At 38.3% G+C, this 549,613-nt stretch overlaps 3 protein-coding genes and 1 pseudogene across 10 annotated transcripts; 2 read left to right on the top strand and 2 right to left on the bottom strand.

Annotated features, from left to right (window-relative positions):
• Positions 77,798 to 116,320, top strand: SNAPC3 (small nuclear RNA activating complex polypeptide 3). 3 transcript variants are annotated; one of them, XM_018051943.1, is made up of 10 exons: positions 77,798 to 78,166; positions 78,801 to 78,878; positions 89,225 to 89,309; positions 95,596 to 95,700; positions 98,932 to 99,081; positions 108,501 to 108,583; positions 110,166 to 110,330; positions 113,275 to 113,382; positions 114,434 to 115,004; positions 115,721 to 116,318. In XM_018051943.1, exons 1-9 carry the CDS (start codon positions 77,865 to 77,867, stop codon positions 114,579 to 114,581), a joined length of 1,224 nt encoding a protein of 407 aa, XP_017907432.1. In that variant the 5' UTR covers positions 77,798 to 77,864; the 3' UTR covers positions 114,582 to 115,004; positions 115,721 to 116,318. The 3 variants fall into 3 exon arrangements, with proteins under 3 accessions (XP_017907432.1, XP_017907434.1, XP_017907433.1); XM_018051945.1 differs by lacking the exon at positions 98,932 to 99,081 and having other exon boundaries at positions 77,821 to 78,166; positions 115,721 to 116,320; XM_018051944.1 differs by lacking the exon at positions 108,501 to 108,583 and having other exon boundaries at positions 77,821 to 78,166; positions 98,932 to 99,086; positions 115,721 to 116,320.
• Positions 117,824 to 157,129, bottom strand: PSIP1 (PC4 and SFRS1 interacting protein 1). Of its 5 annotated transcripts, XM_018051938.1 has the most exons (16): positions 156,934 to 157,125; positions 156,167 to 156,380; positions 153,195 to 153,271; positions 140,527 to 140,665; positions 138,200 to 138,304; positions 137,261 to 137,323; positions 131,816 to 131,912; positions 130,715 to 130,790; positions 126,789 to 127,017; positions 125,754 to 125,872; positions 123,019 to 123,074; positions 122,349 to 122,419; positions 122,041 to 122,142; positions 121,714 to 121,927; positions 120,178 to 120,289; positions 117,824 to 119,422 (listed from the first exon to the last, which is right to left on the bottom strand). In XM_018051938.1, exons 2-16 carry the CDS (start codon positions 156,236 to 156,238, stop codon positions 119,362 to 119,364), a joined length of 1,593 nt encoding a protein of 530 aa, XP_017907427.1. In that variant the 5' UTR covers positions 156,239 to 156,380; positions 156,934 to 157,125; the 3' UTR covers positions 117,824 to 119,361. The 5 variants fall into 5 exon arrangements, with proteins under 5 accessions (XP_017907427.1, XP_017907431.1, XP_017907430.1 ...); XM_018051942.1 differs by lacking the exons at positions 117,824 to 119,422; positions 120,178 to 120,289; positions 121,714 to 121,927; ... (1 more) ...; positions 122,349 to 122,419; positions 123,019 to 123,074 and adding an exon at positions 123,775 to 124,454 and having other exon boundaries at positions 156,934 to 157,129; XM_018051941.1 differs by lacking the exons at positions 117,824 to 119,422; positions 120,178 to 120,289; positions 121,714 to 121,927; ... (1 more) ...; positions 122,349 to 122,419; positions 123,019 to 123,074 and adding an exon at positions 123,775 to 124,373 and having other exon boundaries at positions 156,934 to 157,079.
• On the top strand, positions 180,384 to 531,505 carry CCDC171 (coiled-coil domain containing 171). The gene is made up of 26 exons (XM_005683650.3): positions 180,384 to 180,618; positions 188,282 to 188,439; positions 198,006 to 198,141; positions 203,006 to 203,180; positions 208,436 to 208,626; positions 210,872 to 211,003; positions 234,040 to 234,186; positions 247,429 to 247,521; positions 254,639 to 254,799; positions 263,015 to 263,153; positions 276,722 to 276,824; positions 294,108 to 294,214; positions 296,054 to 296,143; positions 296,980 to 297,180; positions 299,733 to 299,900; positions 301,672 to 301,860; positions 321,982 to 322,486; positions 324,361 to 324,477; positions 338,847 to 339,073; positions 339,979 to 340,161; positions 345,151 to 345,336; positions 397,540 to 397,685; positions 399,742 to 399,796; positions 433,833 to 433,964; positions 470,938 to 471,090; positions 529,094 to 531,505. Exons 2-26 carry the CDS (start codon positions 188,396 to 188,398, stop codon positions 529,313 to 529,315), a joined length of 4,002 nt encoding a protein of 1,333 aa, XP_005683707.1. The 5' UTR covers positions 180,384 to 180,618; positions 188,282 to 188,395; the 3' UTR covers positions 529,316 to 531,505.
• On the bottom strand, positions 475,018 to 475,731 carry LOC108636547 (annotated as a pseudogene). Its single transcript, XR_001918426.1, has one exon. The product of XR_001918426.1 is annotated as a profilin-1 pseudogene (transcript).

Below are 549,613 nucleotides of genomic sequence, written 5' to 3'. Positions count from 1 at the left end.
TTTTTAAAGTTCATTGGCTCCCAAATTAAAATCACATTTTTTAACATTAAGCCATCTTCTGGTGGCTTCTTCCTCTCCTGTATGCTTTGTTATTTTCTTTCAATTTCAACTTCTCAGATTTTAAAGAGATACAAAAGAACTTGGCTATAATGAGTGGCATGATGATGTCAAAGTGAGAATCAAGTTTAATTTTTCAGAAATCATTCTTATAAATAAAATTTGGTAGTTTTCTTTTTTTAATCAGAAACCAATCTGAAACCCTGTGTTTTTTGGGGTTTTTTTTACTCTGTGTATTTTAAATTCATGTCACTAGATGAGTAGCATTCCTGTTTCTGAAGAAGCCGATTATGAACACAGAATGAATAAGTGTGACCTAGCCGCTGGAACATCTAATCAAATTTGCTGTGCTCATGGCAGGTGCCAACTTCCCCTTCTTGCACATGTGCGATCCTACAAGATTATGAATCACAATTATAAAAGAGCTTTTTGCAAAGAATAATTCAAATGAATTCATTTCTATAACAGAATTCCCCTTTCCAGTTTGCTGATCATGATGTACTCTATCAGTCAAGTGAGATTAGTCAAATATTCCATCTCCCAAAAGAAGCTAGAATAGAGGTTCCGCAGAAACAATGTCTGAAATTTTTTTTTTAAGATACATCTACTGGGAGCTGTTTGAGTTTCAAATTAAACCTAATTGTGCAGACAATCTAATCTTTATTATTCCTAAACCTGTTACCTTTAGCACTTGTAAGGTTTTTTTTAGTTGATGCATACGTGCTAAGTCACTTCACTCATGTCTGACTCTTTGCAACCCTATAGACTGTAGCCTTCCTGGCTCCTCTGTCCACGGGATTCTCCAGGCAAGAATACTGGAGTGGGTTGCCATGCCCTCTTCCAGGGAATCTTCCTGACCCAGGGATCAAACCTGAATCTCTTATGTGTCCTGCATTGGCAGGCGAGTTCTTTACCACTAGCACCACCTGGAAAGTCCTTTTTAGTACCTTCATCATTTGTGTAGGAGAGAGAATGATTTTGCATTTCAGTTCAGTTCAGTTCAGTTGCTCAGTCGTGTCCGACTCTTTGCGACCCCATAAATCACAGCACGCCAGGCCTCCCTGTCCATCACCATCTCCCAGAGTTCACTCAGACTCACGTCTATTGAGTCAGTGATGCCATCCAGCCATTCATCCTCGGTCGTCCCCTTCTCCTCCTGCCCCCAATCCCTCCCAGCATCAGAGTCTTTTCCAATGAGACAACTCTTTGCATGAGGTGGCCAAAGTACTGGAGCTTCAGCTTTAGTATCATTCCTTCCAAAGAAATCCCAGGGTTGATCTCCTTCAGAATGGACTGGTTGGATCTTCTTGCAGTCCAAGGAACTCTCAAGAGTCTTCTCCAACACCACGCTTCAAAAGCATCAATTCTTCAGTGCTCAGCCTTCTTCACAGTCCAACTCTCACATCCATACATGACCACAGGAAAAACCATAGCCTTGACTAGACGGACCTTAGTCAGCAAAGTAATGTCTCTGCTTTTGAATATGCTATCTAGGTTGGTCATAACTTTTCTTCCAAGGAGTAAGCGTCTTTTAATTTCATGGCTGCAGTCACCATCTGCAGTGATTTTGGAGTCCAGAAAAATAAAGTCTGACACTGTTTCTACTGTTTCCCCATCTATTTCCCATGAAGTGATGGGACCGGATGCCATGATCTTCATTTTCTGAATGTTGAGCTTTAAGCCAACTTTTTCGCTCTCCTCTTTCACTTTCATCAAGAGGCTTTTTAGCTCCTCTTCACTTTCTGCCATAAGGGTGGTGTCATCTGCATATCTGAGGTTATTGATATTTCTCCCAGCAATCTTGATTCCAGCTTGTGTTTCTTCCAGTCCAGCGTTTCTCATGATATACTCTGCATAGAAGTTAAATAAGCAGGGTGACAATATACAGCCTTGACGTATGCCTTTTCCTATTTGGAACCAGTCTGTTGTTCCATGTCCAGTTCTAACTGTTGCTTCCTGACCTACATACAGATTTCTCAAGAGGCAGGTCAGGTGGTCTGGTATTCCCATCTCTTTCAGAATTTTCCACAGTTTATTGTGATCCACACAGTCAAAGGCTTTGGCATAGTCAGTAAAGCAGAAATAGATGTTTTTCTGGAACTCTCTTGCTTTTTCCATGATCCAGCCGATGTTGGCAATTTGATCTCTGGTTCCTCTGTCTTTTCTAAAACCAACTTGAACATCAGGGAGTTCACGGTTCACGTACTGCTGAAGCCTGGCTTGGAGAATTTTGAGCATGACTTTACTAGCATTTAGAAATGAAAAGTTTTAGACGCTTGTATCGTATCATTATAAGTCATGCATTTGTCAGTGGCTCTGTCTCACATTCACATCTTAGCTCAACAAGGAGAACTACCCCTTCTAAATCATCCCTCATTCTCTGTCACTCACAAGGTATCTTCCTGCTGCCTTACCACTTACCACTATCTGGAAATATCTTGTTCATTTTTCTGTTTACTTGCTTATGGTCTGTCTCCGTCAACAACAACATCCACACGTTAGCTGTGATGTAAGCTCCATGGGGGAAGGAACCTTGTGTTTTGTGTCTACAACAAAACGCTAGTGCCTAACACTTGATGAATATTTCATAAATGGTTATTGAGTGAATGAATGAAAGTATATAAAGTTCATAATACACAGAGCATTTTGTTTAGAACTTGTATGTCAATGTTTCAGCCCAGTGATTTTTTAAAAACAGAGAAAACCAGTAAAGATGAAGGAGAGTAAAGAATGCAAATTACATGAAGTCTAAAAAGTAAATACTGTTTTTCTTAGGGTGATGTGGCAGGCATGATGACTATCTTTAATGCCTACTCTTTTTCTTTTTTTTTCAAAATTATACAAGAGCTAAGCACTTAGAGGTTGCTTAGTGACCTAAAAGAGTTTAATTCTTGTCACTGGGAGAGGCTTAAGTGCTAGGAGGGAAAAAACCTCATTATTTAGTGGAGACTGAAATCCTCCCTGAAGAATATCCCTGTTCTCAGCATTTGGAGCTGGGTAAACATTCATTTTGCCCTGTTTATCAATGGTTCAGTGGTTCACTTTTTCACGCACATACAGATGATCTTTCCCATCACTTTCCTATTTAATTTTCACTATTTCTCTTTAGATTAATTTCACTTTTTGCAGATGAGGAGACACCCACAGAAGAGAAAAGCAGAACAGAGACTAATTGTGGCAATATGAAACCTCTGAGTGCAGCATTGAGAATTTAAAAACAAGAATAAATCAGGAATCTGTGGCAGAGGCTGCTCATCGCTACCCAATGTTCGTTCTCCCTTCCTTCTATTAGTAAGAGAACCTGAGTTTATATAAGGCAGCGTGGTGTCCAGCTAAAGGTTGCATTTTCAAGAACTCCTTCACAGCTAGGAATGGCCAATGTAACTAAATTTCAGACAATGAATTATATTTTACTTCCAGGAAGGCTATTTAAAGGGAAATGACTGAACAGAGGCATATGGTACCTTTGCCCTTCTGCCCCTTCTCCTTCCAACAGCCTGGAACAGATGCAATGGTTGGAGCTCCTGCTGCCCTTTTGGACCATGAAGTAATACCTTGAGAATGGAAGCCATAAACTAGAAAAGTGGAACAAAAGACAGAAAGAGTCTGGATACCTGATAACTATGGAGCTGCCACACAAGCACTTGATTACCAACCTCCAGATTTCTGCTATTCTAAATTACTATTCATTATATTCAATTACTACCTTAAGTCACCACTATTCTGAGTTTTCTGTTAGATGCAAACAATCTTAAATCTATATGTAGAAGTATATAATTCAAAGTGTTATTAGGTGTTCTAGGCTCCCATACACCTTCCCACTAACTTCAGCTGAAGCATTTGGAACTTCTACCCAGTGCTGGATTGGAGTAGACTACTTGGAGCAGTTTTTAGAGTCATGTACACCTTCTTTCCTGAAGATATGTCCTTCAAGTCCTCTTTCTCCTGGTTCTATTGTGCCTTCTTTTCTGGCATATTTTCCCTCATACTGCTAGACTCTGTTATCGTCCTACAATCCAAATATTCCCCAGATTCTGAAAAATATTGATACTAGCATCTTTTTTCGGAGAAGGCAATGGCACCCCACCCCAGTACTCTTGCCTGGAAAATCCCATGGATGGAGGAGTCTGGTAGGCTGCAGACCATGCGGTCGCTGAGGGTTGGACACAACTCAGCGACTTCACTTTCACTTTTCACTTTCATGCATTGGAGAAGGAAATGGCAACCCACTCCAATGTTCTTGCCTGGAGAATCCCAGGGACGGGGGAGCCTGGTGGGCTGCCGTCTATGAGGTCGCACAGAGTCGGACACGACTGAAGTGACTTAGCAGCAGTAGCAGCATTTTTTTATGATATTCTTATTTTGTTTCATGACAGTTTTAGTAAACCAATAATTATTTTTGGCCATCTTCAGCAATTCTATTCTCATAGCCTCTTCTAGACCTAGTATTTACAACGTTTCTTCCTTTCTTGTTTTGTTTTGTGTTTTGGCCATGTCTCATGGCATGAGAAATCCTAGTTCTCAAACGGAACTTGAACCTGTGCCTCCTGCTGTGGAAGTGTGCAGTCTTAACCACTGGACCTCAGGGAAGTCCGTATAACACTTCTGATTGAGCACTCTGGTTTTATATTAGGCCATTCCTATAATCACTGAGAGGACTCACATACAAACCTTCTCCATAAGACATACACATAGCAACATCTATATTCTAAAATCAGTTTTGACTTAGCACTACAGTGTAGCTCTGAGTGTCTCTAAAGCAATGGCTCTCAAACTTGAGCACATCAGAATCACTCAGTTCAGTTCAGTTCAGTTGCTCAGTCGTGTCCGACTCTTTGCGACTCCATGAATCGCAGCACGCCAGGCCTCCCTGTCCATCACCAACTCTCAGAGTTCACTCAGGCTCGTGTCCATCAAGTCAGTAATGCCATCCAGCCATCTCATCCTTGGTCGTCCCCTTCTCCTCCTGCCCCCAATCCCTCCCAGCAGCAGAGTCTTTTCCAATGAGTCAACTCTTCGCATGAGGTGGCCAAAGTACTGGAGTGTCAGCTTCAGCATCATTCCCTCCAAAGAAATCCCAGGGCTGATCTCCTTCAGAATGGGCTGGTTGGATCTCCTTGCAGTCCAAGGGACTCTCAAGAGCCTCCTCCAGCACCACAGCTCAAAAGCATCAATTCTTTGGTGCTCAGCCTTCTCACAGTCCAACTCTCACATCCATACATGACCACAGGAAAAACCATAGTGTTGACTAGACGGACCTTTGTTGGCAAAGTAACGTCTCTACTTTTCAATATGCTATCTAGGTTGGTCATAACTTTTCTTCCAAGGAGTAAGCGTCTTTTAATTTCATGGCTGCAGTCACTATCTGCAGTGATTTTGGAGCCCAGAAAAATAAAGTCTGACACTGTTTCCACTGTTTCCCCATCTATTTCCCATGAAATGATGGGACCAGATGCCATGATCTTCGTTATCTGAATGTTGAGCTTTAAGCCAACTTTTTCACTCTCCTCTTTCACTTTCATCAAGAGGCTTTTTAGTTCCTCTTTACTTTCTGCTCAGAGGGCTTGTTAAAACACACGTTGCGGCTTGCAGTACCCAGAGTTTCTGATTAGACAAGTGTGGGGTGGGTCTGTTTGTTGCTGTGGCTGCTGCTATGAATTCAAGAACCAGGTCTAGAGAACCACCGCTCTAGATCGTGGCCAGCAACTTGAGTCCCTCAGGCTGCAAGCAGCCTACCTGCCAGATATAGCACACTCACTAAAGGGTCAAGATGAAACACTAGGAAAGTGCTTTGTGCTGCTAGTTAGCATTCAAGGACTAACATTCTCTGTAAAAGAAAAAGCTGTGATCGTTTTCTCCTTGATATTCTCTCAACAATAAGGAAAACAATTAAAGTGGTGAGAATATAGCTTTATTTTCATGTGATTCAATAAAAACCACTTTCAATTTATTTTCATCAATTTTTACTTTTGTCAAGTGACCGATGTAAAAAAGAGGAAGATCCTCACTGCTCCAAGAGAGCCTGACTCCCACACAGATACGGGACCATCAGCAATTAAGCTTCATCTCCTAGTTCCTTGAGATATTGATTTGTGATCTTAGTTGTTGTTTTTTTTTTTTTCCTTTTTTAATTAATATATTTTTAACTGGAGGATAATTGCTTTACAATGATTTGTGATCTTAACAACCCACTTCAATCCTTTCAGGGTTTTTTTGTGGCAACAAATATGGAATGAATATTTCTCTGGTGGCGCAGTGGATAAGTATCCACCAGCCAATGCAGGAAACGCAGGGTCAATCCCTGGTCCAGGAAGATTCCACATACTGCAGAGCAACTAAGCCCATGCACCGCCACTACTACTCAGCCACCGCCCGCCCCCCGTCCCATCAACCCACTATAGAACCTATGCTCCACAACAAGAGAAGCCATAGCAATGAGAAGTCCACACACCTCAACTAGAGAGTAGCCGCTGCTGGCTGCAGCTAGAGAAAGCCTGTGCAAAGCAACGAAAACCCAACGCAGCCAAAAATAAATAAATTTTTCCTTAAGAAGTTATAAACAAATATAAAATAAGGACATGACTTTCCATATCCATAAGACTACAGTCCTGGGATTTACTTGGAGTGAAGGAAGCTCTCTTTGACTCGCAGTTATGAGAGAGTGGAATGTGGTAAAGGGAAGCAGCCAAGAAAGCAATTTTACATGTTCCCAAATTACCAGGTAACTTAAGGAGTTCCACGCATTCTCCCCATACTAGCTAATATGCTTGGAGTGGGGGAGACTTTAAGGAGAAATAATTTACACTATTCTCTATACTCTATCTATATACCATCACTGCTTTTTGATATTTCTAGCTGACTTGGAATTCCCTATTGACTTCTGAAAACATGTCTACATATTGAAAAGTAAGCTCTAGGGTGATGGGCCTTAGGTGCATTCTGGGAACCTCTGGTTCAGCTCAGCAGTTATGTCTGGGCTTAGAGGCAGCATGGCATAATTTCCATGTGTCTGAACTATTTCATTGCCTTCTAAGCACTTTACAAAAACCCTGTGAGGCGAGCAGATCTTACATCTTACAGATGAGAAAACCAAGGCTCTGAGATGTTAGATGACCTGCCCACAGTCATTATGGAGTGGGAGTAAATCGCATGTTAAGGCCTTTACTGAAAGGTATATTATAAAGGATATAACTATGGCTGGACTTCCCAGTGGCTCAGTGATAAAGAATCTGCCTGCCAATGCAGGAGCTGTAGGAGACTTGGGTTCAATCCCTGGGTGGGGAAGCGCCCCTGGAGGAGGAAATGACAATCCACTTCAGTATTCTTGCCTGGGAAATCCCATGGACAGAGGAGTCTGGTGGGCTACAGTCCATGGGGTCACAAAGAGTCGAACATGACTGAGCACACATGCATAACTGTGGCCGGTTTTTGGAAAGATTAAGAAAGGCTTAAGTAAGTGTTTAAGTGTAGACACTCAGTCGTGTCCAACTCTTTGCCACCCCATGGACTGTAGCCCACCAGTCTCCTCTCTCCATGGGATTCTCCAGGCAAGAATACTGGAGTGGGTTGCCATTTCCTTCTCCAGGGGATCTTCCCGACTCCCAAATCTGCCTCACTACAAGAAACATACCCCAGAAACTTGTAAGCCCCCCTACAACTCACCCATCCCACCCCGATGTTTGTTTTGTCATTATCAGATAGTTCCAAAGTCTTTGACCATAGACCCTTGGTGGACTCAGATGTATTTTTGTGATATTGTTCATGCACAAGGATTCTATAAAAATCCTAAATGTCAAACTGTGAAGAACGCTGACATAATTCCAGAGACGGATCTCCTGCAGGCAACAACCTTCAACCACAAAAAACTTACGTGAAGGCAGTGAAGAGAGACCCAAAGAAGGTAGACTGAGGGCTGTTCAGGTCTCATACTTGAGAGAAACTTACTCTGTGGCTTTCTTGTTTTTTTATGGCATTAGCCTAAGGAAAGCCTGTGTGATTTATTGGTTCAAAGAACCTGAGGACAGATTTCAAGGCAACCACAGCAGCTGGAAAATGAGAGGAGATATCCAAGAAAGGGAAGGGAGGTGGGGTTGGGCTCTAACTCCTGACCTATGCATACATGAGGCCAAATGCAAGGAGCCTAGATGAGGTTAAAAGAACTGAACCTAATTCTCAGCAGCCACTCACGACAGGGGAACATGTGCTTATTGCTTGTGTTTATCCAAATTAACTGATTAAAAAAATAATCATTCAGTACTCTTCAGAGTCTCTAAAAGAATCCAACTCAAACTCTGGCACTTTTGATTCCAAAACTACCTTCCCAGCCACTTCCTAGATATTCAAGTAACCTCCTTTCAGGCATTGTAGGTAAGAATGGGAGAATCAGCACATCGTCCTTGACAAGTTTGGCAACAAAGATCCAGAGTTTAAAACCCCACAGCTGGGAATTTATCCTAGAGATATATTTACATGTATGTAAAATTACTAGCCCACATGTTTACCCACTGTGGCAATATTTGAACAAAGCTTGTCTATATACCTGGGCACTTCAGCACTGTGCTTGAGGGCCAGTTTAAGCAGTAGATTCACCAACAAAAAGCACAAAAATTTAAATTTAAAAAAAAAAAAGGCAGTAAGTAGACTATCAAAGTGAAAGTGAAAGTGAAGCTGCTTAGTTATGTCCGACTCTTTGTGACCCCATGGACTGCAGCCTACAGGCTCCTCACTGGTTTTCAGCAGGACAGTGAAATGAGAAAGCAGAGAACTGCCTCATTCAGTCTCAGCTGGGATCTTGAGCATTGGATAACTCAGATTTTCTAGTGCTAGTCTGTCATCTCACCTTTGTAACACCTCTTCTCTCCATCCACCCAAGATCTGAGTGGCAGCATCTCTCTTTCTCACTTGAATTTTCAGCTGATCTCGCTGAGTTCTCTTCCTTGGCTCGACATCACATCAGGGAGGCAGTATGGCACATAGTAAGCAGCCACGTTTCAACGTGGGTTCCAACAGAACTTCAGCTCCCTTGATCTGTGGCTCCTAGTAAGTCACTTAGTTCAACTAAGCCTTGATTTCCTCATATAGAAAATGGAGGCAATCATAAGTTGCACAGATGCTGTAAAGAGTACACACAATAATCTATATAAAATGTCTAGCACATAGAAATGCTTAATACATTTTACCTGTTTTTATAACTCATATCCCTGGTGGCTCAGATGGTAAAGAATCTGCCTGCCAAACAGGAGACCTGGGTTCAATCCCTGGGTCAGGAAGATCCCCTGCAGGAGGGCATGGCAACTCATTCCAGTATGCTTGCCTGGAGAATCCCCATAGACAGAGGAGCCTGGAGGGCTACAATCCATGGGGTCACAAAGAGTCAGACATGACTGAGAGTAAGCACACATAATTCATTTCAGAGTTATGATCTAAAAATATAAGTTTGGTCATGTTAGACATTATTAGAACACACTATATCCTGGCTTTTTCTCCTTTGAGGTACAAGAATACTGCTTCCTAGCTGCTTTCTAATTAATGGAGCCATGTGACCAATTCTAACAAATGGACTCAAATATAAAAGAATAGGTATGAGAATTTGATGTGCTTTCTTCCCCCATTGGATGACAAAGGCAGTTATCTGTTCCATATGGTGCTTCTACAAGGTGGAGGTTCCATCAGACCAGGTGCATCTACGTGACCACAGAGCAGAGTCCCACAGCAATTTTTCAATAAACACATAGTGTGAGCAAATCATATCCAGGAGATTTTGAGGTTATTATCACAGCAGAGCCTAGCTGCTCTATCCTGACCAAGACAGGACACTTCATTTCTCACTGCTCAAACATATGTAAGCTCTCCTAATGGCCCAGCAAACATCAGAAGTTCTAGTTATGTAGAAACAAAAAACGTCTATAGTTTTCTTTTCTTTTTCAAAGTTATTATTTCTGTATACAGTTACTTGAAAGCGACTTTTAAAAAACACACACAAATGAGGCTGGCTTAAGAAAATAGGAAATTTATTAAGCAAAAATAGGAAATTTACTAACCTACATAAATTAAAATCCAAGAGTAGAGCATGGGGCATGCTGAATACAGAGGCTTAAGCTAGACATCAAGGACTCAGTTTAGCTGTTACTGTAATTCAGCTCTGTATGTGTGTATGTGTGTGTGTGTGTGTGTGTGGAGTGTGATAATGTTTTCTGGCAAAGTCTCTTCTCTTACTGGAAAAAAAAAAAATGGCTGCCAGTACTTCCAGTTGCTTACACTATTTTCTCCTATGGCAACTTGAGCTCAGAGTAATTCTCTCTCTCAGTGGTTCTGAGGAAGTCCTGGCATTCCCTCTCACTGGACCAAATTGAGTCACTTACCCACCCACAGAACCAGTCACAGTGACCAGAATACAATATTCTGATTGGCTGCTGATTCTGGAGAGACCCATGGACTACGACAAGGGAGTAGAGGTTCCCTGGGGAAAAAAAATCAAGGTCCTGCTACCAAAAGCAGAGTGAATGAACACAGGATAGGCAAAAATGGCACAAAAATATGTGACGAGATAAGGGACTTTATGAAGAAGTCATTTTGTTTTACAGCAGAGATTAACACAACATTGTAAAGCAGTTATATTTCAATACTAAAACATTTAAAAAAAATTTTAAAAGCTGTACAGGGAAATTGAAAAAAAATCAAAATAAAAAAATAAAATTAGTCAAAGTTTTGTGACATTAGATTACTTTTACATTATTAACGTTAGCAAATGTGAAATTCCAGTGGTTAAGACTGCGCTTCCCCCAAGATCCCAAATGCCCTACAGGGGAAAAAGTGTAGTGTAACAATATAAATGGTTTCCTTTCCTATGGTTGCGTTGTGGAGGTGGATGAGTGTGTGTGTGTGTGTGTGTGTGTACACCCACATGAATGTGCATGTTCACACCCACATGAATGTGCATGTTTATGCTTTTCTTTTTTTGCCTCATCTGTCAAAGCCGGGGAGACTTGCTGTCTCCCAAGATAGAGTGAGACTCCCCCATCAGCCGCTTTACCCTCCACCTCTCTTTTCCCAAGTGGGGTGTTCCTGTTTCCCAGGAGTGTGTCTTCAGCAGCTTGAGTGAAACAGAAAGAGCACAGAATCAAACACTGCCGATTTAATCTGCTTCTTACTGTGACAGTGGGCCTCAGAAAACACTGAAATGGGGCTCTGATCTGTGGCTCCTCCACAGCTTGTGAAAGACAGGGGTTTATTGATAAAATCATCTCCCCCACTGGGTTGTGAGAGCCTCAAGGACTTAGAACCCATTTTACTGATGTCTGTCTCCACAGCACCCAGTGTGAGGGACTGCAGACCTGAGAGACTCTGCCCCCAAGCCATCGGTCATAGTCTAGTGGAAATATGAAACTGGTAACATGAATGGCCAAAATACAGCACAGAGGGTCAAACTACTGGCGAAAGGGCTTTGGGATTTCAAAGAAAGAAGCACTTTTTCTCTGGCTGAATGGACAAGAAGTTTTTTTTACTAAGGAAGTAGCATTAGGAGTGGGAGCAGGAGAAAGGCAGAGCTGAGGGCAGAAAATGCCAGGCAGAGGATCCCCTAGAAAAGAAGACATAAAGGGGATATTTTTGTCTTAATCACTCACACCAGAATAGGAGAGAACACTCTTTGTTTGGAAAATACTTTGATAAGCTACTAGAATTAAGGGTGAGAACTTCAAGTTTGTGGGTGACTACACGCTTCAGTATCACATCACAATCCCTACCCTGTACTAGGCGAGGCAAAGGAGGGACTTAGACACACAGCCGGGTCGGGGAACGATGCCCTGAGCCACACACCCTCCCATAGGCAATGTGCTAAGCTTTGGGGAAATGGCCAAGAGCTCAGAAGGGCTGCAATGCTGGGGTTCCTTAAGCATGTCATGGAAGATTGCCTAAAAATATAAGCTGGGGCCATATCATAAAGTGCAAAATGCTGTATTACGAAATTTGGAGTTTACCCTGATATCAGTCAGTTCAGGCTAGGACTCTTTTCAGTAATATCCCCATTTCTCCCCCATTTTATTTTTTCCTTTAGAGAGATCCTTCATACACTTTCCCCAGTTTCCTTTAATGGTGTGCATGCATGCTAAGCTGCTTCAGTCACATCAGCCTCTTTGCGACCCCATGGACTGTAGCCGACCAGGCTCCTTTGTCCATGGGATTCACCAGGCAAGAATACTGGAGTGGGTTGCCATGCCCTCCTCCAAGGGATCTTCCTGACCCAGGGATAGAACCCTTGTCTCTGGCAGCTCCTGCACTGTGGGCAAATTCTTTACCGCAGAGCCACCGTGGAAGGCCCCTTTAATGGTAATATTTTGTGTAAAACTCTAATATAAAGTCACATCCAGGATCTTAGCACTGATAACAATTTACCAGTCCTAGTCAGATTTTCCTAGTTTTAGTCATACTCTTTTGTATGTGTTTGTGTATTTTTCTCTATACAATTGTATCACGTGTGTAGGTTTGTAGATCCACAGTCAAGAGATTGAAGAGTATCAGCATTTCAACGATACCTCATGTTATCCTTTTATAGCTACATCCACCTCCCTGCCATGTCACATCACCTCCAACCCTCATCCCTAACCCCTGACAACCAATAATCTGTCCTCCATTTTTAAGATTTTTGTCATTTCAAAGTGTTCCACAGGTGCGATATACAGTATGTCATTTTGGAGGTTTAACTTTTCCCACTCAACATGATTTCTTCTTGACTCATCCAAGTTCTTACATGTGTCAATCGACTGTTCTTTTGTTGCTAAATAGTACTCCACAGTGAGTTTAGCCAGTTATCTGAGTTGTCACAGATAAAGCTGTCATGATCATTTGTGTACATGGTTTTGTGTGAACATAAGTTATCGTTTCTCTAAGTTAAATGCCCAGGTTCAATCTCTGGGCTGTATGGTAACTGAATGTTACCTGTCTGGGGTCTACACACCTGTAACTGACCATGGGGAGAATATATTCTGTCTCTCTGAATGACTTCAAGTCCTAGGATGTGTTTCCTTTGGGGTTGCGATTTTCTGAAAGTTTCTCCATGCAACTTCATCCAGAAATCTACAGAAACAAAATGTCACAAATCATGGAATATATTTGGTTATTTTCCTTTACATATAGCAACACTGATGTTCAGTTATGTGAAGGAGCTCCTCTGGAAGCAGCTGTTATGGTCCGAATATGTCTTGTCAAAATCCACATGTTGAAATCTTAAAGCCTAATGTGATGGTATGAGGAGGTGGGGTCTTTGGGAGATGCTTGTTCATGAGGGTGGAGCCCTCACGAATGGGACTAGAGCTCTGAGAGATCCAAAAGAGCTCCCATGCTTTTCTTACAGTGCGAAAAATCTGCACCCCAGCAAAGGCCTCCTAATTGAATCCCCATCTCAGACTTCCAGCTTCCAGATATGTGAGAAACAAATTTCCGTTGTTTATAAATCACTGTTTTGTTATAGCAGCCTGAAGGGACTAAGGCAGCAGCCTTCGAGTGTCTTTGACTTAGTACATTCGCACTGCTAAATCATCTGCCTGGAATAGTCTTCCTACATAAACCGGCCAGTGATAATTGGCCACCATCTATGAGCTGCTTTCACTGTGGAGTATCAGTCTTAGGCAAGATGTCAGGGAAAGTTGCCTTCGGTTATGATCTTTCGGATTATAGCATAGACATTCCTTCCTCCGGTCTTATCATGATCACATTCCTGTCCCTCCCTTACCTGAAGGGAACCACAGATTCCATAGTGCCTGACATCTGCAACCCTGGAGCTTACTCTCCCAGCCCCCACCCCACTGTGCTCCGAGGAGTCCACCTAGAATCACAGAGTCCAGCATCTCCCTTTCACCTTCTGCCCTCGCCCCCCTCACCCTAGAACCAGGTGCCCTGAAGCCTCTGACTGACTCATGCTCAGCTGCCTGTTTCCAAGGCAAGGAGCCCCTGCATAAACTTGACCTGTTTCTAGTTTCTGGGAATGGAACGCTCTTTATCACAAGTGATCTGTTACTTTACTTTCAGGTACTCAGCTTAGAAGCTCATGTCCAAGGACATGTGATGCATGAAAGTAGAGACAGCCGGTTCTAGAAATGAAACTGACCGAGAGTAACATAATGGACACAGTGTGTTTGTTTGTAGGAGGAACCATCCCTGAAAGTATCAGAAGCAAATATAAGAAAGAAAATCCTTGAATATCATTTATAATGTTTAGTGCCACTCTGATTTATACCTCTAAGGTATGGAATGAAAAGATATGACTAGAAGAGTCATCTCAACTAAGCTTTTGATCATCCCTCTGAACAACACACCCGCAAAATGCCAATATAATCATAAACTCTTAGCCAGGAAAAATAGAATGGCATACACATGCACCCACAAGCATTTACACACCCACCATTCTTGTAAAATGACCACACAGCTCTACGAGTGGAGTTTGGAATGGTCGTGGAAAAAAAGCGTTGATCTGAAAAGAAGAAAAAATAATAACCATCACTATGCAGGACTAGAAATTGGCTGCTAATTGAAATTTAGTCATGCTTTCTAAAAGGGCTCTGTGTTCATTACAAATGACAAGGCAATTTACATTTTGTGAGCTGACAAAGCTGGAGACCTCTGTGAAAATCGCACTGGAAGTAATAGGTCTTATGCACATGGTTGGGGCCAATGCGGTGGCTAGCATGGTGGCAGGTGTAGTGGTAGGTGAGAGGAGAGTGAAGCCCAGTCCTTGACCTTGTTACTAAACCCAGCTTGGGCCCTCTCACCCGATGTGTAGTATAGCCAAGCTTCTGACACCAGATTGTGGTAAAGGAGGGTACAGCGTTTATTGTAAAATGTTCAACAAGAACCAAGCAAGGAGAATGCGCCATTCATGCTCAAAAGATACAAACTCCCCAATGGCTTTCATGGAGAGATTTCTAAAGGCAACATTAGGGGTAAGGGTTATAAGGTGGCCAATCAGCCTGTGGACAGTCTCCTGATTGGCTGATAATGAGGTAACAGGGTGATATTTCCAGAGTTAATGCTATCAGCTGGACTAGGGTCAACATGATTGTGGTCAGCATGCAGTTAATTTCTTCCAGCCAGTGAGGGTTTTAGTATCTGCAAAGCAGCTCGAGGATATGGCTCAGGATATTATCTATAGCCCTTGAGTAGGAACTAAAAGGTCCTTGACTTTATTTTATGGCTAACCTAGTATTATGTTGTCTTGCTTGACTGTTTTCTTTTCTGTTTGCATTTCTCATTTCTCTGATTAAAATTGCTCTTTGGAACTCAAGGATGGCCTTGGAGGTTAAAGCTTTTCTACAAACAAGAGACAGGAACTAGAGGTGGGAGCAGATAAGGGGTGGGGGGAGTCGGGTTTGGAGAGTGTTGGGAATGGAGGGGGTCTATCCCTGGGAAAACCCTGCAACATCTTGCTCAGTTTCAACCTCAAGACTCTTGAACATGAATGAGAATCCAAGAGAATTCCAAAGAGGGAAGTAGGAAAGCCCAGAGGACCCTTCCCTAAAACTATGCTTGAGATATGGACACAGACAATAAATCACTTGAAAATATTTGGAGTTCGAGCAGTAAAAATTATAACACAAAAGATTTTATTTTAAAGATAAGGACAATCAGGCCATTGTGGAAGTATGTCACAAGTCATAATGGATGGCTAGGTGGAACAGTGAAACTCTTTCCAGTTGCTAGCTTTGAATGAACTACAATTTCTCAGATGTTTCTTGCCAGTCTGCCTGCAATGCAGGATATGTGGGTTTAATCCCTGGATCAGGAAGATCCCCTGGAGAAGGAAATGGCAGTCCACTCCAGTATTTTTGCCTGGGAAATTCCATGGACAGAGGAGCCTGGCTGGCTATAGTCCATGGGGTCACAAAGAATCAGACACAACTGAAGCAACTTACCATGCACACAATATTATACATGGACTCAAATAATCTGCAGAAAAAGGAGAATGAATAAACAGTTTAAAATCAAACACAAGTCATATTTTCTTTATGAGGTCAAAATAACCAATCATCAGACCATGAACGAGTTTCATAGATCATCTAGTCCATGGCTCTCAACACAATGTTCTGATTGATCAGTTTCTTCCTTCTTTTTTTTTTTTTTTTTTGTTAAAGCGCCAAAGATTATTCTGTTAACTAGCCAGGTTGTGGAAAATTCTGAAAGAGATGGGAACACCAGACCACCTGACCTGCCTCTTAAGAAACCTATATACAGGTCAGGAAGCAAAAGTTAGAACTGGACATGGAACAGACTGGTTCCAAATAGGCGAAGGAGTACGTCAAAGCTGTATATCGTCACCCTGCTTATTTAACTTATATGCAGACTACATCATGAGAAACGCTGGGCTGGAAGAAGCACATGCTGGAATCAAGATTGCCGGGAGAAATATCAATAACCTCAGATATGAAGATGACACCACCCTTATGGCAGAAGTGAAGAGGAACTGAAGAGCCTATTGATGAAAGTGAAAGAAGAGAGTGAGAGTGTTGGCTTAAAGCTCAACATTCAGGGAACGAAGATCATGGCATCTGGTCTCATCACTTCATGGCAAATAGATGGGGAAACAATGGAAACAGTGTCAGACTTTATTTTGGGGGGCTCCAAAATCACTGCAGATGGTGATTGCAGTCATGAAATTAAAAGACACTTACTCCTTGGAAGGAAAGTTATGACCAACCTAGATAGCATATTGAAAAGCAGAGACATTACTTTGCCAACAAAGGTCCATCTAGTCAAGGCTATGGTTTTTCCAGTGGTCATCTATGGATGTGAGAGTTGGACTATGAAGAAAGCTGAGCGCTGAAGAATTGATGCTTTTGAACTGTGGTGTTGGAGAAGACTCTTGAGAGTCCCTTGGACTGCAAGGAGATCCAACCAGTCCATTCTAAATGAGATCAGTCCTGGGTATTCTTTGGAAGGAATGATGCTAAAGCTGAAACTCCAGTACTTTGGCCACCTCATGCGAAGAGTTGACTCATTGGAAAAGACTCTGCTGCTGGGAGGGATTGGGGGCAGGAGGAGAAGGGAACGACCGAGGATGAGATGGCTGGATTGCATCATGGACTCGATGGACGTGAGTTTGAGTGAACTCCAGGAGCTGGTGATGGACAGGGAGGCCTGGTGTGCTGCGATTCATGGGGTCGCAAAGAGTCGGACACGACTGAGTGACTGAACTGACTGAGTCAGGTTGTGAACGTTGTGAACCAGTAACCCTTTCCAATTATCTCACTTTATATGAGACTGGAAGGAGAAGGAATGTGCTAACTATTACTGAATGCCTACCAAATTGCTACCTGAGTTAACAAGGAGTGACCTGAGGGAAGGTTGTTTGGGAATTTGCCCAAAGCAATTTGCACAGTGAACTAGGTCCTGGTACACCCATGTTTCTTCTGTCCTAGTTTCAAATTCTTTCCTCTACCTAAGTAAAAATCAAAGCACTTAGTTAGCATAAGCCTACATGATTGCATTTAATTTTTGTTTAAAAAGATACTACAAAATAGGTACTATTACTATTCCTATCTTATGTAAGTGAATAAACTGAGACCTCTTCAGATGTAATTAGCCTAAAGTCAGTTTGCTAGTACATGGTGAAGGTAGAGCTTGAATCCAGAATACTTTTTCATTTTAAAGAGCTAAATTTTAGTAGAACATGGAAGTTTGAACTCTTACACCTTAAACAAACAAAACTGTACAATTTCTGCTTGTTTCAGAATAGTTTTATGGGGAAGGTAGTCTGTAAGAGAAAGTTGCCATTCAGTGCAGAGGTGCCAAGGTTTTTCAACAAAGTGTACAAAAGTTCTTGTGGCGATTGGGCAAGGAGTGAGGGGCTCAGACATTTACAACAGCAAGTGTTCTCTCATCCTCTTGATGGGAGGTGGGAGAGAACTCTTGTAAGAGCTTCATCAAACACCATGTAGCTGCCTCGTTGAATCAGAGCCTAGCACTCCTGGTATTTCACAGCACAGATATCCTCAACCATGGCTACGCCATGAGGATACGTGACAGCAGCCATCCTCTCCTTCAGTTTCACAGTCATGTCTTTATCATGCCTAAGGTCAAGTTTAGTTCCCAGCAGTGCAATGGGGGTGTTGAGACAATGATGTCACATTTCAGGATATAACTTGCATGGACATTTTCACAAGATGCAAAACTCACAAGGGAAAAGCAAACTGAGAATATGCCTGTTTGCAAATCAAAACTATGTTGAGTTATCGCCTCACACCAGTCTGAATGGCCATCATCAAAAATCCACAAACAATAAATGATGGTGTGTGAAGAAAAGGTGGTGGTGGGAATGTAAATTGGTATAGACACAATGGAAAACAGTATGGAGGCTCTTCAAAAAACTAAGAATAGAGCTACTGTATGATGCTGCAGTCCCACTCCTGGGTGTATGTCCAGAGAAGAACATGGTCTGAAAGGATTTGTGCATCCCAGTGTTCATGGCAGCACAGGTTACCAAGCCAGGACCTACATGCAAGCGACCTGCATGTCCACTGGCAGATGAATGGATAAAGATGTGGTACACATAGGCAGTGGAGTAGTGCTCAGCCATTAAAAACATCCTGAACGCTCCTTCACCAAAGATACCAAAGAAACCCATGCTGATTTCTATAAATTTCTCTGACTTTCACTAGCCATGTAATAAACACAGCTGGTGAAGCAGCTATCAGTCCAGTTCAGTCTCTCAGTCATGCCCAACTCTTTGCTACCCCATGGACTGCAGCATGCCAGGCTTCCCTGTCCCTCACCAACTCCTGGAGCTTGCTCAAACTCATGTCCATCGAGTTAGTGATGCCATCCAACCATCACATCCTCTGTCATCCCCTCCTCTTCCTGCCTTCAATCTTTCCCAGCATCAGGGTCTTTTCTAATGAGTCAGTTCTTTGCATCAGGTGACCAAAGTGTTGTAACTTCAGCTTCAACATCAGTCCTTCCAATGAGTATTCAGGACTGATTTCCTTTAAGACTGACTGGTTTGATCTCCTTGCAGTCCAAGGGACTCTCAAAAGTCTCCTCCAGAACCACAGTTCAAAAGCATCAGTTCTTTAGCGCTCAGCTTTCTTTATAGTCCAACTCTCACATCCATACATGACTACTGGAAAAACCATAGCTTTGACTATACAGACCTTGGTTGGCAAAGTAATGTCGCTGAAACAGCTATAGTTCACTAGTAACGCTGAAACAGCTATAGTTCACTAGTAATAACAGCAACTTGACATGTTCCATCAGCATGTTCTGGGTGCAACTGACTAAGAAAAACTCACATCAGAGCTGGATTATGACAAGATGCAAATGATGTAACTCAGTGCTTTGCCACTCTGCCCATGAAAATCACTCGGAAGCTTTTAAAAACGTTGATGCCTGACTCTGCTCCAGAGATGCTGATTTATTTGATCCGAAGTGGGACCCAGGCATTAAAATCGCATAAGTTCTACAGATGACTCTAATGTGTAGCCAGAGTGTCAAATAATTTACTCATACACATGAATGGGAAATCCATTTTAGCCAGTTAAATTATTTTGTAGGGTGGGAAACCTGCTTCACTGAATGTGATAACATTTAGACTAGAGCTAAATACTAGAGCATCATTCAGTAGCCATGAGAGAAACTGAAAATAATCCATCAAAATCAACAAATACACAGCTGCCCCCTTGTGCCCACAGTCACGGTTCTCTTCCCCACGCAGCCACGGTCTTGCATCCCTACCCAAGAGATGTAGTTGTCACATGAGATGGAGCTTTAAAGTGAAAGGGTTAGTCACTGAGTCCTGTCCCACTCTCTGCGGCCGCATGGACTGTAGCCCACCAGGTTCCTCTGTCCATGGAATTCTCTAGGCAAATATACTGGAGTGGGTAGCCATTCCCTTCTCCAGGGAATCTTTCCAACTCAGGGACTGAATGTGGGTCTCCTGAGTGGCAGGCAGATTCTTTAGTTTTACCTGAGACAGACATACATTTAAAAAGCTGTCATCAAGCAGTATTTATCAATAAACCTTGATCAGGAACTTACTATGTGCCAGGACTTGGGTTCACTGCTAGCAATATAAAGATGTGGTTCCTGCCCTCATGAATTTGGTCTACCAGAGAAGAGAGGGTGTGGAATGTGATTTTGTGGTATTTGTGTATACAGAGATGTCGGAAGAAGGAGAACCAAGCAACTGTTTGTGCCTGGGAGAATCAGGAAAGACAAGGAGAGTTGCCAAGTGTATTAGATCACAAAAGATTGAGTAGGAGGACTTCACTAGGCCCTCTTCAATGGAAAGGGCATTCCACTGGGGGAAGAGAATGTATCAATGCAGTGACACATGAGCCGCTGTTGAGTCTGGGTATATAAGTGGTACTATTAGTGTGACTTCAGCCTAGAGAGAGCATTAAGGACCAACAGAGGGTCAGGCTGGAAAGAAAAGCATTACGGCCTTTGTATGGCATTTTGTTGTTTGGATAACAGCCAGCCAGCACTGTCCAATAGAACTTGATATTGGTGGAAATTAAAGAGGTGGTTCAAGTAAGAAAGTGGATGGGAATTTTAAGATCAGGCCCAAACTCAAAGAGAAAGTCTTCAATCTATATTAAAAGTTTGAGAAATCAATGTATTCTCAAATGTTTAAAGTAGAACATTTTAATTATGCTTATGTCTTTTTTAAATGATTCTCCACTCTAACAAAATTTTGTGTTCATAGTCCAATCACCAACCCAGAAAGCTTCTTTTATATTTTTCAGAATAATCCTTTTTGTTTTAAATATGTTATTTATTTGGCTGCTCTGGGTCTTAGTTGCAGCATATGGAATCTAGCTCCCTGACCAGGGATCAAACCCAGGCCCCCTGCATTGGGAGCTCTGAGTCTTAGCCACTGTACCACAAGGGAAGTCCCAGGAAGTTTCTTTTAAATATCACAACTAAGGATGTGGAGGTACTATTTATGCCACTGTACCTACCCAATAATACAGTTTACCATTACTTAAAAGAACAGCCAAGATCTTCCATCCACCATTAAAAATCTCACTTCTGATCCACTCTTCTCAGCCTGATGTTCACTCTTTAGAGTATCCTGATTTCAAACCTCCCAGCTATCAACCTTGATCCTAGTTTCCAGTTTTTTCCATTGCCATGAGCTTCAGCCTCAGTGCTCAATCCTGTTTTCCTACCTGTAAACCAATTTCACTTGACAGACTATTTCTCCACTCAGCTATGTTGTCATGGGAAAATACCCCTCTTGCTTTCGCTGGGCTGGAGATCCATCTCTCCCAGTGCCACCCGCATGTGTGGTGATCCTAACAGGCTGGCTCCATCTTCCAAAGAGAGTCAGGGAGAAGCGAGAAAGGGAATCTGGGCTGGTACTCAGGTTTCTGTCTCAGGTAATCAGGTGAATGGAGCTGACAACAGATGATGGCTTTCCAGAAAGGAAACATAGGAGGACAGATTAAGAGAAGGAGATGATGATTTCAGTTTTAAGTGTGCTTGTTTTGGAATGTTTCATAGCTTCCTACAAAAATCTGGTACAAAACCTAATGAATTGCAGCTCAGTCTTTCTCAAGGAAGTCCTCCCTTTCATCCCTTCTTCCACCTGAACTAACCCTCTTGTTTACTTCCAACTTCCCTGTTTCCTAGCACTTCTCAAAGTTTAGTGTGAGCTGCTTGAAGGCCTGTGCTTTGTCTTTTATCTTTGAACCCCACTGAAGCCATAATATGTAATAGATAGCACATGTTAAATAAAGTGTGATGGACATAAATGAAAATTTATTGAACTGGTTATTGTTCAGAGACAGAAGTCGTGGGATTAAGTTTGCACAAGGAGGGATAAAAGCATGTCTTTTCTAAAGAAGGAAGGAAGGAAAGATAAATTATAGAAAAGTTGTCTCCAAGGAGTGGACATCATTTCACATCCTTCACCAAATCAAGTTGAGAGTTCATGATTCCCTTTTGTTGGGGGAAAAAAGCCCTAAATTGGATAAGCAGAACTTTGTGAAGCTGAGTCAGAGTCAATTCCTTTGGACCTGTTTGAATGTATAAATTCCATAAGTGCATTGCTTACTCCACTGTTAGCACTCATTGAGACATTCGATCTTCCATTTAGGAGGATTCAGTTCAGTTGCTCAGTCGTGTCCGACTCTTTGCGACCCCATGAGTCACAGCACGCCAGGCCTCCCTGTCCATCACCATCTCCCGGAGTTCACCCAAACTCACGTCCATAGAATCCGTGATGTCATCCAGCCATCTCATCCTCTGTCGTCCCCTTCTCCTCCTGCCCCCAATCCCTCCCAGCATCAGAGTCTTTTCCAATGAGTCAACTCTTTGCATGAGGTGGCCAAAGTATTGGAGTTTCAGCTTTAACATCAGTCCTTCCAATGAACACCCAGGACTGATCTCCTTTAGAATGGACTGGTTGGATCTACTTGCAGTCCAAGGGACTCTCAAGAGTCTTCTCCAACACCACACTTCAAAAGCATCAATTCTTTGGCACTCAGCTTTCTTTACAGTCCAACTTTCACATCCATACATGACCACTGTAAAAACCGTAGCCTTCACTAGACAGACCTTTGTTGACAAAGTAATGTCTCTGCTTTTGAATACGCTATCTAGATTGGTCATAACTTTCCTTCCAAGGAGTAAGCGTCTTTTAATTTCATGGCTGCAATCACCATCTGCAGTGATTTTGGAGTCCAGAAAAGTAAAATCAGCCACTGTTTCCCCATCTATTTGCATGAAGTGATGGGACCAGATGCCATGATCTTAGTTTTCTGAATGTTGAGCTTTAAGCCAACTCTCTCACTCTCCTCTTTCACTTTCATCAAGAGGCTTTTTAGTTCCTCTTCACTTTCTGCCATAAGGGTGGTGTCATCTGCATATCTGAGGTTATTTATATTTCTCCCAGCAATCTTGATTCCAGCTTGTGCTTCTTCCAGCCCAGCGTTTCTCATGATGTACTCTGCATAGAAGTTAAATAAGCAGGGTGACAATATACAGCCTTGACATACTCCTTTTCCTATTTGGAACCAGTCTGTTGTTCCATGTCCAGTTCTAACTGTTGCTTCCTGACCTGCGCATAGGTTTCTCGAGAGGCAGGTCAGGTGGTCTGGTATTCCCATCTCTTTCAGAATTTTCCACAGTCTATTGTGATCCACACAGTCAAAGGCTTTGGCATAGTCAATAAAGCAGAAATAGATGTTTTTTTGGAGGCTAGCCATAAACAGTTGCTCTATAAATGCAGGAAAGAAAAAAACTTGTAGTTTGCCCTGGGAATATGGCTATCAATGGCAGAAAGTCAAAAGATAAACATTTTTTAAGTTAAATAGATTTATTTTAACCAATTCCAAGTGTTTACTTCTCTCACAGTCACTCCTAACATCTGGGTGCAAACGAGTATTTTATGAACTTACTGAAGCATTGAGGAGCCATTTAAATTTTAAAAGGATAAGATTCAGATGTTAGTAGATCATTTTTTATTTACATAAGGGATAAAGAACATGACACAATGGGACCATCTATGCTGAGCGCTTCAAAAATACCCATGATAACACTTGCCTACTCTTTGCGTGCATGAGTTGTTTCTAACTCTTTGCAACCCCACAGACTGTAGCCTGCCAGACTCCTTTGTCCATGGAATTCTCCAGGGAAGAATATTGGAGTGGGAAGCCATTCCCTTCTCCAGGGAATCTTCCCAATACAGGGACTGGAACCTGGGTCTCCCGTATTGCAGGTGGATACTTTAACATCTGAGCTACCAGGGAAGACCCTTTACATTTGGCTACTCTTTATATTTGGACAAATTGTGGAGTACACTTAATAATTATTTGCAGAGGGATTGTTAAGCAATAACGATTGTTTGGCTATTTATAGTTTGGCTTTGATTATGTTATGCTTTGGGTCCTCTCTAGCTTGGTTCAAATTCTCCCTGTCATTGGTTCCATAAAGCCAGTTAGGACAAGAACTTAATTTTCAGATAATAAGACTGCATATTCAACAGAGAAGTCAACCCACCTGTTCTCAGTTGCCCTCAGTTGTGACTATGGAAACAGGTAAACCCACAGATACAAACAAACCATGTGCTTGCTCAGTTCAGTAATAAGAACTTCCTTCACGATTCCTTTCACTGAGTGTTTTGCTGATTTAATATTTTTAAACATCACTGTTGAATGGATCAAACATTGCTTTTCTCTCATTAGCCTTTTTAAAATTAAAATAACCTTTTTTCTTATTATAAAAGCAATACATTGCATTACAAAAAAATCTGAAAATACAGATAAAGAAAGAGAAGAAAAGAATGTGATCCCTGAGGTAATTGGACTTTCAGCTAATAGGTCAATTGGGACTTGAGTGTTTAAATCAAAAACAGAGGAAAACATCTAGTGATGTTCTATAACTTCTACTTAATCTCACAGTATATATTAGTGCTTAGCATATTTTTCAAATTTGCAAAAACCTTTTCATCAATGAATCTTATGTAGGAGATCAATACATAAGACAGATTAAAAAATAGAGGATGATGGTCTGAAAGCCCAAGGGGTTGGCCCTCAAACAACCCCCAAGTTGAGCCGTGAAACACTTGTTGGCACCTTAGAGTTCTTCAAAGCAAAGTTTAAAATCCATTTGCATTTATCATTCCAGACCTTTTTCCAATGAATAATATTCATATGTATCAATTCATAAAATAAGGACCATAAGAAGTATGCATTTTAATCATCTTGTTTCATTTCACATTATAAATCACAAACAGCTTTCTCACGTTAAGATATTCTCGTCTATAACATCATTTTCAACAGCTGCATTGTATTCCTTTGTTTTGATTTACCATATTTATCTAACAATCTCCAGATATTAGACAGGTCATTTGTTCCCAGTTTTTCCCTATTTTTAAGCAACACTGCTGTCATGGTCCGTGCTTGGGTTGGAAATGAATTTCCAGACCTGAGGCAGAATGTGGGGAGAATAAAGTTTATTAGAGGGGGAGATGCTGTTAAAACAGTAGGCTGGCTCAAGGGAGAGCCAAACCCTTTCACAAGCTAGTAGCTAGATTTTTATAACCCCAAGACAGAGAAAATTCCTACTGTAATGGTGGCATTAGGTGATTGGTTAGGATGCTGTAGGGTGGAAATTTTACCTAATATGGGGTCAGGAAACTGGCTGGTTTAGATCTGGAAGCTCGTGGCAACAGTTGCTATAGGGCTTGGTCAGTTTCAGAGATTTTTATCCTGTGACCTTGGTACTGGGCTCCACACCTGTAACCTCGGTATAGGACTCCACAACTGTGACTGGCATCATTGTAAGGAGTTAAATATGAGTGTGGATTTTTCATTATTTCCTAAAGATTCGCATTTTAACGTGTTTTTCATAATGTCTTTTAAGATGCATACATTGATTGACATGCATTGCACTGGTGAACCTGTGTATATGACTTGAAATAGTGGTTCCTGGAGAGACAAACTGATGAGATGGGCACAGAGAAATACTGCTGACTGGTGGAGAGACCTGAAACATGTGTTAGGAATCGTCCTGGCTCACATGTCAGGGCGGCTATGAGTCCCAAGACCAGTGTTGCCACATATCATACTGTTAGTTAAGAGATATCCAAATGAAGGTTCATCTCATCTCTTCTAGAACTTTGCAACTTGTTCCATACAGTGGATACACAAAAAATTGTTCATTGAATATGATCCCAGGTGTTTGTTTTAGGGGAGAATATACCATTTCTCATAACCTTATCATTATTCTACATTTAATTTTAATAATACCACTTCAAGATAAAGCCCTTCAGATTTTGTCTTTTATTTGCTAAGGATTATTCATTTTGGAAAAAGCCAAAAGTCACTCACAACTGATTTTAGAAAAGTTTGGCATGGTCAAAAGCAATTTCAGAAAAGCCAGGCTGTGAGCACTAGATGCCATCTTTGGTTTTCGGTTTGTTTTTTTCTCAATACTGGCTTCTACTCACAAAACCATTGGGTTGATCCGTCCAGATGGTCTGATCGATTACTTTTGCTTACAGGATGATTTCTTGATTGTCATCAGTTCAGTTCAGTTCAATCACTCAGTCGTGTCCGACTCTTTGCAACCCCATGAATCGCAGCACACCAGGGCTCCCTGTCCATCACCAACTCCTGGAGTTCACTCAGACTCACATCCATCGAGTCAGTGATGCCATCCAGCCATCTCATCCTCTGTCTTTCCCTTCTCCTCCTGCCCCCAATCCCTCCCAGCATCAGAGTCTTTTCCAATGAGTCAACTCTTCACATGAGGTGGCCAAAGGATTGGAGTTTCAGCTTTAGCATCAGTCCTTCCAAAGAACACCCAGGACTGATCTCCTTTAGAATGGACTGGTTGGATCTCCTTGCAGTCCAAGGGACTCTCAAGAGTCTTCTCCAACACCACAGTTCAAAAGCATCAATTCTTCAGTGCTCAGCTTTCTTCACAGTCCAACTTTCACATCCATACATGACCACTGGAAACACCATAGCCTTGACTAGACGGACCTTAGTCGGCAAAGTAATGTCTCTGCTTTTGAATATGCTATCTAGGTTGGTCATAACTTTTCTTCCAAGGAGCTCTTCAACTTGCATTCTGCTACGATTTTTTGTTCTCTGTTTTTTTTTTCATTGACGTATAGTTGATTCACAATGTTGTGCTAATTTCTGCTCTACGGCAAAGTGGCTCAGTTGTACACATATACACACTCTTTTTTTCATATTCTTTTCAATTATGGTTTATCCCAGGACATTAAATACAGATACCTGCGTTATACGGAAGGACCTTGGTGTTTATCCATTCTCAATGCGATAGTTTTCATCTAATACAAACTCTCACTCATCCCTCTCCTTCCTCCCTCCCCCCTGGCAACCACAAGTCTGTTCCCTATGTCTGTGGGTCTGTTTCTGTTTTGTAGATTGGCTTCATTTGTGTCATATTTTAGATTATGCATCTAAGTGATATCGTACGGTATTTGTCTTCACTCTTCCTGACTTACCTCACTTAGTATGGTAATCTCTAGGTCTATCCATGCTGCTGCAAACGAGCCTGCCTGTGATTCTGACAACTTGGGGGTCTGGGCCAGTGTTCTGCCGTAGACTTCAATATGTGTTTTCCAGTTCAGGGCAGCAAACCAAGACTACTGCCTACTGCTAAAAAATAATAAAAACAAACAACTTTTTCCCAGTTTTCTTAATAGAAGAGAAAGATATTCTAAGCTGCTCTGTTCATCACTTAGCTGAATACTTTCTGACTCAAGTTTCTTTTGTTTTTCAGGACAAAAATTTCTTTAGCGAAATTTGGGTCTCGTGTTCATTTTGAAAGGTATCTCTTTAGGGTAAAGTAGTGTAGGAAGAAACTTTTCCCTCTGCCCTCTTATGTTCTGTGAATTGCTGTTGTTCAGTCGCTAAGTCATATCTGACTCTTCATGACCTCATGGACTGCAACACACCAGGCTTCCCTGTCCTTTGCTATCTCCCTGAGTTGGTTCAAACTCATGTCCATTGAGTCAGTGATGCCACCCAACCATCTCTTCCTCTATTGCCCCCTTCTACTCCTGCCCTCAATCTTTCCCAGCAGCAGGGCCTTTTCCAATGAGTCAGCTTTTTACATCAGATGGCCAAAGTATTGGAGGTTCAGCATCAGTCCTTCCAATGAATATTCAGAGTTGATTTCCTTTAGGATTGTCTAGTTTGATCTCTTTGCTGTCCAAGGGACTCTCAAGAGTCTTCTCCAGTACCATGCTTTGAAAGCACGAATTCTTCAGCACTCAGCTTTCTGAGGGCTTCTCTTGTGGCTCAGCTGGTTAAGAATCTGCCTGCAATGTGGGAGACCTGGGTTTGAACCCTGGGTTGGAAAGATCCCCTGAAGAAGGGAAAAGGCTACCCACTCCAGTATACTGGCCTGGAGAATTCCATGGACTACAATCCATGGTGTTGAAAAGAGTCGGACATGACTGAGAGACTTTCACTTTCAGCTTTCTTTTATGGTCCAACTCTCACAGTGAATGGGACCCTACAAATTAGGCTGACAAAAACCAGATTAACAGGAGGGGGAAAAGAAAAAGGTTATCATGTGTGCATATGAGAGGTTTACAGAAATAAAATGAAAGCCCCAAAGAGGTGATCAGACTCAGAGGCTTATACATCATTTTAACAAAGAGCAATACACTTGTGGAAGGTTTCCTGGGTGGCTCATTGGTAAAGAATCCACCTGCCAATGCAGAAGATGCTGGTTTGATCCCTGGGTTGGGAAGCTCCCTCAGAGAAGGAAATGGCAACCCACTCCAGTATTCTTGCCTGGGAAATCCCATGGACAGAGGAACCTGGCGGGCCACAGTCCATGGGGTCACAAAAGAGTCAGACATGATTAAGTGACTAAAGAACAACAACAATAAATTTGCAGAGAAGTGATAAGACAAAGAGAAAGGGTTTTTAGCTTCTAGGGGTAGTAAATTGTGAGAAGAAAATATATGGGATATATGTGAGACAGCAAAAGAGACTTTTGGACTCTGTGGGAGAAGACAAGGGTGGGATGATTTGAGAGAACAGCATTGAAACATGTATATTACCATATGTGAAATAGATCGCCAGTCCAGGTTCGATGCATGAGACAGGGTGCTCAGGGCTGGTGCACTGGGATGACCCCGAGGGATGGGATGGAGAGGGAAGTGGGAGAGGGGTTCAGGATGGGGAGCACATGTATACCCATGACTGATTCCTGTCAATGCATGGCAAAAATCACTACAATATTGTAAAGTAATTAGCCTCCAATTAAAATAAATTAATTAATTTTAAAAAAAGAAAATATACGGGGAAATTAATGGAAAATAAGTATTATTTACTTACTGTTTGGCCATGGCACGTGGTTTGCATGATCTTAGTTCCCCAACCAGGAACTGAACCTGGGGCCTCAGCAATGGAAGCACCAAGTCCTAACAACTGGCCTGCCAGGGGAATCCCAATCTACATGAAGGAGTTTTTTTAGTATTATTTTGATTACGTTTGTTTGTGCAGGTCCATCTTGGTGCCCACTTTCCATCTTCTTCATGGCCAGAAAATTCCCCAGGAGAGGGGATTTCTGGCAGTACTCATTTATCAGAAGTTTCTGCTTTTAGTCAGATTGGGACGTTCTAAGAGGACTTCTTTCTGCATCTGTTGATTCTCAGTTGTCTTCAGTTCAAAATAAATATGCCAAAGTGCCATTTTAGCAGTGGCATACTCTGACCCCTTCACTATCATAATTAATCATCTATTTGAATACACTTGCAGATGGTGATTGCAGCCATGAAATTAAAAGACGCTTACTCCTTGGAAGAAAAGTTATGACCAATCTAGATAGCATATTGAAAAGCAACCTTACTTTGCCAACAAAGGTCTGTCTAGTCAAGGCTATGGTTTTTCCAGTGGTCATGTATAGATGTGAGAGTTGGACTGTGAAGAAAGCTGAGCACAGAAGAATTGATGCTTTTGAACTGTGGTGTTGGAGAAGACTCTTGAGAAGAGTAGACTCATTGGAAAAGACTCTGATGCTGGGAGGGATTGGGGGCAGGAGGAAAAGGGGACGACAGAGCATGAGATGGCCGGATGGCATCACTGACTCGATGGACATGAGTCTGAGTGAACTCCAGGAGTTGGTGATGGACAGCGAGGCCTGGCGTGCTGCGATTCATGGGGTCACAAAGAGTCAGACACGACTGAGTGACTGAACTGAACTGAACTGAACTGAATTGAACTGAAACCTCTAGAGAAGAGCTTGCTGCAGCATTGGAGACATCTTTCCCCATTCTTTTGAAAAGAGGCTCCCTGTTTTCTTTCCAGCACTTATGTTGGATATAGACATTTACTTTTCATCTTAATTATCTTCTTTTAAAGTCCATATTCCTTAACTCAAATATCAATAACTTTAGAACTCAATTTTTCATATCAATTATGCATGCCTATTCACCATAGGAGATAGAACAAGCCTAAGCACCCAGGATATGTCACTTTCCCACCATGACTACACCTCTCCTCGGTTTAAACCACCTAGGAAGCTGATTTCTTTAGACTTATACCCTGAGTTGAGAAATTCCCAACTATGTCAATAATTCTCAAGAACCTTTATTTACTTTCAAAATATCTTCATTCAATTTTATTCCTACTAATTATGTGACAAAAATAGCTATGAAGGATAAAATAACAAGTCTAGCCTGGGATAAATTTGTATACAGCAAATCAATTTAGAAGCAAATTTTAGTAGAAGCAACAGCTCCTGATTGAAATGATCGTTTGCTGGTGCACATTGTTCAGAGTAAGAAATATGGTAATAATACAGCTGCTCTTTATATGGGAGCTTTAATAACTGTGCTTGGAAGGTGACAATGAAGAGAAAGATGCTCTAAGTCAGCTTGTAAGTCAAAAGGCCTATGAAAATCTCCTACATGAAAAGAGACAATGAGGACAGTGTATACCTCTGTATGGGTGAAGGGTTATATGACGAGCTTCAGATGCATCATTAACTTTTATTTCTTAAATTTCAGGAGAAGAAAGAGGAGGAAGTAGAAGGGGAGGAGTTTGATATGGCAATTTAAAAAAAAAAAAGCCCCAGTTGACTCCATCTCAGAGATTCTGATTCAGTTTTTCTGGATTGGAGCTGGACTCAGCTTTGTTGGCTTCTTCTTCTTTTTTTTAAATTATCTTGGCACAGCCAGAGTTGAAACAACTCACTCACAAAACAGAAGAGCTGTTAACATAGGAGGGGAAGAAACTGGTCAATGGTACCACCATTTCAAAGTCACTTTAACCATCTGCATTTTTTTCAAAATCGAAGCAGTCAATGTAATGTATGTTTTCCTAGTATGGTTTTTTTAAAAAAATAGCCCTTGAGGAGTGCATCACATGGAAAAAGAAGTATTAATTGGTTGCTTTATAGACTTGAGAATGTGGTTTAATACAATGAAAGGTAACAGCATACCCATTTGACAAAACAACTTAAACTGATGACAGATTAAACAATGCAAGTAGCTGTCGTTCAAGCAGTATGTTATGCTTTATTTGTTTGCTGTTTAGGGGCTAGGTCATGTCCAACTTTTTTGCAACCCCATGGACTGTAGCCCGTCAGGCTGCTCTGTCCATGGGATTTCCCAGGCAAGAATACTGGAGTGGGTTGTCATTTTCATGCTTGGGAGGCTCCGAACTGGGAGCAGCTTCTATCATTGCTTTTATTTTCAGGTTTTCTTAGCTAACGTTTTATATGTGATTTAAGATCAAGTTTTCAAAACTGAAACATTTTCAACAAAATAAATCTTTGTGAAAAGTGAATTAAATTTATGTTACCTTAAGGAGAATTAAGATATTCATAATGGTGACTTTTACCTTCCAAGAACATTATATGTTCTGCTATTTGGTCAAGATTTCTTTCACATCTTTAAGAGAAATTGGGTCTTGCAACATTTTTTGTTTAGTCTATTCCTAGGTATTTTACTTTTCTTGTCATTGTTGCTATTTTAAATGAGGTTTTCTTCCTTTTATCTGATTGTGATTTGTACATATATGTTATTATGCTTGTACCTAACATTGATTTTATCAGGTAAAGTCATTTCTTGTTCAATTATTTTGTGTTTCCCAATGTTTGCAATCATAACTTCTGCCAATAGTGGTAGTTTCACTTTCTAATTTTTATACCTCTAATTTCTTCCTCTTATCTAATTGCATCAGCTAACATCTCCAGCACTCTGCTAAATAACAGTAGTGACAATGAACATTTTTATCTTGTTCATGATTATATCAGAAATATTTTAAGTTCTGCCATAAAGCATGACATTGGGTTTCAAGCTGAAATCAATTTATTTTACCATGTTATCTGTATTTTTTTCAGTATTTTCATCAACCATAGTTGTTGAATTTGGTCAGATGTATTTTCAGCATCTATAGAGACACTTATATGAGTTTCTTCATCTAATCTACTAATATGATAAAACTTATTAATGTATTTCCAGTATTCAGACTTCTAGAATAAACTCCAGCCCATATTTCATTTCCTCCTGCTTCTGGCCATGTCCTCCTTTTTCTTTTCATCTTGGTCATAAGTTCTTGCATTTCTACATTTGCATTTTCTTTAGAGAAGCAATGCTTTATATTTAAAAAAAAAATTCTTAGCATGTTTAGTGATTTTCTTCATCACTATTTTCAGCTTATTTTCAAGGTTGGTTTTGCTGCTCTTTCTTATTTTTTTTTTAACCTTTTATTTTGTATTGGGGTATAGCTGATTAACAAATAATGTTGTGATAGTTTCAGACAAACAGCAAAGGGACTCAGCCGTACATATACATGTATCCACTCTCCCCTAAAGTCCCCTCCCATCCAGCTGCCACGTAACACTGAGCAGAGTCCCCTGTGCTGCACTGCAGGTCCTTGTTGGTTACATGTTTCAGTGTGCCAGTGTGTGCATGTCTTTCCCACGTTTCGTCTTTCAGGATTGTAGTTTGGCTGTCATGCCGGTTCTCTTGTTATTTCTCATTGTGGAATGAGTTGAGATTTCCTGGCCTTGCTATTTGCAGTATTTACTTCCAGAGAGTATATTTTTGCTAGCATTTTTTTGAGGTCAATGGGCCACTGTGCTATTTTTACATATCCTTGTTGCATGTGCTGAACTCCTACACCCCTCTCTAATTTTTTCCTTCAGTCTTATACATTTTGTATTTACAAAGGCTAAGCTGCCTGGATTAGCCATGTTTATGTACACAAAATTTTTTTTTCACTCACATGATATCCATTACTTTCAAGTATTTAATGATTTGGTGATGGGTGCGGCGACAGAAAACAAGTCTTGTTCCTTTTAAAAAGTGGAAATAGATTTGCTTTTCAAATTAAAAAGCGTCTTAATGTAAAGTGTTGGCTCTGTAGTCCTACCATGAGTAAATACTTTACCACTTTCATAGTTTGTTCTAAGCTTCCAAGATTTTTTCTAAATATACTCACAAAATATACACACTCACATGCATTTTTAAAAAATGAAATCACAACACAATATTCTGCTTTGTGGCCCATTCTTTCACTTATTATATCATGCCCGCTTTCTGTGTTAATAAATATAGACCTATAGTTTTTAATGGATTGCTCAGCTGGTAAAAAATCCTTAGCATGTAGGAGATCCCGGTTTGATTCCTGCGTTGGGAAGATCCCCTGTAGAAGGGAAAGGCTACCCACTCCAGTATTCTGGCCTAGAGAATTCCATGGACTATACAGTCCATGGAGTTGCAAAGAGTTGGACGTGACTTAAACACACACACACACACATTGCTTATGTCACCAATATTTTATAGATGATCATTTAGGTTACTCCTCATTTTTCACTGCTATAAACAAAATTTGCATGAATGTCCCGTATGCTCTAATTGGTTTCTTTGAATACACTACTAAGTGGAAAATCACTAGATCACTGGATATAGCTATTTAAAAAGCAAATTTCTGTTTACCAAACATAACTTCGATTAAGTTTAAATATAACCTACCATTCATGTTGATTTTTTCCACTACATTAATTACAAAATGTTCCTATTCTAAAATAATCTATAAATAAAACTGAAATAAATGAGAATTTCTGGTTCACAGAAAATTTTGGTGATCCCAGATAAAAATTTTTGTTATAGTCCATAAAGTACTTCTGAAAAATGTAATGATTTACTAAAATTCATTTTTTTTCTACCACATCTTCCCACAAAATAAAAGATTACAAGAATGACCATAAAAGGACTAAGGGTTTTTTAATATCATATTCCCAAAGGTATAATTTGTATACACTAAAATCATCCTTCCTAGTATATAGATTTATAAGTTTTGACAAGAACTTATGGTCTCATAACCATAATCAAGATGTAGAAAAGTTCCTTCACCCCAACAATTTCCTTCATGCTTCTCTGTTGTCATTCCTACCCCCAACTCAGGCACTGGCAACCGCTGATCTGTTTTCTATTTCTACAGTTTTGCCTTCCCTAGAATCTCATTTAAAAAGATTCATGAAGACTTTCGAAATTGGCTTCTTTTTTCAGCATGATGCCTTTGAGATGTATCCAGGTTATCGTGTGTACCAATAGTCTTTTCCTTTTTGTTGTTGAGTAATATTGCATTGCATGAATGAAACACAATATGTTTCTTCATTCACCATTTGGAGCATATTTGGGTTGTTTCCATTCTTGGTGATTATGAATGAAATAGATAGCAACACTCACATACAGGTTTTACTTCACCATAACTTTTCATTTCTCGTAGGTAAATACAGAGGGCTAGAACTGATGAATTTTATTTGTGCTCTGCTAAGTCGCCTCAGTCCTGTCTGACTCTTTGCAACCCTATGGACTGTAGCCCTCCAGGCTCCTCTGTCCATGGGATTCTCCAGGCAAGAATACTGGTGTGGGTTGCCATGCCTTCCTCCAGGGAATCTTCCCAACCCAGGAAGCAAATCCCCATCTCTTGATTCTCCTGCAGTTGAAGCACAGAGTCCTGACCATTCAACTGCCAGGGAATTCCCACCAATATCTTAGTTAGAATCTTACAACAGAAAATCAAGATGATGTTGGTCGAAGAACAATCCTTTGCCACTTTGACCATTGCTCTGACTTTCTTTCCCAGTAGACATCAGGTTTAACGGAAAGTGAAGGAGTCATTTAAATCGGCTATGACTCATCAGGGGAGAGAGTAATGAACCACTTCTTCCTGCCCTTCTACAGGAGGGTGCTTAGCTTTGTGTTCAGCCAGTCATCTTATCACTATGGTAACACCCTCTTTCCCTCCCACTCTGGGGACCTCAGCAGATAGAAAGGGCACTGCTGAATTTGCATCGGAAGTCCAATAACATTTTGCAATGAAAACCTCAATGACTAATACATGCACAAGGACCAAGGCATAGGGATCGAGGACAGTGGCCTGATAGAAACGAGCAAAATTAGACCAATATTTACAGTCGTCATCGTAGCAGCATGGGAGATCAATGACCCAGAGCTCAGGAAGCTGGTAGATGAGCAGAGGTTAACACCAAATAGGAGAATTCCCTCTTCTCCAAAGAAGTAACAAAGAACTGGAGCTTTCCACTGCAAGCCTGCCAGATTTTCATTAGGACTACTCCCAGCTGACCTGCCCAACACCCGCCCCACCCCTGACCCTGACGCTGCCTCCATGCTTGTTCATGATCTCTCTTTCCCTCCTTTTCTGCCTCCCCCCACCTGTCCTCTCTTATCTCTCCTTCATTCTCTTCTCTTTGCTTCCATTTCCTTTCAGGTTTTTTTTTTTTTGGCTGCACTGGGTCTTAGTTGCAGCACGCGGGACCTTCGATCTCTGTTACAGCATGTGAACTCTTAGTTGCAGCATGTGGGATCTAGTTCTCTGACCAGGGATTGAGCCGGGGCCTCCAACATTGGGAATGTGGAGTCTTTGCCACTCACTGGCCCACCAGGGAAGTCCCTCCTTTCAGGTTTGATTTTGAGTCACTGCTTGCCTGGATGATCCATCCATCCTGCAGGGGAATTTGGGCCCAGGACATCCTCCCAACCACAGTTCACATCTCCTCCCCTCCTACCATATCACTGGGATGGACGCTTGGACACTGCAGTGTCTGGAAAGGGGATCTGCTTATTTCTCATCCCAGCATTTGTTTTCACAGTCTATCCAGCCATGTGTTATAGAGTCACTGAGTCAGAATAACTTCATTACCCTGATCTGGCTAGATCATTTGCATATCCATTTCCTCTTTTTCTTTACCAGCCCAAACCCAAACCCAAACCCAAGTTTAATAAGTGAAACAGCCATGTATTGAGTCATAAAATACTACATTTACCACCTTTCCAGGAAGGACAGCCTGACCAGTAAGAGTGAATGGTTGTGGGCCGAGGCTTCATGAAGAGTGTATTAAAAGAGGGCTGCCAGCTGAGACCCACCCTTCGACCTTTCCTCCTTTGTTACCAGCTGAATTGTGTTCCCTTCCAACATTCATATGGAAAAGGCCTAATCCCTAGAATGTGATTGCATTTGGATACAGGGCTCCTAAAGAGGGAATTAAGTTAAAACGGGAATTAAGTTATAAGGGGAGCTCCTAATCCAATATGACTGGTGTCTTTATAAGAAGAGGAGATTGGGACACAGACATAGACAGACATAGAGAGAGTACAGTGAAAAGACACAAGGAGAAGGTGGCCATCTACAAGGAGAGCGGCCTCAGAAGGAACTAACCTTGTCAACACCTTGACCTCTGGCTTCTAGCCTTCAGAACTATGATACATTTCTGTTGTTTAAGCCACCCAGTCCATGGTACTTTGTTATAATAGCACTAGCAAACTAATATCCGTTTTTTCATCTTCTGCCAAAGTGATTGTGGTAGGAGGAGTAGCAGTACCTGTCTTGAAACCACGAAAGACCCTGTGTCCCTTGTTAAGGGTGTGGAGCAGAAAGTGAGAATAAACCCAGGACACAGGTGACACTCTAGCCCATCTTGTTTAGGCTTCTGTGGTTTCAGGTCTCTGTATTAGCAGCCAACTGCAGTTCCTAAGAAAGTACCTGGTGTCCAATTTTGCACTTTTTACTCAGACAGAATCTCTAACCATCCTTGCAAAATCCTCCCTCCACCTCCTCTCTAATTTCCTGGGAGATGTGCTGGCTTCCTCTCATTGTCTTCCTCCTAGGACAGCCCCTGCCTGTTAGGCCATTTGGAGTTTCTCGGTATCCTTGGGAGATCTCCAATATCAGCCCCTAATATGCTCTTTCCCACATCTAACCCTGGTGCTCGAGAAGGCTGGCCTCTGCTCCAGCTCTGTGTCATCGTGTGGCACGAACTCTGAAGGAGCAGGGTCTCAACGCCCTAAAGTTTCTCAATAAATCAGCTCCTCCAGCTTCCAGCTTAACCCCTGCAGAGAGCTGGGCAGAACACCAATCCTCCAATCTTTGTCCCTCTCTTCAGTTACTTCAAAGTTAGATCATCATTTATTCACTTGTCCCTTTCCCAAAATGTCTGCACCAGTAGAAGCATTCATGGAAATCAGTTGCACTTAAATCAAAATTACCCCCCACCAAAAAAAGCCCTTAAATTACAAATTGCACAGCTCTACTATAATATTCAGGAGTATGCCCAATTTCAAAAAGATCCAATGACCTTGACATTTGGCTGGTATTGCTCATTACTGTAGCGACTCTAGCAAAAATGTTTTATTTATGAGAGCCTGAGGGCTTCCCTGGTGGCTCAGACAGTAAAGAATCTGTCTGCAATGCAGGAGACGAGGGTTTGATCCTGGGATAGGGAAGGTCCCCCAGAGATCTACCCACTCCAGAATTCTAGCCTGGAGAATTCTGGACAGAAAAGCCTGGAGGGCTATAGTTCATGGGGTCCAAAGAGTGGGACATGACTGAGCAACTAACACTAACACTACATGAGAGCCTGAAAGCATTTTGAAGCAATCTCAAAGTTTACACTGTCCTCTGGACTAAGAAATGACTATATCTGAGGAAGAGTTTGGCCACCTGAGGCTAAGAACAGACTCATTGGAAAAGACCCTGATGCTGGGAAAGATTGGAAGTAGGAGGAGAAGGGGACAACAGAGGAGGAGATGGTTAGATGGCATCACCAACTCAATGGATATGAGTTTGAGCAAGCTCTGGGAGTTGGTGATGGACACGGAAGCCTGGCGTACTACAGGGGTCGCAAAGAGTCGGACACAACTGAGCGACTGAACTGAACTGAGGAAGTGTAGAAAGCATTAAGTGATTAACAACCAGTTCACCTTTCTCCCTTGAATTTTGGAAAATCATTTCACTGATTATTTTGCAGCAGGATTCTTTTAATCTGAAAGAACCTCTTTTCCAAGCTGAAGTGAAGCAGCCGCAGCAAGGTTCACAGTGGCTCTTTCATGGAAGAAGAATTTTGAATTATTATTTCTTCTTTATATTGTTCTATAATTTTCAAAGTTTCTATAATGAGAGCATGGATGCTATATGTAGAAAAAGATGCTGTTTACCCTTCAGATTGATCTTTTAAAAAAATCCAATTCAAACCATTAGATATTTCTATTGTTTTCTTCTTTGATGGAAAAGCTGATAGGCCAGCAGCTTGCATTCATGAACATAACTAACATGACTATTAGACTCTACCTTCTGAAGCACAGAAGAATTTTCCCCCATTTTGCATCCTTGTTCAATTGGAGTTTTAGACAATGTGAACATAACCTAAATAATAAAAATCATACAATGAAAAATAGATATTCTAGAACAGGAAGAAATAATTGGCAATTGCATAAGAAAGTCAATTTGAAAAGTCACACTTACATAGTGCCCGGGGAAGCTGAGCATGTGACAATATGAAACAGAATGTGCTTTACTGAGACTACTCAAGCAGTCATTTTCTATGAAAAGAGAATTTATGAAATCGAGAGATGAAATGTACTGAAAGCCAGTTGTCTACGTGCTACACAGCATTCTTAACAACCAGTGGGAAATAGCACTTGACTTAACTGGAATAATTTTTTTTAATTATCTAATCTCTTCCCCTTTGGTTTTCTTCTCTGTAAAGCAGGGATGGTAACACTAACAGAGGCATTATGAAAATTGTGAAACATTCACACATTTATTTAATTAACAATAATTTGATTTCGATGTGATGGGTTGAGGAGCTGATGATAGCGTCAGTATTATCCCACCCTTCTTGTTTCTCATTTTTTCTTCCTCTGTGTGACTTTTGAGAACTGCAGCCCCTTTCATTTCTCCATCTCTTTGTGCATTTAAGGGTGTAACTGTAGGAAAAAACAGTCACTGTTGCTTCTGCAATTTATCATACTGAACAAATAAGGACTTTGGCCCACCAGCTTCCCATTCATTTTTCCATGTGGTCCTAGTCTTTTCGACCTCGAGATTCTTTTTCCTCAGTGTATTGAACCAGGGTATTTTGGAGGAAGAACCCCCCTGTCCACCTCGGGGGCTGAGTTACCTTTGGTTCCTCTAGACCAGGGTCCGCCTCAGCCTCCAGCCCAAGCCTCATGACAAAGATGAGAGGCAGCAGTCACCAATCACCTACCGTGTACCTCTACTCTTTGCTTAATAGCTCACCTATTTTGCTTACTCACATGAAACTGTCATTGCTGGAATCCAGAAATGGTTGAACATCAGTGATTTCATATGGCTCAGCTTAATATTTCTCATTGTTATTATTATGCCCAACTTATACATGAGGGAACTCTTTTTTTCTGTAAAAGCCCCTAATCTTTCTCCTCTTGCCTCCTGAGAGACTTGAGGGAAAGAGTCCAGCCTGGGAAACACCATTTTATGAAAGAAGGCTCTGTCCAGGCAGGGCCCCTAACCAGTGGCCCTCAGTCTCAGTCGTTCCTGCACCATGCTGGCTTCACACCCCAGTCAAACCCTGGAGATGACACTCTGGAATTAGTCATTTTTAGTCTCTACAAAGAATCACTTTAAAGCATTCTTGTTTGTCTCTGACAGTGTTTTTGTTGGTGCCACAGCAGTTAATGGTAAAATAAATAATTTTTATTCAAGAGTATTATAGAGCCATATTGCTACCCTCTGGAATAAAATTAATTGGATACTGGAGTGGGTTGCCATTGCCTTCTCTGAGGAATAAAATTAATTGGATAGATACATTGCATGCGTCCATGTATAGAGATGTGTCTGACTCACAGTCATGTACATCCTCTCTAGTTCTTTCTCTCTGGCTCTATTTTTGTTTTTTTGGTGGGAGAGGGGGGTGGTTCTGATGGTTACCTCCTTAATGAATGAACATGCTTATTCTATCACTTGAGAACATTTTAAGTTTGAAAATCTGTGCCAAAGTCCATTTCTCTCTTCTCTGGACTTCTGGAAGGCTTATTAGACATCTATTTATTTTTTCAAATAAATGTTTATTGAGCACTGAGATGGTTAAATTTATGTGTCAACTTGGTGGGGTTATGATGCCAATTGTTTGGTTAAATGTTGGCCAAGATGTTACTGAGAATAAGCTATTATGCCTGAAGACTGCTACAGAGAGACTCAGCTTGGGTTTCCAGCCTGCAAGCCTACCTGGTGGATTCCAGACTCAAGACTATGATACCAAATGTTACCTGAATATCTAGTCTACTAATTTCAGTCTTGCCAGCTCCCACAATCACGTAAGCCAATTCTTGAAAATCTATCTACCTACCTATCTATTTATGTAATTGGTTTTGTTCCTCTGGACAACTGATGAAAACAAGCATCACCGGTGTGCTAGGCACTGTGTTAGCCAGTGAGGACCCGGATAAGCTCCTTGATGAGATGGCTTTTCTTCACTGCAAAAGAAACATGTTAAGAGAAAAATTAGATCTCAGTGTAAGGTCTGTTAGAGTGAAAATAAATTGCTGGGAAGCTAAAAAAGGGATGACTAATTCTGCCTGAGGGATGAAGAAGTTGACCTTGTTGAGGTGACCTTGTCTCAAAAGGTAAGCAGGGCTTCTTAGGGCTGATTAGGGCTAGAGGAGGTATCAATCAGAGGGAGAGGTGCTACAGGAACCGCTCACCAAGCCCAGGGGCTTCTGACTCAAGGTCATGTCCTAAACCCCAAATATGTGCATTACAAAGTGCTATGAGATCAGAATATAGAAGATTGAGACCAAATTGTGGGGACTGTATTGAAACTGAGATGTCCAATGTTGAACATTTCTAAGCCAAAGTTGGCAGTGAAGTGAAGTTTAGAGTTAAGCAGTAGCTGGGGCTTTGAGGTAAAAGGCAAAAATAAATGTCATTTCAATACAGGAGAAAATTGTCCATTTTGCAAATAGAAAAGAATGTCAGGAGAATGTAGCTCTCTATCCAACAAATATTTAATGAGTACTTACTTTAGGCCAAGAAATATTCTAAGACCTAGCCACATGTAACATATAGTCCTTAAGCTACACAGTCAAGGAGGGGAAGGAACAGAAAGTAATTACCTATTTCCCAGCTCGTCCAATCCAAAATTAATCACATGGTGGTCATGTCCTCAAAGTCAACCATCTCCTTGCAAAGTCTCCTAGTCATATTCAGGAACCCTGCTGACATCTAGCATCACCTTCATGTTCTGCTCTTTTCATTCAGACGCGGCCGACTCTTTGGGACTTCATGCACTGTAGCCCACCAGGATCCTCTGTCCATGTAATTCTCCAGGCAAGAATACTAGAGTGGGTTTCAATTTTCTTTTCCAGGGGATCTTCCCAACCCAGGGGTTGAACCCAGGTCTCCTGCATTGCAAGCAGAGTCTTCACTGTCTGAGCCACCAGGGAAGACCGTGTTCTGCTCTGGCTCCTTTCAAAGAAGTCTGTTGTTGAAGCCTCTGCCTTCAGACCATCAGCCTCAAGCCATTTCCATGCTCCCACTCTCCTCTTCATGGCACTTGCCTCCAACCTCTGTGTTGGAGATGATGGTGTCACACATGTATACTTACGTAAAAAAAAAAAAAAAATTTTTTTTTTGTATTAGTTTTCTATTGCTGCTGCTAAGTCGCTTCAGTCGTGTCCGACTCTGTGCGACCCCATAGACGGCAGCCCAGAAGGCTCCCCCATCCCTGGGATTCTCCAGGCAAAAACACTGGAGTGGGTTGCCATTTCCTTCTCCAATGAAGGAAAGTGAAAAGTGAAAGTGAAGTCGCTCAGTCGTGTCCGACTCTTTATGACCCCATGGACTGAAGCCTACTAGGCTCCTCCGTCCGTGGGATTTTCCAGGCAAGAGTACTGGAGTGGGTGCCACTGCTGTTTAAAAAATCACCACATACAACTTGTCATTAAGAATTAGAATTTTAAAAAAAAAGAATTAGAATGATAGGAATTCCCTGGTGGTCGAGTGGTCAGAGCTCAGAGCTTCCACTTCAGGGGCACAGGTTTGATCTCTGGTCTGGGTACATGCCTCACAGTGTGCCCCCCAACCTGAAAAAGAGTTAGAATGATAGATAATAAGTATTGGTAAGGATGCGTGGATGGGAACATCAGCAGTAGTGATGGGGTTCAGGACCAACTACCCCAAAACACTGAATGGCATATTGAATCTCTTAAGCTGAAGGAATCTGAGAAAACAGCAGAAGCAAAAAGATCACTCTGACCCCATACTCCTTACTCTGCTTCCCTGAAACAGGTCATAAAACTCCCATGTGGAAGGTATCCTCCCTGCACCAGGAGGAAAACATTCTTATCACCTGAGACAGGATATTTGGGGTCAAAAAATCTATAAAAACAACGCTGGTTAACATAACCCTTGGGGCAGTCCTAAGATGGCAGAGGAATAGGACAGGGAGACCACCTTCTCCCCCACAAATTCATCGAAAGATCACTTGAACGCTGAGCAAATTCCACAAAACAAATTTTGAATGCTGGCAGAAGACACCAGGCACCCAGAAAGGCTGCCCATTGTCTTCAAAAGGAAGGCAAGGGGAAATCTTGGCCCCAGAGACAGCATTCTCTACCAAACTGCAAGCAGGCTCTGAGTTGCTAACCAAGTCTTCCTGGGATCCTGGACAGTTGACATCCACCAGGAGGGCCGCAGCCTGAGATCAGCTCCCCAGAGGAGACACATGGCAGACCTGAGATGGTGCTCCTGCTGCACACCCAGGAAATTGAGTGGCTGGAACCAGGGAGGTGATAAGATGGCACCACCCACCTGGGGAGAGTGTGCTCGCCAAGCACCTGGTAGCCTGAACTGCTCGGACCTGGGAAGGGCACAAACTCAGGCCCAGATGAGTCTGTGCTTTTGTGGAGTACCAGAGAACCTGAACCTGAGTGGCTTAGACCTGGGATGTGTATGCAACCCAGGGCCTGCTTTAGACAGTTCTCCTGCAGGGCAACATAGAGCCTGAGGAGTGTAGACCGGGAAAGCACACATGCCATGAGCAGGGGCAAACGCAGTGTGGCCCAGACACTGTGAGCACTCCCCACGCCAGTGATATTTGTTTGCAGTGTTCCTCCCTCCCCACAGTGCAGATGAACAAGTGAGCCTAAATAAGTGCTTCGCCCCCTTGTGTCAGGTCAGGGTGGAAATTAGACACTGAAGAGACTTGCAAACAGAGGAAGCCAAAATAAAGAAGAGGGAACTGCTTTGGAAGTGACAGGTACAACAGATTAAAACCCTATAGTTAGCAACTGACTACATTGGAAGGGGCCTATAAACCATGAGAAGAAGTATAAGCCAGAACAAGGAACTATCTGAAACTGAACTGACCCCACACTGCCCTCAAAAGCTCCAGAGAAGCTCCTAGATATATTTTACTATATATTTTACTATATATTTTATGATATATTTTACTATTATCATTTTTTATTATAAAGTTCTTTATTACTCCTTTAATTTTCACTTTTATAACCTACTATTACCTTCAAGCTTTAGAAAAGGCAGAGGAACCAGAGATCAAATTGCCAACATTGCTGGATCATGAAAAAAGCAAGAGAGTTCCAGAAAAACATCCATTTCTGCTTTATTGACTATGCCAAAGTCTTTGACCATGTGGATCACAATAAACTGTGGAAAATTCTGAAAGAGATGGGAATACCAGACCACCTGACCTGCCTCTTGAGAAACCTGTATGCAGGTCAGGAAGCAACAGTTAGAACTGGACATGGAAAAATAGACTGGTTCCAAATAGGAAAAGGAGTACATCAAGGCTGTATATTGTCACCCTGCTTATTTAACTTATATGCAGAGTACATCATGAGAAACACTGGTCTGGAAGAAGCGCAAGCTGGAATCAAGATTGCCAGGAGAAATATCAATAACCTCAGATATGCAGATGATACCACCCTTATGGCAGAAAGTGAAGAGGAACTAAAAAGCCTCTTATGAAAGTGAAAGAGGAGAGTGAGAGAGTTGGCTTAAAACTCAACATTCAGAAAACTAAGATCATGGCATCTGGTCCCATCACTTCATGGCAAATAGATGGGGAAACTGTGGAAACAGTGTCAGACTTTGTTGTTTCGGGGGCTCCAAAATCACTGCAGATGGTGATTGCAGCCATGAAATTAAAAGACGCTTATCCTTGGAAGAAAAGTTATGACCAACCTAGATAGCATATTCAAAAGCAGAGATAATATTTTGCCAACAAAGGTCCATTTAGTCAAGGCTATGGTTTTTCCAGCGGTCACGTATAGATATGAGAGTTGGACTGTGAAGAAAGTTGAGCACCGAAGAATTGATGTTTTTGAACTGTGGTGTTGGAGAAGACTCTTGAGAGTCCCTTGGACTGCAAGGAGATCCAACCCGTTCATCCTAAAGGAGATCAGTTCTGGGCGTTCATTGGAAAGACTGATGCTAAAGCTGAAACTCTAATACTTTGGCCACCTCATGCAAAGAGTTGACTCATTGTGAAAGACCCTGATGCTGGGAGGGATTGGGGGCAAGAGGAAAAGGGAATGACAGAGAATGAGATATCTGGATGGCATCACCGACTCGAAGGACATGAGTTTGAGTGATCTCCTGGAGTTGGTGATGGACAGGGAGGCCTGGTGTGCTGTGATTCATGGGGTCGCAAAGAGTCAGACATGACTGAGCAACTGAACTGAACTGATTACCTTGAAAAAAAAAAAAAAGATCCTATTTTTAAAGCAAATTTCCTTTATATTTTTAATACTTTTTGTGATTTTGTTTTTTTAATATTGTATTTTTGAGAGCCTAACCTCTACTCTAGATTTTTAATCTTTGTTTTTTGGTATTTGTTATCAATTTTGTACCTTTAAGAATCCTATCTTCACTAACCATTTTCACTTAGGAGTGTGATTACTGTCCTGATTGCCCTCTTCCCCTTTTGACTCTCCTTTTTCTACCCCAGGTCACCTCTATCCCCTCCCTCCCCCTTCTCTTCTCTACCCAACTCTGTGAATCTCTTTGGTTATTCTAGGCTGTGGAGAACACTTAGGAAACTGATTACTGGCTAGACCTGTCTCTCTCTTTTTTATTCCCCCTCTTCTCCTGGTCACCTCTATCTCCTTCTTCCCTGTTCTCTTCTCTTTGTAACTCTGTGAACCTCTCTGGGTGTTCCAGACTGTGGAGAGCACATAGGTAATTATTTACTGACTAGATTTTTCTCTCCCCTTTTGATTCCCCCTCTTCTCCTCCTGATCACATCTATCTCTCTCCTCCCTCTTCTCTCCTCCATGTAACTCTGCAAACCTCTCTGGGTGTCCCTCACTGTGGAGAATCTTTTCTCCATTAACCTAGATGTTTTATCACTGGTGCAGTATCAGTGGAGAAGTCTTGAGACTACTGTAAGAATAAGACCAAAAACCGGAGGCAGGAGGCTTAAAATCAGAACTTGAGAACATCAGAAAACTCCTGACTGCAGGGAATATTAATCGACAAGAGCTAATCCAAAAGCCTCCATACCTACACTGAAACCAAGCTCCACCCAAGTGCCAACAAATTTCAGAGCAAGACATACCAAGCTAATTCTCCAACAACATAGGAACATAACCCTAAGCATTAAAATACAGGTGGCCAAAAGTCACCAAACCCATAGACACCTCAAAACTCACTACCGGACACTTCACTTCGCTTCATTGCACTATCCAGAGAGAAGAGATCCAGCTTCACCCACCAGAACACCAACACAAGCTTCCCTAACCTGGGAAACTTGACAGGCCACTTGTCCAACCTCACCTGCAGGGAGGAACCTCCACAATAAAGAGGAACCACAAACTTTCAGCATCCAGAAAGGCCACCCCAAACACAGCAATCTAGAGAGGATGAAAAGGCAGAGAAATATTCAGCAGGTAAAGGAATATGATAAATGCCCACCAAACCAAATGAAAGAGGAGGAGATAGGGAGTCTACCTGAAAAAGAATTCAGAATAGTGATAGTAAAAATGATTCAAAATCTTGAAGACAAAATGGAGTTACAGATAAATAGTCTGGAGACAAGGATTGATAAGTGATGCAAGAAATATTTAACAAGGACCTAGAAGAAATAAAAAAGAGTTAATCAATAATGAATAATGCAATAACTGAGATCAAAAATACTCTGGAGGGAACCAACAGTAGAATAACTGAGGCAGAAGATAGGATAAGTGAAGTGGAAGATAGAGTGGTAGGAATAAACGAAGCAGAGAGGAAAAAAGAAAAATGAATTAAAAGAAATGAGGACAATCTCAGAGACCCCTGAGACAATGTCAAATGTCCCAACACTTGAATCGTAGGAGTCCCAGAAGAAGACAAAAAGAAAGGCCATGAGGAAATACTTGAGGAGATAATAGTTGAAAACTTCCCTAAAATGGGTAAGGAAATAGTCACCTAAGTCCAAGAAACCCAGAGGGTCTCAAACAGGAAAAACCCAAGGCAAAACATCCCAAGACACAAATTATTCAAATTAATGAAGATCAAACACAAAGAATAAATATTAAAAGCAGCAAGGGAAAAACAACAAATAACACACAAGAGGATTCCCATAAGGATAACAGCTGATCTTTCAATAGAAACTCTTCAGGCAAGAAGGGAATGACAGGACATACTTAAAGTGATGAAAGAGAAAAACCTACAGCCCAGATTACTGTACCCAGCAAGGATCTCATTCAAATATGAAGGAGAAATCAAAAGCTTCACAGACAAGCAAAAGCTGAGAGAATTCAGAACCACCAAACCAGCTCTTCAACAAATTCTAAAGGATCTTCTCTAAACAAGAAACACAGAAAAGGTGTATAAACTCGAACCGAAAACAACAAAGTAAATGGCAACAGGATCATACTTATCAATAATCACCTTATATGTAAATGGGTTGAATGCCCCAACCAAAAGACAAAGACTGGCTGAATGGATACAGAACAAGACCCCTATATATGCTGTCTACAAAAGACCCACCTCAAAACAAGGGACACATACAGACTGAAAGTGAAGGGCTGGAAAAAGATATTTCATGCAAATGGAGACAAAAAGAAAGCAGGAGTAGCAATAGTCATATCAGATAAAATAGACTTTGAAATGAAGGCTGTGAAAAGAGACAAAGAAAGACACTACATAATAAGCAAAGAATCCAAGAAGCAGATATAAGAATTATAAATATATATGCACCCAACATAGGAGCACCACAATACATAAGGCAAATGCTAACAAGTATGGAAGGGGAAATTAACAGTAACACAAGAATAGTGGGAGACCTTAATACCCCACTCACACCTATGTATAGATCAACTAAACAGAAAATTAGCAAGGAAACACAAACTTTAAATGATACAATGGACCAGTTAGACCTAATTGATATCTATAGGACATTTCACCACAAAACAATGAATTTCACCTTTTTCTCAAGTGCACATGGAGCCTTCTCCTGAATAGATTACATCCTGGGCCATAAATCTAGCCTTGGTAAATTCAAAAAAATTGAAATCATTCCAAGCATCTTTTCTGATCACAATGTGGTAAGATTAGATATCAACTACAGGAAAAAACTATTAAAAATATAAACATATGGAGGCTAAAAAACACGCTTCTGAATAACCAACAAATCATAGAAGAAATGAAAATATGCGTAGAAACGAATGAAAATGAAAACACAACCCAAAACCTATGGGATTCAGTAAAAGCAGTGCTAAGGGAAAGGTTCATAGGAATACAAGCTTACCTCAAGAAACAAGAGAAAAATCAAATAAATAATCTAACTCTACACTTAAAGCAACTAGGAAAAGAAGAAATGAAGAACCCCAGGGTTAGTAGAAGGAAAGATATCATAAAAGTTAGGGCAGAAATAAATGCAAAAAAGACAAAGGAGACCATAGCAAAAATTAACAAAGCTAAAAGCTGGTTCTTTGAGAAGATAAATAAAATTGACAAACCATTTGCCAGACTCATCAAGAAACAAAGGGAGAAGAACCAAATCAACAAAATTAGAAATGAAAATGGAGAAATCACAACAGACAACACAGAAATACAAAGGATCATAAGAGACTACTGTCAGCAACTATATGCCAATAAAATGGACAACTTGGAAGAAACAGACAAATTCTTAGAAAAGTATAACTCCAAAATTGAACCAGGAAGAAAGAGAAAATCTTAACAGACTGATCACAAGCACAGAAATTGAAACTCCCCCAAAGTCAGGAAGAAGACAAGGGTGCCCACTCTCACCACTACTATTCAACATATTTTTGGAAGTTTTAGCCACAGGAAGCAGAAAAAAAAAAAAAAAAGAAATAAAAGAAATACAGATTGGAAAAGAAGAAGTAAAACTCTCACTCTTTGCAGATGGCATGATCCTCTACATAGAAAACAATAAAGTCAACACCAGAAAAATACTAGAGCTAATCAATGAATATAGTAAAGTTGCAGGATATAAAATCAATACACAGAAATCCCTTACATTCCTATACACTAACAATGAGAAAGCAGAAAGAGAAATTAAACAATTCCATTCACCATTGCAATGAAAAGAATAAAATACTTAGGAATAAATCTACCTAAAGAAACAAAAGACCTATATATAGAAAACTATAAAACACTGATGAAAGAAATCAAAGAGGACACTAATAGATTGAGAAATATACCATGTTCATGGATTGGAAGAATCAATACAGTGAAAATGAGTACACTGCCCAAAGCAATCTATAGATTTAATGCAATCCCTATCAAGCTACCCATGGTATTTTTCACAGAACTAGAACAAGTAATTTCACAATTTGCATGGAAATACAAAAAACCTCGAATAGCCAAAGCAATCTTGAGAAAGAAGAATGGAACTGGAGGAATCAACCTGCCTGACTTCAGGCTCTATTACAAAGCTACAGTCATCAAGACAGTATGGTACTGGCACAAAGCCAGAAATATAGATCAATGGAACAAAATAGAAAGCTCAGAGACAAATCCACACACCTATGGACACCTTATCTTTGATAAAGGAGGCAAGAATATACAATGGAGAAAAGACAATCTCTTTAACAAGTGGTGCTGGGAAAACTGGTCAGCCACTTGTAAAAGAATGAAACTAGAACACTTTCTAACATCATACACAAAAATAAACTCAAAATGGATTAGAGATCTAAATGTAAGACTGAAACTATAAAACTCATAGAGGAAAACATAGGCAAAACACTCTGCCATAAATCACAGCAGGATCCTCTATCACCCACCTCCCAGAGTAATAGAAATTAAAGCAAAAATAAACAAATGGGACCTAATTAAAGTTAAAAGCTTTTGCACAACGAAGGAAACTTTAAGCAAGGTGAAAAGACAGCCTTCAGAATGGGAGAAAATAATAGCAAATGAAGCAACTGACAAATAATTAATCTCAAAAACATACAAGCAACTCCTGCAGCTCAATTCCAGAAAAATTAATGACCCAATCAAAAAATGGGCCAAAGAACTAAACAGACATTTCTCCAAAGAAGACATACAAATGGCTAACAAACACATGAAAAGATGCTCAACATTACTCATTATTAGAGAAATGCAAATCAAAAAACCACAGTGAGGTACCATCTCATACCAGTCAGAATGGCTGCTATCCAAAAGTCTACAAACAATCAATGCTGGAGAGCGTGTGGAGAAAAGGAAACCCTCTTACACTGTTGGTGGGAATGCAAACTAGTACAGCCACTATGGAGAACAGTGTGGAGATTCCTTAAAAAACTGGAAATAGAACTGCAGTGTATCCCACTGCTGGGCATACACACCAAGGAAACCAGAATTGAAAGAGACATGTGTACCCCAATGTTCATTGCAGCACCGTTTACAATAGCCAAGACATGGAAGCAACCTAGATGTCCATCGGCAGACTAATGGAAAAGAAATCTGTGGTACATATACGCAATGGAATATTACTCAGCCATTAAAACATTAAAAGGAATGCATTTGAATCTGTTCTAATGAGGTGGATGAAACTGGAGCCTATTATACAGAGTGGAGTCAGTCAGAAAGAAAACACAAATACAGTATATTAACGCATATATATGGAATTTAGAAACATGGTAACAATGACTCTATGTGTGAGACAGCAAAAGAGACACAGATGTAAAGAATAGTCTCTTGGACTCTGTTGCAAGGTGGGATGATTTGAGGAAATATAGCATTGAAACATGTATATTAACATATGCGAAACAGATCATCAGCCCAGGTTCGATGCATGAGACAGGGTGCTCAGGGCTGGTGCACTGGGATGATCCTGAGGGATGGGGTGAGAAGGGAGGTGGGAGGGGGGTTCAGGATGGGTAACACATGTACATTCATGGCTGATTCATGCCAATGTATGGCAAAAACCACTACAATACTGTAAAGTAATTAGCCTCCAATTAAAATAAATAAAATAATTTTTTAAAAATAAATAAAATAACCCTTATATTCCTAGTTCCTGCTTCAACATTTATTACTCCTAGCCCAAACTCCGTCCTCATCAATTCTTCACAAACTTATTGTTTCTTTGTCTAAAAGGTATAAAAGTTTCCTGCTCTAGTCACTTCTTTGGGTCTTTGTTTTCTTGTGAAGCTTCCCACATACATGTAAAAATTCAGTTAGTTGTGTATGCCTCTCTCCTGTTCATCTGTTTTTGCCCATTCACTTTTCAGACCCAGCCAGGGACCCTAAGAGGGCCAAGGAAAAGTTTTTTCTCCCCTGTAGTAGATGATTCCTGTGACCACTCTAGGGGGAAATTTGATTAAATTTAGTCAATCTATTCCCTATGTCCCAGCATTCCCACTCCTGGTAAACTGTACTCAAAACATTCTCACATAGGTGAGTATGAGGCCATGTATAAAAAGACACACACTGCAACGTTTAAGTGTCAAAGCATTAAGTCAGAGACCTGGTGTGGAAGCAAGTCCATGCAGCCATTAAATGCAGCACACTAGATATACAGCAAAACAGATTTTTTTTAAGTTTAGCACTGAGATTTTTTTTTTAAAGTACAGAAGAAAAAATTTCTAAGCAAAATACCATTTGTGTAAACTAAAAATCAGGCACACAAAACACTACATACTGTATAAGAACACATTCAAAGACATAGTTAATACTCTAGAATGGCCACCACTTGGAGGAAGAAGGAAGTGGGAGTGAAGAATTCATCAAAGGTAGTCCTCGGTTCAAAGATGAAATGGCAGCGGTCAGAGCTCTTAGCTGTAAAGAGCAGAAACTATGATTTAAACATAAGAGGGGAAAGATTTAAGGCTCTTTGGTAGTACATTAGACCAACTGGAAGGCCCAGAGGCTTTGCAATCAGAATCCCAACCACAAATCACACCACAGAATTGCTTAGGGGAGGCCACCTCTAGTCTCTGCAGACTGGATGGTTCGTGATGCCTGAATAAAAAAGTGCTGAGTGCTTCAACCATATTCTCCACGATCAGTGAGAAGTCTGCTGTCCCTGTTCTTTGCATAACTGCTGGATTCAACGTCTGAAGCAGATGCATCAAAATAACCAAGCTTACCTCACAGGCAGTGCCCTCTATCAAGGAGGTTAGTAATGACTATTTTTAGCATCCACCAGGAGAAGTAGTATCTGCCTCCCCAGTGATCGTGGACTGAAGAAATCATTCAGCAGAAGAGGGCTCTATGTTGGGCAGCCAAAATAATTACAAAAGCCCTCTAGTGAAAAGTGCCATCAGTCTTCAACAACAACAGTGTGTATTGGGATCAAATAAGAGCTCATTGACTTTTTCAAGAAGGCCACTGATAACATTTTCAAGAATAGTTTCAATGGACTACTGTGGACAGGAGACAGATGCTAGTAAGCTGGAGAACGAATGGAAGATGAAGACACACAGGCGATGAGTATAGACCTCCAAGGAACTTCACTGTGAGTGGAAGCATAGGAGTGTTCACAGACAGAGGAAAATGTAGAATTCATGAAGCACTTTGGTTTTTGTTTGTTTTTGTTTTTAAGGGAAAAGAGACTGAATCACATTGTTAGGCTGAGAAGGAGCTAGGAGAGAAAGATCACCATGGTTAGAAAGAAAATAGATGATTTTTTAAAAGCCACAGCTTAATCAGACCCTAAGTGGAAGGATTAACCTGAAAATGCTATAGGGAGAGACAGCTGCTGTGAGTGAGAGAAAAGAAGTACTCTTGCCTGGAAAATGTGTATGTGTATGTGACGATGTACAGATGGTAAGTTAGTATCTGTTGGACCTCCATTTTATCTATAAAATAAATGAACTGAAGGGAGCTTCCCAAGTGGCACTAGTGTTAAAGAACGCGCCTGCCAATGCAGGAGACAAAAGAGACTCGGGTTCAGTCTCTGGGTTAGGAAGATCCCCTGGAGGAGGGCATGGCAACCCACTCCAGTATTCTTGTCTGGAGAATCCCATGGACAGAGGATCCTGGAGGGCTACAGTCCAAGAGCTGCAAAGAGTCAGACACGACAGAAATGACTTAGCATGCATGCACATGCAACTGAGGGAGGCAGAATTGGAGATGAATTAGAGGCCTGGAAGAGAATGCTGAAATTTTCAAACTGCTAAACAGGAAAGAAACTGATCTCTATCAAAAAAAAAAAATTATTGAAAGGTGAGTACAGGGAGTTTCCTAGCTGTCCAGTATTTAGGACTTGTTGTTCTCAGTGCTTGGGCCCAGGTTTAAACCCTGGTTGGGAAGGTAAGACTCCACAAGCCTTGGGGCCAAGAAAGAAAAAAAAAAAGATGAAGATTTAAAATTTAAGATTTTAAACTTGAAGTGGTTCCAATCTGCTTAATGATTGTTTTTCCTTCAGCAAAACTACTGCCCCTGTGTGGAAGCAAAGTAGGTCAAGATCAGGCTCATGGAATATGAAAGTGAAGTGAAAGTCGCTCAGTCCAACTCTTTGCTATACAGTCCATGGGAATCTCCAAGCCAGAATATTGGAGTGGGTAGCCTTTCCCTTCTCCAGGGGATCTTCCCAACCGAGGGACTGAACCCAGGTCTCCCACACTGCAGGCAGATTCTTTACCAGCTAAACCACCAGGGAAGCCCTGAAGGTATAGAAACTAGGATGTAAGCCTTGAGTCTCCAAAGAGAGAGTGGTTCAGTTTAGTTCACTTCAGTTGCTCAGTCGTGTCTGACTCTCGGTGACGCCATGAATCGCAGCACGCCAGGCCTGCCTGTCCATCACCAACTCCCGGAGTTCACTCAGACTCACGTCCATCGCGTCCGTGATGCCATCCAGCCATCTCATCCTCTGTCGTCCCCTTCTCCTCCTGCCCCCAATCCCTCCCAGCATCAGAGTCTTTTCCAATGAGTCAACTCTTCGCATGAGGTGGCCAAAGTAGTGGAGTTTCAGCTTTAGCATCAGTCCCTCCAATGAACACCCAGGGCTGATCTCCTTCAGAATGGACTGGTTGGATCTCCTTGCAGTCCAAGGGACTCTCAAGAGTCTTCTCCAATACCACAGTTCAAAAGCATCAATTCTTCAGCGCTCTGCCTTCTTCACAGTCCAACTCTCACATCCATACACGACCACTGGAAAAACCATAGCCTTGACTAGATGGACCTTAGTCGGCAAAGTAATGTCTCTGCTTTTGAATATGCTATCTAGGTTGGTCATAACTTTTCTTCCAAGGAGTAAGTGTCTTTTAATTTCATGGCTGCAATCACCATCTGCAGTGATTTTGGAGCCCCCCAAAATAAAGTCTGACACTGTTTCCACTGTTTCCCATATATTTCTCATGAAGTGATGGGACCAGATGCCATGATCTTCGTTTTCTGAATGTTGAGCTTTAGGCCAACTTTTTCATTCTCCTCTTTCACTTTCGTCAAGAGGCTTTTTAGTTCCTCTTCACTTTCTGCCATAAGGGTGGTGTCATCTGCATATCTGAGGTTATTGATATTTCTCCCGGCAATCTTGATTCCAACTTGTGTTTCTTCTAGTCCAGCGTTTCTCATGATGTACTCTGCATCTAAGTTAAATAAGCAGGGTGACAATATACAGCTTTGACATACTCCTTTTCCTGTTTGGAACCAGTCTGTTGTTCCATGTCCAGTTCTAACTGTTGCTTCCTGACCTGCATACAGATTTCTCAAGAGGCAGGTCAGGTGGTCTAGTATTTCCATCTCTTTCAGAATTTTCCACAGTTTATTGTGATCCACACAGTCAAAGGCTTTGACATAGTCAATAAAGCAGAAATGGATGTTTTTCTGGAACTCTCTTGTTTTTTCCATGATCCAGCAGATGTTGGCAATTTGATCTCTGATTCCTCTGCCTTTTCTAAAACCAGCTTGAACATCAGGGAGTTTACGGTTCACGTATTGCTGAAGCCTGGCTTGGAGAATTTTGAGTGTTACTTTACCAGCATGTGAGATGAGTGCAATTGTGTGGTAGTTTGAGCATTCTTTGGCATTGCCCTTTTTGGAATTGGAATGAAAACTGACCTTTTCCAGTCCTGTGGCCACTGCTGAAAGTGGTTACATTATAGCAAATCAGGCTATGGATTAGGTAAAAAGGGAAATGTAGCCAGGAGTGAGGAGATGAGAAGATTAAGGTGTTTCAAAGTTGCTCTGAGATTGAGTCAGGGGTTAGAGCTACAGTGAGCTGGAAAGTGAGAGCTACAGGAGAGATAAAAAAGCCTTCCTCAGCATCAATGTAAAGAGACAGAGGAAAACAAGAGAATGGGAAAGACGAGAGACCTCTTCAAGAAAATTAGAAATAACAAGGGAACATTTCATGAAAAGATGAGCTTGATAAAGGACAGAAATGGTATGGACCTAACAGAAGCAGAAGATATTAAGAAGAGATGGCAAGAATACACAGAAGAAATGTACAAAAAAGATCTTCACGACCAAAATAATCACGATGGTGTGATCACTCACCTGGAGGCAGACATCCTGGAATGTGAAGTCAAGTGGGCCTTAGAAACATCACTAGGAACAAAGCTAGTGGAGGTGATGGAATTTCAGTGGAGCTATTGCAAATCCTGGAAGATGATGCTGTGAAAGTGCTGCACTCAATATGCCAGCAAATTTGGAAAACTCAGCAGTGGCCACAGGACTGGAAAAGGTCAGTTTTCATTCCAATCCCAAAGAAAGGCGATACCAAAGAATGCTCAAACTACCACACAATTGAGCTCCTCTCACATGCTAGTAAATAATGCTCAAAACTCTCCAAGCCAGGCTTCAGCAGTATATGAACTGTGAACTTCCAGATGTTCAAGCTGGTTTTAGAAAAGGCAGAAGAATCAGAGATAAAATTGCCTACATCTGCTGGATCATCGAAAAAGCAAGAGAGTTCCAGAAAAACATCCATTTCTGCTTTATTGACTATGCCAAAGCCTTTGACTGTGTGGATCATAATAGACTGTGGAAAATTCTGAAAGAGATGGGAATACCAGACCACCTGACCTGTCTCTTGAGATACCTATATGTAGGTCAGGAAGCAGCAGTTAGAACTGGACATGGAACAACAGACTGGTTCCAAATAGGAAAAGGAGTACGTCAAGGCTGTATATTGTCACCCTGCTTATTTAACTTAGATGCAGAGTATATCATGAGAAACGCTGGGCTGGAAGAAGCACAAGCTGGAATCAAGATTGCCAGGAGGAATATCAATAACCTCAGATATGCAGATGACACCACCCTTATGGCAGAAAGTGAAGAGGAACTAAAAAGCCTCTTGATGAAAGTGAAAGAGGAGAGTGAAAAAGTTGGCCTAAAGCTCAACATTCAGAAAACGAAGATCATGGCATCTGGTCCCATCACTTCATGGCAAATAGATGGGGAAACAGTGGCTGATTTATTTTAGGGAGCTCCAAAATCACTGCAGATGGTAATTGCAGTCATGAAATAAAAAGATACTTACTCCTTGGAAGGAAAGTTATGACCAACCTAGAAAGGATATTCAAAAACAGAGACATTACTTTGCTAACAAAGGTCTGTCTAGTTAGTCAGTTCAGTCTTTCAGTCGTGTCCGACTCTTTGCGACCCCATGAATTACAGGCCTCCCTGTCCATCACCAACTCCCGGAGTTCACTCAGACTCACATCCATCGAGTCAGTGATGCCATCCAGCCATCTCATCCTCTGTTGTCCCCTTCTCCTCCTGCCCCAAATCCCTCCCAGCATCAGAGTCTTTTCCAATGAGTCAAGTCTTCACATGAGGTGGCCAAAGTACTGGAGTTTCAGCTTTAGCATCATTCCTTCCAAAGAAATCCCAGGAGTGATCTCCTTCAGAATGGACTGGTTGGATCTCCTTGCAGTCCAAGGGACTCTCAAGAGTCTTCTCCAACACCACAGTTCAAAAGCATCAATTCTTCGGTGCTCAGCTTTCTTCACAGTCCAACTCTCACATCCATACAAGACCACAGGAAAAACCATAGCATTGACTAGACGGACCTTATTCGGCAAAGTAATGTCTCTGCTTTTTTTTTTTTTTTTCCAAATTTCACATGTTTACTTAGTAGTAAAACTAAGACCAAGACACAGGTCTTCTTATTCCCAGCCTATTGTCCATTACTTCTTTATGCTGCTGCTGCTAAGTCGCTTCAGTCGTGTCTGACTATTTGCGACCCCATAGACGGCAGCCCACCAGGCTCCCCTGTTCCTGGGATTCTCCAGACAAGAACACTGGAGTGGGTTGCCATTGCCTTCTCCATGTGTCTCTGCTTTTGAATGTGCTATCTGGGTTGGTCATAACTTTTCTTCCAAGGAGTAAGCATCTTCAATTGTGTCCAACTCTTTGCGATCCTCCAGACTATAATCCACCAGGCTCCTCTGTCCATAGAATTCTCCAGGCAAGAATACCAGAGTGGGTTACCATGCCCTCCTCCAGAGGAAGGGATTGAACCCACATCTCTTACATCATCTGAGTCGTCTGAACAGGTTCTTTACCACTAGCACCATCTGGGAAGCCCTTATATGGTGCCATGCTGCTAAGTCGTTTCAGTCATGTCTGACTCTGTGAGACCCCATAAGCAGCAGCGCACCAGGCTCCCTTGTCCTTGGGATTCTCCAGGCAAGAACACTGGAGTGGGTTGCCATTTCCTTCTCCAATGCATGAAAGTGAAAAGCGAAAGTGAAGTCGCTCAGTCGTGTCTGACTCTTAGTGACCCCATGGACTGCAGCCCACCAGGCTCCTCCACCCATGGGATTTTTCCAGGCAAGAGTACTGGAGTGGGGTGCCATTGCCTTCTCCAATATGGTGCCATATAAGGATATAAATATTGTACAGGATATATATATATTATAAACATACATAAATATCTGCAGGTCAGTGTGATATTTATAAAAGATTGTATCAAGGCAAAGGAATAAAAAGAAAATGTCCTCTGGTCATAAAACGATAAGGAAATGAACAGGTGTCATCTTAGTAATGATAAGGTTGATAACTTGGTATCATGTCTAGAGCTAAGTACACAGGCAAGTAAAATCCAGGTTTGGTCCTGCCTGCATGACCTGTGCTGTTCAAGTAAGTCTTTCTAGAGCTGTTATTTTGTAAGCATTATATTGAATAGTGTGCCCTTGGTGTTAAGCATTATACTGAATAGTGTGTCCTTAGTGTATGAGAAAAGTGAATTTATCTCCCACCTTCCTTTGAAATGTTCTCACGGTGCCTTGTTCTTCCTCTTCCTCTGCAATAGAAATGGAAGCAGATCTCATGACTTTTCTAATTACTGTCAGGTAATACAAGATTCCCTGGTCAATTTTTAGCATTTCAGTTCAGTTCAGTTCATTCGCTCAGTTGTGTCCGACTCTTTGCGATCCCATGAATGGCAGCACGCCAGGCCTCCCTGTCCATCACCAACTCCCGGAGTTCACTCAAACTCATGTCCGTCGAGTCAGTGATGCCATCCAGCCATCTCATCCTCGGTCTTCCCCTTCTCCTCCTGCCCCCAATCCCTCCCAGCATCAGAGTCTTTTCCAATGAGTCAACTCTTCACATGAGGTGGCCAAAGGATTGGAGTTTCAGCTTTAGCATCAGTCCTTCCAATGAATACCCAGGACCGATCTCCTTTAGAATGGACTGGTTGGATCTCCTTGCAGTCCGAGGGACTCTCAAGAGTCTTCTCCAACACCACAGTTCAAAAGCATCAGTTCTTTGGCGCTCAGCTTTCTTCACAGTCCAATTCTCACATCCATACAAGACCACTTGTACGAAAAACCATAACCTTGACTAGATGGACCTTTGTTGGCAAAGTAAGGTCTCTGCTTTTGAATATGCCATCTAGGTTGGTCATAACTTTCCTTCCAAGGAGTAAGCGTCTTTTAATTTCATGGCTGCAATCATGGCTGTAATCTGCAGTGATTACAGAAGTCTCAGGTAATAGTCAAACTTCGAACTTCATGTTAAGCTGGGGCCTCTCCTCCCAGTTCTAGTTTATTGCCAGATATTATCAGTTTCTTTCCTTCTATCTCTTTGGGTTTTTACTCCTCCACCTCTCTTTCATTACCTGTGTTCCTTATGTTTCCAGAAAAATTATTACCTGCACTGTTATAGTTAACTGTGTGTTTGTGTGAGTCGCTCAGTAGTGTCTGATTCCTTATGACCCCATGGACTGTAACCCATCAGGCTCCTCTGCCCATGGGGGTTCTCCAGGCAAGAATACTGGTGTGGGTTGTCACACCCTCCTCCAGGGGATCTTCCCCACCCAGGGATTGAACCCAGGTCTCCCGCATTGTGGGCAGACTCTTACGGTCTGAGCCACCAGGGAATCCCATGGTTAACTAGTTGGCACTCTTTCAAACTGCCAGATAATCAAAGATTTATCTTTCTCCAGAGTGCATTTGTGAATCTTGGGGAGATCCCTGATGAGTCATGGTCCTAGCAGAAAATAACATTTGCCCCAGATGGTAACAAAGAGACTCTAATGAGGGCCTTCTTATAGAGGTGGGCACAGGATTCATGGAACACAGAAGGGATGAGGTCATAGACAGGTTTGTAACAGCGAAAGCCATTACCACTCCAAGTAGTCGAGGGAATGGTAGCACCAGAGCCCAGTGAGGGCGAGACTGCAAGAGAGGCCTGGCGACAGTGTAGTCCTGGAAGGATGCCAAAGACACAATGCCAGTGCAAGGAGACAGTGGAAAGAAATGCCTGGAATGCCCTCCTCTTGTTAGTGATTTCTGCCAGTGCCTCACATTGGCCAAACTCAACTGGTAGCTAGCCAGCAAGGGAACTCAAATAATAGAGCTCTCAGAAGTTATCCTTCTGGGAAGAATAATGTATCTAGGAGGACACTCCTGCCACAGGGGAACTCTCCCCTCCTCATCTCCTGCCCAAGGCAAGTATGTCTCTATTATGATGAGTTGCTTACTCTTTCCTAACCCTCTGGGATTTATTCCTGCAATGTTATCACTCTGTGTATGGAGGGCCACAGAAAACACATATGTCCTTTACATATCATGCTTACTATTTAATATTCAACATGTGACATTTAACATCCTGTTACATGTAATATTTAGTAGTCATTGAACTACTTGGAGCCAGGTGTTGTGCTAGGGTGTCCTGCATGTGTCCTCTTTGAACCTCAAGATTGCTCGTCAAGACAGATATTAACTTTGAAGAGAATGACTGTGGGAGAAAAGACAGAAAGAGAGAGGCCAACCCACAGTGATCAAGTGACTTAAGCCACAAAACTATCTTTCTGTATCAGGTTGCCTCTGGGAATCTCAGAACACATATTATCATCCTTTGTTTGCTTTTTGTTACTACTCCACCTCATTTTTGAAGTCAGTATTGGTATACCTAGATTAGACATTGCAAACAACTGAGCTTGGCTCTGCACTCTGAGATTTCCACTGGGAATTGCTTTGCATCAGACTGGTGAAAGAAACCAAATCCCATGGGTGCCCTCCTACACCGTTGCTGGCTCCTGCTTTTAGCTCATTGGCTGTTTCATTCGGAGTCTTTTAAGAAACGACTGCCCTTCTTGTTCTCCCTTGAGTAAAGTTTATTTCACAAGTTGAGACATAACATAAAGGGCATCATTCAAGGGATATCAACAGTATATGGTACAGTTATTTCATTCTGGAAAATTCTGAAATGGAAATGTGCAGCTTTTGCCAGGAGGTTGGTTTTCATCACAAGCTGTCTCTTTTCCAGATCAGATATTTAGAGAAGCAGAATGTGTTCAGCCCTGTGGGAACTCTCCAGAGTGAGCTCAGGACAAAACGCAGAGTGCATTTCCACTTACAAGTGTGTTCCCTTTGGGCTATTCTGAGTGTGGAGTGAAGATACCTGGCAACCCTCTTCTGATACCTTAATTTAAGCAAAGTGTGAGTAGGAAGAAGTAGGAACCTTCTTTGAGTAGGAACAAGACAGCCTTACCTTGACTTTCAGGTGTTAAGAAGGAACCCTCTATTGAAGATTCAGGAAGTGCAGGTCTATTGTGTGGTGCTGTTAAACCTAGCTGATCAAAAAAAAAAAAAAGAAAGAAAGAAAGAAAAAAACCTAGCTGATCAATTCTCGGGTACCTCTCTCTAAGCAACCTCTTTGGATGTCTCTCTCTTTTTTTTTTTTTCTAGTAAGCCTTATAGAGTTTCACTCAATATTATTAAACACAAACTGAAGTTTCTGAACTTGATAGTCTATTTAATTGCTATATTTTCAGAAAAGCTATAAGCTTTATTTGATTTAATAAGTAAATAAAATGACTCTAAAGGCAATATTTTTTCCTAAAAAATAGTTTTATTGAGATGCAATTTACATACAATAAAATTCACTCATTTTAAATGCAGACTTGATAGGTTTTGACAAATATAGACAGTCCTATAATCATGACTCCAAAGAAGATGTAAAACATTCCATCACCCACAAAGTGACTCAGGCCCATTTGTAGTCTTTCCTCTTCCCCAAGCTCCAGGCGCAGGTGACCACTGATTTCCTGTCACAGTGATTTTAGAAACAGAACTTCTTTCACTCAGCAGAATGCATATGAGATTTATCACTGCGTTGGTACGTGTCAGCAGTCTGTTTCATCTTATTGATGAGTAACATTTCATTGTAGGGAATGGAATTGGTTTTTGTGATTTTTTTTTAACAATACAATTTGTTTATCCATTTGACAGTTGCTGGACATTCAGATTATTTCCAGTTTTTACTATTATGAACAAAGCTGCTATGAACATCTGAACAGAAGTCTTTGAGTGGACAAATGTTTTCATATCTCTTGCAAAAATACCTAGTGAGTTCCTGGGATGTACAGTAAATGTATTTAACTTTACTTTTTAAAAGTCCAACTGTTTTCCAGAGTAGCAGTTGCTTCAGATCCTTACCAAAAATTAGTATTGTCATTCACTGAATTTTATCATTCTAGTGGCTTGTAGTGTTTGTCTTAGAGTGGTTTTAATTTACATTTCTCTAAGGAAAAATGATGTTCAGCACCTTTTTATGTGCTTATTTGCCAGTTTTTAAAATATTATTCTATGGGATGTCAGTTCTACTCTTTTGCCCATTTTAAATTGCAGTTTATCTTATTATTGGATTGTAATGTATATATTTTAAATATAAGTTTTTAATAAGATATGAATTTCACAAATGTTTTCCTTATTTGGCTTGCCATTAATTTCCTTAACAGTGTTTTTGGAAGACCAAAAGTTTTTCATTTTGATGTAGTCAAGTCTATTCATTTTTATTTTATGGTTATAATTTTGTTTCTTACCTAAGAAACTGGTGCCTAGCCTAACACCACGAAGATTTTCCCATTTATTTTCATCTAGAAAGGTTATAGTTTGTGCTCTTATGTTTATATCTGTGGGATTCCCTGGTAGCTCAAAGAGTGCAAAGCAGAAGAGCCAGGTTCAATCCCTGGGTGGAGAAGATGCCCTGGAGGAGGACATGGCAGCCTACTCCAATATTCTTGCCTGGGAAATCCCATGGACAGAGGAGCCTGGCGGGCTGCAGTTCATGGGATCACGAAGAGTTGGACACAACTGAGCAACTAAGCATGTAGGCACAAAGATATAAAATAGATTACTAGTAAGAACCTGCTGTATAGCATAGGGAGCTCTACTCAACACTCTGTAATAGCCTATATGGGAAAAGAATCTAAAAAAAAAAAAAAAAAGAAGTGATTTTTATGTACGTATAACTGAATCACTTTGCTGTACACCTGAAATTAACACAACATTGTAAATCAACTATACTCTAATAAAAATTTAAAAAATAAAATAGAGATTAGTACCTATGTTTAGATTAAATGTACCAAATATGTTTCCTTGACACCTAAAATACTTGATACATGATAGTTTCTGCTTTCAGTGATTTAATTTCTGTGGCACTCTGCCCTGGTCCTCATTTTTTGCCCTACTCACCTGCCCTACATACACAGATAAAGAACCCCTCTCACATAAGGGTGTTTATGTGTGCTGCAACGTTGTAGAGATGGACACGATTTTCTTCTGTTGACCTCCTTCTATTGACAGGCATGATGCTGGCTAGGAATGCCTGAGGTCCTCACCTGGGCCTGTCCTCCTTGGGGCAGCCCCCTCAGACATCTTCCCACCAGAGCCAATGCCGTGGTAGGACCAGTCCTTGTGGTTTTTCTTGTGATTGCAAGACTCACCTAAGCAAAAGATCATCAGGGAACTTTCCAGAACAAGATTTGTTATCCACCATTCCTGGAGGGTTCATGGCACGCCTGAGGGCTACAGAGCAAGGTAGAGAGAGCGAGGTAGAGGGAGGGGTCTTGAACCTGGGGCTCTGCCTTTATTTGGATCAAAGGTGTGGTGCCTAGGGCTTTACGGGTTTACTCTTCATTGGCAAATTTAAAACATAACAGCAGAAATTAGGGTGCAGGAAGCGGAGAGCAGGATCTCTCAAGCTGTCAGTTATCTAGGTTTCCAGGGCTTTTCATATGGGGAAATCCATCAGTGTGGGCAGGCTGGTTCATTTATCTAGTTTTTTAACCAGTAGCTGTGATATAACACTGGCAATATGTATATTCAAGATAGGTATCTTTGAAATGGATGCCTCGACATCCCATGGACAGAGGAGCCTGGTGGGCTGCAGTCCACGGGGTCGCAAAGAGTCGGACACGACTGAGCGACTTCACTTTCACTTTCTGTTGTAGACCCCTTCCAGGGCCTGAAAGTGGGCTCTTGTCTAACACTCGGAAATGACTTGTCTGAGGAGACACATGCTGACAAGGTAAGAGATTTTAGTGGAAATTGGCGCCCAGGCAGAGAGCAGTAGGGTAGGGAACCCAGGAGAACTGCTCTGCCATGTGGCTCACAGTCTTGGATTTTACAGTGATGGGATTAGTTTCTGTGTTGTCTTTAGACAATCATTCTGACTCAAAGTCCTTCCTGGTGGTGCACCCCTTGTTCAGCCAAGATGGATGCCAGTAAGAAGGATTCTGGGAGGTGGTTGGACACGTGGAGTCACTTTTTGATCTTTCCTGAACTCTCCCTGTTGGTGGTGGCTTATTAGTTCTGTGTTCCTTACCAGGACCTCCTGTTAGAACTGGACATGGAACAACAGACTGGTTCCAAATAGGAAAAGGAGTGCGTCAGGGCTGTATATTGTCACTCTGCTTATTTAACTTATATGCAGAGTACATCATGCAAAATTCCAGGCTGGAAGAAGCACAAGCTGGAATCAAGATTGCCAGGAGAAACATCAGTAACCTCAGATATGCAGATGACACCACCCTTATGGCAGAACGTGAAGAGGAACTAAAAAGCCTCTTGATGAAAGTGAAAGAGGAGAGTGAAAAAGTTGGCTTAAAGCTCAACACTCCGAAAACAAAGATCATGGCATCTGGTCCCATCACTTCACGGGAAACAGATGGGAAAACAGTGGAAACAGTGTCAGACTTAATTTTTGGGGGCTCCAAAATCACTGCAGATGGTGACTGCAGCCATGAAATTAAAAGACTCCTTGGAAGAAAAGTTATGACCAACCTAGACAGCATATTAAAAAGCAGAGACATTACTTTGTCAACAAAGGTCTGTCTAGTCAAAGCTATGGTTTTTCCAGTGGTCATGTATGGATGTGAGAGTTGGACTGTGAAAAAAGCTGAGCGCCAAAGAATTGATGCTTTTAAACTGTGGTGTGGAAACGACTCTTGAGAGTTCCTTGGACTGCAAGGAGATCAAACCTCCATCTTAAAGGAGGTCAGTCCTGAGTGTTCATTGGAAGGACTGATGTTCAAGCTGAAACTCCAATCCTTTGGCCACCTGATGTGAAGAACTGACTCATTGGAAAGGACCCTGATGATGGGAAAGATTGAAGGTGGGAGGAGAAGGGGATAACAGAGGATGAGATGGTTGGATGGTATCACCGACTCAATGGACATGAGTTTGGGTGGACTCTGGGACTTGGTGATGGGCAGGGAAGCCTGGCATGCTGCAGTCCACGGGATCACAGAGGTGGACACAACTGAATGACTAAACTGAACTGATCCTCAGTTCTGTCCTCAAGCTAATGACACACCCAGAGGTGCCATGACAGTTCCAAGGCACTGTCAAAAGGCCAAGGAGTGGGCGATGGCCCAATTCCTGGAATCTCCACCCCTTCCCCCAAGTAGTTGGAATAATCCCTCCACTCATTATCATGTGAAATTACCCAGGCTATAAAGCCTCACCACACCACATTTTGCAGCCACACTTCCCGTCTGCAGTGGCCCGCAGTGTGTCTGTGGAGTGTGCTCCTCTCTGGTGGTGAGTTAGTTGCTAAGTCGTGTCCAGCTGGTGCAACCCCATGGACTGTAGCCTGCCAGGCTCTTCTGTCCGTGGAATTCTCCAGACAAGAATACTCCAAGCAAGTGCTCCTTTATGAATCTGAATAAATTAATCCACATCTTACCTATTATTTTATCTCTCACAGAATTCTGTCTGTGATGAGACATCAAGAACTCGAGCTTCATTAGGACTTGAAACCAGGTACAGTGGGTTTTGACTAGGTTTGAGTCCCAGCCATGTGGGTTCAAGTTCCAATCTGAGGTAAACAGTTTCAGCTCCCCAACCAAGGATGAAATTCGGGACCCTTGCTTTGGGAGCTTGGAATCTTACCTGCTGGACCACCAGGGAAGTCCTGAGACATGGAAAAAAAGAGCCTTGATATCCCCTTACTTCACAGATGTGAAAACAAAGCCACCACCTAACTGCTAACACAACTGAGCCCAGAGGTGGGGATTCCTTATTCCAAGCACAGTCCATTGCCTGTGACAGTATGGCTGTCACACAGTCACTATCAGGAAAACAGATCGAGTGTGTGTCTTGTGATGAGGTCCAAAAGAGTCTAGAGAGTGCTGTGAAGAAGGAAATATGAGCCCTGGGGTCTCAGAGAACTTTGTTCAAATTACTAGACCTTCTGCTCTGGTCTGAATGTTTGTGCCCCCCCAGTATTTGTATGTTTCTCCAGGTGATTGTATCAGGCAACAGGGCCTCTGAGAGGTGACTGGGTCCTGAAGACAGAGCCCTTATGAGTGGGATTAGCACCCTTAGAAGAGAAGCTGCAGAGAGAATGCTCCCTAGCACTTCCGCTATATGAAGTTACAGCAAAAAATAACCATCTAGGAAGTGGGCCCTTGCTGCTGCTGCTGCTAAGTCACTTCAGTCGTGTCCAGCTCTGTGCGACCCCATAGACAGCAGCCCACCAGGCTCCTCCGTCCCTGGGATTCTCCAGGCAAGAACACTGGAGTGGGTTGCCATTTCCTTCTCCAGTGCATGAAAGTGAAAAGTGAATGTGACGTCGCTCAGTCGTGTCCAACTCTTAGTGACCCCATGGACTGCAGCCCACCAGGTTCCTTTGTCCATGGGATTTTCCAGGCAAGGGTACTAGAGTGGAGGCCAAATATTCCAGGGCCATGTTCTTGGACTTCTGAACCTATAGAACTGTAAGAAATAAATATTTGTGTGGTTTATAAGCTATCCAGTCTGTGGAATTTCATTATAGCGGTCTGAACAAAGACACATTCCTTGCTTCCCTTAATTTATCTATAAAAAGGAGCCTAATCCTTCCCTCAAAGGGCTATTCTGAGGATATTTTTAAAATGTAGTAACATACATTAGATCTCTATCACTCCCTGGTGGCTCAGTCAGGAAGGAATCCACCTACAAGGCCGGAGACCCTGGTTCATTCCCTAGGTTGGAAAAATCCCCTGGAGAAGGAAAGGTAAGCCACTGCAGTACTCTTGCCTGGGAAATCCCATGGACAGAGGAGCCTGGTGGGCTGCAGTCCATGGGGTCCCAAGAGTCAGACATCACTTAGTGACGAAAGCACAACCACCACCCACATGTCTAGAACATAGTAGGCAAAACCTGAATGCTAGTACCCTCCCTTTTCTCAGTCACACCAGCACACAAGTTAGATTCAAGGCCAAATAACAGCAACCAGAAAAAGAATAACACATGTCAATAACAGAGAGACAATCAAATACATGGGCACTGCTGTTGGTACATTTCGCTGGGACTGAGGCAGGCTGGGCTGGTCCTTCACACTGCCAGCTGGCCCACCAGCGAGGGGAAACGCATCTGAAGGAAGAGCTCTGTTCCAAGTTCTGTCTTCAGGGATGGGCCATGCCAGGCCCCGCCTAAACATCCTTTCTGCTGGCTCCCCAACCCATTTCCCAAGGGCAGGCTCCATCCTCTTCTAGTTCCCAGATCCAATCCTGACCTGGGACTAGATGCCCTCAGATGACTCCAACTCCACGTGAGTCTCCCTGCCAGTCTACTTCTGACCTCTTGGCCAAGTCTTGATGTCTAGGCCTCTGCTTGCTCTCCTACCCTGTTCTTACCCCCACTGACCTGATTTTTTAGGTTTCTCTGGCTTCCTTATCATTCTGACATACACACCAGATAGGGAATTCATTATCTTATCACCTTGGTTCCTCCTGAGTCAAAAATGACAACGGTGGCCTGGCACCTAATGGTTTCCCGAAAGGCTGCGCAGAAGTTACTCATTCTGTGCTTTAGTTATTCCTGAATCATCCAAAGGAAGAGATTCCTAACCTATCAGGTTTTTTCCTGGGAACTTTGAGAACTTAATCAGGGTCAGAAATGTTAAGAGCTGAGTCATCTCTGCCAATGTTCAGGAGAGAAAGCCGCAGACTCTTATTGTTTCTGAAGGACTGACTCTGTTACCATCCCTCCCGAGGGTTGGCTGTTCAGTTCTGCCTTCTGCTACCAACTTTCACAATAAATCCAATTTTTACTTAAGTAATAGAAGATATGTTTCTGGCTCTTGTATCCATACGACCCTATCTGGTACAGATCACAATTGTTGACTAACTCAGTGGGTACTGCTTCTAGTTCAGAACCTCTCTTTCAGTCAACTCATCCAGCCAAGCCTAATGCACAATTATGCGCACTTGTATTTTACGTTTGTCTCAGGTTCTCTACAGGATAATTTTTTGAACTTTCCCCAGTAATAGCAATTTCTTTGGTCATATTTATTTATTTAGCCATATATGCGTCCATCCATCCATCTAAATTGAGTATCTGATGCACGCTAGGCACTGTCCATGGTTCTAGAATTACAGAAATGGACAGGCATCATCCCTTCTTTTGAACAGCGTGTCTATGACAATGACAGTCCCTGCCACACCAATAAATAATCTCAGTACAAAAATCCAAGAGCTAGAGTGATGGTACACATACGAGGCAGTGAGAGCACTGATGTGGGAGCAAATGACAATCTTTAGAGAGGGGATCAGGAAGTGTTTGCAGAGCAGCAAAAGCTTAAAATGAATTTTGGAGAATCAGGTTAAATTCATGAAGGGAAGAATGGTAGGATTGCTTTAGGAAAACACTGCAAGAATGACAATCTGTTAACTATTCAACCCTGCAATCTTATTTCTGGGGTTTATCCTATAGATGTGTTTGTACATGTAACAAATGACATGTATAAGACTAATCATTGTACAGTTATTTGTAAGAGACTGAAAAATATCCATATTTAAATTAATGAGCACTGATTAAACAAATATGGTGTATCAATTTGATGGGAGACTTGTTCAGTCACTAAGTCGTGTCCAACTCTTTGGGACCCCATGGACTACAGCCCACCAGGCTCCTCTGTCCATGGGATTTTCCTGTCAAAAATACCAGAATGGGTTGCCATTTCCTTCTCCAGGGGATCTTGCTGAGCCAAACCCATGTCCCCTGCATTAGTAGGCAGATTCTTTACCACTAAGCCAAAGGGTACCCTTAAAAACACAGACATGAGAAGAGATTATGGGCTGTATGAAACCAAAATGTTGTTGACAGGAAAACCTACAGGTTTGGAAGCAGAACTTTTATCCCTTCTGACGTGGGTGTATTCTTTCAATTTAAACAGCATTCCTTCTGCCTTATTCCTGAGAGGATGTGAAGGATTTTCATTTAAATACTTGGGAGGAGGGAAGGAAACAAATAAAACTTCTTACCCTGTAGTCATCTTCCAATTTTAAAAAATCCACTGATATTTTGAATTTTGGAAGCTTCCTTTGTATAGGCTGTAAGACACATGGCTGAAAACTTTGACTTAACCTCAAGCAATGTGCCAGTGTATGTCATTAGACAGATTTTTTCCCCCTGCTCTTGAAACGAAGGAGAATAATAATCCTTCCTAGACATTCCATGCCATCTATTATTATAAAATTCATTCAGGGAACTTCCCTGGTGATCCAGTGGTTAAGACTCCCTGTTTCCAGTACAGGATATATAGGTTCAATCCCTAGTCAGGAAACTAAAATTCCCACATGCTGTGAGACACAGCAAAAAAAAAATTTCATTCAGATACTCAAAGAAGGTATAATTAAGTAAAATCAGTTTCATTCAAATTAGAGTGTCCTCTGACCTTTACTATTCCCTGAGAGTTCAGTCCTCAGTGTAATAGTTGCAAAAATTTTGTTTTCAACTTCCCAAAGGATGACCAGATTCAAGGGGATTGGTTCATTCTACCAAAAGTCAGAAGAATCTTGGTTTTTGTAGACAGCTCTTATTTCTGTCTGCCCATGACTACCTTCCTTGCTTTGGGATACGATTCTTCTCCCATCTACTTGCCAATTTTCATCCTGACAGAGCTGTCAGTCATAGTATTTAATCTCTTGGCCACAGAGTGATCTCAGTTCATTTCAGTTCAGTTGCTCTGTCATGTCCAACTCTTTGCAACCCCATGGACTGCAGCACGCCAGGCCTCCCTGTCCATCACCAACTCCCAGAACTTACTCAAACTCATGTCCGTTGAGTCATTGATGCCATCCAACCATCTCATCCTCTGTCATCCCCTTCTCCTCCCGCCTTCAATCTTTCCTAGCATCAGGGTCTTTTCCAATGAGTCAGTTCTTTGAATTAGGTGGCCAAAGAATTGGAGTTTCAGCTTCAGCATCAGTCCTTTCAATGAACATTCAGGACTGATTTCCTTTAGGATGGACTGATTGGATCTCCTTGCAGTCCAAGGGACTCTCAAGAGTCTTCTCCAACACCACAGTTGAAAAGCATCAGTTCTTTGGCACTCAGCTTTCTTTATAGTCCAACTCTCACATCCATACATGACTACTGGAAAAACCATAGCTTTGACTAGATGGACCTTTGTTGGTAGAGTAATGTCTCTGCTTTCTAACAAGCTCTCTAGGTCGGTCATAGCTTTTCTTCCAAGGAGCAAGAGTCTTTTAGTTTCGTGGTTGCAGTCACCATCTGCCGTGATTTTGGATCCCCTCACCCCAAAATAAAGTCTGTCACTGTTTCCAATGTTTCCCCATCTATTTTCCACAAAGTGATGGGACCAGATGCCATGATCTTAGTTTTCTAAATGTTGAGCTTTAAGCCAATTTTTTCACTCTTCTCTTTCACTTTCAAGAGGCTCTTTAGTTCTTCTTCACTTTCTGCCATAAGGTGGTGTCATCTACATATCTGAGATTATTGATATTTCTCCTGGCAATCTTGATTCCAGCTTGTGCTTCATCCAGTCCAGCATTTCTCATGATGTACTCTGCATATAAGGTAAATAAGCAGGATATCAATATACAGCCTTGACGGACTCTTTTACCAATTTGGAATCAGTCTGTTGTTCCATGTCCAGTTCTAACTGTTGCTTCTTGACCTGCATACAGATTTCTCAGGAAGCAGGTAAGGTAGTCTGGTATTCCCATCTCTTGAAGATTTCTCCACTATTTGTTGTGATTCACACAGTCAAAGATTTTGGTGTAGTCAATAAAGCAGAAGTAGATTTTTTTTTTTTTGAAGCTCTCTTGCTTTTTCAGAGTGATCAGAGTGATCTAGAGCTGATCACAGACTGATCTAGAGCTAGCCAAATGTATCAGCTCAATTCTCCAGCCATAGTCACTGATTGAAAGGAATGAGATAGTATGTGGCTGGGCATGTGTTCCACGCTGGGTTAATCATCCTCATGGTTTGTTGCTCTTTGGAGCTAAGTGAGAGGGAGCCTTACTATTCAGGTCACAAAAGTTGGGAAGATTTTAAGTATGGGACAGCAGTTAGCCCATACATGTGATATATGCATGTTACAAAATTTGGAAGGCTACTCAAAAATTTTAAAGTCATTTTAGGTTGGGATCGTTGGCATTGCAGGTATATGCGTCTTCAGTCGTGTCCAACTCTCTGTGACCCCGTGGACTGTAGCCCGCCAGCCTCCTCTGTCCATAGAATTTTCCAGGCATGAACACTGGAGTGGGTTGCCATTTCCTATTCCAGGGGATCTTCCTGACCCAGGGATCAAATCTGTGTCTCTTGCATCTTCTGCACTGGCAGCAGATTCTTTATCACTGTACCACCTGGAAAACTTTTGTTGACCATGATGGCTACTCCATTTCATCTGAGGGATTCCTGCCTGCAGTAGTAGATATAATGGTCATCTGAGTCAAATTCACCCATTCCAGTCCATTTTAGTTCGCTTATTCCTAGAATGTCGACGTTCATTCTTGCCAAACTCAGCCGTGGCCACAGGACTGGAAAAGGTCAGTTTTCATTCCAATCCCAAAGAAAGGCAATGCCAAAGAATGCTCAAACTGCCGCACAATTGCACTCATCTCACATGCTAGTAAAGTAATGCTCAAAATTCTCCAAGCCAGGCTTCAGCAATACATGAACCGTGAACTTCCTTATGTTCAAGCTGGTTTTAGAAAAGGCAGAGGAATCAGAGATCAAATTGCCTACATCTGCTGGATCGTGCAAAAAGCAAGAGAGTTCCAGAAAAAACATCTATTTCTGCTTTATTGACTATGCCAAAGCCTTTGACTGTGTGGATCACAATAAACTGTGGAAGATTCTGAGAGAGATGGGAATACCAGACCACCTGACCTGCCTCTTGAGAAACCTGTATGCAGGTCAGGAAGCAACAATTAGAACTGGACATGGAACAATAGACTGGTTCCAAATAGGAAAAGGAGTATATTGTCACCCTGCTTATTTAACTTACATGCAGAGTACATCATGAGAAACACTAGACTGGAAGAAACACAAGCTGGAATCAAGATTGCCGGGAGTAATATCAATAACCTCAGATATGCAGATGACACCACCCTCATGGCAGAAAGTGAAGAGGAACTATAAAGCCTCTTGCTGAAAGTGAAAGAGGAGAGTTGAAAAAGTTGGCTTAAAGCTCAACATTCAGAAAACGAAGATCATGGCATCTGGTCCCATCACTTCATGGGAAATAGATGGGGAAACAGTGGAAACAGTGTCAGACTTTATTTTTGGGGGGCTCCCAAATCACTGCAGATGGTGACTGCAGCCATGAAATTAAAAGACGCTTTACTCCTTGGAAGAAAAGTTATGACCAACCTAGACAGCATATTCAAAAGCAGAGACATTACTTTGTCGACTAAGGTCCGTCTAGTCAAGGGTATGGTTTTTCCTGTGGTCATGTATGGATGCGAGAGTTGGACTGTGAAGAAGGCTGAGCGCTGAAGAATTGATGCTTTTGAACTGTGGTGTTGGAGAAGACTCTTGAGAGTTCCTTGGACTGCAAGGAGATCCAACCAGTCCATTCTGAAGGAGATCAGCCCTGGGATTTCTTTGGAAGGAATGATGCTAAAGCTGAAACTCCAGTACTTAGGCCACCTCATGCGAAGAGTTGACTCATTGGAAAAGACTCTGATGCTGGGAGGGATTGGGGGCAGGAGGAGAAGGGGAAGACCGAGGATGAGATGGCTGGATGGCATCACAGACTCGATGGATGTGAGTCTGAGTGAACTCCAGGAGTTGGTGATGGACAGGGAGGCCTGGCGTGCTGCGATTCATGGGGTCGCAAAGAGTCGGACACAACTGAGCGACTGAACTGAACTGACCTGGAAAACATTGCTGACGCTGCTGCTGCTGCTGCTAAGTCACTTCAGTCGTGTCCGACTCTGTGTGACCCCATAGACAGCAGCCCACCAGGCTCCCCCATCCCTGGGATTCTCCAGGCAAGAAAACTGGAGTGGGTTGCCATTGCCTTCTCCATTGCTGACATTATGAGTGATTTTAAAAGTTTTAGCCTATGAGTTTGATATTCAATTTTAAAAAAACAAAGCAGACTTAGGCCAATTAATCTTTTCAGGTAATAAGGAAAATGCACAAAGTTTGGACAAAACAGTACAGATTGGAGTGGAAAAGACTTGAGGGAATGGAATGATTTTTGTTGAGCCTTAAATGATTTAGCTGAACAGAGTTTCAAAAATAGTGCAGAAAAAGAAGCAGGCTAGAAGGTTACCGTGACAGGAGCAAGAATGAGTGTCAGTAGGCAGATAAGCAGGCCCAAAACATAAGTCACATGTGAGAGTCTTCAGAGGAAGGGAGGAGAGGGGTCAGCACTGAGCTGAGGTAAGGGGTATTAGAAAAGGAATCTCTTCTTGCCTGAGGTAGAGAAGTGGGGGAGGAGAAGGGCTGGAGTGAGGGAGCCTGCTGGCAGACAGAGGTGCCCTGGATATAATGACAGGCCTAGCTGCCTTCTATCTATGCAAACCACTCCGTATGTGCCTCCACCCCCCACCCCAATAGCCCCTGGCATGGCCACAGTTGGTTAGACTGGGCAGAGACACGACATTGGCCATCTGAGTGCTGACCAACGGTCTGGTGTGGCCTGCTACACAAGGCTTTTCCAAACAGGGAAAACTAGGCCACTCCTGTTCTCTTTCTGCCTCTGGCTTTTGGTCTCTTTCTCAAAAGATCCAGAGGGAAGTTTTCTTGTAGCTCCATGAGCTTATCTGAAAGGTTATGAAGCAGGCTATGCACCAGGCACAGTGTTCCCAGATAAAATAAATAGTTAAACTTGAATATCAGATCCACAAAAACAACAAAAAAATTTTTAGTATATCCCAGATAGTACATGGGATATACTTACATTAAAAAGCTATTTGCTCATTATTTATCTCTGAAATTCAAATGTAAGTGAACGTCCTGCACTTTTCACTTGCTAAGTCTGGCAACCTTATCACGTGTCCTTATGCATCATGTGAATATGAAGCACGTGGGGCAAAGCAGTGCACAGCTCCTCTTATCCGCCTTTAGGGAAAATGCAGTCCAACTGTCTCTGTGCTGGGAGGCACCGTCCCAATGCTGCAGGCGTGTCTCCTGCCCTCTCTTTGCTGGAGCTACCCTAAAGCCATCAGAGGGTACTAAATATTCCTTCCTGACAGTCTTCACTGCTCAGTTTCCCCTGACCAGACCACACAGTATTATGAGCAACGTACTGAAGTTCATCACCCAGGAGCAGGCTGTAACAGTATCGGACTTTATTCTGCTGCTGCTGCTGCTGCTAAGTCGCTTCAGTCGTGTCTGACTCTGTGAGACCCCATAGATGGCAGCCCACCAGGCTCCTCCATCCCTGGGATTCTCCAGGCAAGGGTACTGCTACACACCAGCAAACGCCTTCCAGACTAGATCTTCAGAAACAGGGAATCTCATATAAATGCTCCCTCTCTCCCTCCTTCGTCAACTCTTCTCCATCTATGTAGCCTCTCTTTGAAGCCCTCAGTGAAGTGCCCCCACACCCGCCCACTCCCTCAGTAAGCCCTTGCCCTCTCTGTAGGAAGAGGACAGTCCTCCTGTCTATCTTTGCCTGGGACTTGCAAACTTGAGCCCCTGAGAGGCTTTGCTTTGTCACTGCTGACTCTGGGAGGGTGAGGGCAATCTGTGGTGTTTGATATGCTTAACATCTTCAGAAACGTCCCTAAAAAGCAGGGCACACTCTCCAAGGTGAGTGGTTTCTTCTCAGCTTCTATGACCAGTTACATACAAAGAAAACACATGTGAAAATGGCATTAATTTGACAAGTTGCAAAAGAGGAATTGTGTTGAGAAGGAATTTTCTTTGTCTCCCTGGGACTAGCTTTCATGACCAGAGGTGTACAGTGGCTTTCCTTACCATCCTGGGGGGATGGAGGGTGGTGCCAACTTTAATTAAATCTTCTTTACTATCTCCTCCTTTCTAACCTAGCTAGAAGGGGAGATTCCCCCCACCATCTAGCAATGTACATAAGAAGCAGTGATAACTACCTGATAGAGGGGAAAGGAGTGGAGCGGATGCGCACAATGGAAGCCAAGAAGCCTTGGAAGAAAACGTAGTGTGGATTCCTGGTGTCAGACGCCATCAACACTTGAGTTCATGTTTTGGATTTCCATAAGACCTCTATTCTTAGAGAAATAAGCAACATGGAGAACAGACGTGTGGTTGCCAAGAAGTTGGGGGAGGAATGGATTGGGAGTTTGGGATTAGTACATGCAAACTATTATATGTAGACTGGATGAACAAGGGAACTATAGTCAATATCCTGTACTAAGCCATAACAGAAAAGAATATGAAGAACAATATATATATGTATAACTGAATCACTTTGCTGTACAACAGAAATAAATGCAATCTTGCAAAACAACTACACTTCAATAACATCAATTTTGAAAAGAAGCACTGCTGCTGCTAAGTCGCCTCAGTCGTGTCCAACTCTGTGCGACCCCACAGACGGCAGCCCACCAGGCTCCCCCGTCCCTGGGATTCTCCAGGCAAGAACACTGGAGTGGGCTGCCATTTCCTTCTCCAATGCGTGAAAGTGAAAAGGGAAAGTGAAGTCGCTCAGTCGTGTCCGACTCCTAGCGACCCCCTGGACTGCAGCCCACCAGGCTCCTCTGTCCATGGGATTTTCCAGGCAAGAGTAGTGGAGTGGGGTACCATTGCCTTCTCCAGAAAAGAAGCAAATCACCATCTAAAAAAGGAGTCAGCAAACATTTTTATTATAATTACATATTTTTTATTTTTATTGAGATATAATTGAGATATAATGTACTAGTTTCAGATGTACAACATAAAATAATCAATATTTGTATATATTGTGAAATGATCACACAGTAAGTCTAGTTAACACCTATAAAGGGCCAGATAGTAAATATTTCAGGCTTTTCAGACCAGTCTCCTGAAACTACTAAATTCTGCTGTCGTAATGCAAAAACAGTCATAAACTATATGAAATCAAATATACATGACTGTGTTGCAATAAAACTTCTATTTCAAAAATCAGTGGTGACACCATTCAAGTGAGGAAACTAATGCTCAAACTTTGAGAGCTCATGTCTCCCTATTCCTACTTTTCAACCAAGAGCCATGATTTTGGTTTATGCTACCACTATCCCATCTCTCAACTTTTTGTGACCCCATGAACTTGTAGCCCACCAGGCTCCTCTGTCTGTAGGATTTCCCAGACAAGAATACTGGAGTGGATCGCCATTTTCCTTCTCATCTAATGCCACCATCTCAACTCAGTTGTTGGTTCCAATATCCACAATTGGGAAACCTTAGTTTTTTTGTTTCTGTTTTTCTCTATCAGAAATCATACAAAGCTCACCCAGATTTATAAGGACTCTTTCCTGCCATGGTAGAATCTTTATACTTCCTTTCTGCTTTTGTCTGGTCCTAGTGTTAGGTCTGGAGAAGGCAGTGGCACCCCACTCCAGTACTCTTGCCTGGAAAATCCCATGGACCGAGGAGCCTGGAAGGCTGCAGTCCATGGGGTCGCTAAGAGTTGGACACGACTGAGCGATTCACTTTCACTTTTATGCATTGGAGAAGGCAATGGCAGCCCACTCATGTTCTTGCCTGGAGAATCCCAGGGACGGGGGAGCCTGGTGGGCTGCCGTCTGTGGGGTCGCACAGAGTTGGACAAGACTGAAGTGACTTAGCAGTAGCAGTGTTAGGTCTAACAATAGTCCCATTTTCTGCCAAATTTGCTACAGGGCCAGAAGCTGCCTTTGTCCCAGCTGTGTTATCAGAGAAAAAAACTTTTTCTAAACTCTTATATTGTCATTTGGGGCCTGTGAATTACAATTAACAAGAGTTCACAGAAAAATGTGACTCTAGGAGGCGGTTAGAATTTGGACTTTTGTACTATCTTAACAGGATAAGGGAAAGGGGAGCAGGCAGTTTTAGGAAGGCAAATGACTTTGAAGTTTTCCTTAGGAGAACTGCAGGAAGATACAGCTTTATGACCACATATGCCTGTGCCGCCCTCCTCTAGCCCATCTTCTTGAATTGTGAAAGTTGCTCAGTCGTGTCCGACGCTTTGCGACCCCATGGACTATACAGTCTATGGAATTCTCCAGGCCAGAATGCTGGAGTGGGTAGCCTTTCCCTTCTCCAGGGGATCTTCCCAAACCAGGGATCTCTAGTTGTGGGAGGGGTTTTATGAAAATCGAGTCCTTTGGGAAGACTCCACCACTTCAGAGAAAATGTTACTGAATCCCCGAATATATTTTAGAGTTCTTGTATCTGAAACTGTAACCTCATTCTCTGGAATAAAGGGATTTGGATCAAGGTTTACAGGCCCTGAAAAGACTAATTGTACTCAGATTGCAAGAATTCAACTCAAACTAGCTAAAAATTAAAGAAATCACGGGCTGACATCATGGCAAGTTTATTCCAAGTCATCCAATTTCTGTCTGTTTTCTGCCTTTGTTTACTTAAACCCTTGGTCCCCACCCCCGCCTCGGCCAGCCCCGCCCACCCCACCTATTTCAGCGGTTGTCACAAGCTTTGTCTAGGGTACCGGCTACCTCCTTAAGTCCTAAATATGGAGGGAGAGTTTTTTTAGTTTATAGATAAAAGCCCAACGATTCTGACCTTGCTTCTGTTAACTAGTAGTTAACTCCTTCCTGAAATAGCACAATGGGGATGATAAATACCTGCCTGGAAAGGGTGTTGTTGGAGTTCTCCCCTACACTGGCAAGTGGATTTTTTTTTTCCAACAGCCATCTGTTTTCTTTTTATTTTTAATTGGAGGATAATTGCTTTACAATGTTGTGTTGATTTCTACCATACATCGACATGACTCAGTCACAGGTATACAAATGTCCCCTGACTTGAACCTCCCTCCCACTTTCCACTTCATCCCACTGCTCCAGGCTGTCACAGGAACAGGGGGTTTGAGCTCCCTGTGTCATATAGCAAATTCCCACTGGCTAGCTATCTATTTTGCATATGGTAACATATGTTTCAATGGTACTCTCCCAATTTGTCCTCCCTCTCCTCCCTCCACCCCCTCCACAAGTCTGTTCTCTTTGTCAGGCAGTCGGATTCTTTACCACTGAGCCACCTGGGAAGCTCATGGGGCCGTTGGTGAGGTTCTAAAGGAACTGTGCTGGTTGTGTCCCGGGTCTCAGCCCTCGACCCCCAAGTCTCTCAGACTCGGGCACTGAGGCACCAGCGCAACTCATGAACCCTGGAGTCAAGGAAAAGTCCTGAGCCCTGGGGCCGAGAAAAAAAGCCAAGAGCGAGACCAAAAGGCATGTCAGGGCCGCCCTGCTCCGTAGGAGAGCGATGCTGCATAACGGTGGGGGATGAGAACCCAGCCAATCTGGCCGCAGCAAACAGACGCTTCCGCTCAGCTGTGCGAATGAAGCGGAGAACAATGCGCTCAAACCCTGCACGCGGAGGCTTGTGGTGCCCCGGCCCAGGGCGGGTCCGACTCGGAGCCTGCCGGGAAATGTAGTGTCTAAAGCTGCGCCAGTGCAGCGCGGCTCCCCGCCAGTCCGAGTCACGCGCAACTACAGGTCCCAGACGCCCCGCGAGGCCTTGATCAGCCGCTGTTCGCAGGGAAGGGAGTGGGGCGAACATGGCTGAAGACAGCCGAGGCGACCCAGCGTGCGGTGGAATGGACGGCAGGCAGGACCCGGTCCCCAGCAGTGGTGGCTTCAACTTTCCAGAGTACGAGCTTCCTGAGCTAAACACGCACGCTTTCCATGTGGCCGCCTTCGGGGAGCTGTGGCGTGGCCGGCTGCGCGGGGAAGGGGACCTGTCGCTGAAGGAGCCGCCGGGGGACCGAGAAGTCACCGACTCCGGCTGCGAGGATGCCGCCGTGGCCCGCGATCTGGGCTGCAGTCTGGAAACGGCAGCCGAGCTGAGGGCGGTGTGCGGGTGAGTGCGGGGCCGAGGAGACTGTTGCTGCTTGGAGTCATCCGGGGTGCAGCCTTGCTCCTGGGCTCCCCCAGGACTCATCCTTGGGCGGGCCTGTGATTTACTCCCGGGAGTAGAAGGGCCGCCCTATCAAAGCTTTCCCGGAACAACGGGAGAAGTCCCGCGAGGGGAATGCACGATTTCTTCTAGTTGGAGGGAAGGGACGAGGCAGCTGCATCAAAGATTAATTTTTCTCTTCACCAGATTTTAAAGTGCTTATTAATATAGGAAAGTAGAGTAGCAGCGACGTGTATCTGTCATTGACAAACACCTTGGTAATGATGAGACTGGAAGGAGATTTCACCAGAACAGTGTTAAAACCTTGATTGCCTGTGGTCTCTTTTGGGGATCTTTTGAGTATGCCATTACTAAGATTTTCTTCAAAGTGTCTTATTTTGGATGAAAATATAAAACTCAGTAACGATTTCTTTCTCCATTTAACAATATTGGCCGATTTCAGTCAGCCATGTATCCTTTTCATTAATAGAGTATCGGCGCAGAATTCGCTTTTAATTCTCTCTGATTATTTAGTGATGTATTTGGGACACAACCCAAATGGTTGCGTGATTGCTTTTTTTGTTTGTTTTTGTTTTAGCCTTGATAAACTGAGGTGCCTTGAAGAAGGGGAGGATCCAGAAGTCATCCCAGAAAATACTGACCTGGTGACTTTGGGGTATGGAGGACTTAACTTTTATTACAAGCCACTTATTTAAATATTTTTTTCAACATTATATTATTCAGAAGTTGACAGTATGGTATTGTTATCATATGTGTGCTTAGTTGCTCAGTCGTGGCTTACTCTTTGCGGCCCTCTTCCCTACCCCCAAGTTCAACCACTGTTGACATTTGGCCCTATTTGATTTAGCTGTATGTGTTTGAGGTAGCTGCTGTGTATCTTTTTTCTATTGCTTAACTGTTACAGTAAGTTGCAGATCTAATTCATGGCTAAATACATCAGTGTTAACTCCTAAAAGTATCATTCTCCTACTAAATCAGAGAAGTATTATTATACTTAAGAAAATTAACAGTTAATGCATTCCCTTTAATATCTACTCCATATTCAAATTTGTGTTTATTTTTAAATGTTTCTAAAAGTACAGTTAATCCACTTAGATTTTGGGGTGCAAGCTAAATACTCTGATGGTGTGGTAAAAGGATTAAATTTTTAAAACATTTTCTGTCAGATCTATACTTTTGTAAAATAGGATAAAAATGAATTACTAGAAAAATGAAGTTAAAAGAGCACAGTAGAACTCCAAAATTTTTATTACGAAATTCAGCAGTAAGATTACTGTCATATGTGTGATCATTTCTAAATGCTTCCTCTGATTGTACTAATTGGATAACAGATGGCTCAGAGATCAGTTCTGGTCTGCCAGCCGTATCTTGAGAAACGCTGCTCTGTGATGATACTGTTATAGAGAAGCCGCATGTCATAGTGAAATTTGTAATTTCCGGTTTGTAACCTGCTTACTTCACACCATCTCAGCTATGTTGTCATCCTTTATCCTATCCTTTCTGTTGTCACCCTCAGAAATTTACGCAGGTGATTTGACTCTATCTTGGTTTTTTTTTTTTTTTTTGGTAACTGCCAAATCAGTTTCTTTTATGCCTGTTGCTGATATTTACATTAGCAACACTTGGAGCATTGTAAAAGGTTCCTGTCTTTCCTGGGTCCTGTCTTTTCTTCTGACTTAACCATCATGTTATCACCTAAGTGTGCTCATTTGCTGAGAAATTGTCAATGGCTCAGCCTCCCCTCTATGAACAAATTTCAGATTCCTCACTCAGATTCCTCATTTGAAACCTTCCACATAGCCCAAATCTGCCTTTCTTGATACATTTTCAACTGTTTTCTCTTTCAGTGGCTCAGGATGCACATGGCCCCCCTCCCAGCGGAACCCTAGTCTTTCTTTGAGTCCCTAAGATTCCTTTCCACATCTCTGCAACCCATCTGTCTCCCTTAGGGAGTAGATGCTGTTGTAATGTCTAGAGTACTTATAACATTCCTAAAGTATTTGAAGACTCATTCAGAGTCCAGCTCCTTCATCTTTGAATTGCCCTGAAGCCTATTGTACTGCTTTGCTCCATTTGGTACCCTTGCACTGTTGTTGATTGATTAATTTTTTTCTTTTTTTTGTATAATGCATATCTGATTGTGTCACTCTCTTTTTAAAAACCTTTGTTCTTTTTTTTTAAGTAGTTGGATTTTTTTTTTAATATATATTTATTTATTTGGCTACATGGGGTCTTAGTTGTGGCATGTGGGATCTGGTTCCCTGACCAGGAATCGAACCCAGACCCCCTACATTAGGAGCTCAGAGTCTTAGCCTCTGGACCACCAGGGAAGTCCGAAAACCTTTGTTCTTAAATGGATCACAGAGGCCTCTAGCTGCCTTTTCAGCCCTATGTGCTCCAGCTACGTTACACCTTTTCTGTTCCTAGAATGTGCTCTCTCATCCTAGATCTTTGCCCAGAACACTCACGATTCCTTATCCCCTGGTCTTGCTGACTTCTGCTCATTTTTCAACTGTTAGCTGAAGGACTGTGGACTCTATCTAGCTTCCCTGTTATGTTCGTGTGGTTCCCAGTTCTTCTCTATTGAAATAGTCATCACACTCATTTAATTTTCTGTCTTCCAGCTAGCCTTAAAAGGCCCATAGATAGTGTTTGTCACACGCACTGCCATGTCCCCCATGCCTAGAATTTTGGCGTGTAATAGGGAGTCGGTAGATATTTGTAGAATGAGTGGGATAAATGAAACTTGTATAAACCTAAGGAAGTGATTTTTTTCCAAGACTGACTAAAAGAAAGTTGATGGTAATTATAAAGCAGGCTTTTTTTTTTTTTTTGCTATAATGACATGCTCATTGGCTTATAATGACTTTATTAAGCTATAGGAAATGGTAATTTTTAGACTACTTCACACGGTGCTTCCCCTGGCTATTTTCTGTTACTAGAGTCAATTGAATCTCCTTGGTTGTCTTCTGGTCCCTTCCATGGGAAATTTGAGTAGAATTATATGTATAATCTCAGAGAAGGCAATGGCACCCCACTCCAGTACTCTTGCCTGGAAAATCCCATGGATGGAGGAGCCTGGTAGGCTGCAGTCCATGGGGTTTCGAAGAGTCGGACACGACTGAGAGACTTCACTTTCACTTTTCACTTTCATGCATTGGAGAAGAAAATGGCAATCCACTCCAGCATTCTTGCCTGGAGAATCCCAGGGACGGAGGAGCCTGGTTGGCTGCCATCTATGGGGTCGCACAGAGTCGGACACGACTGAAGCGACTTAGCAGCAGCGTATGTATAATCTAATGCAAAAGGAGTTAGTGCAGCATTTCTTAGTTGGGATTATTTTGATGTACTTTAAAACATTTAAAATAGGACTAATATTAATTTAAACAGTACCACAAGTAAATGAGACTTACTTGAAAAGCCAAAAATCTGTATCTGTGCTTTCTCTTCCCCTCCTAAACCTTCCTTTCTTCTCCCTACCAATAACTTAAATACATAAAAGGAAAAACAGCACCTAAGTACATCACCCCTTGATTATGGCATAAAATACATTTCTAGCACTTCTTTTCCCTGAAGGAGCTACTGGACTCCTTTTTATGTATGTTAAGAGGAAAAAGGCAGTTGATAGACTGCTGCTCTCCCTGATCCATAGCAAGCTGAATAACTTACCTTCAGCATTTTTGAAATTTTTATTTCTACTTAAAGAGATTTTAATTCTTAGGAATAAGAGAGTTGTTACTACACAGGTGCTACTGAGACTTGTCACCCCAGAAGGTTAAGCAACATTGTTTTTAATTCAATAGCTTGTAAATAGAATATTTAAAAATATTATCTAAGAAAAATTTCCAGAATTGGGAAGAAAACTCAAATCTCCAAATTAAAAGTTCTCACTGGTTACCTAGGAAAATTAACCCAGAATTATCAACTCTGTAACAAAAATGCAAATACCAGGCCTTTCTTCCCAATTTCTAAAAATCAGACAAGCAAAAAGACACATCTCATGATGAAAAAAACAGCTAATATAACAAAATATGTATAATTAGGAAATGTAATAGAATTGAGGCCATAGGCATCAGTTTTTCTACAGCCTTATGAAAGTAGTTTAGGCTTACAAAACAAAAACCTTGAAGAGACAATAAACACATCTAAAATAAAGTAATCCAGAGAGGCTAAAAATAAATAGTGGGACAAATGTATATCAGATAAATGGAAAGAAATTGAGCAGATGTAATTAATGGTCCACCTGACCTGCCTCTTGAGAAACCTATATGCAGGTCAGAAAGCAACAGTTAGAACTGGACATGGAACAACAGACTGGTTCCAAATAGGAAAAGGAGTACGTCAAGGCTGTATATTGTCACCCTGCTTATTTAACTTACATGCAGAGTACATCATGAGAAACTGGGCTGGATGAAGCACAAGCTGGAATCAAGATTGCCGGGAGAAATATCAATAACCTCAGATATGCAGATGACACCACCCTTATGGCAGAAAGTGAAGAGGAACTAAAAAGCCTCTTGATGAAAGTGAAAGAGGAGAGTTGAAAAAGTTGGCTTAAAGCTCAACATTCAGAAAACGAACATCATGGCATCCGGTCCCATCACTTCATGGGAAATAGATGGGGAAAGAGTAGAAACAGTGTCAGACTTTATTTTGGGGGGCTCCAAAATCACTGTAGGTGGTGACTGCAGCCATGAAATTAAAAGACGCTTACTCCTTGGAACAAAAGTTATGACCAAACTAGATAGCATATTGAAAGCAGAGACATTACTTTGCCAACAAAGGTCCATCTAGTCAAGGCTATGGTTTTTCCAGTGGTCATCTATGGATGTGAGAGTTGGACTGTGAAGAAAGCTGAGTGCTGAAGAATTGATGCTTTTGAGCTGTGGTGTTGGAGAACACTCTTGAGAGTCCCTTGGACTGCAAGGAGATCCAACCAGTCCATTCTAAAGGAGATCAGCCCTGGGATTTCTTTGGAAGGAATGATGCTAAAGCTGAAACTCCAGTACTTAGGCCACCTCATGCGAAGAGTTGACTCATTGGAAAAGACTCTGATGCTGGGAGGGATTGGGGGCAGGAGGAGAAAGGGGACGACAGGATGAGATGGCTGGATGGCATCACTGACTTGATGGACGTGAGTCTGAGTGAGCTCCGGGAGTTGGTGATGGACAGGGAGGCCTGGCGTGCTGCAATTCATGGAGTTGCAAAGAATCAAGACGACTGAGCGACTGAACTGAGCTGAATTAATGGTCTTGATGGACTTCCCAGGTGGCACCAGCGGTAAAGAAACCGCCTGCCAACAGGAGACGTAGGCATGTGGGTTCAATTCCTGGGTCGCGAAGATCCCCCGGAGAAGGGCATGGCAACCCATTCCAGTATTCTTGCCTGGAAAATCCCATGGACAGAGGAGCCTGGTGGGCTGCAGTCCGTAGGGTCACACAGAGTCAGACATGACTAAAGCAACTTAGCACATGCACACAGTAGTCTTGATATCAGAATAATAAAGTTCAAGCCTCAAAACATTACATCTGACAAAGGACACATTTTAAAACCACAAACCACAGTTAAGAGAAAATACTTATATATACACCAAATAATATAAAACAACCATAAGGGATATAAGCTTTATAAAACAAACTATAGGGGATATAAGAAATTAGCTAGAAATGCATTAACAATAGGGCACCTTAATATACTAATCTCAACACAAGACAGATCAATGGAGAGCTCTAATCAGTAGGATATGTCTTAAGGATATGCATATATATATGTATATGTATAATATATACATAAAATTTGTAACCTGTATTAGAGACTACCTGGCACATTCAGAAAAATTGGCTCTATATTAGGTCACAGAGGAAACATCAGTGTCATTCCTAGAGTAGAAATAATATAAACAACACTCTGATTACAACAAAATAAAGCTAAAATTTACTCAAAAAAAACGGGCCATTCCAACATGGAACTGTTCTAACACGGCTACTGTTCCAACATGGTAAAGTATGTATGCCTTGGTTGTAAAGCTAGTATCTTATTTAATAGAGAAGCATTAAAGCAGTACAGGTATTTTTACTAAGATCTGGAGTAAGGCAAGCATGCCTAGTATCTCCACTTACTTTCCAGCATTGTACTATTGGATTAGCCATGCAGTTGACAAAAGAAATCAATTAGAAGCATAAGAGTAGATGAAGAAGAAAAATTAGCTCTATTTGTGAGTGGTAAAATGGTGTTACCTGGAAAAGAAATAAGTGCTAAAACAGACCAAAACCAAAAGAATTTAGTGTTAGAGCAGGATACAAAATTGATATATAAAAAATAATAGCCTTCATATAAATAATAAACAACTAGAGGACACAATGGTGGAGAAAATTCCTATTTACAACAGTCAGAAAGATTAAACATTTAAGAATAAATTTAACAAGAAATGTGTAAAGCTGAGGTAAACAAAAATTATAAACCTTCCTGAAAGACTCAGAAGAAATCTTGAAAAAAATTGAAAGATATCCTCTGTTCTTTGATAGAAATACTTAGCTTTATGATGTTGTCAGTTCTTTCTAAGTTAATTTACAGATTAAGTACAATCCCAATAAAATTACCAAAAGTATTGGTTCCTTCATGGAGTTAGTTGATGATAAACTTCATATGGGATATTTGCAAGAATAACTAGGAAAAATTGGGTGGGGGGAAGAAAATTGTGACTTCCTAGTAATTTTGCTATATATTAAAATATACTACAAAGTCTTTATAATTAAAATAGTTACTAGCTCCTGAGTAGACAAATAGACGTTTAGAATAAAAGAGAAAGTCCAGTTAGATTCAAATGCATATGGAAGTTTAGTATGACACTATACACAAGACAGAGGATGAGATGGCTGGATGGCATCACTGACTCGATGGATGTGAATGTGAGTGAACTCCGGGAGTTGGTGATGGACAGGGAGGCCTGACGTGCTGCGATTCATGGGGTTGCAAAGAGTTGGACACGACTGAGCAACTGAACTGAACTGATACACAAGAATAAATTCCAAAGGGATTGGGATCAAAATGTAGAGAATGAAACATACCTACCTTGGTATAGTGAAAGGCTTTCTAACTGTGATTTAAACCCAGAAATAATAAAAGGTAAAGATTGATAAAATTGACTACATAAACATGTAAATTTTTGCATGACAAAAAAAGCACCATAAAGTCAAGCGCTGCCAAACTTGGAGAAAATAACCCTAATACATAAGCCCTTAAAAGTTAAGGGACAAATACCAAAAGCGCAAAGGGAAAATGGGAAAAAGATACGAACCAATAATTCACACATACGAAAGGATCAAAATGATTCACAAACATGAAAAAATGTTCATGCATATTCATTATTAGAGAAATGAAAGTTAAAATGACATTTTTTCTCTTACTGTTGTTGTTTGCTAAGTTGTGTCTGACTCTTTGCGACCCCACAGACTACAGCCCACCAGGCTCCTCTGTCCATGAGATTTCTCCAGGTAAGAATACTGAAGTGGGTTGCCATTTCCTATTCTAGGGGATCATCCCAACCCAGGTCTGCATTGGCAGGTGCATTCTTTATAACTAAAGAGCCACGAAGGAAGCCCTTTCTCCTATTAGACTAGCACAAATTTTAAAATATACATTCTTTTGAGGAGGTGAGGGGAAGCAGGCATTTTTATACATTCCTGATGGAAACGTAAACTGATAACAACGCTCCTCTAGGGAAATCTGGTAATGCCCAACACAAAATTACCCAGGCACTTAACTTTTGACTCTGTAGTCCAACTTCTAGCATTCTCTGCTGAAGATACACCTCCAACAATATGAAAATATATTATGCACAAGGTTATTCGTTACAGCATTGTTTATAACTGCAAATATTTGAAATATCTTAAATACACATATGTAGGAGAATGTCAAATGAATTACATTGGACATCCACAAGTGGAGTATGGTACAGCTGTGCTAAAAGACAAGGAAGGATGAACCAATAGATTTCTAGGCAATACTGATTTGTAAAAAAAAAAGCAAAGCCCCAAAGCATATGCTCCCCTTTATGTAAGAAATATTACTGGGTATCAATTTATTGGCTCTCATTTTAAAATGTACCCTTTTTGCCTGCTCTGTAAAAATGAGTCTCAGCTCTTTAAATATTTTTCCTTTCCCAGCTGGCACAGTATTAAATAAGCTGTGTCAGTAAAGGGCACAGGCGAGACTTTCGTGAGGACAGAGTTTTGCTTCTTGGTCCAATGTTTAGCAGGGACCTGCTGCGCTTCCCAAGCACCCAGCTCCTGCGTTACCAGGCAGTCATTAACACAGCCGCTTTCTCCACCACTCCACTCCGCTTGAAACCTCCCTATAAAAGCTTTTCCTGGTACCCTTGTGGGCAGATTTCCAGCAGTTTTCACTGATGTACCCTAGCAACTTCTCTGATATTCAGCAAGTCACAGCCATTCCCTCTCCCACAAGGTCTGGATCTGAGTCCTAGGGAAGAAAAGGGAGCCGCCTTTGACTTTTACTTCTTAGCACAAGGGAGGATACGCCTTGCGTCTGCCATTCCTGTATTCTCTAGATTTCCCTACTTCTTACTTGGCATTCCCTCATCCTTCCAGTCCTGGGTTAATAATTCATTAGATTAAGCTTTGTCTGGTTACTGTTTGGGCCTCCCTGGTGGTTCAGATGGCAAAGAATCCACCCACAGTGCTGGAGACCTGGGTTTGATCCCTGTGTTGGGAAGATCCCCTGGAGAAGGGAACGGCTACCCACTCCAGTATTCTGACCTGGAGAATTCCATGGACTTTTTAGTCCATGGGATCGAAAAAAGTCGGACACAACTGAGAGACTTTCACTTTCACTTAGTTACTGTTTAATTTTTTTCTCCTAATTGAACTCAGACTGATAGAAAAAGTAATCTAAGAAAATTTGTAGGTATCTATGTATTTGAACAAAAACAATGTAGAGGATAAATCAGAACTACAGAGCTTTGTGGCCCACAGTGGGTAGACAGGAGAGGGTTGGAAAGAAAGGAGGGAACAGGTACAGGTTAGTGGTCCAGACAAGAAGGAATGATGCTTCTCTAAATATATATACTTTTTATAATTCTTTTATAACTCTCTTAGAACCATAGTAGTGGTTCACATATCTTTTACACACCTCAAAAGTAATCAGACAATTAAAACCAGCCAGGATGTTCAGGGAGACTGAAGTAGTTAGTCTACTTGTGTTATAAGTAAATAGCGTAGCAACACTGAAGAGAATTAGGAAGAAAGATCTAATCTGATTATACAGAAGCATACTTTGATTCAGTGTTGTAAGGCTGAAGACAAGAAAAACTGTTCATGATTAGTGGTTTTCACAGGGGTGTTAGCAGGTTAGCAGTTCTGAAGCCATGTATTTTAAAACCAAACACTTAAGTGAATAGATTTAGATACAGGGAGCTGAGTTTCTCACTTGTGGAGAAAAGTTGTAAACAAGGAAAGGTTGAAGGCTACAGTGAATCCTGTGATTCTTGGGATTAGAGGTATTAGTTTAAACCATGGATTTAAAAGTACATAACAGAAAAATACCAAAACACAGATGTGTGTACATGTGTGGTTTGGTGTATTTTTTCTTTGAGGCCCCTGGTGGGTCAGTCGTAAAGAATCCACCTGCCAGTGCAGGAGGCGTGAGTTTGATCCCTGGGTCAGGAAGATTCTGTGGAGGAGGAAATGGCAACCCACTCCAGTATTCTTGCTTGAAAAATCTCTTGGACAGAAGAGCCTGGCAGACTGCAGTCCACGGGGTCACAAAGAGTCAAACTCGACTGAACACACACACAGTATGTTTCCTGCCTCTGCTGAGTCCTGGAAGCAGAGACTGCAGGAACAGTGAGAATGCCTCATGCTCAGATACAGGTCTCTAAACCTCTTCCCAGTGAAGAAACTAGGTCTCCTAGGAGGAGTGGCTGATTTAGGGCTGAGACATGAAAATGCTCAAGGGTGAGCCTTGAGCATTTTATGGTTCCATAAAGTAAGGAAATGGTTAACTAGGAAAAACAAAAATGTTGAGAACTTGTTGATAGAACAGGAGCTCCTAATGGCCAAAGCTAGAATAATTTGAACAACCGAATACTAATACTAATACTAATACCAATACAGATTTTAACCTGTAGAATAAGGTAAATATTTATGAATTCGTACTAATACAAGTAACCAAATAAATAAATGGGAAGAAAGAGGTAATATTCATAATACCAATGAATGAATGTTAAAGGAGAAAAATAGAGGATCAGTGTTAGGCATAAACCACAGTAATACATGTTGCAGATGAAGTCTACTAGTGAATGATATATTACTGGATTCAAGTTTCAAGGGAAACAAGATTTGCATAGTCTCAAAGTATCTCCCCCCCAACGCCAAACACTTACCAGGTACAAAGGAAAAGAAAATATCTTTCTAGTGTGGGAACCTAGCAGATAGGAACTTAAACAAGGTAAGTATCTCCAGGAATAAGATATTAATTTTATGAATAACATTGTTAACCTCATGATGATACGGTGAGGACATGATCTTACGGTATTCTTGCCCAAAGAATATAAGCTTACTCCAATTACGAGGAAACAGCAATTAAGGACATTCTACAAAATCACTGATCAGGGTTTTTTCAAAGTGTCAAGATGATGAAAGACAGACTGAGGAACTTTAAAAGACTGGAGGGGAAAGGAGAAATAAAAAAGTGTTTGCATAGGAGCCTGAGACAGATAAAAGAAGCACTAAACTTAATACTTCGTGAAATTTGAAAAAGTTTTGTAGTTAATAATACTGTATTAATGTTAATTTCCTGGTCTTGATAATCTCTGAACAGTTAAGATGTTAACAGGGAAAACTGGCTAAGAGATATAAGGGAACTCTATAATATTTTTGCAGCCTTTCTTTAAGTCTAAAATTAGTTCATAATAAAAAGCTAAATAGTAAAGATATTTTTGAAGCCCGCCAAAATATTGAAGTCTGATTTTTCTTGTAACAGGATTAGAAAGAGGCTTCTGAAGCACCGGGAGGAAACCTTAAGGATAGATCGAGCCTGCAGACAAGAAACATTTGCTTACGAGATGGTAAATGTCCTCTTTTTCCACCTTTTCCTATGAAACAAAATCTCTTCATTGGCCGTTACTCATGACTATATGGTAGTTCATATTGGATATGCTTAGCTGGAAACAAATGAGAGAACCTTCACTGGGACTGGGATCCAGTAGGAGAAAAAGACGCATGAAATTCAGGTGATGGGGAATTCCCTGATAGTCCAGTAGTTAGGACTCCACGCATTCACTACCTGGGGTATGCGTTTGCTTCCCTGTTGGCAAACTGAGGTCCTGCAAGTCGTGCAGCACAGGCAAAAACGAAAGTTCACGATGGCGCATTTTCCTCTCAATGCTCGGCCTTTATTTTTGTTTTTGCTATGGTCTTGCTCCCTCTTAGGCTAATTTCATGCCTCTCACCACCCTATTTCTGACGTTTTTCTTCTGCTCCTGGTTTTGATCTGTAGTGTGTGCTCAGAGGTGTCCAACTCTTTGCAACCCCATGGACTGTGGTCCACCAGACTCCTCTGTCCATTGAATTTTCCAGGCAAGAATACTGGAGTGGGTTGCCATTTCCTCTTCCAGGGGATCTTCCCAACCCAGGGACTGAACCCAGGTCTCTTACATGTCCTGCACTGGCAGGCGGGTTCTTTACCACTGCGCCACCCATTCTTTTCTAATCCATTGTTTCTTAGGTAAAACCCTCAGAATGACTTCAGATGATGAATACCGGGGAATCTATATAACATGAAATTTAACATTTTAACCATTTTATTAGCTTAGCTGTGGGTTTTTCATATATGGCCTTTATCATGTTGAGTAAATTCCCTTCAGTTCCTATTTTATTTAATGTTTTTATCAAGAAAGGGTATTGACTTTTGTAGAAAATTTTTTTTTTTTTTGGCATCAGTTGGGATGATGTGTTTTTTTCCATCATTCTGTTAGTGTGGTGATTTGTTATGTTGAAATACCCTTGCATCCTCAGAATGAGTCCCCCTTGGCTTTGTGACATGCAGTCCCTTTTATATGCTGCTGACCTTGATTTGCTAGTATTTTGTTAAGTTTTATCTTTATATTCATGAAGGATATTGACCTGTAGTTTTCTCACAGTGTCTTTGTCTGACTTGGGTATCAGAGTGTGCTGATCTCATAGAATAAGTTAGAAAGTATTTTCTCCTTTTCAGATTTTTGGGAGAACTTTAGGAAGGAATGATAAATTCACGTGAAGCCATCTAGTCCTGGGCTTTTCTTTGTTCAGTTCAGTTCAGTTCATTTCAGTCACTTAGTCGTGTCCGACTCTTTGCGACCCCATGAATCGCAGCACGCCAGGGCTCCCTGTCCATCACCAACTCCTGGAGTTCACTCAGACTCACGTCCATTGAGTCAGTGATGCCATCCAGCCATCTCATCCTCTGTCGTCCCCTTCTCCTCCTGCCCCCAATCCCTCCCAGCATCAGAGTCTTTTCCAATGAGTCAATTCTTCGCATGAGGTGGCCAAAGTACTGGAGCTTCAGCTTTAGCATCATTCCTTCCAAAGAAATCCCAGGGCTGATCTCCTTCAGAATGGACTGGTTGGATCTCCTTGCAGTCCAAGGGACTCTCAAGAGTCTTCTCCAACACCACAGTTCAAAACCATCAGTTCTTCGACGCTCAGCTTTCTTCACAGTCCAACTCTCACATCCATACATGACTCCTGGAAAAATCATAGCCTTGACTAGACGGACCTTTGTTGGCAAAGTAATGTTTCTGCTTTTTAATATTCTATCTAGGTTGGTCATAACTTTCCTTTCAAGGAGTAAGTGTCTTTTAATTTCATGGCTGCAGTCACCATCTGCAGTGATTTTGGAGGTTTTTAATTTTTGATTCAGTTTTCTTACTTGTTACAGTTCTATTCATACTTTATATTTTTTCTAGAGTCAGTTTTGATTATTTCCTTCCTTCTGCTAGCGTTGGGTGGAGAAGGCAATGGCAACCCACTCCAGTACTCTTGCCTGGTGGGCTGCAGTCCCTGGGGTCGCACAGAGTTGGACACGACTAAAGCCTCACAGCAGCAGCAGCAGCTAGCGTTGGGTTAAGTTTTCTCTTTCTGGTTCCTTAGGGTATGCACTTGGGTTATTGGTTTGAGATTGTTCTTTTCCAGTGTACGTGTTTAGAGCTAAAAGTTTTCCTCTTTCTACGGCTTTTGCTGCATCTTGTTAGGTTTCTAAGGTTGTGTTTTTGTTTCCATTTGTCTCAAAGTATTTTGTTATTTCCCTGTGGTTTCTTCTTTGACCTATTGGTTGTTTAAGAGTGTATTGTTCAATTTCCACATGGAAATGTTCAGTGTTCTGTCTCAGTGTTTGGGGTTCCTCAGTGGTAGTTTCTGTCAAATTCTTTTTTTCTTGTGAATGGGGCATATTTTCCTGTTTCTTTGTGTGTTTTATAAGTTTTTGTTGAGAACTAGACATTCCGAGTGTGTTTTTTTCCTTGTTGAGGCCTAGAGCTGTTTTGAATTTTCCAAACTATTTTTCTAGTGTGTAGTCCTTGTTGTGTACAAGCATATCTCATTTTACTGCACTTTATTATGCTTCGCAGGTAGTGTGGTGGTGGTTTTTTTTTTTTTAAATTATGAAGGTTTGTGGCAACCCTGCATTGAGTAAGTCTATTTGGCACCATCTTTCCAACAGCATTTGCTCCCTTGATGTCTCTGTCACAGTTTGATTATTCCCACAATATTTCAAACTACTTCATCATTCTCATACTTACTATGGTGATCTCTGATCATCAACATTACTGCTACAGCTCATTGAAGGCCAAGAAGATAGCGGTTTTTATCAATAAAGTGTTTTTAATTAGAGTTCCAGTCTGTACATTGTTTTTTGGGACAGGATGCTATTATTACACACCAAATAGACTATAGCATAGTGTAAATATAACTTATGTGCATTGGGAAACCAAAAAATTCATATGACTCACTGTATTGAGATACTTGTTTTTGTGGCTGTCTGGAGCTGAACCCACAGTAGTTCAAGGTCTACCCATATGGTCGCTGATGTTTCTGATTCATTATCTCTAGTCAACCAGTGACCTGATCAAGATTTCCTTAAATGTATGACTCCACAAAGGGTCCTGTGCCTTTAAATTTTCCGGTTGATGCTGCTGGGGAAAGCCACTTGGTGGTTAAGAGCATTGCAGAGAAGCAGCCAATTCTGACTCCCTATTGAACCTGTTTCTTTGACTTGCTTTTCTTTGCTTTTGTTATTATAATCATATGTAATGGATGTTTAAAAGGACCCTGCCCCTCAGCCTGACTTAAGTGCCTTTTTTCGGAACCCTGTCCTCTAGATGGCAGGAAGGAAGAAATGAATACATCCCCCGCCTGAGGCTTGCCATTTTAGGAGATGTTTGCGAGATTAATGGCCCTTTTCTTTGCTTCCTCACCTCACCCCATCTCTGATGTATGAAAGAACCTAGCATTCGGACCCCTGTAAGATGGTTATTTTGAGGCACTAGCCTGCCATCTTCTCACACTGCTAGCTTTCTGAATAAAGTCATTTTCCTTGCCTCAACACCTCATCTCTCAGATTCATTGGCTTGTCATGGGGGTGAGCAGAGCAAGCCTGGACTCTATAACAAGAGGACCAGAACCAAGGCAAGCTTCTGCACCAGGGCCTCAGAGCACTGCCAGACCAACCACAGTATGCTTACCCCTACTTTTTGGAGAACAGGATCCCACATTGCTCATCTTGGCATCAGCTACCTTTTCCAGGACCACAGCCTGCTATCTCTACATCTGCAATGGGGCTAAGAGTGGGGCATGGTAGTTGGTTTATACCCTCTGCTTACCTAGGAAACACAGCAGCTTGTTTCTTCATTGGGGCACTCACCTGGTTGATACAAGAGTCTGATCAGAGTCCACGTGCAAAAATAGTTAATTCCGATCTCTTCCGTCTTCATGGTTGCTTTGCTGGAGGGACTTACCCTACTGTGCCTCTGTTTCCTACTGTGCCATTTTGCATGATGTCACTCCCACCTATTTTTAAAATACCTTTTGCACCTTCTTAACCAGTGCACTCTGGTGGCCTCTATTTTATAGTTATTGGGGCTTTCCTGGTGGCTCAAATGGTAAAGAATTTTCCTACAATGCAGTAGACTAGGATTTGATCCCCGGGTTGGAGAGATCCCCTGGAGAAGGGAATGGGCCACCCACTGCAGTAGGCTTGCCTTGAGAACTCCATGGACAGGGGAGCCTGGTGGGCCAAGCACATATAAAGGAAAGTGTGATGTTATAATGGATTAAATGTGATAGCAAATTTGGAAAACTCAGCAGTGCCCACGGGACTGGAAAAGGTCAGTTTTCATTCCAATGCCAAAGAATGTTCAAACTACTGCACAGTGGCACTCCTCTCACATGCTAGCAAAGTAATGCTCAAAATTCTCCAAGCCAGGCTTCAGCAGTAGGTGAACCGTGAACTTCCAGATGTTCAAGCTGGTTTTAGAAAAGGCAGAGGAAACAGAGATCAAATTGCCAACATCTGGATCATCAAAAAAACAAGAGAGTTCCAGAAAAACATCTGTTTCTGCTTTATTGATTGCCAAAGCCTTTGACTGTGTGGATCACAATAAACTGCAAAATTCTGAAAGAGACAGGAATATCAGACCACCTGACCGGCCTCTTGAGAAACCTGTATGCAGGTCAGGAAGCAACAGTTAGAACTGGACATAGAACAACAGACTGGTTCCAAATAGGAAAAGGAGTACGTCAAGGCTGCATATTGTCACCCTGCTTATTTAACTTATATGCAGAGTACATCATGCAAAATTCCAGGCTGGAAGAAACACAAGCTGGAATCAAGATTGCCAGGAGAAATATCAATAACCTCAGATATGCAGATGACACCACCCTTATGGCAGAAAGTGAAGAAGAACTAAAGAGCCTATTAATGAAAGTGAAAGAGGAGATTGGAAAATTGGCTTAAAACTCAACATTCAGAAAACTAAGATCATGGCATCCGGTCCCATCACTTCCTGGCAAGTAGATGGGGAAACAGTGAAAACAGTGAGAAACTTTATTTTTCTGAGCTCCAAAATCACTGCAGATGGTGACTGCAGCCATGAAATTAAAAGACGCTTACTCCTTGGAAGAAAAGTTATGACCAACCTAGATAGCATATTAAAAAGCAGAAACATTACTTTGCCAACAAAGGTCCGTCTAGTCAAGGCTACGGTTTTTCCAGTGGTCATCTATGGATGTGAGAGTTGGACTGTGAAGAAAGCTGAGCGCCGAAGAATTGATGCTTTTGAACTGTGGTGTGGGAGAAGACTCTTGAGAGTTCCTTGGACTGCAAGGACATCCAACCAGTCCATTCTGAAGGAGATCACTCCTGGGATTTCTTTGGAAGGAATGATGCTAAAGCTGAAACTCCAATCCTTTGGCCACCTCATGCGAAGACTTGACTTATTGGAAAAGACTCTGATGCTGGGAGGGATTGGGGGCAGGAGGAGAAGGGGACGACAGAGGATGAGATGGCTGGATGGCATCACCGACTCGATGGACGTGAGTCTGAGTGAACTCTGGGAGTTGGTGATGGACAGGGAGGCCTGGCGTGGGGTTGCAGAGAGCTGGACATGACTGAGCGACTGAACTGAACTGACTGAAAGATGTGATACTGTAGTAAAAACAGGGTTTTAGAGTGAAACATACCTGAATTTGCATTTCTAATCGTCTGGGTAAATTGGTGAAACTGAGCTTCATCTGTCAAATAACTTTCTTGATAATATGGAAGTGAAATTGCTCAGTTGTATCCAACTGTTTGCAGTCTCATGGATTGCAGCCTGCCAGGCTCCTCTGTCCATGTAATTCTCTAGGCAAGAATACTGGAGTGGGTTGCCATTCTCTTCTCCAGGGATCTTCCCGTCCTAGGGATAGAACCTGGGTCTCCTGCATTGCAGGCATATTCTTTATTGTCTGAGCCACAAGGGAAGCCGTGATAATATGGAAGGAGTTGTATAAAAGTGTTAATGACTGTAAATGTCAGTATTATACCAATGTTAGGTGATACTCCTATTTTATCATCAGTTGCTATGCACCTAGTGCCAAGCATCTTATTAGGTGCTTTATTTTACATTCCCAGCAACTATTCTGTAAAATAAATATTTTCTCTTTTTTTACAGATGATGAAACTAAAGCTTAGCGAGGTTTTTAAAACAATTTTCTTGAAGTAGAATTAGGAGCTAAATCCAGGGCTGATTGAAACCTTTGTTCGTAGCCCTTATTCTACACTGCCTCTGGTCTGGGTCACAGTGTCTGATTTTAATGTCTCTTATTGTTTTCTTTTTTTAGGAGTCACATGCTGTAGGGAAAAAGCCTGAAAATTCAGCAGACATGATTGAAGAAGGAGAGCTTATCCTATCTGTAAATATCTTTTACCCTGTGATTTTTCATAAGGTCAGTAGTAAAACCTTTTGGACTTTACAGATAATATGAATGACTTTTACCAGAGTTTATTTAAAGCTTATTTGAACCAAAATAAACACGAGCATATGCTGTTTTATATGACATTCTGTCTATATTCTTGAGTTCTTTGTTTTACAAGGAATATCATAAAGTCAATTTTCATATAATCTCTTGAGTAATAGGATTACAGTTACAGTGTTGAAATGTATATCTGATTTCTGTACTAGTAGCCACTGAAAGTGTGTAAATCCTCAGTGATTCTGATAGTATTATTTCTTGAGGGTTTTTTTTTTTGGTAGAAAAACTGGTTAAGGAGGGTTTTGTTTTGTTTTCACCAATTCAGAATTCTTGGGAAGTTATTGAACTAGCTAAGGACAGCTCTTCTTAGATGAAAATACAGAAAGTTAGCAGTTTAAGGGTATCCAGGAATTTCTTAGGAATCTCTAGTAAAAAGAGCTCTATCGCAGTTAATATATTCTTAATTTCCCAAATAGATGTATCATAAACTTTAATAAGATTTCACTGAAATATTACTGTACATAAATTGCACTTATGAATAAACTTATGAATCATCTGTGGTATAGTTAGCACTAACTATTAAATTGGTACAAAAATAATTGTGGTTTCAGACTGTGAATTTTAAATCGTTATAATTAGGTTCAAACATATCTTTAGTAATCAAAATAGGAACAATTACAATCAACAGATCTTGCCAATGAGAAATAAGTTTTTTTATTCCTGTAGCATAGAAGTCCACACTTCAGATATCAGGATTTGATGAACTCTTGGAAAGCATTTTCTCCCTCCTGCTGGTTGTGGAAGCATTTTCCCTTTAAGAAGTTGTCAAGATGCTTGAAGAAGTGCTAGTCAGTGGTAGTCAGGTGAATATGGCAGGTGAGAGAAAGCTTGTGGCCCAATTCTTTCAACTTTTGAAGCACTGGTTGTGCGACGTGTAGTCAGGCATTGTCGTGCATAAAAATTGGGCCCTTTCTGTTGACCAGTGCTGGCTGCCAGCGTTGCAGTTGCATCTTATCTATTTGCTGAGAGTACTCCGATGAAATGGTTTCACTGGGATTCAGAAAGCTGTACTGGTCAGACCAGCGGCAGGACACCAGTGACCGTGACGGTTTTTTGGTGCACATTTGCTTTGGGAAGTTCTTTGGAGTTTCATCTTGGTCCAACCACTTAGCTGGTTGTCGCCAGTTCTCATATAAAATCCACTTTTTGTCGCAAATCACAATTTGATCAAGGAGTGGTTTGTTGTTGTATGAATAAGGATGACAACACTTCAGAAAGAAGGGTTTTTTGATTTTCAGTCAGCCCATGAGGCACCCACTTACTTTTTTACCTTTTTCACCTTTCCAATTTGCTTCAAGTGAGGAATAGCTGTAGAATGGTTGACGTTGAGTTCTTAGGAAACTTGTGTAGTTGTAAGAGGATCAGCTTCGATGATAACCCTCAACTGGTTTTTGTTAACTTTGGTGGCTGTCCACCACGCTCCTCATCTTCATGGTTCTCGTCTCCTTTGCAAAACTTCTTGAAGTTGTGCACTGCACTGTTAGTTTGTTAGCAGTTCCTGGGCCAAATGCATTCTTGATGTTTCAAGTTGTCTCTGTTGCTTTACAACCCATTTTGAACTCAAATTAGAGAATCACTCAAATTTGCTTTTGTCTAACATCATTTCCATAGTCTAAAACAAATATAAAATAAACAGCAGGTAATAAGTCATTAGCAAAAAAAGAAATGTGCAATGAAGTGATGTATAACATAACCACATTTATTTAAGAGTATATTCCAATATCAGACAAATTTCAACAGTGTAAAAACTGCAATTACTTTTGCACCAATCTAATACCCTGTTTTATTAAGATCCTAAATTATCAATCAAAGAAAATGAAGCAAAACAAAACTAATAAAACCAAACGTGGGTAGTGTATAGATTCCTTGATTTCAGTGAGGTAGCTTTCAGGACAATTTAAAAGTCAGTGAAATTATATTCCTAAGACTCTTCATATTAATGTCACTTTAGTAGCAACTTGGTTATAAATTTTCACTTAAACTAAAAAAAGTTTTATTGCCAGGTGTATTAGTCCATTCTGGCTGCTATAACAAAATAGCACAAACTGGGTGGCTTATAGGCAACAGAAACTTGTTTTTCACAGTTCTGGAGGCTGGAAGGCTAAGATCAGGGTGCCAGCATCTGGTTAGCACCCTCTCCCAGGTCACATCCTTTTTATAAAGGCACTAATCCCATTCATGAGGGGGTCCACCCTCATGACCCAATCACCCTCAAAGGCCCACCTCCTAACATCAGGACACTGGGCCTTAGGATTCCAGCATGTGAATTTTGGGCAAATGTAAGCAACGCAGCACCAAGTGTTTGTTGTACTCATAGGATTTTAATTTGTGGGGGTGACTGAGTGACAGCACTAGAGACCAGTGTCACTGAAAGATTTTCATTATTTGCATTTCCTGGGGCGAAGAGTATGCCACATCATGCAGCACCAAAGGGGAAGTACCAGGATCAGTCAGGAGGCAAGGGGAGAGCACAGGCCACAGCCATTACTGGTTTCCACAGGAAAGGCAAGGCAGAGCGGAGTAAGCAGTTTGGGACTGACTAGCTTGTATAATTCCTGTGGGCTCTGGGCTGTGGGGCTGTCCTAGCTGTCTGGCACCTGGCTGTGGTTTGACGTAGGACAGAGGAGAAATACTGACTTGGTATAATAAGAATTGGCTAGAGATGGTGTCAGAGTATGGGCTCTGGATCCCAGGGGAGAGGTAAATAACTGACAGTTAGTTTGGACCTATAAGTAATAGATGCTGGGACTTCCCAGTGAGAAGAGTCTGCCTTCCAGTGCAGGGGACATGGGTTCAGACCCTGGTCAGGTAGCTAGGATCCCACATGCTGTGGGGCTGCTTAGCCCACATGCCACATCTAGAGAGAAGCCTTGCGTCACAATGAATGGTCCCACGTCAGTCACAGTGAAGAGCCGACATGCCGCAGCTAAGACCTGACACAGCCAAATAAACAAAATGAAGAAATATTTTTGAAAGATCAGTGCTGAGTAGACAAATGCAGAATCTAAGAAAACTCAGGACAGCATATTATGGTTATAACTTAAGATAACCAGTAATTTAATTTAGATCTGGTCATGAGATGATTTATAGTTGAATTGCTTTGTCTCTAAGTGAACACTGATTTATTTACTGTCTGACTCGTAGCACAAAGAACACAAGCCCTACCAAACAATGCTGGTATTGGGCAGTCAAAAGCTCACGGAACTGAGGGATTCCATTTGCTGTGTCAGTGACCTCCAGATTGGTGGGGAATTCAGCAACACTCCTGACCAGGCTCCTGAGAACATCAGCAAAGTAAGGTGATTTTTAAAATTTCTAACCATCATAGAACAGGAGGAAATAATAATCATAAGCTAAGGAAACAGGATTACAGGCTCATAGCATTCCAGTAAATGCTCTCTTCTGTGCCATTCCATCAAGCTTATCCCTTCTTTTTATCATAAAGACCTTTTCAAAGATGAGGCTATATTTGGTTTTGATTTCATCTCCCATTTATTTCTCAACCATTCTTTGTACACTCTTCTTTCTAAGGGCACAGTACCAACCAATAGGTCTCTTTTCCATGTGCATACAACTTGACCTCACTGTAGCACTGGAATTTGCTGTTCACTCTCTCTTCTTTCAAACTCTGTATGAGTTTGTCTGTCATAACTGACCCTAGCAGAGGGTTGGAGTCCACCCAAGAGCATCACTGCCCAGAGAAGAACCTTTCAACCCACGGATAGAAGCAAACAGGGGCAATACCCTGTGACATTGGGCCTTGCTGGTACTTCCCAGGGTGCTGCTCTCAAAAGGACATACTCACTGAAACAGGATAGAAACGCAGACGGGCCACCCACAGTTTTCAGAAGGGATTGCTTACTCAGTAATGTAGTAGGGCCTGGATCCTTCTGAATTTCATCACAGAGCAAGCTTGACCCAATTCTATTAACTGGTACAAGTCTGGCAGAGGACCTCAGATTTACTGGCATATTTAAGGGGGATAGCATCTCCTGTAGGTCACTAAAAAGCTGTTTGGAACAATTAGTATGTCCAATAGAGTTTGGACGTGAACCATCAGAATCTCTTTTCTTGGCTCGTTCCTTTATCATCAGCCACATAAATGCCGTTATAACTGAGGTCTTATTTCTTATTCTAAATTCATCTCCTGGGCTTTCCCCCCAGTTTTAATTTTCATGGTTTTAAGTATACTCCAGTCTTTATGAATCTCTTTCTCTCTTGGTTTCCAAACTCATTCTTTTTAAGTGTCTACTGGACACTCTCACTTAGCCTCAGTGCTGCGTGGCATTTTTACGACCTCTCTATACTTGATACACCCTTCCATTTTTCAGGGTAGCTGTTTTGTTCCTTCTGAAACTGCCAACATCTTTTCCTCATCACTCCCCTTCAGCTGCTGTTTATTTCACTGAGAAAATAAGTTATCAGAAGAGAATTTTCTGTCATCTCTCTCCCACATTTACCCATCTGCCTGTGCATTCTCCTTCCCACCTGTTACACTGGTCGGATTAAAACTGCTGCTATCAAAGCCACCCAGGTGTCTGCTAGATTCCAACCCCACTGTATAACCAAGGACTTTGTTCTTGTACTATCCCCTTTTTCCCTGCATCATCAGCTTTTCCCTTCTGTTGCCTGTCCCATCAGTAAGCAAATAGACTATACTATCTCCTATCCTAACAGACCTTCTCTTACCGTGTATCTTCCTCTGGCTACCATCTCATTTTTCTATTTTCTTCTCATTAAACTGACTCAGGAATTATGAATTAATAATAGTGCCTCAGCCCATTGTTTCTCTTTTTCTCTCCCCTTTGTCCTACATGCACTCTTGTTCATCACCACTCCACCAAAATCACTTCATTATTGTTGCCACAGATTCATTTCTCATCTTACTTGATCTCTCATCAGCACATGACACAAGTAAATATTCCTTCTTCCTTGAACCACTGTCTTAACCTGGCTTTTAAGACATTACACCCGCCTCATTTTCTTCTTGTCCGACTGACTTTTTTACTCCTCTGCTGGATGCTTTTGATCCTCCTAACTGGTGAATGTTACTAAGCCCTTTGAATCAAGGTGAACTTGTCCAGATTCCTAGTCCAGATTTGTTATCTCCAATCTCAGTATCTCCAAACTCCAGATTTATTTTTTCCAGTTGCCTCCTTGACCATTACTGAATGTCTAATAGCCACTTTAAACCTAGTATGTCCAGAAGCAGACTCTAGTTCTCTCTTCTCCTCAAATCTGTACCTTCCCCAGTGTTTCCATCTCAGTAAATATGCTCAGTCTACACCTGGTTACTTGAACCAACAACCTTGGAATCATCTTTGCCTCCTTTTCATCCCACATGAAAGGCATCAGCAAGCACTCTGGCTCTGCTTTCAAGTTATGTTTATTATCTGCCCGTGTATCTGCTTCACAGGCAGCAGACTGAAAAACCACCATCATCTCTTGCTTGAACTGTGGAGTAGCCTAGTGACCATTCTCGCTGCTCCCTTTCACACTTCTGTTTATCCTTTACACCAAGCCAGGATGATACTCTAAAGTATCAGGCAGACCCTGTTGCTTTTCAACTCCAAAGTCTATAGAGGCTTCCTCTTAAATCTAGAATAAAATACAAAGTCCTTTCTGTGGTTCTGGCTGCCTCTGGACTTTATATCCTAACACCCTCTTTGTCACTTGTTGCCTTCACACCATGAGCCATTCTTGCTCTTTCTCATATATGCTAAGCAGGGTCCTGGTCAGAGCCTTTGTTTCTCTTGTTTCCTCACCTTAGGTATTGTTATTGACCTGGGTATTCAGATGGCTCACTCCCTCATTTCTTCATGTTTCTGATGTTGCCTTGACAAAGAGATCTTTCCCTCTCTTCCCCAGACTTGCTAATAACACTACCTAATGTTAAGTTATATGTTTGTCTGTCTTCTCTTGAACCACGAGGGTAGGGTCTTTGTTTTAGGAATACAGAGGAATTTAGAAATTAGGAATACAGAGGTGTATTTCTGTCATGATGTGTGGCACAGAGGAAGTGGTCAAGTCCTTGTTGAATAAATAAACAAACCAGAATACCTCAAGCTCAACATTTAGTCTTGAACTCATTACTCTATATCCTATCCATGCCACTTAAGATGTCTTTTAAAAACAAATCAAACACCAAGAGGGAACTCTCTGGACACTGGGTGATTGTGATGTGTTGGTGTAGGTTTATCCTTGGTAACAAATGTACCATTCTGGTGAGTGGTGTTGTTAATGCAGGCAGGCCATGCATGTGTGGGGGCAAGGGCTACATGGGAAACCTCTACCTTCCTATTTTATTGTAAACCTAAAACCGCTCTAAGAGAATAAAATGTTTAAAAAATTGATCCTGTGATTCTCCAATCCACACACCTCAGTGGTTCTCCACTGTCTGTAGTTCAGGCTCCTTAGGCTGACGAGTAAGGCCTTTTGTGAAGATGTTTCTCAAGTTAACTTTCTATACTATTCAGCCCCCTCCTTTTATACCTTAGGCTTCAGCCACAGTGACTTTATCTTCCTCAAGCATACCATACCACACTCAGAGTGTTTGAACATGGGTGGGAAGCCCTTGCTCTGACTTACGAGATTCTTCTTGAAGGTCCTGTTTGCCACTCTGGCACATTTCATGTATCGATTCTAATGCTTTGTAATAATATGCGATACTATTTGATACGTTTGTCTGCCCCACAAGACTGGCTGTGTTCCAATCTTTTTGGTGACTGGCATGGAGAGCAGCTTACTTTCTGAGTTACATTGAAAATGGTTATAAGATACTGGGGTTCTTCAGGTTTGTCAGCTTGGTGCCTTTGAAGGTAAACACTAAAGAGAAACAAGTGGAATCTCAAGTCTGTATGCACACTAGGAAATAGAAGGTTTATCGTTTCTTTTAAAGGAGAAGCAATCTTATGCAAAGTTTCTCTACACTATGAGAAAAAAAAAAACAAGGTATAGCTATAAGTTTATAAGATCAGTTTAATAAGAAAAATATGAATTCACCCTCCTTATTTCATCCATGTGATAACTGCTCAAAGCAGTGAGTCAGATCTGGGAATCAGTCTTAGCTCCAGGAACCCTGGAGAGTGTTTTTAACCAGACTTGTTTAGTTTGTTGTGTTTGTACATCAGCACTCATGCCTTCAGCAGCTTTCTAACCAGGGAACTAAATGACCTGTAGTCCTATTTTTAACTATTTACACATCTACTTTTACATTGTTTCTCCCTCTTCCATGTATTAAAATAATATCCTCTTATCATTTAGCACTTATCATGTGCCAGCTGTATAATATACTAGTTGATAGTTCAGTATCTTTGGAAAGAATGTCACCATTTTACAGGTAGGAAAAAGGTGGTCAGAATATTGTCCTAAGTTAACCCTGTTGGGTAAGGAGTGGTGGAGGCTAGATTCAGACCATTGTCAACTTGCCTTCAAAGTGCCATGTTTGTTCTTTGCCGTGTTGGCACCATGCCTGGCTTTAGACATCTTTCCCCTATCCTTTTGTTTATTTGGTGAACAAGCACTGCATGAAAACTTGAGCTGTGCTGGTTAAGGGCAAGATTCTAGTACATGCACTTTGTGGAATCTTTGCCTGTTCAGGGACCTGTTTCATTTGTCTCCTTCTTCTCCAACTATGCTTTTAGAAAGGTGAACTCATATAATTAAGTGAAATTTTCCTTATGCTAATAGTTGTTTGATCTGTGGGAAAATTTTTATTTCATCAATTAACATTTGTATTTTATGATTTTTTTACTGTAAAGTTTTCCCTTGGAAAATTCTAAATACACACACAAAAAAGACAGGCATATATGTATGGCCAAGTCCATTCGCTGTTCACCTGAAACTCACAATATTGTTAATTGGCTATACTCTCATATAAAATAAAAAGTTAAAAAAAAAAAAGAGAGAATAGTATAATGAGCCCTTATGTACCCATTATCCACCTTCAACAGTTCTCAGCATTTTGTCAGAATTATTTCATCTGTTTACCCCATGCCATTGTCACACCTAACAAACTGAAAAAAGTCCTTATAATGATTTTTTTTAACAGGGAGATGTTTGGCATGTATTCTACTGCTAATCATGGAATAAATTATTTACTTGCAGGTCTTGTAGCTGAGAAAATAAGAATCTTTATTCCAGTCAATAAGCAGGACTTAAATAAAATACTTTCCTTGAGCAATTTTGTGTGTGAGAGGACTAGGAGAACTGGGCCAGGGTATTTAAATCTTTTTTAAAAGCCATGTCTAAAATGTAATGTGCTTTGCTAATGTTTGTTTTAGACTCTAGTACTTCAGGAATGAAGTAATTTGTAAAATATGTGTATACCCAAAGCGACTAGAAAAGGAAGAAATGAAGAACCCCAGGGTTCGAAGGAAAGAAATCATAAAAACTGGGGCAGAAATAAATGCGAAAGAAACAAAAGAGACCATAGCAAAAAATCAACAAAGCTAAAAGCTGGTTCTTTGAGAATATAAATAAAATAGATAAACCATTCGCCACACTCATGAAGAAACAAAGGGAGAAGAATCAGATCAACAAAATTAGAAATGAAAATGGAGAAATCCCAACAGACAACACAGAAATACAAAGGATCATAAGAGACTACTATCAGCAACTATATGCCAATAAAATGGACAACTTGGAAGAAACGGACAAATTCTTAGAAAAGTGTAACTTTCCAAAACTGACCAAGAAGAAATAGAAAATCTTAACAGACTCAAAACAAGCACAGAAATAAAAGGTGTCATCAGAAATCTTCCAGCAAACAAAAGCCCAGGACCAGAGAGCTTCACAGCTGAATTCTACCAAAAATGTAGAGAAGAGCTAACACCTATCCTACTCAAACTCTTCCAGAAAATTGCAGAGGAAGGTAAACTTCCAAACTCATTCTATGAGGCCACCATCACCCTAATACCAAAACCTGACAAAGATGCCACAAAAAAAGAAAACTACAGGCCAATATCACTGATGAACACAGACGCAAAAATCCTTAACAAAATTCTAGCAAACAGAATCCAACAACATATTAAAAAGATCATATATCATGACCAAGTGGGCTTTATCCCAGGGATGCAAGGATTCTTTAATATCCACAAATCAATCAGTGTGATACACCACATTAACAAATTGAAAGATAAAAACCATATGATTATCTCAATAGATGCAGAGAAAGCCTTTGACAAATTCAACATCCATTTATGATAAAAACCCTCCAGAAAGCAGGCAGAGAGGGAACATACTTCAACATAATAAAAGCCATATATGATAAACCCACAGCAAACATTATCCTCAATTGTGAAAAATTGAAAGCATTTCCCCTAAAATCAGGAACAAGACAAGGGTGAGCACTCTGACCACTACTATTCAACATAGTTTTGGAAGTTTTAGCCACAGCAATCAAAGAAAAAGAAATAAAAGGAATACAGATTGGAAAAGAAGAAGTAAAACACTTACTGTTTGCAGATGACATGATCCTCTACATAGAAAACCCTAAAGACTCCACCAGAAAATTACTAGAGCTAATCAATGAATATAGTAAAGTTGCAGGATATAAAGTCAACACACAGAAATCCCTTGCACTCCTATACACTAATAATGAAAAAATAGAAAGAGAAATTAAGGAAACAATTCCATTCACCATTGCAATGAAAAGAATAAAATACTTAGGAATAAGTCTACCTAAAGAAACAAGACCTATATATATATATATGTACATAAAAAGACCTATATATATATATATGTATATAAAACTATAAAACACTGAAGAAATCAAAGATGACACAGATAGATAGAGAAATATACCATGCTCATGGATCAGAAGAATTAATATAGTAAAAATGAGTGTACTACCCAAAGCAATCTATAGATTCAGTGTAATCCCTATCAAGCTACCAACGGTATTTTCCACAGAACTAGAAAAAAATAATTTCACAATTTGTGTGGAAATACAAAAAACCTCGAATAGCCAAAGCAATCTTGAGAAAGAAGAATGGAACTGGAGGAATCAACCTGCCTGACTTCAGTCTCTAATACAAAGCCACAGTCATCAAGACAGTATGGTACTAGCACAAAGACAGAAATATAGATCAATGGAACAAAATAGAAAGCCCAGAGGTAAATCCACACACATATGAACACCTTATCTTTGACAAAGGAGGCAAGAATATACAATGGAGAAAAGACAATCTCTTTAACAAGTGGTGCTGCAAAAACTGGTCAACCACTTGGAAAAGAATGAAACTAGAACACTTTCTAACACCATACACAAAAATAAACTCAAAATGGATTAAAGATCTAAATGTAAGACCAGAAACTATAAAACTCCTAGAGGAAAACATAGGCAAAACACTCTCTGCCATAAATCACAGCAGGATCCTCTATGACCCACCTCTCAGATTAATGGAAATAAAAGCACAAATAAACAAATGGAACCTAATTAAACTTAAAAGCTTTTGCACAACGAAGGAAACTTTAAGCAAGGTGAAAAGACAGCCTTCAGAATGGGAGAAAATTATAGCAAATAAAGCAGCTGACAAAGAATTAATCTCAAAAACATACAAGCAGCTCCTGCAGCTTAATTCCAGAAAAATTAATGACCCAATCGAAAACCTGGTCAGGGAGAGCCACTGGAGGAAATGGCAACCCACTCCAGTATTCTTGCCTGGGAAATCCCATGGAGAGAGGCACCTGGTGGGCTACAGTCTGTGGGGTTGCAAAGAGTCAGATATAACTTAGTGACTAAACAACAACAAAGAGGATACTTTTAGACAATACTTTTAACAATACTTTATGCATATATTATTGTTCTTTATTATAAGTAAAGCCTTGGTATAGGAAGAATGGTAACATAAATTTAAGTTGTAAAACCCTTCCTACCCAAGCTTATCTGACATTTCTTTCACCCATTACCATTTTCCTCCTAGCAGATCTTAGGAATGTTCTTGAGATTCTTATGTTCCAGACTTGAATGTCAGCAAGAGAATAAATGACTGTTAGATACCTAAAATGGCATATAAATAACGACTTTGTTAAATGATCATACTGGTTATCCATAGTTACTTTGATAGATCTTTAGGTTACCTTAGATTTAATAGTGAAAGTGACTTCTTGGCACTAATTTTTCCATATCAGTTGGTAATTTCCCTCCCTTGGAACTTGTTTGGCTTAAATTAGCTGACAAAATAGGGAAACTAGTTAGGATCTCTGGTTACCATTAGAAATGAAAGTTAACTGTTATTGAGATTACTCCCACCTATCCATTTATGTAATAATATAAGGAAAAGATTTTTGTTCTTTTAGACTTCCTTTTTTAATAAATAAATAGACCAAAGGTTTTAAGTTGCCTGAATCACTTAATGTGAAGTTCTATATGTTATGTGTACTAAATTTTGTTTCCGAAATAAGGCAGTAGTGATTCTTTCAGAATCTTTATTTTGGATCATAGCTTACTTACCTCTTTGAGGGTTTAGAAGTATGGTAAGTGGTGGATTTTGTGTTATAGTAGGCAGGCATGGCATTATATTATATCCTTTTATCTCTGCAACCACATGGGAAGAAGGTGTTGGCTTTACTCAGATTTTACATGAGGAAATGGAAAGTCAGGAGATTGAATAGTCTGAGAAGAAACAGTGCAGCCAGTCTTAGAAGGGTATCTGACACCAGTGCCAGGTGAGCTGTAAATAGGGGACTGAAGAAAAACAAGAGAGAAAAATCAAATCCTCAACAAAGTAGGAGAGAAATTAGGCCATCTTAGCGTAATATCTTTCAATGCCTGAAGCTTACATAACTTCTATAAAGTTCCTAAACTGCTTTTGATTCTCAACACAGTCCTATAAGATAGCGTGCATGACAGATATTCTCATTGTACAGGTGAGGAAACTGAGGTCTGAGCAGTAAGTGTAGGTTAGGGGAAAAGACCCTCTTCTGACCCTCACCCAGGCATGTATTTCCATGCAAATGGTGAAGGACAAGCCTAACAGTGATTCCGAGTTGCCTGCACATATAACTCTCCTGAGGGGGTTGGGAAAATACTAGTGCCTGAGCCAAATCCTCAGAAATTTTCACTGAATGGATCTGAGGTGAGACTTGGTCTTTGGTATTTTTGTGCTTCTGTTAGACCGTCACAATTGAGACCACTGCCCCAATACAAAGGGTGGTAGTGTGAAAGTTGAAACCTGAGGGTTCTATGGTACTTTGGGCAAGGTTGCTTCAGAAAGAATAGATATTCACATTCTGCTTGCCTACAAGTTATTTGAAAATACAAAAAAGGATAACATAATTCCATGATCATTGTCATTATCACTGGGGAGACATCAGCGAGGTGACTTTTGTTTTCAGTTCTGGTATCTAAAATAATTGTCACTGTTGTGTATGAATATCATAAAATAATATTGACACATTTTTAATTGGGTTCCTTTCATGAATCTCAGGACAACATACAAATTTAAATCAAACCTAGAGATTAAACCAGCAGTAGGAAAGAATTGAAAATAGTAGGAAGGATTGTATCTGTGTCTATCCCTGGTGACCAAGATAATACCTTATCACATAGGAGGTTCCTGTTAATGAGCTGAGCATATTCTGTGAAAGTGCATGAAATTACTGTAAAACGTACTAGTGTGATTTTATGACATACAAATTTGGAATTAATATTTAGAGCAGTTTTATGGTTAATACTGAATTTTTTCTCAATACCATCTGTTTTCTTTTAGGACCTATACAAATCAGCCTTCTTTTATTTTGAAGGAACATTTTATAATGATAAAAGATACCCTGAGTGCAGAGATTTGAGCAGGTATAGTTTGCAAAAATCTCAAAGTCTTTGCTATTTCTCATCAAAATAGGGTTATCTCCACAAGTCCTATTATTGGTGTGTTAAGGATCTTTGCCAAGGAATCATTTTGTTAGATTGTTTTACTAGTTTTCAGACTAAAAAGTCTCTCTCTCTCTTTCATATTTTTAAAATATTTTCAAAGTTTTTTCATCCAGTTGGCCTAGGTTATAGTAAGTTAATCAAATTTTTAGCACTGTAAAAAAAATTTTTTTACCGAAGACATACATATATTATTTCAAGATCTTTGCCAGCTATCTAAACTTTTTTTTAAAAAATTATCTACTGTTTCAGAAATTATAGTTTATCGTGTTGAGTCTTATAGATAACATCTGGAAAAAAAAAGTAAATTCTACTTCAACACTTTATTAATCTGTTCTTCATATTTAGGTGGTAGTAAATTCACTTTTTTTTGACTTGTCAGTTGTATACTCTTTTTCCTAGGTGACTGGATATATATAAGTTGTTTATATATATAACATGAAAAATCTATGTCTGACATCATGCTAGCTACATAAAAGTATTACCATACTTTTATTACTGATGTCCTGACAACTAGAGTATGTATATATGTATAGTTTTTCTGAGTGTTTATATAAACTCTTTCATTCTCTTTCATTAGAACCACTTGTATCTATATTCTAATATAGCAGTTCTCAAACTTGGTCTCCACACTCCTTCATACTGTAAATAATTGACTCCAAAGAGCTTTTATGTGGGTTACAGCTGTAAATATTCACCATACTAGAAATCAAAACTAAGAAATATTTTAAAGTATTAACTAATTTAAATAATCTGGGCTTCCCTGGTGTTCCAGTGGTTAAGAATCTGCCTTGCAATGCAGGGGACACCAGTTCAATCCCTGGTCTGGGAAGATCCCACATGCTACAGGGCAACTAAGCCCGTGTGCCACAGCTAGTGAGCCTGCGCTCTGGAGTCCAAATGCTGCAACTGCTGAGCCCACGTGCCCTAGAACCCATGCTCTGCAACATGAGAAGCCACCAAAATGAGAAGCCCACACCCTACTAGAGAGTAGCCCCTGCTCTCTCCAACCAGAGAAAGCCTGGGTAGCATTGAAGACCCAGTGCAGCGAGAACTTCAAAAAAAGTCATTATCATTAAATAGTCCAGTTACAGTTACCATTAATTACATTTTTATGGAAAAAAAAAAAAACCTTTCCAAACAGAAGAGTGATATTATACATTTTCCATTCAATCTTAAGTGAATACATATCATTTGGCCTCCTGAAAACTGGTATTTATGAGAGAAAAACAGTTGAAAGGGCAAATAACATTTTAGGATTACTACAAAGATATTTTTGACCACATCAACCTCTCTGGGGGTTTCAGGACCTTACTTTGTGAACTGCTGCTCTCATGGATACAGAAAAATTCAGAGTTCCTTCCTACTTGGCAACATGTATCAACCACTCTGATTTTCGCTTCAAGATGGTAATTGTCCAATTAATTGGGTGAGCGCTTTTGTGAAATACTGTTGTTGCAAACTGTTCGGAGCAATGATACATCCTTGCCTTTTTCTTCCTCAGAACCATCATTGAGTGGTCAGAGTCACATGACAGAGGCTATGGAAAGTTTCAGACTGCTAAGATGGAAGACTTCACCTTCAATGACTTGTATATTAAAGTGGGTTTTCCTTACTTATACTGTCATCAGGGAGACTGTGAACACGTTGTTGTCATTACTGACATAAGGTAAGTGGTAGCACTCAGAACATTTGTCCTGTTTTATTTCACAGTAGAAAACCATGGGTAGATTTGTTTGAAATAAGAGGAATGAAAGAAATGATCACTGCAGCTTGACTCAGGAGCAGCAAAAATGTTTGCTTTTTCTACAATGACCAACTCTGCATCTGCATCTTGTCTTTTAGAAAATCTGTAATACTATTTAACCAGTGTGAGCCATTTGAAATGGTCCAACTCTTTCTAATGCCACGGTCTGTCCATAGAATTCTCCAAGCAAGAATACTGGAGTAGGTTCTCTGGAGAACCCCCATATTGGATCTCTGAAGAAGATCCCTTCTTCAGGGAATCTTCTTGACCCAGGGATCAAACCCAGGTCTCCTGCATTGCAGTCAAATTCTTTACCATCTGAGCTACCAGGGAAACCCTATTTGAAATGGTAGAATATGCCAAAAATCCAGAAAGATAACTGAAGCTCCTCTTCTGCCCAAAGACAGTGTATGACTTCTGTGAATCTCCATGGGCCCCCTCCTCCATTAAGAAATACTAAAAATTATATTTTATCACAGTGCCATTATAAAGACAAATTATAAATACAGGCTAGATTTTTGCTATGAAAGTATTTAGGGGTTAGAAATCTATAAATACTCTATTATAATCTTTGTGTATTGGACAGCTGTTATTCAAGTAGTAACCATCCGTTTTGTATTTCATATAGACCCTTTGCTTTGCACGTGTATTTCTGGGTTTCTTTTCTTTTTGCCAGAATCTGAAGGAAATAAAAGGGAACTGGAGGAAGAGAAGAATAATTCTAATGTTTGACAAATATGAAGACTTAGTGCTTTGATAAAGATTTAGAGTGGGAAGGACTTAAGTAGTCTAAAATGAGAGTTAGGGATTATAAAGTCTGTGTAGCTGGTATCTCTAATGAATAAAGCTTTTCATTTCCTTATTAGGAAACCTGTTTATGAAGGATTGCCATAGTATAGGAATAAGCTCTGCTTGATCCTTGGTCTTGGTTTGATTTCTTCTGAGAGACAGTGAAGATGTTCTTATGGAGCAATGACTCATGCTGATGGCTTTCTCTGCCTCTACTTTTTCTTATTTTTTGGTTTAAGTGACCAGTCTCCAAAAATTTACTTCCCATGCCCTCATTCTCAGGAATATACTTTGTGTAAAATACTTCACACACAGAGTAAACCTTGAAAAAGGAAAACATGGAATGCAAAGCAGGATAAAGACATAAAAGGAACCCTCAGAATGATAGCTGTAGAGCAGACCTAGAGAACAGCTTAGTCCAGAGACTGGAGCTGGACCCAAAGACTCAGGAGGCATGTCCCAAGACTGCTAGACCTCCCACTGGTGTGTGGCCCATGTGAAGAGCACGATCCCATTCTGTCAGCAAATAAGGAACTGAATTATTGAGAGGTACACTGAAACCTAATAAGGAAATACAAACATGAGAGAATTAGTAGCTAGGAAACAAAAGTGTTACATTAGAAAATGAACCTATAATTCATTAGTCATAATTTAAACATTAAATATCTATTTAACCAAAGTTTAGTAGTTCCGTTGAAAAGCTGTATTAAAAAGAGGCAGTTAAATGAATGGCAAACAGTTGGCCTCTTAGGAAGAATTGCTGAAGGAAGAGCCCCAAGCGCTCATAAACCTCACAGATTTATAGGACTTAAAATTATATATTTCTTTGATAATGTATTTCTTTTCTAAGTTTTATATAAGCTGTTCTGCTTGCTCTTCACTCAGATGAGGGGTGATATACCTCAGAATAAGCATGAGATGGAGGACAATCCACTTTTCTCTGATGATCTAAGTGTCCTTACATTTCTCACAGTGTAGGCTGTACAGCATCATTCCTAAAATGCAAGGCAACTAAGAAGAGCAATTTTCACATACTAAACATTTGCTATGTAGGACTTTCCTAGGGAGTTTTTTAATTTAATTGACTACAAGTAATTCTTCCCTCAGTTGGTAAAGAATCCACCTGCAATACAGGATGCCCTGGTTCGATTTCTGGGCTGGGAAGATCCCCTGGAGAAGGGAAAGGCTCCAGTATTCTGGCCTGGAGGATTCCATGGACTGACTGTACAGTCCATGGGATCGCAAAGAGTTGGACACAACTGTGCGCCTTTCATAAGTAATTTTTATCTTAGAGGAGGATTTAATCATTCATTGCTATCCCATAGTTTAATAGTTGGTAAGCTGTCAAGTTTATTAATCATTTCCTGATGAAGGACATGGAAGCCTTCATCTTGGAAGGACATGCTGCAGTCCATGGGGTTACAGAGAGTCAGACATGACTTAGCGACTGAACAACAAATCATTTTCTGATGGCGAAGTTAATATAGTGCTACCCTTTGTTACCAGAGGAAAAAAAATGAAATTTTATAATTCTTAAGGGGTTTTTAGAATAGTGTTGTACATGCCCTTCATTTTTCAAATGAAGAATTGGGGGGTCCAGCATGGTTAAGGATTTATCCAAACCTACTAAGCTGATGAGTGGTGAAACTGACTTTCCATTTTTTTAAATTTCTTAATTCTGATACCTAAAACTAAAATCCTACCAATTCACATTATATACCAAAGCCAGATTTGGGTTTTCAGTAAAGGAGTTTTTTTTTTTTTCAAAAAAGCCATGTTTGTAATTCAGAACCAATTAATCTGTAGCACTAAAAGTAAGCAAAGCAGATTTGAAGAAATCACCCAGGTAGTGCTGCCTACATTTCCGTTGCAAGAGTCACAGTGTACATGGCCCTAAAGAGATATGGGAAATTTCACAGAAAACAGTGTTTAACCCCAAATGTCTTTTGGAGAAAGTGTTTTACGGAACACAACAAAATTGAAAATATACCTACTGTATTGTTCATTTTGAGGTAAGGATGTATTTCATTACAGATCACAAAAATTTGCACATCATTTATTTTTTCATGTACAAAAGGCTTGTGCATCATGACGACTGCCTGGATAAGACACTTTATCCCCTTATCATCAAGAAGCATTGGCTCTGGACCAGAAAATGTTTTGTTTGTAAAATGTTCACAGCTCGGTAAGTGATTCTGCTTTTTTCCTTGGGAAGTATTGGTTTTCAATAGTGAAACACTTTCAATTTTTGGTATTTGTTTTTCTGTTTTGAATTGAGGACTTATACTTTGGTATATAAATAATATAAAGAGTTTTATCTAGTTAGAAAGCACTACAAATAGTAGTACAAATCAGTTTAAGCTACAGCTGTGTTTTTAAACAATAACCAATTGAATTACGTATAATAGAAGTCTAGGGACTAGGTCAGACTTTATAGTTTGGTTGATAACTTATGCTGGATGCTGTCATCAGGGAGCCAGGTTCTCTTTCTGCCTCTTGTCAGCAGTTTCCAAATGGCTTCATCCACATCGTCTCCACGATAAAAATAACACTTCGTCTCATTTTTATTTTAATGAGGTCAAAATATGGTTTTATACAGATTTGTGGTTTTGCATCTTTAGATGTTTAACTGTGAATCACTCATAAAACCATCCAGAGGAAAAGGGAAGAGTTTAGCGTCATTAGTGTGTTTTGGGTTCCCCACCACAACATGCTTTTCTAAATGATCAATAGAAAAACACAATAAATCAGTTATCAGATCAAAATGGCAACCGGAATGTCAAAACATTCCATGAGATGCACAATTCAGACAGACTGAAAAATATCGTTTTCACTTAATGTGACATCGTTAAAAAACAAAATCTCAGTTGACTAACAGTTAGCCATATTACTATTTGTATACCCTCTGTATGTTAACATTTTATCCTAAACTCTAGATTATGTTTGAAGGCTAAGTATGTCGTTCAAGCATATGATACTTTCAAATAAGGATTTATATTCTTTTCTACTTACCTTTAAGGAGAAATCTTTCAGAGAAAAGTTGTCCTTTTTGCCTTGTAGAATACTGGTAGTGTTATGTCTGTACCTATATATGTGTATACAATATTTATATAAAGGATTAAACTGTATAAATAAGATAGAATAAGGCAATAGTGGGAATGTTACCTATACATACTACAGCACATTAAAGCATGAAAAAGTTGATTGTAATGACGTAACATCTTTTTTAACTACAGATGGGTGACGAACAATGACAGTTTTGCACCACAGGACCCGTGTTTCTTTTGTGATGTTTGCTTCCGAATGCTCCACTATGATGCAGAAGGCAACAAACTGGGGGAATTCCTCGCTTATCCCTATGTTGATCCTGGAACCTTTAATTAATATCCAGAAGTATACCCTTGTGAAATAACTTGGTTACTTTACTTCCAAGAAATGCCAACGAGGGACAGGATCCACCAGAAACAATTGGCTAAAGTTGTCATCCCCACAAAATTTCAAATCACAGATCTTCTTAAGCAGTCTGAATGTATTTAAATGTTTGAATTAAATTAATATTTATTCCAAAATATAGTTTCTTGCCCATTTTTAAGTGAGTTGGCTATTGAGTTGTAGGACAAATCCTTTGTCAGACATAAGTATTCTGGTTTTCTCCCAGTCTGTACTTTGCCTATTTGCTTTGTCCAGAAGGGTTTTTGCTCATCTACCATTAGCAAAATTTTCCTAAAGATACATCAAGTGATGGAAGTGTTTTGAAAATTCTTTGAAGAATATGAGAGCTACACCTTGTACCATGAGGCTTCCAAGGTAAATATCCTTCAAATATCTGTAATAAAAATGGAGAGATTAAGAATAAAAGTACTTAATAAATACAGTATTCAGAAGAGCTATTGCATAATTTTACACTGAACTCTTATAATGTTAACTAAACACTTCAAGACTCTCACTACATGAATAATGAATGTATAAAGAGCTTGGGTATATACTCATAACTTCACAGAAGTAACACTTAAATTGAAGCTTCATTTCTTGACGAGAACTTTTTAGAATCACAAATGCTATTAAGTTTAAAACATATGACAGTTTTAATATTTTTATAATTAAAAAAAAATAGATTGTATATAACATAACCATTGAGTGGACATGGGAGATCAAGATCCCATGGATTGCTGGCTCTGCATCGCTACTGTTTGGCAATGGTACCCAGTATTCTATATGCAAAAAGAAAACAACTGTTTTTCCTCATGAATGAAGAGCCCAGCTCTTTATTCTTCTGGTACCTTTGTTATGATCGTCTAGTTATCCAATTCTCATTTGGGGCCAGAGGACAACTTTGATAATTTTGAGAAAGGTCTAGATCCATCAGAGAAAATTATAGCTACTTATTTTATTGAAATACTCTGGAAATCTTTTTTGGTGGAAAATTTAATTAATACTCTGCTGGAAAAGTATTAAGCAGAGTTAAATTTTTAAACATTTCAAATGTTTTAAAATGTACTTAAATTTCACCTTCTCTCTCCTAGGTTATATTTATATTCAGCTGAATTCCACTTTCCCTGGATGGCTGAGAACATTTACCATATAAATAAAAAACTGATGAAGCCTGTAAGACATGTGTTTGAAAAGTTAACAATAAAATGTTTTATGGACTTAAATGCCACTTAAATCAGTGAAGTCAACTGTGGTATGTAGAAGACCTGTCACCTGTTTCCAGTGGTTGTATTCATTGGCTCAGTCAGTACACCAGAAAATCAGCATAAGCTACTTAAGAGGTCCCTTCATGGCTGCTACTATTGCCTAAATGTTTACTTCCATGTTTCCAATGAGGTTCAATTTGAACAAACTGAAAATCCTGCTGGAAAACCTGAGATTTATCTAATTTCTTAAAAGTTCCACAGGTAAAAATGAATTTTTGCTTCCTTTATTTTTAAACTGCATTCTAAAAGGGTCTCTCTGCTTTTATTTTCATGATTTCATATTCTCAAAACAGCAAATTCCAGAAAGTGTATTGTCTTAAAGCAGCATTAATGTATCCCTTGTACCAATCAACTCATTTTACTGGCAGAGAAATTAGAATGTCAGTTAAAATGTTATACTGCTATTAAAATTCTTGTTTTGCTATTTATTGAGATTATTACTCTGTGGTTCTTAAAGTTAACATCCCCACCAAAGTTACAAAGGCTGAGATACCTATCTTCATTTCCTAATGAGATCTAGAGGAAAAGTAGCCGTATTGTCTTTGAACTTGCCAATGTGCTGCGTATCAATTATACGTGTCTCCCACCTAAGTTCATGTTGAAACTACTAATTTTGAAGTAGGTATAAAAGATGCCTCGAATCAGGGATTTTGTAGCTGTAAAATTCAGTATTAAACACATAACTGTTCAACTACATATAACATTTTATCTAATGAAGAAGGCAGATATGAAATGTCATGAACCTATTAATTAATATCCTGTTAGAAATAAATCAATTTTTATATAGTAGTGGACGGACATGCACAAAATTATTATCCAGAATAATTCTAGATACTGAATTTTAGGCTCAGTATCCTTTAAAGATTATTTGACCTTTCTCCTGATCAAACTGCAGTGTTTTTATCATTTCTAAGGTTACAAAATTACACAGCAGATTATGAATAATTATAAACAAATTATAAACACCTTTCTGCCTAATATAACTATGACTTTATTTCCAGTAGATCCTTTCTCTGGCCAGTGGGACAAAATAAGTTGTGTTAGTGAAGGCCTTAGGATTAGATGGCACACCTCATCTTGACATCTGTAACCAGGTAAGTGTGTGTGGGTATGCTATAATCAGTGCATCAGCAAAGCGGGTAAACTCTCATCATACTACTATTTGGAAGTCACAGGATATACTAGCAGATGTGAGGCTTAAGGTATTCTAGTCAAGCTGTTTACACATATAGTGTGTTCAGCATCTCCAGTTTGGATACATCTGAAATTTTGCTAAAGCAGCTAAGAAAACATGCAACAATGGATTCTGCTAGGTCACTGCATAACTTACTCTTTGTAAACTTATTTTTAAATGTTACCTGGTGGTTTAAAAAAAAAAGGCACAAAATAGATACTGCTTATACATTTAAAAAAACATGCTTGGTTGGGGGCACCAGCTATCTCATTTAAAACATCTCTTCCAGACTTATTCAGCTGTGGAGTTTTGACCAAAAACAAATTTAAATTGAGCCAGTGCTCCTGAAAATTGGTAATTGTTCATATGACTTTTCCTTAAAGAGTTCTGAGAATGGTTTATCTGTCAATCAGATAAAAATGAAAAAATTTTCTTAAAGAGAGACTAAAGAGAAGGCAACTGTGTTTTTAACGCTACATAAATCAACTGACTAGAGCAATGTATCAGACATAAAGTTTCAGAATGACAATGTTATCTCCAGAATTTCAATCGTCTGTGGTTTCTTGGTAAAACTGTGTAGATCCCTTGGGTCACTAAAGGGCATTTCCTTAATTTTTGTCATTTTGAGCTTATGTTTTAGTAACCTCTGTCCCCAAACAATACAGTTTCTATGACCACGTTATACTCTCTGGGAAGCAAGTCCAGAATTCCATCTCACTTTTTTTATATGGCAAAGAAGTAATTTACTAGTGAAGTTTGATAGAAAAATTCTTTAATCAAAACAAGTTTACATGTTGACACTTATGGCTTAACTAGAATAAATTTGTCCAAGTTTAAATTGTGTAAGGACCAAACAGGTATAATAGCCAGAGTTCCCTCAGAACAGTGGGTCCTAGTTCCATTGTAAGGCCTCTCAAAAGCAAGACTCCAATTACTGAAATGATTCCAAGTTTTCATCTAAAGATGAAAAAAATTACTGAGAGGTCAAAGCATACAATGCATGTCACATGCAAACACTGGTATTTAAGCCTTTTCCCCGTATTCCTAGTTTCCAAACATGAGAAGCATCTTTTAAGCTACTGCAAACCACCAACTGACCTAGTATTCAAAATATCTTAGAAATCCTGTTTGTTAAAGTTGTTCTTAAAATTCTGTGTTAACCTTTGTTCACTGTGATTTAGTCCATATACATGAAAATACAGACTACTCCTTTACTTTTGTCTACTGCCTCAGAGTAACTTTTTGCAATCCTGTCACATGTATGCATTAGAAATAAAAATTCCCTTCTCATAGTCATGTTTTCAAATAGGTTTGTTTCCTTAGATAGTATTTATTTTTTTATTTACTGCAAAAAGCATTATGGATTGCATTTTTTCCAATTAAAAAAATATTTAACGACTTCTTTAATGAGTGGGACTTTTAAAAAAATTCAGAAACTCGAGACATTTCTCAAAAATAAACTTTTATCATTTAGTTCTCAGTTTCAGCTACTACTGCCTATAAAGGATCTTAAATGGTTGAACCCTAAAAGCCAGATTCATTCCTTCATACACTCCTGCTTACTGCAGGAAACTCACATGTGACTTTCACTGAATTCTCAGCCACAAAACTAAATTACCTTCAGAAGTTAACATGAGTTTTGCACCTTGCAGAATTGTCAGTTCAATGTCAGTTGGGTATCTAGTTGTCATACAAAAAGGCATACAGACTGCACATTATTACCAAGCAGTAGGGTAATGTAGCACAAGGTAGACTGAGATTAAAGTCAACTTTTGATAAGAGAAAGGAAGGAGTGAGTACTTGTATAGAAGTAACATTTTATCAACCATAAAAATGCTTAACTTCTACAAAACCCACAACAGTGAAAAGACAGTCTGGTAAATCCAATTTTTGTAAAAACTATGCACAAAACCCACAGTATCTGGGAAAAGAGGAAAAGGTTTATACAAGTAGCAGTTTTAAAAAATGTAACTTTTTTCTACTATCAATTACACATTAACATACACACACTAACTGAAAATATACTACAACCGATGTCTGGAAAAGCAGTTTAACACTTCCTAAATGAACTCCCCCTCACATTTACTGTATAATGAAGCTGTTAACACTGCACAAGTACAATTAGCAATGTTTAGTCACTTTTAAACAAAGATAAGGAGATTTCTCCCTCAAAACAAGTTTTAAACATCAAAACCTATGTTTATAAAAATTTAAAACTTTCAGCAGTCTAAATATTTCAAATGAAAACCATTACAAACTTCTCAAATGTTCTTTATATTCCAGGTATGTCAACCTAGTTATCTAGTGTAGAATCCTTCAGAGATATTTCAGTCTCTCTCTCTTCACTGGATGGCCTAAAGAAAAAGGGGAAAAAAAGGTGTGACAACTGGGATTAGGGGGCTTTTGTTCCTCAGGAGAAAAAAAAGATACTACATATGTGCATTATGTTTTTTAAAATGTTAACTATTTTCTGTTGTAAATTTTATTTTACTATGTTGTATTTTCTTCCCAAAGTAATATGCAGATCAAGCAAAATAACTAAAGGGAAGCATCATGGCCCAGGCCCTTTTCAGTCATTTCTAGCTTTAAAATGAGTTCTCTTTAAAGAACATGAAAATGTATCTATGGTACCAACATATTATAAATCTTCAGAAGAGAAAGATTTCCTTGATTTCAAAATTAGAAAGGATGCTTGGTTCTAAATCCTTGAAATGTACAGTGGACTAATCAAGATTTAGGTAACTGTGGTTCCATATCTAGTTATTTTAGCATGGGAACATAACCTATGATTCTAGATCTAATTTCTGCATTATTCTGTCAAAAGTCAAGTAAGTATGGACATGAGTCATTAGTACAGGTGTTATCAATGGAACGAGTTCAAGGAACAGTTATTTTTTTTTTAAACAGGATTCTTGCTTAGCTCTATTCTCTTGAATACAATGACATATTGGTTTTAAGTAAAGTTTCTTTATAATTTGGCCATTTTGATGTCTTGACTCCTGAATTCAGGAAGTGAGTCATGAAAATATAATCCCTTACACAAACGATCTTGGATCAGCAATGTGATCTAAAAATTAAAACATTACAATGCACTAAAATATGTCCTCACTTTTTCTTACTGCTGGCCTCGTGGTTGTCTTTGCTTTCTTCATTGCTGTCTCCATTGTGTTGTGGTTGATTACTGTCTTGAGCATCCGATCCTCCATTTAGAGTCTTTGAACCTTTAGAAAGATACCAGTGGGAAAACTGTTAGAACTGTGAGGACATCTTAAGTATTAGAAAGACCCAAATTCAAGAACTAAACATAGCCCCAAAGTTCCTAATAGTGTATTTTATGTGATATTGCATTGTAATCCTTTGGGTAGACAAGGCACAGTAAGAAACAGGGTTACTATCTATATCTATCCACAAAACAACAGACTACTAATCTGATTATTCCATTTGTTACTGCTGTCAGGAAGTTACTAAAGGGTGGTACAACTCTTTAGAGCATTGTGATTTATTCCAGTTGTTAGAAAAAGCTATGCAAATCACAGTAAAATTTTGTATTTAAGAACAGAAGGTGGCAAAATAGTTAACATGATTTTGTCTTCTAACTTAGAAAATGATGATGGCTTCCCTGTAAATACTACTTCATTATCAAACCTCTGGTTTGTTATCATTATCATTCCCTAGTAAATGAGTTAAGAAAATCCAACTCGTTTTGAACAGTTTTTCTATGTTAGGGAGCTGCTGCCAACATGTTTAGTACCATAGAATCAGGGACGTTCCCAATGGTGCAGGCACACTTCAGTTTATTGTGCTTCACTTTACAGTGCTTCGTAGATCCTGCATTTGCATTTTACAAATTCAGTGTTTATGGCAAGCCTGCATCAAGCATGTTTATCAGCACCGTTTTCCCAACAGCATTCGCTCACTCTTTCTGTGTCACATTTTGGTAATTGTCACAGTATTTCACACTGTAGACATTTATTATATTTTATTATATTCATATAGTGATGCCTTGGATGTTACTATAATTCATGAAAGGCTCACTTGCTGTAACATTTTTTAAACATTCTGAAAATAAGATATGTCATTTCTATAGACATAACCCTACTGCACATTTTAGACAGACTAAGACTTTAGTATAGGGTAAACAAATCTGTATGCCATGTGACTCACTTTATTACAGCAGTCTGAAACCGAACCCACAGTATTCCTGGAGTACAAGCAAACCTGTACTACAGGTTCTATTTCAAGCTTCGCTCATATATACACCTTAAAATGTTTATGACTGAAATGGCACAGGAATTTGCTTCAAAATAATCTTCAGGAGTGTCACTGAAAAACTTGGGAGATATAAAAGACCAGTGATCATACATTAATAGCTGCTGAAGCTGACTCAGGAAGTTCACTTCTCCTGACTTTTCTGTAGGTTAGAAATTTTCCCTAATTTAAATTAAAACAATAGCAACTACTACTACTAGTAACTACTACTAAATAACTACTAGTAATTTAAACTTGATAAAAGTTTAGCTAAGATTGAGCAGACTCTGCTAAGTTCTTTTGGGACTCCCATCATCTACTGTAGGTTAAGGCATTAATAAGATTAAATATCAAAGCCATTTTTAAAAAGTAATTCCAACAGACTACTACCACATACCTGTTTGTTCCTTTTCTAGCTTTTTGTTTGGCCCTTTCTTCCCTTGATCTTTGGTTTTATTTGCTTCCTCATGCTGTCTTTGTTCGGCAAGAGATTTGTTCAGCACTTGTGTGATCACAGAATCTCCTTCACCAACCAAAAACATGTTCTTAAACTTGTTATACAACATTGTAGACTTTTCCATGATAACCTGACTAACTTTGAATCGCCGTATCTGAGAAAACAAAAGATAAGCTCAGAATTTGCCTAATTGATTTCTGAATGTTATTTAACAAAGTGGTGATAATGAGCAAATTTTAAAAATCTGCATAACTAAAGATCACTTACTTTTTTCAGTGTTGTAATCATCTCTGTGTGTTTTTGAGCTTGTTGCATTGTGACCTGAAGTGAAGCCAGTTCATCCAAAGCCTCAATACATCTGTTGACATCCTTCATGACAAAACAGTAATTTCATAACTGTTAATTACCACAACCCATAGAATCCAGAGATTATTTTCAAAATCTCAAACAAGGCATACAAAATAGCCAGTAACATTCTGTTATCTCAAATTTACATACTTATCAAACCATGTTAGAAAAAAACATTAACCTACAAAAGCAGCACTGTATTTTTAAATGAGGTATTAAACACTTACAAGATTATCAATTTTGAGTGAATTTTTAATTTCAGCATGTATCCTTTGAAGTCGAGAATCCATTGATGTTTCTATAAATTAAAATGTGAAACACAGTAAATAAGTTTTCCAAAACCAGTATTTCTGTATAATCTAAAGCAAAGTACAATGGAAAGAAGTGGTAATTTTTAAAAAATGTTCTTAGTAATCTGCTTACATCATTAAGAAATTATCTGCCATTTTTAGTCTTTAGTTTAGGAAACCAATATTCATACAAGCAAAGAATCACTGAGTAGCTGCATGTCTCTAAAATAAGTGGTCTGCATCCACTAACTCCTTCTCAATCCTTTAGCACCTGCCTCTTCCTTACATATTTAACCAAAACTAAAATATCCATCTGAAACCAGATTTGTCAGAAATGGGGAAACATCTTCCTTTAGGCAGTGTTACAATAAAATAAATCTGACTTCATCATATAAGGAGCAGTAAAATAATAATCATGACCACCTTTCAAGTTCACCTGATGATACTTAAAAAGTGCAAAACATAACAGAATCCATTAGGGATTTAAAATGTGTACTTGTACAATAAGAATATCAAATGACTGATTTCAACATGTATACAATTAAGTTTCTGTAAAACTTCCTTTCTGTGTATAACATTATACATCTTAGAAAGTGAAATAACTAACCTCGCTTCTTCTCCACTTTCTTAACTTCTGGCTTCTTTCCTTCATCTTTATTCTGCCTATCAAATGTTAACACAAATATTTCAAAAACATTGGAACTCTGACTGATAACCAAATGCCCACAATCCCTTTTGTAAAAGTTTTTCTTTAAAATAGTTAAGTGACCTAGATCACAAGGAATTGACTATAATTTTTAGACCTTTCCAATGCCACATTAGTATTAGTATAAACAAAACAACATAAAAATTAACATGCCAAAATAATCTAACAATCAGTGGCATTTTTTCAGTGGCATTACAAATTTTAACAGCTGCTTTTGTGCAATTTTATTCCAACAATAGTGTGTTAAAAGACCAACTGCAGGGTCAATGGATAAATAGGCCATAGTGGGAAGAGAATGCCTGTTTCATGAATTCTAAAATAGCACTTCAAATTAGACTGATGTAATTGTTCCCACATCTCCAAAAGGTAGGTAATTTGAGGGGTTCAAAGTTAGTTACAAGATTAAATAGACTATAATGCTACTATATTACAATAAAGTGGGATTTATTTTTGCCATTGTATCAAACTTAAATGACATTTACTAGTGTTTACATACCATTTCACAAATGAAAAGGTACCATTTTACTGTAAATCACAAAAATAACCATTTAAAAATGAATTCTTAATAATTTCTAGTACCTTGACTTAGAGTTCGGGCCCTACTATAATAAACCAATTGAAATAGACAAGAACAAAAAATATCTAAAAATCAGGTTGTTTTTTTTTAAAAAAACTTTATTTTAAAATTTTGGTTACAGTTTCATTTTTGTTTTCTTAACAAGTCTACTATTTAATCTCTCAGGATTAAAAAAACAATTATTAATATTCTAAAGAATTAAACAACAAAGGAATGTCAAGGGAAGGGCACAACTGCCCCATTCTCTAGGGGTATAATATAGCTACTCCAGTTTAACACCTAGCTTCAAAACAAAATGAATTTTTATATTTTCTAAATGAAATAATGTACAACCACCATCTTCATCTGAGCTTGTAACTTTCAAACACAAAGCTTCATTTTAAGCTTGGTAAAAAACTTAACAGGAATGATGGCCGACCTTAGTATGTAGTGTGTACCTTACAGGAAATGTTTTTTAACAATCATAACACAGTAATAATGCCATTAATGAAGTCCTCAATTTAGAATCTGGAACATTCTTCCATCAAAAGGGGGGAGGGGGAAATTCAGTCCAATGAGTCTGTCTCAAGATCTTCATCTCTTGTTTGCTCCACTTGTATTCTCTTTTCAGTAACTGGATTAATGCTTTGAGCCCAAAATGAGATATATTTTTTATTACTGTAGATTACATGTTGTTTGGCTGGGAATACAATACAATAAACTTTATTTTTGCATAATGCATTTCATACAAGCTGCATCTGAAATGCTTTACAGAGCAAAACTGTCCAAGTACAAAGTTTTGTAATAACAGAAGAAGGAAAGAAAACACAAATATTAGAATTTGAGAAAGTTACATTCGGAGGACATTCAAAAAGAAATTGAAACACATAAAGATTAACTTTGAGATACTAAAGGATTGGGCTAGATTTACTAAGCAACAACTAATTTTATATCTTAAATTGGGGAGCACAATAAAGTTAAAAGCAACAAACAGTCCAACAACTTTTCAGTGAAAGGACAGGAAAGGATAGGTAACAAAAAAATAACTAATATTTACATAAATGGTCCAAGTCTAACAGATTAAAGGGAGTAACATTTCTGAGCTTTAAATCAATTTTTAAATTACTCCCTCTTATAGCTAAAACTGCTTATATATCCTCCAAAAAACTAAGAAAGGAGATGGTCAAATGCTATACTTTACAAGACTTTCAGCTTACAGATTTATTATATAAAGAAAAGGTACAAAATTATTTAAGAATAGTTTTTTTAAGAATTTCACTGCTTAAGTTTGTCTTAGTGACCTACAACATGTTTTTAAAATCACCTCCTCACTAAAACAACAAAAAAACAGTTTAGTCAGAATAATGCAAGACGTTTCACAAAGAAAGAAACGTTTTTCAGAGAAAGACCTCAGAAGAGACAGTCTAAAGATAACTAAGAAAACAAATGTAATAAACACATAAAGCCTAATCATCGTCATTGCTATTTTCCTTATAAAATTATTTTATAGAATAAACTTAAAGGGGGAAGAAATTCCCCATGGTAAGTATATATTATCTCCAAGTATCAAAACTTATTATCTTGATTTATATTGCACACATCTAATGCAAACCCTGTCAGCCTTTCAGATTTACTTGTACTGGCTTCATGGGTTTCCAACTGTGCTTTTGTTATTTTTGCTGGTCTTCTGGGGGAGGCCTGCTGGTGGTATGACAAAGATAAATATTTCTTTCATTCTCTGTCCACTAATTTATCATCTTTCTGTATTTAATATTATATGAGAAAACAGTAGAGGATGAGGACATTTTCTACAAAGCCTTGAAGCAGTTAAACCCTATCTGCACTTTCCGTTTAAATTAAAAATAACTCATAGGGTGATTATCTCAGTGAATTTCATCCTCTTTACTCAGAAAAGAATGAAGCTTGAAATATGATTATCATATACTGAAGACATTTTTCTAACACATAGGCAAAGTCACTTCTTTAGAAGGCTTCAGAAAGTCTGGAAAATGAGATTCTATTGTTTAAAATTTTCATGCTGGCTTAAAGAAATTGAAATTTATAGTAAGAAAATACTTACTGCTCAGTTTCCATTTGTTCTTCTTGCTTGCGTTTTCTATCTGCAACCTCTTTCTCATGTTGTCCTTTGAGCATATTCCTTCTATGAGCAGTTTGAAAGTTTCTTCCACCTTTTCTCTTCTGTTTTATTTGAGAATTAGGATGGTTTTAGTTAACTATCAAGTCAGTGACTAATGCTTCTATGATTACAGTTGTGGGAGAAAAGCAGCAACTAGTTTTCTTAAGGGACAATTACTAATTTTAAAAAATCTTAGAATTCCACATGTTGTTGCTATCTAAATTTAACTTTCGCCTTGATCAATTTGGGATTCATAATCTATTTACTGCATTACTATAGGAATGACATGCTTTGGTTAATATGGATTAAAATGAAGTACATTAGGCTGTTTGCCTCTACACTGTGACTTCAATACCTGTTTACTGACAAGTGCCTGCTCAACCTATGGAATTTTAGGTCCGGGGCTTCTCAGGGTATTAATAAGTTAGATAAACATAAATGAAAGACCTACACAACCTGGGTCAGTAGATTTCCAAGGCTATACACGAAACTTTTGTTTTTATACAGAAAAGAATTCATAACTTTAATCAAACTCCTAAATTGCTGCATCCAAATAAAGTACCACTAATAAACTGTACACTCAATAGGTCTGAAATGCTCGTTGAGTTCAATAATATAAATCCATGTATAAATTTACCTTTTTACATCTGTTGTCACTGGTCACAACTTACTTGGCTTAATTCTTTACTTTCCTACCTTTTCTAAGTAGATGGGGTTATTGGAAGTTTATCATACAACATTTTAACTCCCATTTAATTGTGAAAAGGTAAGGTAAACTTATGATGTACAATAAAGCTTCAAATTTGCTTTTTAACACTGCTAACTGAAGTTTATTCAGAAAGGTAAAGAAATTCATTTTAACTTTTAATCATATTTATAGACTTTCTTAAAGATACTGAAATCTTGATCTAAAGATTAAGAACTACACAAGAAACTAAAAATAAAACAAAGGTTTTATTTGATATGCAAACATTCTACCTTTTCACCTTCTTGATCATCTCCTTCTTCTTCAGAATCAGAGGTTGATGTAACCCCTGTTTTGGCTAAATTTTTCCTTTTTGATTCAACTTCCTTTTTCCCCTCTTTTTTATCTGGCTCTTTTCTTGGCTTTTCTTCTTCCTTCTGGCCCTCTTCATCCTTTTTAAGCTGTTTTTTAGGTTGTTTTTCCTCTTGCCCCTTTTTCTTGCTTTTGTCTTCTTCAGTTATCCTATAATTCACAGGTAAAACAATGAAAAATAAACTTTTATGTATCTTGTCATTCAACCACAATCTCTGAGTTAATAACTATTTTGGGTAACAATAAGCTATACATAGTTTTTTATTTAAAAACAAATTTTAAATATCTTCAAGTAAAATGTAAGGAAGGGTCACTATCAGCCTATCACACACAAAAAAGAACATCCTTTTAATATAAGTTAGAAGATAGAAAAATTACAGTGGCACTAGAAGAGTGATTCCCCACCCCACCCCACCCCCATTTTCTAAGTTCTTTGTAGCTCATTCACTTAAAAATAATACTGGGTACCATCTCAGATGCCATGGTACTATTTTTGACTCTGGGGAACAGCAGTGTGTAAGGTGTGTGAGATCCCTAGATTTTAGCCACATAGGCAAAAATACAATTGCAGAATCAAACTAGTATGGTGAAATACAGTCATTTTAAAATTTGAAGAAATATTCCTTGCAATTTAAAAGGCTCAATTCATGCATATAATGGTTATATATATGGCCAATTAATATTATGCAGTGTTCAAGGAATTTTATTGAGAATTTCATGTTATTTAAAAGCTGCAAGGAACCCCAGATCATTCAGTCCAACCCATTCCATTTAACAGGTGAGAAAATGATGGTGCAAAAAGGTCAGTTAGCCCAATATCTCAATTCCAAATCAACTGACTTTCCAGACAGCTGCTTCCTTGAACCCTTAAGAGATTAACATGCAAAAGAAAAAAAAACCCCACATTTTATTTCTTTAGACATTTTTTGTCACATAACTGTCATTGGCTATGTTTATCTTCTAATGTTATATGGGTTTCACCCTTTACTTTTAATCAATGGAAGATAAAGCAGGCAAGTAAAATCACTTTAGTATTTTCACAAGTTAAATATTTTGACAATGATCTTTTTGTGGAGATGCAGAAGACAGGATCAAATATAAAAGGCATTTCCATGGCTCTTAAAAGTTACTGACCAACTGCCTCCCCCAAAATGTTACCCCCTGTGCAAAGAGGCAGGTATTAAAAATAAAAATATCCTTTTAACCCCACATGTCTGCTTCTAGCAACGTATTCTAAACAAGAAAAATGTATACATACAAGGAATAAACATTTTAAGAATTATGACTCACATACTGGAGAAACATGCCTACTTTTCTCTCTTAAAGATAGAGTTAAAATGTGTATCATATGCTTTTAAGAAATGGATTATTTCTAAGTTTTAAAAACAGTATCAAAGCAGAGAATTCCCATAAACATAACTACAATTAAGTCTTTAGTTAATTCCCTCCTTACCATCTTCCGTGAAAAATAGACCTCTTGGGGATAAGTTCTCTATTAACAGGTCAAGGTATGGTAGGAAAATTATACTAAAGGAAATTATAAATATAGTTTAATTTAAAAAAAAGCCCCAAATATCTCAATGACTTGTAACAGATCTTTACATGAGGATTAGGAGATGGTTTCAGCTTTTCTGGACTCCATTCCACTGTCTTATCATTTCAGGACCCACTGCAAAGAAGCTGTCACTACCAGAGACACCCATTGTTCTTATGGTGGACAGCTTCCATTTTAAAAGGGTTTATATAGTTTTGCTCTGCACTCTACTAAGTTTTTGTCCAGATACAGAGCTAAGAGTAGCTGTAACAGCCAATGCCTAGCCTACATACAGCACAGATGAGAAATAAACATTGTAAGCTACTGGAGTGGTCTATCATGGAAACCTAGAACGTGTGACACCTGCTTTGCATTTGAAACCCTGCTATACAACACACGAAACTATCGTCTATGATAACTGGAAAGAAACTTTATTCAGTGAATTTGTGGCTTTAGGTGAAGAGGTTTCAAGACAAAAATATTGGCGTCTTCCAGTTGATTGTTATCAACATAAATTTTATCGGGTACTTTAAGAAAAAGTTCAAAAAATAACAGGACAGCTAAGGAAGGAGAAAAAAATCCCATGCATCTCAGTGGTGAAAGTTGTTTCCAGCCTATAAAAGATTTTTAAGTTCAGACAAAGACAGGAGTCAAAGATCCAGTCAAGGTAATGTATTAAGTTGCCAGCCTTTCCTTAAGAATTCAAACTGAGATACCTTGATCCTTCTGATAAGCAAATGATTGTAGGAAAAAGAAACCAGAAGTGGGTTTTCAAGAAAACATATAAACTCAAAGTACTTTTACTTAAGTGTAAAAAGATAAGCATGTCTGGGGAAGCCTTATGAGTCACATCACTGCACATGAAGCTAACTAGAATGAAATGGACACATACACTAACAATGAAGTATTGTTACACTACCAAAAGTGATCACAATCTGCATGAAGGGAAAGTAATGGAGATTTAAAAAGGAATCTTGAGTCAAACTCCTGAAAGTATGAAAGGAAACTAAGAAAGCTGCTTAGCTAGTAAGGAGGGTAGTACTTTCCAGTGCAACTATTCATACTGAAGAAGATCAACTAAAGATGATACTAAAAAAGTAGAGAACTCTCCAAAGAATGGGCCAAAGGTCAAGGAGAGAAATGGACTAGGAACAAACCTATTCAAGGAAATATCCTATATATAAAATGGGGATCTCACAATATTTTCCCAACAGAATTTCCTATTTCCTAGGGAGCAGTGACTGCTGTATGTCTCATAATCTTGTCCTTGGGAGTATTTATGGTTCCCTATCCCAGATCAAAGTGCATATATAAAGGGGAGAGGGGAGCAGATGACCTGTGTTTTAGTTCCTACGTCTCTACATCAAGGCCTTAAGTTGATCATGAAATCCAAGACTTGATGCCTTGATTAGAGAAGACATCTTACAGAGGGGATGAGAGAGATTCATTTGAAATGTTTAACAACAAACTCACCTGCATGTACTTAATATTTTAATTTCACTATAGTAATTAAAACCATGTTGTTTTTTGCCACTATTTTTGAGAATATTTAAACAGCTGGCTTGGCAATAAAATAAAACTCTTTCAACATACATTGGTTAAAAAGTACCAACACTCTTAAGTTGTTCTATAACTGAAATTTCCAATAAACTGTTTTCATTCAAAACATTGTAAATCCATTCTTAAATGACATACTTGAGTCTTTTCCTATAAAATCCTCGAACACAACAGATACAAAGTTTTTGCCTTGTCTAGATATATATTCCTATTGGTGAAGTTTCTACCCAGAAAGTTGACACAGACAAGATCCACATAGAAAAGAACGGTGGCAAGGAAGGAAAACGGAAATACTGATTGTTTTGTTGCTAACTAAAAGAAGTCATCATTCCAAAAGACTCATTTACAAAAATAATTTTAAGTGTTATTTTGAAATAAAGGCTATTCTGGAAGAGCAAGATTTGTGGAAATTGCTTCAAAAATACTTTGTCTGGGGGTGGGGTAATAAACACTTTGTCTAAAAATTTCTTTAAACGAAGAGATTATAAATTTTACCCTGCATTATCTGAGTATCTTACATCCTGATATATAAGAAAATGTCTTAGATTAATGAAACCATATCAGATTTTTCTTGATTCCCTGTCAACTTTAACTTTTTATATAATAAAACTATGTTTTAAAGAATCTCTCATAATTCTAAGAAATACAAAATAGCAATAATAATCATCTGCAAATAAAAACTTGTAGAAACTCAAATGTTTATACATATTTGAAGTGAAATGTCTTATTTATTGCATAACTAATTATAATACTCACATGTCACTCTCTGAAGGACAAGGTTGTTTTACCATTTTGGGTCTGCCTCTTGGTTTTGGAATCTTGACCTCTGTGGCTAACATTCACAGGAAGAAAATTTTTGTAACTACCAGTTTTCCCACCAAGATGTAGACATCATATATAAAAGTTATACATACTATTAATTAGTAGTTATTACAGATATAATTAGTTTTTTTTTACTTTAGGTTTTAAAAATCATATCCTCGTTCAAATGAGTAACAATTTAGAGAAGTAAATCAAGGTTATTTTCAATTTACCTTTAGTATGGCTGAGGACTTAAAAGAACATCCTTCACTGTTGTTTTAACAGGAATGTCACAAAATTCAACTTTATAGTAGATAATAGCCCTTATACTCAACATTCATATACATACTACAATATCATTTGTAAATCTATGTTCACGACTTTGAAAATTCTTAATCAGAATTCACTAAATTTTCTAACAATACCATTAATTTGATCCATAAACAAATTTGAGGCAGAGGTATTACTCAGTTTAAATCTGTTTCATTAAGAATCCTATATTATGAAGTAGGGAAAAAAAATTGTCTCTATCCTGGCTAACTTTCTTTGTTTTACTTTGTATTAGAGATAGAGCCTTCCAAACAATTTCCTATTTGCCAAATTAGGAAAATATTTTAAATAGGCTGAAGACATCTACATATTATATAGGTCCTAATAAAGAAAGAATACAAAAATTTAAAAATTCATAACTTAGATAACTCAAATGTTGTGTTCTCTTGCTTTCATTACGATTCCATCTGGAAAGCTCAAGTTTTCTGAAGTTAAGAGGTAAAGTAAACCCATTAGTCACAGAATTTATATCTCACCACAGCCTCATTAGCTGCTATTAACGGAAAATGTAATGAGGATAAACAGAAAATGAAAAAGTTTCAAACAATTATTTCAAATTTAAATACCTTATCAGAGAGCAGAAACCTTAATGTTTATCTTCTTTAAAATGTGTATGTTACACATAACCAAGTGTCTATTCACCTATTCCAAAGCAGCTGAGGTACAGCACTTAAATGGATTAGAATACTGATCACAAGCCAGATACTTAAACATTAACAATCCTACCTGCAGGTCGTCCTCTTTTAGGACTCACTTTTAGATTAGCAGATGCTGTTGCTGTAGTCACTACTCCAGCCTCCTCAGTTTCTACTTGTTTTTCTGCCTGAATAACAAAGATTTAAATTATTTAGCATGGTAGGCATTCCAAGTTTATTAGTTTAATGGCAAAAACATGCCAGTGTAAGGTAAGTTCAAATATAAGCATAACTTTAAAAATATACATATTCATTTATTTGGCTGTGCTAGGTTTTAGTTTTGGCATGTGGAATCTAATTGCCTGGCCAGGGGTTAAACCTGGGCCCCCTGCATTGTAGCACAGTCTTAAGCCACTGGACCACCACTAAACATTACTTTTGTTATGATTTTCACTTTTCAACAGTTGACTCAGTGATATCTTCAAACTTAGCTTATAATTCTAGGAAACAAACTATAAAACTTCACTTTTTAGATCTTCTCAACCTAAAGAGTCATTTGTAAAAATAAATGGAATATTCTTGATGCAAAGTGTTAAATAAAGTATAATTACACTGAATAGCCCACATATTGCTTATAAATGTACTTTCATTAAGTATTTCAAAATGCTAACACTTTACATTGTGTACTTATGATATACAACCTAAATTAATGTTAGAAAAGGCAATAAATTAAGTTGCTGATATTTCCATCCTTTGTAAATATACACATTTTATTTTTGAAATGAGACAGATCTGCTGTTCTTCCCTAGGAGTTATTCTTATTTTCCATAAAGAAGGACTTACTGTAAAGAAATCCCAACAAACCTTTGCAAACTATAATGCCCTAAAGGTAATGAGACAACAGCCTCAAATGAGAATCCATTTAATCAATTCAAGCATTAGAGTAGAACCAAGGTTGATAACCACCAATTAGAAAGGAAATACAAGCATAATATCATAATGGAAGAGAGAAAAGAAATAGTGAAGAGATCAAAAGGAGCAATGAGGATTACTATGAGCTGCTTCCTCACCCTCAGCTACTTAGAATTCAGCCCAAACTATCTCACAAAATAAAGCCAATAAAGCATCTCACAAAAACTTGCATAATCCAATCTTACTGATAAAAAGTCTTAATCTTTTAATCAACAATCTGACTTGCAAACACTTGAGATAATGACAAATACTGGTAAGGATATGGAGAATTATTCATATATTAACAGTGATCAAATCAATAAACTGGCAAAACATTACTGATTACTATGAATATCAACAATATAGAATATGCAAATCTGACTCAGGAATCCCACTGAATTTATCGTTTTTCATTAAAAATAGTTTAAGTTTAAAAACTTACAGACCATCCCTGCTCTACTCCTAATTTGATAGCTCTGGAGTAAAAAGCCGGGCATCTGTTTTTATAACAAAGGTTGAGAACCCAAGAATGTATGAAAGCTCCTATTAAGAAGTTAGGAGGGCCAAAGTTCTCTGAAATTCAGTTCAAACTGATAAGCTCTTTCAGTGCCAGAAGAAAAACCTCTCTTCAATTACACTTTCAACTTTTGGAAATAAATCATGACACTGCATTAAGAATTAGAGGTATGAATCTTTTTGAGGAGATACCAATTAGAGATAGCAAGTTCATCTATAACTAATATCATAAATAAACACTTTGATAAGCAAAAGTACAGCCCTTCCACAGACATATATTCTTGACTATTACAGCAAAATCATGCAAGTCAAAAGCACTCCTCATGAAAATATTAACTAAATAAGAAATATTTTATCTATAAAAATGACTATTATTTCAAATATATATCTAAATATCTTAAATGCAAATATTCTGACTAGATTAATTTTTTCCACATTTTATCTCACTGGGACCTCTACTGTTCAGTTGCTAAGTGGAGTCTCTTTGCGACCCCATGGACTGCAGCACACCAGGCTCCTCTGTCCTCCACTATCTCCTGTAGTTTACTCAAATTAAGGCCATGGAGTTGGTGATGCTATCTAACTATCCCATTCTCTGCCGCCCCCTTCTCCTTTCTGTCTTCCATCTTTCCCAGCATCCGGGTTTTTTCTAATGAGATCTCATTGAATTAAAAGATGCTTACTCTTTGGAAAGAAAGTTATGACCAACCTAGACAGCATATTAAAAAGCAGAGACATTACTTTGTCAACAAGGTCTGTCTAGTCAAGGCTATGGTTTTTCCAGTAGTCGTGTATGGATGTGAGAGTTGGACTGTGAAGAAAGCTGAGCACTGAAGAATTGATGCTTTTGAACTGTGGTGTTGGAGAGGACTCTTGAGAGTCCCTTGGGCTGCAAGGAGATCCAACCAGTCCATCCTAAAGGAGATCAGTCCTGGGTGTTCATTGGAAGGACTGATGTTGGAGCTGAAACTCCAATACTTTGGCCACCTGATGCGAAGAGCTGACTCATTGGAAAAGACCCTGATGCTGGGTAAGATTGAGGGCAGCAGCTGAAGGGGATGACAGTGAATGAGATGGTTGGATGGCATCACAGACTCAATGGACATGGGTTTAGGTAGACTCCGGCAGTTGGGGATAGATAGGGAGGGCTGGCGTGCTGCATTTCACGGGGTTGCAAAGAGTCAGACACGACTGAGTGACTGAACTAAACCCTTTGACAAATTTTCTCCCCATTTATGACCCCATTTGCTAGCTCTACTCCCTTCATGACTTTACATAAAGGCTTCTCAACCCTACAAAAACCTCAAGGGACTGTCATTCATCTGCAATCTTGTTTTGCTGCACCTGTCCCACAAATCTCCAACAGAGGATTACCATAAAACTCTACTTTCCTTGCTTTATTACTTGCTACTGATCTGAGCCCTGCTGGAAAAAAAAAATCTACAAACGTGCATGCATTTTATGCAGCTTCATTTGTGGTCACAGTTCTCCATTACTCCTTTACCCTCTCTTTTGTCATTCCCTTTCCTTCTCCTCCCTCTAGCATAAACTTTCAATCCTTTCTTCTTGCCTTATACCATATACGCAGTCTTGCTTTGAATTCAGTGAGGGAGAAGGGAGAGACTGAGGCCAGCAGGAAGGGAGTCCCTTAATTTCCAAGTCTCCCTAGAAATTTTTAATAGTCCATTCCCTTCAATGTTATAAAAGATGAAAAATGTCTCTTTTCCATTAAGTCAGTTTCTTTAAATGTGTTCTCCCTTTTCTCTCACTCAGCATTATTCTTAACTTTCAATAATTTAAACTCAGTATCTTTGCTATTTCCTGGTTTCACAAAGAAAAGGTGTTACAGCCTCTATTATATTTTTTTTACTTTAACACCCTCCCTTAACCATGGAAAATCCTTGTTGCATTCTCTCTCCTCACTTCAAAGATTTCAAAACCACAGTGTAATTTTAACATTAAACATTTTATTCTTTAGTCTACTTCACCTGTTCTTACCATTTGACCTTAAAGTATCCTGGCAGATCCTAACTGTCAAACCTTACTGGGGCCCCTCTGCATCAGGACCCTACTAACCACTCCCTCATTCTTAAAATTCCTTCCTTCCTTGTTTATCTTGATAGCTTCTCTTAGAGTTTCTCCTGACAGTTCATTCTCCACCACAATTTTACAAGGCAACCTTTCATGGCCACTATATTACCTCAGGATTCTGGTTTCTGTGTGGTTCTTGGTAAACTTTCCCCCTTGACTAGCCATCTAATATCCTGTATTTATGAGACCACATCTATAACTTCTACCTTTAACCCTTTTGGTGTCAGAGAAATATATATTTTCAGTCTAATTCTCAAAGGTGTTTCACATCCTCCTCCACCTCTGCTCCCGAAACATCTCCTGCATCTCAGTATATAATCCAGTCATCCAGGCCAACACCAAGTCATCCTAGCTTCCTCCTTCTCCCTTCACACCCACTTTCAATCAACTATTAACCCCCTAAGGGGCTCTTAGCATCCCATCTTTTACCTACACCACTAAAAATGTTAGGTTAACTCTTTAGAAAGGTTTTTATAATTTAGTTACCAAGTCACAATCGTAACTCTCCATTTTAATTATCATATGTATTTACTATCTGTCTCAACAAAAATGTCATTCAGTGAGAACGAAGACATTATCTTCCTTATTTACTGATGATTTTCTGCCTGGGCCAGTGAAGTGAGTACCAAAATTCTGAATCAATTTATCAGGAAACTAGTCTCACTCTGCTTCAATTCAATTCCCATCATTTATACTGCTTTAAAAGAAGTATCTGAAATTTAAAATGATTCAAAGGCTATCCACCAGTTCTTCAGGATAACACATTGGTGTTTTCATACTTGTTTCCTTCAAATGTTATGGTCTGATAATACTGAAATGCAACACTAGAAATGCTTGAAGCAAAGTTTTCTCTTATGCCTCTGTCCTCCCCTACTCCTCCATCTGCCCGTCAAAATTCTGCCTATCTTTTAAAATCTTGTTCAAGTTATCATAGCTCCCTCACACACACACACACAGGGGATAAAAAGCCACTGGAAGTAAAATATGAAAACAAATAATTACAGTGGCTTTAATTAAAGACACTGAACTCACACTACAGTACTACAAGAGAAAAAAAAAAACACCCTTTTTAAAAGGCTGAACCCTTGGAGTTCCCTGGTGGTGAAGCAGTTGAGAATTGTGAGAGTCTGTGCTTCCACTGCAGGGGACATGAGTTCAATCCCAGGTGAGGGAACTAAAATCCCACGTGCTGCGTACTAACATCCCATGTGCTGTGTGGCTTGGCCAAAACAATTAACTAATAGCATAATTTGCCATTAAAAGAAAAAACAAACTGAACGCAAGTTTTCTTTGTAGCTTTGTCATATAATAATAGTTTTTCTATTAGTTATGTAACTAGGTCAGAAAAAGGTGTGATGAACAAAACTTCACATAGGAAAGAAGAAAACATTAATTAAAATCCTAAGATGTACTTCATCCCAAACTGTCACATCCTCTCATTTCATGCAACAATGTTGCAAAGTAGTAACAACAGCATAACAGTGGACATTTATAAAACACTTACCATGTATAAGGATTTATTATAAATATTTTATACGTCTTAACTGATTTAATCCTCTCAATAATCTTATATATATTATCCATTTTATAGAGAAACCTTAAGGCAGCAACATAAAAAGGAATGAAAATTGGTGCATTTTGTTTACCATTCAACTTAAGGAGGGAGAAGGAAATGGCAACCCACTCTAGTATTCTTGCCTGGAGAATCCCAGGGACAGAGGAACCTGGTGGGCTGCTGTCTCTGAGGTCGCACAGAGTCGAACACGACTAAAGCGACTTAGCAACAGCAGCAACTTAAGGATGTTGTATCACTAAGAAAGCAACAATTTTGATATGTAAACATAACCTATCCTTTACAATAAGGACTTGTTGTGAAACACTAAGTTTAAACAGTACAGTTTTTTCACTATCTACACTTCCTCAATCCAGCTAAAATAAAAATTCTTTTAAGATCTCTGTGGTTAAGCTGTAGAATTACCTTTCTCTTCCTCCCTCTTCTGGCAGCTTTTGGAGTGGTTATGTCAATTGCTTTAGTCACATCCTATACAAAAAAAAAAGATGAAACTGATAAATTATGCCACACCTGAAAGAAAGTTTCTTAAATTAAAAATCACAAACATGTTTCACTGAAAGAACTAGGGAACTTGTTTGAAATTATAAATTTTGAAAAGTCTTAATATTATCATTATGAAATAAGAGGAACTACTGCTATCTCTGTCCAAAAAACAAAAAAAATTTGTCAGATCAAATATTAAAGTCACACTTGCTAGTACACTGCGGGGGTTGTCTATTTAAATTTACAAAACACAAATCTTTCCACAGCAGAATCTTCAGTTGTAGGACTGTTAATGTTAAGAGGTGGTCAGGACTTGATCATATAACAATTTTATGAAGCCTAGAAGGGCTAAATAAGTATTTCCATTCAGATAATAAATACAGAGTTGGAAATAAACGTAGGTTTCTAAAAATTTGGTTCAATGTCCTTTCCCATACATCCATCTACAACACCTCGCTTTAAAGATATTCCTAACAAACAGTAAGCCAGTCTTTTAGCTGTACCTCATAACTTAACAACATCCAAGGACCTCCCTGGTAGTCCAGTAGCTAAGACTCCGCACTCCCAATACAGGGGGCTTGGGATGGATACCTGATCAGGAAACTAGATTCCATGTGCTGCAACTAAAGATTCCTTTCCACAGGCTGCAACTAAGACCTGGAGCAGCCAGAAAGTATAAAGATGAAAAAAATATTTTATAATATTATATTTAATATTCACACAAGGAGATAAGCCTTTAATATTTTCCCATTCATTACTTGACTACTTTAAAGATTACTTTCTACTTTGCCACAATCAACTCATTTTACAATTCTTCCTTGCAACAAGATGGATTTAGAATGCAAGAGAAATTAAACACACCTCATTGCTGGCTTTTTCTTCATGGTCGGTATCTTCCTTTGAAACACTTGTTTCTTTTTCTTCAACTTCAACATCAGATGACGCATTTGACTGTTTAGCTGATGCCTATGAACAATCAAATCTATTAGTTTCACAAAATAATTTTATCCCAACTTTAAAATTTGTGCCCATAAAAAATCAAAGCCTGTAAGAAAGCTAGAAAAGTACCCTTATTTCTGTTGCACAGGATACTTCTAGTATGCATAATTTATAAACAGTTTTAAATGCTATTACTCCTGTAATTGATGCATACAAGCTCAGCAGATAAAATGATGAAGCAGAAATTAAAAGTACAATTACAAAGAATACCATCCTGATGTTCTAACCAACACCCAACAAGGTACAATGTAAGGTGATTTAGAACAGCACAGACCTACACTCTATTCAACTACTGTAATATTCTGGATAAAGAATCTAATCTAAAAAAGTATATATATATACATACACATATATATGCATATATATAAAAGTATATACACACACACATATATGTATATATATATATGACATATATATATATATCACAACTTTATTTAAGGACCTTGACCGATCTATATTTCAAATTTAGTTTATTTAAAATCCAGATTCCTGAAACCCAAACTTAAAGTGATTCTGATTTAACAGACACTGAATGGGAGTCAATAATCATTCATTTTTAAAAGTACCCCCAGATGAGAAAATACTTGTAAGCAGGTGACTTAGGGTCCCTAGAGTTTCAAAATACCAACCAAAATGATGACAACCAGAGGTGAGGGTACAGCACGTATTTACAAGATGATGGCAATGTAATCCAAACTGTGCACCTTTCTAGCTTTTTCCTTTGGCTAGTCTTCTACACTGTTAACCCTTTTCCTTTTTTGTAAAAAAGGCAATGCTGATAATCCACAAATTTTATAAAAGTATATTAAAAAAATGTACAAATGTGTCCAAAATTACTTATAGCACTATAGAGATATTTATAAATTAATGATGGCAAATTTATGGTGTTTCTTTTATGTAAGTTTGGGCCTGAATGCTTGCACCAAACCCCAGGAATGTGCCATGGAGGATGTCTGGGCTGGGAACACAGAGTACATCACACCAGCATCATCATTCACACTTACGTTAAGAACAGAAAATTGTTGGGTTTCACGCACACAACCAACCAAATATTTCACTGTGAAATAGAAAACTCCCAAGTATCAACATGTACAATGAAAACTACCTGCAAATTAAGTAGGTAGATGGGAACAGAGAATAGAGTGACTATGCAAGACAATCTGGAGAATGAACATGACTTTGAAGGCACAATCATAGGATGCATAACCCAAGTTAAAGTTATTTTCAGGAAATAATCAACTCAGTCTTTTGGGACTCCCATTACACAGTCAAGGCAGTAAGAATGGGAAATCATTCATCAGTTCTCACATTTGTGCAACAAACATCTAGTGGATAACTATTCTCTCCACAAATATATAACAATGCCAGGCACACAGGACACATACAACTTCTCTGTTTATAGAACAAGCCTGTGGCAGTTAAGACTAGTACAGAAGCAATTATAAGTACTGTAACAAATAACTTTGGGGTGGCTAATGAAGGCACTTAGGATCATCTAATGCAGCCCTGTAAAATCAAAAATTTAAATATTCCTGACACAACAGCGTCTGAAGGTTTCAAACAAGAGAAAAAAGCCTGGCACAGACAAAGAACTAAGAAACATATAGACTAAAAGATACAAACTTGCAAAATTTTCAGTGTGTTGCTATTTCCTTCAGGTTTACTCACACTCATCCAGTTTTTAAAAACTCAAGTCTGAATACATACATACATACATACAAACACACACACACACAAACCCAAAATAAAAAGGTTTAAAGGTTGCTCTTATAGAAACCAAAAGCAAATATAATTTGCACAGTGCTATAAGTATTTTTGTCACATATTTAACCCATATTAAGTTCATATTCTAATTTTATAGATTTAGAAATTAAAATAAGAAGAAACACATCCTTTTTTGTTATTAAACCTAAATTTAAGAAACAGTACATATGGCTTTAAATTCAATACATTAAATAAACTTCCAATCAGGATTTAAATAACTGAATATTTCCTAGCTTTCTGAGATCTGTTTGACCACGAAGGCAGTATTTTCAGTTATCTAGATATAAAAGTCCAAGGTTCAACCTCACAAGAACTTAATCGGAAATTTACAAGGCTCTTCAATTATTTTCCTATAGCTAGAATACTGATTATTCACAAAAACTGAGTAAGTAATACTAAACTAAGTTTTATGTAATATGACGCACCTGTTGACTTGAAAATTTCACTTTCGGATTGTTATCTATCTCCCATAAACCTTCATTAAAGCCTTTTCGTTTATTTGGTTTGCCGTACTTTTCCTTATTTTCTGAGTAAGGAAATATGTCCTTTGGGCCTAAAAAAGCACTAAAAAAGGAGGGGGGGAAATATGAGTGTAATGCAATCTCAAATATAAGTGATTAACACTACCCTATGAACACAATTATCAAAACTTCTTAATCTAAATGCATTAAACATCATACATAAGTTAAAGGGTAGCCACAAATAACTCTCTAATTCCAAACACGTTTATTAAATTCAGTCAGAAATTTAATCCCAGATCCATAATTCTATTTAAAAAAACACACAAGCGGCACAATAATGTACTGCCCAATGCCACTAAACAGTACATTTGAAAATGATGGGAATCAGACCTTATCACTAGTTCATTTACGTGTGTATACACATATATACACATGCACACACATATATATTTTAGTCAATTCTTTTATTCATGATAATTGTATTCTAAAATATCACCATGAACACTGAATTAAGGAAATACTATACCACTGCTGCAGGGGAAATACAGGGTAGGTTCCTCTGGTCATATTTTTGTCAACCAATCAAAATATAACATTGTTTTATGCATTTTTCTGTTTGAAGATACCTTGTTTAATATATACTGGCAATTCATTTACACTGAACTTACAGCCAACAGCTTATGTAACACTCATTTTCTCTGTAAGGCACAGCAGTCTTCTTGCACTGAGGAACACTGACCAGCACTTCAGCACCACTTTAGGGTGCTACTATAAACAACAACAGGTTCTTTGCCACCTGATGCGAAGAGCTGACTCATTTGAAAGGACCCTGATGCTGGGAAAGATTGAAAGCAGGAGAAGGGGATGACAGAGGAGATGGTTGGATGGCATCACCCACTGAATGGACATGAGTTTGAGTAAACTCCGGGACTTGGCGATGGACAGGGAGGCGTGGCATGCTGCAGTCCATGGGTCGCAAAGAGTCGGACACGACTAAGCGACTGAACTGAACTGACTGATAAACAAAATGACCAAGGAAAAGGCACAAAAATGCAAAATCCACGACACTACACAGACTGCAAAAAGGACACTCGTTTACAGTATGACAGCTGAAAACAAAGTAGTGCACAGCCTTCCTTCAACCTCAGCTAGGAATGCGTGCATCAAATTACTCCATTTTTTGCCACTGCACTCAGACAGTACCATGAAGACCTCACAGTTAATGACTTAGGATTACAAGTAAATTTCAGTAAGCAGGCAAAATTCATAAATATAGAACCTGTGAATGATGACAATCAACTATTTTTTTGTATATATATGTCTTTAGATATAATCCCCAGAAAAAAACCCCTTGTTTATCTCCCTAGGCCAGTCAGTTCTGCAGAAGTTTGTTAATCCTATAAAGGTAGACACAGAGAATGTGTAAGGTTTTTGCCATAATAGTTGATATATATGTATTCTCCAAAGCAAGAGGAAAATCAAATTACTACTCATTTCCTCTAAAATATGCTACAATTTAAGGTTATTAATTACTAATTATGTTATCACAAATTCTGTATCTGCTGAAATTTTTTAAGAATTAGGGACCTATGACTATAGTTAACATTCTAGTTTAGACTATTTTAAAAGGCTTTAGAATAAAATTTCAACAGGAGACTAAGTTCAGTTCAGTTCAGCCGCTCAGTCGTGTCCGACTCTTTGCGACCCCATGAATCGCAGCACACCAGGCCTCCCTGTCCATCACCAACTCCCAGAGTTCACTCAAACTCACGTCCATCGAGTCAGTGATGCCATCCAGCCATCTCATCCTCTGTCATCCCCTTCTCCTCTTGCCCCCAATCCCTCCCAGCATCAGAGTCTTTTCCAATGAGTCAACTCTTCGCATGCGACGGCCAAAGTACTGACAGCTCTACTTAAATATGATCAATTACATGAGTCAGCTTTAATTATTATTTAAATTTTTCAGTTTATAAATACTGAACGTATCCATGTATTTTAACTGCACATCAGTTAAGGCAAATTATCATGACTTCAAGTGATCTAGAAATTCAGATTTTTACTAAGCATTATTCACTCCTACCAGCAATCTAAGGTTAGAAAATTTAACATATTTAGTTAAAACAGTAAAGCAGTTCCTCTAGCATAATCATCTCCAAATTCCAAGTAAATGACTTGAATTAAAACTCCATCAAAAATACAAAATATACTTCTGGTAAGAACAAAGTAATTCTCCCTTCTAAAAAACCTCACAATTTCTATAAGGCTAAGAGATGTTATCAGATATGGAAGCTGTAAAGACTGAGAAAGTTGGGTACTAAACAGCAACGTAGAAAATCAGACTAATTTATAGTTTGAAATCCCCAAATGGTTCAAAACTGGTAGCACCAGGAACTTTGAGAAGTGGAAGGGACCTTAAATTATTAAATATTTAATAAAATCACAGAAAAATGTCTTAAAACCTCAAATACGGAGCATTTTTAAAGTATTCTAAACCAAAACGCTATTCAAAAGAGAAAACTGATTCTTTCTTGTTGTTTAGTTGTCCAATCGCGTCCGACTCTTGCAGCACACCAGGCCTGGCTCCCTGTCCCTCACCGTCTCCCAAAGTTAGCCTAAGTTCATGTCCATTGCATCAGTTACGTCATCCAGCCATCTCATCTTCTGACACCCTCTTCTCCTTCTGCTCTCATTAAAAGTGATTCCACTATGATATTATTTAGCGTATGTATAAAGGTTTCAGTTAAATTTATGTGGATTATTTTTCTTTTCCCAAAACAGGTAGTCCCCACTTTGCATGACAAGAGACCACAAAAATGACCATGCAAAGCAATCTTGTCGAAAAATAGGAAAACTTACAATTATTCCATAACCTTCAAAAGTTGTCAAAACACTAAATGCACTATTACTGATAGTGTGTGTAAGGAAACTGGGTTGCCGTGCCCTCCTCCAGGGGATCTTCCCAACTCAGGGATTGAACGCTCATCTCTTACCTCTCCTGCCTTTGCTGATACATCTACACAAAAACTTGTACACAAGTGTTCATAGCAGCACAGTAGCAAAAGTCATTAAAGACCACATATTGTATAGTTCAATTTATATGAAATGCCCAGAATAGGCAAAATGATTACTGATTCCCGGGACTTCCCTGGTGATCCAGCGGTTAAGACCCCACGGTCCCAGAGCCAGGAGCCCGGGTTCTACAGGGAACTACATCCCATATACTGCAACTAAGAGTCTGCACGCCACAAGTAAAGAACCCAAGTGCTGCAACTGAGACCCAGCACAGTCAAAGAAACAAATAAGTATTTTTCAAAAAATGATTAATGGTTCCCTATGGCAATAAAGGGGAGAGACAGGAGAAATAAGTAGTAGCTGCTAAGGGTTTCTTTTTGGTATGATGAAGATGTTCTAAAATTGTACTAAGGGCTACATAATTCTGGATATACTAAAATCTATTATATGTTTTACCTGAATTGTTTGAGATATGAATTAACATCTTAACAAAGTTGTTAAAATATTTTTCAGTGAATACCACATTCCAAAGAAAACAAAAATGATCCAGAACTTTACCAACTACAGATAGCCACTGTTTTCACCCACTTGTTTGTAGCATATGTATCTATATAAACATGTAATTTTCATGTATATACTACTGACCCATAAATACTTTTTCAAACTATAATGAACATGTTTTCACATCAACAGTTCCTTAACAGCTAAACACTATATCACTAAATAATTTTTCCAAAATTAATTTGTCTACTGTCAGACCATTTCCTGTATCAAATTTTCTATTATAAAACGTAACTATAATAAATAATGTATTGCTCCATCTTTTCACATATTTTCCTAATAAATTCTAAGTAGAACTGCTGCCTCAAATGGTATGTTCAAGACTACAGAGCTCCTTAATGAGATTCAAACAGTTATGGTGAATGAAAAAAGAATCCTTCCATGTTGTCACCACAAAAAAGAAAATGACTAATTACAGGACCTGATGGAGGTTGGAGGTGTTAGCTATCACTATGGTGGTAGGTAAGCATATTGCAATATATAAATGTATCAAATCGTGGTGGTAATAACACTGCAATAAATAAATGTATCAAAATCAACATACCTTAAACTTGTGCAGTATGCATCAACTATACTTCAATTTAAGAAAATAAGAAGAAAACACATGCACACACAAAGAATCCTCCCCAGGGATGCAATCCCATAGGCTTGGTGAACAGGGATCAGATTAATTTTTAAGCAGCCATCACTAGTCCCCAAGGGCACAACCTCCTGTAGCTGTAGCTTTGATTCATCCTTCAAAGCTTTCAATTTTTAAATGACATATAAGTCTCAAAGAAAATACACTAAAAACAGTAATAGGTTTAGAGTTTTTTCCCCTAAAAAACAGTAAAAATGATGTGCTTCCTTTTAATGTTTAAAAAAAATTTTTAATAAAAAGATATGCATTAATTGAAAGCACATTACCCACTAAATTCCAGAGCACTTAGGGATCACCAAGATCTTCCTGTTAAAAGATTAGAAAACTGAAAGCCAAAAAGATTTACTGATGCAAGCAAGGTTATTGAGCTATTAAAGAGCAGAGCCTTCACTCTGTACAATGTTCCCTTAAACAGATTCCCTTTAACCACTGAAATACAGTCTCTGAAACACTGATTTATATATTAATAAAATATTGATGTCATATCCCTATACATATGAACTCAGTTCAAACACCAATTGTCAAAGCACAAGGATTAAAGCTAACGGAAAATGTCTTAAGAAAAAGCAAATCATTAACTACAGTATTAATTTTATAATTCTGAAGCAATTTAAATAATTCCAAAGCCTGCAGGTGTGTTTCTTACATAGCATATGCCTAAAGTGTGTTCCTGTGTATCCGGATTTTTCAGAATCCAAGTACACATAAAAGCAGTCATCTCTCTAAAGTCACTTTTTTGGAAACCATGTATACACCTACAAGAACATACACATACATGCCTCACAAAAACTCAATGACCACACACCTAAAAGCGTCCTTTAAAGTAAACCAGAAGTTGCATATAAAAAAATGGGATAGGGAAGTTTATCACGGCTGAAGACCTGAAGCTCAAAACCCATTTAACTGTTGTCAAGTAATAATATAATACAGAAACTTATACCTTTTAAAACACTGACTCTAACTTGATATTTCATTTCCCTATTATTTTTAAATCATAAAATATGAAACATACTGTTTTCAACTACATTTTATACAGCACACACACTACTTTATAACAGAAAAGGACTCAATAGACAATTGATACATCTACTATGTGCCAGGAACCTGACAATACAGAGATGAAGAAACAGTTCCTCTCATTATAAGAAATCACACAAACTCCACACCAACACAAACAACTACGTCTGTAGTACTGAAATTGTATAGAACTCAGTACAGAAGAAAATAAAATCCTATCCTATGATTCATTTTTTCATTCCTTTCTTGTGGATAGGTGACACAAAAAACTGACCACTAGAACTTTCCCATTCACCTTCACTCCTAATAACTGTGTATTAGGCAGGTTTTGAAACAACCTGTTATGGATAGTTTCAAAGTTCCTAGAATTGAGCATCTAACATCTTTGAATTAAGAGCAGTAAAGAAATAAAGTGGCAAAAACACTATCTTCATTTAAAAATTTCTAGAGTTTAGAGAAATAAGTAGACCTGGATGAGAGTATTCCCTCAATTAACAGTGATAATCAGCCAGCAAAACAAACTGCACTGCAAACAATCTAATAAGCATACTTACAAGTTGTGGAAAAATAATATGCAACATTATTTTTAATTCCTAATAGCTGACATTTTGTGTTTAATACATGCCAAGCACTGTTTTAAGCATCTTTCATGTAGTATCTTATCTGCACCTCGAATTCTAAGGTAGAGTATTTTATTCTTCCCATTTTACAGGGAAGAGAAGGACAAGGCTAAGTAAACCTGCTCAAGGTCATAGAGCAGATAGATAAAAGGCAGGATTCAAAGACACTCTTCTAATCCAGCTGTCCTAAACACTATAGAAATGCTAGCTAATGGACAGCAATTTCATCATCAACAAATTGATTTTATCTAGGTCATAGAGCTTTCAGTCTATTACCAAACATTTATTTAACAGCTACTATGTGCCGGGCACTTAAGTCAATAATGATAAACAAGACAGACAAGGTTCCTGCTCTCCAAGCTTTTCATTTGTGGGTGAAGGAAAGGAAAAAAAAAATTAGTCATTACTGTAATGGAAAAATAAGCATAAAAAAAGAGGATATGAGCTAAATGACTGAAAATCTGTTTTCTCTTTGTTGGGAAAGATAGGTCTTCAACCAGGAAGGACCTGAGACAAGATACATCTGTGTAACAGTAAAAAAGAAGATGTGATGAGGTTGGAGAGGTTAAGATTAACTAGTTCACACAGGGTGTTATGAAACAGCACTTGTAGGGACTTGCCTGGTGGTTCAGTGGTTAAGACCGAGCTTCTACAGTCATCAAGACAATATGGTACTGCCACAAAGACAGAAATATGGATAATGGAACAGAATAGAAAGCCCAGAGATAAATCCACACACCTATGGACATCTTATCTTTGACAAAGGAGGCAAGAATTTACAATGGAGAATAGACAATCTCTTTAACAAGCAGTGCTGGGAAAACAGGTCAACCACCTGTAAAAGAATGGAACTAGAACACTTTCTAACACCATACACAAAAATAAACTCAAAATGGATTAATGATCTAACTAGTTTCTAAGACCAGAAACTATAAAACTCCTAGAGGAAAACATAGGCAAAACACTCTCTGGCATAAATTACAGCAAGATCCTCTATGACCCACCTCCCTGAGTAATGGAAATAAAAGCAAAAATAAACAAATGTGACCTAATTAAACTTAGAAGCTTTTGCAAAATGAAGGAAACTATAAGCAAGATGAAAAGACAGCCTTCAGAATGGGAGAAAACAATAGCAAACAAAGCAGCTGACGGAGAATTAATCTCAAAAATATACAAACAGCTCATGTAGCTCAACTCCAGAAAAATAAGCGACCTAATCAAAAAATGGGCTAAAGAATAGACATTTCTCCAAAGAAGGCATACAGAGGCTCAACATCACTATCAGAGAAATGCAAATCAAAACCACAATGAGGTACCATCTCACACCAGTCAGAATGGCTGCTATTAAAAAGTCAACAAACAATAAATTCTGGAGAGTGTGGAGAAAAGGGAACCCTCTTACACTGTTGGTGGGAATGCAAACTAGTACAGCCACTATGGAGAACAGTGCGGAGATTCCTTAAAAAACTGGAAACAGAACTGCCATACGACCCAGCAATCCCACTGCTGGGCATACACACCGAGGAAACTAGAATTGAAAGCTACACATGTACCCCAATGTTCATCACAGCACTGTTTATAATAGCCAGGACATGGAAGCAACCTAGATGTCCATCAGCAGATGAATGGATAAGAAAGTTGGGGTACATATACATAATGGGATATTGCTCAGCTATTAAAAAGAATGCATTTGAATCAGTTCTAATAAGATGGATGAAACTGGAGCCTATTATACAGAGTGAAGTAAGTCAGAAAGAAAAACACAAATACAGTATATTAACGCACATATATGGAATTTAGAAAGATGGTAATGACGACCCTATATGAGAAACAGCAAGATACACAGATAGAAAAAGACTTCTGGACTCTGTGGGAGAAGACGAGGGTGGGATGATTTGAGAGAAGAGCACTGAAACATATATATTACCACATGTAAAATAGATCACCAGTCCAAGCTTGATGCATGAAACAGGGCACTCAAAGCCAGTGCACTGGGACAACCTAGAGGGATGGGATAGGGTGTTCGGGATGGGGAACACATGCACACCGGTGGCTGACTCATGTCAGTGTAGGGCAAAAACCACAACAATACCTTAATTAGATCCCAATTGAAATTTAAAAAACCAAAAATAAAAGAAAGACTGAGCTTTCAATGCAGGGGGCACAGGTCTGATTTGTGGTCAGGGAACAAAGATTCCAACATCCCTTGCAGCACAGCCAAAAAGTAAGAATTTAACAACAGCATTTATACACAGAATTTGGGGGTTTTGTCTGTTGCTAAAGTTAACAAGGAGGTCACTGAAAGGCTCTGGACAGAGAAAATGACATGATCTGACTGAAATATCAAGATCACTCTGACTATATATGAAGAGTGAAAGCTGAGCCCAAGATAGAGACAGGACACTATTCCTAAGAGTAACTGCAGCTTGAACTTAAGTTGCCACAGAGGAGTGGAAGAAAGCAGATTAGAATTCATTTTAAAGGAAAAGAATTAAGACTTGCTGACTGACTAGATGTGGGGAGGAAAAGGATAAGACTATAAGAAATCAAGGATAACACTAAGATTTTTGGCTCCAGCAAAAAGCACTGTATCTTTGTCAGTCTCATTTACTAAGAATCTGTTTCCAATATATTAGTTTTATGACATCTAGTAGCCCATCATGTTTGGTATATGTTTAAGAGCTCACTGTTAAATAGTGTTCAAAACTTTGGTGGATAAATTAACTATGAAAGGTGTAAAAAATTATGAAAAATCAAATGCTTGCCGCTCAGGAAATGAATGCAGTTACAAAGGGATTCTGCTCTCACTTCACAATAAAAAAAATGTTTTTTATTTACAAATCAGTTACAAATAACTAGGCTTCCCTGGTGGCTCAGAGAATTCCATGGACAGGAGAGCCTGCCAGGTTTTGTGGGGTCACAATGAGCTGACCATGACTAAGCGACTAACACTACTTTTCACTTTTATGAATATCTAGTTTTCTAATTGTCATTTCTTCTTCCATGTTCTTCTTTTCCCATCTTCTTAACTACAGGCTCCTGGATTAAACTCCAACTTATGCAAGTTCCAAACAGAAAGGTTTAAATAACCGCCCTCCCAAATCCTGAGGGGGAAAAAGGCAAACACTCACCGCAATTCAGTTTCTAAAAATTAACCTTAAATACCAAAACGTTAAGCCACCAGACTAATAGATACAAGAGCACTGCCTTTCCAAAGGTAACAGTTTATTTATGAGATCACTGAGGCACAAAAACTACAAGTACATTTTGAAATGAAAATTTAATATCATTAGCTTAATCTCCTGAATATATTCTAATTTTTGAATACTAGTAATTCACCATCTTCATTTCCCACTAAATAATACCACTGTTATGTTATTAACCAAACAATGCTTATGAAAATTTAGTTCTTTGACATAGTCTGTTTTGATTTATAATCTACAGATATTTACAACATAAAAATCCTCATTTTTAAATGTTGAGGAAGGGATGATCATTCTTCTAAGTTTAACATAAGAATGACTATGTGTTCTATAATACTATGTGTTAGTCACTCGGTCATGTCCAACTCTTTGCAACCCCATGGACTGTAGACTGCCAGGCTTCTATGTCCACAGAGTTTTACTTGCCATCTCCTTCTCCAGGTCTATAATACTATAAGGATACATAGAAATTCTAGGGAATGTCTAACTCACATTACTCTGATATAGTTAGTATTCAATCTTCGCATGCATTCCAATTATCTGGAAGGCTACTTAAAATAGACTGCTGGGCTCCACACCTCCATTTCTGATTCACTGAATCTTAGGTGGGTGGGGTCCAGGAATTTGCATGCCTATCTAAAGTTCCCAGGTGCTGTTTCCATGTAAGGTGCAGCTTGACCTGGGATCACACTTTAAAAACCCTTATTCCAATAGATATTACACAATTTTCATTAAAAGATACCTTCCCTATTGAATTTATGGAAGTTTTAAATGGTAGATTATCCCAGATAATCAGAAACTCATTTTTTAATTAAATTTTGTATTCAAAGTATATTCAAATTTTTATACTCAAAGTAATTATGAAGGCCAACACAATTCTGAACTCAAAACTGGATTTTAAAGAAGACAATTATGTGGCACTGCATGATGTCACTAATATGAAACGTCAAGAACTGGCAAGTCTAGACAGATAGTAAACTAATGGGTATCTAGGCCCAGGGGGCAGGAAATGAAGAGTGACTGCTAACGGTTATGGAAGTAAATATACTAACACCCACTAAAGTTTACACTTTACACAACTTTATGATGTAAATTACATATAAAGCTATTTAAAAATTTTTTTTGGAAGTTCATACAGTAGCTAAGCAATGTTAAACAAATGTTGTCATTGTTGACACTCTTCAGTTCAGTTCAGTTGCTCAGTCGTGTCCGGCTCTTTGTGACCCCATGAATTGCAGCATGCCAGGCCTCCCTGTCCATCACCAACTCCCGGAGTTCACTCAAACCCGTGTCCAGTGAGTCGGTGATACCATCCAGCCATCTCATCCTCTGTCGTCCCCTTCTCCTCCTGCCCCCAATCCCTCCCAGCATCAGAGTCTTTTCCAATGAGTCAACTCTTCACATGAGGTGGCCAAAGTACTGGAGTTTCAGCTTTAGCATCATTCCTTCCAATGAACACCCAGGACTGATCTCCTTCAGAATGGACTGGTTGGATCTCCTTGCAGTCCAAGGGACTCTCAAGAGTCTTCTCCAACACCACAGTTCAAAAGCATCAATTCTTTGGCACTCAGCTTTCTTCACAGTCCAACACTCACATCCATACATGACCACAGGAAAAACCATAGCCTTGACTAGATGGACCTTTGTTGGCAAAGTAATGTCTCTGCTTTTGAATATGCTATCTAGATTGGTCATAACTTTCCTTCAAAGGAGCAAGTGTCTTTTAATTTCATGGTTGCAATCACCATCTGCTGTGATTTTGGAGCCCAAAAAATAAAGTCTGACACTGTTTCCACATCTATTTCCCATGAAATGATGGGACCAGATGCCATGATCTTAGTTTTCTGAATGTTGAGCTTTAAGCCAACTTTTTCACTCTCCTCTTTTACTTTCATCAAGAGGCTTTTTAGTTCCTCTTCACTTTCTGCCATAAGCGTGGTATGCGGTTATTATATTTCTCCCAGCAATCTTGATTCCAGCTTGTGCTTCTTCCAGCCCAGCATTTCTCATGATGTACTCTGCATAGAAGTTAAGTAAGCAGGGTGACAATATACTGCCTTGATGTACTCCTTTTCCTATTTGGAAACAGTCTGTTGTTCCATGTCCAGTTCTAACTGTTGCTTCTTGACCTGCATACAGATTTCTCAACAGGCAGGTCAGGTGGTCTCGTATTCCCATCTCTTTCAGAATTTTCCAGTTTATTCTGATCCACACAGTCAAAGGCTTTGGCATAGTCAATAAAGCAGAAATAAATGTTTTTCTGGACCTCTCTTGCTTTTTCCATGATCCAGCGGATGTTGGCAATTTGATCTCTGGTTCCTCTGCCTTTTCTAAAACCAGCTTGAACATCTGGAAGTTCACAGTTCACATATTACTGAAGCCTGGCTTGGAGAATTTTGAGCATTACTTTACTAGCGTGTGAGACGATTGCAATTTTGCGGTAGTTTGAGCATTCTTTGGCATTGCCTTTCTTTGGGATTGGAATGAAAACTGACTTTTTCCAGAACTGTGGCCACTGCTGAGTTTTCCAAATTTGCTGGCATATTGAGTGCAGCACTTTCACAGCATCATCTTCCAGGACTTGAAACAGCTCAACTGGAATTTCATCACCTCCACTAGCTTTGTTCATAGTGATGCTTTCTAAGGCCCACTTGACTTCACATTTCAGGATGTCTGGCTCTAGGTGAGTGATCACCTCATCATGATCATCTGGGTCGTGAAAATCTTTTTGGTACAGTTCTTCTGTGTATTCTTTCCACCTCTTCTTAATATTTTCTGCTTCTGTTAGGTCCATACCATTATATAATTTTAACTAGAGTAACCCCAGTTTTGTTTAACCTGAACCCAGGTAAACAAGTCTACCAAAATTACTGCAAATTCTAAACCTAAAGTTCAAAACTGGTGAGGTTATATGCTACTTGTAAGGCTATTAAAATATAGGCATGTAGTAATATTATTTTTCATAATTAATGAGATAGCCCCTGGATTAATCCTCCACACCTAGAAGTAACAGTTCAGTATTCAGCTACAATGTCTGAGAAATTAATTTGCTTCTCCAAATCAGTTTCTGCCCAGAAATCCACCAGGGACAGCAGAGCAGTAACAGTAGCTCCCAGAATCATACAAATACACAGAGAAGGAACTATTCAGATTTCTTTTCACCTTTCCCACAATATACCATTAGTGTGGCTAAAATCACAAAGCCTAAAATAGGGTGTCAGGTCATCATTACAAAAGCACTAATTACACTAAATATGAATACTGAACACCTTGTTAAAACTTTCCTTACACACTTTCTCATTCATCAGTTATTTTCTGACTCCTGAGAGGATCAATCTACATCTTTTATGATTAAGGACGTCCATGCCAGTAAAAGTTAAACCTGCAGTGTGTAATTTAACATAAAAATAAATTTAAAAGGGACACGTGAAGACTTTTTTTCCAAGTTCAAAGATGATTTTAATGTTTTCTGTTACTTTATTATTTTCTCTCTTAATTAACCCCTGCTTGCTTTTCGTTATATACCCAATGAACCTGCTATATTAACTCTGATTTGCCTTTAGAACTAAAAAGACTTACGTCTCATGAGTTCCAAAAAAGAAAATCGGTAGTTTGTTTGTGGGTGGTTTTACAGCTCCATCAGGAACTTCATCTACCTAAAAAAGAGAAAGATCAGAAAAATTAAAATCTTTTGAATCATACACACTTAAACACACCAGAGTAAACTGAAAACAAGACATCCAAAAGGGTATCTGCTATGAAATGGACCAGTTCTACAGGTCCACAATCCCTCATCTCTAGTTCTGAAACTCAAGAAGCTCAGAAAACCAGTATATTTCTCAAAACTCATGTGACAGCAAAACCTGCATAGAAACTGAAGCTATTCCATCATTTCTTTTATCCATCTAGCATTTCTACTGATGCTTCTCTGCAGAAATATCATGTTAGATTATCATTTGCCATTCTAGACCTTATCACAGAAAGATGTACCGTATGTGGACCATCACTACCATTCTAAAACCCCAAAATTCTGAATGTTCACATAAATCTGCCCCTAAGTACTCCAGATAAGGAACTATGAATCTGTTCAAAAATTTTAAATGCTATTTCCATAGAGAGGCTATCCAAATACTGGAGTAATGTAAAACCAGACATTAAAAAGGTGAAAGCAGTACTTTTCCAAATCTGAAACATATACTTATGAAAACATCTTAGACCTACATGGCTGAGTAACATGAGTTACCTATTCCTTTTTCATTTCTCTTTTAACATTTTAATACTTCTAATTAAGTAAGGAAGACGGTATCAGGTACTGCTATGTCAAACACATCTATAATAGTTGTTACTTTCTTATCAGAGTTAAGGCCATCAGACAGTAGTACTTAGCCAGAATTTAACATTTCTACTTCATTATTTACTTAAATTTCATAATACATTTCTAGAAATAGAAATAAAATTAGAATAGAAATAAATTTCTATTTCATTCCTTTCAAGATTTCAAAGACATTTCAATTTTTAAAAATCTGTTGACTTTTAAGAAGGGTATAACCAACAGAAGGGTATAACCAACAGAAGAAGGGTATAACCAACAGAAGACCTACTATGCTCCTTATGTATGATCATAAAGAAATGGTTTAATAAAAGACCATGAGGGTGACTTCACTGGTTGGTAGTCTGAAGGTTTCAGCCATCAATAAGAATCATTAGCACCCAACACCCTTAGGAACTTAATTTCCTCACATATATATATGTGTGTGTGACACAGACAATATCAAATCTAAATGCAACTGTTTCTAAGAAAAAAAGGGTAAAATAAAAGAGACTAAAATTTTCCATTTCAATACGAATTGGTAAATGCAGCATTTATTAAATAAAACACTCTGGCCCTCCTGAAGCTACCTTATTTTGCTTTTACTAGCACTGTTAGTCACCTAACAGACTGAACCATGCGGGGAAGATGATTTAGAACAGTGATTTTTAAAGAGTTTCCATTTGGTTTTAAACTACACTGCTACATAGAAATTTGAATGAAGATGTATCCCATAACCTCAGATTTTCTAACACCTCAAAATAATCATGCGTTAATCTAACCACAAAAAATGTTATCTTGGACGAGCCTTAAACCTTCTCAGTTTGCCTATCCTCCACTTAAACATGAAATAGTTTTTTAGTGCATGACTTATATACTAAGGATGGGGGGTGGGGATGATAAGGAAATTCAGTTTACATCTATTGCTCTGAGAACTTTACAATCTATTTGGAAGTCAAAGAATGCACACAGCATTAAAATAAAGTGATCACAAAGGAAACAAAGTGTCAAATATACAGACAAGAATTATGATTAAGGATTTTTCCACTAAGACTGAAAAGGCAGACTTAATAGACTAGTGGGAAAAAATTCTTTCCAGGCTGGAAGGAAATCTATGAATCTGACTTACAGCTGGATGGGAAAAATTAAGAAATGGTGAACATTTTACACTTGGATAGCACTCAGCAACTCCATGATTCTCTGTAACGAATGGCTTATCTTTCCTCCCAGCTGACATAATTAAAACTATAGGATTTAATTATCTTTAAGAAACACACTCCTCAAAAAAGAGTAAATTAGTGGAAATTACAGCTTTAGAATATCATGTGTATATTTAAAAAGGCTCTTGAGCTTACTGAGTTTAACCTTTTTCAGGTTCTATCACTATATTAGAACCCGAGTCCTACTATAAGCTAAAAGATCTTTTTTCTGAAAATGGTGCTTTTAAGTCTCAATTCCTAAATGTCACAAAAAATCCTGAGCTCTGAATCACCTCTCTGTACTACATGAGAACTAAGGAATGTGGGTTTACTCCTCCTTTCACCTATGGGAAACAATCAGAGGTGGAACAACTTCTTCAAGGTCATAAGGCAAACTTCACCAATAAAAACTTGAAAACGAATTTTCTAGACTTTCTCTGATGCTCCCTTATTGTAAAATTTTCCAGAATACCCAGTCCTAGCTTTCATTGAACCAGTCAATCCAGAAGGTCTCATTAACTATAAAACAGGAAAGAATACCTACGAATTCAATTTAATTCCATACAACCTTTTAAGAATACCTACGAATTCAATTTAATTCCATACAACCTTTTGACACCCAATAGTTTGCATAGATTCCATTGCTATTTTGGATTTTATTCAAAATTAAGAAAATGTCGCAGATTCTTTACCGTCTGAGCCACCAGGGAAGCCCCCAATTTTTTTTTAAACACAAAATCCGTATTTGTTTTCACCTACAATGGAACAAGAATGGCATCATCTTTAAATATTTCCTATTAAGAAAACCTGCCAAAGTCTGTCAACAACCATAGGAAAACACCTAAGTATGCCAAAACACCTGGATTTTTAAATTGCATAGAAGATTAGTGGGCAAAAAACTAAAAAGATCAGGTTACAAATGAGACTAAAGGAAACCGAGGGAGAGAAAGGATACGAGGAGGGGGAAAAAAAAGAGAAAAGGGTAGGAAGTAGGCCTCTGAAGAAGGTAGCACCGCTAAACGCGAAGGTTAAAAATCACTTACTCGAGCTGGCCAATGAGGATAACCTTTCATCTTGGCGAAGATGAGGTCCCCAGGTTTGAAGTCGCGAGTCATGTTTCAGGGGCGAGGCCGAGGGTCCGAAGCCCAAGGAGGAGGTGCGGCGGTGCGGACTGTGAGGGGATGCGGGAGGGCGGACGGGAGCCGCGGCTCCCGCGGTGGCGGGAGGGGGAGGATGCCTCGGGGTGCCCCGACGCGCCTGCGAGGGAGAGCACCGAGGGCGGTTAAAGCTCAGAAACCCGGAGGGAGGGGCCGTACGGGGAGCGACGGGGGAGGGGGAGGGGAGGCCCGCGGAGGGGCAAGGGTGGGGGGTGGGAGAGTGAGGGGGAGGGCCGCCTCCCGCTCCTCGCCCGGGAGTGCGCGGCCTCCGCAGCCCCAGAGCTACCCCTCCAGGCTTCGCAAGGTCCACCGCTCCACGACCGAAAAGACGCCACCACCTGAGGCAGAGATGCTTCTCAGTCCCCTATTCCCCTTGCTCCCGCCCCATCGTTCCTCAGCCTTTTTTTCCCCCGAAGCTGAAGCCCCAAGAGGGTGGGAGGTCGGCGAGAGGAGGAGGGGGGAGAAAAAAGATGGCAAAAAGCAGGGGAACGTTGCCCTTCCATCCACACACGGCCTCTCCCACAGCCTTCTTCCCGACGGTCGCAGCCCCGGGCCGAACCGCGACTCCCCGGCGGGCCGCGGCCACTTCCCAGCTAGAGCCAGGAGTGAGGCCACCGAGGGGGGGGCGGGGCGAGTCCCCGCCGCCCGCTCACCTGCCCGGGCCGCGGGCGCTGAGGCTGCGGTGGCGGGCCGGCCGCCTCTGTCCGCGTCCACGCAAGCCACCTGCGCCACCAGCTGCCGCAGAGCCGTCTCAACGGCTCCGAATAACAACCGCCGCCGCCGCCGCCGCCGTCGCTGCGCTGCTCCCGCGCGGCTCCCGCTCGGCGCCCGCTAGCACTGGGGCAGGACCAACTGCTCGCCGACGGAGGGGGAGATAACGCAGCACCCGCCAAAGGTGTGTAGCCTCAGCGCGGAGCTTCAGGACACCCTAGATCCCAAGTTCGCTTTTTCCCAACGTTTGCAGCCTGATGGAGAGAGAGACGGGTCCGAAGAACAAAGAAGTGGGTGCAAACAGTTCGACCCGCTGTGGCTCCCCCCTGCGGTTTGCGGAGTGGTCGGGCCCGGCCCGCCCCTGCTGGCTGCTCTGCGTGTGTGTATTTGTATGTGTACTGTATGTAAAAGGCGGGGAGGGAGGAAACGATTGTTGTGGACGGGATTTGGGGGCGGGTGTCCGGGCCTCCAGCCCTAGGCTGTGTGTTGAGAGAACCTGGCAGCCGAAAGCTGCGTGTTCTTGCGTCGTTTCCCAGGGTGGAGAGGTTTTTAATGCTGCACTTGCGCTGTTTGCACCATCCAAAAAAGAACTGTACAAAAACCCATAGACGAAATCGGAGCATGAGGCGGTTGCACGGTGTGCAGCTTGCAGGCCTCTTAAACCTCGCTGAAGGGGCCCTGCAGTCTCCTTTTCCTTGAAATTGTAATATGAGAAAGCCTCATTTCTTTTAAATTTAAAGCACCAAGAACTATTTAGAAATATGAAATCCTAACGAATGCAAAACCTGCAGGCTAGAAAACAATGACAGGAAAGCATTAAGCCATTTAGATAGGATGTGGGTTTGGGCATTACCAAAATTTGGCTGCATCTAAATTTTATTTTCCTAGTAAAATGGTAGCTGGTAGGTGGCACTAAACCTCAAATGTTTCTCTCTCAAAATATTCTTCAAAGGATTTCTAAAATTTTTTTATCCTTTAGCCAATACATTTTTAATAAGTTGGTTGTAATTAAGTCCAGCCTTCTGATGTAAGTTGATATTTTGATATTTTTACTGTATCAGAACACCAGAATTGTCTTATTTAACCATTAAAATTCACCCAGGTTCCCAATAAATGTAGCAATGAAAGCATTTTGAAAACTTACAAACTGATCTTAAATTTTGTTTCATCCTTCATTGAGGGGCCCCTTACCCAAAGTACCTACTAAGTCTCAAGCACTCTTAGATGCTAAGGGTAGGACAATGAACGAGAAGTACGGACAGTTCTCATTTACAACTAAATGAAAATATGAAAAAAGTATAAAAATATTAAAATATGTAAATAAAAGTATATAGCTCATACTTCTCTAAACAAAGAATTCACAATTGGGAATAAATCAAATAATGCTTCATATTAAGTTGGTAAAAATTGAGGATTTTTAAGAGATATGCATTGGCCTTTAAAAAGAATGAAAGAAGACATTCCCAATGCAAAATGTCTTGCAGGAGACTGACTCATACCTCTGGCAACATGCAAAGGGCTCCATGTGCTGCAAAAGAGAAACTTGAGTGGCAAAAGAGAAGGAAGGGTTGGAGGCATGTTTTGAAGCTTCTCATTCTAAATTTGAGTTTGATATGATACATACCAGGGAGCTACTATAGTTTACTCAGCAACAAAGGTAAAGATGATTCCTTAAAAAGTTAACCTTGCTTGCTACAAAGTAGATGACAGTAGAACAAGGCTGAAGATTTCTGTTGTACTCCCTAAGTGACTGGTTTCTGGAGGAGACTGTTGACTATGAAAGAGGGAAGGAAGGGCACAGCTAAGTACACAAAGAAATAATTGTCAGTTAGTCATAAATAGTGCACAGGAAAAAGTGGAGAAAGATGCATTGAAGAAAAATTCCAAGCACTGAGTAGGAGAAACCAAGGCATCCTCCAGCAACCATCTCATGTGCACCCGCTTTGTTCTAAATCCAGTGAGGCTTTGCAACTCCAAGTGTGGTCCAGGGGTTTCACCTGGAATTTGTTAGAAGAAACTCAGCCCCTCCCCAGTCCTGCTAAATCAGAATCTGTGTTTTAACAAGATCCCCATAACAAGATTCTTAGGCAAATTCAAGTTTGAGAAACTACTGCTGTAGAAGACACTACAGACCATAGGTACTTAATATCAAGTAGGGGAGACAGGTATATATTAATAGATAAATTACAATTAATATTAAAAGATAATTTATATTAACGCTTTATGATAGTATCAATAAGTAAAGAGAGAGTGATTACTGGGAGCCAGGAGATCCTCAGAAAAGAAATGGAAAATAGAGGGAAAATATGAAAGCATTGATGTTTTAGTGTTAATACTGAAAAGAGAAAAAGTACAAATTAGCTCTTGCTGTCTGTAAGTTCTGGCAATTTTGATTTTTGATAGTCTGTAGACAAGGAATGATTCCCTTTAAACAATAAGTCAGGGCAAAACAGGTGGTAGTTTAAGCCTCTAGAGAACAAAAGCCCAGGATCCCTGGGAGCCGCAGTTCCAGAGAGGAGGGGGAGGGGAAGAGAGGAGCGGGAGAGGGAGGCGGGGTGTTGGGCTCATGAGAGCCACTTGGAGAGATTTTCTAAACTACTGTAAGCTTATGCTCCTCTCCAGTCATGCTTGATGCACCCCTCCCCCATAGTCAGCCTTCTTAGTGTGGATGCCAGAAAAAGTAGAGCAAGAAATTAGAGGAGCAATGGGAAGTTGCAAGAAGAAAATACAATATTCAAACCAACTAAAGCCAAGTAGAGGGGGAAAGGAGATCTGAATGAACTGATGGAGAAGCTTGACTTACAGTCTCTCATTTAATCCAGGTGTTACTATCCCCATTTTACAGATGAGCAAACAGACACACAGAAGTTCTGCAACTTACCCAAAATAAACATCTACGCAGCCGGCCAAGGCAACAGTTCAGCCCTTCAGTTCTCAAGTCCACCCCCGCCTCCCCGCCCCCCTGCCTTTGTGTGATCCCACACCTCATCTAGGTGGAGCCGGGGGCAAGCAGCACTGTGTAATTAGAAAAAGATGCTGGAAGTAAAACCAGCACTCTTCCACCTTCTGTCTTCGGACTTGAAAGTATTTCCAGCTTCAAATTTCCTCACAGTCTCCGTGTGCCCCACCCCATTCGCAGCTTGTCCCTACCACCAGCCTATTCTGTTTAACTCCTAGCCGTAAAGAACTCAAACCCAAAATCTCCCCATGAAAGACTGTCTGACCTCATCTTACCGTGATATAGTTTCTTCATTAATAATTTTTCTGACTCGTCTATACTTGGAGGAAGGCACTATCTTGGTGATTAGTGCCTGGCATTCACAGGCACTGAATAAAATTTGTCTCAATAAATATTTGTTGACTAAATGAGAGGAAGGTGAAAAACTCTAGGTGAAAAACTCTGACAGTCCCTCATCCTTTAAGCTGAGAAAGCAGATAAGACACTCAAGGGTACTTATATTTGTTTTGACTTTGTGAATATTTCATGTACTTAAAGGTTAACCCTTTAAAAGCACTGACATTATTCATAGACTACAAGTACATTCACTGTAACCACTTTAATGGAAATCATTTCTAAGTAAGTGTTGATGTGTATCCCCAGAATTAAGCAATGATAATCCCTTCCTTCACTTCTTTTATGTATAATGTGCACAAGTCCCCACACTAACACACAGTATTAGTAATACAAACTTATTGGTATGAACAGCAATTGGTACTGAACTGTTTTCTTATATGTGATATTTTAAGCCTTGTGGTGAGGAAGTAAGCAAGAATATGGGGAAGATAAAGAACATCAATCAAATAGCTCGGGACTTCCCTGGTGGTCCAGTAGCTAAGACTCCATGCTTCCAATGCACGGGGCCTGGGTTCAATCTCTGGTCAGGGAACTAGATCCCACATGCTGCAGGTAAGACTCAGCACAGTCAAAGAAATAATTTTTTTTTTTTTTAAAGAGTTGTCAGAGATGTAATAAACCTGGTCTAGGCCTAGCTTCCTCTGGAAATCAAAAGTATTTGGAACTTTGGTCCTTAAGAGGGAAAAACCAGGATGTACTAGTTCAGTTATGTTCAGTTGCTCAGTCGTGTCCAACTGTTTGCAACCCCATGGACTGCAGTGCTGGACCATCAATTGCTGTTCATAGCAGTAAGTTTGTGTTACTAATACTGTGTGTTAGTATGGGGACTTGTGCACATTATATGTAAAAGATGTGAAGGAAGGAATTAACATTGCTTAATTCTGGGGATACATATCAACTCTTACATTGATTTCCATTAAAATGATTACAGTTGTACTAGTTGGTGAGGCAGTAACTAGATTTATCAATGAGCAGAGACATTCTCAGACACGGGATAAGAGAGGCATTAATGAATCTAGGTGGTCATGAGAACAACTGGGAAGAAAGAATTTTGTCCTTTCTTTCCATTGTATACGTGGAATCATACAGTATGTGACCTTTTCAAATGAGCTTTTTCCACTCATCTTACTGCTTTTGAAATCCATCTAAGTTTTTCCATATACCAATGGTCATTGCTTTGTAAAAAATTTTTATTTATTTATTTTTAGCTGTATTTGCGGAGAAGGCAATGGCACCCCACTCCAATACTCTTGCCTGGAAAATCCCATGGATGGAGGAGCCTGGTAGGCTGCAGTCCATGGGGTCGCTAAGAGTCAGATACGACTGAGCGACTTCACTTTCACTTTTCACTTTCACGCATTGGAGAAGGAAATGGCAACCCACTCCAGTGTTCTTGCCTGGAGAATCCCAGGGATGGGAGAGCCTGGTGGGCCACCGTCTATGGGTTCGCACAGAGTTGGACACGACCGAAGCGACTTCACGGCAGCAGCAGCTGTATTTGGTCTTGCTGCCTGTGGGCTTTCTCTAGTTGCGGCAAGTGAGGACGACTCTTTGTTTTGATGCTTGGGCTTCTCATTGTGGTGGCGACTCTTGTTACAGAGCACAGGCTGTAGGCACTCAGGCTTCATTCAGTGAGGTGCATGGGCTCAGTAGTTGGGGCTCATGGGCTCTAGAGCACAGACTCAGTAGTTGTGATGCACTGGCTTAGTTACCCTGTGGCATGCAGAATTTTCACATATGGATTGAACCTATGTCCCCAGCATCGGCAGGTGGATTCTCAAACGCTGGACCACCAGGGAAACCCAGCTGCTGCTTTTTATATCTGAGTAGATTCTGTGGTATAAATGTACAGGTGGTTTTTTTTTTTTTTTGTACAGTTTCTTTTTAGCCATTCACCTATTGAAAGATATTTTGGTTGTCTAGATAGTTGCCATTACAAATAAAACTGCTGTGAACATTTGTGTGTAGTTTTTGTGCAGGTATAACTTTTCATTCCTCTGAGATCTATGCCCAGGAGTGCAATTACTGGGTTGTATGTAGTTGCATATTCAGTTTATTATGAAACTGTTTTCCAGGATGGCTGTATTATTTTATATTCCCACCGACAATCTATCAGAGATGTAGCTTTTAGACACCTTTATACCATTTGGAATTGTGTTTTTTTCTTTTCACTGTTCTAACAGTGTGGCCTTAATTTCTACTTCTCTAGTAATTAGCAAGTGGAGAAGGCAGTGGCACCCCACTCCAGTACTCTTGCCTGGAAAATCCCATGGATGGAGGAGCCTGGAAGGCTGCAGTCCATGGGGTCGCTGAGGGTCGGACATGACTGAGCAACTTCACTTTCACTTTTCACTTTCATGCATTGGAGAAGGAGATGGCAACCCACTCCAGTGTTCTTGCCTGGAGAATCCCAGGGATGGAGAAGCCTGGTTGGCTGCCGTCCATGGGGTCGCATAGAGTCGGACACGACTGAAGTGACTTAGCAGCAGCAGCAGTAATTAGTGAGAGGAAGCATCTTTTCATGTGCCTGATTACCATCTGTATAATCTCTTTGGTGAAATGCCTCTTCATGTCCTTTGCCCATTTTCAAATTGGATTGTTTTTTCATTGTTGAATTTTGGCATTCTTTATATATTCCAGATAAGAATCCTTTGTTAGATGTGATCTGTAAATATTTTCTTCCAGTTGGTAGCTTGTCTTTTCATCTTTACCAGATCTTTCACCAACTAAAAGTTGTAAATTTTGATGAAGTCCAAAATGTTATCATGCCCCAGGTCCCAAAGATTGTTTTGTTTTCTTCTGAAAAATTTATAACTTAACATCCTGTATTTAATTTTATAATCCATTTGAGTTAATTTTTGGCTAAGGTTTGAAGTTTAGATGGAGGGGTTTTTTTCCCCCTATGGATATCCAAATATTCCAGCACCTTCGCTGAAAAAACAAAACTTTTGTCATTTAACTGCTTTTATACCCTGTTGATAATCACATTGTTCTACCACTGTGGGATTATTTCTCTGTTTCCTTTAACTGATTATTGTGTGTTTTTGTCTGAGCCACCATCTTGATGACTAAAGTACTAACACACTGTCTTAATTACTGAAGCTTTGTAATTAATCATAAAATAAGGTAGAATGATTCCTTCTACTTTATTCTTATTTCTTAAGTTCTTTTCTGGCAATTATAATTTCTTGCTTTTCCATAAAATTTTTAGAATAAGCTTGTCTGAAAGTAGAAGTCGCTCAGCCATGTCTGACTCTTTGCAACCCCATGGACTATACAGTCCAGTGAATTCTCCAGGCCAGAATAACTGGAGCAGGTAGCCTTTCCCTTCTCCAGGGGATCTTCCCAACCCAGGGATCGAACCCAGGTCTCCTGCATTGCAGGTTGATTCTTTATCAACTGAGCTATCAGGGAAGCCCTAAGCTTGTCTATATCAATTTTGAAATTTGTATTTTGGTAAGAATTAAACTTACACATAAAAAAATAAACTTATACATCAATTTGGGGTGATTTGATATCTTCACTAAGTTGAGTCTTCTAACTCATGAACACAGTATATCTCTCCACTAATTTAGATCATCTTTAATTTTTTTCATTATCATTTGTATCTTTCAGCCCACAAACCCCATATATGGTTTGTTAGATTTACAATTAAGTAGGTAATTTTTTGGAACTGTTGTAGTTTTAATTTCAGTGTTCACTGCCAGTATATATTGTATGCTTATCCTGTATTTTGAGACCTTCTTGAGCTCGTTTATTAGTTTAGAAAAAAATTTTGTGAGATTTCATGGGATTTTCTACATAGACAATTATGTTATCTGTAAATAGGAACAAAGAATATACTTTATATATGATTTCAGTCCTTTTACTATTTATTTATTTACTGGCAGCGCTCTGCATGCAGGATCTTATTTCTCTGACCAAGAATGGAACCTGTGCCCTCTACAGTAGAAGCGTGGAATCTTAACCACTGGACCACCAGGGAAGTCTCAATTCTTTTACATTGTTTGAGGATTGTATTATGGTCCAGGATACAGTCTAATATATATATTCTAAGGGTACTTGAAAAGACTGTATATTCTGCTTTTGCTGGGTGAATATTCAATAAGTGTCAATTATATGTGGAGCTTCCCAGGTGGCTCAGATGGTAAAGAATCCACCTGCCAGTGTAGGAGCTGCGGGACACACAGGGTCAGTTTCTTGGGTCAGGAAGATTCCCTCAAGGAGGGAATGGCAACCCACTCCAATAATCTTGCTTGGGAAATCCCGAGGACAGAGGAGCCTGGTGGGCTACACTTCATAGGGTCACAAAGAGTTGGACATGACTGAACATACATGCGTTTAGTTTTATTAGCCTTATACCCTATTGGGTGAAGGCATTATTCAGTTCTTGTATGTACTTCATTATTTTCTGTCTGTTTGTCTTAAAAATGTTGAGAGAGAGAGATGAAGTCTCCAAACATAGTTAGACTTACAAGGGGGCAACACCCTGACAGATCCATTGTAAGTTGAAAATACCTTGTCAAAAATGCATGTAATACATGTAACCTATTGAACATCATAGCTTAGCCTAGCCTGCCTTAACCAGGCTCAGAACACTTACATCACCTACAGTTGTGTAAAGCCATCTAACACATAGCCTATTTTATAATAAAGCTTTGAATATCTCATGTGATCCATTGACTACTCTAATGAAAGTGAACAACCGACTGGTTGTATGGCCACAGAATGCTTCTAAGAGTACTGTTTGTTTACCCTGGTGATCAGAAGTTCAATACTGCTGCTCAGGATCACGAGAACATCTAAACCACTTATTACTAACCCAGGAAAAAAAACATCAGAATTCAAAATTTGAAGTACCATTTCCATTGACTATGGATCACTTTTGCACCATCATAAAGTCAAAAATTGTAAGTGGAATCATCCACTTACATCATTGTAAGTTGGGGACCTTCTGTATACAGCTAGGAACAGTAAAAGTAGTTGTTTTAGTACACAGGATTTAATCAATATCAAATAGTGTTGGGGAAAGCTATATAAACATATTCGTAAAGGAAGATAAATTAATAATTTTAAACTACATAAAAATAGGAGATGGTTGTGAAAATATAAATTCAGAACTTAGAAAACCAGACTGTAATTTTATTTCTACTAACTCTATTCAGAAATTATTTTCCTTTTTGCATTGTTTCAATGACAAGGACTTCTGGGATTAAGAATTTCTTAGTTTTGCATGCATTTACTTGAGCCTACTTTTCTCATCATAACATCTATAATTTAAAATCATGAGCAAGCAAAACATTGATAGTGGTTTTAGAGCATTTTATCCTTATGCAACATGATCCCTGATGAATTCCATAACAACTTTTGAGGACTATGCAGGTATATAAAATTTAATCTTTTTTAAAAATATTTATTTATTTAGTCACATCTGCAAAGCATGTGGGATCCTAATTCCCAAACTAGGGCTCGAACCTATGGCCCCTGCGTTGGGAGCATAGAGTCCTAAGCACTTGACCACCAAGTAAGTCCCTATAAAATTGCAGTTATATATTTCCTCTTTGTGTAAATATTAAATACCATAAACTACTTAGACTACAGTTATAATTTTACCTTAGTATATATGAATTAAGAAAAGAAATATGACCATGCTCATCATAAAGGTCAAGTGTGGATAGGTATGTACCGCATACCTGTGGTACAGTTGTCCAAACAATGGCAAGGCTGAGGAAATGGTCAAAAAAGTTGTGCATGAGTGATTTTAAGAAGCTGTCATGTGTTTTCTTCACTGACATTTCAGGTAAAGAGAAAACTAAGATGTAGAATTGGTTGGGAAAGATGCAAAACTCAGCTTCTCATTCAGTGTGGTCACTTCACTTCTGCTTACACTGGTAAAGCTTCTCAGGTTCAAATCAATATATTTTCACTGGCTCTGTATCTTGCCTCCTGGGGCTTCACTGGTGGCTCAGTGGTAAAGAATTCGCCTGCCAGTGGAGGAGATGTGGGTTCCATCCCTGGGCCAGGAAGATCCCTGGGAGAAGGAAATGGCAACCCACTCCAGTATTCTTGCCTGGAGAATCCCATGGACAGAGGAGCCTGGCGGGCAACAGTCCATAGGGTCACAAAGAGTCGGACATGATGGAGCACATAGCACCATACATTTTTTAAGGAATTTTTTCCCCCTGTTTTCATATTACTTAACAAAAGCTAAAGGAGCTGTATTTAAGATAACACTTCTTCTTTTTTATTCTGGTAAAATATAACATAAAGCTGACCATTTTAACCATTTTAAAGTATACAGTTGAATAACATTATTTAAAGTTACTTTGTTGTGCAACTATCTCTACTCTGTATCCACAGATCTCTTTCTTCATCCTAAAATGAAGACCTCTTGTCCGAACTTACTAGTAGGAGAGTAGGGTTGTTGAAGTAGAATGGAAATTAGAGAGAAAGTGTATTCTATATTCTAGTATATTCTATGGCCCTAATAGAAAGAGAGTGTGAGCAGAAGGATGTTGACCATGGTTAACAATCTGCCACCAGAAGTTATGAAGAGATGTGTAGAGCTGCTGCTGCTGCTGCTGTTGACTTGTTAAGTCGTGTCCGACTCTTTGCAGCTCTCTGTAGCCTGCCAGGCTCCTCTATCCATGGGATTTTCCAGACAAGAACACTGGAGTGGGTTGCCATTTCCTTTTCCAAGTGATCTTCCTGACCCAGGGATTAAACTTGCGTCTCCCGCTTGGCAGGTAGATTCTTTACCACTGGAAATCAGTCCTGAATATTCATTGGAAGGACTGATACTGAAGCTGAAACTCCAATACTTAGGCCACCTGATGTGAAGAACTGACTCATTGGAAAAGACCCTGATGCTGGGAAAGACTGCAGGTAGGAGGAGAAGGGGATGATAGAGGAAGAGATGGTTGGATGGCATCACCGACTCAATGGACATGAGTTTGAGCAAGCTCTGGGAGTTGGTGATGGACAGGGACGCCTGGCATGGTGGAGTCCATGGGGTCGCAAAGAGTCAGACACGACTAAGCACCTGAACTGAATTGAACTGAGCCACCTTGGAAGCACAGAGAGTTCATGTGGTACCTGCAGGGGGCTGAGTCATTCAAGATAAAAGTGAAACTTACACATCTGATGCCTCAGTTAGGTTACTTCAGATTGCTAGAGGTTGGCTGGAAGGGCTCAACTTAGGTCATAAGAAAGGCTGGCTGGAAGGGCTCAACTTAGGTCATAGGAAACTGGGGACCTTAGTTCTTGCGTTTGGTTGGATTCCTCAGGTCTTCACTATCGAGTCTTGTGCCCCCACCTCTCCATGTAGTTTCTGCATCTGGTTTCTCCCTTAGAGTGGCTGCACCTCTTATACTCTCTTTACCCAGCGCATAAGATCTTCCAAAAATCTGCCACACCTTCCAAATACTTAGGCCCAGAACTGGCACAATGTCACCTAATGATGCATTTTTTGGTTTAAAAAAGTCACAATAAGATACAAGGCTATTCCAGATTCAAGGGACAGGACTTCACAACCAAGAGGCATGGTTCCTTACAGGCCACCAATGTTAACGATTTACTACATACAGCCTAAAAAGCTTTTTCCTCCAGCTCTTCCAATTATTCAGTAAACTCTTGCATTAAATATAACAAATACTTTTTCTGCTTGAAATACCTAGTGTAATATTCTGTTGACTGTAACAAAGATCTCTCCCTTATGCAATTCCAAATGCAAATATTTTCTCTATGATTAACAAAAAAGAACCCCATTAATAGTAGCGAGTTGATTTCTCTTCTTCTTACCCCTTCATGTAATTATTCAAATTCCAACATAATCCCTGTAGTTTTTCCACAGTTATTTTTAGGAGCCCTTGTGGTTTTTTCAAATCAGATACTTCCTTCCTAAAAGACCACCCAGCAGCAAGATTAAAGTTGAGTTTTATCAACCTTTCAAAGAAAGGTTATTCTTTTAGTATTTAAAGATGAGTATGAAAAGATCCCTAATTCATTATACAAATTCAGTATAATGCTGACACTAAAACATATAAAAGCATATTAAAAACTTACAGATTTTTGCCTTCTACAATGATGTCTGGATTTCCAGTCACCAAAGAGTAGTCAGAATAGTCAAACCTGAGTTTCATCCAGGGGGAAGCAATAAACCTTGCCCCTTGAATATAAGTTAAAGGGACCATGGGAAATAACACATAGGTACTTGTTAATTACATTCTGCTGGTTTTCTTGTTCAGCATACCACTTACAGTGCTCACTAAAGATGCAAAAATAGAATTTTGGTTAAAAAAATAGGAAATTAGAAAAAGATACTTTCTTAATATAAAAATAATTTCTAATAGGTCAAAATTAAAGAGATTAAATGTAAGAATTAGTTCACATTATTGCCATGAATAAAAGCTTTTTATCTTTAAAAAAATCTTTATTTATTTACTTTTGGCTGTGCTGAGTCTTCATTGCTGCGTGGGCTTTTCTCTAGGTGGTATTCCCCAGCTACTGTGTGCAGGCTTAGTTGCCCTGCAGCATATGGGATTTTCCCAGACCAGGGATTGAACCGGCAAGCCGCGCATTGCAAGGCAAACTCCCAACCACTGGACCATCAGGGAAGCCCTCAGTTCAGTTCACTTCAGTCGCTCAGTCGTGTCTGACTCTTTGCGACCCCATGAATTGCAGCACGCCAGGCCTCCCTGTCCATCACCAACACCCGGAGTTCACTCAAACTCATGTCCATCAAGTTGGTGATCCCATCCAGCCATCTCATCCTCTGTCGGCCCTTTCTCCTTTTGCCCCCAATCCCTCCCAGCATCAGAGTCTTTTCTAATGAGTCAACTCTTCGCATGAGGTGGCCAAAGTATTGGAGTTTCAGCTTTAGCATCAGTCCTTTCAATGAACACTCAGGACTGATTTCCTTTAGAATGGACTGGTTGGATCTCCTTGCAGTTGAAGGGACTCTCAAGAGTCTTCTCCAACACCACAGTTCAAAAGCATCAATTCTTCGGTGCTCAGCTTTCTTCACAGTCCAACTCTCACATCCATACATGACTACTACCACCTCTTTTATTTAAATTGTTCTGAGAATTCTATCCAATGCAGTAAGCTAGGGAACAGAAGTAATCTATAACTACCAAGACCAAGGGCTTCCCTGGTGGCTCAGATGGTAAAGAATCTGCCTGCAATATAGGAGACCTGGGTTCGATTGCTGGGTTGGGAAGATCCCCTGGAGAAGGGAAGAGCTACCCACTCCAGTATTCTAGCCTAAAGAAGTCCATGGACAGAGGAACCTGGCAGGCTACAGTCCTTGGAGTCGCAGAGTTGGATACAAACTGAGCAACTTTCACTCAACTCACTCACCAAGACCAAAGAGAACAAATCATTATTTAGAGAGAATTATTACCAAAATATCCTAAGAAAATGGCTATTAGCATTAATTCTGAACTGTTGTAACTGACTATAAGAGGAATACATTCAAAATTAATAATCTTTTTAAAAAATCCTAATAATTATATAAAGGTGAACATAGGCAAAACTAACTAACCTGTCATGATAGAGGTCAGAATAGTGGTTTAGAGTAACAGTTGTAACTGAGATGTGGTCCAGTTAGAGAATGTACTGGAAGGAAAATCCCCAAAACCAAAACTAATCCAAACAAAAACAAACTTTTTAAACCTAGTAATAAATTTAATAAGAATTTATAAAATTATGGGGCAAAAACTATATAAGTTTTACTGAAGGAAATAAAAGAAAATCTAGAATGGAGAAATATATTCCTGGCTGGGTGGATTTAATACCATAAAAATGTCAATTATCCTCCAAGTGATCTAAAAATTTACTCTAATTCCTTGATAAACTGATTGTAAAGTTCACTTGAATGGTTGCCCATGTCATTTAGAGAAAAGGCCCTATACAAACCATTTACCTCCCACTGTCCCACTGGCTTTTTTGTTTTATGAATGTGGGCCATTTTTAAAGTCTTTATTGAATTTATTACAATATTGTTTCTGTTTTATATTTCAATTTTTTGGCCCCAAGGCATGTGGGATCTTAGCTTTTCACCACTGGACTGCCAGGGAAGTTTCCCTCCCTTTAGCTTTTATTCCTTATAGCCAATCTCTGCCATTTGCTCTCTTCTCTAGTCAAACTGGCCTCCTTGTTACTTCTCCAACATGTCAGGCAAGTTCCTATCTCAAATCCTTTGCAGTTGCTAGTCTCTCTTTCAGAAATGCTCTTTCTCTAAATAGCTACATGCTTGCTCCTTCACCACCTACAGGTCTTTGCTCAAATGTTATCCACTTAGGGGGGCCTTCCCTGATTACCTGATCTAAAATTGGAACACCCGACCTACCGACCACCACCCACATGCATTTTCTTCCACCACCCACATGCATTTTCTTCCCTACTTCTTTGTCTATTTTTTTCGTAGCACTTATCCTCATCTGGCAGGCTATATATTTGTTTATTGCTTGTATCAACTGTTGACCCCTTCTAACAGAAAACACACGTGCAAAACCCACGTGCACACAGAAACCCCATTGATCAGAAAATGAAAGTCGCTCAGTTGTGTACAACTCTTTGCAACCCCATAGTCCATGGAATTTTCCAGGCCAGAATACTAGAGTGGGTAGCCTTCCCCTTCTCCAGGGATTGATTAGAAAAGCTACATTTATTTTACTTTACTTTTGTTTAAGGGAAAACATCACTGTGACAGGGTCTAAGGGGTGCCTCAAAATGAGGAAATTAGGGAGAGGCATTAATAGAAATTTAGGACCTGAGCTGAGTGGTTTTAAGGCAGGTCTTGCAAGGTGGGGAACTAGTTGAGATTGAGCAGGGTTTATGATTTAATAGCTTTGGATTAGTGGACTCAATGAAGGAAGAATTTTGAAGTGAATCTTGATGAGCTAGCAGTTTTGATAGATAAATTGTTTAGTTAGTTCACGTTATATTACCCAACGAGAAACTAATATTTTTATTTTGTTACTGTTTAACACAGGGACGCGAGAATTGTGTTGGTTCAAATTCCCAGTCTCCTCTTGTATCATTCTCCAGGCTAATCTGGAGGAGCATTATCATTGGGGGATGTAATCAACTCAGATCTGCACCATGTTGGATATGCTATGGTTGAGTATAATTTTTGATAGTAGTGGTTCCAACTACTGCAAGTGTCAGCTTTTCTTGTTTTGTTTTTGTTTGTTTTTTGGTAGAAGATCATCAGTGGGCATAGTGACTGTTCAACTGCCTAAAGATTCTGGAGTTCTAATTTGAGAAGGGTGACATGAACGAATGCTAACCTACTTTGAGTAAAGTGTCCAGATGAAACTAACAGAGTAGATTCCATTTCTACTACGAAGAGCTCACAGAACCAGAGATTTGGGTATTAGCCAGATTATTTAGTCTCATGATACTTATTTTTCCAGGTCTTTTTAGTGATAGTAAAGATCCCAGAGAAATCTGCAGAAATCTAAGTACATCATTATTTCCCTTAGGCAGCACACGCTGTCCTTCAGGAAGCCAGCACAACATCTGATGACTCTGTTTGGGACCATTATTTGTCTGTCTCATGAAATTTTTTAGGGGACGAGTTCCACAGTCTTAGGCATCTTATCTAGTTTAAATATTTTCTGAACCATAAGCATGTAGGATTACTCCTACTTTTCAAGCCTCTTAGAAAGCATAAAATGAAAAGCCTTGAGTATAGAAGTATACAGTTCCTCAAATCTTCAGCATTTAAATGCAAATCAAATCCAAGTTTTCCTTAGTTAAATTAATTTGTTTAAAGTTTTTTTTTCTGTGAAGATACTTTTGTGGGCTAAAATGAAACTTGGGTAATATTGAAATTTATCTTGAAAGCAAGTATCAATTAACCAAGATAACTTATCTCTGTTCAACCTGCTGGTAGCAGTCAGTTACTGTGCCACAAATTTAGTACCAGTTTAAAGGGAACAATCAATGTTATATTTTTTGTGATAATATCTCTATGGAGTTGTCAAATGGTATGGTAATGTTTTTCAACATTATATAAGTGTTGGTGTCAGGAAAATATATTTGTAATAAAGAGATCACTAGTTAGTTCTAAAGTGAAAGAGCTTGGGGTTAAGTGCACTAGTGTTCCTTTCTTACAAGATCAATAAAGATAATAGAGCCTTTGAACATATTCCATCTGTTTTAAAATCCTTTCCAAGCTCTATTTCTATTGGTTACAAAGGCTAGCTCCTACAAAAATTTCCTCCTTTAACAAGTTTGTCAAGCTGAAAATTCTGAGAACACAGTCCTTCATAATTGGCCTCACTTCAGATACCAGTCTCTAAGTGTGGTGGTCCCCAGGGTGACCCTCACTTCTGACCAGTTGCCTGCAAATTCAGGGGTTTCCATGACCACTGTCAAGTTTGATAACTCATTCAAAAGACTCAGAGAACTCAGTTGGAGCCAACTCCTGAAGATTGTGAAGGACAGGGAAGCCTGGAGTGCTGCAGGCCATGGGGTCACAAAGAAAACATAACTTAGCAACTGAGCAACAACCTCTAGGCTGAGGAGGAATGAATGAGCAATGCAAGAACTGGAGACTAGAAGAAGAGCCTTCTCCCACCAATTACTTCCCCAAGATTGAGATTCAGATCTCTTCAGATTCTTGCTCCTTGGAAGGAAAGCTATGACAAACCTAGACAGTGTATTAAAAAGCAGAGACTTTACTTTGCCGACAAAGGAAATCAATCCTGAATATTCATGGGAGAGACTGATGCTGAGGCTGATACTTTGGCCACCTGAGGCAAAGAACCAACTCATTGGAAAACACCGTGATGCTGGGAAAGACTGAAGGCAGGAGAAGGAGATGACAGGAAGAGATGTTTGGACAGCATCATTGACTTAATGGACATGAGTTTGAGTCAGCTCAGGAAGATGGTGAAGGACAGGGAAGCCTGTCGTTCTGCAGTCTATGGGGTTGAAAAGAGTAAGACACGACTGAGTGACTGAACAACAGCTACCACATACACAGCCAGTCAGGCTGCCAGTGGTGAAGAAACTCAGTAGAGGGGTCTGTCGAAGTGGTCCACCAGTGCTGGAGAGTACGGGCAGCCTGGGTCAATCTGTAAAAGTGGCCAGCTCTTGCTGAAGGATGTAAATTGGTTGGACCTGATCTAAAGTAGCCTCAAGAAGAGAAAGCATAGCCTGAGAATAAAGATGGAGCTCCTCTGTTGGGTCCCTGTGCTGGAAAATGATAATGGAGATCTACAGCCTAAAGGAAAAATGTCTTCCTGCAGTTGTGGCCATGCAGTGTCACTCCATTGAACCACCATGACACCTCATTTGCTTGTGACAGAGGAGTGATGGTGGGGGCCAGCACTAACATCATGAATCAGGGCAAGAAAGTATAGATTTGGAGCAGAATAGTAATATTAAATTGCTAACCAGTGCAATAAAAAGTTCTCAGATGCTGAACATTTTTTATACTTTATTTTTATCCTAAATTTAAGACTTCTCATGACAGTTTTAAGTTGATTAAAATTTAGAGATTGTCAAATAAGCCTAATTATTTTTACTATTTTTTTTATAGGCTGAGGGATGACAGGAGTGGTATATTAGTGAGTTAATGCGTCTAGTTACATAAGATAAAAGCAGAATTTCTGGATGCTCATAAACTTCATCAATAATCAGATGAAAGTGAATTCAAAGAACATTAGAACAATGGCATATCACTTTTTGCTTATCAGATTGGAAAAGTTTCAATACTGCAAAAAAATCTACTGCTGGCAAGGGCAAAAAGAAGTAGATACTCTCACATACTGTTGATATTTCTCTAAACTGATAGTCTTCCTGAAAAGTAATCTGTTACTGTGCATGAAAAATTAAAGTACAGCTATCGAATGTTGACTCTTTAAAAGCTCATCATAAAAAATGTGATGTTTATTAGATTTACTGTAGTAAATCTACCTGACTGAGGTAGAACACTACCTTGACTGAGCCTCAGTAGTGACTCGAAAAATTAGGGCCAGTTATTTTTAGGGTTTTAGGGCTTGGGTTGAATACTTTTTGGGAGAGAAGCAAGTCAGGGAAATGTTTGGGATTGGGCAGAGTTTATAATATAAAGTCTTAGATTGGTGGGCACAGCAAAGCAATGGTTTTGAAGCAATTGTTGGTAAATAAACTATTAGCCTTTGTAAGCAATCGGTTTAGGAAGCTTACAGTTTTATCTCCCAGGAAAAATTATTAGCTAGAGCAAGCAACCACGTTATTTTTGTTTGGTATCAGAATTGTCTAACAAAAGTACACGAAAACTATGTCTAGTTCAACTATTATTTAACATAGGGACAGATTGGTTTCAGTTTTCAATGCTTATCTTTTCATCCATCAATTGCTATTCTAGTTTATATTATGACTTTAAAAAGACAAATAGGCAAAGTGTACATATGGAGACAGTTTTATTTTTTAAATAAAGAAACAAAGCAGAAACAACCTAAATGATAGGACAAATAAATTATGGCCCTTCATAAAATGGATTATAATATAGCCATTAAAAAGGTATGTTTTTTATATTAACATAGAAATTTATCAAAGCTCACTGGGTCAGGAAGATCCCCTGGAGGAGAGCACAGCAACTTACTCTAGTATTCTTGCCTGGAGAAATCCCATGGATGGAGGAGCCTGGTCGGCTACAGTCCATGGGGTCACAAAGAGTCCTTAGCATGCATGCCTATGTCAAAGCTATATTGTGAAGTTAAAAAAAAAATCATCTATTGACCAATCAATAGTAGTGATGTGCTAGAGCTGCCTCCCACAGGACATTTGAGAGCTGAATGTCATATTTCTTCTGAACTCTGTAGTCAGATACTGCGTGTTGGTTGCTTGAAATTAGACACAGTGGCAGTATTTAGAGCACATCCATCAAGGAAATCAGCACACCACTGGCTTCAGAAAACATGACTAGCACAGACTTGAATTCTCAGACCATTAATCGTTTAGGTCAGAAAAAAGTCCAGGAAGAGGTCAGCACTGAAGCAGTGTCATCAAGGCCCTTTATATTCTCCCCTCAGTAGGTGTGCATTTACATTTCGTCATACAAAACTGGCCACACAGCCAACCCTAGCTACCAGTGAGCTTTGGAGAAACCGGTAGCTGGCAGGAGGAAATAGGATACTGTGATCAGAGCATTCATCTCTTGGAGTTGCAAACAGATTGAGGTTTTCAGCAAGAATGGGATAGGATATGGAAAAGCAGCTAATAGTGTCTGTTACTAGTGTGTGTGTGTGCACACTGTGTGAATATAAAAATAAATGAATAAACAAATAAATGTGCCTTCTTTTAAGATGTATTTGTTTATGCATCAAAAGGTTTTCCAGGTGGTACTAGTGATAAAGAATCCGCCTGTCAATGCAGGAGATGCAAGAAATTGGGTTTGATCCCTGGTTCGGGATGATCCCCTGGAGGAAGAAATGGCAACCCACTCCAGTGTTCTTGCCTGGAAAATTCCATGGACAGAGGAGCCTGGTAGGCTATAGCCCATGGGGTTGCAAAAAGTCAGAGACGACTGTGTGACTGAGCGCACACACACACACACACACACACACATTTATGTATCAAAATGTTATATTTCTTTATAGAAATATAATACATTGCTAACAGTTTTTAAATCTAGAGTGGGAAGGTAGGACTTTGGGGAGACTTTTTAAAAAATTTGTTTTTGGCCATGCCCACAGCATGTTGGATCTTAGTTCCCCAACCAGGCATGAGACCAGCGCCCCTTGTGTTGGAAGCTCGGAGGTTTAACGCTGGACTGCCAGGGAAGTCCCTGAAACTTTTACTTTCAAAATTGCCCTGATTTAAGTGACTATGTATTTATTATAAAGAACAAAGGATAAAGATGGATGCTTTTTGAAAAAAATGAGAATACATGTGAAACCCCTTAGCATAGTGCTTGGCACATGTTTAATAAATAATGTGATCAGGGTTTAAACCTTTTATATTAGCCTATACATTTACAAACTTTTAATATAAGTCCACGTCTACCTCTTACTCCATTTATTTGCGTTTTCTGTTGCTAATGTGAATGAGAGGGAAGATTTATTGTGAAGTAGAAAGCAAAGTTGGAAAGGCAGGTAGTGACAAGAATAAGAGCCCTTGATTGATGGAAGAAAAGTTTGGGTTTTATCCAGTAAGGATTGAGGAGCCATTAAAAGAATTAATGAAGAGGGTAAGTAACATAGTCAGTGTTATGCTTCAGAAGGATGTTTCCATTGTGGCACACAGTATGGGGATTGAAAGAGCGAAAAACTGGAGCTACCAAGGGCAACAGTTATGTTAGGCCTTGCAGTTCTAAGAACTGAGACCAAAGCAGAATAATAATCAAGCACCTGGTGTCTGAACCTTCTGGGAGAGGTTACTGAAGGGTCAAAAGGATGTGGCTTATCTGGTGCTTAAAAAACCCGAGGCTCAAATGTACACAATCAGCTCCTAATACTCCTTCGTGTCAGAAAGGTGCATATGAGCCCTCAGGCCTACTTTTGATTTTTTTCTATTTTTTGGTCCTTTCCTCTCAAGTTTCCAGGTTCCAAAATGCCCTAGATGCTTTGCACAGAAGGATATGGATGATTTGTGTTAGCCACAGAAAGGTCCTGACTTACAAGTGTCTGGATATGAAACCGTAAAAAAACAAATAAATGAAGATGATTAGTAGGAGGCATAGAAAGACCACAGGAGACAGAAAAAAAGTAAGTAGGATTTAGTAATTCTCAGATGAAGGGACTGAGAGCCTGAGAGAGAAGAAAGATTCTCTAAACTTTTTTCATTCGGGTGTCTAAGAGATTGTGTGCATAAGTGCTCAGTAGCTCAAGTGTCTGATTCTTGCAACCCCATGGACTGTAGCCCGCCAGGCTCCTTTGTCTATGGAATTCTCCAGGCAAGAATACTGGAATGGGTTGCCATTTTCTTCTCCAGGGGATCTTCCTGACCCATGAATGGAACCTGTGTTTCCTGCATTGTCAGATGAATTCTTTACCACTGAACCACCTGGGAAGCCCATCTAAGAGATGAAAAGTTTCATAAATAGGTAGAGGAGCAGTTTGTGAGGCTCCAATGAGAAAGAGAATTCACTTTTAGATATGCTAAATTTGATATTGACAGACATTAAAGTGGCACTGTTCAAATGAGAGTTAAAAATTCAAGACCAGAGCTCAGATTATGATATTATGATATGTGAGGGAGACATAAAAAAACTCAAAGTTGTGGAGCCAGAGTCCACACTTGTAGGAATGGATGATATCACCAAAGAAGCTAATATGGTAAACCATGAAGGTTGAGGGCAGAAACTGAGAAAATATCCTCTTAAGGGGCAAGAAGGGGATAACTGTTTCCTGTGCAGCAGCAAAAGGGCCAGAAGGCTGCCTGAACCCTGAGTCTCACCTATGCTAGAGAGAAATTTGAGCGATCAAAGTGCCAACGAAATCAAGGAGCCTGGCATTTAGTAATGACATCATTATTGACTACTGCTGCTACTGCTAAGTCACTTCAGTCGTGTCCGACTCTGTGCCCACCAGGCTCCACCATCCCTGGGATTCTCCAGGCAAGAACACTGGAGTGGGTTGCCATTTCCTTTTCCAATGCATGAAAGTGAAACATGAAAGTCAAGTCGCTCAGTTGTGTCCAACTCTTAGTGACCACAGAAGCTGTTTTAGTAGAGTAGGGGTGACAGATCAAGTGATATCTCAAAAGGAAGACTGAGATGACTATTGTGACTCGAGGCTAAAAGAAAAGTGGGCTAGATAGCATCTTTCACTGCACCTTTCCTAAGCAGCAGCATGTTACGTAAAGAAGAGACGCAGAATTGACCTTGTAATTACTAGAAACACGTAGAAAATCTCCAAGTATTTGGTAAGTCTGATTTGCGTGCATGTGTGCTTGGTTGTGTCCAACTCTTTTGTGACCCCATGGACTGTAGCCCACCGGGATTCTCTGTCCATGGGATTTTCCAGGCAAAAATACTGGAATGGGTTGCCATTTCCTCCTCCAGGGGATCTTCCTGACCTAGGGATTGAACCCAAGTCTCCTGCATCTCCTGCACTGGGAGGTGGATTCTTTACGACTGAAACACTTGGGAAGCCCCAACAGTCTGATTTACTGTGTAATTATTAGAACTTTCTGCTCAGTATTCTTCATTAGCTCTGTTGCTTGGTAAACTAAGTATGACCTAGAAGGCCCTCTGTGATCTCCAGCCTGATGTCTTACTCCCCACACACCTCCAACCCCAAGATCACACACACAAAGCTTTGTTCAGTTTTCCAAATACCTCATGCTGTTTCTTTGTCCTGATGTTTCTAACTTCCATGTCTTCCAATTCCTTCTAACTTGTTGAATCTATAACCATCTTCCCAGATTGAACTTAAAGCTCTCTATAAAGCTTTTCTGGTTGTTCAGGGTTGACATTAACAGTGGAAAAGACCCTGATGCTGGAAATAATTGAGGGCAGGAGGAGAAGAGGGCGGCAGAGGATGAGATGGTTGGATGGTATCATCAACTCAATGAACATGAGTCTGAGCAAACTCTAAGAGATGGTGAAGGGCAGGGAATCCTGGCATGCTGCATCCATGGGGTCACAGAGAGACATGAAGGACAACAGTGGTACCTTTGGCATTTCTTGCTGTACAATATTCACTTCTGTTATTTTGGTAAAACAAACAAAAAATATAAATATTTAAAAATTGTAAAAAAAAAATAAAGGCCCTAATGTCGTTAGCTTGCTGTAACTTCCAATTTCCTTTCTCCATGTTACAGTGGGCTATTTTTTCCTTTCCATAAACTCTTTGAAGCTATTATCCTCTTTCTGCCTAGACTATTAAGAAGCGAGATGTGCCTCCTTTCTTAATCTAAATGTCTAAACTCAGGCCAATTAAAGTTTCAGTGCTACACGAATCAGGGAGGGCTTAATCTCAATTTGTGTTTGCATTTATGACCGTTGGTTCTCCTGGGGACGAGGCAGACGGAAAGACGGCCCCTGTTACACCTAGTTTCAGGTTGATTACAATCGACACGGGACTATTTTAGCATAAAAGGCTCGATTTGTATTAAACACCTTTTTGGGAAGAGGAGGTAGTGGTGCTGAAGATATAATCCTTTATCAAAATCCCGCCAGTTTGCATTGTTCTTTGGGGAATAGGCTTTCAACAAACAAGGAACAAAAGAGGATTTGGTTTTCCAATTTCCCTGAGGCGTTAGCGGCTTCCAGGAGAAATTTAAGTATAAATTATCAACGAGGAAAGCGTGTGTTGTGTGTGTGTTGCGGGGTTGGTTGGGGGCGTAGGAAGAGGAGGAGGGCAGGAAAGGGAGCTGGAGCACACGCTAAGGTTCCGAGGACTTTTTCGCGAGTTACCTATTTATGTTATATTTATAGTTAGAGGCGCTGCAACTGCATCAGCGCACTGACCCGCACTTTCCGGCCCCGTTTACAACCACAAGCTGGGATACAATGGGGATGGGAGGAGGGGACTAGAAGCGTCCGGCAGTTGGGAGCTGTCTAAACAGCGGGAAACCAGCCACTGGTGCAGAAGCCAAGCCCAGAGAATTTCCCCCTGGCTCCGGCACCGGACTTCGGCACCCCGAAGGAGGGCAGTGATACTAAGGATCAGCAGGGGAGCTAGCTTACATATGGAGCACCCGGGATTCGACTTCGTAAGATTTTTATTCAGTAGGCGGGTTTCTGAGCTAGGGCTTAGAAACCGGCCTTTTCAGTCAGCTCTCTGGGGACTCTAGGACTGTGACCCGGGACCTCACGCCGAGACTCTCTAGGGCGCAGGACCCGGCGTCCTCACGCGCGGAAAGGACGCGCCAGGAGCGGGGCCGCGCGCGATGCCTAGCGCGCCGCTCCCCAGCAACAGCGCATGCGCCGGTTGCCTTCCAGCGAGGCCGCGCAGCTCCGCGGGCCGGGATCTTCCAATCCGAGCCCGGCGTTCTCCGAGTGCGTATCCTGGAGCTGCGGGCTGCGGGAGGAGGGAGGAAAGGGGCAGGCCGGGGCGGGGCTAGGGGCCCCCCGAAAGTCTGTGGAGGTCTGCTAGAGAAGTCTAGTCTCCGGAAGTGGCCGTTGTAAACACAGTCTCTCGGGGGCTGGTCTCCCTTCGTTCCCCGCTGTGCTATTCATTTCCCTTCCCTGGGTCCTAGAGTCCGTCGGGTTCCAACAGTTTTTGCTCTGACCCAGTGGTCGGCCCGGGCCTCTTTCTGCCTTTGAGATTTGAAGCTGCCCCAGGGCCCGTGGGTGTGCAGTTTGGATCGCGGGAGCCCCCCTGAGGTAACCATCAGATGTGGGAGTTTGGAGGAGAAAGACTGGGCTGGGAGGTGTTGAGAGGGACGGTTATGGATCGGGGTGGGGGGGCTGCAGTTAAGGTTATGAGGGGCCCTGATTTAGTTTGAGGCTGTTCTGTCAATGGGGACTCGCCTCCAGTTCCCTGGGCTGGGCCTTTCCACCCACCTGGAGGAAGATGCTTCTGGATCATCCTAGCCAAAGACCGCTGCCTCAGTACACAGAGGACTGGATAGGGTCCAGAGGGCAGGACTCGGAGGGCCTGGACTGGGAGCTTCTTAAGTTTACAACTCCGGATTGCTGGGCTCTTTACCTCTCAAGAATCAGTAAGTCCTTCGAGGACAAGAACCAGATCCCTTGCATCCCTTTTAATAAAAATGTCAGCCACACACTAGATACTCTATAAATGTTTGATAAATGAAAGAATGAGTTGTGCTAGGCTGTCTTCTGTAGCTTCTACTTCATGACTCTTAAGAGAAAAGAGAGCTCAGTTGCTCCGTGCTGCAGAAGTGGAGTCTCCTTTTGACTGTTCTTTATTCCATGTGATATTTATCCTAGGCAATTCCACCCCCCCACCCCCTCCCGTTTTAAGCAGATCGCCAGTGATAACCACTTATATTTACTTGAGAACCAATTTCAGTTGGTGTCCAAATCTTTTTGAACACATTACACATTGATGTTTTATTTAGTTGTTTTCATAATCTTGATGGAGAGAACCTACCGTTTTTTGTCACTTGTTTTATTGAACAGTTAGTGTCTAGTAACAAAACAAGCAGAGAGCAGGAAAGGAACTTGGTTTCCCATGAAATGAAGAGGAAACAAAGGCAGTGTACAACCTCCTACAAGGAAAGATGAAAGCAGTAATTTTAGTTTGGAGCTTTCTGTATCAGTTGTAGTGGAGAATTTTATTAGCTGTGTGACCTCAGGCAAATCACCTAAGCTCCCAGATAAGAAGGATAGATTGGATCTCTGAAGTCTCATTTAATCCAAAAATACTTTGATTGCCTCAGCCCATTTGTCTTGGTTTTGTTTTGATGAAAGAACCGAACATCTTTTTTAAAGGTGAAATATATGTTTGCTAATAGACACCCACACTACAGATGTGGTTAGTATTGAAGACGGCACTGTGTTGTGAAAGATAATGGATTTAGGAGTCAGCCACAATATGAACTTGAATTCTAACCCTCCCACTGGATATCTTTATACACAAGTTACTCAACCTTTTCAAGCCTCAGTGTTCTCATCTGTGAAACGTGCATAATAATCTGTAGGGTATTGGGAAGATTCACTGAGCTCCGATATGCTTCATGTAGTGTCTGGCATGCAGGAAGTGTTCAATAATAGTTTTCATCTTTTCATTCTCCCTGCCCTTCCCCTTTCCCCTGATATGTGCAGACACACTGAGAGAGATCAGTGCATTCTGGATGACCTACAGAAGGACTCAGATGTGAGATAGGAAAACTTACCAGCAGTAGCTCTGAAATCTAAAGCAGAATTGTCTTTTTGGCTGCTACTTACTCTCAGTACGTCCAGACCATTGATCCCTTGTCCTCAATTGTCCTATTAACTATTTCTAAAAAACTTCTTGATGAATGATGTACATAACATCCCCTAATCTGTTTTTGGGGCTTCTCTTATGGCTCAGCTGAAAGAATCTGCCTGCAATGCGGGAGACCTGGGTTCAATCCCTGGGTTGGGAAGATCCCCTGGAGAAGGGAAAGGCTACCCACTCCAGTATTCTGGCTTAGAGAATTCGGTGGACTGTATAGTCCTGTTTCGCAAAGAGTCGGACATAGCAACTTTCACTTTCTTTCTTCTGTTTTAGCGAGAATAGACCAACTTCACTACCGAGAGAACATAAAGATATTAACACATTAACATAAGAAACTGATTTAAACTTTGCCTTTATCCATCACTGCCCAATGGGTGCCCTGCTTTTGGCCCAACTCTGTGAACACCCCTTCTGGATTGAGAAATTCACTGGACGTCTGGGTCATCTTTTATTAAGACCCTGACTTGTAGTTTGGATGTGTGGAAGAATGATCTGTGTTTAAGAACTCAGCACTACGGAGCAGAAGTGTTCCCTGACATGCGAGGGACGCCACGGGGTGAGCCGTGTTTTGAAGGTTAATGGCAAAGGTACATAGCAAAGCTCTGGAGATAGCCAATTTGGATTTGAATCCTTACTCTGTCACTTACTAGAGATGTGACTTTGGACGAGTGACTGAGTATCTTTAAGCCCCACTTTCCCAGGGTATAAAATGGGGATATTAACAGTATCTTCCCCTTGGGATTGGTGTAGAGTGAAATGAGATAATCTAAGTGTGATACCTAGAGAAGGGATGTTTGTGTGTGCACAGTAGGAATGATGATGGAAGGGTGTGGTTTGGGGTATCTATTTGTTCATAGATAATGGAATTATACAATATGTGTCCTTTTGTGTCTGGCTTCTTTCACTTAGCATAATGTTTTCAACACTCATCCATGTTGTGGCATATATTGGTACTTCATTCCTTTTTATGGTTGAATAATATTTCATGTTTGTTTATATATTGGTGAATTGATGGATATTTGGGTTTTTACTTCTTGGCTGTTTATGAACAATGCTGCTATGAACATTTGTGTACAACTTTTTACTAAAGTCCAGTAGTTATCTTAGAATATGTCTTGGTGTTGATTGTGCTGGGTTCATGTCCTCAGATATGCAGCTTATTTTTTGGAACTCTGGATTAGAATCTTTTCATATTTAAGAAAAGTTTTCTTGAATTACAATTTTAGTGTTTGTTCTGTTTCCCTTGCTTTGTCGCTTATTCAGGGACTTCTGTTATTTCCATGTTGGTTATTCTTTGTCTGTTTTCGGTATATTTTCACATTCCCTTGAATCATTTTGGTCTTTCTCTTAAATTTTTGTTTAAAAATTTTACTTCTATTTCATTTTGTATGTCCTTTAAGAGTTTTTTTTTTTATCATGTCTATTTATTCTTGTTCCCTCTACTTTAGTCTTCACTGCAGAATTTTTTTTTTAAAGTTTCTAATCTTTGTCTGATCTTGTGTCTGAGTTTTCTATTGCTGATTCCTATTCTTTCATGCCTTATACCATTTTGTTAATGTCTTGTAGCTCATCTTTTTCAATACTTCTGTTTATTTTGTTTATTTTTGTTTATTTGACTGTGCCAAGTCTCAGTTTGGACGCATGAGATCTTTGGTCTTTGTTGCAGCAGCATGTGAGACCTTAGTTGTGCTTTGTGGGATCTAGTTCCTGATCAGGGATCCAACCCAAGCCCCCTGCATTGGGAACACGGGGTCTTAGCTACTGGATCACCAGGGAAGTCCCTCTTGTAGCTCGTTTTGAAATAGTAAGTTATGATTTTAATCTGATTTGTGGACTTGTCTTTCTGTCATTCTTTCATTTTCAGGAGTCCATTCCGTTCCCTACTCTCTCTGCTCATATTTGTATGAAATTTGAATACTCTGCCTTTCTGTTGCTGATTTTTATGAAAGGTTAGTCTTCCTGAATTTAGAACATGGTAAAGGAAAGCTTTTCAGAATTCACAAAACCCTGTCTTTTTTTTGTTGTGAGTGCTTGGTATTGAGATTTCCTGGCCCTGTTTCCTCCTACAGTTTGGTCTGAGCTATCTGTTTACTTTGCCTTTATTTCCCCTGATTCCATTGTCTACTGATTCTCATTAGTGTGGGCCCCTGTTCAGGAAGGGCACCTTGGCAGGTCAGTAATGAAAGTCTGTGAGGCTGAATGGTACCTTCAAGACTCTCTTACCACATGTCTGTTTCATGTGTCAGTTTCAGCCCTTGCTCTCAGATTTTCCTGCCATGCTTTCCATTAACTATCTGTTGATCCTTTGGGGGTTCTTTTTGGGGGGTCTTGTTATTTCCCTCTGCTTTCTTCTGTATGGACACTTCCACCTCCATGTGGGTTTTGTGGTTGTGGCTGGTTTACCCTTATTCATTTGTATTTTGTTCTTTTTGTTGTAAACATTGTCCATGATTTTCTAGTTTTTCTATCTTGTTACCTTAGATAGGATTTTTACAAACTCTGCTATGTAAATTCATTAGGAAATTAACCTATGGAAAAGCAAAGAGACATACACACCTAGGCGGGGTTGATGTCAGAATCCATCTTGTACTTTACATATTAACTCTTTCTCTTTTCTTTTTAACTCTGCAAATGTGTTTTCAAGCTTGTTATCTGTATTCATTTTCTATTGTGTAACAAGTTACCACAAACTTAGGGGCTTAAAACAGCCCTGATTTATTATTTCTCAGTTTCTCTAGGTTGGGAATCTGGGCACTGCGTAGGTGGACCCTCTGTTCAGAGTTTTACTAAGTTGCAATCAAGGTGCTGCTGGCAGTGTTCTTATGTGGAACCTTGACTTGAAAGAATTTGCTATCTTGTTCATTCAAGTTGATGGCAGAATGTCTTTTTTTTTGGCTATGACATGCGGCTTGCAGAATCGGCTTGCAGAATCTTGGTTCCCTGACCAGGTGTCAAACCTGTGCTCCCTACAGTGAGAGCACAGGGTCCTGACCACTGGATCTCCAGGGAATTGCCCAGAATGTGTTTCCTGTATAATCGAGGGATCTGGCTTTTTACTGCCTTTGGGGAGGGTGCCTGCAGTTCCCTGACAACTGGCCCTCTACATTGGCAGTTCACAGTGTGACAGTGTGCTGGGGGTTATCTGTCATTTCATCAGCTAGGACAGAGTTGTATAACATAAAGTAATCATGGGAGTGCAGCCTGTCACCTTCGCCATATTCTCTTGGTTAGAAGCAAGGCTCAGGTTCTGCCCAGTAAAGGCGAGGGTATTATACTAGAGAGAAACACCATGGGACAGAGATCAAGGGAAACCATCTGCCTGTTATGCTGTCTGTATCAGTGATCTGGAAATCAATGAAACTTGCGTCTGAGCTAGGGAAGACCCTTTCTCTCTAGATGACCATTCAGGTTTGAAGATGTCAGATACCAAAATAATGCATTGAAAAATGGTGTTTCTCATCAGTTTAGCTTTATTGAAACAATTATATTAAAGTTTGGTTAACTAACTCTTCCCACATTTCTCTGCCCAAGATCAAAACAAAGTAAAAAACACAGACATTATTAAGGCCCTAAGTACGTAAATTCTTTTCCTGTGAGGCAAATAGAGATTCTGTTTGTGTCACATAAGTTTGTACATGTGGTGTGTGTATGTATTTAATTTTTTTCACAAAAACAGAAAACATTATATATATGTACTTTTGAGCCTTGGACATTACTCTTTAGTATAAAAGAGTCCCTTCCTTCTAAGTTCTAACTCTTTTACTTCATTCTGAAGATTCTTTGGAGTCTGAACTTTGAGGGCACATTGGTAAGATGAAAAGATTTGAGGCTCAGTATCAGAAGAGCTTGATTCTTCGGTGTCCTCTACTGAGTAGCTGACTGGCCATAGGCAAGTCATTTAAGCCTCTCTGAATCAGATGCATTTCTGTAATTGAAATGAGGATAATAAACCTCAGGTAAGATAATCATAGTTTACCTGTATCAACAGTGACCTTGTAGAATGAGCTTGGGCTTAGAGTTATATAGTTAGATAGTAATGAGTTGGAATTTTGGTCCTGTAACTATGTGACTTTTGACAGATTACTTCTAATATCTGTCTTAGAATTGTCTTTTAAAAAATGGGATAATCTTTATATTGTGGTGTTGTAAGGATCAGAGTTCTACAGCTCTGTGTATAAAGTACCAGGGACAGTGCTTGCTGCACTAGGTGTTCAATAAATTAATGATCATGGTGTTTGTTTGTCTACCGCTGTTCCCAAATGTAGTATTTAGGAGGAATAAAATAAAATGGGATTTTCCCCCTCATCTTAGTAAACATTCCATCTTCTTTGTCTTGGGTCAAGCTATTCTGCATCAGCCGTGTGGATCAGTGTTTTGAAGATCCCCTAGTGTTTGGTTCTAGGAACCATTAGTCCTGTTCTTGGTACTGTGTTTGGATCCACATCTCAGTTGGCTTATTTGAGTCATTCTTTCAGTGATCTCTCTCAGGGTTGTTTATTATGAGCAGGGACAGATCAGGTTAGATTTTGGTCAGGGGAGGTCTTCTAGCTATCCTTGCTACTGCTGCTAAGTCGCTTCAGTCGTGTCTGACTCTGTGCGACCCCATAGATGGCAGCCGACCAGGCTCCGCCGTCCCTGGGATTCTCCAGGCAAGAATGCTGGAGTGGGTTGCCATTTCCTTCTCCAGTGCATGAAAGGGAAAAGTGAAATTGAAGTCACTCAGTCGTGTCCGACTCTTCGTGACCCCATGGACTGCAGCCCACCAGGTTCCTCCGTCCATGTGATTTTCCAGGCAAGAGTACAAGAGTGGGTTGCCATTGCCTTCTAAGGCTTACATAAAACATCACATATAACAAAGCATTTTAAGCTGATAACTTAATTGAACATCAATGAAACTTGACTTCTAAGTACATCTCTACTCTTTAACTTCTCATTCCCATTTTATGTTATTGATGTTATAGATTACAAGCTGCCTGGAGAATCCTAGGCACGGCGGAGCCTGGTGGGCTGCTGTCTATGGGGTCGCACAGAGTCGGGCACGACTGAAGCAACTTAGCAGCAGTAGCAAGGATAGCTAGAAGACCTCCCCCAACCAAAATCTAACCTGATCTGTCCCTGCTCATAATAAACAACCCTGAGAGAGATCACTGAAAGAATGAATCAAATAAGCCAACTGAGATGTGGATCCAAACACAGTACTAAGAACAGGACTAATGGTTCCTAGAACCAAACACTAGGGGATCTTCAAAACACTGATCCACACGGCTGATGCAGAATAGCTTGACCCAAGACAAAGAAGATGGAATGTTTACTAAGATGAGGGGGAAAATCCCATTTTATTTTATTCCTCCTAAATACTACATTTGAGAACAGTGGTAGACAAACAAACACCATGATCATTAATTTATTGAACACCTAGTGCAGCAAGCACTGTCCCTGGTACTTTATACACAGAGCTGTAGAACTCTGATCCTTACAACACCACAATATAAAGATTATCCCATTTTTTAAAAGACAATTCTAAGACAGATATTAGAAGTAATCTGTCAAAAGTCACATAGTTACAGGACCAAAATTCCAACTCATTACTATCTAACTATATAACTAAGCCCAAGCTCATTCTACAAGGTCACTGTCGATACAGGTAAACTATGATTATCTTACCTGAGGTTTATTATCCTCATTTCAGTTATAGAAATGCATTGGACACCTACAATTTTACTAAGTAATTCTTCTATTTTTCCTTCATGATGGTGTGTATGCCTTGGCGGATCATTTATCACTCAAGTAATTATCATTCTATGCCCTGGCCTCTTGTATTAATTTTTTAGCCATATAATTTTTAAGTATGTTTATTATAAAGCAAAGCAGAGAGAAATGAAACTGCGTGAAAACTAAGGCCAGATTTTTGGCTTATCAGGTACTCCGAATGCTAACACACTGGGCTATTGGTACAAAATATCTTTTAAGTGTCCATCAATAGATGAATGGATAAAGAAAACATTACATATATAAATATATACGCATACATAAAAGAAAAATCACTCACCATCTCAGGACTCACATAAGTAACTACTATTATATGGTTTACTTCAACAGACTTCAGTCCATGTAACCTGTAAACCACAGACATCTTGGACAGTTTAAATCATCAGTAACGAAGTATATCATTAAGCAACAGTGGGGTATTTTGAAAGAGTTGGAAGACTTGTCATGAATTCGAACACTTCGAGTAATACCCCTGGTGATATCCAGAGGTAAGCCTGCAGTATCTTCTACTAGTTGAGGGATGCTTTTGGTTTGCAGGGACCATGGAGATGTAAGTGGTTGGAGTGGCTGATTCTAAGAATTCTCATGAGATGGTAAGGGAAATGGAAATTTCATGGGACTGGAGGAACAGGGGTGATGCCTGGTAAAAATCAGACCTGGGTCTGAAGACTTTATGTGGCTCTTTGTGCTCCTTTGTTAACTCAGTGCACAAAAGTCAATGTCTGTACTTTCTCTGGTCCCTAGAGACTTGCTTATTCTTTTCCACTTCTCTAAATCTTTTGTTCTGCTTATTCATTATTACTTGGCTTGCCATAATATGTGTTGCTCTGTTTTTCTCTTACTTCCTTATCATCCTGACTGATTTATCCCTCTAGTTAAGCATTTTGTTAGTTTTAGTTCCTATTGCTAACTGCTCCTTTACTTGGAGTTTACATTCTAAGAATTGCTGTTGCTGACCTTTTTTTGTACCATTCATATCTGCCTTTGAGTGAGGTGTCTGCTTTTGGTTTATTCATTTCTCATGTGTATAATATAAAAACTCTTAAGTCTGTAATATAAAATGGAGCCATTCTGGAGAGTGCAACTCAAAACCTGGTTTACAAAGAAATAAGTACAGAAATTGAAAATAAGTGTTTAGAAACTTTTATAAGCACATTACAGAGTAATTTTCTGTTTGTTGAATCTGATAATAAATGCCTTAAGGTTGAATTTTATCTGTTTTTAAATTTTCTTTTTTAGTTTTCTCTTTTAAATATATTTTACAGAAGCAACGGGAGTAGGGTAGGGATAGTAATTGCTCACATTTAGAGAAGTCATTTTGGGCGCCTTTTCAGCAGGAATGTGTGGGTGGGGCAAGTATGGTGGCTAACATGTACTTTGCTTTATAAATAGGATTTGCTATATAAACTTTTTCCACCTGTCTCCAGGAGCTACCTTAAATTCTTTATGGAACAAGATAGAGAATAAATGAGTAAAATATTAACATTTTTCTTTGTTCAACTTTTATCTCAAGAATTCTTTCTTTTACCAGATATTTCAAGGGTTAAGAGTGAAGTGTCATCAGTTAGTTCTCCACCACTTTAGTGAAGATGGTTCAGATACTGCTAAACAGGGTATCTTCGAGGTTCCTTCTTGCTCTAATAGCTGATTTTATATATGCACATAGATATGTATATTTTAATACATATTTTAATGCTGATAATGCATGTGTTTTTAGAATTATTTTAAAAAATAAGTGAATGAAACAATGAAACTGCTTATAATCTTACCACTTAAGAGTTAACACTGATAGTATTTTGGTTTATATCTGCACAGAAGTTTTCTTTTGAACATACACATATATTTATAAATACATATTTTAAAAATTAGAATAATATTTACAATATTTAATATCTTGCTTTTTCGATATTTGGGGGGACCAGCTTGCCAAATTAATATACATGTGTCATAATTTTTAATAAGTATATCAATCTTCAGAATTCTAGAATTTGGACGAATGAAGTTATTTAAACTCTGCTGTTTACCGCTGATCTACTTTCTGTTTCTGTAGATATGCATTTTTTGAATAATTCATGTAAATGGGATCACACAATATGAGATCATTTGTGTCTGTCTTCTTTCATTAGGCATGTTCTCTGGGTTTATCATGCCATGACATGTGTCAGCACTTTGTTTCTTCTTATTGCTGAATATTCCATTTTACGGACGTGTACATTTTGTTTAACCATCCATCAGTTGATAGACATTTGGATTGTTTCCACATTTTGCCTATTATAAATAATGCTGTTGTGAGCACTTGTGTACAAGTCTTTGCATGGAAATACTATTTCATTTCTCTTGGGTAGATTCTTAGGAACACTATTACTTCCATCATATAGTAAATTTATGTTAACATTTTTAAGAAACTGCCAAATTGCATTCTGAAGTGACTGAACCATACTGCATTTCTACCAGCAATGTATAAGGGTTTTAGTTTCTCCACATCCTCACCAGCACTTGTTATTTTCTGACTTTTTGATTATAGCCAATCTAGTGAAAGTGGTATGTCATGGTGATTTTATTTTTATTTTCCTAAAGAGCAATGATGTTGAACATCTTTGCATGTGCATTTTTTGGCCATGTGTATCTTCATTGGTAAAAAGCCTATTGAGATTGTTTGCCCAATTTAAAATTTTTATTTGTCTTTTTGTTACCGAGCTTTAATAGTTCTTTACATATTCTGGATACAAGTCTTTTATCAGGTATATACTTTGCTAATATTTTTTTCCCCATTTGTTGGCTTGAATTCATTTTCCTAATAATGTCTTTTGAAGTGTAAGAGTTACTAATTTTTACAAAGTTCAATTCTTTTTCTTTATGGATTGTGCTTTCGCTTCATATCTAAGAAATCTTTGCCCAGCTTAAGGTCATGATGATTTTTCGCCTATGTTTTCTAGAATTTTTATAATTTTAGTTCTTACAGTTAAGTCTGGACTTCATTTTAAGTTACTTAAAAATATATATATATATTTATTTATTTATCTGGCTGTGTCAGGTCTTAGTTGCGGCATGTGGGATCTTCACTGAGTCGCGTGGAATTTTTTCCCTGCGATGCATGGACTCTCTGGTTGTGGTCTGCAGGCTCAGTAGTTGTGCTTAGTTGCTCAGTGGCAGATGGTATCTTTAGTTCCCTGACAAGGGATGGAACCTTTATCCCCTGCCTTGCCAGGTGGATTCTTAACCGCTGGACTACCAGGGAAGTCCTTGAAGTTACTTTTTAATGTATGGTGTGAGGTAAGGGTCTAAATTAATCATTTTGCCTGTGGATATCGGTTGTTTCAGTACCATTTGTCTCTTCCATGAGGAAGCTTCTATAAGCCTCTTATCCTTCTCCATCAGAGGGCAGATAGACTGAAAACCACAATCACAGAAAATGAACTAACCTAATCATGGACCACAGCCTTGTCTAACTCAATGAAACTATGAGCCATGCTGTGTAGGGTCACCCAAGATAGGTCATGGTGGAGAGTTCTGACAAAATGTGGCCCACTGGAAAGGGATGGCAAACCCTTCTTTTCTTTTCCCCAAAAAAAGAAATGCAAAAAAGCAAAATGGCTGTCTGAGGAGGCCTTACAAATAGCTGTGAAAAGAGAAGCAAAAGCAAAGGAGAAAAGGGAAGATATACCCATTTGAATACAGAGTTCCAAAGAATAGCAAGGAGAGATAAGAAAGCCTTCTTCAGTGATCAGTGCAAAGAAATAGAGGAAAACAATAGAGTGGGGAAGACTAGAGATTTCTTCAAGAAAATGAGAGATACCAAGGGAACATTTCATGCAAAGATGGGCTCAATAAAGGACAGAAATGATATGGACCTAACAGAAGCAGAAGATATTAAGAAGAGGTGGCAAGAATACACAGAAGAACTATACAGAAAAGATCTTCACGACCCAGATAATCATGATGGTGTGATCACTCACCTAGAGCCAGACATCTTGGAATGTGAAGTCAAGTGAGCCAAAGGAAGCATCACTACGAACAAAGCAGTAGAGTGGGTGGAATTCCAGTTGAGCTGTTTCAAATCCTACAAGCTGATGCTGTGAAAGTGCTGCACTCAATATGCTAGCAAATTTGGAAAACTCAGCAGTGGCCACAGTACTGGAAAAGGTCAGTTTTCATTCCAATCCCAAAGAAAGGCAATGCCAAAGAATGCTCAAACTACTGCACAGTTGTACTCATCACACGCTAGCGAAGTAATGCTCAAAATTCTCCAAGCCAGGCTTCAACAATACATGAACTGTGAACTTCCGATGTTCAAGTTGGTTTTAGAAAAGGAAGAGCAACCAGAGATCAAATTGCCAACATCTGCTGGATCATGGAAAAAGCAAGAGAATTCCAGAAAAGCATCTATTTCTGCTTTATTGACTATGCCAAAGCCTTTGACTATGTGGATCACAGTAAACTGTGGAAAATTCTGAAAGAGATGGGAATACCAGACCACCTGACCTGCCTCTTGAGAAATATGTATGCTGGTCAGGAAGTAACAGTTAGAACTGGACATGTAACAGTAGACTGGTTCCAAATAGGAAAAGGGTACATAAAGGCTGTATATTGTCACCCTGCTTATTTAACTTATATGCAGAGTACATCATAAGAAATGCTGGACTGGATGAAGCACAAGCTGGAATCAAGATTTCCAGGAGAAGTATCAATAACCTCAGATATGCACATGACACCACCCTGATGGCAGAAAGTGAAGAGGAACTAAAAAGCCTCTTGATGAAAGTGAAAGAGGCGAGTGAAAAAGTTGGCTTAAAGCTCAATATTCAGAAAACAAAGATCATGGCATCCGGTCCCATCACTTCATGAGAAATAGATGGGGAAACAGTGGAAACAGTGAGAGACTATTTTTTTGGGCTCCAAAATCACTGCAGATGGTGACTGCAGCCATGAAATTAAAAGACACTTACTCCTTGGAAGAAAAGTTATGATCAACCTAGACAGCATATTAAAAAGCAGAGATACTACTTTGCCAACAAAGGTCCGTCTAGTCAAGGCTATGTTTTTTCCCGTAGTCATGTATGGATGTGAGAATTGGACTATAAAGAAAGCTGAGTGCCAAAGAATTGATGCCTTTGAATTGTGGTGTTGGAGAAGAGTTTTGAGAGTCCCTTGGACAGCAAGTAGATCCAATCAGTTTATCCTAAAGAAAATTAGTCCTGAATATTCATTGGAAGAACTGATGCTGAAGCTGAAACTTCAATACTTTGGCCACCTGATGTGAAGAGCTAACTCATTTGAAAAGACCCTGATGCTGGGAAAGATTGAAGGCGGGAGGAGAAGGGGACGACAGAGAATAAGTTGGTTGGATGGCATCGCCTACCCATTGGACATGAGTTTGAGTAAATTCCGGGAGTTGGTGATGGACAGGGAGGCCTGGCATGGTGCAGTCCATGGGGTTGCAATGAGTCGGACACGACTGAGCGACTGAACTGAACTGAACTGAGGTACCATCTGTTGATAAGATTCTCTTTTCCCCATTGAATTGCCTTGGCTGCTTGGTTGATAATTTATTGACTACATGTAAATATATGTTTATTTTATAGTCTCAATTCTGGTACACTGATCTACCTGTCTGTTCTTCAGTCAATTCTACACTTTAGATTACTGTAGTTTTATGGTTTTTCGATTTAGAAGTTGCAAGTCCTCCCATTTGTTTTTCCTAAAGATTATTTTCATTTTCTGAGTTCTTTGCTTTTCCATATAAATTTTTGGGTCCGCTTGTCAATTTCTTTCTTTCTTTTTTTTTGAGTGTAAAGAAGATTCCATGTTCATTTGGTTTTGGTTTAGTAAGTCTGAAAACCTAATGCTTACAGAATAATCACAATAGTTAAAATAGTTGTCATATTTAAGAAAGCAGTTGTAAGTGGCTCCCACAGAGATCATCTCATCGGCTTGTGTACGCATCGTGCTTCACACCATCAGGTTTACTCTGTATGGGCCTTGTTCTGAAAGCTGTGGTGCTATATTTTTAAAGACAAATTATCCATGGATTAGAATGATAACACAGTTTTTAAAATGTACAGATGAAAGGTTTCATAAAAAATACGGAGTTTTTGCACCGGAAACCAGTTTTATATATTTTTATTTTTTGAATAAATTTTTACTAGAGTGTAGTTTTGGGGCTTCCCACGTGGCACTAGTGGTAAAGAGCATGCCTGCCAGTGCAGCAGGCATAAAAGAGACGCAGGTTCAGTCCCTGGGTCAGGAAGCTCCTCTGGAAAAGGAAGTGGCTGCCCACTCCAGTATTCTTGCCTGGAGAATCCCATGGACGGAGGAGCCTGGGGGGCTGCGGTCCATAGCGTTGAAAAGAGTTGGGCACGACTAAAGCGACCTGACATGCACTCAGAGTATAGCTGCTTGCAGCTTGTCAGTTTCTATAGAAAAATAGAAGCTGCTGGGATTTTGGTAGGGAATATGTTGAATCCATATTCAGTTTGGAGAAAGTGACTACCTTAAAGTACTCGTCTTCAAACGTATGAATGTAATGTGGAAAGACTTCATTTATTTAGGTCTTCAATTTATTTCAGCAATAATTTGTACTTTTCACTGTAGAAGTCTTACACATCTTTTGTTAAATTTAATCCTATTTTTTGACGCTAGTATAAGTGGAATTATGTTTTAAATTTCTTTTTTAGATTATTTATTGCTAGTATTTAGAAATGTGATTGGTTTTTGTCTGTTAATATTATATTCTGTGACCTTGCTGAAATTGTTTTTTGTTCTACTCTTTTTGCTTCTTAATGAATTTCTTAGGATAATCCTGAAGGATCATGTCCTTTTTAATTACATAGTTTTACCTCTTCCCTTCCAGTATTTGTGCCTTTTTTTTTTCTTTTTCTTTCCTGGTTGCACTGTCTATAAGCTCCAACACAGTCTTGAATAAAAATAGTAGACATCTCAGTTTTGTTCCCAGACTTAGGAGAAACTTTCAGTTTTTAAACTTTCACCATTAAGTTTGATGCTACTTTTTGGCAGTTTTTCATTCAGGCCCTTTCACAGATTGATAAAATTCCCTGGTATTCCCAATTTGTTGAGAGTTTTTTTTTTTTATCATAAATGGGTGCTGGATTTTGTTCATCTATTGAGATATGTACTTTTTGTCCTTTGTTTTAGTAAAATGGTATTTTACATCAGTTGAGTTTCAGACATTGTATGAATTTTCTACTTTTGGGATAAATGCCAGTTAGTCATGTTGTAATTTAATTCTTTTACCATGTTGCTGGATTTAGTTTGCTAATGTTTTGTTGAGGATTTTTTTATATTTCTCTTCATGAAAGATATTGGTCTATTACCCTTTCTCTCTAGTGATGTCTGTTTCAGACTCAGAATGATTTTGAGAAACGTTTTGCCCACTTCTAATGTGAGGATTGGTATTATTTCTTCTTTAAAGTTTGGTAGGATTTATTCATGAAGTAATCTAGACTTGGCTTATGGTTAGATTTGAAATATATTAATTTAATGCTATAAGTCTGTTCTGATTCGCATTCCCTTTTGAGTTAGTCTTAGTAGTTACTATCTTTTTAAGAATTCGTCCATTTGATTTAAATTGTCTAATTTGTTAGCATAAAGTTGTTCATGTTACTCATTATAATCCTTCTGGGTTGGTAGTGCCATTTGCTCTTTCATCCTTTGTTTTTATACTTTGAGTTTCTTTTTTTTTTTCTCTGTCTAGCTAACTAAAAGTTTATTAAGTTTATTGACCTTTTTAAAGAACCAAATTTTGGTTTCATTGATTCTTTCTTACTTTAGTCTTATATTAAACAACTAAATTCCATTTTCGTTTTTCTTGTTCAATTGCTAACTCGTGTCCAGCTGTTTGTAACCCCATGGACTGTAGCATGCCAGGCTCCTCTGTCCTCCATTCTCTCCCGGAGTTTGGTCAAATTCATGTCTATTGAGTCGGTGATGCCATCTGTTATTTTCTGTTTTCCTGTTCTTAAAGAAATCACTCCTGGGAGGTGTTGGCCAGTTCAGTTGGGACATTATCCCACAGTTCTCACTGGGTATCTCCTTCCATCCTTCTGTCTTCTTGCTCAGTTGCTAAGTCGTGTCCAACTCTTTGTTACCCCATTAACTGCAGCATGCCAGGCTTTCCTGTCCTTCACAATCTCCCAGAGTTTGCTCAAATTCATGTCCATTGAGTCAGTGGTGCTATCCAACCATCTTATCCTCTGCTGCTCCCTTTTTCTTTTGCCCTCAGTCTTTCCCAGCATTAGGGTCTTTTCCAGTGAGTTAGCTCTTTGCATTGGGTGGCTAAAGTATCGGAGCTTCAGCTTTAGCATCAATCCTTCCAGTGAGTATTCAGGGTTGATTTCCTTTAGGATTGGCTGGTTTGATGTCCTTGCTGTCCAAGGGACTCTCAAGAGTCCTGTCTTAGACATCCCTTTACTGTTTTCTTGTCTTGAATACCCTACTGCTGGAATCCCATGTCTTTTTTTCAGTGTGGGTTTTATTTTGGTGAGGCAAGTCTCCAGTATCCCCTTGAGAAAATTCATTGTAGGTAAATGGTTTGATGTATTACAGAACTGAAATAGTCTTTCTCATACTCTTGGCTTTGAATGGTACTTGTTGAGCATAAAATTCTTAAGTGGAAATTATTGTTGCTTGGAATTTTTTCAGGCATCTTGGATATTTTTCTTTTATTTAGTTAGTTTCTCATTTCTTACCTTGTATTTTTGATTTCCAAGAACTCTCTTCTTTTGTTCTATGAATATTTCATTTAAAATTACATCTAGTTTTTGCTTTATGGATTTTTTTATCTCTTCCTATTTTTCTGAGCATTTTAATGTTAGGGGTTTTCCCTTTCTCTCTGTTTAAAGTTATTTTTCCCTGGAATAATCTTTGACTTCTTCCCTGTCCCTTGCGGTCTCTGTCTTTCTTGTTAAATGCTGCTTAATTTTCTGGTGATCCTTGGCTGTCTGTTCATATTTAGAAGCAAAGGTCTAAAAGGATGATAGGAAACTCTGTGTGCGAGGTATTCTCTGTCAGCTGGTCTGGTTAAGCTGTTTGGCTGGAAAACCTCTAGCATTATCCTCTTTGGGTCTTTTTTGCCTGCTGGTTAGATTCTCCAGGGAAGATTCTTCCAGTCACTGTTTTGGTTGCCAGCATTCTGGTAGACAATAAATATTAGAAGATCAAGGATGTTAATTTATTATATATCTTTTTACTTGAATGTCTTGTTTTTGGTGTGGAACACTTACCACGTTTGTATCTGATATCCTGAGATGTTCTGTTTTATCCTCTCCAGGGACTAAACCCCTAGTGTTCTGCCAGAGTGGGGAAGAAATCAATACCCAGTGTGTGGTGTATAGGGTAGAGGATCTGAGGAGCTCATTATTTCTTTGGCAGACTTTCAACCAATTCTTCTGTTTTCTGCTCTACTATTACCCCCATTTTAAAAGATGTTGCCAATGAAGTGAGCTTTTTGGTGACTCTGGTGTAAATCCAGTTGCTTTCTTTGGCTTTCAATTCAGGTTGCTTATGTCAGTCAGTCACCACTTATCCACCTGCATTCCAACTTCCAATATTTTATAGCTACTGTCTCATCTCCAATCTTCATTCTCCTTTTGAGTTTATATCTCTAAATTCTCTTTGCTGTTATTTTGGTTAACATTTTAATTTTGGGAAAAGAGAGTGCTTTAGTCTTTCATTTTAAAGCATGAATCTGTATTCTTATACTTTTTGTAGTATGTGTTTTATTTGCATAATTTAAACCTGTTATTTAAAAGAGTAGTAAGGAAAGAACTCAGTCTTCTCCAAGACTTGTCAGCTTGTGGTAGGATGAGATAACCTTTAATTGCCTATCTTGAACAGTGTGGTGGTTTCCCAGTGGACAGTGATTTGTTTATATACTGCTTTGCATTTCTGTCTTAGCTTTTGCAATCAATATCTTTTGCTGGCACATTTCTTTCGGGTAAGGACCATAACATGTTCCCTATTTTTTGAGAGATAAGTTATCAGATATACTAGAAGTGCCTGAAATTTACTTTATAAGAATTATATTTTCTTTTGATAGGTTGAAGAATGCCTCATCTGATATAAAACAAATGGTTAAAAGTGAAACAGACTTGGATATTACTGCTGATCTCAGAAAGAAACTCCATCGGGCTAAGAAAGAAAAATTAGAAATAACAACTAAGCACAATGCAGAGGTAGAATTTTCTTTCTTATATAATGGTAAAAGTAGAGTTTGCTTATTTTAGATTCATTTCGCATATTAGAAACTCCTTGTTTCAATATTTATCTCTATAACTTTCTCGTGCTTAAAAAGGAAATTAATATAACATGATTTTTAAAATATAGTGGAGTTGTTTTGGAGTGTTAAATTAGAAATTTAATGAACTTTTATATTTATTTGTATGTTGTCTTAATTTTATTTTAATTAACAATCAACACAGTTGATCAAAAGTGTTAATTGATGTATGTGTTTGGTGACTAAGGGATATTTATAAATTAGACATTTTGGAAATCTTAGTGTAGGTTCCTTATGGTCTCAGTCGCAGAACAGTCTCTTAAATTTGAGTATGGACCTTTTGATCATAGTGTAATTCATGAATTATTGTAGTTTCTTTTAAAATTATATCATTATATCTTTTATTAGCCTGTGTGTATATAAATATATGTATTTCATATATATATGCATATATTCCAAAGACAGTAGTTACTTTTTACTCTAGGATAATTCATGAATTATATGTGTATGTCTTTTCTGTCTGTTGTCTTTTTTCTCTGTTTTCTTCTTTTTCTCTGTTTAAATCTTACTCATCCTTAAAGCTCAGCTTAGGTAGCCTGATGTAGTGAAAAAGATATGGAATTACACAGACCTGGACTCATTCCTGGTCCTTCCATTTACAAGGTATGTGGCCTTCAGCAAGTTATCTATCTGGTACATCATTGGTTTCTACTTGTGAAACACTGGTCCTAAGGGTTGTTGAGATCATTAGGTGAAATAGAACTTGTGAAGTGCCTGTGGACAGTAATACTAGTTGTAATTTATTGACAGTCAAACGTAAACTGTGTATTTCGCTTCTGTTTTTGTTAAATTCCAACGCTGTTCTGTTGGGACACCTTTTAAAGGTGAAGATAATTACTCTTTTCTCTGCTCTTCCATAATATGTTGTTACAGATATTTTAGAGCTAGAACATTTATTTCACACTTACCTAATCTTCTTTAGTCCGTAAGCTTCCTGAGAGCTGAATGCAGTGACCATGCTTTGGGTCTGTACCTCCTGAGTTGCTTATTGGCACATAGTAGGTCCTCAGTAGTTGTGTGTTGAATAAATTTTTGTTTCAGCTTATCTAAGGAATGATGGTTTATGATTACAATGACAAGTGATCAGTATGTAACTCTTTTATTTGCATTTTTGATGGCAATTGAGATAATTTTAAATACTTGAAGTAGTAATTGGTTTTATTTTTGTTGCATTATTGCATACTGAATATCAAATTGTATTTGTTAAATGAGTTGCGATTATTCATAATCGCTAAAACTTTTTTATTTTTTAAAACCAAACATACATTTTACTTGAGAATATTCAGTTCAGTTGCTCAGTTGTGTCCGACTCTTTGCGACCCCATGAATCGCAGCACGCCAGGCCTCCCTGTCCATCACCATCTCCCGGAGTCCACTCAGACTCACGTCCATCTAGTCCGTGATGCCATCCAGCCATCTCATCCTTGGTCGTCCCCTTCTCCTCCTGCCCCCAATCCCTCCCAGCATCAGAGTCTTTTCCAATGAGTCAGCTCTTCACATGAGGTGGCCAAAGTATTGGAGTTTCAGCTTTAGCATCATTCCTTCCAAAGAAATCCCAGGGTTGATCTCCTTCAGAATGGACTGGTTGGATCTCCTTGCAGTCCAAGGGACTCTCAAGAGTCTTCAACACCACAGTTCAAAAGCATCAATTCTTCAGCGCTCAGCCTTCTTCACAGTCCAACACTCACATCCATACATGACCACAGGAAAAACCATAGCCTTCACTAGATGGACCTTAGTTGGAAAAGTAATGTCCCTGCTTTTGAATATACTATCTAGCTTGGTCATAACTTTTCTTCCAAGGAGCAAGTGTCTTTTAATTTCATGGCTGCAGTCACCATCTGCAGTGATTTTGGAGCCCCCCAAAATAAAGTCTGACACTGTTTCCACTGTTTTCCCGTCTATTTCCCATGAAGTGATGGGACCAGATGCCATGATCTTCATTTTCTGAATGTTGAGCTTTAAGCCAACTTTTTCACTCTCCTCTTTCACTTTCATCAAGAGGCTTTGTAGCTCCTCTTCGCTTTCTGCCATAAGGGTGGTGTCATCTGCATATCTGAGGTTATTGATATTTCTCCCGGCAGTCTTGATTCCAGCTTGTATTTCTTTCAGTCCAGTGTTTCTTATGATGTACTCTGCATATAAGTTAAATAAGCAGGGTGACAATATATAGCCTTGACATACTCCTTTTCCTATTTGGAACCAGTCTGTTGTTCCATGTCCAGTTCTACCTGTTGCTTCCTGACCTGCTAATCATTCATCCATTAAATATGTTCTTTCACATACATTTATAGTTATCACATTTCTCTTAGCAGAACATACATTTACTGTGTTTCATATGATCAAAATATTTTGAATTATGTGTTCACATTAAAGAGATAGGAAATTATCTTATGGAAGAAAGGGAACTTTCTCAAAATAGGTAGTTATGATTGGTTCAGCTCCAATTACTATACATTCTTATTGTTTCAATTATTTGTTTAGATGATTTTACATATATATATATTTTTTTAGCCATATGATTTCTAAATGTGTCCATTATAAAGCAAGGCAGAGAGGAATGAAACCATGTAAAAACCAAGGCCAGGTATTTGCCTTATCAGGTACTCCTAATACTAATACACTGGGTGATTGGCATAAAATATCTTTAAAATCTAAGTGTCCATCAATAGCTGAATGGATAAAGAAAATATTTGTGTATACACACACACAATACATATATTTAATGGAATATTACTCAGCCATAAAAAGAGTGACATCTTGCTATTTGTGCCAGCATAGATGGACCTTGGGGGCATTATGGTAAGTGAAATAAGTCAGACAGAGAAAGGCAAATACTGAATGATATCATTTATGCATGCATGCTAGGTCGCTTCATTCGTGTCTGACTCTTTGTAACCCTATGGACTATATTCTGCCAAGCTCCTCTGTCCATGAGATTCTCTAGGCAAGAATACTGGAGTGGGTTGCCATTTCCTCCTCCAGGGGATTTTCTCAACCCAAGCATTGAACCTGCATCTTCTGAGTCTCCTGCATTGATAGGCATATTCTTTACCACTAGACCTACCTGGGAAGCTCAATATCATTTATAGGCAGAATTTAAAAATTAACAAAACAAAACCAAGCTCGCAGAACGGAGAACCCACCTCAAAACTATTTCTGGTATTCAGAGTCATACTACTTGATGTCCAAATGGAATTGATTACACAAGTACAAGAAGAGGGAAAAAGACAAATGGGGGATGTTAAGGTGACCCAGAGGGTAGTAACACTAGGAAGCCACTTCTGTTCCTAAGGTTGGAAAAATTAGGGCCTTGGATGGAGGGCCTATCCGGAAGTATTTGCAAGCACAAGGAAGAGATGCTGCTCAGGGTAGATTGAGAGAGGGACAAATATCCTGGCTTCCCCTTTCCTGTCCTCAGGTACAGCGCAGTGCCTCTTATTGACTCAGATGCTTGAGAAGCCATGGTCAAGTCATCATGGCACGTGTAGTTCCTGGAATACAGAGCAGTGTGGAGAAGGATAGGGGGTGGAGTGGGTCTGAGCACAAACAGGTAAATGACTGGCATAACTGGGAATGCCCAGATGTTAACAGCTTTATTCCTGAGGGATGGAGTGATTCTGAAATTAATGGAGTTATCTTGAGTGTGTAATTAAGGTTTTATTTTTTAGCTTACTATATTAAAAGATAATTGTAGATTCTTATTTTGTGAGTGTAAGTGTGCCAAAGTTGTTATTTTTATAACATTTTTAAAATGGAAATTATTTTTTATATGCCAGAAAGAGTGTAACTCCTTCCTTGTTCTACATATTAACCACTACACAGCTACTTAATGGTAGTTTCTGATGTTGCCCTTTAGAAATTCTTTTTGTCTTTTCTTCTTTCTTGGTGATTGAACCATTATTTCTAGCCTGATGTAGTAGCTCTGTGCTTTCCTTTATGATAGCATTCTCTCTCATCCGCCATGTCTTTTTCTCCCTCCAGCAATAAGTAATTTTGATTTTCTTTGAACTATCATAGTATTTTTATCTTTTGTAAAACTAATCCCTTATGCCTTTCTGTAGTATTTCATTACTTGTGATCAAGAGCTCTCTAATGTTTGTTTTTATATTTTCACTGTACTTGAAATATAGCAAGTATTTAATATCATTTAATGAATCTTTGTTTAGATCATAGAATTTGAGAGTGGGAAGGGACTTTATAAATCATCTGGTTCAAACTCTCGCAAATAGTAAATTAGATATTTGGTTATTAAAACCCGTGCAGAGTTGGTACTTCTATTACTTTATGCTCTATCAGTAATATCATAATCAAGAGAAATAATATAGATGATATTTATCAATATTTATCAGAATAAATATTTATAAAATATTTAGCTTCTTGATTTCAATTATGGATTAGAAGGGAAGGAGAGAATGAAGTTTTAAATGCTTACTATATGTCATGCCTTTTTTACATATGACTATTTCTGATTAAAACCTGTTGATTTCTCTTTATTTTGGATAAGAAGTTCGTATCAGAATTTTTTTTCCTTTTCATTTTTGTTCTCTAGTGGATTCTCTAGGATAAGAAAATTAATGTTATTTGGTAGTAAGGTTAGTGCTTCTTTTCCAGTCTTTTAGGAAGTATCAATGTGTAAATTCTTGTCTTATAAATATTACAGAAACAAATTTCTGCGTTAATTTAAATGTTTGAGTTCATGGTCTCATAATCTTCGAGACATGTTTTGATATTGGTTCATGATATCAGAAATCTGCTTTTAGCTGGCAAGCTATGAGAGCCAGATTGCCAAGCTACGATCTGAGGTTGAAAAAGGAGAGGCGTTGCGACAAAGTCTGGAGTACGACCTGGCTGTTGCTAGAAAGGAAGCTGGACTCGGAAGACGGGCTGCTGAAGAAAGGCTAGCTGAGGCACACAGGATACAAGAAAAACTCTGTGGTAAAACTGTTTCTGTTTCTTTCCACGTTTAGGGTCGTAATGTCATTGTATATCATTGGTCCCTGTTGTGTATGGATTCCATATAAGAGCAGAGGTATGACTGGCTTTGGATAGACAGACTTTGCTGTTGTGTGTATGCTTTCTGGCAGTTATGTGAACATTCATTTACTTGACATTAATGTTTTTGTATATGTATAGAAAGAGGTTCAAAATTCTGTTAATCACTTTGTAGAGCACTTGTTCCATGAATAATTGTAGAATCAAATAGAGATTTAAAAAAGAATTATGGGCTTCCTGTCCCATGTAATCTGAAACAGAATCTCTAGGCTCAGAGAATCTATATGTTTAAGAAGCATTGCAGCTGATTTGTTGATCAGTCAGGTTTAGGAATCACAGAGTATAATATATGTAAAGAAATGTGCCTAGCTATGTGTATGACTTATAACCAGCACCTGGGTCATGGAATGGAAAATTGTCAAAGTCTTCCACATAGATGACTGCTATCCTGATTTTTAATAGCAGGACATTAATTTATTTTGCCTCCTTTTTGCACTTTATATGAAAGGAATCATATAGTATGTACCCTTTTGTGCCTGGCTGCTTTCCCTCGACACTGTGTTCATGAGTCCATCCCTATTGTTGTATGAACTTAATATTGATGTTTAATGCTGTATAGTGTGAACATACTACACTTATATTCTTCCATTTTTGTTGACAGTGGTAGTGGGTAATGTTTAGTTTTTGGTTGTTAAGAATAGTGTTCCCCTGAACATTCTTGTACTCAGTTAATTTTAATGAAGAGAACACTGAACATGAATTCAGAAGATTTAGATTTAGGTCCTGATTCTGCCACATACTGATACTTGAAACTGTTTTAAAAATGAAATGACAAAACAAAAGTGCTTTGTTAATTGCATGGACTCAACAAATGTCAAAGTTATAGTATTATAAAGCTTATGATCCTTAGTCTTGGTCCGGCCATTGGTCAAAGATAGTTTTGATTACCTTTGACATTTAATTACTACACTACTGTCTGAAATTTAGGATTATAAGACTTGAAAGGCATCAGGTGTACAAGTTAATAATGACTTCTATTTAATTATGAAGAAATTGAAGTCCAGGAAAGATGGAAAGTTACTTGCCCAAAGTCAGGTGATTTCAACAGACATTTCGCAGAGGAAGATAGAAGAATTCCAGTAATCACATGAAAAATGCTTCCCCTCACTTGTCATTAGGGAAATGCATATTAAAATCACACTGACTATCACTGCATAGACATCAGATGGCTTCAATTGAAATGAGTGTCAATACCAAATATGTTCAGATATAGAGCAACTGGAACTCTTTCTTATATTTTGTTAGTGAGAAAGTGAAATGGTACAACTACTTTAGGAAAAAACTTGGCAATTTCTTTTAAAATAAACATATTATTTTCTCCAATGACCCAGAAATTTCACTCTTTGGTATTTTCTCTGAGAAACATTTGTCCACAAGAGACTTGTATAAGAATTTCATAGCAGCTCTATTGATGCAGCCCCAAACTGGAGAAAAACCTTAAATGTCCATTAACAAAAGACGAAAACATTTTTGTATATTCATTGGATAAGATACTACTCAGCAATAAAAATGAACTAACTCCTGATACATTCAATAACATGAATGAATCTCAGGAATATTATGCTGAGTGAAATTTTACACAGACGATGACTTCTTGTATGATTCCATTGTATGAAATTATAGGACAGAAAAAACTATTTGTTGCTGAAAAAAATCAGAAAAATGGTTACCTCTAGGATGGGTTGGTGAGGGGAACTGACTCTAAAAAGGTAGGGGGAAATTTTCAGATTGAAGGAAATGTTCTGTATTTTGATAAGAGTTTGGGCTACATTAGTGTATGCCCTTATCAAGTCTCTTTGAATGGTACAAGATTTTATGAATGTCAGATTTATGAATTTCACTGTATGTAAATTTTACCTGCAAAATAATTGAATTATGTATTTTAACTCTAAGTATTGCTATGAGTGCTCAGTTACTCAGGATTGAAATTCACTTTTATTTGCATTTTGTTTTGAAATGTGTGAGAACTGTGATGGCCTGATGGATGGAGAAGACGAGTGCATGCATGGGTGGACGCACGGATGGATGTGTACAGAATATACATGCATGCATGGGTGGACGCACGGATGGATGTGCACAGAATATACGTGCATGCGTGGACAGACGCACGGATGGATGTGTACAGAATATACGTGCATGCATGGACGGACGCACGGATGGATGTGCACAGAAATGCGTGCATGCATGGACGGACGCACGGATGGATGTGCACAGAATACACGTGCATGCATGGACGGACGCACGGATGGATGTGCACAGAATACACGTGCATGCATGGACGGACGCACGGATGGGTGTGCACAGAATACACGTGCATGCATGGACGGACGCACGGATGGATGTGCACAGAATACACGTGCATGCATGGACGGACGCACGGATGGATGTGCACAGAATACACGTGCATGCATGGACGGACGCACGGATGGATGTGCACAGAATACACGTGCATGCATGGACGGACGCACGGATGGATGTGCACAGAATACACGTGCATGCATGGACGGACGCACGGATGGATGTGCACAGAATACACGTGCATGCATGGACGGACGCACGGATGGATGTGCACAGAATACACGTGCATGCATGGACAGACGCACGGATGGATGTGCACAGAATACACATGCATGCATGGACAGACGCACGGATGGATGTGCACAGAATATACGTACGGCAGAATGTTACCCATGGAATCTAGTCTGGAGTTTATGGGTGTTCATTGTGCAATACTCTACTACTCTAAACTTTATTTTTGAAAATTTTTGTGATAAAATATTGAGGGTAGAATAGGAAAAAACCTAATGAATTTATGGGATATTAAAAGAGATAATCTCATAATGATTGAGAGAGGAGATAAGACAAGAGAGAAAATACCAGAAGTTGGAAAACAAGTGGATGAGGGATAACTGACTTAGCAGACTTAAGATGTCAGAATCCTAAGCCCCAGTAAAATAAAGGAGGTTAGTTAATAGCTGTTTGCTCTAGTAGCACATATGTTCTTAGATGCCCTTCCCAAGAGCCTGCTGTTCTGGGATTGCTCCCACTTCCTAGTGTAAATTGGGGGCTTAATATCTGGAGATGATAAAATACAGAGTTTCCAGACTGGCAAAACCAGGAAGATAACATGCTGCTACTGAATACTGAGGATCTATTGCTTCTAGATTCTTTTTTCTATTGACTTTCCCAAAAGTAAGCCTTGAGATTACTACACTCTGTGTGGGAATGCTTCCATGGGTCATCTGACCAAGCCAAGAGAAAAACCTAATGGTAGTGATGTAGGGAGTTTCCTTTCCACATTTATCAGACCACAGTTATCAACTTCTGTCGTCAAGCTCAGCATCCGGGTAGTAGCTATGTGAGTGTATAAAAGATGTGCCACCCTTATAGTTACGCTTAATTGGGAGCAGATAACCAAGAATTAGCAGATACTTGGGGAAATCCTCTAAAATGGAGTAAAAGAATTAATCTGGAAGAATCAAAAACTCTGCCAGGAGCAGATTTAACAAATAAGCATTATTAATATCCTCACGGCTGAAAAAGAATATGTTCCATCCATGGTGTAAGAACTGGGGATATAAAGAAAATAAAAGCCTCTTAGAAATTAAAAATATGAAGTCAGAAATGAAAAATGGCAACAAAAGCAGTAGAAGATGAAGGTGGGAAAATTTTCCCCAAATTAGAGTACAGACAAAGGTAGAAAGATAAAAGAGAAAAGGCAAGAAACTTTGCGGGCTAATCTGAATAGTGGAAGATCTTGAAAGAGATGAGAGAGAGCAGAAAGGGATAAATGATCAATGAAATTACTTAAAAAGAAAGCACCTCAGAACTGAAAAATGAGTTGCCAGATTGAAAGGGCCCACTGAATATTTACCACAGTGGAAGAAAATAGACCCACATGAAGTCATGCTGCTACTGCTACTGCTAAGTTGCGTCAGTCGTGTCCGACTCTGTGCGGCCCCATAGACGGCAGCCCACCAGGCTTCTCTGTCCCTGGGATTCTCCAGGCAAGACACGTGAAGGCATAGCATTATGAAAAGCCAGAAAATAGAGACAAAGTAAAGATCCTAAAGCTTTCAGAGAGAGAAGAAAAGAAAAGGAAAGAAAAGTAAGCCATTTGCAAAGGAACAGGAATCAAAATGGCCTTAAACTTACTTGCAATACAAGATGCTAAATGATACAATATTATCTTGTAACTGAATGGGAGGGAGACTTTTTGTACCTTTTAAATAACTTTTGTATTTTGAATCCTTTGAATACATGATCCATTTAAAACACAAATATAATTAGAAATAATACTACAAATAGTTTTTTTTGTTTGTTTGTTTAACAAGTATAGTTCAGTTCAGTCGCTCGGTTGTGTCCCACTCTTTGCAACTCCATGGACTGCAGCACGCCAGGCTTCCCTGCCCATCACCGGTACTTCCGTGTTATCTTTACAGCAACTTAACTAGGAGGCACTTTATTCCCACTGAGTGTTAGAGAGTCAGAGAGGTTTAATCAGGTGGTAGGTGGTGAAGACAGACCTGGAAGCCTTTCATTACTTCTTTTCTAGATGCTGAAACAGAACAGCAGCCAGACTGAGTTGGGAAGTGATAGTTATTGTTGAGTTAATACTAGGATAGGAGGTTGAGCCTAACTTTAGGGGAGCAAAGAGTTCTAGTTTTAAGGTTCACAACCTCAATTTTGTGATGGTCTTAAGTATGAGATGTGCCACAAGTATTGTTTGCTAAGTCAAAAATCAAAATTTGTAACCTATCAAGTCTTTTAAAAAAGAGTATCCAGTTTTTTTTTAACTGTCTTTTAAAAAAATTTTTTTTTAATTTTCTTGAATAGGAGAAAAGGCATTTGAGTTGCAGCTGGTGCAACTTGTGGTCTAGGAATGTGCTCTAGGAATATGTCATAACCAATTCATGGCAAAATCACCTCTGTCTGGAGGGGAAGAAGAGATTGAGAAATTATAAAATAGATAGGTTCTAGGACAGAAACTTTTCAATGTTGACTGGTATGAACTGGTTAAATGTTTTGTTTTAAGATGACTTTGTAAATGAAATCAGCTCTAGTGCCTAGGTTTTTGAGCTCCTATGTTTTAATTTGTGGTTGTAAATATACCCGTTATTCTTTTATATTTTCAATAGCTCAGAATGTAGAACTTCAGGGAAAGGCAAATGAGATCGAGAAAGCATTCCAGATTTCCCAGCAGAAATGGAAAGAAGAGTGCATAAGATTTGAACATGATTTGGAAGAAAGAGACAATATAATTCAAAATTGCCATCAGGAATATGATTTACTTACGAAAGAAAAAAGCAGACTAGAGAAAACTCTACAGGTAAATATTTCATGAAGAAATTTTTCTTTATTTAATATTCATTGATATGTATTATGGGCTTCCCTTGTAACTCAGTCAGTAAAGAATATGTCTGCAATGAAGGAGACCCGGGTTTGATTCCTGGGTCAGGAAGATCCCCTGGAGAAGGAAATGGCAACATACTCTAGTATTCTTGCTTGGAGAATCCCATTGACAGAGGAGCCTGACAGGCTGCAGTCCATGGGGCTGCAAGAGTTGGTCACAACTTATATGTATTATACATTATTTGAAGTTATCTTTGGAAAGGAAAATGCCAGAAAGCAAGCAAATCTGATTTCCTCCTCACTCCTCCCAACTCCTTTCCTCTCCCTCTTTCTTCTTTTTTTTCTTAGGGTCATATTTTCAGGTCTGTTTTGTAATACGCTTTAGCAATGTGTGAATATATATACTGTTTCTTTTGTGAAAACAGTTTGAGTTCTTTGATCAAAATAAAAAAACCCCCACTTATATGGGAATATTGTAAGAAGATAAGAACCCACAACCCTTTTGGTCTAGCAGCATGAAAAGTTGGAATTTTAGAAATGTTAGAAATGTGGGCCCTAGATTTTGACCTGAATATACAATAAATACAGAAAAATTTTTATATATCTGATATAAACTTCATTATATATGTAGAATACATTGTATATGGCATGGTAGGTAAAATATATGATGACCTCTTACTGAAATTATTGTGAGCTATTTATCCTCCCATTTTTTTGTTCTTTAGTTTCTAAAGTAAAAGTGTGGTTTAAAGTTGAAGTTGCAAAAAAAAAAAAAAAAGTTGAAGTTGCCACTCACATAAAAGATAGATTTTGAATTGTTTGTGTTTGCCATTTTTTTTTAAGTACCCATTTAAATTAAAAAAAAAATGTGGTAAAAATGCTTTCCATTTACCAAGGGTATAAATGACTTTACAGAATACTAGAAATAAATCTTCGCTAAAAATAATTTTACAAATGCATTTGCCAAATGTAAAAGTTTTAGTACAGTGGTTCCCTTCCATTGCCAGCGTGTCTACCTTTGATTTCCTGCTTGCTAACAGTCACAGTTGTCTCTTCTATTTACTGTGCTAGTCTTAGACCCTGGAACAGTGCCGGACGTATATACGGGTTCCATTAGTAATTGAATGAGGGGAGTTCAGTGACAACTGAAACTGCAAGTCCCTGGGCTGCTCTGTATAAACTGCCCCACATAAAATGTCCTAGAATTATGGGGAAAGAGGAGTAACGGTGGCAGCATTCCTTATGCAGTCAGCCTGCATCTCAAATCTCTTATGGATCTTGATGTGATCTTGATCATCTGTTTGGTAGGAGAACTTTGATTTTACACGATTGGCTTTGAACTGATCTGCATGGAGACCTTTGGGAATAAAGAGGAGTCACTGTTTTCTCCTAAGGGGAAGAAGCCTCAAGGCTGTCCCTGTTGGCTTTCCTGTAGTGTTGGGAGGGCAGTCTTTACTTTGCAGATCCATGCTACAGTTTATAAGGACAGGGGAGGTTTTCCCTCTCTCTCATGTAAACCACAGAATCTTTCTCCTGTGTTAATGCAGATTGAGTGTTAAACGCTACAGTTTAGAAAATTGGGCTTGCATTTTATACTTCTAATGTTTTGAACCAAATTAGATCCTGTAAATGTAGTGCAACTAAGAAAATCCCTGAAGAAAAGCATCTTGCAAATACTGCTTGTCTGTAGAACAAGAAATTAGTTAATAGTCCAGACCTAAAAATGTTTTATTTCATTTTTCAAATTTTTATTATTCATAGGTAATTAGAGCTTTCCATATTATCTCCTTTACATACAGATTTACATATAGATTACATATATGCCCAACAGTTTACTTTGTTTTTGTCTTTTTATCAGGATGCATTTTGTTCAGGCCCCTGCAGCTAAGTTTTTTGGAAAGATTGGTTTAAATATCTATATTTAATATCTGTATTTATATCTACCTATATCTATCAATACATTATCTATATCTACCTGTATCTATCATTATATGGATTACATATATGAAATGTTGCTTGAATTAAATGGGTAATCATAGGTTCTTATTCAGATATTATTCTGATTGTCAAAATATCATTCTATTAATTCTTTTAACATAAATTATAGTGAGTTTTAACAGTCTATGGGTACAGAAAGCCCTTTGTATGTTTAAATTGCGGATGAAAGAAGAAAGATAACTTTTATTAATCAAATAGTAAAGCAAGATTTTATTCATGTAAAGGAAGCGTTGGAAAAACATCAGGAGGAGAAGAATGAGATGGAGTCTCATATCAGAGAGACAGCATTGGAAGAGCTTAGATTACAAGCAGAACAATGGGAAGCAGAGAGAAGAGAGTTACAATTTATAGTACAGGTATTTAAAAATAATAATTCAGATCCTTCAATATGTCTTTTTAATGCTTACGGTATTAAAATTTACATTAGTGAGATAATTGACTCGCCTACTCATGGAGAAAATAATTCGTAGAAGGCCATGTTTCATTTGTAGTTACATGACAATATGGGCAACTGGTTCCAAAGATACTATTAGAATTAGAGTCAGGTGACTTCCATTGCATAAATTGTTTGATTTTTAAAGGACATATATACACTTGGCATTTAGTTTTCCAGTTTAAAATGGGAGACTATTCGCAGTCTTTAATAATGTAAAGAAATAGAATAATTAGAATTTGGATATTAAAAGATGCTTACAAATTATATAGTATAGTAATACTCTCTTTTGAACTCTTTTTAAGAAGTGCAAATTCTTAATCATGTTCTTTTAACCCTTTCCCTGCCAACACACAGTGCAATTTGAAAATCACTGATTTCATCTAATAATTTCCATTATAGATGAGCAGACTGCAGTTTGTGATTTAGTCATATCATAGACTGAGCAATTAGTGTGGGAAAAGATTATGAGTCTCCAGATTCTTACTTCTGTGTATTTTGCATATCTTTAGGACATTCTATAAATTACTTTGAAGGAGAGTTAGGAGAAATTAAAACTGTTCATTCACTAATCAACTAATTTAAAATTTCAAATAAATTTCCATAATTTCTTCTATTAATTTGTGATAAGACAGTTTTTCTACACAAAATGCCATTGAAATGTAATCTTTATATAGATGTCAAAGGTATCTGTTCTTTACAGAATGAAAAATGTTCACCTAAAATAAATTTTACAGTTGCTTTTTGTGTTAGGAACGGTTTTATAAGACGAAGGTGGCCCCAAACCTGCAGAGAATAGGAGGCACCTATTTCTTTAAGAGTGAAATCTGGCAGTAAACAGTGAAAGTACTGAATTTGTTGTATATGTAAGTGTTGAGAATACCAACAGTATCGCATATTTCCCAAACCTTTGTTCCTTGGGCAATGCTTTTCTTCCCAGTCACTCCCTCTGTGAAATCTGTAAAGGTAGTTACTCTTTAGACCTCTTGGTAGTTTTAGAGTCTGCTTGTAATTTTATAGTTAGTTAGTCATCTCATTCATTCAGTCCCTTGTTCCTTTATTCAGTCCCTAAGTTCCTGCTGTGGGTCCTGAGGATATAAAATTGATTAAGATATGATTTCTTTCCTAAAAGATCTTTCAACATGGAGAGGCATGTAAAGAGAGGAGGAAATATTGTAATATAATACAGTTTTAAAGAAAATGCTATGGGGTCATAAAAGAGAAATGAATTGCCTGGGAGTTTGGGGAAATTTATCACAGAGCAGAGGGTATTTGAGCTGTTATTGATAATTGTCTTCAAGGTTACCTAAAACAAACAAGTACCCATAAGTAAATGAAAATAACCTCTTTATTTTTGAATACTCAGAAATTTTCACTACTACCAGTCAGAAGCCCTAAATTTATAAAATATATTGCAGAGACCTATATTCATATGTGTAGATGATATGATTTTCATACAGTTTCCTGATCAATCCTCTAAACCTCACATGAAACATATATGGTTAAATCAGACTTTATATTATGAAGTATTAAGGGAATTTGGAATTCTTTGTCAATCTTTAATTATTACGTGTGGGAAGAATAGGAATATATTCCTTAGGTTACTACCACCTATAAGACAGATTTTATTGTATTCTGTAAGTGAAATGTTCAGAAGTCTGTCTCTTAATTCCTTGTCCTTTTTACCAAAAGAAAACTGCCTTTCCTTTTATAAAGCAAGCTTGGAAACCTTTTAGACTTTAAAAAAGTCTTTTTTTTTTTTTCAACAACTTGAGGGATAGATGAAAATTCTCTTCTGTCTCCTCTCTCTATTGGCTGTTGATGGGTTTAGGTTTCTATACTATAATTAGATGTTAGTATAACAGTGTTCTTTTGTGTAACTCTCCAAGGGAATTCAGTTTTTAAAATAAGTTTGAAAAAAACCTCAGTGAAGCCCCATCTTAAACAGACAAAGCTGGTATAATATTTCTCTCATCTGGGCTTTAGAATTCAGGCTTGTATAAAAGGAAAATCTTAATTTTATGCCATGTCTCCTTTCTTTCCCAGTATTGAAGTGATAAATAGAGGTGCACTTCTCTGGAATATTAATGGGGATTCTTAGTGGAGTTATATCATTTAAAAAAAGCATTTTTCATTTTTTAAAAATGCGTGTCCTCTTTTGATAAACATAAAAATTCCATGCTTCTCTTGGCATTCTTTGAAATTTTGAAACAAAGCAAAGCCATAGTAATTTTAGAATGACGTATATATGTTGATCTTGGGAAAATATGTTATTTTATGTTTTGCTTCTATTTATTTAAATTATTTATGTGTTTGTTTCTGCAATAGCAGTGAAAACTTTGAGGATGCTTATTAGCCATGAGCTTTACTACTGTAGGCAGTGTGGGACAGGCAGTGGTAAATTGCCATGTTCTTTCCTTTGTCTTTTTTATAGTTTATTTCAATGTATAACTCATCAGTAGAATTAAAAGCATTTAGAAGATGAATGTATGTTTTCATATTTATTTTATTTCCAAAATTCTGTAACTAAGCCAGGGGATAAAGTGACCCTTTCCTCATTCTGGCTAAATTTGATTTATATATCTAGTGATCAAGTGAGGTGAGAGCTTGTGATGGCAGAGGAGCGTGAGAAATGTTCATTGAAAATAATACCACAGACTGAAGGAGGGAAAGGAAGAGTTGGGGGTGGTGGTAAAGGAAGATGTCAGACTAGGTGTGGGATCAGATTCGGCATCCATCAGTGGGATGTGTGCTAAGACAGCAGTGAGGGATGGGGTATACAACATGTCAGTGATCGACTGGGTAAGCGCAGCTGTGATCCAGGGACAACTTGGAGTTTGTTGCATGGAAAGGAAGTATTTCAGAATTTTGTCTTAAATGATCTAGGGTAGCAAGGAGCTTTTCTTTGTAGTTTCCTGGGAAACTGTCCACTGGTGCCCTGTGTAAGCAAATGATGTAGAAAGTGAGTCTGGTGCTGGTACTGCCTATTATTTCCAAACATTCCTTAGTAGTCAATTATATCTTATCAATAGTCAAACATATATCAATATAAGTCAAACATATCTTGTATCAATATATCAATATCTTATATCAATGGTCAAACATATCTTAATAGTCAATTTATAGAATTAAAATATATTGTTCTCATTGTAAAAATGTCCCTAATATAGGGAACTTTAAAAACAGAAAGTAGAGGTCTGCCCTGTTACTCTGCCCACTCCAGTCCTACCCCTCATCTAAGGATATATAAACATAATTACATAAATATGCCTCAGTAATATTCGGTGTCCATCTTTTAATTCTTGCATTATTCTTGTAGTGCTTGCGAGCTTTTCTGTTATATGGGAGTTCCTAATACGTTTAACAAATTCCTTATTGATTTACATTTTATTTCCTTCAAAATTTTTTGCTTCACTTTAAAATGATTCACCAACATCCTTGCCTGTGTCTTTGGGCTGTCATACAAGTGATTCAGCTGTGTGAACGCCTAGAAGTATAATTGCTGAATCTTCAAGTTTGATAACTGTGATAGGTATTCCATAGAGTTGCCAGTGAACACTGTTTTGGATTGTCGAACTGTGCTAACTTTGGGGATTTAGAGAGAGAACCATGTACTGGACTAAGGTTGTAACTATTGTCTGTGTTGTTTTATTTCATAGGTTAGGAAGGAGGAGTACTTTAACTCTGATATGTTCTAATTATTTTAATCCTTCAGACTTGAAACCTTATTTTGGAGTTCAAGAGATACTGTTTATATAAGTGCATATAAAGAATTATACTTTCGGGGCTATGTTTCTGGAAGATGTGGAAAGAAAGGAAGTTTATTTCCTAACAGCACATCGTGGTTTACTTTGATGTTAAATGTCAGTTCAAAAACAAACTCCATTTTAAAATATTTTAAGTTCAACACCTCCCTCTAGTGGAAAAAAAAACTCACTCACTTTCCCCTACCTTTCAGTCAGTCAGTTCAATTGCTGTCCTGTCCGACTCTTTGCAACCCCATGGACTGCAGCACACCAGGCTTCTCTGTCCATCATCAACTCCTGGAGCCTACTCAAAATCATGTCCATTGCGTCGGTGATGCCATCCAACCATCTCATCCTCTGTTGTCCCCTTCTCCCACCTTCATTCTTTCCCAGAATCAGGGTCTTTTCCAATGAGTCAGTTCTTCACATCAGGTGGTCAGAGTATTGGAGTTTCAGGTTCAGCATCAGTCCTTCCAATGAATATTCAGGACTGATTTCCTTTAGGATTGACTAGTTTGATTTCCTTGCAGTCCAAGGGGCTCTCAAGAGTCTTCTCCAACACCACAGTTCTACCCTCAATGTGATTTAATTAAGTTGGGGTCACTGACTCAATGGACATGAGTTTGAGCAAGCTGTGGGAGTTGGTAATGGACAGGGAAGCCTGGGGTATGGCAGTCCATGGGGTGGCAAAAAGTCAGACACAACTGAGTGACTGAACTGAACTAATGTGATTTAATTTGTTACACACACAGACACACACTCACTCACTATAGGGATCCAGGTATCTTTGGTTTGATTAGAAAGCAAATTCTGTGACAAAAAAAATTAAAAAATTTATTTGGGAGGAGGCAAGTTAATTTGGATGTATAACTGCATGAGGTATTTTATAGTTCTTTTGTAATTTTCTTGTATATTATAACGTACCCCAGACATGGATTATATTGATTAAACCATACACCTATAACAAGTATCTGAACATATAAAAATTAATAGGGATTAATATATAATTAATTAATACCCTATGTAGCCAATCAATGCCATTAATATTGCCAACATTTACCATCTGGATCATTTAGTGTTTGTCATATTTGCCTAAGAATTCATAACAGACACATTTTATATCACTGAAGACTGAATCATTCACTAACACCCCACCCCCACAAGATAACCATCCTTCTGAAGTTGGTGTTTAACTTTCTGTCTGTAAACATTGATGATATATGTTTTGTTTTTTTAATAGTATTTTGTTTGTTTAAAAAGGATGCATGCAGTATCACACAGTATGAGTCTTTGTCCAACTGTTCTTCCCTCTTCTGTTTTTGAGGTTTAGCCCAGTTAATAAACTGTCTCTGGTTCATTCAATTTAACTGATCTATAGTGATTTATCATATGCATAATCATCCATTACAGGGTTGGCTGAGATTTAATTTCTAAGTTTCAGTTATTTCATGCAGTGCTTCCATAAACATCAAGTATTTTTATGTGGGATGTATTTGGTGTATTTGCAATTATTAGATAAAATATATGCTAAGTTATTCTCCCAAGTGGTTGTATCAATTTGAGAGAAGACTTTCTCTTCCCTTGAAGTCTCTTGAACCCTTGGTATTTTTCAGATTTAGTTTCTTTTGCATTAGAAGGTATGTTAAATTTCTCTTGCTTAAATTTCTGTTTACCTGACATTGCTCATGTTATGTTTATTGGTCATTCATGTTTCTTCTTTTGTGAACTGCAATTTTATTTTTTCCCCTTTATCCTTTTTGTTTGTATATTCTTATTGATTTATAGGAGTTTCAAATATATTTGATAACTTGGTTACTTAAATCCCATGGCAAACATCTTTTTCCTCTTCGTGGAGACGTGAAAACAATTTACATTGTGTGCAGTTTTAAATTTTAATGTAGTTGAATGTATCACTATTTTCTTTTATTGATAGTACTTTTTTATGTCTTATATAACCTAAAGTCATGAAGAAAAAATATTTTTTTTTATAGAGAATGAAGGAGGGTTTAATTTTATTTTTTTCCAAATGGATAACCAACTGTCTGTACTAGTTATTCACCTATCTATGCTGTTACCACTTATTGATTTAAAATGTCATCTGTGTCATATATCAAATTCCTTTATAAAATCTACAGTTTGGTTCCTGGTGCTTTGTTCTGTTTCACTTACATGTTGGTCTGTTTCTAAATCAATACTAAATTGTTTTATTTGCCATGGCTTTAGAGTAAATCTTGATAGCAGATAAAGCAAACTCCCTTCTCCATATTCTTAATATATTTTCTGAGGGAGTAGGGAGGAGAGTTATTCTTAGCTTTTTAATCTTCCATATGAGTTTGAGAATTGACATGTTATTTATATTCCACCAAGAAACCTTGTAATTTTATTGGAATTGAATTGGATTTATAGGTCAGTTTGCCATAAATTGACATCCTTAATTTCTTCTGCTTTCCACTCTTTTTTTTTTTTTTTCTGTTTTTGAAGAGATTTCTTCAATTTTATATTACAACCTTTCTATTAAATTTTCTTTCTGGTTTTAAATTTTTTAATTTCCCAGAGTTGTTTCTTGTTCTTTGACTATACTTTTATATAGTAGACTCTTCTTGTTTTATGTTTGTAATACCTTATTTTTACTTTGTGGATGAAAGTCATACTTGTTCTGAAGGTGGTTCCCCTCCCCCTTCCTCCCTAGATTGTCTTTGTTTTCTCTGAATGTTTGATCCCGTTTGTCTGAATTTCACATGAAAAGCTTTCCTCAAGTGTCTGGTGATCCTTGTCTGTGTGTTCATGTTTAAGAAAGAAGCACTAAAAAGCTAGGAGAAAGCTCTTGTTGTGTGTGGAGCCCTTCCATTTAATTGGAGAACCTTTAAAAGGCCAGAATCTGTAGCTTTTTTCTCCTTGGCCTGGTTATTTCCCCACAAAGGAGCCTTCTAGTGTTTGTTGTTCTTATAGTACCTCAAGTGTAGGAGTCAGTGTTTTGGGAGCTGAGGAGAGAAACAGAGCTGTGAGGTTTCATCCCCCACAGTTTCCTAATCTCCTCTAATTTCTAATAAAGTGTCTTATCCTGTCCTTCAGTTGGGTCTGGTTTTCACGACCTCAGAACCTTTTTGGATCAGCCTTATTGGTTTGCAGATAAACTCTCTCTTTTTCCAGAATGGAGAGGGCCCTTTGTCTGGGAGGGAGTTGGCAGAGGACATCTGAGAACAGAGCTAACTGCTGCTTACAGAGGCTTCCCGCAGCGCTCCGTGTTCCCTGCCACTCCATGGCTTGGCTTCAGGGGTAATTGCTGCTTCCAATTTCTGATTTTTTTTTTATGGATATGAATTCAACTTGCTATTAGGCCCTGCCTTTTTTGAGTATTTAGCAAAGTTGAGAAAGCCGAAACCTAACAAACACACACTCACTTGTCCATTTGTTTTCCATCTTCCAAATTCGCTTTTGACATCTCTTGTTGGCTGTCATCTCTTCTGTCACTCACTTTTATTCTGTCTTCATTTAAGTGGGGTTTCAGGAGCAAGCAGAGATGATTGGATAGGTTTGATCCAGTCAACTTAACTCGTGATATCCTCTTTCTACTTATGACTTTTTGAGACCTTACAGTTTTACTTTTCATTTCATATTTGAGTTCTGGTTTTATGGAATGTTTTTAGTATGAAGAGCAGCCAGGGTGTTGGGTTTCATAGCTATAGTTCTTTTTTTCTTTCCAGTTTTATTGAGACATAATTGATTCTCCTCCTCCTCCTGCGTGCATCCTCAGTCCTGTCCTACTCTTTATGACACCATGGACTGTAGCCTGCTAGGCTCCTCTGTCCATGAAATTTCCCAGGCAAGAATATTGGAGTGGGTTGCCATTTGCTACTCCGGGGGATCTTCCAGACCCAGGGATTGAACCCATGTTTCTTGTATCTCCTGAATTGGCAGGCAGATTCTTGACCACAGCACCACCTGGAAAGTCCAGTACAATATGGTATTGTTAACTGTAGTCGTCATATCTTAATATTCAATTTATAGCATGTTAATAAATATGTTATGGCATACAGTATTTCCATGGCATACAGTCTTTCCATAATACTGTATTGGAAACATTGTTGAATTTAAAAAAAGCACCTAACTTGTGATGAGGGACTGATACTCATTTTCTCCATTTACGAAAGAGAGACACATGGTATGGTAATGTAATTCTTTGAAAGCAAAGTCACAAAACAGTCAGAAACCTAGCTCATTATTAATTTTATATTAAATATCACTCACCTTGGGCTTCCCTGGGGGCTCAGCTGGTAAAGAATCCACCTGCAAATGTGGGAGACCTGGGTTCGATCCCTGGGTTGGAAAGATTCCCTTGGAGAAGGGATCAGCTGCCCACTCCAGTATTCTGGCCTGGAGAATGCCATGGAGTGTTTAGTCCATGTAGTTGCAAAGAGTCGGATATGACTGAGTGACTTTCACTCACCTCATGTCTATTTAAGGATAGCCTGTCTACTTCAGTACAGATCTTGCACGTGATGTTCAACATGAATACTCAGTTGACGATGAGGACCCCAAAGCATCTCCTACAGTTCTAGCTCTGCAGCTATGAGACTGTCACATGAAGACGCATATACACAATAGATGAGTCACTGACTGTATGCGTGTTGATTATTCACTGCATGCATGGTGATGACGACTGTTGAGTAGAAGTGAATCGTCCTAATGGTCTTCATCCTTGTCATCTTCATGCTGAGTAGGCTGAGGAGGAGAGGCTGGTGTTGCTGTCTCAGGGGTGGCAGAGGTGGGAGAGATGGAGAACATGAAAGGGGAGGCAAGAGAGGCAGGCGTACTTGGCGTATCTTTACAGAGAGACATTGTCATTTCTGACTGCCGTTTTTGCTTTTTCATTTTTCTAAAAGTGTTTCTATATGATACCAACCTATCTTCCATTGTTTGGCTTAGTTTCAGTGCCCATGTCGTGGAGGGTTCCATGTTGTAAAAGAAGTCCTTTGCTGTTCAGTCCCTAATTCGTGTTCAGCTCTTTGCTACCCCACGAATCGCAGCGTGCCAAGCCTCCCTGCCCCTCAGAGAAGTCAAAAGCAGTCTTAAAACCAGCGTCAGTTTGTTTTCTGGCACTGCGTCTTCTATGTCATCTTCCTCATCATCTGACACTGGTTTGGAAATACTCATCTCCATTGAGTCATCTTCTGTTAATTCCTCTAGTGTGCTGTTTATCAGTCTTGAATTTCTCCAAGATTTATATCTTGAAACCCTTCATCCCCCCATCTTTTTTTTTTTTCATATCTATAATCTCTTTCATGATTTCCTTGATTGAGTCGGTCATAAATTCTGTGAAGTCATGGATAACATCTGGACATAGTTTTCTCTAGCAGAGATTTATTATTTCAGAGTTGATGGCTTGCACATCTTTTTCTATAATGATGCCATTTTTCAATGCTGTAATTCTTCCAGACTTATATGATGTTGTTTCTATCAGGGCTCTCTTCCATAGCATTAACCACCCTTTCTATAGAGTACCGTGTGTGTTGTTGTTCCGTCACCCAGTCGTGTCTGACTCTTTGCCACCCCATGGATTGCAGCCTGCCAGCCCTTTCTGTCCATCGCCTGCCAGCCCTTTCTGTCCATCTCCATCTCCCACAGTTTGCCCAAGTTCATGTCCATTGCATTGGTCATGACATCCAACCATCTAATCCTCTGATTCCCTCTTTTCTTTCTCCCCTCAATCTGTCCAGCATCAGGGACTTTTCTAATGAGTCAGCTGTTTGCATCAGGTGATCAAAATATTGGAGCTTCAGCTTCAGCATTAGTCCTTCCAGTGAATATTCAGGGTTGATTTCTTTTAAGATTGACTGGTTTGATCTCTTTGCTGTCCAAGGGACTCTCTGGAGTCTCCTCCACCATCACAGTTCGAAGGCATCAATTCTTGGCGTCCTGCCTTCTTTATGGTCCAGCTCTCACAACCGTATGTGACCACTGGAAAGACCATAGCCTTGACTATATGGACCTTTGTTGGCAGAATGATGTCTCTGCTTTCAAACACACTGTCTAGGTTTGTCATAGCTTTCCTGCTAAGAAGCAGTTGTCTTCTGATTTCATGGCTGCAGTCACCAGCCGCACTGATTTTTCCCAAGAAGAGGAAATCTCTCACTACTTCCATCTTTTCCCCTTCTATTTGCCATGATGTAATGGGGCCTGATGCCATGATTGTAGCTTATTTATTTATTTATTTATTACCACTTAAAATAATTTATTAAAGTAAATGGATCATTGCACAAAAATCCACTGCATTTTTATATACCACCAGCAGTCAATTAGAAAGCGTCAATTTTTAGAAGTATCATGCAATGACTAAAGTATCAACAATGAAAAATAATGGACAAAAGTGTCAACAACAAAAAATAAAGTAACTAGGAATAACTGTAAAGTGAAAGAAAGAAAGTGAAGGTGCTCAGTCGTGTCCAACTCTTTGGGACCCCGTGGACTGTAGCCTGCCAGGCTCCTCTGTCCATGGGATTCTCCAGGCAAGAATACTGGAGTGGGTTACCATTTCCTTCTCCATGTAGCTTTTTTAATATTTAGTTTTAAGCAGACTTTTCCGCTCTCCTCCTTCACCCTCAGCAGGAGGTTCTTTAGTTCCTCTTTGCTCTCTGCCGTTAGAGTGGTATTATTTGCATATCTGAAGTTGATGTTTCTTGTGCCAGTCTTGGTTCCAGCTTGTAATTCATCCAGCCTGGCATTTCTCATGATGTGCTCAGCATATAGATTAAATAAACAGGGTGACAACAGACAGTCCTGTCATACTGCTATCTCAGTTGTGAGCCACTCAGTTCATACAGGGTTCTAACTGTTGCTTCTTGACCCACATACAGATTTCCCAGGAAACAGGTAAGATGGTCTGGTATTCCCATCTCTTTAAGAGCTTTCACATTTTGCTATGATCCACATGGTCAAAAACTTTAGTGTAGTTGATGAAACTAGATGTTTTTCTGGAATTACTGTGCTTTCTCTATGATCCAGCAAATGTTGGCAATTTGATCTCTGGTTCCTCTGCCTTTTCTAAACCCAGCTTGAGTATCTGGAAGTTCTTGGTTCACGTTAACGCTGAAGCCTAGAATGCAAGATTTTCAGCATGACCTTACTAGCATGGGAGATGAGTGCAAGTGTCTGATGGTCAGAACATTGTTTAGTACTACTCTTCTTGGGAATTGAGATGAGGATTGACCTTTTCCTGTGGCCACTGCTGGGTCTTCCAGATTTGCTGACATATTGAGTGCAATGCTTTGATAGCATCATCTTTCAGGGTTTTGAATAGCTCTCCTGGAATTCCATTGCATCCACTAGCTTTATTGACAGCAGTGCTTCCTAAGGTCCACGTGACTTCACACTGCAGAACGTCTGGCTCTGGCTGACTGACCACACCATTGTGGTTATCTGGATCATTAACATCTTTTTTGTACAGTTCTTCTGTGTATTTTTTCTGTCTCTTCTTGATCTCTTCTACTTCTATACCTCTACTGTTTCTGTCTTTTATTGTACCCATCTTTGGATGGAATGTTCCCTTGCTATTTCCAGTTTTCCTGAAGAGATCGCTAGTCTTTCCCCTTCTGTGGTTTCCCTCTATTTTTATGCACTGTTCATTGAAGAAGGCCTTCTTTTCTCCCTTTGTAATTCTCTGGAACTCTGTGTTTAGCTGGGTGAACATTTCCCTTTCTCCCTTGCTTTCCTCTTTTCTTCATTCTTCAACTATTTGTAAAGCCTCTTTGGATAACCACTTTTCCTTCTTCTCTTCTTTGGATGGTTTGTTCGCTGCCTCCTGTACAATATTACCAACCTCTGTCCATAGTTCCTCAGGCACACTGTTTACTAGCTCTCATCCCTTGAATCTGTTCATCACCTCCACTGCATGTTATAGGGGATTTGATTTAAGTCGTACCTGGCTAGCTTAGTGGTTTTCCCGCTTTCTTTAGTTTAAGCCTGAATTTTGCTATGAGAAACTGATTATCTGAGCCACAGTTAGCTCCAGGTCTTGTTTTTGTTGACTGTGTTCAGCTGTTCCATCTTTGGCTACAAAGAATTTAATCAGTTTGATTTCAGTATTGACCATTTGGTGATGTCCATGTATATAGTCATCTCTTGTGTTGCTGAAAAAGGGTGTTTTCTATAAATAGTACATTCTCTTGGCAGAATTCAGTTAACCATTGCCCTGCTTCATTTTTTACTCCAAGGCCAAACTGGCCTGTTACTCCAGGTATCTCTTGACTTCCTACTTTTGCATTCCAACCCCAGTGATGATTATAACATCTTTTTAAAGTGTTAGTTATAGGAGATCTTCTAGGTCTTCATAGAACTGATCAGCTTCAGCTTCTTGGGCATTGGTAGTAGAGGCATAGGCCTGAATTGCTGTGATGTTGAATGGTTTGCCTTGGAAACAAACCAAGATCATTCTGTCATTTTTGAGGTTGCACCTAAGTACTGCATTTTGGACTCTTGTTGACCTTGAAGGCTACTCCATTTCTTCTGTGAAATCTTGCCTGCAGTAGTAGATATAATGGTCATCTGAATTAAATTTGCCTGTTCCTGTCCATTTTAATTCACTGATTTCTAAGATGTTGATGTTTATTCTTACCATTTCCTGCTTGACCACTTCCAGTTTACCTTGATTTATGGACCTAACATTCTAGGTTCCTATGTAATACTGTTCTTTGCAGCATCAGATTTTACTTCCATCACCAGACATATCCATAGCCAAGCATCATTTCCACTTTGGCCCAGCTGCTTCATTCTTTCTGGGGCTTTAGTAGCATATTGGACACCTTCTGACCTGGAGGACTCATCTTTCCATGTCGTATCTTTTTGTCTTTTTATACAGTTCATGAGGTTCTCACAGCAAGTATACTGGGGTGGTTTGCCATTCCCTCCTCCGGTGGATCACATATGTCAGAACTTTCCACTATGACCCATCCATCTTTGGTGGCTTTACATGGCATGGCTCATAGCTTCATTGAGTTATGCAAGTTCCTTCACCACAACAAGGCAGTGATTTGTGAAGGGGACTTTATGACCCCCTGATCTAGAGCCTGAATTAGAGATGTTGTGTTTTGGGCAGGTAGACCATTTCAGTGTCTTTAGTGTTAAACAGTTCTTTTTCTTTGGGATGGTCTTGCTCCCTGTCTCCTGTAAAATGTCATGAAACCTCCATCCACGGCTGTCTGAGGAGGCCTTACAAATAGCTGTAAAAAGAAGAGAGGTGAAAAGCAAAGATAAAAAGGAGAGATATACCCATTTGAATGCAGAGTTCCAAATAATAGCAAGGAGAGATAAAAAAGCCTTCCTCAGTGATCAGTGTAAAGAAATAGAGGAAAACAATAAATGGGAAAGACTAGAGATCTCTTCAAGAAAATGAGAGATAGCAAGGGAACATTTCATGCAAAGATGGGCTCAATAATGGACAGAAATGGACCTAACAGAAGCTGAAGATATTAAGAAGAGGTGTCAAGAATACACAGAAGAACTATACAAAAAAAAGCTTCACGACCCAGATAATCACAATGGTGTGATCACTCACCTAGAGCCAGACATCCTGGAATGTGAGGTCAAGTGGACCTTAGGAAGCATCACCAAGAACAAAGCTAGTGGAGATGATGTAATTATAGTTGCGCTATTTCAAGTCCTGAAAGATGACGCTGTGAAACTGCTGCACTCAGTACGCCAGCAAATTTGGAAAACTCAGCCGTGGCCACAGGACTGGAAAAGGTCAGTTTCATTCCAGTCCCTAAGAAAGGCAATGCGAAAGAATGCTCAAACTACTGCACAATTGCACTCATCTCACACGCTAGTAAAGTAATATTCAAAATTCTCCAAGCCAGGCTTCAACAATATGTGATCTGTGAACTTCCAAATGTTCAAGCTGGTTTTAGAAAAGATAGAGGAACCAGAGATCAAATTGCCAACATCCGCTGGATCATGGACAAGCAAGAGAGTTCCAGAAAAACATCTATTTCTGTTTTATAGACTATGCCAAAGCCTTTGACCGTGTGGATCACAAATAACAGTGGAAACTTCTGAAAGAGATGGGATACCAGATCACCCGACCTGCCTCTTGAGAAATCTGTATGCATGTCAGGAAGCAACAGTTAGAACTGGACATGGAACAACAGACTGGTTCCAAATAGGAAAAGGAGTACGTCAAGGCTGTATATTGTCACTGTGCTTATTTAATTTATATGCAGAGTACATCATGAGAAACGCTGGGCTGGATGAAGCACAAGCTGGAATCAAGATTGCCGGGAGAAATATCAATAACCTCAGATATGCAGATGACACCACTTTTATGGCAGAAAGTGAAGAACTAAAGAGCCTTTTGATGAAAGTGAAAGAGGAGAGTGAAAACGTTGGCGTAAAGCTCAGTTCAATTCAGTTCAGCCGCTCAGTTGTGTTTGACTCTTTGCGCTGCACCGTGCCAGGCCTCCCTGTCCATCACCAACTGCCTGAGTCTACCCAAACCCATGTCCATTGAGTCGGTGATACCATCCAACCATCTCATCCTCTGTCGTCCCCTGCTCCTCCTGCCTCCAACCCCTCCCAGCATCAGGGTCTTTTCAGATGAGTCAGCTCTTTGCATCAGGTGGCCAAAGTATTGGAGTTTCAGTTTCAACATCAGTCCTTCCAATGAACACCAAGGGTTGATCTCCTTTAGGATAGACTGGTTGGATCTCCTTGCAGTCCAAGGGACTCTCAAGAGTCTTCTCCAACATCACAGTTCAAAAGCATCAATTCTTTTGGCATTCAGCTTTCTTATTGTCCAACTCTCACATCCATACATGACTCATGGAAAAACCATAGCCTTGACTAGGTGGACCATTGTTGACAAAGTAATGTCTCTGCTTTTGAATATGCTGTCTAGGTTGGTCATAACTTTCCTTCCAAGGAGTAAGCGTCTTTTAATTTCATGGCTGCAGTCACCATCTGCAGTGATTTTGGAGCCCCCCAAAATAAAGTCTGACACTGTTTCCCCATCTATTTCCCATGAAGTGATGGGACCTGATGCCATGATCTTAGTTTTCTGAATGTTGAGCTTTAAGTCAGCTTTTTCACTCTCCTCTTTCACTTTCATCAAGAGGCTTAGTTCTTCACTTTCTGCCATAAGGGTGGTGTCATCTGCATATCTGAGGTTATTGATATTTCTTCTGGAAATCTTGATTTCAGCTTGTGCTTCATCCAGCCCAGCGTTTCTCATGATGTACTCTGCATCTAAGTTAAATAAGCAGGGTGACCATATACAGCCTTGACGTACTCCTTTTCCTATTTGGAACCAGTCTGTTGTTCCATGTCCAGTTCTAACTGTTGCTTCCTGACCTGCATACAGGTTTCTCAAGAGACAGGTCAGGTGGTCTGGTATTCCCATCTCTTTCAGAATTTTCCACTGTTTTTTGTGATCCACACGGTCAAAGGCTTTGGCATAGTCTATAAAGCAGAAATAGATGTTTTTCTGGAACTCTCTTGCTTGTTTGATGATCCAGTGGATGTTGGCAATTTGATCTCTGGTTGCACTTCCTTTTCTAAAACCAGCTTGAACATCTGGAAGTTCACGGATCACATATTGTTGAAGCCTGGCTTGGAGAATTTTGAACATTACTTTACTAGCATGTGAGATGAGTGCAATTGTGTGGTAGTTTGAGCATTCTTTGGCATTACCTTTCTTAGGGATTGGAATGAAAACTGACCTTTTCCAGTCCTGTGGCCACTGCTGAGTTTTCCAAATTTGCTGGCGTACTGAGTGCAGCACTTTCACAGCATCATCTTTCAGGATTTGAAATAGCGCAACTGTAATTCCATCATCTCCACTAGCTTTGTTCTTAATGATGCTTCCTAAGGCCCACTTGAGTTCATATTCCAGTATGTCTGGCTCTAGGTGAATGTGAGTGATCTCACCATCGTGATTATTTGGGTTGTGAAGATCTGTTTTGTACAGTTCTTTTGTGTATTCTTGACACCTCTTCTTAACATCTTCTGCTTCTGTTAGGTCCATACCATTTCTATCCTTTATTGAGCCCATCTTTGCATGAAATGTTCCCTTGGTATCTCTCATTTTCTTGAAGAGATCTCCAGTCTTTCCCATTCTATTTTTTCCCTCTATTTCTTTGCACTGATCGCTGATGAAGACTTTCTTATCTCTCCTTGCTTTTCTTTGGAACGCTGTATACAAATGGGTATATCTTTCCTTTCGCTTCTCTTCTTGTCACAGCTATTTGTAAGGCCTCCTCAGGCAGCCATTTTGCATTTCTTTTTCTTGAGGATGGTCTTAATCCCTGTCTCCTGTACAGTGCATCAGGCACCCTGTCTTATCAGATCTAGTCCCTTAAATCTATTTCTCACTTCCACTGTATAGTCATAACAGATTTTATTTATGTCATACCTGAGTGGTCTAGTGGTTTTCCCCATTTCTTTAATTTAAGTCTGAATTTGGCAATAAGGAGTTCATGATCTGAGCCACAGTCAGCTCCTGGTCTTGTTTTTGCTAACTGTATAGAGCTTCTCCATCTTTGGCTGCAAAGAATATAATGAGTCTGATTTTAGTGTTGACCATCTGGTGATGTCCATGGGTAGAGTCTTCTCTTGTGTTGTTGGAAGAGGGTATTTGCTTTGCTCTGACCAGTGCATTCTCTTGGCAGAACTCCACTAGCCCTAGCCCTGCCTCATTTTGTACTCCAATGCTAAATTTGCCTGTTACTACCTAGTAGTAGTAACTTGACTTCCTACTTTTGTGTTCCAGTCCCCCATAATGAAAAGGACATCTTTTTTGGGTGTTAATTCTAGAAGGTCTTGTAGATCTTCATAGAACCGTTCAGCTTCAGCTTCTTCAGCGTTCCAGGTTAGGGCATAGACTTGGATTACTGTGATATTGAATGGTTTGCCTTGGGAACAAACAGAGATCATTCTGTCGTTTTTGAGATTGCATCCAAGTACTGCATTTTGGACTCTCTTGTTGACTGTGATAGCTACTCCATTTCTTCTAAGGGATTCCTGCCTCCAGTAGTAGATATAATGGTCATCTGAGTTAAATTCACCCATTCCAGTCCATCTTAGTTCACTGATTCCTAGAATGTTGATGTTCACTCTTGCCATCTCCTGTTTGACCACTTCCAATTTGCCTTGATTCATGGACCTAACATTCCAGGTTCCTATGCAGTATTTCTCTGTACAACATCGAACCTTGCTTCTATCACCAGTCCCGTCCACAACTGGGTGTTGTTTTTGCTTTGGCTCCATCCCTTCATTCTTTCTGGAGTTATTTCTCCACTGATCTCCACTAGCATAATGGGCACCTTCTGGCCTGGGGAGTTCATCTTTCAGTGTCCTATCATTTTGCCTTTCATACTGTGCATGGGGTTCTCAAGGCAAGAATACTGAGGGTGGTTTGCCATTCCCTTCTCCAGTAGACCACATCTGTCAGAACTCTCCACATTCAGAAAACTAAGATCACGGCATCAGGTCCCATCACTTCATGGCAAATAGATGCAGAAACAGTGGAAACAGTGACAGACTTTATTATTTTGGGCTCCAAAATCACTGCAGATGGAGACTACAGCCATGAAATTAAAAGACGCTTACTCCTTGGAAGTAAACTTATGACCAACCTAGACAGCATATTAAAAAGCAGAGACATTTCTTTGCCAACAAAGGTCCATCTAGTCAAGGCTATGGTTTTTCCAGTAGTCATGTACGGATGTGAGAGTTGGAGTATATGAAGGGTGAGTGCTGAGGAATTCATGCTTTTGAACTGTGGTGTTGGAGAAGACTCATGAGAGTCCCTTGGACTGCAAGGAGATCCAACCAGTCCATCGTAAAGGAGCTCAGTCCTGGGTGTTCATTGGAAGGACTGATGTTGAAGCTGAAACTCCAATCCTTTGGCCACCTGATGTGAAGAACTGACTCCCTGGAAAAGACCCTGATGCTGGGAAAGATTGAAGGTGGGAGGAGAAGGGGACGACAGAGGATGAGATGGTTGGGTGGCATCACCTACTCAATGGACATGAGTTTGAGTAATTTCCAGGAGTTGGTGATGGACAGGGAGGCATGGCGTCCTGCAGTCTATGGAGTCACGAAGAGTTGGACACAACTGAGCGACTGAACTGAACTGAGTGTTAAACATATGGGATTGTGGGTGGCGAGGGGCGGCTTGTTCAATGACAAGAGAACTTTAAAAGGCAGTCACTTACTGGCAAGATATTTCCTGACTTAAAGGACAAAGCATCTATGGACCCAATCCAGAAAATGTATTCTTGTTGTTTAGGCCTTCTTGTTAGGCCTTCTTGTCCCTTGTACAGCCAAGGGACTTTCAGCTCAGGGGTTAACAGCTTTATAGAAAAGGGCAGAACTAATCATAAATCCAACTTCATTTTCACAGAACAATAGAGTTAGTCTATTTCTTCCTGCCTTAAACCCTATATGCTTGCTTCTCTTCCTTATGAATAAATGTCATTAAGGTATTTTTTTCTAGAATAAGGCATTTTGGTCTGCATTAAAAACCTGTTCAGGCAGATATCCTTTCTGCTCAGTGATTTTCTTTTTTTTTAATTGAATTATAGCTGATTTACAACATTGTGCTAATTTCTTCTGTACAACAAAGTAACTTAAAATGATTTAAAAGTGATTTTAAAAATGTATATACATTTAAAAAATATTCTTTTCCATTATGGTTTATCCTAGGAGATTGAATATATTAGTAGTTTCTTGTGCTATATAATAGAAGGTTGTTTATCCATTCTAAATGCAATAGTTTCTGTCTAGCAACCCCAGACTCCCAGTCCATCTTCACCTTCCCACCTCCTCCTTAGCAACAAGTCTGTTCTCTGTGTCTGTGAGTCTGTTTCTCTTTTGTAGATAGGTTCATTTGTGCCATGTCTTAGTCCTCCGTGATTTTCTTAAAGGAATCTGGGAACTTATCTGCTGCCTCTCAGTTGTCAGAAATTGCTTTTCCTGTTATCTTTGCATTTTTTAAAGCCAAACTTCTTTTTAAAATTATCAAACCATTGTTTGCTGGCATTAAACTCTCCAGCTTTAGGTCCTTCACCTTCCTTTTGCTTTAAGTAGTCATACAGTAACTTCGCTTTTTTTCTAATCATGTTAGAGTCTATAGGTGTGGCTTTCTTAGAGCAATGCTGCACCCACCTAAAAGCTGCCTTTTCAGTATAAGATAAAAAAGATATATCGCCAGAAGTGCAAAGTTTTCACACCTGCTCTTGTAGCTGCGGCCATGGCATCACTGATTTCTTTTTCTTTTATAATGGTCCCTACAGTAGATTCATTTATCTTGAAATGGAAGGCAGTCACAGCTATAGACCTGAAGCTATGGTACCTATCAAGCAGTTCAACTTTTTCTTGTTATGTCATGATTTTTCTTTGCTTCTAGGGAGCACTTCCAACATCAGTAGTCATACTTTATATGGGTCCCGTGGTGTTATTCAGGGTTTACAGTATTGCAGTAAATGGTGAAAAAAGTGAGAACTGAGAGAGAGAGAGAGAGATTGATCAATCACTTTTTGCTGCAGTATGAAAGTTACTGGAAAGATGAATTGCTCATGTGGAGATGACTAGCATCATGCCCATTTTAAGCAGATACTTGTAACATTTGAGCTCACTTGAGCAAAGCAACAGGAGGTGGATACAAAATTATTACAGTCATATACTATGATTACAGTTAATTTTATGGAGTTATAACATTTCATCTTTATGTTTACATTTCTTTGGAATATGAGGCCATGTACAGTCTGTATGTGCATAAGTTTTGATAAATTTTAATTTTTAATAATAGATTTATGTGTATTTTATAGTGGTAAATGATAAAATGGACTAGAACCTACATCTGTTTTATGCATTCTTGACATACCTAACTTAAAATTTTTTAAAAAATATTTCTAGGCTATGCACTTTGTGAGGTTTTTCAAATTGTCACAAGTCTCCAAAAAATTATCCAAAGTATTTATTGAAAAAAATTATGTAGAAGTGGACCGATGCGGTTGAAACACATACCCATGTTGTTCCAGAGCCAACTGTATATATAATATATACACACATGCATCTGTCTGCTGTATACCATATTTTTTAATCTGTTTATCCACTGATAGACATTAAGGTTATTTCCATGTCTTGGCTGTTATAGTAAGACTATTGATTTTCAGGGCCATCAAGAGTTGGAAGAAGGGAGTGTGGAATTGGGGCAAGTTTAAATGCCACAAAACTTGCTGTTCTTACTGAGATTCAGATGATTTTATATGGTTAAAATGCTTGTTAGGTAAATTGTAAGCATTTGGTTAATTTCTAGTTATGAAAAAATTTGATCTTGATAGATCAAGATAGAGTGTTGGCTCAGTAGTTGTGGCGTAGCGGCTTAGTTGCCCCGCAGCGTGTGGAATCCTCCCAGACTAGGGATTGAACCCATGTCTCCGGCACTGGCAGATAGATTCTTACCCACTGCACCACCACGGAAGTCCTTGCCAGTGTTCTTGTAGCTGTAATGGCGGAAAGAATTTTCGGTGGTCCTTACTCTGCCTTTCTGGAACTATTTATGTTCTCTGAAGATATTCTGAAGTTTTCGTCTCTTTGTATATATTCCTCTCAGGGAATGTTTTTCGTCCTCCCTGTTTGATTTAGAACTCATCTTTTATGTTGGGGAATTTTTAAAATATCACGTTTTCTTGTGTTTAAGAGTGAGGGACTAAAAAACTTACTGGAAGCTTTTCAGTATTAGCTCCTTCAACCATGATCTTTGCTGTAGGATTATCTGGTGGATATTTGAAACAGATAAAACCTTCCTACCTTCCCCAACTAACGAAGATGAAGGAAGCAGAAAACTAGATTGAGTCATTGTCAAAATCCCAGGCTTATATTGCTCCATCAACGAACAGAAAGAAACAGTTAGGGAGCAAATAATTTCAGTCTTCTTTAAATTCTACCAGAGAGTAAGAACGATAAGTAAAAAAGATAACATACCAAACTAATAATCCTGACACTAAACTGACAAGGATACAAGAAAAGATAATTATAGTCAACCTCACTCATGAATATAGGTGCAAAAATATATAAAATTAGCCAACTGAATATAGCAAAATAGAAAAAAAGATAAAATATAAAAAGCCTTTAAGAAATGCCAAGGGAGTCTAACATTAGGAAACTAATCAAGGTAATTTTAATTAATGTAACCTGTTAGCTTAATTCTGTAATATAAGTTTCTTACATAATTATGTGACTAGAATGTGAACAGAATTCCTAAAAACTACACTATACTGAGGAAGACTTTTTTTTTCAGAAAAAACTGTGTAGGTATACCTACATCCAATAATGTATAGTAATTATCACATCATATTAGTGATGACAACTTCTGCATTAAAACTGTGATTTTTAGGTCAGAATTTCATCTACATTTTGAAAGACTTTTATTTGAAAGCTGTCTGTTAAGTGATATTTAATATAAGTCAAGCATCATAAAATGAAAGTGCTAACTGATCAGCAGTTCATTTTCCAGTTCTTTTTTATAGGATTAAATTCAAACTCACATGGAGTGATGGGAATCCATTAGTGTAGTATTTGGAATGATTGTATTCTTTCTATACTATTTATCAATAGAATGGGAATCACAAGTCATCTGATAAATAAATCCTGTGAGACTTACTGAGTATTTTAACAGCTTTTACTTGATTTAATAGTGCTTGAAATAACTGCCATCCACTATGAGATAAGTTTTCCTGGTTATAGACTTTTTTAAAATTTCAAGTTACTTGTATTACTTTGTAATTAGCTTTGTGAATTGCTCTTTATTCTTTTTAATGTATACACATTAGTCTAAGTAGAGGGTTGAAAGTTGGAGATTATGTATCTGTAAATGAAGAAGGCATGTAATTTAACAGTGGATTTGAATTAATGCTATTGATTCCTTAAACGAGAAGGTCCTATCATATAGAATAATAATGGTGTCTGATACTTGTGTATGCTTAACGGTCTTAAACATGCTTTCATATATGAAAGTACTCTTATGATGTAATCAGATTACATAACGGTATTCATCATACCATTTGTTTCTGAATCCGGAGAGTCGTGATGAAAGCTGTGAGTGCTTCTGTTGGGTGTAGACAGTGTTGGCACACTCTTGGGGTGGTACCCAGCTTTGTTCTTATCTATGGTAGCTTAAAGATTGAAAACATATAAGTAGATGAACTTCTGTATATTAAGGAATTTCCATTACCTGAAGAAAATAATTCGTAAGAGTTCATATGAATATGAATGATAAATTATACATGAGGGAATGTGAAGAGAAGGAATTTAAATTTTGTTCTTCACTCTTTGATTGTGGACTATGCTGCCAGGTCCTTTCCAAACTTAGACTCTTTTATAGAGAATTATATTTGGTGCTTGCAACATTCTCACTCAGACTCTGATGACAACTTTTGAGTGGCTGGGAATACATGGAAAAATGTATATTTGCGTGTAATCTACATGTGTATGACCCTGAATAAGATGATGCTGGTGAGGCAAAAATGGTAAACAGGACTTTGTCAAAGACCTTAAGTGAGAATGATGAATCTAGATTACTTACTGTGGAAATATCTTTGATATATATGTTAACTTTATATTTGAACTTCTATAAAATTAAACTGATTTCTGAGTTTAGGTGGAAAAGAAGATTGAGAGATTTAAATAGAACTACTTGATGCTATTTATTTTCGGTAGTACAGCAAAGATTTAAAATCTTGAAAACTGAAGAGAAAATGAAATACAGCCATCTAGTGGTTGCAGCTTTAAAAGCTGTAAGCATAGAAAGTGTGAACTCACATAAAAATCTCTCAAGGGTCATTATTAGGTATTCAAGCTAATCATTCCTTATCACACAAGGGAGAAATGTACATTTGTTTTACTAAATATTTAAATAAAATTTTAATGAGAAGGGAAAACCTAGTATATGAGAGTTGAACTTTATGTAAATATTCTCAGAGGTCAGTTGAACTAGCAAACATTATAGTAAGCTATACACATTTTCAGTTGTAACATGTATTAATTATAAAGCTCCAGTAGTGCTTTTAAAATACATGTATACTCTGAAACATCACTGAATGATATCTAGACCTCTCTTGCTTATATAAATGAACCTATTATGATGGTTGAAGTACAGGTTTAGTTGCTCATTAAATTTTAGTCATTGTTGGCTTATAAACTTTAATGAACTATTTTCTAGGAGCAAGATAATGCTGTACAAAATATGCACAAGAAAGTAGAAAAATTAGAAGCTGAACACACGGAGTGTTCTGACCTTTTACGGCGACAAACAAGTGAACTTGAATTTAGTACTCAACGAGAGGAACGTCTTAGAAAAGAGTTTGAGGTATATTTTTTCATTTTTTTATAGCATATGTATGTTGTCCAGTAGGTAATTTAAGGTCAGAGAAAGTTTTTCTCTGCAATAAAACTATTTTGACATTTATTTATATTGAATATTGGGTTCCTTAAAAAACTTTTGTATCTGAGTACATTTTATTTTGCTCCTAATTAAAAAATACTCATTTAAAACAATTAATTGTCCTGAAAAATTTGGAAAGTTTGAAGGTAACTGTTAACATTACAGGGTTGGGGAAGCAACGCAGGAAAAGATTTGTATAAAAGATTTATATACCTAATATTAAATTCTAATTTGGAGTGTTTGAATCCTGTGTAGCTGCTTAGTTTTGTGAAATGTTTTTCAAGTTAGACTTTAGATTGGAGAGAAGCATTAATTTAAGAATTAAAAAAACGTGATTTTTATGGGTAAATGATACTGATAACCCCTTTAATCTTGAGAGATATCTAACTTATTTGTTAATTTTGAAAAAGGATTTTCTTTTTCTTTGTGGGAAATTATTTCAAAAATAAAGCACTCTTAAACATAATTTATAATTCTTATAAGGTAAATAAACATTTATAAAGAGTATTTAATGATAAAATGCTGAAGGTACTCTTGTTAAACTCACTTCTGTCATTTAACATTGTGCCAAGAATTTTAGCCAAAAATATATAAAAGTAAGAACAACAATAAGAATTACAATTTTTGGAAAGAAAGAGGTATGATTCTTATTTTTAGATAATATGGTAATAACCCTAAATAGTCAAGAAAATAAACTTTGAAATTATTGACGCCAGTAAGAACATTCAATAAGAAGGTCAAGAAGGAAATAATATATAATAATTATGTTTGCATCTTGCATACCAGCAATAATCAGAGTATGCTGCTGCTGCTGCGTCACTTCAGTCGTGTCCGACCCTGCGCGACCCCGTAGACGGCAGCCCACCAGGCTCCCCCGTCCCTGGGATTCTCCAGGCAAGAACACTGCAGTGGGTTGCCATTTCCTTCTCCAATCAGAGAATAAGAGACTAAAAATGTTTTTGTTACCACAGTGACAAAATAGATATACAGCTAACAACAAGTACATTAAAAATTATGAATTGTAACTGAGAGTCTTAAGAGAAAATGGTGAAACATTTTGGAAACACTTGGTGTACAGATATGAATCCTCCCTAAATTGTATTATGGGTTAAAGCAGTTCCAATAAAAAAATTCAGTGGAGGGCTTCCCTGTTGGCTTAGTGGTAAAGAATCTTCCTACCAATGCAGGAGACATGGGAATAGAAAGTATAAAGGTCACGAGATGTGACTGTGCTTGAAAAGTCGGAGAAACAGCAAGTAGGCCATTGTGGTTGAAATGTATTGAACAAGAGAGGAGATTAGTAGGGTGTATTGAATGGTACGTAGATGTTATAGAGTCTTGAAGGTCTTTTGGAATTTTGTAAGAACTTTGGCTTTCTTTCTGAGATATTAAGACATTGGGCAGTTTTGAGGAGAGGAGTGACGTGTCCCCTCTGATTTGTCTGTATGCTCTTTGGAAGACAGATTGTAAGAGGCCGCTTAGGAAACTATTAAAATAATCAGAGATTGTGGTGTTTGAGACCAAAGTAGAGGGAGAAGGCAATGACAACCCACTCCAGTACTCTTGCCTGGAGAATCCCGTGGACGGAGGAGCCTGGTGGGCTGCAGTCCATGGGGTCTCTAAGAGTCAGACATGACTGAGCGACTTCACTTTTACTTTTCACTTTCATGCATTGGAGAAGGAAATGGCAACCCACTCCAGTGTTCTTGCCTGGAGAATCCCAGGGATGGCGGAGCCTGGTGGGCACAGAGTCGGACACGACTGAAGTGACTTAGCAGCAGCAGCAGCAGTGGTAAAGGAGGTGGTCAGATTTTGTATGTGTTTTTAGAAGATAGAACCAGTAGGGTTTGCAGACTCACTGGGCCTGGCTTGTGAGAGATAAAGAAAGGGAATAAAGGATAATGCCAAAGATTTTGGCTCAGCCTTTGGGGAATGATGCTGCTGTTTACTCAGTGTGGGCAAGAATACAAGTGGAGTAAATTTGAGAAAGGCGAGGAGTTTGGTTTTAGATAACGTTAAAATTGGCATGCCCATTAGACATCCATTTGGAGATGCTGAGTAGCACTCAAATACAAGTATTGGTCTTGGGGAAACCTTACTGTAGAGCGAGGGGATGAGCTGAATCTTTCATTGGCAACTGGGGAAATATTACAGTCTATAGGTGTTTCCTCTTTGTTTCTTGAGTTCTGCAAGGAGTGATCTGCCAGTTTCCTCTTTGGTGGTTATTAAATGGAAGAAAGAAATGGAGGAAAAATCTGTGTATCATTCTCTTCAGTGTATAGAATTTCCCCTGGTTTCACTCTTGTGTACCAGCTCTCCTACTCCTGATCTGCCCACCTAGTGTCTCTCCATGCCCAACCTGGGTTCAGACTGACAGTTTCCAGGTAATAAACGTCCAGTTTGTGAGTTTGTGTAGTGGTTAGAGAGGTGTAGTTGTAGGGCTAGTTAAGGTGGGGAGGTGGATGCCTGGAGGTCAAATTTTTCATACTGATGATATTAAAAACTTTATTGAGATAATTTGCATGCTACAGATTCACCCATTTATAGTATACAATTCAGTGGGCTTTAGTATATTCACAGAGCTGTACAAATACCACAACAATTTATTTGAGTGTGTTTTCATCACGTCAGTAAGAAACTCCACACCCAAGAGCTAGCACTCTCCTTTTCCCTATCCTCTCATCCTAAAAAGACATTAATCTACTTCTGTTTCTGTGCATTTGTCTGTTCTCATTCTCCTCTTCTCCCAACTTCTCATCCTAAAAGGACATTAATCTACCTCTGGTTCTATAGCCTGTTCTGGACATTTTATATTAACAGAATCATGTGATTCTGTACATTTTTTCAGTTAGCATGATGTTGTTAGGATTCATCCATGTTTTATTGCGAATCAGCGCTTTATTCCTCTCTATTACGATATGGATATAAGATCACATTTTGTGTATCCTTTCATCAGGAGATAGACACGCACGTCGTTTTCACTTTTTGACTATTATGGATAATGCCTCTATGGACATTTGTGTACAATGTTTTGTGTGGATGTGTCTTTGGCTTCACCTTGGAGTGGAACTGCTGGGTGACAATGATAGCACTATTTTTAACTTTTTGGGAAGCTGTCAGACTGTTTTACACAGCGATAGTCCTGTTTTTCGTTTCCACCAGCGATGTGTGAGGGTTCCAGTGTCTTCAGATGCTCACCAACACTTGCTGTTATCATTATTTCCAGCTGTAGCCACTTTAGCGGATGTATAATGGTATCTTGTGGTTTTGCTTTGCATTTCTCTGATCACTAACGATGTTGAATATCATTTCATGTGCTTATTGGTTATTTGTATATCATTGGGGGAATATCTATTCAGGTCCATTATACATTAAAAATTTGGGACTGGCACCAACTTCCAGCCAGTTGTGGATGCCCCCCTCTCGCACTTGCAGGTAAGCCCCCCATTTTTCAGTCCAGACAGCAGAGCTCTTTCGTGCCCCGGGGCAGTGACAGGGAAACCGAAGAAAAAGAATGGCCAGCTGCGGCAGAGGTGCAGTGGGAGCATTGTCTGGGCGCCGAGGTGCTGTCTTCCCCGCAAAACAAACTTTTTCACCCCATCCTCACGGAGGAGCGCAGACTCCCGGTGTGCTGAAGTTGAGGGTCAGACCTGTTATACATTTTAATGAGTTATTTGTGCTCTGTGATTGTAAGATGTTAATAATAAGGAAAATGGGGTATGGGTTCCTTATTATTAATGCCAGATATGAACTTGGCAAAGATAAATTACTCATACTCTTATTACCACATGTGGTCTTATTTTATATAAGGCTAATGAAAAAAAATTGAAAGTGAGATTATATTTTCAGTAATATTTTTAGCTTGTTTTTTGTGCTGAAAATCTTTTTTGAGGCAGAAGACTCAGAAAGTATAATCATATTTTATATAATCATTTTTAATATGTGTTTGTAGATGGCCTATTAGAAAAGAATTAGAACAGGGTTAAAGTTCTAAATATACTTAGAATTAAAAAAATCATTTAGAAGTCACTTTAGGATGCTATAAAAGTCTGTGATCATCACTAAAAACATTTTAATTGCCTCTAGGTATGAAGAAGTGCTAGGTAACAGTGATTTTTGTGGGTAAGATTCTTGATAAGTCAATTTTGACTCATTTGAGGAAATGTCTAATGCCTAACCTTTAGGATTTGTTTTTGGATAACTCAGAATTGATTTTTTTCCTTCTAAAATGCTTACTTGCCCCAGTGTCTCATTTTTAAACTGATTAATGTTGTAAATATAAAACTGTTTTAGGCTTGTTTTACACTGCGATTTTTCTTAGCTACTCTATGGAGTCTTTTGATAATCTCAGGTCTCTGCTTTTGGAGAATTTGAAGCTTTGAGGGTGTCCAAAGAGTCTATTTTTATTCTGTTTGTAAGAATTTTCTAAATGGACTTTGCCAGAGGTCCATGTAGTCAAAGCTGTGGTTTTTCCAGTAGTCATTTATGGATGAGAGAGTCAGACCATAAAGAAGGCTGAGTGCTGAAGATTGACACTTTTGAACTGTAGGGCTGGAGAAGACTCTTGAGAGTCCCTTGGACAGCAAGGAGATCAAACCAGTCAGTCCTAAAGGAAATCAACCCTGAATGTTCTTTGGAAGGACTGATGCTCAAGCTGAAGCTCCAAAACTTTAGACAACTGATTCAAAGAGCCAGCTTATTGGAAAAGACCCTGATGCCGGGAAAAATTGAGGGCAGGAAGAGAAAGGGGTGACAGAGGGTGAGATGGTTGAATGGCATCATTGACTCAATGGACAAAAGTTTGAGCAAACTCTGGGAGATAGTGAAGGACAGGGAAGCCTGGCATGCTGCAGTCTGTGGGCTCACAGAGTCAGACATGACTGAGTGACTGAACAACAATAACAAAGCGAACAAGTGTAGTCCTTTCACTTATCTATAATTCTTCATGTTTAGAGACCTTACAGATTTTTGCTTTATATTTAAGTGAATGTATTTTATGTTGGCTGTTTGACAAGATGATGATATAATTATGGAGAAGTTAAATTTCTAGAGAGCAGTTTATGCTAGTTTTACATTCTATTACAACTGTGTGAGTGAGCACATATGCATGGAGTCATTAAGAACTAGTAATTCTAGGAACGACACAGAGATCAAATTGCCAGCATCCACTGGATCATCAAAAAAAGGAGAGAGTTCCACAAAAACATCTACTTTTGCTTTATTGACTACACCAAAGCCTTTGACTGTGTGGATCACAACAAACTGTGGAAAATTCTTAAAGAGACCGGAATCAGACCACCTGACCTACCTCCTGAGAAATCTGTGTGCCGGTCAAGAAGCAACAGTTAGAACTGGACGTGGAACAACAGACTGGTTCCACATTGAGAAAGGAGTACATCAAGGCTGTATATTGTCACCCTGCTTATTTAACTTGTATGCAGAGTACATCATGTGAAATGCCAGGCTGGATGAAGCACAAGCCTCAATCAAGATTGCTGGGAGAAACATCAATAACCTCAGATATGCAGATGACACCACCCTTATGGCAGAAAGTGAAGAGGAACTAAAGAGCCTCTTGATGAAGGTGAAAGAGGAGAGTGAAAAACCTGGCTTTAAACTCAACATTCAGAAAACGAAGATCATGGCATTTGGTCCCATCACTTCATGGCAAATTGATGGGGAAACAGTGGAAACAGTGAGAGGCTTTATTTTTTTGGGCTCCAGAATCACTGCAGATGGTAACTGTAGCCATGAAATTAAAAGACACTTGCTCCGTGGAAGAAAAGCTATGACCAACCTAGACAGCACATTAAAAAGCAGAGATGTTACTTTACCAACAAAAGTCCATCTAGTCAAAGCTGTGGTTTTTCCAGTAGTCATGTATGGATGTGAGAGTTGGATTCTAAAGAAAGCTGAGTGCCGAAGAATTGATGCTTTTGAAATGTGGTGTTGGAGAAGACTCTTGAGAGTCCCTTGGACTGCAAGGAGATCAAACCAGTGAATCCTAAAGGAAGTCAGTCCTGAATACTCATTGGAAGGACTGATGCTGAAGCTGAAACTGCAATACTTTGGCCACCTGATGCGAAGAACCGACTCATTGGAGAAGACCCTGATGCTGGGAAAGATTGAAGGTGGGAGGAGAAGGGGACGACAGAGGGTGAGGTGGTTGGATGGCATCACTGACTCCATGGACATGAGTTTGAGCAAGCTCTGCGAGTTGGCGATGGACAGGGAAGCCTGGCGTGCTGCAGTCCATGGAGTTGCAAAGAGTTGAACATGACTGAGCGACTGAACTGAACTGAACTGAATCAGTGTTATTTTTTAAAAAGGATTAATATAAAATCAAATAATAGTAAAGAGAAACTTGTTGGAATTTTAATTTAATAGAGCACATTATTTAATGTCAGTAATAGCAAACTAAATCAGCTAATAGACATTTACCCTAATAAATGATTTAAATTTTAATGAAACTTTAGCAGTTACATTTCATGAAAAGGTGATATTTTTATGTGCCTGGGCTAAAGAAGTTTATATATATGTGGTTTAATCTTCTTAACATGGATCAATGGTTTCTTAGATTAAAAAAAACAAAACAAAACAAACTCCCAGTCCAATTTTCTGAATGTGGTGCTGGGTACCAGAAAACCAAGGGAAAAGTGAACTGGAAAAAGAAATATCTGTAGCTTTTATAAATCTCTTTACAACTAGGGGAGGTTTTTTTTTTTTTTTTTTTTTTTTTTATCATGGGAAATAAGCTTAACTCAATAAGAAAAGAGAAAAGGGAAGATGCAAACCTAGTTTTGAGAGAACTGAAGAATCTCATGAAGATTATAGAGGAGAGAGAGCAGTGTTTGCAAATAAATTCTGAATTGCTCCTGTCAGTCATATTCTATATTATGGTAAAATAAAGAAAGGTGGAGTGTAGCTTTTTCCTTTATACATATACTATACTCAAGTGAAAAAGGAAAAGAAAGTGGATCGCACCTTTTGTATTGTCCATGAAAAAAACCTTATATGAATCATATTTTTAAAGGCATCATGTGTTTGTAGGCATGGTTTCTAAATACTTATTTGTGTTGATTACCAACTATAAATGATAAGTAATGAAATCACCTGGGTTATACTGTTGTGCTTATAAGTATTATACATTTTTGTATCTATGTTCATAACGGATTTTTAAAACTGGAAATTTTAAAGTAAAGATGATTTTAAAGATGCTAAGTTAATTTATTATGCTGCTGATCAGAATTTGTGGCTCGTAAATTCTGTTCCTTAGAGATTTTGACTTTTTAAGATATCTTTTTTGATAACATAAGATACTTTGAGATCTTTAGTTTAAGGACTCCAAGTAGAGTAACTAGTCTTGCTTTTCCCCACACAGGTAGTAGTATAGTTAATTGTTAACACACATATATTATTTATGACCACTAAAATATAATATATATACTTACCTTTAAAGTAACCATTATAGAATTAATCAACCCATTGGAATCATCTTCTTGAAGATGGATTATTACTATATTGGTTACTTCTAGAAGTATTCATTAATGGAAAATATCAGGTGATGAAATCTGAAACAAAAGTTAAAGAACCACTGTCTGTTTACACAGCTATTGACATTCTGGGGTAAAGTTTGTACAACTGTTTTTTTTTTTTGGAATCAGTACTGTATAGCACACTACTGAAAAATCTTTGATTAGTGGTACTTGTGTGATATTTCCTCCCTTATTTTTCTTGATGTCCATTTTAATAGACTGCATGTCATATATGAAGGTTTTTCTGCTTGACTGATCCCTTTAAGTTCATATATAATCCTCAAGACTGGGTATACTTGAGGAGGCAAGAATGTATAATAGTAGGAACTGTTTTTGCCCAGTCTCTCAGCAAATTCATTGTATGCATGTTTTCATAACTTTTGTGAAACTTTGGAGCAGGCCTGTGGAAGCCGTGGGAGCAGATGTGATGTGGGGAACAAATATGGACTGGATGTGTTTGGTTAGTTCTGCTGCTGAACTGGAATTGGCTCATGTCCTGTGTTATCATAGAATGCCGTTTTCTGTGTATGTTACCTTATTCAAAGAATGAACGCTCACTTTTCTTAAGTGGAGCAGATTATCTAATTGGGCTTAGTGTGATTTCAGTTCAGTTCAGTCGCTCAGTCATGTCTGACTCTTTGCGACCCCATTAATTGCAGCACGCCAGGCCTCCCTGTCCATCACCAACTCCCGCAGTTCAGTCAAACTCACGTCCATCGAGTCGGTGATGCCATCCAGCCATCTCATCCTCTGTCGTCCCCTTCTCCTCCTGGCCCCAATCCCTCCCAGCATCAGAGTCTTTTCCAATAAGTCAGCTCTTCTCATGAGGTGGCCAAAGTATTGGAGTTTCAGCTTCAGCATCATTCCTTCCAGAGAACACCCAGGACTGATCTCCTTTAGGATGAACTGGTTGGATCTCCTTGTATCCAAGGGTCTCTCAAGATCCTTCTCCAACACCACAGTTCAAAAGCAGCAGTTCTTCGGCACTCAGCTTTCTTCATAGTCCAACTCTCACATCTATACATGACCACTGGAAAAACCATAGCCTTGACTAGACGGACCTTTGTTGGCAAAGTAATGTCTCTGCTTTTTAATATGCTGCCTAGGTTGGTCGTAACTTTCCTTCCAAGGAGTAAGTGTCTTTTAACATCATGGCTGCAGTCACCATCTGCAGTGATTTTGGAGCCCCAAAAAATTAAGTCTGACACTGTTTCCAATGTTTCCCCGTGTATTTCCCATGAAGTGATGGGACCAGATGCCATGATCTTCGTTTTCTGAATGTTGAGCTTTAAGCCAACTTTTTTACTCTCCACTTTCACTTTCATCAAGAGGCTTTTTAGTTCCTTTTCACTTTCTGCCATAAGGGTGGTGTCATCTGCATATCTGAGGTTATCGATATTTCTCCCAGCAATCTTGATTTCAGCTTGTGCTTCTTCCAGCCCAGCGTTTCTCATGTTGTACTCTGCATATAAGTTAAATAAGCAGGGTGACAATATACAGCCTTGACATACTCCTTTTCCTCTTTGGAACCAGTCTGTTGTTCCATGTCCAGTTCTAACTGTTGCTTCCTGACCTGCATACAGGTTTCTCAAGAGGCAGGTCAGGTGGTCTGGTATTCCCATCTCTTTCAGAATTTTCCATAGTTTATTGTGATCCACACAGTCAAAGGCTTTGGCATAGTCAATAAAGCAGAAGTAGATGTTTTTCTGGAACTCTCTTCCTTTTCCCATGATCCAGTGGATGTTGGCAATTTGATCTCTGGTTCTTCTGCCTTTTCTAAAACCAGCTTGAACATCTGGAAGTTCCTGCTTCATGTACTGCTGAAGCCTGGTTTGGAGAATTTTGAGCATTACTTTACTAGCGTGTGAGATGAGTGCAATTGTCAGTAGTTTGAGCATTCTTTGGCATTGCCTTGCTTTTGGATTAGAATGAAAACTGAACTTTTCCATTATTTGATTAATGAGATATAAATCATAAAATTAAAAAAATATTGGGTACAGTGAATAATAGAATTTACTGGAGTAAAAATCTGTTGGTAGTATGTTAAAGTCAGAAAGGATGGGACAAGCAGCTAATAAATAATAAAATATGTGATCATTTTTTGTCACATAAAGAACTCCGATGTTCATAGTATTAGGGGACAAACAGTATATAGTATAACCTTTGTATTACAAGCAAACTTCTGTATAATTAAATTTGCTGATGGCGTATATGAATTTGTGTTGGATTTTGTACTTTGATCTGAATTCTATTATTCTTTCTGCTCTTGCTTTGCTGATTATATTAGGATGGGAGACGAATGGGAGTCAGATTATGATTGTTACGTTAGTTCTCTAGGTGATACTGGAGAAAAATATTTGTGAACAGCAAGTTGATGTTCCTCTAGCACCCTCTGCTGGATATAAGAATTAATTCACCAGACTAGAAGATTTAAAAAAAATTTGTTCGAAGGGAATGGCTACCCACCCCAGTATTCTTGCCTGGAGAATTCAGTAGATAGAGGAGGCTGGCAGGCTACAGTCCATGGACTCACAAAGAGTGAGACATGACTGAGTGACTAACATTTTAATTATGTCTATCAACAAAATGCACTCTTTGAAGAAATTTGTTTAAAGATATGAAGATTTTTTTTGCTGTCTTTACTGATTGTTTTAGTAATAATAAACAATTTATAAATTTTTCTTCTGCATGTTTCATTTAAAATAGGAAAGTATGAAATGTGATCTCTCGTTTATTATTTTAACCTGTTTGATTTTGGTTTAGGCAAAAAAAAAATCCTATTGACTTTTGGAGTGTGTGTGTATGTGTTAGTCACTCAGTTGTGTCCGACTCTTTGTGACCTATGGACTGTAGCTCGCCAGGCTCTGCTCTCCCTGGGAATCTCCAGGCAAGAATACTGGAGTGGGTTGCCATTGCCTTCTCCAATTGACTTTTGGAGTAAAATCAGGTAAATTAATATGACAATAGTACATGAAAAATGAAGACTTGTTGACTCTTACCATGGAAACACTGAATAGTCTGTATTTTAATAAAACATAACACTTGATAAAATTATGTGGATACCTTTTGAATATGAAATATAAAATATAAATATTTTAATATTATTAGACTGGTTTCTTCTCTTTGCCCTCTGTTAGCTTTTTGCCTGTTTTGATCTTTATTCTCAGTGTCTGTGGATTATTTCCTCGACACTTGTTAGACTTCTTCTGGCTTGCAGAACGTAACACAACTATTTTGAATATTGAGAAAGTTGGCTTTAGTTCTTCAAGGCCAGGAACTTCATCTTGTGGCATTACATTAAAAGAATTTTTTTTTTTGTTTTTACTAGTGTTGGCCCAACCTAGGATAATACTGATTTTAATCTGTCTAGCCATAAGAATCTTTCTGCTCTGGTATATACCATGTTTTATATGAACAAGCAGTGGAGATTCCTTATTCTAAGGATTCAAAGTCAGCATTGAGAGGAACTCTTTTACAGAAGTCAAGAAGCTGGACATAGATGGCTGTCACTTCTTTGAAATGTCACTAGTTCTTGCACTTAAGGATTCTTTTATTTTTTTTATTGAAATATAATTTATGTTTCATTGACTACACCTTTTCAAAGTATGCAACTCAGGGTTATGAAACCATTACTGCTGTCTGGCTCCAGAATATCCTAATCACTCCAGTATGAAACTTTATGCCCATTAGCAGTCAGTGCTCATTCCTCCCTTCCCATGTCTCCAGCTACTGGAAACAGCTTTCTGTCTCCATGGATTTCCTGGTTTGCCTATTCTGGCCATTTCATATAAATGATGTTATTTAATATGTATTTTTTTGTATCTGGCATCTTTCACTTAACATACGTTTTCAAGGTTAATCTCTGTTGTGGCATGTGTTGGTACGTAGTTCCTTTTTAATGGCCAAATGATATTCCATTGTGTGGATGTACCATGTTTTGTTTATCCACTCATCAGTTGATGGGCACTTGTTTTTTTTTTTTTTTTTTCATCTTTTTGTGTTTAGATTCTGAACTGTAGCAGACGTTATGGGAATATGCTTTGCTCAAAGAAAAGTATAGTCATTTATTCTCCACAGACTGCTTGATTAGTTTTTAAGATTATCCTATTTTTATGTATGTCCTTTCTGGTTGTGATATATTACCAGCTCTGTCTATGTGCAGAAAAAGAAAAGACAGGAGAAAAGAGGAAAAATCAAATTAATCAAGCTGAGCATTTAAAAAACCTTCAGCTAAGGCTAAATGATAGAGTAAGTACAATGAATACAGACCTTTCTAGCCCAAATTTTATCTAAGAAAGGAAATTAAATTAGTAGTGTCTTTCTCTGTCACTGATGAACTGTCTGTATTTGATAGAATCCTAGGTGTGGCTCTTCTTTACTAGTATTATCCTGAGACGTGCAGCATGGTGGTCCCATAGCCTAGTCGCACAGCCCTAACTAATAAATTAGACTTTGTCACAATGAAAGCTTCTATGTGAAAGACACTGACGTTAAGGAATAAAAAGAGAAGCTGTAGACAATATTTGGGAGTAAATATTTGCAAATCACATATCCAACAAATGACTTGTATTGGGATTATATAATAAATTCTCAAAATTCAATAATAAGAGAAAACACCCAATTAAAAAATGAGGAAAAGATTTAAGCAGAAACTTCAACAGAGAAGATGTACAGATGGTAAGTAAACATATAGAAAGATGCTCAGTGTCATTAGTTATTAGGAAAATGAAAATTGAAACTGAAATAAGATACCATTATGTTCCTATTTGAATGTCTAACCCTGGCCCCCGGATAACTCAAGAGATGACCATGCCACAATGGCCAAGTGTTGGTGAGATTGGAAACAATTTGCAGAACAGGTTGGCAGTTTCATAAAACATTAATGTACACCTACCATCTGACCCAGTCATTCTGTCCCTCGCTATGGACCCCAGAGAAACAAAAGGTAAAGATTTATACACAAATGTTCACAGCAGGTCAGTTTGTATAGCCCAAACTGGAAATAATTCAAATGTCCATCGGTTGTTGAACTGAGAAACCAGTTGTGATGTATCAACACAGTGGAGCACTTGGTGAACTGTTAATATGTGCAGCCACATGGATTAAGGGAATAATTCTGTGAGGAGAAAGAAGCCAGACAGTAAAGAGTGTACACTCTTATGATCCAATTTATATTGAATTTTGGAAAGCAGGAAATGATCGGTAGTGACTACAAGCAGATCACTGGGCACTTGAGGATGCGGGCGAGGTGGCCCGGGCGTGGATGAGGAGATGACCAAGGGACGCAAGGAGTCTTTTAGGGGCGATGGAAGTATTTTCCTGTCTTGATTATGACAATGATTTTGTGGGTATATAAATAAATAAATATATATATATATATATATACACACACAAAACTTACCAAGTTCTACACTTTCATTATTCCAATTTATTATATGTAAAGTATTACTTAGTGAAGAAAAAGAAGGCAAGCTCTGGAGCATTTTTCCTGAGCATGATTTTTACAGTATGACTTTTACACTCTTGCAAATAAAAAAATGAGGCTATAGTAATCTAGTGTTAATTACAATGTAGTGGCCTCTATTCAGTTTAAATACTAATGTTTATGAGTTTAAACTTTTAATGTTTTCAGGCAACTACTCTGAGAGTGAGGAAATTAGAAGAAAATATTGAAGCAGAAAGAGCAGCACATTTGGAATCGAAATTTAATTCTGAAATTATTCAGGTACGATGTAAACAACATTTTTGTGTGGATCTTATTAAGCTAGGAAAAACAGCGTTATGTTCAGAGAGCTAAGGTGTGCATTTTGAACGGTAGCATATTGATGAGACACATGTTTTTCTATTTACTATAAAGATATAGTTGATGATAGTCTTTATTAGAGAGGAGCTGGCACTCTACACCCCACAGACCGAATCTCACCCACGATGTGTGCTTGTGAAGTTTTATCTTGTGTATGGTGGCTTTTGTGCTGCATTGGCACAGTGGAGTAGTTGCAACAGACACTCACAGTCTGCAAAGTCTAATATATCTGCCATCTGGCCTGTTACAGGAAGATTTGCTCATAAGAATGTTCTTTTTATCAACAGCCATGGCATGATTTCTTCTTGAAACCATTTAAAAATATGCACTTTTATATTAAGAGCTGAAGGTATGAAGATGAATGGGCTCCTTTTGGGACTTAAACATTCCATTACCAGAGATCCTATGTACCTCTGTGCTGATATAAAGGAAGAAATATGAAATCCTGAAGTGCTGTGGGAGCATAATAAAGGGGAGTAAATCTGAGAGGAGAATGGAATGAAGGCATCTTAAGGAAAGTGTCCTTTTCCGTAGGGCTTACAGAACGAGAAGGAACTTGGAAGATTAGTGAAGGCATTTTAGCTGCAGGTTGTCAACCACTGCCGTGGATCACGTCTTACCTGCAGCCTTTGTTGTAAATAGTTTTATGTAAAGTTGCATTAAGTCGAAGTTCTGGGGACTTTTCCTGGATGTTTCTTTCCTTTTCAGTGCGGGGTGTGCAGGTTCAATCCTTGGTAGGGTACCTAAGATCCCAGATGCCTCATGGCCAAAAAACTAAAACATCAAATAGAAGCAATGTTGTAACAAATTCAGTAAAGACTTTAAAATTAGTTCCGCAGAAAAATAAATCTTAAAAAAGTCCCAAGTTCCATCATTTAATTTGGATTTTAAAAAAAGACTTGGACTCTTCTCCTGTATTAAAATTTAATTAATAGGATTTGCAGAGTTTTATCTTAGTATTTAAACAGGTCTTAATGTGAGATGCAACTAATTTCATAAGAATTTTATAATTTTTTTTTTTACTTTTATCTTTGATGAAATGCCTTTTACTCGCAAAATTCTCAGGCCCATATATTTGAGTGCACCTGTATGGAAAGCAAATTTATGTACATTAAGCTTTTTTTATAGAAAAAATGATTGAATTCCTGAAAATAGTATTAATAAGCAGTAAGGCTGAAGTTAATTCATGTAAGAAATTGAATTCAAATTTAAGTTTTTCATAATAGTTGTATCAGTTCAGTTCAGTCGCTCAGTCGTGTCCAACTCTTTGTGACCCCATGAATTGTGGCACACCAGGCCTCCCTGTCCATCGCCAACTCCCGGAGTTCACTCAGACTCAATAGTTGTATAACCAGTTATATATAGTTATTAGCTATAATAATGAAAATTGTTAAATGTATATTTTCATTCATATAGTTAAAAATTAGTATTTGATACTCAGTATAGCTTAGAAAAAACCAAAAATGTGTATTTGAATCATATATCTATAAATATTCACATTCTATTGTTTTCCTCTATTTCTTTGCATTGATCTCTGAGGAAGACTTTCTTCTCTCTCCTTGCTGTTCTTTGGAACTCTGCCTTCAAATGGGTATATCTTTCCTTTTCTCCTTTACTTTTTGCTTCTGTTCTTTTTACAGCTATTTGTAAGGCCTCCTCAGACAGCCATTTTTCTTTTTTGCATTTCTTTTTCTTGCGGATGGTCTTGCTCCCTGTCTCCTGTACAGTGTCACGAAGCTCTGTCCATAGTTCATCAGGCACTCTGTCTATCATATCTAGTCCCTTAAATCTATTTCTCACTTCCACTGTATAGTCATAAGGGATTTAATTTAGGTCATACCTGAATGGTCTAGTGGTATTCCCCACTTTCTTCAATTTAAGTCTGAATTTTTTTTTTTTTAAGTCTGAATTTGGCAATAAGGAGTTCATGATCTGAGCCACAGTCAGCTCCTGGTCTTGTTTTTGCTGACTGTATAGAGCTTCTCCATCTTTGGCTGCAAAGAATATAATGAGTCTGATTTTGGTATTGACCATCTGGTGATGTCCATGTGTAGAGTCTTCTCTTGTGTTGTTGGAAGAGGGTGTTTGCTATGACCAGTGCATTCTCTTGGCAAAACTCTGTTATCCTTTGCCCTGCTTAATTCTGTACTCCAAGGCCAAATTTGCATTACTCCAGGTGCTTTTTTACGTCCTACTTTTGCATTCCAGTCCCCTATAATGAAAAGGACATCTTTTTTGGGTGTTAATTCTAGAAGGTCTTGTAAGTCTTCATAGAACCATTCAACTTCAGCTTCTTCAGCGTTACTGGTTGGGGCATACACTTGGATTACCATTTGCGTTGGAAACAAACAGAGATCAAATTTTCGTTATTGAGATTGCATCCAAGTACTGCATTTCAGACTCTTTTGCTTACTATTATGGCTACTCCATTTCTTCTAAGGGATTCCTGTCCACAGTGGTAGATATAATGGTCATCTGAGTTAAATTCATTCAGAAAACTAAGATCATGGCATCCGGTCCCATCACTTAATGGCAAATAGATGGGGAAGCAGTGGCTGACTTTATTTTCTGGGCTCCAAAATCACTGCGGATGGTGACTGCAACCATGAAATTAAAAGACGCTTACTCCTTGGAAGGAAAGTTAACGACCAACCTAGACAGCATATGAAAAAGTAGAGACATTACTTTGCCAACAAAGGTCCATCTAATCAAGGCTATGGTTTTTCCAGTGGTCATGTATGGATGTGAAAGTTGGACTATGAAGAAAGCTGAGTGCCAAAGAATTGATTCTTTTGAATGTGGTGTTGGAGAAAACTCTTGAGAGTCCTATGGACTGCAAGGAGATCCAACCAGTCCATCCTAAAGGAGATCAGTCCTTGGTGTTCATTGGAGGGTCTGATGTTGAAGGTGAAACTCCAATCCTTTGGACACCTGATGTGAAGAGCTGACTTATTTGAAAAGACCCTGATTCTGGGAAAGATTGAGGGCAGGAGGAGAAGGGGACAACAGAGGATGAGATGATTGGATGGCATCACCGACACAATGGACATGGGTTTGGGTGAACTCCGGGAGTTGGTGATGGACAGGGAGGCCTGGCGTGCTGTAGTTCATGGGGTCGCAAAGAATTGGACACGCCTGAGCAGCTGAACTGAACTGAACTGAAATATTCACAAGTGTTTTCTGAGGTATACCCAGTAAAATTAAATTTCAGACTAGTTTAAAAGCAAATGAGACAACTAAGTTGTTATAATTAATCACCATCTTATCATAAACTGTAGTTAAAAATATGCTTGAAGTATTCTCTTATTAAATTTGTTTAGATATTATATCATAAAAATGAGAAAGCAGATTCGAAAGAGCTGACTCAGAATTGTCTGTCTACTTTTCTTTCAGTTGGATTGGTTTATCATTTGTGATTGAATGTACATATTTTCTGAAAGAACATACTGATGCAGGTAGAAGAAATATTTTCTAGACATGTCATTTTACTTATAAACACTGGATTTAGACATCAGTCAGTTCAGTCGCTTAGTAGTGTCCAACTCTTTGTGACCCCATGGACTGCAGCACGCGAGGCTTCTCTGTCCATCACCAACTCCTGGAGCTTGCTCAAACTCATGTCCATCGAGTTGGTGATGCCATCCAACCATCTCATCTTCTGTCTTCCCCTTCTCCTTCTGCTTTCAATCTTTCTCAGCATCAGGTCTTTTCCAATGAGTAAGTTTCTTCACATCAGGTGGCCAAAGTATTGGAGTTTCAGTTTCAGCATCAGTCCTTCCAATGAATATTCAGGATTGATTTCCTTTAGAATTGACTGGTTGGATGTCCTTGCAGTGCAAGGAACTGTCAAGAGTCTTCTCCAACACCACAGTTCAAAACGTCAGTTCTTCGGTGCTCAGATTTCTTTATGGTCCAACTCTCACATCCATACATGACTACTGGGAAAACCATAGCTTTAACTAGATAGACCTTTGTTGACAAAGTAATGTCTCTGCTTTTTAATATGTTGTCTGGGTTGGTCAGAGCTTTTGTTTCAAGGAGGAAGCATCTTTTAATTTCATGGCTACAGTCACCATCTGCAGTGATTTTTGGAGCCCAAGATAATAAAATCTGTCACTGTTTCCATTGTTTTCCCGTCTGTTTGCCATGAAGTGATGAGACTGGATGCCATGATCTTAGTTTTCTTAATGTTGAGTTTTAAGCCAACTATTTCACTGTCCTCTTTCACTTTCGTCAAGAGGCTCTTTAGTTCTTCGCTTTCTGCCATAATGGTGGTATCATCTGCATATCTTAGGTTATTGATGTTTCTCCCAGCAATCTTTTTTTTTAAAATAACATTTGTTTTTATTTATTTCTTTGACTGTGTTGAGTCTTAGTTGCAGCATGTAGGATCTACTTCCCTGACCAGGGATCGAACCCCTGCCCCCCTGCATTGGGAGCATGGAGCCTTAGCCACTGGACCACCAGGGAAATCCCCTCTCCCAGCAATCTTGATTGCAGCTTGTGCTTCATCCAAGCCCTGCATTTCGCATATGTACTCTGCAAAGAAGTTAAATAAGTAGGGTTACAATATACAGCTTTGATGTACCCCTTTCCCAATTTTGAACCAGTCTGTTGTTTCATGTCTAGTTCTAACTATTGTTTCTTGACCTGCATACAGATTTCTCAGGAGACAGGTCAGGTGGTCTGGTATTCCCATCTCTTTAAGAATTTTCCACAGTTTGTTGTGATCCACACAGTCAAAGGCTTTAGTGTATAATGAAGCAGAAGTAGATGTTTTTCTGGAATTCTTTTTCCTTTTCTGTGATCCAAAGGATGTTGGTTTTTTGATCTCTGGTTCCTCTGCCTTTTCTAAATCCAGCTTGAACATCTGAAAGTTCTTGGTTCATGTACTTTTGAAGCCTAGCTTGGAGAATTTTGAGCAATTCTTTGCTAGTTTGTGAGATGAGTGCAATTGTGAGGTAGTTTGAGCATTCTTTGGCATTGCCTTTCTTTGGGATTGGAATGAAAACTGACCTTTTCCAGTCCTGTGCCACTGCTGAGTTTTCCAAATTTGCTGGCATATGGAGTGCAGCACTGTCACAGCATCATCTTTTAGGATTTGAAATAGCTCAGCTAGAATTTTATCACCTCCACTAGCTTTGTTCATAGTGATGCTTCCTAATTAAGGCCCGCTTAGCACTCCAGCATATCTGATTCTAGGTGAGTGATCTCATCATCGTGGTTATCTGCATCACTAAGATCTTTCTGTGTCTATTCTTCTGTAGACTTAGACATAACAACAAAGAAAAATAAAATTTGAAAGATCAAATTTTAAAATATACAAAGCCATATCTAATCTGCTACCTTAGTTTAATGTAAGAGAACAAATATTTCAATTAAAGTATTTTTGGATAGTTAGAAACAGTAATTCTGGTGATTCTTATTTGTGTGGCTTTATTTATGCAGCGTTTCCCAGGCTTCCTTTCTTGGTGAGTTCATTTTTCCTAACTCAGGTTGTCTTTTGCCATCCCTGGGAGGCTTGTGTCCTGCAGAGTTCCCTTTGGGCCTGTTGCTGTGACAGGAAGCGCTTGCCATATTGTGCTACTCTGTCCTCTCCCATCAAGAGCTAAGACTGTGTACTTTCATGATAATTGTATCATGTATAATTATAGACATGATAATTGTATCATATATCATGAGCATCGGCTCATTGCCTGGCACATAGTAAGTACCTAATTAATATTTATCTAAACACTTAGTAAATAATTATTATGTATTTATATTTAATGTTAAATTCATATTAATATTAAATAGATATGGTCCCATTAGATCTTTGTAGCCACCCTGTAGAGTCTGTATATTCTTTTTGTTATTATTTACTGTTTACAGATGAGGATCCTCAGGCGTTTTGAGTTTAACACGCCAAAGGGCACTTAAGTTTATTTGTAGAGCTGTGACTCAAACCTGAGTCTTATAGTTCTAAAGCACATTTTCTGTCTAGTTAAAGCACTTTTTCCCTACCTCTCTCCTGTTTTGAGCTTTAGCAAACTATATTTTTTATTCTGAACTTAATTTTCTGAAAAGACAAAATATCCATGTAGTTCAAAAATCAAAACAAAATTAAGTGATCAAACATTTATTTAATTCTTGTCCCTCCTGTTGTTTACCTTGCTTGCCTGCTATCTTTCCTTGTTTTTTTTCCCTCCAAAATATAGCATACTGCGTATAATGGTCTGGACTTTGCTCTTCCCAGTATATGTTAACACTACATAGAGAACCACCTGGAGAACTTTTCAGAAGTTGTCTTGTTGCCTTTTTGCAGCTATAAGTTATTCTTCTGTGGGTGTGCACTTTATCTATTCTGCTCTTGCCAGGAAATCTAGATTATTGTGTAAAATTTCAAGTACATGCAAAAGTAGAGAGAAGAGTAAAATGAACTCCCTGTGTACTGATCACACAGCTTCAGGACTTGCCTCACAGGCCAGTTGTGTTTCGGCTATTAACCCTCTTCTACTCTTCCACTCCAAGATTATTTTGAAGCAAGTCCCAGATATCATATTATTACACGTATAAATATTTTAGTCAAATAGTGTTGTTTGATAATGAAATTTTACTTTTCTACAGTAAGAAATCCCCAAGAGTAAAAAGATCTATTAGCTTTGTTAGGCTTATAAAGATGTCCATATAATAATATTTCTCAAAAGAGGGAAAGGATACTTCCCTCCAGTTTTCTCTAATTCATTATGTTTATAAAGGAACGTCCAAATGAGCTACTAGATCAAAAGTAGTCGCTTTGATGGGGCGGGTTATATTGTATCTGCCTGTCCTTTTTCATAGCACAGTTAAGCCTATATTCTTCCACTCTTCTTTTCTACTACACATGTTGAGAAAGGGAATAAACTGCCTCTTGTTTACTTTCCTTGTTTTAAACGAAAACCAGAAAGAAAGCCTTGTTTGGATGAATGATACTCAGCTGTTTGATAAAGTATTCTATTCAATTTGAGATTGGTACAAGTGTTTCCTCGCTTGCTTCAATTACTTTTCTGTCATCTGATAGTTACGGATTCGAGACCTTGAAGGAGCTTTGCAGGTAGAGAAGGCCAGCCAAGCAGAAGCTGTTGCCGATTTGGAAATGATCAAGAATGAATTCAAAGAAGTTGAAAGTGCATATGAGCGAGAAAAGCATAATGCACAGGAGAGCTTTGCAAAACTAAACGTGTAAGTGTTATACTGGAAAACTCTCTAAATTAATATTAAGAGTTTATGAAATCTACGTGAGTATGAATGCATAGTAGTGGGTAAATATAGAAGTGCTCTGTTGGGTTTTGAAGCATTATGGCAATTCCAAGTAGTCTCAGAAATGCAGAAATACTTTCTTACACTAGAAAGTAAATATGTTAATGTATTTTTATATTGTGTTTGCTGATGTAATACAGTATCTTTAAGGCCTTGACTTCTAGGTCTTCTAAGTGAGCTATGTGGTAAATGGGTAATGTTTGAGATTTCCTCAAGCTGTAAAAATAATAGTAGGAGTAATACCCTATTGGGGCTAGCGTGTATGTGGCTCACTTCATACCTAGCATTGCATGGCTTTGTCTAATTTACCTCCTATGAGGTAGCTACAGTTTTTTATCCCTGTTTTACAGATGTGAAAATTGAGCCTAAAGAGGGTAAGGACACACAGCTATTAGTGGGAGGGTCAGGATCTTTCTCACTCCTATTGATTTTAATCTTTTTCAGTTCAGAACTCTTTCATCTGAAAAGTCCTGTGAAATGCTTTAAGGAGTTTATAGTGCCTCAACATGTTTCCAAAAATAATAGTACATGTTTTAAGCCATTTCCTCTCAGAGAGAGAAATGTGTACCACCATTGGTATATAACATGATAATAGGTCAATACATTAGTTATATATTTATTTTAATGTTCATTTCTACTTATGGCAGATAATGGTTTTCCATTTACAGATGTAATATAAAGTTTCCTTTTAAAATACTTCGTTTAACTTATAATGTGAGTTAATTTTTTAAAAAGTATTGTTTAGAGTTGTATGGCAGAAATGATAAAGATGGCACTTGAAAGGCTGAAGTTTGAAAAATCTGAAACTGTGTAATTACTTTCATTAGTAATGCTTATAATACATTGAATGAGTAATTCTTTACTGAGTTTTCTTGCTTCCTCTAGAATGATTTAAATGATATTCTGTGAATGTTATTCTAAGGACTTGTACCCTTTTATTTCCTTTGAACCATATAATCTGCACATTTAAATATGTTTGAAGGGCCTTTATGTAGTATATAGCACAGGCTTCTTTACTGTTGCTTTGAGGTAATGATTATGACCTACTAGTGAACTGTAAGAAGTTAGACTGTACTCCCAACAATCAAAGCTTTCCCACAATAAAATAATGGGCTTCTTTGGGGGAACTAGTAAGCTCTCTGCCTTGGAAAGTTCGAAACAGTGGGTAGATGATTCTTTATCACATATACTGAAGATTTGAGTCCTGCAAATTAGATGAGAAGAATTTTAAGATACCCACTTACTTTTAAGCTCTAAGATTTTAATCTGTGTACTTTTAAAATTGGACACCAGAGCAAATTTTTTCCTTGAGTTTGTTTGGCTATTGCTTGTGTTTTTTGGTGCTTGAAAAATTTTACTCAAGTTTTGTGTTCCCACAAGCAGAAACTAACAGTTCTAAATACTAGTTATGTATTCCAACTAAGATAACTAAACTAACAATCCTCAATGTTTTAATATAATGTCCCTTGTCTGTTCTTCATCCCTATATAACTGTGCTGTAATATAAGTTAATAATAATGAATAAAGAGAAAACAGTAAGTAGTAATTGAAGCCCACTGCTTATCAGTAGTTCCTTCAACTTCTGTTCCTCCATCCTGTCTTCTGTTTCATTGTATATGATATGACAGCCACCTCCTTTCCATTTATCTGTGGTTTGAGAAGGAATAAGATGACATGAGGGATGATTAGGTAAGTTATTTGATTTTCTACTTGTTCAGTTCAGTTCAGTTGCTCAGTTGTGTCTGACTCTTTGCGACCCCATGGCTTGCAACACAGCAGGCTTCCCTGTCCATCACCAGCTCCCGGAGTTTACCCAAACTCATGTCCATCGAGTGGTGATGCCATCCAACTATCTCATTCTCTGTCATCCCCTTCTCCTTCTGCCTTCAGTCTTTCTCAGCATCAGGGTCTTTTCCAATGAGTCAGCTCTTCGCATCAAGTGGCCAGAGTATTGGAGTTTCAGCTTCAGCATCAGTCCTTCCAATGAATATTCAGGATTGATTTCCTTTAGGATGGACTGGTTGGATGTCCTCACAGTGCAAGGGCCTCTCAAGAGTCTTCTCCAACACCACAGTTCAAAATGTCAATTCTTCGGCACTCAGCTTGCTTTATGGTCCAACTCTCACATCCATACATGACTGCTTGTATTCTTGATTCTTTTTCAGGAATCTTCTTTAAAATCTTTTAGAGTCATGAATTCTCAAGAATTAATTTTTCAAAGTAGTTCTAAGTTTTGAATAATGTATTTCAAAGTGAGAATTGATATTTTAGGTCTTTCGGGTAAATAATACCTTTACAATAATATCTTTACAGATAATACCTTTAATGTACAATTTTGAGAGCAGTGAGTGCTAGGGTAGGAGATTGTTTTACCTGTTGGGTAGAACTGATTTAGCAATTGGTGATAAGAGGTTTTAGAGGAAATGCTGTCTGACCCTTGCAGGTGGCTACGGTTTTTATACTTCTGTTTCCTCCCAGGTAGGTCTAGGTGGGAATCTTATTAAAAGGCAGGAGGAAAAGACTGTGTGTTATTCAGAGTTTTAATTTTGGTCAACAGTTTCGTAACAGTGAATATTCCTATGTGAAACTATTTTGGATGGAATATATATTTATATATATATAGGTAGAATATACAGATGTATCCCTGGAGGAGGGCATGGCAACCCACTCTAGTATCCTTGCCTGGAGAATCTCAGGGACAGAGAAGCCTGGCAGGCTATACATTCCATGGGATTGCAAAGAGTCAGACACAATTGAAGCGACTGAGCAAGCACACACACATACATGTGTATTAGATGGAATATGTGTATATATTTTAGCATACTATTATATATTGAATATTCCATGTAATAATATAACAAATAAAATTATTATGTATTAAAGATACCTTTCAAAGAACTCAGCTAGGAATTTTGACAATAACAGGCTATATTAGCAAACATATAATGTATAATTTTAGATAGAGTATATATACTCTATATTTCCCTAATAAATTTTCTTAGTTGTAAATTTTTTTCCATTGAAAACTTGCAGTGTAAAATGAAAATCTTTCAATAATCTTTTTATTTTAACTCTTTCAAATATCAGCTTTTCATTAACTGTGGTAACTGATTGTTGGGCAATGGTAGGGAAAAGATCCTCATAATTCTTAAATCTAGTTTAAGTTTAAATTCAGTTTAAAATAACACTAGTCAAAGATAAGATACTGATCAGACTTAATCTAAATTTATTTAATTTATTCCATTCCGTATTTAGGGACTTCATTTTTCTAAATATATCAACCAAAAGTATAAAAAGAACAAAAGTATTATAACCAGTGGTGCTAATATTATTGCTCATATTCTTGCTGAAAAATATCCTGAAGATGGCTATTTGTTAAAACAGCTGCACAGCTGTCACATTCTTTTTTTTTTTAATTATTATTATTATTTTTACTTTATTTTACTTTACAATACTATATTGGTTTTGCCATACATTGACATGAATCCACCACGGGTGTACATGCGTTCCCAAACATGAACCCCCCTCCCACCTCCCTCCCCATAACATCTCTCTGGGTCATCACCGTGCACCAGCCCCAAGCATGCTGTATCCTGCGTCGGACATGGACTGGCGATTCGATTCTTACATGATAGTATACATGTTAGAATGCCATTCTCCCAAATCATCCCACCCTCTCCCTCTCCCTCTGAGTCCAAAAGTCTGTTATACACATCTGTGTCTTTTTTGCTGTCTTGCATACAGGGTCATCATTGCCATCTTTCTAAATTCCATATATATGTGTTAGTATACTGTATTGGTGTTTTTCTTTCTGGCTTACTTCACTCTGTATAATCGGCTCCAGTTTCATCCATCTCATCAGAACTGATTCAAATGTATTCTTTTTAACGGCTGAGTAATACTCCATTGTGTATATGTACCACAGCTTTCTTATCCATTCATCTGCTGATGGACATCTAGGTTGTTTCCATGTCCTGGCTATTATAAACAGTGCTGCGATGAACATTGGGGTACATGTGTCTCTTTCAATTCTGGTTTCCTCAGTGTGTATGCCCAGCAGTGGGATTGCTGGGTCATAAGGTAGTTCTATTTGCAATTTTTTAAGGAATCTCCACACTATTCTCCAAAGTGGCTGTACTAGTTTGCATTCCCACCAACAGTGTAGGAGGGTTCCCTTTTCTCCACACCCTCTCCAGCATTTATTGCTTGCAGATTTTTGGATCACAGCCATTCTGACTGGTGTGAAGTGGTACCTCATTGTGGTTTTGATTTGCATTTCTCTAATAATGAGTGATGTTGAGCATCTTTTCATGTGTTTGTTAGCCATCCGTATGTCTTCTTTGGAGAAATGTCTATTTAGTTCTTTGGCCCATTTTTTGATTGGGTCGTTTATTTTTCTGGAATTGAGCTGCATAAGTTGCTTGTATATTTTTGAGATTAGTTGTTTGTCGGTTGCTTCATTTGCTATTATTTTCTCCCATTCAGAAGGCTGTCTTTTCACTTTGCTTATATTTTCCTTTGTTGTGCAGAAGCTTTTAATTTTAATTAGATCCCATTTGTTTATTTTTGCTTTTATTTCCAGAATTCTGGGAGGTGGATCATAGAGGATCCTGCTGTGATTTATGTCGTAGAGTGTTTTGCCTATATTCTCCTCTAGGAGTTTTATAGTTTCTGGTCTTACATTTAGATCTTTAATCCATTTTGAGTTTACTTTTGTGTGTGGTGTTAGGAAGTGATCTAGTTTCATTCTTTTACAAATGGTTGACCAGTTTTCCCAGCACCACTTGTTAAAGAGATTGTCTTTACTCCATTGTATAGGTCGGGAGTGGGTAATTTGCGCGCCTGCTGCCTTCCTTGGATGTGGTAGCCGTTTCTCAGGCTCCCTCTCCGGAATCGAACCCTGATTCCCCATCACCCGTGGTCACCATGGTAGGCACAACGACTACCATTGAAAGTTGATAGGGCAGACGTTCGAATGGGTCGTCGCCGCCACGGGGGGGTCGTGCGATCAGCCCGAGGTTATCTAGAGTCACCAAAGCCGCCGGCGCCCGCCCCCCAGCCGGGGCAGGAGGAGGCTGACTGGGTTGGTTTTGATCTGATAAATGCATGCATCCCCCCCCCCGCGAAGGGGGTCAGTACCCGTGGGCATGTATTAGCTCTAGAATTACCACAGTTATCCAAGTAGGAGAGGAGCGAGCGACCAAGCTGTCACATTCTTATCTGAGCGCTGAAGGAAAAGAATGGGAATCCAGTAGCAAAGAAGGTATTTTTTTTTTTTTTTAAAGAAGGCATCTTAACTACAAGTTTCCTTTTCCCTTTCCTTTCTTGACAAAATCCTCCATCTGTCAAGTCCTGACTCTTCTCTATTGGATTCAAAGAGACTGGGGCTTCCTTGAATTTTCATCATACTCCCCCTGCCAATGAACACTTGTACATAATCTAAAAAGTGAAATAGTACTGTTAAGCTCATGAAAAGCCATGTCTTGTTACCACGTTGCTCTCTGTGACCGATTTCTTCTCCTTTGAAGCAACTACTTTCAGTTCTTATAAGCTGTTTCTGGCGTTTAACTTTGTGTTGCTGAATAACATGCATATTGTGCCATTTTTTTCAGCTTCTACCTCTCGATGTTATCTGTTGGCCCCTACTTATTTATCTCTGTTGTCCACCTCTACCACCTAGCACGTGCTTATTTCTTCTGTCCTCCCGTCCTCCCTTAGGGTTGTATTTTGGGATTTTTTTTTCTACAATTTTCTGACCCCTCATATTTACTTTTCCTTTACACAACGTTTTCTTATATTTTTTTGCTGTTTATTGTCTGTCTTCTTATGTAGAGAGGAGCTTTGTTTTGCTCACTGCTTTCCCTGAACTCCAAACTAGTGCTTGGCACACAAGAGCTGCAAAGTAAAGAGTTGCTGAATGATCAAATGCATGAATAGTTAATATCTCGTTTTATGTTGGATTAGTTTGTATGCACCAATCAATAAATTATTCTTAAAGTCTCTAACAGAGCTGAAAATCTCTCATTATTTTTATGCACCTCAGAAATTCTATCATTGTAAGTTTCTTCTAAGATGTATCACTGTTGGAGTCTTCTCTCCACTGCCTTCTTTCTGGACAGATTGTTTTACAGGCTCTGTGTCACAGTCATCCTTAGGACTCCTCTTCACCATCATCTGTAGCATTCTGTTTACTTCTCTTTGATATTGGATCTCTTCTTTACTAATCTCATGCCCATCCTTCTTGTCTGATTTACTCCCTTGTAAAGTCGTTTCTTGAGGAATTACACATCAGGGGAAAACTTTTAAAACTTGCATTCTGAAAATGTGTGTATTTGATCTTTACCCTTTGTCATAGTTTAGTTGGCTGTTTATTCAGTTCTTCTATCAAGAAGTCTGAAGTTATTTGATTACCTGTTCTCTGTTTGTAGCCCTTGCTTTTCTCTGGAAACTTGCACAGAGTGGCCACCAAGTCTGGAAACATAGGTGCCTGTCTTGAAATGGTTTAGTGATGTTACAGTATAACACATGAAAAAATGATACTAATAATGTGTATTTCTGTACTCTATGGACACAGTGTGGAATCTTCTCTTTGTTCACAGTGTTCTGAAACTTAACGATGATGGGCCTGGCATGGACTGTTTTCCATTCATGCTGGGCACTCACTGAGCCCTTTCAGTTTTAGAGTTTTAAATAATTCATTTTGGGGAAATTCTCTTGCATTATTACTTTGCTGATTTTTTCCTTTCCATTTTCCTTACCTTTTGTTTCTGGAACTAATGTTATTTATATGTTGGGATTCCTGGATCGATATTCTTTTCTCTACTTTGATCCATCTTTGTTGTTTAGTTCTGCTTTCTGGGCAGTTGATATAAATGTCTCCTCTAATCCGTCTATAAGTGTTTAAATTCTACCCTCCCTACCATGGAATATTCTTTTTCTTTTTTATTTTTTTTAAGAAGAAAGCTTTATTTCTCGAGTTGCAGTGGGTGGGGGCCACTCTCTAGCTGTGGTGCCTGGGCTTCTCATTGCTGTGGCTTCTCTTGTGGCAGGGCGCAGGGCCTAGGGCATGGGGGCTCCAGCAGTTGCGGTTCCTGGGCTCTAGAGCACAGGCTCAGGAGTTGTGGCACATGGGCTTTGTTGCTCCTCGGCATGTGGAATCTCCCTGGACCAGGGATTGAGCCTGAGTCCCCTGCATTGGCAGGTGGATTAGATACTACTGAGTCACCAGGGAATCACCAGTCTTGGAATATTCTTGATTCAAGGAAGAAAATAGCAAAGGGTTGGCACTAGACTTGTCTCTGTTCCACCCTAGAGCAAGAAATGTTGACCGATCAGAGTAAGATCATGTGCCATTCAAAAATGAGCTCTTCATTTGATTATAGCCTGAGCACAGTGTGGATTTGGTTATGCTGAGTCACCTTGCCTCCCATATTACAGCTTAAAAGTTATAGGAAACTGATCTGCATTTATCAGGAAGATGCCAGAGTAAAAATAGTGGCAACTCTTTAATTTGAACCACAGCAAATTTTGAACTAAAATACTTCCGAACTGCTTGTCATTTTACATCCAAAAAGAATGTAAATGCAATTAATGCTAGCTTGAGCAAAATGTAAATAGGCAGGCAAATCCTTTGAAAAGAAATTTATGTTTTCACAGTGAACATGAATGATTTTTAAAAATTATCCTTGCTTTTGGATTTTTCATGTCACTATACCAGTTCTACATGCATGGACACTCAGAAATAAAACATTTGTGTCATTTCTCAAGTTACACTTTAATTTGAAAGTGGTTTGATAGGACTACTTTCTGTTTTGAGGCAGTCTCTGAGCTGATTCAACTGTTGTGGGTGGGGTTTGTTAATCATAAATAATGGTGAATCAACACTAACCAAATCCATTTTGCTTATAGCCTTGGGTATAGTACAAATGTCTGTTATCAAAATAGGGGTATTATTACGTTAGAGTCCTTCATTTAAGGATGTACAATTCTTTTTATTTGCAAAAATGAGAAGTGGTCTTTAAAACTTTTGGTCATGAAACCATGATATATAGTACATCTGCCCTTTGTGTTAAAGTTGTATAGTAAGACCTGATAAAAGCATATTTGAAAAACCTGCTCTGACACTTTAACCTTTCAGATTAGAAAGAGAGTATTTCTCCAAAAACAAGAAACTAAATGAAGAAATTGAGGAACAGAAGAAAGTAATTCTAGACCTTTCGAAGAGACTCCAGTATAATGAGAAAAGTTGCAGTGAGTTACAGGAAGAGCTTGTAATGGTAAGATAAAAAGGAAAACCCTATGGCAATTACTTTATTGGGTCAAATTTGATGTTCAATAGGGTTTTTTTTCCTCGCTACATGCCATGAGATAATTGTATGAAAGTAGTTTTAGTGACATTGATTAAAAAATTTTAAAACTGGAGATGCTGTTTACCACAAAGCTATTCATAATAAAACCTCTCTTCTTTGAAATAATTGGGAAAATGAAATGAATTAATAGAATGTCTGAATTATAGAATATTTTAAAATTTATTCAGGGGTTTTTCTTTATTTTTTAAAGTATGTAAAACAGTATTACCTACATGGAAGTGGAGTTAGGGTTTAAAATCAGTGGATCTAATGATTTCAAAGACTCCCTTTTGTAATCATTTTGAACCTGATCACTCTGTCTCCATTCCCCAATAATCGAGCCTTCACACTGTCACCAAATTTATCTTTTTCAAGTATTGATCTGTTCTTGTCACCTTCCATTTATTAAAAAGCCATCAATATCTCCCTGCTGCTTTCAGAGAAGCCCCAGCTTCTTGCTGTGTAACCTAAGGCACTTTTCTTTGTGGCTCTATGTTAACTTTTCCAGCTGCTTCTGTTGCTGTTGTCCTTTCTCTATCTTGCTTCAGCCACATTAAAGTACTCTTGGCTTCCTAAACACATGATGTATCTTCATGTCATTTTACTTTTGGTCAGGCTGTTCACATTTTTTGACCCACAGGTCTGAAATGCTGATTCTCTTTTCTTTTAATATTCATAAATGTCCTGTGATGGTGACGCAAGACACCTCTGATATCTTGCCATCTGTGAAGCTTTCTGTGGTTCCATCTCCTCTTCTTTTTTTCATCCACCTAAAGTCAGAGTTCTGCCCCTCCCAAGTTTATATTTCTTTAATTATTAGTTTAGTATCTCTGTCATAACACCAAAATCTGCTGTGTATTACCTCTGCCTAGAAATTGAGAGTGCATTGAGGTTAACTTTGTTTTACATGCCAAGTTTCCACAGTAGTACTTGCCTCAGTAAACATTTGTTGGATGGATTTGTTTATTTGGTTGAAGCAGCATACTCCTACTCTGCTGTTTGTTGGGAACCTCAGGAGGGAGGCCATAAGGTTTATAGTAGTTCCCTGTTTCCTCTTTGTCTTGTTCCCCACATATAGACCTTTCCCAGAGACTTGGTTACTTCACTTTCAATTATATTCCACAGCTCTTAATGATGTTAGTTTCTGAGGAAAATGAATTTTTTTTTCCTTGTTCAACAAGATAGAAACTCAGGGTTATACTAAGAAGTGGTGGCCAAATCAGTGCTGCCTAGTTAGAAAGGTAATGATGAGTGATGAGATAGAAAAGTAATGATGGGATAACATTTAAACTCTTTCTAATTTTCAAATGATCCAATATTATATACAGGCAGGTGATCCTCTATCTGTCTTGCTTCAGTCATACTAGAAGACTCTTGGCTTCCTATTTCTCATATCTTCTTGCTGTTTATTTTCCTATCTCCTTGCTTCCATTCTGCTTGTTCATATTTTTGACCCACATTGACTGAAACACTTCTTCTTCCTTAGCAAATGTCTGTATACCTTCTAATGTTGAACTCTGTTTCCATTTAACTCAGGATATCCAATTTGTTCTGATTAAGGGATTGATACCATTGCTTTTACTCTGGTTGAATTTGTAGTTTGAGTACTTTGGATGTGGGGTTTTAGGAAGTTTAGAGTTCTCTGCGTAGCAGTTGTTGTTGTTCATTTGCCAAGTTGTGTCCAACTCCTTGTGACCCCATGGACCACAGCACATCAGTCTCCCTGTCACTTACCATCTCCCAAAGTTTGCTGTATTACTGAGTAGAAAGAGAAATGTTGCAGAATCATATGTATAGGAGAACCCAGTTTGGTTTGTTTTTGAAGGATTGTTGTTGTTGTTCACTGTGTAGCATATTATAGTGCCTATTCACTGCGATGTGTTACCCTATATTCCATGGGCAACCCACCTCTTCACTCCTGGTTCTGGAAGCTGTGCTTACTTATTAGATACTGTAATCAAATAGTTTGGAAAGAGAGTTGTCACTGGGAATGCAGTGGTGAAGACCTAGTCACCAATATAAGTTGGTGTGCATCCTCCTGACTCTGGTCTTCTAGCACTCCAGTGACAAGGCAGAAAATAAAAGAAGACTGGCTGAATTCACCACTGAGCTCAGGATGCTTTGTGATTACAAATAATTTACTTGGTGCCAACAGGTATTTACTTTTTAACTTTCGCAGTTTGGTGGATGGTCTCAAAAAAAGGTGAGTTGCAGCTCGTTCACAACCTCCGTTTGCTTGTTTTAACCCTTGACACTCAACCTGTAAAACACTGTTGTTCTGGCTAGTAGAAGAGCCAATGGGATGTTCAGAAACAGATTCAAGTGCAGCTTAAGTGATTGACAGTTCATATGGTTCAGCCTAACTATTCGTATGTTCCTCTCTGTTTCTTCATCTTTCTTAAAGCCTTAGCTTTGTGTCTTATTTTCTTCCATTGCGTTTTTTTGGTTTTTTTTTTTTTTTGGTTTCCCAGGTGGTGCTAGTGGTAAAGAACCAACGTGCCAATGCAGGAGACATAAGAGACGTGGGTTCAGTCCCTGGGTAGGGAAGATGGCCTGGAAGAGGGAATGGCAGTCCACTCCAGTATTCTTGCCTAGTGAATCCCATGGACAGAGGTGCCTGGTGGGCTATGGTCCCTGGGGTCACAAAAACTCAGACACGACTAAAGTGACTTAGCATGCATTATTAGCTTTATCTTTTAGCTTGTTCTGTTTATTCTTATTAGAACAGTTGCTTTCTGTCTCTTTACTTGACCATAATATGAAATTAAAAAAATATTTAATTAAAATTTATTTACTGAAAACACTGTTACTTTTAATAGTAAGTGCAGTGTTTTCTTTTTAATAAAGAAGTCTGTCCATGGAATTCTCCAGGCAAGAATACTGGAGTGGGTAGCCATTCCCTTTCCAAGGGTGTCTTCCTAACCTAGGGATCGGACCTGGGTCTCCTGCATTGCAGGCAGATTCTTTACCATCTGAGTGACCAGTGAAACTTCTTAATGAAAATGCTATTACTTTAAACAGTAAGTACAGTATTTTCTTTTTAATAAAAAATTCATCTGTTGCTTTCATAAATATATTTTTGGGTACATATATCTTTATTTCCTTTAATTTTTTAGTAGGTTAGTAGCCTTTGAGTTGGGAGGGTAATCTTACAAATTTCTCTCTAAAGAGATATCTATCAAATTAAAAATTTTAAACCATAAAAATGGAGTGTTTTGGTTCTGCGTCCTCAAAGTCTGTTATTTTTGTTTTGAGTTCATAATTGTTTTTGGCTGAAGAGAGAATGACATAAGAGGAGGCTTTTACTTTTTGCCTTTGGGAATAAAATTTTGTTTTAATGACATTCTATGATCCTGCGTACCCTAGTGTGTCTTTCCTACAGTTACATTTCTTTCGAACATAATAGTTTCAGCTTTTATAGAATATAGATGGGAAGTATAAATTAACTACAGGTAATTTTTCTCTCCCTTTGAGCTAACAGCTTGTTTTCTAGTTTAAGTCACATTCATGGCCATTATTCAAGTCTTGGTCTTTATTTTCTCTGTTGCATTGTAAGAGAAAATTAAAGCCATTTTCTTCTATAGGTTTACTAGTAAGACCAAGGTGTTATTATAATATGCAAAGACTTTAGGAAGTTTTGAGACTTAAAAATAACAATTGCATAACCGAAGGTCGCTTAGCCTTTCAGAACTGAAAGAAGCCATCGAGGTCATCTAGGTCAGGATAAACACAGAGTCAATAAACTGGTTGCAAAGTGATAGCTCCCCTGTTACAAAAGATAAAAATCAAATATAGAATGTAATTTTGGAAAAGTTCAAACTGGGTTTGTTGAGTCTTCTCTTGGTATTTAAGGAATACAGCCAACATTAATTGTGCTTTTATGTTTGTGAAATTTCTCCTATTCAATTTATGGATTTAGAAGATATGATTAACAAATGAGTAATATATTATTATTGTTTTTAATGTCATAGTATTACTAGAATTTCAACATAGGACATCTAGGGATTTAGCAAAATCCTTAGATGCTGTGTGTTGTACACTATTGAATTTGACTTTAAAAAGTTTTGATTAAAATTGAACTATTAATTTTAAATTCTTTGAATTTAATAATGATTTAATCAGCCACTAAATAAAACTGAATTTCTAGTTTAAGCTGCTTAGTGCTGATGCTTATTAAAGCCCACCAGAGGCTCAGTAGATCCAGTTGGGGCTTATAGTCATTACTGTGAGTTTTTATATCTGCTTCTCTTGAGCAGGGGAGCTATCATTTCCAAATTGGCATTATTAGGATTTGCTTTGTGCTTTCTACAATGAAATATTTTTGAGTCCATCATTTCTTGAGATTTGTTTTTCTGCCACTCAGTAATATTTAGTTACAGCTTTAGGAGAAGACCATATATTGAAAAGGGAATTCTAGTTCTCATGAGATTTTGCTCAAAGAATATTTTATTCTCTAAAGAACTTGTGATTGAAAATGGTCAAGTATATATTTTTTCCCTATACTTTGGGGGCTTGACTGATTATATAATAATAATGATTGCTGGCGTTAGATAGGATTTTGGAAAGTGCTTTGATTGCTGTGCTTTGAGGTAAAGTTAGTGTTTCTTGATAATATTTTTGCATCAAATGATCTGTTAGGTTTGCTTTAGGAAACATGCTTCTGATTTTGCAGGAGGCATTCAAAACTAATGATCTAATAAATATTCTATTCTGAATTTTTATGAAAAACTTGTTGATTCCTGCTTTTTCACCCACAATAGAATAGTATTTATATATGAGAATTGTTTTTGCTAATATAAACATGGCTCTGTTAGTGGTCCTTAAAGTTTTAATACTGTTAAGTTGTATTTATCTAATGTGTATGTGTTTGTGTATTTAAATGTATATTGTATGGCTGTCTTTCTAAATTTGTGATGTAGGCATAAAGCTTTTTCTTTAAGTTTTCTGATATTTATTAATATAAAAATCCTAAATTTTGAAAATTCAAACCTCATTTTTAGTCTTGGAAGAAATAAAATGGTATTGTGTATGTGTGTGTCTGAAAGAGAGAGAAAGAGAGACAGAGGAAGAGAGAGAGAAGGAGATGTTTATATGTCAAAGCCTATATTCAGATTGGATGGTGGCATAAATTAATTGTGTAGCTGTGTAAGGGAAGGTGGCATTTCATCATATGGCATAAGAAGTTGGATCATAGAATGCTCACATTGGGAAAGAAAGAGTAAACTGTTTTATGAAGAAGTAAGAGAGGTTAGTTACTGTCATTATGATCAAGGAGAAGCTGCAGATGGTGATGATGATGAAAGCTAACCGTATCGAATTCAGTTTAGCTGAGCAGGCTCTCCTGGAATCCTTACAAATAGACTGCCTCTGTAAAACTAAGTGGAAGATAAGATGAAAAGGTGAAGCATAAGTATGTGATGTCAGTTGTAGGTTCTGATACTCCTCTGTTTTTACTCAGAATTCCTTTATAATGGCTTAAAATATATTTAAACTGATTTAAAAGCTTACTTGAATTCAAAACCATTCAAAAATGATAAGCATTATGTGTTACTGCTATAAAAGTTTGACCTGTTTTTAAAAAAACAATTTCATTAATCTAAACAAATCTAGTGACTAAATAAAATATTTATTTTTTTACCTATTTGTTTTTTCTATAATTTTAAACCTTATTATTAACACCCCTTAATTGTTTTTATTGTTATTTATGGTTTGAGTCAACTTTTCTGTTGCAGATCAGCAGCACTCATTTGTCCAATTTCTAGATATAAATACATGTATATGCTTTTTAATATTTTCACAATTTTATATTAGAAATTTTTATTTACATACATGTCTATTTATGATATTCATGCATATTAGCAGAAGTGAGGGATGAGTTTTTATAGGCTCAAAGAAAGATAAGATGATAGAATGACATGTTAGATTAAGCCAGAAATTCATTTACTTTAGCAGTGTGTGAAATATTGTGTACCAAGGTGAAAATATAACATAACTCTTTGTCAGCTCATTGTTCTTTCTGCTGAATCCTGTTTTATAATACATTAAGATCTTCCAGTCAGAAATTTTTTTGCATTTTCTTTGAATATTTTTAGTCCCTTTTCTGTACTGGTTTTAAATTCATCATGACATCTATAGTAGTCCTGGGTTCATGGTGAGTGATCAGTATGTTCATCTTAATATCATCTGGTTAGCCCAAACATAGCAGTAAGGGACTTTTATTTCTACAGTAATAAAGCTCTTTATGCAGATTATTCTAAGGCAAAAAGAAATGAGTTCTTGTGACTTATGTCCGAGGCAAAAAAAAAGAAGGGAGTTCTTTTATCCTACAGTTTTGTCTTTTAAACTTGATTGAATGTTAAGAATTGCAGAATTTGTTGAGTCAACAATTTAACATTTAACCTCAATTTCCTTTTTATGTCATACAATGAAACTTGTTAATCAAAAATTAGAAACTTAGTCTTTTATATTGGTTTGGCATTTTGTTTTCAACCTAGCAGTTTTTTTGGCTGATAGATTGTGTTTTTATTCTAGAAATTTCCTGCTTCTCAAAAGTCTATTAAGAGAACTAACAGCTTTGAGAACAAAATTTAAATATAAGTGTAGTCCACACTTTTAAAAAGTTCCAGCTATTTTCTCTATATGAATGAAGAATGAAGGCTTGATTTATAAAACCAAAACAATTTATTAGGAAAAAATTTGTCAGATATAAAAGAAAAGAACACTTTGCTGTGTACCTGAAACTAACACAATTTTGTAAATCAACTCTGCTTCAATAAAAAGCAATGAAAAGGAAAAAATTTCAATCATAATCTGGCTCATAAACCTATTAGATGTAATAAAGTTTATATTGGCTATATTATGAGACTATTAGCCAGATATCTCTATAGAAAATTAGAATAGTGCTAATTATAAATAGAATAACAAGAAAGGAACTTCCTCAACTGAGAAAGGGCATTTGTGAAAAACCTATAACCAACATCAAGGTTGATGGTGAAAGGCTGCTTTCTTTTTAAGATCGGGAACAAGGTAAGGATGTATACTGTTACCATGTCTAGCTAACATTGTACTGGTGGTTCCAGCCAGAGCAACAAGGCAAGAAAAATAAAAGTCATTAATTTTGGAAAGAGAGAAATAAACTCTTTGCAAATCATGTAGTGTTTTTTTTTTTTTTTTTTGAGTCACAAGCTTTATTTATTGTAGAAGAGTTGTAGATTTGGGTTTAGTGACTAAATATGTACACAATTTTTAAAAATTAGAAAATTAGAAGGAATTCACACACACAACTATTAGAACTAACAAACAAGTTTAGCAAAATTGCAAGGATCATAAGAGTTAATATTGTTATTGTTAAGATAATAATGTTCCTCAATATATACATTCAATGCAGTCTCTATCAAATTCTCAGCTGGCCTTTTGCATATAGTGACACCCTGATTCAAAAGTTCATATGGAAATTTAAGAGACCTAGAATAGGTCCAGTATGTCTTCCTTATTATAAATCACAGTATCATAGTATGCCAAACCAGCTTATAAAATAGATAATCTGATAGATTTGAAATAACTGACTGTACATAAAAGGAAACAGTATAACTGAGTCCCTGCCTTATTTCTTATATCAAATTCTAAATTGATTAAGGAGTCATAAAAGAAGAAGATCAAAAAGTAGAAATAAAGGAATTTAAGTGTTTTATAATCTTGGAGTAAGGAATATATGACATAAAACCTAGAAGTCCCAAGGCAAATTATTGATTAATTTGATTACTTGAAAGCACTAGAATAGCCAAAATAATCTTGTAAAAGAAGAATAAAGTTGAAGAAGTAGCATTTCCCAATTGTAAAGCTTACTATAAAGCTCTGCTGTTAAAGTGCTATGCTCAATATGCCAACAGATTTGGAAAACTTAGCAGTTGCCACAGGACCGTAAAAGGTCAGTTTTCATTCCAATCCCAAAGAAAGGCAATGCCAAAGAATGTTCAAACCACTGCACAGTTGCACTCATCTCACATGCTAGCAAAGTAATACTCCTAATTCTCCAAGCTAGGCTTCAGCATTATGTGACCTGAGAACTTCCAGATGTTCATTCTGGATTTAGAAAAGGCAGAGGAACCAAAGATCAAATTGCCAACAGCCATTGGATCGTAGAAAAAGCAAAAGAATTCTGGATAAAACATCTACTGGGCTGGATGAAGCACAAGCTGGAATCAAGATTGCCAGGAAAAATACCAATAACCTCACATACGCAGACACCACCACCCTTATGGCAGAAAGCAAAGAAGAATTAAAGAGCCTCTTGATGAAAGTAAAAGAGGAGAGTGAAAAAGTTGGCGTAAAACTCAACGTTCAGAAAACTAAGATCATGGCATCTGGTCCTTTCATGGCAAATAGATGGGGAAACAATGGAAACAGTGAAAGACTTTATTTTCTTGGCCTCCAAAATCACTGCAGCCACAAAATTAAAAGATGCTTGCTCCTTGGAAGAAAAGCTATGACCAACCTGCTGCTGCTGCTGATAAGTCACTTCAGTCGTGTCCGACTCTGTGCGACCCCATAGACGGCAGCCCACCAGGCTCCGCCGTCCCTGGGATTCTCCAGGCAAGAACACTAGAGTGGGTTGCCATTTCCTTCTCCAATGCATGAGAGTGAAAAGTGAAAGTGACGTCACTGAGTCGTGTCCAACTCTCGGTGACCCCATGGACTACAGCTCACCAGGCTCCTCCGTCCATGGGATTTTCCAGGCAAGAGTACTGGAGTGGGGTGCCATTACAACATATTAAAATGTGGAGATATTACTTTGCCGACAAAGGTCCATCTAGTCAAAGCTATGGTTTTTCTGGTAGTCATGTATGGATGTGAGAGTTGGACTATAAAGAAAGCTGAGCACAGAATTGATGCTTTGAACTGTGGTGTTGGAGAAGACTCTTGAGAGTCCCTTGAACTGAAAGGAGATCAAACCAGTCAATCCTAAAGGAAATCAATCCTGAATATTCATTGGAAGGACTGATGCTGAAGCTGAAACTCCAGTACTTTGGCCACCTGTGAAGAGCCAACTCATTAGAAAAGACCCTGATGCTTGGAAAGATTGAGGGCAGACAGAGAAGGGGACGACGAGAATGAGATGGTTGGATGGCATCATGGACTCGATGGACATAAGTTTGAGCAAGCTCTGGGAGTTGGTGATGGGCAGGGAAGCGTAGGGTGCTACAGTCCATGGAGTCACAAAGAGTCGAACATGACTGAGTGACTGAACTGAAGAAAGCTATAATAGTCAAGACAGTGTGATATTGCCATAATGTAGACATGTATATCAATGGAAAAGAATTGAGAATCCAGAAATAAACTCATAATTATGTTTAATTGTTTTTGAAAAGGGTGCCAAGTTAATTCAGTGGGAGAAAGAATAGCATTTTTCAACAAATGGTGGTTAAAGAACTGGGTATCCAGAAGCTAAAGAGTGAATTTGGACCCTGCACAAAAGTTAAATGGTTCATAGGCCCAAGTAGAGTAGCTAAAACTACAAAAATCTTAGGCTGTGCTTTCTTAGGAGCCACAGCAAAAGCTCAAGTGACAAAAAATAGATGCATTGTACTTCACCGAAATTAAATACTTCTGTGCTTCAGAAGATAGAAGGTAAAAGTACAGTCACAAAGTGCTAGAAAATTTTTACAAATCAATTGATAAAGAACTTGTATTCAGAATAATAGAGAAATAACAATGAAAAATATGCTAAAGGTTTAAATGGAGATTTCTTCAAAGAAGATGTACAAATGGTCAGTTAAGTATGTTAAAAAATGTTCAAAAATCATTAGTCGGGGATGTGCAAATCAAAACAACAATGAGATGACTTTTCACACTCATTCACGTGACTGCCATTTAAAAACTAGATAATAACTAGTTTTAGAAAACGTGGAGAAGTTGTAACATTTTGTTTCTAAGAATATAGTCAAAAGGCAAATGACACATTGGCAATAATGATTTGCAATGTGTGTGACAAAGCGATCATTTTCATAATTTACAAAGGACTGTAATAAATCACTAAGGAAAATGTGTACAGTGTAATATAGAAATGGACACATGAAAAGGCAGTTCACAGAAAAAGAAATACAAGCTACTGATAAAGATATGAAAAGATGGTTAATCTTATTTAAAACTAAAGAAATGGACAGTAAAGAAGTTGATGATGTTTAGCTTATAAAGGTATGGGAAAGTAAATACTTATGCTTTTCATGGTAATTTATACCAGTAGGACTTTAGAAAGCAATTTGGTAACAATTGTCTGAAAATAGTTGTACATACTGTTTACTCATCAGATCTATTTCTAGGAGTTTACTGATTAGATATACTTGAATGCATTCTAAGATGTACAAGTATACATGTAAGGATTTATATTATAGTATTGTCATTAATGGGAAAAATGCAAATAACCTATAAATCTTAGCAGTAGGGGACTGGTTAAATTCATTAATGATACAATGGATAAGTTAATTCATCTAAACAATGGAATGGTATGCAACTGAAGAAATATGATGTGGAAAGGATGTTAAAAACATACTGTGAATGGAAAAATAAGTTGTATAATAGTATGTATACCTTAATCCCATTTGAATTTAGAATTGAATATATTTAATATGTATTTAACATAAATCATTTTTATTATACAAAATATTATATATATAAAATTATATAATATTTCTATAATATGACAACATTAAAAAGCATGTTACTAATGGTATGCTAATAGAGAAAACTTGAAGTCTGGGTTTGTTTTGTTTTTGTTGGTTTGGTTTTATATCTCACTTCACGGGGCTTTCAGTCAGACATTGAATCAGGTATTTTATTGTTCAGTTCAGTTCAGTTCCGTCATTCAGTCATGACCAACTCTTTGCGACCCCACGAATCACAACACGCCAGGCCTCCCTGTCCAACTCCTGGAGTCCACCGAAACCCATGTCCATCGAGTCGGTGATGCCATCCAACCATCTGATCCTCTGTCATCCCCTTCTCCTCTTGCCCCCAATCCCTCCCAGCATCAGGGTCTTTTCCAGTGAGTCAGCTCTTCACATCAGGTGTCCAAAGTATTGGAGTTTCAGCTTCAGTATCAGTCCTTCCAATGGACACCCAGGACTGATACTGATCTCCTTGAGAATGGACTGGTTGGATCTCCCTGGACTCTCAAGAGTCTTCTCCAACACCACAGTTCAAAAGCATCTATTCTTCGGTGCTCAGCTTTCTTCACAGTCCAACTCTCACGTCCATACATGACTACTGGAAAAACCTTAGCCTTGACTAGATGGACCTTTGTTGGCAGAGTAATGTCTCTGCTTTTTAATATGCTATCTAGGTTGGTCATAACTTTCCTTCCAAGGAGTAAGTGTCTTTTAATTTCATGGCTGCAGTCACCAAAAATAAAGTCAGCCACTGTTTCCACTTTATTTCCACTGTTTCCGTTTTATTATAGAACATACATTTTCCACCTCCTCTTTTGTTTTTAACTCAACAGTATTGCTTAGAGATCTTTCCATATTAGTATATTAGTGTAATAGAACTTCCTTTTTCTATTTGAAGTCTTTTTTGATTAACCCTAGTTGATTTAACAATGTTCTGTTGATAGCATGTTTTAGCGTGTTAAATATGATATTTAACACTTATTGTATATATTCAGTGTTGTCTGCTTCTGTGGGATACATTGATAAGGACAAAAAATAAAAGACGATATTTCCTCCTTTCACGGAGCTTGTTTTCAGTGAGACAGACATTAACAAAAGACCTCTCAAATAAATGTGGTATCATAACTCTGATAAGTGCTGAGAAGAATCTAGTAGGGTTAATTGACATAGTCAAGGAGTAAAAGATAGCTTTTCCAAAAAAGTGATAATTGAACTGATGTCCAAAGAAAGGATTATTAGTTTTGTGTCTTATAATGATGAATTTTGTCCTATAATATCTATTCTCCCATTTCTTCTGTTGCTGTAAGCATGCCTCACTGGTGCCTCTGTATCATCAAATTTTAAATATGCTTTTTCTCACTTATTAAACTCTTTTCCAATCCCACTCTTGTTTCCAACTACTGCCCTTTTTCTTTCTCTCTCCTCTTTTTACCATAAATGTTTTGTCTGTAGTTCCTGTTTCTATTTCTTATATGTCACTAAGACAAAAAAAATTGTAGGCTTATTCCTTCTTTGACCTGTTCTAATATGAAGTTACAGCAGACTTCATCACAGTCACCTGTGGCTTCCATGTCCAGTGAACATGGAACATGTTAGTCTCTGTTTTTCTTGAATATACTGTGACACTGGACATAACTCTATCCTCGAAATGTTCTTTTATTTTGGTTTTCATGACTTTATCTTCTTCTGTTTTTCTTCCTCCTTTTCCAGTCCTTTTTGCTGCCTTTTTCTTTTCCAAGTATTAAATTCCTGGGTTCCTTAGGCTTTATCCTAGGCTCTTTTCGCTTCCTGTCAGACACTCTCACGGCAAGCTTCACATCCCTAGATGATTCTCAAGCCTATGTTTGACCTCTCTTCTGAGCTTTATTTTTTTTTTTCTCCTGAGCTTTATACTACTGCATCCAGCTGCCTTTGATAGTTTTTACTTTATTTATTATTTTTTAATTCAAATATATTTAGGGTCAGTTATTTGCCAGGTAGTTTACTGGTGCTGGGAGTCTTTTAAAAGTGCTTTACTGGTATATGATCTAAACAGAATTTATGATTAACATTACCCACCAGAAACAAACAAGTGAAATAAATAGAAACAGCCAAAATAAGGCCACCTCTGCTTCCATGGCTCTTGCTCAGCTGCTGAAGTCTACCCAGTTCTAGTCTGAAACCTTGGGATCAGGCTACTCATTTTATCTGAGCATTTCCTCCTCCAGTCCAGCTGAATCCAGTCCAGTCGGATCCAACCCAATCCAGTCAATGTGATCTAACCCAAGGCAGTGATACCAAGGCTGGCCATTCTGTCTTCTAAGTATGCACCCCTCCAATACCCTTCAGTGCTTATGCTCCCACATCCCCTTTTCTCTGCCAAGACCCTAATCTAAGCTGCCATCAGCTCTTGAGTAGTCTGCTACAGTTCCTTCTAATTTGTCATACTGCATCCACTTTTGACCACTATCTGGCAATTTGCTACATGACTGCAAGTATAATCTTTGAAAATTTTCCTCAATTTCTCTGTCTCCATTTCCTTATCTGTAAAATGAGATAATGATGGCCCTTCCCTCATAGATTTGTTGTGATGATAGAAAGAATTGCTATGTTAGAGTATTGAGAATAGTGCCAGGCCCCGAGGCCTCAGTCAGTTGTTATTGAGAGCTTACAGACTGTTGCATTAAGCTAAGTACAAGAAATGGTTAAGATAGAGGTTTATTAATAATAGATTTGAATGGAGTAATTATTAGCTCATTTATACTTAATTGTGCTTTATGTATTCACACAAAAAATCGGCAACTCTTACAATGCGTGACCTTATTATATGTAATTTTTTTTCTTAATTAAAAGGCTAAGAAGCACCAGGCTTTTCTAGTGGAGACGTGTGAAAATAACGTGAAGGAATTGGAATCGATCCTGGACAGCTTTTCTGTGTCGGGCCAGTGGACATCAGGTTAGTTGAAGGTATAAAATGACAGATGCATCTGTCAGTGTTCCAAAGTCACTACATTTTGGGAATTCTGCAGATGCCTCTTATAGTCCCTCATCTCAACATGTTTTGATTTGATGACATGATAAGAGCAGTTCTCACAGCAGTCAGTTGGCCTAGCTGGCTGCGAAAGGGTGACGGACTGTGGACCTGCTGTTGTCCTACCCGAACTTGATTTACAAATGTTGGTGTCTGTGTGATTGGACAGACAAGGGCTCACTTGCTGTGTTCTGGATCCAACTGAGAAGAAAGTCCATACAGTATACCTGCAAGGGGAACAGATGTTTCCATCAAACCGAGCCAAATTCTGAGGCAACCTTCAGCAACTTAAAGGTCATGTATTCCAAAGGTTATGTAGGACACAGGCTGTAACAGTGCATATTCCTCACTGCTGCTTTCCAGTCTGGTTTCTCCTTCATTTCCTACCACAGGGTGCATACTCTCCAGATGAGTGCTTCAGTAAAACGCTTTGGTTTTAGTATCAGCCCACTTAATATGATAGAGAACTGTAAAGATTGTATATCGGGTAGGCATATTTTGGTATCAAGCAAAAAGCATTAGTTACTAATGAATGCTCTCCATGATTTCTGCTTCCTTAATTTGTGTGTGTGTGTGCGCCATTATTTGTGCTATAGTAGCTTTGACTTAGGTACTTTGACTTCTCTACCTCAGTTTGCTTTTGGCATACCGTCAGCCTCAAATTATTTAGTTGCTTTCTGACTCAATTATATTTTTCAAAAAAGCATGGAAAATTCAATTCCTTATACCTTAAAATGGCTTCAAGACTGTTTTTCTAAAGGAAGCAAGCATATTTGACAAATAAGTTCTTTAGGAAATACTTAAGTTCAGAAAAGTTTGTTGTCCTTATAAAACCAGAAAGATATGATCAAGGCCCATTTCACATTATGAATCTGCAGATTTCTGTTGGTGAACTGTTAGAAACTGAGTGAGATTTGCTGTTACCTATTTTTAACTTTCTTTGTTTTTATTTAAACTTTTCCCAAAAGCATTAGTATTTCATTGTTTGTCACTGTAAAATCAAGGTGTATAAAAGTGACATAAAAATACAGATATCCACTTTTCAATTGTATTTGCTAAAGCTTTGAGGAATAAAATTTTCTTTTTCAGTGATAGTGTTTTATTATTCAGATGTGTCATTGCTTAATGGTTTTAAGGATCTTTAAAATTGTTAAATTATTATCATAACATATCTTAATGCTTCAATGTGCAGAGTTGAATTAGAAAACCTAAGAATAATGAGGTCATGTCTCCTTTGAGGTTTAAAGTTAAATAGTTGATAACAAAGAAACTCATAAGTTATTACTAAACCTATAGAAAAAGAATTGTCTTCTAATAAAGTTTTTCTTTTTATTCTCATCTTTCAGTGACCATCTTTTTTGAACTTCTTGTTCCTGGGAAAGGGATTGTGTGCTGAATTTGTGATTTCTGTTCCGTTATAGTGGTCTTTGTTTCCATATTGTGCTGGTTATTCATTCTTTTACCCACCCTGGAATCATTCTCCTCTGGTCTTTGTTTTGCCTTCTGGAGGCTGACCTCTGTGGACTACATGACCTGGGCTTCTTTGCCCTCTGGCTTGGGGGTTGGATTTGGATTGTAGGTGCACCAGCAGGAGATTAAGAGAGTTGAGGAAGAAAGGGAAGCAGAGAATGTCACGGTGTTTATTTCCCCCATTCCCTCCAGTGTGTTACCGTCAGTGGTTTCATTTTTGGTGGTCACAGCTCCTGTCAAGTGGGTTCTTTTCCACAGCTGTGGTTTGTGTTGGTCTATGATGATAGCGTTACCTCTGCTTGACCCTGTAGGTGTCTCCATGGTATTAGTATTGGTTTTCCAGTCTTTAGAATGGACTGGTTGGATCTCCTTGCAGAGTCTTCTCCAACAACGCAGTTCAAAAGCATCAATTCTCCGGCACTCAGCTTTCTTCACAGTCCTACTCTCACATCCATACATGACCACAGGAAAAACCGTAGCCTTGAGTAGACGGACCTTTGTTGGCAAAGTAATGTCTCTGCTTTTGAATATGCTGCCTAGGTTGGTCATCACTTTCCTTCCAAGGAGTAAGCGTCTTTTAATTTCATGGCTGCAGTCACCATCTGCAGTGATTTTGGAGCACCTCAAAATAAAGTCTGCCACTGTTTCCACTGTTTCCCCATCTATTTCCCATGAAGTGATGGGACCAGATGCCATGATCTTTGTTTTCTGAATGTTGAGCTTTAAGCCAACTTTTTCACTCTCCTGTTTCACTTTCATCAAGAAGCTTTTAAGTTCGTCTTCACTTTCTGCCATGAGGGTGGTGTCATCTGCATATCTGAGGTTATTGATATTTCTCCCTGCAATCTTGATTCCAGCTTGTGCTTCTTCCATCCCAGTGTTTCTCATGATGTACTCTGCATGTAAGTTAAATAAGCAGGGTGACAATATACAGCCTTGACATACTCCTTTTCCTATTTGGAACCAGTCTGTTGTTCCATGTCCAGTTCTAACTGTTGCTTCCTGACCTGCATATAGGTTTCTCAAGAGGCAGGTCAGGTGGTCTGGTATTCCCATCTCTTTCAGAATTTTCCACAGTTTATTGTGATCCACACAGTCAAAGGCTTTGGCATAATCAATGAAGCAGAAATAAGATGTTTTTCTGGAATTCTCTTGCTTTTTCCATGACCCAGCGGATGTTGACAATTTGATCTCTGGTTCCTTTGCCTTTTCTAAAACCAGCTTGAACATCAGGAAGTTCATGGTTTAGGTATTGCTGAAGCCTGACTTGGAGAACTTTGAGCATTACTTTGCTAGCGTGTGAGATGAGTGCAATTGTGTGGTAGTTTGAGCATTCTTTGGCATTGCCTTTCTTTGGGGTTGAAATGAAAACTGACCTTTTCCAGTCCTGTGGCCACTGCTGAGTTTTCCAAATTTGCTGCCATATTGAGTGTAGCACTTTCACAGCATCATCTTTCAGGATTTGAAACAGCTCCACTGGAATTCCATCACCTCCACTAGCTTTGTTCATAGTGCTGCTTTCTCAGGCCCACTTGACTTCACATTCCAGGATGTCTGGCTCTAGGTGAGTGATCACACCATCGTGATTATCTTGGTCGTGAAAATCTTTCTTGTACAGTTCTTCTGTATATTCTTGCCACCTCTTCTTAATATCTTCTGCTTCTGTTAGATCCATACCATTTCTGTCCTTTATCGAGCCCATCTTTGCTTGAAACGTTCACTTGGTATCTCTAATTTTCTTGAAGAGATCTCTAGTCTTTCCCATTCTGTTGTTTTCCTCTATTTCTTTCACTGATCACTGAGGAAGGCTTTCTTATCTCCTTGCTATTCTTTGGAACTCTGCATTCAGATGCTTATATCTTTCCTTTTCTCCTTTACTTTTTGCTTCTCTTCTTTTCACAGCTATTTGTAAGGCCTCCCCAGACAGCCATTTTGCTTTTTTGCATTTCTTTTCCATGGGGATGGTCTTGATCCCTGTCTCCTGTACAATGTCATGAACCTCCGTCCATAGTTCATCAGGCACTCTATCAGATCTAGTCCCTTAAATCTATTTCTCACTTCCACTGTATAATCATAAGGGATTTGATTTAGGTCATACCTGAATGGTCTAGCGGTTTTCCCTACTTTCTTCAGTTTAAGTCTGAATTTGGCAATTAGGAGCTCATGATCTGAGCCACAGTCAGCTCCCGGTCTTGTTTTTGCTGACTGTGTAGAGCTTCTCCATCTTTGGCTGCAAAGAATATAATCAATCTGATTTTGGTGCTGACCATCTGGTGATGTCCATGTGTAAAGTCTTCTCTTGTGTTGTTAGAAGAGGGTGTTTGCTATGACCAGTGCGTTCTCTTGGCAAAACTCGCTTAGCCTTTCCCCTGCTTCATTCTGTATTCCCAGGCCAAATTTACCTGTCAACCCCAGGTGTTTCTTGACTTCCTACTTTAGCATTCCAGTCCTCTGTAATGAAAAGGACATCTTTTTGGGGTGTTAGTTCTAGAAGGTCTTGTAGGTTTTCATAAAACCGTTCAACTTCAGCTTTTTCAGCATTACTGGTTGGGGCATAGACTTGGATTACTATGATATTGAACGGTTTGCCTTGGAAACAGAGATCTTTCTGTCGTTTTTGAGATTGCATCCAAGTACTGCATTTCGGACTCTTTTGTTGACCATGATGGCTACTCCATTTCTTCTAAGAGATTCCTGCCCACAGTAGTAGATATAATGGTCATCTGAATTAAATTCACCCATTCCAGTCCATTTTAGTTTGCTGGTTCCTAGAATGTCGACGTTCACTCTTGCCATCTCCTGTTTGGGTGTTCTTTGGAAGGACTGATGCTAAAGCTGAAACTCCAGTACTTTGGCCACCTCGTGCAGAGTTGACTCATTGGAAAAGACTCTGATGCTGAGAGGGATTGGGGGCAGAAGGAGAAGGGGACGGCAGAGGATGAGATGGCTAGATGGCATCAACGACTCGATGGACGTGAGTTTGGGTGAACTCCAGGAGTTGGTGATGGACAGGGAGCCCTGGTGTGCTGCGATTCATGGGGTCACAAAGAGTCGGACATGACTGGGTGACTGAACTGAACTGAACTTCCAGTCTTGCTGGTTTGTGGTATCACATCATATCTTTTTTGTTCTCTTAACCTGCTTACATTTCTGTAAAATCTTCATTAAATTTTTTCCCCAGTGAACTCTTCTGACTGTGCCAGTTCTTCCCTTTGATACCTGACTCATTCACATACCTGCTTTGAACTTGATTTTATTCTTGTTCTTGGCTTCCATCAAATAGCCCTATATAACCATAATGGACTCCCTTTCCGCTGATACCAGCTCAAGTTGGATTTTTGCCATTTAACCAAGAGGGATATAATTAATAAACTTTATTGCTCAACATTTTGTGGAAGAGCCTTAACAATTATGATTGCCTGCTGTGTCAACCCTGGGTCAGCTACACAAAGATGACTAAATAATTTGTTCCTGCCTACCTCTCTCCTTTTTTTCCCCATGGTACTTATTGCTGTTAAGCATTTCTGCCCGAATATGTGGTGCATTTTTTATTATATCTGTATTGTCAAGGTTCTCTGGAGAAATATAACCAATAAGATTATATAGATACATACAAGAGGAGATATTGGAGTTTGCACACATGGTTATAGAGGCTAGGAAATCTTGTGATCTTTCCTCTGCAAGCTGAAGGACCAGGAAAGGCAGTAATATAATTCAGTGTGAGTCCAAAGCCCTGAGAAACTGGGGCACCTGGGGCCCAGGAACCAGGAGTAGGATGTCTGAGGGCAGAAAAAGATGAAAGTCTCAGGTTAGGAAAAAAGAGAATTTTCCTTTCTGTCCTTTTGTTCTTTGGGGTTGGAGGAGGAGAGGGCTAAGAGTAGGGGGTAGGTAAGGGAAGTCAACAGATTGGATATTACCTCCCCTTCCCACGTTGGTGAGGGCACATCTTCTTTACTTAGTCTACTGATTCAAATGCTAACATGTCCCAGAAACACCCTCATGGACACATCCGAAAGTGATTTACTGGTTTTCTGGGTGTCCTTTAGCCCGGTCAAGTTGGCAGTAAAATCAACCACCACAATATCCAACCTCCATGAGGGCAAGGATCTTTGTCGCTTTCATTTACTAGAGAGTTTTAAGCAGGTAGACAATACTTGGCACAAAGGAAGCACTCAGATATTTTTTTCAATGAATAAAAGCATGAATGAATTAACAGTAGGTCAATATTCTATTTTAAATGATAATTTTTGAGGTTATAAAGGTAGTCATGGAATCTCTTTCAAGATTTTGGCAGCTTTTTTTGGGTAGCAAGTCCATAAAGCGTCACCAAGAAGATTGACTTTCTGGCTTCAGTGGAAATGATGTCACTGTCTTTCATGCCTTATGGAAATGCCACCTTGATTGCTTACTATTATTAGATAAGATGACCTCAATATAATCAATCATAGACATTTATTTCCTATTTTTGCCTTCTACTTTCTGCTGAAATTGCTACACAACAGCTGCTCATAACTCATTTTTTTTCCTGATAGAAATGCTTAGAGTGTGTATAAGGGAGAAGTTCTTTCCCACTTTGAACCCATGTAGTCTTTCTGCCGGAGAAGGCAATGGCACCCCACTCCAGTACTCTTGCCTGGAAAATCCCATGGGCGGAGGAGCCTGGTGGGCTGCAGTCCTTGGGGTCGCGAAGAGTCAGACACGACTGAGCGAATTCACTTTCACTTTTAACTTTCATGTATTGGAGAAGGAAATGGCAACCCACTCCAGTGTTCTTGCCTGGAGAATCCCAGGGACAGGGGAGCCTGGTAGGCTACCGTCTATGGGGTCGCACAGAGTCGGACACGACTGAAGCGACTTAGCAGCAGCAGCAGCAGTCTTTCTGCCTCAAATGTTTCTTCCTACTATGGTTTTATGGTTTCACCTCTAGAAAGTGACTTTTCCTTCGTTAGGTTCATGAAAGACAGTTTTTCTTCTAATTCATTCTCAGACAGCTTGACTTTTGTGTTGACTGAGACAAAAGCCCCTCCAACCTTCTTCAACCTTTCCTTCCTTGAGGATATCATTTGTAATACTCCAGAAGTATCCTTTTGCTTTCTACTAGGAGAGGCTGAAGGACCCTAGGAAATAATAGCAAGAACATATGGTGCCTTTAGGTATGTACATATCACCCAGGAGTCGGGCAGCTTCAGGGACTGTTCTTAAGAAAATCAGGATATCAAGTGGTACTTTCCTCTCATCGCTTCTTTCCATGCTTCATAAAGGATTATTGCCTAGATCTAATATCTTCTTGAGACTTAATTGTCCTCAGGAACCCTGTGGCTGGTACCTTTTAATTAGAGGCTCATGGGTTACTGAGAGACTGAGGATGTCTGTAAGAGCAGCACACAGGTCTCCTTCGGTGTCATTTGCCAGTTTCCTCTTGCTTACTTCCCTTACCTCCCAGTTCACTGAGGTTTACAAACCAAGCTTGTCCTACTGTATCATGCTCATGGCTTTGGTTTGTGAAATCCCGCATAAGAGGGCTCAACATTTCTAACATAGTCAGTGTGCTCACTAACTAATCACACAATTAAGGTGATTGAGAAATAGGGGACCCAGGAGAGCCAGGCTGACTCCGAAGGCCTGAGAAACAGGAGACCTGATGGTGTAAGTTCCAGTGTGAGTCTGAGTCCAAAGGCAGGAGAAGACTGATTTCCAGCTTGAAGGGAGTCAGGTGGACAGAAAGAATCCTCTCTTGCTTAGCCTTTTGCTCTATGTGGGCCTTCAGTGGAGTGGCTGAGGCCTGCCCACACTGGGGAGGGCAGTCCGCTTTACTCAGTCTACCGATGCAAATGTCAGTCCCGTCCAGAAATGGCCTCCTGGTTACACCCAGAGATAATTTTTAACTGAAAATCTGAGTCTGTAGCCCAGTCAAGTTTACGCATAAAATTTTGCTGTGCTGTGCTTAGTTTCCCAGTCGTGTCTGACTCTCTTGTGACGCCATGGACTGTAGCTGCCATGCTCCTTTGTTCATGGGGATTCTTCAGGCAAGAATACTGGAGTGGATTGCCATGCCTGCCTGCAGGGGATCTTACCAACCCAGGGATCAAACCCAGGTCTTCCACTCCCACGTCGCAGGAAGATTCTTCACAGACTGAGGCACCAGCGAAGCACATACAATTAACTACCACCTTCTCTCTGGCCAGCAAGTCCCTCATAACTGTCATGTTACTTTCTGTTTCTGTGAATATGACTACTTTAGATATCTCTTATATTGAAATCTTATATTATCTTTTCATGATTGACTTCTTTTACTTAGCAAAATATCCTCCAGGTTCATCCATATTATGGGACGTGACAGGAATTCCTTTTTAAGGCTCCATTGTCCAACAGAAGCAGAAGAGATTAAGAAGAGGTGGCAAGAATACGCAGAACTATACAAAGAAGGTCTTAATGACCTGGATAACCACGATGGTATGGTCACTTACCTAGAGCCAGACGTCCCGGTGTGAAGTCAAGGGGGCCTTAGAAAGCATTAGTACAAATAAAGCTAGTGGAGGTGATGGAATTCCAGCTGAGTTATTTAAAAATCCTAAAAGATGATGCTGTTAAAGTGCTGCATCCAGTTTGTCAGCAAATTTGGAAAACTCAGCAGTGGCCACAGTATTGGCCAAGGTCAGTTTTCATTCCAGTGCCAAAGAAGGACAGTGACAGAGAATATACAAACTACCATATAGTTGCATTCATTTCACATGCTAGCAAGGTTATGCTCAAACTCCTTCAACCTAGGCTTTAGTAGTACATGAACCAAGAACTTACAGATGTACACGCTGGGTTTAGAAGAGGCAGAGGAACCAGAGATCAAATTGCCAGCACTTGTTGGATCATAGAGAAAGCAAAGGAATTCCAGAAAAGCATATGCTGCTTCACTGACTACTCTAAAGCTTTTGACTGTTTGGATCACAACAAACTATGAAAAATTCTTAAAGAGATGGAAATACCAGACCACCTTACCTGTCTCCTGAGAAACCTGTATGCGGATCAAGTAGCAACATTTAGGATCAGACATGGACCAGCAGTCTGGTTCAGAATTGGGAAAGGAGTATGACAAGGCTGTATATTGTCACCCTGCTTATTTAACTTCTGTGCAGAGTACATCATGGGAAAGCTGGGCTGGATGAAGCACAAGCTGGAATCAAGATTGCCAGGAGAAATATGAACAACTTCAGATATATAGATGTTACCACTCCAGTGACAGAAGGCGAAGAGGAACTAAAGAGCCTCTGGATGAGGGTGAAAGAGGAGAATGAGAAAACTGGCTCGAAACTCAACATCCAAAAAACTAAGATCATGGCATCCAGCCCCATCATTTCATGGCAAATAGAAGGGGAAAAAGTGGAAAGAGTCACAGCTTTTATTTTCTTGGCCTCCAGAATCACTGTAGATGGTGACTGTGGCTGTGACATTAAAAGACACTTGCTCCTTGGAAGAAAAGCTATGACAAACCTAAACAGTGTATTAAAAAGTGGAGACATCTCCTTCCTGACAAAGGTGCTTTGAATCATAGAGAAAACCATAGTCAACCATAGTCAAAGCTATGATTATACAACATGTGAGAGTTGAACCATAAAGAAGGCTGAGCACTGAAGAATTGATGCTTTCAAATTATGGTACCAGAGAAGACTTTTGAGAGTCCCTGGGACTACAAGGAGACTGGACCAGTCAATCCTAAAGGAAATCAACCCTGAATGTTCATTGGAAGGACTGATGCCAAAGCAGAAGCTCCAGTGCTTTGGCCATCTAATGGGAAAACCCGACTCATTGGAAAAGACCTGGATGCTGAGAAGGATTGAAGGCAGGGGGAGAAAGAGGTAACAGAGGCTGAGATGGCTGGATGGCATCGCTGACTCAGTGGGCATGAGTTTGAGTAATCTTTGGGAGGTAGTGAAGGACAGGGAGTTCTGGGCTGCAGTCCATTATGTCACAAAGAGTTGGACATGGCTTAATGACTGAACAACAACAAGACTCCATTGTTAACGTATTTGTCACACTTTATCTGTCAATTTATCTGTTGATGGACCTTTGGGTTGCTTCCACCTCTTGGCTATTTGGAGTAGTCCTGTTATTAACATGGGTATAGAAATATCTCTACTAGGCCCTGGTTTCAGTTCCTTTGTATATATAGAAGTGGGATTGTTTGTCCATTAACTTTTTAAATAACATTTTTTGGTCACACCATGTGACATGTTTGATCTTAGTTCCCTGACCAATTCTATGTAAATGAGCCTATTTCCATAGTACTTAATTTGCTATGAAATGAGTTCCTTGGTCAGAAGCAATGCTGTGGGATACATGATGGTGAATAAGACATTTTGTAAATTCGTGGATGACAATTTCAGCAGACATATTGTTATCAGGAAAGGAAAATGCCTTTCTAGAGTAAGTGCCTAGTAAGAATGAGCATTGCTTATTCCATGATGGACATTACTTAGTATAATCAACTTGCCACCAGGTAGATGGCTGGTGCCAGTCAGTAGTGGTGGCATATCATGGATTCAGTGTTTGTCTTTGGTATCGATGGAGCTGGCGCTTAACAGGAATTGTAAGCCCGACAGCCTTGGTGAGTAAAGATCCATGCTGCCAAGCCCATACCTTCCCTCCACTCTTGCTGCTGTGACTCCTGCGTTGTAGGGGTGACAAAGATGAGCAGGGGGAAAAGTGACTTGGAAAATATGCTAGCTGACACCCACAGAATGCTTCATTTTGTCCTCCTGATTATTAAGATCCTCCTCCACCTCAGTTGATCGGGGCATAGGGCCCATCTTAAGAGGTCTGTCCACACACTTGCTCAGACCACCTTGGGACTGGTTTTCCTATCATCTTTTGGAATCCCTGACTGTTCAGCCAATCTGCTAGGTACTGCCTCCAGATAAGTGTATATTTGTGCCTTTGATCATCTCTCATTCCAGACAAAATGATAGTCAGGTCCAGTACTTGATGCTTTGCATACTTGGGGGGATGTTTGCTTCATCACCATCCTTCAAGGCCACCCTTGAATAGGGCTGTCATGATGCAGCTGTCTACTTTTTTTTTTTTTAAGTTAATTAATTTTTGGCTGCACTCTGAGTCTGCATTGTTGCACGAAGTCTCTTTCTAGTTGTAGCCAGTGGGGGCTACTCTCCAGTTACGGTGTGAACTTTGTATTGTGGTGCTTCTCTTATTACAGAGCTCGGGCTCTAGAGTGCAGACTCAGTAGTTGTGGCATATAGGCTTAGTTGCCCCACAGCGTGTGGGATCTTCCTGGACCAGGGATTGAGGACATGTCCCTTGCATTGGCAGGCAGATTCTTAACCACTGGACCAACAGGGAAGTCCAGTACTTTTGAGTAACGTCAGCACATCATCATACAGAAACATCTACATAACAAGCCCATTCTCTCCACACCCACCCCCATCCCCCCCACCCCCAACATTAGTCAACTGGTTATAGGGAACTTGTCCACAGGTTCAGGATATAGGTTAAGACAGAAGAAACAATGTAACAAGAATAGGAAATCTGGATTACTTATTTATGCAGCTTGGTTGTGCCTGCAGGATTTGTTTGAACCCAGGTTTGTATATATACCACCTTCCTTTGAGATAGACGGCTATCATGAATGCTCAAATTAATGGGGTTGGTGGATCTGACAGTAACCATTTTACCATGGGCAACTCAGGTCACATGCTAAATTGTGGGGTGTGAATGCAGTGTCTGCTACGGACCAGTAGCAAGTCAAAAGCTGATTTTCAAGAGAATACTTACCTGTAGAGGATGGCTTGCTTTTTTTCCCGAATTCTAAAAGCTTACACTATCATTCACCTGGTAAGTACCTGCAAAACTTGGCCCGCTTAAACTCAAGCCATCAGAATAATACGATCAACTTGGTAGAGAATAAAGTAGAACACTTGATGTCTTCCAGAATGGAGAGCTGATGGAGATTTCTATACACTGGATTGTGCTAGAGTTGATGTGGTTCTGAGGTAGGGTCATGAGGGTACATTGCTGGTCCTGCAAGCAGAAAGAAACTGTTTTGGTGTTTTTTATTAAAAGGATAGAAGAAATAGCCTCATTCCAGTTTCCAGGAAATGGATTGATTTGCTCCAGCAATGAAACTACATCTGTAACTGCAGCTGTAATTGGATCACGTGTGATTATGCTTTCAGTAATTCACTGTCATTCCTTAAGACCCATCTGTACTCTGCACTAGCCAGATAGATGAGTTGAATGCTGATGTGGTTGGAATCACAACCCTTTATCATCTTTCACAGAGGCACTAATCTCTGCAATCTCTCTAGGAATGTGGCTTTACTTTTAATTTACTGTTTGGGTAGATCAGAGTTATGGTGACTTCCATTTACTTTTTTTTCCTGTTTTCCTCTGTTAGCTCCTCATTCCATGGGTCAGGTAACTAATATGGGCATTGTGCCAGTTTCTGCATTTGTTTTTGATAACAGCGCATTCCGAAGTGGGAAAACAACTGTGTGGGTTCACCTCGGGCCCACTGGAGCTAGACCTTAACCAAAGCTTGCTTGTATAAGCTCCTCCCCTAACTAGGGAACCACAGTAGCATATTAGCTCTCCAGGAATTAAAGTCAGTTCCAATCCAGTGTCCGGTTATCTGAGGTATGTGTAACTCCCCTTCCCCAGTACACGGTTACCCTGCTAAATGGTTGCCTGGTTCTTGGAGGAAGGCTAGGAGATAGATTTGCAGTATGATCTTTTTGGGCAGGATTGTTCAGTTTCCTAAAGGAGATCCACTGGCCCTGGGTCTGTGAGCAAACTCAAGTCAGAATTGGTTGAGGGCCAAGATGTCTTTTGTATAGATTTAACTTCTACTTCTGGTAATCAGACCCAGAACTTTTCTACTAATACGAGTCGAGTAACATTCACGTAGAGTGCCTATCTGTTTTAGTCCCAGGAATACTGTGATCAGTAGCCAATGCTAGTGATCTCTGTGGGTAAAACCATTTTGTTTATTACTTCAAATCCACTGCCCGTTATGATAACCATATCCATTTTGTCACTGCAAGTTGAGGGTACCACTTGACCTTGTCACTTGAGGTTCCAGAATCCTCACTGAACCCAGCTTGGTGGCATCATTTTCCACTGTTATCCAGGCTCTCCAGCTACTGCGCCTAGATGCCCACCAGGCTACAGAGGTCATCAAGTATGCTCAGCCCTTCCCCCACCCCCCAACACATTTCTTAAACCTTGGTAAGGGAGGTATTTTTTGAACTCTTCCTGGGGACGTAGTGGGTGGGTGAGTAGGACTTACATGATAAATACTGTCCGTATGTGAGGGAAGTTATAAGCCATTTTTTTTTAAAAACTCCAGGATGGGGACCAATGTTTGCAAGACAATGAAGATGTTTATGATCTCAGTAAATAAGATGAGTTTAATATATGGAATGTAGTCTGAGCTTGTAAAATATAACTGCCAACAAAATGTTTATACTTAGTGCTTTTAGAATGAAAAAGGGATTTTCTTAGTCATAATTATATTAAATATTTAGATTTTCTCAGGTGAAAAACCCATTTGAATGTTATTTTCTGTGTTTTATTACATGATTAAAAATCAGTATTAAACAACAGGGTTTTGTTTTCATTTTTTCTATTCTGAGGATGAATATGACTATTCATGTTCTATAGTAGATATCTTTTTTAAAAGTCTTTTATTTTATATTCTGTCCATTAATTTTTTAAAAAGTAATTTTATTTAATTTATTTATTTTTGGCGTTGTTGGGTCTTCATTGCTGCACAGGCTGTTTTCTAGTTGCGGCGAGAAGGGGTTACTCTCTAGGTTACTTTCTGGTACTCTCTCTTCTCACCACTACTGTCAAGTGGTACATGGGCTTCCCATTGCAGGGGCTTGTCTTGTTGTAGAGCATGGGCTCTCGGGTGTGTGGGCTTAAGTAGTTGTGGTGTGTGGGCTCTAGGACACAGGCTCAATAGTTGTGGTATATGGGCTTGGTTGTTCCGTGGTATGTGGGATCTTCCTGGATCAGGGAGCAAACTTGTGTCTCCTGCATTGACAGGCAGATTCTTTACCACTGAGCCACCTAGGAAGTCCTGTCCATTATTTCTTAATAATTGAGGTCTTGCAGGATACTGAAGTAGATAGAATGGTTGACAAGGTGGAGGGAATAGACTCACCTCAGTCATTATAGTTTACTGTTTCTTCTGTGGAACTGTAGGTTACTGAGATGATAGATAATACCATCCTGAAAAACAGTGGTTTATTTGAGTCATGTAAAAATATTTAGTTTTTCAGATTGTTCAAAAGGGAAGATTTAAATGGAAGGCTTGGACCCTTTCCTTCCATCTCACTCCCTTCTGTGGGCTACTAATTCAAGGAAAAGCTTTGTCAAGGTGAACCTGGACTTGACCTTGGAGAAGAAAAGGGCAACCCACTCCACTGTTCTTGCCTGGAGAATCCCATGGACAGAGGAGCTTGGCAGGCTACAGTTCATGGGGTTACAAAGAGTCGGACACGACTGAGCACCCAGACTTGAAACCTACTTAAAAGTGAGAAAGAGACTGAGACAGGCAGCAGTGATGTGAAAGTACAGGCTGGCACCCGTGTAGAGAGACATACATGGACAGGGACAAGGACAGAGGAACCAAGAAGATTTTGAGTTGGCGTAATGGTGCTATAAATGGTCGTGACACATGCCGTTCTTCATTTGCACTTTGACCTTTGAAAAACCATTTATGACTATTGTTAAAATTGTACTTTATTTATTTATTACTATTCTTTATCTGTGAGTTTTTAGTCCTTTCACTGATAGGATAGTTTAATAGTTTATTGTTTGGGGTGCTAATAGTGCAGTGATTAGGACGTTATTAGGTTGAATCACGTTTTAGTCAGTAAGCTCCTGGATCCTTTCTTGTTGCTTGTGAACACTTTGTCGTGTTAAGGTACCAGTAAGTACTTCTTTTTATAATGAAGGTGGCCGGGACATAAAGCATACTTTTCACCTCATTTGAACTTTATTGTGAAAGCATTTTCAGGCAGAGAGACTTAATTGTATATAGAATATAAAATTTGCATGTGTCAGAATCCCACTGCTGGGCATACACACCGAGGAAACCAGAATGGAAAGAGACACATGTACCCCAGTGTTCATCGCAGCACTGTTTATAATAGCCAGGACATGGAAACAACCTAGATGTCCATCAGCAGATGAATGGATAAGAAAGCTGTGGTACATATGCACAATGGAGTATTACTCAGCCGTTAAAAAGAATACATTTGAATCAGTTCTGTTGAGATGGATGAAACTGGAGCCAATTATACAGAGTGAAGTAAGCCAGAAAGAAAAACATCAATACAGTATACTAACACATATATATGGAATTTAGAAAGATGGTAATGATGACCCTGTATGCAAGACAGCAAAAAAGACACAGATGTGTATAGCAGACTTTGGGACTCAGGGAGAGGGAGAGGGTGGGATGATTTGGGAGAATGGCATTGAAACATATATACTATCATGTAAGAATCGAATCACCAATCTATGTCTGATGCAGGATACAGCATGCTTGGGGCTGGTGCATGGGGATGACCCAGAGGGATGTTGTGGGGAGGGAGGTGGGAGGGGGGTTCATGTTTGGGATCGCATGTACACCCGTGGTGGATTCATGTCAATGTATGGTGAAACCAACACAGTATTGTAAAGTAAAATAAAGTTAAAAAAAAAAAAAAAAGATTTGCATGGGTCAGTAAGGAGAGGGCATTTTGTCCCCTTATACCTCAACAGCCATATTATGGTGATTTTTATTCTTCTGGATTTCTAAGAGCAAGTTTTCTCCCTTATTGTATAAGCTAACAGATTTCCCGGGTGTCCTTGAATGATTTATTCATGGTCTACTTGTGTAGTAGCAAAAGGAAAGAATTATACATTACATTTTTTTTAATCTTGCGCAAGAGAGCAATTTAAAAAAAATATATTTAGTAAGACCTCTAATAAAATTTTTAATGAGTTGTCTCTCCAACTCATAGTCATTATGAAGAGTACTGTCTCCTTCATTTTCATGGCTGAGGGCACTGTCTTCTTTTTTTCCCCTCTCGCTGGGATATGTGTTGTTTCCACATTACTGTTGGTTTTTCAGTTAATTATTATTCTTCTCTTTAAGAAAATTTAAGGTGTACCTGTACTTCAGATAGTGTTTACATTATACTTTGGTGAATGTAATGTTTATTAATAACATTTTGTTCAAAATTAAAATAATAATTATCATTAATACTCTGATAAAATAATAATCATTAATACTCTGAGGTAAATAAAGTTGTTCTGTTATTAACCAAAGACTTTCCCCCCTTTACTCATCCTTTCTTTCCTTTGTTACTGCCTTCTTCCCTCCTCTCCCTAAAGTTCCAGCAACTGAATACTTGAGGAATGGATGAATGAGCTTACATAATCGTTTACTGTCTCATCTCTTCTATTTAGATGGTAAATCCCATAACAGACTCCACCACTCTTGTTCACCTCCATTTGCCTAATGTCTAGGATTAGTACACAGTAGGAATACATTCAGGAGAAGGCAATGGCACCCCACTCCAGTACTCTTGCCTGGAAACTCCCATGGACAGAGGAGCCTGGTAGGCTCCAGTCCGTGGGGTTGCGAAGAGTCGGACACGATTGAGCGACCTCACTTTCACTTTTCACTTTCATGCATTGGAGAAGGAAATGGCAACCCACTCCAGTGTTCTTGCCTGGAGAATCCCAGGAACGGCGGAGCCTGGTGGGCTGCCGTCTATGGGGTCGCACAGAGTCGGACACGACTGAAGCGACTTAGCAGAAGCAGCAGTAGCAGCAGCAGGAATACATTCATGCGTTAAATTAGTTGAATAAATCAATGAATAATAAAAAGTTATTATGAATGCTTCTTATCTATATTAATATTTAGATTATAAAATATGAGAGGGAGAATTATTATACTTTTAGTATGTTTTAAAATTTGCAACTTTTTTTTTACAGTTTATGAGTAATACAATAAGCAAACAGTTTAAAGTAGTTTTTGAAGCTAAACTTTTGATGATTTGGATTAATATTTTAAACTGCATTTAACCATGTGACCTTGATTAACTCAACTAACTTATGTCCTAGCTAAATTAAAATAGTTTGAGGGCATAATGTGGAAATACTCACATTTTTACAATGGGTATCGGTTTTAAGAGTTTTAATTGAAACATGATGTGGGCCTATGTAGATAGTACTAGTATTTTTACAATTTATTTCAAATTGTAACTTGAGAATTTTAAGGATTGAAGAATATCATTTTTAAGCATAACAAAATTATGTGCTCTTGGGTTCAGAAATTATTGTTTGAGAAAAATAGGCCTGACTGATCAGAAACACAGGGACCAAAGTAAGTATATTTAACTCTCCCAAACAGTGTTTAGTATAGACTGTTTATTTAATTGTTGGATGACAGGTATGTACAAATACTATAGTTACTTTGGAAATGGGAAAAAAAAAAGAATTAAAGATCTTACTACAAACTACAGGGTGGACTTAGGTACAAAGTAGCCATAAATTTGTACTTGATATATTATGAACTTAATTTGACCACTTGTTTAGAAATCGATTAATACTTGGCTATAACAGCAGTATACTTAGAAGAATGAGTCTACTCATGTATCATGATGTCTTTTCAGCTAACTGTTGTCTCTTTGTGACTTTAATGGTTTATTTTCATTCTGTATTTTTCTGTAGGCATCCACAAGGACAAAGATAAACCTCCCAGCTTCTCTGTTGTCCTTGAGACTTTGAGACGTACCTTGACAGATTACCAGAACAAGCTGGAAGAGGCATCTAATGAGGTAACACTTGCACTGTTTGGCTCCACACACATAGCCTTCGGCCTGCAGCAGTACGTATTACTTGCTTGTTACAAAGGTCAAAAATATCGCGAATGTTGATTTGACAGCCTCACAGATAAAAAAATAATAAGTTGTCTGTCACTGTTTTCTCTGTGAGTGTGGCCTAAAGTCAGGTCTCACTTGTGTTTTTGTAACTCTTCTGTCACACTGCTATTTTCGGAGTTCTAAAGACTGTCACTTCTTGGTCTTCATAATTTATCTTTTAATTTAATAAAAAAAGCCGTGCACCTCAGTTAATATGATATTTAAATGTTAATGTGTTTTCATGAGATTTGGAATAGGTAGTGGACATTTAGGGCTTGTCAATATTTTGGCTTAAGTGTTCTACAAATTGTAGAGATCTTACTAAAAAAGAAAGAAATTAGTTTGCATTCTGTAAAGGGAGTGACTGTTAGAAGTTTTTTAAAAACAAATATCTGCTTGATGTAGCCTGGAGGTTTTGGTTTCCTGATTGAAAAAACTCATGCTTCTATTTATCTTCTTTTTTTAAAAAAAAATTATGTATTTTAATTGGAGGCTAATTACTTTACAGTATTGTAGTGTTTTTTACCATACATTGACATGAATTAGCCATGTGTGTACATGTTATCTTCTCTTTTGTATTGTTTAATTTGTGGATTGATAATTTTCTTGGGTATTAAAATGTTTTATGAACTTGTGCTTTAAAAATTGAAGAGTTTATTTAGTTACATCTTATCAAATTAGAAAATATGAAGTAACTACGTTAAACACAGTTAGTAAAACAACAGACAATTTTTCTAACTGAAGACAAGTTACAAAACATGTAATTTAGTATTCATCCCTCTATGTTTATCTCTTTGTTTCATGTAATACAAAGGCCATGAAACCCTTATATTTCCCATTTCAAAAGAGCCATATTTTACTTTAGTTTGCTAAGGTGAAGAAAGAAGGAAAAGTGAGTTTTCTTAGTGCCTTCTAAAGAAAATGACCACTGGAATAATTAAATTTCTATAAAGAGCAAACATTGCCGTCTTTCCCAGTGAGACAAGACAACCTGTATTGTTAGTAGTTTATGCACCTCTTCTGAGGCCTAGGTCTGGAAGCTGCAGGGTAAGTAGGAACATATTACCCACAGCGAATTGTTATTTGGGAGGATGAATGTCACATGATCTTCAGCGCAGTTGAAAAGTCGACTCAGCAGGCTTTGGCTTAGTAATGCGCTTTGTTGTGAACCGGTGCCAGAGACAGCAGTGGGGAGACCAAGGGGGTGGCTGCAAAGAAAGCAAAAAGAGCAGTCTGACAGAAAGAAGAATGAACTGTCAAAGAAAATAAATCACAAGCAGAGCGGGACCAACTGATGACCTGCCACAAGCCTTCCCAGTAGGACTGCATGTGACCGACCCTGAGGTTGTCATATGGAGTGAGAGACCCGCGGATACCCTCACGATGTAGAAAGAACAGGCTTTTGCTCTGTCCTTTTTTCTTTCCGTATAGATGCCATTCCTTCTGGCATTTTGGTCCTGTAGGATTTTAAAAATAAAGTTATATTTGTTTACAGTAAGAATGAAATCCTTTATCCAGATAGCTGGTAAAAACACAACAATATCACTGACATTTTAAGCTTGAATGCTTGCTTTTCGTTTTAGCATGTGAACTTGTGACAGAAATTACATAATTAACCAAAAGAAATACATTTTTAAGACTGAATTACTATCAAAAGTTTGTATTTGATAATTGCATGAAAATTTAAAGATTAGCTTTTGAGTTATCCACCCTTGGAAAATATTTTAAAAGTTACTTACATTTTTTTTTCATCAGCTAAGCAACATGAATAGTGCTAAGGAAAAGGCATCTAATGAACTTGACTCTACCAAACAGAAGATAGAATCTCACACTAAAAATATAAAGGTATTATAATTTAGAAAAGCTTTTTCCTGTTGTGTTAAGAAACTAATATAATTATCTAGGGCATGTTTTTAAGGAGAGCTATATGAAAATATATCTTCCTTTTTTTTATTGAGTATTTTTAGATACCACTTAAAATTTTTTTTATTGTTGATCAAAATAAGAATGATTTTTCATTGAAAAAACTTTATTGGAAATTGTTTTGGTTCAAGGAAAAATTCATTTCCCGGATTTAATGATAGTACCATAGATTCAAATATTGTTTTAAGATTTGATGTCCAACCTTAGCTACACAGTCAACATATCTTATGTAAGCACATCAGTGCTTGGAGTCAGTTTTCATAATTTTGGAGTGGAGTCATTGTTTTAAGTACATCATGCCTAGTAGTGGGCTGAGATCACACCTAGCTAAGGTCCAGGACAACGGTTTATTTTTTGTGCTGCTTTTATGTACTGCATCTTTGAAAAATTATACTAAGGCAACTCTCAGAGTTGGAATTTTTTGGTGTGGGTTCATGTTGTTTGTCATGGATGTACTTGAATGAAATCTGTTAAGGGTAAGGACTGAAAAGTGAAGCAGAATTTTATGTCATGTATTTGAGCTTTCTACTGGCATTTGAAATATCACTGGGAAGTAAATGTTCTTATGGTAAATGTAGGAGATTTATATTTTAAATGTTATTTTAAAGTTTTTGAGCTACCAATTTTTTTTTTTTTTTAAATAATGAGCTGAAAGGAAAACTCTTGTAAAGAGCTTTTTGGCATAGGTTTTTTGATTAACATTTTATATTTAAGTGTTATGATCTTCCCACCATCTTTTTGTTTGGTGTCTCCAACAGGACCTTCAGGATAAGCTGGGAGATGTCAGTAAAGAGTTAAGTCATTTGCGCACTAAATGTGCAGACAGAGAGGCTCTAATAAACACTTTGAAAGTGGAACTGCAGAATGTGCTGCACTGTTGGGAGAAAGAAAAGGCGCGAGCAGCCCAGTCTGAGAGTGAACTTCAGAAGCTTTCCCAGGCTTTCCATAAGGATACTGAGGTATTACCTGGGACAAGAGGACTGTCAGGAAGGCCTCGCACTAATCTCACTTTTAGAAATTCACATCTATCAAGTGGGTCTTTTTACTCTTATTTAATTCAAAAAATTCTTCTCAGCTGTTTTGAAGTGTTCATGCCAGCTGCAAACCCAGCCATTCCATTACTCTTGTATGATACAATTTTGAGAGAAATAAAGTAGTTTAACTGTTTTATCATTTGTACAAGTTATTTTCTCTGTTAGAACATACTATTTCAAGCAGCTATGCTCCTAACAGTCTTGTGTGTCAGTGACAAAATAATTTTTTTATTTCAGTAGTTTAGTAGCCTGACATGGTGGAAAGAATCTTTTTTGTAACCTGAAAGAACTGACTTGGATAGAGGTACTTATGTTTACAAACTGTGAATATGGACAAGCCACATGGTTTGGTCTCTCCACATCTTTGCTTCCTTATTTGCAAAACAGGAATAATATCTACTTTAATCAAAAGTTACCTTATTTTTTTATAATTGTAAGATATTAATCGAAATTTAGAAAAATAGAAGTCTCACACAGTTAAAAAGTTTATTTGGATGTCCTTGGGGGTTGCCTATCCATGTTAATTTATTAATGACTTCTTAAAATATTATGACAGACTCTTCCATACTGTATGAGCCTGTGTGAGTAGAATTGTAATCTTATATTTTCTTTTACCCGTGGGACGTAGAGCTAGTCTAGCTAGCGTGGAGCTAGTTTATCTGAGTCGTCTTGCATATTGAGTTCATTACTCGAACAAATATGACCATGAATGCCAAGAGAGTAAAAAGGAAACATTCTTCCCACTCTTCTTTCAGTCTGGGATTTAAATTGTGTCCACATGAAGGGGCTGGAATTGTTCTACACATCAGATAATGATTAAAGGAAAGGAAACTAGAAGGCTGACTGTATTGTAAAGTCAGCATGTCTACAGGATTGTGGTTGGGTTCAACATGTGTGAATTGATTTTGGATCTTAAGATTCTCTTTTCACGCCAAATGGATGATTGTCATGCATGGTTCATCACAGCCCAAGCAAAAAGGACGTGATGGCGACACAATGAATTACCCTTTAGGAAGAACTCGATCACTTGGCAAAATGCGGAGAGGGAAGATTGTTAGTGCCTGAGTATTATGTTTGGCTAGTTATATTTAATAAGATTTTTGAATGTCTCAATTTAGTTGAAAATGCAAACGACATCTTTAATTGCTTAAAAAATAAAGATCCATAGCATTGTTATAAAGATTCTTCTTATATCTTAATTCAAGTTGTGGATATAGCTACATATTCAAATTTTTTGGGGGGGGGTTTAAATTGTTATATTTGGAAAAAATCTAAGATGACATATAGAGAGAATGAAAGATATGTATTTTTATATATATTGGAAACTTTCACCACAGCTTCTAACTATAAAACTTTTATATATGCTATGTTCAGTTCTTATCTGGAAGATTAGAATTCCTGTTTTTTAAATAGAAATTTAAAATTTCTTTTCAAGATTTTCCTGTTGGTCTGTTAAAAAACCTTGAGAGAACTTATTTTATCTACCTAAAATGCTCATTTTGCAGCTTTTCACAATTACCTTGTCTTGAATTCCATTCTTTGACTTTAAGAATAAAAATGTATTATAACGAGAGCAATTTGGCATTTTAGTAAGTAAATTCCCTTTTTGTTTTCAAGATGGAAATCAGCTTTTTAATGAATTCTATAGTATAGTGTTTCTAGGTCATTAAGCAATGGATGGTTTAGCTACAACAGTAGCAATATAATTTGAAAGAATTTTTTACATATTTTTAATTGAACAGTTTTAAATTATGTCTTGGGCAGCCATATTCTTTCTTTTTTTTTGGACTGCTAAGTTTGTGATATTTGAACACCTATAAATGCCCAGTTTGCCAAGTCCGATATAAACTTCTAAGTGGGGGAAAATAATGAGCCTATTTTCCGTCTCTTTCATATCACTGTCTGCTTTGCCTAAGGGGCTTAGGATAGATTTCCTATAAGTGGTAAGTAAACCAGAATCTCTGGAGGAGGAGGAAAGCTGAGTAATTGTGTGCATGTCAAGTGCAGATGTTGGTATAGCTTTTTCTTTAACAGTGTTGGGTACACTCTTTATTTTGTTTTTTTGACTTAACATCTTTTTTGGCAAATGTAAATATAAAATTATGGAATTACCATGTTAACTTCTAGTTAGAAGAACTTAGAAGCATCTAGTCCAGATACCTCATGTTAAAGCCAAGGAAGGTGAAGCCTGAACAGACACTGGCTTGATCATGTCCTCAGTTGCAGCAGAGCTGGCCTCAGAACCCAGGTCGTTTGGCTTCTACACTTGAGATTTTTTACTAAGTGTAAGCAATTGTAAGTTTCTATCTGATGTTTAACTTTGAATGTTAGAAAAGTCCCCAAGATGACCATATTCCCATACTTGAGTATTTTAATTCCTTTCTAGGATTTTTGACATAAATTCTTTACCATGTGAATTATGTGTTTTACTACTTACAGTGTTTATATACTGGAATTAATTTCTTTTTTTCTCACAGGAGAAGCTAACCTTCCTTCATACCTTGTATCAGCACTTGATAGCAGGCTCTGTGCTCATAAAACAACCAGAAGGCATGCTGGATAAATTCTCTTGGTCTGAGCTTTGTGCAGTCTTGCAGGAGAATGTTGATGCCCTGATCGTAGACCTCAACAGGGCTAATGAGAAGGTAACTGTCCTCAGGCACCAGATTCCTCTATTAAATTCAGTGACATTTGTCCACATCACAGTATCATTAAGAAGGGCTGACATTCATCTTATTTCAAAAAGAATTTGGGTGTTAATAATTCAATACCATTAATTATGGCTTGTCTACAACTCAGTTTGATGCCATTGCTGTGGGCATGTAAATGTGACTGAAGTCTGTATGAAGTCTCTGAGCTCCACTTTCTGTGCAGGACATGCTAATACTACTAGCCAGTGTTAGCCACAGGGACCTAATTAAAAGAAAATAAATTAATCTTACTGATGAAGCAATTCAAAGAACTTAGTCATTTACATTAATAAACCAACTCTTTATGTTAGCATAAAATAGAAACAAGATACAGTTATTCAAAAACATGATCCTAAAATTCTTTGCTCAGGAAATAATGAGATGTTACTTTAAAAGCACTTAAAATTTAAAAATTACGTTTATGACATTTCTTGTAATAGAACAAACTGTACATTACAAAACCCATTCAGTGCTTTAGAAAGTAAGGAGGACATATTGTAGGAGAAAACTGGACTTTTACCATCCCTTTAACATTCACAAACCTAGGAAGTCAGTCTTTCAAAAAAATTTAAAAACCTTCTTTTGGTTATTGAAAATTAAAGTTTCTTAGCAGTCCAGTGTTTCTCCATGAAAGGTGTTGATTCTTATCCTGAGTCTGTTGAACTAGTTAGAACTATATTTATATGATCTAGTTTCTAGGTCTTAGTTGCAGTGACATTTGCCCTTAAGGGATACAGAGAGGAAAATTGTTCCCTAATTTTTTTTTTTTTAATCTGTTGAAGTAATGAAACAGCATCTTGGCGCAGTTTTTGAGTGAGAGCATTTTTATCTTGGTCTGATTGGCAAACAATCACAGGCATTGAGAAGTAGGATTAAGGAAATAAGGGAATAAATTGTGATAAGTGGAGATACTGTTCTTAGCTGTGAATGTGTATGTAACAGATTTCCAAATTACCGATAATTAAAATGAGTACATGTTTTAGCTCTCTGATAATGGTATTGTATTTTAATAGTTTTTCATAATTTCAAAACATCGTTAATTGTCGTACATGTTAGATGATGAAGATTTGCTTTCCAGTGTTTTGAATGTGAAATAAAAAATGACTGGGACATTCTGCTTTGTTATATGTAAAATGTTTGTAGATTTGTAAATCTCATTTAAGTACTTCCTTTTCCACTGAAATATCTGAACAGCTTGAGCTTTGGTTCTAGAGGTAAAAATATTCTTCTTAATTTTCTTGGTAAAATTGATTGTAGAATAAGTAACTTAGTTATTGGGGCTTCCCAGGTGGCACAGTGGTAAAGAATCCACCTACCAATGCAGGAGGCTTGGGTTTGATCCCTGGGTTAGGAAGATCCCCTGAAATAGGAAATGGCAACCAGTTTCAGTATTCTTGCCTGGAAAATGCCATGGATAGAGGAGCCTGGTGGGCTGCGCCCATGGGGTCGCAGAGAGTCAGACACAACTGGGTGACTGAGCACACACATAGAATTTTATTAGAGAAACAGATGTCATCTATACATATAGGTGAAACATTTTCTGCTAAAATATAGTTTTGTTCTACTAACTCCTGTTTCTTCATTTAGTTTTCATTTTAGCTTAAAATTTTTGTATGATCTTAAGGCCTAAAATATGGTAGAAAATTCTAGAATAGCTTTTGGGGGAGGTGATACAAAGAACACATTGGTGAGCATATCTTGTTCTGTATTGCATTTCACCATTTAGATAAGTCATCTAGAGTATATCTGTAAAAACAAGTCTGATACGATGAAAGAGCTTCAGCAAACCCAGGAAGACACCTTTAACAAAGTGGCAGAGCAGATCAAAGCCCAGGAGAGCTGCTGGCACAAGCAAAAGAAGGAACTGGAGCTGCAGTACTCTGAACTCCTCCTGGAGGTGCAGAAGAGGGCACAGGTATGCTACTGCCACAAAGAGCTTTAGAAACGGGATGCTCGATCTTTCACTTTCAAGTGTGTTCTTTTAATACCAATACCAAGTCAGTTAAAGCTTCGGAGAACCACACAGAACTTGCTTGTTTGGGTTACATGTACATGTGATTGTGCAAAGACACGTACACAAATAGGCATACATGCGTATGCACGCACTCGGGTGGATTAAGGATTGTCTCACTTAAGTTTGAAAGTAAATGGGTTTCTGGTTAAAAATGCACCGATCAATTAAATACTAAAATTGTATTTTCTTCATTTTAAAAATAAAGGAAGGTTAAGAAATTTTGGTAAAATATTATCAGTTTTAGTGTAGATATACTTTGATCCAGTTTATTCCATTTGTGGAGATTTCTATTAATATGTGAACCATCATTTTAATTCATTTGGGGTTGAAATTTGCTGTAGTTCCTAACGTTGAAGACTTTGAATTATAGTTATAAATCCTATAGCAAACCTGTTGGTTGTGAGAGGTAATACGTCCTCTGTGTTGGATTTGATTGAGAACAGAAGTTACGTGTAGTTAGCAAAATCATATTTTTTTCTTATACAAGATATTATCAACATACTTTATATTGCTAACTCTCATTCCTGCCCAATCAGAAATAACAATGACAGTCTATACTTTTTTTGTATAGACTTCTCATAGTTGATTCAGTTTTAACCTCTTTATTTGATCCACTCATTCTTATATTGTCAAGTCCAATTAAAAAAAGAAACCACATTTTAAAAATTTGCCAATAAACAGTTTCCAGTTGCTTAAAATAAGACCACTCTGTTTTCCCAAGTATTTAAGCCCCATAGGAAGTTAAGCTTATCTGTGAATTTGAATGAATTCATACACTCTCTAAAAGTGGCCTTTTGTTCACTACATGCAGGATGCCATGTGATATCGTCTGCATTTTCTACCACTGAAGAGACCTAAATAAATTTTTTAGAGATAATATTGACATACAGTGAACAGATTTTAAGTATATAGTATAATATTTTGATCAGTGTATGCACCCATGTACCCATCACCCCATTTAAGACTTAAACATTTTCATTACCTCAGAAAGTTCTCTTGTGTTCTCTTCTGGTCAGTTTCCACTCCCCATAGGCACCCAGAATTCTGATGTTCTGATACCTGTCATCACAGATTATTTTCCTTTGTTCTAGAATCATTCAGTGTGTAGTCTTCGGTGGTTGGTTTATTTCCCTCAACATATATTTTTTTAATATTCATGCTTGTTGTATTTCTCAGTTCATTCTTTTTTATAGTTGAGTAGTATTCTACTTTATACCGCAATTTGATAAATTGTGAATTGATGGATATTTGTCTTTTTTCCAGCTTTTGGCTATTGTAAACAAAATTGTTGTAAACATTATTGTCTAACTGTTTTATTGACATATATTTTCATTTTCTAGTTAAGAGTGTAGTTTAACTACATTAATTTATAAAACAGATGTATATCTACAAAAAAACTATCAGACATTTTTTTCAAAATAGTTCTATCACTTTATATTTCTACCATCAATTTGTGAGAATTTTCATTGTTCTATATCCTCTGCAAAGTTTGTCATTGTCAGTCTTCTAAATTTTAGCCATTCTAGTTGTTTTAAAATGGAATTTCATTGTGATTTTCACATTTTCTTGGTGAATATGGTGTTGAGCACTTTTTATGTTCTTATTGTCATTTACATATTTTCTTTTGTGAAGTATCTCTTAAGGTGTTTGTACCTTAAAATTTTGGGTAGTTTGTGTTTTTATTATTGATTTTCAGAAGTTCTTTATAAATTCTGCATATAATTCTTTATCATACATATGTATCCCAGGTATTTTCTTTCAGTATCTCACTTGCCATTTTATTTTTTAGTATTTATTTTGATGATCACAAGTTTTAAAATTTTGGTGAAGTTCAACTTATAAATCTTTTTCTCTTTTGAGTACTTTTATGTGGTAAGCAATCTTTCTATAGCCCAAGATTCTGAAGATAACATATCATTTCTTCTAGAGGTTTTATAGTTTTAACTTTTTGTCTAGGTCTGTGATCTATCTCAAATTAATTTTTTGTATGTGATGTTAAATGGAGGCTGAGGTTCATTTTCCCACACCATTTATTCAAGACTTTACTTTTCCTGATTTAGTATCCCTCATCCCTTTGAGAAAAACAGCTGACTATATATGGGAACTGCAGGCTTGTTGCGCCCCTACAGTCTTGCCTTTTCCAGAATATTATACGAATTGTATTTATTTATTATTTCTTGGCTGTGCTGGGTCTTTGTTGCTGCACAGGCTTTTTCTCTAGTTGCAGAGAGTGAGGGCTTGAGTCTAGTTGTGGGTGTGGGCTTCTCATTGCACTGGCTTCTTTTGCGGAGCGCTGGCTCTAGGGCCCGTGGGCTTCAGTGATTTTGGCACGAGAGCTCAGTAGTTGTGGTTCCTGAGCTCTGGAGCACAAGCTCAGTGGTTGTGGTGTACGGGTAATTACTCTGTGGCATGTGGAAACTTCCCAGACCAGGGGTTGAACCTGAGTCTCCTACTTTGGCAGGTGGATTCTTATCCACTTGAGCTATCAGGGAAGCCTCAGTATGTTATATAACTGAAATCATACAGTATGTAGCATTTTAGGTGTTTCTTCACTCAACAAAATATGTTTGGGAATTATTCACATTGTTGGTTGTATCGGTAGCTCTGTCCTTTTTACTGCTGAGTAATATTCCATGTATGGATGTAGCACTGTTTATCTAGGTAACTTGCTGATGAGCTTTGGGTTGTTTTTATTTTTTTACAATTATGATTAAACATGCTTTTCACATTCATGGGTAGGTTTTTGTGGATCATTGAGTTCAGTTCAGTCTCTCAGTCGTGTTTGACTCTTTGCAACCCTGTGGACTTCAGCATGCTAGGCTTCCCTGCCCATCACCAACTCCCGGAACCTACTCAAACTCATGTCCATGGAGTCAGTGATGCCATCCAACCATCTCATCCTCTGTCGTCCCCTTCTCCTCCCACCTTCAACCTTTCCCAGCGTCAAGGTCTTTTCAAATGAGTCAGTTCTTCACATCAGCTGGCCAGAGTATTGGAGTTTCAGCTTCAGTATCAGTCCTTCCAATGAATATTCAGGATTGATTTCCTTTAGGATTGACTAGTTCGATTTCCTTGCAGTCCAAGGGACTCTCAAGAATATTGTAAAGTAATTAGCCCCAAATTAAAATAAATAAATTTAAATTAAAAATAAATAAATAAAAGCATTCAAATAAAAAAAAAAAAGAGTATTTGCCAACACCACAGTTCAAAAGCATCAATTCTTCAGCACTCAGCTTTCTTTATAGTCCAACTCTCACATCCATTTAGGACTATTGGAAAAACCATAGCTTTGATTAGACTGACCTTTGTTGGTAAAGTAATCTCCCTGCTTTTCAATAGGCTGTCTAGGTTGGTCATAGCTTTTCTTCCAAGAAGAAAAGACGCTTCCAAGTGTCTTTTAATTTCATGGCTGTAGTTACCATCTGCAGTGATTTTGGAGCCCCCCAAAATAAAGTCTGTCACTGTTTCCATTGTTTCCCCATCTATTTGCCATGAAGTGATGAGACCAGATGCCATGATCTTAATTTTCTGAATGTTAAGTTTTAAGCCAAATTTTTCGGTTTTTTGAATGTTGAGTTTTAAGCCAACTTTTTCGCTCTCTTCTTTCACTTTCATGAAGAGGCTCTTTAGTTCTTCTTCACTTTCTGCCATAAGGGTGGTATTGTCTGTGTATCTGAGGTTAATGATATTTTTCCTGGCAATCTTGATTCCAGCTTGTGCTTCATCCAGCCTGGCATTTCACATGATGTACTCTGCATGTAAGTTAAAAAAATTTTTTTTTGGGTGAATACTTAGGAGTCTGATTTCTGTTATTATGGTAAGTATGTATTTAACTTTGTAAGCAATTATCAAATTGTTTTCCCAGGTGGCTATCATTTTGCCTTCTCACTAGGCTTGTAAGAAAGTTCTGATTCCCCTGCATCTGTGCCAGCATGTGGTTTAATCATTTTTTTCTTTTTCTTTTTAGCTATTCTAATAGGTGTACAGTGCTATGTCATTATGGTTTTAATTTAGACTTTCCCTAATGAATAATAAGGTTGAGCATTTTTCATACGCTTATTTGCCATCTGTGTATCTTCTTTGGTGAATTATCTATTCATATCTTTTGCCCACTTTGTAATTACGTTGCTTATTTTCTTCTTGCTGAATTTCAGACATTGTTAGATATATGATTTGCAAGTATTCTCTCCAAGTCTCTTAAAAGAACTTTTGCAGAACAAGTGTTTTAAATTTATAAAGTTCAATTTGATACATTTTTCTTTTATGGCCTGGGCTTTTAGTATTGTATCTAAGAACTCTTTTCCCTAGTGCAAGGTCACCAGGATTTCTTCCTGCTTATTTTCTAGATTTCGTATACTTTTAGGTTTTACATATAGGTCTGTGATCCATTTTGAGTTAATTTTTGTAAAGATGTGAGGCTTGGGTTGATGTTTTTTTTTTTTTCCCCCTGCATTTGGATGTCCATATTCTAGCAGTATTTCTTTAAAGGCTATCCTTTTTCTATTGAATTGCCTTTGTATCTTTGTCAGAAATCAGTTGGTTGCATTTGTCCAAGTCTATTATTTAGACTTTCTCATCTATTCCATTTATTTATATGTCTATTCTTTTTTCATTATCACACTGGTTTGATTTTTGTATTTTTCGGTTAGTCTTGAAATCAGGTAATGTGAACCTTCCGATTTTCTTCATTTCCTATCACTTTAAAAAAATGGGATAAATTTGACATGCAATGTGGTGTAAATTTAAGGTATACATCATATTACTTTGATATATTAATGTATTGTGATATGGTTGCCTTTGTAATATTTATTACATTATATGCTTACAGCACCATATTATTGTCTTTGTTCAGTGAAAATATATGACATCTAATCAGATGGTAAAGACTCTGCCTGCAATGTGGAGATCTGGGTTTGATCCCTGAGTCGGGAAGATCTCCTGGAGAAATGACTGGCTACTTGCCTGGAGAATACCATGGACAGAGAAGCTTGGCAGGCTACAGTCCGTGGAGTCACAAAGAGTCGGACATGACTGAGTGACTGAGCACAGCACACAGCATGATCCTATTACCTGTATCTTAATTGTTTCTGGTTCATTTTCTGTAGGTCTTTTCCTTCACTTGTGTTTCCTGCCTAGAGAAGTTCCTTTAGCATTTGTTGTAAAGCTGGTTTGGTGGTGCTGAATTCTCTTAATTTTTGCTTGTCTGGAAAGCTTTTGATTTCTCCATCAAATCTGAAGGAGAGTCTTGCTGGGTAGAGTATTCTTGGTTGTTGGTTCTTCCCTTTCCATTGTGGCTTGTAGAGTTTCTGTTGAGAAATCAGCTGACAGTCTGTTGGGAGTTCTTTTGTACGTTGTTGTTTTTTTTACACGTTTGATCTCTGTAGATTCTGCATATAAGTGATGTTGAGCAGTGCTCGTCTTTGTCTGTCTTGTCTTGCTTAACATAGTATATTCAAGATTCATTCATGCTGTCACCAATGGCAGGATGTATTCCTTTCTCATGGGTGAAAAATGTTATATTCTGTATGTAAATCTTTTTTACCCATTCATTTGTTGATGGTCTTTTGGGTGGTTTCCATATTTTGGCTATTGTGAATAGTGCTATGGTAAACATGGGAGTGCATATATCTCACTGAATTACTGTTTTCATTTCCTTGGGTATGTTCTGAGAAGCAGAATTCCTGGATGGCAGGTCTAGTTTTAAGTTGTTGAGGCACCATCATATTGTTTTCCACGGTGGCTGGACTAACTTACCTTCTTTCCAGCAGTGTGTAAGGGTTTCTTTTCCACCACGCCCTCACTGTCCCCTGTTGTCTCTTGTCTTCTTGATGATAGCTGTCTTAACAGGTATGAGGTGATATCTCATTTGGTTTTTACTTGTCTTTCCCTGATGATTAGTGATGTTGAGCGTTTTCTCATGTGTCTGTTGAGACCATTTTGATGTCCTGTTTGGAAAAATGTCTATTTAGTTCTTCTGCCCATTTAAAACTATTTTTTTGGTTATTAAGTTGTTATTAATTCTTTATGTATTTTGAATATTAACCCCTCTTCTGATACATGATTCGTAAAAATTTTCTTCCAGTCCGTTGGTAATCACCTCATTTTGTTAATTGTTTATTTTGCAGTGCAGGAGCTTTTGAATTTGATATAGTCCCATTTGTTGATTGTTATTTGTATTGCTTGTGCTTTTGATGTCATATCCAAAAAAAATCATTCCCAAGACAGATATCTTTGGGCTTCATCTCTATGTTTTCTTTAGGAGTTTTATGGTATTAAGTCTTATGTTTAAGTCTTGGATCCATTTTGAGTTAATTTTTGTGAGAGGTATGAGAAAAGAGTCTAGTTTCATTATTCTGTACATGTTTCTCCAATTTTTCCGGCACCATTTGCTGAATAGATTATCCTTTTCTCATTAGATTTCTTGATTCCCTTGTTGAATATTAGTTGACCATATAGGGTGGGATTTGATTCTTGACTGTCTATTCTGTTCCATTGGTCTAGAAGTCTGTTTTAGTGCCAATGCCATATTGTTTTTATCACTATGGCTTGCTGATGCTATGATCTTACATATAGGAAATCCCAAAGAGTCAATCAAAAGCTATTGTAATTAAGTAATTACATGTAATTGATGTAATTAATTGTAATTGATGATTTTAGTAAAGTGGCAGGTTACAAAATCAACTTACAGAAATCTGTGACATTCCTTTACACTAATGAAGAAGCTTTGGAAGAATAAAGTGCTCCCATTCACAGTAGCATCAGAAACAATAAAATATTTAGGAATAAATTAACTGGAAAAGTAAAAGATCTGGACAATAAAAATGACAAGACTTTGCAGAAAGAAATAGATACAAACAAACAGAGACACATCCCTTGTTCATGGATCAGAAGAATTAATATTGTTAAAATGACCATACTACCCAAAACGATCTATAGGTTCAGTTCAATCCCCATCAAAATATCAAAGGAATTCTTCATAGAAATAAGAGAAACAAGCCTAAAATGTGTGTGGAACCGCAAAAGACCCCTAACAGTCAAAGCAACCCGGAGAGAAAAGAACAAAATTCTTGATTTCAAACCATCCTATCAGTGTTTTGAACTCATTTCCTTTATAAATCTGCAGGAAGGCATAGCAATTCACTTTCTCAAGTAAAGGAATCAGCGTCACAAATGCTGACGTTTTAGGAGCAGCTCTCACTGAAGACTTTTTTCCTGAAGAATGTGTAACATATGGCTTTGATCCCTGAATATGCAAATTGAAAGTATCATTTTCATTATTACTGAATGTACATTAATATTATATATTGGCATTTGTCTGTATTATTTATGTACAGTATTTGAATTTTCATAAAATATAATTGGATACACAGCAGCATTTAATTTGGGTTTATATTTGGTAAACTAATATTATATTGCATATTACAGTATTTGTAAATTTCATTTTGGGATATTTTCCTATGATTAATTCTATATCTCTGCTTTTTTCCCCAAGCTGCAATGCAGATAAAGATATTTTCATTTTATATTATTTATACTTCAAAAATTATGTTGATAAGGACATGAGAGGGAAAAATCCACAGTTTTGCATAGGATTATGGGTTATAGAGAATGTTATATGTCAGGAGAACATAGCCATTAATAGATACCATCTGCTGGAAAATAAATGACTTATCCATAGAGTCTCTGTTTAGTGTTTGGTTATTGTGAAGAAGTGGTTAATAAAAGACAGGTAGTTTAATAAAAAGCAATTTTTGGATATGAATAGCTTTTATTTGAAAAAATGCGGAATAATTTGCAAGACTTTCGGATGTTTAAGCTTTAAAGCAGGTAGTGGAAATGCTATTAGGTAATAAAATTAGAGTAGGAAGCTTGGTTTTAGCATTTTTGCATATGTGCTAAGTTGCTTCCGCCTGCAATGTGGGGAACCTGGGTTCGATCCCTGGGTTGGGAAGATCCCCTGGAGGAGGGAATGGCTGCCCACTCCAGTATTCTTGCCTGGAGAATTCCATGGACAGAGGAGCCTGGTGGGCTAGAGTCCATAGGGTGGTAAAGAGTCAGACAAGACAGAGCGACTTTCACTTTCTTAAGTTGTTTCCGTCGTGTCCGAGTCTGCGACCCAATGGACTGTAGCCTGCTAGGCTCCTCTGTCCGTGGAATTCTCCAGGCCAGAATACTAGAGTGGGTGGCTATGCCCTTCCTGACCCAGGGATTGAACCTGCGTCTCTTAAGTCTCTTGCGTTGGCAGGAGGGTTCTTAGTGCCACCTGGGAAGCTCTCACATGGTTTTAGTATTAGTTAAAATGTGCTAGCTACATGGTTGGGTAATTTGTGAATTTAAATAACTTTGGGCCATCATAAATATATATCTCAAAAATCTTTGCCTACCGAAGCATCAGGACTGAGTGCCATGATACATTGCTTTACTGACTTTGCTTTTGTAATTTTAGTATTTATATTCTTGTTTCTTTTCTATCTGAAAAGATGAAATTACTGGAACAAGAACTTCCTCTCTAAAACTAAAGATTTTTCACTGTCAGTTAAGTATGGTTAACCCTTGATATGATGTTTATTTTAAACACTTCTAGTTTATGTGACAGTTTAGTAAAGTCCCCTTCTCCAGAGGATCTTCCCAACCCAGGGATGGAACCCAGGTCTCCCACATTGCAGGTGGATTCTTTACCAGCTGAGCCACAAGGGAAGCCCAAGAATACTGGAGTGGGTAGGCTATCCCTTCTCCAGCAGATCTTCCTGACCCAGGAATTGAACCAGGGTTTCCTGCATTGCAGGCAGATTCTTTACCAACTGAGCTATCAGGGAAACCCTTAGTAAAGTCAAGTGAGTTTAAATTGAAGAACAAAAATCAAAGAAATTCAGGTTCATCATAGTATATTGCATTTTATTTCTCTTCCATCACATTATTAAGAGTACATTTGGCTAGAAATAAGTTACTCAAAAAAGTGTTGTTAGATGTTAATTTTTTTTACTTTTAAATTGAATTCCAAAAATATTCAGAGGTAAAAGTGCAGCTTGTTTATATTGATGATGATAGGGAGACATGATTCACAAAGAGTTAGACACAGTTCGGTACACACTGTTATGATTGAGCGCCTCTAATGAAACATAGGAAAGTTCTCTGACTACTTTTCAAATAATTGTTTTAGAAGTTGTTTTTAGCAACCAGGTAGCAAAGAGTTGGACACGACTGAGCAACTTTACTTCACAAACACTTTCTTTTAGGAACATGCTAGTTTTGTATATGAAGTAATATCCAAAAACAGGTTTAGTGACAACTCAGTTTCGTATTTCCGGAACTCACTTTTCTGAGTGAATCTTGTTTATTTAGTAATTAAACATGATAATGTATGAGAAAGCTAACCAGGGCCACACTGTTAATCAAAGCTGATAGTTCTTGGTCTCGTTTTTCTCAGACTTCTTTTTTCAGAGAGACTGAAATAATAATAATAATAATACTATCAATTGAATTTTTATAATGCTTGATCCAGTTTTTAACTCTTTTCATACCTTTGCTTGCCTCCTCTTTCATGATCCTCATAATAAACATGTGAGATAAGTCACTTAAATACCATTTCTATTTTACAAATGTGAAAAGTAAGATTCAGAGAACTGCTCATTTGTATAGTGAGGAAGTTGTAGGGTCAGAATTAGAATGGAAATAACAGATATGACATGTTTAGCACCTTGCTTGGCATTTAGTAACTACAAAGAAAACATTATGTGCTGTTTGAATATATTATCATCATCCTTATCAGGGAGTCTTTTTTTGCATCATGCTAAACACTTTCCCTGGTAGCTCAGAGGTTAATGCATCTGCCTGTGATGCAGGAAAGCTGGGTTCGATCCCTGGGTTGGGAAGATCACCTGGATGAAGGAAATGGCAACCCACTCCAGTATTCTTGCCTGGAAAATCCCACGGACAGAGGAGCCTGGTGGGCTATACTCCACCGGGTAGGAAAGAGTCGGACACGACTGAGCAACTTTACTTCACAAACACTTTCTTTCAGGAACATGCTAGTTTTGTATATGAAGTAATATCCGAAAACAGGTCTAGTGACAACTCAGTTTCATATTTCCAGAACTCACTTTTCTGAGTGAGTCTTGTTTGTTTAGTAATTAAACATGATAATGTATGAAAAAGCTAACCAGGGCCACACTGTTAATCAAAGCTGATAGTTCTTGGTCTCGTTTTTCTCAGACTTCTTTTTTCAGAGAGACTGAAATTTTAGCATACTGTATTGCAAAATTACTACCGTAGGTAAGAATAGCAAAATAACTTTACAGAATATAATTATTAATTGAATAAATGTTATGTATAAGATTTATGGAACACTCTGTTTCATGCTGTGAGATACTTATTTCCTCAAAAAGTGTCAGATTTAGTTGGAGAGGCACTATAGAAACGTGTGAAAAATTAAATAATAGAAGGTTTATCCTGAGGTTGTACGTAATTACTTGCCAAAAGAGTGCTATCGACTCAGAAGAGAAGGTGGTTAAAGTTTGAAGCCTTCATAGAGGAGACTAGAGCCACCTGGGCTTTGTTTTCAGGATCTGAAAGCCCATAAGGAAGGGAGGCGTGAGACAGATTTGATCTTAGAGGTCATGCTCACTTTCTAGCAGTCTGAGGTAATATCTTTTAACAATCACTAAATCAAGCATTTTGCCTGTATTGACAGTTTATTTTCAGTCAAATGATGAAGAGAACTCTTTTTCTTTTGAGGGCTTGACTTATCTCTTTGGATAGTTTTTTTTTTTTTAATTAATTTTTTTTATTTTTTAAATTTTAAAATCTTTAATTCTTACATGCGTTCCCAAACATGAACCCCCCTCCCACCTCCCTCCCCACAACATCCCTCTGGGTCATCCCCATGCACCAGCCCCAAGCATGCTGCACCCTGCGTCAGACATGGACTGGCGACTCAATTCTCACATGAGAGTGTACGTGTTAGAATGCCACTCTCCCACATCATCCCTCCCTCTATTTGGAGAGGTTTATAATTTGTATCGCCTTACAACTAGAGAACACACACAGGCATGTGCCATTTCTGACACCTAGTATTTTTGACGCGCTAAACTTCCAAATGAAATTAAAAGACGCTTGCTCCTTAGAAGAAAAGCTATGACCAATCTAGACAGCATATTAAAAAGCAGAGACATTACTTTGCCAACAAAGGTCTGTCTAGTCAGGCTATGGTTTTTCCAGTGGTCATGTATGGATGTGAGAGTTGGACTATAAAGAAAGCTGAGCACCAAAGAATCGATGCTTTTGAACTGTGGTGTTGGAGAATACTCTTGAGAGTCTCTTGGACTGCAGGGAGATCCAACCAGTCCATCCTAAAGGAAATCAATCCTGAATATTCATTGGAAGGACTGATGCTGAAGCTGAAACTCTAATACTTTGGCAACCTGATGCAAAGAACTGACTTATTTGAAAAGACCCTAATGCTGAGAAAGATTGAAGGTAGGAGGAGAATGGGAGGACAGAGGATAAGATGGTTGGATGGCATCACCGACTCAGTGAACATGAGCTTGAGTAAACTCTGGGAGTTGGTGATGGATAGGGAGGCCTGGTGTGCTACAGTCCATTGGGTCACAAAGAATCAGACAGGACTGAGTGACTGAACTGAACTGAACTGAAACTTCCAAAATGAAGATAGTGTTTTTAAGGTAAGTAAATAACTATTATGGGATTTCAGTATATATGTTGAAGACCAGATAATGAAATTGCTGGGTTGTGTGGTAACTTTGTATTAAACTTTTTGAAGAACTGCCAAACTTTTTCAAAAGTCTGTTCACACCATCTCAACATTTCCATTGACAATGTATTGAAGACTCCAGTTTCTCCACAAAATGTGCTTTATTTTTTAATAGAGAAACATTTACATTGTAGGAAAAACAGGCAGAGTTATGTTTATTATTTAAAAAAAAACTACCATTGTATAAGAAATATAGGTAACGTAAAAATAAAACCTTTTAAAATGAAGCCCTTTGATGTCTATTTGTCACTGACTGTCCAGTTTGCAATTTATCTTTTTGCCAACATAAAGAATGAGAACCCAGCAAGTAAAAGTGATAAAAAAAAGTTTTACTCCACAGGGAAGTGTCTGATTTCTGGCCCAAGGTCTCAAAGTTCATGGGTTGCTGGAAGCCAGTAGATGTCCCTTAAAGCTCCTGTATTTCAGGAAGTGAGTGCATAATTCATTAAGGGAAGAAGCTGTCCTGTTCCCCTCATTTTCAGTGCACTTTGAATTCATCAGAGTCATGGAAAACTAGTGAGATTAGATAGAATTTTTGGCATGTCAAAAAAATCTGTGTAGAAGATATAAAGTTTATAAAAATTTCAGGTTGTTAAACTTTTTAAAGATATTTTGAGGGGGAATTTGTGAATATTATTTTTGAAATTTACACACTGAGGAGCAGATTATCTCAGTACTAGGAATGCTTTTGTTCTGTCTGAAGGTGATGTTCCTTATGTTTGTTTGAAAAATGTTAGTCTTTAATCTTTGAAAGAACACCAGTTTTCTTTTTTAAGGCATATTTGCTCTTAGAGTAATTTCCAGCCTTACCCTCAAACAAGCTTTGTTATTCAAGAATAAATCATGGTAAATAATGTAATACCTCTGAAGGTCCCCCTGGAATATCAGAATTAATTTAAAACAAAGTTTTGACATGTTGATAAGGTCCAAATTATATTTAGAAATTATATCTTTTTTGATTATCTTTTTCTTTGCTTTATATTTGTAAAGTTTTTATTCACTGGCTATTTACTCAGTGCTTATTATGGGTAAAGTGCTGTTCTAAGCACCAGGGAACATTTTATAAAGGATTATTTAATTCATTTAATACTTCTTAAATACTTGAAGGGTATAAAGCATTGTGACAGGCACTGGAGTAAATAATCCCTGGCCTTTAGGAACTAAAACTCTATTGCATTTGAGGGAGAGAAATAAACACACATGAAACAAGTAAGTAGCAGTGTAGAAATTAAGTGTCTAGTAGTTTAATTATGTTCAGAGAAGGTCAAGGTCAACATGAATAGGACTGATAGTAATAGGTGTCATGGAATAGATAGACCCTGAAATGGGTTCAGGATATGGTTAGAACTTGCATAGCATTAGGGAAGTCAGCGCCTGGTGGTGCTGGAGACCATGGATAAATTGTGAAAAGGCATAGTAAGGTTCATGTCTGGATAGCAGAAGAGCAGCCCATAGCCTTTTTCCTTCCAGTTAAGGATCCTGGGAAATGGTGATGTCTTTGCAGAAGGCAGGTGGAGGTGTTGTGACTTGAAGGGGAGACCTTGGCTCAGTAAAGATAGAGTTCCAGCAGTAGGATTGGATTGACCCAGTTCGACATGAAACTAGCTTTGAAGTTTGGGGGTGAGTAGTTAGTGCTGATGATCATTAGAATTAAGGTGGTAGCAGTGGAGATGAATGAGGATGTATTTTGTAGATAAGCCCTCTTGTGCTTGTGGATGGTTTTGATTTGGGAATGGAGAGGATAAGGTGAAAGAAGGAGGAATTAAGACTGATTACAAAGTTTTTGACTTGAAAAATTGGGCAGATGTTTGTTCAATTTACTGATATAAAGAAGACTATTATAAACATGTTTTAGGGCTTCCCAGGGCTTCCTGGAGTGTGAAGTCAAGTGGGCCTTAGGAAGTATTACTGTAAACAAAGCTAGTGGAGGTGATGGAATTTCAGCTGAGCTATTTCAAATCCTAAAAGATGATGCTGTTAAAATGGTGTACTCAGTATGCCAGCAAATTCGGAAAACTCAGCAGTGGCCGCATGACTGCAGAAGGTCAGTTTTCATTCCAGTCCCAAAGAAGGGCAATGCCAAAGAATGCTCAAGCTACTGCACAGTTGCATTCATTTCACATGCTAGCAAGGTCACGCTCAACATCCTTCAAGCTGGTTTTCAGCAGTACATGAGCCGAGAACTTCTGCACGTACAAACTGGATTTAGAAAAGGCAGAGGAACCGGAGATCAAATTGTCAACATCTGTTGGATCATAGAAAAAGCAAGGGAATTCCAGAAAAAACATATACTTCTGCTTCACTGACTACGCTGCAGCCTTTGACTGTGTGGATCACAACAAACTGGAAAATTCTTAAAGAGATGGGAATACCAGACCACCTTTCCTGTCTCCTGAGAAACCTCTATGCAGGTCAAGAAGCAACAGTTAGAACCAGACATGGAACAACAGACTGGTTCAAAATTGGTAAAGGAGTACATCAAGGTTGTATATTGTCTCCCTGCTTATTTAACTTCTATTCAGAATACATCATTCAAAATGCCAGGCTGGATGAATCACAAGCTAGAACCAAGATTGCTGGGACAAGTATCAATAACTTCAGATATGCAGATGACACCACACTAATGACAGAAAGTGAAGAGGAACTGAAGAGCCTCTTGGAGGTGAAAGAAGAGAGTGAAAAAGCTGGCTTAAAACTCAACATCCAGAAAACTAAGAAAATGTCATCCAGTTCCATTACTGCATGACAAATAGATGGGAAAAAAATATGGAAACAGTGACAGACTTTCTTTTCTTGGGCTCCAAAATCACTGTGGACAGTGACTGCAACCTTGAAATTAAGACACTTGCTCCATGAGAGAAAAGCTATGACAAACCTAGACAGTGTATTAAAAAGCAGAGACATCACTTTGTGACAAAGGTGCATATAGTCAAAGCTATGGTTTTTTTAGTAGTCATGTGTGGATATGAGCATGAGCATGCATGCATGCTAAGTTGCTCCAGTAGCGTCCAACTCTTTGTGCTTCTGTGGACGGTAGACCGCCAGGCTCCTCTGTCCATAGGATTTTCCAGGCAAGAATAGTGGAGTGGATTGCCATTTCCTACTCCAGGGTATTTTTCCAACCCAGGGATTGAACCTGATTTTCTTATATTTCCTGCATTGGCAGGTGGGTTCTTTACCACTATCGCCACCTTGGAGTTGGACCGTAAAGAAGGCTGAGCCCCGAAGAATTGATGCTTTCAAATTGTGGTGCTTGAGAAGACTCTAGAGAGTCCCTTGGACTGGAAGGAGATCCAACCAGTCCATCCTAAAGGAAATCAGTCCTTAATATTCATTGGAAGGACTGATGCTGAAGCTGAAACTGCAATACTTTGGCCAGCTGATGTGAAGAGCTGACTCATTCGAAAAGACCCTGATGCTGGGAAAGTCTGAGGGCAGGGAGAAGGAGGCAACAGAGGATGAGATGGCTGGATGGCATCCTCGGCTCAGTGGACATAAGTTTGAGCAAACTCTGGGATATCGTGAGGGACAGGGGTATCTGGCGTCCTGCAGTCTGTGGGCTGGCAGAGTCGGATATGACTGAGTGACTGAACAAAATAACAGAGGCCTTCCCAGTTGGTGCAGTTGTATAGAATTTGCCTGCTGTGCAGGAGACATAGGAGGCTTGTGTTTGATCCCTGGGTCAGGAAGGTCCCTTGGAAGAGAAAATGGCAACCCATTCCAGAATTCAGAGGAGCTTGGCAGATTGTAGTCTATAGGGCTTCAAAGAGTTGGACAGGACTTAACGACTGAGTATTCACACACACACATGGGGCTTCCCAGGTAGCTTAGTGGTGAAGCATCCACCTGCCAATGCAGGAGATGCGAGTTTGACCTCTGGGTCAGGAAGATCCCCTGGAGGAGGAAATGGCAACCCGCTCCAGTATTCTTGTCTGGGAAATCTCATGGACAGAGAAGAAGCCTGGCGGGCTACAATCCATGGTGTCAGAGTTGGACATGACTTAGCAATTGAACATTATAAACAGATTTAATAGGAAAAACAGCAGTACTTGAGATGGTTATGAGGTATCTAAGGGAAGATGCCTATTGCAGAGGTCCCCAAATCCCGGGCCATGGACTAACCGTGCAGTATAGGTGAGGAGCAGGTTGGTAAATGAACAAAGCTTCTCATTACTACTTCTTATCACTCTCCATTGCTTGTATTGCTGACTGAACCATCTCTGCCCCTGCCCCTGCTGTCCATGGAAAAATTGTCTTCCGTGAAACCAGTGCCTGATGCCAAAAAGGTTGGGGACCGGTGGGCTGATGGGCAGTCAGATCTGTAGTTGTGGATTTCAGTAGAGCTACCAGGAATGAGGGAATATAATTGTTAAAAAATAATTAAAACTTTTAGTATTTATTCACGCTGTGGAGAAGGAAATGGCAGCCCACTCTGGTGTTCTTGCCTGGAGAATCCCAGGGACAGCAGAGCCTGGTGGGCTGCCATCTGCAGGGTTGCACAGAGTTGGACACGACTGAAGTGACTTAGCAACAGCAGTAGCAGCATTAATATTGTGTGGTTTTCTTAATCTAACATTTGTCAGTAAGAGCTTTAAAAATTTAAGTACTTCATTTCATTATTTTAAAATCCTTAATTCAAATATCTCACTTTGCTAATTCTAGTTATTTAGTTCAGTATTGTCCCAGTTGATTGTTTTGATAACCATTAATATTTGTTATCTTGATTATAATTACTCAAACCAAGAATGACTTAGGACAATATGTGACAATTAAACAGTCTTTAGAGATTGTTTTTTTTACTTACGTGGAGACTTTACCTGTATTCTTTTAACAATGTCTTCTTTTAAAGAATGGAGGTGAAGGTGAAGGTGAAGTCACTCAGTCGTGTCCGACTCTTTGCGACCCTGTGGACTGTAACCTACTAGGCTTCTCCGTCCATGGGATTCTCCAGGCAAGAATACTGGAGTGGATTGCCATTTCCTTCTCCAGGGGATCTTCCCGACCCGGGGATCGAACCCAGGTCTCCCGTATTGGAGGCAGACGCTTTAACCTCTGAGTCACCAGGGAAGTTTCACGTGTACATTTAAGTTTCACGTGTACATTTTAATGCAACTTCTGGATACACTATAGCATGCCCACTTCCACCAGTCTGGTTTCCATGCAGCACCATACAGTTGGCCCCTTTTTAACCATTTTGTCCTCCCCAGACCCTTTTCCTCTGGTAATCACTACTCTGTCCTCTGGATCTGTGTTTGCTTTGGCTTGGTTTTTTCATTTTTTTTGGTTTTATTTGTGTTTTGTATTCCACATGAGTGAAATCATATGGTGTTTGTCTTTCTCTGTCAGACTTATTTCATTTAGCATAGTACCTTCAAGGTCCATCCCTGTTGTTGAAAATGGCTAGTTTTCATCCTTTTTTTACGGTTTAATAGTATTGCATTGTATGTATAGACCACATCTTCCTTGTCTGTTCCTCTGTTAATGGGCACTTAGGTTGTTTGCATATGTTGACTCTTGTATATACTGCTGCGATAAACATAGGGATGAACATATGTACGGTCCGACCTCTCATGATGGCTGTTCTCTTGCTCTCGGTACATCCCCTGTTTGACCAGTCCCTGCTTCACTCACATGAATATCCAGTTCTCTTAATTATCAGGCTTAATTAGCTCCTGGAAACTGATGCGCCCACCTGATGTCAATTCCCTCTATAAGTGCTAGCCGCCTCCTCCCCTGAGTAGCAGAGACTGTTCCCACGTCCTGCCCAGCATCTGCCACACATGGTGGGGTGTCACTCCAGGACCCTTCGTGTAAGATCCCTCTATCCAATCAATCAAGGGTCCCTAACTTCCAAGCTGAAGACTGGTACCTGCTGGTCAGATCAGCAGCAGCATTTAGATCAGACATAAAGTGCAGAATAATTGTAATGTGCTTGACTCATCCAAAAACCATCTTCCCCAACTCTCTGTCCATGGAAAAATTATCTTCCGTGAAACTGGTCTGTGGTGCCAAAAAGTTTGGGGACTGCTGCAGCAAACCATTGGTGTCTCTGTCACTGTCTCCAGGCTCTTTAGTGTCGAGGCTGGGCGACTTTAAGACTTGCAGGGTGCAATGCAACAAGATATCTTTTCAAGTTAGTTGTTCCATATTGCGATTTATATGGAAAAGTGAAATAGCTGGATCATATGGTAGTTATATACTTATTTTTTGAGTAATTTCTGTACTGTTTTCCATAGTGATTGCACCAGTTAACATTCTTAACAATAGCGCGTGAATTCCCTTTTCCTCCACATCTTCACCAATACTTATTTGTTGTCTTTTTGATAATAGCCATTCTAATGGGCATGAGATTGAGACCAAGGGTAGTCATCAGCTAGCTCAATTAAACTGTAAATTGCTTAATAAATTATTAACTGTAACCTGCCTTCATTGATCAAGCTTCCTTTGAATTGTCCTCTAAGCATCATGTAGCCTAAAAGATGTTTGCCTGAGTTGGTTTTTCAGGAACTTGGAGTCAGCTGTGTCCAGTTAGAGTCTGAGCTGGTTAGGACTGGCGGGATCACCATCCCTCCAATGGGCATGCTTGAATGTACACTCAGTGACCTCTTGACATCAGAAGACCAAAAACTCCACCCGCAGAACGTGTGTCCCATGGAGAAGCACGAAGCTTGGTTGCGCCTGTGCAGACTGATGATACCTCAGCTTTTTCTTATCTCCAGTTACCACTTTTCATGCTCCCCACACCTCAGCTTTACCCAGGACCGTCTCCAGCCCGTGGCCTTTGGGGAGGTGGATGTTAGATTTGTTCTCCCATCTCTTCTCTTGGCTGCCTCGTGAATAAACCCTTTCTCTGCTGCAAACCTCTGTCTCGCCATTTGGCTCGCTGCACTTCGGACAGTCGGACCTGGTTAGGTAACGAGATGATATTTCATTGCGGCTTTAATGTGCGTTTCCCTGATAATTAGCAATGTTGAACATCTTTTCATGTGCCTGTTGGCAGTTTTCATGCGTACTCGGGAAAAAACGTGTATTCAGATGTCTGCCCATTTTTTTTAATCGAGTTGTTTGTTGTTGTTGGGTTGTATGAGTTCTTTTATGTTTTAGATATCAGCTGCTTCTATCAGGTAGCCTAAAATGAAAATGGGCTGTGTAAGTCAATAGCCTCTTAATTCTGTTTTCCAAAAATTCCATTGTGTTCCTGTTTTCTCTATATAGAGAGGAGTATTTTTGTCATATATTCTAGATTTTTATCAGTTTCTAGGTGTGTTTTAATTTCTCATCGTTATCCCAGGACTGTCTGTTTCCGGCTGCCTCTCTACCCTTTTATGCATTTCTGGCAATCTAGCGTAGCTCCACCATCATGTTATACCACAATCATTGATTTATTTGTCTGTTTTCCTAGCACATGGAATTTAGTGAGTAATCGATAAATGTTTATTGAATGATAAATGAATCAGTAAAAAAGTTGACATCTGTTATCTTCTAAAAATTTGCTTCAGTAATTCTTTAATGATTAGACATAAGATTTCATGGAGAGTGAGTTTATTTTCTAGTCTATTTCTAGATTAAAATCAAGTGCCTGCAGTTAAAATTTCTTTGTGTTCCATATTAAGTTTTGAATTATATGTACCTTGATGAGGAAAAAAGGACCAGAGAGCTGCGGAGGCCCACCCCACAATTAGCATTTTTTTCCCCAGCACTGACACTGTGCTTTGTGCAGCCTTCTGTCTTGGGAAAGAAGAAACTGAAGTAAGACAGTGTATTCTGAGAATCAGTCCCTTCTCATCTAGTCAGTGGCGGATAGTCAGATGGTGTGTGTTGTATTATTTATTTAATCCTTTGCTATTCTGACAAAAAGTTGTCTTTTTACATATAGAAAATCCTCTAATGCTGGTGTGATTTCTGTTTAAAAATAGGAAATAATTGTTACTGAGGAATAGAAAAGAAATTTCCTTTTTTTGAATCTGTGTATGTATGTGAAAATGTACAAGAAATTTACAAAATGTTTTAAAATTTATGTGTTCTACTTTATGTAAAGCTTCCACATAAGAGGATTAAAAACCTGTGCACATTGGATCTAAGCTGTTTGGCCCACTGTTGCTCTGTCATACGTGTTTTTTTGATATTTTAGAACATAGATCTTGGAAAGAAAAAGAAATGGTTGTTAGCAAAAGGCTCTCTTTTTTTAAAGACGGGTTAAAATGCCCATTTGTTTCTTGATCAAATATATTATTTGACTTCTCTTCTTTTAGAAATTTCAAGAAATTGCTGAAAAAAATATGGAAAAATTGAACCGTATTGAGAAGTCACACGAACAATTGGTGTTTGAAAATTCCCACTTCAAAAACTTGTTATCCCAGACCAAAAGGGAAAAGACCTCCTTATTGGCAGCCTGTGCACTGATGGCTGGCGCCTTCTATCCTCTCTACAGCCGATCATCTGCCTTATCTACACAGAGAGATTTTCTCCAGGAGCAGGTCAACACCTTTGAGTTGTTAAAATTGGAAGTTAGAACTCTAGCCCAGGCTCTGTCAACAGTAGAAGAAAAGAAGCAAGAGGAAGCCAAAATGAAGAAAAAAACATTCAAAGGATTGATACGTGTATTCCGGAAAGGTGTTATTGCAATTTTGGCAGCAAACAGACTCAAGATTTTGGGCCAGTCGTGTGTCTCTCTTTTTACCTGGATGGAGAGTTTCAGAGAAGGCATAGGCGTTTTAGTGTGTACAGGAGAGCTCAAAGACAAGTATAAATTTCCAAGTAAGATCATTTGGGCTTTTAAAAATCTTAAGTTGAACATAAGTGACATCCAAAGTGAATATATTGGCTCATTATGCAAAGACTTTAAAAAATCGTTTACAATGTCAAATCATGTAACATATCTACATATATAGGTATCAATAGATATATATGTGTGTAAGAATAACTGTATATGTATATGTAAGTTAGGTTTTGATTTTTGTTGTAAACATTAAAATATAAACAAGGGAGCAAGTATATGTAATTTCAACTTTGTGTAGCTTTGTTATATTTCAGTGCTCTTTTCACAGTAAATTGAAGAGTTTGTACAGTGATTTTTCAGTAGTCAATCCAGAAACTCTGCCCTATTTAAAATTAATTAGTAGCATAAATTACTTTCACTTCATTTGAGTTAGTATCAAATGATCAGAGTTAAAAATCTATTGATGAATAAAAATGGAGCAAATATGAGTTTACAGCAAACATCTTTTTGAATGCTTGACTATTCCTTTTTTTTGTTTTTAAATCGTGGTACGGTTGCTTTACAATGTTCTGTTAAGTTTCTTCCGTGAATCGGCTGTATGTATACATAAACCCTCTGCCTCTTGGACTTCCCTCCTACCCACTGATCCCACCTGTCTAGGTAACCACAGAGCACTGAGCTGAGCTCCCTGCACTGTACAACAGGTTCCCACTGGCTAGCTCTTTTGCACATCAGTCAGTTCAGTTCAGTTGCTCAGTCGTGTCCCACTCTTTGCGACCCCATGGACTGCAGCGTGCCAGGCCTCCCTGTCCATCACCAACTCCCAGAGTATATTCAAACTCACGTCCATCGAGTCGGTGATGCCATCCAGTCATCTCATCCTCCGTGTCCACTTCTCCTCCTGCCTTCAATCTTTCCCAGCATCAGGGTCTTTTCAAATGAGTCAGCTCTTTGCATCAGGTGGCCAAAGGATTGGAGTTTCAGCTTCAGCATTAGTCCTTCCAATGAATATTCAGGACTGATTTCTTTTAGGATGGACTCCTTGGATCTCCTTGCAGTCCAAGGGACTCTCAAGAGACTTCTCCAACACCACAGTTCAAAATAATCAATTCTTTGGTGCTCAGCTTTCCTTATAGTCCAACTCTCAAATCCATACATGACTACTGGAAAAACTGTAGCTTTGACTAGACAGACCTTTGTTGGCAAAGTAATGTCTCTGCTTTTTAATATGCTGTCTAGGTTAGTCATAATTTTTCTTCCAAGGAGCAAGCATCTTGGAACATATTTTGCACATAGTATTTTACACATAGTAGTGTCTATGTGTCAGTCCCGGAATGCGTGACTATTCTGAGGCAACAATTATTTCAATTTTTAACTTTTCAAAAGTAGGCTATTAAATAATATAAGTAGAACTAAAGAAAGTTTTCTTTTTCTAATGATGTCAGTTACCATTACCATTATATATATAAATAGAATCAATAAATCTAACATTTATTATAGACTTCTCCATGGAGAAGGCAGTGGCACCCCACTCCAGTACTCTTGCCTGGAAAATCCCATGGACGGAGGAGCCTGGTGGGCTGCAGTCCATGGGGTCGCGAAGAGCCTAGCACGACTGAGCGACTTCACTTTCACTTTTCACTTTCATGCATTGGAGAAGGAAATGGCAACCCACTCCAGTGTTCTTGCCTGGAGAATCCCAGGGAAGGGGGAGCCTGGTGGGCTGCCGTCTCTGGGGTCACACAGAGTTGGACACGACTGAAGCGACTTAGCAGCAGCAGCAGCATACTAGGTGAAGTTCTATGTACAATTTTTGTTCTATTTCTTAAATAGCTAAACATTCCCATAATTTTTAAATGAATTTTAGTACTTTTTTGTAGCATTGCATAATGGATTTTTTCTATTTTTGTAGAACATCAAAAGGAGCAGTTACGTTGTTTGCAAGCTCTCAGTTGGCTCACCAGTACTGACCTTCTTGTTGCAATAATCAGTTCCATGGCTGAAGTACAGGAAGCTATTAGTAAAACAGGTATGATTCCCTTTTTTTATGTCCTTGGAAAATACAAAAATAAATTTCCAGGAATGCCTTTTGGTACAAATTTTGATAAACCTTCAAAGAAGAAAATGTATTTGTTTTTATCTTTCTTTTATTCAGATAGATGATTAAATCTATATTTAATGAAGTAGTGAATTAATGCAATTTTTGATGTATTATTTTGTCTTTATGGAGAAATGGTGAATACATCCACCTGTTTTTCCCCCTTAGGATCTGCTTTTCCTATGGAAAGCTCATCATTAGCTTTTTTATTAAGAATTGCTGGTAACGTTCTTTCAAATGTTTTAGTATTCCTTCTGTTTCTGGCTGTGAATTTCAGACAATTGAATACTAAGTGAATCAGTAGAAAATTTTCCCCTCTCATACAGCAGTGTGTTTTTTTGTTTGTTTGTTTAATTGTGTGTGTGTGCTCAATTGTGTCCAACTCTTGGCAACTCTATGGACTATAGTCCACCAGGCTCTGCTGCCAGTGGGGTTTTTCAGGCAAGAATGCTGGAGTGGGTTGCCTTTTCCTCTTCCAGGAGATCTTCTTGACCCAGGGATTGAACCTGTGTCTCTTATGTCTCCTGCATTGGCAAGCTTTACCACTGTACCACCTAGAGTTAATATGAATAGTCTCCTCTTTTCCACTAGATGAAACCAGCAATAGCCAGCAGTTTCCAAAGGTCTAAAATTCAAGTTTATTTTCTTGTGGCAAATTGTGTGACTTGTTTGTGTGAAAGTTTTAATGAAAACTGATTTCTCTGCACTAAAAGAGTAACATACAGTTACCTACTGCTTAAGCTTTGTCATTGGACTAATTATGGTCATTTCGGCCACATTAATAGTAAAAAAAAAAAGTATAGCAGACTTCTTAATACTTGACTGTGTAATAAAATATACTAAGTATTAATGAAATAATTTGGGATTTATTTTAATTCTTTATAAACAATTCTTCTGTGTAAATATGGATCATTTATTGTGATTTCAAACTTTAAAACCTAGGCTCCTGTAGTATAAAACTTATGATTCAAAGATTATTTTTAGACTTTGCCATAAGTGTTGGTAAGAAATATGCATATTTTAATATATTGGCAAAACCTCAACACACTGGATTTGGAGTCTGAAATAAAAGTGTACATAAATATATTTTAAGAATATTGGTAGCAATAAGTATAGGTAAGAACTATCAAGTGGAAGGTAGACCAAGAATGGTGTTTGTAAGTGTGTGCCTACTTTCAGGAACTAGCTGCCTTTGATGTTAGAACCTGGTATACCTCTAGCTGGAGGAAATAGCAAGTTCAAGAAAACTTATTTTAGGGAAGGTTTAAATGTTCTTGGATAAAGAACACTACTTGGGTACATAAATAAGTACCCATTATATCTGGCTTCTGTTACATAGTGTCTGTGAGATTTATTCACTTATTGTTTGCAGTTTTAAAATTTTGCTTATTATGTTTCATTGTATAAATATACTACACGTATGAATTTATTTATCTGTCCTCCGGGTAATGGACATTTAGGTTTATTATAGATTTTGGCTGCAATAATAAACTGTTTGACTATTCAAAAAAAAAAAATAGCAAGTTCAAGAAAACTTACTTTAGGGAAGGTTTAAATGTTGTTGGATAAAGACACTACTTGGGGCCTGCCCTGGTGGTTCAGTGTTGGAGAATTTGCCTGCCACTGCAGAAGACATGGCTTCGATCCCTGATACGGAAGGATCCCACATGTCATGGAGCATTTAGACCTGTGTGCCGCAACTGAGCCTGTGCTCTAGAGCCTGGGAGCTGCAACTGCTGAGCCCTCACGCTGCAACTCCTGGGGCCCGCCTGCCCTCGAGCCTGTGCCTCACAGCAAGAGACGCCACTGCAATGAGAAGCCTGCACACCACAGCTAGGGAGTGGCCCCCGCTCTCGAAACTAGAGGGGGCTCACACAGCATCGAAGACCCAGCACAGCCCCAAATTAAATAGATATATAAATTAACACTTTTTAAAAAGAACACTGCTTAGAGAAGAGAAAAATGAGGGTTGCTTAGAGATGGAAAATAATAGGTGTATCAAAGTACTGAAGAATATTAGAAAGGATATGGCCCAGGCAGATAATTGTTATTGAACTAGTACAAAAATTATCAATGTGAACCTTGATATTATATTCAGTCTTGCTAGTTACTAGTTGTGTGAAGTTGGGCAAGTTACTTAACTTTACCAGGCCTCACAGTCTTTCAGTTCAGTTCAGTTCAGTTGCTCAGTCGTGTCCGACTCTGCGACCCCATGAATCGCAGCACGCCAGGCCTCCCTGTCCATCACCAACTCCCGGAGTTCACTCAAACTCACGTCCATCGAGTCGGTGATGCCATCCAGCCATCTCATCATCGGTCATCCCCTTCTCCTTCTGCCTCCAATCCCTCCCAGCATCAGAGTCTTTTACAATGAGTCAACTCTTCGCATGAGGTGGCCAAAGTATTGAAGTTTCAACTTCAGCATCATTCCTTCCAAAGAAATCCCAGGGTTGATCTCCTTCAGAATGGACTGGTTGGATCTCCTTGCAGTCCAAGGGACTCTCAAGAGTCTTCTCCAACACCACAGTTCAAAAGCATCAATTCTTCGGCGCTCAGCTTTCTTCACAGTCCAACTTTCACATCCATACATGACCACTGGAAAAACCGTAGCCTTGACTAGATGGACCTTCGTTGGCAAAGTAATGTCTCTGCTTTTCAATATGCTATCTAGGTTGGTCATAGCTTTTCTTCCTGGTGTATAGTGGGTGCTAAAAAATTGTTGTTCCCTTACCCCCTATCTCAACATGAAAGCAGCATCTTGTGTTAATGAACATGAACACATACATGTCTCCTGTATACATTTTTTAAACTACTAATTATTAATTTTCTGTTCTAAGATTGCTTAAGTGCTATTATACAGTGGAGGCAACATGGTGTAGGGTTAAGTATGTATTCTTCCTGATTTTGATTACTGACTCATGCTCACCATGTGACATGGACAAGTTGTTTAAACTCTCTGTTCCCCAGTTTCTTTACTTGTAAAGTAGGAATAGGATTATTTTTCTCAGAATTGTTTAGAGGAGTAAATGAGTTAATTTGTAAAGCACTTACTTGTCTTTGTTTTCTATTTTACTAACTTTCTTAGTTCAAATATTGGTCTTTATTTAGATTTATTGCATTAATTAAATAATGCACTAAAAATACTAAAAAATACATTAGTTTATCTTAAAATTTCAAGGCCATTTACACACCCCTTACAGTTCCAATTGTTAAAACATGGTTTTGTTATAAATTAGTATACATATAAGGATTAAGAAAAAGTCTCTCTCTCTCAATCCACTCACCCTTCCTTCCTCCCTTCCATCTCTTGGAGTTTCCACCCACTCATCCATCCACTAACAGACTGATAAGTGATATAAATGATATCATAGGCTGCATGCTTTTTAATGTCTTCATTTAAAAATTATTTTGACACAGCCTCAGACTTACGGAAAAGTTGCAGGTACACAACAGAGAATTATATTTGCTAAATGGCTTGCAAGCAAGTTGCTCACATGCTATTCCATTAGTTATTTCTGGTAATATTCTTCTAGAGAGTGATTGTGATATCTGGGAAATATATATCAGTTGGACATTCCATCATCTGTTTGACCAATTTACAGTAGGATGTTTTCATCCTAGGCCAGGTATCAAGAATATCAGTTCAGCTTTGATTTGTAATCAATTCTTTGTCCCTTGAATCATCTAACACTGTGAGTTGTATCTTGATTCTTTCAGCCATGTGGGACACTGAAATGGCAGAATCTTGGGAAAGTCTACTTGGTACATGTGAAAATTCGGAAATGAAAGAGAATATTTCTTAGAACTCTTTTTCTTTGTTTTCTCTTTATTTTTCGTCTTGAAGAACATGCTAAAAATTTAAATCATATTACTTGTCAGGACTATGTGTTGATGGCATCACTGTCATTTTTTTATTTATAGTATTGTGTTAGTTATGGCATCTGGTCCCATCACTTCATGGGAAATAGATGGGGAAACAGTGGAAACACTGGCAGACTGTTTTTTTTGGGCTCCAAAATCACTGCAGATGGTGACTGCAGCCATTAAATTAAAAAACACTTACTCCTTGGAAGGAAAGTTATGACCAACCTAGATAGCATATTCAAAAGCAGAGACATCACTTTGCCAACAAAGGTCCGTCTAGTGAAGGCTATTGTTTTTCCAGTGGTCACGTATGGACGTGAGAGTTGGACTGTGAAGAAAGCTGAGCGCCGAAGAATTGATGCTTTTGAACTGTGGTGTTGGAGAAGACTCTTGAGAGTCCCTTGGACTGCAAGGAGATCCAACCAGTCCATTCTAAAGGAGATCAGTCCTGGGTGTTCTTTGGAAGGACTGATGCTGAAGCTGAAACTCCAATACTTTGGCCACCTGATGCGAAGAATTGACTCATTGGAAAAGATCCTGATGCCAGGAAGGATTGGGGTCAGGAGGAGAAGGGGACGACAGAGGATGAGAGGGCTGGATGGCATCACCGACTCGATAGACTTGAGTCTGAGTGAATTCCAGGAGTTGGTGATGGACAGGGAGGTCTGGCGTGCTGCGATTCATGGGGTCGCGAAGGGTCGGACAAGACTGAGCAAGTGAACTGAACTGATTGTGTTAGTTTCTGGTACATAGCAAAGTGATTCATATATATATACACACACGCACAGATATGCTCTTTTTCATATTCTTTAGTGTTTATTATAGAATATTGAATACTGTTCTCTGTGCTATAAAGTAGATCTTTGTTGTTTCTCTCTTTTATATATATAGTAGTTCATATCTGGGTTTCCCTGGTAGCTCAGTTGGTACAAAAAACCACCTGTAATGCTGGAGACCTGGGTTCTATCCCTGGATTGGGAAGATCCCCTGGAGAAGGGAACAGCTACCCACTCCAGTATTCTGGCCTGGAGAATTCCATGGACAGATAGTCCATGGGGTTGCAAAGAATCGGACATGACTGATGTCTCCTTATCCAAAACTCCTAGTTTATCCCTCCCCCTCCCCCTTTACTAACCATAAGTTTATCTTCTATGTCAGTGAGTCTGTTTCTATTTTGCAAATAAGTTCATTTGTATCATATTTTAGATTCCACATATAAGCGATATCATATATTTGACTTTCTGACTTAATTAGTATGACAGTCTCTAGCTCCATTCATGTTGTGGCAAATGGCAGTATTTCATTCATTTTCACTTTTTTCTTTTTAGCTCCAGGAAAGCTAGTACTTCTATGGCAATACCAAGTAGTAACTTCTATTATATTAAATAGTAGTTATTGCTTCTGCTGTTATCTTTGTTCAAAGCTTAAATATATCAGTACAGTACTCTCTTAGAAAGTTAGGTGCTTATCTTTTTTAGAGTGAGTTCTGAATTAAACGATTACCTATTTATAGGAGAGAAAATTAAACATGTTGGATATATAATAGAATATTGATTAGGAACCTGAATTCTAAATTTGAATCTGGGTTCCACTGCTTACTACTTGTGTGTCATTGGAAAATCACTTCATCCTTTTTCATTCTCACTATCTGTATCTGTAAAATTTGGCCAAGGAAAGTTCCTAGCTCATAGTTATTCAGAGTAAATGCATCTTTCCAAGTCCCTTGTATATGTCACTTTCCAATAAATATCATTTTATCTCTTTTTTTGTATCCTGATGTCTCAGTGGAACCTGTATATTACTGTATACCTTTTCGTGAAGCTATAAGTTCAACAATGGTGACTTGAATTCACTGCTCAGAAAGTGAAGTGGTTGCTAAAGGTAGCTGGCCCTGCTGCCTTCTTAAACTTTGACAATATATTTATAGGCAGTGGGCAAAGACCCCGGTTTCCATGTTGTCTCTGTAAATACTGGACAGGTGGCAACCTTCTTGCCTTCATTAAAGTGTTTGCCCACTTGAGATAAATTGCCTCTTCTAGGTATCCAAATGGTGTGCCTGCAAGAGATCATTTACCTCAAACAGGGGAGAATGTTACTTCCACTGAAGGGCTAGGATATCAATCATGATAGGAATGGACTGAAGAACCCTATAGATAGCTCAGCTTTTTAATGTAACTTGTTCAGACCGAGCATATTTAGCAACATATAAACAAATGTGCTGATTTGCTCTGAAATATCTCTGAATAAATACAGGTATAACTGATTATGAATAGAATGTTCATGCATTTTGTTATATACTTCAATTATAAGTGAATCTTAATTATTTGGAAGATAGATGACTCAGATATACATGCCCCTGCTATCACTACTCACAAGTTTCTTTTGTTGTATACTTTGCGTTAACTTTGTAGAGGTCATAGCATCTCTTCCACTCAAAACTCAGAAATCCAGGCTGTCTTTGGCACAACATTGAGGTTTCATATTAGGAAGTTCAAAGCAGCAAGTGAAGATATTTGTATTAGCAAGTAGTTATTGGTTTATGTTTTAAAACTTAAAGACTTTATCGAATCCTAACAAAGAGTACAGAGACGTGTCGAAGGGTCGAAGAGCCACACTCAAAGTGTGGCTGTGGACCAGCAGCCTCAGCATTAACAGTGATATGCCAAAAGTGCAATCTCATGCCAGAGTGTGCGTTCTAAAAAGATGGTCTGTATACACAGTGAAGTGTGAGAAGTAATTTACAGAATTTTGTTACACACCTAATGTCATTCATATCTCAAACAAGTACAGCCTGACCAGGGATCATTTTTAACTCTTAAGCTACTCGTGTCTCCTTTGAAGGAAGGAGACTTGTGTTTTGTGGCTTTAAAAATGATTATGTTTGCTTTTCCCCATATTTTTCAAACATTTTGAGAATTTTCAAGCATACAGAAAATTTGAAAGGATTTTATGATGAACAGCTATTTTGTTTTTTTAAATTAAACTTTATTTGTCTGTCATTTTTAAGAACACTTTTGAATGAGTATCTTTGGAAGTGTTCGTGACCATGTCAAATTCCACACTTCCATAGAGTATATTTATTAGTTAAAATAATTCACAAGGTCAAAATTATTTTAAGAAACATATATGATGCTTTAACATATTTTGCAACTTACAGATAGTTTGTGGAAACTTTTAGGAACCATAGAAAATATGATTGAATATCCAGATACTATCTAACAAAGCAGCACAATTGTTTTTTAAGATTTTTTTGTAAAAGAACAAAAGAAAAAATTTCCTTTCAGATCTATTCTAAAATAATACATGTATATTAAAAATATTTAAAACCCCCACCTTGTTCCAGAAAAAAGTTATGGCAGTGTATAGGTATTTATAAAATATCACTTTAAGTAAAGATAGCTTCTGTAATCCCTCTCTGAGAGTATGGTTAATATTTGTGTGTACTTCTTTCAAATTGTGTGTATATTTCAATATGACCAGACCGTCCTATGTGCCATTTTTTTTGTTCTTTTTTCATCACTTATTTTCAGTGAGTAATAATTGTATAATCTCATTGGCTGTTGTAAGGGTTTAAATGAGTTATTGCATGCTAGCGGTACTTGGTTTGTCACATGTCTTTGTATCAACAGCAGTATTAGTCTTCATTTCTTACTTTATGAATCAGCTCTTTAGCTTGGTATACAAAACCCTTCTTGATCTGATTTTCATTTTTTTGTATAGTTTCACCTCTCTGCACTCTCATTAATAAACCTACAGTTCAGCTAAACTGAGCTGCTTGCTGTTCCCCAGATATAGGATGCTCTGTTATGTCTCCAAACATGCAGAGCAAACTTTTTTTCCTCACTAGACCCTAAGAGGAATTTATTACATGGATTATCATATTGGAAATATTGAATAACCTCACAGTTTATATCTTTAAAAGCTGCTTCATGAAGATACAGAACTTTTCTTCTTGCTAGTGTTACTTATCTTCAGTGAAATATGAGAGCATATTATAATAGTTTTTAGAGTGAAGTAATCCAGGGATGTGGCTTCCTTATTATTTAAGCTGATGGAAAAGTAGAGGCTCAAGGATGCAGATTTATGATTGAGTAGTATATTTATTAGATAAGGTGTGTCAGTCGCTCAGTCGTGTCTTACTCTTTGTGACCCCATGGACTATAGCCCACCATCCTCCTCTACCCACAGAATTCCAAACTACTGCACTGGGTAGCCATTCCATTCTCCAGGGGATCTTCCCAACACAGGGACAGCACCTGAGTCTCCTCAACTGCACGCATATTCTTTAATCTGGGGTTCACAGAACCTTTCTCAAAATGGTTCATGGATAGAATTCAGAGGGGGAGTATTGATGGACGTGAATGAAGAATAATCACATCTTGATTTACTAACCATTGGGCTTCTCTTGTAGCTCAGTCGGTAAAGAATCTGCCTGCAGTACAGGAGACCTGGGTTCAATCCCTGGATTGGGAAGATCCCCTGGAGAAGGAAATGGCAACCCACTCCAGTATCCTTGCCTGGAAAATCTCATGGACACAGGAGCCTGGTGGGCTGCAGTCCATGGGGTCGCAAAGAGTCGGGCACGACTGAGCGACTAACATTTACTAACCGTTAATGAACTTCAACATTTCCTTCAGTTATGCATGGTAATGACGGACCATGATAATATTAACAGCAGGGTGACTTAGTTACCAATTAAAATCACAGCTATTTTAAAATTACAATATAGTTGTTACAACTATCTCTAGATATTGTTTATGCTTGTCTTTTGGTGGTCAGTAATAGATTATCACACACATGGTTTGTTATCAGTCTTCTATGTATAGCTGGATACTGATGCAGTGCTGCTGCTGCTGCTGCTAAGTCGCTTCAGTCGTGTCCGACTCTGTGCGACCTCATAGACGGGCTCCCACCAGGCTCCCCCATCCCTGGGATTCTCCAGGCAAGAACACTGGAGTGGGTTGCCATTTCCTTCTCCAACACATGAAAGTGAAAAGTGAAAGTGAAATCGCTCAGTCGTGTCCGACTCTTAGCGACCCCATGGACTGCAGCCTACCAGTCTTCTCCATCCATGGGATTTTCCAGGCAAGAGTACTGGAGTGGGGTGCCATCACTTTCTCCGAATGCAGTGCAGCTGACCACATTTGAGGACAGGACTACACCAAGTACATCCAGTGGATGGATGAACAGCTACTTCTATGTTCTTCATTCTGTGTTGCATTCCAGGATTCCCTAAGTAAAAAATTCTGTTACTTCTTTGAAAGAGCAACCTGTAAGCACTTGGAAACAGTTCAGAACTCTTTCAAAAGTGTTAAGTTCCTTCTGTCTTCATAGCATCTAATGCGAATCATAGATTCACAATCTTTTAAACTTTGTGGTATAAATTTATTGAATAGATTGACTTAGCCAAAGATGAACTCACTGAATTTTGAACAAAAACTTTCCACAATAGATTTTAAAAAAATTTTCATTGAAATATAGTTGATTTACAGTGTTATATTTCAGATTTATAGCAAATAGATTCAGTTATACATATATTATATATCACTTTTTCCTTATAGATTATTATAAAATACTGAGTATAGTTCCTTGTGCTATACAATTATTAGTCACTGTTGGTTATCTATTTTATATATAGTAGTGTATACATGTTAAGAATTTGAAAGCCTTGGTGTATTCTAATATTTTTTGAGAATTGCCTACCTCTGCCTTGTAAAGTGAACTATAGGAACTTTAATTACATTTGTAGCAGTATATATTGTGGGTTAGGATTTTCATCACTTCTAAATATATAAAAAAAAATTGATGCGAGCCTGACATGTTTAATGCCTTCATAAAGATCAGCTCATAGGTCAAAGTTCTTAGTATGGCTAAGCAACAACTTTCATATGCTAATTTTAAAATATTAATTTTAATTAGTCTGTATTATAAATAGGACTTCCCTGGTGGCTCAGATGGTAAAGCATCTGTCTACAATGCCGGAGACCTGGGTTCGATCCCTGGGTCGGGGAGATTCCCTGGAGAAGGAAACGGCAATCTACTCCAGTACTCTTGCCTGGAAAATCCCATGGGTGGAGGAGCTTGGTGCAGGCTACTGTCCATGGGGTTGCAAAGAGTCGGGCACGACTGAGCGACTTCACTTTATATTATCTTATATCTAATACATTCAGTTCAGTTCAGTCGCTCAGTCGTGTCTGACTCTCTGAGACCCCATGTACTGCAGCACGCCAGGCTTCCCTGTCTTATCACCAGCTCCCGGAGTCTACTCAAACTCATGTCCGTCGCATCGGGGATGTCATCCAACCGTTTCATCCTCTGTCATCCCCTTCTCCTCCCACCTTCAATCATTCCCAGCATCAGGGTCTTTTCCAATGAGTCAGTTCTTTGTATAAGGTGGCCAGAGTATTGGAGTTTCAGCTTCAGCATCAGTCCTTCCAATGAATATTCAGGACTGGTTTCCTTTAGAATTGACAGGTTGGATCTTATGAACCTTAAAATCGTTTGATAACTGCATTTTAATGAAATTTGCTTTCATTGTAATTCTGTATATTTTAACTTAACATGTTTAAAAGTATTATTACAAGAAGGGGATCCATAGGTTTTATCAGGCTACCAAAGGTGTATATGGGACAAAAATGACCAGTAACCCCCTGCTTTTGATAATCATTCCCCTCAATAGCATTTGTCTAAGTCAAGGTATGTTTTTGAGTACTCCTCTTATTGGTCATTTATATCTATATATTATTTATAAATAACACTGATAGAAACAAGAGCTACTGATTTTTAATCAGTGTTATAGATCCCATCTCCACATTGCTTAGCACAGTATCTTCATACATATGAGTTGCTCTGTTGCTAGCTGTTTAATGAATGAATGAGGAAGGCAGTTATACAGTGCCTTTTTTTTTTGTAAAAAACTTTATTTTGGTTGCACCCTGTGGCATGTGGGCTCTTGGTTCTTCAACCAGGGATCAAACCTGTACCCCATGCACTGGAAGTGTGGAGTCTTAACCACTGGACCACCGGGGAAGTCCCAGTATACAGTGCTTTTAAAAAATATTTGTGTTATTTCTGTAAAAGCGTTTGTGCATGATATAAAAACTTGACACAGTGTAAAAACTTGCACAGAAGAAATAAAAGTCACCCAAAAGGCTATCCCTATCATTCTTAACACTTTAATAATTTCTACAAATCTTCCAGACATGTGTATAAACATATATATACACCAACACGCAGTTTTATATGAGGAAATCATATAATCATGTCTCATTATAATTTTTTTTTTCTACTCACTGGATAATAAATTTCTTTCTGTGTCAGTAAGATAAGTGTACTTCATTAATTATATCTGATTACATACTACTCCAGTATTCTTGCCTGGAGAATTCCATGAACGGAGGAGTCTGGTGGGCTATAGTCCATGTGGATCACAAAGAGTTGAACATGACTCAGCGATTAACACTTTTACTTTTCGCTTATTCTATTGTTTATATGTATATAGTTTACTCTGAGAATGAATTCCCTATTGATGGATATTGACATTTTTTCATATTTCTTTACTATTTTAAGTAATATTGTAATAAACTATGCTGTGATTAGCATATTGTACATAAAAGCATTTTATACTTGTGAAATTATTTCCTTGGCTAAGTCCTAAGAAATGAGTTTGGATGTTTTACATTTGGAAATTATAGTCCGTCTTCCTTTCATAAAAGTTTCTTTGCATTACACTTCCATGAACAGTACTTAGAATTCTGATTTTCACATTATGTCTTTGGTACACAAAGTTTTGACAGTCTGTTTCATCTTTATCAATTTGAAAGAGGAAAGAAAGCTCTATATTATTCCTTATTTATAATTTTGATTGTTAGGTTCCATAACTTTTCATTTGTTCTATACCCATTCATATTCTTTTACAAATTAACTCACTATGTTCATATATGGGTGTGTGTGTTTGTTTTATATATAAGAACTCCTTGTATATCACACATATTAGCATTAAGACTAGTGATCAAAACAGTTCTCTATGAATTTTTGAGGATATTAAGCTTAGTCATGCAATATTGCCCCTTCTATTGGAAAAGGTAATTGCAGAACCTAGAGTCCTCTTCTTTCTTGAAAGACTTATGCTGTTAGATAGGGGATAAGTGACTAACACATGTATTTAGCGTAAACAAGAATTTGTTAAATGTAACAAGTCAAACAGTTTAAACAGTCTAGACAAGTTTAGACATGAGGAATTTCAGTGACTTTATTTTCCCCCTTATTTCTGTTTCATTACACAAATAGTTCTACAACTATGTCACTAGAGGATGTTTTTGTTTCTTCATTTATTTAATATTGAATTAATTGTACTCTATACTGTATGATGCGAAGTAAATTGTAAAAACTTCTTATTCATCAAAGCATAAATTATTTATAAAATAATATGCTTTCTGTAATTCATTGAAAGTAGCAGTCAGAAACTTGGAGTGTATGCCTCTTTCCCACTTCTTAAAAATTCAAAAGAATGCCTTGTGAAATTATTTTGCCACTTCATTTCACCTCTCAGAGTAGTTAGTGTCTACACAACATGTTGCTGTGATATAGGAAAAAAACCCTACCATTCTTAAAAATTTAATTATAATTGATTTGTCTTCTAAAGGGTAAAAGGTTTATTACCTTTGTATTCCTGAAAATTTCTTAACAATGAGCCTTTAATCTCGTTTATTTAGAAAGAATAACTTTTGATGTACTATAAAAGCTAATGTTAATTAACTTCTCTTGGTATCATTGAATGCATTCTTGTATTCAACATTGTTGCAGCTACTATAGAATCAAAAAGAAATATAACTTAATCCAACAAACCTGTTAAAAATACCTATATATACTAGACTGGCACTGTGAAGACAAAAAAAGTTTACTAGATGAAAATAATTAAGGAGTTGCAAGCTTGCTAGAGAAATAGGGAGTGCATATATAGACATCAGAATTGATGTGTTATATTGAATATTAATAATAAATAAATAAATTACTGTTTATTGAATTATTTAACCTGTTAAATACATCCTGTAATTTTGTAACTTACAGTGTTCTGCATTATGTGTTTATTCTACATAAAGCTAATAAATTTTTTATTCATGATTTATTTAAGGAATCTGTTATGAAAAGAACTGTGTATTGTAATCATACTTTGTGTGCCTTCTGTCCATGGGCTTCTCAGAGAACATATTTATGACAGAGGACATATTTTAAATTTACTTTTCCTTATGTTCTTAGAAGACAAAGCATCAACAGCTGAAAGAAATCAGTTCTACATGAAGGATGTTTTATCCATGTAGATGTTTTATAAGAGTTTTATACTTTTATCCAATTAACAATTTCTAGTTTACATGTAACTTCTAAGCAATGTGGTTCTCTGGTTCTAACTGCTGCATAAATTGAAAAATTAATCTTTCCTTTCATAAACTGAGGATTAAAGAAATAAAACAGGCTCAAATTTTTGAACATAGGGCTTCTGTGAGACGACTGTTTCTGACACAGAAAACCACTGATGGCCCAGCTTCTCAGTCAGTGCCGCTCTCCAGTGCCCAGCCATGTGTGTTCTTAGAATCATGAAACACTTTTCCCTTGGAGAAAACTGGCCAAATACTCTTTCCTCTTCTGATGTGTAGACAAGATTTAAATTAACTCCCACCAGCAGAGGAGCTTGAAATGTAGAGTGGTATACTCCTTTATTTAAACAGTCTCTTCCTGTTTTTCATTTTACATGGATAGTATCGTAAGAGAAGTAACGACAGATGAAGACCTGCCCAGCAGAGGGAAAACTAAATTACACGACTTTTATTAAGGCATAAATAAACCTATTAACCATTGTCTGGAATACCAATTAGTAGAAAGAACACTGACAATTTTATTTATCAACATTAAACACAATTATTAATTACAGACCTGATGAATCTAGCAGCTAGCAGGCCATGTTGGATATGCTGGGACCTTAAGTCCATTATATGAGAGAAATGATTACCAAAATCCTCTGGGAAAATGAGTAATTGTAGTTGTAAAATTTTAATTGCCTTGGAATAAGGAAAATTATATTTTCTGATAACATAAATAGTGTGACATTACGGTAATAAGCTTCAGTAGCTATAAATAGAAAATGAATTTGTTAGCTTTTAAAACAAAAGATTGATGATGACTTTTTAGTGTCATAGTGTTTAGTATGTAGGAATACTGTAAATACATGCAGATTTTCTTTAGGTACATTATTTAGTAGGTAAGCTGTTTCCTACTCAGTGAAAATTAATACCAGAGGGAGCTTCTTGAATGGATTGCTATTGGTTAGTAGGAATTATATAACTGAGAAAATATTTTCATTATGTTGTGATTGGCAGTATTGTGAAATGAACATGCAACAAGTCCCGTTTTTCTGTGCCTTTTTTTTTTTTCTTTTGAAGATCCAAATTCCAGAATTTGTGGACATTTACTTATAGGGGCAGCCAAGAATTCTTTCGCAAAACTCATGGATAAAATTAGTCTGGCAATGGACAGTATACCTTTGCACAACAACAGGAGTATTACATATGTAGAAAAAGACTCCCTGGTTCAGAGGCTGGCCCGTGGACTTCATAAAGTAAACACATTGGCCCTGAAATATGGTCTGCAGGGCCATGTGCCCATTTTGGTATGTATGCAATTTCCTTAAATAGGGATTTTAGAACTTGTAAATTTAATTCAAAATCAAGTTTATTTGTAGTTGCACACAAGTATATGCAAATTCTTTTAGGTTTCATGTAATCATTTAATATGATAAATGAAACACCTCCAAATAAGTGTCAATAATATCAAAATACAAAAGTTCTGGCATGAGTTCTCGTTAAAAAGAACACATTTGAATCAGTTCTGATGAGATGGATGAAACTGGAGCCGATTATACAGAGTGAAGTAAGCCAGAAAGAAAAACACCAATACAGTATACTAACACATATATGGAATTTAGAAAGATGGCAATGACGACCCTGTATGCAAGACAGCAAAAAAGACACAGATATGTATAGTGGACTTTTGGACTCAGAGGGAGAGGGAGAGGGTGGGATGATTTGGGAGAATGGCATTCTAACATGTATACTATCATGTAAGAATTGAATCGCCAGTCTATGTCTGACGTAGGATACAGCATGCTTGGGGCTGGTGCATGGGGATGACCCAGAGAGATGTTATGGGGAGGGAGGTGGGAGGGGGGTTCATGTTTGGGAACGCATGTAAGAATTAAAGAGTTTAAAATTTAAAAAAAAAAAAAGTTCTGGCATGAGTTCTGAATTTACTCTTCTCTGTAAGTATACTACAACAGAATTGTGTAAGGATTAATTGATTATTACATTTTATAGTCGTGTAGATTATTTCTTTCCTTTATTACATGTAAGGCACATTATTGGTCACATAAAAAAGCTTTCACTTAAACAAGTTTTAGTAGAGCTGATATTGTTATCTGGGTATCCCAGGTTACATTTAATTTGGGAAAATGGTCATTGCTGTGGACTTAGAAAATCTGTCGTGACTTCTTGTAAAATTGCTCTTGTTTGACAACAGAAAAGCACAGCATCATTACAGAAGCAAATATTTGGATTTACACAAAGGCTGCATGCAGCAGAAGTGGAGCGTCGCTCACTGCGCTTAGAGGTCACAGAGCTGAAACGGAATCTGAATGAAGTGAAGAAGGAGCTTGACAAAACCCAGGGTCTCCAAATGCAATTAAATGAATTTAAGCAGTCTGTAAGTATATATGATTTTAAAAACCATTGCTTCGGTAAGTGCTTCTCTGATATTAAATATATATTGTATACATATAATATGTACATAAAATGTCAGAGAGCAAATGCATGTTTGTTTTTATTATTTTTTTATATTTTTCAGATAAATTAGTCCCCTCAATAGAATTTCTTTCGAAAACTTTCCTTCTAACATGCCCTAACAATACACTTCAGACTTTCTAAGAGACTAGAACTTAAATGTTCTCATCACAAAATGAATAATTATGTGACTTGATAGAGTAGCTAATGCTGCAGTGGTATTTGTTTTGCAGTTTAGAGGTGTTTCAAATCAATGTGTTATATATCCTAAACTTAAGCAATGTTATATGTTAATTAAATAAAAAGCATAGAATCATTAAAATCATCTCAGTAAAGAAAACTGAGAAAAAAAAAGTTACATCAGATGCTTAAAGGAGTACTGATTGTCTGTCAGCAGAGCTCATAGCCCTGTTAAAACGTGACTGTGACTGAAACATAGGAAATGATATGGTTAACTGCTAGAGCAAATAAAATTTAGTTGAATAACTTGTTTGCAGAAAATGCAAAGAATGTGCACCAAGAAATGTTTAGTGTGAATTACTTTCACTGAAGTGTAGAGATAAAAATAGGATTGATTGAAGTAATAATTGAAGGAATGAGATATGACATTTTTTATATTTGGCATACAATCATGTAGTATAACGTTGTGATGATTTCTAACATTTTATGATCATATTGACTGTCGTACATCAGGTACTGACCCTAACTGATTAATTTAGTCCTCTCATGTCAATAATAGTTCAATAGTACTTTTATCCTTTGTTTTTTCAACAGGTAAAGGATGTAAGATACAGAACAGCTAAGTAACTTGCTCTAAGTCACACAGTATGTGGAAATTATGGGATTTGAAGCTCATAATTCTGACTCTAAAACTCAAACTCTTAACCACTTCACTATAGTGGTTGATGTTCATATCTAGCTATATTAATAAAGGATTATTATACTAAACAGTATAAATGGCAAAATGATGTTATTTTCCTCTTAAAAAATTGGGGAAAGTGCCTCAAACCATCATCTTTCATTTAATTCAGTCAAAGTGTGTAGGAGACAAACAGAATAGTTTCTTCAACTTAGTCTAAAATTGTAACATAAGGGGATACATCATACCTGCTGAAAGTGTTTCAGTACTTGTATTCTTTTGGAATACCATGTTCATCTACTGACACTTGTCCTTTAAAACCTAACTCCCATTATCTTTTTATTTTTTATTTTTTTATTTTTAAATTTAAATTTATTTATTTTAATTGGAGGCTAATTACTTTTTACAATATTGTATTGGTTTTGCCATACATCAACATGAATGTGCCACGGGTATACATGTGTTCCCCATCCTGAAACCCCTTCCGACCTCCCTCCCCATACCATCCTTCTGGGTCATCCCAGTGCACCAGCCCCAAGCATCCTGTATCCTGCATCGAACCTGGACTGGCGATTCGTTTCTTATATGATGTTATACAATCAACACACAGAAATCCATTGCATTCCTATACACTAATAATGAGAAAATAGAAAGAGAAATTAAGGAAACAATTCCATTCACCATTGCAATGAAAAGAATAAAATACTTAGGAATATATGTGCCTAAAGAAACTAAAGACCTATATATAGAAAACTATAAAACACTGGTGAAAGAAATCAAAGAGAACACTAATAGATGGAGAAATATACCATGTTCATGGATCAGAAGAATCAATATAGTGAAAATCAGTATACTACCCAAAGCAATCTGTAGATTCAATGCAATCCCTATCAAGCTACCAATGGTATTTTTCACAGAGCTAGAAGAAATAATTTCACAATTTGTATGGAAATACAAAAAAACCTCGAATAGCCAAAGCAATCTTGAGAAAGAAGAATGGAACTGGAGGAATCAACCTTCTTGACTTCAGGCTCTACTACAAAGCCACGGTCATCAAGACAGTATGGTACTGGCACAAAGACAGAAATATAGATCAATGGAACAAAATAGAAAGCCCAGAGATAAATCCATGCACCTATGGACACCTTATCTTTGACAAAGGAGGCAAGAATATACAATGGATTAAAGACAATCTCTTTAACAAGTGATGCTGGGAAAACTAGTCAACCACTTGTAAAAGGATGAAACTAGAAAAGAACACTTTCTAACACCATACACAAAAATAAACTCAAAATGGATTAAAGATCTAAACATAAGACTAGGAACTATAAAACTCCTAGAGGAGAACATAGGCAAAACACTCTCCGACATACATCACAGCAGGATCCTCTATGATCTACCTCCCAGAATACTGGAAATAAAAGAAAAATAAATAAATGGGACCTAATTAAAATTAAAATCTTCTGCACAACAAAGAAAACTACAAGCGAGGTGAAAAGACAGCCTTCAGAATGGGAGAAAATAATAGCAAATGAAGCAACGGACAAACAACTAATCTCAAAAACATACAAGCAACTCCTGCAGCTCAATTCCAGAAAAATAAATGACCCAATCAATAAATGTGCCAAAGAACTAAATGGACATTTCTCCAAACAAGACATACACGTGGCTGACAAACACATGAAAAGATGCTCAACATCTTTTCATGCAAATCAAAACCACAGTGAGGTACCATTTCACGCTAGTCAGAATGGCTGCAATCCAAAAGTCTACAAGCAATAAATGCTGGAGAGGGTGTGGAGAAAAGGGAACCCTCTTACACTGTTGGTGGGAATGCAAACTAGTACAGCCGCTATGGAGAACAGTGTGGAGATTCCTTAAAAAACTGGAAATAGAACTGCCATATGACCCAGCAATCCCACTGCTGGGCATACACACTGAGGAAACCAGAATTGAAAGAGACACATGTACCCCAGTGTTCATTGCAGCACTGTTTATAATAGCCAGGACATGGAAGCAACCTAGATGTTCATCAGCAGATGAATGGATAAGAAAGCTGTGGTACATATGCACAATGGAGTATTACTCAGCCATTAAAAAAATACATTTGAATCAGTTCTAATGAGGTGGATGAAACTGGAGCTTATTATACAGCGTGAAGTAAGCCAGAAAGAAAAACACCAATACAGTATACTAACACATATATATGGAATTTAGAAAGATGGTAATGATAACCCTATATGCAAGACAGCAAAAGAGACACAGATCTATAGAACAGTCTTTTGGACTCAGAGGGAGAGGGCGAGGGTGGGATGATTTGGGAGAATGGCATTGAAACATCTTTTTCTTTTTTAGATTTTCTTAGCTCCATACAACTGCTTCCACACACTATCTCTTTCTTATTCTGCATTGCTATACTTGTTTGACCCTATTTATTCATAGAAGAGTGAACAGAATTGAGCCAATCTTTGGGAGGGATACGTGGACAAGAGAGGGGCTAAAGTTAGCTAAGTTTTTAGGTAAAGGACGCATTTTGGAGGAGTGGGAAGAAGTCCTGCAAAAGAATGAAGACTGTCATTTATAGAGGCCAAGTGGATTGTAAAGAGCAGAATGTTCTGATGGCAAGGAGCAATAATTTAAAGCAGCGTGACAAGTAAATGGTAGAAGTACAAAAGTATTTTTTCACAAGACCTAGAGAAGTGCTGTGGCCTTAGGGAATAGAGGGATGTTAAAAAGTTGACACTTTAAATTCTTTTCAACTGAACAATGGAAGTTATCAGTCTTAAATAGATGTATATATACTTAGTGTGATTTAGAGACCTGCATGGTTTCTTTCTGTTTTCTGTATATTTCTCATGTTACACATCATTTGTGAAACATTTCTGTTCTTTGTACTTCAAGATCAAGATGTCTTTTGCCATTTGTTGTAACTAGTTTTCATTTGTTTACATGTTGTGCGCAGGAGATAATACAAGTATGTCCTGCCCTTGATTCCATACCCCTTAAGGGATGACCTCTGTCTAGACCTGTCAGTGATTCCAGAGCAGTCATAATATTGTAAACGCTGTATTGTATATTACAGTGCAGATTTTTATTGGCTGTTGTTTATAATGAATTCATATTCTTTTATACAACAGATACCTACTGAATCCCAGACTCTCCTTTGTGTGGTGGGTGGGCAAGCTGAAGGAGGTCTATGCCCCTTGGAGCTCAGGTCCTTAAATGTGTGGTTGGTGGAAGGGTGCAGACAGGCAGTAAAAAAGTGAATAACTATATGAGGTGAATTTAGATAATGATCATGGTGTTGATGAAAATACAAGAAGATGGTATGATAGTGTGAATAGTAGTAGGAGTCAGAGAGGTATGGTGTGGTAAGGGCTCTTCTCAAGAGAGGGTAGTTTAACCAGGGAAACCTGAATGGTAGCATAAACTGAACACAGACTTCTAGGTAATCTTTTAAAAGCATAGGAACTTGTTAAAAGCTTTAGTTTTAACAATCATTATCTTTATAAAAAGTGCTCTTGTATCCAGATTTAAACCGAGCATTATGGATTTACTTAGAACTTGAAGTGCTTGTTGTTGTTCAGTTGCTAAGTCATATCTGACTCTTTGTGACCCCATGGACTGCAGCACCCCAGGCTTCCCTGTCCTTCACTATCTCCCAGAGTTTGGTGATGCTATCCAGCCATCTCATCCTCTGTTGCCCGCTTCTCCTCTTGCCCTCAATCTTTCCCAGCATCAGGGTCTTTTCCAATAAGCTGGCTCTTCGCATTAGGTGGGCAAATTATTGGGGCTTCAGCTTCAGCATCAGTCCTTATTGAGATTTTATTGGAGTAAAAATGATAACTTTGGCAATATAGCTGTTGTGCTTTAAAAACCTGAGTGATGGTTTTTATCTTGATTTAGGAAATTAAGAAAAATGAATTATACTTTTGTCATGTGTCAGACATTTGTAGATGTTTGTATTCTCCGTATGTTAGGAAACAGAGTACTGAATATTAAATAAACAATACTGCAATTAGCTTATGAATAAGTGTTCTTTCTTTTTTTCAGAAATTGATCACCCATGAGAAGTTTGAAAGTGCATGTGAAGAACTGAATAATGCGTTACTTCGGGAACAGCAGGCTCAAATGTTACTGAATGAGCAAGCACAGCAACTACAGGAGTTGAATTATAGACTTGAATTACATTCCAGTGAGGAAGCTGACAAAAACCAAACTCTTGGAGAAGCTGTGAAGGTAGGAAAACATCCCTTGCAGGAGTCCCTTCCTTCCTGCAGGTGTGAGTCTTTGAGGGAATCATGTATATCTCTTGAATAGGGAAGTGATCCTAAGATACAAAATTTTATTCTGTGTGAGCTTATAAGGATGAAACGAGACATGGCTCTGGGACTTTAATTCCAAACTTGTATACACATGTATTAAAAATGTAGAAGTAGACTTTGTTAGTTGGGAACCAAGTAGAGATTTTTCCAGTAATAATTTTATTCTTTATCTTCCTTATTGCCTCCTTTCTTTAGTTCTTTTTCTTGTTTTATGCCCTCCAAATATTGAAAATCCATGTGTCTTTTGGATTTGAAAGGTTTTGAGTCTCTCTGAATCTTATATTAAGGGTGTGTTTGAGGAGATCAGAAAGAATTGTTCTCCTTGTCATTTGTTGGTGGGAAAGGTGTTTAGAAGGGAAAAAAGAAGTTATAATAAAATAATTGTCACTTGGAAAACTTCATTAATGGGTTTAGAACTGTTATACCTCTTGGAAATGTTGCTTGTAAATTGTAATGGAAGTTTAGTTTATGATTATATTATTTGTGAAGTTTTCGCTGGTGAGAATATACACACTGGAATAGAACAACTAATTCCAGGAAAACCAACATAATGTGACACAGCCTGCACGGTAGGTATTATGTATCATCCCTAAAAACAGTAAGCAACTCAGAGTGGGTGTATAATTAATTATAAAAATAATATATTTTTATTCTAATAGTTAACTACTAACATGAATGCTAATAATAAAATAGGCAAAATTTGTTGAGAACTCACAATCCTTGATGGGATTATTCTCATTTTGTAAATATTAAAACTGAGATACAAGGAGACACATAATTTGCACAGTCATTAGTAAGTTATAGACCTAGGGATTCAGATTTTACATCCATCTTCTTTACATTGACTGTATTACTGATAGGCAGCATACTCATGCCAGGCTCTGTACTGTGGTCTCTATATTGTGGTCTCTGAATTGTTTTGTTTCATTCTTAAACTACTTCCTGTGAAATTGGTACTGTTATTGTTACCATCTTTTTGATGAAATTGAAAGAGTTCAATGGACTTGCTCAGGGTCTCCTGGCCTATAAATATAGAAACTGGTATTTAAAAAAAAAAAAATTAAAAATCATTAACCTAATTTCTTAAGATCTAGGTTTATTTCAGCTCCCTATTCTTTATTATTTTTTTCTTTTTTGCCATTATAAGTAATTCTAAGATAAGCAACACTGCAGCTAAATCTTTTTACACATATTGTGATTATTTCCTTAGCATTAATTCCTAGGTAAAGAATTACTAGGTCTACAATGACATATCGGGGAAGGGAAATGGCAACCCACTCCAGGATTTTTGCTTGGAGCACTCCATGGACATAGGAGCCTGGTGGGCTACAGTCCATGGGATCACAAAGAATTGGACATGACTGAGTGACTAACACACACACACACACACACACACACACACACACACACACACACTGACATATATTTTAAATTGTAAATATTATCAATTGGCGTATAGCAAATTTTAACATTCTCTCCTAAAATGCATGAAAATTTCACTTTTTACTCAAGCTGGCTGTTACTGATACTGTTAAAGCATTTTTTGGTCAATTTGATCAATGTATCATTGTTACTAGAATTATATTTCTTTGATTACTCATCAAGTTGAATGTTTTTATAAGTATATTGGCCACTGAACAACATTTTTATGCTCCATATCCCATTAATAGATAAAGTAATAGCCATGCTTTGAAAAACCTTTTAACTCATATTGGAATCTTTTCTTTTTGAAATAGCTTATAATTGTATAATTATAAGCTATAATTATAGTTTATATTTTTTATATATTATAAATTATATCGGGTATAAATATATATAAATTATATAAGGTATAGTATCTTCCAGCAGATAAAAAGCTGTTGATATTAATTTCTTTAAAATACCAGTAGCTTAAATATTATTGTCAGGAGTGGAGAATTGTTTAATTACCATCTCTTAATTAGAACTAGCAGGTGGTATGTGAAAATGTTCTCTTGTGGGACGCAGCATGGTTCATTGGAAAAAGCACTGGCCTTAGAACAAGTATTTTCAATTTCAAATCCCAGTGCTGTCACTTTGGCAAATAATTTAGGCTTTCTGAGCCTCAGTTTCCTCTTATGCAAAATTATAGATAATGATACTAAAGTTATGAGATTTTTATGAGAATTAAGATACTGTTTAAAAAGTAAGTTTATGCTTGATAAATATCCGTTTGTGCTTTCCAATAACACTTAAATAGGTTTTTTTGTGTGTCCTGTATATAAAACTTCTTTTTTTTGTTGTTGTTAATTAATTAATTTATTTTGATTGGAGGCTATTTACTTAACAGTATTGTGTTTTTTGCCGTACGTTGACATGAATCAGCTGCAACTGTACATGTGTCCCCCTGTCTCCAAACCCCTCTCACCTCCCTCTGGGTTGTCCCAGTGCATCATCTTTGAGTGCCGTTTCATGCATCAAACTTGGACTGGTCATCTATTTCACATACGGTAATATACATGCTTCAGTGCTGTTCTCTCAAATCATCCCACCCTTGCCTTCTCCCGCAGAGTCCAAAAGTCTGTTTTTTATATCTGTGTCTTTTTTGCTGTCTTGTATATAAGGTCATTGTTACCATCTTTCTAAATTCCATATATATGTATTAATATACTGTATTGGTGTTTTTCTTTCTGACTTCACTCCGTATAATAGGCTCCAGTTTCATCTGCCTCGTTAGAACTGACTCAGATGCATTCTTTTCCATTGTGTATATGTACCACAAATTTCTTATCCATTTGTCTGCTGATGGACATCTAGGTTGCTTCCATGTCCTAGCTATTGTAAACAGTGCTGTGATGAACATTGGGGTACACATATCTCTTTCAATTCTGGTTTCCTTGGTGTGTATTCATAGCAGTGGGATTGCTGGGTCATATGACAGTTCTATTTGCAGTTTTTGAAGGAATCTCCACACTGTTTTCCATAGTGGCTGTACTAAGTTGCATTCCCACCAACAGTGTAAGAGGGTTCCCTTTTGTCCACACCCTCTCCAGCCTTTATTATTTGTAGATGTTTTGATAGCAGCCATCTGACTGGCATGAAATGGTACTTCATTGTGATTTTGATTTGCATTTCTCTGATAATGAGTGATGTTGAGTACATCATGATCAAGTGGGCTTTACTCCAGGGATGCAAGGATTCTTCAGTATTCACGAATCAATCAATGTGATATACCACATTAACAAATTGAAAGATAAAAACTATATGATTATGTAAATAGATGCAGAGAAAGCCTTTGACAAAATTCAATACCCATTTATGATTAAAACTCTCCAGAAAGCAGGTTTCGAAAGAACATACCTCAGCATAATAAAAGCCATGTATGATAAACCCACAGCAAACATTATCCTCAATGGTGAAAAATTGAAAGCATTTTCCTCTAAAGTCAGAATAAGACAAGGGTACCCACTCTCACCACTATTCAACATAGTTTTGGACATTTTAGTCACAGCAATCAGAGAAGGAAAAGAAACAAAAGGAATCCAGATTGGAAAAGAAGAAGTAAAACTCTCACTGTTTGCAGAAGACATGATCCTCTACACAGAAAACCTTAGAGACACCACCAGAAAATCACTACAGTTTATCAATGAATATAGTAAAGTTGCAGGATATAGAATTAATACACAGAAATCTCTTGCATTCCTACACACTAACAATGACAAAACAGAAAGAAAAATTAAGGAAACAATCCCATTCACCACTGCAACAAAAAGAATAAAGTACTTAAGAATAAATTTACCTAAAGAAACAAATGACCTATATATAGAAAACTATAAAATAGTGATGAAAGAAATCAAAGATGACACAAACAGATGGAGAAATATGCCATGTTCATGGATTGGAAAATTCAATACAGTGAAAATGAGTATACTACCCAAAGCAATCTATAGATTCAGTGCAATCCCTATCAAGCTACCAATGGTATTTTTCACAGAACTGGAACAAATAATTTCACAATTTGTATGCAAGCACAAAAAACCTCAAATAGCCAAAGAAATCTTGAGAGAGAAGAATGGAACTGGAGGAATCAATCTGCCTGACTGCAGACTATACTACAGAAATATAGATCAATGGAACAAAATAGAAAGTTCAGATATAACATTCACATTCCTATGGACACCTTATCTTTGACAAAGGAGGGAAAAATATACAATGGAGAAAAGACAATCTCCTCAACAAGTGGTACTGGAGGAAATGGTCAACCATGTGTAAAAGAATGACACTAGAACATTTTCTAACACCATACCCAAAAATAAACTTAAAATGGATTAAAGATCTAAATGTAAGATCAGAAACTATAAAACTCTTAGAGGAAAACATATGCAGAACACTCTCTGACAAAAATCACAGCAATATCCTCTATGACCCATCTCCCAGAGTAATGGAAATAAAAGCAAAAATAAACAAATGGGGCCTAATTAAACTTAAAAGCTTTTGCACGATGAAGGAAACTATAAGTAACGTGAAAAGACACCCTTCAGAATGGGAGAAAATAATAGCAAATGAAGCAATTAATAGCAGATTAATTCTTTGTTTTAATTAATTAATTAATCTCAAAAAATACAAGCAGCTCACGCAGCTCAATACCAGAAAGATAAACGACCCAATCAAAAAATGGGCCAAAGAACTAAACAGACATTTCTCCAAAGAAGACATACAGATGGCTAACAAACACATAAAACTTTAAAAAAAATAAAGGAAACTATAAGCAAGGTGAAAAGACAGCCTTCAGAATGGGAGAAAATAATAGCAAATGAAGCAACGGACAAACAACTAATCTCAAAAATATACAAGCAACTCCTGCAGCTCAATTCCAGAAAAATAAATGACCCAATCAATAAATGGGCCAAAGAAATAAACAGAGATGGCTGACAAACACATGAAAAGATGCTCAACATCACTCATTATCAGAGAAATGCAAATCAATACCACAATGAGGTACCATTTCAGATTGCAGTCAGAATGGCTGCAGTCCAAAAGTCTATAAGCAATCAATGCTGGAGAGGGTGTGGAGAAAAGGGAACCCTCTTACACTGTTGGTGGGAATGCAAACTAGTACAGCCACTATGGAGAACAGTGTGGAGATTCCTTAAAAAACTGGAAATAGAACTGCCATATGACCCAGCAATCCCACTGCTGGGCATACACACCGAGGAAACCAGAATTGAAAGAGACACGTGTACCCCAGTGTTCATTGCAGCACTGTTTATAATAGCCAGGACATGGAAGCAACCTAGATGTCCATCAGCAGATGAATGGATAAGAAAGCTGTGGTACATATACACAATGGAGTATTACTCAGCCATTAAAAAAATACATTTGAATCAGTTCTAATGAGGTGGATGAAACTGGAGTCTATTATACAGAGTGAAGTAAGCCAGAAAGAAAAACACCAATACAGTATACTAACGCAAATATATGGAATTTAGAAAGCTGGTAACGATAACCCTGTATGCGAGACAGCAAAAGAGACACAGATCTATAGAACAGTCTTTTGGACTCTGTGGCAAAGGGCGAGGGTGGAATGATTTGGGAGAATGGGATTGAAACATGTATATTATCATATGTGAAACGAATCACCAGTCCAGGTTCAATGCATGATACAGGGTGCTCAGGGCTGGTGCGCTGGGATGACCCAGAGGGAAGGGATGGGGAGGGAGGTGCGAGGAGGGTTCAGGATGGGGAACACATGTACACCCATGACAGATTCATGTTGATGTATGATAAAACCAATACAATATTGTAAAGTAATTAGCTTCCAATTAAATAAATTTATATTGAAAAATAAATACAAGTAAAAAAAAAACTATTGCTGCTGCTTCTTTGTAAAAACAAAGTAAGATCATGAATAGAAGATATGGAAAATACAGAAAACAAGTTACCCATAACTTATCATCTAATAACACCACTGTTTACATTTTGCCATTTTATTTCTTATAGAAAGAAAAATGATTAAAGTTTTTATAAATCATACTTTGGGCTTGGTGCTCAGAATGGCCTTCCTTCATGATACAGCTAGATTTTGGATAAAACACTTCATTATAGTGGTGCACTAAAGAGTAAGGGAAATCTCCAAGGACAAATATCAAACTCCCACAAAGCCCAGAGGGTAGAAATCACAGTTAGCATTGTGAATGGTTGCTCAGCTTACCCTGCAGGTAAATTCCAAAACTAGTGCTGAAAAGAAAGAAAAGAAAGTTAGCAAGTCCTGTCCAACTCGCGATCCCACAAACTGGAGCCTGCCAGGCTCCTCTGTCCGTGGGATTCTCTAGGCATGAATACTGGAGTGGGTTGCCATTTCCTTCTCCGCTAGTGCTGGAGGTAGGAGACAAAGATTTAGACTCCCACAAGCAGCTAGACTGTGACCCCTTGATTCCCACATTAAGGAATTGCCTAATAACCTGAATAGGATAATCTCAGGTCAGTAATGTCTAAGTAGAAACCAAGATAAAGCTTTCTCTGGAAGAAATCTTGCCTAATTTAGTTTTTTTCAAGAGCTTTCACAGACTAAGCTCAACCAAGTAACTGGCTCTTAAATAAATAGATACATTAGTCTTACCCTCAGCCACATTGCTAAATAACTTTGTAAATTCTATTATTACTTTGTCTGTACTTCCCAGAAAGGATTTTCTATGTAGTGTGTGTTAGTCACTCAGTCATGTTTGACTCTGTGAATCCATGGACTGTGGCTGCTAGGCTCCTCTATCTGAGGGATTCTCCAGGCTAGAATACTGGAGTAGGTTGCCGTTTCGTTCTCTAGGGGAACTGCCCAACCCAGGGATCAAACCTGGGTCTCCTTCATTGCAGGCAGATGCTTTACCATCTGAGCCACCAGGGAAGCCCCAGTACTTTATCTGTATTTTCCAGAAAGGATTTTCTATGTAGATCATCATATTATTTGTTCTCTAGTACTGGTTTTGTTTCTCTGTTACAAGCCTTAATCCTTTATTTTCTCTTCCTTACTGCAATGGCTGGGATACAATGTTGAGAAGTAAAGACAATTTTAAGAATTTTTTCTTAAATTTCTTCATTAAGAAGTAAGTTTGGTATAGGTTGCTATGAATTGCTCTAAGTTTATAATCCTTATCAGGTTAAAGGAGTTACCTTCCTAGATTATGCATAATTTAAAAAATCATGAATGGATATTGGATATTATGAATATATTTTATGCATCTACGGAGTACAATGTTGGTTGGTTGGTTTAATCACTAAGTTGTGTTTGATTCTTGTGACCCCATGGATTGTGCTCTGCCAGGTAACTCTGACCCTCAGATTTCCCAGGCAATAATACTGGAGTGGGTTGCCATTTCCTTCTCTGGGGCGGAGGCGGGGGGGGGGGGTGGTGGTCTTCCTGACCCAGGGATCGAACCTTGGTCACCTACACTGCAGGTGAATTCTTAACTGATTGAGCCACCAGGGAAGTCTCAACAGTCATGATTTTTCTCTGTTACTCTCTTAGCAAGTTGAAATATATCGGGAATTAGCAAACTCTTGCCTGTACCCTGTGTTTGTATAGTTTGTGAGCCGTGAATTGCTTTTACCTGTTTAAAGGTTCATAAACAACAAAAAATTAAACAAGATCAAAGAAGAATAAGTGATAGATTCTATGTGGCATACAAAGTGAAAGTGAAAGAAAGTGAAGTCGCTCAGTCGTGTCCGACTCTTTGCGACCCCCTGGACTGTAGCCTACCAGGCTTCTGCATCCATGGGATTCTCTAGGCAAGAATACTGGAGTGGGATACCATTTCCTTCTCCAGGGGATCTTCCCAACCCAGGGATCAAACCCAGGTCTCCCGCATTGTAGGCAGACGCTTTAATCTCTGAGCCACCAGGGAAGCTGTTAAGTGTGCTGACCCCTGAATTACATAAGTATTCTAATGGTAAACCAGCCTTGCATTCTTGAAGTAAACGCAAGTTGGTTGAGATTATTGTTATTATTTTTTTAACTACTTTGCCTCACTCAGTTTAAGATTTTTAACCTAGGACTTTTCAGTCTTGGTACTGTAATCGTGATCACCTTGTAGTTTTTCTCTCTCATATTGTCCTTTTCACTTTTTGGTATCAGGGTTTCGCTATCATGAAAGATTTCTTACTCCAAACATGTGGAGTAGAAACTTTTGGATAGAATATAACAGATCAGTTATGGAGAGTATCAGTCAGTCAGTCAGTTCAGTTGCTCAGTCGTTTCCGACTCTTTGCGACCCCATGAATCACAGCACGCCAGGCCTCCCTGTCCATCACCAACTCCCGGAGTTTATTCAAACTCATGTCCATCAAGTTGGTGATGCCATCCAGCCATCTCATCCTCTGTCGTCCCCTTCTCCTCCTGCCCCCAATCCCTCCCCGCATCACAGTCTTTTCCAGTGAGTCAACTCTTCACATCAGGTGGCCAAAGTATTGGAGTTTCAGCTTCAGCATCAGTCCTTCCAGTGAACACCCAGGACTGATCTCCTTTAGAATGGACTGGTTGGATCTCCTTGCAGTCCATGGGCCTCTCAAGAGTCTTCTTCAACACCACAGTTCAAAAGCATCAATTCTTTGGCACTCAGCTTTCTTCACAGTCCTACTCTCACATCCATGCATGACTCCTGGAAAAATCATAGCCTTGACTAGACAGACCTTCGTTGGCAAAGTAATGTCTCTGCTTTTGAATATGCTATCTAGGTTGGTCATAACTTTCCTTCCAAGGAGTAAGTGTCTTTTAATTTCATGGCTGCAATCACCATCTGCAGTGATTTTGGAGCCCCCCAAAATACAGTCTGCCAGTGTTTCCACTGTTTCCCCATCTATTTCCCATGAAGTAATGGGACCAGATGCCATGATCTTCGTTTTCTGAATGTTGAGCTTTAAGCCAACTTTTTCACTCTCCTCTTTCACTTTCAACAAGAGGCTTTTTAATTCCTCTTCCCTTTCTGCCATAAGGGTGCTGTCATCTGCATATCTGAGGTTACTGATATTTCTCCCAGCAATCTTGATTCCAGCTTGTGCTTCTTCCAGCCCAGCGTTTCTCATGATGTACTCTGCGTATAAGTTAAATAAGCAGGGTGACAATATACAGCCTCGACCAGTCTGTTGTTCTATGTCCAGTTCTAACTGTTGCTTCCTGACCTGCATACAGGTTTCTCAAGAGGCAGGTCAGGTGGTCTGGTATTCCCATCTCTTTCAGAATTTTCCACAGTTTATTGTGATCCACACAGTCAAAGGCTTTGGCATAGTCAATAAAGCAGAAATAGATGTTTTTCTGGAACTCTCTTGCTCTCTTGCTCTGATCCAGTGAATGGGGTGTATAGCCAAGCTTAAAACAAGGTGAGGAACGTGTTCATGTACTGGAAATAAAGAAGATATCCAAAAGCAAATGGTAAGAGGAGGTGAAGTCTAAATGGCTCATTGGGATGTGCAAACCTAACTGGAGACTGAAGTTGATAGTCATAGTGTTAGCGAAATCTAGGCTTCAAGCCCTGTGGACTAAAAAGAGCTACCCATGAGTACCATAGGGTCTGGAAAGGCTGCCTTCTAGGAAAATGCAGCCTAGAAAGCCCCTTCCTACTAGCTACAGGGGATTTTATTTTTACTCAGGATATGACTTCCCTGGTAGCTCAGATGGTAAAAATTTGCTTGCAATGCAGGAGACCCAGGTTCAATCCCTGGGTTAGGAACATCCCCTGCAGAAGGGAATGGCAACCCACTCCAGTATTCTTGCTTGGGAAACTCCCACGGTCAGAGGAGCCTGACAGGCTACAGTCCATGGAGTTACAAAGAGTTGGAAATGACTGAGAGACTCACACTTCACTTCTGGATGTGGAGTAGCAGAGAAGTCACAAAGAAACTAGAACCCCAGGCTGGGTGTAGGGTCTTAGTATATCCTACTTTTATGTCCAAGGGCTATTCAACTGAGGAATTATCTTTAGAATGGTCCAATTCTTGTAGAAGCAGTGTGATGTTTTAGAAGTAAACAACATATTCAGCAAGGATACTTCTGTAACTCACAGAACACACAAAAGACTTTTATGGAAAATTCAACATTACAAACTATGTAAAGAAGTGAGTTGTACATCAAATGAGAAAATTTACATCTGAGGTTGCAGGAATACTTAAAGTATTGAGAGATGTTTAAGTGTTTTTTAAATGCTTTAAGAAGTAAGACGTGGGTAAATATAAGGCAAGAAATGAAAAGATAGTCATTGAAATTAAAAACGTAGCGAATGATTTGAACGTTGGGAAAAGATACTAGTGGATTAAAAGTTAGTTGAGGGAAAAATAAGCATGGTTTGGTGTATTTTGGCAAATGTGTACATACGTGTAAGTACCATCAGAGTCAAGACAATAGTAATTTTTTATCCCCCAAATTTCTGTTGTACTCTTTTGCATTCAATTCCCTTTTTTTTAAAGAACACTCTTCTTGCTATAGCCTGGCAGCCACGTACCAGTATCACTCTAAATTAGATTTGCTTTTACTAGAGCGTAACATCAATGGAATCAGACAGTATGTACTCTTTGTGTCTGACTCCTTTCATTTGATGTAACATTTTTGAAATTCATCTGTGTTGTTTCTTTATACTGTTGAGTAGTATTCCATTATGTGGATATACAGAAATTTATTTATCCATTTACCTATTGATAGGCATTTAGTTTGTTTTCATTTAGGGCCATTATGAATAAAGCTGCTAAGAACATTCCTGTACAAATCCCTATGTGGATATATGTTTTGACTACTCCTGGGTAATACCTAGGAGTGGAAATTCTGGGTCAAATTTAAGAGTACATTTAAAATTTTAAGAAATTGCCAAGGTCTTTTTCCAAAGAGGCTGCATGATTTTGCGTTTCCAATGCCCTTGGAATATCCTGGTGAATACTTGACATTGTCAGTCTTTTTCTCTGTTCTTGTGAGTGTGTAGTGGTATCTTTCTTGATTTGATTTTGCATTTCACTGATGACTAATGATGTTAAGCATCTTTTAGTATATTTATTATAATTAGTCATTCATATGTCTTCTTTGGGGCCTCCCTGGTAGCTCAGATGGTAAAGAATCTACTTGTAATGCTGGAGGCCCCAGTTCGATCCCTGGGTCACGTAGTTCCCCTGGAGAAGGAAATGGCAACCCAACTCCAGTATTCTTGCCTGGAGAATTCCTTGAACAAAGGAGTCTGGTGGGCTGCAGTCCATGGGGGTCCCAAAGGAATGTCTTCTTTGTGAAATATATGTTCAGAACATTTGATATTACAGGCTTTGGAGTTTTTGTTTTCTTATTCCATTCCAAAATAGAATTCTTTCTATTTTCTGTATACAAGTCCTCTGTTGGATGCATATTGAGAATGTTATCTTCCATTTTGTGATTGGCCTTTAATTTTCTTAACAGTGTTTCTCAAGTAGAAGTTTTAAATTTTGAAAAATTTTAAATGTTATGGTTAATTTTTGTCTTTTACCTAAGAAATGTTTCCTACTGTGATGCAGAAAGACTTTTGCCTATATTTTCCTTTAGCCAATTCATGCTTTAAGCTTTTACTTTTAGGTCTATGATTCACTTTGAGTTAATTTTTATATATGATTTGATATGAGTTGAATAGATGTTGAGTTGTTCCAGTGCCCACATATTTACCATATTTGAACCATATTTTCTTTTTATAAGTCTTATATTTTCATCAGTATTATTTTCCTTCTGCTTTAAGAACTTTCTTTAGCATTTTGTACAGTGGATGTCTTTATTATTGGGAAGTATAAGGGTAGCCATAAGGGTACCCTCACTCTGAGAACCTCTGGTGTAAAGTTCTTGAGATGACCTGGGAAAGATAAGAGCCAGAGTAAAGTGGAGGATTGGCTTTAGATAGGAGGGACACTTATATGTAGAAAAAGAGTATTAGATGAGGGCATTAGAGGACAAACTTTCTCATTGATGTTTCTTTTTTCCTTGTGGAGGAGGCAGATTCATACCTATTGAATAAAGAAGGAATTCGGAGGAGGAAAATAGTTGAAGAGTAGAGAAGATCTGAAATAGTTATTGTAAAGGGTAGGGAGATAAATCAACAATAGAAATATGACCAGTGTGCTAGGTAAAAATATAACTGGAGGGCTCCTTTGAGACTGATCATTAGGTTAAACAGTAAATGGGAAAGGAAATTTGCTTGATATAATAAAGCAGGATACCTGAATCAGTGCTTTTGGATGCAGAGCAAATTATGGGATAAAAGGTTCAGAGTTTGAGTATGGAATGGGATTAAATAGAGGACATGAAGAGGCCAAGGAAAAAATGAGAGGTCATATTTATAGATGTGTTGCCCATATTATCTTTCAAGTTATCCAAATTTATAGAGTAGATATTGGAGTGAGATAAAAGCTATGAACCAGTTACGTATAGCTGAGAATCAGCATAAATGTATTTTCAGTGTGTAGTATTTCCAATGTATGTAATTTAGCATTAGAGCTGTACTAATATGGTAGCCACTAGCCACATGTATCTACTTAAATGAATTAAAATAAAAAATTCAGTTCCTCAGTCAGTATATCTACATTTCGAGTATGGAGTAGCCTCATGTGTCTAGTGACTGCCATATTAGCAGCACAGACACAGAAAGCACCTGTCATCACAGAAAGATCTATTGGACAGAGCTAGTGTGGAGGACAGGGCCATCTCGATCTGTCACAGACCCATTAGGCATGAAAATGGACACTTTACTGTAATGTGCTTTCCATTATGCAGAAACATTTTAGAGCCAAACGGCTTAGGAAAGATAAGCTCTATTGCCGATTGAATTAATAGAACTAGTTTAATGGTTGTAAAGTCTCTAAGAACTCTGAAGGCAGTGAAGGGAGCATACTCTGAAAATAGAAACTCTGGTTAAATAATAACGTATCTCTCTCTTATTGGGAACTATAGACAAATGAATATGGGAACCATAGTATGGAAAAAAGTATAGCAAATTAAAGATTTGTTCATTTTTCCTTATTCCCCAGTCCCTCCCTGAGATGTTTTATATTGTTGACCTGGCCTATAGTATCTTTAGTGCTACTACACTTCTGAGGAAGTTTGCCAGGCAACCTTTATTTAGTATGGGTAGTCTGTAAAACAACAAAAGCTACATTTCTAATGTAATTTTTTCAATGACTTTGAGTAAGCTTATGTTTAAATATAGTAACTACTTAAATTAAGCATTTTATCTGGGATCCTGCCTTATGTGTTTTTATGTTTAATTGAGCGCAGATTCTGGTTACTGGTATACTCTCTGTGTTAATGGAGTAGGTGAAAGAATGATTGACAAAAAACATTGTTACTTCAGTGAGAGAGTTGACCTGTGGTTACAGTACTTATAGGAGCTAATACAGAAAAGTGTACCTTAAAATGGGTTGCTTCTGTGACAGTACCTAAAGGATGAGGCACTGGCAAAAAGATCAGGCAGTTTGTGGTGAGAAAATTGGTATCAGAAGTAGAAAGATAGAAATTCATGTAAGCCATGGCCAGACATTTGATAAAGCTATACTTGTGATAATTTAGGAAGCTAACTTTCCCTGTAGTTCTAGGGAAAGTGGTTGATGTATTTTGGCTTCGACATTGAGCTTTGAACAAGGTATTATAAGAAAGAAAGGAACTCAGGAAAGAATTAGTTGGCTTATGAATATAAAAGAAAGGTCAGAGAGAGAGAAAGAGTAAAAATCTGGGGCCAAAAGGAGCTGATTATGACTCAAGCCCATGGCAAAGAACAAATTGGGGTATGGCTTTCTTACTCTAACCTGCCATCTTAGATGACTTCAAGATAACCACCATTAAGTTCCGGTGAGCTTCCCTGGTAGCTCAGCTGGTAAAGAATCTGCCTGCAGTGGGAGACCCAAGTTTGATTCCTGGGTTGGGAAGATCCCCTGGAGGAGGGCATGGCAATCCACTCTAGTAGTCTTGCCTGGAGAATCCCAACGGATAGGGGAGCCTGGTGGGCTACAGTCCATGGGGTGGCACAGAGTTGGACATGACTGAACAACTAAGCACAGTACAGCCTACACACTATACCAGTGTGCACCACTGGAAAACCCCTGGTGAGGATCATCTCCAAGAAAGAATCTTGTATTTATTGGTACATGGCACTGACTGGAAGTAAACAACTTAAAACCATACCGAGTTTTGTGTTGCCAAGACTAAAATTGTTGTTGTTCAGTCACTAGTTCATATCTGACTCTTTGCAACGCTATGGACAGGAGCACACCAGGCTTCGCTGTCCCTCACTATCTCCTGGAGTTTGCTCAAATTCATATCCATTGAGTCGTGATGCCATTCAGCCATTTCATCCTCTGTCACCCTCTTTTCCTCTTGCCCTCAATATTTATCGGCATCAGGGTCTTTTCCAATGAGTCAGCTCTTCACATCAGGTGGCCAAAATATTGGAGCTTCAGCTTCAGCGTGAGTCCTACCAATGAATATTCAGGGTTGATGTCCTTTAGGATTGACTGCTGCTGCTGCTAAGTTGCTTCAGTTGTGTCTGACTGTGTGACCCCATAGACGGCAGCCCACCAGGCTCCTCTGTCCCTGGGATTCTCCAGGCAAGAACACTGGAGTGGGTTGCCATTTCCTTCTCCAACGCATGAAAGTGAAAAATGAAAGTGAAGTCGCTCAGTCGTGTCTGACTCTTAGCGGGTTGACTGCTGCTGCTAAGTCGCTTCAGTCGTGTCCGACTCTGTGCGACACCATATATGGCAGCCCACCAGGCTCCTCTGTCCCTGGGATTCTCCAGGCAAGAACACTGGAGTGGGTTGCCATTTCCTTCTCCAATGCATGAAAGTGAAAACTGAAAGTGAAGTCGCTCAGTCGTGTCTGACTCTTAGCGACCCCATGGACTGCAGTCTATCAGACTCCTCCGTCCATGGGATTTTCCAGGCAAGAGTACTGGAGTGGGGTGCCATAGTGGGTTGACTAGTTTGATCTATACTCCAGGGGATTCTCGACTAAAATAATCTTTTACCCTTTGAGTTTTAAACAATAAGGCTTAAATGGTCTATTCATATATTATTTTAATTGATGCACAGAATTCCATACTGTAAATAAGTTGCGTTTATTTAGTTATTCATCTACAATGGGCATTAGATTTGTATCAGTTTTAAAGATACTATAGATTTGAAGAACAAGGCTGAATTCCTGGCAAGGCCATGATAGATCTAGTTCTGGTACATACCCTAAACTCAATAAATTTTCTATTGAATTTAGTCACATGGTAACGCTACTATTTGCATCTGCATATACAGTGGAATAATTGGTCAGTATAGTTCATTTTAGAATAGGGACCTGTGATTTGCAGTTTCAATGAATGGAAGGTCTTGAGAATGCTGTGGTATTGGCATTTGTGGTATTCCTCTGCACTTGAGGTATTCCTTTGAAAAAGGATAATATTCCTATCAATTCTATCAGTTACATAGAAATATTGAAAAACAAACCATCTGAAATAGCCCATTGGTCTCCCCAAATAATACTGGTACCTGTAACTGGTCCCAACCTGGTCAGTATTATTTGGGGAGACCAGTGGGCTATTTCAGATGCTTTGTTTTTCAGTATTTCAGTGTACCTGATAGAACTGATTAACACTAGGAAAATGGAAGGCCTTGAGAATGCTGTGGTATTGGCATTGGTGGTATTCCTCTTTGCACTTGAGATATTCTTTTATTCACACAGATCCCTCATATACCAGTTCCTTTGTCTAACCCAACTCTTATTCCTGTGTCCTTTTCACCCTCGTTTTCCATCCTCTGCTGACGTCCATTGTCCTGTGTCTCCTCTCTCAGAGCTGGAGCAGCTTCTCAGGGTCTCAGGCTTGTGCCTCGTCCCTGCTCCCTGTCTCATCCTTTGCCTTCTTGCAGCTGTTTTGCCGTTACCTTGTTTGTGTCTTTTTTAACAGAAAATGAACTCTGTGGTTTATTACTTTCCTATCTCAAAACTTAATTATGCTTACACTATGGATAGGAAAGAAGTAAGAAGAAAAAAGGGTATGCTTTTCAGATTTCACAGGAAATAATTGGTGAATATATTTTGGAGTAATTGTGGCAAAAGGTCACATTTTATGAATATTTGCCCTCTTTTTATTTAATAGTATCCTAACCTTTATATTATTAATATTATTTGCAGTACTCTTCAGTTATAGAACGGGAATGTTGCAATGAAGTCATTTATTTACTTAATTTTGAATAAATAGACAAATTCTCTAGTAATCTTTTACACAAAAGAGCCCTCAAATTCATTTACTTTAAAAAATTTAAACATTTTTTAGTTGATGAACCATGATTATAACAATAATTAACATCTATCATATAACCCATTTTCATAAAGTAGGATTATTAGCATCATTACTTAATTTAAAAGTCTTATCATTTTTTAACTTTAATCCCATATATGTATTTTTTATCTTTCTAATGACTTATACCATTGAGACCTATAGGGTAGTCAATTATATTTCAAGGTCAGAGAAAAAAGAATTAAGAAAACAAAAGCTCTCAGATAATTTTTTTAAAAATAATAATTTAGCAGAAGACTCAGGCTAGAGGCTAGAAGATTGACAAAGAGTTTTTTTCCCCATTTATGTTAGTCTGGGCACAAGAGAAAAATACATATAAAATAAAATACATTTTCTTTTAAATTTATTGTGATATTTTCCTTTTTTTAAACTATAGATACTCATATATAATTTTAAGACACCTTTCCCCATTTTTATTTGTCCTTTATGAATAGTAATTATCATGCTGCTTCATACCTGTGCTGAGTCACTTTGTGTATGACTCTTTGCGACCCTGTGGACCATGGCCCTCCAGGTTCCTCTGTCCACGGATTCTCCAGGCAAGAATCCTAGAGTGGGTTGCCACTTCCTTCTCCAGGGGATCTTCCCGACCCAGGGATTGAACCCATGTCTCTTTACATCTCTTGCATTGGCAGGTGAGGTCTTTACCTCTAGTGTCACCTGGGAAGCCCATCATGCTTCTTGTTTTTTTTTGGTTACTTTTCTCAGTCACTCAGTCGTGTCCAACTTTTTGCAACCCCATGGACTGCAGCATGCCAGGGTCCCTGTCCTTCACCATCTCCCAGAGTTTGCTCAAATTCGTGTCCATCGAGTTGGTGATGCCATCCAACCATCTCGTCCTCTGTTCTCCTCTTCTGCCTTCAGTCTTTCCCAGTTTCAGGGTCTTTTCCAATCAGTCGGCTCTTTGCATCAGGGGGCCAAAGTATTGAAACTTCAGCTTCAGCATCAGTCCTTCCAGTGAATATTCAAGACTGATTTCCTTTAGAATTGGCTGGTTTGGTCTCCTTGCTGTGCAAGAGACTCTCAAGAGTCTTCTCTAACACCACAGCTCAAAAGTATCAGTTCTTTGGTGCTCAGCCTTCTTTATGGTCAACTCTCATATCCATACATGACTGCTGGGAAAACCATAGCTTGGACCGTACAGACCTTTGTTGGCAAAGTAATGTCTCTGCTTTTTAACACGCTGTCTAGATTTGTCATAGCTTTCCTTCCAAGGAGCAAGTGTCTTTTAATTTCATGGCTGAAGTTGCTATCATGCTTCTTAATTGAGTGTGAGTGCTAACCTTTGATTTGGCTTCCCTGGTGGCTCAGTGGTAAAGAATCCACCTGCAGTGCAGGACATGTGGGTTCAATCCCTGAATCTGGAAGATCCCTTGGAGAAGAAAATGGCAACCCACCCCAGTACTTTTGCCTAGGAAATCCCAGAAACAGAGGAGCCTGGCGGGCTGCAGTCCTTGGGGTTGCAAAGAGTAGACAGGACTTAACAACCTAACAACCACCACTACCACCACCACCTTTGGATAGATTATATATTTAAATATTACTTTAAATACTTTGAATCATACAGTGCAACTTTGTGTAAAATTTTTTTACAAGTGTCATTTTAGTTTATGTTTTCTGATTAAACATGCTCTCAGTAAGAAAAACTTTAAAAACAGAAGAAACAAAGATAATTTTTTGTAATGCCATCATCATCCATATATAAACATTATGAATATTTTGACAAATAAAACTGGAAGTATGATATATATATAGTTTTGTATTCTGTTTTTGGAGGCAGAATGACATTGTTTATATTTGCATCAGATAAGCATGTATTGAAATATAGACAATGGTTATGCAAAAATGGGAACAGAGACCAGTTAGTTGCTAAGAGTTAATTTAGACCAGAGATGATAGTGGCTTGAGGGGGCTGGTAGGAGTAAAGAGAGGTAAGATTCTGGACTTATTTGCATTTTGACAGTAAAACTTACAGAATTTTTGATGATTTGTATGTGAAGTATGAAAGAGATGAATCAAAGATGATCTTCAGCACTTGGGTGAATGAGATTGATACTTAAGCTGTCAATTATTTTAATAAGCCATGTAATATTCCATCATGTGAATGTACTTAAATGTATTTAAATGTTTTCCCGTTATTGGATATTCAGACTGTGTCCATTTTCACTGTTAAAAATTAGTATGTATATCTTACAATTAAGTCTTTGACCATGGAGTTGATTGTATTCTGAAGATAGAGCTCAAGATGCAGATTTTTGGGGTTCAAAAGATATAGCTCTTTTAAAGTGATGTGTGCGTCTTTAAAGCTGTGAATATTTTTTCAGAACCCATGTTTACATTGAGTGTATACAAGCACCTGCTTTGCCCCATCCTCATTGGCTTTGGGTGTCAGTACATATATCACAAGTAAAAGCAAATCAAAACTAGGAATCTTTGCCAGTTTGGCAAATAAGAAATGATATATTGTTTTGTTTTGCACTGAGCGTAAAGAATAACAATGAATTTCCCCACACACAGATGTTTTTTGTTCACATAGTTCTGTGTGAAGGTAATTTGCTATTTGTAGTGTGGTAGTGGTGGTGGTGGTTTAGTTGCTAAGTCATGTCCGACTCTTGTGACCCCAAGGACTGTAGCCCACAAGGCTCCTCTGTCCGTGGGATTCTCCAGGCAAGAATACTGGAGTGGGTTGCCATTTCCTTCTCCAATTTGTATAGTTTTAGGAAAGAGGAAGAACTAACATTTCTGAGCATATACTTCAGTTAGATATATTGTGAGGCACTTCATATTATTTTATTTAACAGTTACAAAATGTTCAGAGATAAGTATTAGTGTTTAAATTTTATATATGAAGAAACATATCTGCAGATAATTTGTCAATATACATCCAGAAGTTGCTTTATAGAGAAGCAGAATACATTTATTAATATTGCTTGAAAGCCTTCTCTTTGGGATGTTAATAGGTTTAAAGAGTATTACTGTTAATAAATTATCCTACTAATTGGTTACAACATAAAATTTTAATATATTTTAGAAAAATAGAAAGCTTGCTTCATACCTATTTAATGGGTAAGTTGATAAGTGCTATATGCTTGTTTGGTGTATTATAAGACTGTTTTCTACGACAGTAAAAAAATATTTGCCTTTCACAAATTCATTCTTAAGTTAGTTTTTGAACAGACATTATTACTTCTATGCTTGAAAACATGCATATTCCTGTCACCTGTCATATGTTGCCTACTTAAGGAAGATTAAGTAGTAATGAATCTTACTTTCCCTTATCAATCCTCTTAATCATACTCTGAATTAGGCTACATGGAAGATAAAATTCCCTCTCAAGCTTTACAAGCAGAAATTGTACAATTTCAAAAGTCCCATTTAAATATATAAAAAATACTATATGAACTTTTCTATTCTCACTCATATTCATGTATATACATATATACACATACTCTGTTAAATGTGTGTATATATATATATATATGTATATATATATACACATATACTATACAGTTGTGGGCTTCCCCGGTGGCTCAGTGGGTAAAGAATCTGCCTTCAGTGCATTAGATTCAGGAGACGTGGGTTTGATCCCTGGAAGGGGAAGATCCCCTGGAGGAGGGCTTGGCAACCTACTCCAGTATTCTTGCCTAGAGAATCCCATGGACAGAGGAGCCTGGCGGGCTGCAGTTCATGAGATCACAAAGAGTCAGATGTGGCTGAGCATGCACACATGCGCTATACAGTTGTACAGGTTATAAAAATTATAATACTTCAGGTATGTAATATTTCATTTATGTGTAAATTGCATATGTATTTAATTATGTATTTATATATTTTGTTATATAAAGTTATACATATTAAATATAAATGCAGTTTATCAATGTAACAATTTTATGTATGATTATATATTTCTACTTCTATATATTACTTATCTATGTAAATATGTAAACTATACATGTATGTATATCTGAATGTATTTAGTAGTGTATATTGTTAGAAACCTGTTCTAGGACACGTTTTGGGTGTGGTCTTTGTCATTTGCATGTTCAGTCTTCTACTGATTTTTTGTCCTTAAGGTCGCTTCACCCTAAGTTAAAAGGTGTGTGCTGCACCTGGGTTTTGGCAAGTACTTTGATTCACATGATCTTATGGTCTGAATTTACAAAGCCTATGCCTTAGTAAGATCTAGATTTCACAGATTTTTTTTTCTTTCTCTTTTTTTTTCTGCAATTAAGTAAAATCTTTTACTGAAATACTAGAACAGAGCAAAGTTCATGCAGGAAGCTGGCTGATTTCTATCATATAAACTCTTTAAGAAACGAATATCTGTGTTCAATTTGGTATCTTTCTAACTGTTTACTGTTTATTCCCAGACTCATCATTTCACCTTGATTGGAATGGTTCCTTTTAATTTACTCTGGGGCTTCCCAGGTGGCCCAGTGGTACAGAACCCACCTGCCAGTGCAGGAGACATGGGTTCGATCCCTGAGTCGGGAAGATCCCCTGGAAAAGAAAATGGCAACCCACTACAGTATTTCTTGGCTGGGAAATCTCATAGACAGAGGAACCTGGCGGGTTATAGTCTTTGGGGTGGCAAAGAGTCAGATATGACTTAGCAACTAAAGTAACAGTATATACAGGTATCTGTTATCCCCCCAGTGCTGCTCACCTGAAACTATCACAGTATTATTAGTTAGCTATACCCCAATACAAAATAAAAAAAATTAAAAAAAAGCCCATTGCAACAACAAATTGACTCTGTTAGCTCCTAGTGGTCAAATCATTGTTTGAATCCCATCTTGGCTCACAGTACTATTGTGAGATAGTCATTAATCCACGTGGTTTTGAGACTTGAAGCCAGTCTGCTGTTAAAATATTTCCTTTCCTCTTGGCTTCTCAGAACTGGATGGTGGAAATCTATTTACTCCTGAGGTCACACTAGTAGTAAAGAACCTGCCTGCCAATGCAGGAGGTGTAAGAGATACGAGTTCTGATCCTGAGGCAGGAAGAACCCCTGGAGGAGGAAATGGCAACCCATTCCAGTGTTCTTGCCTGGAGAATCCCATGGACAGAGAAGCCTCGCGGGCTGTAGTCCATGAGGTCACAAAGATTCAGACACAACTGAAGCGACTTAATACACAATTCATTTACTACACTTAATGGATTCCCTGGTGCCTCAGATGGTAAAGAATCTGTGTGCAATGTGGGAGACCTGGGTTCAATGCCTGGGTGGGGAAGATCCCCTGGAGAAGGAAATGGCAATCCACTCCACTGTTCTGGCCTGTAGAATCCAATGGACAGAGGAGCCTGGTGGTCTACAGTCCACCAGGTCGCAAAGAGTTGGACATGACCAAGCGACTAACATACCCACGCTGCATACTTAGAGGAAAGTTGGAAGAACTTCCTTTTTCTCTGTTTTAAATGTAATTCTCCCAAGTGTCTCTTCTCATGGCATGGGAGTAGGAAATGGAATCACCCCAGCTTTTCTTCTTCTTCCACTTATGACTGAATCTCAGATGAAAATATTTTTTCTAGTTCACAGGATTAGAAATAAAACCCATTGATTTGCCTCACGTTTGCAGAATTCATATTGCTACAGCATTCTGCCTTAAGAACTTCAATCCCATAATTGGTAACTGGAAGTACAGACAAGGAGTAGATGAGACTAGGCAGTGGTGGGTGGGTGGTGGGCGGCTATCCCAGCCTTAGTTCAAAGAGTGTTTCTTTGATGTAGGCAAGTGGGAATGTGACTCTCACACCTTTGGATTTCCATGAGGATTTAGAATCACACTCATAACTCCAATGGATTAGATGCTTTGTATGTATTTTCTGTAATCTTTGCAGTTACCTGGAAAGATAACATAGAATACATAAACACAAATTGTGAATATAAAACGAACTAAGGATCAGAGTTCTGAACACATTTTCCGAGAATCACGTATCTGTAGATCTTGGAGTCAGAATTTGAAATCAGGGTCTGCCCAACCCTAGTCTATTCCATTTCCAATATACATTTTCTTTCAGAGTTTGGGGGAATTTTATTTTCTCTGTATGAGGGATTTATTTTTTTAAAGAGAATTGGTGAAAATAGCTACAAATGGAAATTGGAATAATTCTAGAAGTGTCTTCATCTGCAGCTATTTAGCTTTCAGATACTTTCCTTCAACTTGAGTGTGTATAATTTAGACTATTTGAGATTCAGTTCAGTAGTGATGACAGGAGAGTACCAAAATGAGGTAGATGGTGAGCACCAGAGCAGTAACATTTCGGCCCTGTACAACAATACTCAATAGATGCTTCAGAATACATTTTCTTTTCCTCCTGCTTTTTGCTCTTTTCTCTTTCTGGGACATCTGTTAGTCTGTCAGAAGTCAAATATCCTGACTTGATCCTTTGTGGTTCTTATAATTTATCTTCTGTGTTCTCTTTGCATTTTAGATTCAGGCACAGCCTATACATTTCTCTTAATTTTTCTGTTTAAATATTTTATTTTGGTATCATATCTTTAATTTCTCATAATTGCTTTATTTCCATGGTTCTCTTTTTGTACCATCTTTTAAGAAAGTTTCTGTATCTTCTTAAATTGGTGTTTTTTTAAATTGTATGTTTTAATAGGCAATACACAATTTTTAAAGTTTTCTTTCTCCTGGTCTTTATATATATATATATATATATTTTTTTGTTGTTGTTGTTGTTATTTTTTTTTTTCAGTTTCTATTGCTCTTTCTTTCATATTGGAGGTGTGGATGATTGCATTTTCCCCAAATGGCCACAGTGATATTCCTGGTCCCACAAATGCTTCCTGAACCTTCTACTCTCATACCAGAAGTGAAGTCTACTTCCCTGTCTGAGGTTGTGTGGCACTTTTGGCTGTCCCTATGGGTGGAACAAGGGGCTTCCGAGGTGGAGCAGTGGTAAAGAATCTGCCCGCCAGTGCAGGAGATGCATGAGATGTGTGTTTGATCCCTGGGTCAAGAAGATCCCCTGTGTTCTTGCCTGGAAGAGTCCATGGACAGAGGAGCCTGGCAGGGTACAGTCCACAGGGTCACAGAGAGTTGGACACAACTGAGTGCCGAGGACACCGTGACGCTGCAGGACCTGCAGACCCAGGTCACAGAAGGCCGCCTGGCTTTGGCCCGTTCGTTCTCTCACTTCGCTCTCGCCTCCGTCACTCTCATCTCTCTGTGGGATCTCGCTCAGTGTTCTCTGTGGGAATCTTGCCATCTTTTTCTGAGGAGGTCCAGGTCATGTGGTATACTACGTAGGGCTGTTTTCAGCCAACAGCTCCAGCCAAGTTCTCCTTCAACAAGCCAGCAGCCACGGCCAGACATGGGAATGAGTCTTCAGATGATTTCACACCCCAGCCTTCTGCCAAGGCCCCAGTTATCAAGGAGCAGAGACTGCAGTCCTTGCGGTGCCCTGTTTTATTTCCTGATCCCAGAATGCATGAGCCTAATAAATTGTTTTACACCACTGCAGTTTGGAGTAATTTGTTATGTAGCCTTAGAAACTGGAACCTAGGCTTTTCTCAAATTTATGGTAAGACTTGTTTGGTCATTCACACTTACAGATGAAGAAAAAGAAAAGCTAATTAGGAGCTCTTTGTACAGAGACAAGACTTGATGGCTGGCTGGCTTTCCTTTACAGTGAATGGGTTGTGAGCCAGCTGTTAGGCTGGGTGACCCCAAATGCAGATATTGGTCTCTGTTCTGTGGAACTCTCACCCCTACCTAGCTGCCTTTCTCTCTCGTAGAGAACTCAAATCTTACTTGGTTTTAGTTTATTTTATGGAATAAAATTTTGTTTTCCTTGCTGGTAGATGTCTGTATCCAGAGGAGTCTGCCTGTTTAGGGGAGGGGCATATGGATGTGGTTGATTATTTTGGGTGTAGTCTTTCACCTGACTCCTGGCTTCTGCCCCTGGACTTACTCCTGCCCTGTATCGTGCCTTGTGTTTTCACATCTTGAGGCTTTTCTGTTTGTAGAGCACCACTACCCCTCTGTTCTGTACTCATCTTCCACTTAGACTCTAGGCTGAAGCTTCCTCTACTGCACTTCATTTTTTTCCAGCTGTTTTTGCTTTTCATATGTATCTTTTGAAAATTTTCTTCTATAGATAGTCAGTCTCCCTTTTTATTGTTTTTTGTTGATAACTTTTTCCTAAAACAGAGTTTTCCTAGGGAGAGGAAATGTCATTTTGAACTGGACTTTGGGCCTTCTTGAATCAGTTGCCTGACTATGTATTTCTATAGAGATATTTCATTTCATCTAAGTTTGAAAATGTGTTCATATATACCTAGGAGTATGTTATATCTTTGCTATACTCATTAAAAGTTAGCATATGTCTGATATTATCTTTCTTGCTCCCAGTTTAGTGTGTATGTTTAATCTGATTAAGCTAGTTAGGTGAGAGTGTCTAAGTTTTGTTTCTTATAGATTGAATAAACCTTTTGGGTTTAAAAATCTTGTGATACTTAAACCTCTAGTTTCACATATCCAAACTGTTGTAGCTGAACAGGCTTTTCTCCTTCTAAGCTATGCCTGACCAATTAATGTTAGAATTCTCCATACAAGGTCTGCTTTCCTCTGGGCCAGAGGGAGGGAAAAGGACTAACTTTGTTATTTCTTATTACTCAGTTAAAATCTGAGATGAGAACTTTTCTTTATTAGAAATCTTTAATGGTAGAACGTCTTAACAGAGTGAATATAGGGGCTGTAGAATTGAGAGGAATAAAGGATGAATTAATATTTTACTTTGTAAGATTAATAATATTTCTACCATAAAGAGATAGGATGAGGGATCAATTTGGGGAATGCAAGAAAGATTTTATTTCACATTTTGGTTTTATTTAATTTGATCATAATTGATCAAATAAAATGATCATAAATTTGGGGGAATATACAATTGGTAGTTATAGTAAAGTATGGTGAAAGAGGTAAGGAGTAGATGATATATATAGGAAGATTTGAAAGGAAGAGCAGACAGCTGTAGGGGAGATCTAAGTTTGGAAGGCAGTAAGAAAAAGAGGTATAGAAAAACAGGACCTAAAAAGGGGATCCTCGATCGCTAGGTTGGGAAGATCCCCTGGAGAAGGGAATGTCTGCCCACTCCAGTGTTCTTGCCTGGAGAACTCCAGTGGCAGAGGAGCCTTTTGGGGGCTATAGCCCATGGGGTTGCAAAGAGTCGGATATGACTGAGTGACTGACACTTTCAAGTAAGTGGTATGTGAATAGTTTCATTGAAAACATTTCCAGTGGTGTCAAATGCCCAGAAATAGTGTGTAGTGAGTTTGAATCAGTGTTGAAAATATCTCTGTATAGGCTTAGATTTACAAAGAATAGCTTTATTGATTTGTTTTTGATGTGCTGGGCTCTTTACTTCGTGGGCTTTTCTCTAGCTGTGGAGAGCAGGGACAGCTCTCTAGCTGCCGTGCACCGGCTTCTCATTGAGGTAGCTTCTCTTGTTGCAGAGCACAGGCCCTAGGATGCGCAGGCTTCAGGGGTTGCAACGCGTGAGCTCAGTAGTTGTGCCTCCTGGGCTTTAGAGCACAGGCTTAGTAGTTGTGGCACACGGGCTTAGGAGCTCTGCAGCAAGTAGAATCTTCCTGGATCAGGGATCGAACCTATGTCTCCTGCATTGGCAGGCGGATTCTTTACATTGAGCCACCAGGGAAGCCCTAGGCTTAGTTTATAAGTAGCAGCTCATTAAGAGAAGGTATTTTTCAAAGGAAAAATTTATTCAGTGAATAGCTGCTCCTGTTCCCAGGTGCATCTGAGTTTACTGGGAGAGAACAGGTACATGTATGCTTATGTAGAGTAGAGAGGGCCAGCACAGAGAGAGAAGGTGCTAAAGAAGCCTGAATGATAATATTTGTAAAAGCCATTTGTTGTCAGAGAATTAAGGTTTTCAGTAAAACTGTTTCTCTCTGTAAGATTATTTTACTCTTCTCTAACAATATGTCAGAAAATTAGCTTCTGTTTATTTGAAGAAAGAGTCACAAGGATTTATATATCCTTAGTTCATAAGTGAGCTTTCTCCTTCTTAATTGGCATGTGGAAGAGATTGGAAGGTGGACACTGACACATGGAGTCCTGCCTTGGCTACAACAGTGGTGGAACCAGAGACCAGATTTCGCGTGGCGAAGCATAGAAAGACTTTATCTATTGAGTGATAATTGTGTCTGGTTCTTTGCTAGACACTTCGAATATATTATCACTTTCAATCCTTATAGCAACCCATTATATAGGCAGCATAATTTCTTGTTTTGCAGATTAGGAAAATAAAACTCAGGGATGTTAGTAATTTGACCAAAGTTCCTTAGCAAGTAAATATTAAAGTAGGAATTTGTATTTAGATTTGTTGGCTTTAAATTCCTTCTATTACAATTGCTGTGTGGATGGAGAATGAAAGTAGTAGATATAGATTTTTTACTTTTGGGGAATTAATAATGATGAAAAGAAAATTTGATATATGATAACCTGAAGGAAGAGTCTGATAAAGTGAAGTGTAAAAAAATGAGGACCACGTAGGTATGTCTGAATGGAAGGCTGTGATTCTGAAAATACGTAAAGATGAGAGAGAATGAGAAGAAAAGAAGAAAGAGATGAAACATCTGAGGATGTGAGATTGGGTAAATAGGGTACCGTGAAAGTTAGTTACCAGTTTTGAGGTCTAAATTATCCAAAACTTAAATAGCTATTAAACTGTTTATCATGTGTTCTTTCTCTCACTGAGAAGACTCTGCAAAATTTGCTATACAAGAGATACATCTTACATATGTTAAAACTATGTATAAACTATGTATAAGAACTATGTTAAAATTCCATGAAGGAGCTCTGTGTCATAGTGGTAGCAAATATGAAAAGCTTATTACTGAATGAGTGAGAGTGGGGAAGTATGTGGAGATTAAGGAGAATAAACTAATCTTCTTTGGTAGAGAAGTTGGTACTCTATTGAGTTGCTGAGATTTGACAAAGTTATTGGCCCTCAAGCAGTGCACAACTGGTACACCCAGAAAATCCCTTGTTGGAATGCTATTTGGAATAGTTTTTATACTTTTATAAGTGATTAAGACATCAAGTGAATATCTGGTTTAAACTAAATATCCTTACAAGAAAGTGTTTTTGTTGTTTGTTTCTATGGTGGTGAAAAGTTCTGAGAAGTAAGACTTGAAAGATAACCAGATCTGGATGACCTGTTGAGATTTACTTTAGCTTTAACTGTTTCACATACATTATACACAGGGTGTATGTAAACAACCTCTATAGTATTATAATTCATATGTTATTCTAGTAACAGAAGAAAGTGATATTTACTTTCTTAAGTTCTGTACTATTGTTTGCTGCTTTATTAGACAGAAAGCATTTTAAAAATGAGATTTCCCCCAAATGAAACAACTCCCCAAACAACTACCAAATCTTTCCAGTCAATTCTAAAGACAATAAAGTCGATTATAATAAGAAGTGTAGACACTGGGATGGAGATATTCTGCTTTAATGTTGTTCTGTTTCTTACATGAAACCATGCACTTAGAGTCTTTGGCCATGATATCAGAAACTTTTCTCTCTGAACTACTGATTCTCTGCTTATTATTTATTGGGAGTAGAAAATGAAGCCATTGGATATTGGAAGACAATCAAGAATCAATTAGTATTGTGCATTTTTGCAGTTCTATAATGATAGATTGAAAACACTGTTTAAGAATTATGTAGACTCCTTCATGTTGATGTTTGACAGAAAACAACAAAATTCTGTAAAGCAAGTATAAATTTTAAAAATGAAAAAATAAACCTTCAAGCCCCGCAAAAATAAAGAATTATGTAGAATCTTATGTATTTAGAAATTGAACACAGAGACCCTGTTGAATTTATTTAAAGTTGAGTGATTCAGCATATTATAAATGAATTCCTTTGAGCCATTTACCAATTTTGGCTCTCTCCCTCAACTTTTCTTAAGGCCATCTCTTAATTTTTATGATCACAGAACTCTATTTGGTAAGTACTTTAAAATATATTAGCAGCTTCAAGGATCAAATGAAAATGAAACTAGAAGTTAGGTCATGTAAAAGAAAGGCACCTCACTAGGAGTATTTTTAGTGTCTAAGAAGTAAAACCACACTTGACATTTTCTTAATCTTCTATTTCTATTAACTTACGAAACCTGGAACTGGAGGCTTAATGGTATTATTTCTACATTGTAATTATACTAATAAACATCTTTGTCCATGACCTTGGAATTTACAGTGCAGTAGGAAAGATTTATTGACTTATGCTTTGGAAGAAGAATGGGATTATTGCATAAGTAGATTGCATGCTAAGCACATGTACTCGCATACCATTTATTCCAGTTAGTTTGAGCTGTTAACTTTTCTTTAGACTTTCTTTCAAAAATAGAGAGGGTTCTTGTTAAATCCAGATTTCTAAGAGATCTTTGTTACATTATTGAGTCGACTACAAAGTAGCTACTTTACCTTGAAATGCACAAGAAGAATCAATAGGCCTACAAAACTGCCTTTTAAGAAAATGTTTGAAATCATATTTTTCCTGGTAGCCGAAATATCAGTGTGTATGATTTTTCTTGGTTTCTGTCTTTCTCTGGTTTTGTTGCAATATTAAAGTCCCTTCAAGTTAGAGGCTGTTTGACTATTTTGGTTTTGATTTCTCTTTTGTCCCCTGCCCTGGCCTCCTCTTTGTTTGTCTTACTTTCTGTGAAGAAGCACTGCTTACAAGGAATTTTCCTTCGGGTGCCTTTACTTTTTATCTTAATTTAATATCCCTATGATCTCCATTTTCTTTTTACTATAGTTGAAGTCTAAAAACATTTTATTTTTTAAGCGTTTAGTTGTGCAACACCATAGAAAGGCCACAAAAGTCTACAGTGGGCGTTTTCATGTTGAAACCTCTTCTCAAGTGATACACAAGTCAAATCTCCTTCTCCTCTAATTAGACCTTGTTCACTTGTGACTGGCATTTGATCTCTTGGCACTCTATCCTTAAATGAAGTTAAATTTTAGTCTGAAATATACATTTCAGTCTGAAAGCCAGCATTTTCAAGTATATGTAAACTATTTGGAATTTTGTAAATGATATTCATTTATATTATGCCACATAAAATACATAATGACTGAAGTTGATTTTTGCCATGTTAAATGAGAGCCTTTAGTTTCTTTAAATAATTTCTTCTATGGTTAATTGAATTGATACTAGGTTCAAGATACTTTATGTATTATCAAGTGCACTTTTATAAACTTATAACTTGTATTTGCTCAGTGGTTTATTTTATTGTTAACTATGGAGGGGGTTCTCTGTAATTTTATAAACATCCTTTGTGGACTGTAGTTTCAGGAACTGTTTAAATTTTATTAGCATTTGTTGCTGAATTAGAGATTAGTTTCTCAGAACTCTGCTAAGTAATGTGCAGATAATATTTCACCTGTTATTAAAATAATTTTTGAGATAAATATTATTATCCATAATTAACAGATGAGGAAACCAAGGCACAGAGAATTTAACCAATTCCAGGTTACCAAGCTAGTGAATTGGTGGTACAAGGATTGAGCCCAGAGATGTTGATTGATAATGATGTTAATAATAGTAAGACTTTTCTCCCTACGACTGAGTTAATTGTAGTGAATGGATGAACCTAGAGCCTCTTAAACAGAGTGAAGTAAATCAGAAAGAGAAAAACAAGTATCATATATTAACACATATATGTGGAATTCAGAAAAATGGTACTGATAAGCCTAGTAGATAACAGACTTGTGGACACAAGGGGGGAAGGTGAGGGTGGGATGAATTGAGAAGGTAACGTTGATTATATATATATATAGTATCACGTGTAAAGTAGTGAGAAGTTGCTGTATGACACAGGGAGCCTAGCCCCGCATTCTGCGATGACCTAGGATGGGGGGATGTGAGGGTAGGGGGCAGGCTTACCAGGGAGAAGATAATATACATAATTATGACTGATTCCCTTTGTTGTAGAGCAGAAACCAACAGAACATTGCAAAGCAGTTTTCTACCAATTAAAAATAAAAAAAGACTTTTCTCGATAAATATTGTTTGCTTTGAGTACACTATAACAATGACACCAACCATATACTAATTATAAGTATTCTGCGGTTTACTATGAAAATGCTTTTATTTGTTATTTTAGGAGGCCAGTTTTTAAATTAGTAAAGAGTACAGTATAATTTAAAGAGCTAATCAAAATTTATTTACTGTCTGAAAGTGTTAATTTTAGTTTTCATTAATCTGAGACTTAGTCATGGCTTTGTTTCCGAAATATTTAACTGTGTTCAATTATAGCAACCAACTTTAGAATATTACATTTATATTAGAGTGAGCATAAATTAAAATGTCTCAGACTTGGAGAAAATTACCTAATTATATCTTTATATTTGTAACATGATTAGGTGACAGTGTTTAACTCATTTTAGAGGTGATTTTACCTCTATATGTTCTAAATCATGCCTTTCTGTTTGTAGGAAACAGTATGCTCAAGTTTTATTTGGAAGTTTAGTAATATTTTACTGTTACATGACTAATTCAACATGCTATTTCAGAAAATACCAGGGCTTACTAATTTTAAAATTAGAATTTAATTTTAATATTTTCACAGTTAAACCTAGTGAATGACTTTTTAGTGCTTCTGTCTTAGGGAATGTGTATAAGTGTTATTTTCTATGTTTTAATTCCAGAAGAATATATAAGGTAGTATTAACTTCTATGAAATTAAGATGCCTGAAACTATAAAGAGTAAAGCATATTTTTCAGTTTTGTCTTCTGATAATGAAAGCCATCCCAAATTCCAAAATGTTGTTAAGGAAGTGTATGTACTTTACCATGATTATTGTTAAAGAGTACCAACTAGGTAAAATCACTGTGATTGATGAAACAGTAACTCCTTTATAGTGGTTTTATCTTATTTCAGGAGTGAGGCAGAGTATCAAAGTGGACCTGAATCATCAAGTGTACTTATGTGGTAGAAATAGAAATCGTTTGTTTTTCTGATCTAAGTCTTGTGGCATAGAACAGACATAGAGTCCTTGTGCAATTTAGAAAATCGTTTGTCAGTAGAGAATGTGTATTTAAGACTTCTATGCTATGTCATGGCTAAAAGCCTTAAAAAGAGGCAACTTGAATTATAAAGGGGATTTGACAAAATCTCTTGAATCAGATGGAACAATTATGATGTGACTGTTAGCTTAAAAAATACTAAGGCTATTAGTGCTTATTTTCTGGAAGGGAAACAAATCATTGAAACCTTCTTTCTTAAGGGGCTGTATAAATGATAATGATTAAATTTAACTGTATATTACATATATCCATATATATATATAGATATTTTGACCATTCTATAAAGGGTTATGTAAGCTATATAACTGAGTAATTTCCTACCCTTTGTTGAGTAGAGCACATTAAAAAATCAATTTGAATTACTATTGTTATGATATCCTGTATATAAATTTAAACTAAGATTTCATGTTGAAAGCTGATCTTAAGAGAATTGTGTCAGTTGTGTTTTTTTGTTTAGTTTGTTTATGTATATATTGTTGAAAATAATGGAAAATATTAATAAAAGAAAAAGAAAAGAGTAATTCTATTACCATTTTGATGTATACCTTTCAAAACTTTAATGAATATATTTACATCATGTTAATATGTCTATCATATATGTATCTTAAAACTTTAGTATCACATGTTTTATAGTATTATAGTACCACATTTTAAAATTTAGAAATATATCATGGTCATTTTAAAATGTCAATAAATATAACTTATTTTTCAGACAGGAAAGAAAGAGAACAGAGAATTGCTTAGATATATTTTCTTATTAGAGTTTTTTTTTTTTTAATTTTAAAATCTTTGATTCTTACATGCGTTCCCAAACATGAACCCCCCTCCCACCTCCCTCCCCATAACATCTCTCTGGGTCATCCCCATGCACCAGCTCCAAGCATGCTGTATCCTGCATCAGACATAGACTGGCGATTCAATTCTTACATGATAGTATAATTGTTAGAATGTCATTCTCCCAAATCATCCCACCCTCTCCCTCCCTCTGAGTCCAAAAGTCCATTATACACATCTGTGTCTCTTTCCCTGTCTTGCATACAGGGCCGTCATTGCCATCTTCCTAAATTCCATATATATGTGTTAGTATACTGTATTGGTGTTTTTCTTTTTGACTTACTTCACTCTGTATAATCGGCTCCAGTTTCATCCATCTCATCAGAACTGATTCAAATGAATTCTTTTTAACGGCTGAGTAATACTCCATTGTGTATATGTACCACAGCTTTCTTATCCATTCATCTGCTGATGGACATCTAGGTTGTTTCCATGTCCTAGCTATTATAAACAGTGCTGCGATGAACATTGGGGTACATGTGTCTCTTTCAATTCTGGTTTCCTCAGTGTGTATGCCCAGAAGTGGGATTGCTGGGTCATAAGGTAGTTCTATTTGCAATTTTTTAAGGAATCTCCACACTGTTCTCCATAGCGGCTGTACTAGTTTGCATTCCCACCAACAGTGTAGGAGGGTTCCCTTTTCTCCACACCCTCTCCAGCATTTATTGCTTGCAGATTTTTGGATCGCAGCCATTCTGACTGGTGTGAAGTGGTACCTCATTGTGGTTTTGATTTGCATTTCTCTAATAATGAGTGATGTTGAGCATCTTTTCATGTGTTTGTTAGCCATCCATATGTCTTCTTTGGAGAAATGTCTATTTAGTTCTTTGGCCCATTTTTCGATTGGGTCGTTTATTTTTCTGGAATTGAGCTGCAGAAGTTGTTTGTATATTTTTGAGATTAGTTGTTTGTCGGTTGCTTCATTTGCTATTATTTTCTCCCATTCAGAAGGCTGTCTTTTCACCTTGCTTATATTTTCCTTTGTTGTGCAGAAGCTTTTAATTTTAATTAGATCCCATTTGTTTATTTTTGCTTTTATTTCCAGAATTCTGGGAGGTGGATCATAGAGGATCCTGCTGTAATTTATGTCTGAGAGTGTTTTGCCTATGTTCTCCTCTAGGAGTTTTATAGTTTCTGGTCTTACATTTAGATCTTTAATCCATTTTGAGTTTATTTTTGTGTGCGGTGTTAGAAAGTGATCTAGTTTCATTCTTTTACAAGTGGTTGACCAGTTTTCCCAGCACCACTTGTTAAAGAGATTGTCTTTACTCCATTGTATATTCTTGCCTCCTTTGTCAAAGATAAGGTGTCCATATGTGTGTGGATTTATCTCTGGGCTTTCTATTTTGTTCCATTGATCTATATGTCTGTCTTTGTGCCAGTACCATACTGTCTTGATGACTGTGGCTTTGTAGTAGAGCCTGAAGTCAGGCAAGTTGATTCCTCCAGTTCCATTCTTCTTTCTCAAGATTGCTTTGGCTATTCGAGGTTTTTTGTATTTCCATACAAATCTTGAAATTATTTGTTCTAGTTCTGTGAAAAATGTTGCTGGTAGCTTGATAGGGATTGCATTGAATTTGTAAATTGCTTTGGGTAGTATACTCATTTTCACTATATTGATTCTTCCGATCCATGAACATGGTATATTTCTCCATCTATTAGTGTCCTCTTTGATTTCTTTCATCAGTGTTTTATAGTTTTCTATATATAGGTCTTTAGTTTCTTTAGGTAGATATATTCCTAAGTATTTTATTCTTTTCGTTGCAATGGTGAATGGAATTGTTTCCCTAATTTCTTTTTCTACTTTCTCATTATTCGTGTATAGGAATGCAAGGGATTTCTGTGTGTTGATTTTATATCCTGCAACTTTACTATATTCATTGATTAGCTCTAGTAATTTTCTGGTGGAGTCTTTAGGGTTTTCCATGTAGAGGATCATGTCATCTGCAAACAGTGAGAGGTTTACTTCTTCTTTTCCAATTTGGATTCCTTTTATTTCTTTTTCTGCTCTAATTGCTGTGGCCAAAACTTCCAGAACTATGCTGAATAGTAGCGGTGAAAGTGGACACCCTTGTCTTGTACCTGACTTTAGCGGAAATGCTTTCAATTTTTCACCATTGAGGATAATGTTTGCTGTGGGTTTGTCATAGATAGCTTTTATTATGTTGAGGTATGTTCCTTCTATTCCTCCTTTCTGGAGAGTTTTTATCATAAATGGATGTTGAATTTTGTCAAAGGCCTTCTCTGCATCTATTGAGATAATCATATGGTTTTTATTTTTCAATTTGTTAATGTGGTGAATTACATTGATTGATTTGCGGATATTGAAGAATCCTTGCATCCCTGGGATAAAGCCCACTTGGTCATGGTGTATGATCTTTTTAATGTGTTGTTGGATTCTGATTGCTAGAATTTTGTTGAGGATTTTTGCATCTATGTTCATCCGTGATATTGGCCTGTAGTTTTCTTTTTTTGTGACATCTTTGTCAGGTTTTGGTATTAGGGTGATGGTGGCCTCATAGAATGAGTTTGGAAGTTTACCTTCCTCTGCAATTTTCTGGAAGAGTTTGAGGAGGATAGGTGTTAGCTCTTCTCGAAATTTTTGGTAGAATTCATCTGTGAAGCCGTCTGGACCTGGGCTTTTGTTTGCTGGAAGATGTCTGATTACAGTTTCAATTTCCGTGCTTGTGATGGGTCTGTTAAGATTTTCTATTTGTTCCTGGTTCAGTTTTGGAAATTTGTACTTTTCTAAGAATTTGTCCATTTCTTCCACGTTGTCCATTTTATTGGCATACAATTGCTGATAGTAGTCTCTTGTGATCCTTTGTATTTCTGTGTTGTCTGTTGTGATCTCTCCATTTTCATTTCTAATTTTATTGATTTGATTTTTCTCTCTTTGCTTCTTGATGAGTCTGGCTAATGGTTTGTCAATTTTATTTATCCTTTCAAAGAACCAGCTTTTGGCTTTGTTGATTTTTGCTATGGTCTCTTTTGTTTCTTTTGCATTTATTTCTGCCCTAATTTTTAAGATTTCTTTCCTTCTACTAACTCTGGGGTTCTCCAACTCTTCCTTTTCTAGTTGCTTTAGTTGTAGAGTTAGGTTATTTATTTGACTTTTTTCTTGAGGTATGCCTGTATTGCTATGAACTTTCCTCTTAGCACTGCTTTTATAGTGTCCCACAGGTTTTGGGTTGTTGTGTTTTCATTTTCATTAGTTTCTATGCATATTTTGATTTCTTTTTTGATTTCTTCTGTGATTTGTTGGTTATTCAGAAGTGTATTGTTCAACCTCCATATGTTGGAATTTTTAATAGTTTTTCTCCTGTAATTGAGATCTAATCTTAATGCATTATGGTCAGAAAAGATGCTTGGAATGATTTCGATTTTTTTGAATTTATCAAGTTTAGATTTATGGCCCAGGATGTGATCTATCCTGGAGAAGGTTCCATGAGCACTTGAAAAAAAGGTGAAATTCATTGTTTTGGGGTGAAATGTCCTATAGATATCAATTAGGTCTAACTGATCTAATGTATCATTTAAAGTTTGCGTTTCTTTGTTAATTTTCTGTTTAGTTGATCTGTCCATAGGTGTGAGTGGGGTATTAATGTCTCCCACTGTTATTGTGTTATTGTTGATTTCCCCTTTCATACTTGTTAGCATTTCTCTTACATATTACGGTGCTCCTATATTGGGTGCATATATATTTATAATTGTTGTATCTTCTTCTTGGATTGTTCCTTTGATCATTATGTCGTGGCCTTCTTTGTCTCTTTTCACAGCCTTTGTTTTAAAGTCTATTTTATCGGATATGAGTACTGCCACTCCTGCTGTCTTTTGGTCTCTGTTTGCGTGGTATATCTTTTTCCAGCCCTTCACTTTCAGTCTGTATGTGTCCCTTGTTTTGAGGTGGGTCTCTTGTAAGCAGGATATAGAGGGGTCTTGTTTTTGTATCCATTCGGCCAGTCTTTGTCTTTTGGTTGGGGCGTTCAACCCATTTACGTTTAAGGTGATTATTGATAAGTATGATCCCGTTACCATTTACTTTATTGTTTTGGGTTCGTGTTTATACACCCTTTTTGTGTTTCCTGTCTAGAGGATATCCTTTAGAATTTGTTGGAGAGCTGGTTTGGTGGTGCTGAATTCTCTCAGCTTTTGCTTGTCTGTAAAGCTTTTGATTTCTCCTTCATATTTGAATGAGATCCTTGCTGGATACAGTAATCTGGGCTGTAGGTTATTGTCTTTCATCACTTTAAGTATGTCTTTCCATTCCCTCCTGGCCTGAAGAGTTTCTATTGAAAGATCAGCTGTTATCCTTATGGGAATCCCCTTGTGTGTTATTTGTTGTTTTTCCCTTGCTGCTTTTAATATTTGTTCTTAGTGTTTGATCTTTGTTAATTTGATTAATATGTGTCTTGGGGTGTTTCGCCTTGGGTTTATCCTATTTGGAACTCTCTGTGTTTCTTGGACTTGGGTGATTATTTCCTTCCCCATTTTAGGGAAGTTTTCAACTATTATCTCCTCAAGGATTTTCTCATGATCTTTCTTTCTGTCTTCTTCTTCTGGGACTCCTATAATTCGAATGTTGGAGCGTTTCATATTGTCCTGGAGGTCTCTGAGATTGTCCTCGTTTCTTTTAATTCGTTTTTCTTGTTTCCTCTCTGATTCATTTATTTCTACCATTCTATCTTCTATTTCACTAATCCTATCTTCTGCCTCCGTTATTCTACTATTTGTTGCCTCCAGAGTGTTTCTGATCTCATTTATTGCGTTATTCATTATATTTTGACTCTTTTTTATTTCTTCTAGGTCCTTGTTAAACCTTTCTTGCATCTTCTCAATCCTTGTCTCTAGGCTATTTATCTGTGTTTCCATTTTGATTTCAAGATTTTGGATCATTTTCACTATCAATATTCGGAATTCCTTCTCCGGTAGATTCCCTACTTCTTCCTCTTTTGTTTGGTTTGGTGGGCAACTCTCCTGTTCCTTTACCTGCTGAGTATTCCTCTGTCTCTTCATCTTGGTTATATTGCTGCGTTTGGGGTGGCCTTTTTATATTCTGGCAATTTGTGGAGTTCTCTTTATTATGGAGCTTCCTCACTTTGGGTGGGGTTCTATCAGTGGCTTGTCAAGGTTTCCTGGTTAGGGAGGCTTGTGTTGGAGTTTTGGTGGGTGGAGCTGGGTTTCTTCTCTCTGGAGTGCAGTGGAGTGACCCGTAATGGGTTATGAGACATCAAAGGTTTTGGGATAATTTTGAGCTGCCTGTATATTGAAGCTCAGGGGAGTGTTCCTGTGTTGCTGGAGAATTTGCGTGGTATGTCTTGTTTTGGAACTTGTTGGCCCTTGGGTGGAGCTTGGTTTCGGTGTAGGTATGAAGGCATTTGATGAGCTCCTATTGCTTAATGTTCCCTGAATTCAAGAGTTCTCTAATGTTTTCAGGCTTTGGATTTAAGCTTCCTGCTTCTGGTTTTCAATTTTATTTTTACAGTAGCCTCTAGACTTCTCCATCTATACAGCACCGATGATAAAATATCTAGGTTAAAGATGAAAAGTTTCTCCACATTGAGGGACACTCAGAGAGGTTCACTGAGTTACGAGGAGAAGAGAAGATGGAGGGGGTAGTTAGAGGTGACTGGAATGAGATGCGGTGAGATCAAGAGAGGAGAGAGCAAGCTAGCCAGTAGTCACTTCCTTATGTGCGCTAGAGGTATTTACAGAGTTATACGGGGAAGAGGAGAGGGAGGAAGTAGACAGAGGTGATCAGGAGGATAAGAGAGAGGAATGAGTAGGAGAGAGACAAATCCTGCCAGTAACCAGTTCCTTAGGTGTTCTCTACCGTCTGGCACACACAGAGATTCACAGAGTTGGATAGAGAAGAGATGGGGGAGAAGAGAGACAGAGGCCACCTGGTGAAGAAAAAGGAGAGTCCAGAGGAGGAGAGAGTGGTCAAGCCAGTAATCTCGCTCTCAGGTAAACTTGGGTAGTGAAGTTTGGGTTTTTAAATGTACAAAATTGACAACAAAAACCTAAGAGCAAAGATTAAAAATCTAGAGTAGAGGTTGGATTATCAAAGATACAATATTAAAGAAAAGCAGAAGGAGAAAGGAAGAAAGAAAAAAAATTATTAAAAAACAAACAAACAAAAGAAAAAAAACACACCAACAACCATCCAAAGAGTATATATGATGTTTGCCTTAAAAAAAAAATAATAGTAATAATAGGTTATAGAAATAAAAATTAGAGGAGAAATAGAAGACTTAACAATTAAAAAAAAGCTAGAAAAAAAAAGAAAAAAAAAACAAAAAAGCAAAAAGCAAAAAAAAAAAAAAATGATTTTAAAAATATATCTAGCCCTTCTCTGATGTTATGGGCCGTGTGGGCTCACTTCCAAGGTGGTTCCCTCCGTTTAACTTCTTCTGTTTGCTGGTTTTTTAGGCTCACTAGTTCAGTCACGCTGTGGGGAGGGGGGATGCTGCAAACAAACAGCACTGTCGTGTGCACACCGCATCTCAGCCCCACTTGACCTGTCCTTTCTCGCGGCGCACAAACCGCTCCGGCTCTACGATGCTCAGCCGGGAACCGTCTGGGGCCGGCCCTAGGTTGCGTGCACTTCCCCGGTCCAAGCCGCTCAGGTTCAGCGCTCAGGCAGCCCTCAGAGGCACAAATTCGGCTGGGACTGCGCTTTGTGCCCTTCCCAGGTCCGAGTAGCTCAGGAGTTTGGCGAGCGCGATCGCCGCGGCTTGTCACCTTTTCTGCCGCTGCTGCTCAGCTTTCTGGGTGGACCGCTGGCGCACCCCGTGAGGCAGATTGTGACTGTCCAGCACCCCCATAAGTCTTAGCAAAGGAGCCTGCTTGCAGTTAGGTACGTAAAGTCTCTCCGGGTCTGCAATTGCCCCTTTCCAGTCCTTAAGACTCTGGCTGCCTGTCCCCGGCAGGGGATGGTCTGCAGCCGGCTTTTTCCGTTCCGTCCTTTGTTCTGTGCTTGGTCCTGGCGGTGTCTTATGTTCGAGTTTTTCGCGTGGTAGCTATCCCACAGTCTGGTTTGCTAGCCCAAGTTAGATCGTTCTGGTTGCGCGTGGGGCGTTCCTGCCCGATTCTTACAAAGCTCTGCAGCCCGCGCCTCCCGCGCGTCCCTGCCCTGCCCCCACTTCCCAATGGCGGATGCAGGCGTCTGTGCTGCTTTTCCGCTGGGGGAGTTACTGTTGGGCTTGTAATCTGTTGGTTTTAATTATTTATCTATTTTTCCTTCCTGTTATGTTGCCCTCTGTGTTTCCAAGGCTCGCCACAGACTCGGCAGGGAGAGTGTTTCCTGGTGTTTGGAAACCTCTCTTCTTAAAATTCCCTTCCCAGGACGGGCTTCCCTTCCCGGGACGGAGCTCCCTCCCCACCTCCTTTGTCTCCTTTTTCGTCTTTTATATTTTTCCCTACCTGTTTTTGAAGACAATGGTCTGCTTTTCTGGTTGCCTGATGTCCTCTGCCAGCCTACAGAAGTTGTTTTGTGGAGTTTGCTCGGTGTTGAAATGTTCTTTTGAGGAATTTGTGAGGGAGAAAGTGATCTTCCTGTCCTATTCCTCCGCCATCTTTCCCTCCTTCCTCTAGAGTTTTTAGAATGAAAGTATCAATTAAAATATGCATATATAAGTTAGGAAAGGCTTTGGAAGAAAACTATTTTAATGAATTATAACTGTATGGATAAATTTATTTTGATTTATAGTACATAGACTAAATATTTTTCTGTAAGATAGTGGTATACATTTATCATACCTTTATACTGCCAAAAATATCAAATGACTTGCTCTGGTTTTAATATGTAGTTACAATTAGTTTCTTCTGATGATCTAATCAGACTTGAAACTGATTTTCTAAAGTATCCACAGATGATTTCATAGCTGTCTAATTCCTAGAGTAAATTGCCACATGTGGGAATAAAACTGTATCAGTCAGCATATCGTGTGTAATGTTGCAGTAACAAATGACTCCGCAGTTTCAGTGGCCTTATGATAGGCAGCTTCTCACATGTGCACACTCGTCACGGATTAGCTGTGCTTCTGCGTCGTGGGTTCCTCACTTTATGAGTGAGGCTGACAGAACAGCCTCTACCTCGGACACTGTTGGTCTCATGAAGCAACACCGTTTTAAATTCTGCCCACATTTCATTAGCCAGAGAAAGAAACTTGGGCACTCTTGATTCTGAGAGGACAAGGAATATATAATCTTGCCAGAAGAGGCTCCATCAATTTCATGATCAAGCCAGATCTCAGTGAGACAGGAGAGTATGCTTCCCCCTCAGGAAGGTGGAACAAATACAATCAGCTACAATAACTATTTGTTCAAACTTTATAAAACACAGAGAAGATAAAGAATCTGTTTTCTTGTTAGCCATATTGATCAAATTTTGTATAACTTTACAGTTTAATGTCTGTAACTGGTTTACTCTAGTTTGTTAAGACAGTTGAAAACAGGGAGCCATATGTCTCTTTGGCACTTTTTTTTTTGTTGCTTAGAGTTTTTATTTGTATAGAAAGATTGTTCAGTGTATTATTCTGTTTTTCTTTAAATAAACTTGAATGTTCTAGACTATTAAGTGTTGGTCACTCAGCCATGTCTGACTCTGCAACCCCATGGACTGCCGCGCTCCTCTGTCTGTGAAATTCTCCAGGCAAGAATACTGGAGTGGGTAGCCAGCCATTTCCTTCTCCAGAGGATCTTCCATGTTTTATGAAACATTTTCTAGGCTCCAGAATCCTTATGCCTGCCTTTTCAAGGAGTTACCACTAGATGGTGATCTCGCTCATTTAGAAAGATAGAATAGCTGTGTGTTTTTCTTTTCTTCAAGTGAATGGGTTGGTTACAGAGGGACCAGAATTGTAAACCATACTAATGTTATGGGAAAACCTTTATAATCAAAATGGTACTATTCATTGAGTATGTATATATACATGTGTGTACACACGTGCATATCTTCACACAGGAAAAATTCCATTTGAAGCAAAGCTCAAGCAAAACAGTGCTTTGCTGTATTACTTCCTCAAATGATTTGATTATGTATATAAAAATATATATATACACATATACATATATATTAAATAAATGTTTTATATATACATATAAATATTTCCAAACATTACTTCCAAAACACAGACACAAGTTTTCCTAAGTACAGTTTCTCAAGAAATTGTACTGAGGCTTGGGTCCATCTATCTGACTGCTTTTTCCTGGTACTTTGTTTGAATTTACTAACTGTTGCTGAAGCTGTGGTTGTTTTTAGAGGTGAACTTTCATCTTTCTTTTAGCAGCCTGTGTGTTATTCAGTCTCAGTCTCTTTTTCTATAGTTAATAGAGTGAAGTGGGATTAAAATTTTTCTATTTCATGGAGATATGTTAAAAACTAACTTTTGTAGTTCATTAATCACAGAAGGGGAGAGCTGGTACCCACTCTTTTAGTTATTTAGAAACCTTAATGGTTATTGCCAGTGGTAACTTTGTTCTAACCTTTTTTTGCCAAAGTAACTCAACATATATAACCAATGTGTTATTGGTAAAAGTCTAAAAAAGTGTTTGAAATTATAGACTAAATGGTGTAGTTCTCCTTGAAAAATTGCCAAGTTCAGTAGAAGATCCTTTTCATCATACATTTTTATGACACAAAGCTTATGGTTCTCTGTTATATGATTCAAAAAACATATAGGATTTCATGTGGTTATTAGTGGAAATATAAAATATTTGGCTAGGATGCTTCATTTATATCAAGTAAATAATATGTGCTCTGCTTGAGTAGTGTGAAAGTGAATTTCAGATAATGCTAAGGAAAATGATCTGTCACAAACCAGTTCTTTCTAAAATCCCTTTTTATCTAGCGTATCAGTGAATCTTGATTCTCAAAGGTGGAATCTTATTAAAACTTTATTAGAGTCCAACTGAAGATGTAAATGAATGGTTGCAGTATGGCCTGAATGATCTCTTGTATTCATTCTAATTTGGCAGTTACAGTTTTTGTGTATGATCCCCGAGACGGAGATCAGAGAACGCTGCTGCGTGGCTGGGAATTGTACAAAAGCTCATAGTGAACAGTAAAGCAAATGCTGGTTGAAAGAAGTTTGTGGTTTGGGAGTTCGCTAATTCAAGTGTTCCCCACAAGATGTACTGATGCAACTCTGTGGAATACTTACAAAAATCGTTTGCAAGGAAAAGTCTAGTTTTCTGACCGTGTCTGGCCTATATGTACCTTTCTCATCTTTTCTCCTGTCATTCTCAGTAGCTCCTTATCTTCAGACTAAAGTTACCTCTAGGATTTCTCAGAGCATGCCATAGTATTCTGCCGAGAATGTGCTTCACGACACTGGTCACCTAGCTTTAATACAAGGTACTTTTAAAACTACATCTTTTTAGATAGGAAGTTCTTGCCAAGAGGAGTGTATTTTCTCTGTTTATTAATTTACATATCGTGCTGCTGGTTTTGAACTCTGGCTCTGTGTAATCTAGGCACCTTACTTCAACTCTGTGCCTCAGTTTCCTCATTTGTAAAATAGGAATAATAATAAAATTTACTTCATAAAGTTGTTATGAGGGCTGATTGTGTTAATGTCTGGCATAAGTAACAATTCAGAAACTGTTAGCTACTATTATTGCTATTACTACTAGTATTTACAGCCTTGACATGGATAGATGTATAATAAATGTATCTTGAATGATGAAGTAAATACCGGAGAGTCACATCCTATGTTTTGGTTAGGTTTTAGGATCAGCCTACAAAGCAAAAATCTTACATGGCCAGAAGCATCTTTAAGAATTCCTCAGGGAAATCTAATGGAATATTCGAAGTTAATAGTGGAAAAATAATTAAGCTGTTTCATTTTTAAATTCCTTTCAGAATATTCAATTCAATAAACTGTTCTTATTTGTTTTTATTTCTTTAAAAAGTCTTTTCTGGAGGGGCCAAACTAGAGATGCCATATTCTAGACAAACTCCAAACAGCTGGGTGTCTTCCTTGTTGGACTATGTTACCATTTCTTCAGTTAGACACCAGATGAAGAGGTTGTTTTATGTTCGAGGGCCAAATTTGATGAAGGTACATTTTTTTATACAGGGGAACCCCTCTCACTTTTACCTCCTAGTTAGAGTGTTTGCAGTAATAGAGATATTTGAGCAGTGAGGGCAACCAGGTGAAACAGCAGGTTTTACTATAGTTGCCATTGGCTTTATTCACATGAATGAATATAATACAAGTCTATGAAGTAAATTTTCCTATTATTCCTGTTTTGCAAATGGGGAAACTGAGGCACAGAGTTGAAGTAAGGCGCCTGCATTACACCGAGTCAGAGTTCAAAACCAGCAGTATGAAATGTAAATTAATAGATAGAGAAAATATCTTCTTATTACAGGTTTGCTGTGAATAAATGTTTGTGACCTGGCACAGCATCAGAACTGTGGTAGTGAATTGCTGCTCTCCATCTCTCAGTTCTGTTCCTTTCCCCCATCTTCTCTCCCCTCTCCCTTTCAGAGTAATATAATGGGATGGTTTTAAGTCAAATACAACTCTACTTTCATATCTTAGATTAGCAAAGTTCAGTCTTAATTACTACTTCTTCTGTTACTGTAGTAGGATAATGTAGTCTGTATGGTAACAGTGCGTTAAGGGTGGTATTTAGATTAAATTAGATGCATAGATGACTTTTTACAGAGGAATTAAAATCTCCTTAACAGGAGATTTAGATACAAGTACTGAGATTATAGAGCTTGGTGTACTGTTGTGAGAGTAGAGTTCCTTTAATAACTATTTTAAAAGTTGAGCTATGTGCTAGTTAACCAAACTTCAAAATCTGCAGGGAAAGTTCGTCGCTGATGCCAACTTGTCAAGGAAAGCGACAGAGGTAGTCCTTTTCTTTTTAAAAGGTGAAAATAAAAAAGCAACAGCCCAGTGTGGTTTTGAATTATATAAAATTCTGTGCTGCATTGACATGCTGCATAATTTATCCTTACTTTGCAAATATTTATTTCTTACTTCATTAGTACATAAGTGATGACAGTGATCTCACTTTCTCAGAGGGGACCTTGAATTGTGCATACTTGGATTTTTGATGTTGAAGCAGTGCCACTGTAGAACACTAATGCCCTTTTTGGAATTTGCTTCAATGTAAATAGAAAGCAGCCATTTAAATAGATTGAAATGCCTTACTGACCTTACCAAGAAATACTAGTTTTCTCCTTCCATGGGGAATTCCCAGTTAGTGGATTTTTATGCAAAATCTGGAGAGATGGTTACTAATATTGTGGTGCAGGATAAAAAATAGGATTTTAGACACATAGATGCAGAGAACACAGCACTAGTTATGACAGGGGAAGGGAAGTGGGAGAGGATGAGATGGGTAAAGGGAGTCAACTGCATGGTAAAGGATGGAAACAAAACTTTGGGTCGTGAGCATGCTGTAGTGTATATGGACATCTTCATAAAATATTGTGTACATGGAACATACGAGTTATAAAGCAGTGTTACCTCAACTGAAAAAAAGAGTAAGGGTTTAGATTTAGAAGACTTGGGCTCACATTTTGGTGTAAATCCAGCTAGTAGTTACATGATCTTGGGAACATTGCTTAACTTTTCTGATTCTTACTTTCCTTGTATGTAAAATAGAAGGGATAAAGCGATCTATCTCACTGGACTATGAAGAATCAATTGAGTTAATATAACTATAAAATGCTTGTGTGATAATGATAATATGTTTCAGTTGTCACTCTAGCTGTTTTTTCCCTTAGGATTTGGGTGAACTAAGTTAAAATAGCAGACATTTATTGCACACTTGTAATATGATAGGCATGGGGAAGGAAATGGCAACCCACTCCAGTACTCTTGCCTAGAAAATTCCATGGATGGAGGAGCCTGGTGAGCTACAGTCCGTGGGGTCACAAAGAGTCGGACACGACTTCACGACAACAACGAATATGATAGGCATGGTTCAAGAACAGACCTAGTGCCTTCGTACAAAGGTGGAATGCTCAGATCAGGAAATGTAGGAAAGGTTTGTAGTTCAGAATTTCCCCCTGTGAATATATCTCTAAAATGAAGATAGAAATCAGTGGTGAAATTTCATACAAAAAATTCACCCAGTGAATAAATTTTCTTAAGAAAAAAACTCAGACTTTGTTTTATCTACATTTAAATGTAAAAGAACCTAAGTTTATTTTTCTAATTTAAACTTGATCTTCACATTCTCTTACTCAGCTGATATTGGATTTACTTTTATTAATATTATTTAATATAAAACATATTCAGCAAATCAAGATAGTAATTTAAATTTTATAGTACAATAAAAGTATTAATATGAAGATATTTTAATTATTGTATAGGATTTATCTGTCCTATTCAATTACGTCACAAAATGAATTCTTAAAATTGAAAAATTCTTCTGACAGTAAGTTCTTTTTAAGTGTCAGAAATCCAACCATATGAAGCTCCTTATAAATTATTCATATTTCTCAGTTCTTAGTAGACAGTTGTTTTAGGTAATTCTCAAATGATTTAAAAGCAGTATTTAATTTCTAAATGATATTTTCCTGCAACCTAATTCATAGCTTGACTCATTTAAAATATTGCTGGGGAATTCTGCAAATTTTTGGACCTCCACGTAACTAAGGACTGTCAACTGGGTGAAGTTTTTAGAACCTGCTGAGCAGTCCGTAGCTGATAAAATCTAACAGAAGGACTTATTGTATTCCATCCCTTTATTTATTAGCTATTCACTGAGACAACACAGAGGTCGCGTAAGAGTTGGTTTTATTAGAGCAGCATCATGGTGGTTGTCACCTGCAGCTAGCTTCTGTCTCCTAAGGTCTATAGTGCAGCCAAGTGCGGTTTGTTTTATATTCTGAGAAAACATTGCTGCCACATTACTGCTTACATGCCATGTGTCACAGTAAATCTAGCTGGCTCTTGTCTGTACTTTTCTGAGTGTATTTTCTAGTTGAGAGGGTTCTCGTAATTCTCTTTATTATCCTCCTCTTTTTATTTTTTTGTCATTTAAAGTGTCTTTTAACAATTTCTCTCCCAGTATACCTCATTACTATCTAGCCCACTTAGTCTACCAGAGTTTTGTAATACTGTGTGAGGCGTGGAACAAATGGTGTTAAATATGTTTGGAACACTTCTATGAGGTTCTCTTCCTTTCCACTATATTTTACTACTGATCATTTTCAGTGAGTTTACTGGACAGGATTAACTTTTTTCCCTTTATACTGATGGAATTTAGGAGGATGTTTTCAAAGGAACATGTGGAAATGTGGTGCCAATAATCATAAAGCATACAGCAAAACGTTATAGCATACTTTGAAATTTTGAAGGTGAATTTTCATTGCTTGTCTGCTCCATCTTTTGAAACGCATCTACCATGTGGTCCTCTATTAAAGTGACTTTTTTACACCTTTTTGTTAATGTTATTTTACCTTTTTCAAGTGTGATAGAAATACTTTAAACAATTTATGAATGTTTATATAATGCTTATGTGTAAAGGATGATGGAAAATTAAAATAGAAACTCGTAAGTTGCTGTATAGAGATTTAAAGAAGACTGTGTAATAACACTGTGTAGAAGTCTAAGTGTTACATTAATTATGCATATTAAATTTATGTAGCCTTCTACAGTTTATAGGACACTTTCGCATCTGTGTCTTACTGGACATGTGAGTTCTAATAAGGGCTATTATTTATTAGTTCCCAAAGTGGGTAATTTATTTGATCTTTAGCTTTGGTTTATTAACGTCACCTATGTTTTGCATCAGTCTATTATTAAAAAATAATAGAAGATAATGTCCTTAAGAAGATAACTTAAAATTACAGAACTTTTAACACAAATTATCCATATAAATGTAGAATGCCAAAACTAAAATTTATTCATATATTAATTTTAGTACATATGAACATCTTTTACTATTATGCATTTATTGTAGATTTTCTAGTTGCTTATCTCACAGATTTTCAAGCTTTATTATAAAATATGTCATTCTTTAGTTTCATCCCTAACTTGTGTACCCAATTATAAATCTGGTGGTTGTATCATTTTAAATTTATACTTTTTGTGGCAGTCTGCGTAGTTTGACTCACCCAACAGCTAACTAATTCTTGGTTAATATGATTTTCTTGTGGTCATATTATAATGGGAGGGCAAAAGACATTGCTGTTTCTTTTTCCAACATGAGTTTTAATGCCTTGAGATGTTTTGCCTAACTCATCACAATCTAGGAATGTTTATTCCAAAATTACAGTGAGACAGTAGTACAATTTTGGAAAAAAATGTTACAGATGTTCTTTTCTTAACCTAGGAAATGTAGCTTTGTTTTTTTTTTTAACACTTGTATTGTTGTCTGGTCTTACATTTTGTATGACTAACTTTTCTACCAAATTGAAAAAGCCATTAGCTTTTAGTCTGTAGAAATGTGGATCCATAGATATTTCCCATTAGACAAAAGAAAATCTATGAAAGTGAAATCTCCTGGGGCTTGGTCTTCATAGCTGGCGTAATGGTCTAAGGCGGTACACTAGTGTACTTATGAGAAAGAGCTATGTTAGATGATTCCCTTAACATCCAGGAATAATAGTTGGAGATTTTTGTACATTCTTTCAGGTAACTAACTTTTGTACTAAAAGTTTTGTACATTTGTAAACTTTTGTACATTTATTAATCAAGTATTCTAATTCAGGGAATTCATGTTATAAATTTTATACTTTTGAAACTGTTAGTGAACAAAATTTAAACACTGTATATCTTGTGTCATTTAAAATTAGAGCTAGCTGTGAGGTAATGAGATATACTATATTTAGGTTGCCCTATTGTTTTGATAAGTTTTTTTTTTTAAAGAACGTCTTTTCAAAAAAGACCTCCATTGGTGATGGTTGCACAACTTTGTTAATATAATAAAACCCACCTAATTTTGCACTTTAAAAGTGTGAATTATGTGGCTTGTGAATTATATCTCAATAAAGATGTTATTAAACATTCCACTGTATAAAATGTTTTCATAGGTGCAAAGTAATAGGATTTCAATTTATATTCACAATTAATTCTTAAAAAATTGTTAAGTGTAATAAATGTTTAGAACTTTAGAAGTATGAAATTATGTATGACTGAAGAAAATGATTTGTGTTCTTATTCAGTAGTATAATCAAAGTGGTAACACTTCGATTATAGAAACTTCAGAAACTGTAGAAAGAAAACAGACATTTAAAAAACATGTCAGTATTTTAATATTCACATCTCTCCTGTATTCTACCCCTCAGCTTTCTCTGTACTTAACTACTTCGTTGGTATCCATACTTAACCTGCCATCTTTCATTAGTGATACATTGCTTTTCATGACCATCTTAGGAGAATAACTAGATGTAAAAATATCTTATAATAGAATTTTAGTGAAAGCATTGGCTTTTCCCTCTGAACTATGAGAGGTATACGTGAGCAATGACATCATTATCTTAAAAGAAATACAATAAATATCTTGCAGAATAGCTTCTAAAATACAGTCAGCTTGGGATTTTGTTGTAAATAGTTGCTTTAAAACACTTTGGATTTAAAGTGAAAACTCAGAATGTTTGATAAATAATATTGTGGCATTGGTTCTTATCTAGGTGATATTTTTCCCTTTAAACTTTTGTCATATTTAGCATTAACTTTCTAATAGCTAAAATTGTTCACAACATAGTTTAATGATAAATGCAGTATCAGGCTTTGAATTTTTCTTTTTTTTTTTTTTTTGGTAAATATTAAGACCTGAGTACAAAATGAGGGCTGTATTGTGGATTAAGTGAAATATCTCAAGGCTGTGCTGTTCTGATAACTGAACCTGAAGTGACCTTTCTCAGACACAATTACAGAGCTGTATGTTTTTCCTTTAATTTCATCAGGGGTTTAATTAGTATACAAATAAAACTTCCCTTATCTTCCTTTCTACCTAATTGGCTTGTCTTCGCTTATATATGAAGTATGTGAAAGTGGGCTGTAATTAGGGTGACCGTGTTAACCTCTTTTCCTCAAATGTACTGTTGCCTAAAGGCCTCAAGGCCTAAAAACAGTGCTTTGGATTATTGCTTTGCAATCACGATGGTTGTCCCATAGGTTTTCTCATGAGCAGAAGGGCTTTGGGTGCTGCAGGTTCCCACTGCTTAACAGGATCTTCATTCTTCTCCCCACTAAATGTTTATTGATTATCTTGCTGTTCCAGGCTCAGCCTCCAACAACTTAATATCAGGTGACAGTCAGGAGAGTTCTCCAAGTAATTAGAGTTGAGCATTGGGGGAACAATTAGGAGCAGAGTTATTAAACTTGATTTATCCTATTCTCTCCTGAACAGTTTCTTGGATATCAGAACATCACACTTTCACAATCTACCCGGTAGAGAAATTAGTGGCTAACCTGCTGCTTATCATTGTTGCCTTGCTGCCCAGAGGCACACCTTCTTGGTTTGAGTCCTTCGGTTGGAAATATTAGAGTCTGTGAAGTTTATCATGGGTTTTAATTAGATAAATCTGAACAGGAATAAAGAAAAGCTGAACTTCAAACTTCATATGTATCTATAATATATTTTATAAATGGTGTACATACATATGTGTATGTCATATATATATATGCACACATATACATATGTTTTTCTTTTTTAAAAGCTCAGTGTTAGGGTTTTTAAGGATTCTACTTTTGCCATCAAAGACAATAATGTGGATATCAGTAAAAAGACATATTACTGCATTGTGATGTTCCTCAGCTCTTAAAAATGAGACTTCTGTGTCCATAAGTTATATAAATGATTATTCTTTTTTCAAAAACCATTATCTCTTCATTTTTACACTAAAGAAGTATGATTCATACCACTTTATTTCTGCCATTTTTTTGTTTGTTGTCTGTAGGTTTAGTCTTAGAGTAAACTATTCAGCTGTACCTCTGACACAGTGTGAGCTTTAGGAGACTTTGGTGGCTCCCTGACCTTGCTCCTGAGAGAAGGAGATGAAAGCTGATGGAAGCTGGTAGATTTAGATATACAGTGGAGATTCTAATTCCATGAGTTATATCTTCTTTGGAAGGGTATCATAGAATTGCTGAAAAGTCAAGTGTGGTTTTATAGTGATTTTAAGGTCATGGGTTCCCTTAGATTGGACCAGTGAGCTTCACTCTGGACAAGACTGGAATCAATATCCTGAACGTCCCTCACAAATATACACCTCTAGTCATAAGAATTACTGAGCAAGAGAATTTGAATGGATTGGCACATTGTATTATTTCTGTTGGAAAAAGAACTCAAGCTTTATGTGTAACTGGTGGTGGATCATTAATTTTATCTTCATATCTGAAAAATAGCATTTTTTATTACCTGAAAGATGTCAGAGATATTGACTTTAAAAGGACTCAAGTGGGTTTTATTTTTTTTAAAGAAAGAAATCTCATGATACTTCAGTGCCTTTAGATGTCTTAACATTGGCACAGACTAAGTAGGTTTAGCACGGCTTTTCAAATTTCTTTTTTGTTGTCTTTTTAAAGTTGGCTTGAATCAGTGACTACTTCCAAAGTGGGATATTCTTGAAGATCTGTTACTACTCAAGATTTTAAATAAAACATAATGTCTAAAAAGTAATCATAGTTTGCTTATTTTTAGTTTTTGACTTGTATTTGTCTGACAGCATGCAGCTTGACAGTTTGAAAAGTAAAATACTGAATTAGAAAGTTTTTTGTAGCTTTTAAAAATACCTTATTGGTTTTGCTTTCAATTCACAGTGTTTATAGAGTGAATTAATTGTTTTAGCCCCATGCAGGCAGTTTGAGTTTTTTATTTTATTGCGAGTGCTTTAAAATAATACTATTAGAAGAGTTTTAAACATGAAATCACTGCATTTTGGTTGTTCTTCACTGGGTATTTGAAGAATGGTTGTGAATGTTAATGTGTGGCTAAACTCTTAGAAAAAAGCAAAAATATGTGTATACAATCAATTATATAGCTCAGTGTCCAACAAACTTAATTGAAAAATTGGTTGATAAACTCATATTCTAGAAATTTCATAGGCAGAGGAATGAGCAGATTTTCAGTGCTAAGAGATCCTTTGATCCCTATATTATTTTACATCCTAGAATTTAAAATAAGAAAATGATCCTTTAACTTACAAGTTTCTAAAATCTTTAGCCTTAGTTCCAAGATGAAGTTGTACTCTTGTATCTTGAAACTTGTGCTAAGTGAATATTTCAGATTAAAGCACATAGCAAAACAAACATCAATCAACAAATTTTATACTTCTCTGAGTAGGGAAATATTTATGGACTGTTTTTGTAATAACAAATTCAAGTATTATTTATAACTCTGTTGAAATGTTGATCAAGTTTGTGTTATCTCTGATACGAGAGGTTTTTTAATGGGAAACAAGTGAATTTTATTTTGGAGTCCAGTTTGTTTTTTCACCGAGATGTATATAGCAATCTGTTACAGATATATTTATAAAGATAGCAGTGATGCTTTTAAATCTTGGGTTCCCATTCTTTTATTGGTATCCTAACCCACCTTCCTCTCAGTCACACACACACTTTAGCCATATGATAGTTCTTGCACAGATTCTAAATTTTGTGTGTGCTTTCCATTGAGATCTTTATTTTTCGTCATTAAAGGAAAATGTAACCTGAGGTTTTTAATAATCAGATATTTTTACCAAAAAAAAGAATGTGTTCTCCTTACAGTATTTAAAAAAGAAATAGGGTTGTATTTTGCAGCTAAACATTTTTCAGAATCTTCTCACTTCTATCATTTCTGTTTAGCACGTATGTAAAATTTTTGCCAAAAATTTGTTAAACCTTGATGTATAATGACCCAGGTCTACTTCTCAGTCAGTCTGTATCCTTCTTTGTTTAATAGCCTATGGCATAAATTGAAGTTAATTATCGGGGCTGACAAGTAACTCTGTTTTCTGTCTGCTTGCAGAGTCTCTCCGAGGCAAAGATGGAGCTGAGAAGAAAAGATCAATCTCTGCGTCAGCTCAATAGACATCTTACCCAGCTGGAGCAGGACAAGCGTCGACTGGAGGAGAACATCCACGATGCAGAGAGTGCCCTCCGCATGGCAGCCAAGTGAGCATTTGGACCTTGGGGAGATCACTTAAAACAGACAAAAGATCAATTCTTACTTTCATGCTCTGGGTTTTAGCCCTGGATAATACAGTGTTAGAAAACAAAAGTACAGCTGTCTCTCTTTGAAATTCTCTGATACATCCTCAAAAAGAGAAAACTCTTAACTCAACATACTAAATGTATATTTTATTGAGAAATCTTAGAAAAGAATAAGTTTCTATATAACCGCTGATGTTGTGTATTTTAGGCTCTGTTGTAGTGTTAACTTGTTTAAAACCAGGTTTTCATTAACATATGACTCTTAATCTATAAGACAGTTTATTCTAAAGTTTTGAATAGTTTCCGTATCATATATTTCTCAACTCTTTCTGTCCAATTGCCTTCCAAATTTGCTTCTGCATATATTATAATATTCTAATATTGTAGGTCATATTTTCATAAAGAAATGTTAGTATATAATCAACATGTGTATTATAGCATTTTTAAGTGCAATAAAAGCATGCTGATCATGGAAAATTATTTTAATTTTATGGCTTTATATTCAAATATGTTCAGTAGAGAAAAATAGGCAGTTTTCAGAGTGGGCAACTATGTAAATGTGATAGGAGTGTTTTTCGTTTTACCAGGTAATCAAGTTGACATACACTGTGAAGTTCAAACTGAACAGTTCTCTTGGGTATTTTTATTTGTTCCCCGCATCAAATTTCATGGAGTACTTTAAGACAACCCTTTTTACAAACTGCATGACTTAAAGAAAATCTATTTATGGATTAAAGAAACATCTAATTTTAATACACTCACTGTTTCTAAATTTGGAGCTCTTGATTCCTGTACTTGCAAGTATGCAACACACATGTATACATATGTGTGTGTGTGTGTGTGTGTGTGTATTTACAAATATATAAATACAACTTAAAAATATTTGGAGACAAACTCTGTCCTAAGCATAACATGAAAATATGAATGTAGTCTATAAACTAAATCACAAAACAAGCAGTTTGCAATCCTAGGATATCCACAGCTTTGTCAGTTGGCTTGGGATATTACTCACACATAATGAAAAACATGAGTTTACGCAGTGCCACAATATTGGCATGTTTGAATACCCACCAATACATATTTGAATAATTGTAAAGCTCTATAACACTGTGCTACCATATTGGGTATATGTAATTGTCATTTTTTAAAAATATAAGTCTGACTGAATCAGTTTTTTGCTGTCATTTTTCAGTTGGTTTTCTCATGTCAAATGAGAATCTTAGCATAGGTAATTTTTAGTATGTCTTACAGCATTGAAAATTCTAAGATTAATGAAAACAAGATTACAAAACCTCTAGATTCACATTGCATCTTCACAATACTACTGGTAATTCAGGAATTTGTTGTGTCTGAGATCTGTCACCATGGGCACATATTCTTAATAACACTAAAAAAGCTAATTTGAAATTTGGAGAACTAATACATTATTTATAGTTTTTAATTTGTAATTCACCATTAAAATTTTGTCTTCAGCATTTCCATCTAAACTGTTAATTTCATCATAAAAGCTAAATTCAATATACAGGGCTAGAGAAGAGAATAGTAAATTTGGATATTTCTAGTCAAGGCCATTAAGGGTTTTTGTGTAATTATTATAGCACAAAAAACCTGTCAAAGAGAAAATATTATTGTGCATAGTATGGCCATTTATATCCACCACTAATATTTCTAAAGTCTTTTTCATTAAAGCTAAAAGAATGCAAGTTTAACCTTTTCAACACATTGTATATCAATTATGTAATCATGATTTCTTTTTTCTTTCTTTTTTTCACTCTTTTTTTAACTTTGAAGATATTCATAAGGTTTTTCTCACCTCTAATTTACAGCAGGCAATATAACTGAAAATAAGAGTTAAATGTGAAAATATACTAGTAAATATGGTTAGGTTTTACACTTTTAGAGGAGTACAATGAAAACCAACCCTTATTTTTCAGTAACAGTGACTTAACACTAAAATGAATGACAGTTACAGTAGGGTTTGGGTTTTACTAATAGTTAATCTTTATTTTGTTTCTAGAGACAAAGAATGTGTTGCTAATCATATGAGAACAGTGGAAAATATGCTTCATAAGGTACTATAATTTTTCTTCAATATTGTTCAGCTTGTATTATGATACAGTTCTCCTGGTCACTAATTTTATCAATATTAACTACAAAGTACTTTGATTCATTTTGTAGCTTTCTTTAAAAATAAGTTAACAAAAGGATCCTTTCAAATGACTGAAAATTTGTATTGGACAATGCTATATTGCATAACATTTTTCAGAATTCACTTTATGTATGTAAAACTATGAAAATAGTGGTTTCTCCAAACTAGTATAATTGCACTTGAGTTGTTTGTGGTCTTTGCTCACTGAACTAGAGGTGATTAAGATATCATCATGTCTCATAATGATAAAATGTTTGAACACACTGTCCCAAGTGGTGCTAGTGGTAGAGAACCTGCGTGCCAGTACAGGAGATGTAAGAAACACCAGTTTGATCCCTGAGTCAGGAAGAGCCCCTGGAGGAGGAAATGGCAACCTCTCCAGTAGTCTTGACTGGGAAATTCCACGGACAGAGGAGCCTGGTGAGCTATATAGTCCATGGGGCTGCCAAGAGTCGGACATGACTGAAGTGACTTAGCACATTATCCCTCTCAGCACTCTTAAACCTACTATCCTATATACATATACTTATATATATACAGAGAGACATCATATATTGTATTTGGTAGTACTCATCTACCTTAACCTAGGCAATGATATTTTCCAAGCTGTAATTTATCTTCTTGGTAAGCAAGCACTTTACCACTGAGCCACCAGGCAAACCCCTTATTTAAAAGTAGAGAAACATTATTTTTGTATTTCTGTTATTGTTTAACAGGTAATTTGTTAGAGATATAAGTACCGAGTACTTTTAAGATATATAGAGTTTATGGATGAATCATATTTAGAATAATTTTTGAGTCAAATTTTTTTATATAATACAGTTTTAAATCACTTAAATCTCCTAAAAACTAATCCTGTAAGGAGATAATAAATAACATTCAGTTCAGTTCAGTCACTCAGTCGTGTCTGACTCTTTGCGACCCCATGAATTGCAGCACGCCAGGCCTCCCTGTCCATCACCAACTCCCAGAGTTTACTCAGATTCACGTCCATCGAGTCGGTGATGCCATCCAGCCATCTCATCCTCGGTCGTCCCCTTCTCCTCCTGCCCCCAATGCCTCCCAGCATCAGAGTCTTTTCCAATGAGCCAACTCTTCGCATGAGGTGGCCAAAGTGCTGGAGCTTCAGCTTTAGCATCAGTCCTTCCAAAGAAATCCCAGGGCTGATCTCCTTCAGAATGGACTGGTTGGATCTCCTTGCAGTCCAAGGGACTCTCAAGAGTCTTCACCAACACCATAGTTCAAAAGCATCAGTTCTTCGGTGCTCAGCTTTCTTCACAGTCCAACTCTCACATCCATACATGACCACTGGAAAAACCATAGCCTTAATTAGACGGACAAACTAATATTTAATATATTTTAACATCTTAAAAGCACTAGGCATCTGTATTCTTTGATGTTTTAAGTGACTAGCTAAAAGTGACTCACCAAAAGCATTCTGAAAAAAAAAAACTGATTTTTTTTATTTCTGAGTGTTATTTTTAAGTCATATTTGAAACTGTGAATTCTCCTCCTTCCCATTTAAAATATTTAGCCTGTCAGTGTAGTTTAAATATGATCACATCAAGTTCAAATATGCTAGAAATCTGAAATTTAGGTTTGTAGGAAAAACGACATTTTGGTTAGATTTTTTTTTTCAGTGTATGTTGAGACTTTGGATAGGAAAAATAAATTATGTCGTGTGCATGGCATACCTTTATACCAGTTAATATTGCCTTTGAAACCCAATTGTTTGTCGTCTCCTCAGACAGAGGAAAATAATGTTGGATAGCAGCTGTCTTGAGTGTGGACTTTGACACCAGACAAAACCCATCATCATCTAAATGTCATACCTTACCCTTTTGTTGTGAGAATGGCGAAATATATCTTTTAAGTATGATAAAGACTGATTGCCACAGGACAGTTATAATCATAGAGTTCTTCATTTGCAGTTCTTTTGATTTTAACATCATATAGATAGAAAGATGTCTGTGGAATTGGCCTACAACCACTGTAGTTTTACTTTTGCTGTATGGCTTTTCCCCCCTTTAGATGTAATAGTTATTTTGCAAATTTCTATATGTATAGTGATTTTAAAATTATAGTTACTTTTCAAGCTTGACTGGTGGCTCAGAGGTTAAAGTGTCTGCCTCCAATGCGGGAGACCTGGGTTCGATCCCTGGGTCGGGAAGATCCTCTGGAAAAGGAAATGGTAACCCACTCCAGTATTCTTGCCTGGAAAATCCCATGGACGGAGAAGCTTGGTAGGCTACAGTCCATGGGGTCGCAAAGAGTCGGACATGACTGAGTGACTTCACTTCAAGCTTGACATGAAATTTTAGGCTAATTGATTATTGGACTAATTCTCTTTTCTACAAAGTGTGGGTGAGAACAAATGGGTGATAAGGAAGAGACCCAGTGGGTCCTCTCTGAAGTTCTCAGGGAAGTACAGCCCATCTGTCTTCAAGCCAGAGCTTGCAGGTTTATTTTTCTGGCCACTGTGGACTGTCTAGTGCATTTTATTTCTTGGGGAAACTAAGAGTAGTACAGAAGGAGGGTGTGGGCTATCCCATTGTGCGGTAAAAATGATTGTGGTTACATCCAAGCTCTTTGACACAGTTTACTGTACATAGTCAAATAATGTAGCTATTCAGATTTTTTAAGCACAAATGTTTTCAAGGTATGCACCAAGTTTTCTGGAATAAAAATAATTTTTAACCTGCTGAATTGAATTTTAATACTAACTCCTAACATAAGAATCAAATAAAAAGAACTTTCATGTAGAAATTATTTTCTTGTACTTTAAATAACTTAAACTAAACATAACTGTTTTTAGGAGAAGCTATTATTTTATGGTATTTGTTCATTTTTAAATTTGATACATTTAACTTTTCGAATCCTAAAACTATTACACACAGCAGTTGACTGTTTATTATTTTTAAACCCTATTTGGGACTGATACCAGTATTAAAAAAAGAAGGCCCGTCATTCTTATTTAAAAGCATATATTTTTTCAAAGAAATAGAAATTTTTATTTTAATTGAATTTAAATATATTTAATTTATGACTGTTTTAAATGTAGACCAGAAGCGAACTTTTTATTGAGTTATTGGGGTTAAGAAAATTAGGACAAAGATATACAAAATTATTAAAATTTTTCATGAGGTGCATTTTTTAATGCACACACTTTTCTGTTTAGTTGAATTTTGAACTACTTTTTGTATTTTGGAAAAACCATAACTATTGAACGTTAAAAGAAATCACTATATAAACCATTTAAAAATGTACAGTTCAGTGGCTTTCAATATATTGACAATGCTATTCAACAATCATAAGTATCTCACTCCAGAGTATTTTTATCATCCCCAAAAGAAACCCAGTACCATTAAGCAGTCACTCCTATACCCCCTTATCCTACTCTGCGACTGTCTTTTGACTCTTTTGTCAGTGTCCTTTGATGAACAAAGGTTTTTAACTTTGATGAAGTCCAGTTTTTTCTTTTGTTGGGCGTGTTTGGGCTCATATCTACGAATGCATTGCCATTTCCAAGGTTGTGAAGATTTTCCCCCAAGTTTACGTCAAAGAGTTTTATACTCTTAACTTATATTTAGGTCTTTGTGCCATACTGAGTTAATTTTTATATATGGTATGATGTAGGGATCCAGCTTCATTTTTTTCCATGGGTGTCCAATTATCCCAGCACCCCATGTATAAAAAGACTGTTCTTTCCCACCATTCAGTAATCTTAGTACTCTTTGTGACAATCATTTTACAACGGTTGAATAAGTTTATTCTGGAATCTCAATTCTATTCCATTGATATGTATACTCATCTTTATATCACAGCCATGCTGTTTTGATCACTGTAGATTTGTAGTAAATTTTGAAATCTAGAAATGTAAGTTTTCCAACTTTGTTATTTTCTCGACTGATTTGACTTTTCAGGGTGCCATGTAAGTCCATATGAATTTCAGGATCATTTTTCAGTTAAAAAAAAATTTAAACTTTTAAATTTTGTATTGAGGTATAACTGATGAACAATTTTGTGATAGTTTCAGGTGAACAGTGAAAGTACCCAGCCATACATATACATGCATCCGTTCTCCCCCAAACTGCCTCCTCTACCCCATCCAGCCTGAAGAAGACAGTTGGAGTTTTAATAGTGATTCCATTAGATTTACTAGACTAAATTTGGGGAGAATTGCTGTCTTAAGTCTTGCAATTCATGACATGAGATATTTTCCTGTTTATTTAAATCTCTAATTTCTTTCAACAATGTTTTATAGTTTTCAGTGTACAAGTTTTGCCCCTTGTTTGAATTTATTCCTCATTATTTTATCCATTGAAATGCTGTTGTAAATGAAATTATTTTTAAATTTCATTTCTTGGTTCTTAAGTGCTAGCATATGGAAATATAGCTGATTTTGTGTATTGGTCTCGTATACTGCAACTTTGCTGAATTTATTAGCTCAAATAATTTTTTGTGTGGATTCTTTAGGATTTTCTATATATAAGATTATGATTTCTATAAATAAAAGATAGTTTTACTTACTTCTTTCTAATTTGGGTGTTCTTTCTTCCTTTCTTCTTTTCCTTTCCTCCCCACTCCTTTCCTTTCTTTCTTTTTTTAAATCTAATTGTCTGGCTAGAACTTGCAGTCCTAGCCATAAGATAGTATGATGACAACAGGCCTCCTTGTGTGTTATTCCTGATCTTACAGGGAAAGCTTTCGGTTTTGCATCATTAATACGATGTTATATCTGTTTTTTCATAGATGTCCTGCATGAGAGTGGGGAAACTTTTTTCTGCTCCTAGTTTTTTGAAGTTTTCTTATCATGAAAGAGTGTTGTAAAAGGCTCTTTCTGCCTCCAAGTAGATAATCTTTTTTTACTTGCAACCTTCATTCTATTAATGTTGTGTACTATAATACATATGCTAAACCACCTTTGCATTTCTGGTGTAAATGCCACTTCATTATGTAGAGTATAATCATTTGACTATACTGCTGCATTTGGCTTCCTAGCATTTTTTGAGGATTTTTGCATCTGTGATTGTAAGGAATATTGGTCTGTAGTTTTTCCATGATATCATTGTCTGACTTTGGTTTCAGTGTAATACTGGCGTCATAGAATGAGTTAAGACATAGCCTCTCCACTTCAATTTTTTGGAAGAGTTTGGAAAAGTTTGATGTTAATTGTTTAAACTTTAGGCAGAATTTACCCATAAAGTTATCTGGTCTGGTGATATTCTTTGTTGAAAGTTTTTTGATTACTGATTCAGTCTCTTTCCTTGTAATCAGTTCAGTTTAGTCGCTCAGTCGTGTCTAACTCTGTGAACCCAAGGACTACAGCACGCCAGGCTTCCCTGTCCATCACCAACTCCCAGAGCTTGCTCAGACGCATGTCCATCGAGTCAGTGATGCCATCCAACCATCTCATCCTCTGTTGTCCCCTTCTACTCCTGCCTTCAATCTTTCCCAGCATCAGGGTCTTTTCCAATGAGTCAGTTCTTCGCATCAGGTGGCCAAAATTTTAGAGTTTCAGCTTCAGCGTTAGTCCTTACAATGAATATTCAGGACTGATTTCCTTTAGGATTGACTGGTTGGATCTCCTTGCTGTCCAAGGGACTCTCAAGAACCTTCTCCGACACCACAGTTCAAAAGCATCAATTCTTCAGCACTCAGCTTTCTTTATAGTCCAGCTCTCACATGCGTATGTGACTGCTGGAAAAACCATAGTTTTGACTAGATGGACCTTTGTTGGCAAGGTAATATCTCTTCTTTGTAATATGCTGTCTAGGTTGGTCATAACTTTCCTTCCAAGGAGGAAGCATCTTTTAATTTCATGGCTGCAGTCACATCTGCAGTGATCTTGGAGCCCAAGAAAACAAAGTCTGTCTCTGTTTCCATTGTTTCCCCATCTATTTGCCATGGAGTGATGGGACCAGATGCCATGATCTTCATTTTTTGAATTTTGAGTTTTAAGCCAGCTGTTTTACTCTCCTCTTTCACTTTCAAGACGCTCTTTAGTTCCTCTTCACTTTCTGCCCTAAGGGTGGTGTTATCTGCATATCTGAGGTTAGAGATAAAAGTTAAATAAGTGGGGTGACAATATACAGCCTTGACGTATTCCTTTCCCAATTTTGAACCAGTCTGTTGTTCCATGTCCAGTTCTAACTGTTGCTTCTTGACTTGCATAATCAATAAAGCAGAAGTAGATGTTTTTCTGGAATTCTCTTGCTTTTCCCTTGTAGTAGATCTATACAAGTTTTCTTTTTTAGTCAGTTTTGATAGGTCATGTGTTTCTAGGAATTTGTCTTTTTCATCTAGGTTATCTAATTTATTGATACAAAGTTCATTTTCTTAGAATTGTTTATTTCTCCAAGTCAACAGTAATGTTCTATTTTTATTCCTAATTTTAGTAATTTATTAATCTTTCTTTTCTTGGTGAGTCTAGTTAAGGTTTGTCAATTTTGTTGATCTCTTCAAGGAACTGATTTGATTTTCTTGATTTGCTCTATTATTTTTCTATTCTCTCCTGTATTTCAGTCAGTTCAGTTCAGTCACTCAGTCGTGTCCAACTCTTTGTGACCCCATGAATCACAGCACACCAGGCCTCCCTGTCCATCACCAACTCCTGGAGTTCACTCAGACTCATGTCCATCGAGTCAGTGATGCCATCCAGCCATCTCATCCTCTCTCGTCCCCTTCTCCTCCTGCCCCCAATCCCTCCCAGCATCAGAGTCTTTTCCAATGAGTCAACTCTGCATGAGGTGGCCAAAGTGCTGGACTTTCAGCTTTAGCATCATTCCTTCCAAGGAACACCCAGGACCGATCTCCTTCAGAATGGACTGGTTGGATCTCCTTGCAGTCCAAGGGACTCTCAAGAGTGTTCTGCAGCACCACAGTTCAGAAGCATCAATTCTTTGGCACTCAGCCTTCTTCACAGTCCAACTCTCACATCCATACATGACTTCTGGAAAAACAATAGCCTTCATTAGACGGACCTTTGTTGGCAAAGTAATGTCTCTGCTTTTCAATATGCTGTCTAGGTTGGTCATCACTTTTCTTCGAAGGAGTAAGTGTCTTTTAATTTCATGGCTGCAGTCACCATCTGCAGTGATTTTGGAGCCCCCAAAAATAAAGTCTGACACTGTTTCCACTGTTTCCCCATCTATTTCCCATGAAGTAATGGGACCAGATGCCATGATCTTCGTTTTCTGAATGTTGAGCTTTAAGCCAACTTTTCCATTCTCCTCTTTCACTTTCATCAAGAGGCTTTTTAGTTCCTCTTCACTTTCTGCCATAAGGGTGGTGTCATCTGCGTATCTGAGGTTATTGATATTTCTCCTGGCAATCTTGATTCCAGCTTGTGTTTCTTCCAGTCCAGTGTTTCTCATGATGTACTCTGCATATAAGTTAAATAAGCACAGTGACAATATACAGCCTTGATGTACTCATTTTCCTATTTGGAACCAGTCTGTTGTTCCATGTCCAGTTCTACTGTATTTATCTCTGCTCAAATCTTTATTATTTCCTCCCTTTTGTTTGCTTTGGGTTTAGTTTGTTCTTCTTTTTCCACTTTCCTCAGATAGAAGCTTGGATTATTGATTTGAGATTGTGCTTCTTTTTTTAATGTAGGCATTTAAGCTATAGATTTCTGTGTGAGCAGTACTGTCACTGCTTCCCATAAGTTTGGTTATGTTGTGTTTTTGTTTATATTAAAGTATTAATATTTTATAATTTCCCTGTGATTTCTTCCTTGACTTTTCCATTGTTTGAGTGTTTTTTTCTTTACCTTCATGCTTTATATTTTTTTAAAAAATTTATTTATTTTTATTTGAGGATACTTGCTTTACAATATTGTGTTGGTTTCTGCTGTGTTATCAGCATGAATCAGCCATAAGTATACATATGTCCCCTCCCTTTTGAACCTTCCTTCCACCTCCCACTCCATCCTACCTCTCAAGCTTGTCACAGAGCACCAGATTTGAGCTTCCTGCATCATAAGAGTAAGTTGTTTAATTTCTGAAACATTTGGACATTTTCCAAATACCTTTTTGCTGTTTAGTTTTAAGTTAATTTTTTGTGGTTTGCAGTGGTTTATAATTATTGTTTTATGTTGTTATCTTTTAAATCATACAGGAAAAAGGAGTTATAAATCAAAAATAGATGAATACAGACTTTTGTATTTACATATGCAGTTTCCTTTACTGATATTCTTAGTTTCTTCTTGTCAATTTGAATTACAGTCTAATGTCCTTTCATTTCAGGCTGAAGGACTCCCTTTAACCTTTCTTCTGGGTAGTGCTAGTGGTAAAGAACACTCTCAGCTTTTTGTTTGTCTTGGAATGGCTACTTTCTCCTTAATTTTGGGAGAATATTTTTGTTGGATATAGAATTTTTGATTGACAGTTCATTTTTTTCCCAGCATTTTGAATATGTCAACTCCAAAATTTGTATTCAATTCCTTTTTATACTTCATATCTATTTATATTTCTCAGTTTTGAAGAAGCTATTCTCATGGTTTTCCTTTGGTTCTTTGTACATGGTTTCCTTGACTATTTTAAAGCACATTTGAAATAATTGATTTAAAGTCATTGTATGATAAATCCAATATCTAGACTTCCCCAGGAACAGTTCCTATTAATTTCTATTTTTCTTATGTATGGGCCATACTTTATTTTCTTGCATACTTTATAGTTTTTTGTTGAAAAGTGGGTATTTTGAGTATTTGTGTGATCATGCTTATTTGCTCAGTCTTGTCTGACTGTTTGCAGCAGCCCTTTGGACTTCAGCCGATCAGGCTCTTCTGTCCATGGGATTTTTCAGGCAAGAATACTGAAATAGGTTGCTGTTTCCTCCTCTAGGAGTTCTTCCCACTGAGGAACCAAACTCTCATCTCCTGCATTTCAGGTTGCTTCTTTACTGCTGAGCCATCAGGGAATATTACAGATGACAACTCTGGAACTCAGTCCCCTCCCGCTGCAGCCCTCTTGTTTGCTGTTGCTGCTTACTGTAGTGTAGTAGCTTTTGTTTGCCTAGTGACTTCCTGAAATATCAAGGTTCAGGTGCTTTTTCTTGATTAAGATTTTTCCTGGGTACAGTAAACTTTCAGTTAGTTTTCAGAGATCTGAAAAAGTTGATTGTGACACATTTCCCCAGTTTATTCACTGCCTTGTGGAGGCACTGGCCTTTGGGGTTCTCCACTCAAGAGAATTTGTAGAATTTCTAGATATGCTAGAATTTCTAGAATTTCTTACTAGAATTTTGCTAGAATTCTTGCTGATATGCTGTACTTTTATTTTCCTAATAATTTTACCAGTAGGCTTTTAATATTACTAATAATATATCCTCTCATGAATTGGAAATTTTAAAAAATTAAGAGCTCTCCAACCATGGTTAAATATTTCTATTGTGAGGAAAAGAAGGAGAGTACAATAATTGTATTAAAATGTTTCAGGATAGAGTGAAGACTAGATGGATACCAGGGAAGCCCATGGATAGGATAGTGTCTGGATTATTTAGGGCTAGGTATGAGAAAATTTAGTTCTGTTAGTATTTATTGGATACTAACAGAAAGATATCTTGGTTTGCTATGGGGGGGGTGAAAGTAAGTTGACAATAGATTTGGAATGTGGGGAAGAACTGAACATTTTTTGTAGTCATTTTAAAATTGTTATTGAATTAGCAGAATTGCTGAATTCTTGAAGCTTTTAGAGATTGCTTGAGTCCTTCAAGTTTGGAAGGATTAACTAAAGTGTTTCCTATATATGATCACAGTGTACTATGAACTGTAAAATTACCTTTGAACTTTTATGAGCAGTGTCAGATGCCTTTTGAATAAAATGGCTAAAAGATAAAAGAGGAAGTCACAATTCAGAAACCTCAAAAGACTTTAGAATACCTTGAGTCTGCCCCTCTGGGGCTGCATGAGGGAGGAAAAAAAAAAAGAATACCTTGAATCTATAAATCCTGTAAAGTTATAAGGCTGAAAAGACACTAGACCAATGACTTGGAAGTCACAAGAGTTGTTTTTTTTTTTGATGATGACACTCTTGGATCTGCTTGTATAATAAAGTCTTATCCATCAAATTCTCTAGACCAGAATGCTGGAGTATGTAGCTTCTACCTTCTCCAGGGGATCTTCCCAACCCAGGGATTGAACCCAGTTCTCCTGCATTGTGGGCAGATTCTTTACCAACTGAGCCACAAGGGAAACCGAAGAATACTGGAGTGGGTAGCGTATCCCTTCTCCAGAGAATCTTCCCAACCCAAGAATCGAACCTGGTCTCCTGCATTGCACATGGATTCTTTACCAACTGAGCTATCAGAGAGGCCCTAAAACACAATATTTACTATAAATAATAGTTGAGTCCTAATGATTGTCTCCTTGTAATATCTGAGTCCTACAAACGCTTTATTTATTTTTTCTTTTTAATTAATTTTTTAATTGAAGGATAATTGCTATACAGAATGTTGTTGTTTTCTGTCAAAACTCAACATGAATCAGCCATGAAAGTGAAAGTGAAGTCGCTCAGTCGTGTCCTACTCTTTGCGACCCCATGGACTGTAGTTTACCAGGCTCCTCTGTACACGGGATTTTCCAGGCAATAGTACTGCAGTGGATTGCCATTTCCTTCTCCAGGGGATCTTCCCAACCCAGGAATCGAACCCAGGTCTCCTGCATTGTATACAGATGCTTTACCATCTGAGCCACCAGGGAATCAGCCATAGTTCTACATATATACCCTCCTGTTTGAACCTTTCTCCCATCTCCCTCCCTGTCCCACCCCTCTAGGTTGATACAGATCCCCTGTTTGAGTTTCCTGAGCCATACAGCAAATTCCTGTTGGCTATCTGTTTTCTGTGTGGTTATGTAAGCTTCCATATTACTCTTTCCATATGTCTCACCCACTCCTCTCCTCTCCCCATGTCCATAAGTCTATCCTCTATGTCTGTTTCTCCATTGCTGCCCTGTAAATGAATTCTTCAGTACCATTTTTCTAGACTCCATATATGTGTGTTAGAATATGATATTTATCTTTCTCTTTCTGACTCACTTCACTCTGTATAATAGGTTCTAGGTTCACCCACCTCATCAGAACGGACTCAAATGCATTCCTTTTTATGGCTGAGTAATATTCCATTGTGTATATGTACCACAACTTCTTTATCCATTCGTCTGTCAATGGACATCTAGGTTGCTTCCATGTTCTAGCTATTGTAAACAGTGCTGCAATGAACAGTGGGATACATGTGTCTCTTTCAGTTTTGGTTTCCTCACGTTTTGTGCCTAGGAGTGGGATTGTTGAGTCATATGGTGGTTTTATTCCTAGTTTTTTATGGAATCTCCATACCGTCTCCCATGGTGGCTGTATCAATTTATATTTCCACCAAGAATGTAAGAGTTTTTCCTTTTCTCCACACCCTCTCCAGCATTTATTATATGTAGACTTTTTGATGATGGCCATTCTGACCAGTGTGAGGTGATGTCTCTTTGTGATTTTGATTTGCATTTCTCTAATAATGAGTGATGTTGAGCATCTTTTCATGTGTTTGTTAGCCATTTGTATGTCTTTTTTGGAGAAATGTCTGTTTAGGTCTTTTCCCCACTTTTTGAATGGGTTGTTTGTTTTTCTGGTCTTGAGTTTTATGAGCTACTTGTATATTTTGGAAATTAATCCTTTGTCAGTTGTTTTACTTGCTATTCTCCCATTCTGAGGGTTGTTTTTTCACCTTGCTTATAGTTTCCTTTGCTATGTGAAAGCTTCTAAGTTTAATCAGGTCCCACTTGTTTACTTTTGTTTTTATTTCCACTACTCTAGGAGGTGGGTCATAGAGGATCTTGCTTTGGTTTATGTCATCAAGTGTTCTGCCAATGTTTTCCTCTAAGGGTTTTATAGTTTCTGGTCTTGCATTTAGGGCTTTCACCCATTTTGAATTTATCTTTGTGTATGGTGTTAGGAAGTGTTCTAATTTCATTCTTTTTCATGTAGCTGTCCAGCACCATTTATTGAAGAGGCTGTCTTTGCCCCATTGTGTATTCTTGCCTCCTTTGTCAAAAATAAAGTACCAATAGGTGCATGGCTTTATTTCCGGGCTTTCTATCTTGTTCCATTGGTCTGTCTTTCTGTTTTTGTGCCAGTATCATACTGTCTTGATGACTGTAGCTTTGCAGTATAATCTGAAGTCAGGAAGCCTGATTCCTCTAGCTCCATTCCTCTTTCTCAAGACTGCTTTGGCTATTTGGGGGTCTTTTGTGTTTCCATATGAATTGTGACATTTTTTGTTCTAGTTCTGTGAAAATAGCCCTTGGTAACTTGATAGGGATCTCATTGAATCTGTAGATTACATTAGGTAATATAGTCATTTTCACAATATTGATTCTTCCTACCCAAGATAATGACATATCTCTCCATCTGTTTATATCATCTTTTATTTCTTTCATTAGTTTCTTATAATTTTCTGTGTATAGTTCTTTTGTCTCCTTAGGTAAGTTTATTCCTAGACATTTAATTCTTTTTGTTGCAATTGTGAATAGGATTGAGTCCTTAATTTCTCCGGTTTTTCATTGTTAGTATATAGAAATGCAAGTGATTTCTGTATATTGATTTTTTATCCTGCAACTTTGCTAAGTTCACTGATTAGCTCTAGTAATTTTCTGATACTATCTTTAGGGTTTTCTAAGTACACTGTTGTGTCATCTGCAGATAATGAGAGCTTTACTTCGTCTTTTCCGATCTGGATTCCTTTTATCTCTTTTTCTTCTCTGCTTGCTGTAGCTAGGACTTCCAGAACTATGTTGAAGAGTCATGGTGAAAGTGGACACCCTTGTCTTGTTGCTGATCTTAGGGGGAATGCTTTCAGTTTTTCACCATTGAGAATAATGTTTGCTGTAGGCTTATCATTTATGGCCTTAAATATGTTGAGGTAGGTTCCTTCTATGCCCATTTTTTGAAGAGTTTTAATCATAAATGGGTGCTGAATTTTGTCAAAGTCTTTTCTGCATCTATTGAGATTATCATATGGTTTTTATCTTTCAGTTTGTTAATATGGCATATCACATTGATTGATTTCCATATATTGAAGAATCCTTGCATTTCTGGAGTAAAGCCAACTTGATCATGGGGTATGAGCTTTTTGATATGTTGCTGAATCCTGTTTGCTAAAATTTGTTGAGAATTTTGGCATCTATGTTCATCAGTGATTTTGGCCTGTAGTTTTCTTTTTTTGTATTGTCTTTGTCTGGTTTTGGTAACAGGGTGATGGTGGCCTCATAGAATGAGTTTGGAAGTGTTCCTTCCCCTGCAGTGTTTTGAAAGAGTTTTAGAAGGATAGACTTTAGCTCTTCTCTATATGTTTGATAGAATTCTCCTGTGAAGCCATCTGGTCCTGGGCTTTTGTTTTTTGGGAGATTTTTTGATCACAGCTTCAGTCTCAGTGCTTGTAATTGGGTTGTTCATAATTCCTATTTCTTCCTGGCTCAGTCTTGGAATATTGAACTTATCTAAGACTCTGTCCATTTCTTCCAGGTTATCCATTTTATTGCCAAATAGTTGTTCATAATAGTCTCTTATAATCCTTTGTATTTCTGCATTATCTGGTGTAACCTCTCCTTTTTTATTTCTAATTTTGTTGATTTGATTCTTCTCTCTTTTATTCTTGATGAGTCTGGGTAAAGATTTGTTAATTTTGTTTATCTTCTCAAAGAACCAGCTTTTTAGTTTTATTAATCTTTACTATTGTTTCTTTCATTTCTTTTTATTTCTGCTCGGATCTTTATAATTTCTTTCCTTCTACTAATTTTGAGGGTTTTTTTTTTGTTGTTGTTGGTTTGTTCTTCTTTTTCCAGTTGTTTAAGGTGTAAAGTTAGGTTGTCTAGTCTATGTTTTTCTTGTTTCTTGAGGTAGGATTGTATTGCTATAAACTTCCCTCTTGGGTCTGCTTTTGCTGCATCCTAAAGGTTTTGAGTTGTTGTGTTTTCATTGTCATTTGCTTCTGGAAATTTTTTTATTTCCTTTTTAATTTTTTCAGTAACCTGTTGGTTATTTAGAATTGCATTGTTTAATCTCCATGTATTTGTGTTTCTTACAGTGTTTTTTCTTGCAATTGATATCTAGTCTCCTAGTGTTGTAGTCAGAGAAGATGCTTGATATGATTTAAAATTTCTTAAATTTACTGAGGTTTGATTGTGACCCAAGATGTGGTCTATCCTGGAGAATGTTCCATATGCACTTGAGAAGAAGATGTGTTCTTCTGCATTTGGATGGAATGTCCTGAAAATATCAATGAGATCCATCTCATCTAATGTATCATTTAAAACTTGTGTTTCCTTATTAATTTTCTGTTTTGATGATCTGTCCATTGGTATGAGTGGGGTGTTAAAGTCTCCTGCTATTATTGTTACTGTCAATTTCTGCTTTTATGTCTGCTAGTGTTTGTCTTATGTATTGAGGTGCTCCTATGTTGGGTGCATAGATATTTACAATTGTTATATCTTCCTCTTGGATTGATCCCTTGATCATTATGTAGTGTCCTTCCTTGTCTCTTATAATCTTTATTTTAAGGTCTATTTTGTCTGATATGAAGATTGCTACTCCAGCGTTCTTTTCTTTTCCCATTTGCATGGAATATATTTTTCTATTCTTTCACTTTCAGTCTATATGTGTCCTTATGTCTGAAGTGGTTTTCTTGTAGACAGCATATATATGGGTCTGTTTTTGTATCCATTCAGCCAGTCTGTGTCTTTTGGTTGGAGTATTTAATCCATTTACATAAAGTAATTATTGATACAAATGTTCCTACTGCCATTTTCTGAATTGTTTGGCTTTGATTTTATAGATATTTTTTCTTCTCTTGTGTTTCTTGACTATATAAGTCTTTTTAACATTTGTTGTAAAGCTGGTTTGGTGGTACTGAATTCTCTTAACTTTTGCTTGTCTGAAAAGCTTTTTATTTCTTCATCAGTTTTGAATGAGATCCTTGCCAGGTACAGTAATCTTGGTTGTAGATTTTCCCCTTTCAGTACTTTAAGTATATCCTGCCATTCCCTTCTGGCCTGCAGAGTTTCTGCTGAAAGATCAGCTGTTAAGCATATGGCATTTCCCTTGTATGTTACTTGTTGCTTTTCCCTTGCTACTTTTAATATTCTTTATTTGTGTTTAGTCTTTGTTAGCTTGATTAGTATGTGTCTTTGCATGTTTTTCCTTGGGTTTATCCTGTATAGGACTCTTTGTGCCTCCTGGACTTGATTGACTATTTTCTTTTCCATGTTGGGGAAATTTTCAACTATAATCTCTTCAAAAATTTTCTCATATCCTTTCTTTTTCTTCTGGGAGCCCTATAATTCGAATGTTGGTGCATTTGATATTGTCCCAGAGGTCTCAGACTGTCCTCATACTTTTCATTCTTTTTACTTTATTCTGCTCTTTAGAAGTTATTTCCACCATTTTAGACTTCCCTGCTGGGTCAGATGGTAAAACGTCTGCCTACAGTTTAGGAGACCCAGGTTTGATCCCTGGGTTGGGAAGATCCTCTGGAGAAGGCAATGGCACTCAACTCCAGTACTCTTGCCTGGAAATCCCATGGAGGGAGGAGCATGGTAGGCTACAGTCCGTGGGGTTCAAAGAGTTGGACATGACTGAGCAAATTAACTTTCACTTTCTTTCCACCATATTATCTTCCAGCTCACTGATTAGTTCTTCTGCTTCAGATATTCTTCTATTGATTTCTTCTAGAGTATTTTTAATTTCAGTAATTGTGTTGTTTTTCTCTGTATGTTTATTCTTTATTTCATCTAGGTCTTTGTTAATTGATTCTTGCATTTTCTCCATTTTGTTTTCAAGGTTTTTGATCATCTTTACTATCATTATTCTGAATTCTTTTTCAGGTGATTTGCCTATTTCCTCTTCATTTATTTGGAATTCTGTATTTAAAGTTTGTTCTTTCATTTGCGTTCTATTTCTCTGCCTTTTCATTATTATTGTTTTAAGTTATTGTGTTTGAGGTCTCCTTTTCCCAGGCTTCAAGGTTGAATCCTTTCTTCCTTTTGATTTCTGCCCTCCTAAGGCTGGTCCAAGGTGGCTCAGATGGTAAAGCGTCTACCTATAGTGTGGGAGACCTGGGTTCAATCACTGGGTCAGGAAGATCCTCTGGAGAAGGAAATGGCAACCCACTCCAGTACTTTTGCCTGGAAAATCCCATGGATGGAGGAGCATAGTAGACTAAGTCCATGGGGTCACAAAGAGTTGGACACAACTGAGTGACTTCACTTCACTTCAAGATTAGTCCAGTGGTTTGGTTAAGCTTCATATAGGGTGAGATTTGGGCTGAGTTTTTTGTTTGTTTGTTTGTTTTTCCTCTGATGGGCAAGGCTGAGTGAGGTGATAATCCTGTCTGATAATGATTGGCTTTAATTTCTGTTTGTTTGTATTTAGATGAGTAGCACAGCATGCTACTGGTGGTTAGGTGATGCAGGGTCTTGTATTCTAGCTGTTTTCTTTGCATGAGTTCTCACTATTTGACACTCCCTAGGGGAGGCCTTACAAATAGCTGTGAAAAGAAGAGAGTCGAAAAGCAAAGGAGAAAAGAAACATATAAGCATCTGAATGCAGAGTTCCAAAGAATAGTAAGAAGAGACAAGAAAGCCTTCAGTGATCAATGCAAAGAAATAGAGGAGAACAACAGAATGGGAAAGACTAGAGATCTCTTCAAGAAAATTAGAGATACCAAGGGAACATTTCATGCAGAGATGGGCTCGATAAAGGACAGAAATGGTCTGGACCTAACGGAAGCAGAAGATATTAAGAAGAGGTGGCAAGAATATACAGAAGAACTATACAAAAAAGATCTTCACGACCCAGATAATCATGATGATGTGATCACTAATCTAGAGCCAGACATCTTGGAATGTGAACTCAAGTGGGCCTTAAAAAGCATCACTATGAACAAAGCTAGTGGAGGTGATGGAATTCCAGTTAACCTGTTTCAAATCCTGAAAGATGATGCTGTGAAAGTGCTGCACTCAATATGCCAGCAAGTTTGGAAAACTCAGCAGTGGCCACAGGACTGGAAAAGGTCAGTTTTCATTCCAATCCCAAAAAAGACAATGCAAAAGAATGCTCAAACTACTGCACAATTGTACTCTTCTCACATGCTAGTAAAGTAATGCTCAAAATTATCCAAGCCAGACTTCAGCAATCCGTGAACTGTGAACTCCCTGATGTTCAAGCTGGTTTTCGAAAAGGCAGAGGAACCAGAGATCAAATTGCCAACATCCGCTGGATCATGGAAAAAGCAAGAGAATTCCAGAAAAACATCTATTTCTGCTTTATTGACTATGCCAAAGCCTTTGACTGTGTGGATCACAGTAAACTGTGGAAAATTCTGAAAGAGATGGGAATACCAGACCACCTAACCTGCCTCTTGAGAAATCTGTATGCAGGTCAGGAAGCAACAGTTAGAACAGGACATGGAACAACAGACTGGTTCCAAATAGGAAAAGGAGTACGTCAAGGCTGTATAATGTCACCCTGCTTATTTAACTTATATGCAGAGTACATAATGAGAAATGCTCGACTGGAAGAAGCACAAGCTGGAATCAAGATTGCCGGGAGAAATATCAATAACCTCAGATATGCAGATGACACCACCCTCATGGCAGAAAGTGAAGACAAACTAAAAAGCCTCTTGATGAAAGTGAAAGAGGAGAGTGAAAAAGTTGGCTTAAAGCTCAACATTCAGAAAACAAAGATCATGGCATCCGGTCCCATCACTCCATGGGAAATAGATGGGGAAACAGTGGAAACAGTGTCAGACTTTATTTTTTGGGGCTCCAAAATCACTGCAGATGGTGACCGCAGCCATGAAATTAAAAGACGCTTATTCCTTGGAAGAAAAGTTATGACCAACCTAGATAGTATATTCAAAAGCAGAGACATTACTTTGCGACTAAGGTCCATCTAGTCAAGGTTATGGTTTTTCCTGTGGTCATGTATGGATGTGAGACTTGGGCTGTGTAGAAGGCTGAGCGCCGAAGAATTGATGCTTTTGAACTGTGGTGTTGGAGAAGACTCTTGAGGGTCCCTTAGACTGCAAGGAGATCCAACCAGTCCATTCTGAAGGAGATCAACCCTGGGATTTCTTTGGAAGGAATGATGCTAAAGCTGAAGCTCCAGTACTTTGGACACCTCATGCGAAGAGTTGACTCATTGGAAAAGACTCTGATCCTGGGAGAGATTCGGGGCAGGAGGAGAGGGGGAAGACCCAGGATGACACGGCTGGATGGCATCACCAACTCGATGGACGCGAGTCTGAGTGAACTCCAGGAGTTGGTGATGGACAGGGAGGCCTGGCGTGCTGCGATTCATGGGGTCGCAAAGTGTCAGACACGACTGAGCGACTGAACTGAACTGAACTGAGGGTTAGAATGATTTCCATTCGTTTCCATGGCAAACCATTCAATATCACAGTAATCCAAGTCTACGCCCCAACCAGTAACTCTGAAGAAGCTGAAGTTGAACAGTTCTATGAAAACCTACAAGACCTTTTAGAACTAACATCCAAAAAAGATGTTCTTTTCATTATAGGGGACTGGAATGCAAAAGTAGGAAGTCAAGAAACACCTGGGGTAACAGACAAATTTGGCCTTGGAATACAGAATGAAGCAGGGCAAAGGCTAAGCGAGTTTTGCCAAGAGAACGCACTGGTCATAGCAAACACCCTCTTCTAACAACACAAGAGAAGACTTTATACATGGACATCACCAGATGGTCAACCCTGAAATCAGATTGATTATATTCTTTGCAGCCAAAGATGGAGAAGCTCTATACAGTCAGCAAAAACAAGACCGGGAGCTGACTGTGGCTCAGATCATGAGCTCCTAATTGCCAAATTCAGACTTAAATTGAAGAAAGTAGGGAAAACCACTAGACCATTCAGGTATGACCTAAATCAAATCCCTTATGATTATACAGTGGAAGTGAGAAATAGATTTAAGGGCCTAGAACTGATAGATAGGTTGCCTGATGAACTATGGATGGAGGTTCGTGACATTGTACAAGAGACAGAGATCAAGACCATCCCCATGGAAAAGAAATGCAAAAAAGCAAAATGACTGTCTGGGGAGGCCTTACAAATAGCTGTGAAAAGAAGAGAAGCAAAAAACAAAGGAGAAAAGGAAAGATATAAGCATCTGAATGCAGAATTCCAAAGAATAGCAAGGAGGGATAAGAAAGCCTTCCTCAGCGATCAGTGCAAAGAAATAGATGCAAACAACAGAATGGGAAAGACTAGAGATTTCTTCAAGAAAATTAGAGATACCAAGGGAACATTTCATGCAAAGATGGGCTCAATAAAGGACAAAAATGGTATGGACCTAACAGAAGCAGAAGATAATAAGAGGTTGCAAGAATATATGGAAGAACTGTACAAAAAGGATCTTCACGACCCAGATAACCACGATGGAGTGATCACTCGTCTAGAGTCAGACATCCTGGAATGTGAAGTCAAGTGGGCCCTAAAAAGCATCACTACGAACAAAGCTAGTGGAGGTGATGGAATTCCAGTTGAGCTATTTCAAATCCTGGAAGATGATGCTGTGAAAGTGCTGCACTCAATATGCCAGCAAATTTGGAAAACTCAGCAGTGGGCACAGGACTGGAAAAGGTCAATCTTCATTCCAATCCCACAGAAAGGCAATGCCAAAGAATGCTCAAACTACCGCACAATTGCACTCATCTCTCATGTTAGTAAGTTCAGTTCAGTTCAGTTGCTCAGTTGTGTCCAACTCTTTGCAACCCCATGAATCACAGCACGCCAGGTCTCCCTGTCCATCACCAACTCCTGGAGTTCACTCAGACTCACATCCATCGAGTCAGTGATGCCATCCAGCCATCTCATCCTCTGTCATCCCCTTCTCCTCCTGCCCCCAATCCCTCCCAGGATCAGAGTCTTTTCCAATGAGTCAACTCTTCGTGTGAGGTGGCCAAAGTACTGGAGTTTCAGCTTTAGCATCATTCCTTCAAAAGAAATCCCAGGGCTGATCTCCTTCAGAATGGATTGATTGGATGTCCTTGCAGTCCAGGGGACTCTCAAGAGTCTTCTCCAACACCACAGTTCAAAAGCATCAATTCTTCGGCGCTCAGCTTTCTTCACAGTCCAACTCTCACATCCATACAAGACCACAGGAAAAACCATAGCTTTGACTAGACGGACCTTAGTCAGCAAAGTAATGTCTTTGCTTTTGAATATGCTATCTAGGTTGGTCATAAATTTTCTTCCAAGGAGTAAGCATCTTTTAATTTCATGGCTGCAGTCACCATCTGCAGTGATTCTGGAGCCCCCAAAAATAAAGTCTGACACTGTTTCCACTGTCTCCCCATCTATTTCCCATGCAGTAATGGGACCGGATGCCATGATCTTTGTTTTCTAAATGTTGAGCTTTAAGCCAACTTTTCCACTCTCCTCTTTCACTTTCATCAAGAGGCTTTTTAGTTTGTCTTCACTTTCTGCCATGAGGGTGGTGTCATCTGCATATCTGAGGTTATTGATATTTCTCCTGGCAATCTTGATTCCAGCTTGTGCTTCTTCCAGTCGAGCATTTCTCATGATGTACTCTGCATATAAGTTAAATAAGCAAGGTGACAATATACAGCCTTGACGTACTCCTTTTCCTATTTGGAACCAGTCTGTTTTTCCATGTCCAGTTCTAACTGTTGCTTCCTGACCTGCATAGAGGTTTCTCAAGAGGCAGGTTAGGTGGTCTGGTATTCCCATCTCTTTCAGAATTTTCCACAGTGTATTGTGATCCACACAGTCAAACGGTTTGGCATAGTCAATAAAGTAGAAATAGATGTAGTAAAGTAATGCTGGTAAAGTAATGCTCAAAATTCTCCAAGCCAGGTTTCAGCAATACGTGAATCATGAACTTCCAGATGTTCAAGCTGGTTTTAGTAAAGGCAGAGGCACCAGAGATCAGATTGCCAACATCCGCTGAATTATGGAAAAAGCAAGAGAGTTCCAGAAAAACATCTATTTCTGCTTTATTGACTATGCCAAAGCCTTTGACTGTGTGGATCACAGTAAACTGTGGAAAATTCTGGAAGAGATGGGAATACCAGACCACCTGACCTCATCTTGAGAAGCCTCTATGCAGGTCAGGAAGCAACAGTTAGAACAGGACATGGAACAACAGACTGGTTCCAAATAGGGAAAGAAGTACGTCAGGGCTGTAAATTGTCAACCTGCTTATTTAACTTATACCCAGAGTACATCATGAGAAACACTGGGCTCGAAGAAGCACAAGCTGGAATCAAGATTGCTGGGAGAAATATCAGTAACCTCAGATATGCAGATGACACCACCCTCATGGCAGAAAGTGAAGACAAACTAAAAAGCCTCTTGATGAAAGTGAAAGAGGAGAGTGAAAAAGTTGGCTTAAAGCTCAACATTCAGAAAACAAAGATCATGGCATCTGGTCCCATTACTTCATGGGAAATAGATGGGGAAACAGTGGAAACAATGTCAGACTTTATTTTTGGGGGCTCCAGAATCACTGCAGTTGGTGATTGCAGCCATGAAATTAAAAGACACTTACTCCTTGGAGGAAAAGTTACAACCAACCTATATAGTATATTGAAAAGCAGAGACATCACTTTGCCAACAAAGGCCCGTCTAGTCAAGGCTATGGTTTTTCCAGGGGTCATGTATGCATGTGAGAGTTGGACTGTGAAGAAGGCTCAGCGCCGAAGAATTGATGCTTTTGAACTATGATGTTGGAGAAGACTGTTGCGATCCCTTAGACTGCAAGGAGACCCAACCAGTCCTTTCTAAAGGAGAGCACTCCTGGGTGTTCATTGGAAGGACTGATGCTAAAGCTGAAACTCCAATACTTTGGCCACCTCACACGAAGAGTTGACTCATTGGAAAAAGACTCTGAAGCTGGGAGGGATTGGGGGCAGGAGGAAAAGGGGATGACAGAGGATGAGATGGTTAGATGGCATCAGTGACTTGATGGACATGAGTTTGAGTGAACTTTGGGATTTGGTGATGGACAGGGAGGCCTGGCATGCTGCAATTCACGGGGTCACAGAGTTGGATACAACTGAGTGACTGAACTGAACAGAGGGCTAGTTCTCTGGTACTCCAGAGTCTTGGAGTCAGTGCCCCCACTCCAAAGGCTCAGGGCTTGATCTCTGGTCAGGAACGAAGATTCCGTAAGTGTTTTGTTACATCATTAAATGAGATTAAAGCAAATATTCATAAAGCAAAGATGAACCCAGACAAATGGCAGTACAAAATCTGGCAAATAATAATTTAAAGAATGAAATATACACATAAACATATATACCCATGAGCAAAGTCGAAACAGTCCAACAGAAATAAAGTACGATAGATTGACCCAGTAAACAAAGGAAACTAAAAATTATATCTACCTGAACAAAAGTAACTGAATCACAAACTGGAAGACAAAACTAAAGCATGATTCCAATTTGGGAATAACGCTGTGAAAATAATATTAACAAGTATATTGAGAGGAAAGAAAGAAAAGAAAGATAGAAAGAATAGATATACAAAGTTAAATAGAGGTGGTTGAAGAAGGTTTATATACATCAAATTTTAACTACAAGGGGAGAAGAACAAGGGGAAAAGCAAAGGAATAAATGTAGTAAAAATAATAGGTTTAAAAATTAAAATTAAAAAAGAGAAAAGAAAGAGAAAAAAAGGAAACTCCCCAGAACTGCAAAAGCCCAATGTAGAGGCAGGGTTTATAAGAGTAATAAAAATGTGACTGAGAGAAAAATGAAAAAAAGGCTCAGAAGTTAATTAAATTTCATAGTGCCATTAAAATCGACAGCTACAACAGAGGGGGATAAAAAGGAAAAAAAAGAAAAAAAATCCTAAAGAATCTACAGAGCAAGTCAAAACATAAGAATAACTGTTTTTCTTGAGTCACTGCTGTCAAAGTCCTTTCCCTCGCTGGGAGTCACAGTCCACCTCACCTCCTAGGATGTCCTCCAAAACTGTGCTGTTCTCTGGACCTGTTGTGGGGGCAGCTCAAATTCTAATCTGGTCCTATTCCTATATTTTCTTGCCTCCAATATCCACAGCTATCAGAACTAGTGCGTTTTCTTTTGTGGGAGCTCTCAATGACCTTTTATATATTCCATAGACACAGAGTCTGCCTAGTTGATCGTGTGGATTTAATCTGCAGCTTATACAGCTGGTGGAAAGGTTTTGAGTCTTCTCCCTTAGTCGCACTGCCCCTGGGTTTCAATTGTGGTTTTATTTCCACCTCTGCCTGTGGGTCGTCCACTGGGGTTTGCTCCTGAGGCTGCCCTGGAGGACTTGGGTTTGCCCCTGGGGGGGCCAGGTGTGGAGGTGGTACAGCTGCCTGGGTCTCAGGGGCTCTGGCAGCACCAGGTACTCAGGGGAATTGGAGGCTAGAGCAGCAGGAAATGTAGTGCTCTAGAAGGGTTTGGCAACCAGTATTGGCCGATATGTTGCAGTATTCTTGCCTGGAGAACCCGCCTCCCTGACAGAGAAGCCTGATAGTCCATAGAGTTGCAAAGAGTCGGACACTACCGCAGTGACCCTGTGTGCATAGACGTAAGACTTGTTTTGCCTGTGGCAGCTCAACCCCAGTGAGAGTTGAGCATGATGGTGGCGCAGCTGCTTGGCTTGCGGGGACCTTGGCGGCACCAAGTGTGCAGGGATACAGACTGCCTCTGCCGCAGGAGTTATGGCCCTATCAGAGTCTTTTTTCAAGCCTCTTGTAGCTGGCAATCAGAAGGCCTCTTGACCGGTCTTTCTCCGTAGCTCTGCTCATTCAGGCCCTTAGAGGGCTCCCTTGCCTGGGATCTTTCTCTGTTGTTCAGTGTGTCAGGCACATAGAGGGCCCCCCCTGGCTGGGGTCCTACTCTGTAATTCAGTGCATCGGTCACTTAAAGGAGCACCCTGAGTGGGGCCCTACTCTGTAGTTCAGTGCCTCAGGTGTTTGATGGGCCAGTCTCTCTATTGTTCAGCTGCCAATGCTGGCGTGTGGGGAGAGAGAGGCTATGGTGATGGCTCCACCCTCTACACGTGACTCAGCAGTATCACCTTGCTTCCATGGCTGCCCAGCTTTCCTCCACAGGCATTTCCCACCACAGTCTCCTCCCTCACATCCCCTCGGTCTGTCTCTCTGCAGTCAACAGCAGCCCACCCTGAGATTGCACCACAATCCCTAAACTCCAGCTCCCAGCTGTTGCACCTTCCAGGGGATCTACATCTCTGTATGTATGGCTGTGGCAAGGACTGTCTGATTCTCATTCCATTTAGGCTGCCACACATCAGCTATTTCACTCTCAGCCTTAGATGTTTCTTCTCTGACTCAGGCAGTTGCCCCAGTGTGGGGATCCAACCCCTGCTTCAGTTCCCCCACCCTCTGAGGGCAGGTCCAGTCCTATTAACACTCCTGATTTTCCCCCTAGTTCCTTCATCCTACCGAGTTTTGCGTGCGTCTATATATTCTTTTCTGCTGGTCAGGTACTCCTCTCTGCTCTCAGCTGGTGTTCTGCATGCACTTTTATGTCTGAAGGTGTATCCTGGTGTATCCTGATGTATCCGTGGAGAGAGATGTACTCCACATCCACCTACTCTTCCACCCTCTTGTTCTCCCCTATACAAATGCTTTTTGAATGTATATTATGGGCCAGAAACTGTACTAGCCTTTGGGGAAACAAACAGATGCACAAATAACAATCACAACAACATATGTGTATATATCTCATTGTTTCTTTCTTCAAGATGAAAGTGAAAAGTGAAAATGAAGTCGCTCAGTCGTGTCCGACTCTTTGCAACCCCATGGACTATAGCCCACCAGGCTTCTCCATCCATGGAATTTTCCAAGCAAGAGTACTGGAGTGGGTTGCCATAGAGACGGTATAATTCCAGTATACTATGGTAAATATGTACCCAGTAGATGCAGTTCCACATCCATTTAGATAGTTATTCATCTATGAAGCATACTTAGGAAACCCAAGGGTTGGCTGGAAATTTCTTGGAAGAAAATTAAAGCTTGCATGGGGCTTTGAAGTGTGAGGAAAGATGAGAAGGGCATTTCAGCAGAGAGAGTAGAATGTGCAGGAGCATGGAAGCATGAATGGCCAGATAGCCTCAGTGCAGCATTAAGTGCAAGGAGAGTGCAGGAGATGAGGTTGAATGAGACAAGTGGCAGCCAGGTAATGGAAGAACTTTTTTTTTTTGGTCATTTTTAAGACACTTGGATCTTTATTGTGGAGCAGGGAGACAATTAAGGTTTGAGATAAGGAGTGATGTGGTCAGATTTCCTTACTAAAGTGGGGCTTTGGGAGGCACCTTTGCAGGCCATAAATAGTGAAGAGTGAAGTTGGTAATGAAATAATGAAGAACATGAGTTTGTAGGCTAGATGAGTACTGGTGAAGATTTGAGACTAGATAGTGACGATGAGTGGTGTCAGAAGAAAGGATATGAAGCTTATTTAGTAAAAATGGGAAGGTGAAAGGCAGGGAAGGGTGGTTCCCAAGATGGACAGTATGATTAACTAATGTTGGAAAACAAAAAGAGGAACAGGCTTTTTTTGCCCCCCCCCCCTCCTTTTTGTTAGCGAAGAAAAGGAAGACAATGATGAGTTTTGTTTTGGAAATACTGAGTTTAAGGTATCATGGAGTGAGTGATCAGCAGGATATGAGAGTCTAGACCTCAGGGGAAAAGTCAGAGCTAAAGATAAAGGTTTGAGATTGATTAACATAAATCTTCTGGCAAATAAAGAAGGTGGTATAGCAATTGACAGGAGAAACAAGACATTATGGATAAATGGGAAGGCTAGGACATACATTTTGAGAGATTAATTATGCCACTGGAATTTGAAGTCTTTGAGGAATGGAGTTCTGTCTCCTTAATTTTTATATGCTCAGCATCTGTCATAGTGCTTGATATCCAGTAGGCACTTGATGAAGGTTTGTTGCATGAGTCAAACTTTTTTACCATTGCCCAGTCTCTAAACACAACTAAAACTACGTCCAGATTCCAGTGGAAGTCTTGCTGATGTTGTCTTCATTTTTTGTTGATTAATTATTTTTAAATTTTACTTTATTTAGTTTGACTGTGCTGGATCTCAGTTGTGGCACAAGGAATCTAGTTCCCTGACCAAGGATGGAACCTGGGTTCCCTGCATTGGGAGCATAGAGTCTTAATTTTTGGACCACCAGGGAAGTCCCGTGTCTTCATTTCTTGATTGCTGAAAACAGCATGTGTATTTACTTTGCATAATCAAGATCTAGAGGAGAAAGCCTAGATTCAATGATAAAAATGTCTCTAGGAAAGAGAGATACACTGGCAACAAATTTTATAGGTAGCAACTAATTTGATTCCTATGAAATGGAAAGATGGTAACTTCTATTGTTAGGAAAAATTTTAGAGTAGAATTGAGTCAAAGAGAATGTAACAGGTGAGGATTCTGAGTGGCCACATCTTTACATGTGATTCTTACCTTAAAAATGTGAATGAGAATATTTGGTAATACATAGTTAACTTTGCTTTTTAATTCTTAGATCATTTATGTGGAATACAAAGACCACAGAGTAATTTTTAATTAATAAAGCTGACAGTTATTTTAAAGTTGAAACATGATCATATGCCTCTAATAACCCAGTTTTAAGTGACTTATTAATGACTCTCTAAATGTTACTTATGATACTTATGATCTTTGAACCTATTTCCATTTTTGGTTTCTTGATCCTGATTCTGAAGATCAGCTGTGTCATACAGGTGTTAGCACAGCTGGCTTGCTGATGGCAGCTCTGTCCATATAGCTGTCTTGTGTGTCATCATTCATGTTGTTCAGTGTCATTCTGACCTAGCCAAGCTAAAAATGGTACTTCAGCTCAAGAGGGATTTAAAAACCTTGACAAACTAAAGATAAGAGACCACGGAATGTCGTATCCATGTGCTTACCAGCTTTTAGCTTAAGCACATCTAAATAACTAATTTAGTGTGTATCTGTCTTTACCCTTTCGAATAGTTTGCCCTAGGGAAGAAAATATCTCTGTGTGGAGAACTCTAACAATTCATAAATACATCTTTCTGTACTCAAGTATGCGTTTTCTGTTTGTTTAAATAGATCAAGGTCACAGTAATCTATCTGCAAGGAGCAGTCTGTGGTATATAACCTACGCCTCAGATTTATCATCCTGCCTAGTGCCTTTATACGATGTCTGTGATTATATCATCCTATTTTCCAGGTTGATAATTTGATTTGAGGGTTCAGTTTTTCAGATCCTTAATTGGGATGTAGCCCAGCTTGATAATTTGATTCAAGAGATCAGTTTTCTAGTTCCATAATTAGGATGGAACAATAATGTGTGGGGTGGTTGTGGTCGTGGTAGATTTTGGCTTTTTTTTTCTGGTCACAGCAGAGAGAGTTCTGGCTCTGCTCTGGAGTTGGAGGTTAAATAACCTGCAGCAAAAGCAGGCTGGTTTCTCACTTTCTTCTTTTCAAAGGAGGGGTTTCTGCGCTTGCTGCAGTACCAATGGAGTGCCTGCTTTTGCTGCTTAGGCCAGGGTCTCCATCCCGTAGGAACAGAGCACAGCAGGAGCTGCTGCACATACCTTGGGACCTTGTAGTCTGGGGATCTTCCAAGTGAGATTATGGCCATTGTATAAGGAAGATTGCTCACAGGTACCTGTCTCTCAGTATGGTAATTGTGTGTGTGTTGAAGGGTCAGGGAGAAAATACATGAATGACTGAAAAATGCGCATAGATCCAATGAAACTACTGAGGAAAATCAGGGTGTTTCAATAACAATCTTCACTGCTGACCACAAAACTACTTTTATGACACACATTTTTGCTAAGCCTGCCAGACAAGGGACAAAGAGAAGGAAAAATAGAATGGTGTTGACTTTTAGGTAGGGAAATGGAAGGAGTAACAAGATCTTGAGCAATTTGCTCATCTGTTAACTGTCATTGTAGATACTCAGAGGCACTGTTATGTGTTGCTAGGAGCACTGGACACAATTTCCTCATATTAGGGATGGCAGTAGCTCTTTCACAAGGTGGATGGCAGAATGAAGTCTGAAAGTGTGGAGAGCACTTTGAAAAGTATGAAGTGCTTTTGGAAGTGCTAGCAGTATTGCTACTAATAAGAACAGTACTACACTCTATCCATTTCATGAACTAACTAAAGAAAAGGCAAAAGAGGGAAATATCCATTTAGTCGTCACTGTCTAACTTGTGAATGCCATTTCTGCTGTGATGGTGCGCTTTAATCCCTGCTTCTGTCACTGGGCACAGATCATGCTTTTTGGTTATCCTCGCTTCCCTACTACCTCGTAGAGTTTGTGAGTTTGGAATGACGTTCATATTTGATCACATGCTCACTGAGAACCTCCATGTGTACAGGGTCTTTCTGTTGCTAGTGTTATTGCAGAACATATGGTCCATACTGGTGAATTCCCTTCTCTCTCTCTTTACAAAAGATCTCCATGAAATGAAAAGACACTTGGAAGGAAAGTTATGACCAACCTAGATAGCATATTCAAAAGCACAGACGTTACTTTGCTTGGAAGGAAAGTTATGACCAACGTAGATAGCATATTGAAAAGCAGAGACATTACTTTGCCAACAAAGGTCCGTCTAGTCAAGGCTATGGTTTTTCCAGTGGTCATGTATGGATGTGAGAGTTGGACTGTGAAGAAAGCTGAGTGCCGAAGAATGGATGCTTTTGAACTGTGGTGTTGGAGAAGACTCTTGAGAGTCCCTTGGACTGCAAGGAGAGCCAACCAGTCCATTCTAAAGGAGATTAGTCCTGGGTGTTCTTTGGAAGGAATGATGCTAAAGCTGAAACTCCAATACTTTGGCCACCTTGCAAAGAGCTGACTCGTTGGAAAAAATTCTGGTACTGGGAGGGATTGGGGGCAGGAGGAAAAGGGGACGACAGAGGATGAGATGGCTGGATGGCATCACCAACTCGATGGACATGAGTGTGAGTGAACTGCAGGAGTTGGTGATGGACAGGGAGGCCTGGTGTGCTGCAATTCATGGGGTTGCAAAGAGTCGGACACGACTGAGTGACTGAACTGAACTGATGCCTGTGCTACTTGTTTAACCAAATTTTCTGTAGTTTAGTTATTAGAGTGGTGATCACTTGTGCCAGGAAAGTTAGACCCAGTCAAGTTATCTATCAGACTATGTAAAACTTGAAAAAAGAAGCCAGAAAGTATCTATGAGATTGCGTCCTATATGTTAGTGGTATAAGGTTTACTCACTAGAAATTGTTCATACATTCTCTGGTGAGATGTGGTCACTAAAAAAAATTTTTATAGATGGTGAAAAATGTAGTCTTTCTTGCTGTGTCTCTGAGGCAGGGGAATGGCCAACATTTTCTGTAGAGGGCCAGATAGTAAATATTTTGGGCTTTGTGGACCATATGGTTTCTGTCTCAACTATTCAACTCTGTCCTCTTAGCTGGAAAGCCCCCAAAGACAATAGCTAAGTGAGTGGGTGTGGCTGTGTTCCAATAAAACTTTATTTACAGTAACAGGCGGTGGTCTGGATTCGGTCCTTGAGCTGTAGTATGCCAACTGCACTCTGCTCTCTAGGGCATAAGATTAAAAAGAATACATAGGCTGCTCTGGTGTATATGGTGAAAAATAGGATAAAGAGAGAAGGGAAAGTGATGAGGAATCAATGGAAGTGAAAGGAAGTACAGGAGAGGAGGTAGGAAAAAGGAAGGTGGGGAATAGAGGCATAGTAAACTCCCACAGGATGATAAGGGTGGGAGTTGCGGGAAATATTGTTGAGATCTGTATATGACGGGAATCTCTCTGGTAAGGTTTATTTGGAAGTATCAGAGGCCTTAATGGATTGGAACAAATGAAATTTTAGGCAGGCCTGATTATCATTTACTTTTCCCAGGCATTCAAGATTCAGACATTGTATACATCTTCTTACATGTGTTCTAAAGTGTATCTGAGTTTTTCATCAACAACCCTTACTGCTTTTTCCTGGGTATTCTATTGGTAAAAACACAACTAGTATCATATTTCATGAATTTTTAAAAATAGCTGGAACATTGGGTGCCAAAGTCTTTATAGTTGTGTGTGATAAAAGATGCAGGTTCTTATTTTAGGAATTGAATGTTTTTCTAAAAATGACTGGTTTAATTTTATAGTGGATGTATCTAGCAGAAATAGTTTTTTGAGTGTTAGCAGGAGTACAGAAGATTAGGAAAGATTGGCTTGAGAGAAAAGGTTAATCAGAGGAATAGAAACAGTATAGGATAGAGCTTAAGAATTACTTAAATCTACAACTAAATTGTTGCAATAAAATAAATATTTCTTAATGGTGTTTTGAACTTGTTAAGTTTCATTTATTTTGTGTTATTTGCCTCTGTTTCTCTTGTTTCTTATGGCATATCTATGAGAAATATCTGCTTTCTGAAAGTATGTAACAAGAAAGGGAGAAAGTAAACTACATTTTCTAAAAATCAAAATTTTAGAATGGAGTAATATGGGTATGGTTTCCTTTAGTCTTTGTGAAAATATAAAATTATACAGTTTTTATAGGAAGTTAGAAAAATGTATACAATTTTGCAATTGAGATTTATACTGTGAAGTTCTTTGAAAAACTTACGTTAAAATGAAGTGTTAGTCATTTTAAAGTGGAAAAATATTATATATATGTTATTCATATCTATAAATAAACCAGAGTAAAAAGAATATAGAATCTAATTATAGGATGAATAATGATATACTGTAGCAGAATTAAAGGCTGGCTTTTGAAATTATGATTTCCAATTAATTTTAAATTTGAAATTATAATTTAATCCATGGACAGGTGATGGTTGTTTTAATCCTAATTCACACTAAAATCTTTATTTTAAAAGGTGAACCTGATTTTCCTAGTAGGATGAGAAACAGTTTTATTGTTTTAATATCGTTACTTCAAAAATTTTTTTTGACAGTAAAGAAATTTACTTTAAATTCTCATGTTTGAAAGGGACCATTTTGTATCCAGTGGGCAGTATTTCCTAAAGAAATCCTGCTTCTGTCTTTTCTGCTCGTAGTCACTTTGTTCTCAGCCTGTGTATTCTGTTTTTCTCGTGAACAAATTTAGTGCGGGAAGGTGAAAGTCTTTTTCCTTACTGTTCTGTGCTGAACTGTTCCTTGTTTATCCTTATTCAGACTTGCCTTTTGCATTCTTTCTGAGCCATTCCCCTCTCTCCTTCAGTTTTGCTGTTCACTGCAGTCTTTCTCTCCTGCTCTTTGCTGCACCGTTAGCTTTTCACTAGCCCTAGTGTCACTGTTTTACATTCTTTCAACATGATGCATTTACTCCCTTTATCTGTTAAAATAAAAGAATTCCTGGTCAATCCTTTATCAAGACTTAAAAAAAACTTCTTCTTGAAATACTTGGTGAACATGTTAGTTTGCCTATTTTCAAAGTTTTGATTTAATATAAAAGTGGGAAAAAAACCTCGCATATTTTAGTAGAAATATTTGTGAGTTTATTTCTGTTATATATCATGGGCACTGTCTCTTTGTGGCACTGCCAACGTTCAACAGATAATTGATAATTAAATGAGAGTATTAACACATGCATGCTATTCAAATAATGTTGTAATTGTGATGCCCATCATTAAGTTTAGCAAAACAACTGCATTTTGATTTTTTTCCCTATCGCATGCAAATACGAAGAGTTACTTCGTTTGGCAAATTAAATAATGTTGTAGTGAAAATGTTAATTTGACAATAAATCACAGTTTTAAATGCCAGATGCCCCTGCTTAATGTTGTTCAGAAAGTTTATTTAGAGGATATACAATGTGGCTTACTGTTCCTGTATGTCAAGCTTCACAGATGAAGTATGATGCCTGATATTAATCGGGTTAAAGGACCTCCAGTGCCTGGAGTGTGTTGTGGATTGTACCTAGGTTGCTCATAGCCGCCGCCCCCCCCCGCCGCCCCCTGCCCTCCCACCCTTTGCCCATATTAGCAATCTGCTTTTGTACTTTGACATCCAGGATTTCCCTAGTGAATTTTGTCACAGAAAAAAGAGAATCATCAATATCGCAGTTAAACTTGACTTTCAAAGCTAATAGTATCTCATTTGGGGGCTCAAATTTAATAAATTTTCTTTGATTCTGGGTGAGTTTTTAAACATCAAACAATGAATTGGCCAGGGTGCAGTAAAATATTTAGATCTATTGACTGTTGTTCAGAAGGGTAGAAGGCAAAACACTAGTGGTTTGATGTTGATAAATTCTCAGTACCTTAATCCACATTAATGTTTTCTTTTATCTGAGTGCAGATTGGTGACAAAAAAAAAAAAAAAGAGCATGAGAAGGTGTCCATGCATATAGAATATAAAACCTAAAGCAAAGGCATTTGTAAAATGTGATTTATTTTGTTAAGTGAGTTAAAAGCATTTTCATCCTAACTGAAGACTAGAAAGTGTTTGTTACAGATAAATATGCATTCTGTATTGGGACTCTGGTATGAATATTGTACTCACAATATTATACAAATTGCATTATAGTGTATGTTTTACAGCATATACTTTGACCTGCAGTTATTGGCAGAAATTCTTCAGCTCAACTTAAGACGATAAGGATGTTTATAGCCTGGATTAGCACAAACTATGAAAGATGTATGTCGTCATGTGTTTGAGTATGTTTGCTGATTTAAGGAAACCTTATGTTGTATGATAGTTCATTCATAAAGTAAGAAATAATTCAAACAGTTTTACAAGCTACCCAAGTGGAATAGAAAAATGAAGGTGAGGGTTCCTATAATTTATTATTACCAAGTTATATATGAAGTTGCTAAGATAAAACTAGAGATATAAATACAGGTATTTCAACAATGATGATTCTCCCCATTCTTGACCTTTACTACCTCGTAAAAACTCATTTTGTCCTGTGACTTTAAGCTAGTTGTATACTATTTATCAAAGACACAATGTCAAAGAGATAAAATTTTAAAACCTGTTCAGGCATAAGAAAAGTTAGGAAATATGCTTACATATGAAAACTCTTATCATTAAACTATGTGATTAAAGATGAGAGCCTACTGATCTTAAAATTAAACTGTGGAATTTTTGAGGCTTTTACGAAATTTGGAAATTAAAAATGAAAATACTTGTTTCTAAACATTTTCTTTTATTCATATTATATAGTGAGTATTTCTCATTTGTCCAGAAGGTGGCAGTGTAATATCAACTGCATGTGATGCAGAGACTAGGTTGCGAATTGGTATTTTTCCCATATCAGATCTGTGATGTGTTTGTATTGTTACCTTTCTGAACAGTTCAAGTATAGTACAAACACTACTGATTTTATCCATTATCTTATTTAGAATTCATGTGACCAAGTTGGTTTATATGTATTTAATCATTAAGATTCAAATTTAATAAGAGTAAAGAGGGCAAACAAACCTCTTGCTAGTGTATTTTTAAGTCTCCTTGTGTGTTGAACATATTTGTTTTTATTCTAGAGCACGTACTGAACTTGTCTTGTCGAAGACTAGTGCCTAATAACTATCTTGTTTAATATATACCCATTAATACTGGTTAAATTACATATGTTATTAAGAGAGTGTGAATAAGTAAGAGATTGCTATTTATTTTTGATTCTTTTGGGCTTGTTTTCCCTTGTTTCCTTTTTCTTTTGAGGTGGAACAGTGAAAAAATAATTCAAAACCTCTTGATCAGAAGAGCTCCAGCGACTCTTCTTCCCTCTGCTCATTTCAAGCAGGAGGATGCTTTTTCTTCTTAACATTCTCCCCCAGCACTCTGAATTAGAGATTTATTTGCAACGAAAAATCAATTAGTCCTAAATTTATTCATGGATTTCAGGTCTAGCGATCAATGCAAGTCCACTCAGTGGGCTCAAGGGGACCCAGTTCATCCCAGTTAATGTGTCTGAAGGGGAATTACCATTGATGCTATTTTTTTCCCTTTAGGTCAGAGATCAGATCTCGCTGTCACGGACTGCGGCAAGTAGGAATGACTTCACCCTGCAGCTACCCAGACTGCACCTGGAGACCTTTGCAATGGAGGGGCTCAAGGGCGGGCCAGAGGTTGTAGCGTGCCAGGTTAGAGTCTAAATAACATTGTTTGCTACTGACACATGTAGAAAAATAAATTGCACTTACTGGGGAGAATGGAAGAAGCCTCAAAGTCTTGTGACTAACTTAAAGGAGATGCAAATAATTTTTCCTCATTTTTCTTCTGTCATGTAACACTATGTTTCACAAGTAATTGTATTTTTTTCTTTAGAGCCTAGAACTAGCCCCTTAAATAATCCAGAAAAGTATTTTTTACCAAGGAAAAAATATATGTTTTATAGCTCAGTACAGTATTAAAAGAACATTCTTTCTGGGCAGCAGACGAAAATAAGACACTAAGCTGTTATCTCTTCAAGCTTGTCTGAATTTGTAGCTCTAACTCTTTTAAAATAAATCACTTTAGATAAAATTATCAGGAGAGATATTTGACATTTTTCAATGTTAATTGCAAAATATATCCAATATTCTTAGGTGGTAATTTCAACAAATCTAGAACCTAGCTCTTCTTTGCATGAAGAGTATTTTATACTTTAATGATTAATTTTAATAAACATTGTAATTAATATGTGCCAAAGGAGTTATTTCATTTATAAAACTCAAAGCACAAAATCATAAATAAGTTTAAACTTAATAAAAATATTTATTTTCAAAAACATATTTATTTTCAGAAGCTACAGCTAGCCTTCTGTTCTAGATTACTGTTATTGTGATTTTTTTTCCTTATGCTTAAAAATATTTTTGAATCAGACAAAACAAAATTTAGTATGTATTTTATTCTCTCTTTATTTTTTTTATTTTCTCTTTAATGTCCAATTTCTTTATTACAAAAATCTATCAAAGATACATAAACTATAGGGAGCCCGAAAATTCCAAAAGAGGTTGTCCTTGTTCAATAAAACCCTAAAGTTTTCAGTGTATTTAAGAGAAATATCTTTTAAAACTCTTGTCTGTGCTTCACATTTTGAGATTTAAGATGAACTTTTTCATTCTTCAAGTTTATGACCCTGTGAAATTTTAACTTGGCACAAAATTAATGTCAGTACAAGTGGGGCTATGTTAATTTTTTTCTAACTAAATGCTCCATACCTTAATTAAGTTTGTTATTAGTACTCAAATTAATACTCAACAAAGAAAAAATACTTGCTTCTTTCATTAGAATGTCCACATATTATAGTAAAATATATGTAATTATACAGCAAAGCATAAGACACTTATTTTTAGTTATAGACTAGCATACTGTGCTATTATTTAGTTCAAGATTAAGATGTACATTTAAAATTTGATTATATGTGAGTACAATATGATTTGATATTTTTCTAGTGGTTGTAAAATAATCCTTTATTTGGTTATCTTAGTTTGGAATCTCCCAGGGCTTAATACTTGTCATAATTCACAAATAAATACTTCTCCCAAACTCTAGATTTTGATGATTTGGAAAGAGACTGATTCCTAGGAATGCCATTTTTTAAGGCAAAACATGAACTTTCTAGAGTCCTGACATCTGTGAATAGCAAGAAGGAAATGTATAAGCTTGTATTTTAAACTACTATCTTTCCCAAGTTCTAATAAAAATAGTTCTGTGGGTTGCCGTATACCTAAACACTTGAGTAATTTTTATATTGGTGTGCTCTAATATGCGTTATAGTATAGTAATATATGTTTTGGTTTAGTATGCAGAGAAGAGCACATGATTTGGGCCATAATAGTTTTTCAGGCACACACGCGTGCATGCACGTGTGTGTAGGCATGCAGTTAGTGATATGGAGTACTTTGAGGAGAAAGGCACTGTAATAGTTGAAGACCTTAATTATACTAATTATAACTGCCATTTTAGTGAGCACTTACTATGTAGCTAGTATCATGCTTAGCTCTATAAATAAGTGATCTCAATTAATTCTTACAATGGGCCTGTCAAGCAGACAGCATTATTTTTGTTTTACAATTGACAAACAACAAATATAGCAGGTAACTCTTCTCAGATCAACAGCAAGTAAATGGCAGGGCCTAGAGTTTGGGTTTAAGTTTAGGTATATTTGACTGAAAAGCCTGAACTGGTAAAATCTGACAGTAAAAATCAAGACGTGTGTTAAATCGTAGGCATAAAGCCTTTGAAATCTGGTGGAGTTTTTCTTCCACTTATAAAGTATACATTATGCATCTGTATATGAGGTAGGTCATAGTTTATGGTGTATTATAGACACATTTACAGATAAAAAATTTTGCTTCCATTTGATAGGCTAATATTATGGAACTCAACTTTTCACCTTTGCAGTATATGTATGTATGTGTGTATATATATATGTATGTATGTATATGTATAGACTTATGCTAAGTATGCAACATATTTAGGAATTCACTATTTGTTTAACTTTGTAATCTGTACTGGTGAGGTGGACTGTTCAAAGTGTGCCTCACCTTTGATTATGACAAGGAGAGGCCCACTATGCAGGATGTGGTAGTGTCTGAATTATTTGGCCAACATATTTAACCATCATTTAGAGCAGTAGGAGATGACGTTTTCCTTGACAGCCACTGTCTGTTGTTTCCAAAGGGGAAGATTATACCTTTCTTATAGGTATAATCCTGGATGGAGGGAAGACCAGTGAGCACAACTGAAGGGTGAGGGGATGAATGGATTACCTTCTCTCTCTGAACCCAGAAGAGTGTGTAACTGATACACTCCTACAGGAAATAATTCAGTTTGGCTGGTCTCTGAGATGTGCTAGCTTTTAGCCTCAGTGTCCTTATCTGCAACAAAGTGCAATGCCAACAGTTTCTCAGGCTTGTACTGAGTTTGGATGAGGCAGTGCATGTGAAGTGGGGAGCACAGTGCCCAGCGCAAAGACAGCAGACCAGCAGGGTGGCTCTTGTTGTTGCACACCTACATGCTGCGGTATGAGACACCTTGTAAAGATGACGTCAGCAATAGTAGTATAGCTTGATTTTATTACTTTTGGGGGGTGTGGGGTTTTTTATTTTTTTGGTGTGTGTTTTGTTTTTTTAAGAAATGGTGGTTGTTGTTCAGTTGCTAAATCGTGTCTGATTCTTTATATCCCCACGGACTGCAGCATGCCAGGCTTCCCTGTCCTTCACTATCTCCTGGAATTTGCTCAAACTCATGTCCATTGAGTTGGTGAGGCCACCCAACGATTTCATCCTCTGTTAACTCCTTCTCCTCCTGCCCTCAATCTTTCCTAGCGTCAGGTCTTTTCCAGTGAGTTGGCTCTTTGCATCAGGTGGCCAAAGTATTGGAACGTCAGCATCAGTCCTTCCAATGAATATTCAGGGTTGATATTCTTTAGGATTGACTGGTTTGATCTCCTTGATGTCCAAGGGACTCTCAAGAGTCTTCTCCAGTACTACTTAGGATCTTTTCTTTGTATCTTTCCATTTGGTTCTTTCATTCTTTCTTGTTTCTTCAAAGCTTAGTTTTGGTCAAGATCAACTTTAGCTCTCTATTTACTTTTCCTTGTTACTTGATGTTCCAGTGAGGCCAAGTTGCCAATGAACCCCTGTCTAAGATCCTATGGCAAGTTTAGAACCATTATTCCTTGGCTTTTATCTCCTTAATAGCAGCATATTAGTCTACTAGGATACTGAACAAAAAATAAAACACCTAGATTAGACAAGTTAACTTTAGCTTAAAAACCCAGTACAGTGTGAATGCAGAGGACTTTGTAAGAAAAGATATTCTGCCCATAATTTATTAAGATAATACCTATTACTCATTGTCTTATACTTCGAATTCTGTTTTTTCAACAACTGTATGATGCTTTTCATATCTGGAAAATATTAGCAGACATCCAGTAAGTGTCTGTGCCTCCATTCCCATTCAGCGATAACCAACACAGAACAATATCAATGTTAATATTATTGATATTATTGCATGCTTATTCCATACCAGTTACTGTGCTAAATAAACACCCTACATTTGCTTTCTCGTTTAATCCTTGCAACAATCCTATAAATAATAGGTACTCTGCTTTTATCCATTTTCCAAAAGAATAAACTGAAATTTATTAAGATGAAAATTGTTAAAGGTCACATATCCAGTGAGTAGGGTCACTGGCCTGTTCATTCTTTTAATCATGCCTTTCTGCCTTCTGTGCACCATGGCATAGTGGGGTGTGTGTGTGTGTGTGTGTGTGTGTGTGTGTGTGTGTGTGTTTTAAGATAGCTGAGAGGGAAAAAAAAATAAAGGGTAGGGTCTGCCTGTAAAATATAGTTTCTTTTGTGAGAAGATCATGGCAAAAATAGAATCCAAAAGAGGTTAATGGGAAATGTTACTTAAATTGTGTATTTCAGCCTCTTCATCTGTAAAATGAAAATAATAGAAGTTTCAAACTCAGTGTAATGATTGAATGGGTTAATCCATTGAAGTGCTTAGAATAGTAACATGGTAAGCACTCACTGTTTATTAGCTTTCTACCAACGTGAAAGCTTCATGAGGCCAAGAACTTGATTTTGTTCACAGTCACACCATCAGAGCTCAGAACCCTGCCTCACACAGAGGAGGCTCCAGTGCACGAACACTTGATTTCAGGCACTAGACAAGTTGACTCAGGAAGCTGCTGTGCCTAAGTTGTGCATGCCTTTGAGACATTTGGGATCATTTTTTTAAACTTCTAAACCCACTTCATTTAAAAGGAAAAGTCCCCTGAACCATCTCATAAAAGTGTGTAAGGCTTAGTGCACAATAACTATACCTCTGGAAATATAGTATATTTTATAAATATATGTTTATAAACACTTCTTTAGAAAGGCTTCATTGTGAAACCATTTATTTATGAAGATTTTAAACAACAGAGTCTTCACCATAAATCCAGTAATCCTTTAATCACCCATAACCTAACTGTGTTATTATGAAGTCCGTCCTTGGTATGGTTGTTTGTTATGTGTTATACCCACAACTTTTGGGATACTGTGGTTTCTTTACATTCAACTTACTTTCCAGGCATAGAAATTTCTTCCAGCTATTTTGTTGTATTTATAAAGGTAAATCATAAAAGAGCATCTTGAAAGGATTTTTTTTTAATGTAGAGAAGAAAGAAAGAAATATCTGTACCTAAGTACTAAACTGTCAGGGAATAAAAATATCAAGAATCAGCCACTCTTAATAATTTTTTACATGTGTTCCCTGTTATACTGCTTGATGCAGCAGCCTTCTAATTGTACAAGAATCATGTTCATTTGGGCACAACTAGAAATTAAAGAAATGTTAGAGAATTTTGCTTGGAAGCTTGTATTATTTAGATATTTTCTTCAACTTATTCCATCTCCATAAATGAATTTTCAGATATCTGATTATTTTTTAAAACATGAAAATCAGCCATTTTGAATGAAAATCTCACTAAATATCTATAATGCTATGTAAAATTCCCCAATTGTCCCTAAAAGACTAAATGACTTCTATTAGTTCTTTAGTTTTTTTCTTTTTTAAGTATAGTTCTTTAGTTTCTGATTCTAAAAGAAAATTTTACCTTCTTTATATAATTTAGGACTTCCCAGCTTTTCAGATGTCAGTCCTCCCTGGGTCGCACTGTCTCAGAGAGTTGTCAGGGTTTAGTCTAAGAGTCTCCATGGTGAAGTAAAGAGAATGCATTTTGTGACAGCTGTTTGTCTCACAGATATTCTTTTTCACTTATTTTTGAGTCCATGACTGTGCTTTGAATGTTTGACATTATTGGAAATCTGACCTTTTTGTACCAAAGTATCAAAAAGATTTGAGGATTATCTCAACTTGTTATCAGTGAGTGTGTGGTTCTCTTTAAATTCTAAAAATTAAAATATCTTTTAAATTTAAAAACATAATATGATTTTAGATTTCGGTTATAGCATCAAAGAGAATGTTGAAACTCTACCTTCTTCAAAGGATGGCGAGTTCTTCCAAGGGAGGAGCTGTTTGTTAGGGGAAAACAATTAGCTGGAAAAATCATATAGTTCATCTGAGAACAAATGTATTTTGATGGGGAAAAAGCCATCCTTGGTCTCATTTAGAGCTTGACAGCTGTCATCTCCAATTCCACAGAATATAAACTGTGTCAATGAGGAATCTAAACGTCCTGGATTTGAGGCCTAACTCAAAGATGAATATAAGAATCAGTGAATTTATTTTTCACGTTGACACCAGGAAGAATAAATGGCATTTTCTGACGTAATGTTGTCAGAGAAAATATTTTTGTTATTTGCTAGTTCAAGTTTTAGAATTCTATTCTCAAGATTTGAGAGTGCACAAGCAGACATTAAGTTTCTTCAAAACTTGCTGGTACCGCAGCTGTGAGGGATGCTAAATGAAGCAAAATATGAAGAGAAGGAAGATGCTAACGTGTACAGAGGGACCGATTTTAGGGTCTGTTGCTAAGTGGGGTGAAAGTGAAAATGAAAGTGTTAGTCACTCAGTAGTGTCTGATTCTTTGTGACCCCATGGACTCTAGCCCACCAGGCTCTTCTGTCTGTGGAATTCTCCAGGCAAGAGTACTGGAGTGGGTTTCCATTTCCTTCTCCAGGGGATCTTTCCGACCCAGGGATTGAGCCTGGGTCTCCCACGTTGCAGGCAGATGCTTTACTGACTGAGCCACAGGGAAGGCTAGGTATAACAGTGGTTAAATAATTAAATAACAGCATTTAAACGTGGATTTATCCTCACTGTGAATTGTGCCTTGTCCTGAATCTGTATCTTCTCCTAAGGTTACAGGACATTTTAGTTTTTGTTGACCAGGAAGACTGCTGGAAACAGCCTCACACGTCAGTCATCTGTTGTTAGAACAGATCAGGTGTCATCACCTAAGTACCCTCACCCTCCCTGACTCCCTTCCTCCTTCCTTCCCTTCCTCACCCTCTGTGATGTGCACTTTTATTTCCGCTCTTTATTTTGGTGGTGGTGCTGGAGGGGATAGGGGATACATCAGTGAGAATTTTAGGGCAGAATCTTGAGAGTAAAAATGTGAAATTATGGGTTTTGGTTCAGATATTTTGCCAGGTGTTATATGCTACCATTGTTTTCTTAGTCCCTGTATTTTATTTTAAAGGACTTGCTGTTTTTAAAAAAGTATTTTTCTTTGTAGTTAAAACATAATCTTGGGGATCAAATGATAACTAACATTTCTTTAAAAAATAAATATCTGTTAAGACTAGGAGTACTAAAAAGTTTTTTTTTTTTAATAGGTAGCTGATGGGATATTTTACATCTTGTATCATAGATTTTATTTTGGGTTGGTGGTGATCTGAAATGAGGGGTTTTCTTTCCCCTGTTGGGACTTTAATCTCTTTGCCTTTGGACAATCACAGGATAACATGAGGGCAAGGAAATATGTCTGTATAAAGCTTCTGCTACACAGAATGTTATATTGAGGAATCTTGTGACTAACTCCTTGATTCAGCTGAAAATATTCATGAATTATTCCCTCTGGATATGACCTGGTATCAGCAATCTGAACTAAGTAAAATCTGATAGGAATTATTTAAAATGAAGTCTTTTTTCCTATTTTTTGGGGGGTATCATTTCTTCCTTTTTTACTAGGGAGAATAATTTGGAAGAAAGTAAAATCATAGCCAAGTGACTATCACAAAAGGTTGAAGAGGTTATACAACTTTATCTAAAAATAATAGAATTAGCCCCAGAACAGATGGAATCCTTTCCCCATAGACATAAATTACCCAGGTAGCAGGAATCCTCATTATTTTATCTAATCATTGTCTTTTTCTCCTGGAAAACACGTTGTCTTTTCTTGTGAGGGATGAACATGAGTTATCATCCTTGTGGTACTAAGAGTGCTGCTGGAGCTCTCTGCTAATATCACCGTCTGTGAGCTTCCAGCCCTTACTCCTTCTGGTGCATCAGCTTGTCCCCTGTAACCTGGAGATGGTGCTACTTACCCTACTGCATCTTGGGGCAGTTGTGAGGATCCCATGACATGGATGAAAGTACTTTATTGTTTTCCTTTAAATATTTGCCTTATAAACTTTCCTTGATCAGGTGTAAACTCACTTATTTTCCATCTCAGGTTGAGATTTTTGCCCTTCTAAAAGACAAGCAAGTAAATCAGATGATGAGGAGGTTAGCAACTGTGAATCTGTGCAATTTTCTATATGTCATTGAGCTTGCTGGAAATATCATGCTGATCAGAATGGCAATTTGGAAGAGATAGAATAATGCTGTGTGCTGGGGAAAGAGGCAAGCAATGTAGTATTGGAGAAAGTCTATGTTTAAAGTCAGAATGCCTGGATTGAAGTCCTGGCTCTGTAATTTAACCGTCTTGGCAGATTACTCAATGGCCCCGAGCCCCCTATTTCCTCATCTTTAAATGGAGGTGGTGAAGCCTGTCTTGCTTTCACTTACAGAGTTGTGAGGAGATCAGATGGGATAAAGTACATGTGAGGGTGCTTTTATATTGTAAAATGTGAAATTAATATAAGCTATGTTAGACTGAACTGCAAATAGGCCTGGGTTTCAGGAAAAGTAACCTAAGTACATTAAGGGAATGTTTTAGTGTTTTGACTCTTGGAGACTTTTGACTGATGACATGTTTGATACAGGTTTCATGTTAGTAGAAACATGCAATAAAAAATAAAATGTTCGACAACTCTCGTGTTTCCTTACAGGTCAGTATAAAGCCATGGGCTGACACTTTGGTGAATGCCCACCATACACTTCTGAGTAATTATTCTACAGAGTAATTTAAGCATCACTACTGTTTTCACATGTTATTTTAAAATATTCTTTTAACTCATCTTCTTGCCTTTATTTATGCCATTTAATTTATTTTTTGAAAATCAGATTCCAACTCTGAGATGTTAACATTATTTTGCCTGAATGTGAAATGTTTCAGACACACCAGATAAAATCAAAAACACAAAACATATGAAAGTAAAGAGCTTTTTTTTGTTGTTGCAATTTTCAGTTCCAGGTAGCCCAAAGCAGAAAAGCTGCTGAATGATATGAACAGCATTTCTTTGCCATTAACATTAAGAGGCAAAAGCTAAATCCCAAACTTGACTCTCTCTGTGTCTTTTTTTTTTCATTTTTGAAGTCTTATTTGAGTATAACCCTACTCGATAATACTTTTTAACGCTCATTATTGCGAGACTGAAGCCTGTGCACACTTGAACTCTCAAATGCTGCAACAGAATTGCTATTCATTGCAGCTACTTGGACAAAAAAAAAACAACAAAAAACAGTGTTTGATGGCCTGTCTAGGTGAAGACCTGGGAAAGGAAGGGTTATCTACAAATTGAGTGAGTTTATTATGGCTTAGTGATTTGCTGATTGATTTCATTTGCTGTCAGTTAAGGCTCTCTTAGTGTCAGTTTTCTTTGCATAATGCCTTGAAATAAAGACCGATGAAGTTCTTCAGATTGATGCTGCTTATATAAACTGACCCTGATTTGCCCTATTCTGCGTGACAAGTTAAGTGACAGCAGTTAGAGGAAAATCCAGCAATGAATATGCAACTTACCGATTAAGGGAAATGCAGTAAATCATTCAGTCTAAAACTAGGTACAAAATAATTTCTTGTAATAATTCCACAGATGCCTTGAGTTTCATTAAACAGACTGTTATTAATCTCAAGAGTGTATGTGTGTGGGGTTGTGTGTGCATGTTGATAGAGACAGGCAGATAGGGAGAGGGACAGAAAGAGACAGAGGACTGAATTAAAAAAGAGAACTAAAAGTGATCCTAAAACTTTTTATATGAAGTAAATCTTCCTCTCCCTAGTTAAACTTGAAATTGTCAGAATCGTGGTTTAAAAAATAGCTTATTTGAGGTTGTATAATGCTATGTATTAGGTAACCAATGAAACATAGGGTCATTTTGAAGCTTTAAATGCTTTTCAATTTCAGAGCTTTCTAGTAAAGTGCTGGTAGCTTTTCTTTTTCTTTCAATGGCCAAAGTTTCATAGTGCTGATTAAAAAGATGTGGAACTTTTATGGGAAAGACTAACTTAAGAAGTAACTCACTGAGAAAAACATGGAACACTAGCATCTTAATATCTGTTCCGAGTGAGAGCTGTTTCACTCATAGCCTAAGGGAGATTTCCCCTGTGGAGTGTGTGACATTGCTTCCATATTGCAGAGCACTATTTTGTTTGGAGTATATTTTATGATGCATATTAATCAAAATGAACCTGAGCTGGTATAGTTTCCTTAGGATCAAAAGGGCAGCATAGAAAATAGCACCAAAGTGAAGAAAGCATCAGGGTTCTGTTCTGGTGGTAGGAAGTTCAGCAAAGTGACATATCACAAACCTAAGTGATATCTGTGATGTGTTTAAAAGAGACAATCCATGTTTGCCAACAAGGCTTTAAAAAGTCCTCAAACCTTGGATCTTTGATTGAATGGTTATCTGGTAGAATGATTTACCCACAACATTTAAAATTTAGAAGCAGCAGCCCTATGTCTTTAATCCTTCTAAAACTGAGAAGGAAATCATGATTAAATTAAAACATGCTGCTTAACTTTGTATATTTATTGTTATGTCATGGGACAAAACAGGAAAAAAAAAAGTCTTAAAAAAATACTTATTTATCTATTTGGCTATGCCAGGTCTTAGTTGGCGCATGCGGGATCTGGTTCCCTGACCAGGGGTCAAACCGGGGCCCTCTGTCTTGGGAGTGTGGAGTCCCAGCCTCTGAAACACTGAAAAAGTCCCTGAAAAGGAGAATCTCTGAGACATTCAGCACAGGGACTTACACCAAGCCCTCAACAGAGAGCAGTTAAGATTATTACTCTTGAGACAGTGGGTGTGAATTGAGGAATGTTACGATTCTTCATCGAATAAGAAGGGATTCTTTATTTTGCACTAGTTTTTTTTGCAAATCAAAGGCACATTTCTGTTCCATGTGAGTAGGACTCTCCTGAGACATTCTTTTTGGGCCCCTCCCTTTTCTTTATATTCTAAAAGCAGACTAGATATGAAATTCCTGGTCACACAAACTGCCTGTCTTTTCATGCATGTCTTTCTGATTTGTTCACACTGGGTAAGGTGACGCAGACTCCTGAGGGGTCTGGAGAAGTAGCTGCCCTAGTGTCCAGACATGTTCCAGGTACGAAGAGCAAGGTCACTGGGAGCCCACAGGCCTAGTTTTCACATCTCTGATAGCTGGTAATGCATGGGAAGGCTAGGGACCAAGATAGCCTCTGCATCAAAGTTTTCTATTTATTCTAGAAGGAAAATGAAAATATAAGCTGAGAGTATTTATTTATTGCATTGGTTATAGCTTTATTTATCTTTATTTTTTATTTTAGTTTAATTGGGATATAATTGACATACAACACTGTGTAAGTTTAAGGTATATAGCATAAGTTGACTTACAAATAGTATTCAGAAATGATTACCATAATAAGTTTAGTGAACATCCATCCTCCCATATATAAGAAAGAAAGAAAAAAATGTTTTTCTCCTTGTGATGAGAACTCTTTGAATTTACTCCCTTGACAACTTTCAAATCTACCCCTCAGCAGTGTAAACTATAGTCATCATGTTTTACATTATATTCCTGGTACTTACTTATCTTGGAACTAGAAGTTTGTATCTTTTGACCACCCTACTTCAGTCAGTTCCCCCTCCTCTCACCTCCAACCTCTGGTAACCATAAGTCTGACCTTTTTTTTTTCCCTCCTGAGTTATTATTTAAAAAAAAATTCTTTAATTAAGTGAGATCATAACAGTATTTATTTGTGTTTCTCTGTCTGACTTATTCCTCTTAGCATAATGCCCTCGAGGTCCATCCATGTTGTCACAAATGGCAGGAGTTTCTTTTTTTTAATGGCTAAAATATATATATATATATATACATACACACATATAGACTTTATTCTTTCATCTGTTGGTCAACAGTTTGGTTGTTTTATGCCTTGGCTATTGTAAATAATGCTGCTATGAATATATGGATGCAGATATCTCTTTGACATAGCATTTTTGTTTCTTTCTGATATGGTCCCAGAAGTAGACTTGCTGAATCATATTTCTTGTGAGGAAGAACTTTTATACTGTTTTCCGTAGTTGCTGTTTCAATTTACAATACCACTGACAGTGTACTTGGGTTTCCTTTTGTCCACACCCTCACCAGGATTTGCTATCTTTTTTCTGTTTGATTTGATGATAACCATTCTAAGATACCAGGTGACATCTCTTTGTGGTTTTGATTTGCATTTCCATTTCCCTAATGATTAGTGATGATGAGTGCCTTTTCACGTGCCTGTTGGTGATTTGTATGTGTTTTTGGGAAAATGTCTTTTCAGAGCCTTTGCCCATTTTTAATTGGATTATTTGTCATGATATTGAGTTTTCTGAATTCTTTATAACTTTTGAGAGTATTTAGAGACAAATTCAATCCAGTAAATTGGCTTTAAAAAATAAAATGATCAGCTCTTTCAATCATATAGATTTGGGTATGGCTAACATCAATGATCGGAGAAGGCAATGACACCCAGTGTAGTACTCTTGCCTGGAAAATCCCACGGATGGAGGAGCCTGGTGGGCTGCAGTCCATGGGATTGCCAAGAGTTGGACACGACTGAGCGACTTCACTTTCACTTTCCACTTTCATGCATTGGAGAAGGAAATGGCAACCCACTCCAGTGTTCTTGCCTGGAGAATCCCAGGGACAGGGGAGCCTGGTAGGCTGCTGTCTATGGGTTCGCATAGAGTCGGACACGACTGAAGTGATTAGCAGCGACATCAATGATGCACCATATACCTGCCAAGAACAGGGTATTGAACTGTGCTGTGGGATACAAAAGTGACTCAAATATCTTTCCAACAGGAATATGAAATTTATGATTGAAATGAGATGGAAAAATGATTGCTCACTTTTCATGCTTTATCTTTGTAGGAGAGGCATAGATAAAGTACCATAGCCTGATCTGTAGAAAGTGAAAGAAAGTGAAGTCACTCAGTTGTGTCCGACTCTTCGCGACCCCATGGACTGTATATAGCCTACCAGGCTCCTCCCATCAGTGGGATTTTCCAGGCAAGAGTACTGTAGTGGGTTGCCATTTCCTTCTCCAGGGGATCTTCCCGACCCAGGGATTGAACCTGGGTCTCCTGCATTGTAGGCAGACATTTTACCTACCAATTGTTCATATTGGATTCAATTAAGCCACAGACAAGTACATCAAATTCTTATAATTCCAACTAAATGGCTTTTTAGCACCTTTGTAAAAATTGATGGAAAGACACTATGGATTTCCTTTGCTGAGATTCATAAAGCTAACAATTTTATGTGAAAAGAGGAAAGACACGTGTTCAACGTGTGTATATTGTATTTATTCTTTATCAGTAGTTTAGATCAAGTGCACTTTCTGAATGCTGTCCATTTTGAGAAACTGGATTGGGCAGTTTTTCTTTGGTTGTGAACAATTGGCTTTCAGCCCTGAAAGTAATTTATGTCTATAACTTTTCTTTTTGTATTAACACTACTCCTTTAAGAAAATTTGCATGCTGAACCCACAAAGACCAAAATTAGGGTGTGTTTTTCGTTACACTGTCAAATTTGATTAAAGCAGTTGGATCTTGGTAGGTTGATTATGGAACAGACAAATGGGGAGTGCTGGTTATCACTTTGGTCTCCAAAAGGTATAAATCAGAGAGAAATTATTAGAATATAAAGTGCCCTTCGTTAAGCTCCAGATAGCTTTTGAATTTGGATAAATAGGCACTCTCAGTATTGTCCACATTATTACTGAAATGGAAGGTCTCACTAGCTCTAAAATGAAGAACCCTACCATATTACATGTTGTTAATTTAGTCAGGCTTCACAAGTAAGTATGGTAAGTATGGAGCTCCTGCTCAGCATCCAGCCCTGCACATGACTGAGATGACAGAGGATGAATGTGCATTTGGGGAGAAGGAGTTAAAAAAAGAATCCCAAATGTTAGTTCCTAATAGAGCAAGAACAAAACAAGCACTAATCAGGGATCTCTCAAAGGGCCAGCACGTACGCTTGGGAGCCTTTGTGGAATATGGAGTCTGGGACAGGGTCTGAATATATCGCTAATCTTGTTTTATATCCTCCTTGAGAACACTTTTTGAACAAGAAGAGTTCTGTCTTTTTTGAGGGGATTATCTACTCTATTAATAGTGTTTCACCCATTCAATGTCACTGTGAAATCTTAAAGTGTGTTATTGCCCCAGCTTAATAAACGGGAATCAGAGCTTGCCTCCTCTCTTCCTATACAGGCAAATGGCTTTACCTCGGCCTTCAAATACACTGCAGCTGTCTTGTATCGGCCATGGGCTCTTCACAATCTGGTCTTGACTCTCCAGCTTCCTTCTCCCAGAGCTCTCCACCTCATTCACTGAGAATATAGCAATAGATATGTAATAGCCGTACTGGCCTTTTGGTTTAACTTGGATGCGGCAGGTACAGTTCCATTTCTGAGGCCTTCTACTTGCTGGTCCCTCCCTTTTCTTGATGTGCTCTCGCCAGGTGTTCCTGACGCCCAGTCCTTCACTTCTTCATGTCTTCACTTAAATGTTGCCTCTTGGAAGCCTTCTCTCGTCACTAACTCAAATAGCTTCCCTTCTCCCATCACACTTAATAGCCATGACTCTGCTTTATTTTCCTTCACAGCACATGAACTCTTATTCTCCTCTTACTGGAATGTAAGACCCATGCGGGCATGGCTTGATGTTTAGCACAGTATCTTCAACACCTGGAACATAACAGGTGCTCAATAATATTTGTTGAATACATTAACTAATGAATTGGATTTTTCTCTGTTGTAGACTTTTCAAGAGGCAGTTGTTGTTGTTCAGTTGCCTAGTCGTGTCTAACTCTTTGTGGCCGTATGGACTGCAGCACGCCAGGCTTCCCTGTCCTTCGCTATCTCCTGGAGTTTGCTCAAACTCATGTCCCTTGGGTCAATGATGCCATCCAACCATCTCATCATCTGTCACCCCCTTCCTTCTACCCTCTATCTTTCCCAGAATTAGGGTGTTCTCAAGAGGCAGAGCTGTTTGCATATAAAAGAGCAAGGAGTCTGGAATCAGATGGACCCCTGATTTCCAGTTGTGCCATTTATTAGCAATGTACCCTTAAGACAATTAGTTATGGACTCTGAACATCAGTAGTTTTAGATATAATATTGTACTAAGTAATTCCTATTTTGCAAGGACTGTGTAAAGATTGGAGATGATGCATGTTGCCGCAGAAAACAGACCATGCTCAGATTTTCTTATACTTTATTTACTGCGACAAGAAAATGCTCTTCTTTTGTATGGGCAGTCCAAATCATCCTGCAGAGGTGTGTCTATTACTTGATAAGAAATAGAGATTAGTCGAAGTAACTGATCTCTGAAGAATATACTCATAGTTATCAAAAGTTTATATAAACATTTCCATACATCAGTGCCAGATGTTATGATTTTGACGTTTAGTCAAAGCCAGACTTCCTGAATTCCAGCTCACACCATCAGAATTCAATAAAAATATTCATTTTTACACTCATACAGTGCTAAGTCTTATCTGTATGTCAATAGAATCTGAAGCAGGCTAGTAAATCTCCATTGTCAAACTCACAGTGATGTCAAGATATAGTAGGTTCCAAAGAAATAGTAACTATAATAGTATTTTTTTTTCTGATGGAGAGCTAAAGTAGTAAAGTTACATTTCTTCATGGTTTCCTATGACCCTGCAGTTATTTCTTTGTTGTTCAGTTGCTAAGTTGTGTCCAACTCTTTCCAACCCCATGGAATGCAGCACAGCAAGCTTCCCTGTCTTTCACTATTTCCTGGAGTTAGTGATGTCATCCAATCATCTCATCCTCTGTTGCCCCCTTCTCCTCCTGCCTTCAGTCTTTCCCAGCATCAGGGTCTTCTCCAATGAGTTGGCTCTTCACATCAGGTGGCAAAATATTAGAGCTTCAGCTTCAGCATCAGTCCTTCCAGTGAATATTCAAAGTTGATTTTCTTTAGGATTGACTGGTTTGATCTCCTTGCAGTCCAAGAGACTCCAAAGATTCTCCTCCAACACCATAGTTCAGAAGCATCAATTCTTCTTTATGGTCTAACTTTCACATCCATACATGACTACTGGAGAAACCATAGTGTTGACTGTATGGACCTTTGTTGGTAAAATATGATGCCTCTGCTTTTTAATATGGTATTTAGGTTTGTCATAGCTTTGCTCCTTTTTTTCCAAGAAGCAAGCATCTTTTAATTTCATGGCTATAGTCACCATCTGCAGTGAATTTGGAGCCCAAGAAAATAAATCCTGTCACTATTTCCATTTTCCCCATCTATTTGCCATGAAGTGATGGGTCTGAATGCCATGATCTTAGTTTTTTAAATGTTGTGTTTCAAGCCAGCTTTTTCACTCTCCTCTTTCACCCTCATCAAGAGGCTCTTTAGTTCCTCCTCATTTCCTGCTGTTAAAGTGGTATTATCTGCATATCTGAGGTTGTTGATATTTCATCTGGCAATCTTGATTCCAGCTTGTGATTCATCTAGCCTAGAATTTTTCATGATATCTTTGCATAGAAGTTAAATAAGTAGGGTGACATATACAGCCTTGATGTACTCCTTTCCCAGTTTTGAACTAGTTCATTGTTCCATGTCTGGTTCTAACTGTTGCTCCTTCACCAGCATAGAGGTTTCTCGGGAGGCAGGTAAGATGGTCAGGTATTCCCATCTCTTTAAGAATTTTCCAGTTTGTTGTGATCCACACAGTCAAAGGCTTTAGTGTAGTCAATGAAGCAGAAGTAGATGTTTTTCAGAATTCCCTTGCTTTTTCTATGATCCAGCAGATGTTGACAATTTGATCTTGAGTTCCTCTGCCTTTTCTATATCCAGCTTGTACATCTGGAAGTTCTTGGTTCATGTCCTGTTGAAGCCTAGCTTGAAGGTTTTGAGCATTACCTCCCTGGCACATGAAATGAGCACAATTATATGGTAATTTGAACATTCTATGGTATTGCTGTTCTTTGGGATTGGAATGAAAACTAACCTTTTGCAGAAAACACTGCTGAGTTTTCTAAATTTGCTTTATATTGAGAGCAGCACTTTAACAGCATCATCTTTGTTACTCACAAACTAAACTACTGTCACTTTGTCAGGCCTTCTTTTCCAACATATTAGTAAACACAGTGCCAATTTTATAATTGACCTATATGATGAGCATTTGTATGCATTTTTTGTATAGCATTTTGTATAGATTTTTTTGTATTTTGTGTAGATTTTTAAGATTTGAGCATCTTAAATTTTTAAGTCTCTATAGCAAGGGAATTTCATTAACTACTGCTGCTGCTGCTGAGCTACAACTTCTACTATCATTGTTATAGTCCATATTCTTATTGTATTGTGGATATTTATTATATGTCCATATTCAGTGGTTTCTATGAGGAGCCATATTATATGTCCATATGCAGTTGTTTCTTTTTTTCAGTCTCTGATGATTTTGATGATTTTTTTTTGTTATATTCTTACCAGAAGCCAATATGTCATTTCTTATCCCTTTGGTCTTTCTTTACATTAAGCTTTAGCATAATAAGAATCGTAATCATCATCAGTCTAGATGCTGCATTTAGCCTCAAATTGGCCTTGATTCAATTCTGGTTGCAAATAATATATTTGACAAAGAATTGGCCTTGTTTTAGGCACATTCAAGTTATATATGCCATAGTTGAGTGGAGGCCAGAAAAAAGTTGAGAGTCTAAACATGATACAAAGAAAACATCATTTAAAATAATCTGATGCAAAAGTATACTGCAACTCTGCTGAATATAGTTTCCCATGAGTTTCCCATGAGGCTCCTTCTCGTACCTGAAAAGCTACTATATTTACATCCTTCAAAGTGGTGCAAGTAAAAATTTTTAGTGATGGGATAAGTCCAGGGCCATTTCAGATAGCAAGAAGGGGAAATGAACTTAGATTCTCTTTTTCTTAATAACACCAAGAAAAACCTACCTGAACTATATGCAGCATCACATTAAATCAATTTATGCTTTTTTGTTTTAATTGTGCTTGACTTCAGGAGGTTATACATTGGTACCCAATTTTTTTGTACTAATTACTTGACATATTTACTATCTTTATCATTGTCATTATTACCACCGAAAAGCATTTTAATGTCTGTGTGCATATTGCATTAAGTATCTGGTTGTGCGTAATTTTAGTCATTCTCTGTACTAAATAAATAGGAGTGCACAGTATTAAGTGGATATCAGTGTTCCAGACCAGTCTCTCAGGGACACATGGTAATTCCAGTACATGCACACAACCCCTAGGATATTAAAGGTCAAAGTGAGCTGTCTAACAATGGAAAACCATCTCATTTGAGACAGACGGAAAAGAAAACCAGGTTTACCAAAATTGTTATTTCTACATAAAGGAAAGGTAATTTCTCTGCTAGCTAATATTTCAGATATGGCAAGGTAAAAGTCTTCCCCAGTCTTGGTACAAAAAATGGGAATATAACTTTTTGGAATCCCATTCCTTCTGCACATATATCCAGTATGCCTAGAAGTCATTCAGAATGAGAAACTGAGTCAGATGAGCTAATCCTATATAGGTAGGATTTATGATGTCATTGTCTTGGTATTTTCCTTGTAAAATCCTGTACCAATATCAAATCCTTAAGTCAGACTGCTGAGAAATGCACAGCATACTCTCATTTTATGTATATAAGTCAATTAAATACACTAGGAGTTGTTTTCCAAAATTTGTCTTTTTAAAAAATTATCTTTTATTGTGCGGGTAATACTACATTTGCTATAGTTTATAATCTTAATATAATTTCTCATTAAAATAACCTGACAACCTTCTTTCATATTACATTTTTATAAAATCAAAAGATGCTTTGGAGAAAGTATAGAATTTATGTGACATATTTGGATAGTATAGAGATTCATTGACTTGTTGTAAATGTTTACTGAATTCATTCTACAGAATGAGTAAAATCCCCAAGAAAATTTCACCTGAAATAAATATTTATTTCCATTACAGAAGCAAGAATTATTAGCTCAGAGTCAGTGTAATGTAATAATTACTAATGAGTTTGATATCTTTGAAAATATTGGTTTTGTAGCAAAATTCAAGAGGGGCTTGCTTTTTAAAAAATTGTTGTTTACTTCATTTTTGGCTGCACTGGGTCTTCATTGTACCACATTGAGGTGGTATCTCTTGTTGCGAAGCATGGGCTCTAGCGTGCGTGAATTCACTAGTTGCGGTGTGTGGGCTCAATAGTTGTAGCACACAGGCTTAGTTGTCCCGAGCCATGTAGAATCATCCTGGACTAGGGAAATAAACCTGAGTGCCCTGCATTGGCAGTTAGGTTGTTAACCACTGGACCACCAGGGAAGTCCAAGGGCTTTGCTTTTGTACCTTTTTCAGTTAATAGAAGAGAAAACTGAAATTAGCAAAAATGAGTGTTGTGATAGGCTACCTGCACAATTTTGTGAAACTTGGAGAGCTTAGTTGAATTCTTCTGATTTAAGTGAGAAACTTTGTATGATAGACAGCCAAAACAAAGCAAAAACACCCCTGCTAAACCAGTCCAAAGCAAACGGGAAAACTTGCAACACACAGGGTGAGCATGGGTTTTGGAATCGGACAGACGTGGATTCGAAACCTAATTCCTTTCTTTATTAGCTAGGGGACCTTGCATAATGTACTTAGCATCACTGAGCCTTTGTTTCCTGTTCTATAAAATAGAGATAATGTGAGTCTTGAAAGGTTATAGTTAGAATTGCGAAAATATACAAACCTCATAATATGGAGTCTCGTCTGTGGTTTAGTTGCTCAATCGTGTCTGACTCTTGCAACTCAACGGACTATAGCCCACCAGGCTCCTCTATCCGTGGGATTTCCCAGGCAAGATTCCTGGATTGGGTTGCCATTCCCTTCTCCAGGGGATCTTCCCAACCTCAGGACTGAACCCACGTCTCCTGCATTGGCAGGAAGGTTCTTTACCATTGAGCCATTAGGGAAGTCCAATATGGTGTCTGGCACATAGTAATTATTGTTAGAACTGGGATCCCAGTAAGCCTTAGAGATTGGGGCTCTACAGGAAGTGAGAACACACTTCCTGTGTGCAAAGATTTGGTCTCGGGCAAAGATTTGGTCCAGCCTAACCTGTATGCAGGTCGGGAAGCAACAGTTAGAACTGGACATAGAACAACAGACTGGTTCCAAATAGGAAAAGGAGTACATAAAGGCGTATATTGTCACCCTGCTTATTTAACTTATATGCAGAATACATCATGAGAAACGCTGGGCTGGAAGAATCACAAGCTGGAATCAGGATTGCCAGGAGAAAAATCAATAACCTCAGATATGTAGATGACACCACCCTCATGGCAGAAAGTGGAGAGGAACTCAAAAGCCTCTTGATGAAAGTGAAAGTGGAGAGTGAAAAAGTTGGCTTAGAGCTCAACATTCAGAAAACGAAGATCATGGCATCTGGTCCCATCACTTCATGGGAAATTGATGGGGAAACAGTGGAAACAGTGTCAGACTTTATTTTTGGGGGGCTCCAAAATCACTGCAGATGGTGACTGCAGCCATAAAAGATGCTTACTCTTTGGAAGAAAAGTTATAACCAACCTAGATAGCATATTGAAAAGCAGAGACATTACTTTGCCAACAAAGGTCCATCTAGTCAAGGCTATGGTTTTTCCATGAGTCATGTATGGATGTGAGAGTTGGACTGTGAAGAAAGCTGAGCACCAAAGAATTGATGCTTTTTTTTTTTTAAGTTTTTAATTTTTTTTTTAATTTTTTTTTACCTTTAATTTTTTTTTAATTTTTTAAATTTTAAAATCTTTAATTCTTACATGCGTTCCCAAACATGAACCCCCCTCCCACCTCCCTCCCCACAACATCTCTGGGTCATCCCCATGCACCAGCCCCAAGCAAGCTGCACCCTACGTCAGACATGGACTGGTGATTCAATTCTTACATGACAGTATACATGTTAGAATTCCCATTCTCCCAAATCATCCCACCCTCTCCCTCTCCCTCTGAGTCCAAAAGTCCGTTATACACATCTGTGTCTTTTTTCCTGTCTTGCATACAGGGTCGTCATTGCCATCTTCCTAAATTCCATATATATGTGTTAGTATACTGTATTGGTGTTTTTCTTTCTGGCTTACTTCACTCTGTATAATTGGCTCCAGTTTCATCCATCTCATCAGAACTGATTCAAATGAATTCTTTTTAACAGCTGAGTAATACTCCATTGTGTATATGTACCACAGCTTTCTTATCCATTCATCTGCTGATGGACATCTAGGTTGTTTCCATGTCCTGGCTATTATAAACAGTGCTGCGATGAACATTGGGGTACACCTGTCTCTTTCAATTCTGGTTTCCTCAGTGTGTATGCCCAGAAGTGGGATTGCTGGGTCATAAGGTAGTTCTATTTGCAATTTTTTAAGGAATCTCCACACTGTTCTCCATAGTGGCTGTACTAGTTTGCATTCCCACCAACAGTGTAGGAGGGTTCCCTTTTCTCCACACCCTCTCCAGCATTTATTGCTTGCAGATTTTTGGATCGCAGCCATTCTGACTGGTGTGAAGTGGTACCTCATTGTGGTTTTGATTTGCATTTCTCTAATAATGAGTGATGTTGAGCATCTTTTCATGTGTTTGTTAGCCATCTGTATGTCTTCTTTGGAGAAATGTCTATTTAGTTCTTTGGCCCATTTTTTGATTGGGTCGTTTATTTTTCTGGAATTGAGCTGCAGAAGTTGCTTGTATATTTTTGAGATTAGTTGTTTGTCAGTTGCTTCATTTGCTATTATTTTCTCCCATTCAGAAGGCTGTCTTTTCACCTTGCTTATATTTTCCTTTGTTGTGCAGAAGCTTTTAATTTTAATTAGATCCCATTTGTTTATTTTTGCTTTTATTTCCAGAATTCTGGGAGGTGGATCATAGAGGATCCTGCTGTGATTTATGTCTGAGAGTGTTTTGCCTATGTTCTCCTCTAGGAGTTTTATAGTTTCTGGTCTTACATTTAGATCTTTAATCCATTTTGAGTTAATTTTTGTGTGCGGTGTTAGAAAGTGATCTAGTTTCATTCTTTTACAAGTGGTTGACCAGTTTTCCCAGCACCACTTGTTAAAGAGATTGTCTTTACTCCATTGTATATTCTTGCCTCCTTTGTCAAAGATAAGGTGTCCATATGTGTGTGGATTTATCTCTGGGCTTTCTATTTTGTTCCATTGATCTATATGTCTGTCTTTGTGCCAGTACCATACTGTCTTGATGACTGTGGCTTTGTAGTAGAGCCTGAAGTCAGGCAAGTTGATTCCTCCAGTTCCATTCTTCTTTCTCAAGATTGCTTTGGCTATTCAAGGTGTTGTATTTCCATACAAATCTTGAAATTATTTGTTCTAGTTCTGTGAAAAATGTGGCTGGTAGCTTGACAGGGATTGCATTGAATTTGTAAATTGCTTTGGGTAGTATACTCATTTTCACTATATTGATTCTTCCAATCCATGACCATGGTCTATTTCTCCATCTGTTAGTGTCCTCTTTGATTTCTTTCATCAGTGTTTTATAGTTTTCTATATATAGGTCTTTAGTTTCTTTAGGTAGATATATTCCTAAGTATTTTATTCTTTTCGTTGCAATGGTGAATGGAATTGTTTCCTTAATTTCTTTTTCTACTAGAATTGATGCTTTTGAGGTGTGGTGTTGGAGAAGACTCTTGAGAGTCCCTTGGACTGCAAGAAGATCAGCCCTGGGATTTCTTTGGAGGGAATGATGCTGAAGCTGAAACTCCAGTACTTTGGCCACCTCATGTGAAGAGTTGACTCATTGGAAAAGACTCTGATGCTGGGAGGGATTGGGAGCAGGAGAAGAAGGGGACGACAGAGGATGAGATGGCTGGATGGCATCACTGGCTCGATGGATGTGAGTCTGAGTGAACTCTGGGAGTTGGTGATGGACAGGGAGGCCTGGCGTGCTGTAATTCATGTGGTCTCAAAGAGTCAGACATGACTGAGCGACTGAACTGAACTGAGGCTTAATTGACTTACCATACATTCCAGTTCATTTGTAGAGTGTGGATCCACCTCCCTCCTTGGGTTATTTTTTTATTAATTTATTTATTTTAATTGGAGGCTAATTACTTTACAATATTGGAGTGGTTTTTGCCATACATTGACATGAATCAGCCATGGGTGTACATGTGTTCCCCATCCTGAAACCCTCTCCCACCTCCCTCCCCATCCCATCCCTCAAGGTCATCCCAGTGTACCAGCCCTGAGCACCCTGTCTCATGCATCGAACCTAGGCTGGTGATCTGTTTCACATATGATAATATACATGTTTCAGTACTATTCTCTCACATCATTCCACCCTCACCTTTTCCCACAGAGTCCAAAAGACTGTTCTTTACATCTGTGTCTCTTTTGTTGTCTCACATATAGGGTCATTGTTACCATCTTTCTAAATTCCATATATATGCATTAGTATACTGTACTGGTGTTTTTCTTTCTGACTTACTTCACTCTGTATAATAGTCTTTTATAATAGGCTCCAGTGTCATCCACCTCATTAGAACTGATTCAAATGCATTCTTTTTAATGGCTGAGTAATATTCCATTGTGTATATGTACCACGGTTTTCTTTTCCATTCATCTGCTGATGGACATCTAGGTTGCTTCCACATCCTGGCTATTGTAAACAGTGCTGCGATGAACATTGGGGTACACGTGTCTCTTTCAATTCTGGTTCCCTCAGTATGTACGTCCTATTTCTAGCTTTTTAAGGAATCACTACACTGTTCTCCGTAGTGGCTTTACTAGTTTGCATTCCCACCAACAGAATAAAAGGGTTCCCTTTTCTCCACACTCTCTCCAGCATTTCTTGTTTGTAGACTTTTGAATAGCAGCCATTCTGACCGGTGTGAGATGGTACCTCGTTGTGGTTTTGATTTGCATTTCTCTGCTAATGAGTGATGTTGAGCATCTTTTCATGTGTTTGTTAGCCATCTGTATGTCTTCTTTGGAGAAATGTCTGTTTAGTTCTTTGGCCCATTTTTTGATTGGGTCGTTTATTTTTCTGGAATTGAGCTGCAGGAACTGCTTGTATATTTTTGAGATTAATTCTTTTTCAGTTGCTTTGTTTGCTATTATTTTCTCCCATTCTGAAGGCTGTTTTGTCACCTTTCTTATAGTTTCCTTCGTTGTGCAGAAGCTTTTAAATTTAATTAGGTCCCATTTGTTTCTTTTTGCTTTTATTTCCATTACTCTGGGACGTGGGTCATAGAGGATCCTGCTGTGGTTTATGTCAGAGAGTGTTCTGCCTATGTTTTCCTCTAGGAGTTTTATAGTTTCTGGTCTTACATTTAGATCTTTAATCCATTTTGAGTTTATTTTTGTGTATGGTGTTAGAAAGTGTTCTAGTTTCATTCTTTTCCAAGTGGTTGACCAGTTTTCCCAGCACCACTTGTTAAAGAGATCATCTTATCTCCATTGTATATTCTTGCCTCCTTTGTCAAAGATAAGCTGTCCGTAAGTGCGTGGATTTATCTCTAGGCTTTCTGTTTTGTTCCATTGATCTATATTTCTTTGTGCCACTACCATATTGTCTTGATGACTGTAGCTTTGTAGGATAGCCTGAAGTCAGGCAGGTTGATTCCTCCAGTTCCATTCTTCTTTCTCAAGATTGCTTTGGCTATTTGAGGTTTTTTATATTTCCATACAAATTATGAAATTATTTGTTCTAGCTCTGAGAAAAATACTGTTGGTAGCTTGATAGGGATTGTGTGGAACCTATAGATTGCTTTGGGTAGTATACTCATTTTCACTATATTGATTCTTCCAATCCATGAACATGGTATATTTCTCCATCTATTTGTGTCCTCTTTGATTTCTTTCACCAGTGTTTTATAGTTTTCTATATATAGGTCTTTTGTTTCTTTAGGTAGATATATTCTTATGTATTTTATTGTTTTCGTTGTAATGGTGAATGGAATTGTTTCCTTAATTTCTCTTTCTGTTTTCTCATTATTAGTGTATAGGAATGCAAGGGATTACTGTGTGTTAATTCTGTATCCTGCAACTTTACTATATTCATAGATTAGCTCTAGTAATGTTCTGGTGGTGTCTTTAGGGTTTTCTATGTAGAAGATCATGTCATCTGCAAACAGTGAGAGTTTTACTTCTTTTCCAATCTGAATTCCTTTTATTTCTTTTTCTGCTCTGATTGCTGTGGCTAAAACTTCCAGAACTATGTTGAATAGTAGTGGTGAGAGTGGGCACCCTTGTCTTGGTCTTGACTTTAGGGGAGTTTCGATTTCCGTGCTTGTGATGGGTCTGTTAAGATTTTCTATTTCTTCCTGGTTCAGTTTCAGAAAGACTTTCCTAAGAGTTTGTCCATTTCTCCCAAGTTATGCATTTTATTGACATATAGTTGCTGATAGTAGAGCTTTTTGCGGGAAAGTTCTCTCTCTCTCTCTCTCTCTTTTTCTTTTGCCCCTCTCTCTGGCTGTCCCATGTTAGCTCCCTCAGATTGTCCTCAGGGCGTTCAGGCCCGGTCCTTACCCTAAGCAGTGTAGCCTGCGCCTCCCTGTTCAGCCCCTGCTTGCTGGTGGTGGACATGGGCATCTGTTTCTGATTTTTGGCTGTTAAGTGTGAAGCTGTGAACAGTCATGTACATTTTTAAATTCAGGTACATCAGGTCTTAGTTGTGGCACGTGGGATCCTCACTGGGTCGTGTGAGATCGTTGGTTGTGGTGCGTGGACTGTCTGGTTGTGGCGCGTGGGATCCTCGCTGGGTCGTGTGAGATCGTTGGTTGTGGTGCGTGGACTGTCTGGTTGTGGCACGTGGGATCCTCGCTGGGTCGTGTGAGATCGTTGGTTGTGGTGCGTGGACTGTCTGGTTGTGGCACGTGGGATCCTCGCTGGGTCATGTGAGAGTATTGGTTGTGGTGCGTGGACTGTCTGGTTGTGGCACGTGGGATCCTCGCTGGGTCGTGTGAGATCGTTGGTTGTGGTACATGGGCTGTCTGGTTGTGGCACGTGGGATCCTCACTGGGTCGTGTGAGATCGTTGGTTGTGGTACATGGGCTGTCTGGTTGTGGCACGTGGGATCCTCACTGGGTCGTGTGAGAGTGTTGGTTGTGGTGCGTGGACTGTCTGGTTGTGGCACGTGGGATCCTCACTGGGTCGTGTGAGAGTGTTGGTTGTGGTGCGTGGACTGTCTGGTTGTGGCACGTGGGATCCTCGCTGGGTCGTGTGAGATCGTTGGTTGTGGTGCGTGGACTGTCTGGTTGTGGCACGTGGGATCCTCGCTGGGTCGTGTGAGATCGTTGGTTGTGGTGCGTGGACTGTCTGGTTGTGGCACGTGGGATCCTCGCTGGGTCGTGTGAGATCGTTGGTTGTGGTGCGTGGACTGTCTGGTTGTGGCACGTGGGATCCTCGCTGGGTCATGTGAGAGTATTGGTTGTGGTGCGTGGACTGTCTGGTTGTGGCACGTGGGATCCTCGCTGGGTCGTGTGAGATCGTTGGTTGTGGTACGTGGGCTGTCTGGTTGTGGCACGTGGGATCCTCATTGGGTCGTGTGAGAGTGTTGGTTGTGGTACGTGGACTGTCTGGTTGTGGCACGTGGGATCCTCACTGGGTCGTGTGAGATCGTTGGTTGTGGTGCGTGGACTGTCTGGTTGTGGCACGTGGGATCCTCACTGGGTCGTGTGAGAGTGTTGGTTGTGGTGCGTGGACTGTCTGGTTGTGGCATGTGGGATCCTCGCTGGGTCGTGTGAGATCGTTGGTTGTGGTGCGTGGACTGTCTGGTTGTGGCGCGTGGGATCAGTAGTCTGGCACATGGGCTTAATTACTCCATGGCTTGTTGGTGCTTAAGCTCCTGACCAGGGATCAAACCCACGTCCCCTGCATTGTGAGGCAAATTCTTAACCACTGGACCAGCAGGGAAGTCCCTCGTGTACCTGTTTTTGGTTGAACATAAATTTTCATTTCTCTAGGATAAATGTTCAGAAATGTGATTGCTAGGCCATATATGAATGTATGCTTAGGTTTTTTTTTTTAAAGAAACTGCTAAACTGTTTTCCAGAGTGTCTATGCCATTCTTTATTCTCACCAAGCTGCATGAGATCCAGTTTTCTGTTTCCTTGTCATCTTTTGATGTTGTCACAATTTTTTCTTTGAGCCCTTCCATTAGGTATGTAGTGATTTCTCACTGTGGTTTTTATAATTCTCTAGTGGCCAGTATTGCAAATAATATGCTTATTTGCATTTGTAAAAGAGAATTACTTGGTAAAATGTATATTAGTATATTTTACTCATATTCTTTTTTTTTAAATATAAACTTATTTATTTCAATTGGAGGTTAATTACTTTACAATATTGTATTGGTTTTGCCATACATCAACATGAATCCGCCACAGGTATACACGTGTTCCCCATCCTGAAACCCCCACCCACTTCCCTCCCCGTACCATCCCTCTGGGTCGTCCCGGCGCACCAACCCCAAGCATCCAGTATCATGCATTGAACCTGGACTGGCTATTCCTTTCATATATGATATTATACATGTTTCAATGCCATTCTCCCAAGTCATCCTGCCCTCGCCCTCTCCCACAGAGTCCAAAAGACTGTTCTGTACGTCTGTGTCTCTTTTGCTATCTTGCATACAGGGTTATCGTTACCATCTTTCTAAATTCCATATATATGTCTTTTTACTATTGAGTTTTGAGAGTTTTAAAAAAATATTTTCTGAAAGCTAGTTCTCTATCAGATAGATGGTTTGCAAATAGTTTTCCTGTTTGTAGCCTGTCTTTTAATCTTTGAAACAAGATCTTTCACAGAGCAGAAGTTTTAGATTTTAATTTAATTCAGCTCGTTCATTTTTTTGTTTGTTTATGAATCATGCTTTTGTTATCAGGTCCAAGAACTCTTCGCCAAGTCCTAGATGCTGAAGATTTTCACCTACATTTTCTCCTAAAATTCTTACAGCTTTATGTTTTACATTTAAATCTGTGATCAACTTTGAATTTATTTTTGTGTAAGGTCTAATGAGAGTTATGAGATGATCCCCCAAATCTCCCACCCAGCATACATAAATTGTGTAATTAACTCCCTCTTCTTGAGGGTGAGACCAGTAAATAGGAGATCACACTGGCTGGGCCTGACTTAATCAGATGAGCCCTTTAAAAGAAGGTGAAGTGTCAGAGACATGTTCTTCTGCTGGCCTGGAAGAAAGCAAACAGCCAAGCTGAGGAAGGAGAAGTCCTTTGGGCAAGGATCTGAGGGAGGTCCGTAGGAGCTGAGAGTCACCCAAGTTGACAGCCAACAAGAAAATGGGGACCTCCATTCTACAACTGGAAGAAACTAAATTCTACCAACAACCTGAATGAGCTTGGAAGAAGGCCCTGAGTCTCAGATGAGAAAAAAAATCAAAGCTCCAGCTAACATTTTTATTTCAGCCTTGCAAGACCCTGAGAGGAGGACCCAGCTAACCCTGCTAGACCTGTAGAAACTATGAGATGCTAAATCTGTGTTATTTTAAGTCATTAAGTTTTTGGTAATCCTGGAGTGTGATGCTGCTTTTATGCTTATGTAGATGAGGAATCTGATTATTGGAGCTTGCAGCTGAGTGTTAGGGAAAGAAATGAGATGTGTCTGCTTCCGGGCACATTGGGTTGGTCAATTGTCTCCTGGATGGGGAGGCTTCCTGGGGCCTAATGTTGTGGCTTTCTGACTCTAGGCTACTCACTGATTCAGTTTGTGGGGTGCTGTCTTTCACAGTAGTAGGGGAAGAGCCGTCTAGCTCAGTCAGTCACCCTGTGATGCAGAGGGGTGCTCTTCGTGCTTGTTGATTGCTTACTTGTATTTTTGAGCCGGTATTCCCAATGGAGAGCTTCCCTGGTAGCTCACTGATAAAGAATATGCTTGCCGGTACAGGAGATGTGAGTTTGATCCCTGAGTTGGGAAAATCCCCTGGAGAAGGAAATAGCAACCCACTCCAGTATTCTTGCCTGGGAAATCCCACGGACAGAGGAGCCTGGCAGGCTACGGTCTATGGGGTCGCAAAGGAGTTGGGCACAACTAAAACAACAAGGAATCCCCAGTATATGTATGTGTTTATATTTTTATACTTGTGACACTATTAAATAAGCTCTATAACATAAAACAAAGAAAAATATAAAATTTTAAAAATATGATTTTAAAAGATTTTTGAAAGAAAGATTAAAAGTTAATATAAAAACTATGTAGACATTAGAAAGATCAGCAGCTGCCAGGGGTTGGGGAGGAGGGGGGAATGAATAGGTGCAGAGGAGTTTAGGTCAATGAAACTGGTGCTCTGTTCCACCTGCAGTGGTCGGTACATATCATTATACATTTGTCCAGACTCAGAATGTGTAACACCAAGAGTCAACGTTAATGTAAGCTATGGGTTTTGGGTGATGGCGTGTCAGTATAGGTTCATTGATTATAGCATATGTACCACTCTGTTAAAGGATGTTTTGGGTTTGTCGGGGCAGGGATTATATGAGAAATTTCTATACTTCCCACTCACTTTTTCTGTGAACCTAAAACTCTAAAAAATAAAGTTATTCAAAGAACTAAATATAATGTGAAATCTGTATATGGAAGGCTTCAGGTTTTTTTTTTTTACATTTTAACTCACTTTGGAGACTGAATACATCTCAGTTGGTATACAAGATAATGAACTCTTCCTAATTTTTTTATAAAGTAGGAGATAAAATTTTCACTCTTTGATATAGATTGGCACTGGTGTCATCACTTAGTCCATTTTTTAAGCATTAATATTTCCTGTCAGTTATGTTGGGAAAAGGTGGAAGGATTTTGCAGTGCATCAGGGCTGAGAATAGTGTCCTCGCTTGTTTATTTACTTTCTTTGCATTTCACCATGAACCATTGTGTACTCTGGATGGTTAAGTAGTTTATGCACTAAATTATTTTACGTAGTGTAGTCTTTACAGTAGTTTACAATGAGTTAAGAGGTAGTCTTTAAAATCTTCTATGTAAAGTTTGCTAGTTTTCTTGTGACAGAGTAGTTCAGAGTCCTCTTGAACTTGAGTGAATTATGGCACTTTTCTATAAAATAAAGAGAAGAGATCTCAATCTGTAGACCTTTTCTTTGATGGCAAGTGGCTATCAAAAACATTATATCTAGAAAATTTTTTTGAAGGAATTTAAGACAAAATACATTCTGTCACAACAGATTAAAGAAAAAAAGAAACCTGACTGCTTTATTGAAGGATTTTTATGTAGCATTATGAAAATAGCTGTTTGGAAGTGTTTCCGGAATTTTGGAATTTTTCTAAAAATGATCTGAATCTGTAAAAATTCATTTATGTATACACATAAAAAATCTGTTCAAATTTTTGTTAAAAATATAAAATGTATTTAAATATAAAATATGTTTATGAAGATATAAAAACAGGACATATAGTAGTATAAAGAACAATTGATTCAGGAAAGTTGGCATTTTCTAGCCAAAATTCCAATCAAAACATTGTTTACTTGATAGATAGGATTGAAGCATGCATGTCATGATTTAATAAACACAACCAGTGGTGTACTTCCGCCAGGGGCATCTTCCCTCTTTACCATGCATTGCGGGAGTGGTGAGGGTGAGGACTCTGTATTAGACTTCCAAATAGGTTTCCCCTCTATCTGAAAGCACAGTATTCCTAAGAAACCTGTCATAAGCTGAAATGGCATTAAGTGAAGGAGCAGTTATCATAGGCCCCATCTTGCTAGTGAATCAACAAAATTAATGGAGACAAAGCACAGATGCTCACAGATACAGCGCAAAGCTATGTGGGCTGAGATGCTGAGAGTAGTTCCCAGAAGGAGCTTAGAGGGTCGCTTACAATTCTGGGTGAACGCTGCCTCCAGACAGGCTCCCTGCAGACAGGCTCCCTGCAAAACACACACCCTGCAGAACACCTGATGTTTCTGCATTTTGACTTTTTTAAGGTGAAAACAAAAATCCTCTTCAGGTTTCTTTCAGTTAGCAAAAACAGGTACTAATGCAGGTGAAGTGAAAGTGAAATGTCATAAGGCAAGCTTGAAGACTAGGGGATAACCTGTATCGCCTAAAAGTTATACCAGATTTTTAAAGTTGTAAAGCATGCAGAGAAAAGACTCTGATGCTGGGAGGGATTGGGGGCAGGAGGAGAAGGGGATGACAGAGGATGAGATGGCTGGATGGCATCACTGACTCGATGGACGTGAGTCTGGGTGAACTCCGGGAGTTGGTGATGGACAGGGAGGCCTGGCGTGCTGCGATTCATGGGGTTGCAAAGAGTCGGACACGACTAAGCGACTGAACTGAACTAAACTGAAAGCATACCCAATCATATTTCTCACACTAAAATCATTAGTTACAACCTTCTGTTGAGCCTAAGAGGTTTCATGCTGTTAAAGCCAAGTTAAGTCCCTCTCCTGCTTCTCGTGGCTGTATATGCATAGCTTCAAGCCCACTTGTAGCTGGTTACATCTTTGTAGGAGTGTTTTCTTGCGTATGTTTTGGATAGGATTTCTCAAAGTTTTGTTTCTGGCCCCTTCTACTTTCTATTCCTTATTGATTCCTTGGGATTTGTGTTGGCTGAAAGCAGTCTTGTCAGCTTTGATGCTTGCATGTGCATGCACACATATCCGCGTAATTCCATGTGGTAAAGCAAGGAGGTTGAAGGCAGTCTCCCATCCCGATACACAACTTTGTACTGGAATGTCAATGAAGAACCACATATTTAGGGCCAGGGCCAGAAACCAGACATCCAGACTAGAGTCCGTTTCTGGATCTTAGACTGGCTCTTGACCGGGGAGTATAGTTGCTATTTGCAGACTACTAGTATCAGACCCTTTAACCCTCATGCTCTGCTGTGTCTCTACACTTGTAAAAGTATTGGAATGAAAGCAAATCAGCTAAATGAGCAACCCTACAACCTAACTCTGTAATAATAAAGAAAATATTTTTCCTTTAATTCCAGGTCCCAAGGAATAAAGTTTGATACTAAAAACAATGAGAATGTTATCATTATAAGACTTTCTTTTAGGAAAGACATCTTAAATAGTAACTTTTATTGGCGCTAGTGATAAAGAACCCACCTGCCAATGCAGGAGACATGAGAGACAGGGGTTTGATTTCCTGGGTTGGGAAGTTCCCTTGGAGGAGGGCATGGTAACCCACTCCAGTATTCTTGCCTGGAGAATCCCATGGACAGAGGAGCCTGGCAGGCTACAGTCCCTGGGGTTGCAGAGTTGGACACACTGAAGCAACTTAGCACACATGCATATGAACACATGCAGAAATTTTATTACTTAAAAATTTTATTGGAGTATAGTTGATTTAAAATGTTGTGTTAGTTTCTGCTGTACAGCAAAGTGAATCAGTTATACACATACATGTGTCCACTCATTTGTAGATTCTTTTTCCAGATAGGGCATTACAGAGTATTGAATAGAGTTCTCTCTGCTATAAGTAGGTCCTTATTAGTTATCTATTTTATATATAGTAGTGTGTATAGTCAATCCCAATCTCCCAATTTATCCCTCCCCTTTTACCCCTGCTAAACATAAATTTGTTTTCTACATCTGCAACTTCATTTCTATTTTGTAGATAAGTTATTTGTACCCTATTTTTTAGATTCCCCATATAAGCAATATCATACAATATTTGTCTTTCTCTGTTTGACTTCACTCAGTATGAGGATTGCTAGGTCCATTTGTATTTTGGCAAATGGCATTACTTTATTCTTTTTATAAAAATTTATTTATTTTTTAATTGAAGGATAATTGCTTTACAGAATTTTGTTGTTTTCTGTCAAACCTCAACATAAATCAGCCATAGGTATTATTCTTTAAATAGTAGCTTTTACTCTCATAATGAGACATTTTCTTCTTAGGAAGTAAACATTCATTAGCTTTTAGTATTCTTTATGTTTGAAAAATTTAATATATTCAATATGCATAGAATATCTTATATTTAAAATACTTATGTCCAATAATACCCCTCAGAAATAGAGTCTTTCTTTTATGAGTTAAAATAGTAATTTTCCTAATACCATTGTCATTATTATAGCTAACATTTACCTGAGTGTTTGTTGTGTGCCAGATACTTACTTTCTGTTCATGTATTAAATTCATTTAACCCCCTCCCCATACAATCTTTGTGAGGTAGGACTCATTTCCCCATTTTATGGAGATATATTACTTTCACATATTTGATATATCTAGTCTATCTGTTTTATATGGTTTATTTATGTAGTATATAGAAATGAAATATACCCATAATTACATAATTTAAAGTAAAATGTCAGGTTTTTGTATCCCAATTACTTACTCGAAAATATAAATAGAAAATTTACTATTCTGTTGGCATCTCGGCCTTATGACATTTTTCACTAATTGTTCCTTCTCCTAGCATCAGCTTCCTAAGACTTCTACTTTCCCTGAAGTCTGATTTTGAAGTCAGTCAAAACTACATAATATGTACATAACAAATTATATAAATAATATACTAGTACAAATGATAGTATCTCAGAATTATTTTTATTCTAAAACACTTATGCTTTTCCTTAAAATAGATATGAAAATTTATGTTTGTACTTTCTCATCTTGTTATGCTGATTATAAACACAATAGATTATCTCTAAATCGAAAGCCTATTTTTGCTCAGAAACTGCTTTTTGTTCTGTTTCTCGTGTAACTAGATAAAGCCCACTGAGACTCATATCTCCTGGCATGGTATAGTCAAAATCCCAAGGGCTAAAGACGACATGGAATAAATTCTCAAATGCTGGGCATGCTGTTCACAGCATCACGCTGCTCTGTCATTGTTTCCTAATGTGAAAAGGGGTGATGTTTTAATCCAGGAGTGAGGAGTGCTGTAGAGGGCTAGACTTTAGGAGATTGATAGAGAGGTCATTAGATGTTTACTGCCTCCTCCTCCGTCCCCCTCCCCTGATTCCGACTGCCATTTCCATTTCTTCTACCAAGTTGGCACCTTTCTTTTATACTAAAAAGTTGAATTTTTTCCACTGGCCTCCTTTATAACATAGTTTGAATCACTTTTTAATACTGGAAGTTAACATTCTTTATTCTTCAAAAGAGCTGTGGCGTCTTTGAATAGCTCTGCCATTTCATTGATACTCCTCCCCGCCTCTCAATTCTGAAGGAGGTTTTCATTTTAGAAGCATGTAGTATATTTTACATGCACTAGTTGCATGAAACATACTTTCTATATTGATCACTGTACCTTTGCTGCCCTGAAAAAATGCCCTACACAGTGTTATATTCTTCGTCTCTCAAATGAAATACTGCTTTAAATGCTTTAGATTCTAAATCTTTAGCATTTTAAATGCTGAAGATTCTAAATCTTAAGCAAAAAGTAAGATTATTATTTTATTCTTTTTAATGTTATAAAGAAGTAATATGTGGTTTCTCTTAATACTGCCCCTTATTTTGTAATTTAGTTATTAAAAGTAGATCAAGGAAGGAGCCAAAATAATTATGACTTTTGTTTCATCTATCATATAATAATTCAGACATAACTTCTCAAAAAAGCATTTTATTTTTAAAAAAAGATTTGAGAGAATATCATTTATATTGTATATTCCTTTTAGAATATCATATATATGAGAATCCATGAGATGTATTTCTCCAAATTTAAGAAATAGGATAACTTTTCAAATGTTGAACTTCTTTATCCTTAAATGTTAGAGGCTGGTTATATTATGACTTACATTGAAATAATAATCCAGGAACCTATTATTAATAGAAGGGTACTTTCTTCTTTTTATTAAAGAGCATTTATGCAAGTTTTCATGCCTTTTAGGTTCTTATATAACAAGAGCATATGTATATGAGCCCCCTATCACAGATTGTCTCATTAAGATCTTAGTGGAGAATTTAAAATTAGAACAGTGGTAATAATACAATGAAATTGACTAGTTTACTGTTTTTTAGAGAGCTTTTTTTTTTTTTTTACTTGAGAGGCAATGTAGTTGAATGGTTAAGAGAATGGCTTTATATTAGTTGAATGGTTAAGAGAATGGCTTTGTGTTAGATTTTTACCGATCTGATTCTTACAACAGTTTTAGAAATAAACAAGAAAAGGACTCTTCTTCCCATTTTTATGGAGGGAGGAGGTGGAGACTCAGAGAGATCATGTGCCCCAACAAGGTAAAGCTAAGTAAGAGGCAGCGTGAGGACTAGAAAAAAAAATATTAATATGACTTTTTCCTTGCCCACCGTCTCAATGGAGAAGATGAATAAATTTACAAAAGTGGAGAGAGACTCAGTGTAGGGAAAAACATATGATTTTATAATTTCTGATTTTTATCTACTTTTAAAATCTAGGGAAATATTTTGTGTTAGCATTAGCCGTAATTTTACCTTGAAATGACTCAAGGTAAGGAATGTGAGATGTGAGAGGACATGTGAGATGTTCCCAGACATGAAGTTGTACCATGCTTATTTAGTATTGGGTAATAGAATTCACTTTTATGTCCTCTGTCTTTTTATGCCTACCACTATGCTTTTGCTTCTTTTTCTGACTTTGAATAAAGTATGGTTAGCAGTTTATTCAGACATGACTAAAGCAACTTAGCACACACACACACAGTAATTTATTCATTAGAGTGTTAAGGTTATATTTTCCCAAGGCATTTTTTTTCCCCCAAGTTGAACATGCCTATTCAACTTGTGGCTTTTCCCCTTTTACAGGCTTTTTCTTTTTTCCTTTCTTTCTTTTCTTTCTTCCTCTCTTCCTCCTTCCTTCCAGTCAGTCATTCAAGCCATCCCTGAAGATACAAAGATGATTAGATTTGGCACACCGTCTGGTCTAGGTAGCTCCTTGATGTAGTGAATATAAACATGTCAGTGAATGCATTTCTGCCAAAGCAATAAATGAAAAATTGCATGCAAGCATGAGGAACCCACAAGAACTAGAATAGAAATTAACATTGCCTTTGGGCTCAGAAGAGGCTTCTTTAAAGAGGTGGTTTCTGAACTGGGTTTTTGAGGGCAAATAGGCATTCGTTAGGCAAAAAGGTATGAATTTTAACAATTATACGAGTAACACCTACTTCCGTTTCTCAAACATTGCATGTGTTGTTTCTTACTTTTTGTTCGCCAGATTATTTCATATGCATATGCCCAAATATCTAGTTTTGTAAAGCTCTCTCAAATCACTCTTCACATTGAGTATAATTTGGAAATTCTCAGACTGTCTACCATTGTTCTGAGTTGTTGCTGTGGTTGGAACATGGTTTTCTTATAAATAATATAACATTGTATTGAACATGTCTTTGAAATGTTTGATTTTACTTTATTGTACTTGAAGTATTTTGAAAGACTTAAAACAAGATATACTAGTATTCTTGGACTTAAAATTCATTATAGGTTCCTTTAGAAGCTAAAGTTTACAAAATATGATTACACTGTGATACAGAGAACCAACAATTCCCCCAAATATTACACTACTTAGGGAAGAGAAAGAATTACCAGCATTTGCTTATGTTATTTATTTTATTGTATCTAGTATAATGCAAGGGCGTAATTATGCTTTTCTTACAATATAGGGATTATAATATTTACTCTTAATCACAGGATTAGTTCAGCTCCTTTTGTTTCAAAGCACTTGCTTTTTAGGTAGATTGAAAATTACACTAAGCTTATTTCAAAATATCTTGCTTATATATCCATTTACTGTGTGTTTTAAGATTGAAATTTAGGTCAAATTACAACTTGAATTTAACTTTACAAAGAAAATAAGTGTGCCACCTTTAAAAACTGCATTCTAAATTTTAAGCACAATAGATCAAAGTATACCTTATTTAAATAAATACTCTGGAAAAGAAATCTCAATTATTTTCTCCCAAACTTTCTTAAAATAGTCACTGTTCTCAATACAAAATCTGAGGTTTAGCTTTATTATTTTAAAGGAAGATGAAAAGTTGTTTATTTTAAAATTTTAATGAATTTGCTTTAAAATTATGGAAATTCTCCTTTGGGGACAGCTTTATTTGAATTGTATGTGACACTATTTTTATTTCTGAAGGCTATGATTAAAAGTTTCGTGGATGTCTACCAGCTTGCAAGCGCTAGAATTGCTACATTAGAAAAGGAAATGACATCTCATCGAAGTCACATTGCAACCTTGAAATCAGAACTTCACACGGCTTGTTTACGTGAAAATGAAAGTTTACAATCAGTAAGTCCTACACTATATTTTTTGTCTTTGAATTTTGGGTCACATTTACACTCATGTTTTTGTTGTTCATCAGATTGCTCACCAATATATCTAGTTTAGAATAAGTGATCAGTCAAGCAGCATAAAATTACTAAGTGTGGAGAAAATTTTGAAGGAAGGAAAGCAATTAATTTTTGCATTGTATCACATATAAAGATATGCGTATTGTTATCAATGCTAAAACACTGCATCAAGATTCCTTTGTGTTTGGTAGTGCAGCTGACAGTTGGGTTTGGCAGTATGCATAGTTAAAGCTTTCAACTGTCTGAAGATTCAGTGTGTCCCATTAAAGACAGAATATTATTAATTATGCGTATAACCAAAATGGTAATTAGAACATGTGATTATTCTCTGTAGAAAACTAGACTTATCCATAATACATGCCTAGCTAAAGATGCATGTTGTGATTCATCTATATGATTAAAATTCAGTTTCAGCAGTCATTTTATGTCTTAAAATTTTAGCCCATGATGAAATTTGGGCTCATTTAAGACCAAACAAAATTTTTTTCCACTTGAAATACATGTTTGGGGGGTATAAAAAAATGAATGTATTTCTGACATAAAGGAATAAAATACAATTTCAACTTTTTCCTCAAGAGCCAGATATGTCAACAGTGGTATTCAGAGGGCTATCAATAATTGGAATGTCATTTTTCCTTTTTTGGTTTGATTAGAATAGATCAAGGTGACTTGTAACAAAAAACAGTATCATTTTGCCATTCAGCTGTTGACAAGTTTCAAATGATATATTCAACAGAAAAAGAGTTAACATAGAGTAAATAGATGCATAGCTGCAGTTTAGTTATTCAGCTCCTTTGAGTAGTAGCTTAAGTGTCAGCATCCCAGTAAAGCTTTATGACCACGGTATTTGAAACTGCAACCACTAACCCTCCCCCACCCCACAGACTCTCTCATTTTCTCCTCTTCTTGTTTGTCTATCTTCTACCTTCCTTGCTTTATTTTTTTCACTATAGCACTTAGCAACTTACACATTTTGTGTTTTATTTATTTATTGTTGTCTATTTTGCTGCTTACCCTCGTAGAATATAGATTCCATAAAGTCAAGCAATTTGGGGTATCTTCTTCACAGCTGTAAAGGTACTCTAGTGCTGAGAACAGTCTGGCCCATAGTAGGTACTCAGCATTGATTACTGAATGAAGAATTTCTTTTTTTTTTTTTGAATGAAGAATTTCTAACACTTAATCCAGTAAATCAGCAAACTAGTTATTTGAGATCTGAGATGTGAATTCAGTTGAGTTCAATTTTTAAAATTACTTTGTTAGTTTCTTAATGACTGAGTAGTAAATTGGACCTCATATAAGAGAAGTTAAAATGAAGAGGAAACACTTCATAAAGATTTGTATAAGTATTTGGAATTAATTCTAGTATTTCTTTTTCTTTTTACTTTATTTCACTTTACAATACTGTATTGGTTTTGCCATACATTGACATGAATGCACCACGGGTGTACATGCATTCCCAAACATGAACCCCCTTCCCACCTCCCTCCCCATAACATCTCTCTGGGTCATCCCCATGCACCAGCCCCAAGCATGCTGTATCCTGCATCGGACACAGACTGGCGATTTGTTTCTTACATGATAGTATACATGTTTCATTGCCATTCTCCCAAATCATCCCACCCTCTCCCTCTCCCTCTGAGTCCAAAAGTCTGCTCTACACATCTGTGTCTCTTTTGCTGTCTTGCATACAGGGTCATCATTACCATCTTGCTAAATTCCATATATATGTGTTAGTATACTGTATTGGTGTTTTTCTTTCACTCTGTATAATCGGCTCCAGTTTCATCCACCTCATTAGAACTGATTCAAATGTATTCTTTTTAATGGCTGAGTAATACTCCATTGTGTATATGTACCACAGCTTTCTTATCCATTCATCTGCCGATGGACATCTAGGTTGTTTCCATGTCGTGGCTATTACACACAGTGCTGCGATGAACATTGGGGTACATGTGTCTCTTTCAATTCTGGTTTCCTCGCTGTGTATGCCCAGCAGTGGGATTGCTGGGTCATAAGGCAGTTCTATTTGCAATTTTTTAAGGAATCTCCACACTGTTCTCCATAGTGGCTGTACTAGTTTGCATTCCCACCAACAGTGTAGGAGGGTTCCCTTTTCTCCACACCCTCTCCAGCATTTATTGCTTGCAGACTTTTGGATCGCAGCCATTCTGACTGATGTGAAGTGGTACCTCATTGTGGTTTTGATTTGCATTTCTCTAATAATGAGTGATGTTGAGCATCTTTTCATGTGTTTGTTAGCCATCCATATGTCTTCTTTGGAGAAATGTCTGTTTAGTTGTTTGGCCCATTTTTTGATTGGGTCGTTTATTTTTCTGGACTTGAGCTGCATAAGTTGCTTGTATATTTTTGAGATTAGTTGTTTGTCAGTTGCTTCATTTGCTATTATTTTCTCCCATTCAGAAGGCTGTCTTTTCACCTTGCTTAGATTTTCCTTTGTTGTATAGAAGCTTTTAATTTTAATTAGATCCCATTTGTTTATTTTTGTTTTTATTTTCAGAATTCTAGGGGGTGGATCATAGAGGATCCTGCTGTGATTTATGTCGGAGAGTGTTTTGCCTATATTCTCCTCTAGGAGTTTTATAGTTCCTGGTCTTACATTTAGATCTTTAGTCCATTTTGAGTTTATTTTTGTGTGTGGTGTTAGAAAGTGATCTAGTTTCATTCTTTTACAAGTGGTTGACCAGTTTTCCCAGCACCACTTGTTAAAGAGATTGTCTTTACTCCATTGTATATTCTTGCCTCCTTTGTCAAAGATAAGGTGTCCATATGTGTGTGGATTTATCTCTGGGCTTTCTATTTTGTTCCATTGATCTATATTTCTGTCTTTGTGCTAGTACCATACTGTCTTGATGACTGTGGCTTTGTAGTAGAGCCTGAAGTCAAGAAGGTTGATTCCTCCAGTTCCATTCTTCTTTCTCAAGATTGCTTTGGCTTTTTGAGGTTTTTTGTATTTCCATACAAATCTTGAAATTATTTGTTCTAGTTCTGTGAAAAATGTGGCTGGTAGCTTGATAGGGATTGCATTGAATTTGTAAATTGCTTTGGGTAGTATACTCATTTTCACTATATTGATTCTTCTGATCCATGAACATGGTATATTTCTCCATCTATTAGTGTCCTCTTTGATTTCTTTCATCAGTGTTTTATAGTTTTCTATATATAGGTCTTTAGTTTCTTTAGGTAGATATATTCCTAAGTATTTTATTCTTTTCGTTGCAATGGTGAATGGAATTGTTTCCTTAATTTCTTTTTCTACTTTCTCATTATTAGTGTATAGGAATGCGAGGGCTTTCTGTGTGTTGATTTTATATCCTGCAACTTTACTATATTCATTGATTAGCTCTAGTAATTTTCTGGTGGAGTCTTTAGGGTTTTCTATGTAGAGGATCATGTCATCTGCAAACAGTGAGAGGTTTACTTCTTCTTTTCCAATTTGGATTCCTTTTATTTCTTTTTCTGCTCTGATTGCCGTGGCCAGAATTTCCAGAACTATGTTGAATAGTAGCGGTGAAAGTGGGCACCCTTGTCTTGTTCCTGACTTTAGGGGAAATGCTTTCATTTTTTCACCATTGAGGATAATGTTTGCTGTGCGTTTGTCATATATAGCTTTTATTGTGTTGAGGTATGTTCCTTCTATTCCTGCTTTCTGGAGAGTTTTTATCATAAATGGATGTTGAATTTTGTCAAAGGCCTTCTCTGCATCTATTGAGATAATCGTATGGTTGGTTTTTTTTTTTAAATCTTTTTTATTCAGAAAAAAAACCCCAAAAAACAAAAAAGTTTTCCAACCACACACAGGAGGGGTATGGGTTGGGGGCAGGGGATGTCTGTCCATCCAGCCCGGGCCCCCAGCCCATGTGGTTTTGGCAGCAATAAGGGGTGTGGGGTAATGGCCCAAAAAATAAAAATGGTGTATGTATGTATGTGGGAAGGAGAGGGGTGCAAAAGCAGTGGGGAGTGGTGAGGGGAGGGCCAGAGGAGGTCAGTACTGGGAACACTGCAGGTGAGAAGCCATTTCATAACATTTCTTGTTGATCATACCGCCGTGGACACCTTCTTTGCCCATCAGCAGGACTAGCGTCTTGGCAGTCATGGTGACAGTGATATTGAAAGTTGGGGCTCCACCGGTGCTCTTGGTACGAAGATCCATGGTAAATTCTCCATCCTGCAGCAGTGAGTCCCAGATCACAGAACATTTCTGGCCCCCAAGCGTTAGCCCATTCACGAAAAAACTTGACCGGTCTTTGCCAACCAGGATACCGACCTCAGCAGGCGTGATGTTGACGAAGGTCTTGCCGGGGACGGCGGCCCAGACGGAGGGCGAGTCCTTATAGCCCACGATGGCTGCGTCCTGACAGGTCCCGTCCGCCATGAGGTTGTCGATGTAGGTGTTCCACCCGGCCATGGCGCTGCTATTGGGGCTGCTCTCGGGGGCTGCTGCTGGGGCCGCGGGCTGGGCTCGGGCTGGCGGGCGGGGGAAGACGGAGAGTTTGGGGCACGCGCTGCCGTCTGGACCGTGGCTCTGCTAGCTGTGCAGCAGCCCTCGCACCGCCACTTCCTCTGAGATAATCATATGGTTTTTATTTTTCAATTTGTTAATGTGGTGAATTACATTGATTGATTTGTGGATATTGAAGAATCCTTGCATCCCTGGGATAAAGCCCACTTGGTCATGGTGTATGATCTTTTTAATGTGTGGTTGGATTCTGATTGCTAGAATTTTGTTAAGGATTTTTGCATCTATGTTCATCCATGATATTGGCCTGTAGTTTTCTTTTTTTGTGGCATCTTTGTCAGGTTTTGGTATTAGGGTGATGGTGGCCTCATAGAATGAGTTTGGAAGTTTACCTTCCTCTGCAATTTTCTGGAAGAGTTTGAGTAGGATAGGTGTTAGCTCTTCTTGAAATTTTTGGTAGAATTCAGCTATGAAGCCGTCTGGACCTGGGCTTTTGTTTGCTGGAAGATTTCTGGTTACAGTTTCAATTTTGGTGCTTGTGATGGTTCTGTTAAGATTTTGTATTTCTTCCTGGTTCAGTTTTGGAAAGTTGTACTTTTCTAAGAATTTGTCCATTTCTTCCACGTTGTCCATTTTATTGGCATATAATTGCTGATAGTAGTCTCTTATGATCCTTTGTATTTCTGTGTTGTCTGTTGTGATTTCTCCATTTTCATTTCTAATTTTATTGATTTGATTTTTCTTTCTTTTTTTCTTGATGAGTCTGGCTAATGGTTTGTCAATTTTATTTATCCTTTCAAAGAACCAGCTTTTGGCTTTGTTGATTTTTGCTATGGTCTCTTTTGTTTCTTTTGCATTTATTTCTGCCCTAATTTTTAAGATTTCTTTCCTTCTATTAACTCTGGGGTTCTCCATTTCTTCCTTTTCTAGTTGCTTTAGGTGTAGGGTTAGGTTATTTATTTGACTTTTTTCTTGTTTCTTGAGGTATGCCTGTATTGCTATGAACTTTCCTCTTAGCACTGCTTTTATAGTGTCCCACAGGTTTTGGGTTGTTGTGTTTTCATTTTCATTCGTTTCTATGCATATTTTGATATCTTTTTTGATTTCTTCTGTGATTTGTTGGTTTTTCAGAAGTGTGTTGTTCAGCCTCCATATGTTGGAATTTTTAATAGTTTTTCTCCTGTAATTGAGATCTAATCTTAATGCAGTATGGTCCGAAAAGATGCTTGGAATGATTTCGATTTTTTTGAATTTATCAAGGTTAGATTTATGGCCCAGGATGTGATCTATCCTGGAGAAGTTTCCGTGAGCACTTGAGAAAAAGGTGAAATTCATTGTTTTGGGGTGAAATGTCCGATAGATATTAATTAGGTCTAACTGGTCTATTGCATCATTTAAAGTTTGCATTTCTTTGTTAATTTTCTGTTTAGTTGATCTATCCATAGGTGTGAGTGGGGTATTAAAGTCTCCCGCTATTATTGTGTTATTGTTAATTTCCCCCTTCATGCTTGTTAGCATTTGTCTTACATATTGCGGTGCTCCTATATTGGGTGCATATATATTTATAATTGTTATATCTTCTTCTTGGATTGATCCTTTGATCATCATGTCATGGCCTTCTTTGTCTCTTTTCACAGCCTTTGTTTTAAAGTCTATTTTATCGGATATGAGTATTGCCACTCCTGCTTTCTTTTGGTCTCTATTTGCGTGGAATATCTTTTTCCAGCCCTTCACTTTCAGTCTATATGTGTCCCTTGTTTTGAGGTGGGTCTCTTGTAAGCAGCATATAGAGGGGTCTTGTTTTTGTATCCATTCGGCCAATCTTTGTCTTTTGGTTGGGGCATTCAACCCATTTACGTTTAAGGTAATTATTGATAAGTATGATCCTGTTACCATTTACTTTATTGTTTTGGGTTCGGGTTTATACACCCTTTTTGTGTTTCCTGTCTAGAGAATATCCTTTAGAATTTGTTGGAGAGCTGGTTTGGTGGTGCTGAATTCTCTCAGCTTTTGCTTATCTGTAAAGCTTTTGATTTCTCCTTCGTGTTTGAATGAGATCCTTTCTGGGTACAGTAATCTGGGCTGTAGGTTATTGTCTTTCATCACTTTAAGTATGTCTTGCCATTCCCTCCTGGCCTGAAGAGTTTCTATTGAAAGATCAGCTGTTATCCTTATGGGAATCCCCTTGTGTGTTATTTGTTGTTTTTCCCTTGCTGCTTTTAATATTTGTTCTTTGTGTTTGATCTTTGTTAATTTGATTAATATGTGTCTTGGGGTGTTTTGCCATGGGTTTATCCTGTTTGGAACTCTCTGGGTTTCTTGGACTTGGGTGATTATTTCCTTCCCCATTTTAGGGAAGTTTTCAACTATTATCTCCTCAAGGATTTTCTCATGGTCCTTCTTTTTGTCTTCTTCTTCAGGGACTCCTATAATTCGAATGTTGGAGCGTTTCATATTGTCTTGGAGGTCTCTGAGATTGTCCTCATTTCTTTTAATTCGTTTTTCTTTTTTCCTCTCTGATTCATTTATTTCTACCATTCTATCTTCTATTTCACTAATCCTATCTTCTGCCTCCGTTATTCTACTATTTGTTGCCTCCAGAGTGTTTCTGATCTCATTTATTGCGTTATTCATTATATATTGACTCTTTTATTTCTTCTAGGTCCTTGTTAAACCTTTCTTGCATCTTCTCAATCCTTGTCTCTAGGCTATTTATCTGTGATTCCATTTTGATTTCAAGACTTTTGATCATTTTCACTATCAATATTCAGAATTCTTTCTCAGGTAGATTCCCTATCTCTTCCTCTTTTGTTTGGTTTGGTGGGCATTTCTCCTGTTCCTTTACCTGCTGAGTGTTCCTCTGTCTCTTCATCTTGGTTATATTGCTGCATTTGGGGTGACCTTTCTATATTCTGGGAATTTGTGGAGTTGTCTTGATTATGGAGCTTCCTCACTGTGGGTGGTGTTGTATCAGTGGCTTGTCTAGGTTTCCTGGTTAGGGAGGCTTGTGTTGGAGTTCTGGTGGGTGGAGCTGGGTTTCTTCTCTCTGGAGTGCAGTGGAGTGACCAGCAATGGGTTGTGAGACGTCAATGGTTTTGGAGTAGTTTTGAGCTGCCTGTATATTGAAGCTCAGGGGTGTGTTCCTGTGTTGCTGGAGAATTTGCGTGGTATGTCTTGCTCTGGAACTTGTTGGCCCTTGGGTGGAGCTTCGTTTCAGTGTAGGTATGGAGGCGTTTGATGAGCTCCTATTGATTAATGTTCCCTGAATTCAGGAGTTCTCCAATGTTTTCAGGCTTTGGACTTAAGCCTCCTGCTTCTGGTTTTCAGTTTTATTTTTACAGTAGCTTCTAGACTTCTCCATCTATACAGCACCAATGATAAAACATCTAGGTTAAAGAAGAAAAGTTTCTCCACATTGAGGGACACCCAGAGAGGTTCACTGAGTTACATGAAGAAGAGAAGAGGGAGGGGGTAGTTAGAGGTGACTGGAATGAGATGCGGTGAGATCAAAAGAGGAGAGAGCAAGCTAGCCAGTAATCACTTCCTTATGTGCGCTCCTCAGTCTGTACCGCTCAGAGATGTTCACGGAGTTATACAGGGAAGAGGAGAGGGAGGAAGTAGACAGAGGTGGCCAGGAGGATAAAAGAGGGAAATGAAAAGGAGAGAGACAAATCCAGCCAGTAACCCGTTCCTTAGGTGTTCTCCACCGTCTGGAACACACAGAGATTCACAGAGTTGGATAGAGAAGGGGGAGAGAAGAGACAGAGGCCACCTGGTGGAGAAAAAGGAGAGTCCAAAGGAGGAGAGAGTGGTCAAGCCAGTAATCTTGCTCTCAGGTAAAATTGGGTAGTGAAGTTTGGATTTTTAAATGTACAAAATTGACACCAAAAACCAAAAAGCAAAGATTAAAAATCTAGAGTAGAGGTTGGATTTTCAAAAATACAATAGTAAAGAAAAGAAGAAGAAGGAAAAAAAAAAAGAAAAGAAACCCAAGGAAACAAACAAACAAAAAAAGCCACAAGAATTATTAAAAAACACCAACAACCACACAAAGACTATATATGGTGTTTGCTTTTAAAAATAGTCTTTTTTTGAAAAGTAATAGTAGGTTATAGAAATAAAAATTAGAGGAAGAATAGAAGACTTAACAATTTTAAAAAGTTGGGAAAAAAAAAGAAGAAGAAAAACAAAAGAAGGAAAAACAACCCCACAACTGCGTCAACAAAAAACACCAACAACAAAAAAAAAGAAAAAGAAAAAAGGAAAGAAAAGGAATGATTGTAAAAATAGTAAAGATATATCTGGGACTTCCTCTGGTGTTGTGGGCAGTGTGGGGTCACTTCCAAGGCTGTTCCCTCTGTTTCACTTCTTCTGTTTGCTGGTCTCTTCAGTGTCTGATTTCCGTCCTGACACAGGGGGTTGGTGGTGGACACTTTTTTTTTTTTTTTTTTAGGCTCACTTGTTCAGTCGCACTGTGGGGAGGGAGGGATGCTGCAAACAGTTAGCACTGTCGTGTGCACTCAGTGTCTCAGCCCCACTGGACCTGTCCCTGTTGCAGTGCGCAAACTGCTCCAGCTCTACGTTGCTCTGCCGGGAACCGTCTGAGTCCGGCCCTAGGCTTCATGCACCTCTCCGGTCTAAGCCGCTCAGGTTCGGCGCTCAGGCAGCCCTCAGAGGCGCAGATTCGGTTGGGCCTGCGCTTTGTGCCCTTCCCAGGTCCGAGTAGCTCAGGAGTTTGGCGAGCACGGTCGCTGCGACTTGTCGCCTTTCCCATCTCTGCTGCTCAGTTTTCTGGGTGGACCGCTGGCGCCCCTTGTGAGGCAGATGGTGACTGTCCAGCACCCCCAGAAGTCTTAGCAAAGAAGCCTGCTTGCAGTGTGGTAGGTAAAGTCTCTCCGGGGCTGCGATTGCCCCTTTCCAGCCCTTACGGCTCTGGCTGCCTGTCCCCGGCGGGGGATGGTCTGTAGCCAGCTATTTCCGTTCCATCCTTTGTTCTGTGCTCGGTCCTGGCGGTGTCTTATGTTCGAGCTTTTTGCTTGGTAGCTATCCCACAGCCTGGTTTGCTAGCCCAAGTTTGTTCGTTCTGGTTACCCGTGGGGCGTTCCTGCCTGATTCTTACAAAGCACTGCAGCCGCGCCTCCCACGCCTCCCTGCCCTACCCCCACTTGTTAGTGGCGGATGCAGGCATCTGTGCTGCTTTTCCACTGGGGGAGTTACCATTGGGCTTGTAATCTGTTGATTTTAATTATTTATTTTTCCTCCCTGTTATGTTGCCCTCTGTGCTTCCAAGGCTCGCCACAGACTCGGCAGGAAGAGTGTTTCCTGGTGTTTGGAAACCTCTCTTCTTAAAATTCCCTTCTGGGACGGGCTTCCCTTCCCAGGACGGAGCTCCCTCCCCACCTCCTTTGTCTCTTTTTTCGTCTTTTATATTTTTTCCTACCTGTTTTTGAAGACAATGATCTGCTTTTCTGGGTGCCTGATGTCCTCTGCCAGCATTCAGAAGTTGTTTTGTGGAGTTTGCTCAGCGTTGAAATGTTCTTTTGAGGAATTTGTGATGGAGAAAGTGGTCTCCCCGTCCTATTCCTCTGCCATCTTCCCATTCTAGTATTTCTTTAAAACATACTTAGATTTCTTCCTGTTAGTTCTCTGATCCCATTGGTTAATATTATATTATACTATGTCAGCTTTGTTGGGTCATACTATTATTGATTGTTCATTCTGTTATTCATATGAAAATAATTACTTATGTTTTGAGAAAGTTTGGTAAGGTGGGATTATTTCCCCATGGATTAAAAAAAAAATTTTTTTTTACCAGTTATTAAGCTATTGATATCTTAATGAAGGTCTGATTAATATACCTCATGGTTATAATAAAGCTTCCCTTCTCAACCTTCTGAGAAGATTTACAGGATATGCTCATCATCTTGCTTATAAGAAGAGGTTCACTTAGGCAGTACTTCTCAAAATGGAATGTGTGTAGTGTGAATACTCTCCCCACAAGGTTCTGATGTGTCCTAGGACACTGCCACCTAATCCCATGCTTCAGTGGGATATATGCTATCAGTCTGTTTCCTGGATAGTTGAGGATCACTGTTTTTAAAAGAATAATAAATAATAAACTATTCCCTGGATAGTTGAGGATCAATGCTTTGAAAAGAATAATAAATTTGTAATAATAAAATAATAAATTAATAAATTTGTAATTAATAAATTAATAATAATAAATTTATAACTTCTATTTTTCAAGACAGTTTTATATACATTTTTGACTTCTTAAGAACTCTCTGAGGGAGGTTAATCTTTTAATTTCATAGATGAGAGGTGATCTAGTTTGGTAGATAAGAGCTTGAGCTTTGGAATTACATCCATTAGAAGTAGCTGCTGCTGCTGCTGCTGCTAAGTCGCTTCAGTCGTGTCCGACTCTGTGTGACCCCAGAGACAGCAGCCCACCAGGCTCACCCGTCCCTGGGATTCTCCAGGCAAAAACACTGGAGTGGGTTACCATTTCCTTCTCCAGTGCGTGAAAGTGAAGTCGTTCAGTTGTGTCCAACTCCTAGTGACCCCATGGACTGCAGCCTACCAGGCTCCTCTGTCCATGGGATTTGCCAGGCAAGAATACTGGAGTGGGAGTCAAGTGCAAATAAGAGAAAACTTGAGTAACATGTTTAAGACAATTTTTTTTTCTCATACAGAGAGAAGTCTAGCAGTAGGTGAGTATTGTCATTAGGTTAGTGGTTCAACTTCTCTGTAATTTCTCTACCACTCCCTGATAAGATGACAGCCAGATCTAGGATTTGGAATCACATTCAGAGGAATAGGATGGCCCAGCAGTATCTATTTTATATATATAATAAATCATTGAAAGGTTCTCCATTAAAAATTAAATATTTCTATATTTATTAAGTATTAATATTTTAAAACTTTAATAGATTACAGATATTTAATATATATTTAAAAAGGAAAAACCTTCTAAGGAAATTCCAAATGTATTTTCACTTATAGTCCATCAGCTGGAAATGGGTTGTGTGATCACCCTAAGCTCTACTGAGTCAAGGGACAAGGGAATAAGGAATGAATAGATACTGGGTTAGCCAATTGATCATATATCTGATTTGCCATACAAATCAGATATATCTCTATTCCAGTTCAGCCTCTGTTAGTTGTTAATTGGGGGGCTTGAGTCTCAGGTTTTCATCTGTACAATGAGGATGATGATACTACTCCCTAAAAGAGATGTTGGGAGGTCTAGAGAAAAGTGCTCAAGTACTTTGCACTTTCCCTTTCACTTGTTAATCCAAAAAAAGTTATCTATTAATTTATTACCATTATCTTCATAGAAGGTAATTGAGATTACACCACAGGAAAAGACTGTTTACTAATATAATGTCTTCAGCTTCAAACCATGTCATTTTGTTCTGCTTCCTACTGTAACCTTGAACATGTAACTCCTGCTCTGTGATCACCATCAGCATTTTCCTGTAGCTGAGCTCTCTGCCCTTTCTGCAGCCTTGTCTTCCCTTCCTTTCACTGAAACATTCTTGAAAACCAGTCTATACTTTCTTTGTCTATGTACTCATTCTACTGATACTATTTTCTTATCGGGCACCAAAATTTTCTGCTTGCCCTGCTTATCCATTTGTTCCTTCCCATCTCCTTTCATCTTTCTTGGATAATATGAAGCTTCAACTACTTTCTTCCTTAAATACTCACCTCCTTTGTTTCTCTTGTTATCATTTTTTCTTCATTGGCTCTCTGGCCTCTACTTACTTGAGCTCTGCCTTCTTTGTATTATTGTTGTTAATTCTTCTCCACCCATTAGTTTAATATTTATTCAGCGTCTGTTCTGTAGCAAGCTTGATTTTGGTCCTGGGGGTGCCATGTGAACTGAAAGAGACAGTCTTTGCTCTCATGAACTTAAAATCTTAACAGTGAGGGTAAATATTTTTCATGTAATCACACTAATTAATATGCGATTACTAACCAAGATAAGTTCATTGAAAGAGAAGAACTTAGGTGTATAAGAGTGTTTTTAAACAAATGAGCCTACCCTAGACTAAGGTATCAGTTAAGTGTTTTCTGGGTCAATGATGCTTAAACTAATATCAGAAGACTGGGTATGAGGTATCCAGGAATGGTGGAGTGTCGTGTTCCGTATCAGGAGGAGAGGAAAACAGACATCTATAAAGGCTCTGTGGTGTGAGAAAGAAATTGATAAATCAGCTGGAATAAAGATAGCAAAGGCAAGAGTAATCTGAGGTAAGAATGATCTGGAGAAAAGGGCAGAGGTCAGACTTTGTTATCTTTAAGAGCAAAGTAAGAGTCATTAAAAAAACTTTATAGACAGAACGATATCAGGTTTGCATTTTTTAAAAAGATCACTTTGGCTGTAGTATGAAAAAACAATTGAATGTGAAGAACAAGAGATGAGGATGTGTCAAACAGTTCCTAGTTGTTTTGTTGTTGTTGTTGTTGTTTGCTTTTGAAAATGGATCAATGATATCATTTACTTAGAGAAACAGTGGAATGGGGTGACGGTGGATATTGTGAGTTTAATTTTGAGTATGTTAAGTTTGAGATACCATTGAGACATCCAGCAAAAATGTCAAAAAGGCTACTTGATACAGAATTCAAGCACTGTGTCAAGCTGTAGATAAAAAATTCAAGTCACTGTTATACAGGGAGGACTTGAGGCTGCTAGCAAGACTGAGACTACATAGGGATGGTTGATGGAGTAAGAAGAGAAAAGGCCTAAGAATGAAGCTTGAAAAACTCCAAACATAATGCCTGAGTAGAAGAGGATAAAGATGCAAAGGAAGCTGTGAAGGAACAGGCAGAGAGGGAAGAAGAAACCAAGAAAGTATGATGCCATGAGAAGAGAGAATTTCAAGAAGGGAGATGTTCACTGGAGTCATATGCTGTTGAAAATCAAGTGAAATGAAGACTGAAAATGACCTTTGGAGTTAGTGTATGCAGGCCCTTGGTAACCTTAACAGAGGCTCTTTTGGCAAGAGATGGAGAAATTAGTGAAAGTTGACCAAAGGAAAGTGAATTTAGACATCTACTGCAGAGATTTAGCAGTTAAGCAGGAAAATAGGAGTGCAGTGTTCTCAGGATTCAGGAAGTTCTCTTGTAAGATGAGAGTGAACTAAATATATTTTCAGTTCAGTTCAGTCGCTCAGTCGTGTCCGACTCTTTGCGACCCCATGAATCGCAGAACGCCAGGCCTCCCTGTCCATCACCAACTCCTGGAGTTCACTCAGACTCACGTCCATCGAATCAGTGATGCCATCCAGCCATCTCATCCTCTGTCGTCCCCTTCTTCTCCTGCCCCCAATCCCTCCCAGCACCAGAGTCTTTTCCAATGAGTCAACTCTTCACATGAGGTGGCCAAAGTACTGGAGTTTCAGCTTCAGCATCATTCCCTCCAAAGAAATCCCAGGACGGATCTCCTTTAGAATGGACTGGTTGGGTCTCCTTGCAGTCCAAGGGACTCTCAAGAGTCTTATCCAACACCACAGTTCAAAAGCATCAATTCTTCAGCACTCAGCTTTCTTCACAGTCCAACTCTCACATCTATACATAACCACTGGAAAAACCATAGCCTTGACTAGATGGACCTTTGTTGACAAAGTAATGTCTCTGCTTTTCAATATGCTATCTAGGTTGGTCATAACTTTTCTTCCAAGGAGTAAGCGTCTTTTAATTTCATGGCTGCAGTCACCATCTGCAGTGATTTTGGAGCCTGAAAAATAAAATCTGACACTGTTTCCACTGTTTCCCCATCTATTTCCCATGAAGTAATGGGACCAGATGCCATGATCTTTGTTTTCTGTATGTTGAGCTCTAAGCCAACTTTTTCACACTCTCCACTTTCACTTTCATCAAAAGGCATTTTAATTCCTCTCCACTTTCTGCCATGAGAGTGGTGTCATCTGCATATCTGAGATTATTGATATTTCTCCTGGCAATCTTGATTCCAGCTTGTGCTTCTTCCAGTCCAGTGTTTCTCATGATGTACTCTGCATATAAGTTAAATAAGCAGGGTGACAGTATACAGCCTTGACGTACTCCTTTTCCTATTTGGAACCAGTTTGTTGTTCCATGTCCAGTTCCAACTGTTGCTTCCTTACCTGCATACAGATTTCTCAAGAGGCAGGTCAGGTGGTCTGGTATTCCCATCTCTTTCAGAATTTTCCATAGTTTATTGTGATCCACACAGTCAAAGGCTTTGGCATAGTCAATAAAGCAGAAATAGATGTTTTTCTGGAACTCTCTTGCTTTTTCATTGATCTAGCGGATGTTGGCAATTTGATCTCTGGTTCAGACTTTTCTAAAACCAACTTGAACATCTGGAAGTTCACAGTTCATGTGTTGCTAAAGCCTGGCTTGGAGAATTTTGAGCACTGCTTAACTAGCATGTAAGATGAGTGCAATTGTGCGGTAGTTTGAGTATTCTTTGGCATTGCCTTTCTTTGGGATTGGAATGAAAATTGACCTTTTCCAGTCCTGTGGCCATGCTGAGTTTTCCAAATTTGCTGGCATATTGAGTGTAGCACTTTCACAGCATCATCTTTCAGGATTTGAAATAGCTCAACTGGAATTCCATCACCTCCACTAGCTTTGTTCGTAGTGCTGCTTTCTCAGGCCCACTTGACTTCACGTTCCAGGATGTCTGCCTCTAGATGAGTGATCACACCATCGTGATTATCTGGGTCATGAAGATCTTTTTTGTAGAGTTCTTCTGTGTATTCTTGCCACCTCTTCTTAATATCTTCTGCTTCTGTTAAGTCCATACCATTTCTGTCCTTTATCAAGCCCATCTTTGCATGAAATGTTCCCTTAGTATCTCTAATTTTCTTGAAGAGATCTCTAGTCTTTCCTATTCTGTTGTTTTCCTCTATTTCTTTGCAATATATTTTAACATCTTCTTAAAATAGGCCTCCAACAGTCTGGTTTTGACTCCGTTCACTATACTGTCCATCTTTATAATTTCAGTTATCACCTTTTCCAACTCTAGCTTTTTTTTAACTAATGTTTGCATGATATATCTTTTTCCATTGTTTTAACCTATATTTTATATTTATAGTTGGTCTCTTATAGAAAAATATAGTTGGTTTTGTTGTATTTATCCATTTGACAATTTCTGGCTTTCACTTGAGTGACTGGACCATTTGTATTTAATATGATTATTGATGTTTCTGGATTTTTATCTACCATTTTTGTTGTCTTGTGGGAATGAAGGTGAAAGCATGATTTCTGCCTTTGTGGATTTCTCTTCTAGAAGAGGAAATGGTCACATAGCAAATGGTAACAATAGGCATCTATAAAGTCTGTGGGAACTTAGATGAGAAAGGAGTTCATTCTGCCTAACATTGCTAGAAGAAGGTTCTGAGAAGATGAAATGTTTGCAGGAGTCTTTGATGAATGCTAGGATTTGACACCTTGTTAAGGGGGAAGAGCCATCAGCAATCTTTGCTTTATTTTGTTTTGAAGAATAGGCCTAATGGATATTAGATATATTTAATGAATTACATTACATAATGATTTTTGTGTGTTAATAGAAAATGTATTGTTACTTTAGTTCCATTCCTGCTTTCAGTTAAAGTTATCCACCTCACCCCAAATGGTATGACAAACCTAGACAGCATATTAAAAAGCAGAGACATCACTTTGCCGACAAAGATCCATCTAGTCAAAGCTGTGGTTTTTCCAGTAGTCATGTACAGATGTGAGAGTTGGACCATAAAGAAGGCTGAGCATGGAAGAATTGATGCTTTTGAATTGTGGTGTTGGAGAAGACTCTTGAAAGTCCTTTGGACCATAAGGAGATCAAACCAGTCAGTCCTAAAGGAAATCAACCGTGAATACTGATTGGAAGGACTGATGCTGAAGCTAAAGCTCCAATACATTGGCCACCTGATGTGAAGAGCCGACTCATTGGAAAAGATGCTGATGCTGGGAAAGATTGAGGGCAGAAGGAGAAGGGGGTGACAGAGGATGAGATGGTTGGATGGCATCATCAACTCAATGGACTTGAGTTTGAGCAAACTCCAGGAGAGAGTGAAGGACAGGGAAGCCTGGTGTGCTGTGGTTCATGGAGTCACAAAGAATCAGACACGACTTAGTGACTGAACAAAAATAACTCACCAAGCCCATAACCACTGGAGCCCCAGACTGCCTGCAGAGGTCACTTCAGACCCTACCCTCACGTGTTTTCAATCCATTCTTGTACCATCCAGTCCCTGCTTCTTACTTTATGACCTAAGTTGATTCTGCCTTTGACTGTTCTGCTCTTGATGTTCTTATTTGGTCTCTGTATTTGTTACTTTGAGCCATGTTCAGAATCCTATTAATGGATCCTCAGATGAACTAGCTCTCTGCTCTACTACTGGCTCTGTTTACCATCACCTCCTTCTCATCATATATGGCCTTAGAGTCAGGCAGACATGGAGGGTCCTTTCTGGCACCATCATTTATTACCCACACAACACTATAAGCATCATTTTCAGTATTTGTAACATGTAGGTGAAATTGCCTGCATTGTAGAATTGTCATGAGGATTAAATGAAGACACAACATCTGGCATATTGGTAGATGCTCAGTAGATATAGCTTCCCCGTGGCTCAGAGGGTAAAGCATCTGCCTGCAATGTGGGAGACCCGGGTTCTATCCCTGGGTGGGAAGATCGCCTGGAGAAGGAAATGGCAACCCACTCCAGTATTCTTGCCTGGAAAATTCCATAGACGGAGGAGCCTGGTAGGTTACAGTCCATGGGGTTGCAAAGAGTTGGACACGACTGAGCAACTTCACTTGCCCAGTAAATATTGGCCGGCTTCCCTGTACCCACAAATTTTTCCGATAATTACATATATTTATGCAGCGAAGCTATATTCATAGCTTTAAGAAATATATGTAAGCAAAAGGAAATCTCTCTATGAGTAAGTAAAAAAACTAAAACAACACTTAGTGCTTTTCGCACATACTAAATACAGTATTGATGTTAGGTGTTATTGTTATCACTTAATGAACCAAGGACAGTCACTGTATGCTCCTTTCTAAATTTTCCACCATTTGAGTAGATAAGAATAAAAAGTAAATATTCATCATTACTTAAGAAAAAGCTTAATATTTCATGGTAGAATGTATATGTAGAAAGAGATGGATGGCATTGCAGATATGAATAGTTATCTTTAAAAGCTTTATCCTTCTTTAGGTGACATTTTCCTTTTTGTTCAGCAGCATGTATGTGATGCTAGAGTTCATCTAAGAGGTCTCATCGATTGTACACTTGCCAGAACTTTAACATTTTCAGCATGTTGGTCTTTGACCCATTAACTTAGGGCTGTTCTAGAGCTTTTATCTTGACTAATAGTAACCAGAAAGCACTTTGAGTAAAGAGCTTTTGAATGCCATACAACCCAGTAGAGAAGAGTACAGCAGTCAGAACCAATTACTTGTGGGTGTTTGGAGACTGGCACACCCACAAGTGTGGAGAAACACATGATATTTCAATCTGTGAAACATAAGACGCCAAACCCAAATACTTCCCTGTGAGTTATGATGCTTCAAGCTACAATATTGATTTGCCTCATTTCCCTTGTATGCTTAAGCAGTATGTTTTTAATTCTGCAGTACTTTATTTGTGAGAAAATAATAAGTTACAAATCAGAGGAGCATTCCATTTAATATATTGCAGGGGAGAGATCATCACATCATTTCTGAGATCATGTCAGATTTGGTAGTTGTCAAGTGGTGTTATGTTGTTAATAAACCAGAAAGGCTTAGATATTTTCAGTTCAGTTCAGTTCAGTCGCTTAGTCGTGTCCGACTCTTTGTGACCCCATGAATCACAGCATGCCAGGCCTCCCTGTCCATCACCAACTCCCGGGGTTCACTCAGACTCACATCCATCGAGTCAGTGATGCCATCCAGCCATCTCATCCTCGGTTGTCCCCTTCTCCTCCTGCCACTAATCCCTCCCAGCATCAGTCTTTTCCAGTGAGTCAACTCTTCGCATGAGGTGGCCAGAGTACTGGAGTTTCAGCTTCAGCATCATTCCCTCCAAAGAAATCCCAGGGTTGATCTCCTTCAGAATGGACTGGTTGGGTCTCCTTGCAGTCCAAGGGACTCTCAAGAGTCTTCTCCAACACCACAGCTCAAAAGCATCAATTCTTCAGTGCTCAGCTTTCTTCACAGTCCAACTCTCATATCCATACACGACCATTGGAATAACCATAGCCTTGACTAGATGGACCTTAGTCGGCAAAGTAATGTCTCTGCTTTTCAATATGCTGTCTAGGTTGGTCATAACTTTCCTTCCAAGGAGTAAGCATCTTTTAATTTCATGGCTGCAGTCACCATCTGCAGTGATTTTGGAGTCCCGAAAAATGAAGGCTGACACTGTTTCCACTGTTTCCCCATCTATTTCCCATCAAGTGATGGGACCGGATGCCATGATCTTCATTTTCTGAATGTTGAGCTTTAAGCCAACTTTTTCACTCTCTTCTTTTACTTTCATCAAGAGGCTTTTTAGTTCCTCTTCACTTTCTGCCATAAGGGTGGTGTCATCTGCATATTTGAGGTTATTGATATTTCTCCTGGCACACTTGATTCCAGCTTGTGCTTAGATATTTTGGTTAAGATTAAGAAAAAGAATCTCCTTTATCTTCTTGAATAAAATTTTGTCACATTTATTCTTGCTACATTTTCTTGAGAGAGGAAGTATTGTTTGTTAATATTGTATAGATGAAGAACCTGACAGAATTTAAGTAACTTAATCTAGCTAAGTTGTTTTCATCAACTTTCAAATACTTTCAGTTAATTCCTGATGTTTATCATTGAGGTTTTAAATCCTTCAAGAAAAATAATTTTTACAAATCAGCCATAAACCAAGTCTTAATTTGTTGAAACAGGCTGTGCAGTGCAGTTCAGTGGTATAAAGTACAGATTCTTGAGTTTTACTCCCTGGTTTTTATTTAGAGCCCAATCAGGTTAGAGCAAGGCCTCTGATTTCTTGTCTGTTGCTTTCCAGTGAGATTGCAATGTGGATTAAAACAAATCATTGCTCTCAAGGTCTTCCACATGTAGTAGAGACTAGAAGTATTGTACAGCTATTATATAGATTGCAGTGCAGGAGACCTGGGTTTGATCCATGGGTTGGGAGGATCCTCTGGAGAAGGGAAAGGCTACCTACTCCAGTATTCTGGCCTGGAGAATTCCATGAACTATATAGACCATGGGGTCGCATAAAGTCAGACATGACTGAGCGACTTTCACTTTCATATAGATAATTAACTTAGTTGAGATAAGGATTGCTAAGGAGGCTATGGAGCCAACCAGTCCATCCTAAAGGAAATCAATCCTGCATATTCATTGGAAGGACTGATGCTGGAGCTGAAACTCCAATTCTTTGGCCACCTGATGTGAAGAACTGATCCATTTGAGAAGACCCTGATGCTGGGAAAGATTGAAGGCGGGAGAAGGGCATGACAGAGGATGAGATGGTCGGATGGCATCACCGATTCAATGGACATGAGTTTGCGTAAACTCTGGGAGTTGGTGATGGACAGCGAGGCCTGGTGTGCTGCAGTCCATGGGGTCGAAAAAAGTTGGACATAAATGAGCGACTGAACTGACTGACTGACTGAAGGAGCAATTGACAAGGGAAAGCACGGAATGCTGAAGGGCTGGAAAGATGTCTGACTAGAGCATCATGAATTAGGTAGAGAATGGGAGAGGGGGTGGAGACTTACAGAGGAGCACTGTGGTGCTCTCAGCTTTCTGAGAAGTCCCCTGAATCATGTCTCCATTAACTGCACTGAAGACCTCTAACCTCTTTGCTTTATGTCTTTTCTCTTCCCAACTGCAAATTTAACTTTTTTCTACTCTCAAAATTCACTGCTGTTTTATGTCATAACAGCACTTGTTTTACCCTTTTGCTAAATATTGCTTACTTGGATGCTCATTAAATTCATCCACATTTCTGTCATGAGCTCCAGCTTTGGCCTTCACATACTAACAGAGTTAAATAAAGGAAACAAAAACATCCAAAGATGCGACAGCCCAATCAAGCTGCAGACATTTGCCTCGATCCTTGACATAAATTTCCAAACTTCTAAAATTTTCATAGCCCAGAAACTCAAACTTTTTTGGTATACTAAACAGCAGCCTAATAGTAATAAAAATATATATTCCACTGGCCTCACACTTCTTCTCTAGCCTTTTAGTTTTTGTATGATGTAGTTCAAGTTTTGTATGATTTAGTTTAAGAGGAGCTACTTTTATGATGAATAATATTTGTGTAGTGACCATAGGGGCAAGATAATATAAATTTTTTATTTTTATAGATAATTTCTTTAAGTATATGCATATATAATTTATGTAGTATATACATGCACAGTATTTTATTGTAAACATTTAATGTTAGATATATGTAAGTATAAATATAAAATATGTTTAGAGGTAATAAATATATAATTCTGTTCTTCAGGAATGAAATATTATGAGGGTGGAGCAAGGAGTAGCAAGATTGAGACTTTCCAATTCTGATCATTGTAGTCTATTAGTAATGAAGTTGTAGAGAACAGAGATGACAGTTTGGCCATGGAATGCTCTAAATATTCCTACCAGTTATACAGAGTGGTAGCAACTAAATATGCTCTGAGTGTTTCTTGTACCATTTTATCTTTCTTACTAAATTGAATTATTTGGGGCTTCAGTTACCTGCTAGATTTTCAGAAATCTGCACTCTGATTTTCTGCAAAAACCTCAAACTCACTGAGGTCTCAAACTGGACATGTTATCTAACTCTACCACTCCCATTTTCTCAAACTCTTTCTTATGTTCCTTGTGTCTGACTTAGCTGTTCCCCTCGCAGCCCAGGGGAACACCCTTACCATTTTTTCTACTTTCCTGTCTCTACCAGTATTTAAGTAGTTGCTGAGTCTTATTATTTCTACCACCACAGACCTCTTAGATCCAGTTTCTCCTTTCTACCCTTGTATTCACATTGTTCTCCCTGGGTTATTACAGTGGTCTTCCAATGCATTTCCCTGTATGTAGATTTTCCCCTTCCCTCTTGTCTGCCACATCAGTGCCAGTTATCTTTCTAACATGCAGATAAGGTCAAACCACAGCTTGACCCAAAACATACTTTGGCTCTATACGTTCTTCTTGAAAGCAAAAATTCTTGATCATTGGCATTCAGGCATATCCCGATTCCATCTGGTTTTTTAGTTTCTCTCTCAGTTGGCAGAAGTAAGCGTTCCCTTTGTTATGCTCATTCATCACTGAATTTACCTGTCTGAGAACTATATATTAATCTAAATTATATGATCAGTTAGTTTTTTCTGGATTACCATATCATGAGTCTACAAGGTGATATTTTTTTATAATTCATTTTAATGGTCTCACCTCAATGAATGCTGGTTTATTAGAATTGAAATTACCTGGAGGAACACTCCATCAATGCTACTTTTCAGTACACACTTGTTATGGCATTTGTGCTTTGCACAAACCATAGTTCCATCTCAGATTTTTTTCCTATAACATTTTTTCTTAATTCCCATCAAGCTATATTTCATGTATTTCTCTAGCAAACACTTAATGAAAATGAATAGAATCGTTTATAGATTATTATACCAACATAAAATTTAAAGTAAATACTTTCAGGTAATACAAATTGAATATTTCTTCTCCTCTTTATTACTATTCCTAAAACCCCAAAAAACCCAAAGGAAAATGATTTCTGACAAATAAAAACATTCTTTTTCAACATACCACTTGAATAATTTTAAACTTTGTCAGATTTTGGGGGCCCCTAACTGTTTATCTTTACTCACCTAGACATAAAATGACCAGTGTAATGCCTTTTACTTGCACAGTGGGTACTCAGTAAATGTTTGATAATAGTGATATACAGAATTAAACCTGACTGTACCTGTGCCTAGCAAAAAGTAAGAGTATGTATAATTTATTTCAGAAATAGAAGTCTAATTACATATTATTAAAAAGTGTATTTTCAGAAATGTATTTCCTTGAAATCTTACTTCACACCATATATAAAAATTAACTCAAAATGGATCAAAGACCTAAATATAAGAGCTGAAATTCAGTAAAAACTTAGTTATAAATCTTCATGGATTTATAAATCTTCTTGGATTTGATGATGGAGTCTTAGACAGTAAAAGCATCAATAACAAAATAAAAAATAGAGCTCATCAAAATGGAAACTTTTGTGCATTAAAAACACCCCCCAGAATGGGAGAAAATATATATAATTTGTATATCTGATTAGAGTCTAATATGTAAAGAACTCATAAAATTCAATAACAATAAGACAAATACCTAATTTTTAAAATGGGCAAAGGACTTGAATAGATGCTTCTCCAAAGAAGATGTACAAATGACTAACAAACACTTGTAAAGAGGCTCAACATCATTAGTCAATGCATGCATGCATGCTAAGTAATTTCAGTCATGTCTGACTCTGTGACCCTATGGACTGTAGCCTGCCAGGCTTCTCTGTCCAAGGGATTCCCCAGGCAGGAACCCTGGAATGAGTTGCTGTGCCTCTTCCAGGGGATCTTCCCAACTCAGGGATTGTACCCTCATCTCTTACGTCTAACCTGCATTGGCAGGTGTATTCCTTACCACTAGTGCCACCTGGGAAGCCCCCATTGGTCAATAGGGAAATGTGAATCAAAACCACGTTGAGATACCACTTTACACTTACTAGAAACGTGATGAGGGAAAAAAGGAAAATAGCAAATGTTCATAGCTGCACTATGCAGAATAGCCAAGAGATGGAAAGAGTCCAAATGTCCATTAGCTGATGATAAACAAATGTGTTATATCCAGACAATGGAATATTATTCAACCATAAAAAGAGAAGAAGTACTGCTACATGTTACAACATGATGTACTTTGGAAACATTTTGCTAAATTAAAGAAGCCAGATACAAAAGACCACATATTGTATGATTCCGTTTATATAGAATGTCCAGAATAGGCATATTCTATCTCCATAGAGACAGAAAACAGATAAGTGATTGACCAGGGCAGGGGAGTAGGACATGGAGAATGACTGTTCAATCAGTGAGGATGTACTTTGGGTTGATGGAAAAGTTCTAGAGCTAAAATGATGTTGATGGTTGCACAACATTGTGAATGTATTGGGTTGGTACAAAGGTAATTAAGGTTTCAGACCATGAGTTTCAAAACATTGTAACTAGGCTCAAATAAATCTTTATTAATCAAAATAGGAACCATTACAGTCAACACATTTTTACCAATGAGAAATAAGTTTGTTTATTCCTGTAGTATAAAAATCCATGCTTCAGAATTTGATGAACTCCTGGAATGGATTTTCTGCCTCCTGATGGTTGTAGAAGGGTTTTCTCTGCAAAAAGTTGTCAAGATGTGTAAAGAAGTGGTAGTCATTTGGCGAGAGGTCAGGTGAATATGGCGGATGAGGCAAAACTCGGTAGTCCAATTTGTTCAACTTTTGAAATGCTGGTTGTGCGACGTGCAGTCTGGCGTTGTTGTGGAGAAGAATTGGACCTTTCTATTGACCAATGCCGGCGGCAGACATTGCAGTTTTTGATGCATCTCATCAATTTGCTGAGCATACTTCTCAGGTCTAATGGTTTTGCCAGGACTCAGAAAGCTGTAGCGGATCAGACGGGCAGCAAACCACCAAACAGTGAGCATGACTGTTTTTTGGTTGTGAGTTTGACTTTGGGAAGTGCTTTGGAGCTTCTCCTTTGCCTTTAGCTTCTCTTCTTTTCTCAGCTGTTTGTAAAGCCTACTCAGACAAACATTTTGCCTTTTTTGCATTTCTTTTTCTTAGAGATGGTTTTGATCACTGCCTCCTGTACAGTGTCATAAACCTCCATCCATAGTTCTTCAGGCACTCTGTCTATCAGATCTAATACCTTGAATCTATTTGTCACGTCCACTGTATAATCGTAAGGGAGAAATATCAATAATCTCAGATACGCAGATGACACCACCATTATGGCAGAAAACGAAGAAGAACTAAAGAGCCTCTTGATGAAACTGAAAGAGGAGAGTGAAAAAGCTGGCTTAAAACTCAATGTTCAAAAAACGAAGATCATGGCATCTGGTCCCATCGCATCATAGCAAATAGATGGGTAAACGATGGAAACAGTGACAGACTTTATTTTCTTGGGCTCCAAACTCACTGCAGATGGTGACTGCAGCCATGAAATCAAAAGATGTGTGCACCTTGGAAGAAAGGCTATGACCAACCTAGACAGCATATTAAAAAGCAGAGATATTACTTTGCTGACAAAGGTCCATTTAGTCAAAGCTTTGAGTTTCCAGTAGTCACGGTATGGATGTGAGATATATAAAGAAAGCTGAGCACAGAAGAGTTGATGCTTTTGAACTGTGGTGTTGGAGAAGACTCTTGAGAGTCCCTTGGGCTGCAAGGAGATCCAACCTATCAATCCTAAAGGATATCAGTCCTGAATATTCATTGGAAGAACTGATGCTAAAGCTGAAACTCCAATACTTTGGCCACTTAATGTGAAGAATTGACTCATTGGAAAAGACCCTGATGCTGGGAGAGATTGAAGGCTGGAGGAGAAGGGGACGACAGTGGATGGCATGGTTGGATGGTATCACTGACTCGATGGACATGAGTTTGAGCAAGCTGCGGAAGTTGGTGATGGACAGGGAAGCCTGGTGTGCTACAGTCCATGGGGTCTCAAAGAGTCGGAGACGACTGAGAGACTGAACTGAACTTGAAGCTTCTTCTCAGTTCAAACACTGAGCTGGTCATCATCAGTTGTCATATAAAATCCACTTTTCATGGCATGTCAGAAATGAATCAAGAAATGGTTCATTGTTGTTGTGTAGAATAAGAGAAGATGACACTTCAGAATGACAATTTTAAAAATTTTCTGCCAGTTCATGAGGCATCCACTTATTGAGCTTTTTCACCTTTCCAGTTTGCTTCAGATGCTGAAAGACCGTAGACTGGTCAGCATTGAGTTTTTTGGCAACATCTCATATTGTTGTAAGAGCATCAGCTTTGATGATTCTCTCAGTTGGTCGTTGTCAACTTCTGATGGCCAGCCACTGTGTTCCTCATCTTCAAGACTCTTGTCTCCTCTGCAGAACTTCTTGAACCACCACTGCCCTGTATGTCCTTTGGGAGTTCCTGGGTCAAATGCGTTGTTGATGTTGTGAGTTGTCTCTGCTGCTTTATGACCCATTTTGAACTCAAATTAAAAAATCACTCAAATTTGCTTTTTGTCTAACATAATTTCTGTAGTCTAAAGTAAATATAAAATAAACAGCAAGTGATAAGTCTTTAACAAAAACAAGAAAGCGAGAAATGCACATAAAAATGATGTATAGCATAATCACGTTTTTAAAAAAGAATGTATTCCAATATCAAATGGCAAAATTCAACAGTGCAAAACTGCAATTATTTTTGCACCAACCTAATACTTGATCCCACTGTACTGTACACTTTAAAGTTGTTAAAATGGTAAATTTTATGTTGAGTGTGTTTTGCCACATGACAAAATATTTCTTTTAGTTTTGGGGAGGTACGGAATAGGCAGCTAGATAGTTACTTACACAGAATGGCAATGTACTGTACTGAGAAGTAGCACGACAGAGAGTCAGAGGAAACTTGGATTTTAGAACAACCTCTGTTATCAACTCAACACAGAGCTTTGGGAAATAAATCACATAAAACTCCCTGGTCTTGGTTTTTCCTGGCTGTAAAATGAAGGGTTTGAGCTAGATGAAATCTAAATTCCCTCTCAGCTCAGAAATTCTTTCACTGAAGCTACAAATACTTTTTCGTGCTTAGATTCTCACCCTGCTTTGTTTTGTTCTCGCTTTAATTTACAACAGTAAAGTGAGTGTGTGTTTCTGAACTTGTAATAATTATATTTTGAACTTGGTTATATTCAATACCAATAACCCATTTACAAATGAATACCAGTTACATAAATCTCCACAACATGTAACTAGGTAGCCAAAAAATCCCTCAAGTAATCTGAAAACTTATTAGTGTATTTGTTACTGGTATTTCCTTTTCTTTATGCAAAGTTTTTTTGATATTTAATATGTTAGGAATGTGAACTTTTAACTCGGGGAACTATTGTAACATATTTGAAAATTATAGTAATTTGATTAAAATGTTGCCTATAAGGCAGAAGGTTTAGTTAATAGAATCCATATGTAATTAAAATGCAGAACTAAATGTAATCAGACTCCAGTGACTAGTGCCTTCATATTGATAGTTTTACAATGGCCTCTGGGGTTGAAAGTTTAAATGTTACAGAATGCAACAACACTGCAGAAAACAACCTCAGCTGGCAGTTGTAGCTGTTTTAAAGACATCCGCATGGTTACTTGATAAAATGGGAATATCGCATCCCAGATTTTCATCATTTTAGGAATATCTTCAGTTGGCAGGTGGTAGAAACACATGACTAGTATGCTGGTGGAGAACCACACTCTATAGCCCTGTTATATAAACAACCCCAGGTGAAGGTCCTTGCTATGAGCCAAGCCATGATCTTCTTTTTTTTAATTTCTCTTTTAATAACAGAGTTGCTTAATTTGGGTGAATTCATTTGAATCATATGAAAGTTATAGACACAACACTATGCACCAAGCCACAAAAAACGTTTAAAAAAATTATTTTCTCTGGCCAGTTTTAAGAGTCGACATCCTGTGTTAGAGTTCTCTAATCATCACCAGCACAATTTACAATCAGAACACACAGAGAGCCAGTTTAGACCAGCTCATCTGTTGATCTTGGCAGGGATCCTTCATCTCACTGTGTGCAGCTGCCACTTGAGAGTTGGGGGACTCAGCAGAGAGCCAGAGGAGGGTGGGATGCAAAGCTGGTCAAGGCATGAACACGTAGGCCTGCTTCATTTCAGCAGTTGTGTTGCTTAAAAAAAAATTGACCTTTTATTTTACTGCCCCCCCCCGCCTTGCTTCTTTTTAACCTGAAATTAAACGAGGACCTCTCGTGAGCCACTGCGCTCCAGGCATAAGAAATTGTAATGTCTGGCTTCCAGAAACTGTCCCGTCAAAATGTGCTTCTGATTAGGTGGCTTAATTACAGCTGTGAAAACAATGTTGATTTAGGCCTCAAGATTCCAGGGCATGTCAGCCGTTATTAGCTAACCTTGGACTGAATCCACAGTTTTAAAACTCCGTACCACTAAAGTCACCCTGCTTGACAACTTTTTATTTAAGAAGAAACGTTGCCAGAAGCAACACATTTTTATGCAGAACATTGTTCGATGCACAGTTTCAACAGCAGCACTATTAGTGGTCATCAAGGAGATGGTTAACTTTGTACTTTATCAAGAACAAGGAAGTTCTGTTTGTAAAAACAGTAAGTTTTGAGTAGTATTTTTAAAGGGTTGACTGACATAAGAATTAATTTTAATTCCTTTAATTCAGTTTTATTTCAAGCCCAGCATGTTGGTTTAACCACCCAATTTTATTACACCTAAATTTTCCTGACAGTTTCATTTGCTGTTAGGAAATAAAATTGCAATTTTTTTTTTTAAACAGGGGAAATAATGGCTAGTTTTAAAAAACGTTATGTTTGAAACTTCCCTTGCCTCAAGCTGGTTCAGACACAACCTCAGTTTACTTTTGGAAGGAAACGGACCTCATTAAATCGTTTTTAATATATTAATATAAGTATGTTTTTTTTCATAGTGAGAAAGCTTATTACACTCATGTATTTACACCTGCAGGGCAAGTAAAAGTCTTAATAATTAGACGGTTCCAACACTCTGGAAGTTTCAATACAGTTGTCACTGATATCATGAATGTTAGAGCTATATATTTAAAGTTGTTCCAGTTCCATTGTATTTTAGATGACTAAAACTCTCCTTCTGTGCTATGAATGTTTTTAAAAATTTATCTATATTTAAAAAGTAGACATTAAATAGAATGCAATCCCAAAAAAGTAAGGTGGACAGCTGAACAACAAACATAAAGAGTCATAATTCTCATAATTTTGGAAGAAACTTTTGCTTGAAAATACATGATTTATGCCAAACTGAATACCCAAGAGAGAGCTAAATAATTTCTTTAAATGAAATCTCCCACACCCAAGACATTAAATCCAACAAAGTGGGTGGTCAAGGCACATCTTTTTCTACTAGTTAGGCTCGTTGAACAATTAAGGGACTCACTTTAAACCACATATGGACAAGCAAACTTGTTTGCTCATCAAATTAAGAGTTCATGCATAGGTAGTTGATTGTGGGGAGTGGATGGATGAAAAGTTGTGTTGACGATATACTATGCGTGTCTTTAAGGAGAAAGCTGGACAACTAATTCAAAGCTGAGTTTAAATTGATAATCCCTCAATAATGTCAGTAATATTTTCTAATTGACAGGTGCTATAGAGACATTTTCTATCAGTATGTATTCCATTTGTTATTTTATTTAATCTTCACATTGATCTTATGAGAGATATTGTTTCCCCATATGGCAGGTAGGGCTTCCCAGGTGAATCAGTGGTTAGGAATTCTCTTGCCAGGGCGTGTGCCACGAGAGACCTGGGTTTGATCCCTGGGTCGGGAAGATCCCCTGGAGGAGGAGATGGCAAACCACTCCAGTATTCTTGCCTGGGAAAACCCATGGATAGAGGAGCCTGTTGGCTACAGTCCATGGGGTCACAGAGAGTCAGACGCAATGGAGCACGCGTGCATAGTGCAGGCAAGGCCGCTCAGTCCCAGAGAGGATAAGTAATCTGCCCACTGCCATTGCTGCACGGGATCTAAGATGGAAACCCTTGCCTGTGTGTCCAAAACCCATGCTTGACCTGACAGGAGAAATAAGCATTTTTCTTAGAAAATGGATTCCAGGTTACGAAATAGTAGACACATTAAGAAAGACCAAGTTTAAGTTGAATGTGCCTTTAGGTTGTTAAGAGACAAGAACATTTACACTTTAAAAAAAGTTTTATAGTTTTCTGTCCAAAATAAAAAAGCGATTCTTTTTTTCTTTCAGTAAAAAAATGACTGTGTCTGAAGAGTGGTGGATTCACCAGGTCTCTGGTTAAAGCCTTTTACCTAGAACAAAGGGCCTTCCTCGTTCCTTTTGAAGTTGTGTTTTGCACAGAGAATTGAAAGAGTATACCCTTCCATGTTATATCGGTTTGAAGTTTGGATATATTGCACTTGTTCTTAAGATTCTATGTCAGCTGAGAAACTGTGAAGACACAGCTGCCTTAGCTCCCCAGAACTTTGGCTTCGGGCACGCTTTGATCGAATCTGAATTCAGCTCATTCCTTTGGCTCTCCTTTTGTTTTGAATGTTTGTCTGGCCCCATTGGAAAGGTACCCTTCCAGAATGTGAGGGCCAGCATAGGTTACAGCTTTGTGTTTCTAGTTGCCACCGTCTTATTTCTGATGCGTTCTAACTGGAAATAGGAATTTGGTTGAAACTACATATCATATAGATTGTATATAGTACAAGTTATATCTAATTTTATCACGCCAATGTCATTGTTTTGATACATTATTTTGTTAATCCTCTTGGAGGCTTATGACTTAAATTTTAAAATATTTTATTAAGTAGCATTTTTGATATTATCAATTCTTAGGTATTCCCTATCTTTTTTGACTTTTCTTGACAGTATAACCTTTTTTTTTTTTTTGCCAAAAGAACGTGGCCTAGGAAGGAGTTTTGAATGTAGATATATGTATATAGTATAGAAAAATAGGTATTCATTATTTATATATTGTTGTCTTTTGCCTATGGAGTAATCTTTTTTTTTTAATCTTGGTTTGTTTACTTAAACATTTCCTGACCCTTGTTTATTTGGATATAAAATCTTCCAATTCTTTAAAAGAAGCTAAATGTCTTTCCCAACGCAGGTAAAAGAACCAAGAAATTTAAAGTAAAGTTATTAAAATAATTTGGATTTTATAACCACATTGCTTCTTCTTTTTAATGGCACTGATAACCAAAGGCATCAGGTGTGTAGTAATGCTTTTTAGCAATGTTTGGAAGAGTTTAAATAGATCCCTATTTCGGAACTAAGAAAGCTAGGTATAGAGGGATTTATCATTTATTAGAAACAGCCATTTAGTAAGTCTCAGTCTTATTTATCCCTGTTTCATATGGGTATCTCAGGGTGGGAGCAGGGAAGACTAGAAACCAGAGTCCTCACTCCTACTTCATTCTAAGCAGGGTAACTTTGTATTAGTTGCTCAGTCATGTCCAACTCTTTGTGACCCCATGGACTGTAGCCTGCCAAGCTCCTCTGTCCATGAAATTCTCCAGGCAAGAATACTGAAATGGGTAGCCATTCCTTTCTCCATGGCATCTTCCCGACCCAAGGATCGAACGTATGTCTCCTGCATTGCAAGCAGATTCCTTACCATCTGAGCCACTAACTTTACTTTTATCTTATTTTAGTTCAGAAATTAAATTTCCGAGTAAGATTTCATTTGACAAAAGACTTTCGCTTTAAAAATGTTTGAGGACTCCTGTCATATCAAGAAGATAGGAACAACAAATATTTTTGCTTTATGCATAAATGGACTTATTTATTTTTGGCTGCGCTGGGTGTTTGTTGCTGCCTGCAGGCTTTCTCTAGTTGAGGCGAGCAGAGACTGTTCTCTGGTTGTGGTGCACAGGCTTCTCATTGCGGTGGCTTCTCTTGTTGCAGAGCATGGGCTCTAGGGCATGCAGGCTGCAGTAGCTACAACACACAAGCTCAGTAGCTGCAACTTGCAGGCTCTAGAGCATGGTAGTTGTGCTGCACGGCCTTGGTTGCCACATAGCAGGTGGAGTCTTCCTGGACCAGGGATCAAATCTGTGTCCCCTGCATTGGCAGGGGAATTTTCAACCACTGGACCACCAGGGAAGTCCCTGTGCATAAACTTTTTAATGAACAGCTGTTGACCTTGATTGCTGATGGTGATTTTTTCATTAAATATATAAGGAAAACTTTTTATCATTTGTTTTGGGGAGAATAGTTATGTACGTATTTTGGGTAAAAGCATATAGTTAACCTTTAAAGAAGTAAAATCATGTCTTAGCATATGTTTTTCAGTCTGCATCTTATACTTGGCCTTCTTATCCAGTTAAGCTCTAAGTCAGTTATGATCATTTCTATTTTTCAATGACTGAAGGAAATTTACAGGGCAACAGAAGTGCTGAGGTAACTGACTTCATGCCTCAACTTCCCTTTTGGTAGGGACATTCACAGAATTTCCTTATGGGAGTAAGGGGAGAACCCTTTGCATAAAGCCAGCCTTGCAGACTGAATTTGGGAACCAACAAAGATATAAAAGTTGGCCAACCTACCCAACATTTCACTGATTTTCTCTCTCTGTCTTCCTCATCACAACTCTCATGTACTGCCTGCTATCGTGGCTTTATCTCTTCAGTATTTCTACCTGTGATTTTTGAGGTGCAGAGGAGCTGAAGGCTCGTGCCCCTAATTCAACACAGTGGAAGCACAGTGGACTGAGGGGGCAAGAGTTAGGAACTTGCTCCTGGCACTACCACGCTAGCTGTATGCTCCTGGGCAAATAACTTCTCTGGGAATTTTCAGAGTTGTGAAAAGAGGAGATTTGACCAGAGGGTCTCTAGGGTGCCTTCTAGTACTAAACAGATGCTTTTTTCTTTCACGTTATTAATTCTGTCACAACCTCCGTTCTACTTGGTAGCCTTCTGAAGCATGTGGGTACAAATTCAAGGCCGTCCTTTTATGGGTTTGTGTCACTTCTATGTTAACTTACTCATTTGGCAGGTTTCTCTGAGGATTCAGGTCATTAATGATAATAATGGCATGTTTCAGTTCCTGTTTTTTAGATTAATACAGAAAACAGGGTTTAAATATTTTTACCTTTGTAATGGAGTGCTGATAGCCGCTGAATGCATATAAAGTTAGCATGTTGACTAGTGGAACTTACAGGAGCTCATAGAAACTCCTGATTTCCTGCTTGTGCCCAGTTGCTACTGCGACCCTACGGACTGTGGCCCACTGGGTTCCTCTGGGATTCTCCAGGAAGCTCTTAGCTAATTTTTTACTTAGTTGAGCACTTTGGGAATGCCATTGTACTTTTAACCATTCCTACAGGTTAACTTTTTATTCTTATTCTTACTTCATTTGTACCCATACTTTAACACTGGATGAGGTAGCAGGCCTAAAAAACACTGATGTTGAAATACAGTAGTAGTAAGGAATCAAAAAAGAAAAATAGATATGGAAAGTTATTTCAGATGATCTTCCCCAGAATCATAAGTCCCACTCAGTGGATCAAATTCTTATACCAACATGTTGATGCTTTTAGTGTTTCAAATCCAGTATTAAAAATATAAAAGTGTGAAAATTTATTCAAATTGTCTGTTCATTTATTGAAAAGACGTAGAATGTGTAGTTTGAAAAACATCCTGGGCAATAAGCAGCGGCCTGAAACCCTCTGTTTCAACTAGTGATTTAGAAGCGAAGTATACAAATATTATATAAGTCAATTCATTTTTAATCACAAAGTGGGAAGACCTAATAGAGCATTATCAATCACGATATTTGTAGGGTTACCACTCTATTAATTGTGGATTTTATTAAATCAGTCTTTTACTTAAATTAGTAAAAATTAGTGCTGGGTAGTCTCTCTCACAAGCCTTGATATTTGCAGACTACTTTGTTTGGAATATTATTTTCTACTTTGTGTTCAGTTTAGTTTCCCCCTAAGTTTTAAATTCCAAATCTCTCCTCAAGCACCTTGTTGTACTCTTATAACATTAGTCATACCATATTGTAATTGGTTGTTAATTAACTAACCTCATTAGACTGGAAGTGCCATGTAAATAGGAAATTGTTCTATTCCTAGATATTTGCACAGTATCTGGGACATAGCAATAGTTTACCCAGAGTTCCGTCACAAATGCCAAATTGTGTGGTCCAACTTAGAGTTTACCAACCTGTTCAGAAATTCAGTTTATCAGAAAGCCAAGCGTGTGGCAAAGATTGGTCCTCTGTCTCTGTGGGTTCAGAATTTTTTTATTTTTAAGATCATTTGTTATGTCAAGTTACTACTGAAAATGTTGTTTCCATGGTCTCCTCACCCCCTTTTATTAAGGGAAGATAAAGGGGAAAAGAAAGAAATTTCTCATATGTGGTTGTATTTGAATTTCACCTGGGGTCAGGAGTTGTGTCTTTGTTAGTATCTTATACAGTCCCTCACATACTGAAATATAGTATGAAATATATAAATAAACAAGTGACATTGGTGATGGTGAATATTCTAGTTGACCATCTGTGGGCCTTAAAAATAATACAAAGAAGAGAAGAAATGTTGGTTTAAAGCCTAAGTTCACGTAAAGGGTGTGCTGAGGATACACGTTTTCAGTTCAGTAGAAATCATAATTTTGCAACAAATAATCTTTGTATGTTTACATTTCATATCCCTAAGGGAAAGAAATCTGTTTCTTTACCATAAGAAAGATAAAAGGTATTCTAGAAATTTAATTTCCTTTTTATATTGACTTGTTCTTTGCTTTATTTATGTATAAAAATTCTAAACTCTGATAAAGAGCTCCTACAACACTTGTAGCCATGTAGAATGGAAAATTAAAAAAAGAAAGACAGAAAAACAGTTTAAGAATCTAGTGATAGGAATGTCAGTCCGCTTGAGAATAGCCCTGACCCCTGACTGCAGCTGCTGAACCCAGACCAAACTGAGTAAGGAGACAGGTCCTGAGTTAAACCGCTGGCTGGCTTGTCAGCTCTTTCTGATGTTCGCTTTCGGTTTGAAGATTTCCTGTTTCCTCTGAGGTTCATGGCAACGTAATAATGATTCCATAGTACATGTGTGTTTCTCAGCATTGTTACCGGGGTTGTCACTGTTGTCACTGATGCATTTAATTCCATGACCCTAGAATTGGCATGATGGCAGTTGGGCATCAGTTTAAGGATAAGAGGAGCAGAAGTCGGAAGCAAATATTTATTGATGAATTCAGAAACTCTGCAGTGCATAGGGGGTACATCATACAGATGATGACAAGAACTTGTGCCTGCTTTTATTTCTATAAAATAGTGACAATGCTATATATTTTTAAAAAACAGGTTCATTGATAAGAAATCATGTAAGGAAGAAAAAAGAGAAATCATGTAAGAATTAAGCATGTCATAGAAGTGAGTTAATATTTATTTTATTAAATGAATAAATCTCAAGTTTAAAAACTGTATATTTATTTTGAGATCTTCAGTTGCTGAGTAGTGTCTGACTCTTGGTGACCCCATGGACTGCAGTGTGCCAGGCTTCTCTGTCCATTACCGACTCCCGGAGCTTGCTCAAACTCATGTTCATTGAGTTGGTTGAGCCATCCAACCATCTCATCCTCTGTCGTCCCCTTCGCCTCCCACCTTCAATCTTTCCCAGCATCAGGGTCTTTTCCAGTGAGTCAGTTCTTCGCATCATGTGGCCAAAGTATTGGCGTTTCAGCTTCAGCATCAGTCCTTCCAATGAATGTTCAGGGTTGATTTCCTTTAGGATTGACTGGATCTCTTTGCAGTCCAAGGAACTCTCAAGAATCTTCTCCAACACCACAGTTCAAGTATATCATTTCTTCGGCACTCAGCTTTATAGTCCAAATCTCATATCCATACAGACCACTGGAAAAACCATAACCTTGACTAGACAGACCTCTGTTGGCAAAGTAATGTCTTGGCTTTTTAGCACGCTGTCTAGGTTGGTCATAGCTTTTCTTCCAGGGAGCAAGCGTCTTTTAATTTCATGGCTGCAGTCACCATCTGCAGTGATTTTGGAGCCCAAGAAAATAAAGTCTGTCACTGTTTCCATTGTTTCCCCATCTATTTGCCAAGAAGTGATGGGACCAGATGCCATGATCTTTGTTTTCTGAATGTTGAGTTTTAAGCCAGCTTTTTCACTCTCCTCTTTCACTTTCATCAAGAGGCTCTTTAGTTCTTCTTCACTTTCTGCCATAAGTGTGATGTCATCTGCATATCTGAGGTTATTGATATTTCTCCCCAGAACCTTGATTCCAGCCTGTGCTTCATCCAGCCCAGCATTTTGCATGATGTACTCTGCATATAAGTTAAATAATCAGGGTGACAACATACAGCCTTGACATTCTCCTATCCCAATTTGGAACCAGTCTGTGGTTCCATGTCCAGCTCTGACTGTTGCTTCTTGACCTGCATACAGATTTCTCAGGAGGCAGGTCAGGTGGTCTGGTATTCCCTTCTCTCAAGAATTTTCCACCGTTTGTTGTGGTCCATACAGTCAAAGGCTTTGGCATAGTTAATAAAGCAGAGGTAGATGTTTTTCTGGAACTCTTGTGCTTTTTCAGTGATCCAGTGGATGTTGGCAGTTTGAACTCTGGTTCCTCTGCCTTTTCTAAATCCATCTTGAACATCTGAAAGTTCATGGTTCACATACTGTTGAAGCCTGGCTTGGAGAATTTTGAGCATTACTTTGCTAGTGTGTGAGATGAGTGCAATTGTTTGAACATTCTTTGGCATTGCCTTTCTTTCAGATTGGAATGAAAACTGACCTTTTCTAGTCCTGTGGCCATGCTGAGTTTTCCAAATTTGCTGGCATATTGAGTGTAGCACTTAAACAGCATCTTCTTTTAGGATTTGAAATAGCTCAACTGGAATGTGATGGATCACCTCCATTAGCTTTGTTCGTAGTGATGCTCCCTAAGGCACACTTGACTTCGTATTCCAGGATGTCTGGCTCTAGGTGAGTGATCACACCATCGTGGTTATCTGGGTCATGAAGATCTTTTTTGTACAGTTCTTCTGTGTATTCTTGCCAGCTCTTCTTAGTATCTTCTGCTTCTGTTAGGTCCATACCATTTCTGTCCTTTATTGTGCCCATCTTTGCATGAAATAAGTACTCCTTTGGTATCTCTAATTTTCTTGAAGAGATCTCTAGTCTTTCCCATTCTTTTGTTTTCCTCTATTTCTTTGCATTGATCACTGAGGAATGCTTTCTTATCTCTCCTTGCTATTCTTTGGAACTCTGCATTCAGATGGAAGTATCTTTTCTTCTTTGCCTTTGGCTTCTCTTCTTTTCTCAGCTATTTTGTAAGGCCTCCTCAGACAATGGAGAAGGAAATGGCAACCCACTCCACTATTCTTGCCTGGAGAATCCCATGGACAGAGGAGCCTGGTGGGCTGCTGTCCATGGGATCGCACAGAGTCGGACACTGAAGCGACTTAGCAGCCTCAGACAACTATTTTGCCTTTTTCCATTTCTCTTTCTTGAGGATGGTCTTGATCACTGCCTCCTGTACAAGGTCACAAATCTCTGGGATCATAGAATTGAGATATATCCCTCCAGGTACTTAAGATGGATTTTTTTATGCACTTAGGGTTATGAATTTATTTTCAAGTTTTCAGGCTATATTATTCCCACTTCAGCTTCTTCCAAGGTTCCAGTTGATCCAGGGGCTGTCCTTGGTTTTGAAAAATCTTGGGAGCATTGGTAAACTTTCTCCTTTAGTGATTCTTAACAATTTAGGAAAAAAGTTTAAAAAGGTCAGGTCCCAAGAATCAACTTTAATACCTTCAAGGAGTATGTCAAATCACTGTTACTTATTCAGACCTGACCTGTGCATCTAGAACTAGACCAAGATCAAGGCCTTCAGATCTGCGTACATATTTCATTTTGCTAAGCTTGAGTCTAAGCTTGGTCTGGAAGTCAGGAATTGTGTTTAATCATCCTTACATCCGTAGTGCCCACCCACATTGTGCCTGACTCTTTACTAAGTGACCAACAAAAGTTTGTTGAATCAGTCAGTGAGCTTTATTCCTCTTTGAAGAGTTCTAAAATATTTTAGAGCTCTCTCTCTCTCTTGTCATATTTTATGTAAGGAAGATAATTGTGTCTGCATATTCCTTGAATACAGAAAGGCATAATGAAGAGTTGCTGATTTGATAAAATTTGTAATCTAGTTCATGAGTCAGGACAGGCTCCCATCAAGCTGTAAGATGACGAATAACCATAGATTTTTAAAAGTTAGATTTATTTTGACTGGGGTGGCTAGAATGTTTTTGAGAATTTGTATTTGAGCTTGATTTTGAAGGAATGATAGGGGTTGAATAAGGAACTCCGGATAGGGAGAACTATGTGAGCAGAAATAGGTTGCTGCTGGTGTATATGTACTCATGGTCAAGCTATAAGTTGACATTTTCCTCGTAACTACGACAATTTGGTTTCTGCAGTTCTTTACAGTTTTCAAAATATACTCAATGTATACCACCTTATAGCTTTTAGTGATGAAGGTATTATGTATGAGATTCAGAAAGCCTGTGTAATTTGTGCTACACCATCCAGCTAGTAAGCCAGTGAACTGAGACTGCTGGCTCTTGGTAAACTACTGTGGCCAGCACTTTTCTTCTTGGCCTAAATAATTTTCTTATTGAAGCCCCCTTGTGACCAAGAAAAAGTATCTTCTAGACAAGGCACAGTCTGTATATGTGAGACAGAGCTTAGGGATATATACATGGTTTTCAAGCCCGAGAGCTGGCTGGTATAGAGCAGGAAGAGGAGGAGAAGGAGATTAGCTCACATTTATCCAGTACTTCCCGTTACGAAGCAACATTCTCAGAACCTAGTGTGTATTAGTTTAGTTAATTCCGCAATACCCCTGTGGTTATATATTATTTTTGGTACCGTTGTTATCTCCCTATTGTATGGCTTACCTGGTGCTGAAGCAAAGATTTGAACACAGGCAGTCCAACTCAAGAGCTCATTCACAGTGGCTGGGTGTGGGACCCTGGAGTTAGGAGTATTCAGATCCTGGTTTCACCACTTGGCTAACCACGTGAACCTCGTTAACAGCCTCTTCAACAGTGCTTCAGTTTCCTCACATGTAAAAATGAGGATACCAGTAGCTTCTCTCTTTAGGCTTGTATGGAGATTAAAAGGAAGGATAACTATAAAGTCTCTGCTATTATTATTAATGCCATTTCTATCATATTCTTATCAGCTGAGCATAGAACTATGATTTGTACCTGTTCTCAACATAAGAAGGGACTACGAAGGTGTTAGAGTAACTCCCCTTTGCTAGGCAGAGCTTTGGAGTTAGCATTAGAATGCCTTCTGATTGGTGTTTTTGTTTCTTTGCCTAAAATTAACTTACATAGTTAGGTTTCAAGATTCATTTCTAAATGCTTGGCTTATTGATGGTGGACGTCATCAATTTTATATTTTAATACTTTTTTGCTTGAATGCAGAGGTTTTATTTCTTAAGTTATAAAATTAACATTTTAATCTGTCTCATTTCTTTGCATAAATAATATCCTATTATAATAAAATTATGTCTATTTAAAAAGTGAAAACCATGATCCTAACAAATCAAGCTACTTTGGGATTTGGGAGAGACAGCAAACTGCTATCACATGAATTTGGATAATGAAACAATAACCTGTGTGTATCATTATTGTTATAAAACATTTCTATATGTATTTATTAGAAAATTATAGTTGCATATATATTAGAAAGTTTCTGAAACCTTAATGTTCACAGACGTGTAAAAATTTCTTTCATAGGGTGTTTTTGGAACTTCTGGATAAAAGCTTGTGTTTATCATGGCATCATTTAATACACTTGAAAAACACTACTGCTTTCTGAACATATTTTGTTAACAATGAAAGTAAAATATTCAGCAACTAGAAATGAAGGGGGAAAAGGTTAGTTCACTTTCATATGTAACGAGGCCTCCAAAAATGTTTGCTCCATTTGCTTATAACATTTGAAGACTAAATATAAAGCTTCAGTGAGAGATGATGTTTATGAACAATGACCTTTAGAAGTTAATAGGGCTTAGGAAATCCTCAAGGTTTTGCTGAGCTAATAATTGAGCTAGTATCTAAAACAGCCTGAAGTAGAACTACATAGGTACCCTGAGCCCCAAATTAAAAGGATAATAACCCTAATTTGTTCCTTCTTATGCTGTTCGTAGTTGTGATAGTAGACTGAATAGAGTCCTCTGTGTTTGCTCAGAACCTCAGAATGTAACCTTATTTGGAAATAAGGCCTTTGCAGATATAATCAGTTAAATTAGGATGACTTCATACTGGATTAGAGCAGGCCCTAAATCCAGTGACCAGTGTCCTTTTAAGGGGAGCCACACAGAGAGGGTAGGTGGCCATGTGAAGACAGAGGTAGACACTGAAGTGAGGCAGCTCCAGACTAAGGAGTGACTTCCAGGCACTACCAGAAGGTGGACGGGGCAAGGGAGAATTCTTCCCGAGAGTCCTGGGAGGAAGCACAGTCCTGCCAGTACCTCAGTTTCAGACTTTCAGCCTCTAGAACTGTTAGAGAATAAATTTCTGTTTTTCTCAGCCCCCCAGTTTGTGGCCATTTGTAATAGCAGCCCTGGGAAACTAATATTGTTGGTAAGTTTAATGTGAGATTTAATTTTATAAAAGGCATTACTTAGGGTGGCTGTAAACCAAGTTGAAATAGAAGTGTGGCAAATTTTTTTTTATACTTCAAATACCAATAACTTTTTTAAATTTTAAAGGATTAACTGTTTTGATGTCTTTACTTAAAGGACATATAATATTTATAAAACATGGCCTGTTATTTTTGTGCATTTTAGCCCAGGAAGAATGCCTATATCAATCCAAACTCCTCTTCTGGTTAAGATGTTCAGTAGCTTTGAGATAGAAAAATGTAAAGCTGTGTTCAAGGAAAATAAATTAAGATCATTTTTGAAAAGTATCCTAAGTAAAACCTTCCTTTCAAATAAACCTTTTATTCACATTCCTTAAAAATTCTGTAGATAATGAGGTCATCCTCATATTGAATAAGCAAGCCATCAAATCTCTAAAAAAGGAAGGTAATTAAAAATGTTTATTTTTAAACAATAAAAACTTTTTCTTTATGCTCAGAAGAGCATGTTATTTGCTCAGAAAAAATACCTAAGAAACCTCAAATTCTTACTGATTTTTAAAAATTTAGATATTTTCAATGCTTATTTATTTCTATAAAGTGATAGTATCAGAACTTAAAAGTTTTAAATCCATCATTCATATTCTTCATGAACAATTTTTATTCTTTACATCATCCTGAAATGAAACAAAAGATTCCCTTATTATTACCTAATTACTCCTTCACTATGCATTTATTACCTCCTATGTGCTATGTACTTTGCCAAGTTCTAAAGATGTTATAATAAGAGTAATAACAATAATACCAACATTCATTGAAGGCTTACTATGTGCTAGCCATTGTGCTGAGCACTTGATGTATATTACTAATATAATTTTCATTGTCCTATCAAAGGAGGGTTATTATCACTTTTTAGATGAAGAAACTACCAGCATAGAGTACAAGATTTGAGCCTATGCACTGTGAACCTAAAGTGCTTTAAGCATTTGGCACTCTTAAGCATTGTATTATAATAAAATTATATTACATCCTTAATAGGATGAGATAAGGGACCTTCTCTCAGGGATCTGAAGGTGTTTGGAGAAGACAGACATATACATGAATACTTGTAATGAATTGTGATAAGTCATATTAAAGAAGACCAAGTGAGAAGTGAGAATTACTTGGATGAGGTCAGTAACAGTGGTGATGGAAAAGGATTAGACTGTGGCCAGATAATATAGATGGAGAAATTGACAGGACTTGATGAATAAAATGGATGCCGTGTGATTTCCTAAGTGCTCAGCAATTGAATCAAGATCTATCCCTGCCTTGAGCTTCTGTTAAGAAGTGAGCAGTGTTCAAAACAACAAATAAGATTTTACGTACAGAAAGATTTCCTTCAGTTTGAAGGCATGTCACAAAAGCACTGCTACTTACAGACTTGACTCCAGAAGCTTAGGTCATCATCTCAGACGCATATTGAATGACAAGGTATGCTTAAACTCTGCTTTGCTTGGTGTAAAGTAGTGGTAAATTTCTCCTAGAATTAGTTCATGGTGCTAGAGGCTAGCATTCCCATTCCTTTAATTAGATTTTCAGCTCTGATCACTGATAGGGTCCTTGGAATTGAAATCGTAACTCTATCCTGGTAACAGCTACAAGAATCTGTATTTGAATGTCAATAATGAGGAATCCTATCATAAAGTGACTTTTTGGTGGCCTCTTTACCTCACATGGCTCTATAAATGTAGGGAACCAAAGACAGTACAGTTTATATTACTTTTCTTTACATAACATTAAAAATTTTTTTCAGATCTTCAGCGTGCAAATAAGTGAAAACTGATTATACACTTAGGTCTGAATGTATTGAGAGATGAAAGAAAATGTGTAAATTACTCAGATCATTTTTCAAAATAAGTATAAAAGTTTTAAATTCTTCAGTTCAGTTCAGTCACTCAGTCGTGTCCGACTCTTTGCGACCCCATGAATCGCAGCACGCCAGGCCTCCCTGTCCATCACCATCTCCCGGAGTTCACTCAGACTCACGTCCATCGAGTCCGTGATGCCATCCAGCCATCTCATCCTCTGTCGTCCCCTTCTCCTCCTGCCCTCAATCTCTCCCAGCATCAGAGTCTTTTCCAATGAGTCAACTCTTCGCATAAATTCTTAGCCAAGTCTATTTTCAAGTACAGTGTATTTCACCTGAAAGGCTAAACAGAAGGACAAAAACTTATTAAAAAATTGTTGAGTTTCTCAAAAAAAAGTGCATTTTTATGAGCAAAGGCTGAATTCCATACTCTTGAATTGTGCCTAGAGCTTTCTGCTCTTACTTGTCAGAAGTTTTTCCTATCCCAGGTCATCTTTGTATCAATACAATCCTATTATTTGTGATACTAACCATAAATGAAAAGTAAGCAAACTCTGGGAGATAGGGAAGGACAAGGAAGCCTGGTGTGCTGCAGTCCATGGGATCGCAGGGAGCCGGACACGACTGAGCGACTGAATGACAGCAAAACCATAAATTGATTGCTGGTTGATACTAAGTTTTGATCATCTAAAAATCAGATCTTCTCAGAAGGGTCTGCGGAACTGATCTGAAATTTAGCTCTAGTCATCTAGAGATCTGTTTTTGAGCAGGTTCTTAGTGCATCACTGTACTGTTCCCTAGATTCCCATCCAGTTCAGTAGAGGGAGTGACTGAATTATAGTCATCCTAGTTCTAAGCACGTTGGCGAGAAGAAAGTAGTTAAACATCTTGCTGTGTGTGAGCAGGTCGAGGGCAGGCAGACGCCATGCACCTTGACCACCTATTATGAAGCTTTTTGCTGCTGTGTCAAGTGAAAGCGAGTTAATTGGGTGAAGCTGTGGAGCATGTTAGGGGCCTGGTTGAGGGTTGCTGTCTGACAGCTGAATGTCAGCCAAAGCCAGTCAAGTGTAGCTGAGAGACAGAGAGCTGTCACAAAGTTCCTGCAGCCTGGAGCACAGTGAGGGAGCTGAAACATGGTTCCGTCTCACTTTCTCCCTCATTGAATCCAAGCACCTTAAAAGATTTTCCACTGTATGTGTCAACTCTTGTTCTCTAAGCTGTTTCCCAGAACTGTCCTGCATTCAAATGATTGAACAAAAGATGCTAATGTTTAGCAAAGTGAATGTAAATTCCCTCTTTTCCCCTTTTCTGCCCAAGCAGATAGACATTCAACTCAAAGGAAACTTTGAAGGTTTACATCAAACAATTAGATTGCCTCCAAATTTAGCTTATAATAGAATCCTTTTCTCAAGAGAGTATAGAAATTGAAAATTTAAGCAGGAGAATAAGCAATGCGTCTTTCTCTGATACAGCAAATCTAGGTCAAGAGAACTAGGATTCCGGCCTGGTGTCTTGTGCTTGCACGCTTGCCAAGATAACTGTCCTCTTGTCTTTCTGTCACAGGCTGCTTTCCTTTACTTTCAGAGCAGCCTAAGGTGAAATGCGATAATGACACTCACCAGGTGGAGAAAGATAAGCGCAGAAAGGAGCAGTGAGAATCCTTTTGAAACTTTGAACACTTTAGAAAGGAAAAATCAGAAAAAGTTAGAATTAAAGAATGAAAATTAAGCATTGTGAAATGGGTTAGAAGCTGTGTATTCAGTCAAAAATAAGCAAATATGTGGTATGGCTGTGATCTACTGGTCACTAGTCAAGCCACTGGCTTTGCAGGTAAAGAACTCACCTGGCAATGCAGGAGATGTGGGTTCAGTCTCTGAGTTAGGAACATCCCCTGGAGAAGGCCATGGCAACCCACTCCAGAATTCTTGCCTGGAGGATTCCATGGACAGAGAAGCCGGGCAGGCTACAGTCCACGGGTTGCAAAAGGGCTGGACATGACTTAGTGGCTGAACAGCGGCAAGTCAAGCCACTGGTAATACTGAAACAAACACAGATAGAATAGTCTGTGCCTCCAAGGAAGGAACACTCCGTGCCAGCGCTGACCATTGCGACATACTGTGATGCTGGAGTCATGGCTGTTGAACATGTGGAGGACAGTTAGTGTGCCCGAGGAACGAAATTTTAATTTTACAGGAAATTCAAATTTAATTAATTTAAAATTAATTACATATGCGCAGTGGCCACTACAATAAACAGCACAGGCTGAAGCACACAGCAGACTGTGATGCTGTGCTGTTATAAAAGCAGCAGTGTGGGGTGTCTGGACAATGCCAAGAAGGGGCTTGTAACCCAACTGTAGGGAGGCTGGATTCAGGGAAGGCTTGAGGGCAAGGTGATGCCTGAGGTGAGTTGTGAAAGCCCAATGAAGAAGTCTCCTTTTAAATAGAAAAAGCCTCCCTTTAAATAGAAAAAGCCGCTTGAAGAAGAGAATCTGAGATAGGAGAAGGCAGGGCTTGCTTCAGGATCAGCGTTTTGATTAGTCTCAGGGGCAAAGGAGTCTGTGGGAGATTGCCTTAACGTAATGGTAGCCTCCAAGGACTCTAGCAGGCAGGTTATCCCCGAACTCACAGAACAGGAGGTCTCACAGATGAAATTAGGATCCTCAAATCACATGGTTTAGCAAATCAATCTAAAACACATAGCAAGAAGCAGATGGTAGGGAGGCAGCAGGGGGACAGACCCTATTCTCTGGTTCCTTGCTTGTAAGGTGTTCAAATGGCCTCTCTCTCAGCTGCATCAGCCTTCTCCACGTGAGGTTATAGGACCAAGGTGGAGCGCTGAGAAAGCGGGATTAGGTGACTGAAGATGCCTCGGTCCACTTATCCACGCTTGTCTTGAGAAATACTCCTGGCCAGTATCTCTGTAGCTTGCCACTTAGGCAGCTGGACAGCTTTGGGTTTTCTCTGTAGCTCTGGGGGCAATTTGCCTGTGTTCTGTGCTTCAGTTGTATCTGACTCTTTGCAACCCTGTGGACTGTAGCCCACCAGGCTCCTCTGTCCATAGGATTCTCCAAGCAAGAATACTGGAGTGGCTTGCCGTTTCTTTCTTCAAGGGATCTTCCCAACCCAGGCATCAAACCCGCATCTCCTATTTCTCCTGCATTGGCAGACAGATTCTTTATTGGCTGAGCCATCGGGGGCAATTTGAGGCTGACATTAATCTGGAAGTGATGCATCTCTCCCTCTTTCTTGTTTGTCTGGGAGTAGCCTGTCCTGCAGGGGACCAGACTAATACCTTTTCCTATCATATAGATTCTGCCTTTTATCTCACACTACTGGCTGATTCATTCTCTATGTTTAACAGTTGTTATGAGTTACATCTGTCTTATTTTTTCTTGTCTTCAAGAGAAAATTTGAATATTCTCAGATAATAAGTAAATATACAATAAAGTAGAGGTCAAGTAGAAAAAAGAGAGAAGTCTGAAGGAGTGACTTGCTTAGAAAAATTAAAAGTGCATTTGTAGACTAGAGAACATGACGAGACACTTGAATAACAGATGAACAGTTTTAGAAAAGAGCTTGAAAACCTTTGTCAAAATTGTTATCTTGTGGCTACCCTAACCTGAGTTGCGTTTCAAACAAATCAAGGCCTTTGTGAAAAAGTGGTGTGCAGGCTCTTGGGGAGTTTATGTGACTGAGGGCCTTGGTGATGGTTGAAGGGCAAGTGGAGGTTTTGGGGGCAGGTGGTCAGAGGAGGTGACGAGAAGCAGAGAACGCAGTGTAGGTCTTCTCCTCCGTGCGGGCCTATGGCCTGGCTTCTGGTCTCTGAGAAAAAGATGCCTACAGGTGGAAGCTGAAAGAAATGCTATGTGACAGACAGTGTGAGACACTGGGTTCCAGTCCGAGCTACCATAGGTTTCAGAGGGAAGAGTGGGTGTAGGGCTAGTCTGTGTAAAGATGGTGCCCATATGCACAATGAGTCTCTCTAATAACGCTGGAGGCAGGCCCGATGGAAGGATGTCAGACACCCAGCAACTTTTGACAGGGAGTTTGAGGTCATGTGTGATCTGGTCAGGAAAGAACTAGGGAAACGTGACTCATTACTGGGACCTTGCTTGTGTCCATGGAACAGTTAGTCTAGCAAACTCTAAGTACCATTGTCCATCAAAATGTAATACTACAAAACAGCAGTTGTGTGGTTATAGAGTATTGAACAAATTATAATTTAAGAACTGACTCCAAACACAGGTAGTCAAGGACAAGGTGAACTCTCTAAAGGCAGAGAATTTTGGTGTGTAATTCACTTCTGTATCCCAGTACCCTGAACAGTGTCTGACACTTTCTAGGCATTTTAGTTACTTCTTTGATTTTATTCTTTTAATAGACAGTAGATATCTATTAAAAGAATTAGTGAGTGGAGCTAATTTAGGGTCCTGATGCTATCTTGGGGAAAGTCTTATCATGTGGAATTGGTCATGCAGGGAGTAGGTTCTTGAAATGGAATCCGTAGCTCTATTATTTTGGAATTTTGTGGTTGCTGCATTACTCTCACAGTTCTATAAGATGTTCTCCCTAGAGATGGGTTTGGTTTGAGACTGCTGGAAATGGCCTGGTTCTATCAGAAGTAGCATTCCTGCCTATCATGTAAAGGAAATGTCATTGCCAGCTAAGTGGTTTGTTTTGGAACGTATGCCCCAGTGCTTGTTGTGATTGGAAGGCATTCCACAGATGTGAACCCCAGATCACATGATTTGTCTTACATCTGAAGGGTTCCTCTCTCACTGAGAAACAGAGAGGCCACATTCTTTTAACTCAGGATAACCAGTCCCTCCAGAAAGGCCCAGCTGGGGCATTGGCCGAAGGGCCAGCAGGCCTGGGGAATATAGCACGGATCTCTTCGATCATCAGCAGGGGAATGAAGACTTTGCAACATTTCATGAAGAATGGCTGGGGATTTCAGGTTTGATTGAAGTGGAGTAACAAAGGAGCATCGTTTAAACCAGCCCTGGAAGGGAGGGGCAGGAAAAAATGGGTTTCGATTTTTAACATGCGAATTTATTGCTAATTTTGTTGAAATATGTGACTGACAGATACCACGTTAGTGAGACTAAGTAAAACCATCTCTTTCAAACAGCTTTCAATTTTAGATGTTTCTTCCTTCTTCTGCTCTTTTTTACCTGAGGGCATGGCCAGTATTGCTACTCAGAGAAAAACATGCTGCTAAAAGGTCTAAGTTTATAGCTTCCAGATATTACTAAATTTTTGACATTGAATAAAAAAGGACTTATAACTTTAAGAGGAAATTCTTCAGTAATGAAAAAGTGGTCAGAAAACTTTTGCTTAATAGTTCCCAGAGAGAGTGTGACATGTGTGCATTTTGACCACAGAAGTCGTAACTTGGCGGCGGGAAGTGCTGTTTGGAGTTAAATAAAGGCACGCAGGTTGTAAGTAGGCACTCCACGTGAAGAGCTACGCTTGTACAGAGGTGCGAGTTACTCATATGTGTGTACTTAATGTCAGATGGTGGATATGAGTTAGATACCTGGAAACGTTGAAGGAAGAAAGTGTTCTCAGCTAAATTAAAATCCGATTTTCAAAACTTGCGAAAACACTTGGTTCACGACCTCCCCTCTGAGACCTTTAACAAACCAATTACATTTCATTTTGACCACACAGTTCAGAGTCCTAACTATACTAAAATATGGGTTTCAGTATGTATAAAATTAGTCTTTTTCAATAAAGCAGTTTTAGTTATAAAAGTGCTATAGATAATTGGAAAATTCAGAAGCTTAGGGAAAAAAATTCCTGCAGTCTCAATACCTCACAAGTATCCTATGTAATTTTGTGTATCTCGTTTTCATTTATATAGTCTTGCTCAAGGGTGGGCAAAAGCACAGCCTGTGAACCAAATCTACTTTCCATCTGTTTTTGTATAGCCTGTAAACTAAGAATGGTTTTTACATTTTTAAATGTTTAAAAAATGGATTAAAAAAGAATAATATTTCATGATGTGAAAATTATGGTAAATTCAAATTTCAGTGTTCATTAATGCAGTTTTATTGGAACATGGCCACACTAATTCATTTATATATATTATCTATAGTTGCTTTGGGGCTACAACAGCAGAGTTTAGTAGTTGCAACAGAGACATATGGCTTGCAAAGCATGAAATATTTATCTGATCCTCAATAGAAAAAGGCTTCTGACCCCTGGTCAAGCCTCAGCATTTGTCTGTGTTCTACAACTATTTGTTAATATAACCATAAATTTTATAGCCATATAATATTCCATCAAGTGACTAAAGCTTACTTAAATGTACTTCTGTTATTGAATATCAGATTATTTCTAACTTTTGTCTGTTATTAACATTAAGAAACTAATCATAAATGGAATTGTTTGGTCAATGGCTTTAACTATTTCAAGACAGTTGCCAAGTTATAGTCCAAATGGTTCAATCAATTCGTACATCACTAGCAATTTGTGAATGCCTGTTTTTTAATGCCTTCACGAACATCAATTATCACAATTTTTTAAATTGAATTTTGATTGGTAATGCACATCTCATTTGCTTTATATTTTTGATTACTATTGGCAGTTACCATGTTTCCCATTTGTTTGTTAATCAGTTGTATTTTGACTTTTGTGAACTGCCAGTTTAAAACCTTTGATCATGATTCAGTAGTTTTAAAGATAAAAAAACACAGAAAGAAAATATTTTGGACTTTCAAAGCTTTTCCCTTATAATATATTCTCCAGTTTATTCTCCTTTTCTATAAACAACTAGCAGTTTCTGTGATTCTCTTTCCAGAAAGAAGAAAAGATATATGTATACATGTATGTGTTTATACTATGTTTTGGCTGCTCTGTGCAGCATGTGGGATCTCAGTTCCCCAATCAGGGACTGAACCAAGCTCCTTGTAGTGGAAGCACAAAGTCCTAACCACTGGACTTCCAGGGAATTCCCTGTACTTATTTATGTATTTCTTCATACAAATGGGTTCTTTCTGTTTATACACACACACAGACGTGCCCATGAGCGTGCAGTGTTTTGAATCTTCTTATTTCACTTGGATGTATTTCTACATCAGTATTTACATATTTACATCAGTTTTCAAAATTGTTGTATGATATGATTGTATCATACTTCACTTAACACTTCAGTTTCATTTTGAAAGTGTTTTTCTAAAAGAATTATTTGATGAATGCGTCTGTATGCTCATCTTGGTGAGCTTCTGTGGGTGTAGCCATAGAAGAAATGTCTAACAGTGGAATTGCTGAATCAAAAACAGGTACAATTAAAGTTTTGCCTTCCCAAAAGTTTGCACCAGAGTACAGCCCAGCCTATGTGGTAGGAACTTGCCTGTTTCCCTCTCTTAGCAGTGGGTTTCATCAGACGTCTAAATTTTCGGCTATTTTATACGCAAAAAGTAAGCTTTCACTGTCACATTTTATGTTGCGTTTCTTTAATTGTGAATGAGGTTTACCTCTTTTTTTTATATGTTTATTGGTTATTGTATTTCTCTGCCCTCCACCAAGCAGCCAATATATATCTGAGGTGAAGGCTGTCAGTGGTTTCCTGACCTCTTTTCTCATTCTTTCTTTGTAATTGAACCTCTGATTATTACCCAGGCCATTCAGGGGCAGGGGGAAGCTGTATTTTTCAGACTTCCCTGAAACTAAGTTAGCCACATGACTAAATTCTAGCCAATGGGTTGTAAACAAAAGTACTCTGATTTTAGGAGATGTTTTCAAATGTAAGTGATACCTTCTCCTTTACTGTCCTTCTTTCTTCTGGCTAGAATGCAGACATAATGGCTGGAACTTGAACAACCATTTTGGATCCTGGAGGTGGAAGCCACATACTGAGACTGTGGAACCCAAGGTAGAAGCAGTCTGGATTCCTGGTAGCTTCATATAGCTATATCAGAGAGGAATAAACTCCTGTCTTGTTAAAGCCACTGACATTTTGAGTTTCCTGTTACAGCTGAATCCAGTATTAATAAATGCACTATCCAGAGCCTATTTTCTAATTAGGTTCTTCTTTTTCTTGATTTTCATAAGTTTTTTGTAATTTAAGAAAACTACCCTATGGCTCTCATATGTGTTGCATATATTTTATCAGCTTTTCATTTCAGTTTTGCAATGGCAATTTTCTATTAAGTTTATTTATTCAATTAATTCAATTAATTAAGCATACATTTTTATTTATCCAATTTTTGTCCCTTTTTAATATACATGAGTGTATGGATATATTTACTTTTCACATTCTCTCTGATTGTTTGAAAAATTTATATTCTTAAGATCCAGGGGGGAAATGGTCTTTTTTGAATTTTCTGGCCATTTCTAGTATTCTCTACTGTCAGGTGTATCAGAATTGCCGGGAAAGGAGCAGACTGGGAGCACAGGGGTGTGAAGGAACATAAGAAAAGAAAGAACAAAAGCCATCTGGGAAAATTCTTTGACTCTTTTTCCAACCTCAATCATGTCAGGAAGTCTAAACATCCAAGAGAAGAAAATAGGAATTGTTATCTTGTCAGGCACAAGACATCTTTAAAGCAATTTAAAATTAAAGTTTAACTGTTATGGTGTAATTTAAAACTTCAGCACTGAGTGTAATCCCTGAATGTAGCAACATACAAGCTTCTTTGGTGAAAGGGCTAGAACTTTTATTTTATGTAAATGTCATAAAATCTATTCATTCACTCCAGTACTGTGGATATTCAACTGGACTATAAGAAACGAAACATCTATTTTTAACCTCTAGTACAACCTACATGCTTTTCTTTTCCACTTTCACAGAGATTTGTTGAGCCCTTACTGTCTTTATGAAATAGCTCTGGATATGAATAAGCCTGAGGCTGTGTCTGCTTTGGGTGATGTGATAAGGTGGTGGCCAGGCATAAGGGGAGAAGAATCATGGATCAAGAGTCGGATCCCTTTGTACCACTTAACAAGCTGTGCAACGTGGAGCAGTGCTTGCCACTCTTGTGATCCCTGGTTCTTTGACTATAAAATGAAGAGTAGTAGTACCTTCCCATTGAGTGGCTATGAGAGTTGAGATACTGCCTATAAAGCTGAACATAGCACAGTGCCTGACATTTATGTTCATACATGTTAGTTCAAAATTTGGAATTTATTATCACTTGAGAAGAGTAGAAAGAGAGGCGAAGGGGAGCTACTGTATGTTATGCATTTTTTTGTATATTATTTCATTTAATCCTTGTAACAGCTCCATAAAGGATTAGTCTTCATATATAATGGATAAGATGCAGGCTCAAACAGGTTAAGAAACATGTCTTAGATTACATAGTGAGTACACGGCAGACTCAAAACCCGAGGCCTCTTCAGCTTCAAAGCCTGAATTCTTTCCAGTGCACTGTGCTACTTTTAATTGTGACATAATCTGTATATATGTGAAATAACCAAATATAAAATATAAAACCAAAATCATGAAATAATAACATGAGTGGTTTGTTTATTCATTCATCAGTTGGAAATCTTATTATCAGATACTCTTCTAAGTGCTAGGAATACAAAGTCATGATTCCATTACCCTAGGTGCTTATAGTTTTCTGAGGAGATGAATGAATACAAGTAAGTGAAAACAGAAAAATAAATGTTCACAAAGGAATGCCAACATGTGATTGAATGTAGCAGCTCACAGCAGTTGGGGAAGTGTGTGGCAATGAGCTGAAAAGGGCTTACAAGGAGGAGAACCTTGGCAGAGTCTGAAAGGTAGAGAAGGCACACTCATCCCACAAAGGATAGAGGTGTATACCAGACAGTGAACAGACCAGAGGCAGGTGTGAGCTATGGAACATCTCATTTCCTGACTCACAAGTCCATGTAAAGTGAAAGTGAAGTGAAAATCACTCACTCGTGTCTGTGTCCGACTTTGCGACCCCATGGACGGAATTCTCTAGGCCAGAATACTGGAGTGGGTAGCCTATCTCTTCTCCAGCAGATCTTCCTGACCCAGGAATTGAACTGGGGTCTCCTGCATTGCAGGTGGATTCCTTACCAATTGAGCTATCAGGGAAGCCTCAAGCCTATGTAATAATCTGCAAGTCCATGTAAGCAGATGATAGAGTACAAGTGAGGAAATGCTAGACTAGCTGGGTAGGGCAACAATGTGCTTGTGAACCAGGCTGCAGACAACTGCAGGGTCACATGGCAAAGAGCATGCTTATAAGGAAGGCATAATCTAATTAATCTACCACATTAACCAAGTCGTTGAGGCTGAAACTGAACCAGACTGACTTAAGAACTCTGGCTTTCGAACGAATGTGAACTGTCTGCTTGAGGAGTAAATTGCTGTGATGTGAATCGAGTTGGTTATTAGTATCTTCTACCTCTCTTTTCTGATTTGTTTCTCCCTTTATGGTTGCCCTTCCTTTTTAATCTCTAAGTGTCTAAACTTATCAGATTGTGTTCTGTCTCTCTCTGGAGACTGTTTTACAGGGCCCTGCTGACTCACATATCCCCACCTAGCCTATTTTGTTAGTGAGCTAAAGATGCAACTGGTCTGTACTAAGGTTGTAATAACTTATGGAGGGAGGAATGTGCAAAATATTTCTACATGTTTGGTATTGGTAACTCAAAGTTATAATTGATGACTCCAGAGAATAAATATTTAATAATGTGCTAGAAGGGTATATATATATATATATACACACATATATATATTTGTATATGTTTATATACACACATATATATGTATAGCAAGTATATGTGTGTAGCTATATTTATCAGGTATATGTATATATGTGTGTGGTTTAATGAATAAACAGATAGATAGACAGATATCTGAGGTGCATAACTAAGCATTCCACAAGAGAAAACTATACACGTAATTATTGTCAAATCTGACTATATAAACTGTAGTATCCTGTGAGGCCTAATGGCAAAAGTGGAAAATAGGTAAAATTTGGTTATCTAACTTGAAGCATTCAGAAGGAAGAAAATTCTGTGTTCTGATTACTAAGACTCTAGTGATAAGAACGTATTAGGAGCTAAAGTAGAAATGGCAAGGGAGCCTCTTCATAAGGCCCTCTTGTGGGTACTTTGATTCCTTCATCAGTTTATGTAGAGCTGCGTACTCTACTTAAAATCAGTCAATAATTTACAGAGCTTAAAACATCATCATGGAGGTCAAAGTAATAAAAAATGTATCACAGAATTTAATTGAATGTAGCTACCTCTTCTAAACTATGGCTCATTTTATTATCTATTTGGCTTTTTTAAAGAATCATCTGCAGTATGTATTCCTTCCCCTTAAGAGTGGCCCATCTATATCCTCTCAAAATCTGAAGAATTATGTTTAGGAACTCTGATTTATGGGTTAATGGTATTCACAAAAGTTAGGTGTTAACCTTATGCCATACATCATCATGGGTTGGAATCATGGTGGACATGTAGAACTTCAGAGCTAGAAAGAGTCCTGTTCTTCAGTTACTAAGTCATATCCAACTCTTTGCAACTCCATGAATTGCAGCACTCCTAGCTTCTCTGTCCTTCACTACCTCCTGGAGCTGGCTCAGACTCATGTCCATTGAGTCAGTAATGCCATCCAACCATCTCATCCTCTCTTGCCCCCTTCTCCTCCTGTCCTCAGTCTTTCCCAGCATTTGGGTTTCTTCCTGTGAGTCAGCTCTTTGTACCAGGTGGCCAAATTATTGGAGCTTCAGCTTCAGCATCAGTCCTTCCAATGAATATTCAGGGTTGAATTCCTTTAAGATTGACTGATTTGATCTCCTTGCAGTCTAAGGGACTCTCAAAAGTCTTCTCCTGCACCACAGTTCAAAAGCATCAATTCTTTGATGCTAGGCCTTCTTTATGGTCCAACTCTCACATCCATACATGACTACTCTGGACCTTTGTCAGCAAAGTGATGTCCCTGTTTTTTAATACTTTTGTCTACGTTTGTCATAGCTTTTCTTCCAAGGAGCAAGCGTCTTTTAATTTCATGGCTGCAGTCATCATCCATCATGATTTTGGAGGCCAAGAAAATAAAATCTGTCACTGTTTCCACTTTCCCCCCAACCTATTTGCCATGAAGTAATGGGACCAGATGCCATGATCTTAGTTTTTTGGATGTTGCATTTTAAGTCAGCTTTCTCCCTCTCTCCTTTCACTCTCATCAAGAGGCTCTTCAGTTCCTCTTCACTTTCTGCCATTAGAATGGTATCATCTGCTCTTCGATTTTTTAGGCAAAGGAAATGAGACCTAGGAGTACTGATTCACTCACCTAAATACAGCTGAATTGTAACAGAACTGGGAGGGAAAAAATATAGTCTTCTGATCTCTAGTCCAATACTCCTTTCACCATACTATTTGCCTGGCATAATCTCCTTGCAATACTATTCAGGCTTACTAAATTAAATCACTCCTCATTTTTTATACTACTAGATTCTGGAAGACTTAACTTTATCGTAAATGCTGCACAGGAGACAGATGGCTTAGAGACAGTCATTGTTTTAGAAGCCTTGGTGTGCAAAGTGACTTTGATATATAGACAGTTTAGTTATTATCTTATTATTACACTAGTGTTATATTTGTTTTTGTTGTTAAAAAACACCCTTAGAAAATGGAGATATTAAAGTCTTGAAAAATGGTTAATGGACATGTCTAATTACTATATTTCATAAGATTTTTAAAATATAGAAATTTAGTAGACACATTTTGTATTGTGAATATATATTTAACTGATGGACTATAACAGCTTAAATAGAATCATTTACAGCTTATTAAGTAAATAAAAGTGCCTCCATAAAGATTCACATGACACCTAGCTTTTATTTCAGGTAGCTAATTTCTTTTTAAAAAATTGCCTAAATTTTGATTTACGTGAGAGACTGTCAGAACACCTCAGCAGTTTAAAAAGTAGCTTAAATGACCACAGATTTAAAATATAATATCAGATGGTAAATATTAACTTTTAATGGTCTCTGATAAAAAGTTATTTAACTGCCTCTTACTCTCTGTGTTATATTAAAAGTGTTATATTTCTGAGTATTATTTACAACATATTTACTTGTTATTTTAACATCATATTTTCAAATCAAGATCTCACCAGAATTTTTGCTAGTTTACTTATAAGCTATTAAGTGACTTAAAGTCAAATTTTATCGTATGTCATGGAAAAGATTATTTTCTAGCAGTGCATGCAGTATAGCACATGACCTCAGTAACAGAAAAACAATTATTTTCATTTACACAAAAGTAAGTCTGTTTACTTGATGGAGGGTTTGTCTTTCGAGGGGTGCAAATCTTCAAAGAAATCTCTTCTTTTTTTCCATTAAAAAAATCTTAATTGGAGGATAATTCCTTTACAATATCGTGTTGGTTTTTGCCACACCACAGCATGAATCAGCCATAAATATATACATGTCCCCTTCCTCTTGAACGTCCTCCAGCTGTCACCCCATCCCACCCCTCTAGGTTGTCACAGAGCACCAGATAGAGATGCAGGCCTAGGGAACAGGCTTGTGGACACAGCAGGGGAAGGAGCAGGTGAGGCAAATTGAAACATATTCATTACCATATGTAAGACAGATAGCCAGTGGGGATTTGCTGGATGATACAGAAATCTCTTCTTTTTAATGTTGTTTCCCATGTTTAGGATGTATTATTTCTTTAGTGTTTCAAATCAGAATCTCAGGTACACAAACAGTGAGACTCTGGTTTGAAATACCAAAGACGTACTCAATACCCTGTTTCAAGGTTATTTGGTCAAAAAATTTATATTAGAAATAAAAAATACTTTCAGGCTACAGGATGGAAAATAGACATAAGAAAAAGTAAGACTAGAAAAAGTAGAAGAGGCGCCCCTTTGTAGACTTTAAAATCCACTGAATGTATTAAGGGGAAGTGAGCAGTTAAAGACCTTTCCTAAAGGATAACCTTCCTCATGTGTAAGGTTAGGTCGATGGACACTCATAAGAACAGAAAAGGAAATTTCAAGTACAGAATATGGATTTGAGTAAGATATATCTAACAGGAGTGGTTGGTCAGTTTGGCACAGTTATCTTTCTCTAGTCGAAAGCATCAAGGAGGAGATTTTCTCAGAGAGTAGCTGAGCTTCCTTGGTCTGATTCTGCACATATACAGTTTTCTTAAACCAGAACCTGAAGTATAAAGATGTAACAAGAAACTTGTTGAAGGCTTGCCTGCCAATACTCTTTGATCATAATAAATAGTACTGTTGCTCTGAGTTTTATTATGAAGAAAATCACCCCCACCATCTCCTGCTCTTCCGTTGTCCCTCTTAGCCCCAGTTCTGGCAGAATCAGTTAGCAGATGGCATTGTAGTCTTTACAGCAGCAAAATCGATCAAGTAATAATGCTGCCAATTCAGACGCAGGGCTAAAAAAAATCACCAAAGATGGTTCTAGCAGCAGGAAAAGTGCAGGAATCTATACCTCCAGCCTCTGATGTAATGAGATGCCTCTGTTCTGGTTCTGAACTGATCTGGTCACCCATTAAGGTTGTGCAAGTGAAATCTCATCAGCGCTTCTAAGCAGGGTCAACATATGACCTTGGGAGTTGTTTTCTTTCAGCAAGGATAAGCTAAATCCTCTCCTTCATAAAGCCATTTGAGTGGCCATTTTAGGTGGGTTTTTTTTTTTCTTTTTCTTTTTAACTTACAGCAGAAAAAGAGATGATTTCCGTCAGCTGTAGGCTTGCAGTGGAGAATCAAGAAATCAAAAGAACGGAGATCAAAGAAAATTGCTGAACTAGGTGTTAGATGCAGTCATTGATTTTTCTCCAGTTGTAGTTTTAAAAAAATCCACAAAAATAGTAACGCATACAACAGTTGAATTTCTAATATGTTTCTGAAGCCAGATTGTTTCCTTCACGCTTTCACATGTAGAAACGGTTTTGTATAATATGACATAATAAAGCAGATCCTTAGCATTCATGCTGTTTTGTTGTCAAAACCTTAAGAGAATCTACCAAAAAGATGTTTTGTTATTAAAACCTCTGCAATATAAATGTGTTTTTTAATGGAGACACTTAGAACTAGACTTATTATTTCAGCAACATTTATTTACTGGGAATCTGGAAAATTCCGACATACAATTGGTTGCTGTTTTTCTCCTGTCTGTAAATGCCATAAAGTAACACCTATCTGCTTTACTAGTAAGACTTCATTTATGTTAAGGGTTAATTGTTGTTTACTGCTGTTACTTAAGACTTAAATGTATAGATTCAATAAAATATTAATTATGTTTTTAAGTATTTCATGAGTGTGTGGGTTTCTTAAGTTTGATTTCGAACAGTTTCTGGGTAGCAGTAATGTTTTAAAATATGTGACAAACTGTTTTCATGTTGCATTCCCATATCTTGATATATGGTTTCCAAATGCTTATAATAGAATAGTCGTCATTAAAACAGGGTGGTGGCAGTATTATTAAAGGTAAAGACAAATAGTTCATTTCATTGGCATTTCATATGTTGGTATGCTATTTTCTATAGGGTGCAAGGATTGACTTGTTTTTCTTTGTGCTGTATTGTTCAATTAAATAAGTCAGGGTGATAACTTAAACACACAAATATTCATAGTTATGAATTTTCTAAGCAGTCTAATCTCCCAATTATATAGCATATATTATAGAGAGCTTCCCAGGTGAACTTAGTGGTAAAGAATCCACCTGCCAATGCAGGAGAAGCAGGTTTGATTCCTGGATCAGAAAGATCCCCTGGAGGAGGAAATGGCAACCCACTCCAGTATTCTTGCCTGGAAAATCCCCTGGACAGAGGAGCCTGGTGGGCTACAGTCCAGAGGGTCGCAGAGAGTTAGACATGACTGAACGACTCAGCACACACACACATAGAGCATAATGAAATAAACATTATTATTAGAATTGGTTTCTGTAATTTGCCAGTGGATGGAAGAAGAGGCAAAAATGCCTGATTGCACTGACTTTTTGATTCAATAACTTGATAAAAGTTTTCTACAAAGTTTTAGTGTTTAGCCCAATTCCTGATGTCCCAGCAGGTTTATGATATAGAACAAATGAGGTTCAATAACAACTTGGAAAATAATTTAATATTTATGTATTATCATATAGATTATTTAAATCGCTGTTTCCACCCCATTTCATATTATGATTCTTAGTCCACTTCTCTGTTTATGGGTTTAGACTCTGTTTGAGTTTTCAATTCTATGTTTATTGTTCTCTTCTTTTTGTATCATAGACAGGATCACGGGACCATTCAAATCTCTCCATTCCTTCAAGAGCTGCTCTTCCTGCTGACACAATTGATGTCGGGGATTTTTTGCCATTGAAAGCTGAACTTGACACAACTTACACTTTCTTAAAGGAAACACTTATAAATCCTGCGCCCCTGGCATCACCTCAGTCGTCTCCAGTGACAATGTCTGCTACTGCCAAGCGACCAGCTCAGATTGGATTATGACTTTATGAAATAAAAAGCATGCAGGGAAAGTTAACAGTACAATTAAAATTGTTGTGATGGGGGATTTTCTTATCAGTTGAATTTTGTTTCAGCTCAAGTGGCCATGGGTTTTTAAAAATTGTGTAATATCTTGATGTGTTCAGGTATCTATGTCTCCTCGAATAATGAAATAACCAACTTTTTTCCCCTCTAAGTTTTATTTATTATCACAGTTACTCATTTTTATGTAACATATTTTTAAATGTTAAAGAATGACACATTTTAGGTAATTTCCTTCAGACTTAAAAAAATCAATAAGCCATTTTAGTCTCTATCTATCAAAGTTGTTTCATACTTGTCTATTTTAAAGCAGGACTGCAATACTTTAATAGGATTGAGAGAGCTATTTGAAATGTATGCCAATGATTCCTGTCATTTCATGGCAGCCCTGCCATGGTTCACTGAGCCCCCTCTTCTCTCTTGTCAGCTCAACTGAAGACAAGCATTTAGTTGCAAACTTTAAGCAGGTTGTGCAAAACAGAAATGATGTGACTGCTTCTCCTCCTGCACAATAATGTCACTCCTGGTCAATGTGAGAAGGTCAGGTTGCTCCTTGTAAAGCTACATGATACCACTTGCCCATTTGAACAAGTTAAGTTAACTGCTGCATCTGGTCCCTGCAGGCATTGAAAACGCCTCCTTTTTAGCAAGCCTGCTTTTGATAAGAAAGTCGAGCACTTGTGCTGGGAAGATGTCTGTGGTGCTTTTAGGCACTTTTTAAGGACAGTTCCCACACCAGTACAGCACATAACATATTTAGAATAAGCTGAAAAACTTCAAGGTAATGGCTGTTTTGACCTTCAAAATAGACTCCTTTTTTGTTTGTGTGGTTGGTAGGACCCAAGAGTGACGCCCATCTTTGATGCTGACAGAATTTAAAACAAGGCCATTGCCCTGCATTTTCTGCCTTGTAGCACACAAAAGTAAAATTGTATGTCAGGCCGAGATGTCGGGGAGCTGACAAGATGCCCCAGTGACATTTCAGCTAGAAAGAGCAAGTGTCTTGCAACCAAGTGGTCAAATATCAAATAATAGGTCAAGCAAGAAGGAGCTGAGTTCTAACCACAAAGAGGTTTCTGGGAACTTACTTGACAAGCTTTTGGGTGCTTTGTGGCTTGACAAAGTGATGTTCTGTTGGGTATCGCTAGACAGACTGTTCTTTATCGCCTTCAGAAGATCAGACATTGACATTGATTAAACTCTTTAACCCTTAAAGGTTAAATCCTTGCAGTTTGCATCATAGTAAGTGAAGAACAAAAGGCTATTTGTAATACGTTATTTGTTTTTGTTTTAATCATTTAACTCCCCAGTGATATTAACTTCTGATGTGAGCTGTACTTTGTGGTGAAGAGTTTTGATACAAAAATCCATATTTTATATTATGTTTCATTATGGAGTTTCATTATAGATACATTAGAAAACAACAGTATGTATTATGGAATCTATATTGTCTTAACAGTGACATTTGATTCAAATATACCTAGTTTTTAAGAATTTATTAATTGGCCTTGGTAAATAAAATTGGTGTACTATTTACGTATTAGCCAAATCAACCAAGTGATTTACACCATCTGAGATAACACAGCACTATTACTGTCATACTGTGTATTCTCATAGTACTGGGCCAATATAATAAGCTTTATATAAATCATCAGAAAGCTATTTCTATGAAGTAAAATAACATCTTTAACCAAATTTCTCTTAATTTTTTCCTTGGAGTTCTTTTTATTAACCATTCTGGGTTTTGAATATTAAAGGACATGCCCTGTATGAAATTCAACTTGCAAATTTATTATAACACAGAAAATGCTGTTGTTTTTATATAGATCATAGAATAATTTCTGCATGTTTCAAAGTACTTTCTTTTGCCATTCCATATAGTAATTAATATATTGGCAATATAGGTATCAAATACGGTTCATATGACATCATTGAGCTTCCAATTCTCACACTGTAGAAAAACAATGTCACCTTACATCACATATATGTCTGGTGTGTGTATGCTTGTGTTAAATCTGTTTCTATATCCTAGTAATTAAAGGGGAAGGAGCACCTTTGTAAATTTTGCCTTGGGCAGACCTTGGTCATCTCGCCTTAATTTTACAGTCTGTTAATGGGATAACACCAGAAATAAATGTATATGTCTCTCCATTTATGTGAATATCTGATTTTATAGATAAACTTTATATAATTAATTATGAACTATAAATTCAAAAAGATTATTAAATCAAATCAAAGCATGTCACATTTGTATCCAACTAGATGCTAAAGGCCATAGAGACTGAAGGATGAGCCTTCTGAGCAATCATTAGTATTCACTACCAAATATAGTAATTTTTATACCATATGCTTTTTTCCCCAGAAGTCAGACCCAGCAGGAGGAGAAGATTTAATGACATATCCTATGGAGATCTGAGAAACTCTAGACTGCTTCTGAGCACCTCAGTGACCAATCGCTGCATATTTGAGATCTGTGTTGTGTTGACGAGGATGGTTGCTCTATCAGCTTCTTTACTTCCTTAAGAATGATGTATAAAGTAGACTTTTCTCAGGAGGACAACTTCAAATATTTTTGGAAGGGAAGAGAATTTTTACTTTACCCTTTAGTATGTAGATTTTCTTACCTTTTGTGATCTAGAAAAATACTGTATCGTCCATCACCATCAAAGGGATTCTTAAAGTTATTGTTTTGGCACCTAAATCATGCTTACTTATTGAGATTTTTTTGCCAGCATGTTTAACATAAACATTTTAGACTGATGTAATATGAATGCAAAGAGGTGTACGAAATTGAGAGAATTGCCAGAAAGTGAAAGTTGCTCAGTCGTGTCTGACTCTTTGTGACCCCATGGACTGTAGTCCATGGAATTCTCCAGGCCAGAATACTGGAATAGCTAGCCTTTCCCTTCTCCAGGGGATCTTCCCAACCCAGAAATCAAACTGGGATCTCCTGCATTGCAGGCAGATTCTTTACCAACTCAGTTATCAGGGAAGCCAATTCAGATAACTGCCAATTCAGTGATGATTTAAAGACAAAGGTAAATAGCCTCTTAAATAGTAGAATGATAACTTGACCAAAATGTCTAACTTTACTAAACTTGGCAGCACTATTTATTTCACATTTATAATATCTGTTATCAAGTGCTCAATGAGAGCATTACTATTTTCATGTTACTTTATTTACCAGTTAGAGGTGACTTCCATGGCAATCCAGTAGTTAAGATTCTGCACTTCCACTGCAGGAGGTGTGAGTTTGATCCTTGGTTAGGGAGCTAAGATCCCCCAGCATGTGGCACTGCCCCCCCAAAAAAGTATATTTACAAGTTATATCTGAATTCATTCTATAGACAATACTAAACAATGGTAAATCGATCTTATTTTACTATGCACTTTTTATACATGACTTTTTTAATATAAAAAGTGGAAAGTAACTGATATTTGTTGAGCAACTATTCTATGCCAGCTATTATAGCAAAACTGTAATGTTCTCACGTATAAACCTCTTGGGTATTTCCATTACCATCTTATAGATGAATAACTGAGCATCTAAATTGTTAAGCATTTACCTAAGATCACACAGAACCTAGTAATTACTAAGTCCAGAGTTATAACTCCAAAGCCCACGTTACTTCTACTTTGCCAGGCCTGACTTCAAGAAATAATTAGCAGTTTTTAAAGAGGACAAAAAAAATTTTTTTTAATTTCATGATTAGTTAGGAATAATTTTCAGAAGTGTGTTTTGGTATGAAATCTAGATCATTTATCCATTGATTGCATAAAACACACCCCTCCCTCTGTATGACTAGTAATGTGAAGAAGAGTAACATTGATCCTTACCTTTCAAAGGACCCAGTTCAGTTCAGTTCAGTCACTCAGTCTTGTTCGACTCTTTGCGACCCCATGAATTGCAGCACGCCAAGCCTCCCCATCCATCACCAACTCACGGAGTTCACTCACACTCACGTCCATCGAGTCAGTGATGCCATCCAGCCATCTCATACTCTGTTGTCCCCTTCTCCTGCCCCCATCGCTCCCAGCATCAGAGTCTTTTCCAATGAGTCAACTCTTCGCATGAGGTGGCCAAAGTACTGAAGTTTCAGCTTTAGCATCATTCCTTCCAAAGAAATCCCGGGGTTGACCTCCTTCAGAATGGACTGGTTGGATCTCCTTGCAGTCCAAGGGACTCTCAAGAGTCTTATCCAACACCACAGCTCAAAAGCATCAATTCCTCGGTGCTCAGCCTTCTTCACAGTCCAACTCTCACATCCATACATGACCACTGGAAAAACCATAACCTTGACTAGATGGACCTTAGTCGGCAAAGTAATGTCTCTGCTTTTCAATATGCTATCTAGGTTGGTCATAAGTTTTCTTCCAAGGAGTAAGCGTCTTTTAATTTCATGGCTGCAGTCACCATCTACAGTGATTTTGGAGCCCAAAAAAATAAAGTCTGACACTGTTTCCACTGTTTCCCCATCTATTTCCCATGAAGTGATGGGACCGGATGCCATAATCTTCGTTTTCTGAATGTTGAGCTTTTAGCCAACTTTTTCACTCTCCTCTTTCACTTTCATCAAGAGGCTTTTTAGTTCCTCTACACTTCCTGCCATAAGGGTGGTGTCATCTGCATATCTGAGGTTATTGATATTTCTCCCGGCAATCTTGATTCCAGCTTGTGTTTCTTCCAATCCAGCGTTTCTCATGATGTCCTCTGCATATGTTAAATAAGCAGGGTGACAATATACAGCCTTGACGCACTCCTTTTCCTATTTGGAACCAGTCTGTTGTTCCATGTCCAGTTCTAACTGTTGCTTCCTTACCTGCATACAGATTTCTCAAGAGGCAGGTCAGGTGGTCTGATATTCCTATCTCGTTCAGAATTTTCCACAGTTTATTGTGATCCACACAGTCAAAGGTTTTGGCATAGTCAATAAAGCAGAAATAGATGTTTTTTCTGGAACTCTCTTGCTTTTTCGATGATCCAGCGGATGTTGGCAATTTGATCTCTGGTTCCTCTGCCTTTTCTAAAACCAGCTTGAACATCTGGAAGTTCACGCTTCACATATTGTTGAAGCCTGGCTTGGAGAATTTTGAGCATTACTTTACTAGCGTGTGAGATGAGTGCAATTGTTCAGTAGTTTGAGCATACTTTGGCCTTGCCTTTCTTTGGGATTGGAATGAAAACTGACCTTTTCCAGTCCTGTGGCCACTGCTGAGTTTTCCAAATTTGCTGGCATATTGAGTGCAGCACTTTCACAGCATCACCTTTCAGGATTTGAAATAGCTCCACTGGAATTCCATCACCTCCACTAGCTTTGTTCATAATGATGCTTTCTAAGGCCCACTTGACTTCACATTCCAGGATGTCTGGCTCTAGGTGAGTGATCACACCATCATGATTATCCGGCTCGTGAAGCACCATTTATTTTGTTTACCAGTGTCTCTAACTTGGGCTCAGAGACTGCACAAATGCTCTTAGAACAGACGCTCAGTTGAAAGCTATTGATAGTAAGCCAGTCTGACCAAGTTGTAACTTCCCAGTGGAAAATAATGGCATATGCTGAATAAAGGTGATCAAGAAAACATTAACTTGTATATATCCTAGGATGGAGATGGAGATTTTAAAAGATGTTTTTTGAACTGATGTCATAGACTGAATAATGACCCCAAAGATATCCCTGTCTAATCCCTGGAACCGTAACTTACATGGTAACAGGGGCTTTGTGGGTGTGATTAAGTTAAGGATCTTGAGATGGGGAGATAATCCTGGATAAGCTGGGTAATGCAGTCACAAATGTCCTTGTGGGAGAGCGAGGTAGAAGTTGATTTGACTACAGAGAGGAAAAGGTGATATGATAATAGAAGCAGAGATTCAGGGAATGCCCTTTTAAGGTGAAGGATGTGACTGTGGGCTGAGGATACAGGTGCTGCTAGAAGCTGATAAAGGCCAAGAAACAGACTTACCTGTCAAGGGTCTAGAAAGGTAAGAGAATAAACTCATGTTGGTTTAAGCCACAGTTGTAGCCCACCAGGCTCCTCTGTCCATAGAATTCTCCAGGCAAGAATACTGGAGTGGGTAGCCATTCCCTTCTCCAGGGGATCTTCCTGACCCAGAAATCAAGCCTGGGTCTCATGCATTGCAGGAGGATTCTTTACTGTCTGAGCCATTAGGGAAGCCTTTTAAGCCACAAGTTTGTAGTAATTTGTTATAGCAGCCATGGGAAACTAAAACAACCAGTAAACTTTAATGTTTTTTTGAAAAGATTCATGCATTGATCTTTTAATGTTTTCTAACAAAAATAATTTCTTCTTTTAAACTATTCTGATCACTTGCTTTCATAATTGAAAGTCACATATTTTTAGGTTTCCATTTTATATTCCTGGCTTCTGAATACAATAAACAGTGACTGTCTACCTGGGACATTTAGTCACTTTTCTGTTGCCATCATTTTTGATAGTTTTTAAATTAACTTGTAACTTCAGTATGTATTTTAATGTTCATAGCTTTAAAAAGGTATCATGCTTTAAAAAGGTATGAGGGTCTATTGTTTTAATTTGGTTCCCTTTTTGTTGGCATATTTCTATAGCTTTTTTACAAAAGAGATTCAAACTTGAAAAACTTTATCTTAATTGTAGCTTAAAATAATGATTCAGAATTTATAAATCATATCTTAAATACACCAGAGCATTTTTTCTTTACTGTTTACCCATGAGTTCAACATATGTCCCTAGTCATTTATCCATTTTTAAAATTACAATTGAAGTGAAAACATTTTAATCATTTCCACACAATGAAATTTCAAAAAATTTTATTGTATAATATTTGAGTATATTTTGTCATCACTTTGTTGAAATCAAGTAGTTTAAAAAAATGGTATCATTAGTGAGAACAACTTGAAATGATTATGTTCAATATAATGAAACCTAAACTACTGAAGGCTTAAACCTAGAGTGTTAAATATTTCAAATACAGCAAAAACAAGCAAACAAACAAACAAAACCACCTCTGGTTTTGTAAGGAACACATCCGTCCCTCTTGGTTAAGTGAGACATAAATATGTGCATTTTACATATTGGTGGAAGAGCTCCATCTTTTCTCAAGAACCTTGGCAGTTGTATAACATCTATTTTCTGGCCATGAAATGTGTTGATTGGCACACCCAGGGTATCAGATGTCCTGTGAGTTCATACCTTGGGTGCTTTCATATTTTCTCTGAACTATTCCCTGCATGAGCCTTTCTGGTTTGTTTGTTTTAAATCAAGCTGACTCACAAACAAGTCTTCCAAACTGTGTCTTCTGTGCAAATTAAATTTCCATTGACATCTCAGATGGAAAATTTGTTCTTAATCTTTGCAGTAGTGAGATCTAATTGATATTGCATGCTGTCAGTGGTAAAATATCTGGATACAGTGCTAGAAGGAGATAAATCAAAACAGAGTTCTGCTCTTTCCTCTAAATCACCTTGTGTGTGGGTTTGTTAGATGGTTAGGCATAGGTTTTCAAAGCACTGACCTTAATGCTAGTCATGCAGCAGAAGCCCCACATAGGTTTTGAAAACTACTGGGTTAATGTTATCTGAAAACAGGTTTTATTTTTGTGGTTTAATTGAGTCATGCTTCATTGTCTTTTATTGCATGTTAATGTCAATGAAGTGCTGATTGTTGACAGAGTCCTCCCAGCGAAGCAGCTCCAGCAATGCTGAGCTGCTCTAGGAAACTATGTAAAATAAAAAGTCTTATTTAGATCTGTAGAAGACTCCGCTGACAGGTTAAGCACTATCAGATATTCATAAATATTCACTAATGACAAGAATATAAGGGGAGCTACCTGTTCTCAACAGATTCCTTCTGTTTGGGGGTATTTATATAAGGGGGAAATCGTAAATGCAATCCAGAGTAAGTGGAATCATACTGAATGCCTAGTAGAAAGCACCATGTAAAAATAAATATGGAATATAGACTAGGATAGCTAATTTTTGTCTTTTTTCTTCCAGCAGTGGGCAAAATGTAACTTTTTCTTTGATTTTTGTAAGCTTACCTCTGAACTAAAAGTGAGATACTGTCCCAGTAAAACTGCATAGAAAGCTATAGCACCTGAACACTCCAACTCATTGTGAGTCCTTGCATGGTTCCAGAAGCACATCTTGTAGTCACACTTAAGTTTTCTTCTGGACTGGAGAGAAATAATTCCCAAGTATATATTGTGAAGACTAGAGAGAGATTCCTATGAAGCAGAATTCACATTCACAGTCAGAATTAAAGTCGTGCTTTCAGGTAATTAATGGTGGTGACCATCCATAACATCATCTATAGGAAATGACAACCCACTCCAGTATTCTTGCTGGGACAAACCCAGCAAGAGTTTGTGGACAGAGGAGCCTGGCAGGCTACAGACCATGGGATCGAAAAGAGTTGGACACAGCTGAGCAGACATGCACCACACTTCACCAGTCTCTTCAACAAATGATACTGAGAAAAACGGACATACATCATTTACAAAAACAAAAAGGGTTAGACTTGAATGTAAGGCCTGAAGCCGTGAAACTCCTAGAAGAAGACAGAGGCAGTATACACTCTTTGATATCGATATTAGCAATACTTTCTGGTCCTGTCTGCTCATACAAGGGTAACAAAGGCAAAAACAAACAAATGGGACTGTATCAAAGTAAAAGCTTTTTTGCACAGTGAAGAAAACTGTCAACAAACAAAAAGGCAATATACTGAAACAAGATATTTACAAATTATGTATCTGAGAAAGGTTATATTCAGTATGTAAAAAGAACTTACACAGCTTATTATCATAAAAAATAACTTGATTAAAAATGGGCATAGGAGCTAAACGGACATTTTCCAGGGAAGACGTAAAGACACGTGAAAAGATGCTCAGTATCACCTATCATCAGGGAAAAGCAAATTGTCTATTTATTATTGAGTTGTAAGAGTTGATATATTCTGGATACAAGTTCCTTCTATATGTTTTGCAAATATTTTCTTCCATTTTTGTGGGTTGTCTTTTTACTTATTTAATAGTCCCTGCCTCTTGAGAAACCTGTATGCAGGTCAGGAAGAACAGTTAGACTGGACATAGAACAACAGACTGGTTCCAAATAGGAAAAGGAGTACGTCAAGGCTGTATATTGTCACCCTGCTTATGTAACTTATATGCAGAGTACAGCATAAGAAACACTGGGCTGGATGAAGCATAAGCTGGAATCAAGATTGCCGGGAGAAATACCAATAACCTCAGATATGCAGATGACACCACCCTTATGGCAGAAAGTGAAGAAGAACTAAAGAGCCTCTTGATGAAACTGAAAGAGGAGAGTGAAAATATTGGCTTAAAGCTCAACATTCAGAAAACTAAAATCGTGGAATCTGGTCCCATCACTTCATGGCAGATAGATGGGAAAACAATGGAAACAGTGGCTGACTTAATTTGGGGGGGCTCCAAAATCACTGCAGATAGTGACTGCAGCCATGAAATTAAAAGGCGCTTAGTCCTTGGAAGGAAAGTTATGACCAACCTAGAGAGCATATTAAAAAGTAGAGACCTCACTTTGGCAACAAAGGTCCATCTAGTCAAGGCTATGATTTTTCCAGGAGTCATGTATTTATGTGAGAGTTGGACTATAAAGAAAGCTGAGCATTGAAAAATTGATGCTTTTGAACTGTGGTGCTGGAGAAGACTCTTGTGAGTCCCTTGGACTGCAAAGAGATCCAGCTATTCTAGCCTAAAGGAGATCAGTCCTGATTGTTCATTGGAGGGACTGATCTTGAAGCTGAAACTCCAATACTTTGGCCACCTGATGCAAAGAACTGATTCATTGGAAAAGACCCTGATGCTGTGAGGAGAAGGGGATGACAGAGGATGAGATGGTTGGATGGCATCACCAACTCAATGGATATGAGTTTGGGTAAACTCCAGGAGTTGGTGATGGACAGGGAGGCCTGGTGTGCTGCGGTCCATGGGGTTAGTGACTTAACTGAATTGAACTGAAGCAAGAAAGTTTTAATTTGGGTTTAGTTTTTTGTTGCTTTTACATGCTTTTGATATGATATCTGGAGATCAATGCCTAATCCAGTTCACAAAGATTTGTTCTAGTTTCATGAGTTAATTTCTGTATATAGTGTGAGGTAGGGGTCCAACTTTATTATTTTTCAAGTAAATTCAGTTGTCCCAGTACCCCTTGTTAAAAGACTATTCTTTTTCCATTAAGTGGTCTTGGCACACTTAATAAGTCATTTTGCTCTATAGATCTAAGGGCCTTTTTCTAGAATCTCTGTTCTTTCTATTGATCTATGTTATGTCTATTCTTAGCCAGAACCACACTGTCTTGACTACCATAGCTTTGAAGTTAATTTTTGAAATTGAGACGTGTGAGTCCTCCCAACTTTTTTTAAAAGATTGTTTTGGTCTTTTATGCTTGGTATTTCTACCTGAATTTTAGGATCAGCTTTTTGCCAAATGATTTTTATGCACCTATTGAGATGATCATGTGTTTTTGAGCTTTATTCCATTAATATGATCAGAGAAGGCAATGGCAACCCACTCCAGTGTTCTTGCGTGGAGAATGCCAGGGACGGGGGAGCCTGGCGGGCTGCTGTCTGTGGGGTTGCACAGAGTCGGACATGACTGAAGCAACTTAGCAGCAGCAGCAGCAGCATTTCTACTACACCACTGGAGTGGGTTGCCATTTCCTTCTCCAATGCATGAAAGTGAAAAGTGAAAGTGAAGTCGCTCAGTCATGCCAGACTCTTAGCGACCCCATGGACTGCTCCCTGTTGCTGCTGTTAAGTCGCTTCAGTCATGTCCGACTCTGTGTGACCCCATAGATGGCCTCCTACCAGGCTCCTCTGTCCCTGGGATTCTCCAGGCAAGAACACTAGAGTGGGTTACCATTTCCTATGTTCCATCAATTAAATTTCACATATTAAACCGATCTTGTGTTCCTGGGATAAATGTCACTTGGTCATGATGTGGTGTATAAACCTTTTTTTTTTCATGTTGCTGAATTCCATGTGCGAGGATTTTTTGAAGATCTTGCATCTCTGTTTATAAAGGATATTGGTCTGAAGGGTTTTTGTTTGTTTGTTTGGTATTAGCTTAAGACTGAGCTCAGAGAAAATGAACGGGAAATTCTCCCTCCTCTTCTATTTCTTGGAAGAGTTTGGGAAAAATTGATGTGATTTTTTTTCTCTATATGTTTAATAAAATTCACTACTGAAGATTTCTGGATCTCGTCTTTTCTTTGTCAGAAGTTTTCAAAAATATTTTAAACTTTTAAAAAATTGTGGTTTTAAATATATGGCTGTGGTTTAGTCGCTAAGTCATGTCTGAGTCTTTTGCAACCCCATGGACTATAGCCTGCCAGGCTTTTCTGTCCATGGGATTTCCCAGGCAAGAATACTGGAATGGATAGGGATTCCTTTCTCCAGGGAATCTTCCTCACCCAGGGATTGAACCTGGGTCTCCTGAATTGCAGGCAGATTCTTTAGCAATTGAGCCACCAGGGAAGACCTCCCCAATCCCACTCCCGCACCTTAAATATAAATAAAACATAAAATGTATTATTTTAATAATTTTTTACTATTCAATCTTTACAAGACCAAGCTGTAGCATTTAGCAAAACTTTAATGAATACCTGAAAATAAGACAATTTTATCATAGAAGTGAAGTGAAGTCGCTCAGTTGTGCCCGACTCTTTGCAACCCCATGGATAGTAGCCTGCAGCAAGCTCCTCCGTCCATGGGATTTTCAAGGCAAGAAGTACTGGAGTGGGTTGCCATTTCCTTCTCCAGGGAATCTTCCGAACCCTGGGATCGAACCCACGTCTCTCACATTGTAGACAGACAGTTTACCGTCTGAGTCACCAAGGAAGTCATAGAAAAGAAAGTATTACAATGGAAATAGATGTTGTTCAGTCATTCAGTCATGTCCGACTCTGAGACCCACCAGACTGCAGCATGCCAGTCTTCCCTGTCCTTCGCCATCTCCCGGAGCCGGGTCAAACTCATGTCTATTGAGTCAGTATAATGCAATCCAACTGTCTCATCCTCTGTCACCCACTTCTCCTCCTGCCCTCAATCTTTCCCAGCTTCAGGGTCTTTTCCAGAGAGTTAGCTCTTCAGATCAGGAGGCCAAAGTACTGGAGCTTCAGCATCAGCCCTTCCAATGAATATTCCAGGTTGATTTCCTTCAGGATTGACTGGTTTGATCTCCTTGCAGCCCAAGGAACTCTCAAATGTTTTCTCCAACACCACAGTTCAAAAAATCAGTTCTTTGATGTTCAACCTTCTTTATGGTCCAACTCTCACATCTGTACATGACCACTGGGAAAACCATAGCTTTGACTATACCCACCTTTGTCAGCAAAGTGATGTCTCTGCCTTTTAATATGCTGTCTAGGTTTGCCATAGTTTTCCTTCCAAGGGGCAAGCATCTTTTAATTTCATGGTTGCAGTCACCATCTGCAGTGATTTTGGAGCCCAAGAAAATAGAGTCTTCACTGTTTCCATTGTTTTCCCTTTTGTTTGTCACAAAATGATGGGACCAGATGACATGATCTTAGTTTTTGAATGTTGAATTTTTAAAAAAAATTTTTACTTTGTTTTACAATACTGTATTGGTTTTGCTATACATTGACATGAATCAGCCACGGGTGTACATGAATTCCCCATCCTGAACCCCCCTCCCAGCTCCCACCCCATATCATCTCGCTGGATCATCCCTGTGCACCAGCCCCAAGCATTCTGTATCCTGTATCGAACATAGACTGGTGATTCATTTCTTACCTGATAGTATACATGTTTCAATGCCATTCTCCCAAATCATCCACCCTCTCCCTCTCCCACAGAGTCTAAAAGTCTGTTCTATACATCTGTATCTCTTTTGCTGTCTCCCATAGAGGGTTATCATTACCATCTTTCTAAATTCCATATATATGTGTTAGTATACTGTACTGGTGTATTTCTTTATGGCTTACTTCACTCTGTATAATCGGCTCCAGTTTCATCCACCTCATTAGAACTGATTCAAATGTATTCTTTTTAATGGCTGAGTAATACTCCATTGTGTATATGTACCACAGCTTTCCTATCCATTCATCTGCCAGTGGACATCTAGGTTGTTTCATGTCCTGGCTATTATAAACAGTGGTGCGATGAACACTGGGGTACATGCGTCTCTTTTAATTCTGGTTTCCTCGATGTGTATGCCCAGCAATGGGATTGCTGGGTCATAAGGCAGTTCTATTTCCAGTTTTTTAAGGAATCTCCACACTGTTCTCCATAGTGGCTGTACTAGTTTGCATTCCCACCAACAGCGTAAGAGGGTTCCCCTTTCTCCACACCCTCTCCAGCATTTATTACTTATAGACTTTTGGATCACTGCCATCCTGACTGGTGTGAAATGGTACCTCATTGTGGTTTTGATTTGCATTTCTCTGATAATGAGTGATGTTGAGCATCTTTTCATGTGTTTGTTAGCCATCCATATGTCTTCTTTGGAGAAATGTCTGTTTAGTTCTTTGGCCCATTTTTCAATTGGGTCATTTATTTTTCTGGACTTGAGCTGCATAAGTTGCTTGTATATTTTTGAGATTAGAAGAGCTAACACCTATCCTACTCAAACTCTTCCAGAAAATTGCAGAGGAAGGTAAACTTCCAAACTCATTCTATGAGGCCACCATCACCCTAATACCAAAACCTGACAAAGATGCCACAAAAAAGAAAACTACAGGCCAATATCACTGATGAACATAGATGCAAAAATTCTTAACAAAATTCTAGCAATCAGAATCCAACCACACATTAAAAAGATCATACACCATGACCAAGTGGGCTTTATCCCAGGGATGCAAGGATTCTTCAATATCCACAAATCAACCAATGTAATTCACCACATTAACAAATTGAAAAATAAAAGCCATATGATTATCTCAATAGATGCAGAGAAGGCCTTTGACAAAATTCAACATCCATGTATGATAAAAACTCTCCAAGAAAGCAGGAATAGAAGGAACATACCTCAACATAATAAAAGCTATATATGACAAACCCACAGCAAACATTATCCTCAGTGGTGAAAAATTGAAAGCATACATTCACCACTACTATTCAACATAGTTCTGGAAGTTTTGGCCACAGCAATCAGAAAAGGAAAAGGAATCCAGATTGGAAAAGAAGAAGTAAAACTCTCACTGTTTGCAGATGACATGATCCTCTACATAGAAAACCCTAAAGACTCCACCAGAAATTTACTAGAACTAATCAATGAATATAGTAAAGTTGCAGGATATAAAATCAACACACAGAAATCCCTTGCATTCCTATACACTAATAATGAGAAAATAGAGAAATTAAGGAAACAATTCCATTCACCATTGCAACGAAAAGAATAAAACACTTAGGAATAGATCTACCTAAAGAAACTAAAGACCTATATATAGAAAATTATAAAACACTGATGAAAGAAATCAAAGAGGACACTAATAGATGGAGAAATATACCATGTTCATGGATTGGAAGAATCAATATAGTGAAAATGAGTATACTACCCAAAGCAATCTACAGATTCAATGCAATCCCTATCAAGCTACCAGCAGTATTTTTCACAGAGCTAGAACAAATAATTTCAAGATTTGTATGGAAATACAAAAAGCCTCAAATAGACAAAGCAATCTTGAGAAAGAAGAATGGAACTGGAGGAATCAACCTTCTTGACTTCAGGCTCTACTACAAAGCCACAGTCATCAAGACAGTATGGTACTAGCACAAAGCCAGAAATATAGATCAATGGAACAAAATAGAAAGCCCAGAGATAAATCCACACACCTATGGACACCTTATCTTCAACAAAGGAGGCAAGAATATACAATGAATTAAAGACAATCTCTTTAACAAGTGGTGCTGGGAAAACTGGTCAACCACTTGTAAAAGAATGAAACTATATCACTTTCTAAGACCACACACAAAAATAAACTCAAAATGGATTAAAGATCTAAATGTAAGACCAGAAACTATAAAACTCCTAGAGGAGAACATAGGCAAAACACTCTCTGACATAAATCACAGCAGGATCCTCTATGATCCACCTCCCAGAATACTGGAAATAAAAACAAAAATAAACAAATGGGGTCTAATTAAAATTAAAAGCTTCTGCACAACAAAGGAAACTATAAGCAAGGTGAAAAGACAGCCTCTGAATGGGAGAAAATAATAGCATATGAAGCAACTGACAAACAACTAATCACAAAAATATACAAGCGACTTACAAATGTTGAATTTCAAGCCAGCTTTTTCATACTCCTCTTTCACCCTCATCAAGAGGCTCCTCAGTTCCTTTTCTCTTTCTGCCATTAGGGTGGTGTCATCTGTATATCTGAGGTTATTGATATTTCTCTTGGTAATCTTAATTCCAGATTGTTCTTCAACCATCCCAGCATTTCTCATGATGTACTCTGTATTTAAGTTAAATAGCAGGGTAACAATATTCAACCTTGACATTCTCTTTTCCCAGTTTGGAAACAGTCTGTTGTCCTGGTTCTAACTGTTGCTTCTTGACCTGCATACAGATATCTCAGGAGACAGGTAAGGTGGTCTGGTATTCCCATCTCTTAAGAATTTTCCACAGTTTGTTGTGATCCATACAGTCAAAGGCTTTGTCAATGAAGCATGCTGCTGCTGCTGCTAAGTCATTTCAGTTGTGTCTGACTCTGTGTGACCCCACAGATGGCAGCCCACCAGGTTCCCCCATCCCTGGGATTCTCCAGGCAAGAACACTGGAGTGGGTTGCCATGTCCTTCTCCAATGTATGAAAGTGAAAAGTGAAAGTGAATTCGCTCATAAGTACATGTTTTTCTGGAATTCTCTTGCTTTTTATATGATCCAGCAAATGTTGGCAATTTGAGCTCTGGTTCCTTTGTCTTTTATAAATCCAGTTTGTACATCTGAAAGTTCAGTTCACTTACTGCAAAGCCTAGCTTGAAGAATTTTGAGCATTACCTTGCTAGCATGTGAAATGAGTACAATTGTGCAGTAGTTTGAACATTTTTTGGCATTTTCCTTGTTTTGGATTTGAATGAAGACTGACCTTTTCCAGTCCTGTGGCCACTGCTAAGTTTTCCAGATTTGCTGGCATATTGAGCACAGCACTTTAACAGCTTTATCTTTCAGTATTTGAAATAGTTCAGCAGGAGTTCCATCACCTCCACTAACTTTGTTTGTAGTAAGGTTTCCTATGGCTCACTTGACTTCGTACTCTAGGATGTCTGGCTCTAGGTTAGTGACCATATCATCATTGTTGTCCGGGTCACTAAGACTTTTTTAAAAAATAGTTCGAAATTCTGCTACAGACTAAATTGTGTGCCTTCAAAGTTCATATGTTGAAACCATAAACCTCAGTGTGATCTTTTGGAGATGAGGCCTTTGGGAGGTAATTAGAGTTAGATGAGGTCCTGAGGATGGGTCCCCATGATAGAATTGGTGGCTTTATAAGAAAAAGAGAGGGGGAGAAGAGAGAAAGTTCATTTTCTTTCTACAATGTAAGGACACAATGAGAAGGTGACTATATGCAAGTCAGGAAGAGGATTCTCACTGAGAACTGAATTGACTGGCACCTCGATCTTGGTCTTCTCAGCCTCTGGAACTGTAATAAGCTGCAGGCTGATTCTTTACCATCTGAGCCACCAGGGAAGCCCCAATATACTTTAAGCCACCCAATCTATTAGTATTTTGTTATAGTAGCCTGAGCTAAGACAGCATCTTAACTTTCAGTGAAAGTGTCTAGTTAATATATCAATAAGTGTTCCTGACTTATATGTGATGAGGATGACAAACAGGTGGAAAGATCTGTCTGGCATGAACAAGATTTTAAGTTGCAGTTTCCTAAACAATGTTAAGTATTCTTTGTGGATAACAATGCCCATTTTAAAGTAGGCCAGAACAACTGGAAGATTCTTAGTACTTCAGAAACAATGTCTTACCTTTTCTTCTTTCTCTCCCCTTTCCCACCCCCCCCCCCCTTTTTGACTCTGCCTATCTCTTTTCCATCTACTCTCAGCATGACTTCCTAAAGGTACATTTTAAGTGGTTGGGGTTATTTGAAAAAGTGTCTGAAGTTGTCCTCCCTGCTAAAGGAATTGTACTATAAAGTAGAATAATTTGAAAGGGAGGAGTTTGTCTTTTTCATGCACTATAAAAAGCTTTCAATTCTTTTAATAACTGAAAAGGATTATGCTTCTGTTAGAGTCTCTAAGAACTTCTGATAAAGTTCATATTGTAGTTGTAGTATATTGATATTTCATGAACCAAGAGAATACAAACTTCTTTTTCGGAGCCTCAGTCTCTCTCCGACACATGTCCCCCTCTCACGGACCCTACTGAATGGTGATGCACGAGTGATGCAAATTAAGGTGTTCTGTTTATAACTTAATGTAACAGAAGAGATTGGAGCACATGCATAATCTTTCTGTACTTCTGAGGACTCCATCTCTGTCAGCAGTAATTGAGCATGTATCGTGTTTATGGTCCAGCCTAGCGGTATGAGAATTCAGAACCAAAGTCACTCAGCAGCTGTGTGACCTTAGGCACATCATCTAACCTCATGAACTTCAGATTCCTCTCTGGGAAAGGGAGATAATGACACCTATTTTTCTGGGCTTCAGTGAGCATTCTGTGAGAGAATACTGAACACAGAGCTAAATGACACAGAATAGTCACTGTCTTGGATAGGGTGATTTAATTACCCTATGTGGCATCAAAACCCACATAAAATTATTGGAAGAAAAACTGGGTAATTCATAGAAACCCAGGGCAAGGAATGCAGCCAGCCTCCAGAGGAAGCAGAGTTCTTTCTCATGTGTTCCTGGGGCTCCTTATTCTCTCATCACTGTTGCTCTCTGTACATCTCCTTCTCTCCTCTCTCTTGCTGACTGCCTCTCTGAGCTCCATTTCCACATGGCCCAGGCCTGGTCATCACAGCTCCACTTCATGTAATTTTCCAGTTTAAGAGCCTAACAGAGCGTAGTGTGAGACTCTTGATTCTTTGTGGTCCACCTCCCTGTAGTCACTGGTGTCCAGAGAGCAGGCCCTCTGGGTTGTTACCTGCTCAGCAGAGGCCACAGGAAGAGACAGGGAGATGTGGTAGATTCTGTGAGAAAGTGGGGTGGGGTGAGGAAGGAACTGTGACTATCTCCAGAAAAGTCACCCAAGAAACCTGAACTTTCATTCTCCCTGGTAGGTCACCTCCTCCTCATACATCCCACCTAATTCTGTCAGGTTTTGTCCTTTTTGTATTTTGCCTAACTATGGACCTGTTCCTGCTTCTTGAAGCTCCTTTTTTCAGTTTCCATGTAAATACATAGTCTTTGTTATCCTCATGCTTTTTTGACAGATTCTTCTTTGGGGATTCCTCTTCCTCTTTCCCCATAAATACCAAGGAGTTTGTGAGGTTGTGTCATCTTATCTGCTGACTTTGCCCCAGCTGTCTGTCTCTTGGTGAACTCAACCACAGAGTACTTGGAACGTAATACTTGGCTTTTCTTTAAGAAAGGATTTTATTACTGTTTTCTTCTTTTCCAGACTCTCTTCTTAATGCTTGAGACCTGGTAATATGCAGTATTTTAAATATATTTTATGGAGTTCATAGTATGGATTTTGTGATTAGTTTTGGGGTGCATATGAACCTGTGAAGTATGTAAAGTACATCTAGGAAAGCATCAATGAGGAGTTTAGCACCTTTTAAGGGATCCTCAGTTCTGCTCCCAAAGTCACACAGGCATTTAGTTGTTCCTGGATAAACAGTCGTGATGAATTCTGTTTGGGAAATCTCTTTGGTGCTGGATACTTATGTAAGAACTTATAATAATCTGCTCATTCCTATGGTTGGGACTGCTGGAGATGAACGCAGTCTATCATAACTGCTTCACTTGTGTTTATTCACCCCATAGGTAGGAAGACAAATAAAATTGTGTGTGCATGTGTGTTGGACTTTGGAGACTAGGCACTACTGTGACAACTTTACCTCAGCTGCAACATAAGGAGGGAATTTGAAGTAGGAAAATCAGAAACTAATCTCAGAAACCATCTTCCCATCCAGAACCATTGAGGCAACAAAAATAGCCTTTTCCAATTTGGGGCAGAATAGAAGAAACCAGGGGAATTTGTAGCCCTTGGTGTCAGAAGAGATGGCAGTATATGTTCATACAAGCAAAACTGGACAGTATGGCTATGGAATGGTAGCACCCAGGTGGGCAACAAGACAAGAAAGAAGGTAATGCCACTCGAGCCATGGTCCTGGGACAAAGGTGAGCAACTACAGATCATTTGGAGCCCTGAGATTGTCTTGGTTAAAGGAAGTGTAGGCATCCAGGGCTCCAAAAGCATGCCACAATGGATGGAAGGAGAATACATCCTCATGCCTATCTAACCAGAGGGGATTTTTAAAATGATGATAACTTTGTGTCAGTAATAGTGTCAGCATGGGTTGCATGTCAGTAAATATAATCATGCTGGAGAGCATTTGGCCTTATATATCACAATCCTTAAATGATTTTATTACCTTTGATCCAGCTTCTAGGAAGCTTTCCAAAGGAAATAACCAGTGATATACACTAAGATTTCTCTGTGTGATATACATGACATGGTTATTTGTAAAAGCAAAATAAGGGATTGTCAGATAAATTCTGTATTCATACAAAAGTCTATTCTGCAATATTGAGAATCATGGTTTCCTAGAATACTGCATTGTTCTCATGCAAATTTCACATGCAAAGTTCTCAAGATGTGTTGTTTGAGCAAAAAGATGGGACATAAAACTGTATAGAAGCTGCTATTTTCACAGACTTTTCCACTCATAGCCCTTTTATAGATGTGAACTAAGCTACACAACAGGACAAAAGAGGCTGATTTTACCCAACAACAAATGTTTTTTAAAGACACTATGCACAAGTGGATTTACATTTGAGAATCAAGCCTGTTTTTAAGTAGAATTACTTTTATATGCAAAATGATTTTGTTTCTACACATACACATAGTGGGATTCCCTGGTGGCTCAGATGATAAAGAATATGCCTTCCATGCAGGGGACCTGGGTTTGATCCCTGGGTCAGGAAGATCCCCTGGAGAAGGGAATGGCTACCCACTCCAATATTCTTGCCTGGAGAATCCCATGGACAGAGGAGCCTGGCAGGGTCACAAAGGGTCAGACATGACTGAGTAACACTTCTGTATGCAAAATGATTTTGTTTCTACAGGTATACA

The sequence above is a fragment of the Capra hircus genome, chromosome 8, assembly GCF_001704415.2.
Source record: "Capra hircus breed San Clemente chromosome 8, ASM170441v1, whole genome shotgun sequence".
In the NCBI taxonomy this organism is placed as follows: domain Eukaryota; kingdom Metazoa; phylum Chordata; class Mammalia; order Artiodactyla; family Bovidae; genus Capra; species Capra hircus.
This window is presented reverse-complemented; position numbering and strand designations above follow the sequence as displayed.

Bases quoted from the DNA above. Each gene is read 5' to 3' on its own strand.
- CCDC171 (XM_005683650.3), top strand. From the start codon at position 188,396: ATGAATTCGAACACTTCGAGTAATACCCCTGGTGATATCCAGAG. The intron at 198,142-203,005 runs GTAGAATTTTCT...ATCTGCTTTTAG, and splicing joins CAACTAAGCACAATGCAGAG to CTGGCAAGCTATGAGAGCCA. The intron at 339,074-339,978 runs GTATGTATGCAA...GTTTGACAACAG, and splicing joins AGGGCCATGTGCCCATTTTG to AAAAGCACAGCATCATTACA.
- SNAPC3 (XM_018051943.1), top strand. From the start codon at position 77,865: ATGGCTGAAGACAGCCGAGGCGACCCAGCGTGCGGTGGAATGGACGGC. The intron at 78,167-78,800 runs GTGAGTGCGGGG...TTTTTGTTTTAG, and splicing joins GAGCTGAGGGCGGTGTGCGG to CCTTGATAAACTGAGGTGCC. The intron at 113,383-114,433 runs GTAAGTGATTCT...TTTTAACTACAG, and splicing joins TGTAAAATGTTCACAGCTCG to ATGGGTGACGAACAATGACA.
- PSIP1 (XM_018051938.1), bottom strand. From the start codon at position 156,238: ATGACTCGCGACTTCAAACCTGGGGACCTCATCTTCGCCAAGATGAAA. The intron at 127,018-130,714 runs GTGAGTATTATA...TGTGAATTATAG, and splicing joins TGTCCTTCAGAGAGTGACAT to GATAACTGAAGAAGACAAAA. The intron at 120,290-121,713 runs GTATGTGGTAGT...ATCTTTCTAAAG, and splicing joins GCTAGAAAAGGAACAAACAG to GTTCAAAGACTCTAAATGGA.